Source organism: Rhinatrema bivittatum, chromosome 1, assembly GCF_901001135.1.
Source record: "Rhinatrema bivittatum chromosome 1, aRhiBiv1.1, whole genome shotgun sequence".
Taxonomy (NCBI): domain Eukaryota; kingdom Metazoa; phylum Chordata; class Amphibia; order Gymnophiona; family Rhinatrematidae; genus Rhinatrema; species Rhinatrema bivittatum.
The window spans coordinates 480284672-480820835 of record NC_042615.1 but is presented as its reverse complement, the minus strand read 5'-3'; the positions used below and the strand labels follow the sequence as shown (position 1 = coordinate 480820835).

The window sequence follows — 536164 nt, the reverse complement described above, 5'->3', positions numbered from 1 at the left end:
GCGAATCCTTTTTTCTTCTCCCCTGCAGTTGAAGCTATTCTGGATATGCGTGAAGCCTCAGCTTTTCTTATTCCCCTGCCGTTGAAGCAGGGAGCTATGCTGGAAATGCTTGATGTATCAGCCTCTCCCATGCCATGAAGCGGAGAGCCATGCTGGATATGCATCGAAAGCGAAGTATCAGGCCCATTTGGTTTGGGGTAGTAGTAACCGCAGTAACAAGCCAGCTACTCCCCCGCTTTGTGAGTGCGAACAGATACTGCATGAGGTGTATGAGATGTGAGCAGAGTAGGAGGGGAAGGTCTGACACTCCCCAGTGAGAGGGATTGTGTGATTAACAAAACTCCTGTGCCCTCCTTATTCAGGATTCTTAAGGGTGTCTCTGGCCAAGAAAGGCGCTGGTATAGGGTGCTCTGGCCAAGGGGAGAGGACTACCAGTCCTACCTCCCATCCTGGGAAAGTGGGATGGGGCCAAGGTCAGGGTGCCCAGGCCTTCAGGACTGAAGAGCTCTTGTGTTGGTGTCTAAGAAGGGATTCCTGAAACCTGCGGAGGATTCAGGAAAGTCATCCTTGGAGGAAAGGGGAGTTAAGCTTCATACTCCTTTGCCTTTTTGAGAGGAATTTCTTCAGAAGTGGAAGCAAAAGGATTGCCCTTCGTAGAAGTCGGGGGGAAGAGTGCCATACAGGGGATAGTCTTAATATTTACAGATTGAAAATAGGAATCAGACAAAGGCTCCTCTGCTTTTGGATAATAGAAGAGACAGAAAAAGAGAGAGCGAGAGAGAAAGCTGCATCCAAAGGGGCAGGAGACAGGGAACTTGTCCATGGAGGGTTTACTTGACCCAGAGTGCCTATCTGCCAGAGTGTAGAGAGTTGATGTTGCTTGAGATTATGATTTTTGAGCACTAAATCTTAGTATTCTGGCTGTGGGTTTTATTTCCTGCAATCAAGTGGCCAGTAAAGGATTTTATTTTTTGAACAGCATCTACCATGTTGACTGTGTTTTGTTTTGGTTTTTTTTCCTCTACTGGACTGGTTACAGACGAATACCAGGTTAAAAAAAAGGGGGTCTTGAAAGTCTGCTTCTTTCCAACCGGGTGTGGGAAAAAGCCGGAAGTATGGACACTGCCCTGGCCCACATGAGCCCCTGCGTGCCAAGAGAAGCTGGTGCAGGGGCTACACAATGTATCGCTATCCCGTTTCCCAAATCCTGCCCCCTAACTTTCTCCAATCAGAGCCATAACATTAATTTCCAAGCAAGAGCAGATCCATGCTCGCCTGTCATTAAAAAAATATATCATTGCAGAGTCTGCCCTACAATGTACGGCCCTACTCTGCACATCCATCTTTCTTTCTCTTGCTGGTAATCTTGTCAGCTGACAGAATTTTACAAGAAAGAGGAAGCTAGTCACAGGTTCATTAAAAAAAAAAACCAAAACCAAAATACAGCATCCCACCCATCCGTCTGCCAAACAAGCAGCAAAAGAAACAAAAAAAAATGTAGTGTAATGCAAACAAGTCTAGTTTTATTGCCAGCCAAAAGGATTGATGTGCAAGCTGAAGTTATCATTAAAGAAATGTGAGAGGCGGAAAAGCTGAGCAAATGAGATCTCTTTTGTTGTTGGTTTTAATGATTTCCCCTTTAGGTGCTATTTAACTGCCTTCCAACAACTCCCTGAGTCTGGGTTGTTTTGTTTTTTTTCCCCCGTATTTTTATATTTTTGGCACACTGGGTTTTGGCCCTGTGCCAGTGTGACAATCAACGCCTGAACATGTCTCTTCTGGACTCTTTGCTTTATTGCTGGGTGAAGGGGGGGGGGGGGGGGATGGCAGGGGGAAGAGGCTAATTCCACACTGAAACAGGATGTCCTGCTGCTGTTGGGTGCCCCAGGCTGTGAAAGGCTCCAGCTTTTTGCTTGTGCAGGCAGGGTACCATGGTTTCAATTAATCCTGTGAGACTGGGCTGCAGGTTCTCTCTCTCTCTCTCTCTCTATATATATATATATATGTTAGTTTTAAAGAACTTCTGAGGAACGCTGCCTGCTCAGACAGAAAAGATGGGGATGGGGGAGCAGGCATTTTATTTATCAGAGACAATAAGGCATGCACATAGCAAATTGGAACATGAATTCCATGACACCAAAGGTTTTTTCAATAAAAGAAACAAAAACTTAAAACAGGTTTCCATAAAACCCAGCGAGAAACCCTCCATGTTTAAAATTCAGTATGAGTCCATTGGTGCACATGCACCGAAGGGTAATTTGTTTGTTTGCTGCTATTTGAATCATCTTGAGGTGCTAGAATAATTTTTTTTATCATCCTCTCTTTGCATTTCTTCCATGGCAGCACCAAAATAAAACAAAGGGCTGAATAAAATTGGTGAAATGCTGTTCCGTGATTTTCCATCAAGATAATTTGTTATAAAATTGGGCATAGATTTGTTCAGCCGGGTTGAGCGAACAAATCTACGCCCACGCGTAGATTGTAAAATCTGCCCAAATGTGTACACAAAGGGGTAGATTTTTAAAGTTATACGCGGGCGTAGATTTGTTTGCGCAACCCGGCACGAACAAATCTACGCCCGATTTTATAACATGCGCGCACTGCCGCGTGCACGTTATAAAATCCAGAGTCGACGCGCACAGGGGGGTGCACAAATGTGCAACCTGTGCACGCCGAGTCGAACAGCCTGCCTCCGTCCCTTCCGAAGCCGCTCCAAAATCGGAGCGGCCTCGGAGGGAACTTTTTTTCTGGTCCCCTCCCACCTTCCCCTCCCTAACCCACCCCCCAGCCTTAACTAAATCCCCCCCCTACCTTTGTACAGAAAGTTACGCCTGCCTGAGGCAGGCGTAACTTGTGTGTGCCGGTGGGCTGCCGGCACACCATTCCCCGGCCCGGTGGCTAGTTCAGAGGCCTCGGTCGCGCCCCCAGAACACCCCGGGCCGGCACCACGCCCACAGCCACGCCCCCGGAACGCCTCCGAATGCCACGCCACTCCCAACACGCCCCGATACGCATCCCCAAGCAAAGTCCTGGGACTTACGCACATCCCGGGGCTTTGCACACGTCAGCGGCCTATGCAACATAGGCGCGCCAGCGAGCAAGTCCCCTGTGCGCGTAAATCCAGCTGGAGTTACACGCGCAGGGCTTTTAAAATCTGCCCCAAAGTAAAGAGGACAAGATGACAGGAAATTAGCATGCTTAAAAATCAGCAAATTGCAACTGCAAAAACTGCACTATATCCTTGAAATGTATTCAAACTTAAAGGGAGATGGGCGAGAGAAATAGCACTTGTGTTAGGATTAGATGGAAAATAAAACAGTCTTTGGTGAGATTCAAATGCTTTACTTTCCAAAGGATATAAAGAAAGATATGAGGATGAGCTGTTGCTGCTTTTTTTGCACACCTTGGCAATCTATAGTTTACTGTGAGCCATCTGCTTTCCAAGCATGTTGAACAGTACAGAAGCATGGAGGCGAGTTGTTCTGAAAGCAGCACATCCTAACATGGCATTTTTCATATCCTCCATGAAATCTGCATATGAATTATGAAACGTGACCGTAACCATGAAATAATCTAAAAGCATGGTACTTTTTCATGCTAAGTAAGATGTGTGCAGTGATTAGTGGGAGCACTGAGAGGAGAAGATCACTTTGCTGGTGGCAGAAAAGAATCAATAAGTACTGCTTGGAGAAATTTTTAAAACTTAAAAGTAATAGGGAGAAGTAAAAATATTGGGTTTTTATTATTTAGTGTGTTTGTGTGTCTGTATTGAATAGCTAGTCAGAAGACAGGCAAAAACCAGGAGTTTTGTGTGTTTTGTATGAGAGGCATCTAGGAAAAGTAAAAAGTCATGGGAGAGGTGGTGATGTCCTTTCGTGGATTGTAAACTGGCTAAAAGACAGGAAACAGAGAGTAAGATTAAATGGACAATTTTCTGGGTGGAAGGGAGTGGGCAGTGGAGTGCCTCAGGGATCTGTATTGGGACCCGTACTTTTCAATATATTTATAAATGATCTGGAAAGAAATACGACGAGTGAGATAATCAAATTTGCAGATGACACAAAATTGTTCAGAGTAGTTAAATCACAAGCAGATTGTGATACATTGCAGGAAGACCTTGTGAGACTGGAAAATTGGGCATCAAAATGGCAGATGAAATTTAATGTGGATAAGTGCAAGGTGATGCATATAGGGAAAAATAACCCATGCAATAGTTACACAATGTTAGGTTCCATATTAGGTGCTACAACCCAAGAAAGAGATCTAGTCGTCATAGTGGATAACACATTGAAATAGTGGGTTCAGTGTGCTGCAGTAGTCAAAAAAGCAAACAGAATGTTGGGAATTATTAGAAAGGGAATGGTGAATAAAACGGAAAATGTCATAATGCCTCTGTATCGCTCCATGGTGAGACCGCACCTTGAATACTGTGTACAATTCTGGTCACCACATCTCATAAAAGATATAATTGCGATGGAGAAGGTACAGAGAAGGGCTACCAAAATGATAAGGAGAGTGGAACAGCTCCCCTATGAGGAAAGACTAAAGAGGTTAGGACTTTTCAGCTTGGAGAAGAGACGGCTGAGGGGGGATATTATAGAGTTGTTTAAAATCATGAGAGGTCTAGAACGGGTAGATGTGAATCGGTTATTTACTCTTTCAGATAATAGAAAGACTAGGGGCACTCCATGAAGTTAGCATGTGGCACATTTACAACTAATCGGAGAAAGTCCTTTTTTACTCAATGCACAATTAAACTCTGGAATTTGTTGCCAGAGGATGTGGTTAGTGCAGTTAGTAGAGCTGTTTTAAAAAAGGATTGGATAAGTTCTTGGAGGAGAAGTCCATTACCTGCTACTAATTAAGTTGACTTAGAAAATAGCCACTGCTATTACTAGCAACGGTAACATGGAACAGTCTTAGTTTTTGGGTACTTGCCAGGTTCTTACGGCCTGGATTGGCCACTGTTGGAAACAGGATGCTGGGCTTGATGGACCCTTGGTCTGACCCAGTATGGCGTGTTCTTATGTTCTTATTAAATAGGCAGTCAGAAAGGCAGGCTAAAAACAGAAGTTTGTATGTTTTGTATTAAATAGGTAGTCAGAAAGGTAGGCAAAAAACAGGTTTGTGTGTTTTGTATAAAATAGGTAGTCAGAAAGGCAGGCAAAAAAACAGAAGTTTATGTGCTTGTATTTCCCAACCCTCCCACCCCTCTCCCACCCACCCCAGCTCATCCTTTAATTTATAGGCAGGTGACATTTTCACACAAATAAAAATAAAATAAAATAATCAGCTTTTTAACATATTCAGAAATTCCCCACAATTTATCAAGAGTTTAATCATTCCCTTGTAGGTCACTACCAGATATATAGTGAATACACTAATACATTTAAAGCACCCTAATTATATGGAGTTCTCTTCCCATAGCAACCTAAAACTTAACTAGGAACTATTTAACAAATTTAAGATGAAGGCAGCAGGGCAGTGGGAGGGAGGTTCTGGAAGTCAAATTTAGACTCTTAGGTAGAAAGCTGAAATCCAGAACCTCCAGGGTAGCGTTCTCTGAAATGCTCCCTGCTCTACGTGCAGGTCCCCAGAAGTAGGTAGAGCTCTGCAGTCTCAATGCATGGATGAGACAATGGTGCAAGGAAAAGGGATTCAGTTTTGTAAGCAACTGGGGAACCATTTGGAAAAAGGGGACTCTTTTCCGAAGGGATGGACTCCACCTTAACCAGGGTGGAACCAGGCTGCTGGCACTATCCTTTAAAAAGGAGATAGAGCAGCTTTTAAATCAAAGGAGAAAGCAGACAGTCGCTCAGCAGCGCATGGTTTGAGAGGGAGGTATCTTCGAAGGATACTAATGAAGCATCCCAACAGAGAGGTTCCAATAAAAAGAAAAGTAATCCAAGTGCCTATAATTAGAAACTCACCTGAGCTAATAGATTCCAATTTATCCCTGTCAACTGAAAAGCAGAATGTTTATACAAACAAAAAACATGCTTCGAAATGTTTGCATGATAATGCAGGAAGTCTAAGAAGTAAGATGCGAGAATTAGAGTGTATAGCAGTGAATGATGACATGGACTTAATTGGCATTTCAGAGACATAGTGGAAAGAGGATAACCAATGGGATAGTGCTACACCATGGTACAAATTATATCGCAATGACAGAGAGGAGCATCTTAGTGGCGGGGTGGTGCTTTATGACTGGGATGGCATAGAGTCCAACAGGATAAAGATCCTACATGAGACTAAATGCACAATCGAATCTTTATGGGTAGAAATCCCTTGCATGTTGGGGAAGAGTATAGTGATAGGAATATACTACCATCCACCTGGCCAAGATGGTGAGATGGACAATGAAATTCTAAGAGAAATTAGGGAAGCTAACCAAATTTGGTAGTGCAGATGACAATTTTATGGAGCAACTGGTTCAGGAATCGATGAGAGAAGGAACAATTTTAGATCTAATTCTCAGTGAAGCGCAGATAGGGCCACTTGGCAATAGTGATCATAATATGATCAAATTTGAATTAATGACTGGAAGGGGGACAGTAAGTAAATCCATGTCTGTAGCACTAAACTTTCAAAAGGGAAACTTTGATAAAATGACAAAAATAGTTTAAAAAATTGAAAGGTGTAACTACAAAGGTAAAATGTGTGCAACAGGCATGGACATTGTTAAGAATATAAGAATATAAAACTTGCCATACTGGGTCAGACCAAGGGTCCATCAATCCCAACATCCTGTTTCCAACAGTGGCCAATTCAGGTCACAAGTACCTGGTAGGATCCCAAGGGGTAGATTGATTCCAAGCTGCTTATCCCAGGGATAAGCAATGGATTTCTGCAATTCCACCTTAATAATTGTTAAAAAATACCATCCTAGAAGCACTGTCCATATGTATTCCTTGCATTAAGAAAGGTGGAAGGAAGGTCAAAAGATTGCCAGCATGGCTAAAAAGTGAGGTGAAAGAGGCTATTTTAGCCAAAAGATCTTCATTCAAAAATTGGAAGAAGGATCCATCAGAAGAAAATGTATTCAGCGAGCAAGTGCGAGCCTTGACGGAGGTGGAGTAGGTGGTGGCCAGCGACTGCCTGTTGGCCTGGGTCCTCAAAGGTGCATCAGAAAATGGAGATGAACTGAGGGAGCTGGCGAATGATTGTGTCAGCATGCTCCCAGAGTGGGGAAGCTCATGCCAGGGCCTTCCCCTCAAGATGTGAGAGGATGAATGTAATTTTTGTTGCCTCATCAGGAAATAGCAAGGGTTGCAGTGAGAACTGCATATAACATTGAGTTATGAAGCCTCGACAGAGGCGCGGATCCCCATTGAAACAAGGTGGAGCTGGGAGAGCCAGCAAGCGCCCCTGGGTTGGACATGGCTGATTCCTCCAATTGAGAATGTATCTTCTCCATGGAAGAAGCTAACGCTTCCATAATCCATTGTTGATCTCAGACACGATTGACAAGACCAGGGATGGCCTACAAAGCAGGAGACTCCGCCGAGTCCATGGCCTTGGCAACCTGTTGCACTGGAGGTGGACCCTTGGCCTGGTGCAGGATTGGTACGGCCCTCTGGTCGGACCCAGAGAGCGCCTGCCACCAGGAGGCGGAGCACACGATGAGACAGAGGCTAGCTGGAGCTTCACCAATAACAGTCTGGGGTTTCCGCAGGTTGAGCCCTTGGGTACCTGGACTGCCTGGACGTAGGTGGGCCTTAGATGGTCTCCCGGAGAAGTAGCAGAGGGCTGTGCCCACCACGAGCAAGGGTGCGCAGCTGATGCAGATAGGATGGACTAGACCTGAACTGGAAGCTCCAGAGACCTCAGGGAGGTCACAGTTCAGGAAGGTTCTCCAGGTGAGACAGGCAGCGCCTGCGGGTCTAGTCGGGTGGATTCCCAGCAGGTTGGTCTGGTAGTCACAGTAGACAAGAAGAGAGAATCCGAGAGAAGCGCAAGGGTCAGAGCCAGAAGTGGTCAGCAAAAGCAGTGTTGTGTTTGTGGCATTGTGGACCCTTGGTCGCAATGGAGATGACTCCGCCCATGGGGAGGAGCCCCGTGGGAAACCACTGCAATAGGCTGACACAGATAGCAGACACATTATGGATAGAGTCTTTATTGTACTGCTGTAGATAGACAGTGAAAGCAGGAAGTTAAGGCACTGATCCACGAAGTGCCAGTACATTCAACAGGCTCAGAAGTATAGTCTCACCCAAATGTTCACAATAGGCGGGAGCCCGCAGTGCGGGTAACGCAGCGGCTGGTGGGTGGAGTTGGAGCGCCAGATCGTAGAGGTTCTCACAGAATGAAGACATCTTTCTGGTGGTAGAATGGTGGGATCGAAGGTCCGTGGTGCAGGATATAAAGGTGGATAGGCCCTCGAGGAGCAAGTACCCAATGGTCCAATATCCTGAAATGTAGAATAGAGAGAAAGACTCCCGAGGAGCGGTTGTCTTAGTTAGTGAGGAACCCCGAAGGGAAGATGGAAGCGAGAGACCCCCAAGGAGCGGGTGTCTAGAGCTTCTTACAGGAGCGAGGCCCTTAGAGTGAAAGCGGCGTCTAAGTGTGCAGCTTAAAGCAGTCAAAGTAGCGAAGTCTTTGCTAACTCAAGGTGGTAGCGGAAGTGGAGGCTAGATATACCCGGAGGTACTGACGTCATGTGGTGGGGCGGCCCCGAGGTTCCCGCCATGATGTGTATTTGAGCATAGGAGATGTGCGCGCTCATGCCCGAGGAGGCATGAACTTGGCAGATGGGGACGCACTCACGCCCGAGGAGGCGTGAGCTTGGCAGATGGGGACGCCCATGCTGGTTTGGAAAGCCGAGGCCCTCGGCACTCAGCACCGGAGGCAGCCAACTTGCCTAAAGAGAGTGAAAGGAGAGAAAAAGAGGTAAGGCAGAGCGGTCTCAGTCATCTGCGACCGACGGACGAAAAAAACAGGGGTAAAATACCAAGGTCAGTCCGAGCATAGTGAAGGCAAGCGAGGGTCAGTTCCAGACAGCAGACAAGAGGATAGTTAGGCAGGCAGAGGTCAGTACCAGAGATCAGTCCGTAGGGGTACTACCTGGGAAGGATGTGGGAACACACGGAGACTCAGGAACAAGGAGACACTGGAACGAGGAGATGCTGGAACAAGGAGACACGGGAACATGGAGTTAAGCAAACAAATAACACCACGGTGTCGACGGATTGCCAAGGCGAGGTCCTGGGGGACAGGGCCCCGCTTTTATACGAAGTCTACATGACATCATCGGGCTGCGCCGCGGAGATGGTTTTCACCCTTGGCCCTTTAAAGGGCTGGGCGGTCCGCGCACACCTAGGGGCAGGGCCGGTGCCAGAGAGGACACCACGCCCCAGCGTGGAGCTAGGCCCGAGGTAGAGGGCCTGGGAGATGCCGCCATGGAGTGCCGCGGATGGGAGGCACTGGCATCGGCAGCGAGAGAGGTCGGCCCGGGGCCCAACAACGCAGGAGCAAGATGAGCAGGCCTGGGTGCGGGCCTAGCGCAAACGGGACTCACAACATTTGAGAGCACACAGTACACTCAACCAGGGTGGGAATTTTATTCTGGAGTCCTGTGGATTAGGGATGGACTCACCTACAAGGTCAAACTGGACCTAGGATACTCTAAAAAAAATAATAAATAAATAACCACAATGACTATACCAAAGTTATGATCCAAAAAAAAGTTTACTTAAAAAATAATCAATTCAGCAATACAAAAAGATAAAAATAATAAAGAAATTAAAAAAAAATTTTCACAGTTCTCAGTTCAGTCCAACTGAAAATGTAGAAAAAACAGTTCACATCTCAAAATCACAATTCACACGCTCACACAAAAAAATTTCCCCCCAAAAAACTGTTTTTGGGGAAATTTTTTTTGTGAACTGTGAATTTGAGATCTGAACTGTTTTTTCTGCATGTTTTTCTCTCCACTCTCCCGGGTCCTCTATAATCCCAGAAGCAAACCCAAGACTCTCATCATGAATCCTTGTTATTTACAGCAGGATTGGCTCCAGAACAGCTCATCCCCTGTTTTTAGGCACACACCATTTTCCTAGGTCTGCACATATGTTCCTAACAATTACAGCATTCTTTCTTGTCCTGCAGACCTCCGATACAGTTCCTTCTCACACATCAATTTCTTCTATTTCTCACTTCTTCAAACTTCTCTTCTCCTATATTCCCTTGAGGGCTTGTAAAGCGCCCCAAACTATTCTCAGCTTCACAAACATACAAAAAATCCTGTGCCTCAATTGAGGCATGTTTTAAATTCACAAATGTTACATACCTCTTTAGGGGAAGAACCCTGTGTCACTCAAGTAAATATCCCTCATACCCCCTTGTCCTCCTGTTGAGCTTCCTTTTCCAGCAAATTCCCCATGTTAAAGAATAGCTCAACCTTCCAGATGAGCTTTGATCTCCCAAACCTGGAAGAATTTCATTATTACACATAGGCCTCATTCTTTTCTATTACCAGTCTGCCACGTAATGACCAGTAGGGGGTTGTGCATTCGTTTGAATCAAAATAGGAAATATCAATGATATTTCCTATTTCCTTTCATTATGTTTAAAAAAAACAACAAAAATTTGTTGGATTTTCTTCATTTAATTTTGGAAAAAACAAACAAAACGTGGCCTGTCCCATCAACCTGCACGCTCCCCAGAGCCTCTCTGACCTCCCCCTCCCCTTTCTGAAATGACGCCGGATCTGGGAACCACCCCAGCCCCCAATTACCCCTCCTATGGGGTTGATAGAGAAGTAAAAGGAGCAGGAGAAATGCCGTCACCTCCTGCCCCATCTCAGTGACATAGCAACTTTAAAAATGGTGCTGGCCTCAAGAGCGGCAGGCACCATTTTCTTATATGTGTATTTTTTCAGTTTGAACTCATTGTAGTAGATACCAGTTTTAAGTTTCTCCTTTTGTATGACATGAAAAGCCTCATGCTCAGATGTCCAGTCTGGAGTTCCATTCTAAGGCCTCCTGGGTTACATAATGCATCCCATGGTCAGAGATTCATTTTGTGTCATCTCTCATCTTCCATTAATAGAGCAAGTGGCCTTTTCATCCATGCCCTGCACACATTATGTTGAGGGCTACCCATTGTCTTCAGGGAAGGTCAAAAGGCCCTTTTGCAGGACCAACCATGATAAATCGGTCCAGCACGCCATATTTACTTAGCTTAATGTTGAGGATTTGTCCAGATCAAAGTGAGCAATCCTGCCAGATTCTAAGGGTGCTGCATTCATAAAGAAACCCTACTAAGTATATTTTATTTATTGCTGCAGTATTTCAGTTAAAAACAAAACAAAAAATATGAAGTGGCATTTCCTACCTATTTACAGTATAAAATTAAAGGGTAGTTTTCCTTTAGACTTTTGTGCTGGTGATTCTGTTTCCTTGAAATTCTGGGTCATCTGAAGTAAATATGGCTGTACAGTATGCCCTGGGATAAATGTTTACGTTGATCTTCTGTGCAGTGCACAGCAGTGCTTGTAAGAGGAACTGTGGCTAATATACCCTTTGCCTGGTGTTTCCTTGACAGGTCTTTTACTGCTTACAGTGATGTTACAGGTAACCAAACATTCTCTCTGTTCCTGAATAAGCAAAGCTACGGTTAGGAGACCTCATCAGTTACACAACCTGGGCACATTCTTGTACAGCCTCACTGCTGTAACTCACAAATTAAGTTTCGTTTCCAGTGGTGTTTGGGTATGATGAGTTGTATGACATGAAAAAAAGCAAAGCTAATACTCTTACAGGCAAATTGTTTGTTTTGGGGGTGGAGATTAATGAGAGGCATGTTAAATGTGATTACAGCTCTAACATTCGCTGCTTAACCATCTGCTCTTGTAAAACACACAGCTGTTCTGAGTTCTTATGCAGCCTCATGTCTGTTATTTCAAAACATGCATAGTGCATTCAGGCAAAAACCTAACCCCATGTTCAGATAACAGGGCAAGGGGTTAAAAAGCAAGGCAGGCATTAATGGGTGATCGGCGGGGAATGGATCTCACTGGCTTACAGTGGATGCCTTTTGGATTATAGTTTTCATCAAGTAAGAAGGGAAAACATATCAAAGTGAAATCATTTTAGAAACCACAGGAAACTGACTAAAAGCTTTGAAGCATATGTCCAGAAAGTTGTCAAAATAAATTAACAGATGGGAACAAGGAATGCTCTATGTGGCGATCGCATTACTACAATATAAAAACCTATTGAAAATCTTTTTGCTGAAGTGGATGGCAGTATGAAAGGAAAGAACTGTGGGCTACATATCATACAGTATAAGATTTCTACTGTAATTTATAATATATGTTCTGGTAAATGGTATGCTCATTTGTGTATTAGTCACCATATTTTTTTTCTCAAAAAACATGATCCTATAACTAAGATTAACTTTCTGTAAACTCATCTTCTAACTTGGGTCAGAAAGGAGGTTGTGTTGGATAAAGGTCCCCAAACTGTATGTCCGCACCTGAAAGCGGACTGGCAGGCAAGTGGCACAAAAGGTTAAGTTCCAATGTGGTCGCTCAACCGTGAAAATTCTAAGTTCAAAGCAAAGTAGAAAGGTTGAAGTCTATAATGTGTATCCCCAATTATCTCTGGGGGGGGGGGGGGGGGGGAGGCTGCCCTTCTAGGGCCAGGGAATCCCTTCCCCTTATATGTTACTGCAAACAGGAACAGACAGGACACTGTTGGTGTTCCAAAATTAAAGTGTATTGTGATTTATTCAAGTGAAATAGTTCAATTACTTTGAATTCACTGTCAAAATTGCATCTGTATTCCAACTGGGCTCTTTTTCCTCACATAACTCCTCTTTCCTCTCTGTGTATGCATCCCTGGTATGAGCTCATGAAATATGGCTTACGCTTCAAGGAATGGATGGGTAAGTGTCCCAGGTGAGTTAGGGTATCCGAAGTGTGAACGGGATCCCCTTCCCCTAAAATCTTGTACCTGAAGTTCAAGAGAGTCCAGGTCTTTAAAACCCCAGTCAGGGTCACTGTGTCCCAAGGGTGAAGAAACCAGTGGTGGGGCTTCATAGTTTTTGCTCTTCTCTCTCTTGCTTGTTCTGACCCAGCTTCAGAGTGAGGTAAGGTAGTATACAAATCTTCCTCACAAACTTAAGGGGAAGAAAAACTACCAAAGTTAGGGATGTGCAGCAGGGACGGATACATTCAATTCGGTATTCGTATTCGTCAGGACCCAAATCCGTTACATCCATTTTCAGGGGACCCCGATTCATCCATTAGTTACATATGGGATTTGTTTCCCATTAAAGTTAAAAAAAATCCCCATCCCAACCCTTTAAACTTAATTAACTACAACCCCCCACCCTCCTGACCCCCCCAAGACTTGCCGAAAGTCCCTGGTAGTCCAGCAGGGGTCCTGGAGCGATCTCTTGCACTCAGACCATCGGCTGCCAGTATTCAAAATGGCACTGATAGCCTTTGCCCTTACTGTGTCACAGGGGCTACCAGTGCCATTGGTTGGCCCCTGTCATATGGCAGGAGAATTGGACGGCCGGCACCATCTTGTGCTCCTGACCCCCCCAAGACTTGTCAAAAGTCCCTGGTGGTCCAGCGGGGGGTCCTGGAGTGATCTCCTGCACTCTGGCGGTCAGCTGCCAGTATTCAAAATAGCACCAATAGCCTTTACCCTTACTATGTCACAGGGGCTACTGGGCAAAGGCTATCGGCGCCATTTTGAATATCAGCAGCCGATGGCCCGAGTGCAGGAGATTGCTCCAGGACCCCCGCTGGACCACCAGGGACTTTTGGCAAGTCTTGGGGGGGTCAGGAGGGTGGGGGGTTTATTCGTTAATGATACGTTGCATTCGTGGGGGTTCGCCATATGTTTCGGAACCCCACGAATGCAACGAATAGGGACCTATACATTGCAGATTGCGCATTCATTCAAAATGAATGCACATCCCTAACTAAAGTTCACAAAAGCCTCCCTCCAAGGTGGTGATTCACTGCTGCTCCTATACTGACAGTGAGAGGGACACAAAAGATCTTCTTGCCCCTGGGCCTCTGTAATGGGGCATTTCCCTACTCCAGACGGGACCAGGGTCTCACCAAGGGGATACAACAACCAAAAACACCCAAAACATGGAGGGTTAGTCTCTCCACTAAACTGGAGGCAGACCCTCACAGGCAAGGAGTGCTCTGCAAGAAATCCTTCTCCCAGCATAAGATTAGATCGGGTGGCAAAAGCATTAAACCGGGAGTAAAAAACAGCTTCTCACTTGTGAAACTCCAACTCAAAATGACCACACACTATTCCAGGGCTTTCCAAAGTGTGGGTTGGGACCCCAAATGGGATCACAAAATCTTCAGCTGGGGTCACAAGTGCCTCAAATGGCTGCACTCTTCAGGCTCCAGCAGCAGCATTAGAAGTGGAAGTCAGCGTGAGGCCTGTGAAATGGCATGCACTCCCAGGTCCTGAGGCAGCACTTCTCTTGCATGGGTTTCTGTGGTAACAGGATGCCCTTCCTGCATGAAGAGGGATCAGGGCCTTTGTAGGGCCCGTGAGCTTGCACTAACCCATAGGTCTTGTGCTGACTTTCATTATTAATGCTCCTCCCACTTGCAGATCACCATCAGGCTTAGGACCAGCCATGAGAGGAGAGGAGAGCTGAGTGTGTTTGGGACAATGGAGATTGCCAATGTTTTTCTCTTCTCACCCACTACTGAATTTACCCAAGAGAAAAATGTTGCCCTTGTCATCAGCCTGCTGTCTCTTCCCCACCAATTGTCACCCACCTTTAGCCCGGGACCAAATGAAAATGTTGCTGCTGATCCTGGCCAGGGGGGATGTTTGAGGAAGGCTATTTGAAGGGAGTGATGAGATGTAGGAAACATAGAAACATAGAAATGACGGCAGAAAAAGGCCAATCAGCCCATCCAGTCTGCCCAGCAAGCTCCCACACTTATTTTCCCATACTTATCTGTTTCATCAACCACCAAGTTCAGGGCCCTTGTTGGTAACTGTGTGATTCAAAAAAGGAAGGGTTTTAGAGATGGATAAAGTGGAGAGGTATTGGAGATGGAGGGTGGGGGGGAATGACAGAAGATCAACTGGGTATGTCAGATGAATTGGGGAGGAAGGGAGGGGAGGAATGTAAGTGAAGGGTTGGAGGGGATGGAAGATAAGTGAGGAGGGAATAGGAGATGGATGAGAGGAAGGGGATGACAGAGGATCAGATGAGAATTATAAGGTCTTAGAGGTGAAATAGAATAAAGTAGAGAGAAAATGGTTAGAGGGGGTGAGAGAGAAGAAATGGGCTGGGGAAGAGAGAAAAGTAGAGGCTGAAAGAGGGGAGTCTGCTAAAAGGGAGGAGGTCAAAAGAAGAGTTCCTCGGAGAGGGTGGAGATTGAGAGAGGTGGGTCAGCTGGAATGCAAGACAGGTGAGAAGACATGATTTTTGGAGGGGGTCCACACCCTTGAAAATTTGTTTTGGTTGTTCTTTGGGGTCATTTGAATTTTCAAGTGCTAACATGGGGTCATGGGGTCACATTGGCCAAAAATATGGGAAGCCCTGCACTACTGTCTCCTAGTGTTACCCCCCCCTTCCCCCCCCCCCCCCCGTGCCTCAGGAGTTCACAATCCCAGCAAGCCTCAGGGGAGGTGCAGTCTTGAATGGTACACTCCTCTCCTGATTGCTAACCCCAAGGCTGGAACTAGGGCCATCTAATGGAAATCTAGAGGATCTCTACAAATGGAAATTTTTACCTGTTAATTGAGTTTCCTCCAAATTCCACCAAAATAGCCCAGACCATGAGTTATATCCTCTTTCCTGCAGATAGAAATAGACAAGATTCAGGACAAAGGACTCAGCACATGATATACATCTGCATCCAGGTCCTCTACCTCAGTGATGACATCTTTTTAAGCTATAAAAAATAATTCAGTTTGCTTGGTTAATATTATTGCATTAGCTACGTAAATAAAACAAGAGTTATGAAACTAGATTATCTTAAAATAGGTTTGTTATACTTCTTACGAAATTACAGACATGAAGAATAATATCTCAGCATAGCAGAACTCTGAGAAACCCAATTAGCAATGAAGAAAATGCCCTTTATCCAATGTTCCCTATAATAGACCAAGTGATGGGTTAGTTATAATTCCTGAAAGACCCCTTCTTGACAAGACAACATCAAAGGATGCATATCTAACCAATAATGCTTAGAAGCTCAAGCAGCTGCTTTACCAAGCTCCACAGGATGATCTTTCAGCCCAGGACTTACTCATGATTCTAGTAGAATGTCTTTACCAAAATCTGCAATTTTAGGCAACATCAGAGAAAAGATATTAGGAGGAATACAGGATATTTACATTACAAAACCTGTTAACAAAAGCATATTTTTATATTAAGAAATGGCAGGTCCTGCAGTTTTATTGTAGTTTGAAAGTGGGTCCCAAATGTTAAATTTCAAGAAACGCTGGCCTGGGAGAATTTCTATACTGTGTCCAAGTCAGTATTGGTATGGGATTTTGGGGAAAGAGGTAGGGTTGTATTTTCGAGTTTTGTTTAGGAATAGTAAACGTCACAGTCAAGATGGTGACTTGAACGGTCGCACAATCACAACCTGCTCCAGTGTTTTCGCCTTGAAAGGATTTCTAAATAACCCAATATGCCTCCGAAAAGAAAGGGGAAAACCAGGAATTACCCCTCGGTTTCTGCGCTTCCTTCGGGGCAGAGGACTATCGCACAGTGCGTCGTCAAACTGGCAGTTTTGAAGCTAGGAGGTTCAGCTGTCGGGTCACAGGAAGGAGAATGTGACCCGACCTCGAAAGTTCGGAAGTAGTATTCCTTAGCCCTCTAGATGAACGCCTACCCCTGGCTGCGCTAGGGACCTCAACGCTGTGACTGGGATCGAGTCCCAAAGTGGAAAAGCTTTCCCAGTTTGAGGGAGCAGCAGCGATGGAAAATCCCATGCAAACCTCCACAAACAACGGAGAGAGCAGCATCGGAGAGTTGGAGCTAGAAAGAGGAGGAGACCAGATGAGTGAAGGAGGTGAGAGATCTGTGTCGTGCCCTCTTCCCTTACCTGAAGCTGTCTTGATTATGCCGAAACCAGAGGTAGTAACATTAGATTCGCTATGGAATCTAACTTCAGCCTTGGCTAAGGCCCTTGTGGACTGTTTGGGGAAAATAAGCTCAGTGTCGCAACAAATGGATACATTAAACAAAAGCTTTCAAGTACACAAGCAGGAAACTTCTGAGAAATTACAGAATATGGATACTGAACTCAGGCAAGTCAAGGAGGTACAGACAACCATAATACAAGACTGTGGGGCTATTAACAGAAAAATTGAAAATATTGAAAACATAATGAGGCATTTGAATTTGAGGGTACTAAATTTTCCCAGGGTGATTGGAGAAATTCCTAGAATGACTATTAAACGTTATTTCCTTGAAGTGTTGGAAACTTCCCCAGAGCAAGCTCCACCCCTGGATAAGGTTTATTTCTTACCTATACGTAAGTAACCAGCAAACGCAAGTGGCTCCTACTGTTTTAGAAAATGTAACAACTTTTCTTGAAACATCTACATATGAAATAGTAGAAAGAACAATCCTATTAATATCCTTCTTTAATGAGAATGATATGAGAAGAGTGTTCATGGGTGCAAATGTGAGGATTTTTCCTGATTTAACCAAAGCGACACAGATGAAGAGGAAAAACTTCTTAGCATTAAAACAAGAAGCATTAGCAGTGGGAGCCTCTTTTTTTCTTAGATTCCCCTGCAAATGCATAGTAAAATTTGAAGGAAATAATTATATATTTTTCCAACCCGAACAGCTCAAGAGCTTCATCGAGCCTAAAAAAGCGTCGCTGCAAATAGGCAGTAGGTAAATTGTAGTCCAATTTGAGTAATATGGTTATTGACAAGTCGTCTTTTTCTAATTTGATTTAAATATTGCCTGTATTCTCCTTTAATTTGCATGTACTCTACCCCCCTGATGTATAGGGGGGTCTAATGGGTTAATTTAACAATTGAATTTATATTGTTTTGATGGTTACATTACAAATTGTAAACTGATTTCATTTTCAATTGTTTAAACCATATTTCATGACAAAGTGGATGCTTTGTATGTTGTTTAAAAAAATTAATAAAGAGAAAATAAAAAAAAAAAGGAATAGTAAATGTAGCCTTGGAAAGTGACCCAGTTTCTGGATGGAGAGTTTTGTTCATTAGTACTTTAAATTTACATCCCAGTGAATTATACTTGTAGATCTGTTCTGTTCATTTTGGACATAGTATTCCAGGTGCCCAATATACATCAGGAGGCGATATCACAATAAATAAGAATTTTTGTATTCACTTGTATCATTATGCGATCCTTGTCTTAAGTCTTATTTTGTAGTTTGTTGTAATTGATTATATGAGTGTATACTTGCTTCCATGCTTGTATCATTGTAACCCGCCCTGAGCTTTGGAGGGCGCAGGCTAAAACTAATTTAAATAAATAAATAAAACAAGGACTTGCCAAAGGTCTCCCTTTGGAAACAAGGTCAATCAGCATCTCTGTAAATAACCCCTGGAAGTGATGCTTTCTTCCTTTTTCACATTTGCATAGGATGACGGACAGGGGAGCTGGAGGGAGCCGACACAGCACAGCTCAACTATAGCAGCAAACAGATTAAAGTTTTATGTCAGCTATTTTAGGACACAAATGAAAACAGGGTATTTAAAAAAATAACAATAATAATGAGCATTAAATTTCACATTCAAGAAAGGATTCTGGCAGTGCTGGGGAGCTGGGCATGACATGGAAATTTTGCTTCGGCTTGCCTCCCTCCATAAACACTTCTGTCTGGAAATGACACTGCCTGAGTACTGCGAGGGCTTTCTCTAATAAATTGTATTAATGACTTCATTGCTATCTGACTATTTAAAAAAAAAAAAAAAAAAAAAGCCAGTCTGTTTATGGTGTGTTGTGCTTGTGTCAGTATCAAGGCACTAGTGTGCACATATGTGGACTGCTGGCGCTACGGTGCAGATGGACAGCGTCTACCAGTAGATGATCTGAGCGGCATGGGCTGGCGGGAATCCCAGGCCTCAGGAGCAGCCCAGGATACGAAGCATCTGCTGGTAACAGAAGTGGGGGCTGTGAAGGAAGGGTCACAGTGGAGGGAGAAATGGAGGAGGGATGAGAGAAGGGAGAAATGGAATATGGGTGGAAGGGAGTAGAGTGGGGCCACCCCACCTCCCCTGCCGCAAACACCACCCTCATACACACAATAGAGCTTCAAATACCAGTGGACTGAAAGGGCTATAAATTGCTGGCTGCAAATACTAAATGTGCTTATTTGTCACCACTAATTGCAAATTCTATAAATAAGCCTTTAGAACTAGTCTCAGCAGTTAAGAAGATGAAAGCTGTTCGAAAGGGAATAGTAGGAAAAGTAGTTAATAAAAACATGGAGCGTGGGTTGCAAGCTTAGGGGTTGATTTTAGAAGGAGTCCCCGCGCGCGCACGTGGACGTGATCATTTTATAACATGCGCGCATCGGCATGCGCATGCTATAAAATACGATATCCGCGCACGCATGTGCGGGCGGCCCTCAACTCATGCGCATGGGGGGGGGGAGGATTTTCTATAGTACGTGCAGCGACGCAATCGGGCTTTTGCCCAGTTCCCTCCCAGTCCGCTCCAATTAAGGAGCGGATTGGGAGGGAACATTCCTTTACCCCTACCTACTAGGGATGTGCAGACCAAAAGTTTATGTTCATAAGTCCATAAGTCGAAAGGGGGGGGTCAATTTCGGTCAATATGGACATATGGAGAATTCCATAAGTTGAGTCTATGTCCATACGTGCAAATAAAAATTTAAACCCCTCACCCTCCTTAATCCCCCCCCAAGACTTACCAAAACTCCCTGGTGGTCGAGCGGGGAGTCAGGGCGCCATTTCTGTACTCCTTTGCGAGGAGCACGTGACGTCGGCGCCACGTCAGAGTGACGCGGACGTCACGTGATTCCCAGCGCGTTCGCTCCGGGACCCTCGTTGGACCCAAAAGAAACTTTTGGCCAGCTTGGGGGGGCCTCCTGACCCGTGCAACGAGGGTCCTGGAGCGATCGCGCGGGGAATCACGTGACGCCGACGTCACGTGCTCCTCGCAAAGGAGTACAGAAATGGCGCCCTGACTCCCCGCTCGACCACCAGGGAGTTTTGGTAAGTCTTGGGGGGGGATTAAGGAGGGTGAGGGGTTTAAATTTTTATTTAGGATCAACAATCGCGATTTCCAACGTATTCAACATAGCTATGTTGAATAAGTTGGAAATCCGATCGTTTTCGCCTCATCACTTTTTTAAGTTAAAAAAAAAAAAGTTGCGTTTTACCTATAAGTTCAAAACGAATGCACACCCCTACTACCTACCCTTCCTCCCTTTTCCCCTCTCCTCCCCAACCCCTAAACTAATCCTAACTAACCCCCTTTTTTTTATTATTTATTTAGATACGTGCTGCTCCTCCAGAGCAAAAGTATCTTCCATGCACCGGCTGGCTGCCGGCGCGCACTTCCCCGGGACAGCGTCTAATGGCGCTGTCCTGGCCCGCCCTCCAGCCCCGCCCCTCCCACCCCACCCCTTTCAGACAGGCCGGCACTTTGGCATGTATCGGGGAATATGCGTGTGGCCGGGCCCATTGTAAAGTGTGTAACCCCCAAAATTTATACGCATGGCCCTTTTAAAATGTGGATGTTAGCTTTTTGGGGTGAATACTTAGGCTTTATAATTGGAATTAAATGGTACTCCTGATTCTATGTTTTCTTTTCCTTTATGATGCCAATGTATCCTTTTCTTAAGTAATGTTCTCTCTGTTAATTGTTTATATGATATGTTGCAGCCTGGTTTTCGTTATTTGTATACATATTAGTAATTATGTTACTAGCCGTAAACATATATTTCCACGTATTTCATTATATTAAATGAAAACCTAATAAAGATATAATTTAAAAAAAATGTACCATAAAGTCAAGATCTGGCTATGTTTTTTCAGAACAAAATAATGAAAGTGCAAAATTCATTGAATTCTGTTATAAAATTTAAAGATCCAGACATCTGTGGTAAAGATGTGGATATTATTTGGTCTAAGTTTTGCTCTTCGACACTTGCAAATTTAGAAGAGATTTTGTCTAAACTTGGATTTAGTAATTGTTGGATCTACTAATTGTTGTTTAGATCTTTGCCCATTGTGGGTTATTAAAACTATGGTCACTACTCTTTCTTTTTCAGATGGATTGGTCCCAAAGATCTTTAAAAAAGACTATTGTCAGACCTATAATAAAAGATCAGTCAGTATCCACTACTGTAGTATCAGATTATTGCCTCATACCTAATTTGTGTTCCATCAATAAGGTTCTGGAGAAATGGGTACTGACCCAATTAAATGACCTTTTTGAATGTTTACTAGATAAAGAGCAATTTGGCTTCAGGAAGAGTTTTGAAACCGACATCTTATTATTATCCCTGCTAGATGACATTCGTTGTGATTTAGAATCATCCAAACCAGGAATCTTAGTGCGGTTGCCTTTGATACCATATGTTGTGAAATTCTTCACTCCAGATTACTGCAGCTTGGTTTTGGAGCAGAGGTTCTTGCCTGATTTACAGGATAGAAGTCAGCAGGTACAACTTGCTGACACATGTTCTGATTGGTAGATGAGCACTGCTGGAGTTCCACAGGGGTCCGCTGCGTCAGCGGCCCTGCTTAATGTGGATATGCAACCTCTAACAAAAATGTTGTCACTTGGTTTGCCTTTTAAATTTTACGTGGACGTCAAATTTTATGTTCCCAGTGTAAAAACAGGTAAATTTCCATATCAAAACTTTAATACATCTATTTCGTTAGTTAAAAAAAAAAGAAAGAAACTGGATAAATTCAAATGGTCTTTTTCTTAACTGTGAAAAAACTTCTGTTTTGTGGCTTGGGAAGAAAGAGCCTCCGATGATATCTGCCAATATTCTTACTTGTGGTTTTGCATTTGAATTGTCTGTTGAGGTTAGAAACTTAGGTGTTATTCATAACGCTAAGCTTTCACTTAAGTCACAAGTCAAGAAAGTTTTCATAAGCTACGAATGCTTAAACCATTGTATACAATCTTGTCAACAGAGAATTTCAGAACAGTGGTAGAGGCGATTGTACTTACCAACCTTGATTATTGCAATTATCTGTATAAGGGTATGGCAAATCATTTGCTTCACATTTTACAATTAGTCCAAAATGCAGCCGTACATATAATATTTGGCTTGCATTGGGGTACAGGTATATCCCCATATATGAAAGACTTGCATTGGCTTCCAATATCTGCCCATGTGCTGGTTAAACTATTGCCTTTGGTGCATAAATCAACTCATCTTGACAACTTTAATCTAAAGGAAAAATTGAATTAGTATTTACCATTGCATGCTTTCAGGTCATCTTCCCAAGCTCTTTTAATGACTCCTTCTTTAAGTCAATATGGCTTGCAAGAAACAAGGGAAATGTTTTTAGTATTTCTGCTTTTGATTTGTGGAATTCTCTTTCTTTAAATCTCTATGATGAGCGTGACTATATTTGTGCTTTAGGATGCAATTGAAGGTGAGACTATTTGCACAGAGATTTTCTGTTTGATCAGGGTCCTCTGAAATGAACAGCTTTTTTGTATTTTAGTGCATTGTAGTACTGTTTATGTTTTATTTGTTTTTATTTCTCATTTAATAATTGTGCATTGTTATGTTATCTGCCTTGAACATTGAGGAAGTAGCAGAATAGAAGTTTGAATAAATAAATGAATACACACCCACGCATGCACACCTCCCTCCCTCCCAACCCAATGAGATGCATTCCTCAAAGCCACACACACACCTCTTGCCCCTCCACCCAAGAAGTCCCACATGGGGACGTTTTGGCGGTTGTGGGTCACATAGTTTACCTTTTGGGATATAAATGGAACAGTTGGTCTCACCAGACAAAAGAGTAGAAGAGGTGCCAGTGAGTGGGAGTGGTTTAGGAGATGCAGAGGCAAGGGGAGGGATAAGGAAAGGAATCAGGGTGGAAGGCAAAGGTTGCAGTGGGGAGTGGGAAAGGTGGAGTGGAGTGGAGGGATAACACTCCTCCTACTAGGTTTCCTGTTATTGAATGACATGCTTTCAGACTAGCATTAAAACTAAAAGGCAAGAGAAGACATCCTTGCCTAGCCTCTCTTTATAACCTAATAATAGGGGCATGTGAAATAATGTACATGCATTACAGAAGTAGGAGCATGGTGCAGCTTACATAGCCATTCGGAAAGCATTTTCAGACTGGCCACATAAGTGCAAAGTCCTTAGGTACATTTCACCCACAAACTTTGCACCAATTTACAAAAACAAAGTATGCACATACTTGTACTTTGAAAAAGACTCCAGGAAAACTACCCACATAATTATGTGCATGTTTTTTGAAATTTCAAATGTATGTGCTTAAGTGCAAACCTCCCAGCCCCATCCCCAGGTCTGCTTTCCCTTACGCTAGGTAAACATAGAAGCCTAGTGGACTTACATGCGTATGTAGCCCCTCTTCCAGTAGCTACCAGACCCACAATATAGGGGGGGTTGGATTCTTCCAGTGGGGGAAGATACTCCTCAATGTGTAGGGGTGACTCTCTCTCCTGGGGAGTTCCCTCTCCAACATGTGTAGAAGGGACGTGAGCAGGGACAGATTTAGGGTTTTTCTGCCCCTAGGCACTTTTGGGATTTTCATCTCTCCCCCCCCCCCCCCCCCCTTAAATAAAGCTCTGTTACAGGGTCTGTAGGCAAATGGCATGGCAATTTTCAAACTTCTTAATTTCAACCAATGGAAGAGCAATCTTCAAAATGCTGAATGTCATGACAATGCATTTGATCCCCCTGCGATTTCAACTAAACTGAACAGCTCCTCCAGAGTACCCCGCCCAGTCCTTACTGAAACATCTCTGGTGACCCAGTGGCGTCCCAGCGCACACCCTATGGCTATGGGCCTGGCACTCACAGTTTTCAAAATGATGCTGGCCGAGGTCCAACCATTGCACAGATACGGAGAGTTGGAGATATCAATGGGCTGTGTCAAGAACAGGTGTAGATAGTGCCACAATATTGCTTTTTTGAAGAACTCCTGCAGTAAAGCTTTGTTTGGACACCCATCCTGAGAGTCCAGAGTATTTATTTGGCACTCACATCCAGCCCTGGATTTGTCAATAGGCACCCATTCTGCCTGTGCCAAGGGCTGGAAGACAGCACAATTTAACAAGCCCTTGGCACAGGCAGAATGGGTGCCTATTGACAAATCCAGGGCTGGATGTGGATGCATATTATAAAAGGAAGCGTATTTTTGCTCGCATGCCCAATACGCGCATTGATGGGTGCACGTGCGCTCCTTTTAAAATTTACCTGCTAGCGAGTGCTCCACGGCTGTTACCCCTCCTGTCACATTTTGAAAATGGCACCCTCGTGTCTTCCGCCGGTGCCCTGCCCACTGACGCCGCCCTAGACGACTGCCTAGTCACCCGTAATAGTCACTCCAGCCCTGTCTGTATGCAGAGTGGGTAATTTTTAAATAGTTGATATACACAAGTAAAACACACTTCCCTCTGAGGAAAATTTTAGAGCCATTTCTGTGGATAAAACAGTGCTTTACTCATGGAAATGGGCTTTTAGAAAATTGCCCTCCCTGTGTGTGTGTGTGTGTGTGTGTGTGGATAAACTTATTTGTGCAAAACTTTGCCCACAGTAGGGGGGACACTACCAGTGCTGGAACTGGGGAGGGATTTGCAGTTATACACATACTTTCAATTTTCAAAACTTTGTGTGTACATTTTCTCAGAAAAGCTATCTATGCAAGTTAGCAAATATAAACTTGTGCAGGTAGGTTTTGTGGGATAATTTTCAAAGAGAAAGTATGTGTGCACTTTTCCCTTTGAAAACTGGTGCAAAATCATTTTAAATGCACAGGAAGCAGGTCTTTTTCAATGGAAAGATGACCAGAGTGAGAGATCACGAGATGAGAATGAAAGACGGTAAAATCAGGAGCAAGTAAAGGAGATATTTCTTTATTGGAACAGGCTCCCAGTGGAGTTGGAGGAAACAGGGACAGTGTTGGGGTTCAAGAAACCACGGGACAAATGCAGAGGATTTCTAAGGGAGAGGCAGATTTATAAAGCGAAGCTGGAGGTGTGAATGGGCAGACTAGATGAGCCATATGCTCTTTATCTGCCATCATGTTCTGTTTCTATAACAGAAATACAGAGTAGACTGGATTCCAATTATGTGGTAATGCCCCTCCATCAGAATATAATTAATAGTTAGAATGTCTTGACATTTTTGGAAAGATTTACTTACGTAGCCAACTGGTTCAGGAAATTTCTTGCATTTAATTTGTTTGATTAGCAGCATAAACTCACCCTTAGAGAATTTGTATCCAGATATCTTCGGTAAATGTATACACATGAAGAAATGCTATGTGTTTTTATTCCAAGCAGATGTTATGGAGAGTCAGATATAAATTTTGATATTAAAAAATGTTGGAAAACTTCCGCTTTGTGGCCCGACCGTTCTGTCATGTAGAGGTGCATAATTCTCATGCTTTTTCTCTGCACCTGTTTTTATATTTACGCTCTGTTTCCTGTTTCATAAAATCTTTGCAACTTGTAATTGCTAAAGTCTTCTTATTATTCAGCAGCCTGCCCAATGCATTTGTCTCCTGAATTAATTCCCTTAAAATGTCTTGCTTTTCTGAATTATGCCCTTTCAAATTTTTCAACAGCACCCTTTAGCTCTCCTTCTTGACTTTTTTTTTCAAAGCAGCATATGCAGTTTTACTCATAAAACTGTCTTCAGCCCTTCTCATAATATGCATCACTTATTTCTCCATGTTACCTGTTCTCTTGTTATCTACTGAGATAAAGCTATAAAGTCATCATTTTCCATATGATTAGAATTTAGCTTCCAACACGGATTTTCACCTCTATTCTGTTCCTAACTGTAGACACACAATCTGACAGCTGACAAAATAATATGTTAATATTAAGTAATTTGTCCCTATTTTATATATATATATGTATAAACAAATAATTCCAATAACAGCATTTACACAGAGTGAAAGGTGTAATTAATCATTTTTTAATAACTCCAAATATCAGTAATCCCTCTGGACTGACTCCAACCAGTTTATATCCATTTGAAGAGGTATCTCCAGAATTATACACAATATTCCAAATGAAGTCTCAAATAGGCCTTATATATATAGGGACAATATCATCTCCTTTTTTCTGCTGACCATTCCTCTCTGGCTTTTGCCTTCACCTTATCCACCTGTTTGGCTAACTTAAGATCATCAGAAAAATACAATCACTCCTTGATCCCAATCTTCTTTCATGCATAGAAGAATTTCACCCCTATACTGTATCTCTTCCTTGGGTTTTTGCATCCTAAATGCATAACTGTGTTTTTTTTAGCATTAAATCTTAGCTGCCAGACTATAGAGCTTCACAAGATCCTTTCTCATGTTTTCCGCACCTTCCTGCCCATCTACTCTGTTGCAGATTTTGGTATCATTAGCAAAATGACAAACCTTTCCTGATAATCCTTCTGCAAAGATGCTCAAGAAAATGGTGAAAAGGACCAATCCCAGGACAGATCTCTATGGCACACCACTAGTAGTATCGCTCTCCTTGGCATGAACTTCCTTTAGCAATACCCTTGGTTGCCTTCCATTCAATCAGCTTCTAATCCAGTCACTTTAAAGTCCATACCAAGGGTGCTCAATTTTATTTACAAGTTGCCTATGAGAAACTGTTTCAAAGGCCTTACTGAAATCAAGATAAACTACATCCTGCACTCTCCCTGGTCCAAATCTGGTCACCTAATCAAAGAAATTGATGATAAGAATATAGGAAGTGCAATGCTGGGTCAAACCAAGATCCATCAAGTCCAGCATTGTCTCCATCAGTGGCCAGTCCAGGTTACAAGTACTTGGTCAGATCCCCAATAGTTGATCTGTTCTCTGAATCTCACTCCCAGAAAAAAGTGCTGGCTTTCCCAAGTCTACTTGGCTAATAACTGTTTATGGACTTTTTCTTCAGGAACTTGTCCAGTCCTCTTTTGAGCCCCTTTATGTTAGTTGCCTTGACCATGTCCTCTGGCAACAGAATCCATAGCTTGATGGTGCACTGAGTAAAAAAATACTTCCTAAGATTTGTTTTAAATCTGCCAGATGCTAGTTTCATGAAGAGTCCCCTAGTCCTAGGGTTTTTTTGAAAGGGTAAATAACTGTTCCTCATTTACCCATTCTACCCCACTCATGATTTTATAAATCTCAATCACATCCCTTCTCAGTCATCTCTTCTTCAAGTCAAACAGCCCTAATCTGTTTAGTCTTTCTCCCTAAAGAGGTTTTCCATCCCCTTTGTAATTTTTGTCACCCTTCTCTGGGTAACCAGAACTGCACACAATACTCAAGGTGTTATAACAGTTTAGTGGACTCTTAGGCCGGCCTGATGGAGAAGATGGAAACAGTCTCCGGACTAGCAGAACAGGCCGTGAGGCAGATACTGAACGGATTGAAGAGAAGGATCTTCACCCTGGAAGCCCGCGCTCCCCCGGGAGGAGCCCGTAGGAGTCGGACCGCTGGGACTTAGGAGAGAGAAGAAGACGGCTTCACCCTGGAGACCTGAGGCTCCCCTGGGAGGAGCCCATAGGAGTCCGGGCCGCTGGGACTTAGGCGAGAGGAGAATCCAATGAGAAGATCCGAGGTCAAGGCAGGCAAGTCTAGAACAGGACCCAGGTTGGAACTGAAGGCAGACACGAACCAGGACTGGAACTGAAGCAGACAATCGGAACAGGAACCAGGATCAACGCTGTAACTGAAGCTGGCAACCGGAGCAGGAACCAGGATCAAGGCTGGAACTGAAGCAGGCAACCGGAACAGGAACCAGGATCAAGGCTAGAACTGAAGCAGGCAACTGGAAAAATTGCAAACAAGAACCCCAGAGGCACACAGCGACCAGGACCTTTAAGCAACCTTGTTGCCAGGCAATAAACTGAGGCATATGCCGGCCTTAAGTATTTGCCGGCGTCTGACATCAGAAAGGGAGGCGGGGCGCTCAAAGCAGGAAAGGCCCTTTAAATCGCGGCCTTTCGCGCGCGAGCCTAAAGGAGAGGGACTAGCACAGTGAGCCGACAGCGTCTCCCTTGTGGAGACGCTACCGGAGATGGGCCTTGCCGGCCAGCGGAACCCCCCGGACCGGAGCCTGACCAGAAGGTAAGGTCCCAGTCGTGATTGCCGCAACCGGGACCGCAACACAAGGTGTGGTTGAATCATTGATCTATTGAAAGGCATTTTATTCTCAGTTTTATTCTCCATTCCTTTCCAAATAATTCCTTACATTCTATTTGCCTTTTGACTGCCACCACACACTGAGATGACGATTTCAAGATATTGTCCAAGGTCCTTTCCCTGACTGGTGACTCCTAACACGGAACCTAGCATCATGTTCCTGTGGTTGGGACTTTTTTTTCTTGTGTGCATTACTTTGCACTTGCCCACATTAAATTGCATCTGACATTTAGAAGTCCAGTCTCCTAGTCTCACAAGGTCATTCTGCAGTTTCTCACAGTTAACTGCTGTTTTAATGATGCAAAACAATTGTGTCATTTGAAAATATGGTCATGTTACTCGTCGTTCCCTTTTCCAGGAAATAACACAAGTCCCAGTACAGACCATTGGGGCACTCTACTAGCAATCTTTCTCCATTTGGAAAACAAACCATTTAGTCCTACACTCCGTTTCCTTTCTTTTATCCAGTTACCAATCCACAATAGGAGACTGCCTCCTATTCCATGACCTTCCAATTTCCTGAGGAGTGTCACATGAAGGACTTTATCAAATGCCTTCTGAAAATCCAAAATCCAGCTGTCTCATCTTTATCCTCATGCTTATTTACACCTTCAAAAAAATCTAGTAAATTGATAAGGTAAAACATCCCTTCGCAAAAGTCATGGTAAACCATGTCAATCTATGTGATTAGTAATTTTGTTTTTAAGAATGGCTTCAACCATTTTGCCCAACTTTGGCATTTCTCAGCCCTTTATTAATCTTTTCCTCCAGAAGTCAACAGATAAAGTGCCTGACAAGTCTTAAGCTGTGCTCCACCAAATTAATTTATTTATCCACTGATGTGATCCTTGCTAGTTCATCATAGATCAGGCTCTAGCCTGTTACTGTACTGATCTAGTATCATCACTCATCAAGGCTGTTTCATGATTCTTCCTTCTTATTTACATTGGATTTGGATTTAAATAATTTCCAGGCTCAAGGTGAATTGCAATCAGGTATGGTAGGTATTTCACTGCCCCATTAGATTTATCTGAGGCAATGGAGAGTGAAGTGACTTGCCTAAGGTCATAAAGAGAGTCAGTGGGAGAAGAGAATTTGAACCCTGGCTTTCCCTGGTTCTCCGCCCATTGCTCTAACCACTAGGCTACTCTTCCAGTCTTCTTCTATGTGATCAAGGTTTATTGCAGCGGGTCATTTCAGAAAATGATCCATCAGTCTTAGAGCCTCTCTAATCCATTTCATGTATTATATTTATTTCTTCCTATCCAAGAGAGGCAAGTTACAGGTTTGACACAATAAAGTTGAAAATAATTTCTCTTTTGATAAAAGGACCATTTCAAAATATTTTTTTTATATATGCTATCTTTTGCAACCATTCTCTCCACTCCCCTCCCCCCCCCCCCCCCCCATTAGCATTTTCTATACCATTTGGAGTCCAATACTGGCAGTAAGCCAGTATTGGCCTTAGTTGACGTCTACCAAATATCTCATTAACCTGTAGCCTTTGGTACAGTCGTACAAGGCCCTACACTCTTCTATAGTCCCTCCTCTCATGATTCATCATTTCTTGAGAGAATTAGAGCCTCAAGTATGTTCACATCTCAGGGTGACAACAGGAAAATCATTTGCATTTCTCTTCAAATGAAAATGGAAACCTCAGAGCCCTACAATTTAACCAATAGGGCTGCTTTTTATCATATCTCATGCAAATCCTATATTTTAGATTTCAATGTGTAGTTGCAACTGGCCTGATGGCTACATACTGCTATGTAAAAAGCCTATGTTTGATTCCCAGACCCATCTTCTACTTTTTTTGAGCCAGCAGAGGTGGAAGAAAGATGCTATGGAGGTGCCTCAGTCATAAGTGACGTCTGTAGGTGAGAGGCAAGCTGCATGGACCCCTACACCAAGGAGTGACCCAGCAATGAGTGAGCTATAGAAGATAGGCAAGAAAATAAAAAATGGAAAGCCCCAACCCAAGGTAACTGTAAATGAAGGCTTTTATGGCACCATAACCATGGCTGGGACAGGTTTTCATAGAGCTGGAAGCTAAAAGGAGCAACAAGATGCCACTCGACTGGAAATAATGTCCAATGTAACACTTTTTCTTGCAAATTTTAGTTTACTTTGTAAGACTGGAAAGAACCAGTCAGAAGACCTACTGCAAATGGATTTCTTTGGCAGGGTGGGGCGGGGGCCAGGTTTAAAGGCATTCAGCTTCATTTGGTGCTTGAGGATGCCTCCAGGCTGTCAGGTTTTATTACTTATGCAGTGCCAGCTGCCTTACAACAGACAGAGTCATTGTTGTACATGCACAAACCTAGGCTCATTCCCACATATGAGAAAAATATGACTTTATCTGATGTAGGTAGGAAAACCAAAGTCAAATTAAAAAAAAGAAATGTCCCAGGAAAAGACGTGATCAGGATCTCCTTTTGCATGTCTGGGGATAAGTGTTCTTTCCCACCTGAGACCATTTAAGCGTTACATCTTGTTTCATCTCACATCTTTTGCTGGCAAACAGCACATGATATTAACCCTATACTATAGTCAAGCCTTCCACTACTACATTATGGCTCTGTGCATGGATGTTCATCATATAGCACTGTGGCAATCATGAGACTTTCTTTGAAGCTTCAATATTTCCATGTGACCATGAAAGATACTTAAGGAGGTGACTTTGTACCAAGCCGTTGCAACATTCATTTAAGTATGCTGACTAAAAAAAAAAAAGAAGAAGATATTTCACAGATCCATCGCACTCTGAAATTTTCAGACAGGAATGTTAAGTAACAAGTTATTGAATTTCACCCATCTGCTCCTCACTCTCCCCCCCCCCCCCCCCCCCCCCACTCTGTCCCTTGAAAACAAACAGGAAAAAAAAAACCATTATGAGCCACACCGTGCAGAATAAAGACTCCAGTACTTTACTGAATAAACACTGAAGATGGGGCACCCAACAGCAAAGTTGAAAGTTATTCTTCTGAAGACGTGTAAAATCTAGTCACAAAAGTCTCCGTGCTCAGGAATCAAGCCATCTTGCAGCATTTAGCACTTCATTGCAAGACCACCCACTCGGACATGGATACACGAGAACCACATGTGCAAGGAATGCCTGCCCTGTACTGAAATCAATATCAGCAATTCTGACCCTTATTACTTGCCTGGCATAGCTCGTTTGTTTTATCTTTCCAGTGTCTTTGATTATTCTTTTCTTTTATGGCTAGAGTATACTCTCCTTGCTGGCTGGCAGAAGCCTGAGGCCATGAGCCATTAGGAGTAAGAAAACAAACCTATTACTGTATCCCTCTCCTCCCCATACTGTGGTCTCACCTACCCCCCCACCCATGCTTCACCCTTGGGTGTAGATTGCTTTACTTCCCATAGACAGTTCCTAGTGGTGTCTTTACAGTGAACAAAGTCATCATGTGTAACTGAGACCTACAGGATGTCTGTCCCTCAACTTCCAGCATGCATCTACTCTATTAATTCTATATATACCACTTGATTACTGCATACTGAGGATCGCATCTGGAATCTAAGATTCAAGAAGTGACCTCTAGTGCGATCAACAGTGCATGACACAAGAGTCACTGTCTAATGCTGCCAGCTCATGGTAGAATACATCAGACCCCCCCTTCCCTTGTATGGTGACTAAAGGGTAAAAAGTTGTTCTAACTAGCAAACTGAAACAACATCACTTGAAAGTCAGAGAACAGCCACACACAAGCAAACTGAACAAACTAGCAACACATACCACATTATTGAACTCACTGTGCAAGTCCCAAACAAACGTGCTGCACACCTAATGCTTCTAATGAAGAAAATGATGGTCACCGCAACAATACTATAGACCAGTTTGATTTACTACAGTACATCTCAGGCTCAGCTGAGCTCTATTAAACAGAATAAACCTATACTTATTGTGGCAGTGCTACAAATATTTAAGTATCTAACTTGTGTAATGTTTTCTTCCCACTCAATACAAACACTACCATCCCTCTTCACAAAGATGCATTGCCAGTTAATACACCTTTACCAAATCTGACATTTCTAATGCGGCTTATTGCTCAGTAATGTACATTTTCCACATTGACATAGCAACGTACCTTTATGAATAGGGGTGTACATGTCTGAAATGTTTCCTCCATGATAAATCTAAAATGGCTGCTACCTTTACATAAGAACGTAAGAAATTGCCATACTGGGTCAAACCAAGAGTCCATCCAGCCCAGCATCCTGTTTCCAACAGTGGCCAAGGTAGTATTCAAAATAATCATTTACTTTAACTTAAATAGGAGAATCCAGGCCAAAATTACAAAGATGAAAAATAGCAAAAATATTAACACAATAAAACAATGGTTTTCTTGTCCATTTTAGATATTCTTACCACGCCCCCTTCTCGTGCACTTCATCCATAGCAAAAATATCCTTCCCTTGCAGGAAGTTTGTCAAGACTGAAAAAAATATCCCCAAGCACAAAATTATGTTAACAGGGTCCCAACATATATTAAAAAAAAAAAACCCCACAAACTGTAATCCAATTTCTCAGAAGTCTCCTCAAGTCTCTTGATTCTCTTCTCAAACCACAAATTCTACTCCCTCTAGCTGTTAACAGATAGCCTGGGCAAAAAGTTCCTTTCATACAGCCTTTTGGACTACTGGGGATTCCCTTCCCTCTGGACTGATCAATCTTTTTCCAAAATTCTTCTAGACCCTCAGGGATGAAGCCAGGACCATCCAGATCTTCACTGCTTCTCCTTCTCTCTCATCGAACTCCAACTCGCCTTCCCACTATCAAACATATGCCTCCCCCAGAAAGGTGGGGTTATGGCTAGGGGAGGACTCCTGAATATTAATAATTCCCTCCCACTGTCCAATGCTGGAAAGATTACTAGGAAGCAAATGTTAGTAACTGGCATAGCCCCGTCATGCATGCACAGATCATTTTTGCATTGAGCTGATGAAGGGGGCATAGCTCTAGAAAGCTAGTCACAAATGTATTGTAAGTATCACCTACAGCATTTTTGCTGACTTTTATTTTTAGTTCTGCAGTAAGATGTGATAGGATTTCACATTGGCTATTTCCCAGTATCTGCTTTTCTAAACCAGCTGAGAGCATCAAGGATAAAACCTTGTGTATTTTGTATCAGCATTCTTTTGAGTAGCCCCAATCCATGACTATCACATTACACTGGTATACAGCCAAAATTCTTCTGAAATAAATATAGCCAAATTTCACTAAATCTGGGTCACTGAGAATGAACATGATGCTTAAAATTGTTGATTAGCTTTAGTTTTCAAGATATGCTACTGGGTCAGTATATACAACCTTTGACTTGGGAATTGCGAAGGATAAGTGAGTTAAGAAGGGAAAGGGTCTTAAATTAAGCCAGAAATGAGTAATATACATCTTTGACTTAATCTATGAATAAATCTGACTGGGTTTGGACAATACTTACTTTGTAGGCACAAGGTCATGGACAAATCCAAAGCAGCCGCGGTGGTAAATTTCCAGGGTTAAGTGAAGCTAAGATAATGGAAGGTGTCTTTGTTGGCCCTCAGATTTCTGAACTTATTAAAGATGATTGATTTAGCCGTGCATTGCATGGCAAGGAAAAGACGGCGTGGAAACCCTTCCATTTAATGGTAACAAATAAGTGTTACATAACAGGACAGCTAAAATATTATGCAACCATAAAAACACGAAAAGACTTTAGTTTACAATTCATGATTAAAACTCTACTGTCTATGCACTATTTGCAATAGACAGACAAAAAAAGGTAAAAAATAAATTTAGAAACAGTAGACAATCAGGTACTGTTTAGCACCTCAGCATGAACAATAGAGGCCAGGCAATAAATTTTTTCCACTCATTTTGCTGTTCAAAAGGTAAGCTTTATATAGTTTCATAGAGCAGTTCAAACATCAGGTGAATACTGCTGGCAGTCCCCTGACACAGGCTGTGTTTTGAGGAACTGCATCGGGAGGGACCAATTCTAAAAGATAATATAAGCATACAATCATAATGTGGACATATGAAAGCAAAAAAAAGACATCACAGCAGAGAAGAAAAATATAGAGATACAACAGTGTTCAAAAATATTTGAAAAATAAAAGGTTACAAGTTCAACCAGGTACTTATCTCAAACTTAAGACATTCAAACATAGATTGAACAGCATTAAATCACTTCACACTCAGTTGAGTGTTAAATAACTATTAAAAAAAAAAAATGGTGCCAAAGATTTACGGGTCACCTGACAAGACCTGCCAGTCATGAGATATGTCGTGGCTACATCAGGGGGAAAGTTACATCAAAACAAAGCATAGAAAGGTGACACATAAATCAGACATTTCACAAAAAAAACTGTCCAATCCATATCAAGGTTCAGTCCGTGTGGAGATACAGTATTCACGGTAAAAATCCATATCAAGGTTCAGCCCGTGTGGAGATACAGTATTCACGGTAAAACTCCATATCAAGTTTCAGTCCGTGTGGAGATACATTATTCTCGGTAAAAATCCATATCAGGTTTCAGTCCTTGAGGAGATACAGTATTCACGGTAAAAATCCATTTGAGCTCACGTTGTAGCAAAGTCTAAGAGACGTCTCCTCCTCGTGTGGAAGGAAAACCACATCTGTAACAAAAAAATGGAGTTCATCTGGCGTGCCCTGGACATCAGTCTAAGGCTGCACGAGAGGGGCATTTTCCAAAGGCATGAAATGTGTTATCAAATGCGGGTGCGTATCATCTGTGTGGTTTTCCCAATGTATTGTAAGGGACAAGGGCAGCCAAGTTTCAGTCCATGTGGAGATACAGTATTCATAGTAAAAATCCATATCAAGGTTCAGTCCGTGTGGAGATACAGTATTCATAGTAAAAATCCATATCAAGTTTCAGTCCGTGTGGAGATACAGTATTCACGGTAAAAATCCATATCAAGTTTCAGTCAGTGTGGAGATACAGTATTCACGGTAAAAATCCATATCAAGGTTCAGCCCGTGTGGAGATACAGTATTCACGGTAAAAATCCATATCAAGGTTCAGTCCGTGTGGAGATACAGTATTCACGGTAAAAATCCATATCAAGGTTCAGCCCGTGTGGAGATACAGTATTCACGGTAAAAATCCATATCAAGGTTCAGTCCGTGTGGAGATACAGTATTCTCGGTAAAAATCCATATCAAGGTTCAGTCCGTGTGGAGATACAGTATTCACGGTAAAAATCCATATCAAGTTTCAGTCCGTGTGGAGATACAGTATTCACGGTAAAAATCCATATCAAGGTTCAGTCCGTGTGGAGATACAGTATTCTCGGTAAAAATCCATATCAAGGTTCAGTCCGTGTGGAGATACAGTATTCACGGTAAAAATCCATATCAAGGTTCAGTCCGTGAGGAGATACAGTATTCAAGGTAAAAATCCATTTGAGCTCATGTTGTAGCAAAGTCTAAGAGATGTCTCCTCCTCGTGTGGAAGGAAAACCACATCTGTAACAAAAAAATGGAGTTCATCTGGCGTGCCCTGGACATCAGTCTAAGGCTGCACGAGAGGGGCATTTTCCAAAGGCATGAAATGTGTTATCAAATGCGGGTGCTTATCATCTGTGTGGTTTTCCCAATGTATTGTAAGGTACAAGGGCAGCCAATTACATAAATTACACCCATGGTGGAACAGTGAGAGGAAAATCTCAACTTCAGAGGCTTTTTATTTTTTTTAAAGATGGGTATAGAATTCAGCATCTCAGCATCATTAATAAATGGCACATTTTATTGCTGAAGCAGACAACTTCTAAAAAATGTGTATACCAGTGTTATCTGGTTTTGGGGTTTTTTTTTGTTTTTTTTTAAATCTTATCCAAAAGCAAGCTTGCTGTAAAAGGCCCAAAACACAGGATTTGGCTTCATGGCTCAGGCCATTGTACCGCAGCATGTGAGTCCCAGATTTCTATCCCCCATTCATCCGGGCTAGAGGTGGTGCGCTCAGGTCTGTGTAGGGAAGATAAACTGCAGCTACCAGGGTGGCCCTTGCAGGTCCATAAGTGATACTGAGGAAGCGCCTTGAACATAAGAACATGCCATACTGGGTCAGACGAAGGGTCCATCAAGCCCAGCATCCTGTTTCCAACAGTGGCCAATCCAGGCCATAAGAATCTGGCAAGTACCCAAAAACTAAGTCTATTCCATGTTACTGTTGCTAGTAATAGCAGTGGTTATTTTCTAAGTCAACTTAATTAATAGCAGGTAATGGACTTCTCCTCCAAGAACTTATCCAATCCTTTTTTAAACACATCTACACTCACTGCACTAACCACATCCTCTGGCAACAAATTCCAGAGTTTAATTGTGCGTTGAGTAAAAAAGAACTTTCTCCAATTAGTTTTAAATGTGCCACATGCTAACTTCATGGAATGCCCCCTAGTCTTTCTATTATCCGAAAGAGTAAATAACCAATTCACATCTACCCATTCGAGACCTCTCATGATTTTAAACACCTCTGTCATATCCCCCCTCAGCCATCTCTTCTTCAAGCTGAAAAGTCCTAACCTCTTTAGTCTTTCCTCATAGGGGAGCTGTTCCATTCCCCTTATCATTTTGGTAGCCCTTCTCTGTACCTTCTCCATCGCAATTATATCTTTTTTGAGATGCGGCGACCAGAATTGTACACATTATTCAAGGTGCGGTCTCACCATGGAGCGATACAGAGGTATTATGACATTTTCCGTTTTATTCACCATTCCCTTTCTAATAATTCCCAACATTCTGTTTGCTTTTTTGACTGCCGCAGCACACTGAACCGACAATTTCAATGTGTTATCCACTATGATGCCTAGATCTCTTTCTTGGGTTGTAGCACCTAATATGGAACCTAACATTGTGTAACTATAGCATGGGTTATTCTTCCCTATATGCATCACCCTGCACTTATCCACATTAAATTTCATCTGCCATTTTGATGCCCAATTGTCCAATCTCAAAACGTCTTCCTGCAATTTATCACAATCTGCTTGTGATTTAACTACTCTGAACTATTTTGTATCATCTGCAAATTTGATTATCTCACTCGTCATATTTCTTTCCAGATCATTTATATATATATTGAAAAGTAAGGGTCCCAATACAGATCCCTGAGGCACTCCACTGCCCACTCCCTTCCACTGAGATAATTGTCCATTTAATCCTACTCTCTGTTTCCTGTCTTTTAGCCAGTTTGCAATCCACGAAAGGACATCACCACCTATCCCATGACTTTTTACTTTTCCTAGAAGCCTCTCATGAGGAACTTTGTCAAACGCCTTCTGAAAATTCAAGTATACTACATCTACCGGTTCACCTTTATCCACATGTTTATTAACTCCTTCAAAAAAGTGAAGCAGATTTGTGAGGCAAGACTTACCTTGGGTAAAACCATGCTGACTTTGTTCCATTAAACCATGTCTTTCTATATGTTCTGTGATTTTGATGTTTAGACCACTTTCCACTATTTTTCCTGGCACTGAAGTCAGGTAACTGGTCTGTAGTTTCCCGGATCGCCCCTGGAGCCCTTTTTAAATATTGGGGTTACATTTGCTATCCTCCAGTCTTCAGGTACAATGGATGATATTAATAATAGGTTACAAATTTTTACTAATAGGTCTGAAATTTCATTTTTAGTTCCATCAGAATTCTGGGGTGTATACCATCCGGTCCAGGTGATTTACTACTCTTCAGTTTGTCAATCAGGTCTACCACATCTTCTAGGTTCACCATGATTTGATTCAGTCCATCTGAATCATTATCCATGAAAACCTTCTCCAGTACGGGTACCTCCCCAACATCCTCTTCAGTAAACACCGAAGCAAAGAAATCATTTAATCTTTCTGTGATGGCCTTATCTTCTCTAGTCTCAGCCAGGTAAGCCGCACTGGGACCATGTGAGTATACCATGTGGGGTGGGGAAGTATCAGAGACTTTACAGGAGAAAATAATAAAGACAATAAATTAAAGGGACATATTCTTTACTAAGCAAAATACACCACCACATTTGACAGCTCTTACATGGAATTAAATGGATGCAAGTGTGTGTGTGGGGGGGGGGGGGGGGGCGGGCGGAATTCCTTCATTTCCCACCGAAATGCACAGGAAAGGAAGGAAGTAAAATTTGAAAAATAAAATGCTGCATTTTAGACCAAACAGAAACTTTCTTGATAGAAGATTAACTTTTACCTTCTACTTGTTACGTGGAAATAAAGGTAACTAACTTAATAAAAAGATATCACCTTAAATATTAGGGATGTGATCGTCTTAATGATCGATTTTGGCTGGGGGGGGGGAGGGAAATCTGATCGTCATGGTTTTTTTTCTTAAAAAATCGTAAATCGGGGGAGGGCGGGAAAACCGGCACACCAAAACAACCCTAAAACCCACCCCGACCCTTTAAAACAAATCCCCCACCCTCCCGAATCCCCCCAAAATGTTTTAAATTACCTGGGGTCCAGTGGGGGTGGGGTCCCGGCGCGATCTCCCGTGATCTCCCGCTCTCGGGTCATGGCTGCATTAATAGAAATGGCGCCGGTGGCCCTTTGCTCTTACCATATGACAGGGGAAAGGTAGCGCCGGCGCCATTTTGGTTCCTGTCACCCGACGTCACGAGTGCAGGAGATCGCTCCCGGACCCCCGCTGGACCCCCAGGGACTTTTGGCCAGCTTGGGGGGGCCTCCTGACCCCCACAAGACTTGCCAAAAGTCCAGCGGGGGTCCGGGAGCAACCTCCTGCACTCACGCCGTATTGCCAATATTCAAAATGGCGCCGGCGCTACCTTTGCCCTCACTATGTCATATGACCCGTATAAAATAAATAAAACTCTCATTATTTCTTACTGTTCCTCTCTTCTGAAGGGGAAGGAGATAAAGTGTTGTGTTTTTCGGAGCAAGGCAGCCAGGACCTGCTCCAGACTGAGTGATTCCAGAAGTCACGCCAAGCGGTGTTTGGAAGGTGCTGGTAGACAAATAAGCCAGGGTAGTAGTCACCTTGATGTGTACAGGCAAGGCATGGCCCCTTTGGGTGATAGGTTGCAGGTCAGCCTCTAACATTTGGCAGAGGTACAGTATGGTCTCCTTATTAAATCTGAAACGGTGCATTACTTCCTCCTCAGACAGATCAGAAATTGTGTGCGAGTCCTGTAAACTCTATGTAAAGGGTACCTCATCTGTCTCAGCATTCTTCTCCTCCTCCTTCCTCTTTCTCTTCTGAGCCGTTTAAATCACAGGACCCACATCGCTATTATAAACATGTGTAGAAAAGGAATAACCAAAGAATAGCTGTAGAGTGGATTTGTGTGCGTCGCTTATAAAATATGTTTTCCGCGCATAAGTCAGGTATCCGCCCCCGATCGCTCCTTTCTTATTCGCGTACATTTGTGCACGCAGGGTCATTTACGTGCATAAATATCGGTACGCAAAATTCGAGTTATGCATGCTCCGGCCACTTGCGCGTGTAACCCTTTGAAAATCCGGCCCTATGTTTTTGAAATTAATGCTACAAATCTAGTTATAAAATTTCCTTCCATCTATTACGAGATACTGGTAAAGCTTTTGAAACTGGTATTTTATGTAGATAACTGAAGAGAATGGAACTGGGGAATAAGTTTATTATGTGGGTTAATAAATTATACGAAACACCCAAATCTAGAGTGAAAGTTAATGGAGGTCACAAAGAAATGTTTCATACCCTTACAGGTACAAGGCAAGACTGTCTTTTTCACTCCTATTATTTTATTTATTTATTTTATTTATTTAAAAGTTTTATATACCGCACAATGGGGTAGGGAACTATCCGTCTAGGCGATTTACATAATCAAAGTACATACATAAATTTAAAAGAACTTACATGTGCTACAAACAATAGATAAACATAGTGCTTAACATACTTACTGAATATTTACATTAATATGATGAGTTATTAAGGTCATTAATGTAAATTAAATGCCTGGGTAAAGAGATGAGTTTTTAATATTTTTTTTAATTCTCTGCAGTTAGATGTTAGACGAATACAGTCTGGAAGCGAGTTCCACAATGATGGACCCTTAGCAATCTGTATTGGGGAAAATCCATGTTTAAAGTGTTTATTCTGTTAATACTAAACTTCTATTATTCTTTTAAGAATCGAGTCTTTGTGAATGCTTTATATCTTTCAGATGCGTGGCATTGTGTGGAATTTTTCCTCCTGCTGTCTTTTCGGAGGCACATAAAATTCGGTGTTTGTTTTCTTTTCTTTTATGTTTGTCCCAGTTTACATTACATTTTACATTTATTAAAATTTATGAATCGCCTAACACTAAAAATAGGTCTAGGCAATGAACAAGGATGTATACATCAAACTTACAATAAAAATAGCAAAAGAACTAAAATAATCTAAAATAGAAGCTCATTAAACAAAAAATTGTATTAAAACAATCTAATTAAAAATAAATTAAAATTAACAGATAAAAATAAAAATCATAGTCTCTTTCCTGGCACTGCTGGGATGTATTTGGGGAGTGCTGGCTGGAACTCTTGACTCATCACTGATGTCCTTCCTCACCAAGGGTACCTCCCTACACTGTCCAATCTTCCGCAAACTTTAGCGAGTTCCCTATTGTGAAATGTCACCATCTTATTGTAAACTGTGTGTATTCTAACTAAATAAAATAAAAGATAAGCAACTGGAACCTACTCTTGGAGAAAGAATAAATGCAATACAGGAAATTGTTCTTTCTCTCTCTCCTTCTTTATATGATGACACTATTTCAGTTCCTTGAGCGTCCTGCTTTGTTGTCACTGTTTTGTTTTTACATGAAACACTCTCCCTGGTTCTGCTTAGAATTTAAAGGGCATGCAGTTTTTATTTTCAGCAACTTCCCTTTCACTATTGTTGAATACCCTATCTTTAGATAATTTTACTTTCAAAGAGGTTTTCCTAGGGAAATTCAAAGCTGCTTCCTCCTCTATAGCCGAAGCATTCACTTGTTGCATGAGAGGAGAGGATCACCTTGCTGGTGGCTGAAAGGAATCAGTAAGTTTTTGCTTGGGACATTTTCATTTTTTAAAGTATTTGGGTGAAGTTAACTATTTGGGAATATTATTTAGTGTGCTTGTGCTTTTGATAGTCAGTAAGGCAGTGAATAAACAGAAGTTAGACTGTTTGTATTTTTAATAGTCAGTAAGGCAGCTAGTAAGCAGTAGTTAGTGTGTTTATTTTTAATAGTCTGTAAGGCAGCTAATAAGCAGAAGTTAGAGTGTTTGTTTATTAAAAAAAAAAAAAAAAAGTAGCCAGAAGCTAGAAATAAGCTAGGAGCAGTGTATACCTAAGTAAAAAGGTTGAAACGTTCAGTTCAGTTACTCACCTTGGAAAGGTGTTGAGTAGTGTGATTTGGTTTGATTAGGTACCAACATTTGTTAATCAAGAGAGCAGTGAGTCAATCTGTTTGTATTTCCCACCCCTAGCTCATCCTTTATAGGCAGGTGCCACTTTAAAAAACAAAACAAAAAAAAACCTTATTGAGAGTTTGATCATTCTCCTGTAGGCCACAATTAGACATATAGGGGCACATTTTCAAAGGCTACGTGCCTTTCAGCCACCAGCAAGGTGATCCTCTCCTCTCATGGAACAAGTGAATGCTTTGGCTATAGAAGAGGAAGCAGCTTTGAATTTCCCTAGGAATAGAGGAGGAAGCCTAGAAATAGAGGAGGAAGCCTTTCAGCCCCAGCAAGGTGATAGAGAAGGAAGCCTTTCAGCCACCAGCAAGGTGATCCTCTCCTTTCATGGAACAAGCGAATGCTTCAGCTATAGGGGAGGAAGCAGCTTTGAATTTCCCTAGGAAAACCTCTTTGAAAGTAAAATCGTCTAAAGAGAGGGTATTCAACAATAGTGAAAGGGAAGTTGTGGAAAATAAAAACTGCATGCCCTCTAAATTCTAAGCAGAACCAGGGAGAGTGTTTCATGTAAAGTAGGATGTGCCGGGTTGCGCGAACAAATCTACGCCCGCGCATAAGTTTTAAAATCTGCCCCATAGTGAATTCACATTTCTACTCCCATAGCAACCTAAAACTTAAGTAGGAACTAATCAAATTTGAGATGAAAGCAGCAGTCCAGCAGCAAGAGGGGGGCTTTCCAGTCTTTTGCATCGAGTGTTACATGTATGATTTTTTACCCCCGGTGAGAAATTGTACATGTGCATGTGATGCAAAGAGCTCCTGGCTCTCAGAGAATGAGTCTGATCTCTGGAGGCTAGAGTGGCAGACCTGGAGGAGCTGAGGCAGACAGAGAGGTATATAGATGAGACTTTCAGGGACATAGTAGCCAAGCTCCAAATTCAGGCTGGCAGCCCTGGTGTTGCCTTGGAGGAAGAAGGTCTCGTGATTGGACAGCATCAACCTGGTGCAGCAGGAAAGGATCCTGTAGCAAGGACCTGCTCTCCAGGTGATGCATTGTTCTTTCGCACCAAGGATATCTTCCCAAGGCCTACTGCCCAGGAGGGAAGGGTTAGGTCGGCCGTCATAGTTGGTGATTCGATTATTAGGAATGTAAACAGCTGGGTGGCTGGTGGGCGTGAGGATCACCTGGTAACATGCCTACCTGGTGCGGACCTGGCGGACCTCACGCGTCACCTAGATAGGATTTTAGACACTACTGGGGAGGAGCCGGCTGTTGTGGTACATATGGACACCAATGACATAGGAAAATGTGGGAGTGAGTTCTGGAAGCCAAATTTAGGCTCTTAGGTAGAAAGATTAAATCCAGAACCTCCAGGGTAGCATTCTCTGAAATGCTCCCTGTTCCACGCACAGGTACCCAGAGGCAGGCAGAGTTCCGGAGTCTCAATGAGTGGATGAGACGATGGTGCAAGGAAGAGGGATTCAGTTTTGTTAGGAACTGGGGAACCTTTTGGGGAAGGGGGAGTCTCTTCCGAAGGGATGGGCTCCACCTTACCCAGTGTGGAACCAGACTGCTGGCACTACCCTTTAAAAAAGAGATAGAGCTGCTTTTAAACTAGAACAAAGGGGAAAGCTGACAGTTTGGAGAGAGGTATTTTCAAAGGATACTAATGATACATTAGAATTAGGGCATCCTGACAGTGAGGTTCCAATAATAAGAAAAGTAGTCCAAGTGCCTGTAACTAAAAACTCACCTGAGCTAAAAAATTCTAACATCCCTATCAATTAAAAATCAGACCCGTGGTAAGCCCAAGACCTTTGTGAAATAAGTACAACTTACTATGAAGGCCACTTTATATCTTGAGGTGTAATTCTATGCAATTCTGTGGTAACATTGTTTACATTTCTGTATTTCCACTTGTTACTAATAAAAATTATATACAAAAAAAAAATCAGAATGAAAATACAAACAAAAAATAAACTTTGAAATGTTTGTATGCTAATGCCAGAAGCCTAAGAAGTAAGATGGGAGAATTAGAATGTATAGCAGTGAATGATGACATAGACTTAATTGGCATCTCAGAGACATGGTGGAAGGAGGACAACCAATGGGACAGTGCTATACCGGGGTACAAATTATATCGCAATGACAGAGAGGAGCACCCGGGAGGCGGTGTGGCGCTTTATGTCCGGGATGGCATAGAATCCAACAGGATAAACGTCCTGCATGAGACTAAATGCACAATTGAATCTTTATGGGTAGAAATCCCTTGTGTGTCGGGGAAGACTATAGTGATAGGAGTGTATTACCGTCCACCTGGTCAAGATTGTCAGACGGTCAGTGAAATGCTAAGAGAAATTAGGGAAGCTAACCAATTGGTAGTGCGGTAATGGGAGATTTCAATTACCCCAATATTGACTGGGTAAATGTTTCATTGGGACATGCTAGAGAGATAAAGTTCCTGGATGGAATAAATGACATTTTTATGGAGCAATTGGTTCAGGAACAGACAAGAGAGGGAGCAATTTTAGATCTAATTCTCAGTGGAGCACAGGATTTGGTGAGAGAGGTAACGGTGGGGCGCAATAGTGATCATAATATGATCAAATTTGAATTAATGACTGGAAGGGGGACAGTAAGCAAAACCACGGCTCTCATGCTAAACTTTCAAAAGGGAAACTTTGATAAAATGAGAAAAATTGTTAGAAAAAAACTGAAAGGAGCAGCTACAAAGGTGAAAAGTGTGCAAGAAGTGTGGTCATTGTTAAAAAAAAATACCATCCTAGAAGCACAGTCCAGATGTATTCCACTCATTAAGAAAGGTGGAAAGAAGGAAAAACGATTACTGGCATGGTTAAAAGGGGAGGTGAAAGAAGCAATTTTAGCCAAAAGATCTTCATAAGAAGAAGGATCCAACAGAAGAAAATAGGATAATACATAAGTGTTGTCAAGTTAATTGTAAGACATTGATAAGACAGGCTAAGAGAGAATTTGAAAATAAGTTGGCTGTAAAGGCAAAAACTCACAGTAAAAAACTTTTTAAAATATATCCAAAGCAGAAAGCCTGTGAGGGAGTCAGTTGGACTGTTAGATGATCGAGGGATTAAAGGGGCACTTAGAGAAGATAAGGCCATCACAGAAAGATTACATGATTTCTTTGCTTCGGTGTTTAATGAAGACAATGTTGGGGAGGTACCCGTACTGGAGAAGGTTTTCATGGGTAATGATTCAGATGGACTGAACCAAATCACGGTGAACCTAGAAGATGTGGTAGGCCTGATTGACAAACTGAAGAGTAGTAAATCATCTGGACCAGATGGTATACACCACAGAGTTCTGAAGGAACTCAAAAATGAAATTTCAGACCTATTAGTAAAGATTTGTAACCTATCATTAAAATCATCCATTGTACCTGAAGACTGGAGGATAGCTAATGTAACCCCAAAATTTAAAAAGGTCTCCAGGGGCGTTCTGGGAAACTACAGACCGGTTAGCCTGACTTCAGTGCCAGGAAAAAGTGGAAAGTGTTCTAAATATCAAAATCACAGAACATATAGAAAGACATGGTTTAATGGAACAAAGTCAGCATGACTTTACCCAAGGGAAGTCTTGCCTCACAAATCTGCTTCACTTTTTTGAAGGAGTTAATAAACATGTGGATAAAGGTGAACAGATAGATGTAGTGTATTTGGATTTTCAGAAGGCATTTGACAAAGTTCCTCATGAGAGGCTTCTAGGAAAAGTAAAAAGTCATGGGTTAGGTGTCGATGTCCTTTCGTGGATTACAAACTGGCGAAAAGACAGGAAACAGAGAGTAGGATTAAATGGACAATTATCTCAGTGGAAGGGAGTGGGCAGTGGAGTGCCTAAGGGATCTGTATCAGGACCCTTACTTTTCAATATATTTATAAATGATCTGGAAAGAAATACGATGAGTGAGGTAATCAAATTTGCAGATGATACAAAATTGTTCAGAGTAGTTAAATCACAAGCAGATTGTGATAAATTGCAGGAAGACCTTGTGAGACTGGAAAATTGGGCATCCAAATGGCAGATGAAATTTAATGTGGATAAGTGCAAGGTGATGGATATAGGGAAAAATAACCCATGCTATAGTTACACAATGTTAGGTTCCATATTAGGTGCTACCACCCAAGATAGAGATCTAGGCGTCATAGTGGATAACACATTGAAATCGTCGGTTCAGTGTGCTGCAGCAGTCAAAAAAGCAAACAGAATATTGGGAATTATTAGAAAGGGAATGGTGAATAAAACAGAAAATGTCATAATGCCTCTGTATCGCTCCATGGTGAGACCGCACCTTGAATACTGTGTACAATCCTGGTCGCCGCATCTCAAAAAAGATATAGTTGCGATGGAGAAGGTACAGAGGAGGGTGACCAAAATGATAAGGAGAATGGAACAGCTCCCCTATGAGGAAAGACGAGAGGTTAGGACTTTTCAGCTTGGAGAAGAGACAGCTGAGGGGGGATATGATAGAGGTATTTAAAATCATGAGACGTCTCGAATGGGTAGATGTGAATTGGTTATTTATTATTTCAGATAATAGAAAGACTAGGGGGCACTCCATGAAGTTAGCATGTGGCACATTTAAAACTAACCGGAGAAAGTTCTTTTTCACTCAACGCACAATTAAACTCTGGAATTTGTTTCCAGAGGATGTGGTTAGTGCAGTTAGTATAGCTGTGTTTAAAAAATACAGTTCTTGGAGAAGTCCATTACCTGCTATTAATTAAGTTGACTTAGAAAATAGCCACTGCTATTACTAGCAACAGTAACATGGGATAGACTTAATTTTGGGGTATTTGCCAGGTTCTTATGGCCTGTTTTGGCCTCTGTTGGAAATAGGATGCTGGGCTTGATGGACCCTTGGTCTGACCCAGTATGGCATGTTCTTATGTTATTTTTGCTTCACCCAGTTTCAGTGGATTTACATCTCATTCATTGAACAGCCTCTCTCTCATAGTTTCTATATCTCGCTGCTCTAAATATGTGATCCAGCATTTAAATTAATATTATTCCTCTCTGTTCTTCCCTTACCTTTACCGGAAACGGTGCCTATATTTAACTCAATCACTCAACACAATCATACTCTCATAATTGTTAACTGTTTGTTCTTCTAGAGTGGTGGTTTTATATTTTCTTAAGGCTTTCTTGAGGCCTGTGAGCAGAGCACCTCAACAGAGAAGCCAGGATTTTCTCTCTCTAAATTCTAAACTGATAGCCGACTTGCCTAGCTTATGCATACCCACGCCCCGTGACATCATCAGGTCTCACTTTTCCTTAATCTAGATACCATTCCTTAACAAGTATCAGTCAGTCCCCCTTGGGACAAATATGCAAGACCTTGGGAAATTTTTCACAACTTCTCTTAGCAGTATTTAATAATTTAAATCATACCTATGCTTTGACTGGGTTTCTTTCAACCACGTGACTAAGATACTTACTGCACTAAGAGTGCCATTTGTTTTTTTCAAAAAACATTAATCACACTCCAATTGGCAAATTACTGTCTCCACGTTGAGTCAACTTTCCATAATTCAAATTGATATGATGTGAAGTTTTCATATTATTCATGAGATAATACAAGCAACCATTGGTACGGTAGCCCCTGAGGCAGCTCCTGCGAGAGTGAAACTCGGCCAGAGTCGGGCTAACACCAATAAAGAATCCCTGATTATACCGATCACTACATTGCCTATTTTTCTGCAGTCTTTTTAATTTAAAACTTGTCACAGTGTTTTCTTTTGGGCAGCAATAATATTTCCTGTACTCATCTAAATACATACCAGTTTAAAAAACTACTTTTCAGCATTTACATTTGTCCTTAAAATTTGCAGTTCTTATTCCCCAAACAATGCTTGGGCAGGGGTTCCCAGGGTCCCTTTCTGGTAGCTATCACCAAAATTCCTGTTTCAGTGTTTTATTTTGGTGGGTGGGGGGTTAACCCTAGCATTGGCAGGGTTTCAATTAGGGTAAATTACACATTTACAATCGGTTACACAGATGGGGAGGTGAGAGGTCAGTCAGGTGGCCAGGGTCCTGTTACCTGGCCACCCTACTTATTTTATTTAAATTCTGCCTAATTGTCTTCATTTTTAATAAAAATTGACAGCTTCCACCCCCCAGAGTCACGGGTCTCCTGCTAATGTCATCGCTGACGTCAGTGGACTGTAACCTAGTGCTCTTTGTGGCGTTGGGGCTTCCCCAAGGCCCCAATGCCAAGTGCCACATTTATTTAAATTATAACTGTGGCGATGCGAGGATCGGGCACTCACCCGATTGTGGCCTAATCTGTTCTGTTGACTTACACAGCCAAGATCCAGGTGTCATTGGAGAAAACTAGCAACCTGCATCATGGTCTTCCCTTTGCATGTTTTCTTTCAGTTGGGGGGGGGGGGGGGAGAGGAGGAGGCTGGTCACTAGTGCCACAATCAGATGCTACCTAGCTGTATTCCCTCTATGCTAGCCTACTCCACAAGTCATGTCTGTCCAGCTTTCTCTCTGGCAGCCTCCCCCTGCACCACCACCTTGAATCCAGAAAATCCAAATTTATTTATTGTTTTTATTTTTGGGCACCCCTATTTCAGTTTCATAGCATTACAGGTACATGGCAAGACTGCCTTTTTTCACTCCTATAGTTTGCTTTTTTTTTGTATCTCTTTATTTAAAGACAAACAAACATACAAAAAAGTATTATAAAAACAGCATGAACATATACATCATGTGAGTGTAAATGGAGTATAACAAACATGAAAAACCAGGCATCATTATAACACAATTGTCCAATTACTCCTCCACACAATGATCTTTTCTCCATTCCCAATAAGCCCTCCAGATGGACTCATACTGCTTCAATGTTTCATGAAGAGCATGAGACATATGTTCCATTATCGCAATGTCGGCAACCACCTGCTGCCAGTGACCAAATTGCGTCTTCAATTTCCAAAAGTAAGCGATAGTGATCCTGGCGGCATGTAGTGGATGTACAATAAGGGTTCGGGTCCACTTATTTTGAGGATTATCTTCCCATCATCCCAATAAACAGAAAGGTGCAGTTAGACGGACACCAGATTAGTAATACGCGAGATGGAATTTTGCACCTGCAACCAAAAGTCAGTTACTATTAAACAATCCCACCACATATGTAGATAGGATGCTGGTATAGCACAACCCCTCCAACACAGTGAACTTGCAGCATTAAATTTTGCAAAATACAGGGGATATCCATATGTTCTATGAAAGAGACAAAACATCAGTTCCTGAATCTTATTACATTTAGATAATCTTACAGTAGCACTCAGATGTCTCCCGAATCCTCATCATCAAACTTGAGACAAATCAGTATTCCATTTATCTATAAGTGCTGTGCTAGTTTCTAATGTTTTAATCCCATCCTGTAAGTATATAATATATAATTGAGAAATCAATTTAGTACGAAAAGCAGAGGTGGTTAATAACCGCTCCAGACCTGTACGTGGTCATAAATTTAAACAGCATCCTCCTTACCCAATAATCTCTACATAACTGCATGTAGATGTATTTTGTGTGAGGGGATATTCCAAAGTTGGTACAGAGGTCTTCAAATGATTTAAATCTATGTCCAACCCATATTTGATCTAAAGGCCCTTGACCATCCAATCCTCTGTATCAACGGACATAGTCACTAAGGATAAAGAAGGGTTGCGTATCAAAGAAGAAATAGGAGAAGGGCTGTCCATAGACAAGTGCAATAACTTATTAACAGTATGCCAAATTTTTAAAAAGTGTGAGATATTATTGGACTTTGACTACTCACTCTCTGATAAGCGGGAGAAGAAGGGGCAAGAGTCAACAAAATACTATATTCCATATCAACTACTTGATATCTTTTCAAAGATACCCAGGAAGTTGTATCTAAAAGTCCACACCACTCCCTTATGCCAAGCAGTTATGCAGTCAAATAATACAAATATAAATCTAGGATATCAAGTCCTCTGCAGCTTTTTTGTCAACGGCAAAGCGGCCAATTTAATATGCAGAGTTTTCCCTCTCCAAAGGAAAGAAGAAAAGGAACTGTTCAAATTTTGAAAAGCTTTCTTGGGAACAGAAGGAAGATGTTGGAACAAATACAATAACCAGGGAAGTACCATCATTTTAAGCAAGTAGGCCCTACCAAGTAAAGACAAAGGGAGATCTGTCCATCATTCAGAACCGAATGCAATTTGGCAAAATCATTAGAATAATTTTATTTTATTCTAATTATATTTTATGGATTTATTTTAAATATTTTATTGTATTGTTTGTTTTTACTATCTGCTTGTTTATTATTTGAATTTTATGTTACCATTTGGCTATGCTTTTATTCATACATTGTAAACCGCTGTGATTGATTCAAAACAACGGTATATAAATAAAATAAATATAATTTCCTGGCCACCTGCGCAGAACCCTCAGAGGGTCCAACAGGAACGTAAACTGATTTGGTGTAATTAATTTTGTATCTGGAAAGGGCACTATATTTCTTTATTAAAGCCAAAAGGTTTGGGGCAGATTTCCACACTTGACTGAGGTCCAACAAGATATCAACAGCGTACAAACAAATTTTATGTATGTCCGAATCAACATGAAAATCCACAACTCCCATTGCCTCTCTTATTTAATATGCAAGAGGTTCCAAGGATAAGTTAAATAATGAAGGAGAACGGGGACAGCCTTGTTTAGTCCCTCTAAAAACACGAAAGGAGATGAACAATGTGCCATTTACCAAATATCTGAGCCTGAGGTGCTTTATACAGGGCTCTAATCCACAAAATATATTGAGAGGGAAAATCCAAAGGTAGTAAAACAAGGAACAAGTATTGCCAAGATATCTTATCAAAAGCCTTGTCCGTATCTAAAGCAAGACAATACCGGAGGTTGTGAATGTTTTAGCTACATGGATAATGTTAAACAGTTGTTTAGTGCTACCTGTAGAGGATCTTCCTTTGATAAAAGCCAGTTTGATCTGGAACTACCAAAACTAGCAAAATATGTTCAATTAGGGAATGCAAAACTTTTGCTAAAATCGTAATATCAGAATTTATAAAGAAATGGGTCTGCATGAGCTGCATTGCAAAGGATCTTTCCCTGGTTTAGGGACCAAAGTAATAATGGCATCCAATAAATTCCCAGCCTGAACATCAGGGGTACCCAAAGAATTAAAGAGCTTGGTCAATAATGGTGCCATATCCTCCTTAAATTGTTTACAATATTCTAGAAGGAAGCCATCTGGGCCCATGCTTTTCTGTGGCGCTAAGAGCCCTGAACACCTCAGAGAAAGTAATGGGCACAGAGACTCCCTTTATCTCAACAGAGGAGCTTGTGGAGAGAAATAGATTCCAAAATCGCAACACTTCCCCAGCCGTAACACGAGTAGACTCCTCAAATAAGCAGGCAAAATGCCATTGAAATTCATTGAGAATTTGGAAAGTAGATTGCAACAAGGTACCAGGGGTATCTTTAACTGCACCAATAATATGGCTAATGTTTCATACACTAGTCAGACTCACCAACAAGGGGCCTGGCTTAGTGCCATGTTCGAAATATTTTTCCCTTATAAAGCATGACTACTTCTAAATCTGCTGAACTTGTAACTTTGAAAGCTCATCTCTGGCCAATTGTAACAACCTAAGGGCCTGATTTTAGAAAGTGTTTACTCGAGAAAGTGGGCTTTTGAAAATTGCTATGATAGTATGTTACATTTATGCATGTAACTCCTTTGAATATTACCCCCAATGGGGCAGATTTTAAAACCTACACGCACAGCCTACATTTGTGCGCACTACCCGGCCTCTGGCCATGCCCCGCACTGCCCATTTTTTCAAGCCCCGAGACTTACATGCGTCCCGGGGCTTTACATGCACCGCCGGGCCTTTTGAAAATAGGCCCAGCACGCGTAACCCCCTTATGCGTGTAAATCTTTTAAAATCTGCCCCTATATGTTTTAGAATAATCAGATTTATATTTAATTTCAAGGTCCTTAATTTTCTGTGATAAGGCAATTTGTTAAAATTGCTGTTGTTTTGATGCGTGACTAATACACAACTGGATGGTGCAATTGAAAGTCTTGAAAGTTTAGGTGAAGCCAATCAGAGAAGTCTGGATTCTTACGGAGGGAAAGATTCAATCTCCATCTATTACGCGGATCCCTATCACCTAGAAAATCTAAAGTCAAAGAGATGGGATGATGGTCTGAAAGATAGGAAGCCAAAATATCACAGTCAATTACACTGTTAAACAAGGAAGAACTACATAGGAAAAGTCAATTTGACTATATGTGTAACGTCTAACAATAAAAGGTGTAGTCTCGACTATTCTATTATTTGTTTTAATAATGGAACTCAGCAATTTGTATTCAGGAAAATGAGGATATTGAAAGCGTAAAATTTGGGCACCAAGAGGTTAAAATGGCATTATTTGCTGATGATTTAATATTGACATTCACAAATTCTAAAATATGGTTGCCCAAACTTCTTAAAGAAATACATCTTGATGGTAAAATGACAGGGATTAAAATAAATTATTCTAAATCTTAAGCTAAAAATGTTAACCGAAGAGTAGTTAAATTCTGTTAGAACAAATTTTCATTTCTAGTAAATACAGATATTACAGGACAATAAGTAACATTTCAGAACATCTAATATACTTTTGCTGGTTTTTAAAATTGAATCACATGAATTGTTCAACAATAAGACAGAAATATTAATTTGGGGAAGAAAGAAGATATGGTATTATTATGGATATGTGAGTCTAATTCAAAAGAAAGATGAACCCATATCTTTGCCTTATTGACTATACTAGGGTTGGCCAAATCCAGTCCTCGAGAGCCACAAACAGGCCAGGTTTGCAGGATATCCCCAATGAATACGCATGCAAATCTATCTCATGTATATTCATTGTGGATATCCTGAAAAACTGACCTATTTGTAGCTCTTAAGGGCTGGAGTTGACCATCTCTGGCATTTGTTATAATAAATCCTACAAATTAGTAGAAATAATATGTAGTACTGGTATGCCAAAACATGAACACAGATTTATCATGTATTTTCTCTGGAAAATAACAGGAACAATCTAAACATTCGCAGAAAATACAAAGAATGTGAAACAAAAAAAAAAAAAAAAAAAAGGACGTGGGGGAGCAGACTCTTCTGATTTCCTGGAATAACAAATTAAGGGCCTGGTTTACTAAGACATTTCTCCCATTCTGTCTCTTTTGGAATAAAGCTTAGTGAATCAGGTTTTAATGCTGCCTTTTATTTTTCATATATCTTGGAGAGGCTTTTAGGGCTGGATCTCGTACATAAGTTTGCATCTGCTTAACATCTTTGTTTAAACTGTGACAGCAGTCTTAAATTCATAAGAATTAACAGAGTCAAATCTCCCGTGTCTTAGGGGAAGCATCTTTATGTTACACTGTTATCTGATCTTCATCTTTGGTTCCAGCCCTTGAAGCACACATGAGGACCATGTGCAACTATTGGCCGAAGACCTGTTCTTGCCATCTTCATCTCACTAATGCTTTCCCTGACAAAATTCTCCAATTAAGGAAGCAGCCTGGGAACCAAACACATGCTAACTTCTATGTCAGAGCTCTCAAGACTTTTACGTACCTGCTTCTTGTGGCCTTAAGCATGGCTCAGGGGCAAAGTTCCTGTTTGCCAAACAGGGGTCTAAAATTCAAGGGTTGCAAACAGGCCTAGTTTACAGGCCAGCTAATGTGTAATAAAGTGATCTAGATTTCGAACTAAAACATGAAAGTAAATCTCATGGACATTCACTGAATTTAACCTATGAAAAAAACACAAACCCTCTTTGGAGACCTCAAAGACAGGCATTCGAGACCACTGCTGTACAAGATTACTGTCTGCAGAAATGAAGGCAGAAGAGGCATGCCTCATCACTACTGAAACAAAGAAATGTAGAAGAAAGAGAGAGAGAGAGAGAGAGAGAGGAAAATAGCCGGAGGGCAGAGTTTGGAGTATTACAAGATTCTGGAGAATGATTCCATTGGTCTCATGATCCTTGAATGAGGAAGATCCATGTGCTACAGTACCCACTGATGGAAAATGACACAGAAACCAGACTGCCAGCTTCAGTTGTTCACGCAATAGTCATCTGCTCAGATTCTTAACAGTGAGAGTGGCTAGCAAAAATGAACATCTAAGTATTAAATATCTTCTTCAGGGATAAAGCATAAAAAACAACAAAAAGAGAATAATCTTAATCATTATCCAAAAATGTTTGAAAATTATGCTACTTAGTAGTAGTAGTAGAAGTAGTAGTAGTAGTGGTAGTAGTTTTACTAAAGCTTGTATGGAAATTATTACCATTACAATTATAATAATGAAAAAGAGAAAATTTGTATCAAAGACCATGAGTTTCATTCCAGTTCATAATCTGGGTCTGTGAGAAAAATCCATTTTTATACAAGAAGTCTTTATTGTGGCTTGAAGAACAATGATCAAAACAAGTTACTGTAGACCCATATTTTCCTGTTTCTCCCAAGAGAAATAGGACTATTTGAAATAAATTATAAAAAGGATTTCTTTTGTTTCTGCACACAAAATCAGATGAAAATATCAATGTAAACCTTTTTTTATTTGCAAAGAGTGCAACAATTAAAGTCACTCACATTCTATCATAATTTTGTGGTAAACTCGTTCTATTCTTATCAGATTGAAGACCAAGAATCGACATCTTCCAGCACCTATGCCCCATGCCCACATCATGAACTAGAGGTCTCATTTTAGCTTCCATAAATACTGTTTGATCAAAATTTCGAAGACAAGTGGATAAAGTACATTATCTTTTGATAAAGTCCCATCCCTACCATTCTGTACCTAGTCACCAACTGAAACAGTCTTCTTTTCCACCAGCCAAAAACTAGTGGAAAGGAAGCTTACAAGACAATGTACTTCCTTTTTTGGAGTTTTCCCACAAAATTTAGTTAGAAAAGTCAAGATCGACCAAATGACATATTCTGATCAACTAAAAATAAGGTACCAAACTGGATGTTCGTTAAGATATTTTATGACTGCTTTGAAGTTTTCAAACAACTTTATATCAATATCAATGGAAATCAGGAAACAAATAAAAATTATCAGTATCATTCTCCTGATGATAAAGGTAAGATATTTAAAGACTAAACAAGATAGTGCTTCAAGTAGGTTTCATGCCAATCATCATTAAGAGTCATAACATTACTGGAAAGTACACTTGTTCTTTTGGAAAGTTGAAGAGATCGTCCTCAATTAAACTACAATTTTATTATTTTTTTTAAAGTAATATTTTTTTTGGATTTAATGAAACAACTCATGAATTCCCATTTCAAAATGCAAAAATAATTCAAGCATAAATTTAGCTTTACAGTAATGGATCATATGCACAAAAATCCTATTCATAGGCATAAAATGAGTCCCCTGAATGAGAGGACTGACCTGCTCAGTAGGCTCAGGATTAAATAGAGTTTAGTCTTGATTTCTGTTACTATTTAATGCTAAGTCTGGAGTGAGACATTTGTATCCAGAAGGTTTCCTTTTTATTTGGTGTAAGAGCTCAAAATCCTAATTACAAAAAAAAATTAAATAAAAAAAAATCAGGTTAACACGACGAGTTCATCATCCAGTGATCAAAATGAGAGAAGACAAGTAGTGGCTTCAAATCGTAATCACTGCAAGTTAATCTGTAATTTGTTTAGGCAAACATCAAAACATATGCAACGTAAAATTAGAACCAGTAGTCTAATATGTATGTTTCATTATCTGGGTTTTAAGAATTTTTTTTTTTAAGTCAGAGAAAATAAAGCTGATTTGTTCATGTGGATTCGTACAAGTGCCGAGTTCTTGAAGGGCCATTATTGCTCACAGCTCTAATACGTCTGCTAATCCAGCTACAAAAATGTTTCATCTGATTATATCACTCATACCTACCACGCACATCCTTTTTATGATTAGTTACGATTAGTGTTCAAATTATGGAGCATGGAGTACTCCAACGACTGAATGCAGTTTTACTAGGTCCTTCTGTGCTCACATATACACATATTAAAACCCTTTTTTTTTTGGTGGGGGAAGGGAATGATGGATTGGAAAGTATGTCAGAGCAAACGTAACTCATCGTATTTTGTTGAAATCAAGAAATCCTCCTGGAAACGTGAACTGAATGCTGTGCAGGACTTTGATTCTGAAAGCTACAAAACAGGCTCAACATAATTTAATGTGCCACTGTATTAAAAACCAAGATATTTATCTAGTTTTCTTAAGGAAAAAAAATTTAATTTCTCAAGTGTGTAAAAAAAAAAAAGAAATGAACATAAAAATATCCACCAAAAAATTCCCACCAAAAAGGTCTTAGAATGTCTTAGGAAACCATAAACAAATGAATGGCAAACTGAACAAATATCTCTTATGCCATAACTTCATGATTACAGACAAAACATAAGTGACAGCGGAGTAGTACTGAAACTCATAATAATAAATACCTCCAAATTAAGAATTTTCTACAACATTTCTTTAGAAAGCAAGACCAGTATTTTTTTAAACAATGATCCCGTAGAATGCCTTCACTTTTATATATATCTAATATTATAACATTAAAAACAGACACAAGAATGATGAAGACAGAGAAACAATGCTGGGTTCAGAACAGCATACATTAACACTTTTTTTTTTTCCCTTACATGTCTTACTAGTTTTATCTACTAAGGCTAGACCAAGTCAGATGATCCTATTTGGTGCGTTATTTTCATTCACTTTCGACACAGTCTGAGATCAGTTAACAAAAACAGCCGAGGGGACCTGGTTCCAAGTGCCCTCCCGAAGCTCGCCGGAATCCGAAGACCACGGGCGGTCCCTTATTCACAATGTACTGCACCTTCGTCTCCCGAGAAAGCAGATACGGAGTGCTCCACACGACCGGAGAATGCTGGCATTGAGCGGTTTAACCCAATCACAAACTAAGGATTCCAGGCTCGGGGTAGCATACATGCTGCAGCTAAAGACCTGGAGTGCATATCACGTCTGCTAAGTTCATTCCCTCAATGATGTTAGAATACACGTATGCAATAATAAATAGGTCAATTATGTAATAAGGCAGTGTGTGTGTGTGTGTGTGAGTTTGTTGAACATGCATTCATCATGTGGACTGGAACACCACACTGAGATACATGAAACCATACACATTCAGTGGGAACAAGTTCTGGTTTTTGTTTTTTTTTTTCAAGGCTATCCAGGCAGACTCTCCCAGAATATTTCCATATTGAGAAGAGTGATCCTCTGAGTTGTGTCACTTTATCCTCTTCTTTAAAAGTGATGACTGGCTTCCAAAAAATAAAGGTGAAGAGGGGTTTGTTTTTTTCTTCTCTTGTGAGTATATGCCATTGCTTGCATCATTGTGAATGTTTTGCTTATGCTGTTTTTGTTTGTTTTTTTTAATTTTCCAGTGATGCAGTCAGATCCTCAGGATGTTCCAGATGTTTCCAGGTAACTCTGTAGTTTGCGAACTGTAGTTTTGTCCAGCGAACAAAGATCAAAGTCAAAGGTTGTGTTTGTGATATGAAAATGTCCAGTCTCTTCTATAAGGTTGACAATCTGTGGACAAAAAAAGAAATCATACCTTTTAAATCTGAAAAGTGGCTGTATTTCCATATTATCTTATTTTAAACTAAGGTGCAGTTGTCAGTAAACTATGTCATTTTATCTTATTGAACAAGTTGCTTAAAACATAGAGCCACTGAGGTTCCCTGATTTTGGGAAATGAGACAGAAAAATACAATAGATGTAATAGAAAAAATCATTTCTACAACTAACGTTAGGGAAGCCTATACTTTTTAAGGGCCTTATTCCATAAAGATTATTTCCACAATCAAAGAATGGGAAAAAATTAATTTTCAATTTGGATCTTTATTTATGAAACACTTCATATGAAATAAAAAGAGCTTATTGGGACTGCCATTTATTATTAAAACTTGTCAAAATTCAAAGCTTTAGCTCTTGGCAGCACATAAAACATAAGCAAAATTCATAGTAAAATGGTTCATCAAAAAACAATATAATGAAACAAAATAAATTTAAAAAGGTAAAACAGGTAACAGGTAAAATAAACAAGAGTCAAGACAATCAAAAAATAACAATACAGAACAAAAGTCATCAAATATGAGATCACAGTTAGGAAAAGCCTAAGAAGACCAACCTTGCTATCAACAACAGTAAAATAAATCCAAAGCAGACAAAGTCACCCGAATAATACAAATAAATCAGGGAAAGGCTGCACAGAAGAGCCAGGATTTGACTGTTTTGCAAAAAGGCAGGTCATTTTTAATGGAACAAGAGACTCAGGACTGGAATTCCACTACTTAAGGCCAGCACACGAAAACAGCCTTTCATGTGTTCTCTCCAGTTTGCAGGTGCTAAGAAGAGGGAGCTGGAGTGAAGGGTCTTGAGAGGATGGAAGGGTGTGAGCTGGATAAGAAGGTCTAACAGATAGGCTGGACAATTAGTATGTAAGGCGTGACATACACTTGCAGTAAAAGAACAGTCCTGTCACTTGACAGAGTCTAAAAGACAACACAATAGCTGCACTTTTGACAAAAGAAAAAACAAAACAAAACATGTTCTTCCTGACCTACAACTTTGCAGGGAAACAACCAAGGTAATTCAAAAGATGCAGTATCCCTTTGTTTTTAGTTTTAATTTTATTTTTTCCTGGGAATTAAAATGTTCTAACAAAATTAATCAATGGTAAAATGACTTTGTTATAACACACAGGAGAAAAATCAGTGGAAAAGTCATTTTTACAGTGATTTTTTTTTTGGTTATAATATTGAAATTCCCAAGAAAAATAAAATAAAAACTGAAAACAAAGATCCCTAAGAATCCCCTACCAGGGAATCTGAGGAAAGAGACCAAATGCAGCTCACCATGGGCTGGATTTTAAAAGCTCTGGGGCAGATTTTTAAAATTACTCGTGGGGGGGGGGGGGGGGGGTATATTTATGTGCGCTACCCAACGCGCACAAATGTACACCCGATTTTATAACATGCGCGCGCCTAGCCTATTTTGCATAGGCTTGGCGGTGCGTGCAAGTCCTGGGACGCACGTATACCCCTGGGGCTTGCAAAAATGGGCGGCGCCGCAGTTCGGGGGCGTGTCCGGGGCATGGCAGTGGTCTGGCAGCGTGGCCGAGTGCCCAGACACAGCGGCCTGTGTCGGGGCCTGCCGCGCCGGCAAACAGCCGGCACGTGCAAGTTATGCCTGCCAGAGGCAGGCGTAACTCAACAAAATAAGGTGGGGGGAACAAAAAAAAGTTCCCTCCCAGGCAGCTCCGATTTCGGAGCGGCCTTGGAGGGAACGGGGAAAGCCATCGGGCCTCCCCTAGGGCTCGGCATACGCAAGGTGCACTAGTGTGCACCCCCTTGCATGCGCCGATTCCTGATTTTATAACATGCGTGCGCCTGTGCGCGCATGTTATAAAATCAGGCATACATGTGTGCACGCCGGGTAGTGCGCACATGTATGCCCGTGCGCAGGTCTTAAAATCTACCCCCATATTTCTATGTAGCCTTGATCAGACCCAGCAATGAAATACTCAGGAGAAGTTGTACCAGCAGAGAACTCTTTGCTGGCTAGCACTTAAAAATAGCTGGGTGAATAGGGTGGGTTCACCTATAGGCAATGGAGAGCCTTCTGTCATATTTTACTGCATGAGCATAGCCCAGCCTACATTACCTGAGAAGATAACATTACAGCTTCCCCAAATCGTTACAGGTAGAACAGCTCTCTCTGCAGAGTTCTCACCCATCACCTTAGGGCCAGATGTTCAAAACCACACTCCACAAAATGGTATCTGACCACATGTAGCTGGTAATAGTTTGAAGTGTCAAATATATCCCTACCAGGATATCAAAGAAGGCTGAAACTGGATGAACTAACTAAATTCCACTGCCAGCAACTCATTCCACTCAATGCTCATGATCCCGGCCAAGGCATCACATAAATCAAAATAATCATGTTCCTCCATAATACATAACAGCTATGGAGAAAAATAGCTTCCATGTGTTATATTCCTACTAGAACTCAAAGAGACAAATGCTATCAATGATTGCTTCAGTGCAAAACCTGCTCCTGGGTTAGCCTTGAAACTCTCCCAGTATTTTCAGTAGGGGCAATATGCAAGTTTTACGCCTGGAGCAAAACTCTGATGCCTCTGCCCCAAACGCTCAAATCAAGTAACTGTTTCAACTGACTAACTAAAAATTAGAAGCACGGACTCATCTGCTCCATTACGTCTTTTGGGAATGTCGACTGCTAGCCTGCTAATAAAATCTTGCCCCTCACGGGTCTACAGCGCTCCTTTGTGGCTGCCATTTTGAATCATTTGCAAGGCAAAGAAACCCACTGTTTCTAAGAATAAGCTTGCAAAAAGAATAGAAATGTTTCATGCATGAATGCCTAACAGGGACAATGTTCGTCTTTTTAAATGTAGTACTTCAGTACAGGACAACTGATTTCCTTAAACACCATCACAGAGTTTTACAACAATGCACTACAGCACTGTTTAATTTTCACTCAGGTGGGTAAGAAACATATTTATATCTGACTTTTGGGTGTACTTGAGATGATCTATTCAAAGGAGAAGAAATGCTATAAGTTAATTGTATCTAATTATCTACATATTATACTGGCACAATGCACATTAAAAGTACGAGATCATAAAATTATGAACTCTCATCAGTTTCTAGCCTAAATATTTCTATTACCAGCATATTGAGGTGTGTTTATTTGTAAATGTAATGTTCGAGACTTTTGATAGTTATTTCACAAAATTGTATTTATTTATTTATTTATTTATTTATTTATATAACACACACAAAAAAGAAATCATTACTTAAATTATATTTAATATTCCTTTAAGTTTACCTAATAGTAGGAATAACTTAAGCTATATACAAAACTAAAACTATTACGATGAGTTCCATTCTATTTTCCCTCAATGAGGCTGATTTTTCCCCTTACATTGCAATATTTCCTATCTGCTCTGTTTCAGTGGATGCTTCAGCTCTCCTGTAAGGAGGACATAAAAACATATGCAACAAAGAACTGCTGAAGTATGATGGCAGGTGAGTGCTGACACCAAACCCTATCTTGTCCCATGTCAGCATGTTTGTTTTATATCCAGTTAATAGACATATTTTGATCCCATGTCCCTCTAGGATTTAAACGCATACTGCTCTATGGCACTGATTCTCAAATCGAGCCTCTTAGCCTTCTGAATGGGTCGGATTCTCAGGATATTCAACATGAACATTCACGAGGAGCCTGCACACATTTGGTCTAACATGCAGGGTTATTTGGCTATTTTGGCGACCTGGAAAATCCGACCTGTTCAGGGTTGCAGGATTGGATCTGAGAAGCAGTGATTGAGTAAAGCTGAATGCTTGAAACATACTAGCCTAATTGTTAGAAGAGATATCATAGCTTGCAAGGGAGATTTACCAGGCATGCCTGGGCATCAGAGAATACTTTAGATGGAACTGTAGTTACCAAACTTGGCAAAAGCCAAGTCCTACTAACCAGGCTGCTTCTAATGTCTTTTGTTCCAACCTTTCATTTTTGTCCTTAAAGATTCCATTACTGCCCTGCGCTTCCTACTTAGGCACAACAATGAAGCGGCAGGAAGACTTAACAACCTGGAACGTGGAAAAAAAAAAAAGTAATCTGCTTAAATCATCAGAATGGCCTTCTGCCATCTTTGCAACAAAGGGAAATAAAAAAAAAAAATATAGACAACAACAGAAGAAGAGTGCAAAGACGGAATCATTCCCCAAGCATTAAAATGGTATTTACACATAATGTATAGACGCAGTGACTGAAAACTGAGCCTCAAGTGTTCAAACCTGCTTTCCCACAGGTAAGCAGATGTCCTCTGCAATCAGAGAAAAAGAAATAGGAGAACGAGATGGTTTCACCTCACTGGTAAAGGGTTAAAAAGTGTTTCACCACAAAACTGTTGGTTTAAATCGTGACAGGAGTGACAGTGATAAAGAAACCCCCAATAGCATCTAATTGCTTGGGAACTTAGATATTATAGATATTTACAAGGAAAGCAGCATTCCAAAGAAATCTGAGCTACTTGTAATATTCTTTTCACTTTAAGAACTGTGGACTTATTTTCATTTACCCTCTTTCCAGAAACTAGACCATGTTCTTCCCTAACTCTCCAAATACTTGGATTAGAAACAAAAGCTAGTAATGTACTCTGTGGGGACAACAGATTTACAGAGCTCGGAAGATATGTTGTAATGCTGATATTCTTACATTGGTAGAAAAGATATTTTTTAATAAAGTAAATTTTAGTAAATATATGCAATTTAATGGAAATATATTTAAAAATTCTCTACTTCCACTTGCAAGATTAGCAAGTTTCAGCTAAAACCCCCAGACAGGTATGTTGTCTAGACCTGTTCTTGAATGAGTGGGGCAATCTATAAGCGTGCCCGGCCAAGGCACTATTACTTGGCCTCAGAAAAAGGCGAGGAACATGGCATCCTTCTCTAGATCTAGCCTCCAGGAACACGCAGGACTTTCTAGCACATTCGGGCGGTCTTGCCGTGGAGAGCAGCCCATCAGCATATTAAAAGCATGTTATTCCCTTGCTGACTAAGGTAAATCAATGCTGAGATCTCTAGGCCTACAGGGAGCAATTGTTACCTTGCATTTCTCTTTAATCAACTCAGTCCAGCTCCCTCTCTTGTTGATCCTCTACCCTTTAATTTAAACATCCCAACTTAGGCCCTATCCCCTAGTCAGCAGATTTTTTGTTAACACCACTTTTGAAACAGGAACCGTTCCTTCCTCTCCAAAGTCTGCTATTATTCCGTCTGTTCTGAAAAAAAGTCATCTAGACCCTGAGCTGTCGGGCAATTTCTAATCTCCCCACTCTTACTAAACTCATTGAGAAAGTTGTTGAATCCCAATTTATCCAGTTTTTTTGTACAAAACTATGGCTTTGCATCCAAAGCAATGTGGCTTTAAAAACAGGCCACAGCACTGAGACAGCACTCACTTCCCTGCTTAATGAGACTGATTTATGCTTAGTTAGAAGCAATGCAGCTCTTCTCATCTGTCGTGACCTAAGTGCAGCTTTTGATACAGTTGACCACCAGCTCTTGCTTAATCAGCTATTTGACTGTGGCATTAGAGAGAGGTCTTTAGTATGGTTCAAATCTTTTCTTGAACAGTGCTCTTACAGTATCAGTTGGAATTCCGAATTATCTACATCTTCACTTCTATCTAGTGGGCTCCCTCAAGGATCTGTATTTTCACCTCTTCTATTTAACGTATAGCTTGCTCTTCTTGCCACTTTAATACAGAACCTAGGCTTCTGAGGATACTTTTCTGCAGACGACATATAAATAGTTGCTAGCTACAATCCAGCCTCTACACACATCTGACTTTTTAACAAAGGTTTCACTTTGGTTAAAGTCTTTTAAGCTCAAAGCTAATCCTCAAAAGTCAAAAGCAATATGGTTTACTCAAAAACCATCTAAAATGGTAGACTGTGACATACCAATAAAAAAACTCGGTAACCACTCTTTGTGTTACCTTTGACAGCCACTTTTTCTTTTCACATTTCCAAGTTTTAGCAGATTTCATAATTTTTCTTGAGGTTTAAACACAAGCTTTGTCCTTTGCTTGACTGTTCAGATTTGAAGTCCTTGACCCATTCTCTTGTTCTCTCGAGATTAGATTATTATAATGCTCCATTACATGGTCTTTCCTTGGTACAAATCAAAATGTATCCAAACGGTACAGAACACAGCCGCAAAGGTTATCTTGGGCACATCACATTTCTTCATGTAACCCCTCTTTTCATTAAACTACAAATGGCTCCCAATCTCATTACGCATCCAATTTAAAATTGGTTGCTTAACCTTCAAGTCCTTACTTTTCTTCCATTATTTCTCCTTATTTAGCTGCTCGTTAATTATGGTGCTCCCAGCAGGAACTCTTAGTAATACTCAATTAGAGATCCAGGGAAATGTGTTTTTCATTTTTATCTCCTTGCTTATGGAATTCCTTGCTACTTAGTTTCTGCCTAGAAAAGGATAACTTAAAATTTAGAAAAGCTCTGAAGGCTCATCTTTGCTTACAAGCCTACCCTCACTTTGATCCCATGTAAACTTTACATTACTGCTCATTTTATTATTTTATATTTTCTTTATTTTAGTATTTTATGCCTTGTTTTAGTTTTCCTTTTATTATGTTTTATATTATTGGCATTATTATTTTACGAGGTTGCTTTTCTCTCTGTTAATTTATATGTTTTAATTTGTGATTGATATTAGTTTGTTTTTAAGCTAGTTTTACTTTTTTGGCTTTCTACTACATTTTGATTTATACATCACTCTTTTTTTTACAAATGTAATAAGATACGATTCATCAAGAGATAAACCAATATAAACTGATGAAGTCCACAGCAATATTGGACCGCTACAGAAACTGATGGACAGCTGCATCTTCCCTTCTACATCTCCAGTCTGGATACCAAGGACAGGCTAACAACCCTGCCTTCTGATATCAGAACAATTGCTCTCTCTCTCTCTCTCTATGAAAACAGGCACTAATTAACAGTGAGGATGTTCACAACAATATGGCACCACTGACACCATTAATATGAATGCTAGAACACTATAAAAATCCTGAGAAGCAAATGACAAATAACCGGAGGAACACCGAAGGATGCCTGGAATAGCCTCCCAGCGAAGGCAAAGATGATGACAGGATTTAGGGTTGCAAAGGATGCACAGCTCTGGAAAAAGTGAATGGAAAAGACAACAATCAAGCATGGGTTATGTCACTGTCAACCAAAACAAACTGAGCAGACTGGACAGACCTTACGGTTCTTCTCTGCTTATATTACTTATATTTCTATCCGTAAGCAGATGACAAGGCAACATTATGGGCACCCCCTCCAATGCAGGGGTGGGCAATTCCGGTCCTCGAGGGCTGCAAACCAGTCGGGTTTTCAGGATATCCTTAATGAATATGCATGGGAGAGACCTGCATACACACTGCCTCAGTTGTATGCAAATCTATTTCATGCATATTCATTAGGGGTATCCTGACAACCCGACTGGTTTGCAGCCCTCGAGGACCGGACTTGCCCACCCCTGGTCTACATGACGACTCGTTTACTGCAACATCATTCCCATGGATATTTACCATGTCAAAAGGAAAACTTTAAATCCCCGTGAAAGCTATGTTTTACTAATATTTATAGAATTTTAAAACATTCAGGCAGATGCAGCAATGTTTTGCTCCAGTACAAAAATTGTTCCAGAGCTAGCAATGAAGATATCAAAGTACCTTCAATGGGAAAAAACTGGAGCAATTTTTGCTCTGGAGCAAAGCTAGATAAAATAGCATGCCTGCTTTCTTTACAAGAAATTTCAAACAGAACGGAGTCTACTTTGTGCAGTCTACTTGTGCGCATCCATGCGTTAAAGCTGTCAGGATCTCCTCATACCCCTGAAATGCACTGAAAATCTGGTTTGGAAGGACACCATACACAAAAGATATCTATGGTAGGGGAGCACAAAGATTATGATAATCTCATACGCCTTCTTCCCTTTGAAAAGTAGGCCAAAAATTACTTTCTAGTTAAGGGTAAGTTATTAAGGGACCTTCAAAACTACCATATTAGTCAAAAAGGACACCACCAGGGAAGGCCTCTATAATAGGAACATCAAAGAGAATTGTAGATTGTATTTTTTATTTTTGTTTACTTTTTGTGTGTTGAGAGTTTGATATGGTGAGAAATCAGGAGAGGTCTTACATCTCTACAATTTCTACCTACCTGCTGCTGGATCTATCTGCATAAGGAGTGAGGAACTTTTAGTACACCCAAATGAGGCACAGAAATTCAAACTAAATGTTACTTGAAGGTTATAATAAGGATCAAACTCTTCCTCACCTGTTGCAGTACATGTCTTTCCCTTAGTGTCATTAATCTTCTATGGAGCTCCACTAATTCATCTAGATATGCCTGAAAAAATAAATGCCACTTTAGACAGTTGAACAATGCATAAAAAGTCTATTTTAATCACTCTTCATTGCTAAAAAGGCAGATGATCAAATAAAATATCCCAATGTTCACAATGCCATTAACAGTCAGCACAGCTTGTTATGCCATAAACATCTCCTGGGCTAGAAAAGAAATGTATTAACTCACAGACTAAACCATGAAGAAGCAGAAATTATATTCCATACACTAGGAGGAACAACCTAAAAGGTTTGGTTAGAGCAGGGCTTCCCAAACTGTGGGTCAGGACCCCAAATGGGGTCACAAAACCTTCAGCTGGGGTCAAAAGTGTCTCATGGCTGCACTATTCAGTCACCAGCCGTAGCATTAGAAGTGGATGTCAGCGTGAGGCCTGTGAACTGGCATGCACTCACAGGTCCTACGGTGGCACTGCCCTTGCATGAGTTTCTGTGGAAACGAAACTCATCCAGGGCACAAGGAGGGATCAGGACCGTTGTGCTGACTTTCATTACTAATGGTGCTGCCACTTGCAGATCACCCATCAGGCTTAGGACCAGCCATGAGAGGAGAAGAGAGCTGAGAGTGTATGGGTCAATGGAGATTGCAAATGTTCTTCTCTTCTTACCCAGCACTAAACTGTTGATCTGTCATCAGCCTGCTGTCTCTTCTCACCAACTGTCAACCCAACTTTGGACCCCACCCAAAGGAAAATGTTGCTGCTGACCCTGGCCAGTGGGGAGATTTGGAGGAGGGCTACTTGAAGGGAGTGATGAGATGCAGGAGGGGTTTTAGGGTAGGATAAAGTGGGGAGGTATTGCAGTGGAGAGTGGGGGGGGGAGAGGAATGACAGAAGGTCAACTGGGCAATATCAGAGAGTTGGGGAGGGTGAGAGGGGGAATGGAAGTGAAGGATTGGAGGGGATGGAAGATAAGTGAGGAGGGAACAGAAGATGGGAAGAGAGGGAGGGGATGACAGAGGATCAGTTGAGAATGATAAGAAGGTCTTAGAAGTGAAAGAGGATCAACTGGGGAGATGCGAAAATGGCTAGAGGGGTGAGAGAGAAGGAATGGACTGGTGATGTGAGAGGCTGGAGGTTGAGAGAGGGAGTTTATCAAAAGAGAGGAGATTAAAAGAAGAGTTCCTCTAGGGAGGGTGGAGACTGAGAGAGGGGATCAGCTTGAGTGCGAAAAGTGTGAGAAGATACGATTTTTGGAGGAGGACCATACCCTTGAAAATCAGTTTTGGTTGTCCTTTAGGGTCATTTGAATTTTCAAGTGCTGAAATGGGGTCACACTGGCCAAAACCTTGGGAAGCCCTAGGTTAGAGGAAATGCTCTTCTACCCTCACCTCCCTTCCCCACACAGAATCTCCACTGGCTTACTACACTTAGCACATATATATATATATATATATAAGGAATTGGCTTTGTGCCATGGCTCCCAAACCTGTTCTGGAATCTCTCCAGTTGGTCAGGGTTTCAGGACCTCTGCAATGAATATGCTTGAGATCTCTCACTGCATGCAAGTTTATTATATACATATTAATTGTGGAGATCCTGAAAACCCAACTGGGGGGACTCGAGGACAGCTTTGCTATAACCACTAGGCCAGTGGCTCCCAATGGGCTGAAAGCCAGGCACCCCTTGTGATCTTTGGCAAACCATTTTTCTCTCTCAATGCCTCAGGTAACCGTTTAGAATGTAAGCTCTTTGGGGCAGTGACTTGTTGTACCTAAATATGAATAATGCTGTAAGCTGCCCTGAGCATCATTTGAAAAGGCGAGCTAAAACCCCCCAAATTATCTTACTAGTAAGTCACTATCAATTGATGATGTGAAATAAGTGACACCGCTGTTATCTTCTACTTCTTTTCTTAGTAGAGCTGAAGCAATGACAGTTTATTTTTTGCTTATGCATCAGAAGAAAAAAAAAATCGGGTTATACGAGCAGGAATGTCATTTTGCCACCAGCCCATTGGCATTTACCTTATCACAGTCACCATTCTTCATCTGTTTCTCAGACTTGCTCTGCTTAATTGGGCTTTTCACTTCTAGAATCTGGGGGAAGAAACATATTTATATTTCAATGCCACAGCCCATTGCACGGCTGAAAATAAATCAATGTCCTGCAAAGTGTAAACTCATATAAAAGCCAATTGGCAATTTTGCAGAAAGCAGTCCAATGACTAGGCTGGATTAACAATGCTTGGCCCTAACTGATCTCAGAGGAGGAGTGGCCTAGTGGGGCTGAGAACCAGGATTTGTATCCCATTTCCTCCACTGACACGCCTGATGACCTTGGGCAAGTTACTTTATCTCCCACTGCCTCAAGTGCCCACTTAAATGTGAATTTTAAAAGCCCAGCGCGCGCCAAAACCGGGAGACATGTACACAAGTTGGGCGGGCGGGCGCCGAGCGGATTTTAAAAAGCTGCCTGCATAAGTGCGTACTTGCCGCTATGCGCACAAATTAAAAGCTCAAAAGAAAGGGCAGGGTGTGGGTGTGATCTGGGCAGGGCGTGGGCATTCCTGGATTTTGAAATTAGGCGTGCCCCGGGACACTCTGCCGCCTAACTTTACTTCTGCCACAGGTGACATGTAAGTTATAAAATAAAGATAGACAGACAGATCAGAAGGGTTTTAAAGGTTGGGGCTAGCAGGAAAGATGGGAGGCTAGTAAACTAAGGGGGGGAGGGGGTTGGAAGTCCTATTCCTTTCCTGGGTGAACTGAGAATGAGCTGGAAAAACTGGGAATGGCGTCAGCGTGCGAGTCTTTTAAAATCCCCCCCGCTTACATGGTAGAAGTGGCATTTACATGCCTAGGCACGCGTCTACTTAAAATTGTGCACCCACGTGTGCATATATGCATGCTGTTATAAAATGGCCACATCCCTGGGTGCGGGCCGACGAACGCGCGCACGTGTGCACCCGCGCGCCGGTTTAAAAGTAACCGTCCCTGATTGTGAGCTCTTTGGAGCAGGAGTGTATTGTTTCTAAATACTAATAATACTGTAAACTGCCTTGAGTATTATTTGGAAAGGCAAGCTAAAATCCAAAAATGAATTAATCATGAATTTGTCCTAGTTCTCCTTTTTTTTGTCCAAAAATAAATTTCCTCTATTTTCACATTTTTTTTTTTTTTTTGCCGCCCTTGGAATAGGTTTTTTTTTTTTTTTTAAATAAATGATGCTCATAGCCCCTGTTATTTTTTAAATCCGCCTCTCTGACCCTCTCCCACCCCCTCTTCAACCGGTCATGCTGTATTTATGTTTTCTACGTTATTACCGTGACACGTGCAAGATCAGCACAGCCTTGAATTATTTAAGGCTCATGAAGGCGGCATCAGAAAGTATAGTTTTAAATACTGTTATAGTATCTTCTCTGGAATAAAATAAAAAGCAGAATGAAAAGAGGGGTCCTTAAGCCTTAGCTGCCAACAGAATTATGTATTACTAGTTGTGCCCTCTGTACCGCAATCTGCCTCTCGTCTATCTTCTTCATAAAACACAGTGAAAGCGAAGTAGGTGTCACCTTCATACGGCCCCACTTCTCTCATATTCCCTGCCTGCATGTCATCGGGAAAGGACAAAGGAGGGCATTTAACTGCATGAAATAAACTGTAGCCGAGTGTCCATAAAATTCAGCCATAAATTCAAATGTGGGTTTCTGGTGGCAGTGATGAAAAAGCCCTTGACCTTTGGTCTCACCGTTTATAAGATCATCTCTGGCCAGAATTTATAGTCTTCTTACGGAGGTGCCAAGGGACCACAAAGCCACGCAGTCTCATATTGGCAAAGCAAAATTTCCACACCCAATTTTTTTTTTTTTTTTACAAATGATAGCATCCAGGTTTTGAAAGAACAAGATGGCACATCACCCACACTTTTGGAATGCCAACGGCTAGTAGCCGTATGAATCCTGGAGAGAAATGGAGACTCTGTTCTCTCGGATACGTTTTGCTGAGGCCAAGATAAGACAGGTTTTTGCAGACTACAGAGGTCCCTGGCCTTGTATATCTGAAGAACATTTTTTTTTTTAAAGAAAAGCACGCATCAGCCCCATTTTCAATATTTTTACCAAGCTGATACTTTTTTTTGAGGTGGGAGGCAGGGCCCAAGTTTTTTGGAATACATAAGGACGGTAACTTTCAAAAGTGGCACATGGGCGCACATTGGCACACGTGTCGGCGCACACCCAGGGACATGGAGATTTGACCATATGTATGCACGTTATAAAAGAGCCTGAGTGCGCATACGTGTGCACCAAATTTGTGGGCATGTGCCTAGACGAGTAAATCCCATTTCTATCATTTAAGTGAAGGTATTTTAACACCGGCATGTGTCCACACCATGACCAGTTTCAGCAGTTCGCCCAGTTTAGAGCTGGGGCCTCCGACTCCCCCTCCCCCCGCGTTTAATAGTCTGCACTCCCCCTAGTTACCCCAGGTCCTTTAAACCCCTCCAAAATGGCTGGTTTTTTTTGTTTTGTTTTGTTTTTACAACTTACAACTCCTCTTAAACGGCAGTGTCCCTGGGTGTGTGCCAGGGTGTATAAGTATTTATGCACACATCTCTTGGCTACGTCCTGAAATGCCCACATCCTGGCTAGACCATGCCCACTTCTGAAATTGCGTGAGATGCACGCATCTGGGCACGCCTGAGCCCGACTTGTGCACGCATTTCCCAATTTTGGCACACGCTGGGCTTTAAAAATCTACCTCTAATACTGTATGACAAGTAGTACAATAATTGTACTGCTTTGAGTTTCTTCTTCTTCTTTTTTTTCTTTTTTAAACAATTGCTGATGTTGAGTCACTTGGATTTTTCCCTATTTTATATCTGTTATTTACCACCTGATTCACTAAGGGCCTGATTTTGAAAAGGTTTTACGCGAGTAAATGCACTTTACGTGAGTAAATGGTTTTTGAAAATTGCTACAATAGTAGTTATAGTTTATGTGATAACCCCTTTTGAAAATTACCTCCTAAGAGTTTTTCCCATAGACACAAAATGGGAGACAAGCCTTAATGAATCTGACCCTTGGTATGTTTCATTTATTATTGATTGGTTTATACTGTATGCTATATTATTTTTATTGTATGTTATTACTTGCTTCTATGTTTTAGCTTTTATGATGTTTGTTACCGTGATGTGCTTGCAATGTCATGCTTAAATGTTGAGACTTCATGCAATTGCGGTCTGCCTTGGGCAGGTTTAGCTTTTTGCTGTTTATTTTGATGTCTGCTATGTCATGCTGAATGTTGTGATTTTTATATTATTGCATTTTGCCTTGGGTAGCTAGTTCAGGAATGGCAGACTAGAAATTGTTCAATTAGGTTATCTTGCTGATTTGGACACAATGTGGAATTGACTTGGTACGATAGGCAATATGCATGTCTTTAGGGTGTATCAGACTTGGCTTTCACATTTACTGGGAAAAGAAATTCCTGCTCCCCATTACTTGTACCAGAAATACAAAAATGGGATTTATGCTTAATTCCCTTTTATACTTATAAAAAATATGACTAAATCAAAAACTGCAATGTAAAAGTTAATTTTATTATTAGAGTAAATCCAGTTAGCATGACAAAGACAATACATGGTCCAAAGAAGAGATCAAGTAATTTCACATTTCATTTCACATTTTCAAAACATAATTAAAATCAGAGTCTATCACTGGGCTCTGATATATACTCTCTGCAAAATGGTGACTTACAAATTAGGGGTGAATAGTGAAATTCTTTTGGTTTTATTTTTTCATAAGATTTGTTATTTTGTTAAGTTTAGTTTAGTTTTTTTTTTTATTTACGACATGCTAAAACTAACAAAATTTAGTTTTTTCTTTTGTATTGTTTCAGATTAGAAATGACACAAAATGAAACAAATGTTTGTTGTTTTTATTCCCATTTATATTTTATTGAAAAAACACATAACACAACCATTGTATAGTCAAAACTAATAGTTGTCAATAAAGAACATCAAGAATTATTACCTAATCGTTATCATTGCAATTTACTCCCCAGTTCATTGATCCAAGTTATCCTACCTGTTCGATGTAACCGCATTCTTATATGCCTGTTAATTGTTATAATGTAAACCGAAATGATATGTAAATTTGCTACATGAATTCCGGTATATAAAAATGTTAAATAAATAAATAATAAATAAATTATCCTACATCTCCCACCCTCCAATATCCAGCAACTTAAAAAATTCCCAGATCAAACCCATTTTTCCCTTCCCTACACCTTCCCAACTCTCACCCTTCCCGTTAGGCCCACCACTTCATATAGCCGCAAATACCTTCATTTTATTCTTCCTAATAGCAGTAAGATGTTCCACCTATATATATCTCTTCTAGCCTCTTATGAACTTGCTCCATCAATGGAGTTGCCACTTTCCTCCAATTAGCCACAATTGCATACCTTGCAGCATTAAGAATTTGAGAAGTTAATTTGTTCATCTCATGAGAATTTCCCTCCATGTCCATATTAAAAAGGTACAATAAGAAATCCCAACGAGACCAAGATGGCTGCCTGAAGGAGAGATGCGTCTGACATGCTCTGCTCTGGGCTGAATTATTTCCTCTGTGTTTGGCGTTTGAACAACATGCCGCATACAAAAAGGAAGGTTAAACTGCGGGATATACCTTGTCTATCGTCTCCAGTAAGTCTGTCTCAACAGAGAATTCAGAGCTTTTTCACTGCTGGTCCTGGTATTTCTCCACGAGTTGGAGGCGCTGTGAACACTGCTGTGGAGCAAAATGCAGCATCACTTGCCTTGTTCATCTCCCTCCCTCCCCCCCCTTACACCGGTAACATCTGTGAAGTGCAACGGATAAAAGACTCTGCGAGAGTGGAAACCACGTTTGGGCTAGATGCCGAAGGAAATCAACTGAACATGGTTAAGAATCTTGAAGTAAGTGAAAATGTGAATGATAGAGAAAAGTCTGCCAGATAATAAGTTTGATCAACAAGAAGTAACGGCGTCAGCTCCTAGGGGGAAGGGAGGAACCACCAGTGAACACAGAGGTGTGGAAATAGCTGGCGGAGGAGATATAGTTGCTGATATTCCTAAAAGGACTTTGCAAAAACTCTCTGTAATAACTTTGGACAGTGTTTGGTCAGCTATAATATCGTTAGAAAGATCAATATCTTTATTAGCATCAGCTACAGCTGAGGCAAATAGACGTTCACAAGTTTTGGCTGGAGTAAATGTTACAAAAATAGAAGATCTGGAACAAAATGTGGTTTAAATTCAAAAGGTGCAAGGAAGTTTGATACAGGAGGAAATGGATCGAATGAAAAAAAGCTGGAAAAGATAGAAAATGGAGCAAGATATATGAACTTGAGAATATTGAATTTTACTCAAATTCAGTATATTTCAGTTCAAGACCAGTTTAAGAGATATCTACAGGAAATTTTAAAAGTTCCATCTGAGGCAATGCCACCTTTGGCTTAGATTTACTTTGTATCCTTTGATAAGAGAAAAGATCAGTCTACTGTTAATATCTCAGCAATTTTGGAGGCTTTGGGTGAAGAGTCCACTGAAAGATTAGGAACAGTGCTTGTTAAGTTTATATTTCCTTCTGATAGAGATCTAGTCCTCAAGTTATTTCTGAGAAACAGACAGTTTCATTATTATGCGAAAGCACGCAACTCAACAAAGGAGAAAAGAATTTCTAGCCTTAAAACAACAAGCTGTGCAAATAGGAGCCCAGATTAATATATGATACCAATGCAAATGCATCATGAAAATAAATAATCTGAAACCAGATGATTTTATGTCATTTTTTGAAGCTAAGTCACTGATCGGGAATACTGCTAACTAGTGTTATCGCATAAGAAGTGAAAGTGGGACTCTCCTCATTTCCTTTTATATTGAGATTTGATTATGAATATTGCTCCTAATTGGATTCTTAGGGGTAGATTTTCAAAAAGCGCGCCTTCGCGTACTTTTGTTGGCGCATCAGGCGCATCAGGCTCGCGTAAATCCGGGCGGATTTACGCGAGCAGGGCTCTTAAAATCCGCCCCTTAGTCTCCTCAATTGCATAGTATCTGGATATTTAATCATATAATGTTATGGGAGAGGAGGGAAAAGGGTAAAGAATATTGTGAAATATTTTTGTTTGAATAGATAATGTGATGGTAAAAATTCTCTACTTGCCCTTTCCTCTGATCAATATAGTTTATGTTTTCCATATTGTAATTTTGGAGATTTAATATCCAATATTTTGATTGACATTGTGGGGGTCATTTTCAAAGGAGTTACGCATGTAAATGTGACATACTATCGTAGCAATTTTCAAAAGCTATTTACTCGAGTAAAGTGCACTTACTTGAGTAAATCCTATGGACAATTCAATGGCATATATTGTAGCAATTTTGAAAAGCCCACTTACTTGAGTAAAGTGTATTTACTCGAGCAAAAACCAGTTTTGCTCGAGTAAATGCTTTTTAAAATCTACCCCTGTATGTCAGATATACATTAAAAATTTAATAGAGAGTAAATTACAAAAAAAAAAAATAAGGAATCCCAACCTACCTGCCCTCCTGTCATCAACTTAATAAAACTTTGAATCTCCCCTCAATAAGAGGCAATCACCTTGCATCCCCACCAAATATGCCCCATAGTGCCCAGCTCCCCACATCCCCACCAGCAACGTACAGATACCTTACCATATATCCTGTTTAACCTGTATGGAGTAAGGTACCAGCTGTAGTACACTTTCAATCTATTTTCCACCAAATGAACAGAGAGGGATGATTTTACCACCAATTCATGCATATTTTCCCAATCCTCTACAACTATATCAATATGTAAATCCTTCTCCCAATCTACTTCATGTTTTAATTTAGCCTTGGGCCCTTGCAACAGAATTTTATACACCTGGGAATGTCATTCCCTTAAGACTGTTTTGTTTAGAACAAAGCACTTCCATCTCTGTTGCCCATTTACCCAAAGCATCCTTTTCAGTCTTGTGATCTATATAATGTCTTATTTGAAAATAAATGAATAAATCAGCATTAGTCAGCTTAAACTTATCTCCTGCAAAACTTGCCACAGAATATCCACTATTAGTTGCCCCAAAACCCTAAGTCCCATCCTTTCCCACTTCTGAAACACCCCCTCCTGTAACCCTGGCACAAAACCCCTATTATATTTGATAACAAGTGGAGATAGTTTCCCCCCATGATCCCAGCTATGAAACATATTTATCCCAGATTTTTAACATATTCCTAACTTAATCTCACCAGGAATCCTGTGTTTTCTCTCCACCCATGGATAAGACCAAATAGGACAATTATGCAGAGCCAATTGCTCTATATCCATCCAATGTTTAACATTCCCCTTCTTTTGCCACTCTACAAAAGCGTGGAGTTGGAAAGCCGCATACTTCTCCATCTGAAGCACTCCCAAACCTCCAATCCCCTTTGGCCAATAAAGTACCGGTATATGTCGACTTGCTCTCGGGGGCCAATGTCTTCAAATAAAATTCAGAAATTTTTTCTAGATCTGATTAAGCATAAGCTTTGGAATCTCAATTGGAAGAGCCTGAAATAAGTATGATAAGCGAACCAATCCATTCATTTGCAGCACTGCCACTCTACCTACCCATGATATAGGCTCATTCGTCCAAAGCTCCAAATCTTTAAATAATTTTTTCACCAGCGGATCATAATTTAGGCCTATTAATTTATGTCTAAACACTGTGAGATTAATACCCAAATATCTAATAGAGAGGGAAGCCCATTTAAAGGGGAATTATTCCTGAAATCTCCCAGCCTCCTCCTTTGAGACCACAATAGTTAAGATGTCTGACTTCATATGATTCACTTTAAAGCCCTAAACTTTACCATAGTGGCCAATTTTGTGCATAAGAGTATCCAGTGAAACTACAGAGTTAGAAATCGTAAACAAAACATCATCTGGATATAATGATATACGATACTCTTTAGCTCCTATCCTAAATTAAATAAAATTAAATAATAAATAATAATGCCTTGAAGAACCTGAGACTCCCTTATTTTAGATGCAAAAGGTTCCATAGTTAAAGCGAAAAGTAGTGGAGGTAGAGGGCAGCCTTGACACATACCTCTCCCTAATACAAAAGACTTAGAGTATCCTCCATTGACTGTCAGTCTTGTAGTAGGAATATTATAAAGCTGTCTAATCTACTTATAATAATTATTTCTCAATCCCACCTTCTGTAATACTGCCCACAGATATGTCCAGAGTATCTGATCAACTTTTACAGCATCGAGCATGAGCAGGACAGCCGGAATCTTATCTTTTTGCAGACCCCATATCAAATTTAACACCCTCCTTATCAGTCACGTGCCTCCCAGAAATGAAGCAGGATTGATTCTCTTAACATAAATCAAATATGAATGAACTAGACAATCTAAACAATTAAGTTTTTCTGAGGTGTAGAAATCTCCTGGGGGTGGCATCTGAAAATGGATTAGTTTTGCATGTGCATTAACAGGAATGAAACTCTTTTCTAAGCCAGGATATGTTGGAAATGAGCTCTTAAACAGTACAGTGTCTCCTTTTTATCTTCAGGGAGTAATCCTCTAGTTAGGTCCATGAACAGGTTAAACCCTGGCCTATAACTGCACCACAGATATTATGATCACCTGAAGAGTCTACAATATCGCTACCACCATCATTACCCCTAGTGCTGAGGCTAAGGGTGACCAGCATTTAATCCCAGGAAATGCGGAGACAGTAGGAATTTTTCTTCTTCTTCTTCCTTCCTTTTGTACTTCAGGCATGTTGGTAAACTCGCTGCATCTGGGCATTACAGTTGCAGGTTTGAAACTTGAGACCATTGGTCCTGTCCGATCTCTGGATAGAGTGGCAGACCTGGAAGAGCTGAGGCAAACACAGAGGTACATTGATGAGACCTTCAAGGCCATAGTAGCCAAGTCTCAAATCCAGTCTGGCAGCCCCCGTGCTGCCTTGGATCAGAAAGGTCTCCCAGTAGGAGAGCATCACCCTGGTGAAGCAGGAGGTGATCCTGTAGCAAGGACCTGCTCTCCAGGTGATGCACTGTCCTCTCACACAGAGGATGAATCTCCCAGGCCTTCCGCCCAGGAGGGAAGAGTTAGGTCAGCCATCATAGTTGGTGATTTGATTATTAAAAATGTTGATAGCTGGGTGGCTGGTGGACATGAGGACTGCCTGGTAACTTGCCTGCCTGGTGTGAAGGTGGCAGACCTCACGCGTCACCTAGATAGGATTTTAGACAGTGCTGGGGAGAAGCCGGCTGGCATGATACATGTGGGCACCAACGACATAGGAAAATGTGGGAGAGAGGTTCTGGAAGCCAAATTTAGGATTTTAGGTAGAAAGCTGAAATCCAGAACCTCCAGGGTGGCATTCTCTGAAGTGCTTCCTGTTCCACGTGCAGGACCCCAGAGGCAGGCAGAGATCCAAAGTCTCAATGTGTGGATGAGACTAAGGTGGAAGGAAGAGGGTTTTAGATTTGTTAGGAACTGGACTTCATTTTGGGGAAGGGGGGCCCTTTTCCAAAAGGATGGACTCCACCTTAACCAGAGTGGAACCAGGCTGCTGGCCCTAACCTTTAAAAAGGAGATAGCGCAGCTTTTATACTAAATGATAGGGGAAAGCCAACAGTCGCTCAGAAGCATATGGTTCTGAATGATGTATCTTTAAAGGATACTAAGAGAACAAGGACAATAGGGCATCCCAATAGAGAGGTTGCCAAAGGGGATCAGGTGCCTTTAAGTAAAGTCCAGAAAGATTCCAAATTACCCCTGTCAACTGATGAGCAGATTGTAAATACAAACAGGAAACATATTTTGAAATGTTTATATAGAAATGCTAGAACTCTAAAAAAAAAAATAAGATGGGAGTTAGAGTACATATCACTGGATGAAGAGAGAGATATAATTGGCATCTCAGAAACCTGATGGAAGGAGGATAACCAATGGGACACTGTGATACCAGGGTACAAATTATATCAAAATGATAGGATGGCTCAAATTGGTGATGGGGTGGCACTATATATTAAAGAGGGCATTGAGTCAAACAGGATAAATATTCTGCAGGAAAGAAAATGCAATGTTGAATCTTTATGACTAGAAATTCCAGGTGAAAAAGGGAATAAAATAGTAATGGAGTTGTATTGCCATCCACCTGGCTAGAATTAACTAGCAATGAAATGCTAAAAAAATTAGGGAAGCTAACAAAATCAGCAGCTCAGTAATAATGGGTGATTTCAATTACTCCAGTATTTACTAGATGAATGTTACATCAGGACATTCTAGAGAAGTAAAGTTCCCAGATGAAATAAATGACTGCTTCATGGAGCAGCTGGAACAAGAACCACCAAGAGGGGAAACTATTTTAGACCTAGTCCTTAGTGGAACACAGGATTTGGTGAGAGAGGTAACAGTGTTGGGGCCACTTAACAATAGTGATCACAACATTATCAAATCTGGCTTAATAACGGAGGGACTGCAAAACATAAATCTTCTACAACAGCATTTAACTTTCAAAAAGGCAACTATAATAAAATGAGGAAAATGGTTAGGAAAAAACTGAAAGGAGCAACTGCAAAGGTTAAGAGTTTACCTCAGGAATGGATGCTGTTTAAAAATACCATCTTGGAAGCCCAGAACAGATGTATTCCACACATTAGAAAAGGCAGAAAGAAGGCTGAATGACTACCAGCATGGCTGAAAGGTGAGGTGAGAGAGGCTATAATATCTACAAGAACATATTTCAAGAAATGGAAAAGGGATCAAAATGAAGAAAACAAGAAGTAGCATAAGCACTGGCAAGTCAGATGCAAAGCATTGATAAGAAAGGCAAAGAGAAAATTTGAAAAGAAGCTTGCCATGGAAGCAAAAACTGATTTAAAAAAGGTTTTTTTTCCAGATACATTAGAGGTAAAAAGCCTGTGAGAGAGTCAGTTGGACCGTTAGATGATCAAGGGGTGAAAGGAGCATTTAGGGATGACAAAGCCATAGCAGGAACTAAATGAATTCTTTGCTTCAGTATTCACTGAGGAAGATGTAAGAGATATACCCATGTCAGAAATGAAATTCAAAGGTGTTGATTTAGAGGGACTGAAACTAATTTCAGTGAACCTGGAAGATGTACTAGAGCAAACTGACAAACTGAAGAGTAGCAAATCACCTGGACTAGATGGTATACATCACAGAGTGAAAGAACTGAGAAATGAAATTGAGGATCTGCTACTGGAAATTTGTAAACTATCAATAACATCATCTACGATACCTGAAGAATGGAAGGTTGCTAATATAACACCAATTTTTAAAAAGGGACCAAGGGGTGATCCAGGAAATTACAGTCCAGTGAGACTGACATTTGTGCCAGGCAAAATGGTAGAAACTATCATAAAGAACAAAATTGCAGAACATATAGATAAGCATAGTTTAATGGGACAAAGACAACATAGATTTAGCCAAGGGAAATCTTGCCTCACAAATGTGCTACTTTTTTGGAGGGCGTAAATAAACATGTGGATAAAGGTGAGCCAGTTGATGAAGTGTATCTGGATTTCCAGAAAGCGTTTGACTAAGTCCCTCATGAAAGACTTCTTAGGAAATTAGAGAGTCATGGGATAGATGGCAGTGCCTATTGTGGACTGCCAACTGGTTAAAAGATAGAAAACAGAGAGTAGGGCTAAATGGTAAATTTTTCCAATGGAAAAAGGTGAAAAGTGGAGTGCCCCAGGGATGCTTTTTAATATATTTATAAATGCCCTGGCAATGGGAACAAGTGAGGTAATCAAATTTGCCAATGACATAAAATTATTCAAAGTAGTCAAATCACAAGAGGATTGCGAGAAATTGCAAGAGGACATTGCAAAACTGGGAGATTGAGCATGCAAATGGCAAATGAAATTTAATGTAGAGAAGTGCAAAATAATGCACTTAGGGAAGAGTAACCCAAATTATAGCTACAAAATGCAAGGTTCCGCATTAGGAGTCACTACTCACGAAAAGGATTTAGGTGTCATCGTTGAAAATACGTTGAAATCTTCTGTTTAGTGTACCGTAGCAGCGAAGGAAGCAAATAGAGTGTTAGGGATTATTCGGAAAGGAATGAGAATAAAACAGAGAATATCATAATGCCTCTGTATTGCGCCATGGTGTGACCTCATCTTGAGTATTGTCTTCAGTTCTGATCACCACATATCAAGAAAGATATAGCAGAATTAGAAAAGGTACAGAGAAGGGCGAGCAAGATAATAAAAGTGTTGGAACAATTCTCCTATGAAGAAAGATTACAGAGGTTAGGACTCTTCAACTTGGAGAAGAGATGATTGAGGGGAGATATGATGGAGGTCTATAAAATAATGAGGGGAATGGAACGAGTAAACGTTAATCAGTTGTTTACTCTTTCGAAAAGTACAAAGACCAAGGGACACACAATGAAGTTAATGGGTAGTACATTTAACACTAATAAGAGAAAATATTTTTTTACCCAACGTATAATTAAGCTCTCGAATTCATTGCCAGAGGAAAAGTCCATTAACAATTATTAAGGGCGAGTTGCAAAAATCCACTGCTTATCCCTGGGATGAGCAGCTTGGAATCTTTCTACCCCTTGGGATCCTGCCAGGTACTTGTGACCTGGCTTGGCCACTGTTGGAAACAGGATACTGGGCTGGATGGACCGTTGGTCTGACCCAGTATGGCAAGCCTTATGTTGTCTCGATATTATATAAATAGGTTACTATAATAAAGGTGCACAGCAAGGCTTGGCGAAAAAAGTTTCCTCTATTAAATTATTCTCTCCCCCCTCAGGTCTCTTCTGTGTAGGGAAGTACATGCTGGAGTCCAAAGCTTAAAAAGGGCGAAAGATGAACAAACTGCTTTGCTACAAAAAAGTTGCTGAAGAAGAACATGGGCGTGTCAAATATCAATGCTACCAAAGGCAATGTAAATAAAGAAACTTCAGCTCAGTGCATCAAGAGATTAGCAAGACCGAGAAAACATGCTCTTCCGTGAGTCAGCTGTTTAAAAGGAAAAGCAATTTCATCAATGAGAGAATACCTGTGGAAGGGTACAGTATAGAACATCCTGATAAACTAAGTACGGTAGTGCACAAAGGAACTTACAGGAAGTCATTGTTGCGTGCGCTATACACAAATTGGAATTAGTGTTATTTCCATCTATGTCTTTTTGCAAAAAAATGTACAGTTTGGGTTGCATACATGCATCAGCTTTACAGTTTTCATAGAAACTTTTACCATGCCTGCATGAATCTGCATGCTCCTTCCTCAATGATCATGCTAAGCAGTCAACAGAGCCGGTCAGCGGCTGGAAGACAGCCATCCCGCAATACTGAACTCTGTCTCCCTCTGATCAATGGGTTATCTCTGCTGCATGTGATCATCAGTACTGCATTCGCACTTAGTCTCCGTATGTTCTCTGGTGACACCCCTAAGCTCAGAAGCAATGGGGTCAACAGACTGATATTCTCCTGCTGAAGGGAATGTGGGTAAATAGGATCTGGGATTTATTTAAATGTCTTCAGTACTGTACTGCTTAGCCATTAATGCTAAAAAAAGACAGGATATCACCTTCCATTTAATTTACAGAGAGGAAGCGACAAGGGGGCCTTTTCTGTTTTCACTGCACAGTATACTGAGCCCTCAGTGTAAATCTAGCTTTGACAGAAAAGAAATGAACCCTGGCCATTTATCTTGCAAGATGTTTTTTATACTTGCCAGCCACTGTGTCTCTTGTAGCCAAAGTCAACAGATGCAGTGCCCGAGTTTGTGATTAGATTTGAGAAATGTTTTCATGGTTGTTGAATGTTGAAAAGCCCTGTAAAGCATTTCTTGTCACACATGACAGGCGACAGAGTTCAGCCATGACGCTTTAACATTTATGCAACATTTATGCCTCTCCACCCCATTCTTCTACATTTATCCCATGTCCATTTAAACAGTGCTTCCAACTTACTACATGCATAAACCTAAATATAACTGTGAAGCAGTATACACAAGAAGACCTCAGAATACCTTAAGGGATCAGATCTGGCCAGGTCCATCTTAAGCTCAGACATCAAGGAATCCTAGTCTGGGATGAGTATCCTGGGAAGAGGTCTATCTAGCCAGGCCCAGGAGGGAATAGAGAGGCCCTAGGGATTCAGGAGGAACCTTAGGAAGCCCAGACCGAGAGGCTGTAAGTTGAGTATTTGCTACTTTTTCTTTTATAAGCTGCAAAGAACTACAGAGTTGTTTTTCTGTTCTGAATTAATAAAAGTTCATGAATAAGCAGCCAGAGCCCAGCCTGCATCTATTCTCTGGCCAATTTGACTGCACATGGTGCCACAATAGTATAAACAAAATCCCCCAAAGCAATTCTACTTTAATTTTCATATCTGCAAGCCCACTGCCAGCAGATGCATGAAGATTATTGCTGGTGCTCTCAGCTTCCCCACTGATCGTACAGCAGCAGCAGAAACAGAAGTAAACAAAACGAGAACCCAGAAGTAATCCAGCCTACTGTCTGGTCTATGCATATGCATGGACCTGGGAAAAACATGCCCCTAGTCAGAATCGTGCTGATGAGCCTTATGAGCTATTAGGCTTTCTAATCATTAGGTAACTTGATATATTTTAAATCACACTTATCTGTCGCACTTACCTTATCTGAATCCACTGACTTGAATTGATGAAGCCGTGGGCTGTTGTGCTTATCTTATTGAAGTCCACTGACATGAATCGATGAAGCCGACATCACGATGTTTCGGAGCTAAAATGCTCCTTCTTCAAGGGCTTAGCGTTGATGATGGTGGACTGTGGGTGGACTGACAATTTAGTTGTCAGAACAGAAACTTTCTGCTGACAACAAAAGCGATGTTGAAAACTGTCACTGCTGACTTTATTTAAGGCTGTCTGCTAGCAACTGTTTTGGCGATGCGACGGGCTGTTGCTGCAGGCTGTGTTAGCGATGCGAGCGGCTCTTGGCACAAGAAGGGTGCTAAACCAGTTAAGCATCGTGATGTCGGCTTCATCGATTCATGTCAGTGGACTTCAATAAAATAAGTGCGTCAGCCCACAGCTTCATCAATTCAAGTCAGTGGATTCAGATAAGATAAGTGCGACGGCGCCAGCTAATCACACTAGAAACACAGATAATTGTGATTCAAAATATATCAAGTTACCTAATGATTAGAAAACCTAATAGCTCATAAGGCTCATCAGCACGATAGCCATCAAATGATGGCATCGTATGAAGGTACACTTGACACAGAAATGAGCCATCCCATATAGCAAGTTTGTGTATTTTATGTGATTTCAATACATGCTATAATCTGGGTCTTTTTCAAGTAGTGTCCTAGTCAGAATCATCATGTCCTGATTTATCCTCCAAAGGTTGTGCCAATACGGACACCAAACAGAAAAGTCATTGGGCTGACCTGGGCGGCCACAAGGACAGACACACATATGTAGAGCCACGGAGATCTCATAAGCCTTATTTGGAATGAAAGATAACAAAAATAAAGTGTACACACGCTCTACATTCTGCAAATCTTTTGTAGAGTGTTATAGAGAGGGATCTGAATTGCTCCCTATGAACGCCATTTCTTTTTTCTTTCTTTTATTACCAATAGGCTCCACAACTGCTGCCAGTGATGTTCTGCCCATTATGGATTACAAAGCACAAGCAATACACGATTCAAAATGCCAAAGCATTTAAAGAAAACGTCAGTTAAACACAAATAAGAATTCTTTCTCCAAGGCTCTAGGAGTGAACAGAAAGATTAAAAGTAAAAGACCTGTAACATTTCTTTTCAGCTCAGGTCTCCTATGCTCAATAAGCAAGAAGAGGTCCGCTTGCTAATATGTAAAAAGATTTACAGCTCTGCTAGGCAAGACTGGCACTCCATCTTCTATACAGTTTGTTTCATAACCAGACTTTCTCAAGGCCACCTTGAGCTCTTTTAGGGTCCAATTTACTAAGACCTTTCCCCTGCCAAGAAGTTGCCATGCTGGGTCAGACCAAGGTCCATCAAGCCCAGCATCCTGTCTCAAACAGCGGCCAGTCTGGGCCACAAGTACCCGGCAGATTTATTTCTTGTATCCTAGGCCTGTGCAAAGGTATTAGGCGCCCTAGGTGAACCTTCTACCTTGCGCCTGCCCCCCACGCCGCCAGTCCAGGCTCCGGCCCTGACCTCATTCACTCAGACAGGCCCCCTCTTTTATACACCCTTAGTTTCCCTGGTTCATTCACACACGCACCCTTACACAGGCTCCCTCTCTCTCTCTCACTAACACTATTGTTCACTCGTACACACACAATCCCGCTCATTCACACACACACACACACACAGAGGCACCGCCTGTGGCCCGCCGAGGCAGTTTCTCTCCGTTACGAGGAGGATGGACACTGCTCGCGGCCCACCGAGTGTCTGCTTTTCTCAGCTATGAACAGGATGGGCACTGCTGGCGGCCCATTGAGTGTCTGCATGTCTCGGCTGCGAGCAGGATAGGCTCTGCTTGCGGCCCGCCGAGTCTCTACTCCTCTCGGCCATGTGTGAGATGGGCTCCTCTCGCGGCCCCATAGGGCTGCTCTTTGCTGCCCCTTAATAGCTGGTGCCCTAGCGACCGCCTAGTTCGCGTCTTATGGGATGCACCAGCCCTGCTTGATCTCAGTCCCAGGGATAAGTGTTGTTTTTTCCCCCAAGTCTACCTGGCTGATAACTGTTTATGGATTTTTCCTTCAGTAAATCTGGCCTTCAGTCTGTAATAAAAGTTTGGCAATTATAAAGTCTTTTACAGTGCCTGTGCGTGTTACGCGTGCTGTCCAAGGCAGATCTGTGGCACGGCCCCCTCACCTTTCCACAATGACTCCAGCCTCTGGTTCCTCCTCACTAGCAGCAGTGGGCTGCCAGCTCTGACCTTGGGTCTCCTCCGGTGCCTCTGGCTCTTCCAGTCCCCAGCGTTCCAGGTCATGATGCTACTGCTCGTCAGGCCTCTCTGTATGGCCCGCGGAGAGCCGCCCCTCCCTAGGCGCACGCGCATCGCTAATCCTTATGTAGGGACCGTGGCAGGAACCTGGTCGTGGCCCCGGATGATGACGCCAACCTCTTCATAGTATTTAAGCTTAGGCCCTGCTCTGTTGCCTTTGTAACAGGTCTCCTCACTGGTCGAGTGCTCGTTGCTACTAAGAGATTCGTTTCTACTCTACGTTCCTGATCCTCATTGTTCCTGGTTCCTGTTCCCTCGCTCCTGCCCTGTCTATGCTTCGGATTGATTACACGGACTTTGACTTTGCTTTGCCTGATTAAGCTACACCCGATCTCCTGAACCTGACCTCCACTTTGTCCGACTACGCTATTGACTATCTCCGTGATCAGACCTCTGCTTCGATTGACTACGCTATTGACTTCTCTGTGATCCAACCTCAGCTTCGATTGACTATGCTACTGACCATCTCCGTGATCAGACCTCGGCATCGCTTGCCACAGCCTCTGGATTGCCGCTGTCCCTGACTCAAGTCTACCATTGGATGCCTCTTCTGCCTATTCCCTGGACGTGGGCTTATTAGGCTTCGGCCTACCTTTGCTCGAGCGCCCTCAGTCTGCCTTTGTTTCATTGGCGCTGGAGTTTCCAGAACCTTTCCCAGTCCAGAGTAGGACTACACCATCCCTCACCTGCTGTCTCTGGGTTGAACTAACTTTTCCTGCTATCCTATCTCGAGGCCCACCTAAGTCCTCGAGACTTAGGTGGGCCTAAGTGACGGTCCCGGCACCCAAAGGCTCAATCCGCGGGGAACGAGGGCTGGTATAGGTGAAGCTCCAGTGGACTCTGCCCATCAGCCCACTCCACCTGCCGATGATGGGGACCCATAAGTCTTCACTTACGGGTTGTGTCAACCCCACCTCGGCCCAAGGGTCCATCTCCGACGCATCAGTGCGGAGCTTTGTGTCAATTTCTTTGCTACTTAAAAAAAAATATATATATATACATAAATATATATTTTCCTTAAAAATTAAGGAAATAGGAAATGCATGGAGTCAATTTTATACCCGCCCATTAATTTTTTCAATTGCTAGAAATGGGATTAAAGCCACATGTGTTGTTTTTCGACATCATATTGCCCTGATAGGTTGTAAGCAAGCCTATAAGCACACAATAAAAAAAATAATGTAAAAACAACAAGATGCGTGCTTACTGGGATGGCCATTGTTATTTTTGGCATGGGGGGAGATGGTGGGTTCTACTAATCGATTTCCTAATCGCATTTGGACTGTAATGGCAAGCAACCAGGGAACGAAGTCACATGAAGTAATGTTACCCCCAGATGCAGGCATATAAAAGTTAATTGAAGTCGCTTTACCTGGTTATTGGTGGCTTTTAATAAAGACGGTGGCTCATTCCGTAGCGGTGATGAGGCACAGCTGCTTTCACTATCACTCCCGTCACTCAAACTGACCCTGAGAAGAGAGGACAAGAGCTAGCAATCAGACTTAAAACACAGATGTGACTCGGTGACAGTGCTGAGGGACCTGGGTCTGACCTCCCTGCGTCAGCCGGGGCCGAGGAGGAGACAGCAGCAGCAGTGCTTACGGCCCCTGGGGGTGGAGAAGTCCTGGTTATTGCAACATGCCCAGTGGCTGGATGACTGCAGAACTCCGGCAGGAGCTCTGGGGCGCGGTCCCCCCAGGGGCCAAGGACACTCTCTAAAATGTCCGGGCTAAGTGAGTTAGGAAGAGACATAAAATAGGGGGGAAATTCCTGGCAACTGTGAGTGAAGGCCCCTGTGGCCAGATCTCAGCTCCGGTTCCAGGTGAGCTGGAAAGGCAAATAAGCATGTGGGAACTGCCAGAACAAAAAAAAAAAGAATGCAGAGGACTTTGCGATGAGCACGCAAGGAAAGCAGCAATATAGGATCATAAATATGTTGCATAACTTGGAGTTCTAACAGCGAGTTTGATCTGTGTAGAGCATATAATGTCTGAACGCTAGATAAAGACTTGAATCTCACTAGTCAGAAGCGGAGGCAGAGCTATAATTCACAAGTGGTAAAAGCCCTGCATTAAAAAAAAATAATAGTAAAAGAAAACCACCCAGTGATGACACGTGCCTCTATCCACAGAGGGTCTGCCCTTCCCCTACAGGGAAGGGTTGGGTAGTGGGAGGAAGACTGGTCTCAGGGGGGGGCTCGCTGTTTCTTATTGTTCACAGCTGTCTCCGCCACCGCCTGCTTCTTTGCCATAAGCTGGCACAAAATCATGAAGCAAGGGACGGTCGTTACCCGTACTACAGGAAATGGCGAGCTGCTCCGTGATGCCACTAGGACTGAAAGAGGCGGGAGGGCAAACGACATCGAGAGATAAACCAATAAAAGTTTTCTTTTGTTTTGTTTTGTTTTTTTTTACAGAGTATTCTCCTCAGGCCAAGATATTTTCTATGACACTGCATTTAACATTTTAATAGTGAGTTTCACAAATTTTATTCTCTTAGATAGCAGTGAAAAGTAAAGCTCATCACCTACCACCTCTTGAGTGCCTCAGCTCTATAAAAATGTCTGCATAATCTGGGGGTTAAACGGAAGAGCCTGTAAATTCCTCAGTAATATACTGCCCTTGACTTGGCTGAACGCTCACGATAAGCTGCTGCTGCTGCTGCAGCTGCGCACCTACCTGCGGCCTCGGCTTCCTGCGTGAGCATGGACCGTTCTCTCCGCTTCGGAATCCACGTCCTCGATGTCCTCCGACTCCTCTTCGTTTTCATCGGAATGGAGGTCTTTTATAATGGATCTCAAGGGGCCTGGGCGGAAACCACGTGGGAAAAAAAAACATTTAACAAACCCACTCCAAACCTTCACAGCTGAAGTTAGTCACTGAATTCCATGTTGGGCTTTCAGATGACACACAAAACAATCAAACCGTGAGCTATTATCTGAGGGTGGAGGGTGTCTGATACCTGTCTTACCCCAGAAGCCATTTTGAGGCCTGCCATGCAGAGCCAATGGTCCTCAGACCTGGCATGGGATTGGCGTGTTCAGAAAATAGGACTCTCTCTCTCTCGGGAACTAGGCTCTACAGTATATTCTATCCAGGCCATCAGCTTCTGCCCAACAGTGGCAACCTCCCATGCCCAGGCCAAGGACACTTCTACTCATTTATCTGCTATGTTATCTCATCAGCCAGAAACTGTCCTGTACACTCGCAGATCTAACCTCTCTAGTTTGTACACCTCTCAGAGGGCATCCTGTTGCAAGAACTTTTTAAATAAATGAAAAAAAAAAAAATCAGTCAATAAAATATAAATCTAGTACCCTATGAATGCCTTTACAAAAGTGCTTTGCTCAGATCTGCAGCCTCTCTTTAATCAAGACAGCTCACCCTCTTGACTGGGGTTCACAAATGCTGGCCTCCTGTTACGGTGTGCCCCAGATTAAACAGTAGGGAAAATGCACACAACAGCTTGGGAAAACAAGAGGCCCCTAGCTGCAGAGAAAAGGATAAACGGCTCTGCAAGCACTCTATCTTCAGTAAGAGACTATTAAAAACAAGCTAAAGTGACATATTTGTAAATAGAACATTTTGTTAAGGTTAAGCTGTGCACTGAAAAAGCACAGTGCAATAAATCATGGCTTTCCAAGGCTACACAGCTTTTGTCTGCCTGTTTTAGATCTATTTAGCTTTAGCCGTTCACTTTTATTTCAAGGTCAGCTCCTGGTCAGATAAACGCTTGGCTAGGGTTTGGCTGGACAACGCATGGCAGTCTCGTATGTAATATTACCCCAATTTCTTTCTGTGTGCACTGGCATGAAATCTCCAAGAACTGAGCAGAATCAAGTTCAGATTTTGTCCCTTTGGCTCAGCATCTCACAAAAGGGAACTTAACATCACATATTACAAGAAAGCTTGTAAAGGCCAGATCCTGGGATAGAGATCAACTGAAAAAAAAAGGGGGGATTTTGTTCTTATCACTGCTAAATACATTTGTGCGCCACACCATGTTCATACCCCTGCTTTGTCATCTAAAAGACTGAAGCAAAGTGGAGTGGAGGGGTAGCCTAATGGTTAGAACCAGGGAAATCAGGATTCAAATCTCACTTCTTCCACTGCCGCTCCTTGTGACCTTGGGCAAGTCACTTCACCGTCCACTGGCTCAGGTACAAACAGACTGTGAGCCCTCGGGGGGCAGGGAAATACCTACGGTACCTGAATGTAATGCGCCTTGAGCTACCAACAAAAAAGCACGCGCTAATAATAACCTAATGTGACTCTGGCTACTGTGATGGTCCACATATCTATGATAAAGATAGATAAAGGTCACCAAATAAGTTGTACATGATACTAGCTACGTCACAAATATATGGAGTTGGTCCAATAAAAGGGTCTCAGTTGCAACTTGTTTGTTGACCCTTATTTCTGTGTTGCTCAGAAGAGAAATGGTGTGCAGAAGAAAAACTGATCACTGCCAGTGGCTACAGACCATCAACAGCGATCACCTCAATGAGGAAACAATTACCGAGATGCTGGATCTGGGAACACAGTCCGGCTTATCAAACACGCCAGGGCTCATCATTAAGCGAGCCAGGCAAATGCAGGCTGCTAACCATCTCGTGTGGACTGGAGAGCAGCAAATGTAATGTCAATTTTCAAAAAAAGGGCTCCAGGGGCGACCCAAGCAACTACAGAGCAGGGAGCCCAACATTGATGCCTGGTAAAAATGGAGAAACTATAATTAGGAACAAAATCACTGGTCAAATGGAAAAGCATGATTTAATGGGAAAGAGCCAACATGGTTTGCTGGGACAGGGACATCGTGCCTTGCTAACATACTAAAATTCTTTGAAGGTACAAACAAGCGTCCGGAGAAAGGAGAGCCGATCGCTACAGTGCATTTAGATTTCCAGAAGACTTTTGACAAAAGTCTCCATCAGCGATTCCTCAGTAAACTAAAAAGCCATGGTGCTGTTTCCCTGTGGATTGGTAACTGGTTAAAAGACAGGAACCAAAGAGTGGGACTAAAGGTTCATTCTTCCAAGTGGAGAAGGGGAATAGTGAAGTGCCCCAAGGATTCGTCCTGGCACTGATGATTTTTAACTTATTAATTAATGATCTAGAAAGGGGTGCAATGAAGGAAATGATCAGATTTGCAGATGACACAAAAATATTCAGGGCATTTATTTATTTAGACATTTTATATACCGTCATTCCATGTAAAGATCACAACGGTTTACAATAATGACATTCATAGTTACAACTCAATAAACAAACAAGCAAAGACTGGTTACAGGGGTGGTATTCATAGGAAGGCATTCACCTGTCAAGCGAAATTTTCTGGTACATATTAATCTAGTACATATGTCAAATGGTATGGATAATTAAAACGAAAGGATAGTTTTCACGACTTAGTGGGTTGTTTTGAGAATTTTAAATTCTCTCGTTTGATTTATTCTTTATGATTTATTATCTTTTGTCCTTCTTGTCTTTGTGATTCTGTATATTCTAATGTTTTTATGTTAAATTATATGTGTTTTTGAATAGCTGTGTTTTTAATTCACATCTAAATCTCTTTCTATCTGGTAAAATACTAAGGTCTCAGGCAGAGAATTCCTAAGCATTGGACCCGCTATGGAAAAGAGTCGATCTCTTGCTTGCGTTAGATGTGTGCTCCGTATTGTGCGGATAGTTAGGGTAGTTAAAACACAGGCAAGATTGTGAGAAACTACAGAAAGACTTTGTATGATTGGAGAACTTGGCATCTAAATGGCAGAAGAAATTTTATGTGGACAAGTGTAAAGAGATGAACATAGGAAAAAATAACCCTAAATTTAGATATACATTGATGGGTGCTGTATTAGGAGTAATCACCCAGGAAAAGGATCTAGGAGTTATTGTTGACAGTACATTGAAATCCTCTGCTCAGTGTGTGGCAGTGGCCGAAAAGCAAACAGAATGCTAGGACTTATTCGGAAAGGCACCACTTTGAGTGCTGTATTCAATTCTGGTCACCCCATCACAAGTTAGAAAAGGTACAGAGTTAGTCAACAAAAATGGTTAAGGTGTTAGAACAGCTTCCTTATGAAGAAAGGTTAAGGTTCTTCAGCTTGGAGAAGAGATAACTGAAGGGGATGATTGAGGTCTACAAAATCATGAGTAGAGTAGAACAGGTAGAGAACAGTTATTTTCCCTTACAAATACCACTAGGACATAAGAACAGCCATACTGAGTCAGATTGAGAGTCCATTAATTAGGGGACACTCCTTTAGCTAACAGGGAGAAGATGTAAAACCAAATGGAGAAAGTGTTTTTTCATTCAATGCACAAACTGTGGAATTTGTTGCTGAAAGATGTGATCAAGACAACTAGCATAGCTGGGTTTACTAAATGTTTGGACATGTTCATGGAAGAGTAGCCCATAAATAGTTATTAACCTGGTAACTTAGAGTGACTCACCATTTGACACAGGGAATAAGCAACAAAAAAGTGAATCTACTTTTAGGGATTCACCACTGTCAGAGAGAGGATTCTGAGCTCAATTGACCTTTGGTCTGACCCAGCATGGTACTTATGTTCTTAAGTCAAATTCTGAAAAGCTGAAATAACAGATACCATCTGAAGACCAAATCCAATTAAGGCAGCTGTGTCCTGTGCACTCAAATGTACAGCAGAACTGTGCAATACTAGTCCTTAAGGGGATAATCTTCAAATCATCATCATCAATTACATGCTCTTCCAGTGAGTGAGCTCAAAGTGCGTTATAAAATAACAAGGTTAGCAAGGACCCATGTACAAAGAACAGAGTAAGAATTACATAAAATGCAGAGTGCAGACAATAACAATAGCCAACTGGGACCATCACATGAGAACCAGCAACAGGGATTACAAGGGGGGCATGAGGGAGAACAAAACAGTAGTAACAGCCAATAATGTCAATCACTACAAGGCAAGATTCAGGGATTTACAAAGCTGAGGAGTTAGGCAGGAAGAGCAAGTGAGCCACATTCATGGGCCAAAGGGCTCTATAAACAGCCAGGCTTTTTTTTCCTGAAGGTTAGGAAATATGTCAGCTTAACATCTAGTGGTAAAGAGTTGCAAAGGGATGGGATACAACTGGCAAAAGTTCTTTCTCTCATGCTAGAGAGCCATTTTTCCTTGGAGCAGGTACAATCAGGTGAGTGTTAGGTAGCATGCGAAGAAGGCAAATGGGAGTGTATACAGAAAGTCGACTAGATAAGTAGGAGGGAGACAGGCCCTTGACTGCCTTATAGGCTAGCAGAAGTGGTGCAAAGGGAGATAGGAAGCCAATGAAGAGATTTCAAGAGGAGGCTGAGCAGTTCAAATTGCTGGAGTTGAGCAGGGACCGTGCTGCAGCATTTTGTACAAGTTGAAAGCTGGCAAGACAGTTTCATTGATAATTTCATATAAAGAGAAGTACAGTAGTCCAGGTGGGAGATTACAAAGGCCTGAATAACTGTAGCTTAGGCAGGAGCATCAAACAGGGAATGGAGATGATGACGTTAACAAAGAGGAAAGGCAGCTGATTTTGAGGTGGAGTGAATATAGGCCTTAAACTTGAGATTAGAGTTCAGTATGACCCTGGGACTTCTGACTTGGATACTGAAGGGTAGAATAGATTCTTCAAATACTACTCTGGCAGGGGGGTGGCAGTGGTCTGATGTTCCAAACCAAAATACGTCTGGTTTTTTGAGCGTTAAGCTATAGTTTAGTGACATGAAGCCAACTTGCTATCTTCATGAGGCAGGTATTTAGGTTAGTTATACCTGGGGGCACAGTAGTTGAATATCTTCTGTATAGGCATGGAATAGCATATGGTATTCCCTGATTAGTTTGCCAACTGGAGCCAAATAGATGTTGAACAAAGTAGGGAACAGAATGGAGCATTGCGGTACAAAGTAATACTCCATGAGTAAGCCAGTGTTTAGTTGCAGAAAGGCTCCTTTGAAAACGGCTTCTCCTCCCCACTCTGAGGGGGGAAAGGCCTGGGACTGAGCGCATATGTGTGAAGAATTTATATTTAACTTCTCGTGCATGCTTCCCGACAGGGAGTCTGCACCTAAAAGCTCTATGGGTACTTCTATTCCTCGGATCCTTGCTGGGAAAGTGGTTTTTTTCTTTTCCTTCTAAAGGGAAACTTCACTGGCCTCCAGACTCCATGCACACTTTTAAAATAGTCATGTTAAATACAAACGAAAGAAATGTGCACACAAAAGAGTAAGTATTTCATTTTGTTTGAAGGAGGAAGAGGCATGCTCCTAGAAGTCAGCGCATTGAATAGTATGATGCAGAAGTCCTGGGTCATGATTTCATGACTCACGTCTATCACTGCCTGGGTGATCTCGGTCAAATCATTTTATCTCCCTGCCTGTTGTGAAAATAAGGGATTTGTCTTCATCTGGCTTCCCTGGTGAATAAATTAAGTTATTCAAGATAGATACAGGTATGTGAGATAAAATGACTTGCCCAAGGTCATACAAAGCCAGTGTTAGAAGCAAGTCTTGAAATCCCGGATCGAGGATGTCTCCTGAACTATACAGGTTAATGTTCTCACCTCTAGGAATACTCCTCTACCTTCTCAAATAAAACAATTGCCACAACATACACACACACACACACACACACACACACACACAGCAAGTGTTCTGTGGGGATGATGTTAGGTAGGAGTTCACTATTTTTTTTCTTTTATTTAAAGGGTACAGGATTAGCGCTACACAAACTAACAGGCCGATACAGTACAGTGCGCTCCGGTGGAGCGCACTGTTAACCCGTGATTGGACGCACGTTTTGGACGCGCTAGCTTTACCCCTTATTCAGTAGGGGTAACAGCGCGTCAAAAACGCGCATCCAACCCCCCTATTAGCGCCCGCAACATGCAAATGCATGTTGATGGCCCTATTAGGTATATCTGCGTGATTCAGTAAGTAAAATGTGCAGCCAAGCCACACATTTTACTTTAAGAAATTAGCGCCTACCCAAAGGTAGGCGTTAATTTCTGCCGGCGCCGACTTAATAACATGGCGATATTAAGTCGGAGGTCCCAAAAGTAAAAAATAATCAAAAAATTAAAAACAAAAAATGTAAAATTGGTCCGCGGCTTGAAAACTGGATGCTCAATTTTGCCGGCGTCCGGTTTCCGAACCCGTGGCTGTCAGCGGGCTCGAGAACCGACGCCGGCAAAATTGAGCGTTGGCTGTCAAACCCGCTGACAGCTGCCGCTCCTGTCCGAAAAGAGGCGCTAGGGACGCGCTAGTGTCCCTAGCGCCTCTTTTTACCGCCAGCCCTAATTTAAATAAATTACATTACTGTATCGTGCGCACAGGAGAGTGTCCTGTGCACACGCTGGGAGAGCGGGCGCTTGCCCACTCTCTCACGATTTTTACTGTATCGGCCCGTAAGTTGGGCTACAATGGATTGCTTGCCTTAACCAACATGAGGGCAATTTTCAAAAAGCCATTTCCGCTGGCAAAACACTGCTTTACCCGCAGAAATGGAGTCTCTAAAAACTGTCCGTGTTTGGTAGCGTAGCACTACTACGATGTGCGTAATTTTTCCTAGCAGGGAAAGGAGGTGCGCCTGAGTCCGGGGCTTGGGGATTGCAAGTCCACGCCTGGTTTTCATTTTTCTCAAAGTGCTGCCCATTACTTTCCCAGGGTAAACGTGCTCTGCGTAAAAAGCTGCCGCTTTCTTTGTGGACAGTTTTGAAGAGGAAAGCTTTCCCTTACAATAACAGGGTAAAGTCCACAAGTAAAAGGTGCCCGCTCGCTTTGAAGGCAGTGTGAAAACCGCCTTCTAGATGGAGAAGTGATGTGGCCGCTTTATGATGACACAGACCCAAAAGGTGCTAACTAGTTCAATGGAAAATTGATATATACCTCTAAACTCTCTGGAAACGGTTTTCAGACCCCCTGCGGATGTTTTTTTGGGGGTTGGGAAGGGAGGAAAATGAAGGAATTACACTGACTCTCCACTTGTTTTTGGCCCCCGGGGGGGAAAGATGATGGCTTCCATGTCCATCTTCTTACGTTTTAAACTTCCGCCCACCCGCACGGGTGAGGGTGGGCTGGCGAGAACACGTGAAACAGAGACGAGCTCAGTTCTACTGCTTCAGGCGAGGGGTAGTGGAAAAGTGGTAGTAATGCAATGGCAAAAATAAGACTAGATTGGAAAAGGCGGAATATGAAATATTTATGAATAAATAAATATTGTAACCACAGACTAATTTCACACTTTATTCTCTTTTGATTTACTTTTTTTTTTTTTATTATTAATACTCGGTACCTTGTCTGTTGTTCTGGGATGGTGTAAAACTGGAACTGGAGCTGGAGCTGAAACTGGCAGGGCTGGGCTGCTCGGACTTGAAAGAAAAGCAAATAAGAGAAAATGAAAATAAAGAATGTCACTGTGGCTACAGAATTACCAGATTGCTCAAATTTGCACTGCTGATATCAGGGAAATGAGGTGGTGGTGGTGGTGTGGGGGCGGGGGAAATAGTATGCACTGTGACCCCCTCTCACACACCTCATTTTCCTCCAGCATTCTCCTCTTCCCCAAATATCATTCAGGACTTGCTCGCCTAGCATATAGTGGTGGCTCCCTCCTCCCTCTGCCGGGAGCATGGAGTCCAGAGTCCCCAGAGCAGACAGGAAGAGCTACTGGGTCTGCTCCAAGCACGCTCTTCCCTGTCCCCACAACAGCAAGAGCAATTGCCAGGGATAGTAGAGGGCAGGGCGGGGCAGCTCGCCTGTGCTCCCGCAGAATCGGCCTCTTTAGCTCCCAGGCCTGCAGCGGTGCTCCTCTCAGCAGCCAAGGGCCTGGGAGACAGAAGAGGAGATGAGAGAGGCCAGCTCAGACTGCCCAGGGACCCTCCTGCAAAATTCAGAAGATTTGAGCCATCTGGCATTAGAGATTAACACACACCTCACTCACCTGATCTTTTCATGCTGTGCAGGAAAAAAAAAAAGAACAGGAATGACAAAGTCAAAAAATTCTAAGCAAGCACAGCTCTGAGGATTGTAAAACTGCACAAAGGTAGGAGGTGATGACTGCACTATTTCCCTGTGCTTTGAAAAAAAACCATTTTATTTTTCCACTGTAAACACTCGTGCTTCAAGTAAAATGCATAACACCATTCCAGGTATAAGAAAGCTTGAATGGCTCATATTGCATCCAGGGGTGATTTCCACAGAAAGCTTTGTGGCTAGCTCACTCGTAATCCACTGGAGACAGGTTCTATCCTCACGTTTCTCCGTAGCCCTGGAACGCTTTAAATACCACCCTGGTATGCTGGATTTGCCTAGCAGAAAGCCTGCAAGGCAATCCCATTCAATCTCACTAGCTGCCAAGAGGCTTTTGCATCTCGTAAACACCTCGGTCATGAGCCAGAACTCCAACCAACCTGAGGACAAAAAGAACCAAGGCCACTGAGAAAGCCTATTCTATTGCACCAGAGGGCATAGACTGCGGCCGCCAAACCTCCAGGCAAGGCCAGCCGAAGAGAACTAGGACACTTCATCTTATGGCGCATTGTATTCTATTATGTAAATGTCCTATAACCTTTCACAAAAAGAATGTATTATTACCAAATGCATTACAATTGCCCTTGGCCACCAAAGCCAGTCAGTTTTTCAGCGTCACTAAAGATGATTCATGGGAAACCGATAAAAACAAAACAAAATACTCATTTCTGCACAAACCACACAAAACTGCATTAAAAAAACAGGCAGGAAGCAATGTCTTTAACAGCATGAATTGAGAGTTCCCAAACCTTCTGTCCCTTTAAGGAGCATTCAGCATAGCCCTTTCAAAAACGCAATCAGGCCGAAATGGTTTCAACAAGTGTACGCTGCTGAATTGCATCATTAGCGGTAATATTTTTCCTTCGCATATCTTAAGTATAGTGCGATCTGTCTCTCAAACACTCCAGCTGCTTTCTGATCCTCTCTTAGATGCGTGCTCCTTTTTGAAATGAAACCGTGCTCTTCATTTGTAAATATCAAAAAAAGGTATATATATTCAGTATTACGAGCTTTTGTAATGCGTTTGCTTAATGAATATTGATGTTTATGAAAGTAACAGAGGAACAACATTTTTCAGATTGAGACACAGTAAGGGAAGGTGCTGGGCAAGAGTCTTCTCTTCACCCCCTGCCTAAGTCATTTTAAATTGCTAACTATCACCATTATAATGCAACCAGACTAATTGTGCTATTTTAGGAATTGTATTATATTTGTATATTATTGCACTGCATTTTAATTCTGCTTTAAGCCATTCTAGGCAATCGGTAGGGACTGAAAGAGCAGGGTAAAAAATGTAAACAGAAATAGAAAATAGTTTTGCTCTGCAGCAAAAACTGTCGGGCTTGCCAATGACAATTATTCAAGGGGAAAACACTGAGATGAAACTTTAACAATTGAGGAGGCATCTGGCTGGCACTTACCACCTTTGCCATCCTGACCGTGTGAACTGCTGCTCCCTGCCTGGCTTCTCCTTCTACAACCTGGCAGGGGAGAGGAGGGGCTATTCCCTGTCGGACCCGGTGGCTCATGACGTCATTTTTGGCCTCTGGGACTTTAAATCTAACAACCCTTCCATTTGCAAGCCATGAGTGAGCCTACTAATTTTTTGGAAGGACTGCATTGCAAATTTGGTATATGTCATGTGCTTTTCATTACCTGGTCTCTTTTTTTCTTCTTTTCCTTGAAGGTTTTTGCCATTCATGTCTACTATTCTAGTAATATCTGGTAGAAACGTATGGGGATTGGGGTATTCGAGCGTCACATTTTGCAGCTAGGTCTTACTTCAATCTCATTCCTGTGCCCTCTTCAGGTTCTGTTGTGGCTCACTCCTCACAATCGCTCTCCTAAGGATTGTTAAATGTTCTCGCAATGAATTCAAAGTGCGTTCACATTAAAGATCTGACTGAAACTCGAAGGTTACATATGGTTTGTTTGACAGAGACATGGCTCAAAAGAGATAACCTGTATTGTTTGAACCAGGTCTGCCCTAAGGGGTTTTCTTATTTTTATAAATGTAGGAGAGGACGACAAGGGGGTGTTATTTTACAGAATGTTCTGCGGTTAAGAGAATAATTGCTGAGACTGTGTCGTTACGATGATGCTCTCTTCCTTTAGTCCCATTTATCCCATAAATTGGCTTTTCTTTTGATTTAGAATCCCCCAGACTCTATTTATTTATTTATTTATTTAAAGGTTTTTATATACCGATAGCCGTTTGCACATCGTATCGGTTTACAGAAAACTAAAACTTTTTGACAGTGTCATTAAACAGAATTTTTTGGCACTGCCATTACACAGAACAGTAACTTTGCATACAATAGAAAAACATCAGCAAACAGAAACTGGGTAACTATTTACAGGGAACGATGGTTCCTAAATTGGGAGCAGATGAAGGAAAAATTAACAAGCGTACATTGTGAAGGTAATACATGTAATGTGAAGGTAATACATGTAAAGCACTGTAAATATATAATGAAATAAACGGGGAGAAGGGAGTTGAGAGAAAAGTCAGCAGAAGCACATTGTAAATGGTGATACAAGGAATGCATTATACACCGCTAGGGGGGACATCAGGAGGATGGTTGTTGAGGGAGGGGTAGGCCTGTAAGAATAGTCAGGTTTTTAGCTTTTTTTTAAATTTGGGAGTAGATGTTTCAGTGTGCAAGTCTGGGGGCATAGAGTTCCACAGGGTGGGGCCGGCCAGGGAGAAGGCTCTGTTCATTGTGGACTCTATATTGGCATCATTGCCTGAAACATAAGAAATTGCCATGCTGGGTCAGACCAAGGGTCCATCAAGCCCAGCATCCTGTTTCCAACAGAGGCCAAACCAGATCACAAGAACCTGGCAATTACCCAAATACTAAGAAGATCCCATGCTACTGATGCAATTAATAGCAGTGGCTATTCCCTAAGTAAACTTGATTAATAGCAGTTAATGGACTTCTCCTCCAAGGGCTTATCCAAACCTTTTTTGAATCCAGCTACACTAACTCCCACTAACCACGGAAAGTTCGGCACTATGTCTATTCAGTTTCAAAATCTTATAATTTTAGGAGATTTTAATGTTCTATTTGATACACTGGATCAACTGACAGCCAATTTTATTCGTTATCCTGTGAATTAGGCCTTCATCAGTGGGTTTCCTACCCATGAGGCAGGGCAGGTCATACTTTGGACCTCATTTTCTCAACTAAGACTAATCTTTTAGTCCCTGGTTCCATCTCAACTTTTCCTTGGACGGACCATTTATTAGTTACTTTTCTTCTAAATCACGAGTTTCCAATAATTTTATCACTTAGTCAAGAGATTTAAAAACCTAAATATCGATTTACTAGCTAGTGAATTAGGACTCCATTCCTGAAGAGTTTGAAACAGTGTCTCCTTTCTTACTTGGAATGGTGTCCTAGCTAATGCAACTGACAAAGTTGCCCCAGCGTATAATCATAAATTCAATAATCATTTCTGTAAATCCTTGGTACCATCAAGGTCTCAAAGAGGCAAGTACGCCATTATGAATGTTATGGCATAAAGAGAAATCAAGAGTGCAAAAAGCATTGATGCAAGGCCAAATAGGCATTATTAACTCAAGTTACTATCTGCTAAGAAGAAATTTCTTTTACATAAGTTTTGGACAGCTGAGTCTCACCCTTAGCAACTGTTTAAAACTATTGTTGTATTATCTAGTCTACCAGGGCTGCTGCCATCTGATCATGTGGGCTGTTCTGCAAGTTCTTTTGCTTTAAACAAGGTTAACTCTATTTGTAATACTTTTACTGTTAGTTCTATCAGTAATGATTTATCTTAATCTTCGATCTCTGAACTCTCCTCAGTTTTTTTCATTTAACTTGACCGCTGTCGGTATTGGTCTTTTATTGAACTCACTGCATCTTACGACCTCCAAAATGGACCTAATGCCATCTAAACAATTGAAAAATCCAGCCCTTGCCCTCTCAAGCCCTATTTCATCTATTGTTCACTGTCTTCTGGAATTTTCCCTAATTGAAAATTGCCAGAGTTCATCCCTTCCTTAAAAAAGAATCTTGGATCCTAATGGCTTGTCAAATTGCAGACCTGTTTCAAATTTAATTCTGCTGTCTAAACTCATTGAGAATGTGGTCTTTGACCAACTGACTGACTTCGTTAGTAAAACGAATGTCTTGCATCCATCTCAATTTGGTTTTCGCGGGACTCAGCACAGAAACTGCACTATTGGCTATAGACAATGATATTAGATTTAATTTAGATTCTGGGAAGGTTGTGCTGATTTTTTTTTTTTTTTTTAAGACATGAGTGCAGCCTTCGATACCTTTAATCACTCCTTACTTACTGATCCATCTTAAAAAAATTGGTCTTGATGGTGTAGCCCTGAATTGGCTCACTTCCTTCTCTTAGCAAGGTCTTTTCAAGTAGAATGAAACCAGCAGGTTTCTGATTTAGGCCTGGATTTATCAATGCAGTAAATATTGCATGCGATAGGAAAAGGGGTGTGTTTTATGGTAATAGCCTGTTTATCGCAAAGTGTGCTATCTTAGTGCTTTGCATAGGTATTACTGCAGACTGTGATAACGTTTAGAGAGAGACTAACCATAATGCCCTAACACTAGTTAGGTATTTATACCTCTATATGAGGCCCACCTAATACCTCGAGGTGACCTTCGTAGTGAGGAAGCTCACACAAAGATGAGATTTGTACAATGTTCTCTCAACCTAGCTTGATGGACTCTTTTCCTGGGTAACATCAAGCTAGGTTAATTGGGCAAATTGTGAAGCCAGCCCACTTGGCCAGAAATCACGCCCCAAACTCCTCCCCTTTTCCAAATTTGCATCGCACTATGCGTTATGGTGCTTTCGCATACTTTAAAAGGTGTTTTTTGAACGTGAAAATGCCATAAAGCAATTTGATAAATGACCTCCTTAGTCATGGGGGAATTCTGCGCTACTGTGGAGTGCAGAATTTGCACAGAATTGCCCCCTGTGCAGAATTTTGCAATTCTGTGCAGAAAATAGCAGAGAAGACCCCGGCATTCCGCGAAGGGTTGCGCTCCATTCGCGGTGAAGAAGGAAGGCCCCTATGTGCTGCGAACGGAGTGTGCTCCGCTCACAGCGAAGATGGAAAGCCCTGCTGAGAGAGAATGTGTGTGTGTGTGTGTGTGTGTGTGAGTGAGAGAGAGAGGAGAGGGGGAGGGTGAGAGAGAGCAGGAGGGTGTGAGAGAGCATGGGAGGTAAGAGAGGGAATATGCTTGAGTGTGGGTTTCAGAGAGATGGAGCCTATATGAGGGGAGGGGTGTGGGGGAGGTGAGAGAGAGCATGGGAGGTAAGAGAGGGAATATGCTTGAGTATGAGTTTCAGAGAGAGGGAGCCTATATGAGGAGATTGTGAAGGAGTGTGTTTGTGTGTGAGAGATTGGGAGCTCATGTGCATGAAAAAGGGATTGTGTGTATGTGAGGGTGCTAGCTTATGTGAAGGGATTGTGTATGTGTGAGACAGAGCCTGTGTGAAAGGCTGCGTGAGAGAGCGAGACATAGGTAGCCTGTGTGAGGATGTATGTGTGAGAGAGAAAGGGAGCTTGTGTGGGTGTGTATGCAAGAGAGCGGGCCCTATACGAGGGGATGTGTGTGTGCGAGAGAGTGAGGGAGCATGTATGAGGGTGTGTGTATGTGTATTAGAGAGAGCGGGAGCATGTGTGTGAGAGAGGGAGGGACAAAGGGAGCCTGTGTGAGGGGCAGTACTGAGAATGGGGTCAAACTCCGGGACTGGCAACAGAGTGGAAGGGGTTGAGCCTAGAGGTGGAGGGGAGAAATACTGGCAGGTGGAGGTGTTGGGGCTTGAGAGGGCAAAGTAGCCAGGGGAGTAGGGAGAGCGAGTGGAAGGGACTCTCTTATAGTGAATTTCTAGGGAAATTCTGCTCAAAATATTTAAAATTCTGCATCTCTAAGTAATAACTGTTTTCTGTAATAATTTAAAATGTAATTTCTTAAAGACTGTCATGTAAATTGTGTTATTTTGACCAACATAAAGTTTGCAGAATGTTACGTTTTTGTGCGCAGAATTTTACATTTTTTTGCGCAGAATTACCCCAGGAGTATTTCATTTATTTACCTTCTGGCATTCCACAAGGCTCAATATTATCTCCCTTGTTATTCAATATATTTCTTTCACCATTATACAGGATTGTGGCTTTCGTCCTTCTTTTTACGTGGACAATACTCAGGTTATAGCCTTTGTGAGTTCTAAATCTGTCCTGGATTTATCCAGATGTAATCAGTCTTGATCATGTAACCGTATGGGTACAGGATCATAAGTTACAAATTAACCATTCAAAATCCAAGGTTGTGTGGTTCAGTTCCAGATCTTCTACTCCATCAGATACTCCAACTATTTGTGGTACTATTATTCCTTTGAAATCCTTTTTTTTTTTTGGCTTTGAGGATACAGCTGGATTCTGGCCTTCCTGTGAGATCATATATTTCTTTCATAGTTCAAAATCTTTTTTTTTTTTTTTTTATTTGAGATATATTCATCAGTTATGCCCTCTGTTAAACTCTTATGATTTAAAATTATTAACTCATACATTTATTTCCAACTTACATTATTGTGATTCATGGCTTCTAGGAATGCCACATTTCTAATTGGAAAGCCTCCACATTCTTCAGAGCAATTTTTGGTCTTCGTTAATGTGATCGCATTTCTCCTGTTTTACATCTACATTGGCTAACCATTTCTTTCCATACTAAATTTTAAATTTTATGTTTATCTTTTCATGCTTTTCATTCTGGTTCCCCACTCTGTTTATCTAAACTGTTGATTCCTTACTCTCCTCATTGAATTCTTTGCTCCTCACAGTCCTCCACATTCAGTTATCCATCTGGATATCTGGAGTCCTCTTTTAGCTTTCGGCCCCAGTTTTACAGAACTCCTTCCTTCTGGATAATCGAATGGAACCTGACTATTTAAAATTTAGGAAGGCAATACAAATCTGTTTGGTTTTTTTTTTAACAAGGCATATCATAATATGATTTCACATGATAGGATTTGCCAGGTATATTATATTATTTTATTATATATCAATTAAAGTTGTATAGTTTAGTTATCTCAGGTTATAGCAGGTTTCTCTCGACTACAATTGGCACTTACCTTATTTAGATTTTTGTTGCCAGTGTTGTTTATACTCCAGTATATTTTACTTGTTTTAGTTTGTTGGAGCAAATGTTTTTATGTTCTTTTTCGACTGTTTTATGTTTTATACTATTGCCTGGATAATACGTTTTACGGGTGGGATTTAAAAGTTTAATAAATGAAAACGGAATGATGGCAGGCTGGGTGTGTGGGGGCATGCTAGGTCTGCACTCCTACTCTCTGCAGCTCCTCCCTTCTCCTATGCTTCCTGACTACAAAGGAAGAGCATGCGGTCGAGAGGAAAAAGAACATGTGCCCACCGTGTCACTACTTCGCTGACCTGGCACTATTTTGCCCTTACTATTGCGTTAGGAAATTGAAGGCAAGGAGGAGGGGGAAAGAGAGAAGAACATGAAAAGAAAGGGGGTGATATGGGAGAAGCTATGGGAAAGGAGGAAAGAAAAAGAGAAGTAAATGAAGGGTGAGATGAAGAGGACCCAAGGTGTAGGGCTGGTGAAAAGGTATTAGACGCCTTAGATAAACCTTCCCTCTTGCTTCATCTCCCTTACACATCCTGTCAGCAGCAGCAGCTCCGACAGCACCCCCTCTGCATCCACTTCTCATCCTGTGTCCTGTATCCCCCCCTCCTTTTGCTCCCTGTTCACATTGCCCAACATCCCTTCTCTCTATTCCCCTTGTCCAGTAACTTTCTTCTTCTCCCCGTCATCCTCCGATATCCCCTCCACTCCCTGCTCAGCAAGCCAGCATCACTCCAATCTCTTTGAACCACTATTTGCAAAGCCCAGCATGCTCCCTCCCTCTCTGAGAATGAGCAAGAGATGAAGAGGAACCTAAAGGCCCATAATGAGATACAGAAAAGCCAAGCAGGAAGAAATAATAGAAAAGTGCCTGAGGGAGAAGAGAGGGAAACACAGAGAGAACCTGATTGGGAAGGGGATGTGGGAGACGGAGAAGTGGGAGGGGTTAGATAGAGAGGAACCTGGTGAGGTGAGAGAGGGCACAGATGGAGAAGAGCCCAAGGGAAAGGAGGAAAGGAAGAGGGAGCAAGAGAGAGAGATATATATACAAAGATGAAGTGAAGCCTGCCAGAGGAGGAAGAGATTGAGGAGGAGAGAGAAGAGAAATGTTATGGTGGATTTAGGCAGATATGGGAGATGGTAAGTGAAGAGGAACCTGTTAGTAGGAGGGGAGAAGAAGATGGAGAGAAATGTGAAATGAGCAGAAGAGAGGGAGAAAAAGACTAAAAGGGAAGAAGAGTAAGGGGAAAGGAGATGAGGATGCAGCACATCATGTGCAGCCCCGGATTAAAATCCCAGATCTGCCCCTGTCTATCAGGTACGGAATTCAATTGACTTTTTCTATGTATGGCCACGCTGAAAAACAGGCAATTACATGGCTTGCTCTTGCTAATGCAGGACGTAGGACAATATCTTAAAAAGCAGGACACCTAGTCACTCTATAACACCCCTTTGTAACGAAACCACTGGGGCTCCATTCAAAATACAAGCATACTTGAGATAACCACACTGGGCTGCACATTTTGGTAAAATCGAAAATGAATAAAAGTATCTTGCAATTTTGGTACTTCCTTTAAATATATATATATATATATATATATCTGTATGCAATACCATGTTATCTTCAACTGCATCTGCTACATTATTAAACTATACGACATGTCAAAAATTCTGCATTTTAAATGCAAACAGAACCTTTATTAATTTTTTGAAAAATAAAAAGCTACAAGAAACAAAATATTTTCTATTTCTTTGAAATCAGTAAAAATCAGCTCTTCCTTACACTGTAACAAAAATAAAGATGTAAGGGTAATATTTTGTATTACATGAGGTGAAGTAAACAAAAAGCCCAAGTAATTGTACATGGCAGTAGCGAATGGACGCCATTTTTAGCAAACTTTGCATAATTAACAAAAGTGCAAAGCTCCAGTGTAGCTGCTAGAGACAAATAGGATATTCTTTGAAGCTTGCAATATCTTAATAGAACAAAATATTTTTATGTCACAGAAAAAGGAAGGATGAATAATGTATCCATTATAAAATAGCCATATATAAAAGCAAAGGATTTTTAATGCACACACGGTGATGCCCTTATTTTCCTTGGACTGATATAAGAATCAGAAGAGGGAGGACCTCTGTGGTCTTAAAAATGTCATCCTCATTGGATAACATTTGCCTAGATCCACTAAAAGATATAAGAGTTTGCAAAGAATTCACTGTTTCAATGTAATTCACAACTACTTATCGGCCACAAAACCAAACCTTTTCAAGCTGGCATGCTGAATGCCATGTTGGGAAGATAAATCTGACAAGATAGGCCCCTGTCACCAGGGCCCAGTGACACCACTCTGTCTGGTCTTCCTACATAATGTCTACTGTTTCAAGAGCTACCGTTTGGGCTAGAAATGATTTTTTTTTTTGGATGTGATGAAAGAAATGTAACATGCATCAGTCACAGTTGCAATGTTTTCCCAATAAATCAGGATTCTGCACGCTCAAGGGGGCACAAGTGACCGGATCCCAGCGGGCTGCGGGACAGGAAAAAGTGAAACATGCTGAACTGCTGTTCATTCCACACAAGCACCAATGGGGCCTGCTTAAGCAGGCTCTGGTTTTAGACATTTCTTTAATTCTCGCCTTCTTTCTGGGAAAAAAAAAACTTTCATCACGTTCAGAATCCTAATATTTTAACCCACAAAACTAGAACAGTAGGAAGAAAAACAGCTAAGGAATATTTGTGGAGGGGCATGTGGGGGCGAGTGTGTGAAGACAGAGAACAAAAGCTGCAAAATATCATTTGATTCCCCATTACAAACAGCAGCAATATCATTTAAGCATCACAAAGCTCTGTGTTAACTTACACATTCATGCACCTAGCTCACATAAGCCTGAACAGTTGCATCTCTCCATAAATCAATCTATTGTGTGCCTCCATAATACAGAGGCAGATTTACAGCCTTTTACTGCCTTTTCTCACAGTCAAAAAAAAAAAAAAAGAGAGAGATGCCCATTTCAGTAATAGAACTGCTCTCTTCCTGAGGCTGTTTGGGATGGGGGAGGGGGGAGCCTTCAACATCTGCTCCCTCTAGATTAAATGACACCTTCAGTTTCCACATCCAGATTTCTCAAAAGTTAGGGGAAGCAAACCGATAAGAGAAATCCGAGGCACTCCAAGTGCTTAGCAAAAAAAAAAAAAAAAAAAGGCATTCAATAAGACAATAGGTTTCAACGTCTCCAAACCAGAATCCTTTAAAAGACAGGGGGCACTCAGAGCAAATACCTGCAAGACCAGCTTTGGGGAGAATTTGTGGCGCGGCCATTAACGGCTTTAGTTGGAGATAACACAGCGACGGTGGCCAGCACCAGCACAAACGCTTCAGATTACAAGATCTTGTAAACCATCGCGGGCACCAGCCCAGCTTCAGAAAAGGAGCTGCAGCATAAAAGCTTTTCCCTTAGCCTGACAAAGCTTTCTCTGCCACGGCAACAAAATCTTCCAAAAAAAAAAAAGCACATTTCTTTCTCTGCTGCTTCCTTTACTTGTTTCCTGCTTGTCTTTCGAAACAAAAAAGATCTGCTGGTTCGGATTCCGCTATTCTGGCTGCACTGGAGGCGGCCCAGCAGGGTTGTTAACCACCCCCGTTGAATACACTAACATAAAAAAAAATATTCAGAACTGTACTGCAGGTAAATCCCATTGAAAACATCAATACACTTTTATAGACACTGCCCTGAGTTCCTGAATGTTACTGAAAGATAAGCACAAAAATGAAAGGGGCGAAGACCACACATACCTCACACATCTTTTTAAAATACTTTAACCACCATCACTGACAGATAAAAGCAACAGTAATAAACCAAGCACAATTGCAAATCTGGAATATTAGCCTGTAGAACCTAAAAGCGATGGAATCAGTATGGGCTTGTGAATATTATGAGGAAATTCATATTTACATATTTTAAATAGCAGTACAATGCAAAATATGTTTTCTGTTTGTAAGCATGGATTACAATCTAGTGGGTGACATTTTTGAACTAGAGGCTATCTTTTGTCACTTAAGCAAGTCTTTGTGACAGTTTTACAGGCTGTTATCCCAAGGACTTTGCTATTTATGGCCATTATTCTCTGGGGGTTTCTGCTTCCATTCCTTGGTTACTAATTACCAAATAGATTTTTTATGGGTCTGAAATTAGTTGAAAGAATGCCCTTCAAGTAACGGAAGCTCAGGACAGTGCTGGCAAAGGGCTTTATGTCCGTTCCCTGTTTTTGCTCATTTTCTCTTCCTGAAGACCATCTAATGAGGGTTTGAATTCAAATTCTTCAGGTTAGGTGAATTATTAGTCAAAAGACGCAAGAGGTCCAGAGCTAATAAACCCCCGCAGAAAACTAGCAAACCTGCACAAACCGTACCCCCAACCCCCACAATGCTGCAAGAATCAAAGGCTGAAGAAACCCATAGACAAGCTTCAGTGTACCAGTGCTGAAAAAGCCAAATCTATCCCATGAAAAAGGGAACACTGGGTGATCAATAACTAGTTTTTAATCCAATAGAATAACAGTGCTCAGAAGACGAAGCATACACAGTCATCACTCCCCCACGCCAAACCCCCCCCCAAAAAAACCCCACACACTACAACAAGCAGAGATGCTGAAAAGCACCCAAAGCACTGGAAATCCCTTAAGAATTCACTCACAGACAGACAAAGGTAACAAAGGCATGTCTAAATTAATTACAACCTACGTCGGCATTTCGAACCATCCCATTCATAAAAACTGGGCCAGGCATCTACAACCACCCAACGGAATGAATGACAGCAGCACAACGCCCCAGGAACAACCTGCCCAAATGCTACAGAAAATAAAACTCTGTAGGCAAAGACCTGACCAAACAGCACTGCAGAGCTTTTGTTCAAATCCTTAAATTACCCTTTGAGGACAAAAGTCCCACAGCACTTTTTGCATTAGGCTTTGCTTGCACAAGTTGTATATGGAAATTTTACTTTTCTAGAAATTTGCAGGTTTGGGCAAAAGACAAGTGATTTCAGAACTGGGCAAAGAAACGAATTTGCATGTCTTTCTGCACTTTTTCAAACTCATAACCCTATATCCAGCCCTAAATCATTTAAGAGAGCCTGAAAATGATAGCAAATTCAAGTCTGGCTATGCTGTTAGAAGAGCAACACAAACTGGCCAAGCAAAGCAGTGGCTCTGCACAGACTCTTCTGAGATTCCAGATGAAACTGCATCGAACCTAAGGGCATTTTTGGTAGAAAACAATCACTTCCCGCTGTACCAAAACTCTTTCCCTTTTGATACTACACCTGTCAAAGATTTGTCATGATGGTCAAATATACACATACATGTGAGGGTAAATTTTAAACAGGTATTATCATTGCATCTTATATAGTAAACAATATACCCGTATCACGCTTTTACAACAATTTTATTACTCAATTTTTTAAAACCACCAAACAGAAAAACATAATTTATATAACTTATACAGTTACATGATATGATAAGTTTGTTAATGTGATATTGTTTGGTATGAGTGTGTGAATGAATGGTTGAGATGTACTGTATAAGTTATATAAATTATGTTTTTCTGTTTGGTTGTTTTAAAAAATTGAGTAATAAAATTGTTGTAAAAACGAGATACGGGTAGATTGTTTGATATAAAAGATTTGTCATGACAGTACCAATGTGCGTCTACTCCAGGATAAGACGCGGAATGTAACACTGAAAATCTCTCCCTAATATTTAGCTTTGCTCTGGATGTGTATCTACCCTTTCATAGAGCTAAACAACTGGCCATGTTGGGACAATTCAGAAAACAGAAGAGCAGTGTTGGCTTCTTCCTTCTAGGATACTGTTCATAAAGGAATTGAAGAAAACCACAACCAATGATATAATAGCTCACAATTCTCAGTTATTTTACGACTTTTTATGTACCTGTATAAGTTATTTATTGTTATTATGTTTCAATGTATTCCGCCCCCGAGGCGACAGTTTTAGTTCCTTGTAAACCGGTGTGATATGTACATTATACAGGAACATCGGTATATAATAAATAAATAAATAAATAAATACTACTACTTTTGCACCACACTTTTTTTTCTACAGGAAACGATGAATAACTTGAAATTAGAGATAGACCCATCCAACTTGTGTTTATCCAGGATAGAAAATCATAATCTCGCGGTGAATCAGAAATGTCCTCTGCTTTGCAATCTCACTGGTGTCCTTTACATCCAGGTAATTTTGTTGAAAATGTATGCAAATTTCAAGATGAAACAAGGAGCAGACAAGAGAGGAGGAAGGAAGAGAGAAGACAACTGGCATTATAATATCTACAGAGATTTCCAATATTAGATCATTCTTTAAACCACATTAAGGGCTTGTAAGCATTATGAGAGATGGGGATAATGCCATGTTCCATCCATCCTGTAATGCTTAGGGCTTCTCATCATGATCTAAAGCAGCGGTTCTTCACCGGTGAGTCGCGACTCTTCCTCCAGCCGGGCTATGAGCCAGGCGGAACGCAGCAGGAGAGCTGGGGGGTCAGTGGCACCTGCACGGTCTCTTCTTCCCACTCCTGCTGCCCCCCGGAAGAGGACGTGGACTGCAGTGGCCGCAAGCGCGGGAAGAACACAGTAACTCAGTAACGACAGCAGTAAAAAGACCAAAGGGTCCATCCAGTCTGCCCAGCAAAGCTTCCCAGGGCAGTAAATGCTGCTCCGTGCAGGATACTCCATGTTTATGTCATGAAGGAGACCCTGTTAGGTAAAGTCTCTGCCGAGCTGGCCCAAAGAAGAAGAAGAGCAGCAGCGTCGGCCCTGAGCAAAATGAGGAGCAACGTCAGCCCCTGCGGCCGATGGGACGCCTTTCTCTAGGTCGCGAGGACTGGAAGAGGAGGAGGCTGTTGCTGCCGCTAGTTCGGTGGGGAGTGAGTGAGCAAGAGAGTGAGTGTGTGTGTGAGACAGCATGTATGTTGAGTGTGATTAAGAACCTGATTGTGTGATTGACAGTATATATGTAAGTGTGATAGAACCTGTATGTGAAAGTGAGAACACGTGTATGTATGATTAAGAGCCTGTGTGTATGAGAGAGAGAAAGCATGTAGTTAACTGTGTGATTGAGAGCCTATGTAAGTGAGAGAGCAAGCATGCAGGTCCGGTGCTAGCTTTTTTTTGCTGCCATGTGAGAACAATTACTGTGCTGCCCCCCCCCCCCCCCCACCCCCAGCTCGCTCATTCATTCTCTGTCCCGGGCCTAGTAAAAAAACAAAAACCAAAACTGCCCATCTCCCTTCAGTGATACAAACTTTAAAAATTGACACCATCCCCCCGAACTCATGGATGCCCTATGCGAACTTTATAGCCTTGCACAACGTCCCCTGCCTCATTGCACACACAGTTAAGAGTTATGCATTTATATTTTACATGAAAATTATTAAAGTACAATATTCTGAGGTGAAAATATCATTTACATTATATTTACATGCACTGCCGGGGTGCCAACCAGAAATCCCTGCAAAAAAGACACTTGGAACCCCTATGGTATTAGGCCTATTGTGCTGTGCGCGTTGTGTGTGGGCTTGACCCTCCAAAAGCCCTAAAGCACTAATACACTTCCTATTAGAAAAATGCTCACCTCAGTCATACAGATGCTCACCAAAACAGAAAAAAGCAACTATAAAGTAGAAATACAAATGCGCAGTCAAAAAGTGTATTGGAAACCACAAGAAGCCAGACACTCTATGCAGTGCAACAATGAAAAAACCCCATCACCATTCTTCAAACATCAAACAATTAAATCAAGAAATAAAATAAATACATCATAATACTGAAATACTAACATTTCAAAAAAAGCTGATAAATAAAAGATCAAAAAATTTAAAACTCATATATGTTTTTTAAAATGTCTCAACACCAATAAAATATTTCAAAACAGTAGACACATCAAATAACACCTGAAAAATAAAACTAAAAAGAATTTTAAAAATTCACACTCTCCATAACTGGGAACTTTGATTTCCAGTCACCCTGAAACTGTCGTGGATTAGTGGAAATGGGATGCACAAACTTTCTCTTCTCTTTTTTATGTACACACACACACAAGTTCATACACACATTTGCTACCTTTCTGACAAACCCACAGGTATCTCCAGCTCTTCTTTGGTTGGGATCTACCAGCAGCACCCATTCTCTCTCTCACACACACACACACCCCAGATAAGCGCCCATTTACACCCACATAGCCCTGGCAGGCTCCCATTCACATCCATCCAAATCCTAGGCATGCTCCCATTCTCACTCACACAAACACACACATACACACATACTTCCTGCCCATCCCAGGAAGGCTCCCATGCATGCATGTACACATACATACACATGCTCACCCCCACCCATCCCAGGCAGGCTCCCATCCACACAGGCACCCACCCCAGCCAGGCTCCCTTTCACACACCCATCCCAGGCAACCTCCCATTCTTCGCCACATGGCGGATTGGGACCCGCCGCATGGCCCTGTGCTCCTCCTCTTTTTCGCTGCATGGCGGATTGGGAACTGCCGCACAGCCTGTGCTTCTCCTTTTCTTCACCATGCAGCGGATTGGGAACCGCCACGTAGCCCTATGGTTCTTTCTTTTCTTCGACGTGTTGCTGTGCATCCTTAAGGCTCCTCTACTTCTTTGCTGTATGGCGGATTGGGAACCACCCCATGGTCCTATGGCTCCTCATCATCGCCATGCGACGGGTTGGGAACCGCTGGACAGTAGCACCAGCAGCTCACTCGGTCTCCACCTCAAGCCGCCGTCCCCTCCAGGCCGCTGCTTTGCACAATGGGTTACACTGGCCCTGCAAGCATGTATGTAATTGTGTGATTTGGAGCCTACGTAAGTGAGAGAGCAAGCATGTGTGTAATTCTGTGATTGAGAACCTATGTAAGTGAGAGAGAGAGAGAGAGACCATGTGTGTGACTGAGAGGAAGGAGAAATTTGAAAACAACCCCCCTCCCCCCGCCCTCCTAATTCACAACAATTTATGAACATTTCCAGGTATGAAGAACAGAACATTTTTTAATCATTAATTTTAATAACTGGGACTTTGTGTCTGCTTTGAAATATTTTATTGGGGTTTCTATAAATTTTTTATGTGAGATTTTAATTATTGGATAATCCATTCATCAGCTGTTTTGAAATAATCTGTTCTTTTTATTAGTATGGTTTCACTGCTATTGATTTTATATTTATTGCTTTATTTTATGAGGACTGGTGATGTTTCTCTTTTTCCTTTGTTGCACTGAATACAGAGATTGTGGCTTGTTGCGGTTTCCAGTTCAGTTTTTGTCTGCATGTTTCTATTTATGCTTTATGGTCTCTTTATTCTTTGTTAGGTGAGGGTCTGGCATATGTGATAGAGGTGAGGTTTTCTGCTGCACGTAGTTTCTGTGTAGGGCTCTATAGCAGCCTGGCTTGTTCCATTTCCCTAATAGAAGTATTGGAGTTTTAAGGCCTGGTGTAATATTTTCAGTGTTGCCTTAGGTGAGGTGGTTACTGTTTGAGTGCTGGAAGTTGGTGCTGTTCTGGTATGGGAGGTTTACTATTTATATAATTTATGTTCAGAGAGAGTGCTCTTATTTTTCCCTTGTGTCATTTTTAACAATAAAAGTAATACAGGGCCTTTTTTTTATTTTATTTTTTTTATTTCTGCCATACATTGTAATGAGTAGTGTGTCATGTATGTGAGAACCATCTGAAAGGTGTGCAGACTGAAAAAAAGTTGAGAACTGCTGATCTAAAGACCGGTCTAATCATAATGATTTTGCACTGTTTGTTTTTTTTTAGTTTGAGAGTAGACTATCCAATAATGAGGAAATATCTATAAGTACACTCTGATTTATACAGCATGTAACTTTTTTTTTTTTTTTAAAGAAGATATATTCATCAAGTTATATTTCAACCTGACCTAAAATGATAAACTCTGCAAAACACACAACCAAAAGTTCAGAAGGAATACTTCTTACGCACAAGCAATTGAAGGATGCACAGCACAGCAAAGAACTTTTGCTTGGAAAAAGAAGGAGCCTTGCAGAACATTCCAAAGAACAATGCTGCAGCAAACTGACTGGAAACATTCTTTCAATGAGAGCCAGAAAAGAATATTTGTATAATTCATTTCTAATAGGCTTTTAACAGATATTTCATTCTTCTGGTATAGTGTTGCCAATTTTACTACATGATGGAATAAATTCCAGGTAGAGAAGGTTAGCAATCAATTTTGTCATTTTATTGTTTCTGATTGTACACACTTTAGAGAGACATTTCCTTTTTTTTTTTTTTTTAACTCTTTATTTAGAAATGTTATAAGGCACATACAGGAAAAAGAAAACATGTTACCATGAATAACTGCAGTACAGTTTTACACAGAAGAAAAACCTCTTCATAATACAACCCTCCCCCCCCCCCCCCCCATTGTATAGAAATCTACAAAGACCGGATTGTCAAATATACCATTGTATACATAAAGAGACTTCTAATTATCTCTCAAATACTCCTAAGGGCCCAAAATATATACTTATTTAACGTGTTCATTTTTTAAATCAAAACGTAATAATTTAATATCAGCAATATCTCTGACTTGCTTTTTCCAGTGGGAGACAGTAGGACAGGTCTTCCAAAAGGTAGCGATGGTGAATCGCACTGCAAGAAGCAACTGCTCCACTAGTGCCCTGTGCTTAACTGGAGCTAAGGACCTGTTCCAACATCCCAGGGGAGCGAACTGGAGTCACGTGTACAGGGAAGCCCAATATATCAGCTGTCTCTTGAGTAACTTGCGCCCAGAACTTACCAACAATGGGACAGAACCACCACATATGAATATAAGATCCTGTTGGGCCACACCCTCGCTAACATTGCTGTCCAGCCTCTGGGAAACACAGAGATAAAAAATAGTTCCGTTCAACAATTTAATCATTAACTCCTTCCGCTTGGCACATATGGAGATGTGATGACCAGAATTCCATATGTGCTTTCAGGTCTTACAGTCCAGCGAAAGGTTCAAGTCTGTATTCCAAGCATTAATTACGGACTGTGGCGTATAGATACCATATTCATATAGGCATCAGGGTCACTCAAAAAGGACTCCAGGCCCTCTAGTGGACATAACGGTTAGGACAGGTCAAACTTATCCCGCAATGCCTCCCTTAATTGAAGGTAATAAGCATGGGAGTGTAGGGAAAGATCATAGTCTTCACAAAGCAATTGAAAGGAAAGTAACCCTGTATCATCCCATAACTGTGTCATATATACAAGACCACTATCCCTCCATTCTTTGAATACAGGAGAGAAGGTATGACCAGAAATATTTTAATTTTCATATATAGGTGCAATCAGCAAGACATCTACCGCCGACCGACCCAATAATTTAAATACCTGTTATCAGATTAGCAGAGTCTGGGCCAGATTTTAAAAGGATTACGCGCATAAGTTATGCGCGTAACCCTCTTTAAAGGCCCCTGCGCGCGCCGAGCCTATTTTGCATAGGCTCGGTGGCGCGCGCAAGCCCCGGGATGCGCGTAAGTCCCGGGGCTTTGCAAAGGGGGCGTGTCGGGGGCGTCTCGGGTGGGCGGCGCAAATTTCGGGGCAGGGTGGGAGGCGTGTCGGGGGCATGACGCCGGCCCGGGGGCATGGTCGAGGCCTCCGGACCAGCCCCCGGGTTGAGTGATGGGGCGCCATCAGCCTGCTGGCGCACGCAGATTTACGCCTACCTCTGGCAGGCGTAAATCTGCCAACAAAGGTAGGGGGGGTTTAGATAGGGCCAGGGGGGTGGGTTAGGTAGGGGAAGGTGAGGGGAGGCGGAAGGAAAGTTCCCTCCGAGGCCGCTCCAATTTCGGAACAGCCTCAGAGGGAACAGGCAGCATGTGCCGGGCTCAGCGCGCGCAGGTTGTACAAATGTGCACCCCCTTGCACGCGCTGACCCCGGATTTTATAAAAGATACGCGCGGCTATGCGCGTATTTTATAAAATCCAGCGTACTTTTGTTCGCGCGCGCGTAAATTTATAAAATCTACCCCTCTGTGCGCAATTAGTGGGCTAGCTCTACAAACCCTCCTGCTATTAGGTAAGTCACACAAAATAAAGGGAAGAACCCCAATATTGACAGCCTCAGCTTGCACCTTCTCCAGCTAGAGCCAAGCTTCATCACTGCACAACATCCAAGCCTTCCAAAAATAAGTCTGGCTGCCCAATAGTTAAATCCTGAGACTGGGCAAAGCAAGGCCACCCTGCAACTTAGGCAACCAAAGCCCACCTGAGCCTGCTACCCTCCCCAAATAAATGTGGTTATACATTTATTCAGCTCAGCAAATACCGAGATTGGGATAGAACAGGTTACATGTTGAAATAAGTATAAAAGTTGAGGGAGCAAACTCATTTTAAGCAAACTAACTCTACCAGTCCAAGAAATGGATAAGTGATCCCAAGCTAGCAGTTTTTGCTTAATATGGGAAATAATGGGAGAAAATTCCTTGCAAAAATACTCAAATACTGAAATCCAGACAGAACCACCTTAAACTTTTTAAGCAAGTCCATAATCAATAGTTTTGAGTCCACCAAAAACAGTTCAGATTTGTCAAAATTTATCTTGTACACAGTCAGGGAGCCATACTGCATCAAAAGGGTAAGAAGGGCCTGTCCAGAGGTCTTGAGAGATGTCATGTATATTAGGACATCATCCACGTAGAGGGAAATTTTATGAGTTCTTCTCCGAAAAGTAAACCCAGAGATATCAGGACGTTGTCTAATTGCAATCACCAGAGGCTCAATGACCAGGTCAAAAAGCAAGGGGGATAAAGGGCAACCCTGCCGCATACCTCTAGTGATATCAAAGAAGGGGAAGAGTGCTCAGTTTATATTCAAATGTGATCTTGGTCCCTCGTACATAGCCTGTACCCAAGCAATAAAATGAGCCGGAATGCTGGCCGCATCTAAGACTGCAAATAAGAAGGACCAAGAGACACGGTCAAGCGCCTTTTCAGCGTCGAGTGAAATTATATCCCCAGCCATACCTCTTGAGTTAGCCAAATGAGGGAGGTTGAACAATCACCTAGCATTAGACATGGAGTGCATTCCTTTCACAAAACCAGTTTGATCAGGATGCACCAAATGCGGGCGTAAAATCTCAAGATGTAATTGCAACACTTTTGCGAAGATCTTAATATCGGAGTTAAGTAGGGAGTCTGGTCGATAAGAACCGCACTCCACGGCGTCCTTCCCTTCTTATGGAGGAGCATAATATTCACATCAGCCAAAGAACCCCAAGGAGTGGTCACTGTCCCTGGCAGAATTGAAAACCGGGATAAGAAAAGGGGAAACTTGAGCCAGGAACTTCTTGAAAAAGTCAATTGAAAACCCATCAAGGCCTGGCCATTTCCCACCCAGCAGGACTTTCATGGTGGCCTGGTTCTCAAGTAAAGGTATAGGCTCAGCCAACATTTCCTGTTGAGGTCCAGGCAAGGAAGGTAGACCCAGCACACAGGCCGATTCAGTACAGTGTGCTCCAAAGGTAGGCGTTAATTTCTGCTGGCACCGGGAAAGTGTACAGAAAAGCAGTAAAAACTGCTTTTCTGTACACCCTCCGACTTAATATCATGGTGATATTGTCGGAGGTCCCAAAAGTAAAAAATAACTAAAATTTTAAAAAAAAATTTAAAATCAGCCTGCGGCTTGAAACTGGACGCTCAATTTTGCCGGCGTCCGGTTTCCGAACCCGTGGCTGTCAGCGAGTTTGAGAACAGACGCCAGCAAAATTGAGCGTCGGCTGTCAAACTCACTGACAGCCACTGCTCCTGTCAAAAAAGAGGTGCTAGGGATGCGCTAGTGTCCCTAGCGCCTCTTTTTACCGTGGGCCCTAATTTGAATATTTTTTTTTATTGAATCGCACACACAAGAGAGTGGCCTGTGCATGTGCCGGGAGAGCGGGCACTCGCCCACTCTCCCACGACTTTTACTGTATCGGCCTGTCAGTTAGGAATTCCTGAATCTCAGAAAGACGATTACCCTCCGGTTCCCTGTATGTTGGAAAAATATTTCAAAAAACATTTTCAGTGTCCCTGGAACCAGTGATAATTTTCCCTGCACTCTGCCGAATTTGGGCAATATGCGATCTACACTCTCTTTTCTTGGTTACCCTGGCCTGGAAAGCTCCCAGTTCATCACCATGTTCGTAAAACCTAAGTTTAGTGTATTTTAAAATTTTTTCCAATCTTATAAATCTCCAACGACTGCAATTCCCTCCTATATTTTTCAAACATTTTAAGGATGTTAGCAGAGTCAGTTCGTTTATGATTTGCCTCCAGGTCTTTAATCTGTGCCAGCAGTAACTCCTCTTTCGAGAGACATTTCTGTATATAGTTTCTCTAATAATATTCACAATTTTTCTATTCTACCCAGCAACAGCATTCTTAGTTTAGGAATCCAATCAGCCCCCTCCACTGAGAGAGCCTTGTCAGTGGTAGAAGGTATAATAGGATGGTATACGTGTACAAGGTCTCTAGATGAAGTACTCACAGGATAAAGTAATTGATGCCCTCTTTCTTACCAAGCTCTGTGTACAGGAAGGGATCCAGAACCCATTCAGTACAGTCTCCCAAGGATAGAGCGGGAAAGCAGAGTTAAACCTGTACATTTAAGTAATTTTTGTGGATTCCTGATTAATATTTATTATAATTTAGAAATTAGCTAGCAACAAGTTTTATTAGGAAAAAATCCAACTACTAAATATAGCAATTAAACTGATACAGGTTTTTTTTAGATCTCTTCTGGAACTGTTTCTCACAAGAACAGTGCTTCTTTTTTTTTTTTTTTTTTTTAGATAAAAGTTTTTCAGCTTTTTTTTTTCCTAACAGAGGCCTACATTCATCATTTTGCTATAAATTTCGCATGAATAGCGCCCGCGATAAATAAAAAAAAGGGAACGTAGTTAGGGTAATTTTTGAATAACTGTACAATTGTATTTCAGCATGGTCTTGGGCATTTATCCATAAGGGAACTATTTGACAGATATATAACCATTTGGGAATGACCATCATTTTGAACAAATGTATTTTGCCTACTAGGGACAGCGGCAGCTGCTTCCATCCTGCTAAAGATTTGGACATACTTGATAGGAGGGGCTTGATGTTAATCGAATAAATAGAGCTCAGGTCCTTAGGGATTCTTATGCCCAAGTATTTCAATTTGAGCACTACCCATTTCAAGGAGAACCCCCCCCCCCCCCCCAGGCTGGCTGAACATTCCCACAGACATCCGTTCCTTCAGATTTGTCTTGATTTATTTTCAAGCCCGCAAAACGACCAAAATGGACCTGAAGATCCAAAATGATCTTTAACGATTCTATGGGTCTAGAAATAAAAATAAGGACATCGTCTGCAAAAGCTGCGACGTTAAATTATTGGGACTTGCAGCCGCACCCAGTTATTTCTGGATCAGATCTATTTTCTTCAATAATTGATCTATAGATAAGATGTACATCAGGGTGATAAGGGGCAACCTTGCCAGACCCCCCTTTGAATCTGAACAGTCTTAGATTGGCAATCATTGGCTATAACCAGGGAATGAGGGTTCTTGTACAGTAAAGCAATATAAGTGAGCATATTTCTCTAAAAAAACAAATCGATAAAGAAATGAGAATAAATGCGGCCAAGACACTCTGTCAATAGCTTTCTCAGAATCAAATCCAATGGCCAAAGCTGGCACACTTTGCTGCTGACAGACTGTCATGGCTGTAAGTTTAAGAATGTGTGTTCCAGCCATCTTCCCTTTAACAAAGCCCATTTGATTAGCCAAGATGAGAGGAGGAAGTATTGAGTTTATCCTGTCCACTAACACTTTAGCCAAAATGTTCAGGTCACAGTTCAGTAAAGAAATAGGCCAGTATGACGAGGGAGACAATGGGTCTTTTCCGAGTTTAGATAAAACTATTATATGACGCTTGCTAAAATCTGCTGGGAAAGAAATTACTACTTTATGCATCTTCCTAAAAATTAACTAAAGGACCAATTAGTTGCACTTTTAAAATTTTATAGAAGTTGTATGAGAAGCAATTGGGCCAGGGGATTTCCCTGTTTTGCTGGAATTAATAACATTAATGAGTCGTTTATTAATTAGTAATCTAACAGCCCAACTCTGGCAGAGCTTCGCTTATTTGAATGAGCTGCCTCAGGGGCTATAATATTTTAAAATAGAAAACATACATTAACATGAATAAATACATAAGTGACTGACATAAAAACATTAATTAAAATCATATCAACTTAAAAATATATATATACACACAATTATAATAAACACTGAATTCTAATATAAAATATAAAAAATGATAAACATTTCAGCACCCACTTTCAGCATATTTTAATTGCATCAGCCCCTTTGTGCATTAAAGACCAAGAGGTGGAGTATTTGTTTGAAAAATGGCTGAGAATAATAATTGGGACAATATAAATTACAGAAAGTGACTGCCCTCCCATTTAATTTACCCAGAACTATAACGAATCTTCCCTTTGGATCCTGGAAAACCTTGTGGGATATAACATTGGCAGTTTTACTGACAAGAATAGTCACTCCCGCTTTTCACCCTCTAGCAGCAGAAAACGTAGCATGATTAAACTCATTCCCTATTCAACTTTCTGCTTTCTTGTTTGGACAAATGGGTTTCTTGAATGAAGGCGATGGATGCCTTGCATCGTTTTAAATGTTGCAGGACTTTTTTTTTTTTTTCATTTAATGGGGGTTCCCAACCCATTAACATTCCTGGAAATCACCCTAGTTAAATCACCTTTAGAAGAAGGAACATACTAGGACAGAACAGTAGGCTCTAATGACAGAGTGTAGAGTCCCCAGCATAGCCCCACACATTAGCTCTCAAAATAGAAAAAAGTAAAGGAAGAGTTATAATCTGCAGACACAATGCCCCACTTAATGAAAAAAGCAAGAGAAAACAGGGAATTTCCCCCCAAAGAACATCCAAAAGCCTCCCTCAGCATCCTTGCCAATCCCTTCCCTTAACTAAGGTGCCCCCTACAAAACAGTGCCTACCTTTGAACACAGCCTGAGAAATCCATTCCCTTTTCCCCCTCAACCCCATTCTCTGAGTACAAGCATCCCCCCTGTACCCAACAGGGGAGTGGGAGGTCATGCTACTCATGTGCTCAGGTGCCACACCCCCATCTTGAACAAAACATTGTCTCACATAACAACAACAGCGGACAGCAGAATATATTGATTAATACATACGAAGCATAAAACAGTAACACAGGAACATTCCCAAACAGGACCTCCAGAACAGGGGTTCCCCAACTGTTCAAAAAAGTTGAGTTGACCTTCTGTGTAATAAAACACCTGGCTGGTGTTTACTTCAGCTCTGAGCAGCAACGGACACCAATCCATGCCCATATTGACATTGACAGATAAAAATTTTTTTATCCAGACCATCAAGTTCCTTGAGCTTAAGATATACCAACAAACTGCACCTCACAGGAACTAGTCTTTACTTTAAACAAAGAAAATAGACAGTCGGGTAGATTTTAAAAGGGTTACGCGCATAAGGTACGCGCGTAACCCTTTTAAAATGCCCCTGCGCGCACCGAGCCTATTTTGCATTGGCTCAGCGGCGTGCGCAAGCCCCGGGATGCGCGTAAGTCCCGGGGCTTCGCTAGGGGGGCGTGTCGGGGGCGTGTCAGGTGGGCGGCGCAACGTTTGGGGCATTCCGGGGGGGTGTCAAGGGGGCGTGGTGCCGGCCCGGGGCGTGGCCGAGGCCTTCGGAACAGCCCCCGGGTCAAGAGATGGCGTGCCAGCAGCCCACTGAGGCAGGCATAACTTTTACAACAAGGGTAAGGGGGGAGTTAGATAGGGCCGGGGGGGTGGGTTAGGTAGGGGAAGGGAGGGGAAGGTGCGGGGGGGGGGGGGGAGGGAACGGGCAGCGCACACAGGGCTTGGCGAGCGCAAGTTGCACAAATGTGCACCGCCTTGCGCGCGCCGACCCCAGATTATAAAATCCAGCGTACTGTTTTTTAAAATGTACCCCAGTGCGCGTAACAGACATCTAGGGCTCTGGATGACATGAAAAAGGGTCCAAAAAGCTGTCAAAAATGGGAATAAAAAGCTGGAGTAATTCGCCGGGTATGCCATGGAAGTTGATGAGAAAAAACAATATGTGTGGCCGCCAGATATGATGATAATCTGTTGTGTGTAGATCTGCCGTAAAACTATGCAAGCACCTCCCAACTATAACAAGCTGTCAGAATCTTATCAGTTGCCTCATCAGTTCCAAAAGGCTCCAATAGTGAGGGAAAGCCAGAAAAGATAAATCATATCCAATAACATATTTCCCCAGGAGAAGCAATAGTGCAATGCTGCTCGATAGCCTCAGTTTGGCTCAGCGACAAAAAGTTTCTGAGCCTCTTCAGCTGTCGAAACAACGTACACAGCCATCATGGCAGACCTTGAGCTTTGCGAGGAATTGGAGCACAAACCATATTTGTCTTTTAAATAGTGAGGGGCAAACTGGGGAAAAAACTTCTGCGCAGAGCCAAAACCCTTGCGGAGTAGTCTCTGAGAATTGTGAGTTAGCTCGGGGCACCTGCAATAGGCTTGAAGCACTATCTGTTTATGTGCAAAATTCAATACTTTGACGATCATGATTCTTGTGCGCTATTCTGAATCTTTCCTGTTTCCTAATGGCCACGCTGTGCCCTTTCTTTGCAGAAATGCGGTTTTAGTTCAGGGAGATCTAGAGCGTCCGGTAATCAGGCTCCCAAAAACCCGCCAAGATTCTTGTCCTCAATTGTTTCCAAAATCTCGAGAAACCGGATCTCCTCGACCTGTTCTCCAAATCATCCAGTTTCTTGACCTGTTCTGTAAAGGCTTTCTCCAATGCTACCATTTTGCTCACTGCTGCCAGAGAGTCATTTTCTAGTAAAGAGATGCAGCCTTCAGCCTGTTCCATTCACCGTCCCAATTCAGCCAGCGTGGCTTATACCTCAGTAAGTTGAGATGATATAACGACAAGTTTTTCATCTAATGCTGTCAGCATCAGGGCCTTCAAACTCGGTCATAAATGCATCACTTTGCAATTTGTCCCCAGCGTGCTCGGTCGTCGTCGCTTTATAATAAAAAATCTCACATGACTTTGAATATATTTATTCTTGGGTTGCCATAGCTCCCCCTGTGTGAGCTTGCTGAATTTCGTATTATTAAGAGTTTGGCAAACTTATCTTAATAAACGCTGCGAGCGGTCATTACTTCAGGCCCCAACTGCTTTTAAAAGTAATGGCTCATACCTGCCAGACACTGGCCGTGTTTCGACGCTCGGTATCTGCTTCAGGGGCTGGAGAGTTAATCAGAACTTGCCCTTCATTCTTCACCCGCCACCTTTCCTATATGTGCAAGCCTGGCTGAATATGTGCCAGCAATGAAACAAAAATCAATACCAAAACAACAAACAGGGAACCACTACCCTTCTCCTGTGAAATTAATCCAGTAGAAGTCTTCAGCCGACACTTCTCTCCTATACTCTATGGGCCGGATTTTCAGAGGATTTATGCGCGTGGGGGGGGGGGTTACACGCACCGGGCCTATTTTATAAAGGCCCGGCGATGCGCGTAAAGCCCCGGGACGTGTCTAAGTCCCGGGGCTTTACTAGAGGGGTGGTCCAGGGCGGGGCCAGAGGCCTCCGACACAGCGTACATTTGCCACTGTGTTGAAGGCAGGTTGCCGGTGCGCGCAACCTGAGCCTGCCCTCCAGGCAGGCGCAAAAGGTATAATAAGAATTTGGGGGGGTGGGAAGGTTAGGATAGGGGAAGGGAATGGGGGAAGCCTGCGGGTGTCGGCATGTGCAAGGTGCACTAGTGCGCACTCCCTTGTGCGCGCCGAGCCCCGATTTTATAATATGCGAGAGCGCACATGTATGCCTGCACGTACTTTTGAAAATCTACCCCAATATTGTTCAAAATTTAAATAAAATCTTTGGAAGATTTACAGTGATTTTACATTTTACTACAGTCTGATTTTTTTTGTAGAATTTCCAGTTGCAAAAATTGACAGAAAGGTTAAATTATAATTCATCTGGAAATCTAAGAGGTGGAGCAATGTGCTAAACTGTAAAATATTAAAGCCACACAAAGCTACTCTGTTCAGTGAGGAAAACTGTGAACTGAGAAATGCACTATAAATTCTGTCCAGTGAAAGAACAAGCTCACATCCCAGACTCCACTACCCTGAGTGGATGACTGAGTTACTAGTTTTCAAGTCCGATTAGCATGACCATTTCCAGGGTGCAGAAGGAGCAATACAATTACACTAACCAATGGAGACTGATAAACTAAGGAACACATTTTCGGGGGAAAAAAAAAACCAAACTGCTAAACTGAAACACTAAGAAAATAAAACCTGCCACTCAACTGCCTAGTTCCCCAGTCTCGCAAGGTCCTCCTGCAATTACTCATAGTCTGCTCGTGTTATAACTACTTTGAATAATGCTGTGTCATCTGCAAATTTAATCACCTCACTCATTGCTCCTTTTCCAGATCATTAAAGAACGTTAAACAACGCCTGCCCCAGCACAGATCCCTGGGGCACTATTCTAGTCAGCTTTCTTCACTGGAATAACTGACTATTTAGTGCTAGCCTTTGTTTCCTATCCTTTCCCAATTAAATCCCATGATTTTTCCCTACGTGCGTCATTTTGCACTTGCCCCACACTCAAATACATCTGCCCCTTTAGCTGCTCAGCACCCCAGGCTTGCAAAGTCGTGCTGCAATCTCTCAGAGTTTGCTTGTCTTTTAACTACTTTGAATAAGCGTCGTCTGCAAATTTGGTCACCTCACTCTTTACTTTCTTACTCAGATCATCATGCGTATGTTAAATAACACTGCTCCTGGTTCAAATAGATGAAGGACTCCACCAGTCACCTCTCTCTGTTGGGGAAACTGACCATCTATTTATTTTTGAAAGCACTTATTGCCCGCCTTTCTTACATTCAGAGCGGGGAACATTAAGAACACACATAATATGCCAACTAGTTAATGAAAGAAACTGTTAGGTAATTAGCAAATTGGGTAAAGTCAAACATCATATACAGCATGGAAATTACAGGCAGACGGTATCAGCTGGTCAATCCGTCACTATTAAATAGCTAAGACATTATGAATAATATCGAACATAGGATAGCACGAGCATTGGGGATCACAAGGAAGATTTACAGGTAATTCAGGGGGGGCTAAAGGAACTTCAGAAGCGAGCAGCGTAGGGGAGAACAGATTGTCGCTTCCTGTTGGGAAAGGATTTTTTTTTGTTGTTGTTTTTTTTAAAGAAAGCTATTCTTTTGCGGAGGCACCTCACTTCCTTTGGAAGGCTACTCCATAGGAGAGGTCCTGCCAAGGAGAAGGCCCATTCTCTGGTTTCATCAAGATGGGTCAGCTTCAGATATGGAACACTGAGTAGCATTGCCGACCTGAGGGACCGTGAAGGAGTGTGGATTTCCTATTTTTTTCCCAATCCTTTTAACTGGTTGACAATCCGGAAAATGAAATTGCCCCCTATCTTATATCTTTTTAATTTCCTTAGAAGACTTTCAAGAGGGACTTTTGACAAATCATTTTTGACAATACAGATACACTGTACGGCGCAGCTCACCCTTATCCACATCTTTATTAACATCTGCAAAGAATTCTAACAGAACAGTAAGGTAAGACTTCCCTTTGCTATATTCATGCTGTCAATTCCCCATTCGTCATGTTTATCGATAGGTCCAGTATGCTTTCTCGATAATCATTCACACCATTTTGCTCAGCACAAACATCAGACTTGCTGGTCTGTAGTTTGACTTTTTGGTAATGAGTTCTGCCTGTGATACCAACATTACCAGCTGTCCAATCGGCACATTTGAATCAGGTGAGGGACAGAGCGTTGTCATTAGCTGGCCCGGGAATTTGGAATTCACTACCAGCAGTCCTGAGGTTGGAGTCCAATTTTAAAAAGTTCAAACGTGAGCTTAAGACTTGGCTTTTTAGTAAAGATTACTCGAGCCAAGCCTAAATACGTTTTATGTTGTCGCAATTGATATCAGAATTTTATATAGAAGGACAACTACTGTTATTAGAATTGCAACTGATTTTAGAATTTTATATGGAAGGATATCTACTGATTGTCTTATCATTTGTTTTAATTAATTTTATTTTGTTTCACTTATTAAGTATAATTTGAGGTGTTTTTAGGATACAAGCTGAGCTATGTTTTATGACTCCAGGAACTTTTATATTTTAAGCTAGGAAATATTTTTGTTATATGCACATTTTAGGCTTTTATAATGTACATTAGTTGCTAGGAAGATTGCATTTTAAACTGATGTGAACCGTTTCGATGGACCCTGAGCGACGGTATATAAAAAATGTTAAATAAATAAATAAAAATAAATAAATAAGCATTATTACACTGAAACTTTGTAAGTTAAAGTATTTTAAATTGTGCCATGTTAAAAAATATACAATTGAAAGTTAAATTAATTAAAAGGTTTTTTTTCTAGGAGGAATGATTATATAGTTGGATTAATTATCAAGTCAGCATATCCATGCCTATAAGAAGACCTATGGATAGGATATATCCTGTTTTTTTCACTGTAAAATGGTGGGTAGAAATCTCTGGAAAGGGATTGTCATTATGTTTTTATTAATATTTTCAAGTCTCTGCAAGCACCCTATAAAATTTGTACAGTACAGTTATAAAGGAGATCTCTGCTGCTGGATATCGCCTAAAACTAGAACTGACATGTGTCAACTGGTTTATACTAATGGGAGAAGAGGCATTTTGGAGCTAAGCAGTGTGCCAGAGGGAGCTGATTGTGGGAGAACGGTGTTTACTGTGTGCCGTTTAGTTAAGAGATATTAACTGATCTCCAGAAAAAGAAAGTTAAGGAGTCCGTTTCTAAAATGGGGGAAGATGAGAGAGAAGAGATTTGGGATAGCACAGGTTGTCGGGATTTTGCTTCGGCCTGCACAAGAATGCCTCTCCTAGACCTCCCTCTGATCTCCCGCTGCAGGTCTCTCCCTCTTGCTCTCAGCAGAGAGGGATCAGGCAAGTCCCATTTTCCCTCTCTAGGACACTGTTTCCCAACCAGCGTGTGCCTTTAGACCCGATCAGGTTTCACCGCTCCCTGATGCTCAGATCTAGACTAGAACCTGGGCTCTGCTCTCAGCACCTCAGAGCAACCAGAGACACCAGCGGTGGTTCTTCAGCGTGTAGGAGCTCCTGACCAACATGCCTAATCACGCATGCTTCCTCTTCCAAGCATGAGCCCTGGAGTGTGGTAACTGATGGGCAGCACGCAGGGCATGTATTGCTGGGCACACAGCACTTCCTCATCCCCAGGCTAAAGTAAGGCAGGAAGTGTTGGGAGCAGCTCTGGATGTTGGGAACAGCACCAGTGAAGGAGCTCTGGCAGCCACATGTGGCAGCCAATGTGATTAACCGAGTCGGCTGCACAAACCACACTGACTTCTCCCTTCTCCTGTAGTTGTATATAGACTTCCCCATTGTGATGGGTTCATGTGGATTTCTGTCCCCTTCTTCCTTCCTTTTAAAAAGTGGACGAGAGACTGGTGGGGCTTTCAGTGCTTTCCTAGCTCTTCTTTTGGCCAAACGAGTCCTCTCCATGATCACCCTACCTGCTCAGTGGAGGCTGGTGTGCCACACAGCAATTTTTGTTAATATAGGCGTGCCTTGAGATTGAAAAGATTGGGAAACTCTGCTCTAGAGCATACAGGAGAGAGACATGGCCATAACTTGTAAAATCATGGCTCTTTTTCTTCCAGCCATATCCTGTACAACTAAGGAACACACACTACAGTACCAAGCACCATAAGATAACTAGCTCAGAAGCTGTTTTCTGCAATGCTGCGGACAACTTTGGTCATGCAGCAGATTTCCACTTAAAGGTACTGCTTTCTGCAGCTACACATGACGTGAATAGGTAAAAGAGCAAGTTCTGTAACACGATATCCTTGAAGAGTCCTTTCTCCTCTCTGTACTCTCCAACAAGCTGATGTTATAAAGATCTCAAAGCAGCCACCCAAGAAGCTTGGGGGTGCCCGCTGTATGATTCCTAGGCTGTATTCAAAGTACTGCACTACTTACACTTTTGGTTCATGGGTGCTTACTTCAAAGCGAAAATAGCAAGACTGAGCTTTTGTTTTTTCTTCCCTTGATGTGGATAGAGCTTGCCCACTTGCAAGACAGCCATCCCTGGCCTCAAAGTGAGGAAGCCTCACCTGGAATTTTAAGGTAAGTAAAGTCTTTTTGTTCTGTGTTTGAACATGCGCTGTAGAAATGCTTGAAGGCAGGATTATTGCTCAATAGGGGCAGAGCTTTCTCACGTGCAATCCCTTCCATCTCGTGCTCTGCTTTTCTTCTATAGATTGGTTTGTAGCTAAACAACCAAAGTTCTCATAGTCTTGCCCAAATTTATTGATCCCAGCTTGCAATTGAACTCCACTTATTATCTCACCTTTGAGATTATTTAAAACATGTCCTCTGTTCTCTTGTTTTCAGTACATTGCTTAACATTACAGAGAACTGTATAAAGCCTGCTTTAAAAGGTTCATCTAAGAGTCGTTGGGTTATCTCAGCAGGGCCGGTGCAAGCACTAAGCAGACTAGGCAGCTGCCTAAAGCGTAACAGGATTGGGGGCGGCCACCTCGTGCTTCCATCAGCTCTGACTGGCATTGGCTCTACTGCTTTTGTTCCTTTGGGCTGCGCCAGCCAGGCCTCTGCTGCTCTGACTCCAAAGAAGGTCTGGTCACCACAAAACTGAAGAGCAGAAGCAGCAGCGTCAGCAGGCCATACACCCAAAAAAGCAGTGCTGGTTGAACCTGCAGGGCTGGAACAAAGAAGGTAGTGCATCAATGACAGCCGCACAGACGAAGAAGCAGCAGGAGCGGTGGATGGGCCTATGGGGCCGGAAGGAAGTCCAAGGCCCATAGAAAGGACAGCAGCCCACAAGAAATAGGACTCAGGAGGAAGAACACTGTTGGCTGAGCTGTGTGGCCTGAAAAATCAGACGTGGCAACACTAATGGCAGGTCCCTGCAGCTGAAGGTAGGATCTTCGTCACCCCTGCAAGAGAGAGAGGCGTGTCCAAGGAGGAAGATACTGCCACTTGTTCTGAAAGGAGAGAATAGTGAAACCATGCAAATAAAACCATGCAAATAAAATAATAATTTTTTCAAAACTGATGAATAGAACATCCAATAATTTAAAAAAACTCATGCAAATATTTTAAACTTTCCCAAGTACCAATAAAATGTTTTAGAAAGCAGACACATTATATAACACCCAACAATAAAAAATCATCCACTCTCCATACCTGGGAACTTTTGATTTCCAGTCGCCCTGATTGTCATGTATTAGTAATGAGGTGGCGGGGGAAGGGAGGGAGGGGAAAAGGGGGCCATAAACTTTATCTTTTCTCATACACTTACTCCCTTATACTCACCCAAATTCATACACACATGTTTATTTACCACACACATACGCATGTGTGTGGTAAATAAACACATATATGTGTGTGTGAATGAGTATGTGTATATGAGGGCATGTGTGTGAATGAGTGTATGTGGGCATGCGTATGTGTGTGGTAAATAAACATGTGTGTATGAATTTGGGTGAGTATAAGGGAGTAAGTGTATGAGAAAAGATAAAGTTTATGGCCCCCTTTTCCCCTCCCTCCCTTCCCCCGCCACCTCATTACTAATACATGACAATCAGGGCGACTGGAAATCAAAAGTTCCCAGGTATGGAGAGTGGATGATTTTTTATTGTTGGGTGTTAATTAATGTGTCTGCTTTTTAAAACATTTTATTGGTACTTGGGAAAGTTTAAAATATTTGCATGAGTTTTTTTAAATTATTGGATGTTCTATTCATCAGTTTTGAAAAAAATATTATTTTATTTGCATGGTTTTATTTGCATGGTTTCACTATTATTCTTATTATTATTGAAAATTTGAATGTAACACAACTGACAGTGAAAGTTAAAGAAAAAAAGAAGAATCTGGGGGAACCCCCCCCCCCAAAAAAAAAATTGCCTCCAAAACATCACACCAGGTACCATGAGACGGTACTACCATAATCCAAAGCTGACAGTCCAAAGGGAACCACAATTAGTTATGAGAAATTCACACCAATTTATTTCATTCTCCTGTTGCTGGTCAAAAATGTTTCCTACCTCTACAACACAATCGAGCACCTCATACCCAGAATGACACATTCAATCAATTTCCAATTCTCTACCCTTATATCAGATTCCACCCCTCCCACCCCCTCCCAAAAAGAATGCATCTTCTGCTGGCAAGCGGCATAAAAGTAACTTAGGTTCAAGGAATTGGCATGCCACGTCCCTCTGTACCAGTCACTCGATTACACCTAGGCAATATAGGTGAAGCTACTTCATTTTACCACACGTTAGCGTAAGTCCTAAACAAATTTCCACGTTAAGATTTCCAGAGTTAATAGCCAAATGAACAAAGAAGGAAAAGGCAAATGCATGTGATGCCTTGGCAATGTTCTTTACTGCTACAAGTCTACTTGATGACACATAAACAGAAAAGAGTCTCTGTAGAGCTTGGATACTCTAGGAAAGCAGTACACTGCAGCTGAGGAATCAATCAAACCCGGTCAGATACTCCACAACAAAGCCCATCATCAGAGCAAATAAAGCAGGACTACTTGATTCTACTTCTGAAGAACGTCTTATGGCCTTCTTTTTAAGAAATATAAGCAACAGAAAACACCCCCACACAATTATCTGATAGACTGACTGGAATACCTCTGGAAGAAAAAGTGCTGAGAAAATGTGGCACTGTCAACTGTTTATTATGACAAAAAAATCTGTAAATAATGTACCAAAAATGAGGCAGACTGTGATATAAAAGATCAAAAACAATGAAAACCCCAAACTTAGTACACGAGACCCTTTAAAAGATCTCTCATAATATATCATATTCAAAAACAAATATTAATAGTAGACATATTGGGGCGGATTTTCAGAGCCCTGCTCGCCTAAATCTGCCCAAATCCGGGCGGATTTAGGCGAGCAGGGCCCTGCGCGCCGGTGAGCCTATTTTACATAGGCCTACCGGCGCGCGCAGAGCCCCGGGACTTGCGTAAGTCCCAGGGTTCTCCGAGGGGGGCGTGTCGGGGGCGTGTCAGGGGGTGGGCCCGGTCATCGCGGCGTTTAGGGGTCGTGTCGGCAGCGTTTTGGGGGCGGGTATGGGGCGTGGCTACGGCCCGGGGCGGTCCGGGGGCGTGGCCGCGCCCTCCATACCTGCCCCCAGGTTGCGTCCCGGCGTGCAAGAAGCCTGCTGGCGCGCGGGGATTTACGCCTCCCTCTGGGAGGCGTAAATCCCCCGACAAAGGTAAGGGGGGGGCTTAGACAGGGCCGGGTGGGTGGGTTAGGTAGGGGAAGGGAGGGGAAGGTGAGGGGAGGGCAAAAGGAAGTTCCCTCCGAGGCTGCGCGTATCTGCTAAAAACCAGCTTACTTTTGCTTGCGCCTGATGCGCCAGCAAAAGTAGGCCAATTCGCGCTATTTGAAAATCTACCCCATTTTGCATAACTGCATCAGGATAATTCAAATGTACCTAACTATTGATGTGACTTTAAACATGTTTTGCATGGATACATCAACGTACCTACTATTGATAATGCTTTTACATTTATCTAGTAAAATACTGCTAATATTACCAAACAGTAGTCTGGACACATTTTTTCATAGATGGATTTGCAATGTTCTCTAATTTTCTAAACAGATTTTCCAACAAATATATTCTCACTATGGGCTGGATTTTCTAAGTTCGCAACGGGGAGCGGTCCTGCGCTAGCCGGCAGCGATCACACCGCCGTGGTGCGATCGCTGCTGGCATCCCGCCGAATAACTACACCATAAAAGGTGTAGTTATTGGGCGCGAAATGGGCAGCGAAAAGGCTCCTTACCTTTTCGCTGTCCGCGCCGTCCTCACAGAGTCGGCCCCGGTGACGCCCCGACTCCTCCTCTTCCGGGGCCGACTCTGCCCCGACGTAGGTAGCACAGGCGTGCGCTACCTTCGCTAGCTATCGCAGGCTTGCACTGTTAGCAAGCCTGCGATAGCTAGCTATCGATGTTAGCGCAAGCCTGCGATAGCCTTAGAAAATAAGGCCCTATATTAGCTGAAAAAAATAAAAATTAGATGTATTGACTTTCAAAAGGAAATCATATGACAAAGTTCTTCACATTCAGATCATCACTCACTATTTCTTAGATTATGTACGTCACTGCGATGGAATGTGGCAAAAGCCGGTCTTCAGCTTTCTCCAATCAATACTTCATTAAATTATTAGAGCGCAATAGCATTACCCAACATCTCTCCAAATTCTTCATGAACTTGTAGGCACAAAATGGATCATAGCCAGCTGCTTCCCAGGTCACTATTTTGTAGCAGCAATATTGGGCTACCTCAGCCAGACATTTTCTAAATCCAGTGTTTATGCTTAATCTTAACTCATATTCTACAGCAAAAATAACATTACAAAAACCAGTCACATCTTCTCTATACATATCTTACATACACAATCCTCGATTTTTTAATGTACTCTTTTGCTGTTAAAATATGTTTCACTCTGCCACAAAAGTGGCAAATGCTACTGTTCGGCGTCTTCAAACATGGCACTGTAACACAGTTGCAGTTATATTCTATTCTTATACAAAATCACCGCCGTACAACGTAATGATGTCAACATGCAGCCGTAAATACATTAAGCAGAAGGTAACCAGTCAACTTATAATTTTTAAAAAAGGTTCATTTTAATAGCTCAATCATAATAATACTATAAATGTTTAAAATACCAAAAGTCACAGATGATAGCAGTAATCTAAACATATTTTTTTTTATTTTAAATATGTTATATATCCCTCTGCATAAAGCAGTCAATAAGGTTTATAATTCACAGAAACAGATTCCATTCTATGTTGCTGTTCAACCCACTGGGCTCAATACTGTTCAATTTGTAGATCCATCTCTGCTCCAGGCGGCACAGTTCTAAATTTCGGTTACCTCCTCTAGGATGTGGAGCTAATCCATCTGTAACAACATACTTCAATTCTTCAAACTTATGATTGTATTGCAAACAATGAGAAACCTTTACAAATACTTCAGAATGCGGCTGCTAGAATATTAACAGGAGCAAAAAAGTTAGACCACATAACTCCTATATTAATATCATTACATTGGCTACCCATTAAATATCATATTGACTACAAAGTACTTTGTCTTTTATGCAAGTCAATATATGGAGGAAAAACAGAATGGCTAAACGCAGCAATCCACTTACATACGCCCCAACATAACCTTAGATCTACAAATAAGGGGTTATTAACGATCCCGTCAATTCACACAGCACATTTAAGCGAGGTCAGATCCAGGGCAATATCCACAGCAGGATCTAAATTATGGAATGCATTACCTGTTGAATTATGATTACAAAATAATTTTAAAAATTTTAAGAAAGATCTAAAAATGGCTTTTTATGAAAGCATACCAGGATAAAGAGTAGGATTCAGGAAGAAAGCTTAGATTAGGAAAGCACTACTGATACTGAGGCACTTCATCATTATTTTATTTTCTAAAGTTATTTTATTCCTTTATTTTAATTTTTTATACTTTTAAGTCTTATTTTAATTATTTACCATTTTGCTTATTTACTACATTGTACTAAATTTCATTTTATTTATTTATTTTATTTATTTATTTATTAACTTTTATTTACCGACATTCGTGAAGCACATCATGCCGGTTTACAAAGAACTCAATTGGAAGATACAGTATAACGATATAACAAAAATGACATTGAAACAATAAGATGTTGCTAAACGAGAAGCAGCAAACAGAAAAACCAAAAACAAAATTCACCAAAATAAACAATATTAATGAAACCAAGGAGTGGAGATTTGAAGGAGGGTAGGTGAGGGAGGGGGGGAGGGTAAGAGGTAGAGAGGTAGGAGGGGGTGGGAAAAGGGGATAAGGAAGGGAAGGGGCGAAAGGCATAGTTTGAGGAAAAAAAGGGGGGAGAAAGGGGATAAGGAAGGGAGGGGGAGAAAGGCATAAATTTGAAAGAAAAGAGGGGGGAGGAAAGGATAACGATGGGAGGGGGAGAAAGGCATAGTTTGAAGAAATAAGGGGATAGAAAGGCAGGAAAGAGGGATACTATGTACAGATGACTAATGTACAGGAATCGCTTAACTAAGTAGGATTATGGAAGAGTTGAAACAGACGGTATTCATTGGGATAAAAAATTTCTTCAGGGGTATAAAAGGGAGAGTGGAGGGAAAATAGGGGAAAAAAGGTAGGTGGCCCGGTGTCAAGGAACGGGGGGGGGGGGGGTAACTAGGGGGAGGGATAAGTCGGGCTATGGAAGAGAGAGGGTGGACGGCCGATTTTATGTTTATGTTATTTATAGTTTTATTTCATCATTTGTCATGTATTCTGTTTTTATGTTTTATGCTTTCTGAACCGTTGTGATAGAACACTGAAAGACGGTATATAAAACCAATAAAATAAATAAATAAAGCTGTGCAGTTAACTTGTTAAGCCTTAGGCAGCTGCGATATTCAGATATTCTAGTTTTAATAGATCTTATAGTTTTCCCAATATACACTTTTGAACAGGGACATGTGATGGAATAGACAACAAAATTACTATTGCAATTGAAAAACTTTTTAATATTTTTTGTTGTGAAAGGGATTAATGAATAAATCTGCTTTTTGCATAATTTCACAGGAAAAGCAATGTCCACACTTAAAATTACCCTCATCTTTATTCTGAAATAAATCTAACTGGTTTGTTGTATACTTGTATAAAGTGAATTTATATCCATCATCATTAACAGGTATTCCTCTAAATCATAACTCAAACTTTCCATTTCATTAATGAAATGAATAGTATCTTTTATAGATGATGGAATCCGCTCTACAAAAGGTTTCAAGAATTTATCTACATAGATGGAAAGAGGTTCCAATACCGAATCATTACCTGACACTATGGGTCTCCCATGTAGATTAATAAATGTTTTATGAATCTTAGGCAGCATATATATGGTAGATATTCTAGGATAATCCATCATTCAACTGTCTCATAACTTCACTTATATAAATTGTAATGATTATATAAGTGAAGTTATGAGACAGTTGAATGATGTTAACATGCCATACTAGGTCAGACCGAGGGTCCATCAAGCCCAGCATCCTATTTCCAAAGGTGGCCAATCCAGGCCATAAGAACCTGGCAAGTACCCAAAAACTAAGTCTATTCCATGTTACTGTTGCTAGTAATAGCAGTGGCTATTTTCTAAGTCAACTTAATTAATACCAGGTAATGGACTTCTCCTCCAAGAACTTATCCAATCCTTTTTTAAACACAGCTCTACTAACTGCACTAACCACATCCTCTGGCAACAAATTCCAGAGTTTGTGCGTTGAGTGAAAAAGAACTTTCTCCGATTAGTTTTAAATGTGCCACATGCTAACTTCATGGCGTGCTCCCCCCCCCTAGTCTTTATATTATCTGAAAGAGTAAATAACCGATTCACATCTACCTGTTCTAGACCTCTCATGATTCTAAACACTTCTATCATATCCCCCCTTAGCCATCTCCAAGCTGAAAAGTCCTAACCTCTTTAGTCTTTCCTCATGGGGGAGCTGTTCCATTCCCCTTATCATTTTGGTCGCCCTTCTCTGTACCTTCTGCATCGCAACTATATCTTTTTTGAGAAGCGGCGACCAGAATTGTACACAGTATTCAAGGTGTGGTCTCACCATGGAGCGATACAGAGGCATTATGACATTTTCCATTTATTCACCAGTCACCTGTGCTGCGGCAGTCACCTGTGCTGCGGCAGACTGCGGCAGCACAGGTGACTGCTGCAGTCACCTGTGCTGCGGCAGTCACCTGTGCTGCGGCAGTCAAAACAGCAAACATTCTGTTTGCTGTTTTGACTGCCGCAGCACACTGAACCATCGATTTCAATGTGTTATCCACTATGACTCCTAGATCTCTTTCTTGGGTGGTAGCACCTAATATGGAATCTAACATTGTGTAACTATAGCATGGGTTATTTTTCCCTGTATACATCACCTTGCACTTATCCACATTAATTTCATCTGCCATTTCGATGCCCAATTTTACAGTCTCACAAGGTCTTCCTGCAATTTATCACAATCTGCTTGTGATTTAACTTCTCTGAACGATTTTGTATCATCTGCAGATTTGATTACCTCACTCGTCGTATTTCTTTCCAGATCATTTATAAATATATTGAAAAGTAAGGGTCCCAATACAGATCCCTGAGGCACTCCACTGCCCACTCCCTTCCACTGAGAAAATTGTCCGTTTAATCCTACTCTCTGCTTCCTGTCTTTTAACCAGTTTGTAATCAACGAAAGGACATCGCCACCTATCCCAACACTTTTTCTTTCCCTAGAAGCCTCTCATGAGGAACTTTTTCAAACGCCTTCTGAAAATCCAAGTACACTACATCTACCAGTTCACCTTTATCCACATGTTTATTAACCCCTTCAAAAAAGGATTATCATTTTGCCGCATTCCATCAAATGAAGTACATAATCTATGTAATAAAGTGACTGATGATCAGAATGTGAAGAGCTTTGTCATATGACTTCCTTTTGAAAGTCAATACATCTCGTTTTGAATTTTTTTTAGCTAATATAGGGGGGAAATGGAGGATATTGTATAAGCTTCAGTGGAAAATCTGTTTAGAAAATTGGAGGATGTTGCAAATCCATCTATGAAAAACTTTGTCCAGACTACCGTTTGGTTATACTAGTAGTGTTTTACTAGATAAATGTAAAAACATTATCAATAGTAGGTACATGTGAATTACATTATGTATCCATGCGAAACATGTTTAAAGTCACATCAATAGCTAGGTATTTCAATTATCCTGATGCAGCTATGCAAAACATATCGACTATTAAAATTTGTTTTTGAATATGATATATTATGAGAGATCATTTAAAGGATTCCATGTACCAAGTTTAGTGTTTTCATTATTTTTTATCTTTTATATCACAGTGTGCCTCATGTTTTGTATATTATTTAAAAAATTTTCATAATAAACAGTTGACAGTGTCACATTTTCTCAGTACTTTTTTTCAGAGGTATTCCAGTCAATCTATTAGATAATTGTGTGGGATGTTATCTATTGTTTATATTTCTTTATTATAATCACCACATTGGTCTTATTTTGGTATTCACCTTGTTTTTACGGCCTGGGTTTATGGGTATGTATTTTAGCACAATGTGTTACTTATGTCATGATTTGTTTAATTTATGCTTATTTTGTTATTTTTATAATTACCAAATGGGATTTGCTGATGTTCTTTCGTTATAGGTTGTACACTGCCCAGAGCTAGCTTAAATGGTGTAGTATCAAATACAAGTAAGAAAAGATCAGTGGTTTAGGCCAATGTATCAAAGGTATTAAGTTAACAGTCAGGCCGCTACAGTACAGTGTGCTCCGATGGAGCGCACTGTTAACCTGCTCTTGGACGCGTGTTTTCCCTTACCCCTTATTCAGTAAGGGGCGGAAACCATGCATCCAACCCGTGGAACCTAATAGCGCCCTCAACATGCAAATGCATATTGATGGCCCTATTAGGTATTCCCACCCGATACAGAAAGTAAAATGTGCAGCCAAGCCGCACATTTTACTTTAAGAAATTGCGCTAGTTTCTGCCGGCACCGGGAAAGTGCACAGAAAAGCAGTAAAAACTGCTTTTCTGTGCACCCTCCGACTTAACATCATGGCAATATTAAGTTGGAGATCCCGAAGGGTAAAAAAAAAAAAAAATTATTTAAAATGGGCCGGCGGCTGTCGGGTCGAAAACCGGACGCTCAGTTTTGCCGGCGTACGGTTTCTGAGCCCGTGGCTGTCAGCGGGCTCGAGAACCGACGCCGGCAAAATTGAGCGGCAGCTGTCAAACCCGCTGACAGCCGCCACTCCGGGCTAAAAGGAGGTGCTAGGGACGCGCTAGTGTCCCTATTTATTTATTTTTATTTATTTGGTGGTTTTTTATATACCGCGGCACGTTAATAACATCACCTCGGTTCACACTAAACAGTAAATTAGCAACAGGCTTTACAGACAATATGAAATACAGTGACACTTGTCATATATCATTATAAACAGTAAAATAGCAACAGGCTTAACAGACAATGTAAAGAAATGAGAACATATATCATAACATGTGATAAATAAATTAAATACAAAATGTACTATATTTAATACTTAAACTAAGGATTGGCAAAATCTAAGGATAATGGCAGATTTAATTGCAAATAATTATGGGGAGAGCGACCGATAAAGTTTAATAGCGGTAAATAAGGAGTAGGCATGGATAAATAAGCGAGTTACATAAGGATCTTAGAGACATGGATAAGTACAAGGCGTTTCAGTGACAGTTGATTATTGGTAGAATGCTTGTTCAAACAGCCAGGTTTTGAGATTCTGCTTGAATTTCTTATGGCAAGGTTCCAGACGCAGGTTTGTGGGCATTTTATTCCAGATGCTGGTTCCGGCGATAGTGAGCGAGTGGTCTCTAGTAGCCACAAGTTTGATGTGTTTTAAAGAAGGGGTGGCTAGTGTGGCTTGGTGCATTTTTCTTATTGGTCTCTTTGGTGTGTTATAAATCGATTTATGAATGAGAGTGAGGGCTTTGAATAGGATCCTAGATGCTACCGGGAGCCAGTGTAGGAACATGAGGGCAGGTGTAATGTGTTCATGGCGGTGTGTGTTTGTGAGTAAGCGTGCTGCAGCATTTTGTAGCATCTGTAGCGGTTGTATGTTGTTTTTGGGGAGACCAAGTAGTATGGCATTGCAGTAATCTAGTTTTGACAATATAGTGGCTTGCAGCACTGTCCGGAAGTCATGTGGATGCAAAAGCGGCTTGATTCTTTTTAGCGTATGTAGCTTATAAAATCCGTTTTTGATTGTTGCCGTGATGAAATTCTTTAATGAAAACTGATTGTCGATGATAACTCCAAGGCTGCGGACTTGCTGTAACTTGAGAAAGTCCAATGGTGGGTGTTGTGAAGGATTGGAAGAGAAGTTATTGTGGGGGGAGATGAGGAGTTCTGTCTTGTTAGTGTTTATTGCGAGGAAGTTTTCAGTAAGTAGTTTTTGTATTTCGACCAGAGCAGAGTCCCAGACTTTTTGGGCACTAGATAGAGAATGTGGGAGCTTAAGTTTTACCAGTAGTTGACAGAGAGGAGATAGGTATATGTTAAAAAGTGTGGATGAGAGAGCAGATCCTTGTGGAACACCTTGTGCTAGCTTTCTGGGTTTGGAAACGTGGCAGTCTGTTTTAACACTGTATGTCCTTTCCTTTAGAAAAGATTGTATCCATGATAGAGCAGTGCCTGTAATGCCAATCTGTGAAAGGCGGGAAAGGAGTGTATCGTGATTTACGGTGTCAAATGCCACGGAGATATCAAGTAGGGCGAGTAAATAGGAATGACCAGTGTCGAGGGTTTTTAGAATAGTGTCCGAGAGTGATACTAGAAGTGTTTCTGTACTGTGGTTCTTCCGGAAGCCATATTGTGATGGGAAGAGTAATCTAATCTATTTTCATCTAGATAGTCAGTGAGTTGTTTGTTGATGACTTTCTCCATAATTTTCGACAGGAACGGGAGGTTTGAGACTGGACGGTAATTGGCAGGCTCCGAGGGATTTAGGTCAGCTTTTTTGAGCGTTGGTTTTATAATTGCATGTTTGAGTTGCATAGGAAAAATACCCGACGTGATTGATTTGTTTATAATGGTAGAAATGGGAGAGGCAATTTTAGTAGGAACGTAGAGTAATGTTTTTATTGGCATTATATCAATCGGGTGCATGGCTGGTTTGATTTTTTTGAGCGTCGTTTCAATTTCTGAAGTTGTTGTAGTTTCGAACTTAGATAGGGTAGTTGAGGTGATCATGGTGTTAGTTATCAGTAATGTAACAGGTGGAGAAGGTATAATAAATCGTGCCATGATATTAGCAACCTTGTCGTGGAAGTAAGTTGCAAGCTTCTCACATTTGTTTTCATCCTCGTTGTCTGAGTTGATGTTTATGGGTGGAGTGATTAAATTAGAGACATATTGGAAAAGGGCACGTGGGTTGAACTGGTATTGATGAATTCTTGCTGCATAGTAGTTTTTCTTTGCTTCATCAGTAGTTTTATGATACTGGTGGAGTAGAGATTTGTATTTTTGTAGATGCGCTCCCTAGCGCCTCCTTTTGCCCGTTTCTACCGCCGGGCCTCATTTAAATAGAGAATCACATGCACAGGCGAGTGCGGGCGTTCGTCCGCTCTCCCGCGGACTTTACTGAATCAGCGTTAGTATTAGCTAGAGTCTTTAAAATATATTTTTTTGTGTTTCTGTTTTCTGTCGCTTTCTGTTCCTTTGTTTAACCTGCTCTGTTTTTTTTTTTTCTTTTAGATTTTCACACTTATTTTCGGGATAAAATGTTTACATCTTTTATATGGTCAGCCCCCCCCCCCCCCCCCTGCTTTTTTAAAACAAAAATCTCCATCCCAGAATCTGTTCTTCTGTGATTCATACAGTATTCTTGCTTAACAAGATTCTATTAAGGTAAAATGTAACAGAGCTCTGATTTACGAAAGATTCATCCTGGAGAAACAGGATGAGTGGAAGAGCTATTGAAAACTTTAACCACTAATCCGTATTCAAGGAGGAGAAAAAAAACAAAAACAAACAAATAAAAAAATGAGGAGTCTTGATAATTATGTTTAACTGCCATTTGAGTATCTAAAACTATTTTGTTAGTACTGCTGCTGTTACAAATGAGTAACTGATAACAGAATGACTGCCACTCCTCCATTAGAAAATGTCAAGAATACTGATGGATGCCGACAAGTGACTTCACTAACAAGAATAACTGGCAAAAAAAAAAGAATAAATTCTAAACAAATAACTACTAAAAATGATAATCTTAGTTTAGACATACTTCTATAATAAACCTTTTAGATGTAGTTCTGACATGCACAATGGCCTCCTGTCTGCGGAACACACACATTTCACTACATTTATTCGCCAAAGAATTTAAGAGAGATTTTTGTATTTTTGGCCCAGCAGTTTCCTCCTACTCCTTTGCTTTTTCAGTTAAACTGGAAGTGGCACTCTAGTGGGTGATGGCACCATGAACCTTCATTGGCAACTATCTAGGGTATTTTCCCTTATTTTATTTCTAATAATCCTCCTTGGCTTGGCCATTTTGGTGATGGCCTTTGGCTGAGAGCTAAAGATCGTGATTCCCTATAGAAACCAGAACGTGTACATCTTAGTTCCAGTTACCACTGAGCGGTGACTGGATGCCCTCCCCTCGTGCAGAGGCTGTGAACTGCTGAAAGAGTAGGCCAGCCCAGAAGAGAAATTTCTTGATAAAACAGGCAAAAACAGCAACATTCAGTATGGAATGTCCACAAACCACTGTGAATCGGAAAAACATTTTTCACAGTTCACATGTAATTTATCCCATTATACTATATCATCGGGAAAAATTGTCACGGATTTGCAAACCATTTACAGATTAGCGATATGAAAAAGTTACTCTTTGTACACATTTCCCACCAATTACTGAATAAGGTTCAGCCTTTACAGTGGTGTAGAACTGCTCATGCTTTCGTTGCTGACCTTCTTGCATTTTGGTTCTCAGCTGCCAGAGAACTGCCAACTGCTCCGATGCATATCAAAGAGAGGTCAGCAATCTCAGAACCATTTTCAGCAACTGTAAATTTTATTTATTGACTTTTTTCCTTCCTACTATAAATCAAGCTAGGAAAGAAAGACATCTTAGAATTATTTTGCACTCTGAAAGTAGATGAATATATTCTGTCTCTCTCACCCTTGTTGATCTAGTGCGGTTAAATCAACTTACACTCAATAGGCTCCTTGGATTAAAAACACATTGCTCCTCAGACACTTGCACTGTATAAACAATTCTTAAGCTTTCAAGAGTCAATTTGATATGTAAAAGTGAAAACCATGGGCAGGAGATCCGAGGCGGCTGAACCACTGGACCTCAAGCTTTTCCAAAGTTCTCTGGGGCCAGGAAGGGAAGTATACAGTGTCGCTGCGCTTTGCTTTGGCTGCAAACCATTAGGAGCAGATACAACTTTTCAAGTAAAACGCTGCAATATTTAGCCAAAGAAAACAAGTTGTAGGTTTGATGGCAACATGTGATTTATTATTGCCATGTGCAGCCTTTTTCCTTTTCATCCACTGATACATTAAAATTGAAAGACTGATCTTCTAAAATGTGTATAGTACATGGAAAGCAACCTTCCTTTATGACCACAGCAAGGATAATACGCCATGGTAACCTCTAATTCAGACATCTTGTAGGGCGTAAAACTCTACCCTATCAAACTGAAGTCATTAAGCTCCAGTCACTCAAACTACAAAAGTCATGAACCATATGCAACATTCTTTTTCCTTAAACTCTGATTAAGTTTTGCTGTAAGTGGTAGTTATGCTGTGAAACTGACCTCCTATATTTGGTAAGGATCACATATTGGGTTTACTTTGCCATCAAAAGGGAAAAAAGAAAGCAATGCCGCAACTGACACACATTGGTTGTTCTGCTACCACAATGCAGATATAATATCAGGGGAAACTGCTATGCAGCATTAAATTTATAAAGGAATGAAAAGGCAATGCAGATTATCACTCGCTTCCTGTAACGAAGCTGAGCGTGGCTAAATGAATATGTTACTAGGGCTGCACATGAATCCCTTTTGCTAAGCCACAAAGACTGGGGTAAGAAAAGGGCCATATATACTGTACATCGGAGATCAATTCAGGGATCATGCAAGTAGTGTAACCTATATAATGACCAAGGACACTCAAGGGCACAGTTGTGTTGGAATAGCTGCACTAGGGCTCTGAGGCCTCTACCAGGTTACTAGCTGTGCTCTTTCCTCAGGATGGAACTAGGCAAGAAAGAACAGGCATGTCTTTAAATGGTTAAGGAACAACCTGTAGGCAGAGGGTTCTCGTCTCCATTTAGGAAAGATAGGTTTCAACAACTATATTTCTTTACATACTGTGTGCGCTCTGCAGACCATGAGAAGTTGCAAAAATCTTTGTAAAAACTCTGGGCATGCTGTGCCACTTGGTAGAAGCTCCTATAGTGCCTTAAGGGTACTCATAGACAGCCTACACTAATCTGCAGCATTTGTTTTGGGGGTTTTTTTGAGTCTGCATTCCAATTCTTACTTCTGGACTACGAGATTACTGCAGATCCAACTAATATTCCACACGTGTATATATATATATGGAAGGTGCACTACCTTCCATAAATACAGGGACTAAACCCTTGATGTATGATATAGATAATAAACCAGAGTATGGGCCCCTAAGGGTGGTTTTCTTTTCCTTTCACTTTTGCTCTTGGAGTTCTCTCCCATTTCATAACTCCTTTCCCACAGAGCCCAGTCATTGCATTAATGGGTTCCAACTGCAGCTTCCTTCCCCACTTAGCACTCATGAATCTTGAAGTTTGGTTAGAAGGGACTGCTGATGTCTGCTGGCCAAGGTGACCTTCCTGCTGCATCATCAGCCCTGGTCAATAAGACAAGCGGGAAAAGGGTCCAAGAATTGTACCCATAGGTCTTGCATGATATGAGCCATTAGACGAGCCCCAGAAGTTCTCTCTCTTTTTTTTTTCCTTTTTGGCACAGCAGCTTCCTTTTGGGCTTCCAGGTCAACTGGAACCTGCCACAGCGCCTATGAACCTTCATTTATAACTACCCAGGGTTTTTTTCTCTCATTTTTATTCTAACATCCTTCTTCCCCTATAAGCCAAGACATCACAGTGACAGCCAACAGTGAGAGGAGTGCAGTGGATGATCTCACAGACCACAGCTCACTTCAGAACCCACTTCATGCCATCCAAACGTGGCACTGTGGGACAACGATCTGGATCTCTTCCTCCATAGTATTCCCACCTCCTGCCAACCTGAGGAGCAGAAATAGGAGTGTCATTGAACTGATCCTCTATTTATTTATTTTTTTTAAATATCTGTACAATTCCATTAGAAAATCAATTTTTAAAAAAAATTTTCTGATGTCTGTGGAAATGTATTCATGTCAAGTGAGTGTAACTCCAGCTCTGCATGTGAGTTGCTACCCGATGAGGCCATAAAAATATCTGTTGTTCTCGTGAAGACTGGAACCTTCCTAGGCTCGATTGAGCTCTGACTCTTCCTTCCAGGACCTGGGTTCTTGGTTGAATGGGGAGGAAGGTGACTCCCAAGGCCCCGAATGCTAAGTGTGGCTCCCATGTATCCTTTTATTCTTCCCCTGAGGCAACCAATGAGTGCCTGCCCCACAGTGTGCTGGGTGTGCCAAAGGAAGACTGGAGTCACTGTGTTAGTGTCCAAAGGAACCTTTACTGATGAAAACGATGAAACTGGCGCAATCTTAATCCACAGCAGCTCGTTGATTTCTCTTCTCACAATTTCCTCCTCAACCTGTGCAGGAAGGTCAAACGCCAGCCAGGGGGATTCCTACCCTCCAGAGCCTGGAAGAATAGGGTCCCCAGGAGGGCAGGGTGTCCTTCTGATGGGCAGAACCCGTCCCTTCCAACTGGCAAGGATATTTTGTTGCAGTCTCTGCACAGAGAGCGAAACTCTCTCTCTCCCTAAGCACCAGTTGGGTGACCTCTTGATTAGTAGGCTTTGCCTTTTCTCACAGTTTGTTGGATTAGTCTTGGTTAGTTTCAGTTCTTTTTCTTTCTTTCGGGGCCCTGATGGGAGGGATCCCTTGGAGCAGGATATTTAATGCTTCTGACAGGAACGAATGGCAATCAGAACTTCCAACCTGGATCTTGAAATTAGGCTTACCAAACTCAGTAAACCTCTGGGGTGGCTCACAGCGGGTCACTGACACCCCCCCCTTTCTCACTGAGGCTCACGGAGAGCTGGTCTTCCCTAACCTGCCAAGGCACAGGGTTCCCTGAGCTGAACAGACTCCAGAGAGGTCCCAATACTTAAAGGGGAAAAGTTCCAAAATATGACCCAGAGGGGAAATGCCCAAACCCACCAGAGAGTGAAAACCCCCTCCCAACCCTAGCCGGGACACCAAGCAAGGCTTGCCCGGCTGGGCCTGTAAAATAACAAAAATCTAACTCCTCACTACTTTCTGTACTGAATACGTAACCCAAAGGACCTCCTCCTCAGCTGTGGCTATTACACAGCACTGCCGGGGGGGGGGGGGGGGGGGGGAATGGCCAAGGCAAACCCCGCAGGAGGAGGGGCTGCACCTCCATGGACCTCCCAACATCAATCCTCCTCTTAACTAGCTGACACTGTGACTAAATACCCAATGCTTACTGGCACCACAAGAAGTACCAGGGGTTGCAGGAGAATGCACAAGTTCAAATGTTATAAATTCTTTTAAGGTGCCTGGAATGTTGGGCTCTCTTTTTGTTCCTAGTTTGGGGATTAACAGTAGAATTCAAAAGTTATTTGGTGTATAGTTTAAAGAATTACAAAGAACTTTTCACTACTGCATATCACTGGAAATCTCTGCAAAAATTATATTTGTGGGGTTTTTTTTTAACTTTTTAAAGTGGCATCTAGGTATTAAAGATGCCTTTAAAAAAAAAAAAAGTTTATTTCATTTGGGAGATGCTAGCATTAATGAAGTTTTATAAAGATCCTCCTACTTTGCCACTCCCACTATTATGAATTCACACTGATCCTGATCAGAACCTCATGCAGGCATCATACTGATAATATACAGTACGTGGCTTCTGAATACAGCAGATGACGGAAAGGAACTTTTTAAAGATGAAGGCAGCGAGGTGGACATATTTCAAAGGCACACTTTGCATTCAAAAGTAAAGTGTAGACATAGATGAAATATATAAGAAAAATAAGCAGTAGTAGCAGTATTAAAAAAAAAAAAAAAAAAAAAGAAATTGAGACCCAGAAATATGATGAGAAAAAAACAAAAAAACAACAGAGCCAAAAAAGCAGCAGACCTGAGCAAGCAAAACTGACTGATGTGGGCTATCATGTCCATAAGTAATTAGTTTCAGCTGGAGGCCACAGTTGTACCAAAAGATACAACTATATTTTCATTAAGGTCTTATAGTCTCTCCTGGACATGCTACTGCTGCACCTCCAGAAGCAGCAATGACCCACCTCCATCTTCCAAAAGAAGTGCTGGGACAATGATCCTCCATGCATGACGCTATGTCCTCTACCCTGTCCTGAGTGTGTGCTAACTGCTAGGTTTAGTGATGTGTGTGTAGGAATGATCAATGCGAATGCCGGAGCATGCGTGCACATGGTGACATGCTGGGAAATGGAAGGAGAGGGCATGACGGGTTGGTGACTGTGCTGGGATGCTTGCCTGACAGTTAGGGACAACGTCGCTGCCAATAGACGCTTTGCTCGCTTAACAGCAGAGGCAAGGGGAGAGGTGATAACGAGAAAAAACAAGGAAGCTCAAGCTGAAGACAGCATAGGCCATGAGGTAGCTGAGTTGGAACCAGCAAGCTACAACTCCAGCATCAGAAGTCTGGGGGCGGCTTAGTACTGTTTCAGCAAGGTCATGGGATCCAAGCAGCAAGGAAGTTTGGGTAATGGCCTCAATAGGTTTAATCGTGGTTTCGATTATTGCATAGTTTAGTGCTAAAACATTGTGTGCAGGGGGGAGAATGATGGGTGTTGGATTAAGTTTGGGAACCTATTGTTATCTGTTCTTTGTAAAGCTTCTTGGCAAATTAAGTTAACTGTAAACCGAGATGATGTTCCCAACATATTTTGGTATATAACCTTAAATAAATAAATAATAAATAACCTGTATGATACCCTTCCCAGGATGAAGACGACCTCAAAAACTGACTTTGATTTCCTATAAGTGGTCAAGTTTCTACCACTGGCCATTGGGATGTATTCATAGCAATATAGATTGGAATAATTGGGCAGATTTAATGGGTCAAGTGGTTTTTAGTTGCTACCAACTACTATGTTACTATTCCTTTCTTGGCGGCAAAGAAAAGCTTTCCTTCTAGTTGGCCTTTAAGGCACATTGTACAGCTTCCCCTGGGCAGGAACTGTTGTTTCTCATGGTGGGCGCAGCTAAAAAGGTTTTTTTTTAATACCACAAAAGGGTTCACTGAGCTACACACATAATCCTGATTGTTTCAGTATTTCCACATCACCCTCCATGTTGGGGGAGAAAAATGTTCAGATATTTCAAAATGAGTAAATGAAAAATCAAGTTAAAGGTCAACAAACAAGGTGTGGCTGATACCTTTTTAATCTGACTAAATAACATATTTGTGACTAGCTTTTGAGTGCTATCCTACAGAAATCACTGCACTGAGCTGATGAAGCGCTCAAAAGCTAGTCGTGTGTTTAATACGAGTCTAATAAAAAAAGGGCTCAGCTGTAGTTGGTTTATGGACCTTTATTTCTACGTATCCAAATGGAGCAAGACAGGAACCCACTGTGCTCATAATCACTTGTGCTAGGGGAAAGGCTAATAGCTTAAGTATCATTGAATAACCAAACAGAAAATAATAATCTAAGTTCTTTCTGATGTTAGTGACTTTCTGCACAGTTATCCAGCTCGCTTTTCAAGAGTCACCATTTGCAGAGACATGTTACAGTAGAGGGAAATCAGGCTGCAACCTTGAACCTGGAAAAATATTTGTGCACGGTAATTAAGCAATTTTCATTACCTGACACTTACCTATTCAATAAAATGGAGTTTTCCCCAAATATTTCATAAAGCTTGGTCATTACATACAGCATTCATACAAGATGAGAAAATGCACCAAAACTCTTATGCTGCTCTTTATATATATAAAAGGGAGCTTTGCCTCTGGTCGGGTTTTCACAGTTTAACATCTTTGGCAGTGTTACATTTTGCCTTGACATCCAATCCTTTGCACACAGGCATTTCATTTAAGCGCCATCTGACTTCCATTGCAAGGCTATTAGGAATTTAAACAGAACTAGTTATCTGCTTAAGATCTTACCTTGGCTTGGTGCCCTGGCAGATGGTAGGGCTATTCAGCTAATACAGAACTGGATGTTTTACAAGGCTACAGAGGTTATCAAAATATTTCCATGCATTCATAATGGGTCAGATTAATCGATTGCATGCCAGATGTAAAGTGGCACTTTATGGGCAACTTAAAAATGCCTTACTAGGAATTAAAAAAAAAAAAAAAAAAAAAGAACTATAAAACAAGCATCAATTAATCCAGGACAAAATCCTGCTGCACTCTAGTGATCACTTGATGCCATCGTTGTCAACAATTTTATCTGTACACCCATGCAATTTTCATTAGCTCAGAATGGAGCAAAAATACATTTTGAATTGCCTTTCCTCTGGTTAATAATTACAGCTAACTTACAGAAAAGGTTAACCGCCATAACTACAGGTACCGAAATGTTTCATCCGTATGACTTGCTTTATTTATTTGTTATTCCATCAAAGCATTTGCTGGGTTCCTGTGGATTCTCAACAACTCAGACCTAAAATTACTCATCGGGAAATTCGGGCAAAATGTGTCAGGAGATAGTGCAGTGCGCTCAGTTACTGAACTAGCAACCAAATTCAATGAGGAATTATAACAAGATTACCTGCTTAGAAACCCAAGTGCAAAGAAACAAAACATTTACTGAGGGATCAGGGTGGCCAGTAAGGTGCTACTTCATATTCCAATTTCCATTAAAAATGTACTTTGAGAAACACAGGTTTGGATTTTAGATTTATTATTTACCTTTTCAAACATGAGCTCCCTACCCTAGAGGGCTTATAATCAAAAACCTGAGGCAAAGGAAGGTGAAGTTTCCCTGGCTCTCCGCCCACTGCTGTAACCACTAGGCCACTCCTCCACACCCAAAGAAACCACAGCATGTGATATGCTATGCAGGAGATTCAGGGGCACTTCTTGAATCTAGTTTCTACCCTTCGGGCCAGCCAGGAACAGGACTGCTCCGTAGGTAGTGCCCCCAGTGGGAGAGGAGCACCAGACATCACGCGACACCTACTGGCCAGATTCAGGATGAATGCACACTGGGGTCTAGGCAAGCTCTGCTCTGGAGCCCCTAAGCTGAGGATCACTGATGCAAATGGCTGGGCTAGATGGGTGAAGGCAGGATGGGGGTTGGGGAGGGAGTTCAGGTAATTGTGAATGAAGCATAGGACTATTAGAGGCCAGTTTCAACTGAGCTGAAAACTGCCAATGCCGGAACCCCGACCCCCCCACAAAGAAATAAGAACACAAAAATCTCCGCTTACACAGATATTCTAAGCATATACAACAATATTTCAAAACTGCATGAACAGAATGAATAAGAGGGTCAAGAACGTACATGTTATCGCACAGCTGCATTGTCCTATCTAGGAAACAGGCAGGCAACATTCGCCTTCACTCAAACATCCTGTCATTTAAGTTCCTCAAGGCGGGGAAGGGGGCGAAATAAAACCATAAAGGCAGAGCCTCTGGGTTTTCACGGGAAAAGCGCTATTCTTCTTAAGTTCAATGAAACCATAAATCTTTCCCTATTCACTCTCATTCCCTGTACAAGCACTCAAACTCCTGCCAAAGTCAGCAAAATGATGATTTTTGGATTTGTGTGTGTGTGTGTGTAGCACATCTAGTGCACAAATACATTAATGCCTTTGACCAGCTTTGCTGGTTTAAAAAAAAAAATTCAGTTTGCTTATTTTTGCTTTGCAGTTTTCTGTGGTGGAACAAATTTTGCAGAAAGCTTTTGGATTTTTTTGGCCTGCTCTTAAAGTGGCCAGGGATGGCCACACATTGCTCTTTGATTCTGTGAGGTGCAGGGATGAGACTGAAGTGTGAGGGGCAGGCAAAGGGAGAGATAACAGCCGGATGTGAGCCATTTCTGACTCTGATGCTGCAGCTTGGGGAGTTATGCCTCAAACATTTACTCATGAACGCAACAAATCTCTACACCCCATGCAATCTCTGTGCATGTTTGCAAATGCATTTATGTCAGAGTGCTAAATAATCAGCTCAGCTGCTTTATTATTGTTTGCTATTTGATTTGTTCACAGCAGATGTCTGTTTTTGTATTTTCATTTGCACTGTATTTGCTGTTAATTTTGTAGGTTTTATTGTGAACTATCCTGGGCTACGGCATGGGTGGTCTATAAATATCAATAAATACATTTTGAGTGCCAGTGCAACCCATGGCTACCAGCTGAAATGGTGCCCAAGCACCCCTTGTGGAATTGTTCATGTTTTGTGTTTTAGCTGAGCATAATCCCGTTTTTGGAGAGCACTAGAACAAGCAACACGTCCAGTATGCAGCTCTAGAGGATCCAGCTCCCTGTAAAGCATTTGTCAGCTCCAGGGAGGAAATGACCACTGTTTTACCGGGACTCCTCTTGGTGGGACATGGGGCAAACCATCCTTACCTGAGTACCATGGGGTTAGGCTAGTTCCACTGCAAATTAAATCTCAGAGGTGTGAGCATTGCTTGATGTTGGACTATTATAATGTACCAGAAGGTAATAACCACTGATGTGCTGATGGTGAGGGATTTTATTGAATTCCATGTTATGTTATGAGTAAAGTCAATAGTGGACCCTTGGGCCGGCTGAGGTGGACAGCGTCCACAGGAGTTAATAAGCCGGGAGGCGGCACTCAGCTGGAGCGGACTGATGGCGTCTTCACCCTGGAAACCCAAGACCCCCCCAGGAGGAGCCCGTAGGGGTCCGAGTCGCTGGGACTTAGGAGAATCGTGAATGAGTCCAAGGTCTGTGGCTGGCTGAAGGACGAGGAGAATCGTGAGGAAGTCCGAGGATCGTGGCTGGCTGAAGACAAAGGAGAATCGTGAAGAAGACCAAGGTTCGAGGCTGGCAGAAGACAAAGGAGAATCGTGAAGAAGACCAAGGTTCGTGGCTGGCTGAAGACAAAGGAGAATCGTGAAGAAGACCAAGGTTCGTGGCTGGCTGAAGACAAAGGAGAATCGTGAAGAAGACCAAGGTTCGTGGCTGGCAGAAGACAAGGAGAATCAGGAACCGGAGCTGGAGTCAGGATATGTAGACAGCAAGTAGAGCCCAGAGCTGGAGCCAAGGCACAGCAGGACCAAACAGAACCTGACCTGGAAGCAGGGCACGGCTGGGACAAGCTGGAACCGGAGCTGGAAGCAAGGCACGGCTGGAACAAGCAGGAAAAAGGGCTGGAAGCAAGGCACGGCTGGAACAAGCTGGAACCGGAGCTGGAAGCAAGGCACGGCTGGAACAAGCAGGAACCAGGGCTGGAAGCAAGGCACGGCTGGAACAAGCTGGAACCGGAGCTGGAAGCAAGGCACGGCTGGAACAAGCAGGAACCGGAGCTGGAAGCAAGGCACGGCTGGAACAAGCAGGAACCAAGGCTGAAAGCAACGCTGGGAAGCAACTAAGCACACAGTAGAGTGACCTCGTTGCAAAGGCAAAGCAAGAAGTCAGACGCTGGTTTAAATAGCCGGCCAGCGTCTGACGTCAGGAACGGGGCGGTTCAGCACTTCCGGGTGCTGGACCTTTAAGAGCCCCCTGCTCGCGCGCGCGCGTTGCCTGGCAGTGGGAGGAGTCTGAGTCGTCCCTCGGCAGCGTCTCCACGTGGAGAGAGACGCTGCCATGCGGCCCTGCAGGCCCCAGGAGCAACGGAACGCGGCGAGACCGGGATAGGCAGCAGAAAGGTAAGGACCCGGTCGCTAGCCTAGCGACCGGGACCGCAACATTCCACATAATACAACATAACTGGAACCTGCCCTGTCTGTGTTGTGTGCAAGAAAATAAGCAAGATGGTTGGACTTAAAGTGAAGGGTTAGTACTGAATTTGATTCTGAATCCAAATACACAAATTCCGGAACCGTTCTGCCAGGGACAATAAATCATAAATGCCTCGTCGCAGAAGGCGGCAATGTCAAGCCATCCTTACTTGTGAATGGATTTGTTGGCGCGCTCCGTTTTCACGCGACACTTCCTAAATTCATTTTCTTTTAGTTCAACTTCATCAGCAGGAAGGTGGAAAAAAAATTATATTTGGATCCTTAACTATTTGTGAAAAAAATGAGGAAGATTTTTACCCAGATATTCCATTTTTCTGTTAAGTAAGAAAAAGCCCTGCATATAAATGTTTATTTACCCTTATGGAGGTTACCATGCCTAACCCACACTAGACATGGCCTATAGTCTGTTTGTCCCCTCACCCCCCAGTGTATGGAGTAATGAGATCATGGTCATATACTCTGTAAGTTTGTAAATATCTGGCTCACTGAACCTGCACAGGGATTTTTTGAAATCTCTGTATGACCATTTCTAATTGGAGGTCAACAGGGACAGAAGGTCATTACTATCTGATAGCTCTTTGGAGGGTTATGTGAAATAAGCTAGCAGTCTCACTACGGTTCCCAGCGGATGGGTGCCTCCTTATCACGAAAACTGCCCATTACAATTTGTCATTTGTTGACACTCTCAGCGAAGAGGCCAAAGGCTGCACAGGCATGAAGATCAAATTATGCCCATTAAGGCGGTCCCTTCATAGCAGGTTTCAGATATAATGGCAAGACAGCATGGGAAAGCTTGCATTGCCACTGCCCATGTGCCAAACCTGGGTGATGGATAAATCGATGGGCTCTGTTTCCAATACCGTGAATCCATCATCTTTCATAAGTGCTAAAATAATTTTATTTATATATATATATATATATATATATATATATATACATACACACACCCACATATATCTCCCAAAATCATGGGAAAAATGACAGTCCCACATTATGGGGGTAATTTTCAAAAGGAGTTACACATGTAAATGTAACTACTATTGTAGCAATTTCCAAAAGCCATTTACTGGAGTAAAGTGCACTTACACAAGTAAATCCTATGGACAATTCAATGGCATATATTATAGCAATTTTCAAAAGCCCACTTACTCAAGTAAAGTGCATTTACTCGAGTAAAACCCTGTTTTACTCGAGTAAATGCTTTTTTAAAATCAGGCCCTATATAAGGAAATGGCCATTTTCTCCTCACTTTCAAGAATCATATTACCAAAATCTATAATCACAAGTTAATATACCGGTGCCCATGGGAAAATCTTTCAGTTACAGGTGGGGTTTACATTTGCAATACTAGATTCATGATTCATTTGGGCCATCTCTAGCTCTCATTAACATAAGGGATGACGAAACATGTCTTATAAAATAGTCAGATATTTATCTTTACAAATAAAAACAGTGGAATATTAGAACATAACATGGTGAACATGGAAGAAAACACTTCAGTTGCACTGGAAGTCGCTGCACAGCTCATGAGCGATACCATTATCCCTAACTCACGAGAAAAATGACCACCTTATTCTACCTCACCGTTTAATTCCCTGCTTGTTCTCACAGCTTACAAAAACAAGCTAACCGTACGGGTCAGTGGAAATATGCCCCTGCAAATACAGTTACAGGCACCCCTGCTGCTGACCGCCTGGTGTACAGTAAGCATCAACAGCCGTACTTATAGCACCAGCGCAAAGGTCAGAGCAGTGTTTATACAGACAGTGCTGTGATTAAATGGGTCCTTCCACCAACACAGCCCCTGTGAACGACCAGACTGATCAAACCAAAAGCTTCCCCACATCTCCCTCCCTGGACTGCTTGGCAGATATAAAAAATGGGCCAACCTAATGTCTGTTTCTTTTCTTAAGATTAAAAAAAAACTTTCAGAGGGATAGCCATGTTAGTCCGTAGCAGCAAAAACAGACCAAAAAAAAAAGAAAAGAGACTTCCAACACCTGACAGACAGAGAGACGCTGCACTGACGTATTGAAGCTCTTGTCTCAATAAAGCAGTGGAGTCTGTAAGGGAACACTTCACCCCCGGCACAGCTTTTGGGTGTTTCCTTCCCTCACCAATCGGACAACTTTGTGGTAGTGACTCTGCCCGCTTCCGTGGCTGAGTGAAAAATTTCACTTAATAGGGTTTCAGATGTTACTAAGAGAGTCACTATCAGATGTTATCAGAGAGTCAAAAAAAATGTGCCGGGTCTTCTTCCAAAGAAATATGGGACAGAACCCACCCAGGCAGTCTAGCAGGGGTAGAGAGGGAATACAGAGTCTTGATGTAAATAACTTAGATAAAATGCAGTCAGATGTAAAGAACGGGAAGTATTAACTTGTATTTATTACACTTTAGCAAGTTTTAAGAGCAAGCATGCGATAGCTATAACACTCTCAGAATCAATGTTTAACAATGTTCTTGTTATATTTCAATAGATATCTACACGTTAAAAAAATGAATAGAACCAGTTCTTTACCCCAAAAGAATACTTATCAGATAAGTTGTTCAATTTTCTCTTAAATAAAAAACAAAACCTACTCTCTTGTAAAGTATGTTTATTTACTCCTTTACTTAAAGATATTGAACCTTTGTGTTAACTTTCTGTTTTTCAGGTGCAGCCAGTAATGACTCTTCTGGATGTAGTAAGTATTAAAAGTGTTATTCTCCCTTTTTTTTTTTTTTTTTATTGGTGTTGGTCTCTCTCTCTCTTGGTTGTTTTCCTTATATGTGTAGGTAACCTTCTCTCTTTATGTCTCTTTTGTATACTGTAACTCTGTAAGCATTCTCTTTCTCTCCTTTATAATATTTAAATCCGGGTAGGTAAGTACGATGGCCTCAGTCTCTTTTCCTAGGTTTCCCTGTGAAGGCGTTGGTGATATCTCAATTTTTTCCTAGTCTAGCTAGATGGTGTTCGTTCTGGGATGGATACACTCAGCTGTTTCCTTTGCTCTGCAGTCAGTCTGTTAGGGATCACAGCTTGAGCAACGGTGGCGAACTCCGGTCCTCGAGGGCCACAAACAGGCCAGGTTTTCAGGATAATCACAATGAATATGCTTGAGATAGTTCTGCATACATTGGAGGCAGAGCATGCAGATCTATCTCATATATATTCATTGTGGATATCCTGAAAACCTGGCCTGTTTGTGGCCCTCGAGGACCAGAGTTTGCCACCTGTGAACTAGAGGGACCCTGTCATTGGATCCAATTGGGGAGCATAGTCTCCTGGCTTGACTGTTCCTAAGCTTTAAACAATAGAAATAGAGTACTCCTAACTACACTGGCACTGACAGTCTCTTCCACACGCGTACTAATTTGAGTTCCCTCAAACTGTTGTCCAGGAGTCTTGTTGGACTGGGCTAGCTTAGTGAATAAAATAAAAAAATAATTAAGTTTCCCCTCTCTTCTACCTATGCACAGAGGAATTGCTTCAGCGGTCTCTTCCATGTGTTCTACATAAATTACACACACTCTCTCCCTTTGTACTCACACACTTACTTCAGGTCATTGCTTTCCAGACCAGGTATTTAAATTTTATCTATATATATCCTGGGGTTAGAATATAGAGTTGTCATCTTCGCTGCAGTACAAGTATAATAGCACACCACTGCACTTGTATCACTTTTCACACCCACAGTTCTCAGTTTTAAACTCTGAGTATTAATCCTTTCCAGCATTTAATTTGATCCCTTCAGGATAAGGTGATAGCCTCACACTGAATGTGAAGAGCTGCACTCTATTTTCCTTATTAGCACAACTTTATGCAGTGGGATTCTGTTACTGCTTAACCTTAAAATTAACATAGGCAAGTAGTTGAAACAAGTTGGCTCTTAAGTTCCATATTAGCTAGCTAGACACACCTTATCAAAAAAAATCACTAAAGCTGTCTCTTCCTGCCTTTCACAGAGGATCTGGTTATGATACAGCAGGTGTCACTAATTAATCTTTTTCCCTCTCAGGAAATAAACTTCTCTCCTGGACTTTAATTTCTCCTATATTCATTATTGGAGAGACAGAAATAGCACAGATATACACAGCTATATAACCGGAAGTGTGACCCTAAAATCCTTTCACAATCTCGCTTCTAAGGTTCAAGCAGTACATAAATCTGCTATCAACGGATGATAAAAACACAAGCGATTCAGCCACAGACAATCTTACAGGATTAACTAACTCTAGACTGATTCTTACCTGGAATACACTGAATTCCCATTACTAAAACACTTTGTATACACTCTCACACATAATATGCATACACTTTCTGGTGTGCACCTTCCTCTCTGTGCTTTCTACTAATTTTCAAGGTTGCTGAGCAAGCTCTGGTAGAGCTGGGAGATACATATCCTTCTGCTCTGTCTCTCCCAACTGCCACTCTCCGACTACAATCCCAACTGCTCCCACTGTCCTGTCAGCTTAGCTTGCAGCACTTGGGTTACCATCGATATGATACACTGACAGTTTCCAGCAGCTCTTAGGTTCCAGCATGGGCTAAGACAGCCCCAAAGCAGGCGTCCACCTCTCCAGGAGCCCAGGTAAGTATTATATATATATTTAAAAAAATTATTTAGCCTCCCCTTTTTTATTTTAACCACTGAGTTACACTTCACACAATATTTTCATATCTAGGTTTGTTACTTTCATAATTATTGCAAAGTGGTGAAAGCACAGTGTTGAAAGAATAATGGAATTCATTCAGAGGCTCCCCTCGCTTTCTGTGGAACAGGACGGCAGGATACAATTCTATAGTTTTTGGCACTTGGCAGCATTTGGTTTTCAATTAAAGTTGATGCCACAATGTCAACATCCACTTAGCAACATTTCCAGAAAACTGATTTTTTTCCCCCCATACAGAAACTTAATGTGCAGAAAAGAAAGGTGCCTATCACCAGCTGTCTTCACTATACTCTGGGTCAAAGATACCGAGTTGGCTAAGTCAATCAACTTAATGCAGTCTGAAAACTCCCTGTCCATGCTAGATGGAAATGAGTTGTTATTTTTACACTTTCTGAATTATAAAAAACCAGCTGCTCAGCTCCTGGGGTTTCTGTCAAATCACCTAGAAAAGGCCCAGATGACTCTCTAATACATTGGTAGTCTAAAATGAGCACCTCATTTATATCAATATTTGCTCATTTTTAACCTTTTACTTTCCACATGTTGAAATTAAGATGTTTCAATTGCAATATATGTAACTAGGTATAAAGATATAGATAGATTAAGATATAGATATATATTAAAATTATTAAATTGACTCATCACAGATATTGGCCTAACTGGTTAAATACAACAACTGTCTATTGAGAAAAAAATAATGATCATCCAAAGAAATATCTGGAAAGGAATGCACACAGAAAGAATTAGCAGTCAGTGGTCTACTGTGTTTCACTCTCTTCTCTATTATCTGTCCCCTAGCGGATAAATAATGAATGGGATGATGAGCTTGCTGTTATTCCTAATGATGGTGAACAAGAGCAACAAGGCTTCCACCATAACTCCTTCAGGGCTCAGCCCACAGCTCCCCTTACTCTGGAGCAATGAAGTTAAATGTGATATCGCTGACCACTATAGCGCATTTTAGATTCTTGATATTTTACGAACCTGGCTTGGACTGAAAGATAAAAGTACATCTATAATGCCCTTGAGAATCTGCCTGCATTGCCTCTTGCACATTTTCACTCTACAAAATAACTTTTATTGTGTATCTTTCCAGTGCATCTGCTTTAAGAAATCTTTCATGAATCAAACATAAACATAAAAATGTTGTTGATCCTCCCTGTCGAATGCGCCACTCTTCCTTCCCCTGTGTTCCCAAAGCTTTATGACATTACCTCTGATTAGAGATAACAAGACCTCTTCAATTTCCCATGCTGTCAGATCTTGTGCCTGTCACTTAAAATCTTTACTAAGAAAAACAAATTGCTATAGAAATGTAAACATGTAAGCACATTATTATTGTTGTTGTTGTTACTTATATCACAAAGATATTTTATATATTAGTGCTTTTGAAGAAAACTTGCTGGGCAATACCCAATGAACACGAACATATAGTAAGACGAACAAAAGTCTTCAAAAAATTGTTTTATTATGGATTAACATTTGATAACAAAAAAATGACAAGTAACTATAGTGAGCTCAAAGTAAGCGTACCCATCTGGCAAATCTCCAGCTTTGGTCTTTATACTTGGCTTATGCCTGGGTAGATAGCCACCATGCCAGAGAGAACATTCTGCCTCCTGAGAGAGAAAGGACCCAAGAAAACGAAGATGGTAGACAGTCTAGAAAAGCCACGAAGAAAACAAAAGCTAGACCGATGGCATCGGTCTAGCTTTTGTTTTCTTCCCAAGAGAGTAAAACAGCGAGGAGCTGGCCAGCTGCAAATGCTCGCCAGCCTTTCCGACTTTACAGCCTTGGCCTGCCACTTCGGAAACAAAGTTTTTAAAAAGACCTTCCCAGACTGCAACGCCCTGCCATCAAATTGATACCTATACAGATTCCTCAATAGTGGGATACATGTATTTACTGCAGGTCCCAGACAGTTCTAAATAGGCTCTGAACTGGGGCAAAGACAGAGAGGGAGGAAGGCATAACAAACGGAAGGAACATCCAAAGCTCTGCTTATGTGGTGGGAGCACTTTTACCTCTGCTATGCTTTCAAAAAAATGCACCTGATTAAACTTCACATTTTGTTTTCCCCATTAAGAAGCAACCAATTTAAAAAGTGGGATAAAATAAGAGCTCAGCACATTAAATCCTCATTTATCCAAGTTAACATTAAGAAAGCCATATTATAACTTACAGATATCCTAGGCAATTAAATTAAAATTCTGGAAGAAAAATCCTACACAATTACACAAAACAATGTGCATTAATTTTCTTACCCCCATGTTCAGTTTTAGCCTCAGAATTCAGTTTTCTTCAAATGAGTGGGACCCCTGATAAAAATGAATTATGGCGTAAGAAGCTTTCTCTATTTCAAATCATAAAATTGATTTTATTTTAATAGCCGTGACACTTTTTGGAAATTCTCTCAAACTCTTCTCCTCTCAACACAACTGTATTTGAGTAAATGCCAGATTTCAATATTAAAGCAGGGCTTCTGCGGGGAGCATAGGAAGGGAGGAGGTTCGGACCCTCAGCACACACGAGCCTGGGGCTTTAAAAGAAATCACATCTGTTTTAAAACTTGATCCTTTTTTTTTACATTGTTAATATGGTACTGCAACAAGCAGGAATCTGACTTCTAATGTTACTAACGTTTTTCAAACAGACGCGGCTCCCATAGAATGTGCTAACTTTATTCTAATACTCTTCACAAAAAATAACAGGCTAGTCTTCCTTCAGGCACTTTGCATGGTCAAAGGAGAAAATTACAAGCAATTTATTTTGCGGGGGCTGGAGGGGTAGAGAGTAAAGGGGCCAGAGCAAGGGAGATTACACTAACATCTGTCTAACGTTTATTTGGCTTGCTTTATTTTCTTGCAGGTATTAATAGCTGAACCTCTATGCTCTTTAAATTCTTTCCCCAATGTATCTGCTTGCTTATTTAAAACTGTTACAGTGCTGCACAATTACTGCTCCTTTTTCTGTATCAGCTTTCTTAAATTAAACCAAGACATCTTGGGCTACAGATGTGACTGCTCGTCACTGTTCTAAGGTTTACTACAGCAATACATTCTAAACAGAAATATAATTACAGCCACAGGGAACGTGACAAGAAACACAAATACCAGCTAAGAAAAAAAAAAAAAAGCACAAAAATATTCATGCAACAGTAAATAAATCCAAAACCCAGAACAGCTGACTTGTCACACAAAGCAAAAGGCGCATCCTGGTGAAGGTTATTACAGAACTGAATATTGAGATATACAGGTGCACCTCTTGGAGCAAATTATATTCCCCAAAGTCAGTGAAGTGAATACAAAGCCTTCAGGCAAAATAAACTCTATGAAGGGCTCATGTCGTTTGTGATCAGGGCAATCAGTAAGGCTGCGGATGCCTCGGACATTGCTACCTGAGAACGAGACGACTGTGAACTTGCCACACTGGGAAGTCCTAAAGATCCAGTGGAGGCAAAGGTATAAGCTGTGTTGGAGCTTCTGGGGTTTTTTTTGTTTTTTTTCTAAAAGAGTTATATATTTTCCTTAGTGACACTGGGGTCAATAATCTGACGTTCACAGAGGAGGTGCACAACTCGGTACAAATCATAGCCTTCGGCCCACGTTCTATTATCTGGAAAAAAAAAATCTACAGACCAGAAATACTAAAGTACTCCATAAACAGCTGTACTTGATTTCTCGGTTTCATTTTTAACACATGGGGGGCACTTATTATTTGGATTTAAGGTGCTCTGCTCTCTTCAAGTGCATGATGCTCTTCACTAGGATGTGCCTTAGCTATTTTAGGTATTGAACATGCTATTCACAAATCTACAGCTATGGAAATATAGGAAATGTGAATTTTATTTCTTGAATCCTGGGGCACCCATATTAATAGTGGGAGAAGTTACGCTTTTATTTTTTTGTTTTGTTATTTTCATTTCTGTTTGTTGAAGATTCTGTGGTTATTGTGATGCAATTTTCTACTTTCACAGATTCTTTGAAAAATTAGGTTGATTTTTAAGAAAGTATACGTGTTTCCCCTGAAGAAGCTCTAACAAGTGAAACATGAAAAGTTTTGGGGTTTTTTTTTTTTATTTTCATTGAATGGGTATAGATGGAAGGTCTTTTGTGTGAGTAATGACTGTGGCATGGTAGTTGTGTGATATTTGTGAGTGTGAGGTGTAGTTCCTTATATGTTTTATAGTTAACATATGATGATCTATGTAAGCAGTGGGTACATTTATATATAATAAAGATTTATTAAATTGGATTTAAATGTTTCAATATATCATTTGGTTTTTGGGATTGTTTGTTGATTTATTTTTTTTTTGTCTTTTTGGATTTAGCTGTTTTAGGGACACTGTACTGCTTTGTGAGCAGAGTACATCGCTGTGAACAGAAATAGAGGTGTGCAGAAATTATGCACAGGATTAAACCTCTTTAAGAGAGAAACAAATACAAAGTCAAAATGGCCCAAACATTTTTTGCCACATGAGAGAAAAAAATCCCATGGGCTGAGCATCTCCAGGAAGTCAACCATTTATGCAGCTTGGGAAATGTTAATGTGGAGGCCAAACAAAGCAAGAACGTGACAGTTTTTCATATCGCAGCTTCAGCACATTCTGCTAAACTCTAATAGCCATAATTCCTGTATTTATCACCTTGCAATAACAGCAGAGGCAGCAGCACAATTATTTAAAATTTTAGAAAACCCTGGGTTACAACAGCATGGAGCAAAATGGGTAAGAGAAGTGATGTAACTGCAATATTGTTTCATCTTAGCAATTCACTGGGGAAAATACAGAAAAAGAGATAGGCAAGTTAGAAAATATTGCAAAAATGTTTATGAAATCTCGATTACAAAACCTCAAGAATACAGTCCGCAAGCTTGCAAGCCGAGCGGTATTCTTGAAATATGAGGAGTGCAGAACAGAGCCTGCAGGGAGGTTACACTAAGCATGGCGGCCCCATCTTCACCCTTTCCCCATCCAACAGATTTCCTGTTTAAAAAGGAAGGAGGCGGTACAACTGCCATGGAGACTGTGAGCGCACAGTACAACCTTTTCTGCCAGGTCTATTCAGCAGGGCTGTACCTCTAAACGCCTTTGCTGGGAGGGTATTGATCAGCTGATGGGGGGGGGGGGGGGGGAGGGGGCGAGAGAGGGGACGTGGCCAGGGGATGAGGAGCGAGACATGCAAAAGCTAGGCTGGCTTAGCATTCGAGGGTTGCTGACTGAGGTTTCAAGTATAGCTGGAGTTTGATCACGCTGTAAACACTTAAAGTGTTATTCCATTTAAGGTGGGAGTTAAAAAATGCAGGATGGGAGTCGGCCCGGTGGCAGTTCGGCAAGCTGCCACGCGGGAGACCCGAATTCAGTTCCTGGGCTAGGGCTGGCCCCCTTGAGCGGCGTGGAGGGCGAGGAGCAGAGGTCCTGCCTGTTTGCTGCTGGATCGCATGGCAGGCTCTGCCCTGACGGACAGTGGTCACATGGGCAGAAATAAGACAGGGAGGGAGAACCATGGGGGGGGGGGGGGTCATCTCAGCCTGTCCCTTTGGCAAGTCCTTCAGCCAACACTTCTCCAATGCCAGGTGCCGTGCAAGCTATGAAGCCAATGGCTGCATGACACTGTCTGTCTGAGAGATATAAATCTATACTTCCATTCTGCTACTGTCAAACGTGCCCATGATGCTAAAATTATACAGACACCTCCCAGACCTAACCGAGCCAAGGTTTGAAAGTGGCTGTAAATGGAGATTTCCAAGCTCTGGCAAAACTACATCTGGTAGCCACCAAAAGATGGATTAGATGTTACACAATGTATTATACACATTGGGGCGAATTTTCAAACCTGCGCGCGGGCGTTATAAAATCGGGGGTCGGCGCGTGTGCAAGGGGGCGCACACTAGTGCCCCTTGCGCGTGCCAATGCCCACGGGCTTCCCCTGTTCCCTTCCCCCTAACCTAACCTTCCCACCCCTTCCCCTAACCTTCCCCCCCCCCCACAAAGTCTTAACAAACCATTTGCGCCTGCCGGCACACGATCCTCCAATACAGCTGTGTCGAAGGTCACTGGCCCCGCCCCCACCTCACCCCTTTAGTAAAGCCCCGGGTTTTAGACGCGTCCCAGGGCTTTTCGCGCGTCGCCGGGCCTTTTGAAAACAGGCCCGGCGCGCGTAAGGCGATTTACGCGCGCAGAGCTGTTAAAATCCGGCCCATTGTCCTGTGGTCTCCCAGAGGCAGTTTTTTCAAGGCCTCTAAACTGATCTACCCATATTTAAGGTCAACAGTCACACTATTAAGCTTTCGTATAGCTTTTTCAACATCTGTATACTAGCTGTTACAGATGAAACAAATAATACTGCCTGCACATAGATGTTTTTGAAAACTAGATGCAATGCTGGAACACATGACAAGGATGTGCATGGTTTATAGGCACACTGCACCTCCAATGCTGATGCTGTAATTACATGGCTGACATAAGGCCCCCACTGGGATCCCTACAAAGGTGTGACCTTGCAAATGGGCTGTGCGTTTAGATAAGAAGAAAGGAGCATCCTATCCATGCCACAGTAGACCCTCCCCCTTCCCATATGCAATGCTTGTTCCCTATGTCTACGTTAGACAGAGATCACTAGAGGAGTTCGAGATCTCTGAGGAGTGATTCTTTTCAGTTTCCCTTTTCCTGGAGGGAATCTGGACCCCATTCAGTGAGACCTGGATTTTTAAAGATCAGAGGGGGCTTTCTGAATGATTTATCTTTTGAGGTTGGAGAAGATTCTTCCTTTTGGAACTTCAGTTGAAAGACATTTTCCACCCTTCCTTTCCCCTTTTTGGTTCGGGAATTTATTTCCCTTCCAGTTCTCTCGGCCAGAGAGAGAGAGAGTGCCCACAGGGCAAAATCTCAAAGAAAGAGAGGATTCCATGGGATGCTGAGAAAGAGAGGAGAAATGGCACCCTCCAGATGCCTGCTCACAGCAGATACCCATAACCGGTACAACAAAGAGAGAAGTGGAAGTAAAGGTAAGGTCCCAACCAAAGCATCAGTAAAACTCAAGTACCCAAGCTCTGAATTAAAGGCAGCATCTCTGTGCAGTGTCCTGACAGTCCAGAGTTACCAGACAGAATATCTGGGAGAGTCCCTAATTTCAAGAGGGAACAGTGGGGACCCCAGGAACAGAGAAGAAAGATCACACAGTTACTGCTTGAAGCGCTTATTTCTGGATTATGAATTTCCCAAGGAGAAAGTTTATCATGCGTTAGATCATTCCTATTGAGCAAAGGCTTTTGTGCAAGAATACCATTCAGCTGTCCCTCTGGCTCTTTTTGTACACTTGGAGGATGGAAAGGCACAAACCCGCGGGGTCTTGGATAATTGCCTCCCGACCTACGAAGAATTCTTAGATTGGGTTTGCAGACAGGGAATTTTTTTTTTTTTATGTGTGAATCTGACTTAGCCCTGGTATCAAGTGTGACTGGCCTAATGACTCACAGAGCAGTACTTCCCAAGGCATACCAACAGTGTGACATGGAGAGGGCTCATATGGTCAAAGGAAGAGCCAGGGAAGCAGTGAAAGCCTCAACAGTCTGTTTTCCAAACTTTAAAACAAAAGCAGAAAGGGGGTCAGAGAAAGACATGAACTCCTCACAATGGGTCCGGTTCCCTCTGTATTCAAGTGAAGGAGAAGGGAGACGTCAGTGTGATGTGGGTAGTCAGCTCGGTTAGTTACCTTGGCTGCCTAGCTCCTCCCCCGTTGCTGCTCCCAACGTTTGGAATGAGTCATGTCCAGTGCTCAGTGCACGCGCTCCCCATCTCAGCCTGGGGATGAGAGAGGCTGGAAAGACTCAAAGGAGGAAGCTCATGAGTGGGATGAAGAGTGCAGTACGAGCAGAGTGGGGCCTAGCTATCCGTGCCCTTTCTGCTACGCCCCAGGGCTCATGCTGCAGCTAGGAAGAAGAGGCTTGCAGGATTACACCTGTTCTCTGAAATGAGCTCCTGCATGTTTGAGTCTCATCACTGGTGACTTTTTGTTGCTTAGGGTTACTGACAGCTGAGCCCAGATGCTGGTCTGGATCTGAGCATCATGCAGCGGTGACTTCTGTGGCACACCAGGTCCGGTCTGAAGGCTCAAAAGCATAGTACAACAGATTGGTTGGGAAACACTAAGCTCAGGGTTATACTAAGATGAACCATTAAAGCAAACTAGATTACTTAGTCTAAAACATACAGTCAGTTATAGCATTGAGAAACAGGCGGGCGAGTTTTATTAGCTCGCCCAATCAATCATGAGGAAATTATGAAGCATGAGGCCCAAGGCTGATAAAATCATGCATACAAGAAATGCCACAAAAAGCCAATCAATGCTTTTATAGAAAGGATCCTTTTTGCTGTTTTTATTCCTTCTGTTTTATAAGCACTGTGTCTCATGCACAGTGTTTTCACATGCCCCACAATAATTTGGATGCGACATCTCCAGGAAAGCTTCTAAAACAATCATGCGAATGCTTTCAAATACATCAGCATTTAAAGGTCATATTCTGGCATTGTTTCGTTCTGTTCAAAATCTCCAAGTGCTTAACGTGATAACAAGACAGACAGAAGAGATCAATCATGCCTAAATGCAAACAAGATTTCAAGGACTACTTGGCAAAGGGAAGAAGGAAAGCCATCATTAAAAGCCTTACGGGGTAACTCAATAAACAAACTTCATTTCATGGTACACAGATCCACACGTGGTGCAATCAATCACCTAAAAGAAGCTGGCCAATGCACATACTTTACAAAACAAGACAAAAATAAAGGAAAACTGCTTTATTCCTTTTTACAAAATATTGGCATTTGCTTAATTTTTTTAACCCCTAATTTTGCAACAATATTTATTTATTTATTTATTTATTTATTTATTTATTTATTTAACAGTTTTATATACCGACCTTCATAGTAAATAACCATATCGGATCGGTTTACATTTAACAAGGGGTATAACTGGAGTAAACATTTTCGGCACTGGCCTGGATTTGGGGAATACAATTTGAAAATAGGGTCCCGAATCTATCATCTACTCGCTGGGACGGTAACTTTCAAAGCGGCACACGGGTGCACATTGGCATGTGTGCGTCTGCCTTTTCACAACTCCAAACCCCATAGTCGAATCCATGGATGCCTTTGTTGGCTGCTCCTTCCATTCTCCAGCCTGCTGACACAGCCACTGAATGAACACCGGTGGAGTTGCTCTTGAGCTCAAAGTCATCGTTTAGTCACGGTGGACAGAATTCACCAACCTTGCCAAAGCTTCCTCCAGTTTTTGCATGTGGCCATCTCACCGCTTTCAGCTTCCCAAAGTGGACGCCGAGTCAGCACACCACAGAAGGCAGCAATGGAGAATTTAGACCTGTCGGCGGTGGTCTTCACTGCACCAGGAGAGGATTCCCCTGATAAGTTTTGATGAAATGCACATTCCACCGAGACTGCCAATACCTGGAAGGAACTGCTGGAGAGGAGGGGGCTGAAGCTGTGAAGGAAACTGCAGGTCAGCGCTCCCCAAGCTGTTCTCATCACCTCCCCCAGCCCTCACTCTTAGTGCATCTACAACATGGCCTTGTAGGTCTAACAGCTAAACTACCAGGGACTGTCTCTTTTGAAAATATTTGGCAGATTATGTTTTATGCTTTGTCTGGCTATGTCTCCCAACTTTGTACATTTTTGATAGAAACAGAGGCTGTTTACTTCCCAGATCCTCTAGATGCAATTTTGCGAGGCAAAGCTTTGGCCTCCTGTCATTGTTACACAGGACCAGGTTACCACTGGTGACTGAGTACTGTTTAGTCCTATTATGAAATAGAATGGTTATTGTATTAACTATATTTTCTTTCTGGTTGCTTAGATTTTTTTTCCTTCTTAACAGATTTGATTTCTACCCTCTGTTGGATGATATTACATGTTTAACTATTGATTAGAGATTTCTTCTATTTTTTTTCTTTCCTAATTCTGTAATATTTTCCTGTAAAATATGATTTAAAAAAAAATAAAAAATTTTTAAACACTACAAAATACAAAGTTTAGATTTTTTTTTTTTAAAAAAGGAAAAGAGCAGAGGGCATATTTCACCAAGGAAGCACAAACATGGTTCTATTAAAAGCTCAGAGATGTCACCCTTATGGTGGCACCAGCTGCTATAAAATAAAGCATGTGTTCATGTTCATTGCCTAAATGACAAAATGTCCGTCACTCTGCAGCCATCCTTGCTGCCACACTGCCAGCTTTCCTTCAGCTGGTCTTCTTGGACACCAGCGACTACCTCGGGCGAATCCTCCTGCCAGCTAAAAGTATTTTATACACTACCTCATCATGCAGCTAAGGTTCACTGTCTCCACACATTTTTTGATGCATCCAGAGTGTGCTGCCATTGTGAGAGTGAATGGTAACTTTTTTTAAACTTTGTTATGACCTTGTACTATATATATATATATATCTCGACATGAATAGAATTGTCTGTCTTGAGTTTTGCAAACTGAATCGAAAACTCAGCAATATTCTACAACTGATCCAGTGACTGGCGCAGGTATCTCCCTGCCAGCTATCAGCCAGATTGTAGGCCCTCCTGGTAGCTGGGAGGGTGCCTCAATTGTAAATAGAGGTCTGACAGGAATATGAGGTTTAGAGGCACCAACTGTGCCTGGTGGATAATAGCCACCCAGTGAGTATTATTCTTCTCATATCTCTCAATGGGAAGCATGGATGCTTCTGTGTGGTGGCACGTGTCACATGTTCACAGTATCTGTCTAGCTTGCTTGGGTGGCAGATGCTCTGTTGTGGCTGAGTGTGTATGACACAAGCCTATGTTTTATATACTATAAATAATGTATGTTGTTTCTATCTTGGGCCTGTGTGTGCGCTGTGTTTTACTTTTAATTCTATGCTTTGGACACCATCTCCTGTTTGTGTTGCATGACAAGGAAATGCACATGCTGATTATGTGCTGAATGAATGGTATTTCTCAATGTGGCCCTCACTTTTACACTGCTCCCCTATTCTTTCAACCTAATTAACTATGTAACTACAGTGGCCTTAGAAACACATCTCCTTCCAAAATGTTCACCTTTTGTTGCCTTATACTCTGGCAGTTGTGGAGCAGGATGTGTGGCACAGTATGCATGATGTTTGTTCCATGAATCCATACATCCTACTCCACAAATGCCAAATAAAAAATATATTCCACAATTCTTTAGAAAATGAAGTAGATGGGGATGATAGCTGGAAACTGATATGGTGGGAAAGGTTCTTGTTCTACCTAAACATTGAATCTTGTTTCCTCCTTTTTTCAATATAATTATATATGTATTTCTACTGTGTGTTCATTTTCTGCCATTATCACAATAAAACAGATTTTGTAAAATAATAAATAAATAAATAAATAAGATAGAAATATATTTTTCCCCAATTCTATTGGAAACTGGGGAAAAACAAGTGCTGTTAAAATGCCACCAGTCATAGAAGAAGCAGAACAGTTTTGGAGAAATGTATATGAAGATCCTGTAGAGTACAAAAGAGAAACAAAATGGCTGCCCAGCTTATAGGAGACTGTAGAAAAGGCAAACATCAAAACTATGGAATGGTCTGAAGTTACAACTGAGCTAGAAGTCAGAGTAAAAAGAGACCCAAACTGGAAGCGTCTTGATTGATGGCATGCCCAACTTTGGCTCAGATATTTAACCTTTCTCGCCATCACCACCTGGCTAACTGCCGAAACCTATTGATCAGCCAGAATTAACTCCACAACGGCTAATAGCAAGAACACTCCTCCTTCCAAAGGAATATCCAAATAGCGTCCCTAAAAACTAATCAACCAATCACTTGCTTGGCTATAGTCACTGCAATAGAGGCAAATACCATATCAACTCTAACATCATCTTGCAAAAGAACAGAAAGGTAACAAAAGAGAAGCATATGGAATCAAATACCACTTGATGCTGAATAAAACCATTATAACCAGCTGTATAAACAGTCAAAACCTCAGAACAGCATGGATGGCTGTAAGAAAGCTTTTGATAGCATCTCACACTCTTGAATAATAATGTGCCTTGAAATGTACAAAATGAACCCTGCCCTGATCGAGTACATGAAGCTCACCATGAAAGTGCCATCTGAAATGTAAACTCAAAAAAGATAAAGCAGAAATTGAAAATATACAGAGAAGGGTGACCAACATGATAAAAGGGATGGAACAATTCCCTTTTGAAAAAAGGCTACCAAGGTTATAGTTCTTAAGCTTGGAGAAGAGATGGCTGAGGGGAGATATGATAGAAGTCTATAAAATAATGAGTGGAATGGAACGAGTAAACAATCAGTTGCTTACTCTTTCAAAAAATACGGACTAGGGGACATGCAATGAAGTTACTAAGTAGTACATTTAAAACAAATAGGAGAAAATATTTTTTTACTCAACACATAAGGCTCTGGAATTCGTTGCCAGAGGATGTGGTGATAGCTGTTAGTGTAGCTGGGTTTATAAAAAGGTTTGGACAAATTCCTGGAGGAAAAGTCCCTAAACCATTATTAAGGGGAAATCCGCTAATTATTCCTAGGATAAGCAGTGTGGAATAACTTTTGAGATCTTGCCAAGTACTTGTGACCTGGATTGACCATTGTTGGTACAGGATACTGGCAAATCTTATGTACTTAGGATGGACAATTTGTCTTTCCTAACATTAAGATCCACTACTTTTGTTTTGTCTGGCACTAAATCCACTGAGTACTCTAATTGACTCCTTGGGTTATGGAATTAGTCTTAATCCTAGAGCTACCAATCCCCTACCAATGGCATCTCACCTACTATTTGTAGATTCTTGTGATGCTCATTTAGCAGAACTATTGAAAACCTTCCTTAGAGGAAAATTAAGCAAAACTGAAAACATCTCCCTTTCTGAAGATTGCAATATAAAAATTTTAATACAGGAACATCGGTATATAAAAATCTAAAAATAAAATAAATAAATAAATAGAACAAGAAAGTGTATATAAATATCTAGGGGGGTGAATTTTATATGCGAGCATCTGGACCAAGTATGAGCAACTCGAATTTTAAAACGACCCACATAGGTGTGTATATGCTCATGGAACCCAACAAGCAAAACAAAAAAAAGAGGTGGAGTCAGAGCGTGTTAGGGGCATTCTGGGGCGGGGCCAACATTTACATGCATAAATCTGTATTTTAAAACCAGTGGTCGCAGTGTGCAGCAGGTTGTTAGCCGTGCCTATTTACTTCTGCTCTTGATGAGGTGTAAGTCTGTATAAATCTCGTTTTAGGCCTAAAATGACGGGTGAGGGGTCTGGGTAAACTGGGGGGGGGGGGGGGGGCTGAAAAACCTTCTCATGAGCATGTTTTAAAATCCACTTATCTGTGCGCATTAAAGTTCACAAAGTCCTTAGGAAGATATGTGAACTGCGCTTGCTCATGTAAGCGCTAAAAATTAGGAGCACACATCTGCCCGATGGCTGTATTTTAAATTTTGCGTGCACGATTTAAATTTCCTGCGTATGTGTTATCTGCCTAGAACTGCGGATAGAGCAGGATATAAATTGTGAAAATAAATAAATAAAAATAAATTATTAAGAATTTCCAAGAGCATCTTGATATATTGCCCATACATATTATATCCTATAAACTCCAGAAGGCAGCTCTCTTGGGCACAATGCAAGTACCAAGAAGAGCATTAGCAGTAACTTTGAGAGGTTGAGAATTCCCAACATTCCCTAAGAACACCACTCTTCTGTAAGGCCTTTGAAGTATAACATTTCCTTCATCACTTTATTAGGTTTCCCTATTTAGGAATATTATTCTTGCTTTTGGCTTTTTTTTTTTGTTTTGTTTAAGCATTTATTGTAGTCATGACTTTTATTGGTTTGCCCCATTTTGAAATGCTATTTTCCTTTTTTTTTAAATTGTATTTATTGTATTTTTATGTAGTTTTATTTTAGCCTTGTTTTAAATTATATGAACATGATTTTTTTTACTCCAACTTTATATTGTACACTTTCTTGGTTCTTGATTGGAAGAAAGGTGGTGTTATCAAATGGAATAAACTTAACCCAGGTTTACGAATAAGGTTCATTCTGTCAAGGTATATGCAAAATAAACTCAAGTTATTCTGTAGAATAACTGTCCAACCCCCCTCCCCCACCTTGTACTTCCATAGCAATCCTAAATTCTTAAAGCTCTGGCATAATCAATCATCTTCAAAATCACACACCAAGTGATTTGCACCACCTGTATTAAACTGTACCAATTCAGATGGTGACTGGATAAATTCAGCAGTGCCTCTTGATTTTCTCTGCTGGCAGTGCATTTCAAAGCCAACCATGAGTACCAACCATGAGCACCAAGAAGCTGGCAGAAGAACTCTTTTCCACAAAGTTGTGGAAAAGCACAGATGTGTGGATAGTTTAGAATTATTGCAAAGTCCTTGAATATCCCTCAGAACATAGTTAAGATGATTATTAAGATGTCAAAGGTATATGGCACTACCAAGACCCTGCCTAGATCAGGATCATCCAAACTGCATGACCAAGCAAGAAGGAGACAGGTCATGAAGGCAACCAAGAGGCCAATGGCAACTTTGAAGGAATGACAGGCTTCTATCTTCAAAACTGGTAAAAGTGTGCATGTGCAACAATATCGCAAGCACGCCTCTAATCTGGCCTGTAGGTTAAGGTAGCAAGAAGGAAGCCATTAATCAAGAAAGCCCACCTTGAATCTCATTTGAAGTTTGCAAAGGAACACTCAGAAGATATTGTAGCTATGTGACAAAATGCTTTCTGGTCTTTTTGTGGCCTAAATGCAAAGTGTTACGTTTGCTGAAAACAGCACATGAACCAGAGAACACCATGCCTCCTGTGAAGCATGGTGGTGGCAGTACAGTATTATGGAGAAGTTTCTCATCGGCAGGGACTGGGGCACTTGTCAGAAGAGAAGAGGCAATGAATGAAGAACAGAAGAGAAATGACCTTGAGGAAAACCTGCCGCCCTCTGCAAGAAAGCTGAAACTGGGGCATAAGTTCACCTTTCAGCATGACAATGACCACGGCCAAAGCTACACTAAAGTGGCTAAGGAACACAAAGGTAATTATCCTTGAGTGCCCCAGTCTGAACCCTGACCTTGATTCAATACAAAATCTGTGCATGACTTGAAGATTCCTGCCCATCAACACTACACCAGGAAGTTGACAAAGCTTGAACAGATTTTTTTTTTTTTTTTAGTTTTTCTAAGCAATTTAGGGGATCTCAGGAATATTTTTTTATACTTTTTCTCTTCACTTACTAAAGGGAGCTTCTCCTACCTGCAACAGATTTATATTTTGCAGTTACTATATTAAAATCAGCAATGCCTGTTATGTATTTCAACAAAGCTGATCAAAATTGAGAATTATCGAAATGTACAGCAATGCAAATAAAATGTTGCTGCATCTCTTTCAAAGTCACTTCCTCTATACTTTTCGGCTACATTTTTAATTATATTTTCACCTTGCTGCGTACCCATGTGGTACATATGCTACATCCTACAGGTAGAAAAAGTGAGATCCAAAGTAATATGAGAGATACTTGCTCAGAATTAAGGTAGTCAATAAAAGCAGACATACTCTCAACCAAGAATCAGAGACAAAGGAAAACTTTAATAGTTAATGTTTCAGTGCCATAAAGCACAGTTAGGCAACAAAAGCTGCAACCTGGGAGCTAGCAGGGACAGGCAGAGCAAAAGCTGGGAACAGAGCAATAGACGCTGGTGCACATGTTGCAAACCAGGAGCTCCTGCACTGTGGGGGTTGGATGCACTGATGTTGCCTGGGAAGGCTTGCAGGAGGGCGCCATGTCGAAGCCTCATTCCCACCAGGAAATCCAACAGTAAAAAGAACGGCAAGAGAGCCAATTGTAAGAGTTCAAGCATACAGCAACACATTTACACAAAAGCACCACACAGTCTGATTCAGATAACCTCTACTCCTCATCGATTTTATGACAGGTCCAGGTTTTTGCTGTCACTCAAAACTTGGCCCCGGAATGTCAATGCTTAGGGACCATTCTGACAATGCTCAGGGTCCTGCAGCCATCCCAGAAGAAGGGGGGCATCAGAACGGATCAGCTCCGAGACAGAATCATTCATGGCATCATTGCACTCAAGTCTGTTTGAAAAACAACAAACCCCCAACCTCCCCCTCAAAACAAACAAACCCCTCCCTGTACAGTAGATGACGCATGGTGATAAATAAAAGAAAGGTACAAAGTGCATGTAGGGAGCACAGCTCTACATCCTGCTGTCATGGTAACCAATGACGGCACCGCCGCAGCGCACATATGCCAAGCGGCAATTATCCCAGACTACAAACTTGCTCCTGACCAGCCGCTGACGTACGCCACCAGGTTTCTGGAAACTAACCATGGCTTTAATATGGCAGGGAAGAGCAAACACACACACGGACCGGAAAATAAGCCAGTGGCCTTTCACTGGGCAAGCATGGCACAGCGCTGCTTTTCTGACAGCTTGCAGAGAGGGACTAGCATTGCTGGCTGTGGTGCACAGTTTTCAAGAGATTCAGATGGAATGTAAAACGTTAGGAATAGTTAGCTGATGATGTTAGCAAAGCCCTATGTCTTTCTATTGTCTTGACAAATACAAACATGATTAAGGTGACATCAATACCGCTAAACCTCGTCCAAGTGTTACTACATCCACCCATCCCCCACTTCCCTGCAGCAGCACGCAGGACACATTCTGCAGCGAGACTGCGATTCTTCTACAGCAAAGTTTCAGAAATTCCGTGGCTACATGTCTGCATATGAAATGGCACAAATTTGCTTTTACAGGGGAATTTTCAAGGTTGTTTTGCCCGAATTAAAATTATTTCTGTGGAAAATAGCCTCCTCAAATGCAGCCAAAAGAACACCTCAGCGCATTTACATTTGGTCATAGGAAACGGAGGCGTCCCTGTGGGCACGTTTTAGTCGAGGGAGGACTTATGAATGCATTTGATTTTAAAATGGACATACACCGTGTCCTTCCTTTCTCCCCTGCCTATGTCCCCTGCACAAATATCAGGTGCCAAGTACATAGGCCTCTTTCAGTGAAAGCATTTTGAGGTGTTAATGTTAAAAGGGAAAATGTGTGGATTATTTCCTGTTGAAAATTTGCTTAAACTGTGCATGCTGAAAGCAACCTACGTGGTTTATAACTACACCTGCATCGGTGGCGTGCGGTCAGGGCCTTCAAGGGATTCAGAAAATCCCCAGCCCATAGGCGTCCCTATGGGGTGGTGTCACCGCAATTTTATTCATCGGATCGGGCAGGGATAAACCAAACTCTTGCCTGATCTAATCAGTGGTATCACACCTCTCTACACAACCAAAACCCCCTAAGGCAGGAGTCGTAGTTATCCAAATGTCATCTCCTGCTGCCTTGGGGCCAGTCTTGCAGCACTTACCGCAAGACTCCTCTGCGGCAGCAGAAAATGATGTTTGGATAAACGTGACTTCTGCTACTGCCCCATCCCACCACTTGGCAGGCCGCTGCAGAGCCTGTCCCACGGCAGCTAAAGAGAGAGAGAAAGGACGCAGTGGCCACCAGCTGACCTCATCCCGCTGGTGACCAAAGAGAGAAGAAGTGGCATGTGTGGCTGGGTGAGAGCCTGTGTGATGGGGATGAGAGTCTATGTGTGTGTGTGTACGCGGTTGGGTGACTGCCTTTGTATATGTACATGTGAGGGATTGTATTTGTGTGTAGGGGGGTGAGAACCTGTGTGGATGTGTGTGGATGACTATATGGGTAAGGGGTTAGAGCCTCGGTGTGACTGAGAGGCTTGTGTGTGTGTGTGTAGGGGACTTTGAGAGGCTATGGGAGGGAGGGGTGGGGGGGGTGAGAGCTTGTGTGTGTGTGTGGGCCTGTGTACGTGGGTGTGTGAAATGCTAGGTATGTGTGAAAGAGAGAGACTGTGTGTCGGGGGGCTGAGAGCCTCTGTATGTGTGTGTGTGTGTGTGTGTGTGTGTGTGTGTGAGAGAGAGAGGGGGGTATGTGAGAGCCTGAGTGTGTGAGGGGATGGGTAAGAGCCTATGTGTGGGGGGCTGTATATATGTGTGACTACTTGTATGTGGGTATGGGCGGGTGACTGCCTGGATGTTGGTGTGGGAAGTTGAAAGCCTGTGTTTATGTGTGTGGATAACTATCTGGGTGGGTGGACGAGAGCCTGTGTGGAAGTGGTGGTGACAGCCTGGGTAAGTATGTGGCTGGGTAAGAGCCTGTGTATGGGGATGTGTGTGTATGTGTGACTGCCTGTGTGTGTATTTGTTTGGGTGGGTAAGAGCTGGTGTGTGTGTGTGGTTGAGAGCTTGTGTATGTGCCTGTGTGTATGTGTGTGAGGATAAAGTTTGTACTGCTCTCCCTCCCCCAATCTACAACAATGTTAGAGTGGCTGGAAATCTAAACATCCCAGGAATGAAGTGCAGGAAATTTTTAAAATCCTTATTAGTTTCATTATTGGATGTTATTTGCTATGTCTGCTGTTTGGAAATATTATATTAGTATTTTGGGAAATTTTATAACATTTTTATGGAGGTTTTAATTATTGGATGTTCTAGTCATCAGTTGTTTTAAATATATATATTTTTTTATTAGTATGGTTTTACTTGTATGGACATTTTATAGTTCTTTATTTTTTCACATAGGTCTCTTATTTCGCCTTTGATAAAGGTCTGTCTGTGTTCCATATCTGTGATTGAGGTGAGGGATTCTGCTAGTGTATAGTTTCTGTATAGGGGTCTACAGCAGTCTGTCTTGTTCTATTTTCAATAGGAGGTGTATTGGTCTTCTAGGGCCTGATACAATATTTGCAGTGCTGCTCTTTCCTGGATAGGGTTATTGCTGTTTGAGTCCTGGGAGTTAGTGTTGCTTTGATATGACAGCTTTGTCTCTTCGGGTAACGGTATTACAGATGCTTAAGGTTACCTGGCTTGTTTTGTTTTCTAAAAATGAGGTATATTGGTGTTTTAGAGCCTGATGTAATATTTTCAGTGTTGCCTTTTCATAGGTAGGGTTGTAGTTTGAGTGCTGGCAGTTAGTGCTGTTTTTGGTATGGGAGGTTTACTATATTGTAATTGTTTATTCATGGCTTTCTGAGGGCCAAGCCCACACCCATTACATTTTACAACAGGCTCCATGTGGGCTCCATGTGACTTTTGAATCTAGAGGAGAGGGGGTTGAGGGAGTGAGACTGCTGTAGACTGGGGAGGGAGGGAGGGAGGAGGGTGGGCAGTGTGAGATTGAATCCCCTGCTATAAATGTCATGGCATGAAGAAACCTGCTTGGAGGGGCAGTTACAACTCTGAAGGAGACACAACAGGACCGGTGTTTGGATTCCATGTGGGATTTTGTTCCTCTTTAGGTAAATGCACATAAAAATCGCTGCACACTTACCTTATTAAAACTTACCTTATTAAAAACTAAAAGCTGTTTTCTAACTTTGCTTATATATCTGGGCAATTTATTTTGTTTATTTTTTTTTAGTTTTAGGGTTTTTTGGGGATGGAAGAAAAGAGTTCTTAGTGATCAGTGCAGGAAAGGGAGGATTGGTGTGCGGACGGAAACAAAGGAATGGGGAAGGAGAGGGGGAGAAGAAGAGAGAAAGGACTTGATCAGGGGAGAGGGCAGGACAAGGGAAGGGAAAAGGAGGAAGAGGGAAGGAGGTCTAGATCCATGACAAGGGAAAGAAGTAGGATAGGGAGGGGGGATTCCCTGTCTCCTTCCCTATCTGGTGCAGACCTCCTTCCACATACCCACACCCTAGTGCTGATCTCCCCTTATATACACACACACACACATCACCCAGAGCTAATTCTACCCCTGCCTCGATCTCTTTTGTCACACACACACCTCCTACCCCTATGTCTCTCACACACAAGCCACCTACCTTTCCTCTATCCCTAATCTCACCATCCCCCATCCTCTCACAATTCTAATTCTCTTTCCTCCACTCATATTGTCAACCTCTTCCCTAACGCTCCCTCCATTTACCCACCCCCCCCCCCCCCCGCGCCCACCTCTCCCCATTCTGACAGGCCAGCAGGAGGCGGCAGTGAGTAGAGATGTGCTGGGTCGCATCTTCCTCCTGTGTTGTGCAGGGCCTGACTCGTGGTTCCATGCACCAGCTGGACCCTGGACAGCAGAGGTTTGGGGAGGGGGGGGGGGGGGATGTGGTCTGAGGCACAGCCAATCCCCTCCCTCTTCCTTCCAGCTAGTGGTGGGTGTGGAGAAGACTGTGTATACGCACATGCGCTGCTCCCAGGCCTTTCCCATCTCCCAGCATTTTGTGGCAAGAGCCAGATTTTGCACCTTTTACTGCAGGGGGCCCCAAGGCAACTATATCCCTCATATAAATGCAGTGGGCTGCCTGATACAGCATGGTATAGAATATACATGAAACAATTCTGATATCACCAGCATAAATTCTGCCCCCTTTCACATATTCATGGCACTGCTTCCATCTAGATGGAACTTTTATGGTAATTAGACTGGAAACACAACGATGATCACATGTACCAGTTAAACATACAAACTAAGAATCATGAAAAAGAGTTAAGCTCTTCACAGGAATAGAGAAACTGATGTCAGGGAAAGACTGCTAAACCCACCTAGTCCGCCCAGTCTTCGTAGCTACCGCAATATCGCAGATCCTACAGGATCTCCGACTTTATCGCTATTTTCCACCACTAAGAATCCTCTCTGTGCTCAGCCTGTGCTGCCTTAGACTTTCAAGGTGCCTAATTGCATTTTTTCTGAAGCACGACGCTCACAGCACTGCACAAGGGAGCCAGCACAGAAGAGAGAATGAAGATATTCTACTGTGCTAAAACACTGTGGCTGGACATCGTCTAAACACAGAATGGGGCGAGATCTTGCATCTCTGAAAACCACCACAGATACAAAGTACCCTGCAGACTTTTTCATCTGCTTTTCAGTGGATGAAGCGTCTGAGTAAAATAACGCACATGAACTTGAAAATACAGTCCAGGTGCACTATGCTCCAATCTCCTCCAAAGCAGACACCCAGCGAATGCTCTCCCTCATTCTGGCTAAAAGTGGCATGCTGTGGGATCCCGTGCACACCTTTCGCCAAAAAAAAAAAAAGAGTAGGGCAACTGTCGGACAGCCTAATCCCCAGGGTACATGGCTCTGAAAAAACTAACCTAAATAACAGTTTGTCTCACCTGAATGCAGGACATCTATCTCATTGATTTGTATCTCATCTTCGGTTTCCCCCTCCTCCCCCCAGGAATTTAACAGTGTTTATTATAACTCATACCCCATCATTCTACCACCTTTGTCCCATACCTCCCCCTTCCACCCACTCCTCTCCCTACCTACCCTATAACCTCACATCCCATTTTTTAGCACTTAAAAAAAAAATTGTCAAATACAAAACATTATCTTATAACCAAATAATCTACTATAGCGTTTAAATTATCTGCTACAACAGACCATTGTCATTCAAGATGTAAAGTAGAAAATGTTATCAATACGAAACGGTATAGTGCCATCATATTTATCTGTTACCAATGTTCCAAACTATCTGTTACAGTTTACCGTATTACGTTGTTTCAAATACTCAATATGCCTGTTATAGTTTACTGTATTACATTGTTATAACTTAAACCGGAGTGAAGGACTGCGCCAAACTTCGGTATATAAAAGCACGCAAATAAAATAAAACAAAAATAAATAAATAAATAGCCAAAGCAAGAGAAAAATCAGTGGAAAAATGACTCATTTGACAAATTCCTGGAAGAAAAATAAGAACTGAAACCGAAGGTTCCTGCTCACAGGTCAAAGCTACTTCACACTGATGTCCAATAAAACGACTGACGCAATGCACTCTATGAAAACCTACAGAACGAAAGGCTATTAAAGAACAATTTCAAGCTGCTTCTTTCTCTTGTATGTCAGCACACCAAAAGCCAAACACACCAGCAGAAATATCTCCAATATTTCACAAATCAACCAGAACGCAATATCCACTGCATAAGCCAGGGGTGGCCAACTCCGGTCCTGGAGAGCCATCAACAGGTCAGGTTTTTAGGATATCCACAGTGAATATATGCATGAGAGAGATTTGCATGCACTGCCTCTATTTTATATGCAAATCTCTCTCATGCATATATTCACTGTGGATATCCTAAAACCTGGCCTGTTGGTGGCTCTCCAGGACCGGAGTTGGCCACCCCTGGCATAAGACTAACAATTTGCCAACAGGTTTCAGATGTAATGATGAGAAGAGAAAAGCCTCTTTATCCGAGGACAAACATGGAAAGCTGCGGCAAAATTCCTTTGATGACCAAAGTGAAGAGCAGCTCTTGTGTATTACATTAAAAACAAAACAAATATTTCTATATAGTTCTTGTGCTTTCTTAACAGTTACATGTCTTTAATTTTTATATTTCTACAATTGTTCATGCCAAAATTTTGCAATAGTCACAATTACTACATGGCAGTTCACATATTCTACGTTGCTGCAATTGGAAACAGCATTTGTGGTAGGTCATTTTCATGAACACAGCAAAACGTAAACAGGCAGTGAATGCTGGCAGAGTTTCTGTTTCAACATTTGCACACTCTACAGTTGAAGGTAATGCAATCAACCAACCAACCAACCACTCAGCCAGCTGAAAGTCAAAACCTGGCCCTGATTTTCCCATAACAAAATGTAAAGTTCACTGAATTCTTCAACAACACTACACACCTCAGGTCAGAAGCTGTCACTATCCACTGCCCTTATACAGCATAAAATACTTCGCTGGTTTCATGGCTCCAGACCTCTGCTGGTCGACCTGCTTGCTATATGTCCTATTTTCTCCCGAAATCTTTTCTTGTACTTTTAGTTGCAAATTAAAGTTGCTCACATTTTACTATGGTCATGACCTATGCTAGCAAAGCAATCTCCTTCCTATGTGTCATGCTTCAATGCTGCAAGTTGTAATCCTACTGCTGATGCACCAGTGCACCCTGTTTCACTTAGATCTACAGTAGTGAAAGCAGTCATATATAGAAAGAGCTTGCAAACCATTTCACGATTAACTTCTAATAAAGAGTGAAAGAAACATTGCTAATAAAAAAAAAAATAAACAACAAACGGTGTCTTTAAATTAATTGAAAGAATGTCTACTTTTACCTTCCCTAGATATTCAAAAGTGAGGAAACCAAAACGGAGGTGCCAAAACCACAGAGAACATACATGGGGGTTAAACTCACTTCGGATTTGGAAGACATGTTATCTTCTGCGTCAGAATCATTGGGGTCCACAATATCTTCAAACGGTGGTAAAGAAGGCTTCTTCTTCTCCAACACTTCACTCTCAATTTTGACTTTGCCCGGCTTAAATTGATATTTATCCTTTACTTGCTTTTTGTCAGACGAAGAAGAAAGAATCAAAACCGAAGCACTAGAAAAGGTTTTCACTGAAGGTTCAGAGCTACTTTTCTTTCTTTTTTTGGCGGCAAGTTCCTCAGAATCCACATTGGGAGGCCTTTTGCTAAGAGCCTTCTTGTCGTGCTGCTGTCCCGTCGTTACAGTAAGTATGTTGTTATTTTCAGATTTTGGCTCTTTTGACATAGGTTTAGGTTCCTTAAAGGCCATCTTCGGAATAATTTTTTCATCTTTAAGGGGCTTGTTTTCTTTGGGCTTCTTGGAGGATTCTTTGGAAGATTTGTTGTGTTCCCTGGAAGGTTCATGGAAGGCACTTTTATGTTCTTTAGAGTCTTTTGATGGTTTTTCCTTGTGCTCCTTTGTTGATCGGTGGGGTTTTGATAAACAGCTGCTGTTTGTGGTGCCATTTTTACTTGAGTCCTGAAAGAAACACACAAACAGGAGATTACAATTTAGGTATACAGATATTGAACATGTGTAGAAAATGGACGACAGAGGATGCCCAACACATCTTAGGTTCTACTAAGTTGGCCTCTCCAATTAAAGCAGCACTTCAACACCGAAGACCAAGAACGTCAGCTGTGAGAAACAGCCCGGACCCAGGCATGCAGGGCTGCATACAATTTGTAAGAATAAAAAACTCTAAATCAAAATACTACTACCGCTGGAATACTTGCTGCAATTATTTTCTCCCCTTTCCCTCACTATGGTTAATCTCTGACCTCATCTTGGGTCTAACCCATACAAAACAGGGCCATACCAGGCCCAAGAAACTGAAGAAAAATTTGAAAACATTTGAATTAACATTTTTATGACCATTTTCCTGTGGAGGTCTTATATTATATAATATCATTGGTCTCTCCAAATACAACTCCTTAACACAACGATAAATAAGTAATGTTAAAATAAAGAAACGTGGTTTGGCTCAATGATTTTCAAATGCAGCATCAAAAATCATCTGATCCTGACTGGATACAAAAATTTTATTTTTATGTGTAACTTTAATGAGAGAGGAAACTGGGGGTTATCAGACTGCTCCCATGAACAGGGAGACATTCCATCAATCCAATGCAAATTTGGTGGGAACTTCCAATTTCAATGGAGGCGACCTCTTACTCATTGTACACTGAGCACTGGATTGACGTGCCCAGTTTCTTAAGTCTGCTTTACATGAAACAGAGATCATTTTACTCTCGTTATTACAGAAGAATGCTTGCTCACTCAGATGGGTACCTAGTCATGTACCCCACTTTAGAGTCAAAACCAAGATCTGATGTTTACCTGCATATCAAACATATAATGGGGTGAGATACAACTTCAGTTACTCCTGGAATATCTAAATCCAGATGTAGAACTGCCTTCCTAGAAGGGACTAATACGGAACTCTATAATTTCTTTTTTCTAGTGTGGACACAAGCAGCAGTGAGTCCAGAAAGAATGAGCATTCAAAACTGGATTAAAGGGTTGTATGTGTGAGTGAATGAAAACATGAGTTGAGCCCAATAGCCTGAAACAGAAGCAGTAAGAGTTAATTTAATATGTTTTTCAATAGAATACTTTCCACGAATGACATAAAAAGTACATTAAAAAGCTGCAGATTTTGGCGGAGGCTCTGCGGACACCTGCAACAGCTCTGCGGACATCTGCAACTTTCTAGCAGCCTATACTGTAACCGCTGACTGTTGGATACAGGCAACATTCTCACTGGGCACTCATGAAGGAAGGGTTTCCATAACCGACTCCTCCTACTCTACCATAACAAAAACAATGCCATCCTCTCTCATGATCAGTGAAAAAGAAAACAGAATTAATGGCCATAAACAAACACAGACACTCCATGAAGCCCAGAATCCCAGGCCAATAGCTTGATGCTCTGTCGAGAGAGCAATGAGTGAGAGCAGGGGCTCCTCAGTTGCTGCTCCAGGACATGCCAGTGCCGAAGAGGGGGAAGAAGAGACCAGGGCGCCCCTCCACCTCTCCTCCGGGTGCCCACAACCTGTTGCTTCTTTCTCCACTCCCTAAAAAGACGGCCGGGATTCCATTTTTTCCTCTTACCGGCAGAAAGAGAAGAGAAGGGCTTTCCTTGTGGCTTGCTCCTCGGTGGGTACCTTCAGTCTGTACCACAGGGTGCCCTTGCAGTCTCGCAGCAGAATCAGCAGGTGTTGCCATTCTACTGCTGGGAGGGGGGTGGGATTAAGGAGTAGACTGGAGGGGAAGCCTAGTGAGGCCTGCAACAATCATGGAATGGGGAGAGAGAAGCTGCTCTTCCAGAGAGAAGGCGAGGTGATCAAACACAAAAAAAAAATATGAAAAATGCTACGCTTTCCTTAATGAAACCACTGGCAAAGGGTCCTTGGTAAAATTGGGTCAATGCATATAATTCTGATTAGTATGGATCATTAAGTTAAAGACTAGAATAGCCCATATATTCAAACTTAGAATAGGAAGAGGCATAGTGCAGCGGCTATAGCCATGAACTGTGAGTAGGGCTTCTGATTTTAGGTTTTAACCCTGATAAAACACCTCTGTTGCAAAAGAAATAAAACAGCTGTTTATCAGATAAACATTGGAAAAACACTGCCCCTCCTTATCCTGGATCCTCCCCTTTTGATTTTGTAACTTTTCCTTGCCAGCTCCTCAGCTGCACAAATGTCATGCATTTGATTCAGCTGGAAAAGGTACCCAACAATAGTACCTGTGCTGGGAAAACAACGATTTTTGGCACCCCCACAGAACTCCTAATTAGCTGGAAAATAAACACCTAAATTTACAATTTATAAACCCCTAAAAACAGAAGCCCCAACTATGAGCCATGAGGACATCCTGAGACTCGCAGGTTCAATTCCTGCCACAACCCCCCCACCCCCCACCCCCGTGCTTCCATGCACCCGTTCCCCAACTGCGATTGCTTAACAACGTTGTTACTGCTCCTTTCTGAAAGGGGTCTTAACAATCAACCAGGAACCAAACTGGTTGCCAACCTTTCTATTCAAGTGCGGGCTATATGCCAGTTCTACCATATCAAACTGTAAGGTGCTTTGGGGATTCAGTCTGGAGGAGGAGAATTGTGTAAGCTGAAATTATGCATTTATTTATTTTGATTTAGCACACACCTTACCACTGGCAGCTCAAAGCAAGTTACTGCAAGTGTTTCCCTGTCCCAAGAAGGATTTTCTCCCGATTAGTAGTGTTATGAGAATTAATTAATTAATCTTTTTTTTCAAGTTTTTTTAGCTTTTTGCCTTGTTAACAATTGTTTTGTTATAAATGTTCATTGTATTAGACTAAGGAATCATATTTCCTGCTTATTCTGTTTCATTGTAAACCGGTATGATTTGCATTTGATGCAAGAATGTCGGTATATAAAAGTTAAAAATAAATAAATAAATAAATAAATGCCACAAAATAAAGTGAAGTAGATTCATTCAAAGATTCCAACAACATCCTTTTAGCAAAGGATATCTGTTTTATAAGGGGATAATGTGCTACATTCTGAAAAGCAATTTTTGATATTATTCAGAGTTTCCATACCAAAACTCTCATTAGATTTTACTTACATTTAGAGCCCTAACTCCATATTCCTTCACTGAGAAATAGGCAATCACACCTTTAAATAGCAAATGTGCTTTCGAGATATTAGTCTGAAGCACAAATCTTATTGATCTACACATTTCAGCTTTTGGACTGGACCATTGCATGCACTAATGTGCCCACCTCCTTACTATGTGATATCAGCTTTTCCACCTCTGCTAGAGTCCAATACATTTATTAAAAAAAAAATTGTATTTAATTTGAATCTAAAGTCTGTCCATACTTGATACAAGCTGCAAGAGCACTTAACATGCCCCTATCTACCCATGAAAAAGCAAGAGGTCTCTCTCAACATTTCATTAGCTTTTGCAGGATGAGCATGATCTGCCACATCATAAATTTTAGATGAGATAATATGCTTGGTTTAATTTGTGGATCTTTGAGTTAAGGTTTCGTGGAAGTAGCTGCTTTGTGCCCCAACAAGGTACAACACTTCAGAATATATATATAGAGAGAGAGAGAGAGAGATAGTTACAGCAAAAAGAGACTGTCAGATATTGCTGGTGAAGATCTGGAAGGGTGACATAATGGGTAATCTTCCTATTACTGCACTTTGGTAAGCTCACGTCACTTGCAGGCACCATGCTGCAAATATGGTTTCAAAGGGGAAACCAGCGGATGGAGGGGCCACCTTACACAGCCAGTCTGTAAACGATGCAGGATTCAAGTCAAAAGGATGTTTCCCAGGGAAATCAACATTTAAGACACCAAACAGGATATTAAATTAGGTTTCATCATAATGAGGTATCATGCAACATTTTGCACTTTGAATTTTGGCTTCTTTGCTTTTCCTGTCCTCTTTCTACCCATTTTTGGATGTCAAGGATTAGGCAATCACAGCTCCACCATAGTGCCTGATATTTTTTGTAAGTAGCCTGTTCAGTTAACTTAAGTTTCAAACTTGTGAGCAGTAGTGCCATGAATATGCTAAATCGGGCATTTTCCAGTAAGCATTAGCATGTTTCCAATATATGCATGTGTATCTTTTTGAGAAAATACAACAAATAAGACTGATACAGTAAAATACCTCACCTCGGTCACATACACAGAACTGACCTAACATACTACCAGGATCTGCAGTAACGCACATAAACTAATCCGCACACAGTTATACTTGTATTATAGAAGGCACTCAAACAGTAACAACCCTACCTATGAAAAGGCAACACTACACATATTAAATCACTACACATATTAAATCAGGCCCTAAACACCAATACACCTCCTCTTAGGAAAACAGAACTAGCCAAGCAGCTATAGATCCCAACACAGAAATAACTGTATAACTGTACTAATAAGCAGAATAAATGTTTCACAACAACTATGGACAGAATAATATCCAACAATTAAAAACTCATAAAATGTATTTAAAATTCTCCAAACACTAATAAAATATTTCAAACAGCAGACACATCACATACTACCCAATAATTAAAAAGGTAGTCAATCAAGAAAATTGAACTTAAAAAGCCACCTTTACTTACCCTCTCCAGCAGTTCTCCTACTCCTTTCCCTTGCAGGCCACACCAGAAGCAGCAGTAGCTGCTAAAGCTGTCCTCACAGTCCTCTTCCTTAGGGACCACAACCAGTCTCTTCTCTCTCTCTCTCTCACACACACACACACACACACACACACAGACACACACACACACACACACACACACACACACCAGTCAAACCCTCAGGACCAGTTTCTGTCTCTCACACACCAATCATCTCCCCAACCAGTCTCTTTCTCTCACACACACACAAGCACATACATAACAATCATCTCCCTGATCAGTCTCTCTCACACATACACACGTCACCTCTCTGGCCAGTCTCTCTCAATCACACAATGCTCTTGCTCTCTCTTACTTACACATAGGCTTTCAATCACACAAATGCTCTATTTCACTTACATACAAGTTCTCAATCACACACATGTTCTATTTCACTTACAAACAGGCTCAATCACACACATATCCTCTCTCACACCACAAGCCAGCCAAAAACATGCTCCATTTCTCTCGCACACACACATTGACACACACAAGCACCCTCCCTGACTCACATATACATCACACACATACAGAAGCACCCTCCCTGTCTCACATACACATTACACTCTCACAGAAGCAACTTGCTTTCAGACTTGCAGCATTTTTCACTTTTACTAAAAGTGAAAGTGATGATCCCAACCCAAACCACATTCCTATCAGAAGGCAAAATGACACCCTTCCTTCAGGTTCTGTCCTCCCAAGGGACAGCCACCCACACCGTACAGCTTCTCTTGTTTTACGCTTTCAGGCAATAAAGCAAGTGTCTTTTTTCAAACTATCAGTCGTATGATTATTCATGTGGGAGATATGGAACAGAAAGACATCCTTAGTCAGCTTCCCTTTTAAATGGGAAGATTCCAGTCTTAGTAATTTAAAAATATATATTTTCTAAAGGCTTTAAAAAAAAAGCAAAACCGTTTCAGATTGGAACTATTCTAGTCTTCGTGCTTAAATTATGCTTAAAAAAAACAAACAAACAAACCCCACCTGGCATCAGTATCTTAAATTTGTGATTTTGCTGAGATGAAAATTTTAAATACTTAAATTTTTTTTTTTTTTGCTTTAGTATTTGTCTCTACCCACTTTGTTAAATTTTATTTTCCAGAAAAGGGATGCTTACAATTCAGTAATTTCATCTTTCATCCAACTTTTCAAATGTTGCGCTACCAGTACAAAAGTTGAGGTATATGTATTATCACATTTCATTTTTTAAACTGACAGATTCCTTTCTCACATACATATCACATACACATACACAGAAGCACCATTCCTTTCTCACATACTCAACACATACACACCACATCTCACATACACACAGAAAGAAGATCGGCGCAGGCGGTCTAGCTGATCATGTGGCCGAAGAAAGGAAGATCGGCGCAGCCGGAGACCAGGTACCGAGACTTAGGGAGTGCCTTGGCAGGCAGCCAGCCCTCGACTCACCCTGCCTCCCTCCCCCAATGCTACCCTCCCTACACCTCCCTGGTGGTCCAGCGGAGGGCCCGGGAGCGATCTGGTGCTCCCGGGGCCTCGTCTGCCACTAACAAAAATGGCGCCGGTGGCCTTCAGCCCCTACCATGTGACAGGGGCTACCGGTGCCATTGGTTGGCCCCTGTCACATGGTGGGGGCTAAAGGTCACTGACGTCATTTTGCTTAGTGGCAGCCAAGGCCCCGGGAGCAGCAAATCGCTCCCGAGCCCACCGCTGGACCACCAGGGGGGGGGGGCGTCCGGAGGGTGGCACTGGGGGGGGGAGGCAGGGCGAGTCGGGGGCTGGCAGAATTTTGAAAGGGCACTTTTTGTCCTTTCAAAATTCTGCCGCCTGCCGCAGCGTCCCCTAAGTCTCGGCACCCTAGGAACAGGTCACCCCAACACCTATCACGTGATTGGGGTGACCGGCCCACCGGGGCATGCCCGAAGCCCCGAAAGGCCAATCCACCCGTGCACCCAACATAAGAACATAAGAAATTGACATGCTGGGTCCATCAAGCCCAGCATGTTTCCAACAGAGGCCAAAACAGGCCACAAGAACCTGGCAATTACCCAAACACTAAGAAGATCCCATGCTACTGATGCAATTAATAGCAGTGGCTATTCCCTAAGTAAACTTGATTAATAGCACTTAATGGACTTCTCCTCCAAGAACTTATCCAAATCTTTTTTGAACCCAGTTACACTAACTGCACTAACCACATCCTCTGGCAACAAATTCCAGAGCTTAATTGTGCGTTGCGTGAAAAAGAATTTTCTCCAATTAGTCTTAAATGTACTACTTGCTAACTTCATGGAATGCCCACTAGTCCTTCTATTATTCGAAAGCGTAAATAACTGATTCACATCTACTCGTTCAAGACTTCTCATGATCTTAAAGACCTCTATCATATCTCCTCTCAGCCGTCTCTTCTCCAAGCTGAACAGCCCTAACCTCTTCAGCCTTTCCTCATAGGGGACCTGTTCCATGCCCTTTATCATTTTGGTTGCCCTTCTCTGTACCTTCTCCAACGCAACTATATCTTTTTTGAGATGCGGCGACCAGAATTGTACACAGAATTCAAGGTGCGATCTCACCATGGGGCAATATAGAGGCATTATGATATTTTCTGTTTTATTAACCATTCCCTTCCTAATAATTCATAACATTCTGTTTGCTTTTTTGACTGTTGCAGCACACTGAGCCGACTATTTTAAAGTATTATCCACTATAATGCCTAGATCTTTTTCCTGGGTGGTAGCTACTAATATGGAACCTAACATCGTGTAACTAAAGCAAGGGTTATTTTTCCCTATATGCAACATCTTGCATTGTCCACATTAAATTTCATCTGCCATTTGGATGCCCAATCTTCCAGTCTTGCAAGGTCCTCCTGTAATGTATCACAATCCGCTTGTGATTTAACTATTCTGAATAATTTTGTATCATCCGCAAATTTGATAAGCTCACTCGACATATTCCTTTCCAGATCATTTAGAAATATATTGAAAAGTACCCGGTCCAAGTACAGATCCCTGAGGCACTCCACTGTTTACCCTTTTCCATTGAGAAAATTGACCATTTAATCCTACTCTCTGTTTCCTAACTTTTAACCAGTTTGTAATCCACGAAAGGACATCACCTCCTATCCCATGATTTTTAGTTTTCTTAGAAGTCTCTCATGAGGGACTTTGTCAAACGCCTTTGAAAATCCAAATACAGTACATCTACCAGTTCACCTTTATCCACATGTTTATTAACCCCTTCAAAAAAATGAAGCAGATTTGTTAGGCAAGACTTCCCTTGGGTAAATCCATGTTGACTGTATTCCATTAAACCATGTCTTTCTATATGTTCTACAATTTTGATCTTGAGAATAGTTTCCACTATTTTTCCCTGCACTGAAGTCAGGCTCACTGGTCTATAGTTACCTGGATCGCCACTGGAGTCTTTTTTAAATATTGGGTTTACATTGGCTACCCTCCAGTCTTCAGGTACAATGGATGATTTTAATGATAGGTTACAAATTTTAACTAATAGATCAGAAATTTCATTTTTGAGTTCCTTTAATACCCTAGGATGCATACCATCTGGTCCAGGTGATTTGCTACTCTTTAGTTTCTCAATCTGGCCTACTACATCTTCCAGGTACACAGTAATTTCATTCAGTTCATCTGACTCATCACCCCTGAAAACCATCTCCGGAACTGGTAGCTCCCCAACAACCTCATTAGTAAACACGGAAGCAAAGAATTCATTTAGTCTTTCTGCAATGGCCTTATCTTCCCTAAGAGCCCCTTTAACCCCTCGGTCATCTAATGGTCCAACCGACTCCCTCACAGGTTTATTGCGTCGGATATATTTTAAAAAAATTTTATTATGAGTTTTTGCCTCTATGGCCAACTTCATTTCAAATTCTCTCTTCGCCTGTCTTAACAATGTTTTACACTTAACTTGACAATGCTTATGTTTTATCCTATTTTCTTCAGATGGATCCTTCTTTCAATTTTTGAAGGACTTTTTTTGGTTAAAATAGCTTCTTTCACCTCACCTTTTAACCATGACGGTAATCGTTTTGCTTTCCTTCCACCTTTCTTAATGTGTGGAATACATATGGACTGTGCCTCTAGGATTGTATTTTTAAACAATGTCCATGCCTGTTGAACACTTTTAACCTTTGCAGCTGCACCTTTCAGGGTTTTTTTTCTATTTTCCTCATTTTATCAAAGTTTCCCTTTTGAAAGTTTAGTGTTAGAGCTACAGATTTACTTATTTTCCCCCTTCCAGTTATTAGTTTAAATTTGATCATGTTATAATCACTGTTGCCAAGTGGCCCCACCACCGTTACCTCTCTCACCAAATCCTGCGTTCCACTAAGAATTAAATCTAAAATAGCTCCCTCTCTTGTTGGTTCCTGAACCAATTGCTCCATGAAGCAGTCATTTATTACATCCAGGAAACTTATGTGCCTAGCAAGTCCTGATGTTACATTTACCCAGTCAATATTGAGGTAATTGAAATCTCCCATTATTATTGCACTGCCACATTGGTTAGCTTCCCTGATTTCTCTGTCTGACCATTTTGTCCAGGTGGACGGTAGAATACTCCTATCACTATACTCTTACCCAACACACATGGGATTTCTACCCGTATAGATTCTACTGAGCATTTAGTCTCTTGTATCCTGTTGGACTCTATACCCTCCCGGACATAAAGTGCCACACCCCCACCATGTTGATCCTCCCTATCATTGCGATATAATTTGTACCCTGATATAGCACTGTCCCAACATGAATAAAAGGGTTGCTAGAACAAATTATACTGGTAGGAAGTGCACAAAATAGTATAGACAGAGGAGGAAAAGTGATCAACCTACACTGTGTGCAACAATCACGGTAGCCAGTGACCACTGAGAGAACCCCCAATTCACTTTCCACATTACTAGTGAAAATACAGAAATGATACAAATAGTGAGACCTAATCAATTATTCTCTTCTGTAAGGCTACTCTCATCACTTTACTCATGGGCAAACCTCCAGTGTTTGCTTAACTTTCTCCTCAATCCCTGCCACACAGAACAAGTACTGTCGTGAAGGTTCTGTAGCAGAGAGTGTGTGATACAGCTCACAGCACCAATTCTACAGCCAACTGAGTAACCAGAAAAGACTCGTTCTTCTAACTGGCCTATTCTCCTTCACAGGCTGAGGGCACTTTCTTATCTGTGTTACTGGCCCACAAAGCATGAGCCAGGAATGAACTCATACTCCACCACACATACCTGACACTAGTTAATGTGGTCTGGCAGTTAGTGGAATAGCAGCCTAGTGCTTATAGCAGGCTACGAACCAGGGAAGCCAATTCAAATTCTACCGCCAGTCCTTGTGACCTTGGGCAAGTCACATTACCCTCCATTGCCTCAGGTACAAACTTACAGGGTCATTTATCATTTTGCCATAAGGGTTAACACTTGCATTAATTATCGCAATGCATGTTAATTCGGCATTTGTTATTCATGTGAGAGGAGTTAGGGTGGAGTTTATGGTAATGTTAGGCAGTTAATGCATGCGATAACACATTGTCGCATGCAATAACACATTATCGTGAGAAAAAACACTTTTATCACATGCGATAATGTGTTTTATTGCTGGAAATAACTACACCTATTTACCCTGCATTGTGGCTGCGATAGGACCGAAAATGCTGTTACTGCATTTTGCAGTTCAGGGATGAGAGACAGAGAGAGAGAGAGACACAGAGAGAGAGAGGGAGGGGGGATAGGTAGATAGTGCAGTGCACAAATCCTACTTTTCTTTCAACTCTCAGTGCTCCAACTGATACCCAATCTTCACAGGTGTCTACTATGCTGTTTGTACCTGTGACGGTGTACCTAAAACTGCCCCCCCCCAAGCCTTCCCCACCCTGACCACTCATCCCAAATTTTAAAACCACCATATTATAGTGCTATAAATATCAAAGTGACACCACTTTTGCTATACTGAGTCTCTCTCTCTCTCTCATATATCGCAAAATGCGATTAAAAACCTTTTCAGCCGGTACTGCAAATTGCAATAATAGCACAGACTGCGATCGCAATGTAAAATAACTATACGCTGAAGTAAATGGAAAATTTGCCTAGCTACAGCCCCTTTTTCTAACGCAGGCATTAGGCTTGCTATAAATGTAGCAAAATGATAATTTTAGGCCTTAGATTGTGAGCCTTCTGGGGAAAGGGAAAAACCTACAGCACCTGAATGTAATCTACTTTGAAGTGCCAAAAAGCAGAATATAAATCAAATTAATAACAGTGAACAAACACTGTACCCGTAGAACTTCAAAGCACTCCAGTTTCCCAGGCTGCGACCACCGCCACTTTCACTGTATGACCAAAAAGAAGATGCTTAGCCTCTCTGTGCTCAGCCAGGCCCTCATTTAAAAGACACATGGGAAGGTATGGAAATAGAGGTTATAGAGTGATAGCAAGCAGAGGACTTGACTATTAACAGCCTCTCTAACGAGCAGCACTTTCACAAGTTAACAAGCAAAATGCTGAACTAAAAACTCTGAAAGGTGTAAACATATAATACAATGCCCCCAACATTAACATGATTTTTAATTTGTAATTTCGGTTAAGTGAAAATGTTCTAACCAAATATGGAAAAGAAGCACCATTTTAGCTCACCAAAATTAAACTTCAATAAAAGTAAAACATAGGAGTTTGGTAGAGTTGATATTTTTGTAGTCTGGAAAATAAATTCTCCCTTATCTTAATGAATGGCCTCATCTCTACTCCACTCCACTCTGGTTTTAGCTTCCTTTTAACAAAACGGACTGCGGTCAACACCAATTTTTTAAATTTCTCTTTCTGTCATCCTTTCTCTTGTACACAAAGGATTTAAGTGGTAGCTGTAAGAACATCCCTGTGGGAGAAACACCAGCCACACTGATTTATTTTATTTACTCTCATTTATTCATTGCTTCTATGAAACCACCCAAAACAAATTGCAAAATACAGCAACAATAAACAATACAAAACAATATACTTCCCAATCCCCAAAACCTCAAACAGCCACCTGCCCACCTGCCCACCTGGCTAAATACCCAGTACCAAGTTTTGGTCATATTTCTGAAATGTGCATAATCCTTCTATTCCAAATCATAGAGGCGATTACTGAAAAAGCTTTTCCCCCTAGTCCTCCGAAGATGTGCTTTCTTCACAGAACGTATACAAAGTAACCCTTCCTGTGAGGAGCCTAATGCTGTAGGAGTGCATAAATAGCTAAACAGGAATGCAAACATCCTGGCTCCAGGCCATTAGGAACTTTAAAGGTGAGCACAATAATCTTAAATTACACCTAAATTCAATGTACCGGTAATCTATACAGCAATGGTGTAACATGCTCCCTCATAACTCTCTTCAACCAGAATCTTAGCAGCTGTGTTTTGAGCTAACTGTAGCCTTTTTAAAGCAACTTGTGAGAGCTCCCTAAGCACAGCATTAGAACAACCGAGATGCCATCAACGCATGCACAATCAAAGCCAAACTTTTAGGGCGTAAAAAATGATCAAAATTGCAGAATCAACTGAAGATTCCCAAACAATCCTTTCATCATAGCAGAAATACGAGTCTGAAAAGCTAAATCAGAGTCCAACCAAACACCCAGATTCTGCATATCATCAGAAAAGGATTGTTTACCTTCCATCACCAGTTGAAAGCCAGCTAGTAAGTTTTGAGGTCCTAATCAAAGGGCTGTAGAGTCACCCTCATTCAGTTTCAATTTGTTCCTTTCTAGCCAACATGCTACTGCCTCTCGAACTTCTCTATCCAATTATGAACAACAGGATAGAAAGATCTGGATATCATCTGCAAAAATGTGAAATTTCAGACCCACCAATCTTAAACCATTACACAAGGGAACCATATAAAGGTTAAACAACAAGGACACAGTATTGAGCCCTGTGGGACTCTGCACTGTAAAATCCATGGCAAAGACTGAACATGTCCCAAGATGACTTGCTGGGAATGATTACAAAGAAAAGAAGTAAACCAGTGTAAACCCTTCCCAGTAAACCCTACTGCTCTCAACCTTGATAGCAGTAGCTTATGATAACTGTATCAAAAGTCACCTTTAAAACTAAAAAGATCGTCTTTACATTATGATCTAACTCCCTATAGGGGGTTATCCAACAAAGCCATCAAAATGTTCTCAGTATTCATAGCCTTACAGAGGTCTGACTTGCAGGCATCTAGCACCGAATGAGCATCCAAAAAGTCTAATAGCTGCAATACCACCACTTTTTCCAACACCTTACCCAAAAAGAGTAGGTTGGAAACTGTTCTAAACTTATCTTTGACTGCTACATCAAGTGAAGATTTTTTCAAATTGGTTTAACAACTGCTCATTTCAATGGATTAGGAAAGGACCTCTCCCCTAGTGAGGCATTAACCAACAAAACTAATTGCTCCAACAGATAGGATTTGGCAGACTTCACCAATGTCGATGGACTTGGATCCAAGACACAACCAGATAAACTCCATCATCTTCAGGGTATCTATCAAGGATGTACAGAGGCAAAATTTTAATTTCGGTTCAATCATTCATTTCGTAGGTCACTCCCATTCATTTCATTAAGATCAAACAAAAAAAATTGTTTATTCATTTCATTTGTTTCCCATTAAAGTCAACGGGGGAAGCAATTCAGCCTATTTTGAGCTTCAAAATTGGGGTTTTCTAATCAATTCTAATGAAATTTGTGTGTTGACATCAGAAGAGGAAGAGAACTCCAAGGTGCCAAGACTGGCAAAGTGGCATGAATAGCTTAAGGCACCATAAAGGGGCAAAAGCAGTGGCAGACGTTTTATGAGATTTCATCATAGGAGCAAAGCAGCAGCAAGAGTGTCAAGAATGCCCCAAGGCTTCAAAAGAAGGCACTGATTACAGTGGCATGAACTCTCAAAGGCAGCATGAAAGGGGCAAAGAGTGGCACCAAGAGTAGCATTAAAATCCTAAGGCACCGTGAAGGAGGAATAAAGCAGCAAAGGTGCATAAATATAGGCACTGACAGAGGAACAATACCTTGAAATCTTCAGCTCGGTGTGTAGTGATGGTCTAAGAGGTAAATAGAATGTTAGGAATTATTTGGAAAGGAATAGAGAACAAAACTCACAATATCATAATGCCTTTGGTTTAGATCCATGGTGCGACCACACCTTGAGCACTGTGTGCCGTTCTGATCGCCCCATCTCAAAAAAGACATAGCAGACAGAAAAGATACAAAGAAGGGGATGGAAAAGCTGCCTTATGGAGAAAGGCTGAACAGATTAAGGCTCTTTAGCTTAGAAAAGAGATGAGAGAGGGGATATGAATGAAATGTATAAAATCATGAATGGGGTGGAATAGGTAAATAGGGAACGGTTATTTACCATTTCAAACAAAAATAGGACTAGGGGACAATCCATGAAACTAGCAACCAGCAGATTTAAAACAAATCATAGGAATTATTTTATTTTCACTGTTGCCAGAGAATGTGGTCAAGGCAACTAACAGAGTGGGGTTCAAAAGAGGATTGGACAAGTTCTTAGAGGAAAAGTCCATAAACAGTTATTAGCCAGGAAGACTTGGGAAAGCCAGCGCTTATCCCTGGGAGTGAGATACAAGAAACAGATCAACTATTGAGGATCTGATGGTACTTGTTACCTGGACAGGCCACTGTTGGAGACAGAATTCTGGGCTTGATGGACCTTGGTTTGACCCAGCATAGCACTTCTTATGTTCTTAGGTGTAGCATCTGGGGTAAGGCAGCAAGACAAAATGGCGGAAAGACCCATAAGATGTAACATAAGTGGTATAGCAGCAAGGCAGAGTGACAACAAAACCTCCAAGGTGTAGAATCTGGGGTATGGCAGAAAGAACCCCAAGGTGGTTCAACAGGGATATGGCAGCAAGGATGAGTAGCAACAAGTCCCCCAAGGTGTAGCATAAGGGAAACAGTGACAAGGAAGAGGGGCAACAAAATCCCAAGTGTAGCATAAGGAGTACAGTAGCAAGACAAAGTAGCATCAGGATTCTAATGTGTAGAGTCTGGGGTATGGCAGCAAGGCTGAGTGGTATTAAGACCTGTTGTAAATCTGTTAGGAAAGCTCTGTGTTAGAGCTGGGAGTTAACAATCTGTTCAGCTTCATTATCTGATGGGAGGAACAATCAGATAGGAGTTAGTAATCTGTTATTATTGGCGCCTAAGAAGGAGGAGTTAGCAACCTGATGTGTTCTCTATGAGGAGTTAGCAATCTATTGTTATTGGCTCCTAAGAAGGAGGAGTCAGCAATCTTGAGGTGTCTCAGATATTGTCTTGCTAAGGAATAGCAATCTGTATTGAATCTGAATAGTTGTGGGTGGATCCCTGGGCCGGTGGCAGATGACCATGCCCCCGGGAAGATATCCCGAGAAGGACCACCGGCTAGGCTTGAGTATGGAGACAGACACACATTAGTTCTTTTATTAAACAGTGTTTTGAAACCACCAGAGATGGCAGTAGTGAGCATATATGCCCAGTAGGGCTGTAGTCCCTCAGGTACTGGAACAGCGATCCCAAGACGGCTAAGCTGTTGAGAAACTGTAGAAAGTGAGTAGGCAGAGTTCATGAATAGAACTAGATGACAAAACTCACGTAAGGTCTCAAGGAAGCTCAGGAGCTGGAAAGGTTTAGGCACTCAAGGAGGGAGTACCTGGATCCAGGGGAAGCTCTTAGAGAGCGATGGTAACTCACAATTGTTTGTAACAGCGATAGCTTCCAGGCAGTAGAGAATCTTCAGAGTGTCCAGGAACATGGGCCCTCGAGGAGCGAGTACCGGTTCCTATCTGTAATCTGAAAGTAAAGAAAAGAGCGAGGCCCCCGAGGAGCGGGTACCTCTGGTAAGTCCGAGGAGGCAGAGTAGCTTGGAACAAATCCTTGCTAACTCAGTTTGTTAGCGTTTTCAAAGACCTTTAAATATTGGAAGCGGATGACGTCATCTCAGGGGGACGCCCCTGAGGTTCACGCTGTTGCTGGTACTTCAATCAGAGCGCACGCGCGCACCCTAGGTCTTCAGGCAACATGGCGGATCTGCAATGTCGATCCGGTCCGGGGCGCCGGAGGGAGACGGCATGGAGACGCCACAGCAGCCAGCTGTCCATCAGACCCGGAGGGAGTTGCCACAGAGGTAAAGAGGGCGGAGTGAGGGCGTCGCGCAGCGACGGTCACAACAAGACCCCCAAGATGTGTCAGGAGCAGAGCAGCTTCACCTTGATTGGCCCTTCATCCTGTCTACTTGCCCTCTTTTCCCACAGCGGCTATGTCCTAGCTACTACCCCACTCAGGAATTTCTTGGTTGCTATACTTACTAGTCTCACTGCAGCACTTTTCATTGGGCTATAGACTTGAATGGGAAACAAACAAATGAAACTAAAATGTGTTTAATTCATGGACAGCCTCCATGAATGAAATTGACAATGGTATCATTCGCAGCATTTTATGCATTGGTTTCAAACGAATGTGCATCCCTAGTATCTACTAAATGAGAAATTCTCTCCTTCCCAACCTCCACCTCCTTCAACACAAATGGAGAAATTACTTGATAATTTCATTTTCCTTAGTGTAGACAGATGGACTCAGGACCAGTAGGTTTATGCCCCCCCTGCCAGCAGATGGAGATGGAGCAAGCTGACATCACAATATATATATATAACCCTACAGTGACCCCAGCCTGCCAGTATTCTCTTGAAAAGCAACTATGGACAGACTAGCAAAAAACTTGATTAAAAACATGATTAAAAACAGGTAACTAGAACTGTACTCAAACAACCATAAACACTGAACTCACATAAGATTCAAGGTACCCCAAGCTAGGGACTGGATGAACCCTTACCAGTAATCCCTTGAGAACTAGAGCCCTACAAGAGGACTATTGACACACTCATGTGGCAGCCAAGGGTGAGAAGCTGAGTCCATCTGTCTACACACTAAGGAAAACAAAATTATCAGGAAAGTATTCTCTCTATTTCCTAGCGTGTAGACAGATGGACTCAGGACTGTGGGATGTATCAAAGCTACACTCCAATAGGGTGGGAGGCTGTCCGTGCAGAGGCTGCATCCTCCCGGGCCATCCAGACGATAAAACCTGGAAAAAGTGTGAAAGGAGGACCACGTCAGAGCTTGGCAGATGTTGACAGGAGACAACAGACTAACTTCCACCCAGCCTGAGCCCTAGTGGAATGAGCCCTAACCTGAGTAGGCAACTGCTTTTCAACATCCACATATGCAACCGTGACCACCTCCTTAATCCAATGAGCTATGGTAGCCCGTGAAGCCGGAGCACCCTGCTATTCCCGCCATGGAGAACATACAGTCGATCTCTCTTTCGAAAAGACAGATAGACCTCCAGATATCGCACAACAAGACGCTTAACATGCAAGGAGCACAAAAGGCAAAACTCCTCCGCATCTCTGAACTTATCCAGGGATGACAAAGAGATGGACTGATTCAAATGAAAGTCTGAGACTACCTTGAGCAAGAAGGATGAAACAATATGCAGTTGTAATGCCCTCAGAGTCATCCAAAGGAATGGCTCCTGGCAAGTCATGGACTACAGCTCAGAAATCCGACGTGCATAACACAGAGCCACCAGGAGCACAGTCTTCAAAGTCAACAAATGTAAGGAAAGGCTATGCAGTGGTCGGAACTAGGGCCCGCCACTTCACTCCTTTCAAAAAAATGGGCCACATCAGGATAAGACAACAAGGAAACACCATTCACCAGGCCTCTGAAACAGAACCTGCACCTTCAAGGAAATAAAGTCTAAGCCTTTATTCAATCCATCCTGCAAAAAATACAGAACAAGAGGGATCTTAACTGAATGAGAAAGAACACCCTGGCTCCTCACACCAGGCCTCAAACACTCGCCAAAACCGCACATAAGCCAAGGAAGTGGAGAATTTGTGAGCTTGGAGTAAAGTGGCAATCACCGCAGATGAACAACCTCACTTTAATAGGCGAGCCCTCTCACGGGCCAAACCGTAAGACAGAATTGAGTCGGATTCTCATGAAGAACCGGTCCCTGCTGAAACAGATCCACGTGCGGTGGAAGACAAAGGGGGGCCTCCACCAAGAGTCATCACAAACCTGCATACTACAGATGCCTGGGCCAGTCCAGCGCCACCAGGAGTACTAGTCCCCTGTGGCCTTCGATCTTGCGAATTATCCAACCCAGTAAGGGCCACAGAGGAAAGGCATAAAGCAATCTGTCTTCCAGCTAGACCTGTACGAGAGTGTCTATTCCCAGGGACCACAGATCATTCCTGTGACTGTAGAAGCAAGGAACCTTCACATTTTGAGTAGTCGCCAGCAGGTTTAGGAACGGAAGGCCCCAGTGATCCACACAATAAGCTGAAATGCCTCGGCTTACAACACTCACTCTCCTGGGTCCAGACTCTCCCTGCTGAGAAAATCCGCTCTTACGTTGTCTTTTCCTGCAATGTGAGAGGCCGAGATCATCTGCAGATGACCTTTACGCATTCCATCAGCTGGTCAAATTCCTGCAACATTTGCTGGCTCTTGGTTCCTCCCTGGCGATTGATATAGGGCACAGTCGTCACATTCTCCATCACCACAAGAACCACTTGATTCCGCAGCCTGTGGCTGAACGGAAAGCATGCCAGTCGTACAGCCCAGGTAACATAAGAACATAAGAACATGCCATACTGGGTCAGACCAAGGGTCCATCAAGCCCAGCATCCTGTTTCCAACAGTGGCCAATCCAGGCCATAAGAAACCTGGCAAGTACCCAACAACTAAGTCTATTCCATGTTACTGTTGCTAGTAATAGCAGTGGCTATTTTCTAAGTCAACTTAATTAATACCAGGTAATAGACTTCTCCTCCAAGAACTTATCCAATCCTTTTTTAAACACAGCTGCACTAACTGCACTAGCCACATCCTCTGGCAACAAATTCCAGAGTTTAATTGTGCGTTGAGTGAAAAAGAACTTTCTCCAATTAGTTTTAAATGTGAGACATGCTAATTTCATGGAATTCCCCCTAATCTTTCTATTATCTGCAAGAGGAAATAACCGATTCACATATACCTGTTCTAGACCTCTCATTTTAAACACCTCTATCATATCCCCCCTCAGCTGTCTCTTCTCCAAGCTGAAAAGTCCTAACCTCTTTAGTCTTTCCTCATAGGGGAGCTGTTTCCATTTCCTTTATCATTTTGGTCGCCCTTCTCTGTACCTTCTCCATCGCAACTATATCTTTTTTGAGATGCGGGTGACCAGAATTGTACACAATATTCAAAGTGCGGTCTCACCATGGAGCGATATAGAGGCATTATGACATTTTCCGTTTTATTCACCTTTCCCTTTCTAATAATTCCCAACATTCTGTTTTTGCTTTTTTGACTGCCGCAGCACACTGAACCAATCATTTCAATGTGTTATCCACTATGACGCCTAGATCTCTTTCTTGGATGGTAGCTCCTCCTAATATGGAACCTAACATTGTGTAACTATAGCATGGGTTATTTTTCCCTATATGCATCACTTTGCACACATCCACATTAAATTTCATCTGCCATTTCGATGCCCAATTTTCCAGTCTCACAAAGTCTTCCTGCAATTTATCACAATCTGCTTGAGATTTAACTACTCAATTTTGTATCATCTACAAATTTGATTACCCTCACTTGTCGTATTTCTATCCAGATCATTTATAAATATATTGAAAAGTAAGGGTCCCAATACAGATCCCTGAGGCACTCCACTGCCCACTCCCATCCACAGAGAAAATTGTCCATTTAATCCTACTCTCTGTTTCCTGTCTTTAGCCAGTTTGTAATCACAAAAGGACATCACCACCTATCCCATGACTTTTTACTTTTCCTAAAAGCCTGTCATGAGGAACTTTGTCAAATGCCTTCTGAAATCCAAGTACACTACATCTACCGGTTCACCTTTATCCACATTTGTTAACTCCTTCAAAAAAGTGAAGCAGATTTGTGAGGCAAGACTTCCCTTGGGTAAAGCCATGCTGACTTTGTTCCATTAAACCATGTCTTTCTATATTATTTATTTAGGCATTTTTATATACCGAACATATCGTATACACTTCACGTCGGTTTACATAAAAGTTGGACAAGCCATTAATACTTTATCCCAAAACTCATAATAAATAAAATTAAAATGAAATTAAAATGGAACATAATTAAATTAAACCACCTAAGGGCCTATAAATCTATATCTCCTAATAACATACTTAACTATAAATTACAAAATAAAGAATACAATTTAAAATATAATAAACCATACATGATGGTACTATCATATAAAACTAAAAATTAAAATACTAAGTATTTTTGACTAGAACTATGAATTCCTAGGGGGAGTCACTGAAGGTATTAATCTGTCTTAATGAAACCTGCTCAAACAACAATGTTTTTACCTGTTTCTTAAATGTCTGTATGGTAACCTCTAACCTCTAATCCTTCTGTAATTGTGATATTTAGAACACTTTCCATTATTTTTCCAGGCACTGAAGTCAGGCTAACCACTCTGTAGTTTCCAGGATCGCCCCTGGAGCCCTTTTTAAATATTGGGGTTACATTTGCTATCCTCCAGTCTTCATGTACAATAGATGATTTTAATGATAGGTTACAAATTTTTACTAATAGGTCTGAAATTTCATTTTTTAGTTCCTTCAGAACTCTGGGGTGTATACCATCTGGTCCAGATGATTTAATACTCTTCAATTTGTCAATCAGGCCTACCACATCTTCTAGGTTCACCGTGATTTGGTTCAGTCCATCTGAATCATTACCCATGAAAACCTTCTCCGGTACGGGTACATCCCCAACATCCTCTTCAGTAAACACCGAAGCAAAGAAATCATTTAATCTTTCCGCGATGGCCTTATATTCTCTAAGTGCCCCTTTAACCCCTTGATTCATCTAATGGTCCAACTGACTCCCTCACAGGCTTATCTGCTTTGGTTTTTTGCCTCTACGGCCAACTTCTTTTCAAATTCTTTCTTAGCCTGTCTTATCAATGTCTTACATTTAACTTGCCAACGCTTATGCATTATTCTATTTTCTTCTGTTGGATCCTTCTTCCAATTTTTGAATGAAGATCTTTTGGCTAAAATAGCTTCTTTCATCTCCCCTATTACCCATGCCAGTAATCATTTTTCCTTCTTTCCACCTTTCTTAATGTGTGGAATACATCTGGATTGTGCTTCTAGGATGGTATCTTTTAACAATGACCAAGCCTCTTGCACACTTTTTACCTTTGTAACTGCTCCTTTCCGTTTTTTTCTAACTATTTTTCTCATTTTATCAAAGTTTCCCTTTTGAAAGTTTAGCACAAGAGCCGTGGATTTGCTTACTGTCCCTCTTCCAGTCATTAATTCAAATTTGATCATATTATGATAACTATTGCCAAGCGGCCCCACCACAGTTACCTCTCACCAAATCCTGTGCTCCACTGAGAATTAGATCTAAAATTGCTCCCTCTCTTGTCGGTTCCTGAACCAATTGCTCCATAAAAATGTCATTTATTCCATCCAGGAACTTCATATTTCTAGCATGTCCCAATGAAACATTTACCCAGTCAATATTGGGGTAATTGAAATCTCCCATTATTACCGCACTGATTTGGTTAGCTTCCCTAATTTCTCTTAGCATTTCACTGTCCGTCTCACCATCTTGACCAGGAAGATGGTAGTATACTCCTATCACTATGGTCTTCCCCGACACACAAGGGTTTTCTACCCATAAAGATTCAATTGTGCATTTAGTCTCATGCAAGATGTTTATCCTGTTGGACTCTATGCCATCCCAGACATAAAGTGCCACACCTCCTCCCGACTGCTCCTCTCTGTCATTGCGATATAATTTGTACCCCGGTATAGCACTGTCCCATTGGTTATCCTCTTTCCACCATGTCTCTGAGATGCCAATTAAGTCTATGTCATCATTTACTGCTATACATTCTAATTATCCCATCTTACTTCTTAGACTTTTGGCATTAGCATACAAACATTTCAAAGTTTGTTTTTTGTTTGTATTTTTATTCTGCTTTTTAATTGATAGGGATAAGTTAGAATTTTTTAGCTCAGGTGAGTTTTTAAGTTACAGGCACTTGGACTACTTTTCTTATTATTGGAACCTCACTGTTGGGATGCCCTAATTCTAATGCATCATTAGTATCCTTTGAAGATACTTCTCTCCAAACCATGCGCTGCTAAGCGACTGTCTGCTTTCCCCTTTGTTCTAGTTTAAAAGCTGCTCTATCTCCTTTTTAAAGGTTAGAGCCAGCAGTCTGGTTCCACCCTGGTTAAGGTGGAGCCCATCCCTTCGGAAGAGACTCTCTCTTCCCCAAAAGGTTCCCCAGTTCCTTACAAAACTGAATCCCTCTTCCTTGCACCATCGTCTCATCCACGCATTGAGACTCCGGAGCTCTGCCTGCCTCTGGTGACCTGTGCATGGAACAGGGAGCATTTCAGAGAATGCTACCCTGGAGGTTCTGGATTTAAGCTTTCTACCTAAGAGCCTAAGTTTGGCTTCCAGAACCTCCATCCCACATTTTCCTATGTCGTTGGTGCCCACATGTACCACGACAGCCGGCTCCTCCCCAGCACTGTCTAAAATCCTATCTAGGTGGTGCGTGAGATCTGCCACCTTCACACCAGGTAGGCATGTTACCAGGCGATCCTCACACCCACCAGCCACCCAGCTGTCTACATTCCTAATAATCGAATCACCAACTATGATGGCCAAACTAACCTTTCCCTCCTGGGCAGTAGGCCTTGGGGAGATATCCTCGGTGCGAAAGGCAATTGATGTTCCAGCAGGACTATTCGGTATTCTAGCACCCCATAGCCATAAACTCCAGACAGTGAGCCCCCCATCTGTCATGAGTACCAACCAGACCAGAGAGGACAAGGGAACTCCCTTTCTCAGATACTCCAATGACTGGGATGGTTGAAGACTGCTCTTGGTCAGGTTCTTCACCCAACCGAGCTCCTGAAATAAAGAAATCACCTTGTGTGTCACCAGGCAGTTCTTTTCCTGAGACTTGGCTTCAAACAGCCAGTCGTCCAAATACGGGTGCACCAGGATTCTTTCTTTTCACAAGGCCGCCACTACCACCACCATAATCTTGGAAAATGTTCTGGAAGCTGTGGCTAGACCAAAAGGCAGTACCTGAAACTGATAATGGCCCCCAACACCACAAAGCGTAGAAAGCGTTGATGTTCCAATCGGGTGAGTCACTTTCAAGTGATGCTTCACCCTCTTGAGATCCAAGATGGAGTCGTCCTTCTTGGGCATAACAAAATAAATGGAATATTGCCCCATACTTTCTTGAGACATGGGCACCGGAATCCCAGCCCTCAGTCTGAGGAGCCTTTGAAGCGTAAACTCCACTGCCTGCTTCTTTCTTTCTGCAGGGGAGTGGCAAAGGGACACCATGAACACGTCCTGAGGAAAACTGCGAAATTCCAATGCATACCCTTCACGTATCACCCCCAGGACTCACTGGTTCCATGTGATCTTGACCCACCTCCGATAAGAGAGAGAGACAACCCCCTGTTTCCTGTTCCAGAAGGTGGGTCGGCAAACCTTCATTGGGAAACTCGGGAAGGTCCACCACCCGAGCCCACTCCTCTCTTTGGTTGCCGGGAACAAAAGGACTGAGATCTACCAAAAGGCTGAGTCCACTGAAAGGTCGTCCCACTGTAGGGATGAAAAAGCTTGGAGCCCTGGAAATTACCCCTTATATCAAAGGGGCACTGTAACTGTTTCTTATCCTCCAGCAACTGAGGCACTGGAGGCTCGCTCCACTTACTGGCCAGTTTCTCCAACTCGCTCCCAAACAAGAGTGAGCCTTTAAAGGGCATCTTGATAAGACTGGCTTTGGAAGCTGTGTCAGCTGACCAATTTCACAATCAGAGTTGATGCCTGGCCACTATCACTGAAGCCACTCCACTGGCCGAGGTCCAAACCAAATCACAGCCTGCGTCTGCTAAAAAAGTGGCAGTAGGCTCTATAACCGCTCTGGAATTCCCTCCAGACTCATCAACCACCTGAGAAAGAAGAAGATAAGGTCTTGCCACTAGGGCGCAACAGAAAGCAATCTGTAAATTTATCGCCACTGCCTCAAAGGCTTGCATATGAAAAGCCATAATCCTTCTATCATGTAAATCCTTCTAGACTGCTCCTCCCTCTATGGGGATAGTCATCCGCTTAGACATGACACATACCAGAGCATCCATTTTGGGAAATGCATACGCTCTCTCACAGCCAGATCCAGGGGTACAGGTCTTCCAATGTCCGATCCCCTTTAAAATTTGCCTCTGGGGCATCCCATTCTAGATCAATTCCTGGATAGCATCCATCACCGGGAAAAAACAAAGAGGATTTACGTAAGGAAACCAAAATGGGATTCTTCCTCGGTTCTGACATAGCATCCAAACCAGGAACACCCAGCTGTTTCAAGGTCTGCAAAATCAGGGCTGGCAGGCCATCTCTGTGAAAGAACTGCAACATAAGAACAAAAGAACTGCCATACTGGTTCAAACCAAGGGTCCATTAAAACCAGTATCCTTGGCCAATCCAGGTCACAAATACCTGGCATGTACCCAAACATTAAATACATTTCAAGCTACTATTGCTTATTAATTAATAGCAGTTTATGGATTTTTCTTCTAGGAACTTATCCAAACCTTTTTTAAACCTAGTTACACTAACTGTTGTAACCACATCCTCTGGCAATGAATTCCAGAGCTTAACTATGCGCTGAGTGAAAAAGAAATTTCTTTGATTTGTTTTAAATGAGCTACTTGATAATTTCATGGAGTGCCCCCTAGTCCTTCTATTATCTGAGAGAGTAAATAACCAATTAACATTAACTTTTCAAGTACATGATTTTGAAGACCTCTATCATATCCACCCTCAGTCGTCTCTTCTCCCAAACTGAACAGCTCTAACTTCCTTAGAACTTACCTCAAAGGGCAGCCGTTCCTTGCACTTATTTTTGTCATGCTTCTCTGCACTTTCAACAGTGCAACTATATCTTTTCTGGGATGTGGCGACCAGAATTGCACATAGTATTCAAGATGTGGTCTCACCATGGAGTGACACAGAGGCATTATGACATCCATCGTTTTATTTGCCATTTCCTTCTTAATAATTCCTAACATTCTGTTTGCTTTTTTGATCACCACAGCACACTGAGCTAACAATTTCAATGTTTTTCCACTATGATTCCTAGATCTCTTTCTGGGTGGTAACTCCTAAGGTAGAACCTAACATTTAACTACAGCAAGGGTTATTTTTCACTATATGCATCACTTTGCACTTGTCCACCTTAAATTTCATCTGCCATTTGGAAGCCCAATCTTCCAGTCTTACAAGGACCTCCTGCAATTTATCACAATCCGCTTGAGAATTAACTACTCTGCATAATTTTGTGTCATGCACATATTTGATCACCTCACTCATCGAACCACTTGTATGGGAGCGCTAGGGAGCGGTCCCGATTCCGGGGAGGTTTAGTATGTCCATGGACTACGGCGCGACTGCAGAGGAGCTCCAAGGAAGCGCCAAGGCAGGCAAGACGTGTCCAAGCACAGGCGGAGAGGCCGAAGACCAGAGGCCCTGACCTCTGCCGAACCTGAACGTACCGGATGAGACCCAACAACGCAATGTTGGTCTCTGGGATGGCCCTCCGGCCACTCAATAGCCCTTTTGGACCTGCCGCCTGGAAACGGCAGATGCGACAGGATGGACAGAGGTCGAGGACCGATGATGGTACTGGAACAAGACGAAGACACTTGGAGAGATGGACAGGATGAAGACACTAGGCAAGACTGAAGCTCAGGAAGAAGAGGGGATCCGGGCAGCTCTCGAAGCAAATTTCAACCGGAGAAGGCTTCAGTGACCCAGCATGATTAACGCATCTGACAGGTCATCCAGAAGGCGAAACTTCGTACCTGGTATGGAAGACACACCAGAAGGTCAACTAGAAACGGGGTCCGCTGGGAACCTGAAACATTTATTTATTTATTTATTTAACATTTTTTTTAATATACCGCAGTTCTAGTAACAATGTTACTAATCACTTCGGTTTACAAGTAACTTTGGGATGAACATAAACATATGTGTGTCTTATAGAGAACAGGAAGTATGAACTGGGAATTTGGTTAAGATACATAACATTAAACAAAATGCGATATAACATTTTAAACAGTGAATCTAATATAACTAGCGATTTTGATCAATCAAACATCCGAAGTAAAGAGCTGGAGTGTGCATGGACATCTAGAGAAAGGACATCAGCAGAAAGGGACAACAGGAACATTGATGAGGACACTTGATGAGTGAATAGACGACTGCAGGTTAAAACTCAGAATGAAGAGGAATCCGGGGGTAAGGGTGGTGGGTAACACTCAAAGCAGGATTCGGCCCAGCAGATGCTTCAGTGACCGAATGTGATCGATGCACCTGACAGGTCATCCAGAAGGTGAAATTTCAGACCTGGCATGGAAGACGCACCAGGTGGTCATCTAGAAGCAGAAATCAGTGGGAGCGCTAGGAGTCAAATCTGGAACCAGGAACATCTGAGGGACAAGGGCATCCAAAGAGGGAAGCCAGAAGAAGAGGACGCCTGAAGATGTAACATATGAAGACAAGGACATCAGGAACAACTGAAGATGAAGACGTCAGGGACATCTGAAGACGAGGACACGGGGGATCTGACGAGAGACCAGGAACCATAGATTATAGACAACGAGGGAATTCCCATGAAGAATGGAGTGCCTTGAAGAAGCAGGAGCCAATGAGAAGTCCAGGAGCGGACTGGCTCCTTGCAAAGGCACCAGACGACTGGCATAGGGCCCTTTTATAGGGCAGCAGTGGAGACGCCCAATGACATTATCATCAGGGCTACAGGGCCTTTCCTGCCACAGGCCCTTTAAATAAGCACGAGAGGCGCGGACGTGCACCTAGGAGACAGGAGAATGGACAGCGGCATCCATGCCGCGATGAGGAAGCAGGAGTGGCACCAGGCCACAAGGCAGGTCCTGGCATCAGCGGCTCTCATGCCGCTGGAGGAATGACAGCGGCGGCCACCTCAGCCGCAGGAGGAAAGCTAGTCAGCGGCTCCAAGCCACGAGGGTACTGGGGCAGAGGCGGCCTCCGGGCCGCATGGGAGGAAGACATTGGCAGCCTCCTGGCAGCGTGGAAGCATGGCAGCCCATCCTGCCAGGCTAGAGGAAGATGTGGGCAGCCTCCTGGCCACAGAGATAGAACTGTGGTGGCTCCGACCGCCGCAGAAGACAAGTGGCGGCCTCTAGGCCGCAAGAGATGGCGTCAGTGGCAAACTGGTGGAGGTAAGAGGCTGCTTGTGGCTAGGCCTGCGAGCAGCATCGCAACACCCCTTTCCATATCATTTATAAATATACTAAAAAGCAACGGTCCAAGAATAGATTTCTGAGGCACTCGACTGTTTACCTTTTTTCATTGTGAAAATAGACCATTTAATCCTACTATCTGTTTCCTGTCTTTTAATCAGCTTGCAGTCCACAAAAGGACATCTCCTCCTATCCCATGTCTTTTTAGTTTTCTTAGAAGCCTCTCATGCAGGACTTTGTCGAACGACTTCTGAAAATCCAAAATACACCACATCTACTGGTTCACCTTTGTCCATATGTTTATTCATCTCTTCAAAAAAATGTAGGAGATTTGTGAATCAAGACTTCCCTTGGGTAAATCCATGCTGGCTGTGTCCCATTAAACCATGTCTATCTAAATGTTTTGTGATTTTATGCTTTATAACAGCTTCCACGAATTTTACGGGCACTGAAGTCAGGCTCCCCTGTCTATAGTTTCCTGGATCACCCCTGTAGCCCATTTTAAATATCAGGGTTACATTGCCCATCTTCCAATCTTCAGGTACAATGGATGATATTTATGATAGGTTACAAATTAATTGAAATAGGACTGAAATTTCAGTTTTTAATTTTTTCAGAACCCTGGGGCATATGCTATCTGGTCCAGGTGACTTACTACTCTTTAGTTCGTCAATCTGGTCTACCACATCTTCCAGGTTCACCATGATTTGGTTCAGTTCATCTGAATTATCACCCTTTAAAACCGTCTCTGGAATAGGTATCTCCCCAATATCCTCTTCAATAAACACCTAAGCAAAGAAATCTTTCCACGATGGCCTTATCTTCCCTAAGTGCCCCTTTAACCCCTCGATCATCTAATGGTCCAACCAACTCCTTTGCAGGCTTTCTGCTTCGGATATATTTTATGTTTCAAATCTTTTTATTTTATTAAGAACATTCACAAGAACATAAACACAGAGAACTAGCAGGGTGGAACCAGACTGCTGGCGCTAACCTTTAAAAAGGAGATAGAGCAGCTTTTAAATTAGAACAAAGGGGAAAGCCGACAGTTGCTCAGCAGCGCATGGTTCGGAGAGAGGTATCTTTAAAGGATACAAATGATGCATTAGAATTAGGGCATCCCAACAGTGAGGTTCCAATAATTAGAAAAGTAGTCCAAGTGCCTGTACCTAAAAACTCACATGACCTAAAAAATTCTAAGTTATCCCTTTCAATTAAAAAGCAGAATAAAAATACAAACAAAAAACAAACTTTGAAATGTTTGTATGCTAATGCCAAAAGTCTAAGAAGTAAGATGGGAGAATTAGAATGTATAGCAGTAAATGATGACATAGACTTAATTGGCATCTCAGAGACCTGTGGAAAAGAGGATAACCAATGGGACAGTGCTATACCGGGGGTAGAATTATATCGCAATGACAGAGAGGAGCAGTCGGGAGGAGGTGTGGCGCTTTATGTCCGGGATGGCATAGAGTCCAACAGGATAAACATCCTGCATGAGACTAAATACAAAATTGAATCTTTATGGGTAGAAATCCCTTGTGTGTCAGGGAAGACTACAGTGATAGGGGTATACTACCGTCCACCTGGTCAAGATGGTGAGATGGACAGTTAAATGCTAAGAGAAATTAGGGAAGCTAACCAAATTGGTAGTGCAGTAATAATGGGAGATTTCAATTACCCCAATATAGACGGGGTAAATGTATCATCGGGTCACGCTAGAGAGATAACGTTCCTGGATGGAATAAATGATAGCTTTATGGAGCAATTGGTTCAGGAACCGACAAGAGAGGGAGCAATTTTAGATCTAATTCTCAGTGGAGCACAGGACTTGGTGAGAGAGGTAACGGTGGTGGGGCCGCTTGGCAATAGTGATCATAATATGATCAAATTTGATTTAATGACTGGAAAAGGAACAGGGTGCAAATCCAAGGCTCTCGTGCTAAACTTTCAAAGGGAAACTTGATAAAATGAGAAAAATTGTTAGAAAAAACTGAAAGGAGCAGCTACAAAGGTTAAAAAAATGTCCAAGAGGCGTGGTCATTGTTAAAAAATACCATTCTAGAAGCACAGTCCAGATGTATTCCACACATTAAGAAAGGTGGAAAGAAGGCAAAACGATTACTGGCATGGTTAAAAGGGGAGGTGAAAGAAGCTATTTAGCCAAAAGATCTTCATTCAAAAATTGGAAGAAGGATCCAACAGAAGAAAATAGGATAAAGCATAAACATTGGCAAGTTAAATGTAAGACATTGATAAGACAGGCTAAGAGAGAATTTGAAAAGAAGTTGGCTGTAGAGGCAAAAACTCACAGTAAAAACTTTTTTAAATATATCCGAAGCAGAAAGCCTGTGAGGGAGTCAGTTGGACCGTTAGATGATCGAGGGGTTAAAGGGGCACTTAGAGAAGATAAGGCCATCGCGGAAAGATTAAATGATTTCTTTGCTTCGGTGTTTACTGAAGAGGATGTTGGGGAGGTACCCGTAATGGAGAAGGTTTTCATGGGTAATGATTCAGATGGACTGAATCAAATCACAGTGAACCTAGAAGATGTGGTAGGCCTGATTGACAAACTGAAGAGTAGTAAATCACCTGGACCGGATGGTATACACCCCAGAGTTCTGAAGGAACTAAAAAATGAAATTTCAGACCTATTAGTAAAAATTTGTAACTTATCATTAAAATCATCCATTGTACCTGAAGACTGGAGAATAGCAAATGTAACCCCAATATTTAAAAAGGGCTCCAGGGGCGATCCGGAAACTACAGACTGGTTAGCCTGACTTCAGTGCCAGGAAAAATAGTGGAAAGTGTTCTAAACATCAAAATCACAGAACATATAGAAAGACATGGTTTAATGGAACAAAGTCAGCATGGCTTTACCCAGGGCAAGTCTTGCCTCACAAATCTGCTTCACTTTTTTGAAGGAGTTATTAAACATGTGGATAAAGGTGAACCGGTAGATATAGTATACTTGGATTTTCAGAAGGCGTTTGACAAAGTTCCTCATGAGAGGCTTCTAGGAAAAGTAAAAAGTCATGGGATAGGTGGCGATGTCCTTTCGTGGATTGCAAACTGGCTAAAAGACAGGAAAACAGAGAGTAGGATTAAATGGGCAATTTTCTCAGTGGAAGGGAGTGGACAATGGAGTGCCTCAGGGATCTGTATTGGGACCCTTACTGTTCAATATATTTATAAATGATCTGGAAAGAAATACGACGAGTGAGATAATCAAATTTGCAGATGACACAAAATTGTTCAGAGTAGTTAAATCACAAGCAGATTGTGATAAATTGCAGGAAGACCTTGTGAGACTGGAAAATTGGGCATCCAAATGGCAGATGAAATTTAATGTGGATAAGTGCAAGGTGATGCATATAGGGAAAAAACAACCCATGCTATAATTACACAATGTTGGGTTTCCATATTAGGTGCTACAACCCAAGAAAGAGATCTAGGTGTCATAGTGGACAACACATTGAAATCGTCGGTTGCAGTGTGCTGCGGCAGTCAAAAAAGCAAACAGAATGTTGGGAATTATTAGAAAAGGAATGATGAATAAAACGGAAAATGTCATAATGCCTCTGTATCGCTCCATGGTGAGACCGCACCTTGAATACTGTGTACAATTCTGGTCGCCGCATCTCAAAAAAGATATAATTGCGATGGAGAAGGTACAGAGAAGGGCTACAAAATGATAAAGGGAATGGAACAACTCCCCTATGAGGAAAGACTAAAGAGGTTAGGACTTTTCAGCTTGGAGAAGAGACGACTGAGGGGGGATATGATAGAGGTGTTTAAAATTATGAGAGGTCTAGAACGGGTAGATGTGAATCGGTATTTACTCTTTCGGATAGTAGAAAGACTAGGGGGCACTCCATGAAGTTAGCATGGGGCACATTTAAAACTAATCGGAGAAGAAGTTCTTTTTTACTCAACGCACAATTAAACTCTGGAATTTGTTGCCAGAGAATGTGGTTCGTGCAGTTAGTATAGCTGTGTTTTTAAAAAGGATTGGATAAGTTCTTGGAGGAGAAGTCCATTACCTGCTATTAAGTTCACTTAGAGAATAGCCACTGCCATTAGCAATGGTTACATGGAATAGACTTAGTTTTTGGGTACTTGCCAGGTTCTTGTGGCCTGGATTGGCCACTGTTGGAAACAGGATGCTGGGCTTGATGGACCCTTGGTCTGACCCAGTATGGCATTTTCTTATGTTCTCTAAGGCCTTGGTGTACTCTTCCCAAGGTCCACTCCATACAATCATGGATATATTTTTAAAAGTTTTTATTGTGAATTTTTGCCTCAACGGCCAATTTACTTTCAAATTCTCTCTTAGCCTGTCTTATCAATGTCTGACAGTTAGCTTGCCAATGCTTATGCTTAATCCTATTTTATTCTGATGGATCCTTCTTCCAATTTTTGAATGAAGATCTTTTGGCTAAAACAGCCTCTTTCACCTCACTTTTTAGCCATGTCTGCAATCGTTTGACCCTTTCTTCCGTCTTTCTTAATGCGAGGAACACATATGCACTGTGCTTCTAGGATGATATTTTTTTTAAACAATGTCCATGCCTGTTTCACGCTTTGTTACCTTTGTAGCTACACCTTTCAATTTTTTTTTTTAAACTATTTTTCTCATTTTATCAAACTTTCGATATGTTTCCAGCCCTGGAGAAATGTCCCTATCTTCCAGGGATCAGGATCAACCTCATCATCAGTGCCATCCAGATTCCTGTTGGGAACAACTGCAGGGAACTGAGGCGAGCCCCGATGCTTAAGCATAGGACTGGAAGAGGGAGGAGCCACCGGCTGAGTGACTGACAGAAATGGGGGGAAGTGGAGGACTGTGACTGAAGAAAGGCTTGTAAGCCTTGAAAAGGTTCCACCCAAGAAGAAGCAGCCAGGTCCAGACCAAGCCATAAGGAACTGGAGCTGGTCCTACAGAACTGTCCTCACCAGAGGAGGAATCAGTCAAGGGAGAACCAAGATCTGGCATCCCCTCAGTCAAGGCCGTGACCAACCCATCATCAGAATGGGAAGAGCCAGGCTTTTGCAAAATCCGAGGAAGACAACTCTCCCTGAACATTGGAGCAGTGCTGACACAGATTAGAAGCCAGGTCAAGCTGAGAAGCCCTAATAAGACAGGCAACACAAATAGGAAGACGCTTAGGCTTCTTGCTTACCGGCACCATCACTGCGGTAAACGTGCGTCGGAACGGCTCGCACTCAAAAATGAAATGCACTCAAAAAAGAAGCATGGCAAAGCTCATTCACAACCTGTGTGCCAAGTTAAGCGCATAGAAAAGTTTGTGCACGTAAAAAGTGTGCCCAAAAACTGAGCGCACAATGCATGTGCAGAGCCAACACACTGTGCACACCGACGGCCTATAAAGGGCAGCAGAACATGCACAAGAGCGCGTGAAAACGGCTGCCATGGCCTCCCACGCGGCATGCAAGAAAAAAGCCTAAGTGCTGGTTCATTGGGGGCCGTTCAACCCACCAGGCTGCCCAGTTTCCCAACCCCACACGGGAACAAATGTCAGCATGGTGCGCCAAAAACGGAGACGAGAAGAAGTCCTGAAAACCTCTCTATCTCTGATCAGGTAAAACTTTATACTTTTTATTTATTCATTTATTTATTTTAAATCTTATCTGAGTTCAGTGCTTACTGGCTCAGTACAGAGACTGTCTCCGGCTGTAGGGGGGAGAGGGCATCTGCCTGTCACCGCCACGCTTGGCCTCCTGCACCTGCTGCCTTTCAGCTGAACTAGCAGCTATGCCCACGCCAGGAAACCCAGCTACCGGACCAAGGCACACCTCTGAGGGATGATGGAAATCGCCTCAGGAATTCTCAACTGGGGAGGGCCCTTTAGGTATCACCGCAGGAGAGTGGGGCTTTCTTTTCCTGAATTTAGAGTTTCAAATTTCTCTTTCAAAAAGCTCAAAGCAATCCCCATAGGGGAGAGGCACATCCACCATCGCTGGAGACAGAGAATAGTGGCAGGCTGAGGTCACTGCAGGCTTCCTCCGTCTCTATCTGCTGGCAGGGGAGCATAAACCCATTGGTCTTGAGTTCATCTGTCTACATACTAGGAAAGGACCAACTCATCACACAAAAAAAAAACCAAACCTATCCTCCCGCAAAGATCTCTTCATTTATTAAAAACTCAGCATGTTGAGATGTACATAAATTGTTAATCAGGTTATACTTTATAGCAAGTTTTGTATAGCTGTGATTCAAAATTGTGAAGCATATTTAAAATTAAGCAAACATTAAACAAATAATTTTTTCTAATCTGTCTGGCATGTTTTATTTATCTCCACCACTGTTCTATCTCTTCTTCATTAATCTGATTTGTCTTTCCATTTATTTTTTTTTCTTTTCAGTCTCCTGTCTTTGCCCAACTCTCAATTTCTTCATCTTCTCCACATGCCAGCTGATTAGGTAGTGGATTAGTGCTAGCTTAGAACAAGATACCTGCAGTTGTTCTCCTCCTCCTCCTGTAATGCTTTTCTAATTGACAGTTTAACTTGGGCTCCTGATTTGAATCCACAGTCTCTTGGGACCACTCCTCCTATAACCTGCAGTGGAATAAAAAGCCCTGACTTAAGGGTCTTTTTTCTGTTTTGTGCCTATGAGATTATTTGAAGGCTGTGGTACTTTAATTGGACCACCGTATGATTTAGCCAATGATGATGATGTACATGAGCTCATGAGCTTTCAAGATCATATGGGTCCCGTCTTCAGATGTCAGAAGGCCATGGGTAAAACCGTTCAGAAATAAGAACTACAATCTATAAACATCTTTCTTTTTTTCCTGTCTTTTTTTTCCCCAGATGTTTTGGCAACAGCCTCACTATGTTTGATAAGTGTTTACGCTATTAGAAAGCATGGTGGCATGGCATGGCGTAGAGTAAAAGCCTGCATGTTGAATTAAGTATGGGATCATTAAGCTCTTCTTCCAGGATGGTAAGAACCAATGTCAAACTGTAAGGCTAGTCACTTTTCTCCCATCTATTGCCAGGAAGAACAGCAGGACCGACATTCCCCAAAATGGCTACAGGAGGATCTAAGAACAAAAAGATCTCCGAAAGAGTACCTGTTGAATACTCATCATTTATGCTGTGAATGTTGATCTGTATTAATACTTACATACTGCTATAGCAGAAAAAATGAATACACAATCAATGCAGTGTGTACACCCACACATACATACGGCTGTTATGACGGATTGAAGGAAGCACTTTATGAGGGAAGCATTGTGAAAAATCCCTCACTATACTATACCCCACCTCCCCTTTTAACTATCATCCCATTTGCTCCCTCCCCTTTTGCATCTAATTACTTGATTGTGATATTCAGTTCTGCTGCCTTGACTTTCTTGCTCCACAAGCCATTCTGGATCTAATCTATTTTGGCTTCCACACTCTTATGTTCCAGAGAGAGCCCTTGTTAAAGTCTCCAGCAACCTAGGCTTGATCCTCATCCTCCTTTTGACATTATTTTTTGTTTGTTTTTTTTTTCAAATGAAAATAAGACAAATCTTGCACAGAAAGCAGTATCAAGATATAACATTCAAATGAAGCAATCTAACATTGTGTTTCCAATCAAGTCCACAATAAACTGGGAGGGCATCCAAAACTCTGTAGAAACCAACGGAGAACATACACCAAAAAAAGAAAAAAGCCAGACTAAGGTAATGAACTTTACACCACAGAGAATAAAGACCCAAATGGATCATTGGTTCTTTATCTGCCATCATTTACTATGTTACCTAAAAAAGGTATTCACATTGCATGACTGAACTGGACAACAGAAGTTAGGGGAGAATTAACAGCGGCAGGATTACCAATCAGCCTCGTCTTGGTACTCAAAAAGGCTGTGAGTTGAGGAGGATGAAAGACCACATTCCTTCCTGCTTGAAACTTAACAAGGGTAGTTTAGCCAAAACTTCCCTCCAAGTTGTAGAACTTGAGACCACATTAAAATGAATTGCTTCCTTTTATGTTGAGTGGCCCCAGCCACATCTGGAAAATGTGAATCTGAGAATTCATAAAGGATATAACTTTATTTTGGAAAAAAATAAGTTTTAAAACTGAATCTGTCAGATACCAGAACTTTATCATCAAAGTTAAGACAGTAACAGCCTCCGGCTACTTTTCCAAGGCGTGTGTAACATCAAGGGAAATCAAACGATTCTTGCAAAGCACCAATCTGAGCCTCCTGTTTAACGAAAGGAGGAATATAACATGCCTTCTAAATAAGTGGACAGGTATTTTCAGGTATCTTCAATATCTCAATAAAATAATGTTTAAGCAATACCAACGGAGGAGAAGTTGGAAGCTTGGAAAATTAATAAAATTTAAAAAGTCCAATTTCTGATTAGGCTTTGAAATTTTTCCAACTTATTATATATCAACATATTGGGGGTAATTTTCAAAATGATTTACAGTATAAAAGTAGAATATATTGTAGCAAGTTTCAAAAGCCCACTTGCTTGCTTAAAATGCATTTATCTGCATAAGACCCAGTTTTTAAGGGTGCTAATCCTTTTGAAAATTACCCCCTAAATCTTTAACCAGTACCTGAACATTATTTTGAGTTTTCCCCAAACACAGATTCCATAGCTTCCAAGGATTTCTGGTCTATTAATGTAGATTCCAGCTCTTTAACTTTACCAGGAATCTCTTGGAACTGAAAAAGAAACTACTGAAATGGAAGAGTCATGAATTTCTCAACAGTCATTGCATCCCAAATACCCTCAAGGCTGATGCTCTTAGGTCTTACCAGCCGAGATGGTTCACCCAATAAAAGACTTCATGGGAACTTCCTCTGCCTGATCAGTTTTCTCACAAGCATTTTGCCCTCCTGCAAATTTCCTTCTTCTCCAGATGGGTGAGGTTGCAAAACAGCTTCCACTTCAGCATCAACAGCTTCCAGCCCTGATCTAGATCGGCATCTGATGTCATCACCAGGTACCATCACTGTGATGGTACTCTCATGATCCATCACCAGAGGAACCAGGTTCTCCATATTCAAAGAAACATCAAGGTCTAGAGCAGAGCTTTCCAAACTGTGTGTCGGGACACGTTAGTGTGTCGCCTGCAGTGTGCAGGTGTGTCGCGCGAACGTAGCACATTAAAACCCGGTCCACATAGCCACTCCTCTCCAGGTCACGCACAGGTGATGGCACGTGATGCCGCGCCGTCAAATCCGACGCAAGTTTGGGTTTTTTTTTTACTAGCAATTCGCTTTTTTTTTTTTCAGTTCGCGGCTTGCTTATTATTGGGCGATTTTTGCTGTCAATCACGTTTTTTTGGGCTTGGTGGGTAGGACTTTAGACCAGCTGTCCCTGTCATTGGCGGCTGCTGCTGATGAGTATTGCAAGCAACAGTGTCTGGTGATCATGAAGGTGTTATGCACCACGGCAGGCTTGAACCCTGAAGGGAGTGAAAGCACTGAACTGGCAACAATCAAAAAGAAGAGGTACATGAGTGTGGGGGCCAGACATGTGCTGGGGGGGGGGAGAGATATGAGTGTGTGGGGGACAGAAACGTACTTGGGGGGGGGGGGGGAGAGAGATGAGTGTGTAGGGGACAGATGCTTGGGGAGTAGAAAGATGAGTGTGTGGGGGACAGACATTGTTACTCCTAAATTATAACAATAACATTAATCTTGGAAAATTATATATTTTTAATATAAATGAAAGGTTTTCATGAGATAGGTTGTGTTGTGAAACATTTTATTTATGTATATATTTAAGGAAACATACACACATTTTATTTATGTATATATTTAAGGAAACATACACACATTGTCAAAATATGTTTCGTTTGTTTAACCTTTAACCTCTGGTTTGCTAGTAGACTGAATTACTGTGTCTTGAAATTATGTTGTCTAAAAAGTGTGTCACCAACATGAAAAGTTTGGAAAGCTCTGGTCTAGAGGATCCTCCAAGGGCACAGAACCAGAGACTACTAGTAAGAGAGTCAAAGCATGAACGTCCATCATCCTGCAAAGAAACCAGCTCCAGGGTTTGCAGGAAGACCCACGCTGACCCTTCAGTTCACTATCTTGTCCACAAAGGAAGCTCAAGCCTACATCCACCATGTTAGCCATGCGCCTCACATTTGATACTATTGACTTCATCTACTTCTTGATGCACTTTCCTCACTTGGATTTCAAGACTCCTTTCTATCTTGACTCTCCACTTACTTCTCCCATCCCACATTTAATGTTTTCTTTGGTTGATGCTCCTCCACCACTATCCCACTATCAGTTAGCTGCACTCCGGATTCTTTCCAGAGCCCTCTTCTTTATACTCATATTATTGGAAACACGTTTCATGTCACTTGCTGGACTGCATTGAGTTAGCTAATACTAAGCTGTTTTTGAGCTACTAGGGCTTCCGTATTCCTCTGTATGTTTTCTTGTTCCTGTTTCTGTGCGTTTAAGTTGCAGGTTGTTTAGAGCTCTATTTTACCTTTTAAAAGCAGCATATTTTTATAGCTCTTTTTTAGAAGGCTCTATTTTATCTAAACTGACTCTGTTGTGCCACAAAACTCTAACACATTTTTCTTGCTCTGATCTCCTCCCACAGCTTTCAATACCATCTTTATGCTGAATCCCATATATACCTCTCTGCACAAAGCTTTGATCCCGAATCCAGTCCCAAATCTCAGTCTGCTTCTCTGATACTGTCATCTGGACATCACACCAACAACTCTAACCTAACATAGTCAGGACAGAATTTAGATATCTTTTCAATTCACTTCTTTTATTTCGGTGGACAGCACTGTCATGACCTGAGTCCAATCAGCCCACAATCTTGGAACCATCTTTGACTCCTCTTTCTTCTATTCTATGAGTACCCAAAACATTATACTATAGGATGCTTTTTTTCTTTACAACATCACCAAAATCTGTCTCTTCTTTTTCAATTCTGTATGTTGATTGGTTTTTTTTTTTGTTTTAATTTTATGTACCGTATGTTTTGTTATAACCTGCTGTGAAGTTTGGATGCGGCGAGCTTATACATTTTTTACAAAAAATAAATATTAAAACTCTTAGCCACTCTTTCATCTCCTCCCACTTACACCACTATTCCATGTCTCCCACTGCAACATCTATACCTACTATAGTCTATTCAAAAGTCAACTGCATGACTCATCTTGCTCTAATGTTACAACTATGTAACCCCTCAAGTATATTCTCTCTCCATCTGCTTTTGCATAGTCAAAATAACTACTAATCTACTAGTGGATTCAGTCTACAGTTTCTCATTAACTAGCCACTCTTACCTCTCCCTACTATCCTTCCGCATCACCCCTATTTATCGGGTAAGCTATCTACCCCCTTCTCCTCCACTGCCAACTTTTGACTCCATGCTTTTCACTGTGCAGCACCGCATGACTAGGACAGCCTTGCTAAATTGGTGATGCTTGCTCCCTCCGTGGCCATAGCTAATTCTCACCTAAAACCCACCTTTTGAGGCTGCTTTTAAATATTAAACCCTGGCTCCCCCTGTTCATTATCCTGTTGGTTTTAATCATTTTTCTATAACAAATAGAATTTTCTGCACTCTTCTGTTTGTCTTGACTAAACTGCAATCTACATGGAGCAGGAACCATTACTTATGAATATCTGTACAGTGCTATTTACGTCTAGTGGCGCTATAAGAATGAAACATAGTAGTAGTGGTAGACTTGGATAAGACATGATATCCTAAAGCAGTCAGGCTTCTATGACTGGCAGCTTGAATATATCCCTGCAGTGAGGATTAGCAACAACCGGGCAGACTGGATGGGCCAATAGATCTTTTTCTGCCATCTTTTTATGTTTTAATATTTCCTGTTATTTCACCTTCCCAAAACCAACCTGCCTCCCTTTTTTCTCTCCCTCTCTTTATACATCCACATTTTCTTTCTTAATTCCCCAACTTTTTCCTTTGTTCCCAATTCTACTCCTTTTATACCTTATTTACTCCTCCAGCTCTCCATATGCAGCCTTCTCGCCCTTCTCCCCACCTCACTTTCAGCAGTTTTGTTTTCTAGCTTTCTCAGACCCTTCCTTTTGTTTTGCCGACCCTAACGCTGCCATCCAGGACTACTCCCTCTGGGGGTACAAAGCAGAGGCCAGGGCTAAGCACCAGATTTAAAAAGTGAGTTTAGCACAAACTGCTCAACGAGATACTATGATAACTTTCAGCTGCGGTCTAAAGTACAGTGGCAAATGTCAACAACAGATTGCTTACTATTTGACAGAACCAGAATGTTCACCTTAAAATGAGCAGGAACTGCGATAAAAGGTTGATTAACGCAGAAAGCACTTAGAGACAGGGGCTTTCATAAGGTCATTGCTAATGCACTGCGAGTTCACCTGCCATTTCCTTTCAACCTCAACAGTGGACAAACAGAAGAATTCCTTCTTGGTGATGGACTTTTGTACCCTACATGTAAATGATGTGGTACAAAAATGAAGAACAACAGAGGAAGACGGCTTACCCAGAGCATCCATGCATTGGTATACTGATCTTGATAACTGTTTCAGACAGAAGATATTAACAGGATCAATAAAGGGATTTATTTTTTTTAATTATGCATACTTTTTTTTTTAATTTATTGATGGCTTTTTAAATAAATTCCAAGATTTACATTCTGTAAATTATGGAGGCCCATATTCAAAGCTGAACATCTATGTAAGTTAACTAGATAGGAAGGAAATCTCACATTCTGGAATGAATGGCTGCGAAGATGGTGTCAATAAAAGCATTTGGGCTTTCTGTACCATGGGATGATGTTTCAAGGATTGCTGAGTATAGATGGGGTCCAACTGTTGAAAAGGGGCCCAGCATCTTTTAACACAGACTGGCAAACCTACTGAGGAGGGCTTCAAACTAGAATTGTCATGGATGGGTGAACAAAACTCTAAGGTAAGTAAAACATTAAATACTTGCATAGAAATGGGAAAAAAGGACAATATTTGTAAAGCTGGATCCAGAGGCAGTCATTGAAGATGTAGTGGCTGTCATAGAGACTTGGTAAACAGAAAATCATGACTTGCATATAGTTATACCAGGCTACAATCTATTCAGGAAGCACCAGGTACTGCTTATAAGGTAAGGAGGCGTCATTGTGGGTTACTTAGATCTTAAAGAACTAAAAAATGAAATTTCAGACCTATTTCAAATAATTTGTAACTTATCATTAAAATCATCCGATGTACCTGAAGATTGGAAGACGGCCAATGTAACCCTGATATTTAAAAAGGGATTCAGAGGTGATCCAGGAAACTATAGACCAGTGAGCCTGACTTCATTGCAAGGAAAAATCGTGGAAACTGTTATAAAGAATAAAATCGCAAAACATTTAGATAGGCATAGTTTGATGGGACACAGCCAACATGGATTCACCCAAGGGAAGTCTTGCCTCACAAATCTACATTTTTTTGAAGGAGTTAATAAACATGTGGACAAAGGTGAACCGGTAGATGTGCTCTATTTGGATTTTCAGAAGGCGTTTGACAAAGTTCCGCATGAGAGGCTTCTAAGAAAACTAAAATGTCATGGGATAGGTGGCAATGTCCTTTTGTGGATTGCAAGCTGGTTAAAAGACAGGAAACAGAGAGTAGGATTAAATGGTCTGTTTTCACAGTGGAAAAAGGTAAACAGTGGAGTGCTTGAGGGATCTGTACTTGGACCGATGATTTTAATATATTTATAAATGATCTGGAAAGAGGCACAACTAGTGAGGTTATCAAATTTGCAGATGACACAAAATTATGCAGAGTAGTTAAATCTCAAGCTGATTGTGATGAACTGCAGGAGGACCTTACGAGACTGGAAGATTGGGCTTCCAAACTGAAAAATGATGCATATAGGGAAAAATAACCTCGCTGTAGAAACACAACGTTAGGTTCTATCTTAGGATTTACCACCCAGGAAAGAGATCTAGGCATCATAGTGGATAATACATTAAAATAATCTGCTCAGTGTGCTATGGCGATAAAAAAAGCAAACAGAATGTTAGGAATTACTAGGAAGAGAATGGCAAATAAAAAAATGGATGACATAATGCCTCTGCATCGCTACATGGTGAGACTGCATCTTGAATACTGAGTGCAATTGTTACGCTTGAGCTATGGTCCGGTGTCGTGAACACCACCCAAAAGGGTGGCTCCAGGAGGAGAGAGACAGGGATGGCTGGAAGGTCTCTGATGATGGTTGTGAATATGTGGAGCAGGGTATTGGCTGGGACAAATCCAAGTCCAGGCTGGGTCTAGGCAGGCAAACAGCGACAGGGTCCAGGCTGGGTCGGGGCTGCCAGCAGGCGAACAGTGTCAAGTCCAGGCTGAGTCGGGGCTGGCGGCAGGCGAACAGTGTAAAGTCCAGGCTGGGTCAGGGGCAGGCGGCAGGCAAAACAGTGTCAAAGTCCAGGCTGGGTCAGGGCAGGCGGCAGGCAAGCAGAGTCAGAGTCCAAGCAGAGTCTAGGCAGGCAGCAGGCAACCGTATCAAGGTCCGAGCAGGGTCATGGAACCTTATAGCAAGGTAGATAGCCCGAGGGCCACACACACACAGCAAGGCAAGGTGGAGGGCCCGAAGGCCACACACACACAGCAAGGCAAGGCGGAGGGCCCGAAGGCCACACACACACAGCAAGGCAAGGTGGAGGGCCCGAAGGCCACACACACACAGCAAGGCAAGGTGGAGGGCCCGAAGGCCACACACACACAGCAAGGCAAGGCGGAGGGCCCGAAGGCCACACACACACAGCAAGGCAAGGCGGAGGGCCCGAAGGCCACACACACACAGCAAGGCAAGGCGGAGGGCCCGAAGGCCACACCACACACAGCAAGGCAAGGCGGAGGGCCCGAAGGCCACACACACACAGCAAGGCAAGGCGGAGGGCCCGAAGGCCACACACACACAGCAAGGCAAGGCGGAGGGCCCGAAGGCCACACACACACAGCAAGGCAAGGCAGAGGGCCCGAAGGCCACACACACAGCAAGGCAAGGCGGAGGGCCCGAAGGCCCACACACACACAGCAAGGCAAGGCGGAGGGCCCGAAGGCCACACACACACAGCAAGGCAAGGCGGAGGGCCCGAAGGCCACACACACACAGCAAGGCAAGGCGGAGGGCCCGAAGGCCACACACACACAGCAAGGCAAGGCGGAGGGCCCGAAGGCCACACACACACAGCAAGGCAAGGCGGAGGGCCCGAAGGCCACACACACACACAGCAAGGCAAGGCAGAGGGCCCGAAGGCCACACACACAGCAAGGCAAGGTGGAGGGCCCGAAGGCCACACACCACACAGCAAGGCAAGGTGGAGGGCCCGAAGGCCACACACACACAGCAAGGCAAGGCAGAGGGCCCGAAGGCCACACACACACAGCAAGGCAAGGTGGAGGGCCCGAAGGCCACACACACATGGCAAGGCAGAGGGCCCGAAGGCCACACACAGCAAGGCAAGGCAGAGGGCCCGAAGGCCACACGCACAGCAAGGCTAGGGCAGGAAGCCCAAGAGAGCTTGATGCCGAAGCACCGAGGGAACTGCCAGGCAGGGTTATAAGGGGAAGTCCAGAACATAGAGAAAACAAGGAAGATGGACTGGGCCAGTTAGGAGAGCCTGCTCTTGAAGGACCCCTGGTGGTGAGGTGGTTGCACAGCAGCCATAGCCATAGCAGCAATTCTGGTCACCGCATCTCAAAAAGGATATAGTTGCACTGGAGAAGGTGCAGAGAAGGGCGACCAAGATGATAAGGGGTATGGAACAGCTCCCCTATGAGGAAAGGCTAAAGTTAGGGCTGTTCAGTTTGGAGAAGAGACGACTGCGGAAGGATATGATAGAGTTCTACAAAATCATGAAAGTATTTGAACAAGTTACCAAGTAGCTCATTTAAAACAAATCGAAGAAAATTATTTTTCACTCAGTGCATAGTTAAGCTCTGGAATTCATTGCCAGAGGATGTGATTAAAGCAGTTAATGTAACTGGGTTTAAAAAAGGTTTGGATAAGTTCCTAGTGGAAAAATCCATAAACTGCTATTAATTCATAAGCAATAGTAGTTTGTGATTTAGTTAATGTTTTGTTCCTTGCCAAGTATGTGTGACTTGGATTGACCACTGTTGGAAACAGGATGCTGGGCTTGATGGACCCTTGGTCTGACCCAGTATGGCATCTCTTATGTTCTTAGGTTATGTTCTTATGGAACATCTATTTATACTGCTGTAATGCACAGACCTCCATCACAGACAGAGGAGATGGATAAAGGTTTAAGAACATAAGAAATTGCCATGCTGGGTCAGACCAAGGGTCCATCAAGCCCAGCATCCTGTTTCCAACAGAAGCCAAACCAGGCCACAAGAACCTGGCAATTATCCAAACACAAACAAGATCCCATGCTACTGATGCAATTAATAGCAGTGGCTATTCCCTAAGTAAACTTGATTAATATCAGTTAATGGACTTCTCCTCCAAGAACTTATCCAAACCTTTTTTGAACCCAGCTACACTAAATGCACTAATCACATCCTCTGGCAACAAATTCCAGAGCTTTATTGTGCGTTGAGTGAAAAAGAATTTTCTCTGATTAGTCTTAAATGTGCTACTTGCTAACTTCATGGAATGCCCCCTAGTCCTTCTATTATTCGAAAGTGTAAATAACCGAGTCACATCTACTCTTTCAAGACCTCTCATGATCTTAAAGACCTCTATCATATCCCCCCTCAGCCATCTCTTCTCCAAGCTGAACAGCCCTAACCTCTTCAGCCTTTCCTCATAGGGGACCTGTTCCATCCCCTTTATCATTTTGGTTGCCCTTCTCTGTACCTTCTCCATTGCAATTATATCTTTTTTGAGATGCAGCAACCAGAATTGTACACAGTATTCAAGGTGTGGTCTCACCATGGAGCGATATAGAGGCATTATGACATTTTCCTTTTTATTAACCATTCCCTTCCTAATAATTCCTAACATTTTGTTTGCTTTTTTGACTGCTGTAGCACACTGAGCCGACGATTTTAAAGTATTATCCACTATGATGCCTAGATATTTTTCCTGGGTGGTAGCTCCTAATATGGAACCTAACATAGTGTAACTACAGCAAGGGTTATTTTTCCCTATATGCAACACCTTGCACTTGTCCACATTAAATTTCATCTGCCATCTTCCAGTCTTGCAAGGTCCTCCTGTAATGTATCACAGTCTGCTTGTGATTTAACTACTCTGAATAATTTTGTATCATCCACAAATTTGATAACCTCACTTGTCGTATTCCTTTCCAGATCATTTATATATATATTGAATAGTACCGGTCCAAGTACAGATCCCTGAGGCACTCCACTGTTTACCCTTTTCCACTGAGAAAATTGACTATTTAATCCTACTCTCTGTTTCCTGTCTTTTAAACAGTTTGTAATCCACGAAAGGACATCGCCTCCTATCCCATGACTTTTTAGTTTTTGTAGAAGCCTCTCATGAGGGACTTTGTCAAACACCTTCTGAAAATCCAAATACACTACATCTACCGGTTCACCTTTATCCACATGTTTATTAACCCCTTCAAAAAAATGAAGCAGATTTGTTAGGCAAGACTTCCCTTGGGTAAATCCGTGTTGACTGTATTCCATTAAATCATGTCTTTCTATATGCTCTACAATTTTGATCTTCAGAATAGTTTCCACTATAATGGATGATATGTACAAAATTGCTTTGAAAGGGGAAATGTTATTGTTAGGGGATGTCTATTTGCCTGATGGTGTTTGGGACATCCTAGCTGCAGTGCTTTCTAGAAGCAGGGAGATCCTGGATTCTCTGCAAGGAGAATTGTTCTGTCAACTGGTAATGGAACATATACCAGAGGAAGAGATTCTGGACCTGGCGCTTAATAACATTAAAGTATCTCTGATGTTGCAGTTGTTGATCATCTGGGATTTAGTGCTCACCAAATGGTGAGGTTCAGTATTAGAGCACCAGAGATGAAGGTTCATTTAAAAGCAAGGGTCCTAGACTTCAGGAAAACTAATTTCGTTAAAATGGAGAAGAACCTCAAGGAGTTGTTAGCTGGTTAGGAAAATCTAGGGAAGTAGAAGAGCAGTGGGCAAAGCTAAAAGGAGATATAAAGGCAACTAACCTTTTTATTAGAAAAGTAAATAAGGAAAGAGGAAAAGAGGCTGATCTGGTATTATAAAGATATAGCTGCAAAAGTAAGGGAGAAAAGGCTAGCATTCATAAACGACAAGAGATCATAGAAAGTGAAAGACATGCAAAAATATCTGGAAAAACTAAGAGAAACTGCGGCAAAAATTTTAATGGAAGAAAAAGAGCAAATATGGTAAAATGGGAGAAAATTTTTTTTTATATGTTATTGATAAGAACTAAGTACAAAAGTGACTTTGAGACACTCAGAGATAAATGGAAGGAATATGTAGAAGCTGATGAGGAAAAAGAAAAATTGCTTAACATACTTTTGTTTAGTGTTCACTGTGTAAGGGCCTGGAGCAGGATCACATAAAATGAACACAAATAATATTAGAAGTGAGGTAAAACTCAATCAATTTTCAGAACAGAGTGCTCATGAGGAGTTAACTAAACTTAAAGTAGATAAGGCGATGGGGCTGGTTGGGATACATCCAAGGGTACTGAGGGAACTTAAAAGTCCTAGCAGCAGCTCCATTGGCTGACCTTTTCAATGCTTCTTTAGAGTCGGGAGCAGTTCCAGAGGACTAGAGGGGCCAGATGTGGTTCCTATTCATAAAAGTGGAAGGAGAAAGCTGGGAACTATAGGCTGGTTAATCTGAACTCTGTGGTGAGTAAATTAATGGAATCTCTTCTAAAACAGAAGATAGTGCCGTTTCTGGAACCCAATGGATTGCAAGATCAGAAGAATCTCATCAATTTCTTTGAATGGGTAACCAGAGAGTTGGAGCAAAGGAGTGCACTGGACATAGTGTACTTGGATTTCAGTATGGCCTTTGGTTCGCCAAAGGAGACTTTTAAATAAATTGAGCGCACTTGGCATGGAACTTAGAGTGACCAACTAAGGGGGTTATTTTCCAAGCCACGTTATGGCCTTTTCGCACGCGTTAAGCACCATAACACATGTTGCGATGCTAATTTGGAAATGGGGGAGGAGTTTGGGTGGGATTTCTGTCCAAGTGGGCTGGCTTCACAGTTCGTAGTAGTGTAGGGGTTAGGGGCCACTTCGACATTCAGAGTGAAGATTTGATGTCCTTCGGAGTGAGGAGACTCACACAAAGATGAGATTTGTACAGTGTTCTCTCAATATAGCTCCATGTTAGCTAGGTTGAGAGAAACATTGTACAAATCTCATACTACCTAAACCTCACCTCGAGTGACGAGGTGGGCCTCATATAGAGGTATAAATACCTAACAACTATAAGGGCCTTATAACTTGGTTCTCTCTCCCTCTCTCTCTGTGGGTTGTAGGTAGGAATTGTGGCACTTACCACAAAGTGCAAAAAGGTTATCGCACTCTGTGGTAATACCTATGCGAAGTGCTAAGATAGCCTATTTATCACAAAGTGCGCTATTACCATAAAACATGCCCCTCTTCCTATCGCATGTGACAGTTTAATGAATCCTGGCCTAAGTTAAAAACTGGCTGAGTGGGAGGCAACAAAGAGTAGCAGTAAATGGAGTTTATTCTGAGGAGGAGTACATTACAAGTGGTGTGCCTCAGGGATCAGTCCTGGGACCAGTTTTTTTCAACATTTTTGTGACAACTTAAGAGAAGGATCAATGGGTAAGGTTTGTCTTTTTGCTGATGACATGAAAATCTGCAACATGGACAGCCAGGAAGGTGTGGAAAATATGAGGAGGGATCTAGCGAAGTTCAAAGAATGGTCTAGAAATTGGCAGTTAAGATCTAATGCTAAAAAATGCATAGTAATGCATTTGGGCTGAAAAAAACCCAAGGTAAAGGTATATTATTTGAGGTGAAATTCTTCTAAGCACAAAAGAGGAGCAAGATATGGGGACGATTGATGATCTTAAGGTGGCCAAAATGTGGCTAAAGCAATGGCAAAAGCCAGAAAGATGCTTGGCTGAGTAGTGAGAGGAATGGTCAGCAAAAAAAGGGAGGTGATAGTGCCCATGTATAGGTCCCTGATGAGACTTCATTTGGAATACTGTATACAATTCTGGAGACCGCATCTTCAAAAGGATATAAACCGGTTGAAGGTCAGTCCAGAGGGTGGCTACTAAAGATCAGTGGTCTTCATTCTAAAGTATAATGGTATAGACTCAAAGATCTAAACATGTACACCCCAGAGAAAAGACAAGGTAAGAGGAGATATGTTAGAGACATTTAAATATCTCAAAGGTGTCCTTACACAGGAGGCGAGCCTCTTTCAATGTAAAGGAAGCTCAAGAACAAGGGGTCACGGGATGAGGGTGAAATATTTCTTTACAGAGTGCACAGTGGATGCATGGAACGGATTCCCAGTGGAGGTGGTGGAGGTAAAAATGATATCTAAATTCAAGAAAGCATGGGATAAATGCAGGGGATCTCTGAGGAAATGATGGGAATTTTAAGGGCTCGATCAATTAAATGAATGGGCAGACTAGATGAGCCATATGGTCTTTTTCTGCTATCACATTTCTATGTAATATTCCCATCAAAATTGCTACTTAGCTGGATTAGCATTATCTAGTTAAGCCCAGTCCTGCTAATGAGCAGGTCTAACTTAACCAGATAAGTATGAATATTGCTACTTATCCAGCTAAGTTAAATGGATAAGTAGCATCACCCTGATCTGCTCACTGCCAGTACACAACTTTTTCAGCTATCTACTTTGCTGCATAAGTGACTTATCCAGCTGAGTGACGGCTGCTGAGCATAGCTGATTATTCAGCGGCCACCACTTAGCTGGTTAAGTCCTACTTATCTGACTAGGTAGCATTTGAATATCAGTGTGTACAAAAAAGAAACACAAACTAATAATATAACGTTCCTAAAAACAAGTGTGCAGAAGTCCACAAACTGTGTAATGGTGGGAAGGAAAGAAACAAAAAACATCAAGCACTAATGTCAGCAAACCGTTTTCAAACGGTAGCTGTAACAGGTCAGCCTAATAACAAAAAGGAGGAAATTTTCTAGTAAATGTTCCACAAGTGTATCATTACACCATGCTATCTGTTTTATCAGACACAACCCCTGATGATGTAAGGGTCCTCCTTCTGCTTTCCCACAGCTATCACCACCAGCAGGTTCTGAGTCTGGACAACCCCAAGCTTAGACTGCCAATTTCAGAGATACTAGCAGGTGGGCAGAGAGCAAAGGTTACAGCACACAACATCCGCCCTCTCAACCAAACCTCCTCTCCCCCTCCCCCTCCCAATCCCAATAACAAATCCTGCCAAATTGTGCAGGCGACAGAGCTAACAAAAGTAGGAGCAGTGGCACTTGTCAGTTATGCACAGAAATGTAAAACTTAAAAAAAAAATGTTAATGCAATAAAATAGATCATTTAAAATATCTATTTAAATTAAACCTTTTCAAAATATAAAACTTTGAAAAGTTGTATATTTTAACGTCTTTCCTTGTTGCACTGATCTGCTTTTTATATGGTCTTCTTCAGATTCATTTTCTTCATTCTCACCTCCTTGACTTTCATCTTTTTTCCAAGTCTTCCTCTCCTTCATCTGTCCCTCTGACACCTATTCTCTTTCATGCTGCTCTCCATCTTTTATCTCCACTATACTTCTCACCTGCCATCTTCTTTTCTCTATTTCTTAGCTTACTGCATTATCTCATCTCCTCCTTTCCCAATTTTCTATCATCCCACTGTCTTTTCTATGCCTCAGTCTCCACCACCCTTCTGCCTCTCAACCTCCTACACATCTCTTCCTAGCAATGTCCTTCACATGCTCCCACGCCTCATCCCAATAACTCATCCCCCCTTCCTTCCATCTCTCTCTCACTTTCCAAGTTCCAGGTCTCCCCTTCCATCTCTCACCCTGTTCCTTAATCTTCTCTTCCTTCCCCATCTTACCAATCACCGGGTTTCTCCTGCTCTCTCTCTCATCCCTCTCCCCCCCCCCCCTCCCAAGGCAACACCAGTAAGAAAGGCAGCATGACAGTAGGAGGTGAGGGAACAGGAATAAAGGTGATGCTCTGTCTAGTACTGTCACTGGGGCACCATGATACCTTTCCTGCATTTCGAGGTCTGAACCCTTCTTGCTGCTGGCGGCACTGCTCGCCCATCACTGTCCTGTTCCCAGCTCCCACAGGTCCTGCATGAGAAACTTTCAAGGTATAGATTAGATATGGCCCACAAGCCATGGGCTGAACGCTCAGTCTAAAGGGATATGCAAATTATCTTTGGGAGACCACTTAGCAGCAAACGAGTAAATTCTGTACTGTTTTATTCATCAAACTTCTTTGTATTCTTTACTGAGTTATGTTTGACATTTAAATTACAAGCTATTTTGAGCAAGAACTAGGCTGTTCTGCTGGGTAGTGCGGATGCCGCTACTGGAGCTATGTAATTACCAAAGGTAAAATGTAACTTGTGTATTTATTTACAAAGTGTACAACAGTGCTGTACAGCCACAGAGCAAATTAGGGATGAAAACGTTTCTATGGTGAAAGAGGAGGAAGCCAACTGATTTCCTCAAGAGTTAGAGAAATTGGACTTGAATCAGGATACTGACAAGTCTCAGATGTCACGGCTGTGCGTTCTTGCCAAGCAATAGAACTGTGGTATGCAGTTCCAAAAACAAATCTTGGTTGTTCAGTATTTGTTAACATTCTGATGCAAAAAAATAAATCTTCTGACAACAAATCTATTCATTAAACAGGACCATTACAGTAACAAGAAGAGTTTGGGTAGGACTGCAGAAAACCAAACTCTTCATCTAAAGGAATGATCTATGAGGTCTTGAAAGCTCACACACTACATGGGGAATAGGCAACTCCAGTACTTGAGTGCCGCAAGCCAGCTGGGTTTTCAGGATATCCACAATTAATATGCATGAGATATACTTGCATGCAATGGGAGCAGTGGATGCAAATACATCTCATGAATATTCAATTGCCCAGTCCTTATTCTACATCGTTTATGCTGATCCAATAAAACATATTACAGCCTTCTAAGATTCCAGGAATATGAAAAAAAAAACCCTGCTTGTGTTGGTCAATGAAAACTATATGACAGTACTCGCGCTCGTATTTTTATTTCGCACAACTTTCTCATTAACCTTGAAAATAGACAGCAAAAGCAGCATATTACCCAATTAAAGAAGGGGATGTTCTAGATTATCTGTACATCTAACCTCCTTCCATGTTACATATCATTATGGCAACACAAGAGGTAAGAAACACATCTACGAGCATGATGGGAATCTTGGAATCTTCCCTAAAACGTGAGGTAAGGACAATGTCCCAACAACCCAACTCTCCCCACCCTGATGTAGTGCAGGCCAGAAAGAAAACCTGGTGATGTCACACTTCAAACAGATGTTTCCACTCTGCTCACAAATAAAGGGCCAGTAATTCTTGCAAAGTTTTCAATCTTTCTTTCAGGATAGGGATGTAAATATTATTTAAACTATTACAATTAGAACAGTGGACCTTTTAATTGTTAACATTTCATGATCCCACATACTTATTTCTGTCAAGTGTCTTTAGCAACAAAAACAGACAATGCTAGTTACAAACTCACTATTTCAATTCCCTGCAACTTCATTAAGTCAAAAACACCAATTCTGTGTGCAGACCTAAAAGTTGAGTGCATGCATAAAGGTTGTGCTCCTAAGTAAGCCACAAAACATGAGTTAAAAACACAAGTTATACTCCTAAAAGGTATGCACATAAAACATGAATTAAGAGCATGAAATCGGTGCTCAGAGGTTGTGCACACAAAACTCATATAAATCCAGAATGCAGAATCTCCTCACCACAAACTCCAGGTTCAGCCCCAGAAACTTTAATTCTTATCAGGAGTTAAACTTCCGGCATTAAGAAAACATGAGTTAAGCCTATGCACCTCTCTGCACTGGGGAGTAATAGCGAATGCCTTGATTAGCATGGGATTTGCATGGAGGACATTTTTATTCAGCTTTGAGCAGACAACTCCTTGCTACACTGGGAGGAAAGTTCTAGGATCACACGCTGACATGTGCGCACAACCTAGTGCACCTTATTGCATCGGGCTGGAGTCTTGCAAGCACGTCATATAATCACATTGCAGCAAGTTTCACAGGACTCATCAGAACACATCGCTTAACCTGAAGCTGTGTGATCTTCTTTCAAGTGATTTTGTAGCCATAGTGCTGTGGGGGCAGTAGTACGAAACTAGTTTACTTGCAGCTTCCATAGCACAATCTACGCCACTTGACAAAAATCTATCATTTTATTGTTGAGCTGCAAAGCATGGGCAAAACAACCGACAAAATCCCATGTAAAATACTTCTGTAGGCCCTGCGGCCCCGGCATACTGTGATCAGGTACTCACTAGGGAGAGTGCTGGGACCACATTCTGACCATGCTTGGGGGTTCTGATTCCAATGGGGAGGGGGAGGGATTTCAAGACCCTTAGGGTTTCCTAGAGGTCTTCTGCAATAGTCCAGAACAAACATGCACATCCTCAATGGTACCTGCAAACTTGGAAGCAGACTCCTCCTCAGTAGACACTGGGAACTCTTGCTGATAAAACTCCTCGCTGATGCTTCCCTATATGCAGCAGTTCTGCAGCAGACTTTCAGGTCTGGAAATCCTCCCTTGATTCCAACCTGAAGCTCCACACTCGGCCTCTGAAAGGACCTACCCAAGGTGCATGAAAAGTATGGCACTAACTCCCTTCTAGCCACAGATCACCTTCTAGTTTTTCAGCAGCCCACCTTGGATCCCAAGACAGAAACTTTATGATTCCTGAAGGCCTGGGCCCCCCCGACTTTGGACCCCAGCCACTTTCCCAGGACAAGAGACAGGACAGACAGGCCTCTTCTTTGGAGATATAACCCCCAGAGAACTCATGAGATTTGTTGAGCCACTCAAAGCAGAAATATCCCTTCCTACTTTGTGGAGCGTCAGAAGACACCACTAACTCCTACTCTATTTCCTCATCACCCACTGTCTTTGGAGCACAGTGTGGCTTCTACCATTATCTAAGCATGCCAAGATATGGCCTTTGAGATTCCATCTATCCATCCATTCTAGTGCTTAATTTGTCAGCCAAGTTACATAAGAAGTAGAGAGACAGATTATAATAGGGAAATCATTCCCTGTTGCTCACTCCCAGAAGAGTTGATGAATCCACATCTGTTAACTATAAACAGATCTGTCCTTCAGAAACTTATCTCAACCTTTTTTAAACCTAGCTGTGTCTCGTTCAACCATGCCTTCAGTTTGTACAATTACAGATCGAAGCTCCCAATTTCCAATACAACGGCAAGTGACAGTCACATAGCTTTTCTGCAGTTAATGCTGTCCAGCAGTTGGTGGCAAAGGCTACAATAATGGCTTTTCCCCCCAATTCTTTCCAGACAGATTCCCCACAAACTTCACAGCACTTCCCTAGCCACAAGATTGCAATCTGTTGCACAGGTTCAGGGTATTCAGGTTCTGCAAGACTCGTCCATGCTCAAAACCCCATGCCATTAACGACACAGGCAACATTATCTATAGAGATCATTTTGCACAACTCCATTAGCTTTTTAGCATATTGCATGTGTTGAATTTTCTTCAACTGCCAGAAACAAACACGGTCTGTGTTCTCAGATTTCTATTTCTTTTTCACATGAAATAGAGGGATGTTTAGTCTTCGAAGTCTTTAGCACTGCTCTGGAGCTGTTTGTATACCTCAGCTTACATTTGACTGTGTCCTTTCTGTTAGTTTTTGTGATAAGATTGTGGGCATTATTCCTTTCTGATCACTCCATTTTGAAACTGTGCACATACTGTTCTGAAAAAGTAGAACCCCCCCCCACCCCCACCAAAAAAAAAAAAAATCACAATAACCTACACCTAATGCTCTTTGAAGGGTTAATGCTAGAGAGTGTGATGTCAATTCCACAGCAATGCTTCTAATTCCATACACACCATGAAATGTTGAAAATACACAGGCAAGGAAATAAGACCCACATACAAGAATGACACTTATAACTACTATATATTTGCTAGTGCTGCTGTGACATTTTTAATGTGCACATCAGGTATTACAATGTCATGAAATTTTACCTGTTTATGGGGCCGATGCAATATGTTTCGCGGAAAGCGGGTGCCAACTTTTCAGCGCCCGCTTTCTTAACGCATGCATGGCACCCGCAAGGGGGGGGAGCCATGCAATAGGCAAATTAGGGGGTCGCGCTAGCAAGGAGGTGCTAGGGTCGTTTGTGCGACCTTAGCACCTCTTTGCTAACGCGACCCCGCGGCAGCTGCCGGTTATGAAGACCGACGCCGGTAAACTCAGCATCGATTTTCATAACCGGCCATCTGCCAGTAATGAAAATGGCCGACGATAAACAAAAACAAACGCCGATAAACTCGGCGTCCGTTTTTATTACTGGCAGACGGTCAATTATGGAAACCAATGCCGAGTTTACTGGCGTCAGTCTGCCGAGGTTTTTGTTTGTTGTTTTTTTTCACTGAAAAAGTACGGAAAAGCGGTTTTTTCTGCTTTTCTGTACTTCTTTTACATGCGCTCAGCTATTAACACCTGCTCCAGGCAGGCGTTAATATCTGAGCAATAAATGTGCTTCTGAGACGCACATTTGTTTTTTCGAATGCGGAGTGAATGAGTAATAGCCTCATTCACGTGCATTTGCATGTGATGAGCGCTATCTTATTCATTCCGCATTGGACGAGGGTTAAATAGGCGCTAATCCCCCTATTGCATTAGGGGTGGATTAGCGCCTATTTAACCCGCATCCGACAGCAGGTTAAACAGTGCGCTCATGGGAGTGCACTGTATTGCATCGGCCCCTTTAAATGTTAACTGCAATATTTTAATGGTAAAAAGCACTAAAGTATCAGAAAAAAATCTTACCGGTTAACTGTTTATTTATTTCCCTATTTCATTTTAGCAGATATTTCCACTTCCATTGTCAAGCATACCTCTGCTGGTCAAGTCCCCAGAGGAGGAAATCAGGCAAATGGATTGAGCCATCACTTTAGTGAGAGAGGTAGATCATCTTATGCTTCTAATACTAGGGATAGAGATGGAGTCAGACATTTTTCAAGGATTGGAACAAGGCTTTTCTAAATTTCGCCACAGAGGAAAGAGAAAACCAGCTTCAGCTTTTAATCGATTTAAAAGGCTGGGCATACAATATTTTTAAAGTGATGATGTGACTCGACGTGACAAAAATAGTCATTGCTACAAAAGCCGGTCCCGCATTATGGCTTGGTCTTCTATAATGCTTTCCTCATCTGTGTAAATGTTGCAGCTTTCTTAGATAGGATCTGACTATGAACAAGCCCTAGGAATAAACAGGAAATCTTGTAAAAATATCTTCACTAAATAAAATAAATAGGAAAGTTATGTACTGATAAGGCCTTCCTCCATCCAGACATCTGCTATTAGAACAGACAACCAATGTGCTTGAAATGTGTAAAGAAAAAGAATTGTGTGTGCATATCTGGCAGATAGAAGGACCAATACAATTACAAATACTTCAGCTCTCTGTGTCTGGTTAGCAGGGCCTCTGACAAGCAGATATCAATCTAAAGATAGCATCTACTTGTTGCACGCATTAATAACTGTCACAAAGCAGTGTTGAAAATGAATATTCTTCACGACTGCTTTTTCTATTCCAGCTTCCCAGGTCTAAGTAGGTCTTAGTCGGGAGACTGACCTTTGGCCCATGAGATGACTTGCTCTTCTTCACATCGGAAAAAGACAAGGCGTTTCTAGGAAGGCTAGGGAGTTGAAGGCTCTGTCCCGATGAGACGGACGTTCCATCTGACATGACCATAATCTGTTGGAAGAGAAGGAGAATGAATACATCTCCACCGGAGAACAATACCGTGTGCAGTGAACAACAGAATCAAGTTCATGCAGCGGCTTCCAATGCTCTCTTGGTAAAGGGGCAAATGGGAAACAAAGATGCAACTATAGTTTATTTTGGCATGTTATTTTCAGAGAGATGATAAGAAGTATGAAATGGTTCACTGTAAATGCAGGGGTGTCTGGGTTATTGGCTGGTTGGAGTGTAATGCTATATTCTAAATACACTTTTACATCATGGTGACTTTTGGAAAGTCAACCTGAACAATAATAAAAGTTGGCTTTCCCCACTTCCTCCAGGGCAGTGATGATGAGTGAGTGGAGCAAACCAGCTTTTATTATTTATTCAGAACGTCTTTCTGGACTTTACCTTATAAAAAAGTGTGCTGATACCTTTATCATTGTACAGGTCTTCCTGCAGCTCCTCAGAAAGCAGACTGGGAGGGAGACAGGCCTTCTCATGGCCCCTAATGTGGTATATCAAGATACTTTAATCAAACAGAAATGCTATGTCCTTGTCTATAATGGGGATTCTGGCAGGGTTTTCTAACCCAAAGGCAGCATATTTCTGCTAGTGTATAAGTACGTGCAAACAATTAGGCACCCTAAATGAATAGAAGCTGACAACATCCTCTACATGTTACAAAGTAAAATATCAAAATGCTAAAAGAGTGAACCTGCTATTTCAGTAAGCTAAGACCATAATCAAGAATATAGAGACAGTGAAAAAGTAACTTGTAGGTATCAGTTTTCTAGAGATCACAAAAGAGATAGCAGCAAGCCAGGACATTTGAAGTCCTATTAAAGGGCCTGAATCAATCTTAATTGGACAACCAGGGCTACTCAATCATTCATTCCAGAAGCATGTTATAATGTCTACTATTTACTCAAATTGTTGGATCAGAGATACCTTCTTTTTGCAAATAAAAATAAATTACTGTGTCAACTGCTACAGCAAAACAAACTGTCCTGTTTAAACACATTCAGTGTTAGTGACAACTCAAACATGTACCCAATCATCAGCTGATGCTTCGGCAAGTCCAGCATCAGGAGAAATATTAATAACTTATCTGAACAGCCATGCTCATGTCTGGACCATCTGCGGTCTCATTCCAGTTAGTGCAATGGAGTCTTCTTGCAGGTTTTAAAAGGACGCAGGAGGTATAACTTCCTCAGTGATATATCATTTCTGCAATTAAGGTCAGAACAAAAATAACTATCTATCCATGTTATAAATATACTGATAAATCTTGTTCTGCCATCGGGCTGTTGGGAATCAAAGCATGTAGCCGATGGATCCATCCTTGTTCTTGCTGCAGTAATAACGTAGAAGTGTTGCCTTCATGCCAGTCTGGAGACAAGTGTTCTATAACACAAAAATGTAAAACATGAACAAGATATTGAAACTCAATACAAGGAGTGATTAGGGGAACTGCAACCCTAGCATGCTTCATGTAGCTGTCATTTGAGAGGTTTTGCCTACATAAAACTTATCACAAGGACAATGTATAATATAGATCACATGTGAAGTCTGACAAGTGGTGTGATGTCGCAGCTTGTGAACTCAGCTTAAGCGACAAAAAGTCCATATGCATAGAGACTGGACATATAGAACAATTTTTGCAAGGCTGGTGATATGGCACATTAATTAAAGGAGTGGGACCCTAATTAGCAAAATCCAGCTGAACTAGAACATCTTTAAGATTGGACATAGGCAAACCGTGGAATATCTTGGAATGCCTGATGAACTTGAAGAATGTGTCAATAACATAGAAGAGAATCCTGTATTTAACGTACTTGCAGTGAAAAAGGTAATACACATGTAAGACACTGATCCTTTTTTGAGCTAACATGGAAGAAAAGCCATTCCCGATGACTGAACCTAGCTCGTTGTAGCTAGGCCTTCTTGATGCAAGCTTGCGAATAATCCCAGCTCAAGGAACACTCAGTCAAAGTCTTAGCTTGTGCTTTAAATTCATATATAGTAGAACAAATATGTCAGAATCTAAAAAGTGGACTCAAAAATAAGTTAAATTTCAGTTGGTTTCCTAAATAATGTGGCTTCAAAACCACTTGGGGATTTAATGATGACTAAATCCAAAAAAGATATTTCAGGTTCATGGCAAGTAACATTCCTTCTCAGTTCACTATTAAGCTGTGACATCACACCACGGGTCAGACTTCACATGTGATCTATACTATATGTTGTCCTTGTAAAACGTTTTATGTAGGCAAAATCTCCGAATGATATGTACTAGGATGATAAAACATCATAGCTACATGAGGCATGCTAGGGTTGCAGCTCCTCTAGTCATTCATTGTACTGAGTTCCAACATCTTTTTAATGATTTATGTTTTAGTGTTATAGAACACTTATCTCCGGATTGGCGTGAAGGCAACACTTCTAAGTTATTACTGCAGAAAAAACAATGATGGATCCATCAGCAACACACTGATTCTCAATGGGCTAATGGCAAAACAAGATTTATCTGTGTTGTTATAACATTAATGAATAAAGTTGTTTTTGTTCTGCCCTTAACTGGAGGAAGAATATGTCACTGAAGAAGTTATTCCTACGGCATCCTTTAAAAACCTGCAAGACAACTCAATTTTGCTAACTGAAATGAGACTGCAAATGGTCTGGACATGAGCATGGCTGATCAGATAAGTTGTTGTTAATATTTCTCCCTTAATGGAGGATTTGCCGAAATATCATCTGATGTTGGGGTACATGTTTATGAGGTGTCACTAACATAGAATGTGTTTAAGCAAGACAGTTTGTTTTGCTAAAGCAGTTTACATTTTTATTTGCAAAGAAAAATTCAAACAAAAAGAAGATATCTTTGATCAACACTTTGGGTACATACTAGACATAGGAACACACTTATGGGCTAAATGATTGAGTAGCCTGGGTTGTCCAATTAACACTGATCCAGGCCCTTTATTAGAACTTCAAAGTTCCCGGCTTGCTGACATCCCTTTTAGGATGTCTAGAAAACTGATGCCTACAAGTTATTTGTAGGCATCAGTTCAGTGGACGAAGTTAAACATGATATATTGCAGGAATTTTTAGTGCAAAATTGCTATTTATTTTCTAATGCTAACAGATTCAAAATAAGAAAAAAGTGAATACTGCATGAGCAAAAATTAAGACACCCCTTCAGTTAGATTCATTAATAGTTTATTTAAAAAAAAAGTTAATAAGGCCAAAAAGGTTGATTGACTCATTAGACCTTTAATTAGTTAGATGAAGACAATTCCATGGTTGAACAAATGCTCTGTCCCTTCTCAGCTTTCAGGTTGTGATTGTTGTCCTATCTACTTTAAACAAACATGAGTGCCAATAAGCAGCAGCTGTCTGGGCATTTGAAAATGAAGATAATTCACTCTTACTAAACAGAAGAAGGCTATAAAAAAATCTCTAAATGCTACCAGCTAGCAAATTCAACTGTCAGAAAAAAATCTTAAGAAATGGAATTTACATGGAACTGTTGAAGTCAAGGCAAGATCTGGAGGACCAAGAAAAATCTCTACTAGGACTGCGCGAAATCCGGTTAGATCTCCATAACAGAAACCCGAGATCACCACAAATGTCATAATGAAAATTTTATCTGATTTTGCAAGCGACCTGAGGAAAATTTTACTTGACCCTGGAGTACCTGTCCACAAGAATGACCCGCAAGGGAGAGTTGTGGAAAAGAAACTTTTCCTTTGATCTTCTCACAAAAATTATCATCTAAAGTATGCAAAACAAAACCTTGATATGCCTGAAACCTTTTGGAACAAAGTGTTTAGAACCGATGAAACAAAAGCTGAACTGTTCAGCCATAACCACATAGGATTATATAACTTCCATTTCTTAACAATGTTTTTGACAATTGAAATTGTTAGCTGGATGCGTTTAGAAATTTTTTTCATAACCTTCCTCTGCTTTGAAGAGTGAATTACAGTACCTTCATTTTCAGATGCTCAGACAGAAGTTTAGAGAAGCCCATGGTTGTTGGAAAGAGACAGAACTATCAGACACTGAGAGGTTAGAAGGTTCAGAGTATTTGTTCAACTGTATACCGTATTTTCCGGCGTATAAGACGACTGGGCGTATAAGACGACCCCCCCCCCCTTTTTTATACATATTTTTAAGAAAAAAAATAATTTTACACTCAAACAGGAGCAACCCTATCTATGAAAAGGCAACACTACAAATACCGTATATCAGGCCCTAAAAACCAATATACCTCTTATTAGGAAAACAGAACTAGCAAGCAGCTATAGATCCCCACACAGAAATAATTGTAAACTATACTAATAAGCAGAATAAATGTTTCAAAACAGCTATGAACAGAATAACATCCAACAATTAAAAACTCATAAAAACTATTAAACATTCTCCAAACACCAATAAAATATTTCAAAAAAGCAGACACATCACATAATATTAAATAATTAAAATGGCAGTCAATCAAGAAAAATAAACTTAAAAAGCCACCTTTCCTTACCCCCTCCAGCAGCTCTCCTATTCCTCTTCCTCTTCCTTAGGGCCCATGTCTCTCACACACACACACCATACCAGTCATGCCCCCATGACCAGTTTCTGTCTCTCACACACCAATCATTTCCCAAACAGTCTTTGACACACACACCAGACACCTTCCTGAACAGTTTCTCTCATGCCATACACACACACACAGGCTTCCCTGTTCTGCTTACCGTACATATACGGGCTTCTCACTCTCATAATCACTTTCTCTGTCTCACACACACACACCAGTCTCTCTCTCATTTCCATGCTCACTCTCCACGTGCACAGGCTTCTCATTCCCTGAATCACATTCTTTCTCTCACATTCACACACACCAGTCTCTTTCTCTCACACACCCCGTCACCTTATCAACCAGTCTCTCTCTCATGCACGCGCACACACACACACACAGCCAGCCCTCCCGCTCCCATGCTCTCTCTCACATAATCAAGCTTCTTACTCCCATGCTTTCTCACATACCCAGATTTCTCACTTCCATGCTTTTTCTCTCTCACACACTCACATACACATCAGTCATCTCTCTGAGCAGTCACTTTCATTGTCTCTCACATATACACACACATGAGCTCTCTGACCAGTTTCTCTCAATCACACACATGCTCTCAATCAAATGCATTCTCTCACTTACACACAGGCTCTCAATCACTTACACACAGGCACTCACTCCCCCCCCCCCCGCACAAATGGTAGCTGCAACAGCCTCCTCCTCCAGCCCCCGCAGGCCAAGAAAGAAGAAACCCATCGGCCGCGGGAGGCTCCTGCTGCTGTCTCCTTTCCCGATTACCAGCTCCTTCGACTGCTCGGAGCCGTTCCTGCTGTCGCCGCTGCTATTTTTTCACGCGGCACGGCTCTTTCTTCCCGCGCATCACTTCCTGTTCCGGTTCAAAGGGGGGGGCGGGAAGAAGAAAAGGGCAGCCGCGGATGCCACAGATTTTTTTTTTTGCACCGCTGCCGTTCCCGCTGGGCTTGAACGTGCTGATAGCCCAGCGGCAACGGCAGTGCGGTGCGCGGGAAGGAGAAAGCCGTGCCGAATGAAAAAATAGCAGCGGCGATAGCAGGAACGGCCCCGAGCAGTCGAAGGAGCTGGTAATCAGGAAAGGAGACAGCAGCAGGAGCCTCCCGCGGCCGATGGGTTTCTTCTTTCTTGGCCTGCGGGGGCTGGAGGAGGAGGCTGCTGCAGCTACTATTTGTGCTCGGGGGGGGAGTGGAAGTGAGAGAGAGAGAGAGCGAGAGAAGCAGCCAGCCTGTGTGTAAGTGAGAGAATGCATTTGATTGAGAGCATGTGTGTGTGATTGAGAGAAACTGGTAAGAGAGCAGGTGTGCCCTATAAGACGATACCCGGCGTATAAGACGACCCCCGACTTTTGAGAAGATTTTCATGGGTTAAAAAGTCGTCTTATACGCCGGAAAATACGGTAATTATCTTCACCTGACTACTTGATGGGCTAAAGAGTCAATCAACATTTTGAGTCTCAACAACAACTTGAAAAAAAGAAAAAAAGAAGTAATGAATCAACTAGAAGGGTGTCTAGCCTTTTGCACATGCTAAATTCACTATTTTATTATTTTCAATCTGTTCAAATCAACAAATAATAATTTAGCATTAAAAATTGCAAATAGATGTCATGTTTAACTTTGTACCAAGTAGAGATTGTGTTAGCTTCTGCTCACTTAGAGATTCACTGAAACACAACAATTTGACCAGGGATGACTAAACTTTTGCACACAACCATGTATGTGTGTGTCTATGTGTACACACATGCACTTTGGTATATAAAAATTTATTTTTTTAATTCATTTATATTCCACTTTTTTTTGTGACTAGTCAGCCACTTCAAGTGGATTACATTTAGGTACTGTAGGCATTTCCCTGTTCTTGGAAAATTTACAATCTAACAGGCTGCTGAGTTTTAACGCTCAATTTTTTTTTTTAAACTCCAGATGCAGCAAACTAATGATATGCCTATGTATCAGAAGTTTTAAAAAAAAGCAGGTTGCCTGTAAAACGTGCGTTCGGCACAAGCCAAAGAAACATTTTAACTCAGGAAGGGTAGAGAGGATGTCACTGACAGGCAGACTGGCTCCAGGTAAATGGCAGAAGCCATTGCCACTTAGCCAGCTAAATACTGACTTAAGTACTAAGAAGCAGCAAACTGTACCAGATAAGTACTGACTTATCTGGCTAAGCGGCAGCGTGAACCTTGCTAGGTAGCTGGATAAGTCAGTAGTTATCTGGGTAAATCAGTACTTCTCCGTGAAGTGTGTTTGACTTTTTTTTTTTTTCTGTTTGAAGTGCCAGTGCAGTAGCGCTGGAAACTTAACTCCATCTATGACCCTAACGTTAAGTTTCCAGCAGTAAGAAAATCCTGGCCAGGCCAATGCATCCCTTTGCACTGGGAAGTAATGTCCTCATTTGCATGGGATTTCCATGCGAGGATGCTAAGTGGTGCTTCCATTTTAGAACGCTCATTTTGTGAGCATAAAATTCCTTGTTGTGGTAAGGTTTACACTCACAAAATGAGCATTCAAGGGCAAGCAAAGCTATGCACTGTCCAGAGTGCACCTTTCTGTATCAGCCTGTAAGTCTGTATCTGAGGCAATGGAGAGTGAAGTGACTTGCCCACGATTACAAGAAGCATCAGGATTTGAACTCTGGCTTCCCTGGTCCTCTGGTTGCTGCTCCACTTTACATATTTTCGTTCTTCACTCAAAAGCAGTCCAGACCAGTTAAGTTCAATTCTTATAGAAAACTTTCCTGACATTATGTAGTATGCATACCTATCATCTTTTAAAATTCTAATTGTACTGCTCCACATCTCCCTTTCCTTTATCTTCAGGGGTCCCTGTAACCGTATCTTCTCTTATTACATTTTTCATTAGCTTCTGTGGTCTATCCCTGCTGACACGGGTCAATGAATAGGTTCACCCTAGCTGAAGAGTGGCCAATTCTGAATCCTAGAGAGCCACAAACAGGCCAGGTTTTCAAGATTTCCCCAATGAATATGCAATAAGCTAGATATGCATTCACTGCCTCCACTATATGCAAATCTACCTCATGCATATTCATTGTAGATATTCCAAAAACCTGGCCTGTTTGTGGCTCTCAAGATCCCAAGCTGGCCACCCCTGCCCTAGTCTATAACTGCACATTGTTTCTTCAGTTCATCCCTTATTATGGAATTAATCTGTGCTATAAAATGTATGGAGTCAAATCAATTGTTGATTGTTCTATATTCAACTTCTATTTTTTTTTTACAATTTACCCCAAAAGATATTTATTATTTTTAAATTTTATTCATTTTTCCCCTTTTTCTAGGACTTTCATAATACCCCGCGGATATAGAGCAATGCTACTCCATTTTTTCACCGCATAAGGTCATTTTTAATCATTTGGTCCAAAATGTCCACACATAATTTTTTGTTTTAATTTATATTTTATTCATTTTACACAAATTTAAACATTTGCAAAAATAAAGAAAATTTTTCCTGTGTACAAAATAAACTCCATAAAGACAAGTTATCACATTATAAGTACATATAAAAAAAAATTAGTCCTCATAATTGGGAGGATTCACATAAGAAGAAGAAAAAACAAACATACATTTTGCGCTAACAAATTAATTGAGACCATCATTCATTTCTTTTGTGCAGATAAATACCTCAACTAACTTCTTTATCTGTCAGAAAAGTCTCTAAATGTACAGGGTCTTGAAAGATAAATTTGTTCTTCTGATAAATCACAGAACATTTACAAGGAAATCGAAGTAGATAACTCGCTCCAATAGCTAGTACCCTTGATTTCAAAGTTAAAAATTGTTTCCTTCTGAGTTGAGTGGTATGAGAGACATCCAGAAAGATTTGAATCCTTTGGCCGCAGAATGCAAGATCTTTGTTTTTAAAATATTTCTGTAGTGTCAACGTTTTATCCTTTTCACTACAAAAAGAGACCAAAAGCATCGCTCTTTCCGGTATGTTATCTATTGATGCCTCTAGGAAAGATTTTAAGTTAGGTGACTCTCTTTGTATTACATCCATCTCTTCCAAATCATTTTGAGGCCTAATCTTTTCCTCTATTGAGGTAATAAACAATATTTCTAATAGATATTTCTGGAATAATTCTGTAGCGGACAACAATCTAGATACTGGAAAATTTAACAGTCTAAGATTTTTCTTTCTATTCTCATTCTCAATATTTTCCAATTGTCTATATATTATTAAGCTATCTTTAATAAAGGCAGTATTTGATGCCTGTATCACAGGTATTTGCACATTTACCATTTTAGACATTTCTTCTCACTGATTCAAGCATACTTCATGTTTATCCACAACTTTTTTAATTTCCAAAGTTACATTTTTAAACTGAGTAGTGGAATTTATAAGAAATTTTTGCATATTCAGTAAAACATTCCAGACATCCCCCAAAGTAACTTTTTGAGGGTCAATACCTTCTAAATTTAAATTGCAATCTTGAGGGGGTTCCAATGTCGCCTGAGAACCAAGTTCAATCTGTTCCCCCTCAGTAACCATATTACTAGGCAAATTAATTACAGGTAACATTCCTTCGGAATTAATACCTTGAGAAACTACTTCTAACGATTACATCTGTAGTTGGGGTATCTGCACTGGGCCTGGACTCTCGGGGGAACCAGAGGAAAATGAAATTTCAGGGATATTCCTGGGAAAATAGCTTACCCTACGATCCACATGGAGGTCCATAGGTCCTCTAACAATAGAAGCCCCCGGTGACGAAGTAAACGGCTTAGATTTCCTTTTCCTACCCATATATGGGTGTATAAGGAAACGAGAGAAATTTTTCAGAAGGGGCGCACCCCTTTGGCACGTGGCTTCGGATGCGTGCCGGTGGCTGTGCGCTGCAGTCCCTCCGAATTTATTGGGCAGTCCGGGCCCCAGTAGATGACGTCACTGGGGTCACGTGCTGAGAGGATGTTCCCACAACCTCCTGGGCACAGCGAAAAGCCCCGTCACAGTCCCGTGGCCTTTCCCTCTCTCCCGAGGGGTAACTCTCACCGACTCCTCCGGTTTTCTGCCGCAGTCTCTCCGAATTTATCGGGCAGTCTGGGCTCCAGTAGATGATGTCACTGGGGTCACGTGTTGAGAGGATGTTCCCATGACTTCCTGGGCACAGCGAAAAGCCCCGTCACAGTCCCGTGGCCTTTCCCTCTCTCCCGAGGGGCAACTCTCACCAACTCCTCCCCACACATAATTTTTTAAGTATTTTTTTCTCTTGCTACAAAACGCTAGCTTTGTTAAATATTATTTAAAGTACCTCCCTTTTCAGGTGAGTATTCAGTTATCCAGTCCAGAGTCTAGTCCGACATGATCATGTTTCGCTTCCCACTTCATCAGGAACACCTCCGGTATTATCAACTCTGTTTGGGGACTGTTCTCCTTTACAAATTATCCAAAAGTCCCTGGTGGTCCAACGGGGGTCCTGGGAGTGATCTCCTACTCTTGGGCTGACATGTTCCTGATGAAGCGGGCAGCGAAACATGATCATGTCGGACTAGACTCTGGACTGGATAACTGAATACTCACCCGAAAAGGGAAGTACTTTAAATAATATTTAACAAAGCTAGCATTTTTTAGCAAGAGAAAAAAATACTTAAAAAATTATGTGTGGACATTTTGGACCAAATGATTAAAAATGACCCTATGTGATGAAAAAATGGAGTAGCATTGCTCTATATCCAAGGGGTGTTATGAAAATGGAAAAAAATGAATAAAATATAAAAATAATAAATATCTTTTGGTGTGAATAGTAAAAAAATAGAAGTTGAATATAGAACAATCAACATTTTGTTTAAACAACATATTGGAGTCGATCACCAAGAGGATTATACTGTCTTTATAATATTTGGAGTCAATTCAAGCCAGCAGTCAGCAAGAATTTAAGCAGTCTGGAAACTCTCTGGATTTGACCTGGAATCTCTGGGTTTAGACCCAACTCCAGGCCTGTGGTAGAGCACTCAGTATTTCCAGGTCCTAAAAATAGGATCCCCACCACCCCTCCCATGGCTGCTTCTACCCTCCGATTTAGGCTGACACTAGGATAGCAGCTAAGGCAGGAGCTGGGAAGAACCATCTATCTGAGGCTGCTGCCGATTTTCCGTCTCTGACAGGCCTATCCTGCTGACCAGAACCACAATCAGCCACAAGAGATAGGGAAGCACTTTCTCCAACTCCGGCAACCAGCAGGACACCTATGGGGAAGCAAGAAGGGAGAGTAAGGAGGGGAATAGAGGGGCAAGAACAGGGAGAGACCAAGAGGAAACAAGACAGCAGAAGTGAGGGGAATACAAGCTGGGAAGAGGGAGGGTGACAGCAAGGAGCAGAGCAGGGTGAGTAAGGAGAAGGAAATAGCAAAGGGGAGGCAGAGATGAGAGCAAAGGTGGCAGATGGATAGGAGGGGAAGGGAGGAGAGAGAGGAAAAGGGGAGATTGGCCCAGGGCTAGCAGGAGAAGGAGAGGACACTAGATTGGAGGATGGGGAGAGGAAGGAGTTCAAGAAAATAATGAAGGAGGATGAGGGAAGTTAGTGCAGGAGAAAGAGGATAGAAGGAGAGCAGTTAGGAAGAATAACAAATTTTCTTACCTGTAAACATGGTTCTCCATAGATAATAGGATAAATCACCCATAATTTGAAAATAAAATCATCTGATGGTACCAATATGGATCCAGCTCTCAGAGCTCAGAAAGTTTTAGAGAATGTGTGTGAGTTCCCATATGCAGTTGCTGCCTTCTGAACCTCAGTCTTTTCCAGAGCTTAAGCGTTAGCAAGGTAGTCGAATATCCAGGGAGGTGGGTGGGTATTAAATGTATGTATTTAAATTGCTATTCACAGGTAAGAAAAATGGCTTTCTCCATTCACAGGCTGAATTAAATCAGCTATAACCTATAGGGGATACCAGGCTGAAGTTGCACTGCAGAGCAAGTACTTAACAGGCAACCTAGCCCCACCAGGTGAAGAATCGACTACTGGTGGTCAGGCTGCACAGAACTCCTTGTCCAAAGTTACTGTCTCCCTGGGAATGTAAAGATATGAGCAGACAACCAAACAGCAACTCTGCATATATCTTCAATGGAAATGGCTCTCAGACAAGCCACTGAAGTCACCATGGCTCTCATTCGGTGAGCCTTGCCAGTTTGTAATCTGTAAGCCAGACAGAGCGTTAACCGTGTGCTATACAGTTCTTTTGGCAACGGCATTTCCCAATCTATTAGGCACAGAGAACACAAATCGCTGAGAAACATAACCGTGAGGATGAATCCTCTTCAAGTAATATGCTGGGGCTCTATTTTTACACTGCAAGGAGTAAAGAGCCTGTTCTCATTTGTGAGCATGTGCTGTTGGAAAGAACACTGGCAGCACAATAGTTTGGTTAATGTGGAATGCAGACACCAATTTCGGAAGGAATTTGGGATGAATCCGTAGAACAAGCCTGTTGTGAAATAACTGCATTTATAGCAAAGAAGAAGCCTGGAACAGCCAAGCGCCAAAGTAACTGCCAGGAGAAACAACACTTTCCAGGTGAGAAACTTCCAAGTTCACCGATTCGAGAAGGTTAAAAGGGAGGTTTCATGAGTCCAAAATCACTAGCGATATACTGATTGGAGGCTTGCAATACCACAGAACCTTCATGAACTTTAATAATAATGGGCGGAGAAAGACTGGAGCTGCATCCACCTGCTGATGATACGCTGCAATGAACATAAGACGTTGCCATACTGGATCAGACCAAGGGTCCATCAAGCCCAGCATCCTGTTTCCAGCAGTGACCAATCCAAGCCACAAGTACCTGGCAAGTACCCAAACATTAAATAGATCCCTTGCTACTAATGCCAGAAATAGCAGTGGCTATTCCCTAAGTCAACTTGATTAATAGCAGTTTATGGACTTCTCTAGAAACTTCTCAAAATCTTTTTTAAACACAACTACACAAACTACCCTAACCATATCCTCCAGCAATGAATTCCAGAGCTTAATTGTGTACAGAGTGAAAAAGAATTTTCTCTGATTTGTTTTAAATGTGCTAATTAATAACTTCATGGTGTGCCCCCAGTCATATTTTCTGAAAGAGTAAATAATACATTCACATTTATCCGTTTTAGTCCTATCATGATTTTATAAACCTCTATCATACCCCCCCCCCCCCCTCAGCCGTCTCTTCTCCAAGCTGAGCAGCCCTTAACCTCTTTAGCCTTTCCTCATAGAGGAGCTGTTCCATCCCCTTTATCATTTTGGTTGCCCTTCTCTATACCTTCTCCATCGCAACTATATCTTTTTTGAGATGTAGTGACCAGAATTGTACACAATGCTCAAGGTGCAGTCTCACCATGGAGCGCCACAGAGGCATTATGACATTAACCGTTTTATTCACCATTCCCTTCCTAGTAATTCCTAACATTCTGTTTGCTTTTTTGACTGCTAAGGCACACTGAGCCTACAATGTCAATATATTATCCACTGTGGTGCTAAGATCTTTTTTCAAGGTGCTAACTCCTAAGATAGAACCTAACATCGTGTAACTACAGCATCGGTTTATTTTTCCCTATATGCATCACCTTGTGTTTGTCCAAATTAAATTTCATTTGCCATTTCAACGTCCAATCTTCTAGTCTCACAAGGTCCTCCTGCAATTTATCACAATCCACATGTGATTTAACTACTCTGAATAATTTTGTCTCATTTGCAAATTTGATCACCTCACTCATCGTACCCCTTTCCAGATCATTTATAAATATATTGAAAAGCACTGTCCAAGTGCGGATTCCTGGGGCTCTCCATTGTTTACTTTTTTCCCACTGAGAAACCATTTAATCCTACTTTCTCTTTCTTGCCTTTTAACCAGTTTGCAATCCACGAAAGGGCATTGCCCCCTATGCCAAGACTTTTTAATTTTCTTAGAAGTCTCTCATGAAGGACTTTGTCAAACACCTTCTGAAAATCTATATACATCTACCAGTTCACCTTTATCACATGTTTATTGACCCCTTCCATAAAATGAATATTTGTGACACAAGACTTCCCGCAGGTAAATTCATAGTGGCTGGGTTCCATTAAACCATGTCTTTCTATATGTTCTGTGATTTTGATCTTTAGAATAGTTTCCACTATTTTTCCTGGCACTGAAGTCAGGCTCACTGGTCTATAGTTTCCTGGATCATCCCTTGAGTCCTTTTTAAATACTGGTTATATTGGCCACCTTCCAGTCTTCGGGTACAATGGATGATTTTAATTGTAGGTTACAAATTTTTACTAATAGAACTGAAATTTCATTTTTTAATTCTTTCAGAACCCTGGGGTGTATACCATCCAGTCTAGGTGATTTACTATTCTTTAGTTTGTCAATCTGACCTACTACATCTTCCAGGCCCACCATGTTTTGGTTCAGTTCATCCAAATCATCACCCTTGAAAACTGTCTCTGGAACTGGTATCTCCCCAACATCCTCATTAGTAAACACAGAAGCAAATAATTCATTTAGTCTTTCTGCAATGGCCTTATCTTCCCTAAGAGCCCCTTTAACCCCTTGATCATCTAACGGTCCAACCGACTCCCTCACAGGTTTCCTGCTTCGAAAATATTTTTTAAAGTTTTTATTTTGATTTTTTGCCTCTACAGCCAACTTCATTTCAAATTCTCTCTTAGCCTGTTTTATCAATGTTTTACATTTAACTTGACAATGCTTATGCTTTTTCCTATTTTCTTCAGATGGATTCTTCTTCCAATTTTTGAAGGAAGTTTTTTTTGGCTAAAATTGCTTCTTTCACATCACCTTTTAACCATGCCAGTAATTGTTTGGCTTTCTTTCCACCTTTCTTAATGCTTGGAATACATCTGGACTGAGGTTTCTAAGATGACCATGACCACTCTTAACCTTTGCAGATGCACCTTTCATTTTTTTTCTAATTCCTTCATTTTATCAAAGCTTCCCTTTTGAAAGTTTAGCACTAGAGCTGTAGATTTACATATTGACCTCCTTCCAGTCATTAGCTCAAATTTGATCATGTTATGATCACTATTGCCAAGCGGCCCCACCACCGTTACCTCTCTCACCAAATCCTGCATTCCACTAAGAATTAGATCTAAAATAGCTCCCCTCTCTCATCCATGAAGCAGTCATTTGTTCTATCTAGGAATTTAACTCTCTAGCATGTCCTGATGTTACATTTACCCAGTCAATATTGGGGTAATTGAAATCTCCCATTATTACTGCACTGCCAAATTGGTTAGCTTCTCAGATTTTTCTTAGCATTTCATCATCCGTCTCATCATTTTGGCCAGGTGAATGGTAGTATACACTTTTATCACTATACTATTAACCAATACACATGGGATTTCTACCCATAAAGATTCTACTGTGTATTTAGTCTCTTGTATGATCTTTTTCCTGTTGTGCTCTATGCCCTCCCAGATATAAAGTGATTCCTGACCCCCACCAAGTTGATCCTCCCTGTCATTTCAATATAATTTGTACCCTGGTATAGAACTGTCCCATTGGTTATCTTCCTTCCACCAGATCTCTGAAATGCCAATAATGTCTAGCTCATCAATCACTGCTATACACACTAACTCTTTCATCTTGCTGCTTAGATGTCTGTTTTTTGTTTGTATTAACAACCTGCTTTTCAGTTCATAGGTATAATTTGGAATCCTTTAACTCAGGTGATTCTTTACTTATAGGCACATGGACTACTTTTGCTTTTATTGGAACTTCTCTGCTAGGATGTCCTAACGCCTCTTGTTTTATTAGCATCCTTTGAACCATGCACTGCTGAGTGACTGTTGGCTTTCCCCTTTGTTCTAGTTAAAAAGCTGCTCTATCTCCTTTTGAGCACTAGCTGCCTGGTTCCACTCTGGTTAAGGTGGAGCCCGTCCTTTCAGGAAAGACTCCCCTTTCTCCAAAAGGCTGCCCAGTTCCTTATAAGTATTGCTGAGATGTACTTTAACCAAAGAGGTGTTGAGGCCTGAGGACAAGATGAAGAAAAGATACTGAAGTTCCTCGGGCCAAAGGAGATGAGATCAAACTGGCTGGTTCCACACCATGTAGACAACCTCTTCCCTTTGAAACTATAGGATTTTCTGGTTGAAGGCTTCCTAGCTGAAATCAGCAAACCCTCTACCATTCTGGGAAGGAGTAAGGAACACACTATTCTGCTGTGAGGGTCAGCGATGTCAGACTTGGTGGCAGAGTATTCAGCCCTTCCTTTTGATAAGACTGTGAGGCACACCCAAATGAATCAGAGACTGAACTGACAGCTAGAGAAGGTAAGGGTGTCACAAATACCATAATAATCTCCTTAGGACCATATCTCTTAGGTCTATGAGGCACCAGTATCTACCTCTCAACTTCTGGTGGAGGCATCAGTAGACAGGGACTCTTGATGCACTGGGACACAAAGTGGGACACAATGCCAGGACCTCCAGATTTATCCATTGCAGAGATGCTTACATCCCTGGAGTCACTGTTATCCAGTGGGCTAAAAGCTGGCACAATTGATCTCACTGGCACTGGAGGGCCATTTAAAGATCACACATGTGCAGGTGAATCAGAGGAACCTCATGTACCACTGCGGCCATCTGATCTATGAGGACAAGGACTGACCTTGCTGTAGAAGGGACTTTGCAAGGCTTATCAAAATTTCAGCTCTTCGAAAGTAGAAATGCCTTCTCCTGAAGCAAGTCTAATCAGCCTGAACTGGATCCTGTGGGACAAGATCAAGTTGGATTTTGAGAAACTGACTCTGAAGTCCAGAGAAGTTGGATTTTCATGCAGATGGACTTGATTCCTGCTGGAGATGGGCCAGTTACCAACCAAAACTCCAAATATATGAACATACAGATCTCCCTGCATTATATTTTTGAATACTCTGGGAGCTGCCAGGAGGCTGAATGGCAGCACCTTGTTCTGATAATGCATGCCCTCCACCATGAACCAGAGAAACATCTGATGAGTGGAGTGAATAGTAATGTCCACATAAGCAGCCTTCAGATCATACTTCACATCCAGTCTTTCGGCTGAATGAAGGAGAGCATCGTCTGGAGGGAATTCATTTTGATCATCTTCCAGACCAGCAATCTATTCAGGCTCTATAAATCCAAGATGAACTGCAGTCTTCCTGACTTCCTGGGGGATCAAGAAGCACCCATGCCACGTTCCCAAAGATGGACAAGCTCTATGGCATCCTGTTGACAAAGGGATTCTTACAGCTGCAGCTGAGAGGTTTGTTTGTTTATTAAAATTTCTTAATCGCTTTATGCAAATGCTCAGAATGATTTATAAAATGACATACATAATAATTAAAAATAATAAATAAAACCAAATCATAAACAATCAAAAATACACATGCAAGAACACAACAAACATAAATCAAAATAACCACATACTAATCAGGAAAACTATGGAATGGTTATTCAGTTTTTCAAAACTCTACAGGTTTCATGACACAGGAATAGAACCCTATAATCCAGGAGACCAACCGGGTATGTACAGGCTCTTATCAGATGTTGCTTCAGCAGGAAAACCTTCAAAGTTGTTTTAAATATTTTTAGGCATTCTTCAAGTCTCAAAGACACAGGTCTTCAAAGCTGAAGACTGAATTCCATTAGATTAAAGGAGGGAGAGAGAGAAGCATACAATTCTCAGGACCCACTGAACCCTTTCCCTAACTGAGGAGGTAGGCCTCCTCAATGTCAAAAACTGGTCCCAGGTTTTGGCTGCATTTGTTGCTAGGCTTTCAGTTACCACCTATCTCTCTTTGCTGGCCTCCAGCAGTTACAGCAGGGCAAGAGGTGTTCTATGTTGCTGAAAAGGATGAAAGGGATGTCTCTGGAAAAAGAGGTGTGTGAGATGGTGCCCCTAGTGTTCCCCTATTTGCCTTGTCCACCTTAAATCCACTATGGAGAGTATGCTCTGTGGGCGGGATCCTGCAGGGCAGATGAAGTTCAGAGGGCATAACCAGAGACTGGGGGATAAGAGCTTGGATACAGGTGGGGATAACCAGACCCAGGTCTCCAGGAGGAAGGCAGTAACACTATCCAAACACTGAGCTGAGATGAAGCTGAACTGTGAATACTGAGGGAAGCAGTTTTGAACTGTAAATAAAGAGAGTACACTGTTCCTAAGGGAAGACAATCTACTATTGTGAATGTAATAAACATATACTGTTTTAAGAAAGGCTGGAATCAGATTGGTTGTCTCCAGGCCTATGGGACTCAACACTCATTGATACAGGGCATTTGTAAGAGATGTACTGACATATGACTGGACCAGGCTTGTTTCCTGCTACTGTAGAAAAAGTGACTACAGAGTGGATCAATGATCTGAGCCACTATCTCTTGCACTTGTTCTCCGAATAACTTCTCCCTCATACAGGAAGCATACATTAGGAGCTTGTAAACATCCTCTCAGAGCCCACTCGCTCAGAGTCATGTACGTCTCCTGGCTCCTATAGATACTATCGAGCTTCTGGCCGCAGTGTTGAAGGCTTCATCTGCAGATCGTATTCCCACATACCTCTGTATCCTCAATGGCATACCAGTACTCTGCCTAAGGTCTTCCACATGGCTAGAGGTTTCAGTTTCAGCATGTACTTATGCAAATAATGCACCAGAAAGAGCTAGTGGGTTGCTATTCTGTTTCTAAGCATAGATCCCTGGAAGACCTTCTTCCCAAAGTCACCCAATGCTTTTGGATTCTTCACAGGAATTGTGTTGGGAGGGCTCTCATGAGCACTTCTCTCACTTCAACTCGGACTCCATCACAGAGTGGTGCAGCAGCTGGACTACTGCAAAGCCTAGAGTAGCCTGGACTCTGAACTTTAAGTCAATTTTGTGGGTTACCTGATGACAATACATGGCAGCCTACCACATTCTCATGTGACGTTCTTTCAGAAGGCCATCAACTGGGTTGGGCATGGATTCTGCAGGGAGTTATAGTATTTACAACAAACTGAAAACATTTGTTTCTGGGTCTTGTGCCTTTTTAGGTTGATAAACAATATCTTTGCCAGCTTGTCCAGAAAGTGAGAACAGATTTTCTGGAGGAGATGGATGCTGTGCCAAATCCAGCAAGGGTCTAAAGCAATCCCTGTAAAGTCCTTCTCACCTCGCCATGGAGGGACATTCAGTCAGGACACTTACAAAGATTAGGAAGACTAAGGAGGTGAACTCTGATTGTCTGAGAGACAACTGGTAGGAAATGTGAATGAGCTAATTCCACTCTTTCCCCTCAGGGGAGGCGAATAGGTAAAGCTAAGTAGGAGATTCACTCCCACTACTGCCAATCCGTGATGCAAGAAATGGACCTCTAGAGGACTCACTTGGTCCCTGCTGTGTGGGAAAAGTTCTCCCATCCATGAAAGGAGAGGCTCCACCTTCATTCTCTTGGGTCTCTCCTGGGCTTATGGAAACAAAGAAATTCTTCACCAACTCTGATAGCTGGGACCCAACTGGCTGAGAAACCCTCCTCACTAGAGAAGGAGAAAACACATTTTCTGACATCCATATGGGTTCTTCCTCACAGGGTGCTGCAGTAGGAGCTGTTGCAGAATACAAACTTGGGAGGCAGGTACTGTGACCTCAGAAGCACCTAGCTGTGAATCATTTCATGCTGGCTGCACCAATGCATCGCGCTGGCCAGATCTAGGCCTCAGCATTGGCAAGAATACCTTCTGAGCTAAGGCCCTAACTTCCAAAATGAATGGATGCTTTCTTCCCTGCACCAAAGTGCTCCAGTCTGATAAAACAAGAGATTCAAAGGAGAAATGACTGGTAATTCAATTCCCTTGGTATGGAATGTCAGGTGCCTTTTGCTTCATTGGACTGGAGCACTTTGATGCAGGGAAGAAAGTGTCCATCCATTTTGGAAGTTAGGGCCTTAGCTCAGAAGGTAAGGCCCTATTACCAATGCCGGGTAATAGGGCCTATCATTAAAATCATCCATTGTACCTGAAGACTGAAGAGTGGCCAATGTAACCCCAATATTTAAAAAGGGCTCCAGGGGCGATCCAGGAATAGACCAGTGAGCCTGACTTCAGTGCCGGGAAAAATAGTGGAAACTATTCTAAAGATCAAAATCATAGAGCATATAGAAAGACATGGTTTAATGGAACACAGTCAACATGGATTTACCTAAGGCAGTGGTTCTCAACCCTGTCCTGGGGACCCCACAGCCTGTCGGGTTTTCAAGATATCCACAATGAATATGCATGAGAAAAAATTTGCATGCTATGGAGGCAGTGCATGCAAATGTTCTCTCATGCATATTCATTGTGGATATCTTGAAAACCCGACTGGCTGTGGGGTCCCCAGGACAGGGTTGAGAACCACTGACCTAAGGGAAGTCTTGCCTAACAAATCTGCTTCATTTTTTTGAAGGGGTTAATAAACATGTGGATAAAGGTAAACCGGTAGATGTAGTGTATTTGGATTTCAGAAGGCGTTTGACAAAGTCCCTCATGAGAAGCTTCTAAGAAAACTAAAAAGTCATAGAGATAGGAGGCGATTGTCCTTTCCTAGATTACAAACTGGTTAAAAGAAGGAAACAGAGAGAAGGATTAAATGGTCAATTTTTGTCAGTGGAAAAAGGTAAACAGTGGAGTGCCTCAGGGATCTGTACTTGGGACCGGTGCTTTTTAATATATTTATAAATGATCCGGAAGGAATAGGATGAGTGAGATTCTCAAATTTGCGGATGATACAAAATTATTCAGAGTAGTTAAATCACAAGCAGATTGAGATACATTACAGGAGGACCTTGCAAAACTGGAAGTCTGGGCATCCAAATGGCAGATGAAATGTAATGTGGTCAAGTGCACGGTGTTGCATATAGGGAAAAATAACCCTTGCTGTAGTTAAATGATGTTAGGTTCCATATTAGGTGCTACTACCCAGGAAAAAGATCTAGACATCATAGTGAAAAATACTTTGAAATAGTCAGCTTAGTGTGCTGCAGGAGTCAAAAAAAGCAAATAGAATGTTAGGAATTATCTAGGCATGGGAATGGTTAATTAAAACGGAAAATGTCCATAATGCCTCTGTATCGCTCCATGGTGAGATCGCACCTTAAATACTGTGCACAATTCTGGTCACCACATCTCAAAAAAGATATAGTTGTGATGGAGAAGGTACAGAGAAGGGCAAACAAAATGATAAAGGGGATGGTACAGCTCCCCTATGAGGAAAGGTTAAAGAGGTTAGGGCTGTTCAGCTTGGAGGGGGGATATGATAGAGGTCTTTAAAATCATGAGAGGTCTTGAATGAGTAGATGTGAATCGGTTCTTTACATTTTCGGATAATAGAAGGACTAGGGGGCACTCCATGAAATTAGCAAGTAGCACATTTAAGATTAATCAGAGAAAATTATTTTTCACTCAACGCACAATAAAGCTCTGGAATTTGTTGCCAGAGAATGTGGTTAGTGCAGTTAGTGTAGCTGGGTTTAAAAAAGGTTTGGATAAGTTCTTGGAGGAGAAGTCCATTAACTGCTATTAATCAAGTTTACTTAGGGAATAGCCACTGCTATTACTGCATCAGTAGCATGGGATCTTCTTGGTGTTTGGGTAATTGCCAGGTTCTTGTGGCCTGGTTTGGCCTCTGTTGGAAACAGGATGCTGGGCTTGATGGACCCTTGGTCTGATCCAGCATGGGCATTTCTTATGTTCTTATGAGTCCTAGCTCCAGTCAGCGAGATTCATTGATGCATGGAATGAGTCACAGCCATGTGCTTCTGAGGTTGCAATAGCTGCACACCCCCCCCCCCCCCAAGCTTGTATTGTGCTGGCATGGTCTGCAACAATGAGGAATGCACCAGCACACTTTGCAACAGTGAGGCAGAGTCATGGATGGTGAAGAAATGTCCATGAAGATCAAGTTGCTTGGTGCCATGAGGATTTTCTGCACCAGAAAAGACAAAGTGACCAGCATTTCTCTGTTCTGCTCTTCTCAGCAGCAAGGAAAGTTCTAGCCCAGTGGAGATCTGCACCAATGGTGCCGGTTTCTTTGGTGCCAAAGGAGCCAGCCCTGGAGGGGATTCCTCACACCACTTGGGAGCTCTTTTTGGTGCCTTTTGTGCCACACGCAACCATTGATCTGTAACAGATTCAGGGATTGTCACCCTGGCAGAAAAGTCTTCTTAGCAAGAGTGGCAGTTATGACCCTTAACAGAAGGCATTGGGATAACTTGCATGGAGTAGCAGCAATTACCTTAAAACAATTGTTGGGCAGACTAGACAGACCATTTTGGTCCTTATCTGCTAAGAGCCAAGAGTAACAGATAAGTATGAGAAAAAAAAAGTGTGAAGCTTGCTGGGCAGACTGGATGGGCCGTTTGGTCTTCTTCTGCCGTCATTTCTATGTTTCTGTGTTTCTATGTTTCTATTTACTATGTTACTATGTTTGTGGGAGTGTGAGGTTGCTAAGTTTCAGCATGACTGAGTTTCTTTTAGTGCTACGAGTCCAAAGAGACCTCCCTTTGAGAGGTAAAATGGCTATGCTGCCTGCTCTTGCACCAAGGCATTGGAGTTTTATTCAAAGGTGCCTTCTGCAAGCTTCCATCTTGCAGGCACAGTACTATTGTACCTTCGGGGACAACAATCACAAATCGAGCAGTTGGAGCATCACAGTCCATGCCCAAGCAACAGTAAGTAGAATGAGTGTCCGTGATGGACATGTGACACCCATACCGGCAGGCCTTAAAACACGTGCATGGGTTTCTTAGGCTTTGATTTCTCTTTAAGAAAAGAAATTTTTGCAGAACTTAAAAATTCTGTTGAGGGGCTGCCAAGGCAGCAGTGAAAAGAAGGATTCACAAGTTTGCAAGCCTGACACAAAAAAGCACACGGCTAAAAAACATAAAGACTGGGAAAATAATATCTATGCAGTAGCTCAGATGAAGAAAGACTGAAGATCTCATGAGGCAGTGAGCACGCATGAAAACTCTTGCAAATGCTCAGAAAGACTTCCTGAGCTCCGAGAGCTGGGTCCATATTCGCACCATCAAATGACATTGCCCTCAAATTATTGATCTAATCCTGCTTGTCTACACAGAAAGAAAAGTCCATGCAGACTCTCCTACCTCACTAATCTCAGGAAGTTCCCAGTTATGAGCATATCTATAAGCTTGTTTGGAGGACTCTTAACAGTCGATTGTAACTGTTAATTCAATGGGTTTTGTGGAGTAATTTTGTATCCAGTTTGAACATTTTGTGTAATAACTGTGAGGTTTTAAATTCTGTAATGTTGCTGCTTTAGAACACTGTCACTGGCACCCCAGTGCATAATTCTCCCAAATATCCTGTAGTTACCCTAAATGATTGGTCTCTATGGATGAAAAAAATGCCTGGAGTAGCTCTATAGCCTAGACATGAATAGGTGTTTTTCTATTACTTGACAAAGTTATCCCAAGCCCATTTTAATGGCTCTGGTAACTTCTGCTTAGTGGAGATGTTTGACAGAATTTGCAATTGTTTCTCAGGCTTTGCAAATGCAGCTCTGGGTGCCTTCAAAGTTTGTTCGTACGTGTTCTGATTTCTTTGTTAACAAAGTAACAGACAGAAATTCTTATTTTGCAAGCAATATACCAAATAGCCTTTTGATTACCTTTGTTTCCAAGATGCCAAACTATCTCACCCTTATTTGTGTCAGAATCTATTCTGTCCATAATTTTGTGAGAGACAAATAGAGAGGCTGAACATATATGCAGACAGTTGAATACGAGCCATCCCGACAACAACAAGGTTTGGAAGCAGCATGACAATATAGAGCTCAAAGCATATTTTGCCATCTTACTTATGAGTGGTCTGTTTTAATGTCCATTGTTCGATCTGTGTTTTATTGTACACTGCTTAGCATGGTAAGTCCAATATAAGCGGTATATAAATATTTTCAAATAAATAAACAAACAAACAAATAAGTGCTGGAGAATTGATGCACAGAACATCCTTGTTTTTGTTTAATCATGAGATTGAGAAGATTCAGTCAGATTACCAGAAACATAAGAACCACCGTACTGGGTCAGTCCAAGGGTCTATCAAGCCCAGCATCCAACAGTGGCCAATTCAGGTCACAAGTACCTGGCAGAATCCAAAATAGTAGACAGATCCCATGCTGCTTACATGCAGAGATAAGCAGTGGATTTTCTTAAGTCTACCTAGTCAACAATGGTTCATGGACTTTTCCTCCAGGAACTTGTTCAAAACTTTTTTAAACCCAGCTATGCTGATGACCTTTATCACATCCTCCAGCAATGAATTCCAGAACTTAATTGTGCACTGAATAAAAAGTATTTTCTCCAATTTGTTTTAAATGTGCTACTTAGTAACTCCACGGAGTATCCCCTAGTCTTTACATTATTTGAAAGAGTAAACAACCAGTTTGCATTTATCCACTGCACTCTTCTCATGTTTTACAAATCTCTATCATATCTCTTCCTCTCAGCCTTTTTTTCCCTAAGCTTGATCTATTAAAACTTTCCTCATAAGGGAGCTATTCTATCCCCTACCATTTTGTTGCCCTTCTTTGTTGTGATGATAAAGTCACATGGGAAGAAAAGAAAGCAAGGGACAAGCTTTCATGACATTTGGACAATGTTTATGGAATAGTTTGAGAAATTCTACAGATGAGCAGCTGTGGCTGCTCCTTCAGATAGTATATGCTCAGCAAACCTGCCAAATAAAACCTAAAGATTTGGTAGCATTGTGATGCAGCAGCCTCATATCCCCTGGATGGGGCTATCTACTTGGGCAAGCAACCTGTCCTAGGTATTTAGGTCATAAAGTGACTTGTTCACCCCTAGAACAAATATGAGTGGAATATACTGGGTGGCAATTTATTTTATAATCACAGAACTGGAATGAAGAAGACTAAACCTATATGGGTACCAGTCAACAAAGCAAGGCAGACATTCACCAAAAAATGCAAGTACATCTCAGAAGAGATCAAGTCTCTTAATTTTCTGGTTTTGATGGGCATCTCACCTTGGTTTCCTATGTTCCCAAGAGGTCCACCATGCACCATGATATGTCAGTGGGTAGGGAGCACAGGTAACCAGACCTAATTTTGGATTACACCAAATGCAAAAGTAGATAACCTGGACCATTTAATCCACATGATTACCTGCAGATGTAAAAAATCACTAGGAGGCCAGTGGCACTGTTTTTTAATCTTCTGGATATTGCTGGCTTTGCCAACTTACTCCTAGATTTATCAAAATGTGTTATTAATGCATCAATAATGCCTACGTTAAGAAAAAGGGGCATGTTTAGGGAAATTTTAGAATTACCGCACCATGCGGTAACATACCGCTTCACATCGGTAGTATCACATGGTGCAGTAAACTTATCGCACTCTGTGATAATTCCTATTTTGGCATAGAGAGAGAGAGAGAGAGAGAGAGAGAGAGACTATCTACAAGGCCCTCATAGTAGTGAAATATTTATATCTTTATAGGAGGACAATCTAATAGGTCAAGGTGAGGTGTTGGTTTAGGGGCCAGTTTCACATGTAGAGTGAGTCGTACGAACAGCACAGTACACCTCGGTGAAGATTTGATGTCATTTAGAGCGAGGAAAGTCTCACAAAGATGCCATTCTACTATGTTCACTCACCTTAGCTTGATGGATTCTATAACAGGGTGAGATAACAGTACAAAATTTCATCTTTGTGAGACCACCACCAACACCTCATCTCGACCTATTAGATGGCCCTCCTATAGAGATATAAATAGTTGCACACTGTGAGGGCCTCCCCAGAGGCTATACTCCACTCCACTCCTTCTCTCTTCCCAAGCCCAGAAATGGCCAAAATGCAATTCTAAAAATGTATCGCAAATTGTGTTATGGCTATTTCGGGCATATTGCAGAGCTTAACGCCTGGAAAAAAAGGTGTAGTTGTTTCCAGCGTTAAAACCATGCGATAGCATGCGTTTTGCTATTGCATGGTGCGATATTGCCCCTCATTTTACTAAATCCCGCCCAAACTCCTCCTTGATCCCACCCCTTCCAAATATTTGCATTCGCGCCATGTGCTAGAGCTATTATCGCATGCGTTATGGCGTTAACACATGCATTAACGGGCTATTGCATGCGTTAACGCCATAACACATTTTGATGAATGGCCCGGTTTATTTGGTTTGGTCACAATCCCATTTGAATGCAGGTCTCCTCAAATAAGATGGTGCCTATTCCTCAATGAGGTAGAGGAACAGTTAATTGACGGACAAATAAAAAGAAGAAGGATGGATGCCAATCATCTGAAACACTGCATCGAATCAGCACTGATATACATTTACATAACCCATAGCAGCAGCAAGTGCTTCCAGCCAAAATGGGAGTTGTATTTTTGACAAGGGTACTTGATACCTTTTCCTGGTTTTCTGGTCAAGAGTGCTAGAGTCACCTGTGCAGAGCATACCATAAAAATGGCATCATGCAAAGAAAGTCTTAAAAGAAAAAGTTAAGAAATGCTGACTTCTCCACCAAGGTGGTGGTGAAATTGCTGGCTTATACGGGCCCAATGTTTAAAAGATCTAGTCACCTTAGGGAGTTGGGTGCCTACATCTCCCTAAATGAAATTTCTCCACTGTTGAGCACTTAAATTTAGAACCCTAAAAAGTAGGTAGGGCCAGGGGTGGCGTCAAGTGAGCCAAATTATTTAGGCACCTTGCACTAATTTTCATTGCTAGGTACCTAAAGTTAAGCACATTTTTAGCCAAAAAGTAAGGTCCCCTCAGTTCAGCTGAAAATTCACCTAAGTTTAGGAGCTTAAAACTGAAGCATCAAGGTCAAGCACTCAGTTTTCTTCAAATATTGGCTGCTTTGTAAATTATTTAAAACTTCTGAATCATGTGAACATGGTTTAATCTTTTTTTAAAAAAATGTTGTTGTATAATACCTTAAGTTAAAGATATCATAAAGATGATTTTTAAAAAGTCACATTCATGTTTAATAAACAATTGGCTCCCACTTAATACTGTCACTGATTTCTGATTGTGCATATTATACTGTACATGATAGCAATAATGTGTATGAATGGAACACAAAAATACCCCACAATAACAAAAAAAAATGGTTATATTATTCTAATACTCACTTAGGGTTAAAAGGAAGAAATTATGCTTGTAAATGCATACAATAAATTTTAGTCTGCAATATCCATTAAAAATACCAACTTCTGCAACGTGAAAGGGATGTCGAAGTGAGGATTATAATTTCTGAATGATTTCTATCAACACAAAATACTGAAAGATGAAAAGCAGTAGAACATGGAAGATGACTAAGATTAAGGATGTAAACTATTAAAAGGATAACATCCAAACGACTGTGCGCGGTGACATATTTGCTAAAGTATTTTACAATATGTATATATATATATATATATACATGATATGATACATGAAATGCATTGAAGTCATGTATATCAATGGATTGAATATGCGTGCTTTATCCACTTATTTCAAATATATTCGTGTGTATATTTTACGCGTGAATGTAAACTAGGACTTACTTGCATAAGTCAGCCATGCACATGCGTTGCACAAGGAAATTAACCAAATAGTCCACCAGTTTGCTTAGTCCTGCACCAGGTCATTGAGACCCTCCTGGTTCTTCCGCCTGAACTCCTCCCAGTCCACTCAGATCTCCCACCCTACTATTACTCAATAAATGCGTTTACTATCACTTACACCAGATAATTAGCAGATAAAAGTTGGCAAATATATGCCAGTGACTTTTAAAATAGTAAGGTACGCGTGTGGCTGTTAGACCTATCCTGGCACACACCAGACAGCCCCTTTTTTATACAGGTATATGCACATACAAAAGTGAACATATGTGCATATTTTCGACTTTTATAAAATACAGAACACATGAGCAGAGACTATTTATGTGAGTATATGCTATATGCTCCCTGAAATAACTAACAGTGATGATAAAGACAGAAAGAAAAAAAAAAAGGTGAAAGAATCCATCTGGAACTGAGAGGGGAGGGGCGGTGTGTGATCCTCGATTGAGAGACCCGCCCCCCCTCTGATGTCACTGAGGACTGTGACGGACATTAAACGGCGCCAGAACACCGGGTGCCTGCGCACAGGGATGCCACACACCATCACCACCGGGCTCCCTGAAATAACTAACAGTGATGATAAAGACAGAAAGAAAGAAAAAAAGGTGAAAGAATCCATCTGGAACTGAGAGGGGAGGAGCGGTGTGTGATCCTTGATTGGGAGATCCGCCCCCTCTGATGTCACTGAGGACTGTGACGGACGTTAAACGGCGCCAGAACACCAGGCGTCGCGCGCTGAAGGGGCACTCCCCTTTGTGCATCCCTTCGTGCATCCCGTAGTGTTAGCCATTCCCCATGTTCTTTTATATCCCTTGTTAACAATCCCCATATTTAAATGTTTAATGTATTTGACAAAGGTAACGCATAAGTTCCTGCAAATTTTGTTTATATGTAAACCGATGTGATATGTAAAATCGAACACCGGTATATAAAAGTAAATAAATAAATAAAAAATTTTACATGCATCACATTTTGGAAATTCACCTTTAAGTGTTTAACAGTACGTAAAGTCCTACTGTTTAGTCACAGAGAGAGAGCAGAGTTGCTTACCTGTAACAAAACATTCTCAGAGGACAGCAGGATGTCAATTCTCACAAGTTGGGGTGACATCATCCAAAGAAGCCTGGCCCAGAACTTTTATGCCATAGTTTCTAGAGCTTTGCCATAACCTTACTGGGCACATTTATTTATTTATTTATTTAATATTTATTTATTTAATATTTATATACCGAAGTTCATGGAGCATCACATCGGTTTACATTTAACATGTGAGGAAAAAGAAAATCAAAATCCTAACTGTGCAGGCTGGTATCAAAATCCTAACACACGCAGGCTGGTATGATACCATGTGTCCATCCAAGCCTCTTCAGTCTACTTTTTTTTCAGCTTAAACTTAGAGAAGCTAAATCCAAGGGGAGCCAGACAGGTATTGTGAGGAATGATATCCTGCTGTTCTCAGAGAACACTTGTTACAGGTAAGCCACTCCAGTTTGCCTAGCCCTGCTCCAGTTCATCGAGACCCTCCTGGTTCTTCAGCCTGAACTCCTCCCAGTCCACTCAAATCTCCCATCTTATTACTATACAATAAATGTGTTTAATATCACTTACACCATTTGCACCATGGTTTGATAAAGAGACAATATGATATTTTATGTTTTATTCTCCATTCCTTTTCAGATCATTCCTAACATTCTATCTGCTATTTTTTGATCGCCACTGCACAGTGAGCCGAGAATTTCAACATATTGTCCACAAGGACACCAAGTCCTTTGCCTGGGTAGTGACTCCCAATACAGAACCCAGCATTGTGTACCTGAAAAGTTGGGATTATTTTTTCCTATGTATATCATTTTGCACTTTTCCACATTAAATTTCATTGCCATTCAGTTGCCCAGTCTCATCTGTAGTACATCATAATCCACTGCTGTTTTAATAACTTTGAATTTTGTGTCATCAGCAAATTTGATCACCTAATTCATTGTCCCCTTTTCCAGATCTTTTATGAAGATGTTAAACAACACAGATCCCTCCCAATACCAATCTCTGCGGTACTCCACTAATGACTTTTCTCTATTTCAAAAACTGACCATTTAGTCTTATCCTCTGTTTCCTGTCTTTTAACCAAGTACCAATCCACATTGCCTTTTATACACCAGATAGATTTGTATACAATGGAGGCACTGCATGCAAATCTATCTCACGCAAATCCATTGTGAATATCCTGAAAACCAGGCCTGTTTAAAGCTCGAGGACCAGAGCTGGCTATAATCTTTAAAAAGAAAAAAATATTATACCATATTCTGAGCTTCCATGATATATGCAGTGGCCCAGTTGCGAGGCAGAAAAGAAAATCTTACATAAACAAGATACCTTGGGACCTCAGGAATCCAAAAAAATATAAACAAGCAATTCAATTCCTTATTTTTATGCTTATCAAACGCCTTTACCTAAAACCATATGATTGTAACCAAGTTCATCATTACACACATATTTCCTGAAATCTCTTACATGTTTTGCCCATGTGTCTTGTCTAGATAATAAGATCCAAGGAGCGGTGACTTATCCTTAAGTATTTATCTGTACAGCACTATATATATATCTAGTAGCATAACAGAAAAAATTAGTAGTAGTAATAACAATATATATAATGCTCTTAATGAAGCTACCTAGGCATCACTATGTTGAATCAATGAAGGCAATGCCTGTAAATTACATTTTGAATTTTTGATAGTGATGCAGGATGTATTTTACATTTATGTGTCTTGCTGTTGAGATCAAATGCTGAATTTGCTCTTAAACAAGGAAGTAGTTGGTAATCTATGTAGCAGTAAAGAAAATGTACTGACCACAGAGGCAAATATCTTTAGAGTCCAGCAGTTAAGATCTGTGTTTATGGATATATTTAAACCTCATTTTTTTTCTAAGATTTTTTTAATGCATACAATTTTACACATCTTAAAGACCTTTAAATTGAGGTTTTAAAAGGCACAACTCTACAATCAAATGGTCTATAAACATATTATATAAAGTTGTTTTTTTTTTGTTTGTTTGTTTTTTAAGGGAGTGATACGTGGATCTGTAGAGCGGTGTGACAATAAAGATCCTTATACTTCTAGGTCATGGGTTCAAATCTAATACAAATTGGTGGCAGTAGACAAAAGTTATTACTATCTAAAATCCATTCAATGCTCTAGGCAAAATGAAGTGATGGTTTCAGGATGGTTTCCAATGGACAGATGTCCACATTACTGTTAAAACAAAGAAAAACCCAACATTGCAAATGGCAATAGTTGTTGTACCTTCTGACTGTCTCAGAGAGGCTTTAGGGACCGAATAATCAAGGAAGCTGACTGACCCACCCAGCCCTGGAGATATAAGAACAGAGCTGCCGCTGGATTCTTAGGATGCATGCATTTGACACACAGAGTTCACTCTTTGTCTCCTATTTTTTAGCACCAGATACATTGGCTTTACAAGTGTTCAAAGGACACATCTGTCTGAGATCCCCCCCCTGTCATCTCTCTGTTCTTTTTAATCTGTACAGGCAAGAACGTCCCATCTTTCTTCACAAATCATCCCACAAAAATAAGAGTCTGGGGAGAGCACAACTGACATGATCCTCCTCCCAAGCTGAGGCACTTCACATGAGATGTGAAAACAACACTCCTTCCTTTTCATCCCCACTTTACAACCGCACAGGAAACCGTAAATGTCTCCCTCTCTCTGTTAGCTGATCTCTCTCTCCATTAAGCCACATGCATTAGGCTCTCAGACAGGATCCATGCAGTTCCTACTTTCCATTCATAAAAGCTGGGAGTTGCTAATTGCCTTTTGAGAAATAAATTTTAACTGCTTTGACCTTAAAACAACAACAAAAGATGGCACAGGCTGTTAATGCGCTTTAGGATTAGCCTGCCTGGAGAAGGGGGGGGGGGATAGAGGGCGGGGGAGGGCTTGTTTGCTCACCTGTTCCCTCCCAAACAATGACTTCTTAGCTTATCACTCAAGCACTCTGTCAAATTTTGCACTTAAAGGACTTTTTCTTTTTTTTTTTTTAATTATGATCCCCCCAAAATGTGCCTGGACTAATCAGTAACTTCTTAACCCTGATAGCTTTTGACACCGGAGTGGGACTCACCCCTCCTGCCTTCAGTAGCTTTCTTCGGAATTCCTCTGTGGGATTGTTAAAGGTGAGCTTCTCGCAGCGCAGGTGGTTTACAGGCGGGTGGCCCTCAAGGTGCAGGAACAAGTCATAGTCAAAACGGACTTTCTTAGGTTCTTCCTGAGGGTATAAAGCAGCCAGACATACACAAATCTAAATAGGTGTTAGGTTGGAAAGGAACAAAAAAACTCATAAAAAGCAAACACCCAGGGTCATTGAACAATCAAGCTATTAAATGATCAAATCCCCCCCATCCCCCCCCCACATTAAAAGTTATTTGTTCTCACAAAAGGCTTGAAACAAAAATCTAAATTAATAAAAAAAAAATTTTAAAACAATGAGGGTCAAAGAAGATTAGAACATCAGAATAAATGCATTAACAATAAGGATTAATGATTTTCAGGTATTGCCTTCATAATATTACACGTTATCATCATGTAAGTTATGGCTTTTTGTGGCATGGGAAAGATTCTGCAGCTTTCCCTGTGGCACACTTGATATAAAATTATATATATTGTAAGCATTTGCTATGCACAATAAAAAACCCCAAAAAAACAGATTTTATTAAAAATTTAAATTCCAGAATATTTTCTTTAAAGAAAAATAAAGTTGTTTTGAACCTTGGTCATGAGAATCTTGACATTTCTTATTCTGCCCTTTTGTTCATTCCTCCCTTTCACCTTTTCAGTTCTTTCTTCCCCCTTCTATTCTGCTTTTTATTTCTTTTGCTCACTCCCTCTTTCTTTTCTTCTGCTTTGCTGGAGTTTCTAATTTTCAGCAACTGAGAATCTAATTTGAATCTAGTAAAGTTGGCTGAGTTCTAGCAAAACTCCTCTTTCTCACCCCATCTTTCTCTAAAGAGGCCAATGTACTAAAGTATGCTGAATTTCACACAGAAGTCACAATTTTCCACGCATATGTTTTTGTATGCAAATAAGCCTGGTGAAAATTTTATGCACAGAAGCTTCCTATGGACAACAAAAAACAAATGGACTCTTCTGTAGGAAGTGTTCTCCGCAAACATCAGGACAAATTAGCCACACATTATCCAACCATGCTAAGACGGAAAGCTCTTTCTGATCTTAGAAAGACAGAGATGGTCTTAGCATGCGCAGACCTTCCAGTACAGCCGCCTCAGTCTTTCTAGCAACCCACCCTTCAAAGTAAATGGAAGAATGGGATTGTGTAGCTAATTTTTTTCTCCTGTCTACACAATTCACCTGTTACAAGTGAGCAACTTTGCTTTCTCTGTGGACAAGTAGGACAAGGATCAGCCACATGAGTGGTGACTCCCAAAGTCATGGCTACAGGAAGAAATAAGCCAAATAGGATGCTTAAAATTGCTTGGACAATAATTCTGTCTTGACACGAAGCATTTCCTAAGCAGTAATGAGCAGTAAAGGTACGGATGGAAGATCGGATGGCTGCCCTGAATTTGTCCTCTATTGACATAGAACAAAGATGTGCTCAGGAAGTTGATGTAGCTCTGATTTGATGGGTTTTTACTTTACTATGAAGATGTTGTCCTGACTGATTATAACAGTAAGAGATGCAATCAGATATTCAAGTTGAAAGAATTCTCCTGGTAACTGAGCAACCCTGCTTGACTGGATTGTAGGCGAATAATAGTTATGAAGACTTCCTGTATGATTTTGTTCTTTCTTAACAGAAAGAACAAAGTATCTTTGTTATGTTATGTTACACTGATCTACCCCTGTTCGATGTAAACCGACCTGATATGGTATTTAACCTTGAAGGTCGGTATAGAAATGTTAAATAAATAAATAAATCTAACAGTGTTGCAAAAAGATGTATGATTGGAATGCCTCGGAGTTGGAAAAGGTCTTGTGCTACTCATCGCCTAATGACAATTTATGTGGTTGTAAGCGGCAACTCAGTCTGTCTACCATCTGATTCTGGCTCCCAGAGAGATAGAATGCTTGAAGAAATATTTGGGGGGAAATAGCTCATTTCCAAATTTTGTTGACATCCTGATTAAGACTGAAGGAGCTTGTCCCTCATTGCTTTTTGATACAAAACATGGCTAAGTGGATATCGGTTTGGACTATAGTCACCTTGACCTTTAACGAGGGATTGAATACTTTGAGAATATTAAAAATGGCTTTTAGTTGTAGATAGCTTGTGTGAAGCATTCTTTCCATTGGCGACCAAGTTCTTTGAGAACAGGAGTTGTTGAAATGAGCTCCTTAGCCTTGTTTGGAAGCATCTATAATAGTCTTTTCTCGGAACTGATGTTGGTGAAAAAAATGATCTCCGAGTAGATTGGAAGGATTTAACCACCATGTTAGAGAGCAGATGAAGTGGTTGGAGATGTTGGTCCCACTGGAACTTCAGATACCACTGAGCTGTTGTCATGGTAAGGCATGCATAAGGGGTGACATGGACTGTTACTATCCCAGCATCTTCATACATCTACAAGCAGTAATAATTGTCTTGAGAGTGTCAGGATTATAGATATTAAAATGGCTGCAGTGCATTGAGGAAAAATTCTCTCTCTTCTACAGGGCCAGCAGAAGCATTAGGCAGGATAGGAGGTGGCCTAGGGCATCGGAAGTGGGCAAGGCAACAGAGTAGCCAGTAAGGGCGGCAGTTTTGAAAGGATGGATGAGATGTGAAGTGATGTGGGTGAGGCATGGAACTGGAGGGCGTTTTCCATTTTTGGGTATGTATTTCTTTGAGGAGCTGGGGCTGTTTGTTGTGTGCAATGTGTGAGAGAGAGAGAGAAAGAGAGAGAGATCATGCAACAAGATCACTATCTAAGGCGGCTGGACCCTCTTTCAACGGCACAAGTTTTGCATTGTGTCCAGATAGGCTCCTTTAAAGTCTTGATACAACTTAATACCAGATTTTGGAAAAACTGATCATGAAACCTATGGACTGAAGGGTTTCCATTGTACAAAGTGTAGAAGACCAAGCTTGTAGAAGGGTTTGACCTGATATGAGCCAATCATCTAGGCAGGGAAAACCAAATATATTCTTTAGCCTTAGATGGTCAACAACTACTGCAAAACATTTCGTGAAGACTCTGGAGCTGTCAAAAAGTCAGAAAGGAGAACTTGATACAGATAGTGATTGTTCCTTATAAGAAATCATAAAAAGTTCCTGTTATTTTTGTGAATTGGAATGTGTCTGAATGCATCCTTGATATCTAAGGTGAAAAGCCAGCTATTGATCTCTGAGGGAAGATGTCATGTTGAACTTTTCCTTTTTTAGATGTTTGTTGAGCTTCCTGAAGTCCAAAATGGTACAAAGTCCTTGCATCTTATTTTCCTTTCCTGTACTTCAACAAGTTTTTTTGTTTTGTTTTTTTTATCTATTTAAGATATCTGTATCCTACATTATCAAAAGTATGTAAATATGTTATATTATAAAACACACATGATAAATCACAATAACATCAATCATACAAACTAAAAAATAAAACATAAAATTACATAAAACAAACCACATCCACCTATAACCTCCTCTGACCTACAGATATGTCTAGTATCAGTCATCTAGAGCACCTCTTTTCACTTCAAATTTAATGTTCATCTTTGGGCCACCAATAGCTTCTAAAAGGCCTGCATAAATAAAAACGCTTTGACTGATTTCCAAAAAGAGATAACAGAAGTCTCAACTTTAATCTTGTCTGTGAATGTATTCCATAGGAGCGGCCCAGACGCACACAATAATCGCTCCCTCATTTCATTTAGCTTAATAAACTTAAAATAAGGGACGTCTAGTAAATTCTGATGTGAAAACCTCAAAGACTGTATTGGTTGATAGCTCTTAAGTGCTGAATTAAAATACCTCTGTGCTAAGTCATGAAAGGCTTTAAAAATCACCAAGACCTTAAATTTAATCCTCCAGAGAGGAACAGCTCAAGGCAATCTGCTGTCTGAGGTAAGGGTTGAGATGGCGCTCCCCACCACTAAGGTACAGCATAGGTCAATTCATCAAGGGGACAAGGGTGGGGGGGGGGGGCAGGCGTCTCTTTGTAGTCTGGCACTTTCGGTGATTTCACATGCAGCAGAAGGGAGAAAGCAGGAGTGGCAGATAGAGTATCAGTGACAATGTTTCTAGGAAGCTGGAAACCATGCTTCATTCCCAGGAACCCTAAGACCTGCCTCCCAACTTTTCCCCACTGTTTTCTCCTGGAAAAGTGGGTGAGTCCATGTGTGACCCACTCTCTATGGGCTGGTGCAAGGACATTAGGCACCCTAGGCAAACTTTACGGCCTTGTGCCCGCGCCTCCCTGTCCTCACCACACACAATTAAAAATTCTGCATTTCTAATAACCAATTTTACATGGTAAAGGACATTGAAAGTATAGTCTTTTGAGATAAAAATATCACAAAATATTACAATTCTGCAAAAAAGCAAAATACATACTTGGAATGCATATGGTATTAGGCCTATTGTAATACAAGTAAACTGAATTACAATTACAGTATAGTAAGCCTCCCATACTGAAAGAGCACTACCTGCCAGCACTCAAACAATAAAAACCTAACTATGAAAAGGCAACACTGTAAATATTACACCAGGACCAAAACACCAATACCCCTCCTATTAGGAAAACAGAACAAGCCAGCCTGCTATAGATCTTTACATAGAAACTGCATGCTTTCACTTTTGTTTTTTTCACTAATGCTTTTTTCATTAACTTTCAAAAAGGAGATAGAGCAGTTTTAAAACTAGAACAAAGGGGAAAGCCGACAGTCACTCAGCAGTGCATGGTTCGGAGCAATGTATCCTTGAAGGATACTAATGAAACAGGAGAGTTAGGGCATCCCAACAGAGAGATTCCAATAAAAGAAAGCATAGCCCATGTGCCTATATGTAAAAAATCACCGAAGCTAATGATTTCTAAATTATCCCTAACAACTGAAGCAAAAAACACTTTCAAATGTCTGTATGCCAATGCCAGAAGTCTAAGAAGTAAGATAGGAAAGTTAGAGTGAATAGCAGTAAATGATGAGATTGTCATAATTGGCATCACAGAGACTTGGTGGATGGAGGATAACCAATGGGACAGTGCTATATCAGGGTACAAATTATATTGCAATGATAGGGAGGATCAACTTGGTGGGGGTGTGGCACTTTAAGTCCAGGAGGGTATAGAGTCCAACAGGATAAAGATCATACAAGAGACTAAATGCTCAGTAGAATCTATATGGATAGAAATTCTGTGTGTGTTGGGTAAGAGTATAGTGATAGGAGTATACTACCGTCCACCTGGACAAAATGGTCAGACAGATGATGAAATGCTAAGAGAAATCAGGGAAACTAACCAATTTGGCAGTGCAATAATAATGTGAGATTTCAATTACCCCAACATTGACTGGGTAAATGTAACATCAGTACTTACTAGAGACAAAGTTCCTGGATGTAATAAATGACTGCTTCATGGAGCAATTGGTTCAGGAAAACAGAAAAAAACTGAAAGGTGCAGCTGCAAAGGTTAAAAGTGTTCAACAAGCATGGACATTGTTTAAAAATACAATCCAAAAGGCGCAATCCAGATGTATTCCACGCATTAAGAAAGGTGGAAGGAAGGCAAAATGATTACCGTCATGGTTAAAAAGTGAGGTGAAACAGGCTATTTTAGGCAAAAAAAATCCTTCAAAAATTGGAAAAGAATCCATCTGAATAGGATAAAACATAAGCATTGTCAAGTTAAGTGTAAAACATTGATAAGAAAGGCGAAGAGAGAATTTGAAATGAAGTTGGCCATAGAGGCAAAAATTCATAATAAAAACTTTTAAAAATATATCCGAAGCAAGAAACCTGTGAGGGAGTCGGTTGGACCATTAGATGACCGAGGGGTTAAAGGGGCTCTTAGGGAAGATAAGGCCATTGCAGAAAGACTAAATGAATTCTTTGCTTCTGTGTTTACTAATGAGGATGTTGGGGAGATACCAGTTCCGGAGATGGCTTTCAAGGGTGATGAGTCAGATGAACTAAACCAAATCACTGTGAACCTGGAAGATGTAGTAGGCCAGATAGACAATCTAAAGAGTAGCAAATCAACTGGACCAGATGGTATGCATTCTAGGGTACTAAAGGAACTCAAAAATGAAATTTCTGATCAATTAGTTAAAATTTGTAACCTATCATTAAAATCATCCATTGTACCTGAAGACTGGAGGGTGGCAATGTAACCCCAATATTTAAAAAGGGCTCCAAGGGTGATCAGGGAAACTATACACCAGTGAGCCTGACTTCAGTGCCGGGAAAACTAGTGGAAATTATTCTAAAGAACAAAACTGTAGAGCATACAGAAAGACATGGTTTAATGGAACACAGTCAACATGGATTTACCAAAGTGAAGTCTTGCCTAACAAATCTGTTTCATTTTTTTGAAGGGGTTAATAAACATGTGGATAAAGGTGAACAGGTAGATGTAGTATATTTGAATTTTCAGAAGGCGTTTGACAAAGTCCCTCATGAGAGGTTTCTAAGAAAACTAAAAAGTCATGGGATAGGAAGAGATGTCCTTTCGTGGATTACAAACTGGTTAAAAGACAGGAAACAGAGAATAGGATTAAATGGTCAATTTTCTCAGTGGAAAAGGGTAAACAGTGGAGTGTCTCAGGGATCTGTACTTGGACCAGTGCTTTTCAATACATACACATATAAATGATCTGGAAAGGAATACAACGAGTGAGTTTATCAAATTTGCAGATGATACAAAATTATTCAGAGTAGTTAAATCACAAGTGAATTGTGATACATTACAGGAGGACCTTGAAGATTGGGCATCCAAATGGCAAATGAAATTTAATGTGGACAAGTGCAAGGTGTTACATAGAGGGAAAAATAACCCTTGATGTAGTTACATGATGTTAGGTTCCATATTAGGAACTACCACTCAGGAAAAAGATCTAGGTATCATAGTGGATAATACTTTAAAATTGTCGGCTCAGTGTGCTGCAGCAGTCAAAAAAGCAAAGAGAATGTTAGGAATTATTAGGAAGGGAATGGTTAATAAAACAGAAAATGTCATAATGCCTCTATATCACTCCATGGTGAGACCGCACCTTGAATACTGTGTACAATTCTGGTCGCCGCATCTCAAAAAAGATATAGTTGCGATGGAGAAGGTACAGAGAAGGGAAACCAAAATGATAAAGGGGATGGAACAGCAGCATTGATGAAAATTTATATACCAGATTCCTCACTTGGTTTGATGTGTGAATAAAGTGAGGTGGCCACTGGAGGAATGTTTTGGAGGGCACTTTTTACAAAGCAAAATTTGGCCCACTGAGGCAGCCACCTCACCTTGACATCATTATAGAACCACCCCCTGCTGCCTCCAGATGACTGGAAGCCAATTTAAGATAAATAAAGCAAGATAAAACAGAAGGATTGTGGTCAAGAATATGTGCCCCATGAGACAACCTGGGCAGCTACATTATGTACAGGTTGAAGAGCCCTCGTCATCGTTTGCAGCAACCCAAAGTAACAGAATTGTAATAATTAAGCATAGAAATCACCAGAGCATGGGTGACAATTGTTATATCAATGCACAAGTAGGGTTTCAAGTGTCGCAATAGATGAAATTTGCAAAAATAATTTTTAACAGCAGCTTTTACTTATTTATTTATTTGTTTGTTGATTTTTATATACCGACATTCGTCGGAACATCATGCCAGTTCATTTCAGAATGAGAGGGTAGAATGAATTCATGGTTCCAGGTGTCCCCCCCCCCCGCCCCTTTCAAATGACTGATGGAAATCCTTGGGGGGCAAACAAGCCAGGAAAAACAATCTCTATTTTCTTGCTATTTAAAAGCATTCCACTTTCGGGTATCCAATCTCTAATAAAGGTCAAACAAACAAACACCTGCAATAATATATCAGTTATGATACTTACAACACGCAGGTACAACTGTATATCAACAGCAAAAAGCTGGTAGCCAACCCCCAAACTGGCAAAGAGGAAAAAAGAACAAGTGAAAAAGTATCGCGGAAAGTGAAGATCTTTGGGGCACACCAGATAAAATCGGATAAAAAGAAAGAACAGTCCCATCTATCACCGCTCAATCAGAAAGAAAAAAAAGATCTAAACCAGGCAAGATTCATGGAAGCAAACCCATATTGCTGCAGACGAGTTAGCAATATATCATGGTTGAGCATATCAAAAGCCAATAATCTATCTAGCAGCACTAGAAAACAAAGCATTTTCCTTCATCAAACCCCCACCTAAATACATCAACACTGGATAATAAATTCTCTGTAGTGTAAGTTCTGCGGAAGCCAAACAAGAGAGTAAATTTTGCCCTTCAGTAAAAGCAGGCAATTGTTTCAGTACTGTCACTTTGACCTTTTTTTTTTTTTTTCTTACAAAAATCTTGAGAGAAGATATGCAGCGGTAAATTACTAAAGTCTGTAGGGTTAATATCCTCTCTCTTTAAAACAGGATGCACAGAAGCCTGTTTAAGGGAACCTGGCACATGATCTTCGGTCAGAGGAGGCATTGATAAAGTTAGCAAGAAAGCAACCAAAATCTTCTCTGAGCATTTTAAACACTTAAGAACATAAGAAATTGCCATGCTGGGTCAGACCAAGGGTCCATCAAGCCAGCATCCTGTTTCCAACAGAGGCCAAACCAGGCCATAAGTACCTGGCAAGTACCCAAAAACTAAGTCTATTCCATGTTACCGTTACTGTACAGCAAGCCTCATCGGGCATAGTATATTATCTACGTCAGCAATGCCCTGAACAATCTCAGATAATGACACTAGTTTAAAAGACTCCCATTTTTGGTCATCAGTCAGTAAATTATCTATTTGCATAAACAAACTGAGCCAAAATTACTGTATATTGACTCTGGTATTTAAAACAATTGTGCCATTTTTTCACAAGTCTCACTTGAACCAACCAACCTCCTTTCATTCACAGGGTGACTAAGCCGTTCACCAGCAACAATATCTCATGAGGTTGAGTCAATGAAGTCTTTATGTGCATTGAGTAAAAATTCTTCTTTGCCAGCATCTATCACAAGTTTCCAAGTCTGAAGACAGCTGCAATAGTCATCAATAGCTTCAGGAATTTTAACCTTATGCTACCTCTGTTAAGATTTTCCGAGTCGGTGCTTTAAGTCCCTAGGAAACCGTGGAAACCAGGTGGCGTTTTTAACACATCACCTGGACACTTCTGTGGCTGGAGCACACAATCCAATACAAGATTAAGAGATTTTGCCATTTTAGTATTTAGAACAGCTAAATTCAACCGAGAAATTTGAACGTCATGAAGACCATGTAGCTCAATATGCCCTCATTTAAATTTTTTTTTTTTTTTTTTTTTTAACTAAAAGACCTAGAGTTAAAAAGAACACTGGGTTTAGCAACCTGCATAAATATAAGAAAAGGATCAGACCATAGCACTTTGTAATATTCATAGATTATCTCATCGTATTGTGGCCAATTCTCCTTAAAGAAAACTAAATCCAGGGTGTGGCCTCATTTATGAGCTGGTTAATGGATCAGTTGTACCCAACCCAAAGCTCTCAGAGCATTTAAAAAGTCCTCACAACTAGAAGATAAAATATGAGACATTCACATGCAAGGTAAAATCGTCAAGAACTATAACATTCCTCATATCAAGTTTTGAGCAAAAGAAAGGATTCTATTAAAGATGAATAATAATAATTTAAAACGCCTGTTGGACAGTAATAGTAATGGTAAATGTTAATTTATTGTTGGTATATACTAAGCACAATCCCCAATCAGAAGACAGAAAAATGATCTCAAGCGATAGAATAAATATCTACGTTAATCGGAGCTAAGTGTAAAGAATCCTTTGCAATAATCATCATCAGCGTCCCGTCCCGTCCCCCAACCACTCTTACCTATTTTTGGTTCAGAAAAAAATAATATACCCAGACATACATATCTGACTAATTAGAATACTATCACTAGCTAAGAACCACATTTCCATAATGCAAAAGGGATCTGGCTATTTATCCTTCAACAAATCAAATACTACTAGTATTTTCTTGCAAACTGATTGGCTGTTGATCAAATAAACCGATTACATAGAAGAGGAGGGAACAGCAGCACATGACCTCAGAACAACAGTTAAAAGCCTTCCATTCTTATTTAAGTTTTACTGAGCCTTAAGCACCAGGCTCCCCATAGTGCCCTCTTCCTACAACCAGGATTATCATCCACAGCAGCAAATAAAGCACAAATGCACGGATAAAATATCAGACAGGCTCTCAGAAAAAAAAAAAGGTAAAGCTAGATTGTCTAACAACAACAGATCTTTGAGTGTTAAAATTAAATCAAGCAGGGGAATCAAATTTCAAATCTTCTCCCCCCTCCCCCCCTCCCCCACCCCCCAAAACCGTCTTCCAAGAAGTTAACTGCTTGCTGCAGAACATATCAAACTTCTGCAACAAGAGCCATCAATCCTCCTCTCGGTCAGTGCAGTAGATATTTAACTTGTGCTGTTATCAAAGATTATGCAGGAATAAAGTGTTGGGAGTTTTCTCCCCCCACCACTGGAAAACTGTCTAAATCTAACCAGGGAATCTATTTGACAGCATAGGCAAAAATTCCAGTTTGAGTTGGCTTGAAGGATTTGCAAAGATTTGGTTGCGCTCTTTCTGTGAGGTAATAGAAAAGCATAAGACTGATATCTTGCTCTTTGCCTAGAAATGCTGCCTTTTGTAGGACTCAGACCTGGATTCTCTAAGGTCTGCGACCTTAGAGAATCTGGCGGTAACGGGGGGGGGCGAAGTGGGGGTGGTCCTGCGATAGCCAAGGGAGCGAGAAGAAGCCTGCAGCCACCACCAGGAAGGAGGAATGCGCTGCCGAGGGAGAGAGAAGAAGCCTACAGCCACCACCAGGAAGGAGGAATGCTGGTGCAGTGAGTAAGTGTGTGTGAGGGAGAAGTGAGGGGGAGTGAGGGAAATTCTCAGTGGGGTGGGGAGAGAGAGAGAGAGAGGGGGGGGCATGTTAGGTAGGGGATGGGGTAGAGATAGGATTGCTGCTGACTGGGAGAATCTGCTTAATTTTTTTTTTTTATTAGGTGTAGTTATTCGACGCGAAACTGGCAGCGAAAAGGAATCTTACCTTTCGCCGCCAGAGATGTGTCTGCAGCGTCGGCCCCCGGTGCCGCCCCGACTCCTCCTCTTCCGGGGTCGACTCCGCCCCGAGCTAGCGATAGCATTAGAGAACAACCCCCTATGATTGGTGTTTTCTTGCCACTGATAAGGTAAGTAGTATGGCACAATGATCTTCAATAAGATCCACCGTTTCCTTCACCTTTTCTCCATAAAGGTCATCTTCTGGCTCCAATAGCAATTGCTGATGTTCTATAAGTAGGGTTCCTTCGTTTTCATTTTAAACCGATTTTCACCCATAAATTCCCAGATTTTTCTAAAGGTGACATTGCTTTAAATTGATATTCACTCTAATCTTAGGCTGATTAAAAAGCTGCTCCAGCGCTGCAGATGCCATGTTGCAGGGCCTCCAGCCACTGCTAGAAGCCAGTGTGGCCCAAAGCGCATGCTGCGTTTCAAATCCCACCCTCCAGTGCTGCCGATGCCATCTTTCCAGTCCTGCCTCCTCGCCCCACAAGCAGCCAAAGTGCCTGCTCTCTGAGGCCATGAATTCATTTCAAGGAGGCCCTGTGCACCAGATGCACTCTCTGGCATGCTTCCTGGTCCTGCATAAAAACAGAAGTGCAGTGCTGCAGAGCGAGGGAGAGTAAGCCTGCTGCCGAGGGAGAGAGAAGACGCCTGCAGCCACCACCAGGAAGGAGGAATGCTGTTACAGTGTATAAGTGTCTGTGAGGGAGAAGTGAAGGGGAGTGAGGGAAATTCTCAGTGGGGTGGGGAGAGAGAGAGAGGGGGGCATGTTAGGTAGGGAATGGGAGTAGAGATGGGATTGCTACTGAGTGGGAGAATCTGCTTAATATTTTTTTTGTATTGTCCTGGCTTCTGTCCACCAAATTAATTCTGATATTTACCCAGAAAAATTAGTCTTTTTTTTTTCAACTGACTGTTTCTGCTTCCGTCATAATAAGCCCTGATAAATTCCCTAGAAAATTAAAGCACAATAAAAACTGAAAATGAAGGTCCCTACCTGTAAGACATGCCTCTGATGAGGTACCTACCATATTCTCCAGCTTTCCGAAGAGTTGGTACAAAACATTGTTTGAAATCTGATTGAAGATTCCGAGTTATGTTTTGTAGCTTTTGTAGATAAGAGTAAATGTAGTGCACCATATAAAATTGATGTGCAGCTACTCTGGAACTTAAGATAGACAACTGAGAAATCATCTTCACTAGGTTATCTAACAAGACGGGATCCTTGCCATGAAGGGTATTATAATGTTACAGATCTTCTTGCCTTCTTTAAAGTTGATCCCACCACCACAGACTGATGAGGGAATTTGGACTTTGACATTCTGGACAAGACTGAATTTTATACTTGACACCCAGTTTTCTTGGCACTGGTAATGTTGACATAGTTATCTGCCACCTTCTGGCTTAAAGCTTCCTTAATAGCCTTTGCGCTGGTACTGCTACAACCTGTTTTGGAGTTCAATAAATTTGAATACACCAATTAAGTTCTTCTCTAGATTCCGTCTCTTGGTATAAATAGAAAGGAATCTCCTTGACCATTTTTTGAAGGAAGGCAGGAGATATCATATTTCTCAGGAGACACTTACTACTAGGAGGTTATGGAAATAGATCTGCTAATAGACCCAGTAGAATCTTCATTATCTGGGTGAAATAATGAAGAAATATAAAACAATTCAAACATTCTTATGAATCAGACAATATTATAAGGAGGTTTCTCTGATGTTGCTCTTTCTCTTGAGGAGGGTTGGAACTCTATCTTCTCTACACAGGTAGGAATGAATAGAAGAATGATTATCGATCTTAGATGTCACTGATAATAAAATGGGAGACACCTGTTCCAATGGCAGAGGAAGTAATATATCAGTCAAATACATTTTTACAAATCCACATCTTTCTCACCACGGATAGCTGGCAACTGCAAGAAGCACAATGGAAGTCCTGTCTGATTCTGTAATCAAAATGGGCAATGCTGGGGAGCTTCTGCTTTGTTTTGATTTTTCCATACTGAGAAAGGGCCTTCTTGGAGTCTCCGCACCAAGAAGGCCCTTGCATTGAAGATGGTGCCACGATTTTGCTTTAAGATGGCACTGACATGTCCTCCATGCTGAACAGGGATTCCACAGAAGAGGACCATCTCTGTACCGAGATAGTGCTTCTCATACCTGCTTTGGCACCAAGGCATTCAACTTACTGCCAGGTGAAGAGTGCCTGAACTGAGATGACAAGACAGGGTGCTGATTATAGGAGGACTGCTCCTTTGTGGATTTAGGCCATGGCCTCTGTGCCAAAGAATGTTTCACCTTAACTGCTGAGGTGGAAGTTCAAGGAGAATCTAGAAAGTCTCTCAACGTATAGCTTCTTTATCTTCTGGTCCTTGCAGTTAGGAATATCATGGGATGGCTCCAGAAACTGCAAGCACCAGTCTTGCTGGTTTGACAGAGCAACTTTAAAGGAGCAACGGAGACATCTCATGAACCCTAGCTTGTCGTCTGCTGTTTTTAATGCCCTCTTAGAGTCTAATGAATGAAGAGCTTTCTCTTCTTCATAAGTATGCAGCCTTGGGAGGAAGGTAGGAACAACAATAGCTTGGTTTATTTGAAAAGCCGACCCCACTTTAAGCAGGAACGTAAGATGTGTGCAAAGGACCACCCTCCTGTGGAAGAAGTGCAGATAAGGTGATTAGTATACCAAAGCTTGTAACTCACTGACCTAACAGATGTAACAGCCACTAAAAACAAAACTTTCCATGTGCGGGACTTTAAAGGAGCAGATTCCAAATGTTCAAATGGAGGTTTCATAAGTTGGGTCAAAACAATGTTAAGATCCTAAGGCACTGGAGGCTTAGGGAACCATAATCCCTTCATAAAATTTGCTACCAAAGGATGAGTAGAAATTAAAGCTGCTTCCACCCATTGATTGTACGCTGCAATGGCATTTAGGTGTGCTTTTAGTAAGGACATGCTGAGTCCCAACAAATAAAGGGAAAATAAATAGTGGGAGGTCCTTTAGGCTATAAATGAATGGGTCCAAAGAACCAGATTGGCACCAGGTCAAAACTATTTTCCATTTAAAGCTATAAACCTTCCTCATCGAAGGTTTCCTGGCTAAGATCCACATATTTTCCACTTCCTTGGAAGAAGCAGGGATGTGGCTACCATGCATTCAAAATCCATGCCGTGAGTGCTAGAGAGAGCAGATTCATATGGCAGAGATGACTGATTTCCGGAATGAAGAGGGACGTGCCTAATAAAGTTGGAGGTCGTTTAGACAATCAGAGCAGATAGAGGAATCATACTTGTCTTGGCCATGTTGGAGCAATGAAAATCTTTTTTTTTTTTAAACTTTTCTGTTTTTCTCTGTAGCAAACAAGCCAGTTGTTTGCCACTTGCTGATCCAGCGACCACCCCTAAGGAAAAAGGACTCGACTGAGGTGATCCGAAAGTGTTTATGGATCCTGGAAGGCATGTTGTAAATGAGTACTGCTATGAATAGCCAATAGGTTTGAACCATATCTGCATGAGCTCCCCACCCTCTGGTGAAGGCATCTGTGGACAGAGTCACTTGATGAGATGGCTCCCACAGCAGGAGTTCCACCTCCAGAATCAGTGCTTTCTATCACCACAGAAGAGCTATTTTCATTCTGGATGTTACCCTGATGCAATGGGCCAGTGGTTGTCACAGCTGACCTCACTGACACCAAAGGCTCCCTTATATTTCTCTAACATGCAATTGAGTATATAGAACAACATGAACTGCTGCCACAATGTGTCCCAGGATGACTAGAACTGATCTTGCAGAAGCCTGATCCTCCTGCAGGAGGGCCTTTACCAGTCCTCTTGGCATTATGTCACTTTCACTGATCCTGAACTAAATTCTTTGGACAGAAGTGATGCTCAGTTTCGCAAAGTTGGTCAGAAAAAACAGGGATGGGTGGAGTTGGACTGTTTTCTCCAGGAAGACCAAAACCCCTGACTGGGAGGAGCCCAATACCAACCAATCATCCATACAGGGAAAGGCGCAGATTCCCATCCAGCGCAGGTACAATGCTATCACCACCAGGTACTTGGTAAACACCTTCAGGCTTCAGACAGGTCTAAAGAAAATACTTTGTACTGGTAGTGTGTCTCTGAAGCATCTCCAGTGCGAATGGTGACTTAGTATACAAGCATAGGCATCCTTGAGATCCAGGGTGCACATCCAATTGCCTAGTTGAATGAATGAAGGAGTTGTTAAGGGAGTTCATCTCAAATCTTTCCCACATTAGAAATCGGTTTAGTCTTTGTAAATCCAGAATAGGCCTCAGTCCCCTGGTTTTCTTGAGAATGAGGAAATAATGTCCCTAACGTTTCTGAGGAGGAACCCGCTGTATCAATTTCTGTTGAAGGAACGATTCTGCTACCATATCAAGATGGGCCAATTGAGATGGATCTGAATTGAAGACTGAAAATCACAGGGTCGAAGGTAGGCAAGAGAAGTGCATCTGTTAAACACACTCCACAATTTTCAGGATCCACTGATTCTTGGTGACTTCCTTCTATTCTGATAAAAAGTCTGGACCCTCCAAATCACTGGAGGTATTAGGGATTTGAGCTTGAGGCATCAAAAACTGGGTCCAGGTTTTCCTTGTGGCTGCTGGAAGGTTCTAAGCTGATGACTTTCCATTTGATACCCTCTGGCAGGAAACTGTTGTTGCTGCAAAACAGGGGTGGACTGAGGCACTAAAGACTGGAAGGGTGACTCTGAAGAATCATGTCAACACAAGAGTAGTATTGTCATCTAAGAGTTGGAAGTTGATAATCACCTCCTACAGATAGAGACTGAATAGCAGCTAGGCAAGGGACATCTGCAATATGGTCATAGACATTTTCTCTCAGACTGGTTGCATGCAAACAAGCAAGCCAGCACACATGCCCCAATGGCAGCCACCAACGTTATTGCCACAGTAATGAGCACTTCATAAACCAAATAGACTATATGCCACTCACACTCATCAGCATTGTCAACCTCCTTATGCACTAAGGGAGGCCAGGATCTAAGGAGTCCATGAGGGACTTCATCATCTTAATAAATTCATGTAGTACATAAGAACATAAGATATGCCATACTGGATCAGACCAAAAGTACATCAAGCCAGTATCTTGTTTCTAACAGTGGCCAATCCAAGTCATAAGTACCTAGAAAGTACTAAAGCATTAAATAGATCCCAAGGTACTAATGCTAGTAACAAGCAGTGGCTATTCCTTATTGATTAATAGCAGTTTATTAACTTCTCCTCCAGGAACTTACCCAAACCTTTTTTAAACCCAGCTATACCAACTGCCTTATCCACATCCTCTGGCAATGAATTCCAGAGTTTAACACTAGGTTAAGTGAAAAAGAATTTTCCCTGATTTGTTTTAACTATGCTATTGTTAACTTCATGGCATACCTCCTAGTCTTTCTATTATCTGAAAAGTAAATAACCAATTCACATTTATCCATTCAAGTCCTTTCATGATTTTGTAGCCATATACAACTGGTAAACCACTATATGGGAGCTCATAATTGAACCCTGAAAAACTTTCCCGAAGGTGTATCTAGTACCTTGTGGGATGTTAGAAATCTCCCTGTTTTCTTCACCCTCTTTATAGCTGACTCCACCACTATTAAACAATGTAGGAGTTGTACCACACCAAAAACAGTAAAGGATCGATCCCTATATTTCAGATCCAACTTCCTGGTCACTGGCAGGCATGTGATGGGATTCTGCCGCATCCTGGACTGAAGGTGTTATGTCACTCTGTATACTGGGATTGCTTCTGAATCCAATATCATACAGAAGCAAACCTTGCACATAAGCAAGTACTCAGTTAAACTGGTGCAGGAAAGAACATATAGTCCCATTGAAGATTCAAAAAAGTGATTTATTTAAATTCAGAGGATCACTGTTCATCTAAATGATCAGGCAACTCCATTCAAAATGCAATCGGGAAAGTTTAAAGTCCCCCGACACGGTCCGTGTTTCGCGAAAGCTGCATCGGGAGGGACCACAGCATATTATAATCTACAATAAAATAACATTTATGAGCAATAGGACAAACAGGGCTGCGAATATAAAGTGTAAAAAGGATGTTGTTATAACATAAGAGTTTGAAACTCCATTTTGAATGGAGTTGCCTGATCATTTAGATGAACTGTGATCCTCTGGATTTAAATAAATCACTTTTTTGAATCTTCAATGGGACTATATGTTCTTTCCTGCACCAATTGCTTCTGAATCCCCCATGGGCTCTAGGAGTTGCAGACGGTTAAAATCCTCTATTTTCGGATCTGCTTCCTTCCTAACATTAATATTTAATTCCTCTGCCAATTTATCTAGGAGCCTGGAGTAGCAGAGGTCCTCAAGGGATGAAGACAGCTGTTGCAAATCTGACAACAGATCCAAAAGACTCCCCTTTAACCTTCCTCTAATCCAGGTAAAGGGGAAACACTGATAAATGATAATGAAGAGGGTGACAAAAATTAAGACCATTGTCACCTTGGAGGGGAAATGTCTCGGAGAATCAAGAAAGGTTGTCTAAATTTTCTGCAGTCATCGGAATCAGTGTAAAACATACACTGAAGAGCATGTATACTTAAGGGAGTTCTTTAGCCCTTGCCTGACAGTTGGTTAGTTCTTGCCAGGGTTAGGGTTAGGGTTAGAGTGGCAGATTTCATTAGTGAATTCTTCTTTGCAAAATGTTTTTCCATCAAGTTTAAAATGGTCTATTATTTCACCATTGCTTAAGAAAGCTCAACTAGACCCCTCTTGTGAAAATTATCTCCTATCGCTCATTTGCCTTTTATGACAAAAACGTTTGAGAAAGTTGAATCTTCCCAATTTCTAATTTTTTGAAAAGAATGGGCCGTTTAGCAGATATTCAGTCTGGATTCCAACTAGGTTATAATAGAGATACCAGAACACCCTCTATCGGATGATGGTTTATGATATTTGGATGTGGATAAATTGGTGATATTAGATTTATCTACTGCTTTTGACTTGGTGGATTTTGATATATTAATTGGAAGATGCTGGTAGGTAGGTTTGGGGTTTCAAGCTATTGACTGGATTTCTTCTCTCTTACATGATAGGTTTCAAATGATACACATGGAAGATTATTCGATGCTGGAGAAAGTACAATGTGGGGTGTTAATATATTTATGCAGGCCCTGGCAAATTTATTTCAAGAGTTAGGGATCAGGGAGTATGTGTACATTGATCATACCCAGTTTTTAATATCAGTAGAGGATTTAGGGGAAGCACTAGGGCGATTAAACTATTGTTTGAACAGAGTTGAGGAATGGCTGCAAGGTAGCCACCTAATATTAAATATGTAAAAACCAAGATATTAGATATAAAGTGAGGTTTTGAGAATTTTCAGGTCATGCCATTGCAACCAAAGATAGGAAAACAGGTAGTTCTGATTTCATCCAAAGTGAGAAGCGGTTTAGGATGTGGCTTTCTCTATGGAAGCCTTTGTGAATCAGACCTGTAAGAAGGGTCACCTGCAGCTTAAGAGAATTTGACAACTGAAACCCTTTTTGGATAATGTTGCAAGTTATTGTGGTGTTATAACTAAATCAGAACAGTGCTGCATGGCTGGTCTGTGAGAAGGACAGGGCATCTCCTTTATTTGCCGTGTTGCGCTGGCTTCTGGTTGCTGAAAGGGTGAGTACTGTGTTACTTGCAATGACTTTCACTGTGTCTGTTTTAATGGTAGGATGGCTGGTGCCATCTTGTGCTCCTACCATGTGACAGGGGCTGACCAATGGCACCGGTAGCCCCTGTCACATAGTAGATCAAAGGCTATCGGCGCCATTTTGAATACCAGCAGCCAAGGGTGTGAGTGCAGGAGATGGCTCCCAGACCCCCCGCTGGACCACCAGGGAGTTTTGGTAAGTCTTGGGGGGGGGGGGGTCCTGGAGGGTGGGGGGTTGTAGTTAATTTAATTTTAGCCGGGAAACGAATAAGAATTAACGTATAAACATATCGGGGGGCCCCCTTGCTGAATGCAACGTATCTGCCCCCCGACGAATACGAATCCCGAATGCAACGTATGGCGTCCCTCTGCACATCCTACTACTCTTTAGTTTGTCAATCTGGCCTACTACATCTTCCAGGTTCACAGTGATTTGGTTCAATTTGTCTGACTTATCACCCTTGAAAATCATCTCTAATTGTGCTTTTACAGCAGCAGCCCCTCTGGCCTGGAATAATTTACCAGTGTTGCTAGAAATGAACTAAGTTGTATGAAATTTCGTACATTTCTTAAGGCCCATTTGTTTTCTTCCCAGTTTCCAAGGGGACAACCAGTTAGGTTGATTCAGGATTGGCTTTTGATGCTGTGGATAACTGGGATTATGATTTGGTGAGTGATGGGATCTTGGGGAGGGGTGGCAGAGCTAGCTGGCAGCTGGTAGTGTGTCTAGTTATGTTATATCATTTGGTAATAGGGTTTTTTTTGGGGGGGGGGTTTATTTCTGCATTTACATAATGAACTCAAGCAAACACTTAAAGGGTAATACATATTACTGCAAACAATACACAAAAAGAAACAGAAAAGAAGGAAAAAGATAATATATATAAATATCACAATTCTAACAAGCCCACAATTGGGATCCAAGATTTACAATATCCAGAGGAAAGTCTATATAGACAACATGATAATGAGCGAGGAATGGCGGCATATTAAATTATAGAGGTCAAGTTGCAACATTTATGGAGCTCCTAAAACAGAAACCAGAGATGAGCTAAGCTGACACCCTTCTTTATTAGATAGAAAAGATATTAATAGAAAGGGTTGAAAAAACAGGTAGGAAACCCCCTGATGTTTAATCATACACTTACATTGAAATTTTAATATAAATAACAACCCTAGCTCTAAAACCTTGGGCCGTAACATCAAAAACTGACATCTTCTCCTTTGCGTTTGCTTTGATAGATCTGGAAATATTTATTTATTTATTTATTTAAAGAGTCTTCTATACTGATGTTAGTCGAAATATTTGAACTTTATGATTAAAAAATAGTTCTGTACGATGAGCAAAATATTTTTTTTAAAGATCCATTCTCTGTCAGTTTCAAGCAGGAAAGTGACTATCGAGGTGGAAGATGTTGCCACATTATCTTCTGATGATTCCAAAACTGAAGATATATCCAACTTTGGTGGTATTTCAGGAGTTACTAATACATACAAATTGTTACTCTGAAGAGAACTTTTCTTTAATGGTGGAATATAGTTTATCTTAGAAATTATAGGAAGAGTAGACTCTGGGATTTTGAGTATTTACAGCAGGTATCTCCTCCACAAATCTCTTGGTGGTATATGCGGAGCTTTAGGAAAGTTAATACAGCATAGATTGTTTGCTCTGATTTGATTCTCCAGTTTTAACTGGAGTGTTTGGTTTTATTTTATTAAAGCACGTTGAGTATTGGAATTACTGTCCAAGTTAGTTTTAAAAGACTCCAACACAACTTTCTGTTCTCCTGTATCCTTTTCAACAATATTTAACTGAGTGTCCAGGTCTTTAACAGTAGCAGTAACAGAATTAAACTGAACAGTAATATTTAAACTCAGAGTATGAATAGCTTCCTAAATTGTCTCAAAGTTGAAAGATTGAGGTCTTACCAAGTCAAAGGTTTGAGAAAGTGGTTGTTCAGCTGGGCTTTCAACTGCCTGTTGTATACCAGCTCCTGCAGCAACTTTCCCAGAGTTCCCAGCTATCACAATTGGGGCTGAGAGGCCTTCCCTCAGTGCTACGGGATCTGGGGGAGATTCAATGAAGGCGCCATTCTCCAACGCCTCCACATCTCAATGTGGCTGCTGGGTATGTATCTCAGCGAGGTTAACGGGTGGAGACCTCTTTTCTGGGGATAATGATGTTACCAACTCAAGGACTGGTTCGGGCTCCTCTTCCACCGATTCCCGGCTAGCGAGGAAACTCTCGGTCTAAGTGCCATCTGTTGAATGAGGGCGTCCATAGACCCACTGACGGAATAGGAGAGAGAGCATCTGAAACCAACCGCTCTGTTGCCCTTCTCTTGCGGGCAGAATGAGACATTCGTAGGCAAATTAAAAACTGGAGAGACGCTACCACTCGCCTCACTACGGCGCAATCTTGGATACTGGTAACTGGTTTTTGTACTGGATTTTATTATGTATGTTAAATCTGTAAACCACTTCTATTGTACATTTTACTGGTTATGCAGTATGCACAATTCTTAAATAAAATAAAATAAATAAATGCTGACCTAGCCAAACCCTCATCATTGTCCTATGACTCAGGGTGGGACTCCGGAAACTGTAAGTGAAAACTTGCTCAACTGGTGAGGACTAACCCCCATGGCCGACAACTCTTGCATAGTACTAGATTGTGGACTGAAGCTGGTAGGTGGCTCCTGTTTGAAGAAATACTTCAACCCATTTGTGATAGAAGAGGCTCCAGTATACCTCTCCTTTCTTCAGAAGCCAGGAAGACAATGAAATTCTTCAACTCAGAGATCTATTTCAATGACTGCTGTGGTCTTTGGGCCAGAGTTGGAGAAGAGACATTCTCCTCAGAGACCCAAATAGGATCCTTTTCTGTCTGTTGTAGAACCACATCTCGGTAATAGCAACAATATCCAAGCCAGCATCCACCACTAGGGCCTGCTGGCCTAGAATTTTTCTGCTCATAGTTTTCCAGCTATCCTTTCTTGGCTTGCTGCTTTTCAAGACTTCCTTTTTTGGTCCATTTGCTTAGGAGTAGACTATACAGCTGATTAATCTTTTTTAATTTCTACATCCACTTCCTATATTTGTATTTGTTGGGGGTGAAATTCCAAGTCCATTTTCTTCCTTCTGTCACCCCCATCCTTTAGTTTAAATGCCTGATGACATATGACCTGAATTTCTCACTTAGGATCCTTTTTCCTTCAATGGACAGATGTAGGCCACCTTTACCATATAACCTTTTACTGTTCCATACACAGCCCCAGCTCCCTATGTATCTAAAATTGTCTTCTTTACACCATGTTTTCAGCCATGTATTAAAGTTGTCTATTTGGTTTAGTCTTTCCTTTGCCTTTCCATGAGTGAACATTTTAGAAAAGGCAATGGTCTTCACCATATGTCCTATCTGCTTCCCCAGAACCTGGAAATCTTTTTGAAGTGCTTGAATGCTATTTCGAGCAAGGTAATTTGTCTCCAAATAGATGACAACATTGATTGTATAGTCCTTGTTTTCTTCTTTGAATCCCTAGTGGCTAGAGTATGGAAATGTCAATTTTAGGTGTAACATTTCTGCATGGGGTAACCTGCACAGAGCAGCAGTTACTACCATTAACAAATGGAGGTAACAAATGGGGGTAAACAGTAGGAGGTAAGCACATATTACATATTATATGACTATAGACAAAGACTCAAATGGTCCATCCAGTCTGCCCAACAACCTGTTCCATGCAGGTTACCCTCATTTGTTAATGGTAGTAACTGCTGCTCTGTGCAGGTTACCTCATGCAGAAATGTTACAGCTAAAATTGACACAATTTATCGTATTTCTTCATTTCCATCCTCTAGCCACTAGGGATTCTCTGTTTATCCCATGTGCTTTTGAACTCTGTTACCTTACTTGTCTTCAGCACCTCCTCCGGAAAGTCATTCCATGCATCTACCACCCATTTTGTGAAGGTACATATCTCCTGACTTTGTTCCCGAGTCCACAGTCTTAGAGTTTCATATCATGACCCCTGGTTCTACAGCTTCCTTTTCAAAAAAAAGAAAGATCTAATTCTTGTGTATCATTTATACCTTTAAGGTATTTTAAAAGTCTGTATCAAATCTCACCTGTCTCCCCTCTCCTTCAGGGTATATATATTTAGGTCCTCCAGTCTCATTTGTAGACCCAACACCATCTTAGTTGCCCTTCTCTAGACCACTTCCATCCTGTCTCTATCCTTAATGAGATATGGTCTCTGAACCAAACACACTACTCCAGTGTAGGTGATAGTGTGTCTGTATAGGTCTTTGATGGGGCCTGCTGGTTATGCCTCTCTTTGTGTGCAGCCCCGCATTCCTCTGGCCTTAGCCACCACCTTGTTACATTACTTCACTATCTTCAGACTGTCAGACATTATCCAACAACTTCTCCCTTAGGCCTATAGAAGGGTTTGGGGGAATCGAGCAGGCTTCCCGGAGCTCTGAGCAGCTTTGTTGTGCTGGGGGGATAGCTTGTGTGTTGGGGGTCTGTGTGGGCTTGTTGTATTATAAAGGCAGTGGAACAATCAGAATCTATTATGTCAGAGGGGTTGCCAAAGAGGTTAACACTGGGACTGCATGTTGCAGGGCTTGCCAGCTAGCTTTTCCCCTACCCCTCCCCCAGCACAATTCACTTTTTCATAAATACATGGCTATGATAAAGTTAATGTCCTTTAGTGTACAGGATATGAGTTTAGAAAGTCATTATCCCTAATATTTAAATCATCTGCTTGAGTTTAATTTGTTCTTGAATCACATAGCAGCAGCAGCAAAGTTTGTGGTACCCTACCAACAAACGGTCACCCTATGCCCCTGGGAGAAAGAGAAATGAGGCTGAAGAGGTGGGCTTTAAGGTTGCTCTCCTCCATCATATTCTGTATTTCTATGGCACCTATGTTCCGTGGTATTTGCCAGGGACACAGATCCAAAGCAAACTGAGGACCGGGCAGATAAGCATATTGCCTACAATGGTCCGACATTTTAAAAGTCATTCATCATGGAGTCAAGTATTGTCTAAAAAAGTTGTTTCAACTAGCCGACTTTCTTCATCTGATTAGGTTGTAAACTCACATATTAATAAACAAGAAAAACATAACTGCTTCACCTACCCACAAGAGCCTTCCCTCCAAAAAAAAGAAAAAATAGAAACCTTCACAGAGATGTTACATCTTGTTTTACTGCATGAATACCAATGCAGAGAAACATGATGCAATCATGTCATGCTAAACCAAGACCTCATCAAGCATACCACACAATTTGGTTTGCGCATTAAAACAGCACTAATGGCATTATCATATACATAGCAGCAAATAACAGGTTTCCCACCACAATCAACAACCAACACAAAGGAGTCAGGATAAAAATAAATAATAAAATAAAATAGATATGCAAGGACGGTTGAAGTTAAGGCTAAATAAACCCAGCCATTTATTGAAGGATCAGATATAATTGAAACATAATTACATAATTGACATAAGAGTGGTACAAAAATGGACTCTGCAATGTAAAACATACAATACAAATTAAATCACATACAATGATAATATATCCTTATATGTGGTTTAATTTGTACATTAGCTTTATACTGAGGAATCTATTTTTGTATCATTCTTATTTCAAATATATAATTATGTTTTAGTTGTATCTGACTCTTCAATAAATGGTTGAGTTTATTCAGTCTTCACTTAATCTGTCTTTGTATATTTCTTTATTTAATTTTACATCTTTATTATTTATCTTCATCCTGCTCCTTTGTGACATTATCATACAATTCGCCAGGGCTGGAAAAATGTAAGAAAATCTTAGGCACCAGCAGAAAAGTTTTAGGAACCAGGCAAAGAAAGCAAATGCCGGTCCTTGAGCACCACAAGTTTATCTGGTTTTCTGAACAGCCAAATTATGCAAATAAACCTAGATTTTTAGTCAAATGTATACAAATACATACCAAATCTTCACTGTGGAAATCCTAAGAAAAGAAATTCTAAAATCTGCCCTGCCTGTGGCACTAGAGCATCAGATTCTCCACCCCTAAGCAAGGGAGAGGCCGATCAACGCCCCCCCCCCCTACTGCCATCTCTCTCCCCACAGTGCTCCTCTTTCTCTCTCCAAATAATTTCTCTTCCCTCCAGCCATCCCATTTCTCCCACGGTGGTCTCCTTTCCTCCACCCATCCTATCTCATGCCACATTGCTCCTTTCTTCTCAGCCCATCTTTGCCCATGATATCCTTTGCCCTCATCCCTCTCCCATCTATTTATCTCCTTTCTCAAATTTCCCCTTCCTCCCATTGTACTTCCTCTTCTACAACAGGAAGTCAAAAGGCCCACAGCACAAAAGCACATGCTTTTGGTCCCCACAGTCTCCGCCCACTTCTGCAATTCCTGCTTAGAAAGAAAAATGCATGCATATATACTGGTCATACATCTGAAGACACAGAAAGGGTTGGGGCTAATTCAATCCTCCTTGTATCTTCTGAGAAAGGAACTACATAGGAGGGGAGAGCACAAGGAGATGAAGGGGACATACACCCTTCTCTTCTGCACTGCTAGCCTCTCAATTTTATTCCTGCAGCAGCATGGAGCCTGGGAGAAGCTGGCCCCGAAGTGTGGAGCAAGAGAGGGGCGGGCCCCGAAGTGTGGTGCAGGAGAGGAGCGGGGCCTGTAGTGTGGTGCAGGAGAGAAGCGGGCCCTGTAGTGTGGTGCAGGAGAGGAGCGGGGCCCTGTAGTGTGGTGCAGGAGAGGAGCGGGCCCTGAAGCATGGTGCAGGAGAGGAGCGGGGCCTGTAGTGTGGTGCAGGAGAGGAGCGGGGCCCTGAAGCGTGGTGCAGGAGAGAAGCGGGCCCTGTAGTGTGGTGCAGGAGAGGAGTGGGCCCCAAAGTGTGGTGCAGGAGAGAAGCGGGCCCTGAAGTGTGGTGCAGGAGAGGAGCGGGCCCCGAAGTGTGGAGCAAGAGAGGAGCGGGCCCCGAAGTGTGGTGCAGGAGAGAAGCGGGCCCCGAAGTGTGGTGCAGGAGAGAAGCGGGCCCTGTAGTGTGGTGCAGGAGAGAAGCGGGCCCTGTAGTGTGGTGCAGGAGAGGAGCGGGCCCTGTAGTGTGGTGCAGGAGAGGAGCGGGCCCTGTAGTGTGGTGCAGGAGAGAAGCGGGCCCTGTATGGTGCAGGAGAGGAGCGGGCCCCGAAGTGTGGTGCAGGAGAGGAGCGGGCCCTGTAGTGTGGTGCAGAAGAGGAGCGGGCCCTGAAGCATGGTGCAGGAGAGGAGCGGGGCCTGTAGTGTGGTGCAGGAGAGGAGCGGGCCCTGAAGCATTGTGCAGGAGAGGAGTGGGGCCTATAGTGTGGTGCAGGAGAGGAGCGGGGCCTGAAGCGTGGTGCAGGAGAGGAGCAGGCCCTGAAGCATGGTGCAGGAGAGGAGCGGGGCCTGTAGTGTGGTGCAGGAGAGGAGCGGGCCCTGTAGTGTGGTGCAGGAGAGGAGCGGGGCCTGAAGCATGGTGCAGGAGAGGAGCGGGGCCTGAAGCATGGTGCAGGAGAGGAGCGGGGCCTGTAGTGTGGTGCAGGAGAGAAGTGGGCCCTGTAGTGTGGTGCAGGAGAGAAGTGGGCCCTGTAGTGTGGTGCAGAAGAGGAGCGGGCCCTGAAGCGTGGTGCAGGAGAGGAGCGGGGCCTGTAGTGTGGTGCAGGAGAGGAGCGGGCCCTGTAGTGTGGTGCAGGAGAGGAGCGGGGCCTGAAGCGTGGTGCAGGAGAGGAGCGGGGCCTGTAGTGTGGTGCAGGAGAGAAGCGGGCCCTGTAGTGTGGTGCAGAAGAGGAGCGGGCCCTGAAGCATGGTGCAGGAGAGGAGTGGGGCCTGTAGTGTGGTGCAGGAGAGGAGCGGGCCCTGAAGCATGGTGCAGGAGAGAAGCGGGCCCTGTAGTGTGGTGCAGGAGAGAAGCGGGCCCTGTAATGTGGCGCAGGAGAGAAGCGGGACCTGTTGCCTGATGCAGAGGGAGAGAAGTGAATTCTGCAACAGCTGAAAGGCTTTTCCCTGGCACCTAGCAGGGGGAACTCCACTGGCCCCAAAGGTGGCTTCTCCTCCTCTTTCTCTCTTAGTCCTGAAGCAGAGCACAAAGGTGCCGGTACAGTGTACCAGACCACCCCACTTTGGGCTTACGTTGTCAGCATGAAAATTTTAGGCACTTGTGCAACTGAAAATGTCAAGTCTCACATTCGGTAATAAAATGCAGACCATATTACATAAATAAGAAGAGAGAGGATGAAGCTTTGAGGCTGTGCCATCATCAAACAATGACTTCCTTTGTCTGAGAGAATCCTGCTGAACTCTACATCACCAGACGGCCCTTTCACAGGAATTCCACTTAGAACATTATCTTTTTGAAATGCTGGAACACAACAGACAAAAGGTGGCCACTCAGGGTTTGTTACAATACTTTATTTATGAGAGTCATACAGCAAAACTCTAGGCTCTGAAAGCGACTTTTTTAATAGAATCTTCATAGGCCTATCAGTTTCAGAGCAGCAATGAACTTGTACACTAAGGGACAAACAAGCCAATTAACTGAACTATTTCCCACATCGAGGAATGACTAATTCCCTCTGCTCTGCCTTAACCCAGAAGATAGCACCCTAGCAATGTAACTGTCAGAGGGCACTTTGGGGACGTCTGCATCCACAGACAGTGCTACCCTCTTAGTTTCCACTGGTCAACCAAACCTGTTTCAGGCATGCCCTGGCTGCTGCTGCTGCTGTCCCTCTAAATTTATTGCTGACCTGCTGGGTCAAGTTTTCTGTTTCAAGCACACCCTGCTTGGCACAACCCTTCTACATAAGTGGCTAAGCTGCCAATAGTTTCCAAGAGCAGCAAAAGAGTGCACTTTAAGACAGGTGAACCCTTTCCTTCTCAGTTCTGATTCCTTTTTGCTTCCCCAGCTCCACCAGAGGCTTGGCCTGTCCAGACTCCCTCTAAGTCACTCACCCTTGCTGACACCTGGCTCCACTGGCTAGAGTCTGCCCCCCTTCCTTTGCGAAGAGTTCTCTGCTGTGCTGGCTTTTCAAATCGCCACCGCTTCTCTGCAACATGTGACTCATGGGATACCCGTCCGACCAACCACCGAAGACAACTCAATAGTCAAACTGGCTGCCACCAGCCCTGAAACTCCTACACCAATTGACTCTCTTCATTGACTCTTTTGGGCGGATTCCTGGCTGGCATGAAAAAAAAAAAAAAGGGGGACCATCTGATTTCATCTCTGATCAGGTGCACAGAAGCTCCTAAAGCAGCAATTACCTGCTTCTTTTAAAAGTTGAACCTGGAATAGGAAGGAAAATAAATTTGGCCTGGACAATTATGGCACAGAGCCAATTGTTTCTCTTAAAAAAACTTGTGGCCTTCTAAGTAAGCTTCTTATGTATGTAGAAGTCTGTAACTTCCCTCAAGAACAAAATATCAAAGCAGAGATGCCATACAGGGAGAGTAAAGTGAGGGGCAAGGCAAAAGATGAGAATGTAGCCTGCAGTTCCCTGGTCTTAGATCTGTAAGCAAACAGCAATTGTTCAGCAATGGGAAATGGAACAGATTTAGTCAAATGTTTTATTTTCTATATTTATTTTGCAATCTTTACAAATCAATTGTATAATTTATTTTTTTTTGGGGGGGGGGGGTTAGCTACCTTGGACACCATAAGAACATAAGAACATAAGAAAATGCCATACTGGGTCAGACCAAGGGTCCATCAAGCCCAGCATCCTGTTTCCAACAGTGGCCAATCCAGGCCATAAGAACCTGGCAAGTACCCAAAAACTAAGTCTATTCCATGTAACCATTGCTAATGGCAGTGGCTATTCTCTAAGTGAACCTAATAGCAGGTAATGGACTTCTCCTCCAAGAACTTATCCAATCCTTTTTTAAACACAGCTATACTACCTGCACGAACCACATTCTCTGGCAACAAATTCCAGAGTTTAATTGTGCGTTGAGTAAAAAAGAACTTTCTCCGATTAGTTTTAAATGTGCCCCATGCTAACTTCATGGAGTGTCCCCTAGTCCTTCTACTATCTGAAAGAGTAAATAACCGATTCACATCTACCCGTTCTAGACCTCTCATGATTTTAAACACCTCTATCATATCCCCCCTCAGTCGTCTCTTCTCCAAGCTGAAAAGTCCTAATCTCTTTAGTCTTTCCTCATAGGGGAGTTGTTCCATTCCCCTTATCATTTTGGTAGCCCTTCTCTGTACCTTCTCCATCGCAATTATATCTTTTTTGAGATGCGGCGACCAGAATTGTACACAGTATTCAAGGTGCGGTCTCACCATGGAGCGATACAGAGGCATTATGACATTTTCCGTTTTATTCATCATTCCTTTTCTAATAATTCCCAACATTCTGTTTGCTTTTTTGACTGCCGCAGCACACTGAACCGACGATTTCAATGTGTTATCCACTATGACACCTAGATCTCTTTCTTGGGTTGTAGCACCTAATATGGAACCCAACATCGTGTAATTATAGCATGGGTTATTTTTCCCTATATGCATCACCTTGCACTTTTCCACATTAAATTTCATCTGCCATTTGGATGCCCAATTTTCCAGTCTCACAAGGTCTTCCTGCAATTTATCACAATCTGCTTGTGATTTAACTACTCTGCACAATTTTGTGTCATCTGCAAATTTGATTATCTCACTCGTCGTATTTCTTTCCAGATCATTTATAAATATATTGAACAGTAAGGGTCCCAATACAGATCCCTGAGGCACTCCACTGTCCACTCCCTTCCACTGAGAAAATTGCCCATTTAATCCTACTCTCTGTTTCCTGTCTTTTAGCCAGTTTGCAATCCACGAAAGGACATCGCCACCTATCCCATGACTTTTACTTTTCCTAGAAGCCTCTCATGAGGAACTTTGTCAAACGCCTTCTGAAAATCCAAGTATACTATATCTACCGGTTCACCTTTATCCACATGTTTATTAACTCCTTCAAAAAAGTGAAGCAGATTTGTGAGGCAAGACTTGCCCTGGGTAAAGCCATGCTGACTTTGTTCCATTAAACCATGTCTTTCTATATGTTCTGTGATTTTGATGTTTAGAACACTTTCCACTATTTTTCCTGGCACTGAAGTCAGGCTAACCGGTCTGTAGTTTCCCGGATCGCCCCTGGAGCCCTTTTAAATATTGGGGTTACATTTGCTATCCTCCAGTCTTCAGGTACAATGGATGATTTTAATGATAAGTTACAAATTTTTACTAATAGGTCTGAAATTTCATTTTTTAGTTCCTTCAGAACTCTGGGGTGTATACCATCCGGTCCAGGTGATTTACTACTCTTCAGTTTGTCAATCAGGCCTACCACATCTTCTAGGTTCACCATGCAGTTAGGCCACTGTGCATGGCGGGAGTCTTTCTTTCACCGCTCTGTTCTTGATGCAGGCTTTTATAAATAAAAGGAGAAATTCACCTTCTCTAAAATTGAACAAGGTACGATTAGAGCAACAATACTTGTCACTGAAATCTTTGGGTTTTTCCTTCCGATTTATATTTTGGTTCTTGAATAGGATTGCGAAAGCATTTCCGTAACATCGAAGAGCGAGCGGCCATGCCTCGTCAGAAGCTAGAGACAGGATCGCGCTGCAGCGGGGGAGGTGTCTGCAAGCAACCTGAGGACCTGCGAGTTCATTTCCAAAAGGGAGATTTCACGCGGAGCCTTTCCTTTTTTCCAACTCCACCAGCAAGCATGTCATAGGCACGGACATAGCCACGGACTTCGTTTGCACCTTTATCCATCTCATTAAGCCAAAGCTTAGCTGTGCGAGATGATGCACTCTACATGTCAGCTGCAGCAGGGGATGAACACTGGGACCGCTGCACGAGCTTAACTCCCGCCCTGACCCAGCCCTGCCCTTACACCTGCACAGGTGAAAGTGCATGCAGTGTGAAACGGTGCGTGTGTTTTACCCAGGAGGGGGGAGGGGGGAGGGGCAAGGCCATTTTATGCAGGTAAACACAACTTTACTCATGTAAAAAAAAAAAAAAAAAAGAAAGAAAAGAACTTTGAAAATTGTCCTCATAAAGTTTCTTCAGCAGTCCAAGCAGCTGACAGGTACATTCAAAATGAGGATCTGTCAAAAAGCAGGTGGGGACTGCTATGAAAGTAAAACCTACAGAATAAAATTTAGCAAACAAAAAACTGGAAATAATACACAGAGAAGCTGCCACAGAGTCATAAAACAAGCAAGCTATTTTGAGGACGTTCATTAGTGCTGTAGCTTTAATTTTTTTTTCATGAAAAGGAATAATGGATCTATTCATATACCTTGTTTTTAAAGTACACCTCTATTGGTAGAATGAAACCAGCATACCCAGATTCTTCTACTTTGTAGGGTGGGTCTTTGCACACTGCAAAACAAGAAAAGAAAAGAAAAATGTTTAGACATCTGATAATACAATGTAGAATTGGCCATATTCACCTTAAAATTAAAATAGTTTTAACTGGTGATCTTTTCTGCTTGCATATGTGTTTGCAGCAATTCTTTCCTAAAATAAGGGGGCTTACAATCCAGATGAAGATTTATATGCTTAAACCTCCCTTTAACCTTACTCAGATATACTTTGATACCTACCTGCTCAGATCTTCTTTTCGCCAATTTTATTTTTGAATGGGTTAATGTGGTGCTGAGCCACCCCCTCACGCAGGTAAATCTGGATCCATCTCTGGTTTTGCCCCCGCTGCAGGCTTGAACACATAGCTTAACTTTTCTCAGGGAGAGTCTGAGCCGTAACACCGTGCATGCAATGGAGCAAACGCAGAACTGGATCAGCCTTTTTGGGCTGACCTGGTCGTTGATGGCAAACCCTACATCGAGGGTGGCCAACTGCGATCCTCAAGAGCCGCAAACAGGCCTGGATTTCAGCAAATGCCTAAGGAATATGCATGAGACAGATCTGCACAGAACTGAGACAGCACATGCAAATCTCTCTCACGTATATTCATTGTGGATATCCCGAACGTCAGACCTGCTCGTGGCGCTTGGGGACTGGAATTGGCCGCTCCTGCCCGCAATGGTACTTTACTTCTCTTCCTACTGTGGTTCTAGTGGGAACCAGAGGACCAAAATTAGTTTACTGCTTTGTCCCTACTTCAGCAGATTATGTTTTAAGCACAAATTGGGTTTTCTATTTATGGCACAGATCCACTGCCGTATCATGCATGAAAAGACCATGCTTTGCAAAATCCACCTACTTGTTAAAAGTAAAATTTAAATGGAAACCTTAAACTTTATGCAGTCATGGTTTTAGTTTACTTTTTTGTCTTCACACACTTACACTGCACGGAAGATTTCTACACCGGCTTTGCTAAGGCCATTTTTCCTCTCCATAGCCTGCTTTACACCTAACAAGTGAGCAGCGCCTGAACATCCGCTCATGAGCAACAGACAGATCAAAAAGGGGTTTTCAACTAGAAGAGCCGCTTCGGCAGTGCACAGGTACTGAAAAGAAAACATTTGCAAAGGTACTTCGGGTTCCATAAAAGCAGCTGTCAAGAAGGGTAAATGGCACACCCAAGCCGTAAAGAGTTAACAAAAGTTAAATACTGATCAGTTGCACCAGCCACTGCTATTCTTCTCCAAGGAAAATGTTTGCTTTTCTTTTGTGTCCTTACATTAAAGACCACAGGATATCACATCTATAAATATGAAGAGGGTTGGTTTGTTTGTTTTTTGTTTTTTTTTTCAACTTATCTACAGGTCGGCCTGAATTATAGGATCTGCCATGGAACAGCAGTGAAGCTGCAGGGTAATTAAGATCCATTTAAAATATCTGCCACCATTAATAATAACTGCGCACGTTAGGTGGTTTTAAAATTCTAGGTGACTGCTGATGGAGGCTTTAATGAGGATAAGCTACGAGAGAGAGAGAGAGAGAGAGACTAAATGAATTCCCTGAGAAGTCCCTCTTGATGGAGAGGTTTTATTTATGTGACTCCAGTGATCTTTGACCATGCAGGTGTGGAGGTTTCATTAGCCTGAGGCCTAGTTCAGAAGTGGGAGGGGTTTGAAGAAATTGTTTGTCCAGATGGGAGTGATGAAACCTTTAACGCTAAAATCCCAAGAATAGCCCAGCACCCATACATGCTGATGCTCTCTCTGCCTTCACTTCCTTTTGGACATGTGACAAAGGAACATGGTAAATAATGAATTGGTATTTAAATATTAAGCCAAGTAATTCCTTACGTTTTCTTTTTCTAAGCACCGAATGGAAACTGTCTGCAAGTATTTATATATATTTATTTTTTTTTTTTTAATATTCTGCTTTTCACACTTTTTTCAGTACTTCAAAATGGATTACATTCAGAGACTGTAGGTGTTATATAAGAACATGAGACTTTTCATGTTGGGTAAGACCAAGAGTCTATTGAGCTCAGCATCCTGTCTGACAGTGGCCAATTCAGATAACCAGCAGTAACCCAGCAGATCCAATCCTTGTTGCTCGCTCCCAGGAATTAAGCGGTGGTTTTCCCTACGTCATCGTGGCTAACAGTTATTTATGGAGTTTTCCTCCAGGAACCTGTCCAAACCCCTTTAAACCCCACTATACCAGATGCCTTCACCCCATCCTCTGGCAACACATTTCAAAGCTTGCTTTTGTGCTGAGTGAAAACAATTCTTTCCACTAGTGTGTGTTTTGTATCTGTTACCAGTTAATTTCATGGGGTTGTCTCCTGGACCTAGTACTATTTGAAAGAGTAAATAGCTGCTCCCTATTTATCGGTTCCCCTCTGCTCATGATATTATAAACCTCTATCATACCCCCTCTCTCCCTTATACAAGCTTATGAGTCTCAACCTGTTTAACCTTTCTTCATAAGGGAGCCATTCCATCCCCTTTATTAGTTTTCTTACCCTCTTTTGCACCTTTTCTAGGTCTGCTTTATCATTTTTGACACAGGGCAACCAGAAATGCACACAATACTCAAGGTGCAGTCATGCCAATGATGTATACAAAGGTATTGTGATGTTCTCAATTTTGTTGTCCATTCCTTTCTGAATAATCCCGAAGGCAGGAGGAAGGGGGTTCTGGGGAGGAGCGTGCCATAGGGCAGGTCTAAGGTTAGCTGGATACTACTCCAGCTAACTCTAACTTATCCGGGTATATTCAGTGGCACTGCTGCACTGCTGAATATCCCGGTTAAGTTAGCCAGATGTGTGCATCCGGCTAACTTAACTAGCCGCTCAGCAGCTGAATATTTACCCCAGAACGTTTGCTGGATCATCAGAAGCAACTATCTTTGAACATCTACATCAGAAAGTCTTTTGTTGTCAACTTTAGTGGCGGGGGGTGGAAGGGAAACAGAATCAAAAAGTTACTTATAAAGGGACAAGAGTAACAGATAAGTATGAGAAAAAATAAGTGTGAAAGCTTGCTGGGCAGACTGGATGGACCGTTTGGTCTTCTTCTGCCGTCATTTCTATGTTTCTTATGAAACTAATGCTGAGCATCTTCACTCTCTCTTTGCAGGTGCAATTCTGGAGGCCACATCTCCAAAAGGGTTAGTATATGATACTGAATCGAGGAGCGGTAATCCGCAGGTTAGGGAGTATTTCTGCTACACAAGAAAAAATGATTATGTAGCAATTTTTCTAACTGCTCCTTATGATCTTTTTTTCTTCTCTGTCTTAATTGTGGCTTCTTTTCTGTGCCTGTCTCCTTTCTTTTTTCCTGAAAATCATCTTCTTGCCCTTTTGTTTTTTTTACTGACCTCTCCTTTCCTCTTTCCCAATACCTCTCCATTTTTCTCTTGCTCCACAACCCTTTTTTTTTCCTAGTCCCCCTTTCTCTCTCCAATGACCTCCCCCCCTTCCCTATTGTCTCTCTTCCTTCAGCCCTTGCTTCACAGCCTTCTCGTTTCCTCTCCCTTCAAAGTGTTTTCTTCCTTCCATGGGGGGGGGAGGGGGGCAGTGGAGTGTCGTGGCTTGAGCCTGAAGTGAGGGAATTCTCCATTCCCTCTTGCCCTCCAAATTCACTTACACCCTCCTCTCAGTCCCTTCCCTACCTCAATCTATCATTCACTTGTTTCCATCTCCCCTCTACCAACTTCATTCAGTTCTCTTCCCCATCCCCTCTCCCCATCACCTCTTATTCTTTTCACCTCCCTCCATTTTTCTCTCTTTGTCATTTCTTTTCTCTTCCCACATCTTCCCCTCTCCCCTTCCGTATGCTCCCTTTCAGATTTCCCCTTCCCTCTTCCACACTTCAGTCTTCTCTTCCATTGATCTTCTTCCAACTTTCCTTCTGTCAAAGATTCTCTTCTCTCTCTCATTTGACCCCTTCAAGATCCTCTCTTGCCCATCCCTGCCCTTTTTCAGGGTATTCTTCTCTCTCCCGCTCTTAGGACATATAGTCTGCATCTTCCCCCTCCTCTACTTTAGGTGCCTCTCCTATTAAGAACATAAGAAGTGCCATGCTAGGTCAGATCAAGGTTCATTGAACCCTGCTTCTTGTCTCCAACAGTGGCCAGTTTAGGACAAAAGTATTCCCTCAACCCTTCCTTTCAGGGTCCTTACCTCTCTTCCATAGCAGTCTCAGTAGAACCAGAAGGAGAGAGAAGAGTGCAACAAAAGGATCAGTGGGATGGAGAGGCAGTGAGCAGCAGTGGCAGGACTGGGAAGGATTGCAGATAATGGTGAGATCAGGAGAGGGCAGGGAGGTGGTTAACACTCAATGCAGGACCAGGAGAGGGGGATAGACAGCATCAACAATGGTGCTGGGAGGAGACCGAATATCAGAGATGGGGGGAGGGGCCGGGGGGTGACGGGTAAATGGAAGACAGCAGCAGTGGCATATGGAAAGGAGGAGGGAGGGCAGAAGTAGAGCAGCAGTACTGGAAGGGAGAACAGACAACAGTAGCACTATGTGGGAAGTAGCGAGCAGCATCGGAAAGGAGAATCAAGCAGGTGGTCAAAAGGAGGTGAACAGTAATACTGGTAGAGCGTGGCAAGCAGCAGCATAAGGAAGATGCGATATAGCAAACCCTGGCATCAGGATATAGCAAGCACAGTACTGGGAGATCAGGCAAGCAGCAGGCACAGGGTGAAAGTATACCTTAAGTACAAAGACACAGTGCTTGCTCATCATCCTTGCAGCCTTTTCTTCTCCCACAGTTTCCAATTTAAGAAGCGCCTGCTGGAGAAGATAAGCTACTAGGATCACCAGCAGATGCTAGGTAGATGGGTTCCACAAGAACTCTTCCACCTTCTCTTTCGATTTGCAGTTACAGCACATTTTTTGAGCTGAGATACCTGGAAATTTGCACCCTTCCACAGGAGGGAGACCAAAATGGTGTTAAAGATGGGGGAAAAATATGCCCTATGAGGAGAGGGGGAATGCAATAGGGACATTTAAATACCTCAATGGAATAAATGCACAAGAAGCAAACAAGTTCTAGAACAAGGGGTCTTGATATAGGGCTCAAAGAGGATAGCCTCAGGGGAAATATTAGAAAATATATTTTTACACAAAGGGTGGTGGATACATGTAATGGCCTCCCAAGAGAGGTGTACGTGACAAAAGTAGTATCTGAATTCAAGAAAACCTAGAACAAGCACTGAGGAGTCTTAACGCTGAGTGTAGTGAAGATAAGGTCAGAGATGAAGTAGAGTCTATACTATCACAAGAAGAAAGAAAAATGGGTATGCTAGCTGGGCTTTGTAGTCTATCTGCCATCGTAGTCTATGTTTCTGTGTTTCAACTGAACACAACATAGAAATATGTGGCACTTCCAGTAAAAAGATGTGAGCATGTTTACAGAGATTGCAAGAGCTATTCAAGCAAGGTGGCACTTTTGAGGGCATTATCAGCAGATCATTTCCTGCACTCTGACATAAGCACCTTCTCCTTGAGATGTGTAACTGAAGGGAAAAGACCCAAAAAACAAATCGGTAACCGATCCAGTGAGCTGTGTAGCAGTGACGACAATGAGAATCGGATAAAAGAATAAAGGGCTTTCTTTTATCCGATTCTCATTGTCGTCACTACTGAAGGGAAAAGGCCAGACCAGATGGCAAGGAAGCGACTACTGCTATTAGAGTATGAACTGTATTTGAAAGGACTTATTTTGTTTTTTAAAATACAGTACAGCTCTTGTTCTGCACTTTAGGGAATGTCATAACATTATATAAAACTCCCACAGAAGTGCATGATGGCTTTCTCTCATTTGAAGCAGAGGTCACAAATGGTACCTAGGGTGCTGTGGTAGATATGCCTCATGACAGACAAGCACTTGGCATCATTGGTAGTATCTGGGCATATGACTGTAACCACTCTTCATTTACTTTGGTAGTTAGACATCAAAGTGAAGTGGACCAGTATTAACATTTATCAAGTATGGTACATGGCCACATTTACTTAAGAGGGAAAATATTGTCAGTGTACAGAATTACCTTTAACTCATGTTTTTAGCTTCTCTTTTTTCATTTGCAAAGAAAAGTCAAGAAGTAAGGGAGGATCTGGAACTTGTTCCATTAACTACACAAGTTGCAAGATCTACTGCCCCGATAGCATGGAGCTCTGGCTAACAATCAAATCATATATCTCATGGAGACGTCTGTGAGACCTTTCGGGGTCTGTCATCCATCATAAGGGGCTTTGCTAGATTTATCCCATGAAATGGCATGACAGTTTCCTGACTTCTGCAGGAGTGTGCCCTGAACTGGATAAGGTTAAGAATACTGGCTTAATTATCTTTCAGCTGGGTTATTTAGATTGGCATTGCACAAATATGAATTGCAAAGTTGGATTTAGAGATAACGTTTATAAGCTGATTATCTTCCAAGACAGTGATTTGAGCTGTAAAACTAACAACTAAACCAAAAGAAAGAAAGAAAGAAATAGTTGTACTGTATTAAACTGTTTTTACTTATGCTGCTAAATAAATTAGTTGACTACTTCATAAAAGCGTCTAACTTCTCTCTAAAGGTTATGAATTCGTATACAAGGTTACTGGTTAAATCTAATAATCTACTGTGAGGTATTCACACCCAGATACGCCTGCACCATTAGAGGAGGCAAACAATTATGGATCTGCAAGCTAAAAACTGTATCTCCACTAGCTCTCAACCATGAGATTGATTGGTTTTTACTAATTTAGTTGCTGATGGGTTAACAGATTATTATGGAACATCAGTTCCAGCTAAGTGTGAAGTATTAAGCCATTATCAGCTGTCTCTCTATACTGTGACCTCATTTCTAGTCCCTTCTAGAGCTTAGCACCAAGGAAGGAAAAGACGCTGACATAATACATTGGTTTGTATTGTTTACTGGTAGTGGTGATATACACTGTTGTCCTGTTTATAGAGATAATATTCAATAACATTATGTTCTTTTCCCAGATATCGCTTCATATCAGGAAGATCTAAAATTGTTTCTTTCCACGAGTCCAACTTAAGAACTGTCACCCATTCTCTTGTCCTTTCCTCTTTGGATTGCTGTAATGCCTTGATTCTGGGTCTCCCCCAAAAACCTTTGAAGGCATTTCCTGTATGCCCCAAATTCTGCTGCCAGGATAATTACTGGGACACAGATGCATGAGCATCTCTCACCCATTCAAAAAAGTTTACATTTGCTCCCTGTTAAATAGAGGATCTCTTAAGATACTTATGTTAGTTTTTAAAGGTTTAAATAGTGTTGTTCCTGCATGTTTTAATGCGACGCTGAAACTATACTGTCCGTCATGAACCTTAAGATCTGCTAGCCAAATGCTTTTGAAAGTTCCTTCTCCTAGGATCATCCACCTTGATGAATCTCATGAGAGATTATTCTATGTGCAGGGCCCTGTAATGTGAAATTCTCTCCCTCAAAGTTTAAAGGAAGAGCCCTCTCTATTAAAATTTAGAAAACTCCTAAAGACCTTTCTCTTTTCTCAGGCTCATGCTTAATGTGAACATAAGTAGGCAGCAGATTCTATGATGTGCACTGATGTATAATAGAAGGCCAGTACCGATTATGGACCCAAAATGACTATGAATGTAGTCAGCTAGTGATAAGGTATTTTATGTTTTAAATGTATCTTGTTTATGTTTTAATTATGTTTTATGAATGTTTTGTTGTAAACCGCTTAATAATTTTGATTTGCGGTATATACACATTTTTAAATAAATAAATTTCCTCGACACAGAAACCACTTTGAAATACGGCCCGTGTTAGAATTTTGTGGGAATTCATAAGATAAGTTGAATCTACAGAAGTAGGAACTTTGATGTTATGTATATTGATTTTTATGTGCAATGAAAGAAAGAAAAAATTAACACCTTTTTGGGATCAATAACTGATGATTAAATATAAGGCAAGAAAGGTCAGATGATTATTTTGACCTATTATGATGGTCAATTCACACAGTATATTTTGAGCTAATTTGTGAAACATTTTTGTGACTATGTTTTGGTTAGCCCATGTAATATGTGGCACTCTCTTGTCGATTTTACGAGTATTTATTACAAGCACTTTGTTGTATTTCATTATACCAAATTTTTCACATCACTCATGAACCTGCCCCCACCCCATCTCCTACTCTGTATTCTCATATTTCTGATCTTTGTTCTGACCAGTTTCAGTTGCACAATGTCCCTCAGATCTCTTCTTCTCTCACGTGTGGGCTATCATCCTTTAATATAAACCATTTGCTTTTCTTATCTTGGCTACTATATTTTACCTGGTCTTCTTAATTTCAACTAGTACACAATTCTGTGGCACATATACTTCCCTGTCATTGTCATGCCTTACTGCTGCTGTGCTCCCTCCACTGACTGGCCTCCTGCTAAATTTCTCACTACATTTCGAATTTTGGAATGCAAAGCTAATGCATTTGTGGTCTTGCCTTCCCCCTCTCTTTATCCTTCCATGCTTACCCATGATCACACCTTTTTCGTACGTTACATCCTGGCCTGAAGCTGGGTCTGTCTAGGCTTCATTGTACAGGAGACAATATCTTTTTGTGCATTTTCCTTTCTATCACTTACTTTATAGAATAAGTTACATTCTCATGTTCAAAATGTTACCTCTCAATCAGGCCGATTCAGTAAAAACGCGGGAGAGCGGCCGAACGCCCGCTCTCCCGGCGCGCGCACCGGCCACTCGCTGGTGTGCGCAATACAGTATTCAAATGAGGTGGTACGGTAGAATCGGACAAAAGGAGGCGCTAGGGACACTAGTGCGTCCATAGCGCCTCCTTTTAGCCCGGAGCGGCGGCTGTCAGCGGGTTTGACAGCCGACGCTCAATTTTGCCGGCGTCGGTTCTCGAGCCCGCTGACAGCCACGGGCTCGGAAACCGGACGCCGGCAAAATTGAGCGTTCGGTTTTCAGCCCGACAGCCACGGGCCAAATTCAAATTTGTTTTTTTTGGTTTTTTTTAAACTTTTTTTACTCTTCGGGACCTCCGACTTGATATCTCCATGATATTAAGTCGGAGGGTGCACAGAAAAGCAGTTTTTACTGCTTTTCTGTGCTCTTTCCCGGTGCCGGAAGAAATTAGCGCCGACCTTTGGGTCGGCGCTAATTTCTGAAAGTAAAATGTGCGGCTTGGCTGCACATTTTACTTTCTGTATCCCACGCACATACCTAATAGGGCCATCAACATGCATTTGCATGTTGAGGGCCCTATTAGGTGCCGTGGGTTGGACACGTGTTTTCCTCCCCTTACTGAATAAGGGGTAAGAGAAAACACACGTCCAAGAGCAGGCTAGCAGTGCTCTCCGTCGGAGCACACTGTACTGTATCGGCCTGAATATTTTTAGACTGACAAACTGAAAACACAACTTGTTAAACTTTCTTTTCCTGATGTTTCTTCAGTATGATATTCTTTTTCCATCTGACCAGTTAATTTTGGACCTTTTATTTTGTGCTCTGTCCAACCCCCTGTTTTTTTTCTCCCCACTTCAGGTGGTGAGCCCAAGTGGCCAATGATCCTGAATGGTGCAATGTTGGGAGAAGTGACTCCTTTGAGGTGTAAAATCAGTGTCGCTCATCTGCCACAAAGGGCCAGTACTGCAGTTTCCTGAGTGCACCACCCCCATAGCACACCCAGGCCTAGGGAGCTGAACCTGGATCTCTTGCATAGCAGCCTGAGCCACAGGCCTAGTGTTTTGTAAATTTTTTATATGCATTTTGGATAAGTTAGTGTGGTTGCCATGTTATCCCACTTGAATGCATGGAAGTAAAGGTTAAACAAAAATAATATAAAGTGAAAACATTTAATTGAACTAATTTAACTTATTTGGCAAATGTAATCTTTTGCTGATTGTGTCCTGAAAGAATCTTAACACCCAAAAGTTAGTCAAGAAACTTAACAAGTTAGTCCAGTAAAAAGGAATCACCTTCTATTATTTTTTTAATTAACATTTCCATGCATTTACATATATTTTGTAATGTACCACATAAGAACTGACTTTATCATCATTACTGCACATGGAGTTGCTCTCAGACTTACAAAACAGGTTGAACTGTAAAAGAATATAATTGTAAGGGAAGCCTGGACTTAACAAGAAGTAGAGACCATATGTACAAGTTAGGACCCACTTAGCGCAGCCTGTACTTAAGAATCTCCATGTGTTCTCTAACAAGACCTCAAAAAGCAGAGCTGCCAGAGAAATGAAGTGCTTTTACTTGTGCTTCTGGGCAAGACGATAACCAACATCAGTGATAAGTTGGAAACACACTTGAGTAAGCATAAACTATAACCATGCTTCATATGTACCAACACACGCTATGCCAGCAAGGTGACCTTACATTAAGGCAGTATTTTTGCTTGTGTGCACATCACAGAGATGCCAAGATAAGCAAGACAAGACAGCAGGCCACTTATAACGTGTCAACCCATGAGCTATTACATTTTCGGTCTTTCATTTCTCAGCCTCTCATTTGGCCACAAGGAAGCAAGTCCCATTAGTGATTGAAGTTTCTTTCAGTTAGAAGCTGTATATAACAGGATTATACTAGACTTTCATATTTACCCTATCTGCTCAATGCCATAAAGTGTAACCACGAAGAAACTACAAAACTAATCGAAGGAAGTGGACCCTTGTGGCTGTGGTGTGGCTGGCGCCACCTAGTAAGCAAGCTGGCTAAGCCTATGTCAGCAGCTGGGGAAGAAGCCCATAGGCAGGACCGGCTGGAGTTTCATCTATAACAGCCGCCTCCCCTGCAGGTTGAGCCCTCGGGTTCTGGCGGCCGGCAGGGCTTAGGTGGGTCCCCTAGGACTAGGCCGAGCACGAGTCAGGTCTGAGGAAGTGTCATGGCAGGCTGCAGACAGCAGAATGGGTAACAGGCCAGAGGTCATGGCAGGCAGCAGGCAGCAGAATGGGTAACAGGCCAGAGGTCATGGCAGGCTGCAGACAGCAGAATGGGTAACAGGCCAGAGGTCATGGCAGGCTGCAGACAGCAGAATGGGTAACAAACCAGAGGTCAGGGCAGGCAGCAGACAGCAGAATGGGTAACAAACCAGAGGTCAGGGCAGGCAGCAGACAGCAGAATGGGTAACAAACCAGAGGTCAGGGCAGGCAGCAGACAGCAGAATGGGTAACAAACCAGAGGTCATGGCAGGCTGCAGACAGCAGAATGGTGTTTGTAATAACTCTGATTGTTTGCAAATAAACAACTCTGACCAAGTCTTAAATCACACAATAATATATTTATTATACTGAGTATAAGCAATGGTATACGCAGGAAGCAAAGGTATACTTACAACAATGTACATAGCACATCTATGGTCTGGAACATTTGCTTAATTTTTCCTTTTTGCAAACTCTTTTTATATACATTTTCAATAAGCTACTTGATAACTACTATTTACTCCAAACCACAAGATTTCAGTTAACCTTGCTGCAAATACAGCTGTTCTTTGTTCCTGTTTGATCTTATCTTACTTCATATGTACAAACTTTCTTCACAGACATTACAGATAGCGGACTTAGAAGAGAAAAAGAATATGAAAACACAAAGAAATCAGGATACAGTAAACCTACAAGGCAGTGATATACAGGATTGTTATGTGATACAGGGTCCTCCGCGTACCCCGTATGAAGGAATATATCAGGGAGCATATCCCTCCTATATCCCCCGAGGTCGAGGGATGAGAAGGGGAAGGGGAGGAAGAGGTTTTGCACAAGGGATAATGAATAGACCGTCCCCTGATAGAAGAGCTCATGTGCAGTGCTGGAATTGCCAGTCATTTGGACACTATGCAACTGAATGCAGGCGATCAGGAGTCCCTGATCACACACAACAAACAGTACAATGGGTAACAAACCAGAGGTCAGGGCAGTCAGCGGACAATGGAAGTTCAGGGATCACACCAGTTTCAAGATTCAGGTAGACAGCCTGAGACAAACAGGATAGACAAGACAGAAAAGGCCAACAGAACAAGCAAGGAAGGGAGAAAGTAGGCCCAGGAACAAGGGCGGCCAGACAAGGAACAGAGCTCAGAGGAGGCAAGGACAAAGCAAGGAACACAGAACAAGGCACAAGGCAAAAAACAAGACAAAGATAGCAACACACTCTGGAACACAAGGGCACCAGGAGACCAGGCTGGCTGGTTGCAAAGGAGTTCATAACATAATCATGAAGGATGTGATATCATTAGCCAGCACCACTGGAAGTCCTGGGCTAGGGAACCTATAAAGAAAGTCCAAATTTACAGAAGTTCTATCCCGGGCCCTTGGAACAGCATGCTGCTGGAAGCCATGCTGGAGTTGCTTTGGATCCGAGGTAAGGGGCTTAACAGAAACAAAATACATGCAGCTTGAATCTCTCGTCTAAGCCTAAGTAAGCCAAATGAGCACATTACTTACTCTTTCCCCAAATCACACCCCAGCATGCTTTGCATTAAAAGTGATCCCAAAATATTCATACAGCTACCTGTGAGGCTCGTGGTTCCATGAATGATTCAGAAAGGGCCAAAAACAAGAAAAAGGCAGCACTGTAATATTATTTGTGCCCAGCCGCAGTTAGGGTAAGCTCCAGCACAGGGGTATGCATTTATTTAGTCTCACACACACACACACATATATACAGTAGCAGAGCTCTCCTGACTCAAAGTTCTGTTCTCTGACCTGATACCAAATAGCTGCCTTGTATAGAGAAGTTCCATAAAATATACAGTGAAAGGCAAAAGGTCCACTGCATTTTATAACCTTGATCATTCTGAACCAGAGAGGTAGCAAGCAATAACTTATTGGGGGATGAGAGGGGGCTGAGTAAAGTACACTGCACTCTCCTGGTTTTTGGTTTTATTTTAAAAGGTGGTTTAATCTTCCTGCTGTAGTAATGGTCCTAATATAATTGTCTCACCAATGGAGTCAGGTGGCAAGGCGCTGACTCCCCTACCACCACAGACTGCACAGGTTCTCAATCTGTCAAAATGAACTACTGAAAGGAATAATGTACAAAAATCAAACCTTTTCCAATGGATGGGAAGTTGTAGATCTAAGGGTCAAGATACGACACTCCAAGGGGTAGACGCAGGAGCAACGTCAGGAAGTATGTCTTCAAGGATAGGGCAGTGGATGCAAGGAATGCCCTCCCAGAGGAGGTGGTAAAGACAAGAACGTTAATGGAATTCAGAAGAGTGCAATATAAACATAGAGGATCCCTAGTGGCTAGAGGATGGGCATGAAGAGAATGTGATATAAACATAGAGGATCCCTACTGGCTAGAGGATGGGCATGAAGGAAGTGTGATATAAACATAGAGGATACCTAGTGGCGAGAGGATGGACATGAAGAGAATGTGATATAAACATAGGGGATCCCTAGTGGCGAGAGGATGGACATGAAGAGAATGTGATATAAACATAGAGGATCCCTAGTGGCGAGAGGATGGACATGAAGAGAATGTGATATAAACATAGAGGATCCCTAGTGGCGAGAGGATGGACATGAAGAGAATGTGATATAAACATAGAGGATCCCTAGTGGCTAGAGGATGAACATGAAATTCATGCGTCAAAAATTCATCAATACCAATTCAATCCACGTGCCCTCTTCCAATACGTCTCTAGCTTAATCACTCCTTCAATTAACATCTACTCTGAAAATGAGGATAAAAATAAATGTGAGAAATTGGCCTCCTATTTCCAGGACAAGATTACTAATATAATGGCTCGATTTTCCGCCCCTGTCCTGCCGGTAAATCTACTGCCCACAAACACCACAAGCACTGCACCCATACTTGCAAACTTCGAAACTTCATCTACATCACAAATTGAAGCAATTATAAAAAAAATAAAACCGGCCTTACACCCAATTGATATCATGCCAACAAAAACACTCCTGGCCATTCCAACTAGAATTGCACCGGCTATTTCTAACATCATAAACAAATCCATAACAGATGGGGTTTTTCCTACTCAACTTAAACACGCCATTATTAAGCCTACTCTCAAAAAACCTGATCTAGATCCCTCTGAACCGGCAAACTATCGGCCAGTCTCGAATCTCCCATTATTATCAAAAATCCTAGAAAAAGTCATAAATAAACAACTCACTGACTTTCTAGACGAAAATCAACTACTTTTCCCTTCGCAATATGGATTCCGGAAGAACCATAGCACTGAAACCTTGCTCGTGTCCCTCTCTGACTCCATTCTCAAAAATATGGATACTGGTCACTCTTATCTTCTGGCGCTTCTGGACATCTCTTCTGCGTTTGATACTGTAAACCACAATATCCTCTCCTCTCTACTCTCACAAATTGGCATCAATGGCTCTGCCTTATGCTGGATCCAATCGTTTTTGAAAGACAGGACATACAGTGTCAAGATAGGACACCAAACCTCTAAACCCAGAAATCTAGCACAAGGTGTCCCACAAGGGTCCTCACTGTCATCAACTCTATTCAATGTTTATCTATCTCCGCTATGTAAACTGCTGGTTAAATTGGATCTCCGCCATTTTATATACGCCGACGACGTGCAGATCCTCATTCCCATCAATGATTCACTGGACAAAGCGCTGAAAACTTGGGATTCGGCCCTTGCTGAAATAAAAGAGCTACTCATGGAAAAATGTCTTGCAATAAACACTAACAAGACGGAACTCCTCATCATCACACCGAACAAGAACAACACTGCTAACACATCATCTATCCTTACAGCTGACAGCCTCCATCTAAAGCATGTCCGCAGCCTGGGGGTCATGATTGACAATCACTTCTCCTTTAAAAATTTTATCTCATCTACTATCAAAAGTGGCTTCTACATTACCTACGCTGAAAAGAATTAGACCACTTTTACATGCTCAGGACTTCCGGACAGTGTTGCAAGCCACAATCTTACCAAAACTAGACTATTGTAACGCACTTCTGCTGGGTCTCCCAAAAACCATAATTCAACCTTTGCAGATGCTACAAAATGCTGCTGCTCGCATACTAACTAATACCCGAAGACACGAACACATCACCCCTGCCCTAATGTTTCTACATTGGCTTCCTGTAACGTTCAGGATCACTTTTAAAGTGCTCTCTCTCATCCATAAATCAATACACAACCAAGAGATGCAATGGTTCTCTGATCAGTTTATTTTCCACACATCTAATAGACCAATTAGGAATATCCACAAAGCCAAATTAGATGCTCATCCACTCAAACACATCAAGCACGTATCCACAAGAGAAGGTTCCTTCTCTATTGCTGGGATCAACTTATAGAACAATATGCCATTGGACTTACGTTGTGAACCCTGCCACAAAACGTTCAAACAAAACCTCAAAACATGGTTGTTTGAACAAGCATACCATAGATGATCAATGTTTAACTTAAAAAAAAAAAAATTAGTTTTAATTGAAAATCAGTTTTTCTGTATAAAGTTGTCAACTACTGTTGAAGTTAATTGTTCACATTCCTATTAACTGTTGTATGCAAAACCTGTTGCTATTTATTGTTTTCTTACTGTATAACTTGTTACTTGTAAAGCATTGTGCTATGTTATTGTTTTCTGTAAACCGAGGTGATGTAGACCTTTACGTTCCGCGGTATATAAAAATCTCCAAATAAATAAAATAAATAAATGAAGAGAATGTGATATAAACATACAGGATCCCTAGTGGCTAGAGGATGGACATGAAGAAATGGTGTCACAGTAAACTGCAGGGGTACCATTTCTGCATGGAGCAGCAGTTAATACCCTAACCAAATTGCTGGGCAGACTGAATGAACCATTTGGGTTATCTTCTGTCATTTACTATGTCCCTACGTAAAAGGTCAAGGAGAAGCCATCCCTGTGCAACCAACAGTTACAATAATCTTGTCACAGAAATGTGAAGTGTAAGTTAGGATCACATGCATTCAGCCACTCATGAAAACATAAAAGCTATTTGGTGCATGAGCAGATGATGACTACATCATCTATGTAACGCTGCCACAAAATCAGCAGAGATTGAAAAAAAGGACTGTGGCAAAAGATTTTATGTTTTCATAAATGGCTGAATGCATGTGATCCTAACTTATGGTTTACACTTCCGATTTCAGTAGATTCAGTAGCGTTTTTGGATATTTTAATTTCCAGATCCTCTTCCATTTTTTAATACATCATATTGAAAAGAAACAGACTGGAATAACATACTTCAATTTTCAAGCTGTCACCCAACCTCTTTCAAACACAATTTACCATTAAGCCATTTTTTTTCCAGCTATGTTAGATTTGCTCCTCAGAAGCTGAGTATAAATTCTGAGTGAAAGAAATGAGTGAGGGGTTTTCGGTTCAGGGCTTATCCTAAAATTCTGTGTGTGGAGGGCTTCTAAAAGAGCTTTATATGCTAATTGTGACACCCTACTCATAGGGAAGTTAGCTTATAAATCCTAATGTAATCAAAGAATTGCCTCCGTCTTACTGTCTTCTCCATTGGCCACTTGTATAAAAACTTTTTTGCACAAACACTAGCCCATAGCGGCTGCATATCAAATTTTTCCATCTACACCAGGGTAGCTTTTTCTCATGGCAGCAATATCTGTGAGGCCAGGACTCCATTCTGTTGAGATGAGATTATTGCAACTGTTGAATACACATGGATATCAGAAATGTGCAAATTATTAAGTATTCCATTCTTACAATTACAATAATTGTAAGAATAATCAATAACACCACAAAGGATTGCTTTTTCAAATTACAAGTCCTAAAACGGCTGAGACCCCTCCTACACTTCCAAGACTACTGCACAGTTCTTCAATCCATCATCTTTTCAAAAATAGAGTACTGCAACTCACTTCTTCTCGGTCTCCCAGCAAACACCATCAAACCCCTGCAGATGTTGCAGAACGCTACGGCTAGGATTCTGACCAAGACCAACAAAAGAGAGCACATCACACCTATCCTGCAGAGCCTTCATTGGCTTCCAATGAAATTTAGAATTCAGTACAAAATCCTAATGATTATACAAAAAGCCATACACAATCTCACTCCACTTGATCTTAAGATCCCTCTTCATCCCCACAATCCCACTAGACCGGTCAGATCTGCTTATAGAGACACTCTCTACACCCCCCCCCCCCCCCCCCCCCCCCCCCGCCAAATCCTCTTTAAGGAAGCGAGCACTTTCCACAGCTGGCCCTCCGCAATGGAATGCTCTCCCGCCAGATCTCCGGCAAGAACGATGCCCGACATCATTCAAAAAAAGACTCAAAACCTGGCTGTTCTGTCAAGCCTTTCCTTAATGCAGATGATCCAACCATCTACTACTATAATTACTGGTCTAGCTTTTCAATTAAGCTTTTTTCGTTCTCTGATCATGGCACATAGTTATGTACATAATACTTATTTTTTTAACTCTGACCCCCATTAACTGTATCCTTGTTTGATGTTATGTTATCCCAGTTACCTGTATCCTTGTTCGATATAAGAACATGCCATACTGGGTCAGACCAAGGGTCCATCAAGCCCAGCATCCTGTTTCCAACAGTGGCCAATCCAGGCCACAAGAACCTGGCAAGTACCCAAAAACTAAGTCTATTCCATGTTACCATTGCTAATGGCAGTGGTATGGCATTTGTGTAATGCTTTTCACGTTTCGCTGTAAACCGGTGTGATATGCAATTTTGCACATGAACGTCGGTATATAAAAGCTCCAAATAAATAAATAATTTATTCACTCCAGACCTATAAATTATACCATCTACATCACTTGCTGATCTAGTTTTATAGTATTTGTCATATGTCCATGAGGACTTTTGTATGTGGGCAAAACCCAAAGGATGGTGAACACCAGAATAATTGAACACAGACGCTGTATTAGAACCAAAGCAGAACAATGGCCGTCACTATTTTTAAGTGGAGGCCACTTTGCCAAAAAATCTTCAGTGTTAGAGCCAGAACATAGCTAAAGAATTTCATGATACTTCTGTATCGCTCCATGGTGAGACCGCACCTAGAGTACTGTGTTGAATTCTGGTCGATGTAGCTCAAAAAAGGATATAGCTGAACTGGAAAAGGTACAGAGAAGAGCAATCAAAATGATAAACAGAATGGAACAGCTAAAGAGGTTAGGGCTGTTCAGCTTGGATAAGAGACAGCTGAGAAGGGATATGATGGAAGTCTATAAAACCTAGTGGAAAATAACAGGTAAATGTAAATTGGTTATTTACTCTTTCAAAAAAAAAACCCAAAAAAGTGTTATCTAGATTGAGATCGAATGTCGGTATATAAAAATAAATAAATAAATAAAAATAAAAAATAGAGCACTCTACATGAAGCTAGTATGTAGCACATTTAAAACAAATTGTAGAAAAATATTTCGCACAATTAAGCTCTGGCAGCTAGCGTAGATGGGTTTAAAAAGATTTTAGACAAATTCTTGGGGGGGAAAATCCATGATCTGCTTTCAACCAGATAGACTTGGGAAAAGTCACTACTTATTCCTGGGCCTTAGCAGCACGGGATTTACCTACTGTTTGGGATACTGCAGGTACCTGTGAGCTGGATTGCCCACTGTTGGAAACAGTGACTGAGTATAGCAATTCTCATGTTCTTATGCAGATGACATTCAGTTTTTCTTTCCTGTAACTAACTCCATCAACAATGCCATTCAATATCTAAAAGTTAACCCATCTGCAATTGAAAAATGATTATTTCATTATCACATTACTGTCAATATTACAAAAACAGAAATAATCTGTACTCGGTGAAGGTCAGTTTTGTGTGTGTGACCAAGGTGAGGTATTTTACTAGCATGTAGGCATTTGTATCAATCTTATTTGTTGTGTTTTCTCAATAGAACATGCATTAGTGGTAAATTACTGTCTTTTCATATGGAAGGCTATTGTGCCTGGTAGTAAAGAGAGTTTGTTTTGCTTTTACTGAGATGTCATCAGAACCAGAATATATTTTTTGTATGGTGAGTTGTATGGGTAATGCCCTAGTTCTGCTCTGTACCCACTGTTGGGGGTCAAGGGGGATGCAGAGTGTATGTTTACATTTAGCCCCACGATGGTCACATGTTCAGTGACACGCATATGAGAACAGTCTGTCCCAGCCGAAAAATGGTTGAGAACCACTGCCATAGACTATTTTAATGATAGTATAAAGAAATTACTAATAGCAGGTCTGCAATTTAATTTTTCAGTTCTTTCAGCACTCTGGGATGTATATCATCTAGCTCAGATGATTTTCTACACTTTAGTTTGCTCATTTGCCCTATTATACCTTCCAGATACACTTGTTTCAGTTCTGCTGAATCATTTCCTTTGAATATCATTTCTGACATGGGTATCTCTCTTACAACTTCCTCAGAGAAGACCGCAGCAAAGAATTCACTTAGATTCTATGTTATGGCTATGTCATCCCTAAGTGCCCCATTTACCCCTTGATCATCTAATGGTCCAATTCCCTCCCTCGCAGGCTTTTTACTTCACTCACGAAAATGTTGAAAAGAGCCAGTCCAAGGGTGGATCTCTGCGGCACACTGCTAATAATGTCCTTCCTCAGAGTGAATTCCATTTACTACTACCCTTTGTCGCCTACCACTCAACCAGTTTCTAACCCATTTACAGGTCACCTGTACGGAACCATGTCAAAGGCTTTATTGAAATCCAAGTACACTACATCTACACTAGGGTCAAGTATTTTCACCCAGAAATATTAAAAATAGCCATTTTGTTTGCATTAACTATAGAATGAATTTTTTTTTTTTAATCCCAAAAGTTTTTCCCCACACAAGAAAAAGTTTACAAATATATCAGCACATAAATCAAATAAATTAGAGAGCAAACTGGTAAATGCTGTATGTGAGCAGCTGCTAAGAGCCAATATTTATCATCTCTTTCATTCACTTTGGCAGACAGAGGACATATTGTCCACATGTATGACTATGACAGATGGAGCAGTGGCATATGGAAAGAAATTCTGAGTCTATGTGGGAAGGCAGATAGACAATTTAGCTTCTGAGAAGATACATAAAGGAATTTTAGCCTTCTTTCCTATGGAAGAAAAGTAGGCTTGTTAGATTACCATGTCTGTGTGCGCATTATTTGGATTCCCCTTGTTGAATGATTTATTAGGGTTATGTTAATCACGTTTTGTTTTGTTGTGCCAAGCAATTGGAATTTGGCTTCCAGCACTGAGATTGGTGTTTTCAGTTGCTGGAACTAGTAGCCAATTGATAGCTGGATTCATTTCTGGATTTTGGTTAATGGGATTGCTCTGGTTATATGTGGATTAGCCCTCAACAGTTGATGTATTGAATCAGCAACAGACCATTGCTAGATTATTAGGTTTAGTTTACAATATCTTGTGCTATTTATTTTATAATATGTGCAGAATGGTATGTTTATGTTATCTGTAGCCTGTTAATAATGAAACTGCTGTAAACTGATTTTATTGCATGTTGCTGTTCGCTCCAAATAAACTGAGTACGAAATTTTAAATAAATTATTAATAAAATAATCATCGATTTTTGGCGCCCTAGCCACATCAAATTTTCAGGCCATGTTAGGTTGTCCAAGAAGTTCCTGACAAGGGTATTTTATTTTTTGATCCGTGCATATGGGCAGACACAAGTACATCCTGGAAGGCAAGATCCGTTAGTTCTGAATGAAGCTTCTAGTTTTTTTTCAAAGGTGAGCAGAACGGAAAGGTTCTTCCAAACATCTGATATAATAAAGCAAAAGGCATGAACAAGAGGAGACAAACTACTCCAGCAGTCTTCCTAGAGCAAGCTTGTACTAACACACCGTCAAGCGAAACAGCCCTGGTCAAACTGGGAACACAAACTGTAAGGGTGGAATCCATGGTAGTTAAAAAGGCTTAGGTCTTGTAACTTATTCTGGAGAAACCTTTTGCTTCAACAAAACAAAAGTTCCAGCTTTACGGAAAAAGCAACAATTTGTTAAACTAAGGGGTAGGTTTTAAAAAGATGCGCGCGCTGGTCCATGTGCGTGCGCTACCCAGCGCGCGCACATGGACACGCGATTTTATAACATGCACGCTCATGTTATAAACTCGGGGGCGGTATGCGCAAGGGGGGACACAGTTTAGCAAAATTCACGCGGCGACCCATCGTCAGCCTTCCCCAAGTTCCCTCCCAGTCTGCTCCAATTAAGGAGCAGACTGGGAGGAACTTCCCTACCCCTCTACTTCATCTTCCCTACCCTTCCCCTCTCCTCCCCACCCCCTAAATGCTAGTTTGTTTATTTTGTTACCTTATTTCAGCAGCTTACTTCAGCTTCCGAGCTGAAGTAAGCTGCGCGCGCCGGGACTCGGGTCTTCGGGACAGCGAACAACGGCACTGTTGCGGCCCCCTCGCCCAGAAAACGCCCCCTGGCCTACCCCTTTCAGGAAGGCCCGCACTTATGCGCATACCAGCCGTTTTGTGCGTGGCTCAGCGCGCGCGTGGTCTTTTTAAAATCCACCCGTAAATGTGCAAGACTATTCAATAGCTATTTTTTTCTTCAATCTGTAGTCGTTCAACTTATCCAATCATAAAGTTGTATACATTGAATCATTCAGCTGCAACTAAAGCATCTCCCTCTCTATGGAGGAAAAATAACTGAGGAAGTCACACAGTTTATGATCTGTCTTTTACTACTCTTGAAATTGAAGAAGGCTCATTAGGCAGTCCAAAAGGACCCAGTAGAGGTTAACGGTCAACAAGCAGCAGAGAAACTAGAACCTATCAAGAAAATATATTGTACAATTATTTTTTTTTACTTATAACATTTTCAATACAACAGTACCCAGTCACGGTGTTTTCACTCACTGCACAATCAAGCTGTGGAATTTGTTGCTAGAAGATGTGGTCACAGCAAATAGCAAAACTGGGTTTAAAAAGGGTTTGGACACATTCCCGGAGGAAAAATCCATGAACAGCAATTAACCAGGTGACGCTGGGAAATACACTACTTGTCACTTGAAGTGAGCAACAAGAAACTGGATCTACTTTTTGTGATGGGCATTGTCGGAGGCAGGATGCTGGGTTTGGTGTTGTTATGGAATTGATCTGAGCCTGATCAACTTAGATTTAAGAAAAGGGTTAGTAACACCAGTGGGCCTCAGCAATACTGAACACTGATCTTCAAATCATAAGATGGCTTTATTACTGTTCACAGGAATAGTGGAGAAACCACCACCCTTACCCTACTGAGATAAGGCCTCTTGCATACATATGCTGATTAGAGCAGTAAAAGAAACCTGTCAGACAAAAAAAGACCACAGAGAAGGGCGATTACATATGTTGATAACCTGATGGCCATGCTGATTATTGCTTTTAAGGATTCCCAGATGTAAATATTGATGAAACCCTAAATTTGGGAGCTTTTGGGTGCTCTAAATACCATCCAGGCACAGAAGCAGGATATCAAAGCAAAACCTGGGTCTGAGATCCATTATTACTTTTACCTGGCACCGACGTTTGTGTGGTGGGTGCGCGAGTAAGGAGTATTAAGGTGAACCTCGTCGGTTACCGATACAAGTCCCGTCAGTCACAAGACGAGCTACACATTGGTTATCGGTCTGGGTCCAGAACAAAAATGGTGCCAGGTTTCGGTTTAGAGAAGCTCCGGTATCACTGGGTGGTTGATTACTTTTCTGTCCATTTTTATTCCTTAGTTATTTATAATTGTGTATTTAATTTGCCACTGTATGGCACGTGGTACAAGAAGAAGGAAACAGAAGAACTGGCTTCCCAGTTCCCAGGGTGGACTACAGCTCCATGGGATGTAGTGGTACAAGCAGGGGCACAGACTGGGGAAAAGGGAAGGGCTGGGAAGAGGAGGCACTAAATTCTCCCCATGCCACTGAATCTCGTTTAAAGAAAGAGACTGGGGAAGACCGTGGGGGCTGGGTATTGCTCACTAGCCTTCAGAAAGTAGGGGAGAGCAGGGAAGGGTATAAAGCTCTGCATGCGAAGCATAAGGTATCATCTTTTGAGCAGCAGCTGCAAATCCATTAGGCAGGGCTGGTGGAACACAGGGAGGAACTGGTCAGACAATGGAAGTGTGAGGCTGATTTGATTGAGAAGCTAAACATTGCTAACACCCAGCATGAGACTTTTGAATCTGAGATTGCAAACCTAAAGAGACAATTACACTGCAAAGATGAGGAGGCAGAGATATTCTCTATGTACATGATGAAGAAAAAAGTGATATAGAAACCAATGGGGAAAAAGGGAGAAAATAATCCAGTATAAGGAAGGGGTGGGGTTATAGACACCAAATGCATCAGATTCCTGGACCTGTCCATAAAACTCAGTCAGTGAAGAATGGTTCGTGGTATTTGCTTTTGATGTAGAAATGGAGGGCACTTAGCACAGCAAGGGCCCCCAGATTTCACTTCAGTACCTAATTCTCCTTCTCGGCAGGCCTGGGGATTATTTACAGATAAAAGATAGGATTGGCTAACCCCATTCCTTGTAGTTTCTGGGACCGTTGCAATACAGCGCTCTCAGTCTAGTGCACAGCTTGACAAGCGGTTGGACGCACTAGAATAACTCCCGATGCAATAATGAGATAAGCGCGTTCAAAGCATGCGTCCAAACCTGCGCGTAGCTAATAGTGCTCATCACGTACACGTTTTAACACTCAAAAATTGTCGCCAGCCCCGGAGCAGGCGTTACGTTTTGAGGCGCCCCAAGCCATCAACAGAAAAGCAGAGGATACTGTATTTCTGTGGTATCTCTGACTTAATATTGTCACGATACTAAGTCGGAGGAACCACAAAAAGCAGTAACATGGAAAAAAAAAAGTCATGATGGCGGTCAGGTTAGGAAAATGGACGCTTAATAATTGAGCGTCCATTTTCCTACCCTGTGGCTGCGCGCACAGCCATGTCTCTAGGGATGCACAATTTCCCCCTATCGCGTTCTTTTTAAATCAGCTGTTCATTCGCATATCGCATTGTACGTCCAGGAGAGGTGGATGGGTGGGCGTTACAAAAACGGAAGCCCAGTTTGGATGCCCGCTTTTAGTGTGTCCATATTGCATCGGCCTGCCTATTTGGCAAACTCAGTACCAGCTTGAACATTGGCATGTCTGGCCTCAGCTATGTAGGAAGTGACAGCTACTGCTGAGGGGACTGTCTAAAAGTTGTGTAAAACAAAGAGCTGTTAATTTCCCTTGCAGTTTATCTTATGCCTGTATAGCCTTGATTTTTTGGGGGAAGTTTCCATTTGCAGTGGCAGAATACAGGGCTAAAAATCGCTAGGGTTAAAAGATGAAATGCTTGTTTGATTTATTTCTTTTGTTTCCTTTCGAGAACGGTTACACTGAGTTTTTTTCTTTTCTTTGAGGAAATCAGCTTTGCAAGTGTGAGAAGGTAAGGATGACTCTCGCTCAATCTGTGCTTGCAATTGGTATATTTTCTCTTAATTGGTCTTAACCTCTCCTGCTATCTCTCACTTGTGTTTAGGAGGGCTGCTAACAGAGTACTTTCTCTTTGTATACATTAATGTATAACCGGCCGATACTGTAAACTGCGCGGGAACACAGGCGCTTTCCCAACGCGCTCCCAGCCACCTCTTCTGAGCCTGCAACACTGTCTTTAAATGAGAGGTCACACTAAAAACGAGGTGCTAAGGACAACAGTGCATCCCTACCGCCTCCTTAGCAGGAGAAATCCAGGACAGGAGGATTCAGAAAACAGATGCGCAATTTTATGAGCGTCCATTTTCCAAACCCACTGACAGTCACGAGTTAGGAAAATGGACACTCATAATATTGAGCGTCAGTTTCCCTAACCTGACCCGCCTGCACATCTAAAAAAATATTTTTTTTTAACCTTTTTGGTTCTTCCGACTTAATATCGATATGATATTAAGACAGGAGATGTACAGAAAAGCAGTATTTTCTGCTTTTCTGTACACTTTTTCGGGCTGCTCAGAAATTAACACCTGCCCAAGGGCAGGCTTAAATTTCTGAGCATAAAATGTGTGGATTTGGTGCAGTTTTTTTTTTTTTTTTTTGTTATCTGGGGCAAATGACTAATAGTCTCAACATGCATTTGCATGTGATGAGCGCTATTAGTTTCGAGGGGGTTTGGACGCGCGTTATAGACGCGCTAAACCCCTTATTGTGTAAGGGGTTGTGCACGTGCGTCCAACAGCATGTTAAACAGTGTTCTCAGCTGAGCGCACTTTACAGTATCGACTTGTGTGTTAGTAGAGACTATTTTAACCAAGACCAGATCTACAAAGTTTTGTCTTGTTTTGTTGATTTTTATTCTGCATTGTTTATGTCGGCTCTCATGTGCTGTGCCTTCAATTAGGGAAGAAATAAGGTGGCACTGCTCTTTCCCTCAGTGTGTCACGGATGTGGCCTGTCTATATGTTTCTACATTTGAAAATCTGCATGTATATATACATCCATTTTGGAAATATATTAAAATATGGCTAAGATTCATTGATGACATTTTATTTGGACTTCCTCACAAGAACAGTTACCTGAATTTGAACAGTGGTTAAATTCTCAAGACACAGATTTACAGTTTACATTCTGCAGCAGTTATCACAAAAGTAGCTTTCTTAGATATTGTAATTTATAAACACAGCAAGAGATTATTTACTACAAATCAATTGAAAGGAACACGGTTACTTGATAGTCATCTCCCCAGGCATATAAAGGAAAATATTCCAATGATAGAATAGGAAGATTTTAAAACAGAAGCTGAGTACATGGGTAGGAGCTATCAACAGAGAGGTTATTTTTGCAGGATAATTAAATGTACCTTACACACTAACAGAGAGCTTTCATTGCAGCCAACTGCGAAAGATCCGTTAGAAAGACCAGTGTGCGTCTTACCCTATTCCACCTGCACTCAAGAAGTACAGTGGATTATTACGAAGCGCTGGAATATGCCAACAATCCACGGACCTTTGAAGAAAAACCAATTTTTGCGAACATACAGGCTGAAATTTAAGGGATACATTAGTAAGCGCATCAGAGGTCCAACAGATGCAAGGAACTTCCCCTACTGGTCAATTCCCTTGTGGAAAATGCATAAATTGCACTAATGTCATGCAAACTTAAACAGTTTTCCCTGCTAGATGAATATATTACACACCATCTTCGTGGACATTTCACTTGCAATACAGAACAAGTCATATATATGATTGTATGTCCCTAAATGAAAATTTATATTGGCCATACAAAAGATCAACTGAGACTCAAATGATTCAACATGTGAGTTTTATCCATACTAGGGAAATTATAAGCACCTAGTGTGCAACATTGGATACAACATTATCACACTATTCAACAACTGAAATTTTTTGTGATCCAAGTAATTCTTTGCAGAGGGAGTAATATCTCTCTTCAATTGCAAGAGAGAGAGCAATGGTACATATTTAGATGAGACTGTGAGGCAGCATGTAAGAAATACCCTCAGAACACCTTAAAGGACTGGGTGGGTACAGCTATCTGTACCGGTCCTCCTTAAGTCCCAAGCCAGCAAGGAATTCTGGGATAGGGTGGATCACTGCAAGCGGGGATAAAAGACCAGGGCCACAGGGTTGAGGGAGGCCCAAGGAGAGAGACAGAAGACTTAAGAATACAAACTGTAAGTTACAACTATTTTTTGTTGACTTGCACAAATCAGCTAATTTGTCTGTTTCCTAATGCTTAACAATAAAGAAGCGTATAAAGACTGTTGCCAGAGTCCAGCCTAGAGTCTGTTTTCTGGCTAGTCCTGACTGCTCGGCATCACAAAGACACTGTACAGCCTAAGGGTCTCAAAGCCATTGAGTGGGAAGTTGTTTTTTTTTACTGCGTCAGCACTGCTACATGAGTGTTCAATGTGTTGGGTATCATTAAAGCTGTTGCAATATCAGTCTAGGTATATTTGAAGGCAGCTTCCAGTCGTTAATTGAACGCTACTTTTTCACACGAATATGGAGCACTGCGCTGACATCACACAAGGTGAAATTTTATTCTTTGGTTTTGTAAGTTATGGTTACTGAAGTAGAAATTGTGCATCATAACTGGATATTATATACAATGAGGGGTATAGCCGATCATGTTTGCTGTGTTTATGTTTCAGTGGAAATGAACATTTTAAGGATGTGGCAAATTTTTAAGAAGATACCGCTTAAGTTCTGATACATTAAATACCCTGATATCAGTTCAGTGGGTGGTCAATTAAAGGTTTGATTTATCATCTTTAACTTAAGAGTTGTTCAAATGCACAAAAATTTTTTTAACATGACCATAATGCATTTCCTTATGGTTTTTTTACAGCTTATTCAAAGTTTTGATGTTATACCACTATGTTACCACATTTCATCGGATGAAAGATCTACCCAATGGTTTCTGGTGAATGTACATCAGAAATATTCCCCTGATGAAGCCCATATATTGGGTGAAAAAAAGGCCTTTGTTGGGATTGAGTCTGGGTCTGAATTGTTGACTTCTTGAGATCCAAACACTAAAAACCGGACTGAATTAGGGACTGAATTATTAAGAACAAGGGACTCAACTACTAAGAATGTTTTTCAAGGAATGGAATGGCTATTCAGCAAGAAATATTACTTCAAAATCCTGATTTAAATCTTGTGATTGAGCTATCAAGAGCTATCAAGAATGACTGACTTTCATAAAACAGAATTGTTGCTAAATAAATTAATATAGTTTCAAGAACTCATGATTCTATATGAGATGGTATGCTGCCAACCTTAAACAATGCTTAACAAGTCCAGTGTTGGGTAAATAGCCACATAGTGATCATAATAGCATTGATTGGAAAGGAATAGAAATAGTTTTACAGTATGTATGAGTGGTGAGTGTACGTTGAGGTCATAATGTGCATGGTGTGTGAATAATGTGATAATAGAATATGAGAGATCAATACATATTGAAGTTAGTCTGGTAACTATTGCCATTGTTGTTTTTAAAATTTTGTTATATGTATGATTTTATTTGCAATAAAAATATTTGTACATTTAAGAATACATAGGCAATATTTATGGCAATCTTGATTATATACACACACACACACACACACATATATATATATATTTGCTTGGAGATGTTGCTCACATAGTTATGAAAAAGTCTTATACTAATGCTACTTAATGACCTGGTAGTGCACATCAACACTACAGGTGGGTGGAGAGAGGCATGAATACACTTCACTTTGGCTTTGTGATTATATTATTTCTTTTTCCCTTCTTTCCCCATAGGGATATTACTCACAGACATTTGGGTCCATAGGGAAGAAATAAATTAAAAGGGAACAGAAGTATCAGGCGTATAGAAAATGCACTCTCATACTCTCTTGCCCTGTACAGGTAGTCCTGATTAAGAAACAGATTTTACTTAATGAGATAACAATTTAGAAACTTCTATGTAGATAATTGCACCTAATTCCCAAGTCACTCCTTGCAATAATTTTAACACTTCTCCAGAATAAAAGAATAAATGCTATGTAATTTAGAAACACTATTATCTTGCTCAGACATTGATTTTGCATTTCTGACCTGCTTTATAATGAAATTGCAAATTTTCTTCTTGTGCATCATTGCCTTCCTTGTGTTATTGGTTAGGCCAAAAAAGATTTTGACATCTGAATGTTATTCCTTTTTTGTCACATGACATCTGGTTGTCAAGAGGGAGTATTTAGGAGGAGATAGATATGTGGTCCACCTGAATTTAACTGTTCCAGATATATGTAAAATATAATAAAGGAAGATGTACACAACCAGTGGGAGCAGCTGACCTGAAGCTAGAATTCAGCATAGCTTGGAAAGGCACCTAGAAAAATTGCCGATATACATCTCAAGAGAGAATTGTGAACTTTTGATAAATAGGCCATGATGATCAAAGTAGGCCTGAACAGCTAATGGAAGCTTGCCCATTAACTGATGAGCTGGGCATCCACCAGAAGTCACACCATACAACAATGTTTACAAACACTAGCAACGTACGACAGGGGATTCTGAGAACTGCCACAGAGGTTCCTGGCTGCATGGAGGTACACCTTGCTTAAGATTTCAATTTGGCCAGACTTCTGGGGCAGCTAAACTTCAAATGAAATAAAGCTTAAATCAGGGGTCGGGAACCTTTTTGGCTGAGAGAGCCATGAACGCCACATATTTTAAAATGTAATTCCGTGAGAGCCATACAAGACCTACCAAATTAATTTACTACAACCCCCCACCCTCCCAAGACCTGCCAAAAGTCCCTGGTGGTCCAGCGGGGGACCAGGAGCAATCCGGGAGCGATCTCCTGGACTTGAGCTGTCGGCTGCCAGTAGTCAAAATGGCGCAGACGGCCCTTTGCCCTCACTATGTCACTGGGGTCGACCAATGGCGGTGGTAGCCCCTGTGACATAGTGAGGGCAAAGGGCAGTCGACGCCATTTTGATTACTGGCAGCCGACGGCCCTTTGCCCTTACTATGTCACAGGGGCTACCGCCGCCATTGGTCGACCCCAGTGACATAGTGAGGGCAAAGGGCCGTCGGCGCCATTTTGACTACTGGCAGCCGACAGCCCAAGTCCAGGAGATCGCTCCCGGACCGCTCCTGGACCCCCGCTGGACCTCCAGGGACTTTTGGCAGGCCTTGGGGGGGGTTCAGGAGGGAGGGGGTTGTAGTAAATTAATTTTGGAGGTCTTGGGGGGCGTCAGGAGGGTGGGGGGTTTTGTTAAGATTTTTACTTTTTTATTAAAGATTTGTCTGCGAGCCAGATGCAGCCATCAAAAGAGCCACATCTGGCTCGCGAGCCATAGGTTCCCTACCCCTGGCTTAAAGGTTGGTTAAGAACTCCTGTTTGGGGGTTAGCTGACCAGTTACACAGAGTGAGCAATAAACTAAGGAAATTAGCCTTTCTTACAACTATAATAGTAGCCCTGGTTTTCTATAGTAGTTAGGTTTTAAGAGGCCAGTGTTTAATATATATTCATCTTGCTTTTAAATTGTGCTGACACTATAACCACTGATAAGGACACCTTTCCGAAGGAGTGATAAGGGACAGTCCTCTGAGTCCAGAGGTGGAATATTATAGAATTGATCTGAGCCTGATCAACTCAGATCAAAAAAGAGTTGATAATACCAGTGGGCCTTAGCAGGACTGAACACTGACCTTAAAATCATAAGATCATCTTAATACTAATTGCAGGAACAAGAGAGGTCACAATTACGATTTTGTCTGATGTGCAGCCTCATTATACCCTGATTCTGATGCCTCTCCACCTACAGAGGCCTCCAGCAAGCCCTGTTCCAGGTGGTTCAAGCCATCTCATCACTTCCAGCCTGTGGTATAGCCTCCTATCCTTCAGGAGCCCTCAATGAGCTTAGCTACCTGCCTTGCCAAGCTCCTCCCTCTCGCCTGCACCATACCCAGACTCCAGCCCTACATAACTTTGCATCACCAGTATACTGGTGCCTTCTCATGGAGTCTCCCTTGGCTCTTTCATCTGGCTGCTGCTCATTGCCTTGCCTTTCATTGTGGCCTATGGGCCTTCTTGCTTCTTGCCTCGCCTTGTGGACTACAGGCCTTCTTGCTCCTTGCCTTCTGCTCTACAGGCCTTCTTACTCCTTACCTCGTGATCCTCGGACATTCTACTATCTTGCACCCTGCCCTGTGGCCTCAGGGTCTGCTCTAACTTCTTAACTTGCTCTGTGGCCTCTCCAGGCCTCTCTATTTGCTTACTGGCCTTAGGGCCTTTCCTTACTGCTGCCTTTGGGTCTTTTCTTCTTTGCTCTGTGTTGTCTTGTCCTGTCCTTGTCTAGTCCTAACCCTAGTGTCCGTTTCATCTTTCCTATGGATTGTCTTGCCCCAGCCTATATCTAGTTCTAGTCCTTGCCCAGTTCCAGCTTGTCTGCATCTATGTCTGGTCTCAGTCCCAATTCTATGGAAAACTATACCCATTACTCAGGCCAAGCCTTTCTCCAGACTATCCAAGCCTTTCTGCAGACTATCTAGCCTTGCTCCAGTCTGTATATCCTTGCTCCTGACTCACAATACTATACAGCCAAGGACAAGCCCTGCTGGCCCCCAGAACCCAAGGGCTCAACCTGCGGTAGAGGGGGCTGGTTAGGCGGAAAACTGGGCCCAGTCCTGCCCAGCATCCAGCCTTGCAGTCATGTGCTGCTCCTGGGGGCGATCTACCCTCAGTACAGAAATCCTAATATCTCCCTTACCCTAGAGTCATAAAGCTTCTTTCATACATATATGCTGATTGGAGCACTAAAAGAAACTTGTCAGTCAAGGAGGCCTCAGAGAAGGGCAATTTCATTTGCTGCTGCTGGCTAAGATGATTGCTTCTGAGGATTCAAAGATGTAAATGTTTAAATGCTGAAACCCTGAGAACCATTAGATAAGAATTTGGGAGATTCTGGGAGCTGTATACACACCCCAGTCATGAAAGCAGGATATCAAAGCAAAACCAGGGTCCGATAAAGAAGGCACAAACAGCATAAAAATAATCAAAGTTGTAAATTACTTCTGGGAAAATTCTGCACAAAAAAATTTTTTTATTCTGCACACAAAAACTTAAAATTCTGCATACTTTATATTGGGCAAAATAACACAATATACATGATAGTCTAAGTAATTAATTTAAAATTTAATACAGAAAAAAAATTATTACTTAAAGATGTAGAAATTTAAATATTTTGAGCAGAATTTCCCTAGAAGTTCACTGTAAGAGTGTCTCTTCCATCCTCTCTTCCTACTCCCCTGCTAGGCCAGTCTCCTTTCATTTTGCCCTCTCAGGCCCCAACTCCTCTACCTGACACTATCTCTCCCCTCCCCCTCTCGGCTCAACCCCTTCCACTTATCTCCACTCCCAGAGTTTGACCCCCTCTTCTCAGTACTATCACTCACACAGGCTTCCTCTGTCCCTCTCTCTCTCACACACACAGGCTGGCTCCCTCTCCCTAGTGCACACACACATACCCCCTCATACAGACTCCTCCTCTCTTGCACACACATCCACACAGGTTCTCTTTCTCTCAAGCATATACCCCCACACAGGCTTCCTTTGTCTCTCTCTCACACACCACTGCACACTGGCTCCCTCTCTCGCTCACCCCCCTACATATAGGCTCCCCCCTCTCTCTCTCACACACACACACACACACACACACATGCTCTCTTTCTTACAAATATACATACCCTCACACAGGCTCCCTCTCACTAAAAAACAAGCACCCTCACACATGCTTCCGCAAACCATGTTCTTCGGAGGAACTCTCCCTAGCCTTCAGCAAAGTAAGTGAAAACCTCGACCTAACTAACCCAGACACCGCACTTCTGTCATGGGATAAATCTATCTCCAACATAGCCAATGAAGTTTGCCCCACCATCCACAAAATAATAACCCCCACACGCACCGAGAGAAAACCATGGTACACCACCGAACTAAGAAAGCTGAAACAAGACCTCCGTACCAAGGAACGTACCTGGCGCAAGCAAACGACACCCACACACAAAATGGCCTACAAACATACATTGCATACATACCGACAAGCAACCCTCCACACCAAACGTGACTTCTACGCAGCAAAAATCCATAGCTATAAATTCAATCCAAATGCATTATTCTCCTTCGCTGCAGAACTCACGAGGTCCCCCTTCCCCTCCTCCCAAGAAGTAAACAGCATAGAGAAATGTGAGAAACTAGCAGACTACTTTAAAAGTAAAATCTCCAAAATTCTAACTCAACTCCCATCCAATCCCGCCCCTACAGACCCACTACCTATCGACTACAAATCTAATCTCGACTCCCTTGACACTACCTCCTCGAAGGAAGTTGAATCCATTCTAAAAAAGATGCGACCAGCCACACATATTGCAGACGCCATCCCATCAAAAATTCTCCTCACCATTCCCTCCGCCATTGCAAAACCAATAGCAGAAATCATAAACTGCTCTATCACCTCCGGGACAGTCCCCGACCCACTCAAACTTGCCATCGTGAAGCCACTATTAAAAAAACCCACCCTCGACCAAAATGACCCTGCAAACTACAGGCCCATCTCCAATCTGCCTTTCATATCCAAAATCATGGAGAAAGTGGTCAACACGCAACTCACAGATTTCCTAGAAGAAAACAATATTTTACATCCTGCTCAATATGGCTTTCGTAAAGACCGAAGTACCGAAAAACTCCTACTTGCAATAACGGATACCATCCTCAAAGGCATGGATCACGGCCAATCTTATATACTTGCCCTTCTTGATATCTCTGCCGCCTTTGATACTGTGAACCATCAAATCCTAATCTCACGCTTAGCGGAGATAGGCATCTCTAACACAGCCCTATCCTGGTTCTCCTCATACCTTGACCACCGAAAGTACATAGTCAAGCTTGATAACTTTGAATCCACTCACAATCCCCTTGCACAAGGCGTTCCCCAAGGCTCCTCTTTATCGTCCACCCTCTTCAATATATACTTACTTCCACTCTGCCACCTCCTTTCCAAATTAGGACTAAAATTCTTCTTATATGCAGACGACGTACAAATACTCATTCCCATTCAGAAATCCATCAATGAAACCCTTCAGTACTGGGAAACATGTCTGACATCCATCAATTCTCTCCTCTCCAATCTACATCTAGCACTCAACGCCTCTAAAACTGAAATCCTCATCCTAGCAAATCAACCAATCGACTCGATCCACCAAATGATCCAAAATGCCTCACAAAACTACACACTGCCACCCAGTGTCAGAGATTTAGGTGTCTCCCTAGACAATCAGCTAAGCTTCAAACCTCACATTAAATCACTTCTAAAAGGGGGCTTCTATAAACTTCAAGTCCTCAAAAAACTGAAGCCCCTTCTCCACGCCCACGACTTCCGCACTGTTATGCAAACCACTATACTATCCAAACTCGACTATTGCAACTCCCTTCTCCTAGGCCTCCCAGCCTCCACCATTAAACCCCTTCAAATCCTTCAAAATTCCATGGCAAGAATCCTAACAAACACCAGAAAAACTGACCATATCACTCCCATACTCCAAGACCTCCACTGGCTCCCCATCACCTTCCGTTCCCAATACAAAACACTTACCATCCTCCATAACACACTTTACAATAGCAACTCACCCTGGCTTGAAGATATGCCACAATTCCGTCAGCTAATCGCCCCCACTAGACACTCCCTTGCTGGCCACTCTCCAAACCCCGTCACTTAAAATTGGACACCTTAACACCACCAGGGATAGAGCCTTCACCATTGCGGGCCTCACCCTCTGGAATTCCCTCCCCGCCAAACTCCGCCTAGAACCGTCCCTGAGCCATTTTAAAAAAGGAATCAAGACATGGCTTTTCAAACAGGCGTACCCCAATTCCTCTCAAACCTAGTCCTTTCCCTCCTCGAACCTCCTCAGCTCCCGCCCAGCCTACCTACCTTCTCCCTGACCTCCCCTATACCTTCCCTGTACCCCCTCCTCCCTCCCCTAACCCCCCTCATCCTCCGCCTACCCCGCCCTCTTCACCCCGTAGCAAGCTCTCCCTGAAAATACCCTGGCTCAATTGTACCACTGTTTTTTCCCTCCACACCCCCCCTGCTCCTTTTCCCTTTTCCTCTCCCTTCCTGCCTCCCTCCCTTTCTTCCTCCCCCCTGCACCAGCATTTATCTGTACATACGTGCACTTGCCTCCTTCATACTGTAAATAAGTTCTATATGCTAAGTTCTTAAGTGCACATGCCCCCTTAGCATTGTATATATTTCACTTGCATATCTAACCCTAGCATGAATGCAAAAGTTGTAACTCTGCTCGTTGACTCTCTTCACCTGTACTTTTATATATTATCCTGCTAGCCCCCTTTCCCCGTTCGTTGTAATTTCCTTTCCTAGTTACTTGTAAACCGACATGATGTGTCCTACGAATGCCGGTATAGAAAAATGTTAAATAAATAAATAAATAAAATGCTCTCACTCCCCAAGGCTCGCAGTCATACACACACACTCATTCTCACCGGGGCTGCTCCATCTTTGCTGCGAGTGGGATGGCTTTCACTCACAGCATGCTGGGGCCTGCTCCTTCTGCGCTAGGAGCGGGACTGCCTCCACTCATGGCACGTCAAGACCTGCTCCTTCTTCACCATGAGCGGCTGTCCTGTTCGCAGTGAAGATGAAGGAGGCCTAAGCGTGCCACGAGTGGAGGCCATCTGTGCTCACAGCACACTGAGGCCTGCCAAATTCCATACAGCTGAGCAGGAGGGTAATTCTGTGGGAATTCTGTGCTTCGCAGTAGCGCAGAATTCCCACAGGACTAGTAAATGGACAGAACATTACACACTTCAGGAGGTCCATGATACCTTAGGTCCTAAGGAACAATGTAAGGAATATATGCTTTGTTTCATATACTACTGTATTCATTTTTAGGGTTGTCCCCACCGCAGAAAATTTCGTATTTCCTGCGGTTCGGGACTTTAAAATTCGGGGAGACTCGAATTTCATTTTAGTGCACACTAACATTTTTTCATTAGAGCGCACTAAACCCGAAAACAAATTTTTCCCAAAATTTCAGGGAAAATTCCTTCGGGTTTTGGGCTCCCCGAACCAGGACGAATGCACATCTATATTAATTATTCTGATTGTTTCCCTTGTCTGACTATTGCAATCAACCTTTTAGTATTATTCGTAGAAGTTTCCTTTGTCTATTTCTATAAGCTAAAAATAAATTCATTATTACTTTTACCTGACAGCAAGGTGTTTTAACTCAATGCATGTGTGAATATTATTGAAAGCCTTGTCAGTTACTGATACAATCCCTGTCGGTCACAAGCACTAGATGAGTTACAGGTCTGAACCCGGAACAGATGTACCTTTACTCTGACCCAGCATGACACTTTTTATGTTTTTATGTAATCTGAAGCCAAGAGGTTATGTAGTTTCTAACCAGGGAAAATCCAGAAGCAAGCCATTCCATCCCATAGATATGTATGGCTAATTATGCTCTCAGCAAGTAGCTAAGATGACTGATTGTACCCATGCAGAAAAACTATTACATTTACTACTTATTTCTACAGCTCTACTAGATGAGCAGAATGCTGTACTGATACATCTAAGATACAGTTCTTGTTTTATGTTGATTATAGTTTAATCAGGAAAGACAAGACATATAAGAGGGCAAAGGAAATTTATTATAGTAAATATAGTTAAAATGGATAAGTTGATGATCTATAAAAAAGCCAGGATTTAAGATGTATTTATTTACTTACAAGGTACTTATAGTACGCCTAGAGAGGAAACACCTTGCTAAGTAGATTACAAAACATACCATAAAACAAATACAATCCATAAAATACAATAAAAAAATTATTTGAACAAAATACAAAATAAAATAGAATACTGCTCCATAAGCATAGAACACTTAAAATTAAAGGCAACCTCAAAAAGGTGGGGGACTGAATATGGCCAGAGAAGGGGCATAAAGCACCAATTAAGAGGATCTGTGACAGGCCTACAGTGCAGCAAGGGAGAAGGCCTGGAGTCGAGAGTTGTCAATGGAAATGGCAGAAATAAGAGTAGCTTGCTCAATGAACAGATGGCATGGGGAGAGGTATAGGAGAGATAAGAGGAAAAGTAATGAAGCTGCAGAGTGAGATCACTTATGAACAAGAGAAGTCTGAACTGTATGTGGAAGTGGTTGGGGAACTAATGCAGTGACTTGAGAAGAGAGGGATCACATGATTACGACAACATTGGAAGGGCAACTGAATTCTGAATAGAAAGTGGAGATATGATGAGTCAATGGGAGACCTGTGATGGACTGATTGCAGTAATCTAAGCAAGAGATAGAGAGTTGTAGAAAGGTTTGGTAGTATGCGCCAGAAAGCAAAGAACAAATTTTGCTGATTTTAGAAACAACATGTTTTAGTGGCATTTTGGATGTTTGCAGAGGAAAGGAGGCAAAGATGACCCCAAGTTGCCAGCTGAGTCCAACTAGGAGGACGACCCTCATAAATGAAAATAGAAAGAGAAGAAAGTAAGAATGTGGGTTTGAAAGGAAAAATACAAAGTTCTGTGTTGACCATGTTAAGTTTAAGTTGGTGGTGGAATATTCAGGCATAAATGCTGAACAAGCAGACTGAAATCTGGGATTGAATTCTAAGTTGTTATTTTTATAAAACCCTTCTAATCATGTTTAAATGTATTTTCCCTCAAAAATGATTGGTATATAGCAGGGCTCCCCAAACTTTGTCCGCAAAGGCCACATCCTGGTCAGGTCTCCACTAGCTTTATGCTCAAATTTCAGACCCCAATTCAAGCTCCAAGTTCTGGTTTCAGTTATAGCATCAGCACACTGGAACTCCTCTTCCTGCCTCAACGCCATACTGTTGTGAAGCGACTGCTTAGTTAGCAATCTGTTATCGACTGAGTGCAGGAGTTAGCAATCTGTTAGTGACTGACTGCTCAAGTAGCAATCTGTATGGAGAAGATGCTTGATGGGAGGAGCAATCAGATAGGAGGAGAAATCTGTAGAGAAAGCTCTGTGTAGCGGGCTCCTGAAGAGGGAGGAGTCAGCAATCTTGTAGTGTCTCAGATATCATCTTGCTAAAGTGTAGCAATCTGTAATGAATCTGATATAGTTGTGGTGGATCCCTGGGCCGATGGCAGATGACCACGCTCTCGGGAGGATACCCCAAGAGGGACCACCGGCTAGGCTGGAGAATGGAGACAGACACACATCAGTTCTTTTATTAGACAGGTATTTAGAAACCACCAGAGGTGGCAGTAGTGAGCCGATATGCCCGGCAGGGCTGTAGTCCCTCAGGTACTGGAACAACGATCCCAGGATGGCCGAGCTATTGAGAAACTATAGAAAGTGAGTAGGCAGAGTTCATGAATAGAACTAGATGACAAAACTCACATAAGGTCTCAAGTAAGCTTAGAAGCTGGAAAGGTTTAGGCCCTCGAGGAGCGAGTACCTGGTTCCAGGGAAAGCTCTGAGAGAGCGATGGTAACTCACAATTGTTTGTAGCAGTGATAACTTCCAGGCAGTAGAGAATCTTCAGAGTGTTCAGGAACATGGGCCCTCAAGGAGCGAGTACCGGTTCCTATCTGTAATCTGAAAATAGAGAAAAGAGCGAGGCCCCCAAGGAGCGGGTACCTCTGGTAAGTCCGAGGAGGCAGAGTAGCTTGGGAGTAAAGCCGAAGCATTCCCCTTGCTAACTCGGTTTGTTAGCGTTTTCAAAGACCTTTAAATATTGGAAGCAGATGACGTCATCTCAGGGGAACGCCCCTGAGGTTCGTGCCCTTGCTGGTACAAGAGTTGGGGCGCGCGCTCTAGGCATCAGGACAAGATGGCGGAGCTGCAGCATCGAGCCAGTCCGGGCACGCCGGAGGGAGACGGCATGGAGGTGCCGTGATAGCCAGCCGTCCATCAGACCCGGAGGGAGTCACCACAGAGGTAAAGAGGGCGGAGTGAGGGCGTTGAGCAGCGACGGACGCAACACATACTCCTACTGTCATGGCTAGGGAACCAAACACTCAGGCATATTCACTGTGGATAACCTAGCCAGGCAGTTAGAGGACCAGGTTGAAAACCATTACCTTAGCCCATACTAGTTTATTATAGAACTTCAAGAAACAGAGAACAGTGAATTACAGTCTTTAGCATTAACGTCACTAGATTATGGCAAATCTCTGTGTCTAGGTCTTCTTTTAGACTCAACTTGTCCATTATAAGTTATTCAAAATTCAGCAGTAAAAATATTAACTAGCATTAAATTCAGAGAGCATATCATACCCACCCTCATGAAACTACACTGGCTACCTGTTGTACAAAGTTTTGAACCTGATTTACAACTTGCTAAACAATGATTTACATAGTTTGCTTCAACTCTTCATTTATATAAACTGACAAGACAACTGAACTCAGTATATAAAACGTATCAGAAGTCCCAGCCCTCAAACTAACCAGACTTGATGTTACCTGAAGCAGTCGCTGGTCCACACCTGTGGAACTCACTGCCAGTCTGTTCAGTCAGTCTCAAAACTAAAGTCCTTTAAAGAAGCACTAAAAACCCATTTCTTCTCACTAGCCCATCAAAACTAATTTGGGTCACATTGTTACTCCTGCAATATTTGTTTTTATTTGTTTTATCTGTACATATTATGCTTATGTATGTAAAAAGTATAAGCTGCTATGAACTAAATGGAATATGTGGGTTAGATATTTTAATATATAAATAAATATTCATCCTTCATCTATCTACAACATAGGACAGCAGAATGAGAAAGATAAGTTGTGAATTTATACCAAACCAGTTGATCACCTGTCTTGACCATGTGAACTTCTATTCAATAATAGGCACGATATATACATGGTCTGTCAAAAGCTAGTGGCTAGAATTCAACAGCAGGGGGAAAAAGGAAATTGGGAACTGATAAGCCTGGGTATAACCTGCATGGAGCAGCAGTTACTACCCTTACAGAAGGCATGGGATTACTACCCTTAACCAATAAGCCTTGATGCCTTTGATGCAACTGCAACATCATTCTCCGCTTTAACGGCAAGGATGGGGGAAAGGAATTGGATTCAGGTGACAACCAACACAGGCGCTGACTTTTACGATCTAGGGTACTGATATGCAGACATTAGGGATAAAGCACAGGACTGCTTCTATGGCCAAGTTCATAAGCAAAGCACATCAAGCAACACTGCCTAAATTTTCAAAAAGGCTTCTCACCCAGTAAAAGAGAAATATAGGAGTAACCTGCACAACACAACAGACACTACCATAAGAAGCATGCTGAGCAGAGTGGATGGGCCATCTTGTCCTTTTCTGCTGTCATTACTATGTTACTATTCAAAGGTAACACCACTTTCAAAATATTAGAAACAGGGTTTCTCATAACACCAAGGGCATCATTCAGTAAAAGATCTGCCTAAATGTTGAATCATGGACCCAACAAAAGCATGACTAAAATCTCTAAAAATACATATAAAAATAAAGTTTATTTTTAAAAAATGGGCAAATTTTGCACTCACCTTCTACAGACATACTGAGAAGATGATACATTCCAATAACTCATGGTGGCCCTTCAGCTCAGTTGGCCCTAATGTTGATTTGTTTTGTTTTTTTATTTTCTGTTTAGTAATGGATTGTTTTTTAATTGTCTTAGGGTCCCTTAAAACAGACAAGCAATTGTTAAAACATGCCCATGTCAAATGATGTTTGTTTCTAAAATGCATTTTTTTAAAATTCATTTTATACTCATTTTTAATAAATTCTATTATTTATTATTGATCTTGTTTATTTGTTGAATCAATGATTAACATTCTTTCTGAATGATTCCCTTAGTGTTATAGAGAACTCCTTTTTCCAATATTTTCAAAGCAATGTTATTACCTTTGGCTATTTAATTGCAGCAACTAGTTTTTGACTTGCCTCTGTTTTTGCCCTTTAAGTTATATGTAAAAATAGTTTTTTGTTATTATTATTATTATGTAAAACACGAAGTTTCTCTTTCTCTTAGTGATGTATCAATGCACTCATATCCACTGACCCAGAGAATTAATTTAGGTCTACTCAAAGAAATGCCAATTGCTTTACCTTCCAATCAAACTCTTCCATAACTCGAAAAATATCATAATTGAATCATTTAGGCCAGTGGTCCCCAAACCTGTCCTGGAGGGCCACCAGCCAGTCGGGTTTTTGGGATATCCTCAATGAATATGCATGAGAGAAAATATTCATTGAGGATATCCCAAAAACCCGACTGGCTGGTGGCCCTCCAGGACAGGTTTGGGGACCACTGATTTAGGGCCTTATTCAGTGTCTATGGGACAAAAGCTTAGTGAATCAGGCCCTTAGGTTGGTATTAAATTGGGAGGGTAGGATGGGGATCCCTGCAAACGGTGGAGCATAGCACATGATCAGATCTCGGCTTTAATTTAATCGCATGAAAGAAAACATTTCAAAGTTATTGCAAACTGTAGAGAGCTTACTTTTGTTTTACAGGTTCAGCTAATAAAATGTGATACTTTAATATTCTGCCTAGGGCTATCTGCCACACTGCAAGCTGAAGAAAACTGCAGCAGGTATAAAGGTACTATCCTAATCATTATTATTATTTTTTTAATCATTATTATTATTATTATTTTTTTTTTTTTACTATACAGCCATTTGGATTATTTGAAGGCCACGTATCCTTATATCCATTCTAAGGATGTACATTCATTTGAAATGAAAATAAGACGAATGAGCCCATTTCCCATTTTTGTTTTATCAAAATTAATTCAGCACCTAAAACCCCAAAATTTTTGTTCTTATTTGTTTCTGGAAAATATTGCACAGGTTACAAATGGTGTGCACTATTTGATAAAAACAAATAAGATCAAAAACAAAATTAAAACATATTAAAAAAAACAAACCATTAAAAAATGAGAAATGAAAAAAAATGTTTTGGCCCTGCACATCTCTAATCTGTTAATTTCTGCTTGTTTTTATAGTCAAACAAAATGATATTAGAACAAAACAAAAGCATGCAATAAGCATGCTCCAACTACTAGAAAGCACAACCTCTTTCCTCTGGGTTGGTCCAGCTCAGGCTCCTCACTGGGGCGGAGGGGGGTGATCTGAGCACATACCATTCCTGTAGTATCTGTGGAGCTACCTGTATTTCACCCAGCAGAGCACTTCATTTAACTATGTACAACACAGACAACTCCAAGGCAGCTTTGGGAGCTGCCTACTCTTCCCATAATTTACAGCCAATCCCAGTAGTAACCTTTGGATTACAATCTAAAAGGTTTATATATACCTGGTAACACGTACTCAGAAACAGACCATCCCAGTATCTCACTATGTATCACACACAAGATGAAAGAGGTAATTTGCTATTAAAATCAGAACTACCTCAGGAAAATTAGTGCAGATATCAACTGTTAATCTCAAAGTACACATGACATGTTCTGCACTACTTCCATCATGTTGATTACATTTACATGCCCTGAAAGTCACTGCGCATTTCCACATGGTAACATAAGTTAACCTAGATATGAAAATTACATTTTGACAAGCTGCACATGAAAATGTTAGTCAACAGAAAAGGACACAAATTATTTCCATCCAACACACAAGCAAACATCCTGTAAAGCCCAGCATGATCTCATCAGTTCTCCATATGATGGTGATAAGCACCAGCTACACTAAGATGAACCTTAACTGAGTTGGGTTTTAGAGGCCAAATTTTGAGAGAAGAGGAAATTATTAAAGCAGCTCTTGTAGAAACATAGAAACATAATGGCAGAAAAAGACTGTATGACCCATCTAGTCTGTCCATCTGTCCAATTAATTTAGCACTATACTTCTCATCACTTTCTTAGAGATCTCCATAATTCCTATGCTTTCTTGAATTCAGATACTGTTTTTGTCTCCACCACTTCTACTGGGAGGTTGTTCTACACATCCACCATCCTCTCTATAAAGAAATATTTCCTAAGATTACTCATGAGTCTACCCCCTTTCAACCTCATCTCACATCCCCTCATTCTAGAGCCCTCTTTCCATTGAAAGGTTCACCTCCTGTGCATGGAAATCTTTGAGATATTGGGATGTCTCTATCATATCTCCCCTATCTCACCTTTCCTCTAAAGAATACATGTTTAATCTTTAAGTCTATCCCCATATGCTTTAGAACAAGGGCCACTGACCATTTTAGTTGCCACCCTCTGGACTGACTCCATCCTGTTTATATCCTTTTGAAGGTGCGGTCTCCAGAATCGTATACAGTGAGGTCTCACCAGGGACCCAAACATGAGTAATATCACCTCCCTTTTTCTGTTGACCACTCCTCTCCTGTTGCAGCCAAGCATCTTTCTGGCTTTTACCATCGCTTTATCCACCTGTTTGGCCACCTTAAGATCATCAGATACAATTACCCACAGATCCCGCTCTTCCTTTGTGCTTAGAAGAATTTCACCTCCAAATCAGTAACCTTTCCTTGGGTTTTTGCTGCCAGACCTTAGACCATTCCTCGAACTTCACTAGATCCCTCCTCAATTTTCTACTCCTTCCTGGCTGTCCACCCTGTTACATATTTTGGTATTGTCAAAAAGATAAACCTTTCCCGACAATCCTTCCGTTATGTTGCTCACAAAAATTTTGAAAAGAACCGGTCCAAGGACCGATCCCTGAGGCACATCGCTAGTAACACCCCCCACCACCACCACCACCACCTCAGAGGAAATTCCATTTACTACTACTCTTTGTCGCCTCCCACTCAGCCAGTTTCTAACCCAATCAGTCACTCTAGGATCCATATCAAGGACACAGTCTTCTGTGCAGAACCATGTCAAAGGCTTTGCTGAAATCCAAGTACACTACATATAGCGCTCTTTCTTGATCCAACTCTCTGGTCACCCAATCAAAAAATTGATCAGATTTGTCTGACAAGAATTATCTCTAGTAAAACCATGCTGCCTTGGATCTTGCACTCCATTGGATTCCAAAAATTGCACTATCCTCTGTTTTAGCAGCGATTCCATTAGTTTGCTCATCACAGAGGTCAGACTAACTAACCTCCCAGCCTCCTCCTTACTTCCAATTTTATGATTAGGAATATCATCCACCCTTTTCCAGTCTTCCAGACTACTTCAGTCTCTAAAGAAGCACGGAAAAGATCAGCCAGTGGAGCTGCCAGGATATCTCTAAGTTCCCTTAGTACCTTCAGATATAATCCTCATCTACTAATGATGGGCAAGAGAAGGGATATATGGCCTTGTCCTCACAGCAGACAGCAACTCTTCTCCATTTAGAAACATAAGACCTGGTGAATTACATACAAGTAGACAGAAAGATGTGAAACACCTTAACAAAGAAACCGAGGTAATCCCTTTCAACATACAGGCTGTGAAAGCCAGAGACTAAATGTTGTAGAACAAAAATCCTGGTTCTTCATGACCAAAGCTGGGGAAGTTTCCATCTTAATGATTTTCTCCAGAATAAATCAGAACTAGAAACTAAATCTGTATCAGTCAAAAGGATCGCAATTCCCTGGTCCATTCTGAGCTTTATCAAGGTTTTGGCCACCACAGGTATAGGACAAAAAGCATCAGAAGATTTATCCTCAATAAAAAGAAGTGCCATCTGCTGTTAGTCTGTTTTCTGATCTCATCCTGTAGCTGAAAACTGTTCTGTCACAATTATGTCCATCTTACATATGCCCCACTTGAGAAATGCTCTTGTCCAACATCAGCTTCCTGCTTGAGTGCTTAGAGCCCTGGTTTCAGCTCAAGCAAAGGAAGGAAAACTTTTCATGACCCTTGAGTCAAGGAGATAAGAGTGGCCACCAGCTGTCAGCCTAGCTCTGCTGTCCTTGTTTCCAGTCTTTGACACTAACTTCTGGAAGTTGGACTTTAGCTTACTGGCAAGGAAGGCTGGGAGAATATACTTCCAGGCATGAACCATTCTAGGTGACATATTTGAGTATGTGTTCCTTTCTTTACTATCCTGTTTGCACCTTATAAAAAGTGTGCACTAGTTTCTGTTAATATTGAAATTTTTAAAACAATTCTGCTTGGATAATCAGAATGTTATTTTCTGGAGAGAGGGTACTTGTAGGTTCCCACCTCCAGCTCATACCATCTTGGGCTATTCTGCAGGTCCCTGCTGCCAGCTGATTTCTAACTTGGGCTGTTTTGTGAGTGTCGGGCCCCCTCCCTGACATCAAACGGAAGCGACTTAAAATCCTGTCGTCCTGCGGCATGCGACTGCCAGCACACTGAAGCCACACAGCAAAGGGGCACGCCCCTAGGAATAGTGTTTGCAGTTAAACGTCAGCACGATTTACTGGGTAAGTCTCTAGTCTTATGGGGAAGAAGAGAAAAGGGAGCTTATGGACCTTCCCCATCTGAATCCACCGCAGCCTAGAGGCTTTCCATTTTATGAGCAATGGAAAGCAATTTTGGGATCTGGAGAACTTGAATCCATATGTCATTCAGCAGGCAGCTTCTACCTCCTTAATCCCCGACAGACCAAACCCTCCACAGGTTAGGAGCTCAACTCTGATGGGTTTTCTGGTTGGACTGGGAATCTCCTTTCCCTCTCATCCAAGGTAGAATGTCCCAATCTGTAGATCCTGCTTCATCTTTCTACACCTTTAAACCATCTGGAGAAACCTGCTACAATAATGTTGGTCTCTCTATAGACAGCCCTTACCAAATTGGAAATTGCCAATCTTTTAGGATAGATTTTATGTTGGGTTCTATGGGAAATACGTCTATTCAGATTAATGAGCATTCTCAGAAAATTCAGGATCAAACTGAATAATTGCCCTAGAAAATAAATATTCTGTGTTATCTGAGAACACTACTGTTATTAAAAATAATTTAAATTTGCATAGGAGATTAGAAAATGTAGGCAATTATGCCAAAAGAGATAATTTGAGATTTTTTAATTTTCCCATGTGCTCTATCATTTCTCTCTTGGAGATTCTATTTGGATTTCCTGAAAACCTCGAAGTACACTGTTCCTTTTGTTATAAACATTTATTATTTTAAATTTGCATACATTGCTTCTTCTCCACCTTTGGAGAGTGATTCTAAAGAGGATTCATTCGATCTTTACCCGTTCCTAGAAGATTCTAATTTTGTTATTAAGGATAGAGCTACTCTTCTTGGGGAATTTGTTAATGAGTCAGATAAACAATAGACTAAAGTTTTGGGGAGTTTTGCCTTAAATAAGGAATCTAATTTTTTTGGTCAGAAGATCTCTGTTTTTCCCCAATGTGGTAAAGGAACAAACTTGACAGAAATTGTTCCTGGAAAGAAAACAAAAAGTTTAGATATGGAGGCAACATTTTTATTGAAATTTCCATATAAATGTATGCTCAAGTTTCAAGGTATTAGTTATATTTTCTATGACCCATCCCAGCTGGGTAATCTCTTCATTAATAGGTCAATTCCTCTTGGTACTAGTGCTACTCCGTAAGTAGGTGTATCGATCCAATTCAAGAAGGCTTATTATTTTGTTTCTTTTTTTCTCCTTGTAATCTCTCCCAACTATGTGGTCTGCATTGTAGCTTTCTCAGTTTTTTTGTATTTCTTTAGTTGTTTTTTTTTTCTCTTTTTTATATTATGCACTGAGGCTGTCTGTATCTTTTCTGTAACCAAGATTTCTTGGTTGTAATTAGAAAATGAATAAAGACAGAATAAATAAAAAGAAGGCTATTTTCTTTGTTGCTGCAAGAATGATGTAAAATAGCCCAACATACAGTATCACGAACTGACACATGATTATGTTAACTGCCAAATTTGAAAATGAAGTGCTTAAGAAATCAGGAACAATGTGCCCAATTTTCTTATTCTTATTCTTGCATATTAAGCACGAGTATGGTATGCCTTCTACATCTTCAGCTCTAAAGGATGCATTGTGAGTAGCAGGGAAGGGACAACTGGGTTTTTGCGATACCTGGAAACTCACCAATTAAAGTCTATGCCAAATAGTTTCATCAACATGCAAAGCCTTCAGGATGCTTGCAAAACTATTCACATCTTTTCATATATCCTTAGTATGTATGTATGGTGGTAGTGATGATGATGGTGGTGGTGTCGGGGTAGGGGGTAGGAGGTAGGGGTGGAGATGGGAAATTGTTGTGAAGCACCAGCGGTGCTTCACACTGGTCTTAAAAATATGTATCAGGACACTAAATGAGCCATGCACATTTCACAGGAAGTCCAGCTCTGATGCTTCATGTCACTGGTAAGCAAGTGCTTATTGCTCCATGGGTCAGGACAGCAGGAGAGAAAGCACAGTTTTTTCCCCTCGACTAATTAATACAACAATGCACGTGGGTATAATCCAAGTCTGCAGGCAATTATTTCACAGATGGAACTGAAGTAATTTGAGTTACAAACACTCACTCCTCGACCTTTTAGGCTTCTCTTTCTCCCTGGTCAACTCATAAGCCTTGCAAATCCTGTTTGCTTGGAAAATTTTGTATTTTTTTTAACTAACAAGCTGATGCAATATCGAGTGCTAAGGCCATCACACCGCTGAATGCCCAAGTTGGACGTGCTAGACCTACACCAGATACAATACTGGGATTAGCGCATCCAAAACACGCGTTCAAACCAGCGCATAGCTAATAGTGCTCATCACATGTAAATGCATGCTGATGAAGCTATTAGTTAGCATGCCCAAGGTAAAAAGTTACCACACGCTGGACGCACACGTTTTTACACTCAAAAATTAATGCCAGCCCCGGAGCTTTAAGTTTTCAGGTATTTCAAGCCATGCACAGATAAGCTGAAAATACTGCTTTTCTGCGATTTTCTGTGGTTGCCCCGACTTAATATTGTCACAATACTAAGCAGGAGGAATCACAGAAGCAGCAAACACAAAAAGTCTTTAAAGCGGTCAGGTTAGGAAAAGAGACGCTCATAAAATCGAGAGTCTGTTTTCGTAACCTGTGCACAGCCACGTCTCCTGGGCGCTCAATGCCATGGATGCACTAGGAATGCACAATTTATCTCTAACATGTCCTCATTTGCCTATTACATCGAGCACCCAGGAAAAGTGATTGTGCGCGCATTAAAAAAAAGTGCATCCAGTTTGAACGCAAGTCTTTAGCGTGTCGGTATTGCATCAGCCTGTAAATGTTCAAAAAGGAAAAACTGGTCCTGATTTCAGATGCACTTATTCTTTAAAAATAAATAAATAAGCAAAAATTCAGGTTGAGAGAACTTCTACAGAAAATTGATTTTGGCAGGCTGTGCAGCATTCCGTATGCTTTTTTTCTCAGCTGGCCTGGACTCTACATAAATGCTGATATTTCTCAGTGAAAGTGATAGGAGGGTAGCAGGATGGAGGTAATTTACTGTGGCTATTATTTAAAACCTATGCACGAGAGGACCATGGGAGCACTGTCTGAAGGTAGACTATCCCAGTCTGCTGGTTGCTGTCTAGGATTACTTTTATGCTTAGGTAGCAGAATTAAGCCTTCCTGGGGCCCATTTTCTGTGTCCAAGTGAAGCCTGCTTTTCAGTCCGCTCTCAGGGTGCAGCATGTCGTCCTACTGACAGATTGATTTACATTCTGGCTGGGGTGAGGAATCTCCAGGAGAGCTAACTGGATACCCCAGCTGCGGTCCCCAACAGTCAGGTTTTCAAGAAAACTGTAAACATGCAAAGTAACCTGGACAAGGACAAAAGGTATGCAGATATACATGTAACCCCCACCTCCAGGAGCGGGCTACGTTTCGGTGGGCTATAAAACAAAGTGAGTATGGCTCTATGGGACTTGAGCCCTGGCTAGCTTGAGCACTCTCTCTTTTTCCTCTTTATTAGGTAGGGGAAAAAGTCTTCCTTTCAGGGCCCCAAGTGCTAAGGGTGGTTGGAAATTCTTTATATCTCTGGGAGAGGAGTACTCAGTTTGATTACCAAACCACCATGCCAGACTTGGTTTAGAGTCCAAACCAAAAGTTTATTGATAGTAAGAAACTGAGTATTGGCACAAGCAACTTAGTCCTTAGCACCACAGAATTGTGACTTGATGACAGATTCTCCTCTCAATCTGTGCAGGAGCTTTCCTTGAAGGGACTTAGGAAATCTCCACTCTCCAGGATGTGGAATAATGGTACCCTCTTAATGTGGCAGGGATACCCCGTCAACCCTGGACCTGAGGTGGGCAAACAGTCTTGGCACAAAGAGTTCAAAATCTCTCTCCTCAGGGTTGACGACTCCGGATGGGCGTCCTTGAGGATGTCAAAAAAGTTCTTACTCACATTTGAATTAGTTCCCTCATGTTCTTCCTTGTTCTCCGGATCACAGATGGGAAGGATCCTCCTAGGAACAGCAGCCAAACTCTTCCACTTGTTCTCGAAAGAAAGCTTTTCTCCTTTCAAATGAAGTTATCACCAGAAGGTCCGGGCACCATATTATCACCTTCCTCTGTCCTCACAGAGATGCAGAAGGGTAGGACTTTGTTGCCAGAGGATGTGGTTAGTGCAGTTAGTGTAGCTGGGTTCAAAAAATGTTTGGATAAGTTCTTGGAGGAGAAATCTATTAACGGCTATTAATCAAGTTTACTTAGGGAATAGCCACTGCTATTAATTGCATCAGTCACTAACCAACCTCTTTCCCTTTTTAATCAATTCACCAACTTAAACATGCAAGGGAATCCTTGTTTGGTGGTTGTTTTATACGGAGGTTTTTGATAAGGGTAACCAATTTGTAGTTATCCTTTTCTTTTCCTCCGTCTATTATTCTTTTATTAATTTCAAAAAATGCTTCTAAAGATATTCACTTTTTTATGGATTTTTAAAATTTCTCTTAAAATCCCTTCTCCCCTGCTGCTTTTCCGACCCACTTCAATTTCTGTTTCATACTTATCAAGGTCGTCGCCTTTATTGATGTTTCATGGGTACGGAGCTGCATGTCCGACACGGGCCATGTTTCGGCACAGTGTGCCTGCTTCAGGGACTGCGGGAGAATCTACTGTGTCCTATATGGGGTTCACAGCATTCAAGTTACTTTTCCAAACTTCATAGGTCAAACGTGCGACGCCTTATGTGCTTGCACATAAGGCGTTGGAAAAGTAACTTGAACCCCATATAGGACACAGTAGATTCTCCCGCAGTCCCTGAAGCAGGCACACTGTGCCGAAACATGGCCCGTGTTGGACATGCAGCTCCGTACCCATGAAACATCAATAAAGGCGACGACCTTGATAAGTATGAAACAGAAATTGAAGTGGGTCAGAAAAGCAGCAGGGGAGAAGGGATTTTAAGAGAAATTTAAAAAATCCATAAAAAAGTGAATATCTTTAGAAGCATTTTTTGAAATTAATAAAAGAATAATAGACGGAGGAAAAGAAAAGGATAACTACAAATTGGTTACCCTTATCAAAAACCTCCGTACAAAACAACCACCAAACAAGGATTCCCTTGCATGTTTAAGTTGGTGAATTAATTGCATCAGTAGCATGGGATCTTCTTAGTGTTTGGATAATTGCCAGGTTCTTGTGGCCTGGTTTGGCCTCTGTTGGAAACAGGATGCTGGGCTTGATTGACGCTTGGTCTGACCCAGCATGGCAATTTCTTATGTTCTTATGTTCTAATGACTTCCCTAGTCTGGGACTCCAAGGGAGAAGGTTCCACGTTCCCTCTCCCCAAGCAGTTCCCAGGGATCCCACCAGGCTTCCTACAAAATAGAATATTCAAAACCCAGAAAACAACCCAGAGGAATATCCCCACCAGCCAAAATGTGGACTGGGACGAATACCTTCCCTATCTTGATCAGGAATCCCAGGATCAGCGAGAGTCTACTTCCTCTGATTGGGTCTGGAAAAATCCAGTGGAAAAAAACTTCTGCAACCTCCTAACCTGAAACAAACCAAAAGGGACTACAGACAAACTCTCTGTAGAGAGCTACTTTAAAAACCTCTTAGGAGGATGGCCTTTCTAGCAACCTCAAAAGGAGGGGCTGCATTTGAATGGTATCCTCCCCCCTTAGCAAAAAACTACACTATCTAGAATAGGGACTCAACCAGGGCTTACTGGTAATGTGACCACAGAGTCGGTTACATTCATCATGAATATTCATTCTGGATACTGGGAAGCCTCAACCAGTAGGTAGCCGATGAGAACTAGAGTTGGGGATCACTTTATTCATTTAGTTATTTGCACTTATTAATTGCTTCAGAGAAACACTCAAAGGGATGTACAATATAATAATAAATAAGCTAACAGATGAAAAATAAGACATAAAAAATAAAACAATAACCCAAAATCATAACTATTAAAGATATTACAATATATCTTAACTACATAAACCTACTGAAAATAAAAACTATCAAATAGCTTAAGATATAGCAGTTCACTTCTATTATTTCTCCTCGTTTTATTTTGTTAATTATTTATATTTTAATTTGTCTATTTTATTTTATTTTATTTTCTATATTTTAATTAATTTGTCTGTATTTTATCAGTTTTATTATTTGTTCTAAACCTATTTTATATCTAATTTTTATTTCACATTGTACTTTTTACTTCATTGTATATTTCGATATGTAAACCGTTGTGATGGTTCCTCCAAACGCCGGTATATAAAAATGAATTAATCAATTAATTAAATAAATCCACCCTTCCATCCTTACCATGCCCCATCATTAAACAATTATAGAACTCTGCAGATATGCTATCTGAAATAAAGTTTTGATTGTCTTTCGAAAGTGGAAGCAATTTTTCTGACAACTGCACTCTCTAGACTATTCCATAGCATAGGAGCTGTCAATAAAAAATTCCTCAGCTATGTCCTCTCTAAATGGTTTCCTTCACCATAGAAATACATAGCAATTCATCTATAGCATCACAGTATTATGCAATATTTGAAAGTGCACACAACCAGTAATAACCATGGTGCATGAATTAAATGTTTCACTTCCAAGTCATCAAGTTTCTAAATCCTTGAAGAGGCTCATTTGCTATTCCTCTGCACCCTACAAGGAGTCCTGAAAACTGGACATCACAAACAGTGATTTTTCATCCATATACAGAGATTTATTTATTTATTTATTTAAAGCTTTTTTTATACCGGCATTCATGATAAAATCACATCATGCTGGTTTACATAAAACAAGGGGAGTGATAACATTGAACGATAAACAGGTGTAGAGAGGCAGAAAAGTAAGTTACAATAAAACAAGGGAAATTGGAAATGGGAGAAGAAGAAGAGTAGTAGGAATAATTTAGGTAGTAACAATGAGAGGAATTATTTACATGGTGTTGACGGGAAATTTACAAGTGGTTGTAGTCTGTCAGGTGAGAAAGTTAGGAGAGTCAGTTGTGATCAGGAACGGCTTGCCTAAAAAACCATGTCTTTAGCCTTTTTCTGAATGTTAGTAAGCAAGGTTCCTGTCTGAGGTCAGGGGGAATGGCATTCCATAAGGATGGTCCTGCAGTAGAAAAAGCCCGATCTCTGAATGTTTGATGGTGTGTAACTTTTGTTTGTGGAACGTGTAGGGATCCTTTGTATGCATCTCTGATTGGTCTTGATGAGGAGTGTAGTCTGAGTGGGATTTGAAGGCTGAGAGGGGCTTGAGAGTAGATGGTTTTATGGATGATGGTGATGGACTTGTGGAGAATTCTGAAGTGAATTGGGAGCCAGTGTAATTTTTTGAGAATGGGGGAGATGTGATCTCTTCTTCTGGCATTTGTTAAAATCCTGGCAGTAGCGTTTTGCAGCATCTGAAGTGGTTTTATGGAAGAAGAGGGGAGACCCAGCAAGATAGAGTTGCAGTAGTCTATCTTGGAGAAAATTATGGCTTGTAGGACAGTTCTGAAGTCTTGAAAGTGAAGAAGTGGTTTTATTCTTTTCAGAACCTGTAGTTTGTAGAAGCCGTCCTTGGTGGTACGGTTGATGAATGTTTTTAAACTTAAGTGGTTGTCGATTAGGACTCCTAGGTCTCTAGCTTGGGAGACAAAGATGTTTGATGGTGTATTTAGTGTGGTGTTGCTGTTTTCCGGGGAAATGAAGAGGAGTTCGGTTTTCGCCGAGTTTAAAATCATTTAACCTGTGTCAGTAAAGCCAGCATGAACCAACTGGATCCAATACATAATGTTATTTGTGTTTCTCTTGCAAACAGGCTGCTCTCAGGAATGAATGGGACTTTTAGGGTGACAAAACTATATTTTTTAAAAATAACTCCCCTTTCTACAAATCTTCAGAAGTGCTGTCCTCTAAATTTCCTCCAAAGCAGTCCTATAAACAAAGTGCACTTCAAGTCAGTGTTGGCATGGCTCTGACAGAATAATTGGTGAGGGCCATCACCTGACACCCGAAGACGAAAGATCACAGAACAAATGATTTCTCCACTGGCCATATTATATAGAAAAATCTTAAGGATATAATGCTTTATGCTGCTGGAGGAAAATGTATTTTACAAAGAAAGATGTGAATTGCAATTGGTTCAGGAAACAAAGAGAGAGGGAGCCATTTTAAATCTAACTCTTAGTGGAACACAGGATTTGGTGCGAGAGGTAACGGTGGTTGGACCAGTTAGAAATAGAAATCATAACATGAACAAATTTGAATTAATGACTGGAAGGGGGGCCAATAATTAAAATTATCGCTCTAGCACTAAACTTTCAAAAGAGAAACTCTGATAAAATAAGGAAAATAGTTACAGAAAACTGAAAGGTGCAGCTACAAAGGTTAAGTGTACAACTGGCATGAACATCGTTTAAAAATACAATCCTAGATGTGCAGTCCAGATGTATTCCAGACATTAAGAAAGGTGGAAGGAAGGCCAAATGATTGCTAGCATGGTTAAAGGGTGAGGTGAAAGAGGTTATTTTACTCAAAAGAAATTCTTTCAAAAACTGGAAGAAGGATCCATCTGAAGAAAATAGGAAAAAGCATAAGCACTGGCAAGTTAAAAGTAAAACACTGATAAGACAAGCTATGAGAGAATTTGAAAAGAAGTAAGCTATAGCGGCAAAAACTCATAGTACACATTTTAAAAAATATATCAAAAGCAGGAAACCTGTAAGGAAGTCGGATGGACTGTTAGATGATCGAGGGGTACTAATGAGGATGCTGAGGGCATACCTGTTCCACAAACGGTTTTCAAGGGTTATAATTCAGATGAACTGAACCAAATCAAGATGAACCTGGAAGATGTAGTAGACCAGATTGACAAACTAAAGAGGAGAAAAACACCTGGACTAGATGGTATACAACCCAGGGTTCTGAAAGAACTCAAAAATGAAATTTCAGACCAATAATTAATCATTTGTTATCTATCTTTAAAATCATCCATTGTACCTGAAGAATGGAGGGTGTCCAATGTAACCCCGATTTTTAAAAAAGGCTCTAGGGGTGATCTGGGAAACTATAGACCACTGAATCTGACTTCAGTGCCTGGAAAAATCACGGAAACTATTCTAAAGTACACAAGTTGCAAAACATATAGATAGACATGGTTTAATGGGACACAACCAGCATGGCTTTACCAAAGGAAGTCTTGCCTCACAAATCTGATACATTTCTTTGAAGGGGTTAATAAACGTGTGGATAAAGGTGAGCCAGAAAATGTTGGATTTTCAGAAGGCATTTGACAAAGTCCCTCCTTTTGTCAATTGCAAACTGGTTAAAAGACAGGAAACAGAGAAGGATTAAATAGTTTTGTCAGTGGGAAAAAGTAAACAGTGGAGTGCCTCAGGGATCTGAACTTGGACCAGTGCTTTTCAATATATTTATAAATGATTTGGAAAGAAGTACAATGAGTGAGATAATCAAATTTGCAGATGACACCAGATTATTCAGAGTAGTTAAATCACAAGCAGATTGTGATACATTGTAGGAGAACCGTGCAAGACTGGAAATTGGGCATCCAAATGGCAGATGAAATTGAATGTGGACAAGTGCAAGATGATGCATATAGAGAAACATAACCCATACTGTAGTTACACGATGTTAGGTTCCATATTAGGATTAGCTATGCAGGAAAAAGACCTAGGCATCAGCTCAGTGTGCTGCATCAGTCAAAAAAGCAAACAGAGTATTAGGAATTATTAGGAAGGGAATAGTAAATAAAATGGAAAATGTCATAATGCTTCTGTATCGTTCCATGCTGAGACTTCACCTTGAATACTGTGTACAATTCTGGTCCCCGCATCTCAAAAAAGATATAGTTGCGATGGAGAAGGTACAGAGAAGGGCAACCAAAATGATAAAGGGAATGGAACAGCTCCCCTATGAGGAAAGACTAAAGAGGTTAGGACTGTTCAGCTTGGAGAAGAGACGGCTGAGGGGGGGGGGGATATGACAGAAGTCTATAAAATCCATGAAAGGACTTGAATGGGTAAATGTGAATCAGTTATTTACTCTTTCAGATAATACATGTACTAGGGGGCACTCCAATCTTTTCCATTGGAAATAAATCAATAGAACTAGGGGGTTGGGGGGGTGTCACAAAATGAAACTCCAGGGAGAACGACTCAGAACCAATGTCAGGAAATCTTCTTCACGGAGAGAGTGGTGAATACCTAGAATGCCCTTCCGGAGGAAGTGGTGAAGACAAAAACAGTGAAATAATTCAAAGGGGCATGGGATAAACACTGAGGATCTCTAAAGGTTAGAGGATGGAAATGAAGAAGAATGCCTTGCAGATAACTTGCTGGTGTGGCCATTACTGTCCTTAACAAATAAGCTTTGTTACTGTTAAAGCAGCGCCATCATTGCTCTCTGCTTCCATGGCAAGGGAAAAGGGAAATTGGATTCAAACAGCAACCAACCAGGTCCCCAACTTTTACGGTCTGGGAAACTGATAAGCATGGCAGATACTGGCATAAGCTTGCTGGTCAGACTGGATTGATCATTTGGTCATTTTCTGCCACCATTTCTATGTTTCTATGAAGTTAGCAAGTAGCACATTTAAAACAAATCAGAAAAAATTATTTTTCACTTAATGCACAATTAAGCTCTGGAATTCATTGCAGTCAGCTTAGCTAGATTTATAAAAGTTTTGGATATGTTCCTGGAAAAGAAGTTCATAAACTGCTATCAATCAAGTTGACTTAGGGAACAGCACTACTTATTACCGATATTAGTAGTATGGGATCAATTTAATGTTTGGGTACTTGCCAGGTACTTGTAACCTGGATTGGCCACTGCTGGAGACAGGATGCTGAGTTTGAAGGACCCTCGGTCTGACCCAGTATGGCAACTTCTTATGCTCTTAATACATATGTCAAGGGGAAAGAGTGAAGAGGAGTCCCAAGGAGCACAAACTGAGAATTAAACAACGTAAGCTGTACATAAGTAGGAATGGTGCACAACAAAGATGAGAACATAGATTTCACAGTATAGGGAAGTAAGCCATGCACTGAACAAAATATTCAGTGACAATAGTGATCAGCAAGCTTCCAGGGCAAACTTAGCCAGGTAACTTTAGACGAGATAATCAGTGGGAAAACAAGTCCAGTTAGGTTTAAAGTTATCTGGGTAAGTTTACCTGCATAACCACGACCAGACTCACTAAGCTAAGTGTTACGCCTCCATGCCCCCTCTTCTTCTTCTTTTTTTTTTTTTTTTTAATCTAAGTCAATTTTATTTGCATAATGATTTACCCTACTAAAACTTATCAAGTGCGAGAGGTGGGGGGGGAATTACAAACCTCAGGTTTCTCCAGCTTAACTGGACAAAACCCAAGGAACACTGACTTCATGGTTTTTCGTAGGATGCGGGGGAGGGGGAGAGACGACAAAAAGCCAAGCACACAGCTTCTGCCTCAAAAGGAAAGGCTCGCTCGAATTAGGGGAGTAAAAAAAAAACACCGCTACTCTAGCATGAAGTTAAGAGTGGCAGGCTGCAGACGAACCAGAGCTGTCCCTCATCTGTGACAAGTCCCTGTCCTTTGCTTCATATAAACCGACAATTCGTTCCCAGATTCGCTTCCAACAGACGACTCATTAGCAAATACATTTTTTCCCCGCTTGGTCTCCTGCCACGCTGTATTTACGTCGCGTCAGAAATGAAGTCTACTTTGCTTTTAGATTAATTTATTTGTTTGGCATTTGTTTCGCGCAGCATATGGTAAACATATGGGGGCAGCAAAGTCTAGCTGGAAGCTGTTAGGACTGCGTATGCACCACAGTGCAATCAAAATCCACAGAGGACGCCTAAACTGTTAAACTGAAAACTCAGGTTTGAGCTAATCGCCTCCTAGGAGAGGATCTCAGTTTCCAAGACTAGCATTACTTCAGACTGTAGAAACTGAATCGCCCACTCCAAAATGGCCCAAGCTGCCTTGTCCAACTGGCAGCAGAATTTGTTTTTTTTTTTTTAATTATTTTAGGATCAGATGTCTTTCTTCATTTTAATGCAGCACGGCATTGCTGAGAAGCTGAGGCCAGATATAAAGCTATTTTAGAGCCCATTCAGTAAGAGAGTGTGTGTGTGTGCGTGTATATAATATTATGAACTGTCAGGTGCTATTTTTTTCAATGTGTTTGTAGGCTGGGGGAGAGAGGAGGGTGCCAGGAGTTTGTCAGGCCTCGGAGATTATTTGTTACCAATGGATCAGCTATTCCCCAGTTTCCTCTCCCAGTGGGTTAAGGCCCTGGAAGCGGGCTGCTCCCCTCATTCGGTGGGGGCGTTACACCATGAAACCCTGAGCTTTAAAAAGGTACGCTCATAATCAAAAATAGTGTCTTCGAAATACAATCCCCGTTTCTTTGTTCCACTCCTAGCTTCCTCTCTTTTATTTCTCTGTCTCCCACCTCTTTTTCATGGTCTGGGATCACTTCCTTGTGGTATTGCTTTCAGCTCTGCAGAGCAGGGACTTGCGTGTAAATCTGTGCAGTGCTGGCGCTTCAGAAATTATTACACACACGTGCGCCATACGCTCTCCTCCTCTCTCTCATGCACAGTCACGACTGATTATCTCACTCAATCAGCTCAGAAAGCTACATAATAAACTAGAGGAGGCTCAGTAAAGAAAGGGAGGAGAAAGGTTCAGGTATTTATTTATTGTGATTTATATCTCTCTCACTCCTTTCACAAAACTGTGCTCAGAGCAGCCTGCAACAAGTTAAGGATCACGAAATAAGAATTTAAAACAATTCAGCACATGAACCAAGCAATAAAACACAAAGTACATTATAAGAAGAGCCCCAGCCTCCTAACCACCCCCTTCAACTCATATCCCCCATCTTAAGGTCCTACCTACCCTGCCACACAGTAACTAAAACTATCAGATTCTTCTGTACAAACCCTACTGAAAGCAAGCTGGCTGGATTTTCCAGAAAAAGCAAACTGGAATAAAAATGTCTTCACTGCTACAGGAAAAGTTAAAAGACCACTTACAATCCTAATAACTCTGGGAAGATTACTCCAGCATTTCCAGCACACAGAAAAAAAGGGGCCCCGATAAAACTTCCTGAATGCTTTTTAACAAAAATATATATAAATAAATAATCAAACTTTTTGGGATTAAAGAAGGATTTTCTATTAAAACTTAGGAAGGTGGTTGGCAGGTTAATGATTATAAAATATTGAATATTGGCGGGCTGCCAATTTATAATGCAGAAAATAGGAAACCACAACCCCTTTCAAAAAAAAAATTTAAATTTTTTTTATTTGCAGATCTTGTTAATAAAAGTATTTTCTAAATGCAATACAAGTATATGAAGTGCTTAAACTGTCACTCAAGGCGATGTTTTTCTTTTTTCAGTGGCTGTGTTGGTCGCCTTGTTGTGGCGTTATATTGAGTTCATCTAATCTAGATAGCACCAGGAGTGTTTGCTACGGCTGCCATTATGTGGACTTGTCCTTTTGAAGATGGGTTGTTAATTGTATGTTTTTCCCTTTGCATTCGTACTTGAAATGCTTTGTTTTATATCAGGTAATACTGGTTAAAACTGAACTAACAAAAAAAAAAGGGGGGCCCCCCATGCTACAATAAACTTCCCAAAGAGATTAGGACTTTAAGCCCTTTTGTAAGATAAGCCAGTGCTTCCCAACCTTTTTTGTTTCGTGGCATACCTAGCACAGGGTTCGCTTGTTGTGGCACACCAACCACTTCCTCTTCTCTCCCCTCCCTCCCCCCATCCCTTGGCACCATAACTTCTCCTTTCCCTCTTTCCCCACTCTCATAATTACCCCTCTCCCTGGCAACATTATCATTTCCCTTCTATCTCCGCCACCCCCTGGCATTCATCATCACTTTCTCTAGCCCTCATCCCCCCCCCCCCCACTGCATCATCATCACCTCCCCTCGCATTATCCTCACCACCCCTCTCCTTCTACCCCACCCCCCATCATCATCACCTTCCCTCTCCCTCCAACTCTCCCCCACCCCCGGGAATTATTATTCCCTTCTTTCTCCACCTTATCACCCCTGGCATCATCACCTTCACCACCACCACCACCATCTTCCCTTTCCTTCTCCCTCTCTCCCCTACCCCCTGGCATCATCATCATCATCACATTCCCTCTCTCCCTCCAACTCTTCTCCACACCCCTGGCATCATCATTACCCCTTCCCTTTCCCTCTACCTCTCTCTCTCTCTCACTCCCTGCCATGACTTCCCTTTCCCTCCATCTCTCCCCCCCCCCCCAGGCATCATCACCTTCCCTCTCCCACCACCTCTTCCCTGCCGCCCCTTGCATCACCATCAGCTTCCCCCTTCACCCCTCTCCCTCACCACCTTGCATCATCACCTTCTCTCTACACCTCCTTACTCCCGGAATTATCACCACCTTCCCTTTCCTTCTACCCCCCTATCCCTCCCCTCTCCCCCCCAGCATCAGCACATTCCCTCTCTCCCCCTCCATCCCTCTCCTCCCTCCCCCCCAGGCATCATCATCGCCTTCCATTACCTCTTCCCCCGACCCACTCAAATCATCATGACCTTTACCCGCTAGCATCCTAAGCTTACATCTCCCTCCACCTAGCATCACCGTCCCTCTTCCTCTACCCCCCTGTCCCTCACCCCTAGTATTATCATTAACTTCCCCTCCTCTCCCCCCCCCCCTCACGCCAATCACCTTCTCTTCTCTTTCCCTCCTCCCCGTGGAATCACATGCCCTCTCCCTCACTGCCTAGCAGCAGCAGCATCTTCCCTTTCCCCTCACCTTCGGCATCATCACCTTCCCTCTCTCTCTCTCTCTCTCTCTCTCTCCACTCCTCTCCCCCCCACCAATATCATCATCATAATCTTCCATCTCCCCAACCCCCCCTGTCATCACCTTCTCTTCCCTTTCCTTCCACACCTGGCATCAACTTCCCTCAACCACACTCCCTGGCACAGTCTTCCCTCTCCCTCCACCTCTCCTCCTCACCTCTTTGAAGTATTATCATCTTCCCTCTCCCCCCTCTTCTGGCACCATCGACTTCCCTTTCTCTCTCCCCCCACCCAGTGGCACATTCAGCTGTCCCTTTTCCCATCCCCACCCTCAGTCCTTGAACAGCAGAAGGCTGGGAGCAGGCTTACCCAGTGCTGCTTCTTCCACCTTTGCCAGCTTCCCTCTGCAATCTGAACTGCACAGGGCCAGCTAGTCTCAGAAGCCTGCAGAGCCCTGTGAAGTTTCCATTGCAGAAAACCAGCAGAGGAAGAGCAGGAGCAGCTGCTAAGTGCTGCTTTCTGATGCCCCCTGCTGGTGGGAGGAAATCCTGCAGGCTCAGAGGGAAAGGCGAAATAAAGACTACAGCCGCGGCATACGTGCACTTCAGCCACGGCACACCGGCTGGGAAGCGCTGAGATAAGCAAGATACAGTTACATAAGAACATAAGGCTTGCCATACTTTGTCAGACCAAGAGTCCATCAAGCCCAGTATCCTGTTTCCAACAGTGGCCAATATAGGTCACAAATACCTTGCAGGATCCCAAGGAGTAAATAGATTACAATCTGATTATCCCAAGATTAAGCAGTGGATTTCTGCAGCTCCACCGTAATTATGGTTTATGGACTTTCCTTCCAGGAACTTGTCCAAATCTTTTTTAAATGCAGCTACACAAATAGTTTTCACCACATTCTCTGGCAACAAATTCTAGAGCTTAATTATGCACTGAGTAAAAAAATATTTTCCCTTATTAATTTAAAGTATTACCTAATAACTTCATTGCATGACCCCTAGTCTTTGTATGTTTTGAAGAGTTAACAATTGATTAACGAACGTTCAACTCCACTCACTAATTTATAGACCTCTATCATATCCCCCACCTCAGCCGTCTCTTCTTCCAGCTGAAGAGTCCTAACCTCTTCAGCCTTTCCTCATAGGGGAATCGATCCATCCCCTTTATCATTTTGGTTGCCCTTCTCTGAACTTTTTCTAATTCTGCTATATCATTTTTGAGATGTGGGACCAGAACTGCACACAATACTCAAGATGAGGTCACACCATGGAGCAATACAGAAGTAATATGATATTCTCTGTTTTATTCTCCATTCCTTTACTAATACCACCTAGCATTCTATTTGCTTTCTTGGCTGCTGCTGCACACTGAGCAGAAGATTTCAACATATTATCAACGATGACGCCTATATCTTTTTCCTGAATGGTGACACCTATTGCATTGTGTAGCTATAATTTGGGTTACTGTTCCCTAAGTGCATCATTTGCACTAGTCCACATTAAATTTCATTTGCCATTTACATGCCCCATCTCTCAGTTTTACAAAGTCCTCTTGCAATTTCTCACAATCCACTTGTGATTTAACAACGTTGAATAATTTTGTGACATCAGCAAATCTGACCGCCTCATTTGTTGTTCCCATTTTCAGGTCATTTGAGAAAAAAAAATCTAACATATCAGCTTACACAGAAGAATGAGGAAGCAAAGTGTATGAAACAGAGGAATAAGTGACTGTGAAAAATCACAAATCCATTTCCAGAGGAGAAAGTACTTAAGGTAATAACACATCTGAAAGCAGGGAAAGCAATGTGACTTAATGGCACCCAAGAGTATCAAGAGAGCACACAAACTTGCTGACTGCATCCCTCACAGCAATACTTAGCTTGTCTTTGGAAACAAGGAAAGTTGCAAGGGATTGGATGTGATGTAGTCTTACAATGCTGACAAGGAAGGGGTTGATAACCACAGACTGTCCACTACCAAAATTAGATTGACCAAAAGTTACGGAAACACTATTCAAGAATAGTGCAATATGCTGAGACCCTAGATAATATGGGTTCACAATAGGAAGATTTTGTTAAACTTATGATCTGTGCCATTGGGAAGAAAATTTAGTAAACCAGGCTCTGAGTGGTATATTTTGTAATTGCACTAATCCACCTTATCAGTCAATAGGCCCTAGTGAGATAAATGGAGCCTATTGACTGACTTCATGCACTTAGGCAATTTAGTAAATAAACCTCAAATCCCATTCATTGATAACATGACCACAGCAGTAAATCAAGATGGTGTAGTAGACTTTATTTGGACCTCTATAAGTGTTTGACAATGTTTTACACAAAAAAATTAGCTATTTCGCTAGCCAGCGTGGAACTAGGCCAGACAAATGGTAACTGGGTGAGCAACTGGTTGAGAAACAGAACCCAAGAGCATGGTGGTACATGGGGCTCAGTCTGGAGAAGGAACAGTGGGGCTAGCCAGGTGCCTCAGAAAGCAGCACTGTTCAATATCTTTACTGGCAGTACAGCACAAGCACTTGAATGAGAAAGAGGCACATCTGCAGGTGACAAACATTTGTTAACAGAGTGGAATCTCCAGAAAGGGTGGACAAAATGAAAAAGGACTTAAAATTCCTGGAAGAATAGTCAAAGAGTGCAAAACCAAAAAAAAAAGTTAACTACTACTAGCAACTATTAAGCAAGAGAGGGAACCAAGCAATAATCATTGCTCGGGATCTGAAGGTGGCCAGTCAGTGTGATACAGCAGGAGGACAGCCTTACGGTATATGCTCAGCCACATAAAAAGAGGTATTAGCAAGTGGGAAAAAAAGAAGATAATGCCCATGTAGAAAAGAGTGGTGAGATCCCACCCTACTGTTCAGTTCTGAAGGCGAAACATTATAAGGATAGTGAAAGGATGGAAGCTGCTTGTAACACAAACTCTATGCAGAGAAGCATGAAGTCATCAAAGAGCCCTCCCTAGAGATGGAAGGGACAGAGAGATATCCAGCAAGCTTCAATAAAGTGCAAGAAGGTATCGTTTTCAATAGCAAGAGGTGCTCAGGGACAACAGATTGCGACACGAAGTTGGGAAGAGGGAGGTCCTGAAGAAATAATTTGTCAATGAAAGAGCAGTGAATTCATAGGACAGTTTACCAAAAGAAGGGATAACTAGCAAAATGGTAAACTTCAAGCATATGGGGAACAGATACAAAAGATGCTGGCACTGGTACAGACGAGAAGTGAGTGGAGATCGAGTAGGTCTGCAGCGAACAGGTCTAGAGGCCCGTATTCTACTGACAGTTACTATATTGTTTACACACCACCAAAAAATGCATTTCAACGTGCTCTGAATCCATTTTCAGATACATTGAAGAAGGTACTATAAGGACCGTAAAGTATTTTCTTTTTTTTTTGTCTCCTGCAAACTGAACCCAATTTGTGCTTTCGCCCACATTGTCGCCTCCGTCACCTGTCTCTTATCGGTGCGCACAAATGCACACACACATCATTCTGCCACTTTCAATCTCTCATGCTTCCATACTTGTTCGAACATGAAAACATTCTCACGCACACGTGTAACTCACTTTTATCAATGGTCGTACACACATGCACGTACAATCTCTCTCTCACACCAGCAGTACCTCTCAGGTATAGTCCTTCCCCTTCCTCTTTGTCCTTCTCCAATCTAGCCTATGATACCACCAGTGACAGAGAGAACAGAACTCCCCTTCAGGGTGCAAGTACGCACACAAGGGAGAAGCCCAATTCCACCCGAAGAACCGCAGCTCTCGTCCCATCCTTTTTCTTAACTGCCAGCTTGAACAGCAAAGTGAGCTCAAAGGATAAATGTCCAGTTCATGCACCTCTTACTCTACAGCAGGGTCCCGATCAGAGCTCTGCTAAAAATTATTTTTGAAGAGAGAAACAGTGATAAAATACGCCCAAAGTGTTCTACAGGTTTGAGATTGGTCCCTTCCTCTCCCTAGTGGCTATTTTGAAGTGGACCAAATTGAAAAAAAAATAAACTGAAGCTGTGGTTAATTTTCAGTTTCTGGATGATGGAGATTCCTCGTGGTATTACATATGGATTTAGCAGCAAAACACACACACAAAAAAAAAAGGACACACATGCCAGACATGCATGCACCTGATGAAGGAAGCAAGGCTCGTCTCTTCCTCATCCAGCTGTTCTATAGATATCGTCAGGGTTTGGAGACTTAGGTTGGAAGCTGGGCCTTTGGAAAGGTGTGGGGGAAGGGTCATTTCCCAATCCATACAACAGTTTCCAATTTATTCAGCAGTTTTTTCAGTGCAGGAACTCCTCCGGTGTGTTGGAGCTGAATGTGGGCACTGAATGCTCATGAGAGCTGGGCATCTGGACAGTAACAAGACCCGAAGCCTTGATGACAACCAACCATTTGCCAGATTCATACTAGTGCTATTTCAACCATTTTTCTTCTAGCAGAAACATATAAATGCAGGGGATATAACATTTTTAAAGCACAATTATTTTTCTCAAGTTGCAGGACATGAAAATTAAAAAAAAAAAAAAAATCTAACAACTATAGCCACCAGACATCGTAATGTCAGAAAAGAGGTGCAAAGAAGCTAGCTGACAACAGATCAGAAAGGCACAACTTTCTTTTAGGATCTGCTCCCAGTATCAGGATATAAAACAGCTCACCAACTGTACATCTTCAATTATTTATTATTTTATTTACAATTTCTGGCTAATCGTTTCTCCAACTCAGAAAAAGAAATTGTCATCCAAAGTGGTTTAAACAGTAAACATGCATAATTATCACATATAATACACAAAAAACCCGATTACACAGTCAATATAAGGATCAATAAAAACCCAAGGGCCTCTTTCGGCCAAGGAACAATAAAAAGTTACTATCCTAAAAAACTGTACAAACCAGCTTATACTGCTTGGGATAAAACAAAGAAGATGAAACACAGCCACACATCTTTAGCCCAATGCTCAATCTAATTGTTCCTTTAATTCTTGAATTAAGAGGAAATGGCATTTCCCTTCACGCGCCACGTGATCCCATGATCATAACATAAAGGTATATCTAGGCAGCAAGAATACATGCCAGCTGCAGACACATCCTGCGACCTGGGAATGGACTGGAAGCCAGTGCTGATGTGTCCAACAGAGACGAATTAACAGGCAGAGAGATGATCAAACACAGTGCTGATAAGGCAAGGAGAGCAACAGGAACCCACGAGAGGAGATCAAACACTAAAGCTGTTAGGAAAGTAGCAATTTAACCTGGCCGACTTACACTCATTTAGGTGGAAATGTTCCTCCATCTGTGCATGGCATTAGAATGCAGCAGTATACGCCTTTGGACAAAGTTAAATCTTATTAAATGCTGCTTCCCTAGAGAAAGCAAGTGCGGGGTCCAAAAATGAGCTTAAAAGTCACTTATTTACTTTATTAATATAAAAGTTTATTCAGAAATGTGCTGGTTTATTTGCATTCTTTCGTTGCCTATTTCATGGAAGTGCATTATTTCTGCATATCTGCAAAGACTTAATAAAGATTTCAATTAAAAAAAAACAAAAAACTTATTTTCCATACAATCTGAGGCTTATTCTTCAGGGAGAGAGACACAGAGATTATCGTAGAGAGAGAGAGAGAGAGAGACTTTATTTAGTATATATATAAATAGAGAGAGAGAGAGAGAGAAAGAGACTTTTCTTCCTTTTCAGTTCACCTAGTTCTTACTTTGTATATATTTATTAAATGTATTTTTGCTATGTAGCATTAATCTTTACGTGGCTTTACAGTTAAGGTTTTGGAATTATTTATTTTGCTTTTCCTTTAAGATATACCATTCTTTTTCCTTTGGGAGTGGAGGAATAGTCTAGTGGTCATATTATTGCCAATTTTTCCATAGATCAGGACTGAAATGGTACCCCCTCATTTGCATACATTTTAGATCCTGCCAGTGACCTGTCTAAACAGTGTATCCAGATATCTGCAGAACCACTGGGAGCTGAGGGCTGTGCTGTGCACCACCTCCTCTCCCTATGCTGTCCAATCACAGCCTGGGAAAGGAGGCAAGGATTCGGCACAGCTCTCCTCCGATAGGCTCCCACCTGCCTTTCTCTTCCTACAACTAAGAGGCTGTGGGGAAAAGAAGGATCCACATGCAAAACCGAACCTTTAGTGTCCGGTTGGTACTTCTGACTGGACACTGTACAGAATGCCTAAAAACCTGGCTGTCCGGTCCAAAACTGGACAGTTGGCAACCCTAAGAGCAGACGGATGTGAACCAGGGAAGCCCAGGGTTCATGTCCCACTGCCATTCCTTGTCACTTCACTCTCCAAAGTTTTCAAAAAAAAAAAAGCGGGCCATGGGCATTTCAGGGCATGAATCTGACGTGTGCACGTAAATACTTACACGATGCGGTGCGCGCCGAGGACCCCTGCCACATAAGTTTACTTCTGCTATGGATGATGTGTAAGTTAAAAAATAAAGAAAATTAGGCAGATCTGCGGGGTTTTAATGGTCGGGGCTAACTGGGGGAAAGGAAGGCTATTAAACTAGGGGGGTTTGGAAGATCTAGCTCTTAACTGATATGATGTGTACTTTAATGTCGGTATAAAAAAGCTGTTAAATAAATAAATAACAGCACAAACTTGTTTTAGTGGTAATGGCATTGGCGCTCACCCGTTTTAAAATCCCATTTATGCTGTACGAGTGGCATTTGCGCATACAGGCATGCGCCCCCTTAAAATTGGGCGCACTTATGTGCGCAGCCAGCCTATTTTATAACATATGTGCAGATGTATGCATATGTTAGAAAATGGCCACGTCCCTGGCGGCCGGCCAAAACACAGGCACCCACGCGTCGGTTTTAAAATTCACCTTTTAGATTCTAAGCCCTCTGGGGACAGAGAAACACATGCAGTACCTAAATGTAATCAGCTTTGAATTTTCTGAAAGGTAGAATACAAATTAAATAAATCTGAAGACTGCAGGTTGGCCAGTATAATGCCAATTTTTAAAAAGGATTCATGATCCAGGAAACTACCGACTGGTGAATCTGATGCTGGTGCTATTGCTAAGAACAAAATGACTGTGCAAATGGATAAACATGGTTTCATGGGTAAGAGACAGCATGAATTTAGCAAAGGGAATTCATACCCTACTAATCTATTAGAAATTTTTCAAGATGTAAATAAAACATGTGGATAGTGGAACGCTGGTCAATATAATGTATCTAGATTTTCAGAAAGCATTTGACAACGTCCCTGAGAACACTGGAAAGTAATGGAATAAGAGGCTATGTCCGTCCATTCATGGATGGGTAGCTGGAAAGGAGGACTAGCACAGTGGTTATAGCAGCAGGCTGGAAGCCAGGGTTTAAATCCTACTGCCACTACTTGTGACCTTGGGTAAGTCACCTCACCCTCCATTGCCTCAGGTAGAAACTCAGGGCCAGATTCCTTAAGGCTTTTCTCCCATCTTGAGTCTACGGGAAAAAGCCTTAGTGAATCAGGTCCTTAGAGCGTGAGCCCTCTGGAGAAAGGGGGAATATCTACTGTACCCGAATGTAACTCATCTTGATCTACCAATGAAAACGCATGAGCTAAATATGCGTAAAGGACATGATACAAAAAAATAGGACCAAATAGTCAGTTTTCCCAATGGAGAGAGAGTGGGAAATAGTTGGCATGCCCCAGGGATCTGTACTAGGACCAGTGTTCATTAATGGTCTGGAAAAGGGAGCAATGACTGAAATGAGCAAATCTGCAGAAGACACAACATTATTTGAAGTAGTTAAAACACAAACAGACTGTGGAGTTCCGGAGGAGGACTTTGTGAGACTGAAAAATATTACATCTAAATAGCAAACGTTAACGTGGACAAATGTAAAATGATGCATCTAGGGGAAAACTTGCCCTGATTATACGTACATGATGCTAAGCTCCACATTATTAAATGCTACCTTCAAGGAAAAGGACATTGGGAGACTCTGGTAATATCTAAATTAGGCAACAGCAATGTGTTGTTTATTGGGCTTCCCAAAGATTGTCCCAAACATTATAGCTAGGGCTGCGCGCCCGATTATGGGGGTGAAACATAATAAACACATGGATTGGCTACCTATTGCTGCTCAAGCTTGTTTTAAAATACTAACATTGGCTTTAAGACCTTTCATGGATTAACTCTAAGTCACTGATGAACAAGTTAGTGTTTTATGAATCATCAAGAGTCACCACCATAAAAGTCTTTTCGAGATCCTCCCAGTAAGATCTATGAAATTGCAATTCACCAGGAATCAGGTCGTCTTCTGTACTGGTCCTAAACAGTGGAATGATCTGCCTAGGGCTGATTTGAAAACCTCTTGTAAAGAAAGCAAGACACGTTTCAGTCAGGGACCTTTGAAGAAGGGATTTGAGCTAAAGGGAAGGGGGAGTGGGGGAGAGAAGTTTGTTGCAGTGATTTGGGTAAATATTAGACAGGAAATGGAGTAATGGTGGGTTACGTGCAGAAGGCTTTTCTGTGATGTATTTTATGGTTAAGCTGTTTGCCCAAGCTTACCCCTGAAAAGGCTCAGGGTCACCCACACAGTCTCTTACCCCAAGGATGCGTCCATTTCCGCAACTCAAAGGAACTGTTGTCCGACTAATTGCACTCTCTTATAACTTGCTTAATTCATACACACTATGTAAATCTGTACATAATTCTTATCCTGTAAGCACCCTCTCCTGCTTTTTGCCCTTCTCTCCAGTTAGAATTTGTTTAACCTATCTTTTTCTCTAACAGCCTAGTTCCACATTCCCTGTTTTAATGTAACTTTTGTTTGCTCTGGTTCCCCCTAGTTTATTGTAAACCGGTAGGATAAGACCTGGTCTTGAGCATCGGTATATTAAAATAATTTAAATAAATAAATAAATAAATAAATGGTTGTAAATCATTCAGAACAGGGGTTTTGTTTTTTTTTTTGTTATTCAAAGGGATATAAATCTCAAATAAATAAATAAATGTGGTTGATACACTGAAATCCTAAGTTTCAATGTTCAGCAGTAGCAAAAAGAACTAGAGTAATAGAACATTTGCAATAATTCAGAAAGAAAAGGAAAACACTGTCAATATCAGAAGGCTTCTGTATGGATGCATGGTACAACCATGCCTGCAGTACTGTGGGCAGTTCTGGTTTCTCCATCTCCAAACTAGAAAAAGTACTGAGAGGGGCAACAAAAATGATGAAGAGGAAGGAGCAGTATTCATATCAAGAAAAGTTTAGGGTTCTTGAGAAAGAAGAGATATGAGGGAGGTTTATAAAAGCATATTTGGTGTGGAACAAGTCAATACGGAATGGTTATTTCTCCTTTTCTAGGACTAGGGAAAACTCCCTGAAACCAACCAGTAAGAGATTAAATCTTCAGTCAAGAGATAGATAAGATGTGGAATTTGTTGCCAGAGGATGCCGTTAGGGCTAGTACTATAACCAGGATTAAAAAAAGGTTTGGACAAGTTTCTAGAGGACAAGTCCATTAACAATTATAAGCCAAAGAAATTTAGGAGATTGCCACTCCTCCGAGTGATCAACAGGGAATGGATCTTTCCATTTGGATTTGCTGGGTACTTCCAAATGAGCTGGAGTGGTAACTGTTGGAGACAGGCTGCTGGGACTCAATGGACCATTGGTCTGACCAGGCATGGCGCTGCTGATGTAGCGGTCTGCGAATGCATCGAGACCAGTCCATGCAGCCATGTCGTTTCATTGGATGTGCTTTTAAACAAACATGACCATGACTATGTCTGCATGCGGAAGGAAAACATTACTTAGAGTTCCAGCTGAATAATTTTAGTGCAATTATACCAAATGGGCAGGATTACTAAATTAGTTTGACAACTGTTTGCTTGGTAAATTATTGCAGTCACAGGGCTTGATAGCTAGCCTATAGTTACCATCTTGCGAGCAAATCACAATTAAAAGAAGATCAGTTCTTTCCCTGTTATCAGTGTTCTTGTAGCCAACTACTATAAAACAGATGTATATGTTTATAAACTATGCAGTGTACGAGGGATGGTAAAATCCTGGGAGATACGAGGCCTGGGTGCCTAAAAGTCAGTGGAAGAGATGCAGACGGAGTACATGGTATGGGAGCGGCGGCTGCCGCAGCTGCGAAAAAAAACTATGGTGAAGGAGAAGGCAGAAGGGGGAGGGGAAGAAGCCGGGAGGGAAAGGTTGGAGGTGGGAGATGTGAAGAGGGCTTGTGGGCAGAAGTAGAGTGAAGGCGGTAGGACAGGTCTAACGAAGACAGAAAAGGGAAAGCAAAGCAAAGGAACGATACTGGCTAAGAAGCAAAAACAAGAGAGAAAAAGCAAAATAGCCAAAGGAAAAAAAAAAAAAAAGCAAATCAATAATAAATCTCTCTAGCTCCTAAACGTTTTTTTAGTTCACTCCTAATTTTTCTAAATATTTTTCCACTCATGGGGCTGATTGAAATTGACACGTATAATTTCTGCAAAGCTGGTAGTGCACATTTGTCCATTCAGATGAGAAAATGTGATTGTTCCTGGTGCATAAAATTCTATGTAAAGCATAAAAGAATTGAGTCAGGCCCCTGTATGCTTACTAGGAGACAACATGCGTCCTTACACACACACACACACACACACACACACACACAAATAACACAAAAAATTAAGGAGTTGGAAAGGTTATACATCTAGAGCTGAACCAATGAAACCAAGGTTCTCTCTCCCCTTTGACCTTAGGGAGAAAATATCAATATGTTTTCTCTTTCCTGACTTCCAGTTGTGCCTTCTAATCTGGCCTTTGTGTGGCTTATGCAGAGCCCCAAAGCTTCGGCTCCTGTTAGCTGCTCTTCCCACCAGCGGTCACCTCCCTGGCCCTAAGGATCAGGTACTTCTCACTGACCCTCAGGATTCGTGTGGCCAACCATGAGGTCCAGAGATCCAGCTGCCAGCATTGACTTTTCTCCGCCACAGCACCCTCTAGCAACTACTTGCTCAGATCCTGCGGCCATCTGTATCCAAGTGACTGCTCCAAGCCCCTGGCTGCCTAAGCTGACTTTGCTAACACAGCATCTGAATTATTACGGCCTGGAGTTCTGCAGCAGAGGGTGCTGCAGACAGACAGACAAACAAACATGACTAGGACAGAAGGCAATATTCTTTGCAGAAAGAATCCCTAAAACCAAATAATGGCATAACACAGAGTTGACTAAACACAGGCACTCCCCTCAGCCTATCATGGAGTTTACTTATGTATGTCAGTCTGCTCTGCTGGAAGGTCTACCTTATCTGCTATGAGTTAATATACTGAATTTTGGGGAGTCTGCTCGGTGTTTTATGCCAGATGCACACATTTTATTTGTTCAGCAATCCACTACTAGGAAAAAGAATTTAGCCGGCCACAAATTGGTTAAATGACCATGAACCTCTCTTCAAGTCACTACCTTGGCTCCCCACCCACTTCTGAATACAACTCAAGTTTCTCTCTCCTGCCTACAAATGCATTCACTATGCAGCTCCTCATTATCTATTTTCTCTTCTCTCTCCCTGCACCCTTCCTTGTTAACTTTGTTCATTGATCAAGTCACTCTTATCTGTGCCCTTGTCCAGCGCAACTCCCAACTTCGTGCTTTCCACCTTGCTGTGCCTTAAGCCTGGAATAGACTTCCTAAGTCTGTGTGTCATGCTCGCTTTCCAGCCATATTCATATCCAGTTTAAAAAACTCACTTTTTAAAGGGCTTTTAAATCTTAAGCAACCTCTATACAATAAATACATAACATTTCCTATAAGCTCGCTTGCCACGTAAGTTTACCTGGACTAGACTGTAAGCGCCACAGACCAGGAGCTGCCTGTGTGTGGATCTGCACAGCGCTGCGTGGGTCTACTGGTGTTTGAAATGCTAGATACTAGTAGTAATAGTAAAATCAAAACTGGATCAATTTCTTTAATAATAACAACCAGACGTCTTTTCTACACTTTGCTAAAGAGGGGGAAGAAAGAATTGCCCAGACGCTGTGTATTTACAAGTTTCCTAAACAGACGACATTAAAAAGCGCACAGCCTCAAATGAAATGTAAACCTCTTGGTTTTCAGTCTAACACATGTAAACCATGCCCTCGCTACACATGCTTCCTGTTTTACATGGTCTGCAAACCATTCCTCGCAAATCCCAAAAGCAAGCCTTTTCGGTCTCAAGGTCACCCATGAACACATGCTGCTTCCTTTCTCTCCATTCCTAGTTGTTAGTTTTGGTATATAAACTCTTCTATTCATGGTCCCAGTCTCATTTTTCTTACGGCAGTTCAGGATTTCAGAAGTTTTAAGTCAGACTGTCTCCCATTACTACACCTTCATGCTCCTCAGCTGTATGAATGTTAAAGCTATCTCATCAATAAAACCTGGAAGAAAATGTAACTAAAATAATTCATCACGCAGCTTCTGGAAGAACTTTTAGATATTAAGAGGATAAAACTGCAGAGACCCACTCTCTCATCTTCCCCACCATGGTTTCCTCGGCCGTGCTTATAACTTGGGACAGCCAATGGACTTGACAACAAACCCTCAGTACTACAGGTCCTGTAAGCAAGCCAAATGACTGCTGCACTCACTGATAAGCAGCTCAAGCCGAGAGAATGCCTTCTTTCGTACCGTGACCAAAACAGAGAAAAACAAGTTATTTTGATTATTTCAAACTAGGTCTGTCCAGGCTCTAGCTTAGAGACAGTTCACAAGCAACGTCCTGAAGAAAGGTGACGGGAGGTACAGGATCCAATCCAGCCCAAGGTTCAGTACCGTACAGCAGATATTTTATTTAAGCTACTTATTAGGAAGGAGGCCTGGCACGGAGAGGGGAGGGGCTCCTAACTCTGGTCTTGGCTCACACTCCCCTTACTCCCTGTGCCTCAGTTTACCTAAGCTATGCTCTGGTGATAATGGCTCCTGTCTGCTTTCCCTTCTCCTTCTTGGAAACATTTAAGTAAGAATTTGCTTACCTATCCCGTGCAAAAACAGCAGCGCATGTGTACCTGAAATACTAAGATACTAAGCTCAGAGTGGCTGAGATGCAAGTGCGGGGTCTGGGCTATGAGCAGAGGTCAGGCCCTAGCTGGCCGTTTAGTTAGTCAAGGACTTTATGCGGCATGTACGCATTGCATTCCCCCTTACTTGTACATGACTACCAGACACGTCAAACCTCACAGTTTACGTCAACCTTTCTAGCTCCACTGACTGACTAGTCTGTGGCAGTAAACTGCAATGTGTTAAGTAGGATAAGCTGCCAAAAAAAAGCCAGGGAAAATTACAACTGTTCTAGCACATTGAATGGAAAAAGTTAAACTAAATTGGCTTGTCAAATATTAAATTCAAAATAAGCTTCATTTTCTATCACCAATTAACTCATATTAGAAGGTCTTAGCAGTAAGCTGTAACAGATTCATGAAGGCTTCTCTCCCATTCTTTTTCTATGGGTAAGGCCCTTCAGTATTTTGCTGTCCTTACTGACAGAGTTAAGTGGTTTGCCAAAAAAAAAAAAAGTTGTTTCTGCTTTAACGGAGGAATAATGGATAGTCCTAAATTACTAGGCATTCATCTATTTACTGATACATTCGCATGCCAGAGATGTTTTTTGGATTTTGATTTATGACTGTATTTTATTGTATTAGTATGATCTTGTATTTATTGCATTATTCATATTGAAAGAGGAGGGATACAAATGTAAATAGCAAGGAAAAAGATCTCAGAGTCTGACCAGCTGAACGGACACCAGTGATATCCTACATAGGGGACACACGAGTGTGCATATTACTCTCGAGGGACCTGTGCATGACTGTGCAATGCAAAATCTGTGCAGAGAGCACATGACTAAAAAAAAAACAGTGCTACTACACAGGTTTTTCAAGCCAAACTTAAAATTCAAGTACTCTTCCAAGGAACTTTACTGCATTATTGCTGAGAAAGTCAAGAAGTTAACAAAATATTAGACAGAAACTGGACAGGACTGCAGTACCTCTCTGCATACTCTTGCTTTCTACACGCTTTTGGCCTTAGATTTGAATAGTAGTGTATGCTATGTAAGGAAAATTTGATGTAACGGTGGGTGAACATCATGTAGCAAATTTTAAGTGCACAATTTATAAAATTTTGTAACAAAGAAAATTCATCAGTAAAAAAAAAAAAAACCAATAAGAATTCATTGACAAAACACACAAATGATTACTCACAGCACAAACAAGCTAACGAATTCTAACCCTGCATATTATATGCTGTAAATTCAAATTATTATCATGCAGCAAATATAGAAACGTACAGAAAATTGACAATCTGTCTGCCACCATGGCTTTCCTTCCCCTTGCTTCAGACAATCTCAGTTCTCTTGCCTGTTTCTTTATTGCCTTCTCATTCATTCTTTTCCTCTTCCAACTCCTGTCTTTCTTTCCTCTTGTTTTCCTCCTTCCTAGCATCTTCCCCAACTAATCCATCCTTTCCTCTCATCTGTGTCCTCCCCCTCTCTGGTTTCCTCTGTCTTCCTCCTTTTGCCCCCTGCTTACTACCTTTGTCCCTCTTCTATCCCCTACTGGTCCCTCTTCCCATGCCCTCATTTTCTGTTGTTCTCTCTTCACTATCTTCTCCCTTCCTAGACAGTGCTGGGTTGAAGCCACAGACCAGATAGTAGAGTAGTTAAGAAAGGGCTTACGTGCTTCACTGCAGCGACATCCGTTAGCAAAAAAAACACAGAAATGTGAGGTTATCGGCATAACACTCTCCTCTTGCCACAGAAAAAACACCACATAAACGTTTGGCTGTACCTTCCTAATTGCAACACAATACTGAGCACTTCCTTGGCAGTATAATATCAAGGACAGTTGTCTCTAGTCCCCACAGAGATGGCTCTTAAATAATCAGAAGGCGGCTGGAATGCACAGATCTCTTACAGAGCATTCTAGCAACCTGGCCAACAAAATACAGAGAGAGGAGGATAATTAGAAAACAGCACACGCACCCTGGCAGTCTAAATCTTCAAAGGGGTAGCCATGTCTGATATAGCAAAAAAATGACAGAGGCAGGTGGCACCTTGTAGACGAACCAATTTATTGAGGCATGAGTCTTCGAGGTCTAGAGTCCACTTCTTCAGATGCGTCTGAGGACTCTGTCCTCGAAAGCTCACGTCTCAATAAATTGGTTAATCTATAAGGTGCCACCCCCGCCTTAGTCATTTTTACTATCAATCTACAGGTTTTAAAAAAAAAAAAAGGTTTAAAAAATGAGCAAAAGGGCTAAGGTTTTTCCCCCCAACATATACAAAATGGGAGAAAAATCTTAATAAACCTTATCGTGCCTTGTAAGAAGAAGAGGACAAAAGCAGAATAAATAGTCAACGCATTCATCACAGGGGTGGCATATTTGAGGGACGCCAAGGCAAGAACTTGGAGGAGCAGAAGCTGGGGCAGTGCTTGTGATAAAAGTGAGGGGGTATGGCAGAGGTGGCAAAGACAGAACCCGCGTTGGCAGCAGTGCCCAAGTCTGTGGATTTACGAATGGTGACCTCAAGTTTAATATAGAGGTTCAAAGCTTTGTCTTTCAGACTTTCAAAACAGCCTTAATAGTTTCCTTTTTCACAGCTTCTTCTAATACAGGACTGCAAAATACATGTTGGAGTTAGCCATTTTGTTGAGGGGTTTTCTTTTATTTATTTATTTCCCCAAATTAAATGTGCATTACAGGCTGCCTCATACTGCGTTTCACAGAAAGAATAAAGTTTGCTTTCTTGCTGAAGGCTGAGTAGACTGACATTGTGCGAGCTGCCTGGATTTCTCTGCATACTGATTTTCCTTTTGTTCACCTACATCTGGACTTGACTTTACCATGCAGCCTGTGGATACTCAAGCACAATAATTAACCTCCAAACAGTGAAGGAGTTTTCGTGGTCTTTCAAAATGTACTACATTATTCTGAATGCCAAAAAATAGGAGGGGGGGTGGTTTCCCCTAAATTCAGATACACGATTTTGTTTTAGCTTGCAAAAATTAGAAATGGATACAAAGCACGGTGATCATAGAAACACATAAGACACTAAAGCCATCGGAGAAGTCTGCTTTGCTGTACTTAGAAGGTATAACAGTCACTGCTAGAACTATAACATCTGTAAATGAATTTTCTAAATGCCTATTGTACAATGCTGCTTTAATCCCACTTAAATAATTTATTTAAAAAGATTACTCACTCAATCCCACAAGAACATATGATAATTTATAAAAGCCTTTCTAGTGATTACTGCCTCGGTTTTTACAGAAACCAAGCGCACAATAAACTGTTCCAAAAGATTTTTTAAAAAACACACTTAACATTTATTTTTATCCCACGCCTGATCACTTGACTCAAACACCTTCCAGGAGAATATTTAATATGCCTGCCACTTGTATTCATCGCCTGCAGAAAGGAAAATCTTGCAATTTAAAAGAAACCCTTTATACTGTCTTTGTTTTCCTGTAGAAAGGACAAGACAGAAACACCAAAACTGCCACACCCGGCATACCGAAATTGTACTCCAAAACGTGATGCGCACACACACACAGGCATCAAAGATTGCTGGATAGACCCAAAGCCAAGAATTTTCCTCAGTGATCAAGGAGGAAGGCAAAAAGCCCTGGTCCTACTGCACATAGTGACTGCATGTATTTCTGTCTGGCATGGTTGCTCCATTACGCCTTAAGCTGCTAAAAAACCAGAGGTGCACACAGCTCCGCGCGATGAGATACTATTTTCATTTCATTCAACATCTGTTGTCTAGACAAGAGTAAGAATTCCAGTCAAGAGGAGTGAGTATGCTTTGCCCTTAACACTATAATAGGATTAAAAAAAAAAAAAAAAGTCATTCCTGTGTTGTGAAAACAGCAGTACATTACTCCACATACTATTCACAGGTTTTACTTTCCTGTTAACAATGCTCTAGTGAAAATGAATTACTCTGTAGAGAATCAGGGGTGAAGTATCCCTGGCTTTAAGAAACGGAGTGGATGGCTATTCACATCTGCCTATGCCAGGTCCTTTTCTAGAACCATCCTTCCCCACCCAGAAAAGAACGGAACACCAACAGGTGCATTTGGTCAAATGTGCAAGCTCTCTGGCAGAGCAAGGGATGCTACAGGTGCAGCTTCTCCCATCTATAATGCGTAAGGTTGAGAAGAGGGTTCGTGGTTATCTATGGGTTCTGTCAAGTTCAATGCACCCACTCCCATGTATGCTTTGCTGACAGAATTACAGAAAGAAATAAGCTACACAAATACCCCCTCAGCAGTTCCATTCCATTCACTTAGGACATCTTGAAATATTCAATATCAAACGTACGCATGGAGAAAAAATCAGAGAACAGGAGACGTTTTGGACAGAAAAATTGTACAACAATATGAACCTCGATTCTGGTGATGAGAATACACAAATGAAGCCAAAAAAAAAAAAATGTTCTTTTGTGGCATTTTGCTTCTATGTTAAAATTAATATTATTAATTATGTAAATTACAACTGCTTTGCTTTTGTTATTTACTCTCTGTTCCTTAGCCTAAATTATCTCCACATTATTCACTGGTTTTATTTTACATGCTAGTTGACATGAAAGAATGAACATGATGAAAGAAAGTCTGGGTTAATGCAGTACAGGTACCCAAGACTTAAGGGGAGTATAGGTTAGCTTCATATATTTTAAAATCGTCTTTAAATTATTATAGTTCATTTATATTGTGCTTCAAGGCATACCTGCTGTACAGACACATACGAGTCAATCCCTACCCAGTGAAACTTACAATAGTATATGTAGGGATTATTAGATGCAGGGAGTTATTGACATGGTGGAATTTTCACAATCTCGTCAAAACATACAGACCGAACAAAGAAAAGGTTCTGGGAGTTTTGTATGAGGTGAAGAAATACAAGAATCCGAGTAAGTCTGCAGGAAATCAGGACCCTGCCCCAGTAACAATCTATATTACAAAATTATACATATTTTAACAAAGTCAGAAGCAAATGAATCTCTGTAGGCAGAGGTTACAATTTTATCCAAAATCAAACATTGAGAGACAATGGGTGAGCTGGATAAATACGTTTCATAAATTTAGCAATGCAAAAAACTATGTAATTGCTTTACTCTAGACCCCTCTCCAGATCCCTGGGCACTCGCTCAATAAACAGAACACTGAGGGCCAGATTTTTAAAACATATGCGCGGGCGTAGATTTGTTCGCGCAACCCGTCGCGAACAAATCTACGCCCGATTTTATAACATGCGCGCGCAGCCGTGCGCATGTTATAAAATCCAGGGTCGGCGAGCGCAAGAGGGTGCACACTGTGCACCTTGCGTGCGCCAAGCCCAAGGGGAGCCCCGATGGCTTTCCCTGTTCCCTCCAAGGCCGCTCCGAAATCGGAGCGGCCTTGGAGGGAACTTTTTTTGCGATCCCCCCCACCTTCCCCTCCCTTCCCCCACCTTCCCCTATCTAGCCCACCCCCAGCCCCAACTAAATCCCCCCTACCTTTTATTTCCAAAGTTACGCCTGCCCGAGGCAGGCGTAACTTGCGCGCGCTGGCTCGCCATCCCCCGGCACAGGCCGCTGTGCCGGAGGACTCGGGACCACCCCCCAGACAGCCCCCAAACCTCCGCCATGCCCCCGGACCACCCTCTCACCCCTGGACCGCCATCACACCCCTGAACCCGGCCCCTTCCCGCCCCTTTTTCGAAGCCCCGGGACATACGCACATCCCGGGGCGCGTGCGCAGGGGCAGGCGGGGCAGCTTTTCGGGGGTTACGCGCGTATCTTACACGCGTAACCCTTTGAAAATCTGCCCCTAAAAGGCAGAACTGGCTCCGAAAATGAGTTTGCAATGAGCTTCAACTCCAATTAGTACCACTTCCAACATAGAAATATAGATGAGAGCCTTTGCTTTTGTTCATCTGGGCAGTGCAGCTCTAGCAAGGGCAGGCAACTCCATCCTGAAATACCCCACAAACAGATCTGGTTTTCAGGACATCCACAAGGAATATGATAGGAGGAACATTTCCATGCATGGCCTCCATCATATGAGAATATAATCTGAAGCATATTTATTGTGGATATCCTGAAAGCCTGGCCTGATTGTGGCACTTTGGGTCCTGAGCTGCCTATAGCATTTCATCTGTTCGGTACACAGATTCCCCCCCCCCCCCCCCCCCCCGATCACTGCAATACATTCTTGAAATACGCTGTCGTTATATTCTTACCAGAAATACATCCTTGCTTTTTTTTTCCCCCTTTAAAACCACTTATTTTCTATGTTTCAACCCACAATTTGTATTCATTGGCAATTACTCAAAGTAGCATTCCTTAGTGTTTCCCACAAATCAGATTATCAGAGATCAACAGAATAAACAATAGCTTTGCTTAATAGAAAAATGGGGAAAAACTTTAACAATATGAGCATGAATTTTTCAATGGCCTTTCCAGACTCTAAAAAGAATGTGACAAGCATTGACTAGCCCTGCCTGACATTCTGTTGGCTGGCAGTCACCTTTTTCTCCAAGGAAAACACAGAAAAGACACACACACACACTTATCCTCACACAAAACTACAAGATTAACTATAGCTTTCCAAAACTTTTCCCAAATCCCAAATTAAAGCAGAGCTGCTTACCTGTAACAGGTGTTCTCCAAGGACAGCAGGAAATTAATCCTCCCACATGGGCGACATCATCAGATGGAGCCCCGACATAGAAAACTTATGTTAAAGTTTCTAGAACTTTGACTTGGCACCCTGAACATGCCCAGCAAGCCCTATATCATGTGTCCACGCAGGGGGGGCCTCTCCAGTCTCATAACACAGAATTATATATATATATGAAAATTAGGAGAAACCTAACTCCGCGAGGTGGCAAGCAGATTTTGCGAGGACTAACATCCTGCAAAATTTTCTAAAAAAGATCAAAAAGCCAAAGTGAGCTCACTCACACAGCGAGGTTTACAGCTCCATGGAAAAAGAGAGAGACTGGAGAGGGACCACACGTGGTATAGGGCATGCTAGGCATGCTCAGCGTGCCAAGTCTCACCCATCCCATGCCTACCTCCAATCAATCCTTATACCTAAATTATATTGTCACCAAGTCATAATGTATATATGTTATATGCTATAATTTTATTTTTTCCATGTATATTTGTTATAATTGTTATCATGTTATAATGTAAAATAGGGCGGACCTCGCCCTATTCCTTCAGTTACCTGTAAACCGATGTGATATCTCTATCGAATGTCGGTATATAAAAGAAAATAAATAAATAAATAAGTCAAAGTTCTAGAAACTTTGACATACGTTTTCTGTGTTGGGGCTCCATCTCTTGATGTTACCTGTGTATGAGGACTACAATCCTGCTTGGCCTTGGAGAACTCATATAATTGTAATAGATTACTCTGAAAAGAAAATTCTCCTCAACAAACTTATTTTACAATGGCCTTCAATTCCAATGGCTCCTTCTATGCACAGAACAGCATCTTTATCTAGAATGGATGAGATCAGGCTTTTTCCAACTAATAGCGTTTTCTGAATAAATGGATGTTGCAGAAAATGGGAGTTTGAGATAAAATAATTTTGGATAATAGAGCTTTTCTGGAGAACAGAACATAAGAAGCCAACCAATTTACAGACAATAAAAGTTCTTCTTTAGTAATACCCTGAATGACAGTAGATAGAGACCAAAATGAGCCATCCATTTGGAAAGGTGCGTACAGGTTCCTACATGTAATTGGCTACTTTATGCAGAAAAATAAAATATGGACCAAAGTCCATGATTTTTTTTCAGGAAAAGGACATTTTCAAATACAAGGTGCTCTACTGTATATTCAAATTAATGCAAATTCACTTTTATTAATTCAGATTTTAGCCAATGGACTTCCTCCAATGACATCAAGGTATTTTAACTATGCATCTTTTTCTTTTTATTAAGCTCATTTATTTTCCTTAATTATAACAACATGAATGCCATGCTGGGTCAGACCAAGATCCATTAAGTCCAGCATCCTGTCTCAAACAGTGTCCAGTCCAGGTCACAAATCTCTCTCCTATGATGAGAGGCTACACGGGTTAGAACTCTTCAGCTTGGGAAAAGGCTGAGAGGGGGCATGATAGAATATAAAATGAGTGGGGTGAACAGGTAAATTAAAGGATTGTTATTTACCTTTTCAAATACTAAAACAAGAGACACTGCATGAAATTAACAACTAGCAGATTTTAAAACATTAGAAAATGCCATACTAGGTCAGACCAAGGGTCCATCAAGCCCAGCATCCTGTTTCCAACAGTGGCCAATCCAGGCCACAAGAACCTGGCAAGTACCCAAAAACTAAGTCTATTCCATGTAACCATTGCTAATGGCAGTGGCTATTCTCTAAGTGAACTTAATAGCAGGTAATGAACTTCTCCAAGAACTTATCCAATCCTTTTTTAAACACAGCTATACTAACTGCACTAACCACATCCTCTGGCAACAAATTCCAGAGTCCAATTGTGCATTGAGTAAAAAAGAACTTTCTCTGATTAGTTTTAAATGTGCCCCATGCTAATTTCATGGAGTGCCCCCTAGTCTTTCTACTATCCGAAAGAGTAAATAACCGATTCACATCTACCCGTTCTAGACCTCTCATGATCTAAAGACCTCTATCATAACCCCCCTCAGCCGTCTCTTCTCCAAGCTGAAAAGTCCTAACCTCTTTAGTCTTTCCTCATATGGGAGCTGTTCCATTCCCCTTATCATTTTGGTCGTCCTTCTCTGTACCTTCTCCATCGCAATTATATCTTTTTTGAGATGCGGCGACCAGAATTGTACACAGTATTCCAGGTGCAGTCTCACCATGGAGCGATACAGAGGCATTATGACATTTTCCATTTTATTAACCATTCCCTTTCTAATAATTCCCAACATTCTGTTTGCTTTTTTGACTGCCGCACAACACTGAACCGACGATTTCAATGTGTTATCCACTATGACACCTAGATCTCTTTCTTGGGTGGTTGCACCTAATATGGAACCCAACATTGTGTAATTATAGCATGGGTTATTTTTCCCTATATGCATCACCTTGCACTTTTCCACATTAAATTTCATCTGCCATTCAGATGCCCAATTTTCCAGTCTCACAAGGTCTTCCTGCAATTTATCACAATCTGTTTGTGATTTAACTACTCTGAACAATTTTGTGTCATCTGCAAATTTGATTATCTCACTCGTTGAAGATTCATAGCAAGTACGTCACACACTATCTTGCTGTAGAAACTGTTGCCAAAGGACTTGATCAAAGCAATTATCAAAGCAAGGTTTAAAAGAGGTTCGGAGATGGCAAAAATGGCGCTCTTAAGATCAACCACGCACACTGTATCACCGCACCACTGCCAACACGGGGAGGAACATCGAGGGCCCTGGCCGTGTGCATTCATAATTTTCAAGATAAACAGCGAAATTTAACTGCAGCAACAGAAGCAAAATCCTTAACTCGTGCTGAGGCGAAAATAATGATCTTTGCTGACTTCTCGTCAGAACTTCAAAAACAAAGGTAGGCATTTGGAGCTGCTAAATGGGAACTTGGTAATCTAGGCTTTCCCTATGCGATGCTATACCCTGCAAAGCTCAAGGTGACCGTGGATAATAAAGTGATCATCTGCTCCACCTTGAAAGAGGTGGAGAAGCTACTGTCTGATGTGAGGAGTCACGTTAGTGTCTCTAACTTGCCATAATGGTTCTAAGGAGTCCATCTTTCTCACTTGTTTTACTTCCTTAGGCCCAGTGGGTGGCCTGCAGCCTAAATGACCTGTTCTTATCAGAAGTTTTCTTTTGCTTGGTTGTATCTGCCTTTTGTGCACAACTTGCATAGTGACCCATGCCGTCCCCAAATCTGACTGCTTTGTGCTTATTTTCATTTCTGGCTCCGTTTACTCGCGATTTCCCGCCACCTGCTCAACTGACTATTGCGCTAATTTTTGTCCTGTCGCTTTTTCTTTTGCCAGCATGTATGCTCTTAACTTTTCTTTCGAGCGATTTGGACCTGTTAAGACAGGTGTTAAGGCTGGTTAGCCATGCATTTTCACGAACATTATTCTGGGCTTTGGAAGTCCCTGTGGCCAGGGCCGGTGCAAGGGGATTGGGCGCCCTAGGCACCTTCAGCTTTGTGCCGCCCCCAGCCCTGCCCCCGGTTGCAGCCCCGACTCCTCCCCCCCAAAAGAAAACTTACAAAATACCTGGTGGTCCAGGTGGGGGCCCGGGAACGATTTGCCGCTCCCGGGGCCTCGGCTGCCACTAAGCAAAATGGCGCCGGTGGCCTTTAGCCCCTACCATGTGAAAGGGGCCAACCAATGGCACCGGTAGCCCCTGTCACATGGTAGGGGCTAAAGGCCACCGGCGCCATTTTGCTTAGTGGCAGCCGAGGCCCCGGGAGCGGCAGATCGCTCCCGGGCCCTCCACTGGACTACAAGGGGGGCGTCGGGAGGTTGGCACTTCGAGGTGGGGCTGGCAGAATTTCGAAAGGGTACTTTTTGCCCTTTCAAAATTCTGCCGCCTCCCCAGGCGCCCCCTAAATCGTGGCACCCTAGGCACAGGCATAGCTCGCCTAGTGGTTCCTCCGGCCCCGCCTGTGGCAGTTTGGCTACTCAATAATCTGCGATGGAAACGACATCTTACTCCTCTGCATTATGTCAGGGCACAGACCTGGGCTCTGACTGTTTATTATCAGATTCTGCAATGTCTGTTTGGTTTCCCACCAACTGTGTTACTCAGTCTTAGGTTCATTTTTGCACTTTTGTTCAGTTCTGGTGCAATTTTTGTTGATATGTTTCTCTTCACAGGTTGGCATGTTCTACCGTGCACAGATATGATGGAAGAGCTCGGGGAAATTGATTTTAGGGTTTGTGGAATGGATGTCCAAGGATTGGGCCCCCGGTCCTGATTAGTTTCCCACCAGGGTGGGTACCGGCCCTGTGTTTTCTGGTGGATGTGGGCTGACCTAATGATTGGGTTGGTTCTGGTTTGTTTAGTTCAGGGGTTGGGTAAGATTGGGGGAGGTTTCTGGGGTGGGATTCTCAGGGAGGGTTTGTTATTGCACATTAGTATTTGGGTTTGGGGAGGGTTTAATTTTTTAGATACTCTGTATTCTTATTCTGGGGGGAGGGATACAGCAGGCATACTTATTTTGCAACCGCAATATTGTCTCTTCTTTATAGTCTTTTGGTTCATGGTGACGTGTTTTAAGTTTGGGAAGCATACATCCATGCATACCTGGCCCTACGTCTGGTGCCCTAGCTTCGCGTGGTCTTTTTCTTTCTTCCTTAAGGTTGCTTCTCCTGCAATACTAATTGCTTTGTGTTCTGATGCCTTCTCTAAAAATGATGTCCCTCAATGTGCGAGGCATTTCATCTCCCATCAAGAGGAAGCAGAAACTGCGCTGGGCAAAGCATAAGACACACATGCTATTTCTGCAGGAGGCCACTTGACAAACATGAAACATGAGAAATTGAAAGGTGGTTGGGTGTGTAGAGTTTATTATTCATCCTTTCACTCTAAATGTTGGGGAGCATGGTGTTAGATGATACAAAATTACCATTACAGGTTCATAGGTCCCGGAAAGACCTCAAAGATAGATACATCATTCTTGATTGTTCTCTGAATGGGAACAAGTTTGTCTTGGTAAATGTGTATAGCCCCAATCAAGACCAATCTGGATTTTATAAAGTTTTGATGGATGTTATTGTTACTTTTGGTTACGATGCACTCTGAATGAGAGGAGTCTGGAACATTTGTATGAGCCCTTTTGTAGGTCAGGTCCATTGGGTTCCCCACATTAGCACAGCATGGGTTTGCCAGAGGTGAATTGGTCACTATTTTACAGCTAATGGATATCTGGAAGTAATATCACCCCCAGCACAGAGATTCACATTTTATTCCCCCACTCCACACAAATCATACAGTAGACTAGATTATTTTTTGTGCTTGCCCAACTTTCTTGCTCAGGCTACGGACTGCACCATCCTACCTTGTGTAATTTCTGATCACAGTTCTGTAGAGCTCTCCTTTAACCCAGCCGAGGTTAGACCTCATACCCCCTTGTGGAGATTGAATACTTCCTTGATGGGCAAATTGGAATTTCGAGTATTACCAAAGCTGTGCAGGAATTTAGTAAGTTTAATCCTGAAGCTGACTACTCTCCTATCTTTCGCTGGGAGACCTTTTCAACTTATCTTAGGGGGGAAATTATTAGTTATGCCCGTTTTATTCAGAAACAAGAGAAAAGGAGAGTGACAGAATTGATAGATGAGATTACGAAGTTGGAGGCTCAGCATAAAAGGGACTGCTAGCCTAAAATATATTTAAAAAACTTAAGTAAGCTAGATGGGAGCTGTATTCCTTGGAAACGACCAAAATTGAGCGGGCCCTTAAATTTACCAGACTTAAGTACTATCAGCATAGAAACAGTGTGGGGACTCTATTGACAAGAGAGGTGAAAAAGACACAAGGGAAATCGCTTATGATTTTATGTACTCCTGAGGGCTCTCATTCTGCTGAACTGCAGGACTTAGAATGTCTCTTGGTGCAATATTTTTTTAGTCTGTACTCGGATCCTAGTCCACCCGCTGACGGGGTCACACAAGAATTCTTAAATAGCACTGCTCTCCCTGAGTTGGGTGAAGCCCAGAGGGAGATGCTGGCAGAACCTATTACTCTATCAGAGTTTCAGATGGGCATTAGAACTCTTCTGGGTGGGAAATGCCTGGGTCCTGAGGGCTACCACATAGATTTTTACAAGAAATGTCTGGAGGATATTGCCCCCTTTTTGCTTTCTCTATATAATGGTGCTGAGTTGACTGATTCTTCTCTAGGGGGGTTAGGTGAAGTGACTATTTCTCTCCTTTCCAAACCTGGGAAGGATCCCGCTGAATGTGGATCCTACCACCCCATATCATTGCTAAATCCAGATTTGAAAATACTGGCTAAAGACCTGCAACTCTGATAAGAGAGGGTGCTTCCCATTTTAGTTCACCATGATTGGACTGGGTTTGTTAAGGAGTGTAATTCCACTGCCAATACTAGGCGTTTAAACATTTTATGTTTATCTAAGAAGCTCAGAAAAACGGTTTGATGGATGGCATTTGACCGTATCTCTTGGTGCTTTCTGTTTTTGATTTTGAGGAAAGCAGGTCTACCCAATAGATTTTTACAATGGGTGGGTGCTATGTACACGGCCCCTAGAGCACACCTCTTAATAAATGGGGTACTGTCTCTCTTTTTCTCGATAGAGCAGGGTACCTGGCAAAGGTGACCTCTTTCTCCATTGCTTTTTGACCTTGCCATAGAGCCTCTGCATCCTCTCTCTCCTTACACAGATGATGTCCTAACTTTTCTGTCAGACCCGAAGACATCTAGTCCAGCCTTGCTTGAGGCGCTCCAGAGATATGGGGCTCTATCTGGGTATAAAGTCAATTATGATAAATCTGAAATTCCCCCTATTGGTCCTCATCAGCTTGTTCCTGATTGTATGGCTGCCTTTCGACTAATGGACGCAGGACTTATTTGTGGATTTATGTACCTCAGAATCTCAGGACCCTTTTTTCTCATAATTATGAAGGGTTACTGCCTAGAGTACGAAACAATTTGCAGAAATGGGCTGACCTCCCCAACTCTTAGGTGGGATGTTATCAATTTAATCAAAATGAATATACTACTCAAATTTTTTTGTATCTGTTTCAGCATATCCCTTGTGATGTCCCAGCAAAGATTTTGATACCCTGAACAATATGATTTCTAAATTTATATGGCAATATAAATGAACGCATATCAAATTAAGTCAATTATGGCTCACTAAAAGGCAAAGTGGGATGGCGCTCCACAATTTTAGGGTGTATTACCGGGCGGCTAGATTGTTGCCCCTTAAGGTATGGGTCCAGCACAAGGGAGCAATTTGGAGGCCTCTAGAACAGCTTCAATCAGATGAGGTACATCTTACAATGTTACCCTTTATTTCCCACACCTCTCTAATGAGATGGAGAGTTACTAGGAATAGCCCTATATTGGCTCATACCCTAGAGGTGTGGAGGCAGGTTTTGGGCTATCTGGGATTGGATGAAAATACATGGTCTTTGCTGGGCCCTATTTATGGCAACACTACTGTGTTGGAACACGCTGTTTCCCCTGGTTTTAAGAAATGGAAAGACTGTGGTCTATATAACCTTGCTCAGTTTTGGGAAGATGGGCGATTTCAATCTTTCAGTCCTTGCGTCTAGAATTTGATCTTCACACACACACACGTGAATTATTTACAATTGTGAACTGCTCTAAATTAATTGACCTGTCTACTTCCATCCCGGAGATGAATGGGATGCAGTCGTATTTTTCAGATCCTGAGGCCTTTATTAAAGGCACTACCCTCGTTTATTGGGGAATATTATTGGGGAAGTCAGGTTCTTCAGCTCCACAGGGTCTTATAGACCAGTGGAAAGAGGAATTGAGGCTCTTCCTCACAGGGTCTATGTGGAAAGACATTTGGGGTGAACGCACATCACAGCTCTCTATGCCAGCGTTGTGTCGAGTTGCCTGTTTATTATTCTAATATTTTTTCTAACTATAGTCCCCTCTGTTGGAGGGGATGTGGGGAAAAGGGTACATCTATACATATGTGGTGGCACTGTGAGGGCATTCAGCAGTTTTGGCGAGAAGTGGCTGATGCTATTGCTGACATACTCAATGTGCCTATTTATATAGCACCCATAACAGGGCTCCTTGGGCGTTGGGATGGTTCCCTAGTCACCAGAAAGTTGGTCAATTGCTTTCAGCAGCCCGCTTACTCTTGCCACCTTTTGGAAGGGCATCCCTGCCTGGTACACTGGAGGCAACGAGTTTGCAATTTTGCAGATACAGAGAATTTCCAATATGCGCTTAGACATGAACATTTCAATATAATGCAGTCTGGGGTCCATACTGAAGATAACCATAATTAAGATTTTGTTTAACATTGGCATCAGTCTGGATGGAGACCTTCTTCAGTCTTATCTGTTGTGGAAGGTCAATGCTTTGTTTACTTCTATTTTGTTATTGGCAATGTTATATATTGTATTTGTATGCCAAGGAACTTTAATAAATAAAGAGTTAAAATAATCACTGGCTATATAGATAAACATAGCTCAATAAGAGTCAACATGGTTTTAGCAAAAGGAGGCCTTGCTTTACCAATCTTTTAAATCTTTTGAAGATATAAATATGTAGATAAAGCAAGCCAGTTGATATAGTGTATTTGATTTTCAGAAGGCATTTAGCAGAGTCCTCCCATGAGAGACTCCAAGAAATTACAAAGTCATGGGATAGGAGGCAGTGTAACAAAAAGTTTTAAATTTCATGTTTGAGTTTTTAGGACTCTGGGGATTTGTTACTCCTTAGTATCTCAGTTTGATCTATTATATCCTCCAGTATCACAAAGATTTGTTTTAGTTGCTCAGAATGTTTCAGATTGGACTATGTTTCTATTAACCTCCTCAGTAGAGACTGCAGCAAAGATTTCATTTAGTTTTTCTGCCATTTCCTTGTCCTTCCTAATCACCCCTTTCACTCCTCAGTCATCTAGAAGCCCAACTGACTCACTCACAGACCTTTTGCTTCAAATGTACTTGAAAAAGTTGCATTAGTTTTTGTCTCTCTGGCAAGTTTTTTCTCAAATGCTCTCTTGTCCTGTCTTACTAAAGTTTTACATGTAACTTGCCAGTGCTTAAGCTCTTGCCTATTTTCTTCATGTAGATCTGATTTCCATTTTTTGCACAATGCCCTTTTGGCTTCAATTGATGCTTTCACCACACCATTAAGCCATGCTGGCAGTCATTTGTTCTTCCTTGGACCTTTTTTTTTAATGCAAGAAATACATTTTATCTGGGCTTCCAAGATAGTATTTTTAAACAAGTATGTAATCTAACATACAATTTTTCCAAGCTTGATTCTTCTATGAGGCTTATATAGCTTTAGACACAATCCAAGCCTGGCACTGCATGATTCTGTGCTGGCTTAAGAGAGATTGGTATACTTGATGAAATCTTGCCTCTGAGATCAAACTGGGAGGATGGACATTAAGGAAAAGCCGATGAAATCCAGCACCTGGGGAATGTATGGGTGAGGGGAGGGAGGGGGGAGGGAGGGGGGTAGAGATTCCTACCCTCTTTCCCCACTAAGATCATTCTAACCTCTAGAGGTGTTCTCTCCACAAGAAAGTCTTCCCTTTGAGCTGCTCCACCTGACTGGCATGCCACTTGCTGGACAATATGAGCACTGAAAGCATTTTCAAAACTCAGTGGGGGCCAGCTCAGCCGGTCTGAGATTAATGCGAGACCAGCACAGCCCTCTTGTGAATTTTTTAAAAGCGTGAGGTGCTGGCTCTGGGCAGCAGTCACGCTGGGCATAATATAGATGACAGCACATAAGGACCAAATTGGTCTATGCAGTCTGCCTAGATGAGATTCTTTCACTTTGGGTAAATAAGAATATACATTTCCATATACACAAATGTATTTACACCCACCATGTGGTACACGTGATGGAGGCTGTTGACCCCTGTTCTATATGCACATGTAACCCACAAAGTATGAAACTCAAATCTCAACTGGGCAGACTAACTTTTTATCTGCCATTGTTCACCATGTTACTTGGGGCGAGCAATAATACAACTCGCCTTGGAACTTGTCTGTGGGACTGCAAGGTCGTTTTCATCTGTAAACTCCTCATGGTGAATGTCCCTTTGAAAACGTGGACAATGGTTACAATGTAAGTATGCACCCATATGGAAGTAATCCGCACATGAAATCTCCACATGTACCTTCTCACCCTGACTTGTCCACATCCCTTTTTTTCAAGCAGGTAGAAGTTTGCAATCTGTGAACAGCACACATACTTTTACTGGCACCAAGAGAGGCAATATTCAGAGTTTTTACAAATTATATTTTTATTGGTTGTATTTTACTTGCATTGTAAGCTTTTGAGTTGTCTTAAAAAAAGACTGTACATAAATCAAAATAAATGAAATAAAATCTTTTTTTTTAATTATTATTATTGCCCCCTATATGTGTCGTTACGGTTAACTTTTGTCTTAACAGTGTTAGATTAAAATTAAGAGGGAGAATTTACTGTGACAATCCAAGATAAAGTAAAGTTATTGCTTATTTTATGTTTGTCTAGAATCCATGGTGGGCAGGTATTTGTGTGTATGTTATATGAGTCTATTAAATTGGTGTCATCTTTCAAAATGACTTTTTTCTAAATTAATTAAACTACAAGTGAAAGTGTAGCCAAGTGCTCTGAGCAGCAGGTTCTGGCTAAGAAACAGGGAAGTCGGGATTCAAATCCTACTGATATTCCTTGTGACCTTGAGCAAGTCACTTCCCCTCCGTTGCCTCAGGTACAAACTTACAGGCCGATTCAGTATGGTGCGCTCAGGCTGAGCACACCGTTAGCTCCCATTTGGACGCGTGTTTTTGATGCGCTATTATTACCCCTTATACAGTAAAGGGTAATAGTGCGTGGAAATGTGCGGCCAACCCCCCCAAAACTAATAGTGCGCTCAAAATGCAAATGCATGCTGATGAGCCTATTAGTCACACTCAATACAGAAAGTGAAATGTGCGGCCAAGCCGCACATTTTACTCTCAAAAATTAACTCCTGCCAAAGGAGTTAATTTCGGCCAGCACCGGGCAAGTGTACAGAAAAGCAGAAAAAACTGCTTTTCTGTACACCCTCCAACTTAATATCATAGCGATATTAAGTCAGAGGCCCCAAAATTTAAAAAAATTTTTAAAACTCTTAAAAAGAAAATCTGCCCGCGGCCCGCCGGTTGGAAAATGGTCGCTCAATTTTGCCGGCGTCCGTGTTCCGAACCCCTGGCTGTCCCTAGCGCCTCCTTATTAGCGCGGGCCCTCATTTGCATACTGAATCGCGCGCCCAGGAGAGGAGCCAGGGCGCGTGTCGGGAGAGCAGGCGCTCGCCTCGGAGCACCGGCTCTCCCACACAGTTTACTGAATCGGCCTGATAGATTGTGAGTCCTCTGGGTCAGGGAAATAGCAACAGTACCTGAATGTAATTCACCTTGAGCTTTCAATGAAAAAGCATGAACTAAAATCTAAATAAAAAAACACAAGCAGCTTGAAAAGATGCAGCAAAAGGTCAGGGTGGGAAATCTGAGTGCCTTGGGAAACCAACATTTATTTATTTAGAAAATGTATATACCACTTAGTCACCGCTCAAAATGGCTCACAATAAAAATAAAATGCATAAAAACTACAGAATGCAATAAAAACAAATACAGTTAACATATTCTGAACAACAACAAAACATGACAGGCCCACCAGCCTATAGTTTCCCGGAACACCCCTGGAGCCCATTTTAAAAACTGGTATCTCATCCTTTCTTCAGGTATTGTAGCAATTTTAAATGCTATGTGGGGACTTTTGTTTTCAGTTTTTATTTTATTTTTCCCTAGAATATATCAGTGTTTATTATAACAAACAAAATTAAAAAGTTCAGAAGAGCCCCAGCAAGCTCAGGAAAATCTCTGATGGATGTCACTCAAATTTAGAAGACAAATGCCAGGACTATAATCCGAATGATAGCTCAGCTTGCAACTAATATGCAGTAGCTCTCCAGTGCTCCATGGCAGAACCAGGAAGTTGAATGAACTTTTGACAACAGTTTTTCCTAAATTTGAGATATGCTGGCCCACGTTCTTCCTAATGCTGTTAGACCAAAAAGGGACTACCTTATGGTCTATGTTTCTACACAGAGATTTTGCAAATAAAAAAAAAAGCTCAGAGGTTAGAGGTTTCTTCCCAAGTCTGTGCTGTAATAGTTTTGCAGGCTGAGAGCACTTTTGAAAACTTCTGCACTCACAATGTGCCCTGGCAATGAAAACATATACAGTATCACTTTACACAGCTCATTTAAAATCAGTTCTGGCAGTTTGAGTCTGCAAACGCCAGGCGTGACAATTCTAAATGGTCTGTATGAAGGAATGTGAGGGGTTTTTTCACTGTCGGATGTCACTCCCTTCATACACTCCACTTTTCAGATGTAAAAACACAACTTTTCCCTTTTGCCTTCAATTATTCTTCTCCCAAGCGATTTTGCACCAATTACCCTGTCACTGCAAAGCAGCACTCTTGCAGCTTTTTGTTCTGATGAATAACTCCAATGAAAAACGTTATTTTTTCTGTAGCTTAACCTTTTACTACCCTCAGTTTAGGAGCATGCTGTATATTTTTAATGCTTTCAGAAGCTGTTCACACAGTGTTGGATATTTTCAGTTTTGCGGAAGACTCACTCATCAGAAAGGGGTCGGAGACTGAGAACTATAGGAAGATATGGGCTAAGGGCGGGGGTTTAAACATGCTGGAAAGGATTATTTTTAGATGTACAGTTTTCTCCCTTATTTACTCCCACCTGATTCACACGGCATGCCCAGATGACAGGTGCCCTCGCCCGCCAGGAGGGCGAGAGGAAAGTCTCCTGTCTTAGGGCCTCATTTTCTAAAGTATCGCAGGCCTGCGATACTTTAGAAAACTGCGGTTATGAGGGGCGGGGGGCTGAAACAGGGGGGGAGTGGTCCTGCGCTAGCCGGCAGTGATCGCACGTTCGCGGTGCGATCACTGCCGGCATCGCGCCCAATAACTACACCGTAGAAGGTGTAGTTATTGGGCGCGAAATAGACAGCGAAAAGGCTCCTTACCTTTTCGCTGTCTGCGCCGTCCTCGCAGAGTCGGCCCCGGTGACGCCCCCGACTCCTCCTCTTCCGGGGCCGACTCCACCCCGATGTAGGTAGCACAAGCCTTGGAAAATAAGGCCCTTAGTGCTGCTCCTTTCGTTGTCTCCCCTCCTTCCTGCTTCTCCCACACTTTGCCCAAGTGGCACAGCAAATCCACCATTGCCCTGTAACAAGCACAGGGCAACGGTGGATAAACACAGGAACAAAGGAGGGGTTACAGGACTATTGGTTCGATTTTTACCTCAAGTTTCTACTTTTCAAGCTGTTATATCCCAACCATCACAGTTACATTAAAGTTGCTGCAGGTTTTTTGTTTTGTTTGTTTTCTAAGCTGGGATAGGAGAGAGGGCCTAAGGACAGGATTTAATGGCAAAATAAAAAACCACACAAAATCACCAGCTAGTGTGATTATCTGAACACTTTTGCAATAGCACATCTTTCGTCCAAGAATCTAATTCTTGCAACTTCTGGACGGGAAGACAAACGTTCTACAGAAGAAATCACACCAGCAAAAATCATCTGCAGAAAAGCACCGTGGAGACTTCTGCACAATTCCTATATTCAGCACGTTGGAGTAAGAATTTTTTTCCCCCCTGCTGATGTTTTTGCTGGTATAATTTCTTCTATGGCATTTTTTTTCCCTCTTCCTGAAGCTGCAGAAAATTAAATCCTTCTGCAAAGGCTGCACGTTACAAAACTCTGCAAGCAAATGTGACTAGTAGGTTTTTTGATACTTCCCACCCCCCCCCCTCCACACTTTTGCTCAAAGCTTATCGCTGGCCAGAGGGGACGGGGGAAGCATATATATTCAAAGGTCTAGGATGCCAAGATTCAGTCGGGCAAAGCTCTCTGCAGCTGTGTGACGATGCCCTGGCAGGCATTTCAGCACAGAGGACACAGTATGAGGCGGCTGTCTGAGGGTTCAGCGAGTCCCGAGTAAGGCTCAAAAGTGGACGTTAAAAGCCTCAGAGGTCTAAATATAGAAAGGCAAAGAGATGGAGAATTGTACAGCAACCAGGAATACTTCCGCATTATTTATACAGGCGTACCTGGGTTTGTTTTTATTATATTTAGTTAGTGCTTGCCTGTGCATTGTGAGCAAAGGAAAAAAAAAAACATCCCAATCAAATCACAGGAATACTATCCAATCCAGGTACATTTATATTTCACTTTTCCAAGAATCCTCAAAGTGGCTAACAATACGATACTTGCAGAAAAGCAAGCAACAAGAAAAAGAAAAAAAAAAAAGAAGGAAAAATCTAAAAAAAAAAATACAGAACTGTAGAAACATAAGAACATAAGAAATTGCCATGCTGGGTCAGACCAAGGGTCCATCAAGCCCAGCATCCTGTTTCAAACAGAGGCCAAACCAGGCCACAAGAACCTGGCAATTACCCAAATACTAAGAAGATCCCATGCTACTGATGCAATTAATAGCAGTGGCTATTCCCTAAGTAAACTTGATTAATATCAGTTAATGGACTTCTCCTCCAAGAACTTATCCAAATCATTTTTTAACCCAGCTACACTAACTGCACTAACCACATCCTCTGGCAACAAATTCCACAGCTTTATTGTGCGTTGAGTGAAAAAGAATTTTCATTGATTAGTCTTAAATGTGCTACTTGCTAACTTCATGAAATGCTCCCTAATCCTTCTATTATTCGAAAGTGTAAATAACCGAGTCACATCTACTCGTTCAAGACCTCTCATGATCTTTAAAGACCTCTATCATATCCCCCCTCAGCCGTCTCTTCTCCAAGCTGAACAGCCCTAATCTCTTCAGCCTTTCCTCATAGGGAAGCTGTTCCATCCCCTTTATCATTTTGGTTTCCCTTCTCTGTATCTTTTCCATTGCAACTATATCTTTCTTGAGATGCGGCGACCAGAATTGCACACAGTATTCAAGGTGGGGTCTCACCATGGAGCAATACAGAGGCATTATGACATTTTCCGTTTTATTCACCATTCCCTTCCTAATAATTCCTAACATTCTGTTTGCTTTTTTGACTGCTGCAACACACTGAGCTGACGATTTTAAAGTATTATCCACTATGATGCCTAGATCTTTTTCCTGGGTGGTAGTTCCTAATATGGAACCTAACATCGTGTAACTATAGCAAGGGTTATTTTTCCCTATGTACACCTTGCACTTGTCCACATTAAATTTCATCTGCCATTTTGTTGTCCAATCTTCCAGTCTTGCAAGGTCCTCCTGTAATATATCACAATCCGCTTGTGATTTAACTACTCTGAATAATTTTGTATCATCCACAAATTTAATAACCTCACTCGTCGTATTCCTTTACAGATCATTTATATATATACTGAAAAGCACCTGTCCAAGTACAGATCCCTGAGGCACTCCACTGTTTACCCTTTTCCACTGGGAAAATTGACCATTTAATCCTACTCTCTGTTTCCTGTCTTTTAACCAGTTTGTAATCCACAAAAGGATATTGCCTCCTATCCCATGACTTTTTAGTTTTCTTAGAAGCCTTTCAGGAGGGACTTTGTCAAATGCCTTCTGAAAATCCAAATACACTACATCTACCGGTTCACCTTTATCCACATGTTTATTAACCCCTTCAAAAAAATGAAGCAGATTTGTTAGGCAAGACTTCCCTTGGGTAAATCTATGTTCACTGCGTTCCATTAAACCATGTCTTTCTATAAGCTCTATGATTTTGATCTTTAGAATAGTTTCCACTATTTTTCCCGCACTGAAGTCAGGCTCACTGGTCTATAGTTACCTGTATCACCCCTGGAGCTCTTTTTAAATATTGGGGTCTTCAGGTACAATGGATAATTTTACAGATAAGTTACAAATTTTAACTAATAAATCAGAAATTTCATTTTTTAGTTCCTTTAGTACCCTAGAATGCATACCATCTGGTCCAGGTGATTTGCTTCTCTTTAGTTTGCCAATCTGGCCTACTACATCTTCCCGGATCACAGTGATTTGATTTAGTTCGTCTGACTCATCACCCTTCAAAACCATCTCCGGAACTGGTATCTCCCCAACATCCTCATTAGTAAACACGGAAGGAAAGAATTCATTCAGAAAACCAAATACAATATAGCCACAAATGTAAGCAAAAATAAAAGCACAATACAAATAGTCAAAGCCACAAACAAGATTAAAATACGGAAAAAACAAAGTTAAACCACCAAAACAATACAATAAAAACAATTTAAGAGCACAACAACAATAGCAGACAAGTCAGGAATCAGAAAGGCACAAGGTATACTGAGCGGCATTCTCATCGCAAATACAGGGGGTTAAAGGCTCAACGCATACATTCACTGAAACACAATCCGTGCAACAGGATTGAGATACCCTTACCCCCCCCCCAAAAAAAAAAAAAATCATAGCCGAAGCAGCTTATCTAATGCTCTGTGCGAAACTGAGGTGGGGGGGCAAAAAAAAAAAAAAAAACAAACAAACAGGGGGAAGGGAGCTTAACCAAGAGCAGAAAAGAAAGGCAGCTGGCACATAGGAAAGTTTTGCGCTGCTAAATAAATGCATGACTGGCATGAGTTATTTCTGTTCCCACGGCAACTGTCACAGGCAATCACAAAGCTAGGAGCGAAGAAAACCCAGAAATACTACAGCATGGGAGCAATAGTCGGTTTGCTGAACACTGCCGTAACTGAGGCAAAGCCCTGAAGGCTGCCTGAGCAGCACCGACACCGGCACTAAGCTGCAAAGTTCAGACTAACACCTCTCTCTGTTGAATTGCTTCCTGCGCCAACTGGAGGGTGGGGGAGGGGGTGGTGGCAGGAGGCGGCAAATTAATTTGGCGCTATGGAAGTTAACGTTTATTGATTGTCAGGTGAATTTGTTCTGGAAGGGGGAGGTCTCTCTCTCGCCCTGTCCTGGTTCGAGTGGCGTGCGTTTGAAATTCCCCCATTTTCCATAACTTAATTGGCGCCAGCCTAGGGTCCTACGAGCTGCTAGGAAACATTCCTTATATGTCCCTCATTAAAGAGTCATTAATGACTGCAATCAGACCGATTCCACTTCCTTGCCCCATGATTTAATTTCCTGTACAGTATTGTTTTCAGCTTTCCTTTGAAATCTCAAGACTGCATTTTTCTAAACTTCTGTTCCCCATTATGTAATAGCTGTTACGCTGGCTGACATGGAGCCAGGCTTCAAGTTGTAACATTTATTTCTTTTACAATCCCTTTTTCCTTTTTTTTTTTTTTACATTTACTCCAAGGCGGATCCCAGGCAGGTAGCAAATCACCTCGTTCATCCTTTGCATCCTACAGACATCGCCACAAAAACTCATTTTAAGGACCTAGTACCTTTCCATAAAATTGTTTATTTCCCTCCCCCCCCCCCCACCCCCCCAAAGTATCATACACAACAAAACACTCTTACACAAGCACTGCGTTTTATTTTGTATGAAGGACTACGGTTATGAGAGGATTTATTCGGATCTGCAATATTCAAGAATGATTTATGCCAATGTGGTGACAATCATACACACACATTAAATGATGCTTTTCAACATTTTATTTTGTTATGTTGGCACCACTGAGCCAAGACTGCCCATCTGCAATAGCCTAAGCCGTAGGACTGCTGCCGAACATCATTCAAGATTTAAAGAGATTAGGAGCAGCGGTAGTGGTCGAACACTGGGCTGAGAAACAGGAATGCCAGTGTTTAATCCGTCTGCCACTGACACTTCTTGGGAACTTGGGCAGTCAGTTTATTTCCCATTGCTTTATGTATCCCCTTAGACTGTAAGCTCTTTGGGGAAGGGACCTACTGTACCTGAATACTTAGTTATTGTATAGCATTGCATATATCCAATAGTGCTGTAATGGTAAGTAGTTGTATGAAAGTAGATCAAGTCAACTTTTACAGAACGTTTACAGTCAACTTTGTCTTCCCAGATGTATGGATGAAATCGCTGCTACAGTGCCATCAGCTGTGCCTGAAAAGCCATTGCGCAGGGTTGCATATCAAATGCATGGAAAGAGCCTCTTCTTGTTGAACACTGGCTTGTGCTAAATCATACAGTAATGGGTCTTCGTTTTGTAATATTAAAAGTTGTCAGTTTGCAGCGTGAAGGGGATATTACCCAAGCTTTCCTATGGAGATAACAGGGCTGGATCTTTCAATGACACACGATAATGCCACAGGGTCTCTATAAGGAGGTTGAGTGATAAGCTTTGTGTTGATTAGTTTGATCTTGATTGGTTATTATAGATAGTACTCTGAGGGCGGGACACTGGGTGACGTCATATGGACGGGTTGTCAGGAAGTGATGAAATAAATATAGCAAAGCCTGCTACTCACTTAACAGTTTTTAATGCAGCCTGGATGGAAGCAAAATGAGATGTAATACTTATATATTAATGTGCATTAACAGCAATTTAAGGTATGGACCACGTCTATATAGTTTACCGATGACATTGTTCGCTACGAAAGAACACACACAGTATTGAGGGGGCAGTAAACATTTTTTTATTGCATTTGATTGAGTTAAGGTAATTTTTTTCCAGCAATGAAATGGCCCCTTACGGCGATGGTGTACTCTGTCTTTAACACGGGGCATGAGTATGTGAAAATATTTTCCTCTGTATGAGGCAGACCTCTTCCGTTAACACACTGAGCCACCCCAAGGAAGCCAGTTTTGGCTAAACATGGACTATGTTAAAGAGACTATTAAAGTTGAGTTTATTGTGAAAGGTTCTGCAGAAGTTTGAAGGATTTATAGATATTTTTCATCTTGAAAAGTAAAATGACATTTGTTTTCACAACTGGTTGAGGTGTTTAGCTAAACATCTATAGACTTAAGTAACTGGGACTGAAACGTCCATGTAACTGAGTGTTAACATCTGTTGTGAAACCCCTTTTTTTTTTTTTTTTTTTTTGCACTTTGTGTATTTTTCACTCTTTAAAAAATGTTTCAATTATAATACACTGGAAAAAATATTTTAAAACATATAGCCCAACACCAATATAACACTGGATGTTGGCCTATGCATGAATACACTGTTTTCACTTGATTTTAAAACATAGTATATAAAGATTTAATTCTATATTTTGTTGAATTTACACAGCAAAACTTCTTTGGACTGGGATTTTGCATGTAATTGAAGGTAAAACATATAATGCTCTCTGTAGACACTGTGACTTGTAGTATCAACTCAAGGCTTTCAGAACCTCAAAAATCTTGGGTTAGCCAGGTTTTAGAGTGTTTCTGTTGTTATTTCAGAATTGTCTAAACTATTAGACTTCAATAAGACGCTTGAATCTAGACTTTATTCACCCTTTGTACTAAGGTTTAGACTTTAAAACGTGTGCGCGCATCCATATACACATGCATATGGGCATGGGCAAAGTTACTCTGGTATTTTATAACCTACACATATACGATGTAAGCAGGTTTCAAAACACATATAAATATACCCAGACACATGCACATGCATGTAAAAATATGTGCAAATACATTGTTACTTAACCAGACAAGTTCAGTTATCCAGATAAGTAGTGGCACTTATCCTCTAAAATGAGCTAGTTATCCAGTTAACTTAGAACTTGTCTGGATAAGTACTGATTACAAAAATTAGCTGTAAAAAATGGAATTTATCTGGATAAATAGCACACACCTGCTATCCTCATGTATTTTTGCAGCTACCTTTAAAAATATACATGTGGAGATTTTTCCTGTGTAACTTACACACATTCACCCTGTATATCAGTTTTTATGCATGCAAGTGGGGAGATTTTCTAACATGCACGCAGCAATGAAATTATCAGTTTTACCAATTAATATACCAGATCACCCAGTCTATCTGCAGTTCATCGTGACCCTCCTGGCTCTTCAACCTGAACTCCCCCGTATCACCCAGACTCCCACCCCCAAGTCAGTATTTCACTTTTAAGTTGTTTATGATCACTTACTCCACATATAGAGGAGGTATAAATATACTCAAGTAACAGGGCCTGCGGGAGGCATAAGGCGAACTAGGCAACTGCCTAGGGCAGAGCTTTCCAAAGTGTGTGTCGGGACACATTAGTGTGTCGCCTGTAGTGTGGAGGTGTGTCGCCCGGTCCACAGGGCCGGCGGAAGCAGGGAACTATAGCAGGAAGATCGGCGGGCAGTGGTGGAGCTTACATCACCATGGCCCGAAGAAAAGGGTCACGTTCACTCCTCCTCCTTCCTGCCTGTGCAGCCCTGGAAGAAAAACGTTGCCGGAGCCGCGTGGGCAGGAAGGAGGAGCATCTGCTGCATACAGAAGAAGAGCAGCATTAATGGGCCGTTGCGAATCCCACGTCGCGACGGCCCAAGAAGAGGAGGAAACCCGATAGCAGGGCCGCTGCGGATCCCACGTCGCGGCAGCCCGAGAAGAGGAGGAAACCCGATAGCAGGGCCGCTGCAGATCCCATGTCACGGCCAGGGAAGATCAGGGCCTCTGAAGAGCCCATCCTTTGGCAACCAGAGGGACAGCATATGCCAGTGAGAGCCTGTGCTTGAGCAAGAGAGCATGTAGGAGTGAGAGAGCCTGTGTGTGTGAGAGTGAGACAGCATGTGCACGAGAGAGACAGTATGTATGTATGTATGAATGAGAGAGAGGCATGTGAGAGTGAGAGCTGTGGATGTGTGAGATTGCATGTGAGTGAGAGCCTGTGTGTGTGAGAATGTGTGAGATAGCGTGTGAGAATGAGAACCTGATTGTGTTTGAGGGAAGACAGATGGAGAGAAAAGAAATAGAAAAAAAGACCCTGTAAAAGGAATTGGCAAAAAAACCAAGAAAGGAAAGGTGGAAAAAAAAGCCTGTGACCAACCGATTAGAAAACTAAGATCAGACAGCAAAGGTAAAAAAAAAAATTACTTTTTAGTGATTGGCACATGTAATCTTTGGGAATGTGCAAGAATAGCACTTTTGTATGCCGATCTCACAACGTACGAGATCAGCATGGAGGAAGTGGAAGCCTGCAAATATTTATTATGAGATAGGTTGTGTTGTGAAACATTTTATTTATGTATATATTTAAGGAAACATACATAAATTGTTGAAATACATTTTGTTCGTTTAACTTTTAACTTCTGGTTTGCTGGTAGACTGAATAACTGTGTCACGAAATTATGTTTGTCTAAAAAGTGTGTCACCAACATGAAAAGTTTGGAAAGCTCTGGCCTAGGGTGTCGGAAGTGGGTAGGGCACCGTGGTCAACGTGAGGGCACGTGCGGTGCGATGCATACATTAACGAAATCGTGGACAGAGAGACAGAGATCACGTAGTAGGGTGACATCGCCACCTAGGGCGGCTGAACATCTTTGCACTGGCAAGCAGGCTGCCAAATTTACTTGCATACATTGCTTAAAAAACAGCAACTTACTTGTGTAAATGGTGGCCCTGCCCCACATCATCCCTGGCCTGCCCCTTTTTTACATGTACAAATTTACTCACGTGCTCTTACACGTGTATTTTGAGGTTTATAAAATAGCATATACACAAGTATACGCTAATTACATGCATATGTACTGATTTTCATATGCACAACTCTTTGAAAATTTACCTTTCAATGTAATGCGCCTGTTATTAATATCAGAGCTTTGATTGATGGTATCTCTAACACATTAAATGTTGACAGAAAAAGACCCAAGTGGTCCATCCAATAACTGCCACTCTGCTCAGGTTATCCTCGTGCCTTCTGTTAAGGGTTCTAGCTGCTGCTCTGTGCAGGTTACCCCCATGCCTTCTGTTAAGGGGTTCTAACTGCCGCTCTGGTCAGGTTATCCTCATGCCTTCTGTTAAGGGTTCTAACTGCCGCTCTGTGCATGTTACCCCCATGCCTTCTGTTAAGGGTTGTAACTACTGCTCTGGTCAGGTTATCCTCGTGCCTTCTGTTAAGGGTTCTAACTGCCGCTCTGTGCAGGTTACCCCCATGCCTTCTGTTAAGGGTTGTAACTACTGCTCTGGTCAGGTTATCCTCATGCCTTCTGTTAAGGGTTCTAGCTGCCGCTCTGTGCAGGTTACCCCCATGCCTTCTGTTAAGGGTTCTAACTGCGGCTCTGTGCAGGTTACCCCCATGCCTTCTGTTAAGGGTTCTAACTGCCGCTCTGTGCAGGTTACCCCCATGCCTTCTGTTAAGGGTTCTAACTGCGGCTCTGTGCAGGTTACCCCCATGCCTTCTGTTAAGGGTTCTAACTGCCGCTCTGTGCAGGTTACCCCCATGCCTTCTGTTAAGGGTTCTAACTGCCGCTCTGTGCAGGTTACCCCCATGCCTTCTGTTAAGGGTTCTAACTGCCGCTCTGTTCAGGTTACCCCCATGCCTTCTGTTAAGGGTTCTAACTACTGCTCTGGTCAGGTTATCCTCGTGCCTTCTGTTAAGGGTTCTAACTGCCGCTCTGTGCAGGTTACCCCCATGCCTTCTGTTAAGGGTTCTAACTACTGCTCTGGTCAGTTTATCCTCGTGCCTTCTGTTAAGGGTTCTAACTGCCGCTCTGTGCAGGTTACCCCCATGCCTTCTGTGAAGGGTTGTAACTACTGCTCTGGTCAGTTTATCCTCGTGCCTTCTGTTAAGGGTTCTAACTGCCGCTCTGTGCAGGTTACCCCCATGCCTTCTGTTAAGGGGTTCTAACTGCCGCTCTTGTGCAGGTTACCCCCATGCCTTCTGTTAAGGGTTCTAAATGCCGCTTTGTGCAGATTACTCCTTTCTTTACCTTCTCACCCAAATGTGGTGGTCTACAGCAGGAGAACTTTGATTCTGAATGCCAGCAGATCAATGCAAACACTAACAGAGAAGAAGCAGCAGCAGAAAGGATCCCAGGAACAAGAATGAATCATGGAAGCACCTCTTGTGAAGACTGGTGTTAGTCAGCCAAGCCAGCATGTGGTGCTGTACCAAAATAGTACACATTAGCAGAAACATACCAGAAAACAATTTGTATGGGCAAGTAAAAACATTTTCACAGCTGTTCTGTATATTTCTTTGGGACACTTATGAAATTAAATATAAGCTAAATAAGCATATTAAAGTCATTAGAACACATGCTGAAAACTACATGAAACATTTAATAAAAAAAACTTTGGTTCAGATATCTGACAGAGAAGAAAATGTGTCAGAAGTTCAGCAAAGAAGATAAAATAAATGTTGATAACATAAGTCTTGTTTACTATTGCACGCTTTACATAAGTGTTTGCACTAGTAATAATTTGCTTTTATAAAGTGCCTGTCATCCAGAGATCCCTGCATGCTTTAAAACTTAATACATCTTGGGGGGGGGGGGGGGGTGTCATGTGATGCTAGGCTAAGGAGGCAGTCATGTTCCTCACCGCTCCGTGTTCCACTCCACTTTAGTGGTGGGGGGAGGGGTTTGCATTTTTTTCTTGTGGAATTTCACATTAAACTAATGCTGACTCTACATGGATAATTTTGTAGTTAAAAAGACTGAAGAGGTGACAACGAAGACGAGAAAAGTCAACAGCTGAAAAAATGAAAACAGGAGAGAATAGTGGTGACAAAGAAAGAGAACAAGCAGTTCTTATAATGTCTGAAGAGGTGGCTGAACACCTCACCAAATGTGTGATGGCAGTTTTAGAAGATAAACTAGCCAAATTTCAGTCTATTATGGAGGAATTCAGAGAGACTGTAATGGTTCATAACCATAGGATCACAATACTAGAAAAGGCAGACCTACAGGAAAGAGTGAGGCAGACCTACAAGAAAGGGTGAGGCAATTGCAAAAAAAAAAAAAAGAATGACCAAATGGAAGAAAGAATCGAAGATCGAGAAAACAGGAGTTGTAGAAATAATTGATATTATTCATGGGTATAACTCGAATTGGTCAACGATCAAGATTTACAGCGACTTTCTGAGTATACCATACAAAAGAAACTGGGATTGCAAATTGAAACATTGCCTATAAAATTTGAGAGAGTACATGGACAATTTATTTTATTTATTTATTTTATTTAAACAGTTTTATATATTGATGTTTGGTGTTTACCTTCACAACGGTTTACAAATTCATTTCAAAATCAAAAAATAAAATAAAAATCTTATTTTAACAATAAACATACAGCAATAAATTTAAACAAGCAATACATAAAATTCTTAATAAGAATCAAAGTTAAATAAATCACTAAAACAAGTTAATTAATATCTTAAGAATATAAAAACAAAAGAAAACAAGATTCAAATAGAATTATCAGAGCTAAGCAAAAAGAGTATTGGCTAACATCAGTTCCATATGCTTGTTCAAAAAGCCATGTTTTTAGAGCCTTTTTGAATAATTTTAAGTCTTTCTGTAAGTCTTAAATTGACAGGTAAAAGATTCCATAATTTCGGCCCAGCTAATGAAACAGCTCTTTCTCTGACTGAGGTAAATTTAGCTGATGCAACAGCTAAACAGCAGGTTCCGCTGTGGCGTATGAATACGTAATAAGCCTAGATCTGTAGCTGCAAGGATTTAAAATCTTGCGAACAAGATGAGGCATTTTCAAGCTTACCGTTCCCTGAAACAGCTACAATGCAGTAGCTACAAAATATTAATATTTCAGGATTTTTAAGCACAAATTGCAGCTAAGAGGCAGGAGATCATGCCCTATTGCACTCAACTTTACTAAAAAGGAATAAAATTTATGCTACAATACCCTGCAGACTCAGGGTATATCATGCGAGGGAGAGCAAGCTTTTTAATACAGCTTATAGCAACGATTATAGCCAATACTTAGGGACATAAGTTTCTTATATGAAACTTGGGTGCAAATCTGCAAGGGCTTGCATTTGTGAGAACTATTGTTATGAGTCTGGTACCAAATGTGGACCCTTGGCCGAGGTGGTGTTGGAGCTACCTTGGGAGAGACCCGCACAGGTCCCCACCATCAGGAGGTGAGGCTGGTTGGGAAGCAGAGGCCAGCTGGAGCTTCGCCACTACCAGCCCACGTTCCCCGCAGGTTGAGCCCTTGGGTACCAGGGCCGGCTGGTCTTAGGTGGGGGCCCCTACATGGATGATCCCGACGGGCGAGGCGGAGGTCACAAGGGCCCGAAGGATGAGGTAGACAGAAGATGAGATGAGGTCCGGTCCAGAGGTCAGAGGCAGGCGGCAGAAGACAAGGTGAGGGGCTCCGCAGCTGGCAAACGTAACAACTTTTTCTTTCTCTCTTTAACACATTGAAAATATAGGTCGAATTTTGGAAATGGAATTTATAATCGTGGGGAAGCAACAGGTCTATTATGTTTTGGGGGTTTTTTGTGTACTTTGTGACGAGTGAAATTTGACCTAGTAGTAAATATATTGCTGTCATGACGCAGTTGAATCCAAGACACTGCACCTATTGAACAGAAATCAGCCTTATGTTATGATACTTGACAAAGTTCGGTGCACAACACAATGGAGAGAGATTTTTAATACAGCTGCAGAACCGAAATAAGTCATGACAACATTTATAGTATATATTTGTTGATGTCAGTTGATTATATGCTGTTGAAATTCCAATACGAAGAGGAATACATTCCAGTGGATATTTGTTTTTTGTGCTAAGTGTGCAGCTATATGAATCTGACTTTGGGATATGGAAACCTTTTCTTTTGTCTGTGGGTTAACAGGTTCTTTATTTTTTTTGGAATGGCTATTCCCTATTGTTTTAATGAGAGGATTTGATAGTGGGCCTAATGGTAAAAATACTGTTGTTGTGATAAAGATAAATTGATGATCGCAAGACTATTGGAAACTGTTATGCCTGTTGGGTCGCAGACAGCTGCGACCACGAGTACTCAATGCTTGCTCTACACTTCTGCCCTCTCGGGTCTGCTTGCCGCACGGGCCTGCCTGCATCGCCGCATTCCTCAGGCCTCCACGTGGAGGCATGGACGCCATAAATTCTTGCTCTGATGTTGGGCCCTCCTAGGCGCGCATGCGTGCCACAAGTCCCGCCTTTGAAGCTGCTTTGGCAGCAACCTCGGGGGCGTCCCCCGTTGATGATGTCATTGGACTCCGGTATTTAAGATACATCAGCGTCCTCAGCCAGCTGACTTGGCAACAAGTTCCGTGCGAGTCCTATAGCTGCTTCTGGTTCCTGAGATGCCACTCTTGCCTGCTCCTTGGACTCTGTCTGGCACCCGCTCCTTGGGGGTTAGTGTGCGCTCCATCGGGGACTCGCTCCCCTGGCCTACCCCGCTCCTCGAGCTGGCTCTGCGCCTCTTGGGTTCTACCTGGCTTCTGGTTCCACCATCTGGGTCTCGCCTGGAACTACTGCAGCAACTAGTGAATCCTCGGCTGGCCTTCCCGCTCCTCGGGATTGTGCCTGCGTCATTCAAGAACGTCCACGCTCTCCCACTCCACGGACTGCACTTACTATTTCAGAGACTACTTTGGGCCTCCCCGCTCCTCAGGGTCTGCTCCAGGAAATACTATCACCGCCAGCTGTCCCGCTCTGCGGGCCTACTTCTACTACTCAGCTGGTTCTCCCTTGATCTCCGGGTTCCTGCCTACTGGAGCTGCTGGAACCAGGCTTGGGCTTCCCGCTGTGTGGGTTGGCATGTACTCTCCTGTCTATGCCCACCACACTGCAGCTCTGCCTTGTGGGGCTGTCCTACCGGAGAATCTCCACTATGTTTATCTCTGCACCCACTGTACTGTGGGCTGCCTGGTGCCCTCTCTCTCCTGACTCTCCAGGTGCCACCTACAGTCCGCTACCCTACGGGGGTCACCTCCTGGTTCCCAGGGTCCTTCCCCTGTAGTGCTCAGAGCTTCCTGCTACTCCATCACCTCGCCTCCTGACAGTGTGGACCTGTGGGGCTCCTCCCTACAGGCAGTGTCAACTCGCACCTCAGGCCAAGGGTCCACATACAAACCAACCATAACAGAAACAAGCTGAAGACTGGAATTTAGACCTGTCCCAACAGCATATTCAGTTAGAAGCTGTGACCAGAGACAGAGTCAAAATGATGACTAAAGAAATACATATCTTGTCCCTAGATTCATCAAAATGCTGTAATATCACAGGCCTAACATCTGCGATAAGAAAAAGGGACGTGTTTATGCGGAAACAGAGCTTCACATAGGTAGTATCATGTAGTGCAGTAAATTTTTTGCATCCCGTGATTTTGCCTATTTAGTCTCTCTCAGTCTCTCCACGAGATGCGATCTAGAAGTCCTTCATAGTAGTCAAGTATTTATATCTCTATAGGAAGGTCAGCTAATAGCTCGAGGTGAGGTGTTGGTGGTGGTTTAGGGGCCAGTTTTTCATGCAGAGTGAGAAGTACAAAAAGCACAATACACCTCCGTGAAGATTTGACGTCATTTGGAGTGAGGCGAGTCTCACAAAAATGATATTTCTACTATGTTCTCTCACCCTAGCATAATGGACTCTGTAACAGGGCACTATCAAGCTAGGGCGAGGTAACAGTCTACATAACGCATTTTGATGAATGACCCTATTGGTTTGTTTGTTTTCCTTTTTTCTCCGAGGTCATGGAATTGTTTATTATGTTTATTGCTGTGAGAAGATCTTGGTCTTGTATGCTGTCCATCATCATCTTATCTCTTGCTGGGATAAAGACTACATGATTACTGAATATGTAACTATACTGAAGTAAACAGGTTTCTTTTATTCTTTTGAATTTGTTGTTGGGATGTTATATATTTTATACTATTTTCTTTTGGTTGACTTTAGGAGGAGTGGAGGGGGGCTCTACTACCTGTTTTCAATTTTTACATCTACAGTTGGGTAAAGATGTGTTGAGACAGAGCAAAAAAGACAGGGAAAATGGGGTGTATGTGGAAATGTGAAATGTAATCAAGGGACTAAAGGAGGGGGTTTGCATGGATGAAATTAATGAGTCTGTATACTATTGACTGTATGGTTTGCACGGACAGGCAGGATGAAAGTGTGGATAACATAAGATATGCTAAACTGGGTCAGACCAAGGGTCCATCAAGCCCAGTATCCTGTTTCCAACAGTGGCCAATCAAGTCACAAGAACCTGGAAAGTACCCAAACATTAGATAAATCACAAGCTACTATTATTAATTACCATAATAGCAATTTATGGATTTTTCCTCTAGGAACTTATCCAAACCTATTTTAAACCCAGTTACACTAAATGCTATAACCACATCCTCTGGCAATGAATTCCAGAGCTTAACTATGCGCTAAGTGAAAAAGAAATTTCTTTGATTTGTTTTAAATGAGCTACTTGCTAATTTCATGGCGTGCCCCCTAGTCCTTCTATTATCTGAGAGAGTAAATAATGTAACTTGTTCAAGTCCTTTCATGATTTTGTAGACTTCTATCATATCCCACCTCAATCGTCTTCTCCAAACTGAACAGCTTTAACTTCTTTAGCCTTTCCTCATAGGGCAGCCGTTCCATGCCCCTTATCATTTTGATCACCCTTCTCTGAACTTTCTCCAGTGCAGCTATATCCTTTTTGAGATGCGGTGACCAGAATTGCACACAGTATTCAAGGTGTGGACTCACCATGGAGCGATACAGAGGCATTATGACATCCTCCGTTTTATTTGCCATTCCCTTCCTAATAATTCCTAACATTGTGTGCTTTTTTGATCGCCACAGAACACTGGGCCGATGATTTCAATGTATTATCCACTATGATGCCTAGATCTCTTTCCTGGGTGATAGCTCCTAAAATAGAACCTAACATTGTGTAACTACAGAAAGGTTTATTTTTCCCTATATGCATCACTTTACATTTGTCCACGTTAAATTTCATCTGCCATTTGGAAGCTCAATCTTCCAGTCTTACAAGGTCCTCCTGCTATTCATCGCAATCCGACTGAGATTTAATTACTCTGCATAATTCTGTGTCATCCGCAAATTTGATCACCTCACTCATCATACCCCTTTCCAGATTCATGATGCTTTTCATACCAACCATTCTTGTGACTGAACACTTCTTTATCATTTGTATTTACCATCAGGCCGATACAGTACAGTGCGCTCCGATGGAGCGCACTGTTAACCCTCAATTTGACGCGCATTTTCAACACGTGTTTTCGACGCGCTAGCGTTACCCCCTTATTCAGTAAGGAGTCGAAAACACGCGTCCAACCCCTCCGAACCTAATAGCGCCCGCAACATGCAAATGCATGTTGATGGCCCTATTAGGTATTCCCACGTGATTCAGAAAGGAAAATGTGCAGCCAAGCCGCACATTTTACTTTCAGAAATTAGCGCCTACCCAAAGGTAGGCGCTAATTTCTTTGGGCACCGGGAAAGTGCACAGAAAAGCAGTAAAAATTGCTTTTCTGTGCACCCTCCGACTTAATATCATGGCCATATTAAGTCGGAGGTCCCGAAAGTTACCAAAAGTAAAAAAAAAAAAAAAATTTGAAGTCAGCCCGCGGCTCGAAAACCGGACGCTCAATTTTGCCGGCATCCGATTTCCGAACCCGTGGCTGTCAGCGGGCTCGAGAACTGACGCCGGCAAAATTGAGCATCAGCTGAGCTGTTATCCCCATTATTTTTGTTGACCTTGGAACCCTTGGCTCTTAAACTTAGACAACATAGGGATTTTACAGGAATTACTCTAGGGGAAAAGAATATAAACTTAATCTTTTTGCAGACTATATTTTATTATTAGAGCACGATCTGGAACGATCAATATTATTCGATATCTTTGGACCCTTTGCAGGCTTGGTTATTAATAAACAAAAATAAAAAGTTATGGCAGTAAATTCCACTAATCCCGCTAATATAGGAACTTCCATTCCTTTTGCAATAATTAGCAAAGAACTGAAATATTTAGGAATATATATTTCAAACTATGTGGGCTCGTAAATCTTAAAGAAAATATGATTATATGGACACATGGAAAATTTTATCTCTAACAACTATGGGAAGAGTAGCCCTTTTTAAAATGTTTTCCAAAACTTCTATATGTTTTATAAAATGATCCATTCTGGCTCAAAAGGGAGGATATCCTTTTTTTGCAGAAACATCTCATTCAATTTTTATGGTGGAAAAAGAAATCCAGAATATTAGACAAAACTATATAGGGAGTATCAGTCTTCCAGATATTCATTTATATAATGCAGCTTGTCAATTGAGAATATTAGGAGACTGGGTACTTAGTAGGAATCACTATATTCATAATAGTATGGAACCTGAGCTGATGGCTCCTTTTTTCTCCATCAATATAGTTCAAGTGTTGGGAGATTATTTACCAAATAGTATAAAATTACATCCACTTATTCGACCAATTCAAAAAGCCTGGGCATATTTGGAATAAATGGTCTTTGCTAAGTAAATTCTCCTCTTTATTGACTGAAGTTAAAATATGGTAGAGAACAAGTATTTAGAATTTGGTCACAAATTCTAAATACTTGTTTCCCACCATAAAAAAGGATTTACTGAAAAAAAATTTAAACTGGAATCTTAATAACCTAAAAGAGATAAAATCTACATGCCAGTCATAGGTATGCTTATTTACAAGCTCAACATTATGTACTTTTTACATTCTATTACTGATTTACAGACTTGTAAAGAAATTGTATTTATAAAATCCTACCAAAAATTAATAAATAAAACCATAGCAAACTGGTGTAGTATTTGTAATTGTCTATTACAGAAGATTTACTGAACTCGAAGTATTTATTGGACAGAGATGTTAAATTCACCTATAACGGTGAATGATTTGTCATACTTCTATTCCCAACTTCATAAAAATACTATTAATTTTAGACTACAAGAAATGAAATTGAAGATTGACTATCCACAAATGCAGAATGAACAGATTATACCATATGGGAGTGGTGGAGTCGGATCTTTGTGTAAAATGTTGGAAGGACAAAGGAACACTTTTACATAATTTCTATTCATGTCCTCATATACAAGACTACTGGAAGGATATTATTGGTACTATCAATACCAGGCCGGATTTTAAAAGGGTTACGCGTATAAGTTATGCGCGTAACCCTTAAAAAAGCCCCTTGCGCACGCCGAGCCTATTTTGCGCGTAAGTCCCGGGGCTTCGCAAAGGGGGTGTGTCGGGTGGGCGGCGTGAATTTTGGGGCGGGGCGGGAGGCATGTCGGGGGCGTGATGCCAGCCCGGGGGCGTGGTCGAGGTCTCCGGACCAGCCCCCGGGTCGGGTGATGGCGCACCAGCAGCCCACTGGCACGCGCAGAGTTACACCTGCTTCGGGCAGGCGTAACTCTGCCAACAATGGTAGGGGGGGTTTAGATAGGGCCAGGGGGGTGGGTTAGGTAGGGGAAGGTGCGGGGGGGTGGAGGGAACGGGCAGCGCGCGTAGGGCTCGGCGCATGCAAGGTGCACAAATGTGCATCCCCTTGCGCGCGTATCTTATAAAATCCGGCGTACTTTTATAAAATATACCCCACCATTTTTACAGTTAATCTCACATATATGGGATCACAAGTTTTGTTTGGTTTTATGAAATTTGACAACACTATTGGGGGTCTGCTATAAGTATTTATTTTATTTATTTATTTAGGTTTTTTTATATACCGGCATTCATGATAAGATCACATCATGCCGGTTTACATTGGAACAAGGAGTGCAGGATAACATAAAACTGAAAACTTGTGCATAGGAAATGATGTTACAATGAACAAGGGTAATGGAACTAGGAGAAGAGAGAGAAAGGCATGAGTAGGTTAACATCATAGTTAATTATTTACAGTGCCAGAGTGGAAACATTCTTTGAGTAGATGAGGTGAGAATTAAGAGTGTTCTGGAAAGGCTTGTTTAAATAGCCAGGTTTTAAGTCTTTTTCGGAATGTAAGGAGGCAAGGTTCATGGCGAAGATTCGTGGGAATGGAGTTCCAGAGAGAAGGTACAGCTGTCGAAAAGGCCCGTTCTCTCAGGGTTATATGCTGCGTGAATTTCGTATTGGGTACCTGGAGGGTTCCTCTGTATGCTTCTCTGGTCGGTCTTTTGGAGTTATGTTGGCTGAGAGGGTGTTGAAGGTCAAGTGATGTAAGGTGGTGGATGGTTTTGTATATGATGGTGATGGACTTATATATAAAATTCTGAAATGGATGGGGAGCCTATGAAGGTTTTTTAGTATGGGGGAGATGTGGTCTCTTCTTCTGGTGTTGGTAAGGATTCTTGCTGCCGCATTTTGGACCATCTGTAGCGGTTTAGTATACGACGAATGGAGACCTAGTAGGATAGCATTACTGTAATCTAATTTTGCAAAAATAATTGCTTGAATAATTGTTCTAAAGTCATGGAAATGGAAAAGCGGTTTTATCCTTTTCAGCACTTGGAGTTTGTGGAAGCAGTCCTTGGTGGTACGATTGACAAATGCTTTCATGTTCATCTTGTTGTCAATTAAAGCTCCTAGGTCTCTGACTTGGGAGGAGAGTGAGTTGATTGGAGGGGTGATGGCATTGTGGTTCATTTCTGGAAAGATTAGCATGAGTTCTGTTTTGGTGGTGTTAAGTACAAGGTTTAGGCTGGCGAGCAGGTCATTAATTTTTACGAGGCAGGATTATGATAGATCTACCCCCTTATGGTGACTAGGAAATGTATACTGCTTCAATGGCTCAAAGAAGACAAGCCTACCAAAGATATGTACTAAATTAATGAGTGAAGTTTTTCAAATTGAGATGTGTAACTAGGGAGATCCTCCTTTTTAAGGAATTTATGCTTAATTGGACGGTATTTTTTAAGATCATCCCTCCTGAAATACTGACAACATTGCAATGGTTATTTAAGAAACATGGTTGGAAACACTACTAAGCTGGATGATAGGGTGATGGAAGGGTGATGGAAGTATGTTTGAGGAATGCATAAAGAATGTGCGGGGATATTTCTTGGAAAAGAAAATAGCAACACCTCTGATGACTGGTTTTGGTTGTCTGCGGGGGGGGGTGGGGGGGGGGGGGGGGGGGGGGGGGGGGGGTCATGTGAATTTTCAAGTGCTAGAAGGATGTCACATTGCCTTAAAGTTTTGGAAGCCCTAAACCAGAGGTTTTAAGCTCATAGAATTTCAACTGCTACTATGCTATGCAGGTGGACAAAGGATATGACGCTATGACAACAGTCAGAGCCCCCAGAGAATCATGTCACACAGGGAAACAGCACGGCATCTCATGTCAAGTCAAGGGCACCACATGATTCTCCCAAATCCTAAGGAGCTCATGGTACAGGAGAAGCAGAGCAACTGCATGAGTTCATGAGATGAAACTCATGAACTGCAAGATACGCAAAGACCTGACCCTTGATTTTAGTTGCTACTTTAAGTCCTGCTCCTTTTGATTTTATGTGACCCCCTTCCCCACATCCATTCCTCAGATGCTTGCTTGCTCTTTCCAGTGGCAGGGGAGGGGGCCTTCCCGGGCCACTGTCCAGGCAAGAACCACTAATATCCTGGGGCTTAAGGGTTTGGCCCCTAGATTAAGAGAAAGTTTGCTTTAAGATAAAACTTGTTTGGGAGCCATTACTTGGTTACTTCTATCGTGCAGTGTCAACCAGTGCAAAGCAGATCATATTAAGACCTGATACTCTCACACTGGTATATTAAGTATGTGAGCATCAGAAATGCCTCTAAAACTAAGTGGTACTATCATAAATAAATGGAGGTAATTCAATAAGCATTATACCATATCTGAATCCAATTAAATCTAATGCTTTATTATCCAATTATAATGGACCTATATGAAACATGATCACTAAAAATCATCCCATACATACTACTCTTTTACTTCTCACACCATTCACTTTTGTTTTTATAAACTACCGGTAATTTATATATCGCTTCCCTGGAAAGCCATGCAAAGCAACGAACATATATGCAGAAAAACTGCACCACAATACTTTATCAATAATGAAAGCAGCTTCTACAGGCCACACTGAAAAGAGCTAAGAATGATGAAATTAGATATTTCCTACATGACTGGGCATGGTAACCCAGTGCATGATGCATACTGCCAAGCAAGAAACTGGGGTTAAAATCAAAGCTTTGGTTGCTTGAGTTGAAAGCACTGTTGAAACTATAGCCTCTAGAGGCAAGGTAGAGACAAATGCCAAAGAGCAGGCCTAGAAATAGCCTCTCTCTCTCTCTCTCTCTCTCTCTGTCAGAGACAGTGAGTGGCGGCACTCCATGAAAGGCAACAACAAAAGAATACTGAAAGTCGGGTTGCTGGCTGGGAAGCTCTGAGAACAATTTTATAGAAGAGAGGAAAGCTAGATGTTCCACACAGAACTAATGGAACCTGCTCTCCAGAACACATGGCGCTTATGTGCATGTATCTACATGAATCTGAGAAAAAAATACCCACTCCTCTTGATCCCCACCCCCAACATTCCCGAAAAATCTGGTCTAAATCTGATACAAAACTCAAATGTTGGAAGGGACACGATTGTGTCTATATGGAATACATGAATTTCCCCCCCTCCAGACTCTTGTAATGATCCTTGAAGTCTCCCTGACATGCCCTGAAAATATGATGTGGATCGGAGACAAAAACGGCAAAGTTATTAAGCAGTGTCATTATGCATACATATTCATGAAATAGTTTACATCCTCCTCCCCGCTCCAGGACATGTCATGAAAATTCAGTGCAGATTGGATAGACAACCAAATAGTTATTAGATGGTGGTGTAATTGCAGTGGTGTGTTTATGGAATAAATGGATCCCCCCCAAAAAAATATCCTTGTCGTGTTCCCCACGCATCTCCTGACATATGGTACAAATTTTTGTGAGATTAGATGCAGAATGAATACAAAACAAAAAAAAAATTATTAGAGGGTGACAACTATGTTTATGTATTCATGGAATAAATGCGTCTGGGGGAAAAAAAAAAATACACCTGTGTGTGACTCCCTGACATGCCCTGAAAATGTTGTGTCCATAGGACACCAAACAGGAAAGTAAGCTTAAAAAAAAAAACTAAAGTGGAGACCTCTGTTCAAAATGAACAAACAAGGCTATTGGCAACCTAAGGAGAACACCAACTAATAAAAAAAAAAAAATGAGCTGCCAAGGATGATTAAACAAAATGGGATCTGCCTGCTAGCACATTTACAGGTTTAGAAAGTAACTGTCAAAACCATTTACATTGACAGAGATAAGTAAATCGGACCTCGGAAAATTTCCCTCCTTCAATGAGGCTAAAAGTAGGCAGGTTGGTCCGCAATGCATGCAAGTTTATCCAAGTTAATGGGGCCGAGTTTTGGTCATAGGAGGAAAAAGACACATGGATTGCATTTTCAGCCCTAGGCATGTTGTCTTCCAAGAAAAAGGTACATGCAGATAACGCAAACCATAGCTCCCTCTAAGCTGAGCGTGTGAGCAATTGCTCATACATTTTTGAGCGTTGCTCACAGGTTTTACATGGTCACTCACAAATTTTTCTTTGTGCTATATATAGAAATGCAACATTAATATTGGTGTTCAAAAGTCGTTGGTTTAAAAAAATTGTTGCTATTACGAAAAAAAATTTGCACACACCTAGTCACTGCTTGGAAGGAACATTGACACAGACACGAATGTACACAGGCGCACAAGTGCATTCGTTTTGAAAACTGGGGCAAAGCCCACTGGGTATCAAGGACCCGCAAAGACAGTGAACACAGAGTTTGAAAACTATCCCTTGAAGCATTTGTATTTCCAAATATCATCACCCTGTAATCACGTCTAAGCTGTACATATTTTGATCCTTACATCTCATTCCATCAGCCCTGTGATATGAGACTTGAGCTAAATATGTATACATACCCTAGAAAAGAGGACAAAGTGAGAGAATATAATAGAGACATTCACAGAGATAAAAATGTACAAGAAGTATGTTTACTGGAAAGGATGATCTAGAATAAGTGGTCATAATATGAGACTCACAAGGAATAAAGCTGAGAGTAACATAAGGAAGTAAAAGGGTGGTGGTAGATCCCATAGAGGCTGAAAGATTTTACAGGATTCAAGAAAGCATGGGATAAGCATGGGGCATCTTTAGCTGTGAAGAAATGAGAGCAAAGCCAAAGATCACCTGGGGTCTAGGGAAGGGTGCCCAAATTCAGTCCTCAAGAGCCACAAACCAGTTTGGTTGTCAAGATTTCCACCATAAATATGCATGAAATATAAGCATGCATTGGCTCTGCTCTAATACTCTATATCTCATGCATATTTATTGTGGAAATACTGGTTTGTGGCCCTTGAGGACTGGATTTGGAGGCACCTGGTCTACTTTGGTGTTGAAACAAGAAGATACTGGGTAGGCTAGATAGCCTTTCTTACGATCCTTATCTGCTACCATATTCTGTGTTTCTACAATGTGTACTGGTAGTGTGATGCATTTTGAAGAAAATGCAAAATAGACTTCTACCAAGTGGTTTAAGACCCAATCAAATTTTTATTTTAGTCTTTTCAAACTAAAAAACAAAATAGCACCATCTTCAATTCTGCTGAGACAAACTGCACAGGCTTTATGGCATAACAGGCATCAAACCCAATTCAGTTTCCTGTACTCATTAACCGTGGGTGAGATAGTAAATTTTAATCTATAAAACAGAAGAACAAAATGCTCTGAAAGTGAATGTCAAAGTAACCTAACCAATGGAGAGCTTGTTTAAAGAGATGAGTGTTATGATTGTCACACTTATTTATATTTATTTATTTATTTATTTAAAATTTTTATATACCGGCATTCATGTTGCAAACACATCATGCCGGTTTACATATAACAGGGGTGTACAGTAAACACTTCAATAACCTATTTGTGTAGAAGGAAGCAGTTACAAATAACAAGGTAATAGAACTGGGAGGAGAGAAGAAAAGAAAGAGAATAACATTAGGTATAGGTATTTACATTAGTAATAACATTTTTACATGTGGAAGTGGTAGAATCTGGCTGAATAGAATTAATCGGTGTCCGGGAAAGCTTTTTTAAACAGCCAGGTCTTAAGTCTCTTCCTGAAGGTTGGGAGGCTGGGCTCCTGTCTAAGGTCCGGTGGGATGGAGTTCCATAGAAGGGGGCCGGCTGTTGAAAAGGCCCGATCTCTCAAGGTAATGTGTTTGGTAGTTTTGGCTGGGGGCGCTTGAAGAGATCCTCTGAGTGTGTCTCTTGTTGGTCTGGAGGAGTTATAAATTTGGAATGGGACTTGTAAGTCGAGTGGGGTGTGTTGATGGATGGTTTTGTATATTATGGAAAGAGATTTGTAGAGGATTCTAAAGTGAACAGGCAACCAGTGGAGATCTTTTAGGATTGGAGATATATGGTCCCTCCTCCTGGAGTTTGTCAGTAATCTTGCCGCAGCGTTTTGTAACATCTGGAGGGGTCTAGTATAGGAGGAAGGTAGGCCCAGAAGGATAGAGTTACAGTAATCGATCTTAGAAAAAATGATAGCTTGTAGAATGGTTCTGAAGTCATGAGTGTGGAAGAGTGGTCTAATTCTTTTCAGAACTTGGAGTTTGTGGAAACAGTCCTTGGTGGTTCTGTTGATGTAAGCTTTAAGGTTCATCCGGTTATCAATTAATACTCCTAGATCTCTCACCTGTGTAGTAGTTGGGATAGTTGGAGGATTAGAGATGGCATTATTATCTGGGGAGATGAGAAGCAGTTCTGTTTTAGAGGAGTTTAAAACTAGGTTTAGGTTAGCCAGGAGATGTTTAATTTCGAAGAGACAGTTTTCCCAGTGAACCAATGTTTTTGTGTAAGATTCTTTAATGGGTATCACGATCTGGATGTCGTCGGCGTAGAGGAAATGTTTGAGGTTAAGGTTGGAGAGGAGTTGGCAGATAGGTAAAAGATAAATGTTAAAGAGTGTAGGTGACAGTGAGGAGCCCTGGGGGACACCTATGGATGCGTCCATTCGTGAAGATTCTTTGTTCTGTATCTTAACCTTGAAGCCTCTGTTGGAGAGAAAAGATTTAAACCATGAGAGAGCTGTGCCTGAGATACCTATAGAAGCCAGAATGGAAGTGAGAATGGAATGATTGACCGTATCAAAGGCGGCTGATAGGTCCAGTAGAATTAAGAGGAAGGATTGGCCTTTGTCAAGGCCCATTAATATGAAGTCAGACATGAACTTGTAGCTGCCTTGACATGGCTGCTCATAAAGCATTATAAGCATTTTGCCTGGCCCTGGTAAGCTTTTACTCCATTTCCTACAACCATCACAGGAAAATATGTTCGCACATATACATCAGTGATAACTGAAGCCTTGGCGATTGCCGCCATTGCTGTATTAACTCAGTCCCTTTTCGGGGTCTGCAACAATCATGAAGCCACCGTGAATGTGAATTTATATCTTACACACGGCTTAACAGATATCTTTTACATCTTCTGTTTGCCCTTACGCTGAATATCGTTCCTTATCCTTGGCGGCCACAAGGGCTATTTTGGAATCCGAATACAGTGGCCGTATGGTCCTTCACATCAAACGGTGGCAACTGCTGCCACAAAGCTGCTGTTAGCATTCAATGACACCGTAAAGATTTTGAAGTAATCAACCAAATACGAAAAAAAAAATGACACGCTGTTCGTCTACGGTAAAAGGTAAAGGTTGGTCATCACTGCTTAATCATGAAAGCAGTAGGGTGCTCCCCATGCCACCCGGGCGTGTCCTCCCCTCACTCACTCAGTATAGAGAATGCGATGTCAAAAGATTCACAAAGCACAGGCAAAGAAATCCATCCGGATTCCCCAAGGAGCAGGCAGCAAATATACCCAAGGGATACAGTATGTACTTTACCATGGTTCTGTGATCAAAACAGCTTTACATCCAAGCTAAGCAAACAAAATCTGTGGATTGATTAACACTATGCAAGATCAAAAGATTCTTTCTCTATTTGGGAAGTTGTTCAGCCTTAACTACCTTTTTCTATTTTTATGTTTTTAAGAATGCAATATCTATCCATAGCTAGTTTTGGGGTGATTGGTTGGTTTTTTTTTTGGTTTGTTTTTTTGCTTTAGCTATGAAGTTCTATTCAGAAGGAAACATGTTGCAGCTTTCAGGGTGTATGTAGCAACCTTCAAGAATTCCACTAAAAACTCGTCAGCAGTGGCTTAAATTTTGCACTCCGGAAGTGCCAGCGTTACGTAGGCAGCTCTCCCGCCCTCCCTTCCTCTGACCCCTGCAGTGCAGAGAGCGCACCATGTTCCAAGACGGGATCTGCAGGGGCATGGCGCACAGCCAGGGAGAGAGTTTAGGGGCTGAAACATGGTATGAGTACTCGGGTGCCAACCAAAACTTTTAGGAGCAAGAGGAAAAGCGCTCTCTATAATTTAATGTTTTGGGGTTTTTTTCATTTGCTCTATTCTTATTTTTTTGTTTTGCTCTTCTTTGCCCCCCCCCCCCCCTTCTCCAAGCTCATTCACTTTCCCTCCCTCCCTACCTCTTCATCCTTCCCACCAGTTTACTGACTGCATCTAAGCTGGCTGACTGCAGGGAGCTGGGGGGAACAGAACATCAGCGATGTCTCTGGCCTGCACGTCACAGCGGGGATGCTCTTTCTTCCTCTGTGGCTAGTCTTGGTCTGCAGAAGCCTTCTCTCCTCTGCGGCATGCCCTGAGCTACAGCTGCGACAGCCTCTCTCTCTCTCTCGCCCTTCCCCGTCCCACCCGCGTTATATGCCCGTCTCTCTCCTCTGTGGCCTGACAGCAAGTGGCACAACCTTATCCCCACTCGCCAATCCATAAAGGAGGCCCACATCTAGTGAGTTTCCGAGTGGGATTCTCTCCAGTGTTGGTGTGTGAGACATCACATTTTGCTGTGAACATGTTTATTGCTTACTGCAGGTTTTAGAAGGATTTCTGAGAGGAAAACTTTCTGAAAAGAGGCAGTATACAGAAAACATATTTAGTGGGTGCACTCTTTTTTTTTTTTTTTGTGCCTGTTGAGTTTTTGATTTAGTGATGTAAAAAGCTCATTTTCTGAGCACCCTTTCCTCTAGAAAATTTAAGACATTCATTTGCTGACTTTAAAACTACTGAAAATGCAATATACAAGACAAATTCTTACTTTGGCTGATTAATTCCTTTAATGTACTGCTTGGCTGGGCTTCTTAGTACACCTAGAACATTTCTGTAAAGAAGATTTGTTTCAGCAGAACGTGACTGCTATTATAAATTGTATATAAGATTTATCAGAGGGAACATGTTTTGTTAAGAGCCAAATTTGTTGCACACGAGCTTGTTCTGAAGTGGGTCTGCCACATCTTTACATTATGTATGTATGCTTGACATCAGTTGCATTACAGTACATTTCCAACATTAGGGCAAGCTCATTTCCAACAAAACTCTTTATAACTAGGGCGTGGGCCAGCCCCAGGAGTGAAGGTAGGTTCACCCAACAGGCTGATCCAGTCCTGGTTTTGCCCTACCGCATGCATGGCGTGGTGGTTTTGACTGACGAAGGGAAATCAATGGAACAAAAGGAACTACAACTCCATGCATGCAATGGGGCAAAAACCAGGACTAGATCACCTGTTCAGTTGACCCGGGGTAATCCTAGCTGAAGGGGTTCCTTCTAAACCAAAGAATATTTTAAAAACCATATCATGTAATAGTTTGAACCATTTCAATTATAGCTTGGAGTTTAATTAGGAATGCCAGAGACTTTTTATTTCCCACTGATCAGGTATAGCACAGAAATCAGCAATTCAACTGGGGCTAATTATGCACATAATAAAAATCTGGACTGGCTCCAGCTGCTACAGTGAGAACCCCCGCCCCCACCCCCCCACACCCCCTACACCCTGAAGCAGTGAGAAATAACTGCAGCAGAAAAAATAGAGCCTTCTATTACAATTTGACAAGAGTGCCTTGTTTTGGTTGATAGGCTTGAGTTGCGGCCTACAAGCTCACAAGCATTGCCACAGTGTTATGGAGCCTTTCACCTCCACCCTGACAGTTCAAATCCGGCTCAGGTCAGTAGGGAGTTTAAAGAAGCAACTCACATGAAATACGCTGGTGGTCTCAGTTCAATTTCCTATCACACGGGCTTCCCGATTGGAAATGAAGCCTACACAGGATTAGGAGAAAGAGGCAGCAGCTATGGGGAAAGGAAGCACAACGCTTTCACCGTGCCTGCTATCTATGCTTCAGTCATGCGGCCAGCTGCCATTACTACCTCCATGCATTGTGGTGGTTGCTCTATTATTGCTCTTCAGTTGCCCTAGGAGAAAGACCAAGAGTAGGGGAGATGGAGAGATGAGAATTAGGAGTGGAGAAGGGGCCTGGGACCTGGAAAGCACAAATGGGGACAGGTGGCAAAAGAGATCAAGAGCAGGGATGCGGAAAGCTGATTGGTGGAAGAAATGGGATGGCGGCAAAACACTAAGATAGGGATAAATGGGGGAAAGAGGTCCCGAGAAAGGAAGATGGAAGGGCTGGAAAGGGTTGGGGGGGGGGAGAGTCAGAGCTGGGGGAGGCAAATAAGAGATGGCCAGAAGGAAGGGTGAAAGCTAGCAAAGAAGAGGTAGAGGGCTTATAGGGTCGACAGAGGAAGAGAAGGAAGGAGAAAAAGTGGGGGAGAGAGGTAAAGCTGAGATACTTGGAGACCCAAGATGGAGAAAAATTAAATTAAAGAAAACGATCTATGAGGCAGATGAGAAAGGAGAAATATAGATGTAAAGAGAAAATGAAAACAAAAATTAGAAGACAGACAAGATGAAAGCAGAGAAGAGACTGAGAGGAAAAGCCCTTACAATCAATGTACAGAAAAAAAAAAAAAAGGATAGTATAGTATCTGCAATAAATTTGAATGTTTCTGAAGCAGGGGCCACACAAGACATCTCAAACTCTTGAAAGGGGTACAGTAGTCATGAAAAGTCGAGAACAATCGCACTAAAGCTGTTCTTTCAGTTTGCGACTAAAAACCGATAAATGAATTAGGCAATATTTTCCATTTATAGTTAACCAATTAGAGATTCTTCTAGTATTACCATGATTGCTAAGAGTTTTTACTGTGTAAAAAATAAAAAATAAAACATAAGCATGTACTGGATTGCCTTTTGTTCTAAATGCTAACAGTTAAAAGCTAACACTGCATCAAAATATCAACAAAAGCTGGTGTGTCCAAGATAGCAGGCAGCATGCAAGCAGAGACGTGGGCTCGAGCCATGAGCTGTCGGGATGATTAAACAGAAGGGGAAGCCCAGCACCTACCCTGCGGGTTTGTAGCTGTAATATCTTCCCTGATGGATGCCCATGTTGTCAGACTTGAGTTGCCTGTGTCCTCCGGAGAGCTGTCCTCGGGGTCTCAGCTGTTGTACGCTCGTGGAGGTATGGTGGAGCACCCAGAACCTAGAGATGCCTCTCAGCTCGGAGGTGCATTTCACTCCGGATCAGAGTTCCAACAGCAAATCGACTGAGTTGCGTTCTGATGATGTCGGATGTCCCAAGTTGGCAGGGCAAAGAATCTGCTGGAGCTACAGTGATCCTTCATTCTGGCCAGGGCAGGGCATCTTTTCAGGAAGTCACCTTTTTCCAGAGGGGAGCTTAGTGGGTTACTCGTTGGCAGATCCACAGGCTCAAGCTGTGGGAGGGAAGACTGCCTTGATAAGGGTCACCAGCTTCAGTGGTGACATCTGAGAATTTATCCGCAGCCATAATTAATATGGAGAGGCCAACTACAGGCTTTAATCTGCACAGATTCAAGCGCTGCATACAAAGACATCAACGTAAGAATCCGAATTGTCTGGGAAGGGTCAGCAGGCAGCCATCTTGGAGACTCATATTGGTAAAATGCAAGAGACGGTCTCCTCACTGATTAAAGATAATTTGATTTTGCATTCTAACTTGGAACATTTAGAGAATCCGTGGAAAAAAGTCAGACTCTGTGGTTTTTGAATTTTCCTAAATGGTCTTTTTCTCCTCCACTGGTTTTGTGGAAGCATTGCTTCACTGAAGTTTTCAAAATTCCAGAAAATGCATGCCCCCCAGTTTCTGACGCTGCTTGTGTTTCCTCTTGTCGTTCTGGAGCAACTTCTGCACCTCCACAATTATTTTTAGATTTCTTGGATGTGTCTTAAGGTCTTAGAACAGGAGGATGTGGATTCAATTAAATTATGCTACACTGATGGTAAAGTTTGTATTGGAGCCTGATAAAGATCGGGCATTTAAGCTTTTTTTTTTTCTTTTCGCTATAAAAATGTTTTTTTCTTCTTTAATTCGTATATTTACAGATGTGGCTAGGCCGACTCAAAAGAAGAGAAGGCAAATCCTGATGATGCAGTCTCAGGTTTTGTAGCTTTGGGTGACATTTGTTCTCCTTGAAAATGCACTGTAAATTATCCAGGTTTGAAATGTGTATTCTTTGACCCTCCCCAGCTTACTGCTTTTCTGGCAAAGACCCCCTCCAAGGGTATTTTCTTCCCCTCAAGAATAAATTGATTGCATGAGCACATTAATTGATTAGGCTGCTCTTTCTTCTTTATCTCATATTGCTTGTTGGACTTTTATTTCTTACAGTGCCCGCCTCTCTGTTGTGGACTGTTAATGAACAGCTGTTTTATGTTTTTATTTTCCTCTTTGTAACATTTTGACTGTTTGAATGTTTTTTCTCTGATGTTTATTTCACATCAAGAATTTTCTTGTGTTCTTGTGTTCCATTTTCCAAATTATAAATAAAGTTAAAAAAAAAAAGTTGGGTAATCAACGAAAAGATACTAAAATGAAGTCTTCCACCAGCACCAGGCAGGAGGCAGAATTGTCAGCGAGTGGGGAAAGATCAGCATTATTTCCACTAAACCAAATTTCCTTCCTTAGAAAACAAGAACGTGACAAGCCGGATCGGATGATCTTCAGCTCTCTTCAGACCCGCAGGGGGGGGGGGGTCCACAGCCTCTGCCTCCCCTGTCCCCCCCCCCCCGCACTGATTCTATCCAAGCTGCTCTGCGGTGAGACAGAAAATACCGAGTCGGCCTGCTTTCCATCCTCCATCGGGTTCAGGAAACGAGGGTGGGGGGGAGGGCTCCATGTTGGACTATTCTAGCCGGGCTGAAATATTTTGCTTCGCAGCAGCTGCAAGAAGGGAGGTCACATACAGCTCATCCTGTGATGCTGGGGGGGGAAGAGATCTTTTATTCAAAGTTTCCTCCTGCTCTTTTGTGCTTCCAGCTCAATCAGAACCAAGACTGGGATCTGGCAACAGGAGGAGCTTTCATTTTCCCCCCCCCCCCCTGTTTACATCCCCTTCCAGCCGGCCTTGGGCCCGTCACTGCAGCGACAGTTCTCAGCCGGAGCCCGCATGCCGACGCACCTTCCAGAGCCCTGAATCATGGGCCTCAGATGCAGCCCCTAATCATGGCCGTGGCACAATAAACGGGAGGCCCTCTCGCCAGAGGCTACGATTACTGCCGCCACAGCACCCCCGGGCTGCTCTGGGGAATTGATCCTCCCAGCTGGTTTTTTGACTAGAAAAGGTTAATGACCGGAGAGAGGAAGGTAATATAGCGCCAGGCGTTCTGCACATCTAAGTCTCTCCCCTTTACCACCGGAGCAACTTGAAGCAGGTCCACGGATTGCTACGGCGGCCATCGCACTGCAAAACAGCCTGCCAGACGTTTCCTGATCTGCGGGACAGCGGGCACTGTCTAGTAAGCACGAGGCAGACTGCTCTTTTCCAAATAATGATTAAAAACTTTTCAGCTGTGATGTGAGGATGCACGTTAGACAGGTTGACTGTGTTACTTAGGACTGTCTGTGCTGTAGGGACTGGGGAGGGGCAATAAACGTCCGGGAATAGTTTGGCTTTGTATCGGCTGTAGGGCCTTTGGAGGGCATAAGAAACAGTGCACTTTAAAGGGCACGCTGCCCTATTTTGCGATTGTTCAATAAAAAGTTTAACACACAAAAGCTTTTCAGATTCTTTTATTACTGTGTGTTGAACTGTACGCTGGGGGGGGGGGGTGTTTCCCCCTCATTTATAGCTTAGGTTAGCTGAGCAAATCATTATCAAACAAATCCTAGAGCAGGCCACAATTACAGACCTGCACAGACAGGCGGGTACTCTATGCCCCCTAGGAAAAATTGGCACTGCCAGTTTCTCAGCAAAGGGGGGGGGGGGATCTCCCCTGTCCTCGGCCACTGGCTGAGACACATTTAACCCAGGGGCCCCCGGGAGCCCCATCCAGCACACCCTCAACTTCACCAGCGCGAGACGCGCCGCCGTGCTTCTTCTCCGATACCCGAGCTGAGAGAGATCAGTGACCGCGCGCAGGTGAGTACAGCGCAAGAGCGTATTGTCCTTTCCTCCCTAGAGCACCTCCCACCTCCCCTCAAAGTTGGGGACAGTGGTTCGCAGCTCTTTGCGCCGTGGCAAAAGCGAAAGTGATCAGCCGTGACAGAAAAACGAGGATGCTTCTGCGTCCGCAGCACATCTGGCTCTGGATTCCTGCCGCAGGAGAGCTTTCGCCGTGGTGAGCAGGGAGGCGAGCAGAGCTTGCATTTCAACAAAAGGTAAAAGGAAATCAGGAAATCTGAAACAACTGTCCAGCATGCACAATTTTGGGGCAACAAGTCTAGAACCAGTGGCTGGTAATTACGGCACAACCGAGGCATTCGCCACTGTATACTGGCGATGGATTTCCAGCCTTTCAGGAAACTCAGAACTGCCCCAGAAATGGCCTTCCCTACCACATGGATCAGCCTCTACTTCCTTACCTAAGGAAGGATAGAAGGCAAAGCCCAGACCCCCCTGCTTTCCCAAACTCTTTATTTGGTTGAAGCTCAAGTGTTGCTCAAAGATACATTTAAACCAGCTTTCAAAATGGCAGCCGAAGAGAGGTTTTTTTTGTATTTCTGGTCAGTATTTTCTTTTTCTTTTCCTGTGGGGCCTGCTCAGGCCCGTGGCCACAGGGATTCGTCCTGGGCTCCGATGGGGACTAGCACGGGGGTCCTTTGGCTCAAATCCATGTCTTGGGGTTGTCGTGGCAGTGCCCCATCCAGAAGTGAAGGCACACACTGCTTTCCTTCACCGTAGTAACGAGGAGCTTCTCACAGGAGCACATCCGACTTTAGCGCGTGTCGGGGGCACCGCTAACGGATTTGTCTCGGTTAGCATTTCTCAACCAATTATCTGCAGCACTCCTGACCCTTTTTATAGCCTCCATCTTCAGCCTGCAATTGCTTTATTGCCATCATTATTTTCTCCCTCATGGTCTCCTCATCTCCCCTCGGATGACCCACAGGAACAAAACTGAAAAGTCACCTTGCGATATAATTAATAAAACAGTGATGGGTTCCTCTTTCACCTTGGTACATTAAAAGAATATTCTGTCTGTGAAGGAAGCACAATACTTTATAGCACCGTGAGGGGGAGGTTCCCTATTTTTTTGACCCAGTTTCCTCCAGCTCTTTGTGCCTCCACCTCAGTCAGAACCAGGCCTGGGACCCTGGCACCATAAGTTTTCAGTTGTAGCTACAGGGGGACATTTTCCCCTCATTTTAACCCCCTCCCCTTCAAAATGTGCTGAGTCTGGTCACTGCAGCAACAGTCCCAGGCCGGAGGCCACGCACCAGGGCTCCTTCCAGGATCCTTGCAATCATGGGCCCTGAATCCAGGCACTAGGATGACCGTGACTCCCTCCTCGCTGCCACAGGCTGCGAGCACCGCCTCCGCAGCATTCTCAGCCACGGCTGACCCAGGGAACTGCAGGCCGGACTCGGGAACCGAGCCACGGGGCCAAGCCACGCCACTTGGTTTTGGACTCTGCCAATGAGACATCTCAGCCCCCAAGTGAAATTATTTTATGGAAACAGAGTTTCCCTGCTTGAAAGGTCTGTTCTGTGTAGATTGATACAGGGAGGCAGGTGAAACAGTGCATGCAATGCGAGTGTTACCAGATCCCAGCTCTGAAGTTTGTGTATTTTTGCTGATCAGAGAGAAAGAAATGAAACTGGATCCAGTCTGGGTCAGTTTTCTGGGGAGCGGGTGTAGCAGGGACTAAGATTCGGGTACAGCCAGGCGCTGGGTACCAAGCAGCACCCACCGTGGGTGAGCGGAGCGACAGGGCTGATGCTCTCGAAGACAGCTGCACACAGAGCGCATCAAACGGAGCATATAAGGAAGCTTCATGGGCAATGTATTGCTCCCCTCCTGCCCCCAGAAATTTTATTTACATTTTTACATATATTCTGCGTTTTCAGGCACTTCCGTCTCAGGAGGGAACATCCCCTGCCACAGGAGAGCACTGGATTGGGAGCTTCGCATATCAGAAGTGGAAAGAGGGTTAATTGGAGGTGGGGGGAGGGGAATGCATAAGACAGCATAGATTTCTTACTTTGGATAAGATTTTGGGTTGGGGTTTTTTTTCCAGGGGCAGGAAGGGATGCAGCAGATAAACAAATAGTAAAAGTATTCACTATAGAGGAGAAGGGGAGTTAGCCAGGTGTGGGGGTGGTGAGAAAAGGTAAGTTCATAACCAAGGGTGGAGACAGGGCGATGAGCTCACATAGGAAAAGGGGGGGGGCGAGCAGGAGAGGTGCACCTGCAAACGGTAAGGGTAAGAGGCATGTTTGCTCTGACATGCATCGACAAACGCAGGCAAACTGTTCTACGGGTCAGGGCCTTGCCTACAAAACGTTGACTAGTTGGAAGGTTTACGGCCCGGGGTGGGGTGCAAAGATGTATGGCATTCTTTCCCTGGCAGGCTTGGCTGGGCACAACTCTCCCTTCAGTGTGGGCCCACAGCAGGCTCCATGGTTCTAGCTGCTGTTCCCTGCTACAGTGCCCTCTAGTGGTATCGCAGCTGGGCTCCAGCTGTCAGCACAGGCTGTTCACTGCCACTGCATCCTCCAGCGCCTACTTGCCATGTGACGTGGATGCCTGTGACCAAGCCATGGCTCCTCGGCTCCAGTTGCCTTCCCTATCTTTACAGGCATATGTCAATGCCCAGAGTACTACACCCAAGAGGGGTGGGGGGGAGTCACAGACAGACAGACACAATTACAACATAAGGCGTTTCCTAGCAGAACGAAGGCCTAAGAAATTAAATCTTAAGCTAGATAAAGCAAAGCAGGAGAGCTGAAAGTTCGTTACCAAAGCATCTCTCTCCTCTTCAAGGGTCTCCTTTACCTATAAAAAGAAACGGCTGAGTGAGGACCCTTAGAGTTGCCTAAAGAGTTTGTTTGCCAGCTGGTTCTATTTTAATTTTCCAAAACAGGCTGATCCAATTCTGGTTTTTACCTCACTACACATAAGACAATGAAGTTACTGCTCGTCATGTCACGACATTCTTAAGAAAAACAGGCTTACATCTCCCAGCATACGCTGAGGAGGGGGAACCAGGACTAGGATAGGTCTGCCTCTAAACCATGGAGGGGTGTGTGTGTGTGTGTGTGTCTCTGTGTGTGTGTGAGTGTGTTTGTATTTGTGTGTGTGTTTATAAGAAAAACCCAAATAAATACAAACCCTTTTGCCAGCTCTCCTACTCCCTGGTGGTAGCTTGCTTATAAAAGCCACTCTTTGGAGTATCTGATGGCTTCTGCTCCTTTTTTTTTTTTTTTTTTAATGCGCATCTATTTTCAACACCGTCTCAAAGTTCATTCCTGCTCCCAGCAGAAGGTGATTTACAGTTAGTCGCTGGGGCTCAGATACCTGGAATATAGCCACCTCGTACATTCTTCTCCACTAAGCTTTTAAATAGTAAAAGTCGTTAACAGGGCAGAGGGAATTCTCCAGCTACACAGGAATGTGTAGCTGGAGAATTATCAAATTTGCGGATGATACAAAATTATTCAGAGTAGTTAAATCACAAGCAGACTGTGATACATTGCAGGAGGACCTTGCAAGACTGGAAGATTGGGCATCCAAATGGCAGATGAAATTTAATGTGGACAAGTGCAAGGTGTTGCATATAGGGAAAAATAACCCTTGCTGTAGTTAGGTTCCATATTAGGAGCTACCACACAGGAAAAAAGATCTAGGCATCATAGTGGATAAAATCGTCGGCTCAGTGTGCTGCAGCAGTCAAAAAAGCAAACAGAATGTTGGGAATTATTAGAAAGGGAATGGTGAATAAAACAGAAAATGTCATAATGCCTCTGTATCGCTCCATGGTGAGACTGCACCTTGAATACTGTGTACAATTCTGGTCGCCGCATCTCAAAAAAGATATAGTTGCGATGGAGAAGGTACAGAGAAGGGCAACCAAAATGATAAAGGGGATGGAACAGCTCCCCTATGAGGAAAGGCTGAAGAGGTTAGGGCTGTTCAGCTTGGAGAAGAGACGGCTGAGGGGGGGGGATATGATAGAGGTCTTTAAGATCATGAGAGGTCTTGAACGAGTAGATGTGACTCGGTTATTTACATTTTCGAATAATAGAAGGACTAGGGGGCATTCCATGAAGTTAGCAAGTAGCACATTTAAGACTAATCGGAGAAAATTCTTTTTCACTCAGTGCACAATTAAGCTCTGGAATTTGTTGCCAGAGGATGTGGTTAGTGCGGTTAGTGTAGCTGGGTTCAAAAAAGGGTTGGATAAGTTCTTGGAGGAGAAGTCCATTAACTGATATTAATCAAGTTTACTTAGGGAATAGCCACTGCTATTAATTATATCAGTAGCATGGGATCTTCTTAGTGTTTGGGTAATTGCCAGGTTCTTGTGGCCTGGTTTGGCCTTTGTTGGGAAACAGGATGCTGGGCTTGATGGACCCTTGGTCTGACTCAGCATGGCAATTTCTTATGTTCCAGTTGTTAGATATTTAGTTTCTTATGTTAATGTGGGCAAGAGAACCATATAATAAGGAGACGGCATCTCCCACCAAATCCCATGTTAGATTTTCAGCAGGCCCAGCTGTGTCTTGCACTAACAAATGTCATTTCACCTGAAGTCCTTCTTCCTAAGGAAAGAACAATTCTTTCTGGGAAACCTTTGTTTACCTAAACCTATCACATGGTTTCATAGCAAAAACCACCAGTCCTCAACTGGCTACCAGCTACTGAAAGAGAGAACAGTGAGGAACAATATGCTCGTGCACAAACGCAACTTGAAGAAACAACATCCAACATGAAGCATGACATCAGCTCAGGTTAAATAAAGCAACCATTATGTTCCAAAATAACTCAGAAAATATGACATTAGAAGCCCTGACAGTGGTAGACATTAAGATAGCCAGCTCAACAAATATCACCATGGTGAGTAACGGCTGAATTACCATTGCAAATAATACTGTGCAAAACATAACCTTTGAAATGATTTGGTGAGAGAATTCAATTTAGCAGCGCCACATACATCAAAGCCTAGCAACAAACCCTAATGAGAAAAAAAAATACAAGAACCAAATTCCCTTCCCGGAGAGTTTAGACTCAAGCTCGTTATGTAGGTGATGGGCAAAGCGTTCGAGATGAGAACTCAACTCACCGCAGGACTCCAGTTCTAAGAAAGACTGGAAACGGTGCTCCCTGCAAGAAAGGGTCTGCCTCACGGCACTGAGCAAGCCTGCGCTGCGCATCGCGCTTAGCCGCACAGTCTTCCTTCTGGATAAATACGCATCCACTGACAGAACGCCTGTGGCAGCAGCACTCACTGCTGTCCCTCAAAGGCCAGAGGGAACTAACTCCTAAGAGAGGATTAAGCACCACTGATGCGAGATTCCTGGCACTTCATTACACGGCTCACCAAATCTCACATAGAGCATATACAATTTGCATTTGTTGACTGGCTTTCCTAAAGTCACCCTTGCTACCTGCTTTGCTCTTATCTGACATTCAGAAGAATTCCTTTTGCCCTCCACTCCAGCAAAAGAATCAGAGACAAGACCTCAGCTCTTTATTGAAATATGAAACTTTTCTTTTATGAAGTACTGAAAGACCGTTAATGACTTCCCAGCTCTGAGGATCTCTCACTACCCTGGCTCATATCTGAAATCTTCCATGGAAAGGGTGGGCCAATATTTAGAAAATGTCTGGGAATCAGGGGAAAAAATAATTGTCCTTATAAATTTAATTTTGTATTTTACATACTTTTATTGTTTCCTTTGATTCTTATTCTTTTGTATTGTTTTACTCGTTGATTATTGGAGATTGCTTATTATTATTTTTTTTTTAATCCTTTTCATCCCCACATCCCTTACCTCCTCTTTCCAGCCTCACTCATCTCTCCCAGCCACTTCCAAATCAATTCCCCTTCCCTTCTCCAGCTGCAGTCGGCTCCAGTCTCCCAACCTCCATGGGCTGCAACAGTGCCACTCTTCTTTGCAGCCAGGGGGCAGGAGATAGACCAGACTCCAGCAGCAGGCACTCGCAAATTATTTTTGGTTGACCCCGATGTTCCCAACCCCTGCTCCATGAAATTGCTCCTTAGCTGGCACATCATTTACTATGACACAACTGGATAGGTTCAAAAAACATATTATATAATAGATGATACTTTATTTATTTATGCTTTTTATATACCATCGTTCCAACAGAAGATCACAATGGTTCACATAAATTGCATTTGATTACATTGTATAATATTGTATTAACAGGCTCTTATTTAAAGTAATTATATCTATTTTAATACTATTGAATAATCAAAACATTCAAAGTTAATCTAATATTGGCTACTGTTGGAAACAGGACACTGGGCTTGATGGACCCTTGGTCTGATCCTTATGTTCTAATATTGATATTTAAGCTTTGAATAGATTTTAGTCAAATATTATTTGCTGTGCTGAGAAGAAGTAATACTTCTGGAAGTACACCCTCCGACTTAACATCCTAGCAATATTAAGTTGGAGGAACCAAAAATCTAAAAAAAAAAAAATATATATTAAAAAATAAAAAGAAATGTGCCGGCCAGTCCGGCTAGGACAAGAGACCCTCAGTTTTACCGGCATCCATTTTCCTAACTGATCGCTGTCAGCGGGTTCAGAAAACAGACGCTCATAAAATTGAGAATCGGTTTCCTGAACCGCTGACAGAGCCCACCTCTCCTGGGTCAAGGAGGTGCTAGGGGTGCATAATCCTCCTTTAAATATAGGATCGCGCTCCCAGGAGAGGTAGCTGGGCGCGCGTCGGGAGAGTGGGCACTCAACACAGAGCGCCTGTTCTCCCACGATCTTTACTGAATTAGCCTGAAAGATTCCCTAGCCCCACACAATCCAATTTAGCACTTTATTTAAGAACATGGACAGGTAGTTACTTAGAACTGTTGATGTGATGGCATTTTCAAGAAAGAGTGGTAGTATGCCTGGAAGGATCTGAGCTGTATCTGCTCAGTATGGACTTAAAGTTTTAAAGTTCTTTGTGTTTTCTCTAGTAAGTTTGTCTATGTTTATTTTATGGTATGTGCTTCCGTTTTTAGGTGATGATCAGCGTTGAAAGTAGACCTTGCGTGTTTCACGCTAAAGATGAATATTGAGAGGAAATTTGATGTGACCAATGTCGAATATGAGTTGTCCATTTATAATACTGGGGAATAGTGAGAGACACTGGAAGTTTGTGAAAGTTGGCAATTTGTGGGATTTTGGTTATGTGGGGATAATCAGGGTTATTTGTATATGTTGATTAATTTTATAAATCTTATCATGACGTTATAGTTATTGTCCCCTGAGGAAGCCTGATTAGGCGAAACGAGGGTCCCTTGTCAGGGATTGCTGTGACCTACTTCTGTCGGGGATGATTATGATTGTTATGCCATACAGTTGGAAAGATTCACTGGTACTGGAGTATCGGAACAAATAGAAAGAGATTGGAGAAGATCTATGAAGAATAGTCATACAAAGTTGTTTTGATGTAGAGTCACTGTCGGAAGATATAGAAACTTTGTTTGCAAATGGACATGTGTGGGGAAAGACATTTGTGAAAAGTCACACTGATTTGGTGAGTTAGCGATATTGCATTTTGATCCCACAGATACACACTTAGAGAATTTTATACGAGTATATGTATGGAAAGGCTAATTTGTGTGAATGAACTAGTTTGAATGAGGTATGTTTGTTCTTTTAAGTAGGAACATGAGGGTATTAAGTTTCTATTGCAGTTTGTATGGAAATATATGAAACATTGTATGACTTGTATAACTAAAACAGTGTTATGGAAATAACTAAATGTATAACTAAAACAGTGTTATGTGCAGTAGATGACTTTTGTTTAAAAATTGCTTGCATGTGTTTTACATTTTGTATTTGAGGAAGCAATAAACATTTTCTACAATAATATATTAAATATATTGGTAATATATACTATGACATACATATCTTTTTGTTGTGGTAGGTTAAAAAAAAAATACCAGTGGTCTATTGGTTTCTTCTATGTTCCCGAGCAGCTCTGTCTACATGATACTTTAAGAGGAAGCACAAAAATGAATTCCGTGCATCCATACACACTTCTGCAGGAGTCAAAAAAAAAAAAATTCCTTTGCAATCCCAAATGCAACAACTGAGTTTAGATTCCTGATCACCACTTTTTCAAGAGTCTAACTATATCAGACCTTGCTCCGACCCACCTTGGCATTTCTTAAGTTCTTAACACAACCGCAAATGTCTTTTTCATTCAAAAATGTATACAAGTGGCTTTTTGTTCTGGGCAGCGTCCATGACAGATACAGATGTGCAGTAGTTTCATCTGATGTACACGCATGCTGTTTATACACACACAAAAAATTGTTCTTACCCGCATAAAGTAACAAAACGAATGAAACTAGAACAAAAAAAGCATAAAAAAAAATAAATCTATAAAGAAAGAAATGAAATGATCCAAAGGAAGTTCTACCCATGCACAGCCATAATCACTGCCTCCACTGGCAGAAAGTTCTACAGATTTGGTCGCACTACATAAGCAATTCCTTTCCTCTGAAGGTGGTGGTGTACTTTTCCGTAGCTTTGGTGGGGGAGGGGTGGGGGAGTGAAACAATCTCTTTTTGGCTAAGATCCAAGCTACAAACCAACAAGTCCTTTTTGGCCAAGAATGAAAACCGGTAGAATACGGTGTAGGGGACTGGGCAGGGGAAGTTTTAGATCCTACTACTATATTTAGTACTACGAGATGTAAGCAGCGCTGTACAGACACACAGAAAGTTCCTGCTCAGTGGAGCTTACTATCCATTTGACAAGACTCCGAAGATAGGGAGAACAGAACTACATTAGCAGAGCTGGGATCATTGCCTTTTTAAAGTCTAAAAGAGACGGTCAGAGGGATGGGTGGAAAGCTCAGGGAGGGCTTGCATGAGGGACTATTTTCTTCTGCTAGTTGATGCGAGCTCCCTGTTAACAGGATCCCAGTAAGAGGAGTGCAGTCAGGATTGGTGCCAGTGCCTCACTCGCATTCTTCCCCTCATCCAACCATACTGGGGACAGGATTACATTAAAAGCACTCCTGCTTAATCATTTTAAAAATGTTTCACTAGGTTTATATTTGTATAGGTTCATTAAACTGCCCCCAAAGTCTTCTAATGGGTTTAGAAACATAAAAATATTGAGGCCAATATTTAAAAAAAAAAAAAAAAAAAAAAAAGCTGAACTAAATTTAGGCCTCTAAATTAGGTTCCCAAGTTTTAGCTGAAAATTCACATAAATTTAGGGGCCGAAAACTTAGGACTTTAAACCTGCTGTTTATTTGCCTAGATTTAGCCTACCAAATTAGGTGCCTAGTTCTGAAAATCAGTACTAAGCTCCTAACTTTGTTTTCCTACCTAACTTCACTCCCATAACCACCTACTTTTTAGGCACCTGAATTTGAGACCATATCTCAAAAGGGACAGAGACAGGATGGAGGCAGTCCAGGGAAGGGTGACGAAAATGGTGCGGGTTCTGTATCAGAAGACCTATGAGGATAGGCTGAAGAATCTGAATATGTATACCCTGGAGGAGAGGAGGTGCAGGGGAGATATGATACAGAGCTTCAGATACCTGAAAGGTTTTAATGATGCACAACAGACAAACCTTTTCCATTGAAAAAGAATCAATAGAACTAAGGGTTAACGTAATAAAACTCCAGGGAAGACAACTCAGAACCAAGGTCAGGAAATATTTCTTCATGGAGAAGGTGGTGGATACTTGGAATGCCCTTCCAGAGGAGGTGATGAAGACAAAAACGGTGAAAGATTTCAAAAGGGGCATGGGATAAACACTGAGGATCCCTTAAGGCTAGAGGATGGAGGTAGCTTGCTGGTGTGATGATTACTCCCCATAACCAATAAGCCTTTATGCTGTTAATGCAGCTCCATCATTGCTCTCTGCTTCAATGGCAGGGAAAAAAGAGGAAAAGGGAAATTAGACAGACTGCAACCAACAAGGACACAATTGCACCGTCTGGGAAAACAAATAAGCATGGGAGTAACTTCCTGATACGGCAGTTACTACCCTTAACCAAGAAGCCTTTATGCTGCTTCAGTGGCAAGAGGTAACGGGGAAGTGGATTCAAACAGCAACCAACAAGGGCCCTGACTTTGAAAGTCTGGGAAACTGATAATTATAAAGGTGGCTTGTATAGCCAGTAGTTACTGCCATAAGTCTGCTGGGCAAACTGGATGGACCATTTGGTCCTTTTCTGCCGTCATTTCTATGTTTCTATATGCTCTCGGGTCCTACCGTCCTCATGGCTTCCATACAGGAGGCAGGGCTCAGGAGCACCCCTGGCAGCTCTGGTATGCTGCTGATTATTTAGACTGCTGTGGATCTATCCTTAGTATGAGGTGAATGTTGAAGCAGGATGTTACTTGTGGGACTGCATGTGGATGTAGAGCATCATTCTATTACACTCTGAACAGTCAGGACTGCTGGGTACATCTGATTCAGGGACTGTAACAAACCAGTGCCACCACCGAGTCCACTAGAGAAGCGGTTCTCAACACGTTGCGACACGCAACGTGTTGCGTGTCGCAACACACCAGTGTGTCGCCACTCTTACCGGACCCCCAATGACCCAGTTGTTCCCCCTACCCAAGCGAAATAGGTCCTCCGCCCGGACTTAAAATGCTGATAGCCCGGGTGGAATGCGACAGGAGAGCTGGAGTCAGTGGCACCGGCATGCTCTCCTCTTCCCGCACCCCGGAAAAGGAAGTGGTGAGCAGCAGGTGCGTGCGCGGGAAGACCATGCTAGTGCAGGCAGCATTGGCCCAAAGACAGGAAGAGAGGCACGGCCTGAAGGATAAGCAGTGCAACTCGGAGTAAAATGAGGAACAACGTCAACCCTCGCGGACGATGGGACTCCTTTCTCCGCGAGGGCTGAAAATGAAGGAGGTGGCTGCTGCTGCCGCTAGTTCGGGGTGAGGGGGGGGAGTGAGTGAACGAGCAAGCATGTGTGTTTGAGATCCTGTGTATGTGATAGCAAGTATGTGAATGATTGAGAGCCTGTATATGTGAAAGAGAGTATGTGTGTGATTGAGAGCTGGTTTAGGTGAGGGAGCATGTGAGTATGTGATTGAGAGCCTGTGTGTAAATGAGAGAAAGAGAGAGCACATGTGTGTAAGCATGTGAATGAGTCTGTGTGTGAGAGAAAAAGACAGCATGTATTTATGTGATTGAAAGCCTGTATGTGTAAGCCTGAAAAGACATACAGTATGTTTGTAAATGTGTAATTAAGAGCCTATATAAGTGAGAGAAAAAGCATGTGTATATGTGAGTGATTGAGAGCCAATATGATAGAGAGAGAGAGAGAGAGAGAGAGAGAGAGCAAGAGAGAGAAGAAAGTTGCAAGCAAACCATCCCTCCTCCTGCTAATTCAAAACAATCTCAGGGCACCTGGATATCAAACGTTCCAGGTATGCAGAGCCAAAAATATTTTGTATCCTTGTTATTTTTCATTCCTGGGTCTTTGTGTCTGCTATTTTGAAATATTTTATTGTTATCTAGAAATTGTTTATATGAGTTTTTAATTATTGGATATTCCACTCATCAGCTGTTTTGAAATAATCTGTTCTTTTTGTTAGTACGGTTTTACTGCTGATGATTTTATATTTCTTGATTTGTTTTATAAGGATGGGTGATGTTTCTTTTTCCCTTTATTACACTGCATACAGAGACTCTGGCTTGTTGCAGTTTCCAATTCAGTTTTTTCTGCATGCTTCTAGTTATGTGTTTTGGTCTCTTTATTCTTTGTTAGGTGAGGGTCAGCACATGTGACTCAGGTGAGGTTTTCTGCTGGCGTGTAGTTTCTGTGTAGGGCTCTATAGCAGCTTGACTTGGTCCGTTTTCCTAATAGGAGATGTATTGGTGTCTTAAGGCCTGGTGTAATATTTTCAGTGTTGCCTTTTCTTAGGTAAGTTGGTTACTGTTTAAGTGCTGGAAATTGGTGCTGTTTTGGTGTGGGATGTTTACTATTTATGCAATTTCTGTTCAGACAGAATACGTATCTTTTCCTTGTATCATTCTTAACAATAAAAATAATACTAACCTTTATTTTTTATTTCCGCCATGAATTGTAATGAGCAGTGTGTTACATATGTGAGTGTGGTCTGTCAGGTGTGTCACGATGGGAAAAAGGTTGAGAAAACACTGCACTATAAACCAATATTGAAGACCCTTGTGACATCAGGGGGTTGCCACAAGGGCAGAGTACTCCACCATGCTGGCAGAAATGTCCATGCTTAACTGAGGGAGAGTTCAAATCGGAAGTCACTGGAGGCATTTGAGGAGGACTGAGCTCCCCTAGGGCCCAAAAGCCTTTTTTGGCAAGGGGGAATCAGAACCCTCTGGGGCACTGAGTTGAACTTTAAGTGTCAATATCAGGACAAATGAAAAAGAAAAGAAAAAATATTGAAGGTATCCTGCTCTTTCAGAACAGTCCTCAGGGATTGCCCTGTCACCTGGACCCAGAGTCTGGGCTCCAAGTGAACCTCCAACCCTCATGTGAATCTGTCCACCTGCCACTGGCCCTGCTATTTGAGGCTTCTCAGGAGATGGTCTGGGCAAGGACGACTCGCCTCCGAGGTAGTGTCCTGTGCCGCCCGCACTGTCCTCCACTTCATGGCAGATCTGATGACACATCTCTGCTCATGGGGACTGCTATCACCCACAGACTACAGTTGAAGAAGCTGCGTGAAGGAAAAGGAAAAAAAGTTTGCTGCATGATCATTTCCCAACAAGAATAGAGTTAAAACTGGCTAGAATATGCCATGCATCTGGCAGTGAAAAAAAAAGGAACCCACATAGCAACTGAGACTCTCTTTTGCAGACTTTAGGGCTGGCCCTGCTATCTAATTTGGAAACCTTCCCACAATGCGTAAAACAAAGTTATAAGATACATACGGAGTCATTTCTAATATTTGAACATTTAAATAGTAGAATACAAGTGTTTTTTAGAGGTATGTTATGATTAAATAGCATAACCCAACTCTTTCTTTGTGAATAGTTAGCCTATATGTTAACATACCATTTTTTTTCACTTGTAATTTAAACTGGCTTGAAGTTGCAAAGTTGAATATACATTTGGTAATTCATTCTATGGACCATATTTTTGTTATATATATGATTTTGTCCATTATTATACTCCTTGAACCAAACATATCCAGTGGTCTTGAGTTAAAAGAAAGAAATGCAAAAGAGCTAAGAAAAAGAAAATTGACAAGTAAGAAATGTTTTCATTGAAAGCAAACTAAAAGGCTGCTGCTTCTTCAGCAGCACATATCAGTTTAGGAGAGCTGCTGTTGAAAAGAGAAGGCAGAGGAGGAACACTGGAGGAAGAGATTCACGATGGTTTAATGATGGAATGTAGAGCAGAGGCTTCCACACCCCACCTTCGAATGAGCTGAAGAACCAGTATGCAGCTCTGGAAATTGAGAAACCACCCCAGGATAAGAGAGAATCAAAACTCATGAGCCCCAGAGCTGCAGGTTCAGCAACAACTGTGTCCGAAAAGTGAAGGATAGTGGTGGTTGATGTCTCTGAGGGGGCAAACAGGCATCTATCCTCCAACCAGACATGCTGTCCCGGGAAATTCATTGGTTGGTATTTAGGTCTCAAATTGAGTTGGATTATCACCACTCTGGGGCAGAGAAAGTGGAGGGTTTATATTTTTGTGTTTTTATGTAGATATTAGTAGGTTAAAATGATGTATTAGTTGGTTGTAATTAATTTATGCTTTATATTGTCAGTTTTAAATATGTACCTGTATTCATGTGTATGTCGTACTTAAGGTTCTGAATGTATTGCTGTAATCCACCAAAAGTTATGGATTGGTGGAATATAAATGATTTTAAATAAGTAAAAATAAAACTAGCTAAACTAAAAGTAGATAAAGCAATAGGGCTGGACGAGACTTATCCGAAGGTTTAAAGGAACCTAGAGAAGCTCCGCTGGCTGATTTTTCAATTCTTCTGTTCAAACTGGGAGTAATTAAGGACTAGCGACAGGCAGATGTGGTTCCTCTTCACAAAAGTGGAAGTAAGGAGAATGCTGGGACCCACAGGCTAGCTAGTCTGACTTGGTGGTGATTAATGGATTTGCTGCTAAGCAGAGGATAGTGCAACTTCTGGAATCCAAAGGATTTCAAGACCCAAGGCAGCATGATTTCAGCAGAGGTAGGTCTTGTCAGACAAATCTGATCAATTTCTTTGATTGGGTGACCAAAGCGTTGAATCAGGGGAGAGCACTAGATGTGTATTTGGATTTTAGTAACGTCTTTAGCATAGTTCCTCATAGTATCCTTGGTGTGGGCCTTAAAATGATGGAGTTAGAAACTGAGCGAAAATGTAGTGGTAAATGGAGTTCATTCTGAGGAGTAGGGGCATTGCCAGCGGCGGACTCCCGAGGAAGACCGGCCCGGGGATTCACCGGCCAGGCCGGCCTAGGACACATCACATGGTCTGCCGAGCGCGGCTCCGTCACGGCCGCGCACGGCAGACCACGTGACTGGAGAAACCGGCCCACCGGGGGATGCCCGATCCCCCGATAGGCCAATCCGCCCCTGGGCATTACTAGTGGGATTGCACAGGGTTCGGTCCTTGGACCGGTTCATTTCAACATTTTATAGCCTCCCCGTCTTTGTAAGAGTCAATTACAGTATCTTAAATTTCAAAGGCTCAGAAAGCTACCACTTAGAGGGGCCCATGGTTGTTAAAAGGAGGCATAACAATCACAACCTGAAATGTTGCAAGGATCAGAGTATTTGCTCAATTGTGGAATTGTCTTCACCTGACTAATGGAAGGCTTAAAGAGTCATTAAGTTTGTGAACCTTATTAACAACTTTAAAAAAAAAAGTACTAATGAATCAACTGGAGGGATAGCCAAACTTTTACAAATGCCATATTCACTCTTCTATTATTTTCAATCTGTTAAAATCAGCAAATAAATAGTAATTTAGCATTAAAAATTGCAGCAAGAGGTTGTATTTAATTTTGTGACATGTATATAGATTGTGTCAGTTTCGGTTCACTCAAGAGATTCATTGAACTCAACAATTTGACTAGAGGTTTCTAAACTTTTAAGACCTTAGTATGGTGAGATCCCAAAGTACAAATACAAATTGACTGAAAAATTCAGTTAGAACAACAAAACGTAATATGAACAAAAAGCTAATGACAACATCAGAATCTTATATCCTCCAAATGCAACAATATAAACTACCAAACACCACTGAACTGCCCACCCCGTGACCTAGTTTGAAATAGTCCAAATTCTAAGTAAATGAATATCTGAATCAAGGCAAGATCTCTGGGACAGTAGAAATCATAAAAGGCACAAGGTTTTTGTTCACATACAATCTGTCGCCGTCAGGATAAAAAGTTCACTAGCTGGCCCCAAACCAGGGGCTGCTCAGTTGGAGGCCGGCATCTTGTATTCAGAGCCACAGAACGGCTTAAGTCAGAGATGGGCAACTCTGGTTTTCAAGGGCCTCAACAGATCGGGTTTTCAGGATATCCCTAACGAATACGCATGAGGTGGATTTGCATGCACACTGCCTCACTTGTATGCAAATCAGTCTCATGCATATTCATTAGGGATACCCTAAAAGCCCAAGCAGTTAGGGGCCCTTGGGGGCATTGGTTGCCCACCTCTGGCTTAGGGTCAATACAGACTCAAGCAGGTCTTTGCATAAATTCTGGTGTTTTCCTGGGGTCCCACCCCTGAGCAACGTCATTGGCCCTCAGGGCTTTAACAAGCAACTCTGGGAACATCTCAAGAGTCCAAACTGAGTGAATTTGGGGGAAGGAGGAGTGAAGTTTTAAGGCACACTTAGACCCTTGGCTGGCAAAAGCCCTGCACCTAAAAGTAAGCGACGTAACTGAAGCTACTCATTTCTGAAGTGCTACTATGCATACGCAGCACCGTGGAAATAACAAATAGTAGTAACAACTTCAGGCGCAGGGCTTTGCCAATCCATGAATGCCTGATCGGAAGTCCTAAAGAGCTTGCGGTGTATTAGCCAGGTCCTGCCGTCAGTTTACTTGTACGTGAACAGAACCTTGATGCGACCCACAATTGTAAGGGGCCTCCAGCACGGTAGACACTTACAGGGAAACCTTGCATGAGACAGAAAGCCCTCATTTGAATGGCATCATTGCAATATTTAAGAAATGCTTTTCCTACAGGATTGCTCAGCAAGTGCCAAGATGGGTAAAAGTTCTGATTTTTAAACCAGAAAAGTTCTGGCCTTCGTGGTAACGCAAAAATCTTCAGGACCCGGTTAAGGTCAGGTTTAAAGGGTAGTTTTTACCATAGCAGAAACAAATCAAATCTACTGGGGTCCTGAGGCTGGCTTAGATGTTCCCTCCCTCTTCGGACACTAGATTTCGTGAAATCTCTCGTCGTAGCAGACTTGTGCCTGGCAAATGATAGACTTCTGCAAGAAGAGGTGAAGTAGCATCAGGAACCTGAAGTACTTTTTTTAAAAAAATCATTCAAAACAAATAAGCAGCAGAATTAGACAACCCTGGAATGTTCACAACATGATTTCTGGCCTTTCTAAAACACTCTATTTTCTGCTTTTCTCCTCATAGCAACAGTAACTCAATATAAGTTTGTCAGGAGTAGCTTATAATGTTAATATGTGTGTGTCATGCTTTTCAGTTTTCACAGATGCATTGCTGCTTATCTCTTCTTGAAGGCTGAGCTTTTCTTCCATTTTAATTACAGATTTTTGCAGATCCATGCTAACAAGAATTGCAGCTTTGACCCATGTCAAAGTATCTCCAGTTATTCCCTTATGCAGGATTTGAGAAAAACCCTCTGCCTCCGGTACAGCTGTGGATATTAGAGAAGGGCCTCTGGATCGCCTTCCTATGTGACCTGCGAGCTTTGGTTGATCCACTGCAGCAGGAAACAAGGATGCCATGCTCATGCTAGTTCCCTGAGCCCATGACAAGGGGACGTCCGGAGCACTTCCAACAGAGCCTGGGCTATCCACTCGATCTGATATCTCCTACCTGGTTAGACTTTCAGCTGCTGAAAGAGCTTAGGGCTGCACATCTGTTCTCTGTTGGGACACTTCTGATGACACAGATGACGTGCTCAGCTGTAACTGTGACAAACATTACTGCAGCACAGCGTTAGTAGGAAGTAATTCCTCAGAAAGAAAAACAGAGCACTTTCCCTTATGTTCTGAAATGATTGAAGGTCCAAATCGAACAAACTACTATATTAGAAAAAGCTGACAAACTTTCTGGGACAGAAAAAGCATTTTCTTGTGTGCTACCAGCCCACAGTCATAATGAAATACTATTACCCACTTTTGATGAATATTTCAAGATTATTGCAACTGAATCTGCATTCATGCATCCATTATATCCACCGTCCACTACAGTGGACTCTTTGGAATATGTATGAAGGCCCCATAAGGAGTGAGCATCTTTTGTAAATACTGACCCTCTCACTCTCTCCTTTACTGCCCAGCTCCCCCTTTTTTGCAGGCCATTGAAAATACATTAAAAATCAATTCCTTTTAAGCAAATTCGTCTGCAACCCCCACTTTAATGGCTGAGCACCACCACTAGCTCCTATTTCCTTTTTGCATTAAACTCAGTCTCAACTTCCTCCTCCTCCTCTTCTTTCAAAGCCCTGCACCTGTCATCCTTTGCTTATCCATCTCCCAGACAAATTTCTTATTACTGTCATTTCTATACCCAGTGCTCAGCACAGACCTTTGCGTTCTCTGCTTCCTTTCAAATTCTTGCCTCCGCACCTTTTACCCTGTCACTTCCATTGCTCTTTCAAAATGCAAGACCCTCATTCTCTTGCTACTTTCAAGTCCTGTCAGAAGACGCACACTTACCAAGAGGCATTCACTTAGTCTCCAAGAAATCCATCACCTCCTCTTTGACCTACTGCCAAACTCTACTTGTAAACGTGAAAACCCTACACAGGGCTATTAATAAGGCCATTTTACCTTGGCAGTTTTCAAGGGCTTCTTTAAATTAGAAACTGGGTGCATCAAAATATAGCAAAAGTTCATTAAAAATGCACCGAACAAAAAGAACAAAAACAGATAAACAAAACAGGCACACAAAAAGGCAAGGACAAGAGAAGGACAGCACCAAAAGAAGATGGAACTGGGCTGTGCAATATCTTTCTGGCTCTGTAGCAGCAATCATGGCAAAACTCAGATGCTTCTAATTTTATAGTGGATTAGTCCAAAGTAACTGTGTTCGTGGTAGTTGTGGGTGGATCCTTGGGCCAGTGGCAGATGACCACGCCCCTGGGGGAAGATCCCGAGAGGGACCATCGGTCAGGCTCAGAGTTTGGAGACAGACACACACTAGTTTGTGTCTGTCTGGAATGGCTTGTTAAGGTGGTTACTACCCCAAACCAAATAAGCCTGATACTTCACTTTCAATGCACATCCAGCATAGCTCTCTGCTTCAATGGCAGGGAGAATGAAGAAAAGATGATTTATATTCAGCATCAACCAACAAGGAATGAATTACATAGTCTGGGTAAACAAATAAGCATGGGTGTAGCTTGCTTGTTACGGCAGTTACTACCCCGAATCAATTAAGCATGATACTTCACTTAGAATACATATCCAGCGCAGCTCACTGCTTCAACGACAGGGGGGAATGAAGTAAAGAGGATTTATATTCAGACAACCAACAAGGACTGAATTGCACAGGCAGGGTAAACAAACGGAGTAGCTTGCTTATTACGGCGGTTACTACCCCAAACCAATTAGCTAGATACTTCACTTAGATGCAGCTCCAGCACTGCTGTCTGCATCAATGGTGGGGGTGGAAGGGAATTGGAACCAAAAAGTTACCAATAAGGGCCCTGACCTCAGCGGTCAGAGTAACAGATAAGTATGAAAACAAATAGGTGTGAAAGCTTGCTGGGCAGACTGGATGGGCCGTTTGGTCTTCTTCTGCCGTCACTTCTATGTTTCTATGTTTCTAGTTCTTTTATTAAACAGTATATTGTACCACCAGAGGTGGCAGTTGTGAGCTGGAAGTGCCCAGCTGGGCTGTAGTCCCTCAGATACTGGAACAGCGATCCTGGATAACTGAGCTGTAGAAAAACTGAATATAGCGAGTAGGCAGGGTATGCAGAGTTCAGGAACAGAACCTTGATGGTTACACTCACACAATAATCTCTTAGAAGCAGCCCAGGAGCTGGAATGAATTAGGCCCTCGAGGAGCGAGTATCTGGTTCCAGGGAAAGCTCAGAGAGAGAGATGGTAACTCACTGGTGTTGTAGGCAGCGATGACTTCCTGGCAGAAGTGGTATTCAGTAGCAGGTCCGGGAACGTGGGCCCTCGAGGAGCGAGTACCGGTTCCGAACTGCGATCTGAAAAGCAAAAGAGAAAGCGAGGCCCCCGAGGAGCGGGTACCCCTGGTAAGTCCGAGGAGGCAGAATAGCAAGGTATGCAGAGAGTGGATCCCATCCGCCAATACCTGGAGGAAAGCACTTGCTAACTCGATTCGTTAGTGATTTCAGAGACCTTAAATATCCGGTGAAGATGACGTCACCTCAGGGGGACGCCCCTGAGGTTCGCGCCACTGCTGGTACTTGAGTCGGGGCCACACCGCACGCGTGCCCTTAGGCTGCTGGGAGACATGGCGGAGTGCAGCATGTAGCCGGTCCGAGGACGCCGGAGGGGAATGGCAAAATGACGCCACGGCAGCCAAATTTCCAACAGGCAAAGAGGGAGTCGCCAAAGAGGTAAGGTGGGCGGAGTGGAGACGTCGGGCAGCAACGGTCACAACAGTAACTGGCATTGCTCAGGTTGGTTGTCTGATTCAGCAGGTGGATGCAGATCCCTCGGCCACAACTGGAGCTTCTCACAAGCCCCACTCTCCTTTGGGCCCTGCAGAACTCCAACACAGCTTTTCATTTTACTCCAATTCTCTCTGGCCTTGGTCTCTCCTCAGATACTTTCTCTCTCTGCTTTTTCTAATTCTCAACTCCTTAGGGCTTTGTGGAAACCCCAATTCTCTTTTCAGCTTCTCACCCCTTACCACTACAGGGTATAGCATCTGTTTCTTTTCCTTCGCCCCAGTCCCTCCAGAGCCTCCCACCCTCAGACTCCTTCCTCGGTGTCCAGCAGTTAATCCTCATGGATCAACCTCTTTTGTAAGCCTTTGATACCTTCCCCTACTGGACTGAGTCACACTGCCACTCATACACTGGCAATCTCTTCCACACACTTCACTTGACCCCTAAAGCAGGACAATTCCACATTTTAACACTGGCTACATTCATTCTAAGCAATTTCCAATATCCATATGCCAGCTAGTGGCCAGTGTGCAACACTATGACAGACCGACCGACCGACACAAGCCTTTTCATATATAATCTCCATTGGCGAAAGGAACTACTTCTATAGAAGCACCATGTGCCATCTGCCATCTGCAGTCTTGTTTCACCTTACTGGACTAGTATTGTTTGTAGTGCCCTTGAATTGTCTCTGCAAAGTACTTCATATCCAAAACTAACTATGACTGAAATAAAGATTTTCAACTATTTGTGTGAATTTAAATGAAAGTGCACCACAGTAGCACTGAACCTTCATCCAGTGCTGCTGAAGGGCTCTTACTGTGACGTTACTTCTGATGTTCTGTTCTTATCCATTTATTTACGTATTCTTCTTGATATCCTGCAATTCCATATCCATCAAAGCAGGTCACAATAAAAGTTTAGTACCACAAATACAGTCCTCCGCCACAGCATGGTCTGCCTCCCTCCATGTGAAACTTAAAACCAAACAGAACCGCACACCAAAACAACTCCAGCCACGAACAACCCCCAAACTAACCAGAAGCAAAGGCACAAGCAAACAACCAATCCTTCACCATCTTTCTAAACATCAGGTAATTTAGTCTCTATCAGGAGCTCATTCCAAATACGCAGGGCATAACAGCTAAGCGCTGTCTACTATCATGAATCACACGAGCTCTTTAACCAATGAAATAGATTTTCAGGTGGGAGAGGAGGGGAAGAGGGTGTCCAACAGTTTTCTCCTGCTCTTTTAAGCCTCCAGTTATTTAAAAATACTGGTCACACTCCCTCTCAAACTGTGTGTTCAGAGTGAGGAACAAACCAATGGCCGACATTGCAAAAACAATATTTCAAACCCTATTACAAACAGACCTTGTCCCAGCTGCAGACAGCCTTCATCAACAACTATCCAAGGGGGATCTCTTCACCCAAAGTCCATTTTCATCTAGACCAATCATCACAGTATAGCATCAGTCCTCAGATATAGACCTGATAGATGGTTCTCACACGCGTGACACACTGAACACATGACAGTCACAAGGCCAAATGTAAATGTACACTTTGCATCCATAGGAACCCCACCTCCCACCCCTGACCCTCAGCAATGGATATAAAGCAGAACTAGAACATTCCCCATACAACTCACCATATAAAATAGATATTCTAGTGTTATCTCAATAACAGCAACACAAACTCCCTCTACTACCAGGCACAATAGCCTTACTTATAAAAAGACAGCAATTCACTACCAATGCATTTCCTACTGAGAAAACACAACAAATAAGGATGAGGTATTTTACTAGTGTATATGCTAGTTAAATACCTCACCTCGATCACACACACAAGATCGACCTTCACCAAGTACAGAAAGACTACAAATTACAAATATGGACACAGAAACTGGAATGGAAATCCCAAAAAGCCACTTGCATGCAATACAAAACTGGAGAAATGGAAACAGAAATATAGCATCTAACATAGTACCAGGATCTGCAAAAATGCACACAAACCAATCAATACAAAGTTATATCTACATTATGGCATGCACTCAAATAGAAAACCCTACCTATAAAAGGGCAACACTACAAATATTAAACCAGGCCCTAAACACCAATACACCTCCAATTAAGGAAACAGAAAAAGCCAAGCTGTTATAGATTCGCACACAGAAATAATTGTAAAATTATATGAATAAATGTTTCAAAACAGCTGATGAACAGAATAACATCTAACAATTAAAAAATATTAAAAATTATTAAAAATTATCGAAACACCAATAAAATATTTTAAAACAGCAGACATCACATAATACCCAATTGTTAAAGTGGAAGTCAATCAAGACAAATGAACTTAAAAAGCCATCTTTACTTACCCTCTCCAGTAGTTCTCCTACTCCTTTCCCTTGCAGGCCACACCAGAAGCAGCAGCTGCTGAAGCTGTCCTCATGGTCCTCTTCCTTAGGGACCACAACCAGTCATACCCTCAGGACTGGTCTCTCGCACACCAATCATCTCCCCAACCAGGTGTCACACTCACACACACACACTAGTCATCTCCCTGATCAGTCTCACACATACACATTTTTTTTTTTAATAATTTATTAATTGCCTCACACTAGAGGCAATGTACAAAAAACATACATAAAATAGTTATTTACATATATAAAATAAACAACCACAACAACGTCACCTCCCTAATCAGTCTCTCTCAATCACAGTTTCTCTTATTTACACACAGGATGTCAATCACACACATGCTTTCTCTTTCTCACAGCCACAGCCAGCCAGAAACATGCTCCATCTCTCTCTCACACACACACAGAAGCACCCTCCCCCTCCCACATACATACCACACACACATATACATACATAAGCACCCTCCCTTTCAGGTGCAGACCATACACACACACACACACACACACACACACACACACACACAAGCATCCTCCCTCTCTCATGTACACACACCACACACATACACAAGCACCCTCTCTCTCTCATGTGCACACACACACACACACACAAGAACCCTCCCTCTCTCATGTGCACACATCACACAAGCACCCTCCCCATCTCATATACACACCACACACACCCTCCCTTCTCTCACATACATACACACTGACATAGAAGCACCCTCCCAATCTTAAATACATACACACACACACACCAGCCCCCCAGCTGAATGGCTCCAATCTTCGGCCCCGCTGGCCTGGTCTCCGTTAACGGATCCGATCTTCAGCCCCACCGGCTGCGGGAGCACGTGACACACCTGACAGTGGTTGGTGGCAAAATGGTGGGTTGTGACTCACCGATTGAGAATCGCTGGTTTAGATGCTGCTATTGAGAATGGCCGGGACTCCATTCCAGGTCAGGAAATGAATTCAAATCTCCCACACGGCAATACATAGGTTGACCCAAGAATTGTTTTTAAATCCATCTGTAAAAAACATTCCTATCTCGCAGATCACAGCAAACATTCTGCTTCTGTTTTCTAAAATTAGGGAGAGTAAACTCACCAGGGTCTCTCATTTACCCTGTACATTACCTTTCTTGTAAAATAATCAAGCAATAAAATACAATGCCAGCAAATAAGAGAAACCAACAGACCCATTTTTTTTTTTTTTAAATCACAAGTGCTCATCATTTAAGTAATATGTTATTTTAGACAGGTAGTTCCTTCAACTACCCAACACGTATGGCCCTGCATTAATAATTCACAATAGCCATGTCAAATGACTTAGTTAAGTCATTATCCAAACACCCAACCTTGGTCTGTGAGGACCGCAGAGCTCTGGTTTTCAGGATAGTCGCAATGAAAATTTATCAGGCATATATCTGCATGTTTCTGGGCTTAGACGCAGGATTAATCTGCATAACCTGTTTACGTCTCACAAGGACCAGGGCTCTGCACCTCTGATCTGTACAGTTCCGCACACTGCCTCTGCTATATTAATAAAGAAATAATCTGCTGGCACAAGTATTTTGAGTCTAGAAACAAGAAAAAGTTAAAAAAGTATTACAGCTGCAAAGTTTCTGAGTTTAGGCATCACCACGAAAACATTCAATAAAAACCTTTAGTATTGGTAAAACCGCAGTAAAGAAATTACTACCAAATTCAACATCTGAGTCGACTGCTTCTGGGATCAGTTACGATATTACATGCTCAAAAAGAACAGACTCCTAAGACAGTAAACCATTATCTTACATTTCTCCCTTGTTTCTGCATTTACTGTAATCACGCAAGAGGAAAACTCATATATTGCATATCAGACAGAAAACAGATTAACAGAGTTACTGCCCAAGAGGCCTAATGACGGCACTGAAATGGTGGGGCATGTTCTGCTGTCCTTCATTGCAGCCTACAGCAGAAACACAACATCCGAGGACTTTCAGTAGCTGCCATGCGTTGTGCTGCACAGTAAGGATTTACTTCTCTTAACCATGGAACAGCTGGTACCTCACCTGCTCTTGACTTGAGGTTTGGCATCAACACTTCTTAAACTAAGTACTGTCAGAAGACAAATGAAAAATCACTTGCCCAGTACTTTTTTTTTTTTTTCACATTTTAAAATGAATTTCTCTTACCAGCCTAAACCATGCAGGATTTGGGAAGAGCTGCCTTCATCGCACCTTCCTCCCAGAATCCCCTCCCCCGCTGCCTTGCCTCCCTCACTCTCAGGCCGATACAGTAAGGAGCGGTAGGAAGAGCTGCGTTAGTGCCTGGCGCACCTGCGTTTGCCGCACGCACAGTCCGGCTCACCTACCGCTCGATACTGTATTAAAATCGCATGCAAATGCAAGCCGTGTCCATGAAGCGCAATCCATTTTACTGTATAGGCGCTTTATACAGCGCCTATACAGTATCCTGGGTGCACTGGTACCTGTCATTTCAAATGTCAGGTACCAGGAAGGGGACCCCAACTTTAACCAAAGAAAACCTAAAATCCCCTCCTCCCGAAGCGACTGGACATGTAAAATATGTGAATAAGTGTAACCAACTTCCTTTTTGTTTCTTTTTCAGCCCTTTCAGCCTTCTCCGCCGTCCTCTGGGGGGGGGGCAGCCGGCGGCGAAAGCGGCTTCCAGCGGCCCCCGCCGGTGAAGATGGACGAACGCACGCCCGTAGTGCACGGGCGCTCAAGCCAGCGAAAGCACAGACGGGCATTCGTGACGTAAGCCGTGATGTCACACACACACGTTCGTGTGCTTTCATTGGTTTGAGCGCCCGTCAATTTGGGCGCTCTAGCCAGCAAAGCACATGACGTCACGGCGTACGTTCATATGCTCCGCTGGCTAGAGCGCCCAAATTGACGGGCGCTCAAACCAATGAAAGCACACGAACGCGTGTGTGTGACATCACGGCTTACGTCACGAATGCCCGTCTGTGCTTTCGCTGGCTTGAGCGCCCGTGCACTACGGGCGTGCGTTCGTCCATCTTCACCGGCGGGGGCCGCTGGAAGCCGCTTTCGCCGCCGGCTGCCCCCCCCCCCCCCAGAGGACAGCAGAGAAGGCTGAAAGGGCTGAAAAAGAAACAAAAAGGAAGTTGGTTACACTTATTCACATATTTTACATGTCCAGTCGCTTCGGGAGGAGGGGATTTTAGGTTTTTAGGTTTTCTTTTGGGGGAAAGTTTGCCGTCTACCCTTACCCCTGCCTCTAACGCAGGGGTAAGGGTAGGCGGTAAATTAGCAGGTTAAACGCGCGGCTAAACTGCAGGTTAAAACGGCGATAGTCGGGGCGCGTGTTACTGAATGGGGGGGGAATAGCTAATCCGATCGTTTACATCTCATATACATGCCGCGGGCGGAAAGGGGTAACCGTTGATTTAAAGAAGCGGTAAGGATGGGTTAAAAGGGATAGTGAATCGCGGGTTGGGCTAACGTGGCCAAATTGTGAGTAGAAAGCGGGTTAGAAGCAGGGTAACTGCGGCCGCACTTTACTGTATGGGCCTGTCTGAATGCTATACCAGCAATAGTACAAAGAGAAAAAGAAACTGAGACAAGTCATAATATGAGCACAGGCCAGCCTAATGGCGCAGGGACCCTGGATCTGATTCCCGGCTCAGGTGTTTTGCTCACAGCCCCAATGTTGGGTGGGGTGGGAGATAGTTACTGTGCAATAGCGACACCGAGGGGCCAGGTTTAGGGGCCACGACTAGAGGGTTCCAGAAGGCGCCCTGGTGCACGGCCTCCGGCCAAAGGCTGTCACTGCAATGACAGGACTACATTTAGGAGGGTTTAGAAAAGTAGGAGTCCAAAACTGCCAGGTACTTGCAAAAAGAACCAGTTCCAAATCTGGTTCTGATTAAGCCTAAAGGAGCAAAAGAAAACTGCCTAGTCCAATAAAAAAAAATATGGATAAAACTAGAAAAATGTTGCACTGGAGCTCAATCCACACCCAGATCCATGCTCACTTTAACCAGGGCAGGTCTGGCAAGAGCCCAACAGAAGGAAAATGGGCAGGTTATTATTCTTCGGTTACATCTTTGCAGTTTGTACCATGTAGGAAAATACCTCAGCAGTGCCCTACCCAAACGGGATAAATACAGCCAAAGAGCCCTTTCTTCCAAATGCTGCTCCCACTGAGGTCCACCTGTCAATATGACATTGTTTAGCAAAGGTAAAGCACCAATTAATTCTCCAAGGGCAAGCTTGCTAATCTCTATCCCGGTCCCATTCACTTTCTCTGCCTCAGATGTTAATCGCAGCTCTCCAACAGCAAGCTCTTACCAGGCTTGGGGGCTGTTACATCCTCAAAGCCACAAAATGTTATCCATCTGGCAGTTAACATCTTAAAAGTTGGCTTCCCCTCCTTGTCTGCCTCAAACAAAAACAAACAACTGCTCTGATTTCCAGAAAGATTTCAAACACTTCAAAAACATATAAATAAAAGGTAAACAGAGATGTACAGGAGATCTTTTTATTGGACCAAATGCATCTGCAAGCTAAGTTAGCCCAATAAAAAGGGTCTCACCCACAACTTACTTGCTGACCTTCGTTTCAGCATATCCAATGGATTTTCACGGCAACCAGACCACTTTTATTAAATCACTTCAAATAAAATTTGCGACACCTCATAACATCCAAGCAGTGCGCACTTTCATCTAATGGACAGAATAAAGTATCCAGCCTCAGACCCTGGGTCAGAGCAAGGGTCCATCAAGCCCAGCATCCTGTCTCCAACAGTGGCCAATCCAAGTCACCTGGCAGGATCCCAAAAAGTAATTCACTTTGCACATGAAACAGGAATGAGCCTTAAAACTACCTTACCCCCTAAAGAGCTGAAGAAAAGGAGACATGAAGACAGAGCCTGTGGCTCATCCACTCTTCTCACAGGACTAATCACCAGCAGGAAAACTGTTTTGATAATGAAACAATGAGAAAGGGTTCACAGGGTGATGTTATTAGAGCCTCCCAATCCAGATCAGAACTCCAGCTTGATAACTGGCTTCCCAAAGGGAGGATTACACAACCTAACCGCTCTTGAAAACCTTACAGTACTTAGGTGGGAAGAGAACTCTTGCTCCTGTTGAAGCTGCATGTTATCTATAGTACAGTTATCTGCACCTTTAATGTGTCAACTTTTAAGCAATCTTAAAAATTCTCTGCCTTCTAGGCCCCAAAAGAGAGATTCAAGCAGTAATGAAAGTGTTGATAATTCCAATATTAGGAAAGCAAACTTTCTCCAAGTGCTATAGTACATTTTATTTGTGGAAGCCTTTCTGGACTGAGTAAACCTCCTACTGCTCACTCTAAATGGCATTTTTTTTTTCTTTAGGAAAAGTCAACGTCCAAGCCCTGAGAAACAGTGAGTCTGTGTTCAGATGAAGCACATGGCTGGATATATCCACCTTTTTTTATATATTACATTCTGTTTTTATTGAGACTTCACCAAAAGTTAGCAAATATCTTCTTTCACCCTCTACAGGAAAGAAGGGAGAGAGGGAACGTGATTAAAAAGTTTCAAATATTTGAAAGGCTTCAAAAAATGACAGGGACGTCAGAAGCAGAATCTTTACTATGCTAAATGTTATTCTGGTCTCTAACAGCAACCAGGGCAGTTTGGGATGCTTTCTCTGTACGCAACTTGCCTGGTGGCCATATTCTGGACTAACTGAAGCCTATGAGGATTAACTGGTTAGTAAATGAAAGAATACACTTTGCAAAGCAGAGGGTATTTGATTTCTGGTTTTGTGTTTTATTGTTCCTAGGAATTTATAAGCATTTATTGCAATGATCAAAAATGGGAAAACTGATTTTTTTCTTCAATTTTCTCCCATTTTTGTTTGTTATAATGCATACTGATAAATTCTTGGGAACATTTCTAATGAAATCTGAAAACAAAGGTCCCTAATGTCTCATTTTTCAAGACTCTAGTTATGCCTGTTAGCATAAGTGATTTGGCAAGTAAATTTCCGACAGGCTTTTGTGATCAGATTTGCACCGTTGATTAAGAAACATGTATAAAAGAGAAAGTATCCGCTTCTTTACATCTCCACAGAGCTGTGGGTGCCTAGTAGCACTATAGAAATGGTAAGTAGTAGTAGTAGGCCGCAGCAGTGGGAAAACGGATTTAAATCAATAATTTATATCATTTTCTCTTGGTGATGTAAATCACCTTTGATTTTAAATCAATCCACCCTGACCAAAATAACTGAGCAGATCTGTCAGTGTAAGCATGTTAAATTGTTTTCTGATAAGTCTTTCTTCCCATATTCTTCTAAAAATATTATTTTCTGTTTACGGTGAACCAAGTCTACATGTATGCAAGAAGCAACCTAAGTCGAGTGCATTGCTTACATAAAAGCCAATTGTTTTTAAAATTACTTTAGATTTTAATTCATGGCGGTGTCTATATCTAAAAACGGCAGGAAACCCACGGAATAAAGTATAAAGTGAGTTTGCAAAACAGGGTTCTGTGTGCAAAAAAAAGCACACAATGGCCCAAAACACACAAAAATGCTACAGCCCTCGTTTGAGAAATTACTTTCCGCTTTCATCCTTCGCAATTGCATTTTTGCACTTAGTCTGCTACACGTGAAAGTTTACTAAAATTCTGACTTAATAAGCTGCTGCAATGCAACATCATGCAAAGGAGCTGATTAATTCAGAATTCAGTAAAAACTGGGGTGGAAAGCCATTTTCACTGGCCAGTTTTTGGAAAAAAAAAAACAAAAAAACAGATAACTACAACACATTGATGTGTAGTCACTTTTTTCGGCTTCCCAAAGAGCTCAGGTTTGCATGCAAGTTTTCTACCCAGCTCATTTGCAAGTGCGGAAAACTTCTGCGCGCATGAGGATGATCACTAACCCACAGGAAATCTTGAGGGTTAGCACATCCCAGTACTGCCATGCCCTAACCAAGAGACGGCCAATTTAGTTAATCATACATGCAATCAATTAACTGCATGTTAATAAGATGCTGTGGCATACGAGTTCTCAGCTCTGGTTCTCAAGGGCAACAAAAAGGACTGGTGATCAGAATAACCAATATACAGAAATGGATATGGTTCTTGGACCAAATGTATGCAAACAGCTGACGAATATTCAGTGTAGACAAGCCAAAAACTGGACCACTTTGCAGTACTGGAGGATCAGCCTTGAGAAGACCCCTGGTTCTCATATTCACACTGAGGCATTAGACACTCCACAATGATGACCACACTCTGACATGCTAGTCCTACTTATGAAGCAACACATTCATTTTTCATATATTAGTACCTCCCCAGCCTTTGAGATCGCCTCTATATAGGATGCAGCAGTTATCGATTTCCGGTTCTGTGCTATCATAAAATTCCAGCAAGTGGTAATAAGTTCAATACCAAGCTCTTAGCAGCTTTATATTACTTGCATCTTTCAAGAAAAACCTGTTTAGGATCCAATTCTAGTCTAACATGAGTAAGTCTGTTCTATCATTTTCGTCTTTCCTCCGAATCTCCCTTGATCTTGGAACACTTCCAACACACCTTTCCACATTCTGTGCCCAGTCCTCCTAATAACTGCAGTTTATTTTAACAGTTTTTGTTGACGTCAATAATGAACATTAAATACAGCCAACATTTACAAATCAAATATTTGAATACGCAACTCAGCATATAATTAAATAATAGAAATGAAAAGAAAAAGAGAAGGAAAACTATCCCTTTGCCAGTATCTTATTAATGTTTGACTTTATTTTTTTATTTGAATAGTTAACCAGCTTCACCATTTCCAAAGCCTTTACGGGATGAACCGTCCAGGGCAGTCACTGAGCAAGGACTGATGTTGGGCGACATCCCTTCCCTTTCAGTTTTGTGCGCTCACAGTCTGATTCATAAGGGTGGCATTTTGGTGCCCAAAATGGCTTTGCACCCAAGGCGGTCATCCTTCCTGCCCAGCCCTTGCAATAACCCTGCTCCTATCTTGGCCCATCATAAAAGAAAGAAAATTACAGTTACAAGCATTAATTACATTCTAACTCTCACTCTTCTTTCTAGAATAATTGCATTTTTAAGGGAGTCAAATCTTACCTATGATTTTTTTTTTTTTTTATTGGGGCTCTTCACAGGCGTAGCAAAGAACACTAGTAGTCTTCATTCTGTATTCGTGTATTAACAGATCCAGAAATCAGTTATTCCAAGCACTCGTATGTACTTGAAAGGAACCAATATATCCTTCTTAGACAGTATTGATAGGGCACTACCATCATTTTTTTTTTTTTAAGTTGGTAAATCATGACCTCCTTGGCCGGTAAGATGTTACCACAATCACTTTGGCGTGATGTGCTTTTATCTATTCTTTCTTCCACTTTTCTCATCAATGGTTTAAGGGGGAGGGGGGGGGCGGGAATCTACCAGAGTGAGTTGTTCCACTTTTGAGACAACGCATTAGTAGCTGCTGCACTGTCTCAAAAGTGGAGCAACTCACATTGGATCTTTCAATCTGCTGAAAAAAAAACTTAGAAACCTTTCTGTTGAAACAAGATGCATGAGGTCTAGCAATCAGATATCCCTCCTTCTGCATACAGACATGAAGATTTCTTTGTTTAGTTCTCATTCTCTTGGCTGTGGGCCATGTTAGCTCAGCCAGGTCACTTCTAAAACCATCCTACCTGCCACATGAACTGCTAATAAATAGAGAAGATACCATGTAGCTCCTGAAAACAAAAAAACAAAACTTATAATCTTTGTCAATCTTGGGACTCCTTGTTCCCTCTTGAGTACACGGCTTTTACAAAATTGTCTGATTTATGCAAACATCCTTTTGCATAACCCCTGGCTGGAAAGCTTTTAGAGCATTTCCTTTCCTCCTGAATCCAGAACAACTTCTTGGGGCAGCTGAGAACTGTGATGGCTTCCATTTCTTTAGAAACAGAGGTTGTAATGCTCTCATGCAGAACCTGGCTCACAGTATTATTACTATCTTTGCTGCCGCAAAACTTCAGAAGCGTAAGCACTGCTCTGCCATCACCGGTCTTTAAGAATTTGCACGTCTAGCTTCCTTCATCGGGTAAATCACACTCTCCTCTCTGGCAGTGCTAATATATGTATTTATTTTAAAAAAAAAAAAAAAAACGTATATGCCACATCATCTGAAATTGTGAGCAGCTTACAATAAAAACATGAATATATTGTGGTGAGTGAAAATCCTTGCCCCTAAATAACATAAATCTGAAAAGGGTGAGGGCATAATTTCTCCCAGTTGATGACCCAGCACGGATTTCACACCTCGGTCTCTCATCTCTACTGTCAACAGAAACATTTGTGGCCTTTATCAATATACAGTGTAGATAAGGACAGGCAACGAGCCCTTGATTCTGGAGTATTTTTTACTCGGCTTACAATTTTGTTCAGGGCTTCTTTTGTACATAAAAGGGAAGGGAAATGAATCCTCAGCACCTGCCTGCTGCTTTCATTTTTACCATAGTTAGACCTACAGGATCAGCAAGGGGATGGATGGACCGACTCTCTATGTACACAGAAGGAAGCTTGGGAGTGGAAAGGGAAGGAACACAGACATAAGCGACACACACGAGTCCTCCTTAGGGGAAGGCCCCTGGAGTCAGCCTTGGGCCTGGGACAGTCACTGAAGGCTGAAATAAGGCAGCAGGTGGAGCCCATCCCGCTTGATGCTGGGGCCAAGGAGCCCATGCCTGCCAGCAGCATGCAAGCATTTTCAAAACTCACAAACTGAACGGCGCTAATCTCGGTGAGTTCTGAAAAATGTCTGCGTGGTGCCTGCAGGCGTAAGACGGTCTTCAGCCTTGGCGCCCGGCGAGATGGGATCTGCCTGCACCTCAGTCTCACGTGCGGCAATCAACAGCGCCAGACTCTTCTGGAGCACTTGGCTGGATGGGCTCTGCCAGCTGACCCACCTGAGCCTCCCCTGACTGCCAACCCTGGCAATGCGCTTCATTTCTCTTCTTCACAAAAAAATATCAGAATGTCTGTTCCAGATCCTTTCCTCAAAAATGAAGTCCTTCCTTTGTTTTGAGCTGGTGGAATGGGGATAGCTCTGTAGTGAAAAAGCAGGCAAGTCCCACCACAAAGCAGATTTCGCTTCAGGTGACGCTGTGCCTCAGAAATGTAAAGACAGGCATCCTACAGATATAAGGAGCACAGAAACTCCTTCAGTCCAGCTGCCTGAATGATGAAGGACAAGGAGTCCATATGAAAACCTTCTGTACGACAAATTAATTGTCTCTTGAAGAGTCTCCATTAAGGATAAAACATCTTGATGTTTCCAGCAGTACAAAATCATTTCCATAACCCCTCTGCTACTGGTACAGAAAATCACTGTGATTGTATCTATCAAATGCCTTGTTTTCCCTCAATGCTTTTCTCCCTTCTCCTTGAATCTTGGGGCTCTAGAGCAAAAAAAAAAAAAAACCCCGTGGTCCACGCAGGTACTCATTAGCACTCATTTGTCTTTTATTGATGTAGATGTGACTGCCTCTTACTAGTTCCACTCCTGCCCCAGGGAAGGAATTTCAAGAATGCAATATAAAAGGTGTTTTTGTGATTCCTGCCTGCTTCCTGTTCTCTTGATCCTGAAATGAAAATAACATATGAGGTTGGGAGTTTCTATAAGGTTTGAAATTAAACCTTTTTGTGTAGTCTCTCTGAAAAGGTCTTTAAGGAAAGGACCCCTGAGGCTGTGTTGGCTATGAGTGGAGTCTTCTTACTCTGCTAGATCTTTTACTTTCTTACCCAGATGTAAACCAAATAGAGGTTGTCCTTCAAAGGGTAACCCCACTCAAGTTTCCTTGGAGAAAAAAAAAAGATCCAACCACCGCTATAGCCTGAGGCTCCTCCTGGAAGACACCAAGCATACCACTGCTTTGGATGACATAGGTAAGAAGGTATAAGCTCTGCCTGCTAGGAACCTGGCCATGAGAAATACCAGCGCCATGGGAGACCTCAAACTGTACTTGTCCTTCCCTGCTATCCGGTTCTTTCCTTCTATCTGCTGAATCCATTTCCCAATAGTTCTGGACATACGTGCTATCATCTAATCCTACACCTATACAATGCCTTTTCAGACTGACAGGACTGCCCAAAGCAGCATAGCATACAGATAAATACATTTCAAATACAACTTACATACATTATATTTCATATATACTTTATATATATACTCAATGGTCTTCATTCATTGAAATATCAGAGCTAGAAGTAGAATCCATATAAAAAATCTAAACCCGGCTCCACACAAAATCGATACAATACCAACATTTGACATAAAAAAAAGCAACCAACACAGTCTCCCCAACCTTAGCTAAGATTATAAACCTATCCCTAAAGGAAGCAACAATTCCAGATATACTAAAAGGAGCAATTATAAAACCAATCATAAAGAAAAAAAAAATCAGTGACCCCCTGATCCTGAATAACTACCGCCCAGTCTCAAATCTTCCCTTATTAGCCAAATTAACAGAAAAAACTGAACAGAAACAACTAGCGGAACACCTTGATAACAATAACGTACTATATCCATCACAACATGGATTTTGCAAACACTACAGTACCGAGACACTACTCCTCTCACTTACAGACAACATCCTAAAAGGTTCTGACAGTGGAAAACAATACATTCTAATAATGTTAGACCTATCAGCAGCCTTTGACACAGTAAACCATAAAATTCTACTAAGACTAGAAGAAATTGGGCTACACAACGAAACAATAAACTGGTTCAGCTGATATCTAAATAACAGGTTCTTTCAAGTTCAGATCAACAGCACACTGTCAGACAAATTCAATTTTGAAACAGGAGTACCGCAGGGATCAGCCTTTCCGCAACCCTTTTTAACATATACAATCAACGACACAATAGAAAAAACTTTAAACCTAGCTAACATGTACTTAGACATCATAAAACAACTATTAAACCGAATGGCACTTGTGATTAACATTGAAAAAATGGAATTTCTACACTTAGAAAGAAAGCATATCGAAATCATTCAAACCCTAATAATACTCAAAAACAACCAGAAAATAGAACTAGCGAAAAAAGTACGGAACCTTGGAATAATAATGGACCCCGAAATTAATCTAAAACAACACATATCGCTAAAAGTAAAAGAAGGCTACGCTAAACTCATGATCCTCAGAAAACTTAAATCGTTACTAACTCCTGCAGATTTCAGAACAGTGCTTCGGGCACTAGTTTTCACCAGTACCGATTACTGTAATGTACTTTTACTAGGACTCCCAAATACAACAATAAGACCACTTCAAATTCTATAAAACACAGCAGCTGGAATACTAACTGGAAAAAGAAGAAGAGACCATACAACTGAAACTCTGGCCGAACTTCACTGGCTACCCATAGAACAAAGAATAAAATACAAAGCACTATGCACCATACATAAACTAATACATGATGAAAAAGCGGACTGGCTAAACACCACACTACGGGTACACGTACCACACAGGAACCTTCGTTCAGCAAACAAAGCTCTCTTAACCATTCCCTCAGTCAAGACAGCGAGACTAACCCAGGTAAGAGAAAGGGCATTGTCTTTAGCAGGACCCACACTCTGGAACACAATGTCTTTGGAGGTCAGATTACAGAGAGACCCCAAAACATTCAAGAGAAGTCTAAAGACATGGCTTTTTAAACCAGTCTTTTATAAAGAGACCGGAGGACAGAAAATACACTGGAATAAACAGAAGAGCACCGGCACACAGCACTATTCTCATAAATGTGCATTACAATATTTTATCAAATTCAGCACACAACGAACATAATAATAAACACAGGAAATGAGATTTTTTACCTGTAAAGTACCTTCCAGGTACACCTGGCCAGAACCTACATCACTAAACATTTGTATGTATTTTTATGATTTAATGTAACCGAAACTTAATGGCACCTGTTAGAATGTACTATAGTACGCTAACTCCATTACTTATGTGCCTACATGTAAACCGTTGCGATGGTATTATATCTTAGCGACGGTATAGAAAAGACTTTAAATAAATAAATATTACTGTTTCTCATAACAAAACTTTGTATTTCAATATATATTTTGAATTGTATGTCTCATATTTTTTATTGTAAACCGATATGATGTCTTCCACAAACTTTGGTATATAAAAACAAATAAATAAACAAATAAATACTAGTTGGCCCAATTCATAACAAAATACCAGAAAACTTAATCAATACACAATTTCAAGAATATAACAACAAACCAATAGTAATAATAAAATCCTAACTCCCAACTAAATCACACTCCCTACTGTCACTAGGAAATGGAGCAGTTGAGACAATTTATAAACAGCTGTCACTTCCCTTAACCAAAATGCCTGATACTACACTTCTGATGCAACTCCAACATTATTCTATGCTTCAACAGCAGGGGGGGGAGAAATTAGACTCGAACAGTAATCAACAAGAGCCCTGACCTTGGCAGTCTGAGTAACTGATAAGTATGGGAAACTGATAACTATGGGAGCTTGCTGCGTACACTGGATGGGCCATTAGGTCCTTTTCTGCCATCACTTCTATGTTTAAACATAACACAAAAATTCAAGTACAAAAAGCAAAACAACTAAAGTTTACTAATAAGAGAAATCAAATGCAGCTCATAAGATCTCCTATCCCCCAGGACACCACATTAAGGACTACATGATTTATGCATTTATTATTTGGATTTCTTACTGGCCTTTTTATATACACCTTCACACAATGCTGGGTAAAACTCATTAGAATAGTAGCATTCAATCAAAAGTCATTTGCATCTTATATTTGAATAGCAGCATATAATCATATGTTATTAACAGCTTAACAATATAAAAGTGCACCACATAAATGGCCCACACACCCCCTAAATGTGCTATAAGAATCTCCTTTGTGACACTCCTGAGTGGGCCACCTCCGCGCATGACATTTATTTGACTTATTCCACCTTTCAGGCACTTCCAAGCAGATTACATTCAGGTACTGCTTACAGTCTAAGAGGATTTACATGCATAAAATTAGGTTTAAAAATGCACTTTACCCATGTAAGTAGGCTTTTGAAAATTGCTACAATATATGCCATTGATTTGCCCATAGGATATTCACGTGTAAGCACATTTTACCCGCATAAATGGCTTTTGAAAATTGCTATGATAGTATATTACATGAACATGTGTAACTCCTTTTAAAATTACCTCCTAAATTTGTACCTGAGGCAATGGAGAGTGAAGTGAATTACCAAGGTCTCGAAGAACGGCAGCAGAATTTAACCACTAAACTATTCCTGTGCTCCAGGAGGGTTGAGGTCTCAGTGCTGTCACAGGAGGGCCATCCCTCTTCTTTGGGGGGAGGCAGATGGAAGAAACATCACCTAGGCATGTGAATCAGGTCTCAGTGACACAGAATGCTAAGGACACTGAAACCTGCAACATGGTCCCATTGAATGCATAAATAATCTCTACAGCTCATGCCATTCAGCTATCCATGCAATCCTTCAGGGATGCTGCTCCCTCTACAAGAATAGTCTTTTTGCTTTAATAGCCCTGACACAGAGCTATCCACTTCAAAAGCTGGGCCCCATTGAGTCATCTCTTCCTTTGGTAGCCCGTTCAGCTTGGGAAGATACTTCCGAGTGGCTTCCTTGTGATCAGAGTGTCATCATTTCTGCTCTATAATCTCCAATACTATACAGTGATCAGGAAGGCATCCCCAGATCAGAACCTGCCTTTATGTCCTTCTCAGGCTCCTTCGGCTCTAACACCAAGACTGATGACACCCATCAGGTTAACAGTCCTGTCTCTGAATCTATGAACAACTGTGGTCTCCTGACCTCTCTTCTCCTCCTCCTCTGTTGAAGAGCAGTTCCCTAGAGGAAAGCAGAGCTACCCCCATGAGGACTCTGGGGAAGGAGTCAGAGACTTATCCCTGCTTCTCTTTTTCATGAGGAAATGAGCTGAAACTTTTCAGAAAAGATCAGTTTGCTTTGCAATGCTCAATGAGCCAGTCCACAATAGAAAGAGTCCGAGATCTTTATCTTATCCTTACATTTATACCTCGCCTTTTCAACTCGGAAGAGTTACCTTTCACCCACTAGGGTTTCATCCCCTTTGGCATCCAGGTATCCTCCCCCTAGTTCCCTGAATCTGCGTCTTCATAAGAGGATCCAACTCCGGCATAAGAGAACAACAATGCAAAGACTGTGGGAAGCAGAGAAGAAGCAGCAGAAAGACCGCTGGGAGGATGGAGACATCGTAGGACTCTCCTTAAGACTAGCACTAGCCTGCCAAGCCATACATTGCTTACTCCTGGGAGAATTCTGGTCAATTACCCTATGTAGCATTAGCACAGAATTCTGCACTTGACCTGCAGAATTCAGTGTGGGATATCAGAAGTTAGCCGTGTGTGTCTGCACAGCCAGAATCAGGAAACAGTAACATCAGCCAGGCAAACTTGAAGACAAAGGAGGCCCTAGCAGAGTTTGCCCATGCCTTGGAAGGAACCTGCAGCAGTGCTGACAGACGTTGCCACAGTAGTGTCTGCCCGCGCGGCTGGAAGAAGAAAGCAGGCCAAAGACAGCGGAGACAGAGCTCGAGAGGAAGCAGAGAGAGAGCTGGGGGTGGGGAAGAGAAAATGTTCAGGGAAAGTGCAGCCTGGAGTGAGGGGAAGGGACAGAGGGGGAAAGTATGGGGTAGAGTTGGGGTGGGACACAGACAGCCCAAGCCTAGAGAGGAATTCAAGCCAAAGTGGTGAGGGGTAGGGAAAGACAGAGCTGAAGAGGGTAGAGTCTGGAGCGAGAGACACCTGGGTAAATATGAAAATAGCAGGGACAGAGATTGGGTTGGTGATCAAGCCCAGGAGAAGGAGAATATGAGCTCGGGGGTCAAGACAAGGGATAGCGAATGCCGACTGGGTCAGGCCTGGAGGGAGAGGGGAGGAGAAGAGAGAGGCCAGGCCTTATAATAGGGAAATTCTTCATCTCTGTGTAATAACTTTTTTCTGTACTGCATTTTAAATTATTACTCGAAAACAGTAATTATAGTGAGTGGTTTGGACAAGTAAGGTATGATTAAATTATTCTTACCAGACAATTTTCTTTCCTTGATTCCTGCTAGACCAGTCATCACAATTGGAGTTTCCCTCCTCCACAGCTGACCGAGACAGAGGACACACCTCTTTTATGATCTCATTCTGGGCTTATAAGGGAGGTGAGGCCCTGGCCTAATCCCAGTAGCCTGCTGTCAAAGCACTGTAACCACACGAAATCCCCATAATTCCCAATACTTGAACTTCTACTGGAGACTGCTCGGAGTGAGTCAAGTTGTAAAAAAAAGGGAAAGGTAGAATGGCAGAATGAGGAAGGTGCTACTGGACTTCCTTACACGATGCCAATAGTTTCCATGATTCCCCAACTCACAGTAATGTTAATTTTGTACCGTTGATAAATTGTCATACCAAACTGATTAGCTTACTTAAACATATAGCTTATTGCACTTTATTGTTACCGTACTATGATGGCACATGTTCAAGTTGTAATCTATACCACTCATAATTGTTATCGTGCCTATATGTAAACCGTTGTGATGGTTCTCCAACTTAACGACGGTATAGAAGAGTTTTTAAATAAATAAATAAAATAAATCTTCCTGAGCGGGATCTGTACTGGTCCAGCAGGACTCAAGGAAAGAAAAGGATGAGGTAAATATAAATTAACCACCCTTCTCATCCTGCTAGACTAGTCATTATGTATGGGAGTTATCTAAGCTTCCCCTTGGAGAGGCAGAAGGAGGATAGGGCTGTCCTCAGGATTCTTGCTCCAAAAGCAGAGTCTGCCTTTACCTGCACATCCAAGTTGTAGTACTTCATGAAGGAGAACTGAGTAGACCATGTGGCGGCCCTGTAGATTTCATCCGAAGATACTGAGTACACTTCGGCCCATGATACCACTTGTCCCCTCATTGAGTGGGCTCGCAGGAGTGCTGGAGCCTGCCTACCTGGAGAGCACACATGCCAAAACTATTGTCTCTTTGATCCATCTGGCTATGGTGGCTTTAAATGCTGCTTCCCCTTTGCAGGGACCGCCAAACGCAAACAGTTTCTCTTCTTCGGGTAGTTCAACAGTATATGGTGTTCATCTAGCCAATGAAGGCATTCATCTTTTTCCTTACATTCGGGACGATTCAGTAAAAGTCACGGGAGAGCAGGCCACTCTCCTGTGCACACGATTCAGGGGGGAAGAAGATGCAAATGAGGGCCCATGGTAAAAAGAGGCACTAGGGACACTAGCGCATCCCTAGCGCCTCCTTTTTAACAGGAGCGGCAGCTGACAACCTGCTGACAACCATGGTTTCGGAAAACAGACGCCGGCTAAATTGAGCGTCCGTCTTCCGACCCGCCGGCCGATTTAAACATTTTTTTTTTAATTTTTGATTTTTTTTTAATTTTGGGGCCTCCGATTTAATATCACTATGATATTAAGTCAGAGGGTGTACAGAAAAGCAGTTTTTTCTGCTTTTCTGTACACTTTCCCGGTGCCGACAGAAATTAACGCCAGCCTTTGGGCAGGCGTTAATTTCCGAAAGTAAAATGTGCGACTTGGCTGCACATTTTACTTTCTGTATCGCACGGGAATAACTAATAGGGCCATGAACATGCATTTGCATGTTGCGGGCACTATTAGTTTCGGGGGGGGGGGGGTTTGGACGCGTGTTTTCAACGTGCTATTACCCCTTACTGAATAAGGGGTAAAACAAGTGCGTCGAAAACGCGCGTCCAAACCTGGGTTAACAGTGCGCTCCGCCGGAGCACACTGTACTGTATCGGCCCATTTCTCTGTTATTAAAGGCTGGTAGAGAAACAATTTGGTTAATATGAAAGGCCGATGCCATCTTTGGTAGAAAAGACGGAACTGTTCGAAATGACACCATGTCTGAGGAAAAGACCAAGTAAGGGTGTCTACATGAAAGGGCCTGCAGCACTGAGCTGTGCCTTTGGCACTGGAAAGCCAGTCTTCAGGAGGCTTGCTTTACTAGATCAAAGGGTGACTTGACTAAGGCCCTTAAGACTAAGTTGAGATCCCAGTGAGGGAAAAAAGGTCTGAATGGCAGGTATATCCATTTCACCCAAGAAACCACACAACGTCCAGGTGCACTGCCACTTGGGCACCTTTCACTCGGCCCCATAACATGGAATCGCAGCCACCTGCACTTTTAGGGAATTGAGGACCAGACATTTAACTAGGACCAACTGTATTTATTTATTGATTTGTACAGCTTTTTCATACCGTTGTTGAGAGACTATGTCTCTATCTCTACGGTTTACAACATATTAAGAAAAAAACAATAAATTACTAAAATCTCATAGTGTAGAATAAAAATTACAATAAATTGACCAATACAAATAAAAACTTAGAAAAGTAAATAAAATTTTCATTAAAAAATTATGAAAAGAAAAGAATGAAACTATAAAAGAAAAGAAAATCAAGTTAATGAGATCAAGTTAGTAACTCTCCATCTTGAATTCATGCCGCATCCTCTGTGTTACTCACAAAAAGCTTGCCTGAAGCACCAGGTTTTTAGATCCTTTTTGAAAGTTTTCAAATTTGACTGCAGTCTTAAATCTGCTGGTAAGGTGTTCCATAGTTTTGGACTGGCGATAGATATCGCATGGTCTCTAACCTTGCTGAGATGTGCTGATCTTACCGTAGGAACGGTAAGAAGACCTTTGTTGGCAGATCTTAATTCACGTTGGGAGATATGTAGGAAGTCTAAAATATGTGGTATGCTTGTCTTGCATGGGGGGACTCCCTGCTCACTGCAGAACTCAAAGAATTGCCAGATTTTTAACATGGTTGAAATTATGGCTGAGGAGTAACCTCTATTATGCAAGCATGCCTTTTCAAGGGCCAAGCCTTAAAAGAGAAGAGAGCAGGGTCCACCATCACTTGTTCTATGTAAAGCCCACAGGCAAGTTTTTCTGTTCACTGTAAACCGGTTTGATTTGTATCTAATGCAAGAAGATCGGTATATAAAAGCTAAAAATAAATAAATAAATAAATAAATAAATAAATCGATCGATCGATCAGGACTGGCTCTTGCCCCTTGGGAAAGTATAGCGGAGTTCCTCTCAGCAACCTTGCTAGGTCTGCATACTAAGAATTTTTTGCCCAAATCAAGGCTACTAAAATTACCGGGGTAGATTTTCAAAGGGGTTCGTGCGTACGATACGCGCGTACCCCCTGAAAACCTACCCCAAACCCCCCCCTGCGCGCGCAAGCCCCGGGACGTGCGTAAGTCCCGGGGCTTGCATGGATGGGCGTGTCGGGGGGCGTGACGCGAGTGACGCAGCGTTTCAGGGGGGGGCCCGGGGGCGTGGTGCCGGCCCGGGGGCGTGGTCGAGGCCTCCGGACCAGACCCCGGGTCGGGTGATGGCGCGCCAGCACCCCGCTGGCGCGCGCAGATTTACACCTGCTTTCCGCAGGCGTAAATTTGCCAACAAAGGTGGGGGGGGGTTTAGATAGGGCCGGGGGGGTAGGTTAGGTAGGGGAAGGGAGGGGAGGCAGAAGGAAAGTTCCCTCCGAGGCCGCTCCGATTTCGGAGCGGCCTCGGAGGGAACAGGCAGCGCACACTGGGCTCGGCGCACGCAGGTTGCACAAATGTGCACCCCCTTGCGCGCGCCGACCCTGGAGCGCGAACAGAAGTACGTGCTCGCGCAAAATTATAAAATCTACCCCACTGTGGATAAGTGGCCCTCTATTCTTTATAGCATCCTGCTCACTAGACCACAACAGAAAGATGTTCAGTGGGATAATTTGTGGCCATATGCATAGGAGAGAGTCTATGCCACTAGAGCCCAGTTCTGCCCTGCAACTGAGTAACACGTTGACTTTGGCATTTGACCTTGTCACTTATGTCTTCACCCAGGAGCTCCAAGCGATTCAATATCATTTGAAAGGCTTTTGGACTCAGTTCCCGCTCTCCTGTGTCCAGCTTATTCCTGCTGAGGAAGTCAACCTGGTGATTGTCCTTCCCTGCTGTATGCACTGCCAAAAGCAGGAGTCTAATATCCTTAGCCCATTCGCACAACTGGTCTACCTCCTACATTAACACACGGCTGTAGGTGACTGCTTGTTTGTTCTTGTTTGTTCATATAGGTCACTGCCATGGCATTGTCTGACATCTCTCTATTCTCCCTTTCAGCAATGGGAGAAAAGTATTGGAGTGCTAACCTGATAGCCCTTATCTCTAGCATATTTATCGTCCACTGTACCTCTTTCTTTTACCAATGCCCTTGGGTCACCTGGCCTTGACAGTGGGCCCCCAACTTCATAGGCTGACATCCGTGGTAAATATAATCCAATTGGGAGGCTCTAGAGCTACCCCTTTCAGCAGATCAGAAAGCTCTATCCCCAATCCAGGCTCTTTTTTACATCTGGAGTCAACATTAATAATTCCGGGAGAAGGGCACAATAGGAGGGCTTGCTATAATGTTCTCATATGGACTCTGACCCATGGAACCAGGCCCATTGCTGCTGCCTTGAGGCCAAGCAACTGGAAAGGATCCCACACACTGGGTGAGTCTTGCCTTTGGAAGGACTATATCCCTTGAATCAGTTTGGACTCACTGTTGGAAAACAACGTGACTCTGCTTTCCCTCTTATAGAAACAAGCTCCTAGAAATTGTAGGGCCTGAGTTAGTTCCAGATTGCTTTTGAAATGTTTATTATCCATCCCAGCTGTTGTAAGAACTGGACCACTTCTTCCAAGCACCTGTGGCTCTCTTGCATCAACTTGGCTTTTATGAGCTAATTGCCTAGGTAGAGGTGCACCGTAATTCCTGGTTTACATAGGGCTGCTGTTACTACCACATGACCTTGATAAAGGTCCTAATTGCAGTTGCCAGGCCACAAGGCAGTACCTGGAACTGAAAATGCTGTCTTAAGACACGGAATCTTAAAAGGCTTTGGTGGGTAATCCGAGCAGGAAAGTGAAAGTATGCTTCCGCTAAATTCAGGGAGGCCAAGTACTCCCACCCCCCCCTTGCCTCATCAAGGCCATCTCTCACCTTACTGTCTCCATTTGAAAGCGGGGATTATGTAAACACCTGTTGACCTCCAAATCCAGTACTTGCTGGAAGAGGTCATCTTTTTATGGCTGCACCCATTATGGCCTCTGCTTTGAGTAAAGATGCACAAGGGGACACTACAAACGTGTTTGGAACCTATCTTGCTCACTTGGAGGCATAGTCCTGCTGGACAATGTACAGGACCCATTGGTCTGATGTGATTTGGGTCGACTCCATGTAATGCTCAGAAGACAGCTGCATACTGGTACTATCACAGGTGACCCACTGCATATCATTGGAGAGGGTGCCCCCAGCCTGTAGCTGTGGGGATTTCATCCTTAGCCTTTCTAGCCCCTCAAAAAAAAAAAAAAAAACTGGGCCTTGGACTTCCCGATTTGCTATGGGAGAATCCTGCCTACTTCAAGCCCCCAAAACTCCCTGAAGCGCTGGCACTATAAACCTCATAAACGTGCTCTGGGTCTATTATCAGATAATTTCTGGGGTTTAGACTCCTCTAGGTCTTTTACGAGCTTTTCCCTGAAACAACAGGCTTCCTCTGAAGGGTAACTTACCGAGGCGGGCTTTGGACACTGAATCTGTTGCCCAGTTTCACACTCACTTCCAAAGCCACTGTCCAGGACATCCTTATGAGATCATACAGGGTGTCTGCCAAACATTCTAAACATGACTATTCCTGCCACATCCTCCAATTCCAGGAGCTATTGCACCCAGCGCACCCTGCTCACCCTGCTCATGCCATGTAGCCTCCTTTCAAAGAGCGGCCTGTAAGGCCAAAGTATTGATGGAAAAAGCTTGCTTAAGGACTGCCTTGATTTTCTTAACCTGAGCACCACATAGGGAAGTGCCACCTTCAACCGGTATGGACATTTTGTGGGTAACAGCTTTGACGAGGGCATCTACCATGTGAATTCTTAGGAGCATATCTCTATCCTTTAATGGTAAAGGATAGATCTTACTCATGAGCATTCCAGCCTTTAATTCCACTTGGGGGATGTCCCACTCTGCCAGCATCACTGATCTCAGGGCAGGGTGTAAAGGGAAGGCCTTTGATGATTTATGGATTTCCTGCAGTATGGGATGCCCTTCCATCGGTCTGTCTCCTTGGGAGTCCAAAATCTTGAGAGTGGCCATTACATTAGTGATCAAGGCTGTTAATTCTTCCCTGCACAAGAGTGAACCACAGTGGACTCTTGTTCCTTGGAAAAGCCTTCCCCATCATCCAAAAACTCTGAGGGTCTAGATTGATCTGAGTCTGTCTGACCCTGAGACTTCCCTGGAGCCTTGAGTGAAGATATGAGCTGAGGAACCCAAATCTCTGATGATCTGGGCCATTTTGAAAGTGGGCCCTCTCTACTGAGACCTCAGGAATAGGAGAAGGCTGGGGGAGAAGGGAGACCAATCTTGGCTTCTGAATGGCCGAGAATGATTGATACATGAGGCGTATGAATTCTGGTGGGACTATTCCTATGGCTCCCTCTGAGTTGTCCTCCTGTGAAGCCCGTGGGTCTTCAAACCCCCTGGTACTGTTCACAGTTGTGCTTATCTATTGCAGAGAACTGATATTCCACCCCCTCTGGGCACTGTTGCTTCCCATGACAGGGCCTCTGCCTGCTCCTGCCATTCCTAGTGGGAGAGGACACCACCTCCTGAGGGGACTGATCCACATTCTGGTCACCTACTTGGCACAAGGAGACTGCCACTGTTGATACTCTTTTAGTGCCACAAACCATATGCCTGTGGCCCCTCATGGCCTTTGACTCCCTCTTGTGTTCTTAAAAAAAAAAAATAATAATAATTTCCAAGGTGGGAAGAGGGAGGGCACTAGGAATATGCTATCAGTGGCTCCTCTCTACTATTATACTGCTGCCTTCTCTCTCTTTTTTTTTTTTTTTTTTATAGGGGAAACAACTCCCATCTCTATAAGGACTGATGCCGCAGACTCCAAGGGCCAACCATCCCCCTCAAGTGCAGTCTGCAACAAGGGTTTCCATGCCACAACACCACTTTCCCTGCCACAGCTGTAATAAAATAGCCACAAGCACGTGGTTCCTGCTTCCCCTTTGGGCCCCAAGGGCCGAGGAAAGTACAACTCCTCACCTTTGCCTCTGTGCTGCCAAAGAAGGGCCTAAATGTTCGCTTTCAGATGGCTTTTTTTTTTTTTTTTTTTAAAGAGAACTTTAAGCACTCCTATAGCGCCCATAAACAAGAGGAGAGGAAAAGCAAAGAGAGAGCTCACGCAGGCAGACCAAGGAGGGGTGGGGGTAGGAGCAACCCAAAGCCCCACTACACACCCCATGTTTTCAATTCTCTGGGGTAGAGAAGAGAGAACCTCCCTACCAGGGTGCTTACTAGACCCCCTGCCCCCCCCCCAAGGGTGCTGTAAGGAAACCTGAGGGAACTCAACTGGGAAGCTTTTAAAAATTTTTATTGTTTTGAATGTCTCCTTCCCAGGAGCAAGCTTCTACTGGGGGAAGTAGCCCCAGTAGTGTTGGTCCGGGAGCTAGTGGTCTCAACTAGGTTGAGAAAGAACAAAGACTCTGGGAGCTTGAAAAGATGTCCTCATGTGCCACAACTGCTGGAGACAGAGACGACTGGGATTAGGGCAGGAAAACACCTTCCTTATAAACCCAGAGTGATGTCATAAAAGAGGTGTGTCCTCTGTCTTTATCAGCCCTGGAAGAGGGAAATCCCATATATAATGGGTGGTCTTAGCAGGGTAATAAGCAGAATTTTAAATATTTAATCCAGAATTTTCAACTTTTTCTGCACAGAATTCTCCCAGGAATCACTGCTATACATTACAGGATACAGACCAGCACAGATCTACCAGAGCATTAAAAAAGTGGAAAAATATTTTGAAAAACTTGGGTTCCGGGCAAAATTTATGAGCCAAGGAAATTTTTTCCCTCATATTTTTCCTTTCGCTTTGTTTTTGTGTTTTGGATTTTATTTTGGTTTTAACCTTTTTTTTTTTTTTGTTTCTTTTGCTTCATTTTTATTCTTTTCTCCACTTCCATCCCCCCAACCTCTCTCTCATCCACTTCTTCCAGTCAGTCCCCCCCCCCCCCCCCTTTCCGCTTCCTCAGGGGTGGGCAATTCCGGTCCTCAAGGGCTGCAAACCAGTCGGGTTTTCAGGATATCCTTAATGAATATGCATGAGAGCGATCTGCATACACACTGCCTCAGTTGTATGCAAATCTATTTCATGCATATTCATTTGGGGTATCCTGACAACCCGACTGGTTTGCAGCCCTCGAGGACCGGACTTGCCCACCCCTGCTCTAGGCTCTCTCCAACCAATCTTCTCTCCTCTTCCCTCGACTCAACCTCTTCACTTTTAGATGGTAGGGGATGACCCCCAACCACAGCAACTTCACTTGGGTCTGGGCCAGCCACAGAAGAGGCATCTCCTTTGCAGCCCAAGTTACAGCCAATGCCAAATTTTAGGCAGCCAAGTGATGTGGCTCCTGGGAGTTTTCCACCAGAGTCACCAAAATTAAAATGAAGTATTTCATTTTTCGGTTGCTAGCAACTGCATATTCCATCAGAGGCTAAACATCTAGCACCATGAGATTCGACTGCACCTACATGTCATGAAAATGACTCAGGGTCGCTCAAACTAGAAGAAGGAATATCTTCATTTAGGAAGTGGCAAAGAACAGCACAGAATGAGAATTGCTTCTGAGATACAAAGCTAAGGAAAAGGCAACAACATGATCCCCAAGACAAAAGAGCCGTCTCAGTCTGCAGTCACGCAATACAATCCTCAGCGAAGAATGATTTTATATAGATATCGATCTATAGATATAGATCTAACCATATAGACACATTCCTTACATTTCTACCAATAAATCTAACTGATGCAGAAAGCACACATGAGCAAACATTTTTAACATAAAATTAACCTGCATTTGGCTCAAGTAGCAGTCAATGTAATATACACAAAAAAATCCCTCGAAAAGTTAAACAGAATCATGAAGCAATTATTAACCGACACATTTGCTGGGAAAGGCAAAATACTGAACCCTCAAGGAGGAGCAATAACCCCCCCCAGGGTAACAATTTTTTTTTATATTGGTCCCCATTCCCTCTCTTGAAGGTAACATTCTCCTTTCATGATTTCACTGAAGAAACATATTTACCGAACATATCTATAGTCACCTTCCTCGTCCTCTTAAAGCTGAAAGTGAGAAGGAGAACAAACATGGATCAAAAAGTCAACAACAAAACTTCCAATTCTGCCCCGTTAGGGTCACAGAGCCCTCTACCATGGGACTGGCTACATTAAAAAAAAAAAAATGGATGCAGACTGGGAAGCATGTAAGTAGCATCCATGTGTGCATCAGACCTAGATATTAAAGGGAACCTTGCTCCCTTATGGCAAACTTTAAACATTTAGATTGCCTTCCAAGGTATATAATCCTGGAGCTGGTTCTGTTTTAATCCTCTCTCTCTCTCTCTCTCTCTTTAAATGCATGCTTATCAAGCTTGCAGAATTTTTTTCCTTAAGTTGGGCAGTACTGTTCTAGCTCCCTTCCTTAGACTTGTGTCACAGTCATCAGGATTCTGCTGTTCCTAGGCTCCAGCAAGCTAAACAAATGCAAATTCACACATTCACAAGCAGGGAACAAACACAGCACGACTACTGTTCAGTTCCATCATATTTGGTATTAATTGTCTGTGCTAATTACTACCATATAAGTAAAGCCTGTTTTGTGGTTATTTGGTTTTTAAAGCCTATGAGCAATAGTGAATTCTAGTGACAGCAGGACATCACAAAACTCAGAGGAGACTGCTGAGATCTAAAAATGTTTTACTTAGTCCTGTTAAAACTATATTTTAAAAACTCCAATCACTTTACCTTAAAAAAACAAACAAACAAAAACATTAAAGGAGAGTGATTTAAAAAAACAAAAACATCTAAAGACTAGAGACTTTGCAAAATGTGCATAATTTACCATAAAGGTTTATCCATTCCCTATAATAAGGCCGAAACCAGAGCTCCAGGGTTCATCCAGGCCCAAGTCCCAAGCAAAGCAGGGATTTTGATAATGTTGTGATATGCAGGGAAAAGTAACTAACTGCAGACAAATGTCTCCTAATAGGCACACGATTGCGATTGTGGGTATTAGGCACAAAAATGGTTTTGAATTAAAAAAAAAATAAGGTCTGGTGACAGACAACAAATCTACAAATCAACCAATCCCAACTGCGATACTATTAAGAATGCCACAACCTACATAATTTGATAAAATGCACATACACTGGGCCAGCTAACACTGAAAGGAATCCAACTAATCGTCATCTGGCAGCTACACTGCATAAGTGAGGTCTTTCTTGGAAAGCAAATTCTGGCCAAATATGCCTTCCTTAAATGCTGCCCTGATATCGAAGAGTGCAGATAAATGTTTCACACATTTCTCCATCAGTGTGACCATGCATGAAAAAATATCTTGTAGTTTTCAACAAAATATTTGTAATTGTAAAGAACCCAGCAGCCACATGGAAGACTCTTTTTCAAGGTAAAAGGGTAAAAGGAAAGCAGATTTTCTGGTGGTCAAACCTAATATAATATAAAACTATTTAAGCCTGTGACAGTTTTGATTGACCCACTTCCAATAATTATTTGCAATTCCAGCTTCAATGATTTCAGAACAATTAACTGGAAACTGAAAATGTCAATTGTATTCTACAACAATATCAAATTATGTATATATGTATTTTGAATTTATGATACACAAGAAATAGATACATTCATTTATCTATTTTTTTTTTTGGCATATGGGAGAACAAGATGTCTTGCATGGTATAGGATAGGGTATACACTGTTTTAAACGTCCCTAGGGAGCAGACAAGTCCTTGATAACTTGGCTACAATAAAATGCCCTTTCTCTTTTATCCTTTGAGAAAACTGCAGAGCAATTTGATTTATAGTATAGTTCCTGTCTCCAAAATAGGTCTTTAACTTTTTCTTTTCTTTCTTTCTTTTTTTATGGCAGGGCATAAACAGCACCAAACTGTCAAATGACAACTATTTGGTATGCTAGCCCATACAAATAAGGTCTGATTTCTGGCAAAAGCCATAAAACACTTAGTGCGGAATTCCTGGAGTCCTTTGATATCCCAGCTTGCCCATGGGGCTTCAAAGGCAGCTACAGTACTTGTGTGGAGGTCCTGCTAGAAACAACTCCTACAGACAAAGATAAAACACTCCATTTCCTTAACAGAGACAGCTACGGGAATAAAACCAGTCTCAAGGAGCTGCAAGGGAAATCTAAAATTATGCCTGCACTAAATCCAAACCCTTAAATCTGTCCAGCTTCTGACACATATAGAGGCAGTGCTCACACTTAATAATAATAATTGCACCGGGCCTGATAATTCATTTCTGTTAAAATATCGTTGTCCCCGAACAGTTGACTTCAGTCTGACAGCTCTGAAGCGCCTAAGTGACACACCTAAAGGGGAGCTGAAGCCAGGGGTCCAGGATCTGCCAGCTCTGTGCCATCATCGCTTTCCTACACTGGCACCTTCCCCCTCCCTTTGTCCGAGAGCAGATTCACTGCACAGAATCCCGGGTCCGGCTGCCCGCAGAAAAAACAGCTGCTAGAGAGAATGGGATATTTTCAGAAAAGGCTCCAAATGCGCACCTCCTCTGGCCCTGTACTAGCAAAGGGCTTGGATGCCCGCCAGTCTTCTCTACAGCAACTGCAGGCAAAAAGAGCAGAGCCAGATAAGTGAACGGGAAAATCAGTACCACCTGCCATTAAAAACGCAGGCCCCATCCAAGTCAAGACTGGCAAAACAAAAAAGCCATCCACCAGAGCAGTTTTTATTTACTCCTCACAATCCATACACTTTCAAAACCAAGAGCTGTGCGTTAAATCGACATTGTGCTCTTGTAATGAAGAGAGATCCCTACACCTGCAAACAGACAACGAACAGAAGGAGTGCCAGATTCACATCACTATGGCTGACCATGCATTTCCTGCACAGGCGAACTAAGCACGCAAGGGGCAATCACAATTGCCAACTCAGTTTTGTTCTAGCGCAAACGTCCCCTTGGTGCTGAAGGCACCACAGAGAGCAAAATAACTGCGCCGGTTGGAGTTTTTATACAATGTTTTACACTGCTATTTTTTTTTTTCTGTCTCAATTTTCATTTTGAAATCCATGCTGGGGTTAAGAAGACCCGGCCTCTATAGGGGGCACGGGCCACATAACCAGGACTACTGTTTGGGAGGGGAGATAGGGTGGAGGAGAGCTGGGGGGGGGGGGGGCGGGCGAGCATTGTGGCCACTTGACTGGACCTATCACCAAGTGAGCAGCAGGGGGGGGTACTGCCTAGAAAAGGCAAGGGAGGGGCCCAGCTGGCACCATTTTGGGACTAGGGCTGTTTACAGAAAATCCCAACCGCTGCAGAGGATACAGCAGAGGAGGCAGGCAGCGGATGGGGAGTGAGGGAGTTGTGACCGCAGCCAGCTCCTCACCAGCACAAGAAGAGAGAGTGCAGCTTGAACTGTCATGCCCAGGCAGCCATGGGCACTTCAGCGTGGGGTGCTCTGAGGAAGGCTTTAAAAAAAACAAAAAAAAAAAGTGAGGCACAGACAACGGCAAGCAGCAACATTCACGGAGCGGGCGGGGTGCAGCCGGGCAATCACCTTGTTGAGGGATTAGTTAGGTTGTGGCAAGTTGCATGGGCTACTTTAGCACTTCTTGCGGGTGGGGGGAACAGGGGGCGCGAAGGGGTTTTTATTTTTATTTTATTTATTTTTATATACCGACATTCGATCTGAGATATCACATCACTTTACATTCAGGTACTGTAGGTATTTTCCCTGTCCCCAGAGGGCTTACAATCTAACAGGCCGATACAGTACAGTGGGCTCCGGTGGAGCGCACTGTTAACCCGCGTTTGGACGCGTGTTTTGGACGCGCTAGCTTTACCCCTTATTCAGTAAGGGGTAACAGCGCGTTGAAAACGCGCATCAACCCCCCTGAAACTAATAGCGCCCACAACATGCAAATGCATGTTCATGGCCCTATTAGTTATTCCCACGCGATACAGAAAATAAAATGTGCAGCCAAGCCGCACATTTTACTTTCAGAAATTAACGCCTGCCCAAAGGTAGGCGTTAATTTCTGCCAGCGCCGGGGAAGTGCACAGAAAAGCAGTAAAAACTGCTTTACTGTGCACCCTCTGACTTAATATCATGGCAATATTAAGTCAGAGGTCCCAAAAGTTAAAAATAAAAAAAAAAAATAAAAAAATGTTGAGATTACTTACCTGGTAATCTTCTTTTCCTTAGTGTAGACAGATGGACTCAGAACCAATGGGATAGTATCCGTGTGCTAGCAGTTGGAGACGGATCTGACGTCAGCATGGGGTATATAGCCCCACAGGAAGCGAAGCGATTCAGTAATCTTCCTTGCAAAAGCTGTTATGGATGTGTGTACTGACGCTCAGTGAAAAGTGAAAACAGGATTCCCCTGACCGATTGACATTGGCTGGAGACCGCCAGCATTCACAACTGGAAGGCATTGACACTGGTAGAGTGTACGCTCGTATGTAAACAAATACCATGGCTTACCTGGAATCGGTGAAACCCATGTACACAGGCAGCTGGGCAGGATGCTGAGTCCATCTGTCTACACTAAGGAAAAGAAGATTACCAGGTAAGTAATCTCAACATTTCCTGGCGTGTAGCCAGATGGACTCAGAACCAATGGGATGTACAAAAGCTTTACTCCCTGCCTGGGCGGGAGGCTGCCTGAGGACCGTGTAGTACCGCCCTCGCAAAAGCAGAGTCCTCCCTGGCCTGGACATCCAGACGGTAGAACCTGGAAAAGGTATGGAGGGAGGACCGCGTCGCCGCTTTACATATTTCTGCAGGCGACAACATCCTGGATTCAGCCCAGGATGCCGCTTGTGCTCTAGTAGAATGAGCCTTAACTTGCAGAGGTGGAGACTTCCCCGCCTTCACGTAAGCTGCTCTGACAACTTCTTTAATCCAGCGGGCGATGGTGGGCCGAGAGGCCGCTTCCCCTTGTCTGTTCCCGCTGTGCAGGACGAACAGGTGGTCCGTCTTTCGCAGGTCTTGTGTCATGTCCAGATACCTGGGCAGCAATCTGCCGATGTCGAGATGGCGTAATAAACGGCCTTCTTCAGATTTCCTCAAACCTACCGTAGTAGGCAAAGATATGGTTTGGTTAAGATGAAACTGTGAAACCACTTTAGGGAGAAAGGAGGGAACCGTCCGAAGATGGATAGCTTCCGGAGTGATCCGTAGAAAGGGCTCACGGCAGGACAGTGCTTGTAGCTCAGAGATGCGTCGTGCGGAGCACACCGCCAGCAAGAACACCAACTTCAAGGTGAGAGACCGGAGAGATAAGCCCCGAAGGGATCGGAAGGTGGATCCCGCGAGGAAATCCAAAACAAGATTAAGGTTCCATAAGGGCACAGGCCACTTTAGTGGCGGACGAATATGCTTGACCCCTTGCAGGAAATGAGAAACATCTGGATGCTTGGCGATGGTCTTGCCATCCCTCCTGGGACCATAGCAAGACAGTGCCGCAACCTGAACTTTGATGGAGCTGAGGGAGAGACCCTTCTGAAGCCCATCCTGCAGGAAATCCAACATGATAGGTATGGTGGTGGCATGTGGATTGGTGCCATGAGTGTCGCACCATGCTTCAAATACTCTCCAGATCCGTACGTAGGTGAGGGACGTGGAAAACTTGCGAGCTCGGAGGAGTGTATCAATCACGGGCCCCGAGTAACCTCTCTTCTTCAGTCTAGCCCTCTCAAGGGCCAGACCGTAAGAGAGAATTGAGCTGGATCCTCGTGGAGGATGGGACCTTGACGTAGAAGGTCCCGGAGAGGCTCACCTGCCAGTAGTCGTCTCATGTCCGCGTACCAGGGTCTTCTTGGCCAGTCTAGTGCCACTAGAAGAACGAGGCCCCGGTGCGTCTGAATCTTGTGGATGATGGTGCCCAGCAGAGGCCATGGAGGAAAAGCGTACAGTAGAGTCCCTGGAGGCCATGGCTGGACCAGGGCATCGATTCCGTGTGAGAACGGGTCGCGCCTGCAGCTGAAGTAGCTGGGGACTTGAGCATTGGACTTGTCCGCCAGTAAATCCATGGCCGGAATCCCCCAGTGATCGACAATCATCTGGAAAGTTGTGGGGGACAGCTGCCACTCTCCTGGATTTAGGCGTTCTCTGCTGAGGAAGTCTGCTGTGGTATTGTCCTTCCCGGCAATGTGTACGGCGGAGACGTCCTGCAGATTCGCTGCTGCCCAAACCATCAGTGGGGCGATCTCCAGAGAGACTTGTCGGCTTCTGGTTCCGCCTTGCCGGTTGATGTAGGCCACCGTGGTGGCGTTGTCGGACATCACTCTGACAGCTCTGTGCCGCAGTCTGTGAGCGAATCGCAGGCATGCCAATCGGACTGCCCGGGCCTCCAGGCGATTGATGTTCCACGTGGACTCCTCTCTGTTCCACCGCCCTTGCGCGGTGAGTTCTTCGCAATGTGCTCCCCAGCCGCTCAGGCTGGCATCCGTGGTGAGCAAGGTCCACGTGGGCGAGGACATCTTCGACCCCCTGCTCAGGTGGTTGGACTGCAACCACCACCGCAGCTGGATCCGAACTCTGGCCGGTAGAGGAAGGTGCGTGGAATAGTCCCGTCGACGGGGGCTCCAGTGAGAGAGCAGGGAATGCTGTAGAGGTCTCATATGGGCCCGCGCCCAAGGCACCACTTCCAGGGTGGAGGCCATGAGACCCAGAACCTGCAGATAATCCCAGGCTATGGGCCGACTGGCACCCATCAGATACTGGATATGTTGTCGAAGTTTCAACTGTCTCTTGGTCGTAAGACTGACCATGTCCGCCCGAGTGTCGAACTGCACTCCCAGATACTCTATTGACTGGGAAGGCTGTAGGCAGCTCTTGCTGAGGTTGATTACCCAGCCCAAGCTTTCCAGAAGGGCGATCACTCTGTCGGTTGCCCGCAGGCTCTCCTCTCGAGATTTCACCCTGATCAGCCAGTCGTCTAGGTAGGGATGGACCAGAATCCCTTCCCGCCTGAGTGCCACTGCCACCACTACTACCACCTTGGTGAATGTCCGTGGGGATGTGGCCAACCCGAAGGGAAGCGCCCGAAACTGGAAGTGGCGGCCCAAAACCTTGCTAGAATGAGAAAAAAAGAGAAAAAATTAAAGTAGTCTTGGAAAGCACGCTGAACCAGCGTGCAGGCACTCCAAACTGCTTTGGAGATGGAAATTACTGAATTGCTTCGCTTCCTGTGGGGCTATATACCCCGTGCTGACGTCAGATCCGTCTCCAACTGCTAGCACGCGGATACCATCCCATTGGTTCTGAGTCCATCTGGCTACACGCCAGGAAATGTAAAATCGGCCCGCGGCTTTCAGGTTGAAAACCGGACGCTCAATTTTGCCGGCGTCCGGTTTCCGAACCCGTGGCTGTCCGCGGGTTTGAGAACAGACACTGGTAAAATTGAGCGTCAGCTGACAGCCGACGCTGACAGCCGCCACTTCTGTTTAAAAAGAGGCGCTAGGGACGCGCTAGTGTCCCTAGCGCCTCTTTTTACCGCGGGCTCTAATTTGAATCATTTTTTTTCTGAATCGCCCGCTCTCCCGCAATTTTTACTGTATTGGCCTGTAAGTTTGTATCTGAGGCAATGGAGGGCAAAGTGACTTGCCCAAGGTCACAAGGAGCGATTATAGTGAGTCTTCATGGTTGTTATATTGTTGCTCCATTTACAGGTGCACTTTATGTATCTTAAAAGCTGTTGTGGCCATTTCGTCCACCAAATAAAGAAAACTAAGAAGCACGTTTGGCTCATGGGATATTGTGATTATCAGGAAGTAAGGGATTATACAGCTACAGCAGGTAGATGGCATGGCGTGCCCAGGTGAAGTACAGCAGCAGACTATGAACCACAGAGGCCAGGATTCAAATCCCAGTGCTGCTCCTTGTGACCTTGGGCAAGTCACTTCACCCTCCATTGCCTCAGGTACAGGATCATTTATCAAAATGCGTTATGGTCTTAATGCCATAACGCATGCGAAAAGTAAATTAGTACACGGGGAGAGAGCTCTGAGGAGGGCCTCACTGTGTGCACCTATTCATATCTCTATAGGAGGACCATGTGATAGATCGAGGTGAGGTGTTAGTGGTGGTTTAGGGGCCAGTTTCACATGTAGAGTGAGAAGTACGAACAGCACAGTACACCTCGGTGAAGATTTTGACATCATTTGGAGTGAGGAAAGTCTCACAAAGATGAAATTTTGTACCAGGTTCTCTCACCCTAAGAGGTGTACTGTGCTGTTCGTACTTCTCACTCTTCATGCGAAACTGGCCCCTAAACCACCACCAACCCTCACCTCAACCTATGGGGGGAGGCCCTCCTATAGAGTTATAAATACTTCACTGCTATGAAGGCCTTGTAAATAGTCAATCTCTCTCTCTCTTTCCCCCCCTCCCCCCCAGCATAGGATATGAAAAATAGGGATTGTCACAGTGCACCGCTATCTTACACAGTTCCATAAACACGCCCCCTTTTTCATAACACACGTGCTATCAATGCGTTATTAACTTTTTTTGATGAATGATGGGGTTAGATTGAGGGCCCTCTGGGGACAAGGAAAATACTTTTACCGTATCTGGATGGGCTTTTCTTGTTGATAGTTAAACCCCTGTATCCTTTACCTACCCCTAGTAAGGAATATAGGATACTGCCAGTCTGACAACCCAACTTTTTTTTATTTTCTTTTAGTCAAACACATTTTGGGGTTCATGTTTAGTGCTGAGTTGGGTTTCCTATCCTGAAATTATGCAATGAGACATAATCCCCAATCTAGACTACCGAAGCCTCGCAGATCCTGAGAACCACAGCACAGAGACACAGCTCTGCCATTCATGATCTTTTTACCGACATGGAATTATTTTATACGGGCATTTTTATTTTTTTTTATGTACTGACAGTTGGCAACCCTGTCCTCCTATGCATTCCCCCCCCCCCCCCCCCCACACACACACACACACACTTCATTTCCTGATCTTCCCACCCCCTATCAGCAGAAGAACAGAGCAGCAAACTTCCACCTCCTGTTTGCCATCCTGTCTTTTCAAGGCTTCCCTACAAAAGAGGTAGACAGCGGCTGGCAGGAGGGAAGGAGGATCAGCAAGGGGGGAAACAGGGCTTAATTTCTGGGCAAGGCCTGGCATGCAGTTCCACCAGTTCTATTCAAACTCAAGAGGCAGAGCAGCAGGGGGTGTTCTGCTCCGGCCCCTCCCCTCCAGGCAGCCTGCAGGGAAGAGGAGTAGAGGGGGTGAGCCTGGAGCAGAATAGAAAATAACAGATACTGTGCACCTGAATCCAGCCCCTTCCCTCCTACAGGAAACGGGGGGAGGGGGGATGGAGGGATGATACATGAAGCAGACACTGCAAAGCCAAGAACAGACATAAAAAGTGGTTAAATTAGCACCAGTTTGAAACGTAAGAGCAACAGCGCCAGTTGCCAAGACCTCAATTAGCACTGCAGCTCTCAAGTTTCAAACTTGGCTACGTGTCCGTTACCCAGGGCTCACTTTTTGATGCAACAGCCAGTGCAACCATTTTTCTGGGACCCAGGGAGAAAAAGAGTTGAGTTGGTGGTATAAACTCATTTCCAACTCTCTGCAGAAACAGAGCAGGGCCTGTGGTGGCAATGGATCAATTCTGGCCCCCAGAGGAAGCAGAGCCTGTAAGAGAATGATGGAGCTGCTTATTCTGGGAAGGGAATAACCTCATGCCCTTGATTTCTGTGCACAAACGAGGGAGAATGGCCAAGCTGGAAGAGAGTGAGATGAATGCCTCCTGACCCCACCGCTTCTGCCGCTGTTGTGTTGTACGTTTCGTGCCCTGGTTGCTCCTTTCCATGCCAGCTTCCCGAGCCCCACCATCTCTGATGCTGGTGACTATTTTGTTTACAAACAGAAACATGGAGGGGAAATAAATGCTCAAAGAGACAAAAGTCACTGAGGAGGAGTGTATCGTGTGGGAAGCAGAATGTGCCTCCCCCAGCTGCTGCTTTTTACCACCGCTGCCGCTGATCTGCCACCTCTCCCTCCAGTGAGGTCTTCTTTCCGAGCACATCACCAAAACTCTTACCCCCTGTTTAGACTACTGCCACTTGCTCTCACCAGGTGTGTCAAAATGCAGCCGGGCGACTTCGCTTCCTTTCATGTCACCGCTCTGCATATCCTTCAGCCTTCTCATACTCACAAGTGTATTATTCACTTGTATCCTCATTCCTTATCCTATCTCCCCCCGAGGTTCTTTCATGTGGCAAGCTGCCCTTAGCTCAGCCCTTCTCCTGCATCACTGGTTTAACCATGCTTTCTATAAGAAATACATTTCCTGAAGCCTTTTGTCTTGACCCTGTGCCTTGACTAGACTGTAAGATGCATAGGGCAGGAGCTATCACTTTACTGCGTCTGCACAGCGCTGTGTTATGTGGAGTAGCACTACCGAAATGGTAAATAGCAGCAATAGTAGTTAGCGATGTATGGCATTTAGAAATAAGTTACAGAGATCAGGAAAAACTAATTTGCTCAAAGCAACTGTGTTTCCCAGTAAATTCTGTGGGATGAAAAAAAAAAAAAAAAAAAAAAAAAATCGACAAAATTCTCTCTCATCTAAGTTAAACACTGGTTTGAATTTGATGTTAAGTTAGTTTCCCAGATCTCTGTATCTGTTGCCACATCTGTTGATCTTCGGATTTCCAGGAGCTTCTTTTTCTTTACATAAAGGCAAGCCTCAAAAACATATGGGAGAGGAGGCGGAGAGACTTAATTTTAAAGTTAATTTCTCCTCTGGATGGTGCAGAGGACTATTTTTTTCCCCAGAAAACACAGGGGCAAGAATACAAGATCCGTGAAAGTGGGGGGGGGGGGGGGGGGGGGCAAGCAGGTGTAAAGTCAACAACCAAGGAGGTCGACAGCAATGGAGCGGAAAGAGAAACCAGACAGACCAGATGGACTTAGTGCTATTTATCTGCCAGCACAGACTCTGTTTCAATTCCAGGAATGCTACAATTTGCGGGGAGATTTTCAGTTCAATCAGACTTTCCAGTTAGCAAATCTGAAATGCTACTTTATTTCACTCACACACACACACTTTATTCAGCCCCGCTAATGAAACAGTAAAGCTGGAGCAATAGCCACACAAGGCCCAAAATAAAATGATCACAAACAAGCCATTATTTTCACTTGGGCCTGCGATTAGTACTTCAAACACATGAGCACAGCTGGGGTTAGGAGAAGGGTTAGCAGGACTGAAGCTGCCTCTTGTGTTGAGCAGCACAACAGTGACAAAAAAAAGCAATAAATCTTAAAACAAGAGCCAAAAGGTCTATCCAAGAAGACTAAGAAGAAGAGAGAAACAACAAAATCCAACTATACAGGTGATCCAAACAACTAAAAATCCTACCGGCCCAGAAAAATGGAGGCGGTGTCGGTCTGCTGGGACATTTTCCTTCTCCGAGAGATAAACTAAAATCTATCTAAGCAGCTGCAGATCTGGCGGCATTTAGAAGACCAACTCGTATATTCAAAAGTCTTCCTAGAAAGCTCCAAAGATTCCTCCATGCTAGCTCCAGATGGGAGTCCACAGCGCTGATCCATATGGCTCACTGCAGCTGCTTGTCCTAGGAGAACCGTCCCTTATTTTTTTTAGGCCGAATGTTGGCGACCCTACATCACAAGCACGTTCAATCAAGAGAGGTCTTTCAATCCGTCTGTGCCTCCTTCCACAGCCTCCCACTGGTCAAATGTCAATGCACCAAATGATAGCTATGAACCCTGAGACACACAACTTGAATGACCCTCACTGTAAGAGACAGGCGAGAGAAAGAGAGAGCGTTCTCATTTATAATCACAAGATTTTGTTAAGGTGAAGGTGCCAAATTCTTTTTTCTTTTTAATGTAGCCTGAGAAAATACATACCATTTATATATTTTAACGATTACAAAAGTTTAGAAGTGTTTTGCCAAACATTTCAGCATTTATTTGGCACCCTAACAAAGAGAAAGTCATCTAGGCAAAATATCCAACAGATTAAAAATGGTACAATGACAAAATGACAGATTGTTATGTAACCACTGGAGAAATGTGTTTTAATTTAAATTTTTAAATATGTCATATTCATCAGTCCCTGGCAGAATGACTGTCTTCCATAATTGTCCTATCTGTGAGCCTGCGAATGGGTCAAGATGCCACTCGGAAATTAGATTCTCACAACTTGGGCAACCAAGTGGGATGGATGGTCCTGAACAGTTGAGCAGGTCTGCGGTACACTGTTTCTACTGCTACCATGACAGAGTTACAAAGTGGAGTGATCCTGGTCTTCCTCCATCTGGGGCAAGTTCAGACAATACTCTCCCATAAATTGGTGTCGATATTGTACTTCTTCATATTGGCCTTGAGAATGTCCTTGAAGCACTTTTCTCTGCCTTCCTCTTGAGCGTCACCTTTGATTGAGAAGGGGAAAAAAAAACTTGCTTTTGGAGTCTGGAGTCAGATATTCAGACAACATGGTTGCCCTTAGGAAGCCATTTTTGGGATGATCATCACCTCATAGTGTCTGCTTGCAAGGATGACCAAGGGAAAGGGCAACGTGCGCAGGAATGAGACATTGACATGAACAACGCGGAAAAGGTGAGTGGGTTTAGAAGAGAGAGAAAAAGTAGAAACCTAGACATAGGATGACAGCTTTTTCTAGAGGGAGGGGGGCTAGTAGAAAATAAATAAATAAAAGCATGGAATGCACAGAAAAGAATTACAATTTAGCCCGAAGGGAACAAGCAGGAACATAATACAGAACAGCAGCAGAAAGGCAGTGAAGAGTCAAACTGTGGGCATTTTCAGGAATTTGAAATTTCCTCCAAGCCTTACATGCCAGGGACAAAATACACTTTCCACCCAATGATTTGTTTTGGAGAGAGTGGTAGAAGGCAGCAGGCGTACCTGGTGAGTGCACTTCTTCTTGGCAAGTGCACACTCATTCTCCCTCCTTTCCTCCCTCACATTCTGCTCCTCTCCCCACCTCCACTCTCACTGACTTCCCCCTATTCCTTACTCCTGTCACAAGCCCTCTGCATCCTTCCTGCTCCTAGGCCCAACTGGGGCCAAAGATGACGATGCTTGCAAGCTGAGACAATTCCCTCATCCCAGGATTTTCTATATCCTTATGCACTTGAAAATGAAAACTAGCAACCTGAACTGTAAACAAAACTTGACTATTACTCAAGGCCAAGGACAGAGCAGAAAAACTATTTTTATACAATAAAACTTGCTTTTTAGATTGCAGAAGGGTGCTTTTTTTTTTTTTCTTAATCTCTTTGCCTTTCTTTGCTCTCCACTTCCCCCTCCAGCTCCTCTTCTATCCCTTCTGCCTCTCCTCCTGTTCTTCTTTCCCTCGGTTTCTCACCTACTTCCCTTTCCCTTCTTCCAACCAAGCGCCCTTTTCCCCCGATCCCAGATCTCCCCAACCAATTTCTCTTCCCTTTGCCACCCACCCTGCACTCCACTTCTAGATGGCAAGGGGCAAGCCTGGGTTGTGATGCCCTCAACCATGCCCAGGCCCATGCCGTCATCTTTTCTTGTGTCTGTGCCAGGTGCCACATTTTAGACACCCAAGATTGTTCCCTGTCCTTAGCACCAGTTTATTATTATTCTACTAAAGACCGTATTCCATCTCTGGACCCTTCTCAACCTAGCCCTGTCACTAAGATCCCTTCACATCTGTCTCATGAAACCTACCACTGTGTTGACTCCTGCAACATCCACTGGAGGTCTGTTGCAGCTGTCCAGCCAGTGCCCACCCAATGAAAATATTATTCCTCACCCTGGAAATTTAGACCGGACTGCTAAACACAGAAGAAATCATGACATCCAAAATGCTGTTTACACAGAGATCATCATTCTTGGCTTTACATGTTTTTCCTCTTCTACCAAAGCTATAGGAAAAGAATATGTATAAGGTATATCTCAGATATAGATACACACACACACACACACATTACAACGTAGTCAAAAGATCAATTCAAATATTTTAAAACAAAAAGAAACATTACAAAGACAATGGCAGTAAAATAGAGTGATGCCAGCATCGCTAGGGATTAAGAATATCCCGACTTTTTCTGAAGAATCGGCTTTAAAAATATTTCACAAAGACAAAATTCCCCAGCTTGAATGGAAGGCTCTATGCGTGCACATGCGGCATAACCTTTACCTGCACTCTGCGACTAAGGGGGTTTAATCTCCTCCGAAACATTTGAAGTCACTCATCTAAAGATTAGCCAAGTCTTTCAAATGCTTTCTTCTTTTTTTTTTTTTTAGCAGAAGTTTGCCATTCTTTATGTACTTTGCCATGAAAAAAAAGGAATAGCCAAAGCTATACTAATCTCCCAGATGTGCATGGATAGAACGTGCTTCAGAGTTTACTACTGCCCTGTATTCTGCTATCAGCTTTTCTGCTCTTCCATTCTAAAGTGAAACGTTGTGTGTGGGGCTTTTTCCTGATTGATCCAGAATGAGTAGTCCCCAACCTGCTTTATCAGTGACACGATTGCTCAGCGTGTAAAATGAGCAATTATGTCAGTGATAAAGCAGTTTAGGGACTACTCATTTTGGATCAATCTGGGGAGGGGGGAAAAAAACCCCCACACACAACGTTTCACTCTCAGAGTGCCCACACAATGCTACTCTTCTGAAAGGAACAAAGCTCCAGATTGTATCTTCCTTCAGGTCTCAGTAGGTGACAACCTTTTATCAGTCAGCGGCAATTTGTTTCACTCTGTGACAGGAACAGACGAAACTATAATTCATACAGTAGATAATTTCAGCCAAAAAATGTGCCAGAAATGTTCAGGAAAGCCCGAGAATGCAAATTAAACAGCTAATGCCTAAAGGCAAACACAGCGTTCTAATCATGAGAGAGTACATTTGTAATCTTGCCTTTTCTAGTCTGATGTGCCTACTATACTTTCAGATTTACAATACCAGTGGATTCACAGATACCGTACTGATACACTGATAGGAGACAGCAGCCAGGTCTGAACGTTGTGACCAGCTTCCCCATGCACACACGCAACCTCTGCAACAACACATTCTCACACACACACACGTGCCTCATGCACAGAAACACTTGCTCAAGAGAGAATCCTGCTTCGCATCGGTGAGTACACACACACTTCTGTATCTCTACCATCTACATCTGCACACACATTTAATCCCGTCCCATCCATACACACACAAACGCAGGCAACCATGATGCCCTTGTCACTCATTCTGCGAGTCTGCCAGCACACAACCCCGAAAGGGAAATGGTGCTGGTGACAGTGGGGAGCCATTTTGGCCACCACCTGGCCTGCACACATGTATACGCAATCCTAGATTTCATTCGTACGCCTGCAAACCCCACATGCGATCCTGTTTCATCCCATACACGCACGCACACGAATGCCAGATCAAAAACCAGAAACATGTGTGGCAAAAGCTAAGTGCAGATTTGAAAAAGACCAAAAATAGCCATTTGTTTAAAGTTTGCTAAATGAGTGTAAGATGTGTTGTGCTTATTGTGTATTAAAGCAAAAACACATTGGGCACACAAAGGCGGCTTTTTTTTTTTTTTTTTTTTTTTAATGTTCAAGTTTCATGCTTCCTAGAACTACAGCATTAAGGCATTACTTTGGAAAGATAAAAATCTGACGCATCAAGTATCTAACCAAAGCAAAAAAATGATAGCAACCGAAACTAATAGGGTTAAACATATTTTTGCAGGGCGGGAAGGAGGGCAGAGGACAGCCTTGGCAAAATCCACAGCAGCTGTTTAACTTTTGCCTTTATCTATAATAGCAAAAAGCTGAAGGAAGTGAGCTAATAGAAGTGCTGTTCCTCATAAACCAGACCATTTCCAATTCATTTCAAGTCATAGAAAAGGATAATGAAAACAAAATTATTTTGTAGCTAGTCTGTTTATTTGATAATCTAATCTTTGTCACATATTAAAATGCATTCACATTTATTGCCCCGAGAATCAATTACCCTCTGTCTACAGTATGAGCTTGCATGGAAATGCTGCAACAAATGCACGCTCTGGATCTCTTCCACTGTCACAATGCAGCAAGAACCGGAAAACCACCATAGTCGTGTTGCAATGGGGAATTTTCTTTGACCCAGGTGGTTCCTCCTTTTTATTGGACCTCCAGCTCAGGCTGGGATCCTGGCACTATGAGTTTTCGTTTGCACCAGCTCTATTCTATATCCCTTCCAAGCTTACTTTGGGGACCAGTCATCTCAGCCACAGTCCTCCTTCCAGAACCGTGCAACAGTCATGGGTAGGGAATTCAGCCACTAAGAGATGGCTCGTGGCACCCCTGCCCCTCTTCCCCCCCCCCCCCCCAACAACATTCCTAGCCCCATCCTTCTTCAAGGAACATCGAAAACCAAACCAGGGACCCTCTGCGTGATATGGCACAGCACTGCCACTGCGCTTCCGAGCCAGCTCCCCTTGGACAGCTTTTGTTCTTTCAGTTATGCCAGCTGTGGCCTCTGCATCTGAAGTGGTTGTGACACTGAGCCCCAGAGAGTGTATTTTGAGGTCAATGACTTCAATCTTTTTCTAAAAAGAGTCCACACACACACACACACACACACGTACACACAGCGAAATCGGCAAACTTGGCATTTCTCTTGGTCTGGAAGCTGATTCAACTTTTATCAAGAGCAGAGGTTGGTTCTGTGAATGTTGCTGTGCCTCAAACACTAGATGAATCAATGCTTTCCCAGTGGTGGGCTCACTCCTTCAGCCCCTATGGAACCTCCTGCTCTTTCTGAAGCTCTTACGTTGGGAGAGCATTGCTGCACAATACTCTCCAAGATTATTTTCAAATACTTTAGGGCATGTTATCTTGAATTTTGGTGCCAGATGCTACATTATTAGAAAGAAAAGTTTTGAATTTCAAAAATAATGTGGAGCTGCATCAGAAGTCCACTGAGATTTTTGGCTGGAACAATTTCTACTCTGGTAGAAGTACAATCCTTTAAAGCAGCAGTTACCAATGGCCTACTAGGAGAACAGAAAGTATTGAAAGCACTTTAAAGAGTTAAAATCTTTCCCCACAGTCCATGCAGTTTTGGGGCTGGAGGTTTTTCAGAATTATCTGGTGAACCACTTACAAATTCTAAAAAAAAAACACCAGTCTTCCTTCTGGCTGTGAAGGCATATTACTTACTGTCTCAATCCTCTTCTGTAGCAATGTTTCCTCTGAGCTGCAGGGGCGCACGGCTGTTTCTCCACGCAGGTTGAGACTCGTCTGCCCTCCAATTCCATTTCCTGCAGTGAATCAGCTGAGCCAAACTGGCTCACACCATTTCATTGGTAGCTCAAGGAGAGTTGCATTCAGGTACTGTAGGTATTTCCCTATCCCCAAAAGGCTTAAAATCAAAATCAGTACCTGAGGTGGCTTGCCCAAGGTCACAAGGAGCATGAGCAGGATTTGAACCCTGGCTTCCCTGGTTTGCAGCCTGCTGCTCTAAGCACTGGGATATTCCTCCCCTCCTACAAAGCTGAATTACAGTTTATGGAGTTTTCCAGTCCTAGCTGCAGTCCTGGAGGATGTAATTCCTGAATATATGACTTTGCAAATCTCAAATCTTATGACACAGGCCCTTCCTTTAGAAACCTTGCAGAGGGGAGGCAACCCTCACTGAAAAAAAAAATGTTTACCTTGAGGTTTAGCTACCCTCATCCAGTACAATGACATCTATGCTGGTATGGATATTAGGGGTTAAATTTGGCCCTTTTATACTTATTTCGTACCCCTCCCAATCCTTTTTATTCTTTGCAATTCTATTTTATTGTACTGAATTATGTTTTATGATACGCATGTATATTTACTGCATAGATACTGGTATGACTTGTGATATTTTTTTTATGTGGTTCATCGCTGCGAACAATTTATTGGAAACGGCCGTTTAAAAAAAAAAATCAAGTTAATAAATAAATCTAAAGAACAATGTACTCACTCTGCAGGATGTTAACATTTTCAAGAAGTAGTGCCCAACCCTTTTCTATGGTTTCTGCTAAAATAAAGCAAGGTGGGGGGGAGGGGGGTGGAAGTCCCTGATCCCACCTGATTGTTGAGCAAGAGAAGGTACACCGGGGAAAGATGGGGGAAGGCGGGGAGAGGGTCTGCTTGGGAGAAAGTTGAAAGGTGGAAGCCTAGGACTTGGAATCTTGAACTAACGGAACAAGAAAGCAGACTTCAAGAATAAAGGGTACGCAGAACTAGCAATAGGTTTAGAAGCCTTTAAAGAATGTAATTTAACATTATAACTAGTTGGGTACATAAATAGAATTAGTGATAATTAAATATACGGTGCTATGAATGGCACTTATTACTAAATCCCAACTAAGACCAATTTTTTTAAAATTCAGACTAACTATATAGAAATGGAACCGTTTATTCAATCTTAGTATCCTTGATTCAATCAAGAATAAGCTGTTGTATCTAACAGCAGCAGATACATTGCATCAGTCACAGCGGTGGATAAATACATTTGAAACATTGTTGCTTGGAGGAACCCTGGAGAGAGTGAACATTTGTGGTTCATTCAAAGTTTTCATGTGAACTTGCAGCAGACTGAATTTAGTGATTATAGCAAAATTTGTGATAAGGTTGTTTCTGAAAACCTTTGTATGGCATTAAACAATTTTTAGCAGGTGATTGTGTGCATGCATGTAGATATGAAAGCGAGTGAATGGGGTTTTAATGAAGGATATTTTACTGCGCTTTTGACATTAAACTATAACAGAATATGAGGCAATGTGTAAATGTAAGCATAATAGAAATACAAGTTTTTTGTTATAATACTAAGATTGAATAAAGGGTTCAATTGCTATATAAGTAGAGTATACATAGATCTTGTTTTCAAGAGGGTCCCAAATGCAGAAGGGCATCCTGAATTCATGTCCAATGATGTAGCCTAATTAATAGCCCCTTGAATTCTTCGTAAGCCAGGATACATTTTCTTGAACCAATGTATGAATTCTTCAAAGATAGGAATCTGCAGTACATGGTCTCATATACATCATCTGTGTAGAATTCTTGCATTGGTATAATCAAAGGCTGTCATGACCACCAAAGATCCAAGTGCTGTCTAAGCACCAGTACTGTTATTAGAAGAATGCACTACAGACTCTTAACCCAAAGCCCTAACCATCAGACCAAGCTTCCTCCCATTCAAGGTGCTGCGGGGGAGGGGGAGGGGGAGGGGGAGGGAAGAAACAATTTGCAGATTGCTGGCATAATGAAGGGAGAATAATTCTTGAAAGCATGTAGTCCAATAAAAAGGTATCACCTACAATTTGTTTATTAACCCTTATTTCTACATATTCAAGTAGGCTGGCATGGCAACCATAATGCTTTGCTCAAGCTGAGCCAGGAAAGCTTTTATAATAAATTCAATTCAGAATGCCATTCTAAATACTTTTAGTCTTTTTGAGTAATTTTTGGTTACACTACTACTACTACTATTACTACATTTACGGCTAAATTTTGAAAGCCCGGTGCGTGCAAAACCCGGGAGATGCGCGCGTGGCCGGGCTGAGCGCATTTTTAAAACGCCCTGGCTACACGCGTATCTCCCGGTACGCACGGAAGTGCTGGGCCCTGTGAAAGGGGGCAGACCCGGGGAGAGGCCAATTGGGCCCTGTCCCGGAGAAGCATGTGCTGGCAGCCGGCTGGCACTCGCTACTTACTTCATCTCTTCAGATGAAGTAAGCTCCAAAAAGAAAAGAAAAAAAGGTAGGAAGAGGCATTTTAGAGGTTGGGGAGGAGAGGGGAAAAGGGAGGCAGAGTAGGTAGAGGATTATTTATTTATTTATTTAGAAACTCTTCTATACCGTCGTTGAGTTAATTCACCATCACAACGGTTTACAGAAAGGCACAATAAGAAAATATTATAATTGGTATAGATTACAAATTAAACATGTGCCAACATAGAACGGTAACATATTTTAATAAAAGAGACTATGTGTTGAATAAAGGTTAAATGTCAGTTAGGAAACTGTAAAGTGGTTCAAATCTACGTTAATATGTATTTAGAGATATAAAAGAAAAAAAGCTGATTGCTTGGTGCGTCCTTATCTATCGACTGTTTTCCTCCTTCTCTTTGTCTTTCAAGAAAGCTTGTTCCCTTCCCAGTCCACTCCTTTATTGAAGTGGACTGGGAGGGAACTGGGAATGGGCCATTCGCGCCGCCGCACTTTTCTTTTTAAATCACCCCCCTTGTACGCGCGAGTCGTGACTCGCCCATATGTGTGTGCCGATTTAAAATCATGTGTGCACGGGCACACAGCTATCAAATTTTATAACATGTGCATGGTGACGCGTCTTAAAATCCACCTTTTAGTGCACTAAGATAAATTGTGATATTTCCATTCATAACTAAAACCATACTGAAATAAAAAGGTAACAACTTAACATTTGCATCCCATGCTACAGTGGTTTAGTATAAGGTATATATTCAAAAACTTGAGTTCTGTTCTCCTTGAATGCTTGTCTGCTTCACAAAATCTTCATCCATAATAAACATGTACATTCCAGTCCATTAAACAAATCTTTGTTAATCATGTTAAGAAACTTTAAACAGTTTGCTTACAGATGTTTGGTCATGGGAGGGAGTGAGATACCGATACAAGAAAGTGACATTTATAGTGAAACAGTGGGGCAAGGTGGTGGTGGCCAAAGCCAGTGGGATGCTAGGTGCATAAAAGAGGCCTAACTAATTGACAACACTAATTGACAAAAAGGAAGTGATTAATACCATTGTACAAGCTGGTTGGTGAGCACTGTTTCCAGTTCTAGAGCTCATAACTCAGAGGACGGATACAGTCACAGCAGAGGCAGTCCAGAGAAGAGCTAGCAAAATGATGCTAGGTCTGCACCAGACGGCTTATGAGAATAGACTTAGGCGTTCTAAATATAGACAGACAGACACACCCTAGAAGAGAGGGACAAGACGCAGGAGATGATAGAGACACTCAAATGCCAGACAGGTATTAATAGTGAATAAGAAGCAAACATTTCTAGAAAGGAAGTTCTAGAACAAGCATCTCCACAGAATAGTCAGAGAGTAAACTCGGGAGCAATGTTAGGGAATATTTTTCACAGGAAAGGTAGTGGATGCTTGGGATGCCGTCCTGGAGATGGTGGTGTAAGCTAAAACAGCAGAGGATGCTTAAGCTGCAAAAAAATGTGGGGAGATTGGAAGAAGTAATTAACAGCTGGGTCTGTCTAGCAGGCCGCAAATACAATGGCTATCAGAAATCCTAGCACAAATCCAGGTGCTCACACAGCCGGGTCTCCTGGCAGGCTTAGGCACTCCTGGATCAGTGCGATGGGTTGCCGGTGGTGGAACAGCGTGCAGGAAGGCCTCAGGGACCTAGAAGGCTGGTTGTTCTAGCAAAAGCCGTGATGGTGGCAATTTGAATTATTGAGGGACCTTGTGGTTGGACGTGAAAGGCGAAGGTGCTGGGTATGATCTAAAAAGGGGATGCTGCATACTCAGTAGGGTGGCGTACAATGGAGGAAGATGAGAAAAGCTGTCTTAGATAAGTAATGATGTCCTCTAGGTGGTCACATTCTATGGCTGGCAGACCAGGTGGGCCAATTGGTCTTTTTCTACCATCATTTATTGTTATTCCTCCACACTTCACTCACAAGCTCTAATTATTTATTTATATTAATCCTGCCTGCAATAAATTAGGGATCTCACAGCGGCAGAGTCTGGATAGGATATCTGCACTAGGGACCCTTAACTTAATTTATGTGGAAGGCGCCCTGTGATAAGAACAGCTTGTGGACCAAAAATATAGAGGCAAAAAAAAACAACATCATAATACAGCAAGGTGAAAAAAAGAGTGGTGGAAAGATTATCTTCTCAAATCAAAAACAGTTTTAAGATTTCTTTTTTTTTTTCTCCAAACTCTGCTTGTTAAAAAGATCCTGGCCTTCAATCGGTTCCTTTTACATGATCATCCTCATAAGCTGATATTAAACCAACCAACAGCGCCATTCAATAAATATCACAGCGGTTGACACGGAAACCAAACATAGTAATGAACATAGATTGTACCACTTGTATTTTATGTTTTTCCATGCAATCAGAAATGAAAAAGAAAAGGTAAAAGAAATAAAAGTGAAGAGAATAAAAAAAAAAAAAAACATATCTGATCAGACATCAACATTACTTCTCATTTGGCATAACATCTTGCATTGCAAACTATTCTTGGGACACAGCACCCTCCTTTACAAATTCTTCTTTATACAACCAAGTCTTGAGTCCTTTTATTTATTTTTTTTTTTTTTAAGTTTTACATCATTTTGTGTTCTTAGATAGTCAGGTAATGTATTCCACAGCACTGGGCCTGCTATGGAGAAGACTTTTTCTCTTATCTCTCCAATATATAGTAAATGTACTGGTGGATCTTCCAACAGACCTCTATTTTGCGATCTCAATGTTCTTTTTCGGGTGTAGATATGTAACCTGGAATCTACCCATGGAGTGTTTGTGTTATTTATCAATTTATGTGTTAATGTAAAGATCTTATATTTGATTCTTGCTAGAATCAGGAGCCAATGTAAGTCAGAAAGCACAGGAGTGATATGGTCATACCTTTTTTGAACCTAATAATCTGGCAGCAGAATTTTGTAACGGTTGCAAAGCATGCAAACTTGATGAGGGGTTACCTAAAAGTAATGAATTACAATAATCTATTCTAGAAAAGATCAGTGCCTGTAGTATTGTCCTGAATCTTCCATATGAGTAGAGTTTTTAAATGTTTTAGCATCTGTAAGTTCATATAACTATTACATATTATGGTATTAATATGGTTTTTCATGGAAAGGTTAGTATCTAATACAAGACCTAAATCACATACTGTGTTTTATGTGAGTATAGAATTATTACCAAATTCACATTAAAAGGGTCTGAAACAAACTTTGTCCTTGATAATATAATTTCTGTCTTCTGCATATTTAATGCCAAACAGTTTTGAGACATCCACGGATTACAAAATCTAAAGATATATTTGAGCGCTATTAAAGTCTTGGTTATACTGTCTTTTATTTATATATAGAACTGAATGTCATCAGCATAAATAAAAAAGTTAAGACCTAATCCAGCTAAAAGTCTACACAACAGAATTAGATATAGATTAAAAAACATGGCAGATGCGGTCAACTGTTTATTGTTTTTTTTTTTACAGACGAGATACTATCATTTATATACACTTGAAATGTTCTTTCATGTAAATAAGAGTGAAACCATTTGAGTACTGTACCTGACAACCCTAATTCTTCTAGACGGAAAATTAATATATTATGATCTATGGTGTCAAAAGCAGCAGAAACATCAAGGATTAGAAGACAATCTTGTTTGCCATCAAAACCAAACCATATAATATCTAGTGCTGATAATAACAGTGTTTCTACGAAACCCATATTGATTGGGGAATAATAGGATGGCGTCTTCTAAATGTTCAGTAAGCTGTTTAAGGACATGAGATTCAATACATTTTGTTAAAAAAGAAATAAGAAATGGGACAATAATTACTTAAGTATATTTGGTACTAGCTTCTGATTTTTCAAAATGGGTTTTACTATGGCTGTTTTTATTTCACAAGGGAGGATTCCTTCTGATAATCAGAGATTCACTAAATTAGTCCAGAAAGGAGAAATTGCTCCTCTAATTTGTTTTAATACACTAATAGAAATTGGATCAAGATTACAAAAATGGGATTAAGCTTGGCAATAATTTGTTGTATTTCACAAGTAGAGATACTGGCGAAATTTTCCCAACATAAATCTTTATTGTTCTTATTTAACGCACAGTTTGAAATAGGGGGAAAGCTTATTATGTTTTCTACTTTCTGTATGAAGAAATTTGCATGTTCTTCACAATTGAATGGTGACTGAGCCTAATTCTCAGTCAGAGTCATGGGACTAGTTAAGAATTTGACTGTTGAGAAGAGTAATTGATTATTAAACCCAGTAGTGTGAACATTATCAGTGCAGTATTGTCACTTAGCATCGTTAATCATCCTTCTGACTTTAGTTAGCAGTATTCTATATTTTTCTTAATTTGCATTTGATTTACTTTTCCTCCAAATTCTCTCTTTGGCTCTCAGAGCCTGTTTGCAATTTTTTAAATCACTATTACACCACGGGGAACCTTTACTACTTTTATCAGGTTTAAGTCTGATTTGTTTAATTGGGGCTAGGATGTCTAACAACTCCTGGCTTATATCATTCCAAGCCTTGACAGCAGAAACACAACCATGAGGTTGAGTATTATCTAGTTTTTCAGGAAAAAGATTTAAGTTTTAGTCTCAACCATGGCGATCTTTTTTATTTGTGCTGTAAAATGAAGCATAAAGTGGTCTGACCATAGAATGGGAGATATAGTAATAGAAGAGTCATCTATGTCAATGTGGCTTTGTTTAATAAAAACCAAATCTAAAGTATGACCTGCTTTATGTGTGGGGCCAGATGTAGTAATCCTGCAGTGCAATTTCTGTGTCTCACTGTGGCAGTGCACTATGGGAGCTGTAGTCCCTCCATCAGCACAAGTGACTAGAACGCCCTGAACCTCTGCTTGCTGGAAACAGTGTCCAATGGCTTTATACTTCTTCCCATTCGGGGGGCCTTTATCATCACTAGGGAACAACAGTGCATTATTAAACCTTAACTTCTTCACAATGCATGCTGAAAGCTCTGAGCCCTTCACTGGATTTCTGAAGAATAGCGCAATACCCGTTTGTGATTAATAGCTTTAGGCGCCCTATATGATTGAACTGTGCTGTACAGAATTTTACAAAGCACTCACTTCAATCCCAGTTAAATTTCTTTGAATGGGGGCTGACGGAGTCTGACAGCTTTGGGAAGGAGAACGACAGCCGTTGGGACACAGGATTTGCTTTTGGGGGGGGGGGCAGATTTTCAAAGGGGTACGCGCATAAGATACGCGCGCACCCCCCGAAAACCTGCCCCAAGCTCCGAGCCTGTGTTGCATAGGCTGCCGGCGTGCGCAAAGCCCCGGGACGCGCGTAAGTCCCGGGGCTTTCCTGGGGGGCGTGTCGGGGGCGTGTCACGGGGGGCGTGTCATCGGGGGCAGGGCCGTGGTTCCGGCCCGGGGGCATGCCTCGGACCAGCCCCCGGATCGGAACATGGCAACGCCGGCAGCCAGCCCAGCACGCACAAGGTAGAGGGGGAATTAGTTAGGGCCGGGGGGGGGGGTTAGGGAGGGGAAGGGAGGGGAAGGGAGGGGAAGATGGGGGGAGGCAGAAGGAAAGTTCCCTCCGAGGCCGCTCTGATTTCGGAGCGGCCTCGGAGGGAATGGAGGCAGGCTGCGCGGCTCAGCACACGCAGGCTGCCAATTTTGCGCGGCCTTGCGCGCGCCGACCCCAGATTTTAAGATAAGCGCGGCTATGCGCGTATCTGTTAAAATCCGGCGTACTTTTGTTTGCGCCGGTCATGCAAACAAAAGTACGCGCAGGCGTAGTTTTTTAAAATCTGCCCCAGGGCGCATACAGTTAAAAAATAAATAAATAAAAAGTTTCTGGGCTTATGTTTGACATAAATGCACAGAACTAGTGAAGGTGAAACAGTTTTAGATGCATACATGCATGATTTTATCAGACCTGGGAGGAGTTTAAAATGCTTGCTCCCCCCCTCTGTCCAGCTGTATTTGATATAGGGGGAGATGGGTTTACAATATTTCCTCCATTACAACCAAGCACACTCCAGATTGTTCCTTCTTGCATAACCTTCTCTCCTCCTCACAAAGAGGTTTATTACGCCTACTGGGAAAGAAAATTCCAATCTTGAACTTACAAGCATGGTTACAAGGTGCCCAACTGCTTCATACCGTTGAAAGGGTTGCAATCAGAGACAGAGCTGAACCTTAGAAATGTTAACAATATTTGTATTCCCCCGACGACCTCGAAATGTCTGAACAAACAGGGGACTTTTTTTTTTCCCTCAATATGTGTGGTTCCCTCAATCATTTGTCAAGATGTATACAGGTAACATACTGCAGATTTTGTCCCCACTGGGATCTAGTTAACTGAGTTCTGTATTTGATTACCCTGGATTGCAGATGGATATATATTTTTCTCTGCCATGCTGTGGCTCAGGCCTGTAAGGATACTCCATCATTTCTCAAAATCTTCTAAATAAAATGGAATCATTGTACACCCGTCGTTCAAGTCTATAATACGAGAGTGAAATACTAAGTGAAGTATCAGCTTGCCCATTTCTTGGATGGAAAAATAAACTCATTACATCAAAAAAGAGCTAGTTAAGAAAAACACAAAAAGAGAAACAACAAAAGTAATAAACCTCAGAAACATGCCGTCATGATTTAGTATTTCCATTAAAAAAAAAAAAAAGCAAAACCAATAGCTCCTGTGAAACTAAAAGAAACGCTATAGAAAATGTAACTTAAAAAAACCCTGAAATAAAGCCCAATATAGAGCCAGCATATGGCTGTGTATCATTTTAGGACAGGATGTCCAACTCCAGTCCTCAAGGGCCATAAACCGGTCTGGGTTTTCAGGATATCAATAATAAATATGCATGAGGCAATGTGCATGCAAATTTCTCATGCATATTCATTAAAAGTGTCCTGAAAACTTGACTGATTATGCAGTCTTCGAGGACTGAAATCGAATGCTCTTGCTCCAGAACCAGGTCCTGTTAGAGAATTCCTGACTTACGGGATCAGGACAGGACAGGACTGGAGCTGGCAGGGACTGAGACAGATCAGGCAGACAGTGCTTTTTGTCATAGCCAAATTCTTTTTCTGTGTTGCTTCAGTAGCTTCCTTCCCAGTAATTTCATTAAACTTTTTTCAACCAGCAATTTGTATGCAAATATGTTGATATCTTTTAGAAACAGAAATTAACCAGGCACCCCAATACATATATAATAATTAAAAACCACATAAGCCTTCATCAGGGTCCCTGTGGTTCATTAAATGTATTTCAGGTACACATTTTCCCGTGCTTTGTTGGTTTCTGGAATTTTATCCATTTTGGTAATTCTTTGAGATTATCAACTATTTAGTCCTAAATAACCCTGTAATCTGGATGAATATTTTCTATGTATTGTTCATGACATTTTCATTAAATTATGTGAAATGCTTTCCAAGATGATATCAATAATTACCCAAATTATTGTATTGATCTCCAAGATAAAATTCTTAATACATTTGTTTTTTCAACAATCCAAAGTTCACCTCGGGAGAGCACTCCACAGCACAAAGTATCCAGCAAACACAAAGGCATATTTACAAAAAAGAAAAAATTACAGAGAACAAGTTTTACAGATAAACTTGCTGCCAGGTGTTATGAGAATCTTATTTTGATCAAGACCCAAAGAACGTAATAGACAAATGTCTATGAATACGACTATGAATACGAGGAGAGGCAAGAACACTGGATTATGTATTTCATTATTTATGTGTGTACCCATGTAATAAGAGATGCATCAGGCATGTTATTCGAGAACCGAACAAGGGATTAAATTCATGCAAAACTTAGAAGGGAAGGACATTATGAAAACTCAACAGTTATTAAGTGTATGGGTTTGGAATAAACTTATCTTTCTCATGGGGCTGATCATGACTACAGACTTCTTCAAATAAGACATTATTATGTGTATATACACACACACACACCTTAGGTACACTGAAGCAAGTTGGGTTAAATAAGGAATATGATTTTGTTTCTTTTCTAACATTCACAGAGTTATTTGTTTAAATGTCCCACTGGATTTCTGCTTAATGATGTCTTTTTGATATCTGAAACAGAGAATGTGGCAGCAAACAAATATCAGCAGGCCATTCTAATCTGGTCATTATCCTTTCATACTGTAATAATGCAGAGCTACACTGATCTACAACTTTATCTTCACTTTCACTCAGTTATATGGTTGTGGCTTTACCTTTTAGAGATGTGGCCTCCAGAATCAGACACAACTCACCTGGAAGAGAATTTTCTCCAATGACCTGTCCTGTGCAGACGCATTATCAGCTGTATCTGCCTATCCCTAGCATTCCTCCAGTTCTTGGCACTATCTCATTATTTTCTGATTTGCTATCTTGAGACTGTCAGATATGATCACTACAGGGTCTCTCCCTGTTTGGTACACAGATCTATTTACCACTACCCCTATGGTGCTCAGTCCTCTAGCAGTTCCTAACCTTGTTTATCACATCAGGATCAGTTGGATCCAACTGAGATGCAAGCCCAAAGGAGCAGAAGGAAACTGCCAAGCCACAAAACAAGACATGAGGACGGAGCTCTGTAGCCAAGACTTAATAATGGGTGATCTGTGCCACCTCTGATATAACGTGCATTGTGATTATGAGGGGGAAAGAGGAGGATGCAATGCAGTACACTGCAATTCTCCCACTTAAAAAGTTTCTTCCTCGTGGCAGCTAATCCAATCAAAACCAGAACCCAGCACAGGATGTTCTTTAACCAGCCAGTAGGTGTCACTGTTCTGCAATGACCGGGACTCCCTCTCCCCCGGGGGCTAAAGATGCTGCTTCTGCATTTTCCCCAGTCAGTCCGAGGAGCAGAAACTGAATCTGGGAAACGGACCCGACAGCAAGCTTTGTGGGGCATCCAGCTGGAGCACAAGTTGCTATTTTGAGGCATCTAACTAGTGCTACTTCCTTAAAACTTAGATTAACTTGGAGCTGTAATTATTTGTAATCTAATTTTACTGGAATATTAAAGTTCACGTGCAGGTTACAAATCAATGCGTCTCATAGATTAACTAGATGCTACCAGACCTCAAAAATCCCACACGGAAGCTGACTAAACATAAGCGGTCTTTACAACAGTGCAAGAGAGAGAAAGCAGGGGCCAGGCTGCTGCTGGGGAGACAGGCATCCAGCCAAGCCACTATTCCACATGGACTTGCCAATTCTGCAGCAAGGGCCAGATCTGATAGCCCTGAACTGCAGGGTCCTGGAAGGAGCCCTGATGCGTCCCCCAGCCGAGCACTGTCACTGCGATGACTGGTCTGGGCAAATCGGGAGGGAAAATAAAATGGTGGCAGGAGGAAAGGACACCCCCCCCCTCCCCAGGTAGGTGTGAAAGAAGGCTCATAGCACCGAATCCCAGCCCTGGTTCTGCTTAAGCAGGAAGCCCGAAGGAGCAAAAGGTAACCGCTGAGTCAAAAATAAAATGCAAATCCGTTATTGAACCACCTGCATTAGTGATAACAAAATCTATTCCTCCGAAACATCATGCCCTTATGCACATTCCCTCCAAGTAAATCTGAATTCTGATCATCAGGTTTACACATCCCCACACCCTAAGCCAATCAATGAGTATACATTATGTAAAATATTAATAGTGGGTGCATGGGTGTTGAGACCGAGAAAACGTGGTACAACAGCAGGTTATTACCCCAAATCTCCCATCCCTGGAGACCCTGTTTTAAATCTACTTCAAGTCCCAAAAGCAATGGGTATTGTGATTTTATTTTTAATAAAGAACACTAGAGGCATTCTAAAACAGAATTTTATAGCAATTGAGGTACAAATAAAAAAAAGTTTGGCTACATAAAAAATTCCTTGCAGATATGCATAAAGCAAAATAACTGGCCATCTGCTTGACTGAAAATGTGGTTTTGGGGTTGTTGTTTTTTTTAATTTTTACATTCTATGTCTGGGGTATGTTCATTAAAGCTGGCAGTCCCTGCCCCTCTGGCTTGAGTTACGGACTGTGTGCGTCTCTGCTTTAACACCTCCTGCCACCTTATGAGCAGTGATGGCCGTAACCTGGTCATACACCTAAACTCTACCAATCACTAGGGAGCTGATCATCTCATGCTCGATGCAGTTGTGCCCCAGGGTTCCAAACACAAGGACTCTCACAAGGAAGCAGGTGGTTGGCAGGCTCTGCTCTCCGTTTGCTTTCCTTTCTTTAATTTTCCGGTAGCTCTGTTTTCCCCCTGATTGTGACAACGCAACAGCCTGTGCCAGGCACGTTCCACTGCTCTACTTGGCAACCTGAGGTACTTACTGCGTTGCAGCTCCCGCAGGAGTCCGTGAAGTGTGGCAAAGTGAGCCAGGCCCACCAGAGAGGAATAAAGTCACTTACGATGCCCGCGCCTGTTAGGTGTTTGTGACGGCATGCAAAGCGGGGCTCTCTGTGCACGGTCCAAGGACAGACCATTACATTTCTCACAGTAAGACACAATATATATATATATATATATACGGAAGTAACCAGAACTAACAAAGACCTGCAGATATAAAAGATGGATGAAGGCTAAAATACCTTTGATGGACAGATGAACTGTGATGCAGATTTAGAATCAGCCGCAACTTTCTCTGCATTTATTTAAAAAAAATTAGAACTCACTCATATCCATGGTCCATGGCAGAGTACAATTAAAACATCCATAAAAACAAAACAGCATGGCATGATAGATGACTAACAATAAATCAAAAATTAATCAGGATTTATGTCATGCTAATTGACGCAAACCTGCTTCACAGTAATAATTAATTAAACCTACTGCCAAGTAGCTGCTAACTTCAACAAGCTTACCTAGGAAGATAAATGGATGACAAAACGCCCAATAAGACCAGCTAACTAGTCGCCAACCTTAAAGGCTTGTTGGAATAAGGATGCTTTTAGCTGCTTTTTAAATGTCTAAGTGCAGACCGGTTCATAATTGCTCAGGTACTGAATGTCGAAATAGAGGGCCCGCAATTGAAAAAGCTCTGTCCCTTGCTTCAGAGAGGTTTGCCAGATGCAGAGAAGGAACATAAAGCAAATCACAATGTGGGGGACCTGAGCACGCGGGATGCATTTATAAATGCGCAGCACAACTCAAGGGGAAGAGGAGTGACTCAAATTATGGCTCCACAAGGCCATTTTATACTTAATCTTCCACTGGATTGGAAGCCAGTGAAGAGAAAACGGAACCGGAGTTATGTGTTGGGAAACACTTGGTGCTGATGAGAATGCATGCTACAGAGTTTTGCATGAGCTGCAGAGACCTTAATGCGTTTGCTGGCAACCCCAACGAACAGTGAATTACAATAATCCAAACCAAGGCTTGGTGCACTGTGCAAAAGGTTGGAGAGATGAGCAAAGGCTTCAGCCGACGTGAAAGCCGCAGCTTGTAAAATACCGTCTCTACCACGAATTCAACCTGAGCTCGCAGCGACACATCAGATTCTAAATTTAACGCCCAAGCTTCTAACCTGATGTGCAACAGTTGTGTCCCAGCCTTCAAAGTTTAAAATGGTGGGATCATCATTAGATGGAAATCTTTTCAATATAATCACCTTCCTTTTGTCTAGATTGTGAATTGAAATATCCATGTTTTTATCACTGAAAGACAAAATTGAAACCATGCCAAACGTTAAGTTCCATGTTGACCTAAATGGCCCGACAAACAGTATGTCATCAGCCTAGCAACAGTAGCAAACTTGTAGGATGAAAGGCAATTTGAAATAGGGGCCATATAGATGTTAAATAAAGCTGCTGAAAGGGCCAATCCCTGAGGTATGAACCATATCAACTGACCGTGAGGAGGAGGTAGATTATCCAGTTCTCACCTGGAACGAATGCTCTCTGTAAGATGGGAAGAGAATTAGGCGAGGGCAGTGCCAGAGAGACAAAGATCCCTCAGATAAGACAGTAATATCTAGTGATTAAGGCTGTCGAATGCAGCAGACATGTCTAGCAGGACCAGCTCATAGCTTTGGCCACTATCAAAGCCTCGCCTGAAAAGATCTAAACTTGACAGTAACAAAGGTCTCAGTACTGAATGTTCTATGCTGCCTGAAGGGGCTTATCTTGGGCGTCACATTTCTGTGGTATGCCGTCCCTCCAAGAAAAACCTCAGCTGGAAAACCATTCAGATTTGAAACAAAGAATTAATAAAACTTCATTCAGAAATGAATGCTTTCTTATGGCTTTTCATTAACCCCACAGAGATCAGCAAAAAAAGATTTAAGAAACAAAAGATTACCTTTTGATGAGCTCCCACAACATCAAAATAAAGAACACGGCAGCGGGCAAGGATCACAAGGCCCATCCAGTCTGTCCTACTGGAACATTGTAGACCCCACGATTTGCAGCTTTCTCCCTCACAGTCCTCTCTGCTTATCCTATGCCTTCTTGAATTACGCTAAGAGTCTCTGCTGCCACTGTCCCCATCTATCATACTTGTGAAGAAATATATCCTGTTATCACGTCTTAGTTTACCCTCTCTGAGTGCCTCATAGCATGGACTCAATGATGTGCCCATGGCTTAAGTTGCCAGGGCAGAAACGCATTCCCCATGAACTGGACTCCCAAACCCTCTGACTTCTCTCCCTTCCCACTACTGACCCTCTCACCCCTGTGCAACCCTCCCACTAGCTTTCCCTGTAGCTCTGCTGCCTTGTGGAAATCAGCCCGCCAGATGAGTGGATTTTGGAAATCCTGTTTCACAGCTTGACCTCACTTCTTCTAGAACTTCTTTTTCACCGAAATTCTTCAGCCGTATTCATACCTTTGAGGAATCTGAATGCCTCCATGTTGTCCTCTCTCTGATCCAAGATGTGCATCTTTAGCTTAAGTCTTGGAGCTTACGGTGCACACTGAGCCCTTCTCTGGACTGCCTCTACTCAATCATCAGGCGTGGCCTCCAAAACTGCTGCTGATGTAAGCAGGCATTATCGCCTCCTTTTTTTCTACTGGTTGTACCTCTCTCTACGTAATCTAGCATTTCTCTGGCACTGGCTTTTCATGAGATCATCAGATATAATCACCCTGAGATCTGTCTTTTGTATCTTATCCCTCTCTTGTACTGCTCTATTGGGTTTCTGCACCAGGGGTACACAATTTTGTAAACATGGAAAAAAACAAACAAAAAAACCCAAAACAATGGCAACAGCTCCTAATAAGACATTGGCATACAAATCTCTTCACCAGGACAGAGATCAGCATGCTATATCTCCTCCAGAAAGGAATAGGAGAAGGACAGGTCCCTCCTATCCCTCAAAGAGATCGCTCTTCCTCCCCCTCCCCCCCAACACACACAGACAGACAGACAGACAAAATCCTCTGATAGAATCACGCCACCCGATATACATTTCAAGAAAACAAAACCTGCAAAAGCTCTGATCCTGCTGACAACCGTATCAGAGCCAGAAAGCAAGCCCGGTGTAAGCTGCACCGCTGCAGCCTATGAGCGCGGGTCCAAGTGCCGACCCCAGAGCCCATACGCGCCCCTTGCCTCGCCCCCTGCTTCCCAGTGCTGCTGTAAGGGGAGAGGCGCAGGAGGGATGAGCGATCTGAGATGAGGCACACGTTCTGGCACAAACCCTCTCAGGAGAGGCAGGCAGCATCACATCAGTCAGAGATTACAAATCGCCACTCTACACTTTCTGTTCATGAAGTCTTAGCTGTGAAACCCTTAACTACTCCTCAAGGCTTTTTTTTTTTTTTTTTAGATCACTTCTTATTTTGGCTGCTCCATCAGGTATGTCCATTTTGCTAGAGATCTCGGTGTCATCTGCCAAAAGACGATCCTTTCCTAAGGACTCCTTCGCAATATTGAATAGAACCAGCTCAAGGGCCCAATCCCTGATAACCTCATCCTATTTATTTATTTATTATTTTTAGATACCGACATTCGATCAGAGATATCACACCGGTTTACATTTAGGTACTGTAAGTATTTCTCTATCCCCAGAGGGCTTACAATCTAAGTTTGTACCTGAGGCAATGGAGGGTAAAGTGACTTGCCCAAGGTCACAAGGAGCAACAGCAGGACTCAAACCCTGGTCTCCTGGTTCATAGCCCACTGCTCTAACCACTAGGCTACTCCTCCTCCCTTGGCATAAACTTCATTTATCACGACCCTCCAGCATTCAGTCACCATACGATCCACTTATTTATGAGCTTCCTGTATGGGGGCAGTGTCAAAATTTAGGAGAAGCACTGCAAAGAGGGCAAGCATTTTAACAACAACACAGCCACTGCAGCCATCTTTCTTTATCTAGAAAGTCTTAAGGAGGCAAAGATAAAGGTCTAAATTATCATGTATTTCTTTTTCTTCTAGCATAGTTTAACCTATCCCTTTGTAGTCCTAGCTCGCCCATCTTCCCTAACATGCCGAGTGGCTTACTATGACTACATCCCCAATTTACTGAAGGGGGGGGCGGAGGGTGGGCAGGAGGTGGCGAGTTATGCAGGTGAGTTTCCAGGATTCGTTCTGAAACAATAATTTGCGAAGAAAACAGCATCACTAACTGGGCAGTCGACATCTTCTCCACTAATTTTACACAGGCCTTAGTGTGCTGTATTATTCCAAATGAATATTTAAACAAATAAGAAGCCTGCTGGCCTAGCACAGCTTCTGTAGTGGCTGGCGGGCCTTTCTTGGATGCGCTCTGTTGACTTGGAGAACTGCCCGGCATTACAGCAATATCAACACAGTTACACAGATACCGTTAAAATATGAATCATTTGCAATAACAACCTCCAAAATGAGCTGCGGCTGCGAAGAAAAGCAGCACAGCTGCCATTAGTCCACGCACACGTTCAGCAGTGAAGATGAGCAAACAAGTCCTCCACCAATTTGTTGGCCTTTATTTCTTGAGACAAGAGGCCCGGGGCGAAACTTTCACACCAGGACCTGGGAAGAGAGACCGGGGGGGGGGGGGGGGGGGGGAGGAGGGGAAACAGTAGCCACTTTGGCTTGATCTGAGCCAGGAGGGAGAGGTAGCCAACTTTAACTCCTGCAGGACGAAAGGCGGCATCTTCAGTCCCTGGGAGGAGATGCGGTTTCCTGGGAAGGCGAGGTGGGGAGTGGGGAGACCCTTCCGGCCCGTAGCCAAAGCAGGCAGGCAAGAGCAACGGGGCAGCAGAGCCAGCCGGGGGGAAGCGAGAAGAACAGCGCTGTGCGGGAGAAGGGGGGGGGAGATAGGCATAGTGCTGCAGAGGGTGGGGGGAGGCAAGGGGGAAGAGGAGGAAGGCGGGGACGGGGCATGGGGAGGGCATTTCCCGCCTAGAGAGTAAGTCTCATGGTAATTTCAAAATCCTGGCAACCCCGCCATGCCTACACCAGCGAACCTGTCGCGAAAACAATTAAAATCTTGCTCTCAGTATTACTAGAAATGATTAATTTGCCAACTAGAAAATGCAATACAACAGACTTGGACTTGTTCAACATATTAGTACGACAAAAGAACGACCCCCCCCCCCCCCCCCCACTGGAAGAACCCACGGAGCAGACAATCCGCCTCGCTCATGATACTGGCAGCACGAAAGCTTTCAAATTGATTTCTCTGATTTTTCTCAAACCCTACAGCACCAGCGCCTCTGAAGGTAGCGCACCCCCAGGTAATGAGTGTTAGAACACCCCCCCCCCCCCCAACCCTCTGAACCCAAACGTCATCGAAACAAGACACCGAGCACGGCCTGATCAACCGGAGGGGGGGAAAAATGAGGCTGTTTGTGCAGGCAGGCCTTCCCCTCTCCTGCTAATCACGTTATTCTGGTACAATTTTATGGGATAACAAGATCAAATGAGCAACGCATTTACGTTTCTCCATCTGATATCCATTTCCTAATGCAGTCATTAGGAGGGTTACAAGCATATTACCAGCTCCCGGTCAAACAGTCCACGTTCTTGCATGGTCAGCTTACAAGCGCGGTTGCGCTTTTGAACACATGCACTTTAAAAAAACAAAATGATTTAACTGCTCTTTCAAACTGCATTTATAGCCCTTTGATGGAGCAGGCAGAAATATCCAATTCATGAAGGGACATACTCCTAAATCAAGCTGCATTGCTATGCTCAGGAAGCAAGCTGCATATTCAGAACCGTATACATTTGGTATTTGCTGGTCAATAATATTTATGGCCTCGTGGGACCAAGATGTGCATTTATGCAAAGCCAGACCAAAAAAAAAAAAAAGACTCGTTTAATGTCGCTGAAACAAAACAAGATTCATCTTCCCCCCTACCCCCATTTTTCTAAGAAACTTCCTGGCTACGTCAAACTCAGATACCAAGATGCAGCGGTACTGTTTGAGGGGGTGGGAGTTTACAGTAATTTACGCAGAAGTCAGATCATGCGCAGGCGTGGCATGGAACTGACCCATCCTCGTATTACCGGTCAAGGATTTCTTTGAATGTCTCTTGCTCCAGCTTTAATGTTCGCCTTGCTGTACGATCGGCAGGCTTCTCAGTTTTAAGACAATGGCTGCGTCCGTGAGGGAACTGTGCGTTTTTTTGGCCATTCGTTTGTGATTCATTGATTCCAAAGCCACAACAAGTAAATACACAATCCCAACCGGAGCAAATCCAACAACGTAACTTCAGACACCTCAGCTAAACGGGAATCCTACATTTTCCCCGTTTTTCATCCTTCCCCCTTCTGCCCCACCCATTCCCAACCAATTCTATCATACAGTTTAATGGCAACGATTAGTGATCCCTTACTGAAATCACAATTCCTTTTGTAAAGCATCGATTTCATCTTTCAAAGGGTCGTCCCCCCAAACAGACTGAAATGCAGAAAGGGTTGACCCTGTGCAACACAGTCAACAACTCCGTGGGGGTTAATGCATTCCAAAAGTGACCATGCGAAGGCGAGAGCAGCTGGGCCTTCAGCGTTGCTATTTCACATTCCGCCGCTATGAGACGCTGCTCGTTTTATTCAAGCCCTCCGGTACCGGTATACAGAAAAGAAACATTTTTGGAGGGTTTACGCCAGTTATAGCAAAGAGGAGGGTTTGGACACCCCCCCCCCCCCCCCCCGGATAAATCACAATCACAGGACATTCCCCCCATACCCGGTTCTCATGGAGCCCACACAGCCACAATTTCGCCAACACATAATCTGAAACTTGAAGGAATATTTTATGCCATCTCTGCAGGGCCCAAATACCACGGCGGATATACACTGTAACTATTTTCAAGTATGCTAGATAGGCGACTTAGATGTATTATATCCCCAACCTTCTTTCTGCCAATATGTACAAGGCTGGCAGTGGGCAGCATCCACCCTGCTGAGGCAGTAACGTGGCAGCGGGCAGGCATTCTGCTCCTCATCTTTATTTTGAGAAATAGTGGGGTGAGGGGCATCGGTCAGGTGACACGAGGAATTGGGGGGGGGGGGGGGAATTTCTGAATGTGCCTCGGGTCTCCCGATTGGCCAGCTTGGTGCCAGTGGGGGTTATGGGTAGGGTGGAAGAGGGGTGGGGGTTGCTGGGGCTTTGGTTTTTCCCGCCTGAGGTAGCAAAGCAGTGGTTACCTCAGTCTCTTAGTGGCAGCGGCTGCAGGGACGGGTAACATTGCCTCTCACCCTCCCTCCCGATGTAGATTGTGGTTTTACTTGTAGGGGGGGTGGTATTTATGTTGCAGTCTGGGGTAAACCCGAGCCTAAGTTTGCTGACTGTTAGAAGGATGGGTTTTGCGCCGGGGAGGACATGGCGGGGGCACGTGTAGCGGGGGAGGGGGAGGGGGGGCTGCTACACGTGGCCACGGATTGGGCTGCAAGGTTCTTCCTGCAGGGGGGGACGGGAGAGCAGTGGGGAGGGAGGAGGTGCTGGCTGCATTGGCAGTTGGGGAGGGGGAGGAGTGAATGGTATGTCATTGGGGTGAGTTGGCATGGTTACTGAGGTGAAAGGGAGAATTTAGTTCTATCGGGCCGATACAGTCGGAGCGCACTGTTAACCCGCCATTGGACGCGCGTTTTCCCTTACCCCTTATTCAGTAAGGGGCTGAAAACGTGCATCCAACCCGCCAAACCTAATAGCGCCCTCAACATGCAAATGCATGTTGATGGCCCTATTAGTTATTCCCGCGCGATTCAGAAAACAAAACGTGCAGCCAAGCCACACATTTTGCTTTCAGAAATTAGCGCCTACCTTTGGGTAGGCGCTAAATTCTTCGGGCACCGGGAAAGTGCAGAGAAAAGCAGTAAAAACTGCTTTTCCATGCACCCTCCGACTTAATATCATGGCGATATTAAGTCGGAGGTCCCGAAGGGTAAAAAAAGTTAAAAAAAAAAAAATTTTGAAGTCGGCCCGCGGCTGTCGGGTCGAAACCTGGATGCTCAATTTTGCCGGCGTCTGGTTTCCGAGTCCGTCGCTGTCAGCGGGCTCGAGAACAGACACCGGCAAAATTGAGCGTCGGCTGTCAAACCCGCTGACAGCCGCCGCTCCGGGTCAAAAGGAGGCGCTAGGGACGCGCTAGTGTCCCTAGCGCCTCCTTTTGCCCATTTCTACCGCCGGGCCTCATTTAAATAATGAATCGCACGCACAGGCGAGTGGCCTGTCGCCCGCTCTCTCCCGCGGACTTTACTGAATCGTCCCGTATGTTTGTTAAGGCTCGGGTTGCATGCTTGCTAACAAACTGCGGCCATGTTAATTCCCAGTTTTGGTGTCTTGTGTTTTGTGGCATTGGAGTGGGCAGTGAATGGCGGCATCCTGCCTGCCCAAGTTATTTCAGATTAAAAACTTCGATAGCTTCCATTCCCGTCCCGTAAAAGAAAACCTACCTGCCGGTCTACTGTGGAAAATGGAAACAGTGCGCAGTGCTCCGGATGAGCCTCAACTAGAAACTGCAAAGGTTATCTGAACAGTTTCAATCTGGCAGCCTATCCAAGGCAGCTGATCAATCGTGCCTATCAGCAACCCTCAAGAATATCGCTTGCAAAGTTCATAAAAATATGAGCCCTCCTCCCACCAGCTCTGCTGATCCGTGGCCTCAGGAGAGGTGGGGGCACCGATGTCAGTGGTGGGCAGGCTGAAACATTTCACTGAGCATGGCACTGCGAGCTCGTCCCCTCAGCACCCTCCTCCCCTGGCTTTCCTGTTTGTTTAGGGGTCCCTTTTTTTTTTTGTTTTTGGTATTTGTCACCGGTCATAAATTACATAAAGCAGTTGTTCCATCCAAGATAAACATGCCTGGCTACCCTTTGATACAGGGATCTTTTGGAGTTTGCCAGGCAGCTGCACTGCGTTGTTTAGCTGTTTATTTGTGCTTCTTTTTTTTCATTTATTGCTGGACACATCTTCCCCCGAATGCTTATTAAATGCAAGTCCTGCAGGCAGCTGCTTTGCATCTAACCAGACACAGCCTATGAACAATGCCTTGAGAAAAAATCAGAGATTGTTCTAAAGTTATTTAGCAGGGGTTTTCTTTGGCTTAATTAACCCAACTGTACAATTTTAAAAACGGATTTTTAAAGACCTGCCGACGGAAGAGTAATGCTGAACGTTTGCTGCTGGTGTTCTTAAGTGATTACTCTTCCATGGATTTATTCATTATGAGCCAATACAAGCACTGCACTCGCAAGGCTGCCACGGCGAGGGAAACTATTAGTCAGCTCAGCTGAATATCAGAAAAATAAATAAATATATATATAAATGCCGCTGTCTGACCAAAGCAAAGGCACAACCATATAGGTGACAAGTTCTATGCTACGTAAGCATAAAAATATTAGGAGCCACATCCGAAAGCAGAACCAGAACTACCACAACAGAGGAAAAAAAGGGGACAAACTGAACCAAGGCAAACACTGAAAGAAACCAGGTGTTGCCACCGCTTCCTGAAGAAAGTTATCAGTTTTACAGGTTGTTTTTCTGAAGCTTCATTAAACATGGATTCCCGTGTGGCAACATTTAATAAGTACTAACAGGCCCTGAGAGTTCTGGAATAATCCAGGGAAAAACAGGCCGTGATGAGCCGCCATTAGGATTTCTGCTTATTATTACATTTTTTTTTTAGTATATTCTGGTTACTGAATGTATTTTTATTTTACACCAGAACATATTTTTAACCCAAATGCACAGCAGAGAAAAGCTTTTTGCGGCCTAATGATTACAGTTCTCATCCGATCCCAAAACTGAGCACCAGAATCTTTTTTTCAGGGCTGGTGTAAGGGAGCAAACACTGAGCAGATATGCCCTCTGCGTCCCTGCCACTTTCTCTTCCGGGGGAGAGCCCGGGTTTACACAATTCTTACGGGTTACTAATTCAGATCCAGACAGTGCGATGCCCGAGTAAACGATGGCGGGGACTGGCGCTCAAGCTGCTGTGTAGGAGACGGGCGCTGGGGAGCCTCTTCTGCAGAAGGGGCCCGGCTGTACCGCGGAGGCAGCGCTCTCAACCCCGCAGGAGGAAGGCAAACAAGCTGATGAGACTGCAGCAGCCCCTGCCAGCTGACAAGACAGGCGACCCTTCTAGCCCTTGGGAGAATGTGAATGAATAATCTGTGTGCTCATATTTTAAGTGCAAGTAAGCAAAGAAGAATAAAGCCAAAAAAAAAAAAAAAGACAAATTGCTTCCATGGCAAAGCGAGGCTTCCCTTAATGCCTCATCAAGCAAAAAAGCTCTTCCGTTATATATTTGCAGCATCATTCAAAACTAAAGAGCATCCCTCCCACTGCACAGCCGAACCTACACACACACACACTACAGACGCTGTCGAATATTGAAAACCTGCGTTATCAGCATGTGGCCTTCTTAACAAATTCACAGGCCTGAGTTGCACCTGAGGAAGACGCTGGGAAGACCTGGATAAAAAAAAAAAAAATTTTTTTAAACAGAATATATCTGGGCCTTGTGATTCCAGCGAGCAATGAAAGAAGCAGTAGGAGTTAATCCAGCATGGAGCAGGGGAACCCCACCCGGCTCGCTGGGCTATCTGGTGCTCCCGGGGAGGCTCCCGGAGAACGGCCTTGCACGATTTCCCCATCTCTGCAGAAGCGGTCACAGTGGACTCCAGTAGAGTAAGTAAGTGGGACCCTGTCTAACTCAGCTACCCCTGAAAGTCAAAAGCAACCCAAGAAAAGAAGCTGCATGAAAAGAGTTGGGGGGAAAAGGGACCAGGATTCAGCTCTCAGACTCCTATGGAAGCAATGAAAGTTAAGCATAGTTAATGTCCGAGGAGACCGATCTTGGATTTAAGAGAAGCTGAGAACTGTTAAACTCACTGCTTCCTGCGGAAGAGCGGCCCGTCCAATCGCTTTTAAAGCTAAATTAGTTGGGCGGATGGGCAGACTGAATGGGCCATACGGTCTTTTCTCTGCTGTCCCGTTTCCCTCTGTTTCTAAATACAAGTCAGTCCCAGTTGGGAATCACACCAGCCGAGCACAATCTGCATTTAGTGAAAGTCAAGGACAGGAGTTGTGTGTGGAACACAGAGAGGATTTACCAACTTTACAGTGAAAGAGTTCATCCACTACTACACCATCAGATAGACCCGTGAATGAAAGCCCTCTCCCCCCCCTCCATCCCAGACTCAACACCCAACCCCCTCAGTTCCTGCTCTCCCTCCCGCCCCCCTCAGCTCAACTCAGCTTTCTTCCATTAAGGTCTGAGGTGCTGTTCCTTCAAGCCTGCGCCCTCAGTGTGGCTCCCATCACCGTTCCAGGCCTCAAAAGAGGCTCAGGACAATTAGGAAAAAAAAAATAAAACAGAAGGAGCAGCTAAGTCAGCAAACAGCTAATGGTGCCGGCAGAGGTCAGAGTAAGTAGTGCAACTGAGGGGGTCGGGGGGGGGGGCGGTGGGGGGAAATCCAGAGGAGTGCCTGAAATGTTGGGTCAGCGTCAGGTTTAGTAGCTGCAGGGAGCAGGAAACCTGCCGCCGCCTGATCAGCTGCTTGATGCTGGGGGGGGGGGGGGGGGGGGGGGGCTGCAAGAAAGGGAAAGAAATGGAAAGCATCACCATGGAGGAGCCATCTCTCCAGCCAGTCCGGGTGTAGGTTGATACCTCCGCCTTCCGGTCCGTGCCAGTCACTGCTCATCTGGCTTTTTCAAAAAAAAAAAAAAAAAAGGGGGGGGGGGGGGAGGGCATGGGTGGAGGAATTCTGTGCCAAGTCTACCTTGCGCAGAATTCCCCCAGGACTAACGATTGCTCATTTACCCGGATTTCTCTCCCGCTGAGCTATCTTGGCCTTCCTCTAGTCTCACAACGGCTGTTTTTATTGTGCTCCATGTACCCAAACATTAATCCCAATTGTTGCCATTTTCCAAGTACCCCACACACACACACATTTCCCTTGCCATCCTCATTTCTGCTCTGAAACTTCAGATAGTTTCCTCTTCTCAGCCAACGATCACTACTCTCCCCAAGGAACATCTCATACAACTGTGACAATTCCACTTCTCTTCCCTGCTGGCTTCTCCCTCTCCGATAGGGACGGCGATCTCAACTCCGGCCCTTTGAAGTCCCTCTCAAACCATTTATCCCTCCTTCTCAAATCATTGCGTTAGCTCCCCATCCACTTCTGCATCTAAACTCAAACTACTTGCACTCATCTACAAGCGTCTTCGCTCCACAGCGCCTCGTTCTCTCTCCTCTTTTATCTCCCTATATATGCCTCCTTCCAAAAGTCGTTCACTGGGCAAACTGCACTGATCTGTAGACTTTTCCTCCATCACCAGGTCTCGATATTGCCCGTTCCACGCTGCACTGACTGCCTTGCTTTGCCTTCCTGAATGGGTGCATCATGCTCCCTGTCTCAACATACTCCGATCTCCCCTGAAAACTCTCCAAGGCAGCCTGCTTTTAGAACTTGAATCCTGGCTCTCCTTAACCATGGCCTTTTTAACTCTAACCATTTTACCTAGGTAAGCAAAGCTCCCAAAAGCATTTTTATCATCTGTCTCGATTTAAGCACCATGAAGCAGGGACTGTCTCTTAAATATGTCTGTAAACTATTGCATATATCTTGTAGCATTATACAAAATAATAATAATAATAATAATAATAAAAAGAAAAGAAAAGCTCTGGGAAATGATAGATCTATGCCCCCAGAACCAACATTTATCATGATAAGAAAGATTTAAAATGCAGTGAGGTACAAAAATAGTAAACTTGAGTACCCAATACTCACATAAGACAGTTCTATGAAATTCAAAAGTAACAATAAGGGTTGTTACCTGCACTGAGTCACTGGTGCTACGACAGAGTACTCTTAATCTGAGGATTTTCAGACTACTAGATGTGCAGAGGTAAACCCAAAGCCAATAGTTCCAAGCTGCCCAGCTGTATGTTGTGTGTAAATGGAAATATATTTTGTTAAACTCAAGACCAGTTAAGCTCGGTCACTTCACAACATGAAGAGAGCAAGTTGCAAATTCTAAAGAAAATACATGCAAAGTAAATAAGGTACAACCCACACAGCCTTGACCACAGGCTGCAAACCAAGGAACATATGGTCTTCAGTTCCAGACACTTTGAAGCTACATATCAAATGGTGTTACCTCAACAGATGACACCTCTTCCATAAATTCAAGGAGTTAACTTTACAATGTCACTTGTGTTTTGAACTGAAATAAAGCAATGATCTTTTTTCATATTTTCTTGTGAAAGTCCTTGTCCTCTTTCCACATATATGAGCTTATGTATGCCAACATGCCTTCAACATTAGCAGTTCGTTGTGCTGTTAATTACACAGAAAAATATGTGCATATATATTGGGTATATAGTATCAGACTCAAAAGAAGCTGAATTAACATGTTTGAAAATTGTCATCAGAAGTGCCAGTCATCAAAACCTTATATGAATTGAAATGAATACCCTCCCTGTGCCAACTGTGAAACACCGGCAGTTGTAGACTTCCAAAAACACAGCCAAGTCTTTGTAAATGGCATATGATTGGCCATGTATATGCAGGGGCAAGACCCTTTATGAGAGATTAGGGAGAGGTTGTCATCTGCTCCAACCTCAGCCTCACCCCTAGAAGTTGTTTATGAGGAGAGGGCCTGGAGCAGGAGCAGAGAGAGAGAGGCAGGCACTCAATAGCTTTCTTCAACAGATTGAATTAAGGGGCGGGAAAGCTTCCAATATGTTGATTATGTGGAAACAAGCTAATTATACAGTTTCTCCAGGTGGGCCTCACAAAAACAGAAAAGTAGGCGTAGTGTGTAAAACCAGAACTAGGAGAGCTTGTCCACCCCTGGACAGGGAGTGATTTGGTCACCCTGTATAACTGGTGCTAAATGGAAACTTACTGCTAAATCAGATGCTGCAACTATCAGATAACTTAAAAATATGTTGATCATTCACTTGCCTTTAAAATTTGCTACAAAATTTTGACTCATTGGTGCACTAAATTCTTTTCATGTTGCAGCGACTGTTACATGTAAAGTTTTATTATCAAATATTCTCCAAGAATGAACCATGTGGGCTCAAAAGCCATCACCAGAAGTCTCTGTGTAGTACTTATGTTAGTCCAAATAAATGAATCACAACCTTGCAAAGAGAGCCCGATGCTCTGATAGGAGTGAGAATTCAGTTAAAAGTTTGTAACATGCGTCTTAACTTTATAAATTGTTGATTTTTGTACTTGTTACACTTTTTGTGTATAGTTTAAATATTGTTTAAAAAGTAACAGCATAAATAGTTTTCAATAAAAAACTGAATATGTTTTCCATAGTTAAGGTGGTGTGAATCTTTATGCAAATCTTCCATAAGTACCACAGAATCTTGAAAAATCTACCGCAGTAAACAAGGGGCTCTAGTTTTACCCCATTGCATGCAAACCAATGTAGTTTCAATTTCCTTAAGAGAAGCAGGAGTACCTCTTCATACAGGCAATGAGGTAAAGCCAGAACTAGCCAAGGGCATCCCCTCTGGACAAAGAGCTACACATCAGTGGTTCTCAGGAGAAATGTTTGCATGCACTAGTTATAAGAACCGGACTGATATATGCAAATGTATCTTGTGCAGCGTCACTAGCCTGAAAACCAGACTAGCTGGAGGCTTCCTGAAGACTGGGGCTGAGACCCACCGATACATGCTTTAAGCTATTTTTATCAAATTTCCTGTTGCTACCTCCACCTCCCTGCACACACATTTATGACATCTCCTGAATTATGCGCGATAGGATGTCCACCAGACTTCCAAGAAGTCTACAAGTTTTGTTTTCTTTAATTACAATTACTCTGTTGCACAGATGGTGACCAAGCGGGGAGCCCTTAGGCAAGTCTGTCCAATAATCTCTTCAACGTGTTGGCCCCACTGCAACGCTCTGATCTGCTTCTGAGTAGTGACACCCACACGCGCGCGCGCACACACACACACAAGCCTAGAAAGGGCACTCTGAGCAGTTCCTTGAAAGACAGTGCCACTAACGCTGCCCAGCACATCTCCTGCGAGCCAGCTGAAACAGTTTCTGGCAGCGCATTAAAGCCAAGTTGGAAAACACCACCACATTAATCTGAGTTACAGCGGCAGAGGAGTATACGCACATGTCTTTTAATAAGCCAGGCAGCAGGCTGGACAAACAATCATGGGTGGTGATGGAAAAGGCCCAGGTAGCTGGTTGCCTAGAGGAGTAAAAATGTCACCCCCCCCCCCCCCCCCCGCACCTGTCCAGGAAATGACAAAGTTTACAGTTAAGGACCCAAGAGAAGCATCCTGTGTTGCACTGTAGTCTGACCCCCAACTGGCCACGGGAAGGAGGACCCACTGCTGCAGACTAGCATGGCCCCAGCCAGGCTGCGGAAGACCTGCTCGCTAAAAATGTTTCTGGCCCCAGAAGGGCAAACAGGGAGGAGAACTCACTGCTGGCTAAGAGATGACAAGAAGAGAGAAAAAGAAGGATGAGAGAAGGGTCGAGGAGAAAAAAGGAAAAAAAAAAATGCACATTCGCTTTCTCTCCCCTGCCCAAAAAACAAAATCAGAACAAAAAGGCCCATAAAATAAGCACAAAATGAAACCTAAAAAGAAATACATTTATAAAGAAATGACATTAGATTTCTCCGTATTCTTCCATCTCTACATGACAGACGTGTCTCTAATCGTTATGGACTCTGTTCAAGTTCCACAGCAACAGAAATGTCCAGCTTCCAAAGCTCCTGATCTTTAGTGATTTAAGAATTTGTATTCCACAGGCATCCATTGTTCATGGCGGATAACAGAGGCAACGTGCATGATAAAGCATTTAAAATAAAACTAACACATAAAAATGACATTAAAAACATGTGAACACAATAAACTTTAACCACCCTCAAAACGTGAATAATAATCTGGTGGGGAGGCTTCTGTACTGTCTGTCCACGGTGCTGCCACATCTACGCTTGGGAATGAATTTTCAAAGGCTTCATGTGAATACAAGTAGCATATATCCTCTGTGTGTGGAAGCCTCTCTCGACCTCGGTAAGCCTTCCACCATTCCATTGGAATATCCCCTTTTCACGCCTAAGACAAAGGTCAACAAACCACGAAAATACATAAGGCGACGCCTTTTCATCACATCGACTTCATGCTTTTCTTGACTAGCGCTCAGGAGCCAACACTCCCTTCCCTCAGTTCAAAGTAACAGGAGCAGGTCAGAGCCAAAAAGACGATATTGTCTGGCCATACGAGTGAATCATGAATTACATTATCCTTCCCGAGAAAAAGGCTGAAAGGTCCCCTCAACGGCATTTCCATGAGGGCTGGAAATCATGAGCTTCTTTGGACCAGTAAGTGAAGAAAAACAGAGTTGGATGGCACCTTAAGGGAACATTGAAAGGATGTAGCAGGAACCAGAGTGGATTCAAAATGCAGATGTATTCATTTACATTCCCAAATTAAAATATATATATATATATATATATATGAATAATCAGTATTAGCATGCCAACTGCTTAATACTAATTAGCAAATAATAAAAATACATACATGTATTTGGACTAGTGAAGCCCAAGCATCAGTATTGACACACATTCCTCAAACAAAAGGTGCAGGAGGAGAGAGCTCCTTATTGGATAAACGGCAGGGAATGAGGAGAGGAGGCATAGAGAGATTGTGAAGATGCCAGAAAAGGAGGAGAAGGAAGTATGACAGTCCCAGGCCATAGGGACATTTGATAACAGAAAGAAAATATCTCCAGTTAAAAAAAAAACTGAGCTGCACAGAAAATTGTAGGCATGATAAAGGACATTTCGACTGCTTTTTTTTTTTTGTGTGTGAACTTTTGTGCAGTCATACAAAGATACAAGTGGTAGAAGTTAAGGGTTACTTTTGATAGTGGAAATCAGTCATTGGTGGCCTTTTATCTTCAAGATGTTGACGTTTGGCTTCTCTGTTTAAGAAGGGGCGGTGAAGAGAAGCATGTAAAATGGACTGTGTTGTCTGATTTTACTGCCCTATTGAAAAGTTTTGGAGGAGAGAGTTGCAGAAACCTGTACCGAAGCAAGAATCAAACTAGGAATGAGTGGCACCTCAAGAGAACTTCAAAAAGAGGATATATATATATATCCTCAAAAAGGATTCTTATTATAGTTTCAATTTTAAAATGGCTTGTGTAAAATGTCTAACTCAGGGGTTGGACGGTCTGGCACACATTTGTATAATATTGTATTCTATGATACTTGCATTATCGTTACTGTGTGGTAAGACACTTTCAGAGCCCTGTGCAGGAAGGTAGACTGGCAGCTAAAACTGGAAAATCAGACATGCACAGGAGATATTTAAAATGAATCATCCAAGAAATTATAGCTATAAGAAGCATTCAGAGGTGAAGGAATTAGCTAAATGACGTAAGAAGGAAGGTAAGATCCCTGTGCACCTCGTTTAGGGTTGACTGAACTAGAGTTGACTAGGAGCTACTGCTGTTTTAAATTTGACTTTATCCGACACGATCAACGTTTTAGAATAGACTACATTCACTCAACGTTCAACCCCTTTACTCCTTTTTAAAACTTCCTCTCTGGAAACAGGAGAAGCCTAATGATACATCAATCGGGTGATGGCATGGGAAATAAAGTGGAGACGATGGAAGGGAAGAGAAAACCCAAAAAGAAGGGACATGTATTTTGGTCTACAGGCAGATCACGTGGCGTGGTGCAAGGTCCTTCCAGTGTCCAACTGCAGACGTCTTCACCTCCACAGGCCCAGTGTTACGAGTTTTAAAATAAAAGCAAAACACGCAACACTTATCCAGGTAAATCACTTTGCATGCCACCGCATACAGTGCCAGCATTACAAAAATAAAAAGGAGTACGGGGACTTTTTTTTCTCCACCAATCATTCTAGACTCAAAAGTGAATGCTCAAGATGGGCGTCCACTGAGAAAACCAATTCACTACTCTAATAATTGAGGAGGAGAAAAAATAAATCCAGTGTTAACTGGAAAGTTCCATCTCCATAACAATATAAAGTAGGCAGTCATTGCCTTCATACCAGCAAACACAGAGAGAAATAAAAAGAATCAGTCAAGCATTAGCCTTCAGACTCTTGGGAGTTGCAGTATCATCATCAAGTCAACAGCAACCTGCCATATTCTGTTTGGGAGCAGAAGTCGGGCGTGGATCTGAACTGCATATATAAAGTTCCCAATTATCACTTTAGGATCAAAAAAAGAGACCATGAGAAGAATTTGTCCATACATATTCCCATCGATGTATCTGCTTTCCAGTGCTGCATACTGGCTCTGCATTTTTTATGCTGCTACTATTTCTTATATTACATAGACCCAACTGTAATAAAGTTGCCCCGTGACGGCATTGCTGGTATGCAAATTGAGCTCCGCCTCCTCCCTCCCTGTACTCCCCAGCTCCGCCCTTCTCTCTCCCCCTGTATGGAACTTGAGCCCCTCCTGGAAGAGAAACATTGTGAGAGCGGCGCATTTACCCTCTCCCGACCCACAAGAGACAATACTGGTGGCAGTGGACAGTGCAAGCTACTCCTCCTCCTCCCGGCCTCCCTCACTCACCAGCTCCTAATCGGCCAAACAGGAAGAAGGAGAGGGCAGCTGGCATGCAGTGCCTCCGATGCATCCTCCCTCCTCCCCTGCCAGGGCCCGAACAGCGCACTTTGAACCCTGAGGTTCAATGCATGGGGGCCCCCGGCAGAGGAGCGAGGAGGACACGACAAAGGCACTGCAAGGCCACCGGCCTCCTCCTCTTTGGCCGACAGGAGCCATTGAATGAAGGGGCCGGGGGAGGAGGAGGAGAGAGTGAACCAGGGAAGAGGACGAGCCAATTGGGGGGGCGAGGAGTGAGTGAACCAGGGGAAATGGGGAGTGAGTGAACTGGGAACGGGGTGGAGGAGTGAATCGGAGTAAGAGACAGGTTCATCGGGTGGGGAAGAAGTGAACCAGGGTGAATTGTGGGGTATTGAACTAAGGTGAGTTGGGGGGGGGGGAGACATTTACCCTTATTAACTAACTTTCTTTTTTTTTTTTTTTAACCATTTTCTTGCTTTATGAAATACCCCAAGACTCTCGTCCTGTATGTTTATCTTACTAGACTGTAACCCGTATTGAGAAGGGACGGTCTTTTTTTGTGTGTTTGTGCACTGCTGCGTTTATCATGTAGCACTATACAATGTTAAGTAGTAGCAGGAAGGAGGGAACCAGAGTGAGTGAGGTGTTAGGGTAGGGGAAGGTTGAGCGAAACAGGGGAAAGGGGGCGCGAGTGAGAAAACCGGGGATGGGGAAATGTAAATGAGAGGTTTGTAGGGGGAGGGGTAGTGAACCAGGGTGAGGAAAGGGAGTCATGGGGGGGGGGGGGGGAAGATCCAGAGTGAGTAACGGGATTGGGTGAAAGGGAAAAATGAAAGAGGGAGAGTGAGGAGATCAAAAGGGCTTTGAAAGGGGAGGGATGAGGGGATGTGATTCCTACGAACTACCAAACAACAAACATCTCAATTACGCACTTCCTACTCTTCTCAGTATTTCCCCATCTTTGGATGGGCTTTTACTAGTAGCATATTATATACGTATATAGACACACACACACATATATATAGATAGATACAGATATAGATATAATACACACACGAGATTGCTTTCTTCAGTGAACAGGTCAAAAGCAAACGTGCCATATACAAAGCTTCCAGACCAAAGCTATTATTTCTCTGAAGTAATAATGCGAGCAGCCCACAGCCGCAAAGCCACTTATTTGTGTGTGTGCCGGGGTGGGTGGGAGAGTCTGAATAGATCAGTCCATTGCTGCTTTCTTTGGCACGTAACGCTGCAGTAAGTGGGCACAGGAGCAAATAAAAATCAATCGTGTGCCATCACAGAATCTTACGCAATGGCAATGGCTCTCCGGAGAGGATTCAAGAGGGTCACAGATATCTAGAGGAAACTCCCAGGCCAAGCTGGGCTTTACTGGGTCAGATTTCCTGGGACTCTGAACTCAGATAAGTCATCGGGGTTACTGCTGGCCATGTTTACACACAGGCTGCGCCGAGTAACAGCTTTCCCGGGCAATAATCACAGGCAACGAAGTGGAATTCAATTAATGTTACACTCAGGGACAGGAAAGTTCAGCCCCAGCTGCACTGGCTAAAAAAAAAAAAAACGTACAGGCGCTAGATTTACTCAATCTGAAATCAACAGATCGCCACATAGCTACTGATGCCCTTTCTGGGCAATGAGGTGGCACCAGCAAGGGTCAGCGGAGGAAACAGGAAGGGGCTCCTCCCCCCCTCCTTGGTGGTTCCTACCCGCTAGGAAGCCCACGTCTGGCGCTCTCAGCTGTCTTCAGAAAATTCGAGTGCCATGCTACGTTCTCCTTCTCTGGCCTATCTCAGGTCTGCTTGTACTCCTCTTCCTCTCCCCCGCCCGTGCCATCTCAGCTTTGCATCCCTGCAGCAGTGCCCCTCTGCCTCCCCCCCCCGCTTCCTCTGCTCTTAGTGGGCACCTCTCCTTGTTTGATCTCGTCCGGCTTCCTCCCCTCTGGCACTAAACTCAACTCAAGCCGCAGCAGAAGGGGGAGGGGGTTGGGGCTTTATGGGGAGTTGCATCTTTCTAGCACGGCTCTCTCGCTTCTCCCCTGGGCCCTACGGGTTATTAGTGATGTAAACCTCCCGGGCTGGATTCTCCTTGCTGCTGGTGCTGCTGTTGTCACGCTTGTGGTCAGTGGTTAAGTCTCTGGGGGGTTTCCAATAGTTTGAGGCTCCTGCCACTTCCCCACCGTGGCTCCATAACCAGGTCAGCTCCTCAGGCTTTCCGGGCCTCATCGTAGGCCCCCAATCCTCAAAACAGGTATTTATTTATTTAATCTCCTTTATTCTGCTGATAACCAGGAGTAGAAAAGGTTTACAAAAAACTTGGGTGGCAGCCAAACATTTTAGGAGCCAGAGAAATACAAAAAATGTTTTTCTCACAGAGTTACAAGTTTTGTTTTTTTTTCTAATTTTACTTCTATTTCCTTTACATTTTTTTTTCCTTATTTTGTTTTTCGCTCATTTACATTTCTTCTGCTCTCCCCTCTCTGCAGCTTCTTCCTCCCATCCCACCCCAGGCCTGTCCCCTCTTGTGTGTGACCTACGGAGCAGGGAACCTGCCCCCTGGCAACGAAGACGCAGAGGTTCCTTTCAGTGACCGTGATGGCGGATGCCAAAATGTAACCGCCCCAAATTTTTCTCACCTCAACCCTGTTACAAATCTAAGAATCAATAAACGAATAAGGCCGGCAGAGGAGGCCGGAGCTAAAGCAAGTGAAGGAAGGGCTTTCCTGTTAAGCCCCGATTCCCTGGCACAGTGCCAGCGAGTCTCTCACCAGCGTAAAATTTCTTGCAACCAGCATGGATAGCAACTGGAATTTTCATATCCTGCAATTAAAAAATTTAAAAAAAAAGCAGCTCATTTCTGCTCATATCAGAAGTGAACTTCAGCACCATCTGACAGCAGCGTGCCAAAGGCGAATATTACTCCATGGACTGCCACCTTACAAGAATGATTTCACTACAAGCTCAAGAGCAGGATCAAGGCAATCTGTTTGGGTTTTTTATTTTTAGCCTGGTTCTCCTTCATCCACATGCCAGCTCAGCTGAAACCTGCCCCAGACGCTACGCCTCGGCCCTTTATGAGAGAGGACCCCTGATGCATTCGTACCGGCATTCAACATTTTCCTGATCCTGTGGATTGATTGCATCATGTATTGTATTCCATTTCTCATTCTTTTTATTGTATCCCCCCCCCCCCCTTGGAAGCCTATGGGGCAATGCAGGTAATCAAAAACGAATGAAAACGTTAAAGAAATGGGGGCCTTCGTTCATGGCTCCTCGCTCCCCCCCCCCCCCCCCCCCCCCCCCCCCCCCACACTCTAAAAAGGCAGTCGCTGCAGAGATCTGACTTTTCAGAGGGCTCCCAGTCTGAGGCCGCCTTCAGCAAATGCCCCCCTCCCCCCTTAAGGCTATGAGCGTCACCTTTACAGCATCCACAGCCCTCCCTGGACCTAGAGTAAGCAGACACTGCATCCAGGAATTTGGCTCAAGTTTCACATTTCTATTTGGCAACACAGGAAGCGGGTTTTAGGGCAGTTTTCAAAGCCGATGATATTCAGGTGGTGGCATTTAATCCCCAGGTGAATCTTAAAGAGCTGGAAGAATGTTTATATTTGTCTTGATATTGGTTGGCTGTTCATAAAAACTTATAGCCAATCCAAAAAAGTCAGAGGCGCTATAAGTAAGTAGGAAAAGGGAGCCTCTGCCTATTCCTCCTGTTATGTCTGATCCTCTGTTCCGCTTAAGGATGTGATTTCTATTTTGAGAATAAAGATCAACTCTAGTTTGACTATTACCCAACAAGTGGCATCATTGGTTCATATTTGTTTTTATGGCTTGCGTTTTATTAGGCACGTGAAACCTTTTTTGATTAGATATGACCTTATTACATTGTGTCATGCACTAGTGCTTAGTCGAATTGATTTTTTGTAAGGCTTTTGATCGGGGTCTCTCTGTTTCTTCCTTGAGGAGATTACAACTGTCACAAAATACTGCAGCAAAGGCTTTTTATGTTTTAAGGAAGTAAGATCATATGGGATCAGTTGACGGAGCTGCATTGCCTTCCGGTTTTATGTAGAATGAGGCTTAAGAGCATAAAATTTGCCATACTGGGTCAGACCAAAGGTCCATCAAGCCCAGTATCCTGCTTCCAACAGTGGCCAATCCAGGTCACAAGTACCTGGCAGGATCCCAAGGGTAAACAGATTCCAAGCTGCTTATCCCAAAAATAAGCACAGTGGATTTCCCCAAGTCTATCTTAATAATAGGTTGTGGACTTTTCTTCCAGGAACTTGTCCAAATCTTTTTTAAACGCAGCCTCACTAACAGCCTTTACCACATCCTCTGGCAACACATTCCAGAGTCCAATTATGCACTGAGTACACAAATATTTACTACTATTTATCTTAAATGTAATACCTAATAATTTTGTGTATCCCCCTAGTCTTTGTACTTTTTGAAAGAGTAAAACAACCAATTTTCATTTATGTGTTTCACTCCACTCATTATTTTATAGACCTCTATCATATCTTCCCTCAGCCATTTCTTCTCCAAGCTGAAGAGCCCTAACCTCTTTAGCCTTTTCTCATAGAGGAATCGTTCCATCTCCTCTATCATTTTGATTGCCCTGCTCCGTATCTTTTCTAGTTCTGCTATATCTTTATTGAGATATTGCTTCTTGCTTTTAAAGCACTACATACAGATCAGCCTCAGGATTTGGCAGATTTGTTGATCTGTTATGCTCCTGAGTGATATTACCCTCTTCACAACAACAAGCACCTTTGTGAGTTTCTTCTCCTATAGAGATTAGGCTGTTTTACTTGTAGTTATCAGGCCTCAATCTTATGAATGCATTACCCTTGGTTTTGTGCTCTGAGCTTAATTCGGCAAAATTTAAAAAGGGCTTAAAGACATGGTTATTTAACCATGCCTTCTCTAATTGAATTAGGTGGTTTGGCTGGAATTTTAGTGTATTTATTGAGGTTTTGTTTTTATTACAAGAATATTAGATTTGCCATTCTGGGTCAGATCGAGGGTCCATCAAGCTCAGTACCCTGTTTCCAACAGTGGCCAATCCAGGTCTCAAGTACCTGGCAGGATCCCATGCTGTTAACATGTTAACACCCAGGGATAAGTAGTGGCTTTTCCCAAGTCTACCTGGTCCAAACCTTTCATAAGCCCAGCTAAACTAGTTTCCTTTACCGCATCTTCCAGCAATGAATTCCAAAGCTTAATTGAATGAAAAAGAATTTTCTCCGATTTGTTTTAAATGTGCTACTTACAACTTCATGGCATGCATGATTTTAAAGAGAACATAACCGATTCACATTTAACCCAATCTATTCCACTCATGATTGTATTGACCTCTATCATATGCCCCCTCAGCTGTCTCTTTTCCCAACTAAACAGCCCTAACCTCTTTACCCTTTCCTCATAGGCGAACCGTTCCATCCCCTTCAGTTCAGCTATATCTTTTTTGAGATGTGGCAACCAGAACTGCACACAGTACTCTAGATGTGGCCTCATCATGGAGCAATACAGAGATGCTATGACATTCTCCATTTTATTCTCCATTCCTTTCCTAATAATTTCTAACATTCTGTTTGCCTTTTTGATCACCGCAACACACTAAGTTGTGGATTTCAAGGTATTGTTTACGATGACACCCAAATCCTTTTCTTGGGTTATTACTCCTAATATGGAACATAACATCATATAACTACATCACTTTGCACTTATTCACATTAAATTTCATTTGTTTAGTTTAGCCTATTAAAATGTATTAATTGCTTTAGCGAAGGCACTAAGGGGGTCATTTACCAGATGGATCGCACGCGAAAAGTCCCTTATCGCGTGCGATACCAAGATGGGGGTGGAGGTGCGATCGCTGCCGGCTAGTGCAGGACCACCCCCCGTTGAGGCCCTAAGTGATGTACAACATAGACATTCATAATAATCAAAAGAGAAAAACCCAGGTAAACAAGAATACAATAACAAAAATAACAAAAATCTGCAACTGCATTATGATCATTGAAAAAAATAAGGAAAGTATCTCTGTTACTTCTCAAAGTATTACTCAAAGGTCTGTTTAAGAAATAGAGTTTTTAACAAAGTTTTAAAAGTCTTAGTGCATTCAATTTGCAATAAGGACACAGGAAGAGTGTTCCAGAGCTAGGTGGCTTCAGCCGAGAATACACAATCCCTTGCCTCAGCTAAATTTGTCTGTTTTACAGATAGTACATCCAGGAGTCCATGCTAGGAAGATCTTAAAGTTCTAGGAGTTTGAGAAAATTCTGAGAAGTGCATTTATCCAAGCTTGTATTAAGCCAGGGGTGCTCAAAACGGTCCTACAGGCCTCCCCAGCCAGTCGGGTTATCAGGATATCCCTAATAAATATGCATGAGAAATATTTTCATACACAGGAGATAGTGCATGCAAATAAATCTCATGTATATTCATTAGAGATATCTTGAAAACCCATGGCATGCCAAGTAAACAGGCTAATTGATATTCTGAACAACTTAGCAATACCATGCCTTTCTTTGTGCAATGGGTCAAATTATCATACTGGAACTACACCGAGGGCCAGAGGCAACCATGGGTCAAAAGGCAACATTTCCAGCAAAGCCCAAAACCTGGGGCACTCTGGCCCTAGACGGTTGGGCTATGACATCTTAGTCAGCCCAAAGTCATAAAAAGAAGAGAACCCAACCAATGTGCTCAGTCGCCAGAAAACAAAAGCCACCACCCACATCCTTCTACCCCCCCCAGCAAGTTTAAAAAAAGAAGCCATTGGGAAGTTAAAAAGAAACAAACTCTCACGAACCTCCTGCACCCTTAACCCATAGAGTTCTGAAATGACTGGGAGATTTCAGACGCACCCAAGCTCTGCTCATTTCTGTAAATTTTACAAGGCCTCAGAAACAGAAAGGAATCGCAGAAGAGCCTAGCTTTCTAAAACTGCTCCCATGAAGACAGAATGCTCTCTTGCGATCTGAGTCAACGTCTAATTACAAGGTGGCATGTTCTTACGCTCGGGCTGCCTTGAAGTTGACGTTTTTCTAGCTATTCTCCCCCCACAGAAACATGCATGTTTCACAAGCACGCACATCCCCACACAGAAACACGCGCGCATGTATTCCAAAAACAAATAAAGTTAGCTTAAGAGGGGAAAAAAAAAAAAAAAAAACCACAGCAAACAATACAATAACTTCCACACTCAGCCAAAGCCCGCATGTGCGCCTTTTTCTTGCAAGGTCACAAAATCTTACCGTTGAACAGGCACCACACCTAGCAATAATCCCCAGGACTGGGACTGCAGTCATTTTCCCTTAGGCTGGAAAGAAAACCATTAGGAACGGGGGAAGAGAATAGAAGGCAGCGTGCCACGGAAACACAGGCTGGCACAGAAGCGAGCTGTGCCTCTAAGGAATGGAAGGAAAATAAATATGCACCTAGCGCTCTAATTATCACACGGTTTCCCCCCACAGACAGAACGGAAGAAAGCCCCAAACAACAGCAATGCCTACTGGAAACATCCACAATTTGCTGGGTGCCAGAGAGCAGCCCTTATTTTGAGACGAGGAGGAACCACCGAAGCACACTTGGCTAACATATCATTTAGTATTAATGTTATTCAACATGAGCTACTTATGCTGTCAAATTAGTCCTGCCACACTGGGCAATAAAATGCAGGGAAGATGCCACAAAAGCAACCTTACCATCACCGTCCATCAAAATCCATTTCTGCTCTAAGCCAAAACAGTGCCTGCTGTTCTTTGTACTACCTTATTCAGGGACCCAATCGCACAAACTCGGAAGGAACTCACCAAGGGCTGCAATCAAAAGTGGAACGATCCCCAGGATGCCTGAAATTTGGTACCTTCCACTCGCAGCAGCAGCAGCAACCCACAGATGCCCTCTGCTACTGCGATGCACTAAAGAACAGCCAAGAGGCTGCATGGGCAGCAGAGAAATAAGGAGGAAGACAGAGGTGGGAAGGAAGAGGCCGCAGGGATGGGACAGAAATAAAAGCGAACACACAAACAGAATAACCTCAAAGACCTAAAAGAAATCCCCAGAAGCAGACAAAATAAACAGCAAAAAGAAATGCCCAGATAAACAGCTGGAACATACATTGCCACCAGTGTTGCACAGAGCCACATCTCCCTTCCTCGGCCCAAACAAACATCAGCCAACTCGCTCCTCCCTGCCCCCCCCCCTCCTCCCCTCCCAAACGTGCTGCAGGGTGGCAGAGACTGGGAGCACCAGGACTCCTGCTGCTCCTGCCAAGTCCTAGGAGGGCACACGTATGCACACACACACATCCTAAACTGCTGACATGCCCCTTAAAAGGATAAAGCATTAAAAGGAAAAACATGATTTTTCCCTGGCTTCCAGAAATTTTGGCTGGCATCTAAACTTTGCAGACACTTTTCCAACCCTTTAAAGAATGTGTACCCTCTTTCCTCCACCTGTGGCCAACAATGGACTTTTTCTGCATGTCGGAAGGATCCCCGAGAGGATCTCATGGCTGTCCAGAGTGTGAACTACCTGAGCGCCAGTACCAACCAAGAAAACCCTTCCAAAATCAAATGCCTTTTTTGTTTTTCCCTTTGGTCCGTCTGAATCAGTGATAAAAGGTGAACATGGTAGGACACACTCACACACACACACACACACACACACTGCTATGCAAGGGCCGATGCCGACCCAGGACACCTCTCTTCAACATTAACAAAAAAAAAGAAAAAAAGGAACTGTTGAAACTTAACTGTGCTCCCTGAAAATAAAAATACGGAGGCTGTTGCTACAGTGGTGCCTCGCAGAGGTGCAGCACAAACCGGGGATTCTGTGCCACAGCAATCCCCCAGCCGGTTTCCTTGGCAAAACTGCACAGGGTTGCACAATTTGCTACCACCACCACCACCTCATGGAATCCAAGCAAGGATTTATCTAGAGAGAGAGAGAGCTCTAGAGGATGTGCATTTCTATCCTCCAAGGGTTGCCCAGGAGATGGAGACCTCATTCTCACTGATCACAAGTGATTAGAATTCACAAGGGGAAGCCGCTGGACAAATACTGAAAAAAAAAAAAAAAAAACAACCCTTCCCCTGACACGAGACTAAATCTAGCACTCAACAAGTGACTGGTGTGCGTTTCTGCCACATGGATTTTGTTTAGTGACATATCTGGTTATTTTTAAGTTGAGACAATAAAAGGAAGAACAACCTATGGTGAATCCCAGCAATTTTACTAATTGCTCTGGGGCCTATTTGCTAAGCAGTTTTTTTTTCCATACACACAAAATAGGAAAAACAGCCTTCATAAATTAGGCTCTAAATTACACATTTATTGTTACCTGTCTTTGACTGCCTCACCTTATATCTACCTCTGATGACATGCTGCATCAGCCATGCCAAGATTTAAACCGCAGAATTACAGCACAGCTGGGGTTTTAGTTCAGGCAAGCTGAGCTGCTCTACCTACTGCCCTATCCCAAGGAAACCTGCACCGAAGTAATCATTAACGGCACTTGGAGGAGGCACTGTGTAGCTTTCTTTAATTTTATTTTTAGGCCTGGAAAAGAAATGCAGTGATGCAACACTTTACCTCTGGCCCGCCAGGTGCGAGACTGGTAGCACAAAGGTCCTGCTTTCAACCCCGCCTTCCCCCAACCACATGGCAAAGCCACTTCGATGGTTACCCCAAACCAGAGTAGCCACTTCTGCCTGTAAAATCCTTCAGACAAATGCACTAGAAAAGCACAAATAAGTATTTTATTATTAGCATATCTATGTCTTTATGCACACACACGTTTCTGCACAAGCTCTGCTCTTCAATCATCTTTTTCAGAAAATGTATCTTTTTTTTTTCTTTGAATGGCTCAGCTTTTTGCTATGACCTTTGCAGCCAAGGCAAAATGCAATTTTCATTTAGGACTGGAGTGGAATTAATATCTTTGAGCTGAGTATGGATCAAAATGAACAGCTGAATAATTTTGAGCACAGCTGTTCTTTATTGTTCATAGACTTGGACAAAATCATACAGACAATCAGAACAATTTTAAGACATATAATGTTTCATTTTTTAGATATATTTTAATTCTTTTAAACTCCTTACTACCCACCTAATAGTGAAAAATAAGTTCTAATACATAGGGCTGACCTTAGGAGGGTGCAGGGCCCATAGTGAAATCAATTGCAGCAGGGCCCTGGAACACTGAAATTATAGGGTAGGGCATGGGGTAACTACAGTGGTGTACAGTGATCACCCTTATTCACCCCCACCTCCAAGGATAGCCCTGGTAATACATAAGGAAAGCACTTATAAAACTAAAAAAAAAGCAAAATGAAGTCAATCAAAAAAAAAAAAAAACCCCAGCAAAACCAAAATAAATCTTAAAAAAAGAAAAATAATTGAATCCCAAGAAATCATATAACAAGTTGCCAAAGTATATTCATAAAGAAAATACAGAGTGCCACATCTACTGCTTCAGAAAGGAATAGTGATTGCCAGAAGCAATAGTTCCCTCAATTTTTGGCATTGGGCAACAAGATCACCAATATTTTCCACTACTGATTTTGTGGGTGGCTCACCTTTGCTGTGCATACAGCCAGTTCTTGGCAGTGCTTAAGTAAAACCTTGACTGCAAATTCTACACCAGCCCGCCCATAAGCTCACTGTGTAAATATTCCACTAGAACAATGGAGCAACAACCCATTTGCGTGATGCTGTTCATCTAAAGCAAGAATCAACAATAAGTCAAGCAAACTGAATAGGACTGAAATGAAAGCTTGGCCTTCCATTAAACTTCACATCCATTTTTCACAGCTCTTTACACCATTTCTAAATTGTCAGTAATTCACATGAAGCGCTAAGCGGAATGGATGTATAATGATGTTGTTCTAAGAAGCTGCAAGAGCTCCAGATGCCAATAAAGATTAGAGATCAAATGGGAGACTGTACATGGCACAATGGGGAGGAAGTAAGACAGACTTATTCAACCAAACAAACCAATCTATATTGTGCAGGCTGCTACCTCCATCAGCCCAACTCCCAATACCAAAACACCACCACAGTAATTTAAAATGAAAACCAAAAATGAAACATGAGCTGTTTGTGTCAAATGTCCTACAACTGGCAGATTGAATCTACTTCTTAACTTCCTAAGGCAAATAAGGGAAGAGTATTAAATGGGGAGGGGGAGCCTTTATGTAGATCACTATTAATGAATGGAAATGAAGGATGAATGAGGATGTATACTGTGAACAGAAGACAAGTAGGAGTATCCATTACTTTTATTAATGTTAACTGTCCTTTAACTTTACCACGTGCATTAAGATACATTAATCCACAACACACACAAGTGGCTTGAAATCTGTGATCGATATAAAATGTAAGTAACATGATCTCAGCATAGTTTACACATAGCTCATCTGTGGACAGGAAAGATTAACAAGACTGGAAATAAATAGACATTTACCCAAAATAAGTATGGCAAACAACTTTTTTTTTTAAAGCCCAGGGCAGCCCCAGTACAGACTGACACTGGAAATTATTCTTGCAGCAGAAAGGGCACTGGAAAGACCGATTTTAGCCAGTAGGGGGCGGGCTGCTGCATGCGGCCCCGCCCCTTCTAATGTTCAGATACTGTTCCAATATCTATAAATAGAGATACTGAACTGGAAAACAAAAACAAAAACCAGACCCTTCCGGGGTGCCTAGAACTGCCTTAAGTCACCTAATGTGCCCGGTATGAAAACAAAGAAATAAAAGTAATCCTATTTAGTGACAGCAGGGCTTGCCATGATTCCTTGCACATCCAAAAAAAAAAAAAAAAAAAAGAGGAATAAAAAGAAAAAAAAAACGGGGAGGGAGAGGGTTGGGGAGCCGCCACTCTGCCAAGGAAGGCTTTGGGGTTGCTCTCGCTTGCCAGGCCAGCCAAGGCTAAGTGGCATCCTTGAGCAGTCACCCAGAATCAACTCTTTAAGGTGGAAATGGGGGTAAAGAGAACAGATCCAGGCTTTAGTTTAGGCAAGGACCGAAGGCTACATTGGAGCATGAAGGGGTCTTAACACCCCCCCCCCCCACCCCCCACCAAAGAGTCACCCTGTCAGTACAGTGCTCGTCAAACCAGAGGCGCCTCACATCGGGCAGCCAGCGGTCAGCAGCGTCCCGCTAGTTTCACCCGATGCCCCGAACCCGCACATCACAGGGCAAAGGCGAGCAAGACCGGACCGGCAAAGGCCAGGAATGACCTGCAGCAGGTGCAAGCCAGGGATTCCCAAAGAGAGCGCGCAACGTGTAAGCAGCCAGAAGACCAGATCGCGACAGCTCCCACTCCCCCCTTACCTCTTTTTGGCCTGGGGAAGCTCTCGTGGAGGTGAAAAACGACTTTTTCCACAAAGTGCTGAATGTTGCTGTGCTCAGGGCCCCGGACGAACACCATCCAGTCGTGGGTAAAGCCCTCCACGGTGGGTTTCTTCCTGACCTGGGCTCGGTGCCCCAGCTCGAGCTTCACCTGAACGGCGCACTGCAAGGAGACAGAGCCGGGGAGGAGGGGGGGGGGGTGCATTAGTCGGGGGGCGATCCTCAGCCACACGCACACGGAATCAGGCTGCACTCAGACAGGCTCAGCTCTCCCGCCCCCGCTACTAAACCCTGCAGCGAAAAGCCAAGCCCGCCCGCCCGCGACGCCTCTGTAACGGAATGAGCCCAGAAAGGCAAAAAGCCCAACTACTCAGGGCGCAGGGAAAACTTCGTCCAAAAGTGGACTCCTAGACACAGAGAGAGAGAGAGAGAGAGATCGAGTTTAGGTCTCTCCCCAGCTGAAGCTCCAGGGAGTCCGATCCCAGCCCCCCCGGCCGGCTGAGCGCTGCCTCCATGCAATGCAGCAGCTCCGGGCACCCTCCACCGGGCCGGTGATGGGGGCTGTCACCCGCAGGGTTTGCAGGAGATGGGGCGGAGGGAACGCACCATGCCGGCCGGCGGGGGGGGCAGAGGGAATATGGCCGGTGCGCGGCGCCTGGAGCAGCGCCGGGGATCCTGGGGCTGTGCCTGCGTGAGCCTCTCCTGCCCTCAACCCTCCATCTCCGTGCAAAGGAGAGAAAAAGCGAACGCCGTGCACGATCCCCCGCCCCCCACCCGCAGAAATCGCGGCACTCACCGAGCTGGCCATGCCTGGGGGCCGCAGGTCTGCCGAGGTGTGCGGCGCTGCCTCTCGCCCTGCTGCCCCCCCACCGCCCTGTCCCTTTCAGCGGGGCCGGATCATGAAGAGGAGCGGCTGAGGCTGTCGCTGACTGTGTGCTGAGGAGAGGCGGAGGGCCGGCGGGCATTTCCCCCCACCCACCCCCTACCCCGCTCTCCTCCTCCTCCTCCCTCCTGAGCCCCGAGCCGCTCCGGTGACTGAAGAGCGCGGAGCATGCGCAGTGCGGCCGCAGCCCTGACACTGAGGCACAAGGAAGAGCCCGGTGTGGGGAGGAGGAGGAGGAGGAGGAGGAGGACCTGTGCAACCCGCTCAGTCAATCCACACCCCCACAACCCCCCTCCAGACCCGCTGACTGACAGGCGGGCTGCTTGTGACACGAGGGGGAAGGGGGGGGGGGGAGAGAACAAAAATGCACTGCTGGAATGCACCAGCCATGCAAGGAGGGGGATTAGAAAGAGAGAGGAGGAGGGGGGGGGGCACAGTGCGAAAGGAGAGATCGGGAGGAAAGGTGGAAGATCGGGCTCGGCTGGAGGTGTCTGCGGGAAGTTTCGGTCCCTCTCCTGCCCTCTCGTTTAACGGGGGGGGGGGGGGGGTGTACCGTGGGCAGCCCTCGCGTGCACAGCTCGGGGGTGGTGAGGGATGCAAGGAATGAATGGAAAGGACGTGGACAAAGGAAATTTATATTTGTATTATTATTATTATTATATTTCAGCTAAAGCAGAGGGAAGCAGAGGATGCGGTGCGGGGCACTGCTGGGGCAGGACCACGGGGACGCATGGCCCTTTTCCCCGGGCCAACGCTTTCTGGGGATCATGCGTGGCAGCTGACTTCAGACTTTAGCAGACAGATACTAAGGCTGGCAGAGGGCAGGCGAATAAAGAGCTCGTGGAGCTGCTCGCGACTCTTAGCCCGCCTGATGATGATAATTTCTGGCTTCCCGGGTAGGCGGGAGATATTTCGTGCAAGATCTGACCGAGCCGGTGGTGCAAAAACAGCACCAACACGGACTCGCGGCGGCAGCGAGAAGCGGAGGATTGGATCTTCTGTTTCTTCAATGAATAAAGGGAATTCTTCGGGCGGGCGGGCGGGCGGGAAGTGAAATTGGAAGATCCTTGTATGAACGTGTGCACAGACGGCAGTGCCCCTGCTAGAGTCGGGCAGTCTCTCTGGGCTCTGCCGGTGCTCCTTCACTGTGCCCAGGGAGGGGGTAAGCGTGTGTTCAGTACCCCCCCCCCCTCCCCCAGTGCTTCCGCGGAGCAGGGGCAGGATAGGTTTGCCGAGTCGGGGGCTCTGGTGTTTGATTCCTTCTTACCCTCTCGGGCAGGATGGGCTTCTCAGGGTAGTGCATTGTACTTTCTCTTCCTAGCCCGGTGGACCCGCACAGCCCGAGGCAAACTGCGCGAACTCATGCCTGCCCTGATGAGTCACGAACGCCAAAGGGAACGAGGACTAGCTTGATCCATCGTTCCCTATGCTTTCTAAAAGGAAAGGCGAGAACAGAGAGAGAGAGAAAGAGCAGTGGACGAAGCTTGCATGCCACCAGAGGAAAGCGGCTGGGCAATGCCTTCTTGCCACGCTGGCTAAAACTCTGGGACGATGGCCAGAACGCTGCGATGAAAGCTCCAGTGAAGCTGCTTGGCTGCAGAATTATAACCTGAGGAAAGGAGTATTAGCTCTCCAGAGCTAGTCAAGAAATTTATTTTTATTTATTTATTTAACTTCTTTTACTATACCGATACTCAAGACCAGGTCCTATCGTACCAGTTTACAATGGAACAGGGGGAAACCAATTAACATCTAGGTAGAAATGACAAATTACATTAAAACAGGGAGCGTAAAAACATGGAAGACGGAAGATAGGGCAGAATTAAACTATAACAGTAATGAGTGATAAATATAATCAACAAAAACAATAAATTAGAAATGTATTGTTAGTCCAATAGTATTTGATTTCTGTGCATAAAGGCTCCAAGGAGCAGAAGGAAATTCGCAAGGAACCTGCTGTGCCGGGCTTGGAAAGATAGGCTAAGAGCAGGCATGGACCTCTGGTGAATGAATGCTCCAGCAGTGGATCATCTATTTTTAGGGGGGGGCAGGGGGCAAGTAGCCAAACAAACCTCTCTAGTTGGAGTTGCTGAATGGGGCAAAAAGGTTGCTCAGACTATGGCCCACGCCCATTCTGCTGCTTGCGAATGAAAGACACAGATAGTTCTCTCATTCTTTAATGTCTTTATCAAATCACACGTCTATGTGTGTAACATTACCAATATCAGATAAATCGGAGAAGTCAGGGAATTGAGAATTAAACTCACCTTACTGTACTATCCCACAACAAATAAAGTGATTGGCATTGCACAATACAAATACTTCTCTGACATCATCTCAAAATTATGTGAAATAGTTTGGAATTGTTTCCAACTGTCGTGCTATTCTTTTTTTCCTTAAATAATTAGAGGTTTTGTATGAGCGGCAGCATTCTTCAGGTCTCTGGTTACCCAACACATACAGACTTACCTGGGGGGATGAAGGCAGGAGGCAAGTGCTGGTCTGCTGGATATCTTTTTTGATGTCTATTCCCAACATATGCAGTTTTGTAACTTGTAACTTTACATTTATTTATATATCTATTTATATATCTTGTAAACTGTGTTGCTTCATTGATGCGCCTAATTAGTGCAGGACAAAAAATATTATTAAATAAGGCACAATATTAAATGTCATATTGAAGGTACAGCATTTTGCAGTCTAGAAGTTAATATTGAGTCGTGCAAAACAGAAACTAATAATTACATTTTCCAATATCTCTGTATCGACAGAGCCTATTTTAATGTTTACAAATGTAAATTGTATAGCAAGCTTCCTAATTTTTCTACACCGCTGTTATGGGTTTGGCTAGGGAGGCATAATTCATTTTGGTAGCACATCTGTAAAACAATGAAAGCCGAATGAGTGACAATTTGTTTCCAACCCAGTTTCAGTGACTATTAGGTACAACGGTGCAGAAGAGTGCAGGTGTATCATGAAGTATAGAGCACTGGATAAAGCGTCTGTAGCCAATACTGGCTTGAAGCTCCACACAGAACTAATGGAGACTTCTTTCTGGAATATGCCTGTACATCCACTCGCAAATATGGATTAAAAAAACAAACCCTGGTAGGACATGTCCTGAAAACCTTTCTGTGGGTAGCACTCCAAACACAAAAATTGTAGAGAAGGAGAAACCATGGACAAACACACGGCAATCTCTATAAGCCTTCTCCTTTTTGCAAAGTAGGATACAAATGCTTTTAGGGTCACACCCCCACAGCGTGGAGTGCAGGTATCGCATACATGTACAGTGCAGGTGGGGTCACTCAGTGTTACAAGATCCTCTTGGGAAATAGTTCTGCCAGCAGAGGGCACTGTAAGTCCTGTGCTACATCTTACTTTCCAAGAAACTACTGTAAATCTTAATGTCTCTCAACCATTAAAAAAAAAAAAAAAAGAAGAGTGCAAAGTAATTCCCACATGCAATTTTATGATAGCTGTTCAGCAAACAAACATTTGTTAATGTTTTCTTTAGCAGACAATATCCAATTCATGATTAAATCAAAGCAACTAATATTGTTTTATCCAGGGATTGGTACAACCTGCTCTCTCCCTCTCCCTCTTTCTTGTTTTGTGAGAAGGGCAAAATGTTAAATTAAATTAGGAAGCTAAGTGGTGCCAAGCCATACTCATTTGTATGGTAATCAGCAGATTGCTCTGAGGGCTATAACTGAATTACTAAAGTCACATAAAATAAAACAGAGAACAGGGTGTTGATTCCTCTTACTGGTGTTTGTCACTAAATCTTTTTTTTCTTTTTTTTTTTTTATGAAGAGGCTCCAACAAGGGTCCAGATAACAACACAGGTCATCTGCTCAAAGGGCCCAATTCATAATGGGGCCAATGCAATACAGTGCACTCAGCCGAGGCGCTGTTTAACTCATGGTTGGATGTGCGTCCACAACCCCTTATACTATAAGGGGATTAGCGTATCAAAACATGTGTCCAAACCCCCCCCCCCACACACACACACACACACACACACACACACACAAGAAACTAATAGCGTTCAACACATGCAAATGCATGTTGATGAGGCTATTAGCTAGTACCCCCATCTAAAAACAAATGTGCACCTGACTCACACATTTTTTTTTTGTAACTTTTTATTTGACCATTTTCAGACATATAAAAAAACAAACAAACCCAATACAGGTCACAACACCGATAATAAACAGTAGAGTAAGAATAAAAAAGCAATGTCTTACAGCCAGACTTAAGGGTCAAGAGAAATAAAATAAATAAATACAAAAATATAAAAAACAGACAACCTATAATGGGTTATAGGCCATTGCCCCTAGGGAAAGGCAATACCAAGAAGAATTGTGTATATAACAGTGAACATAAATATCCTTTTACAAATGATCAAGATTATAATATGTAAGGAACAGCCCCCAAATCTGACGGCACTTAAATCCTTTATTGAGCAAATCATAGCTTAGTTTTTCTGTATCCATAATGCTCCTTCCCTGGGCCTTCCAATAGTCAATATTGGGGTTAGATTTCCATTTGGTTGCAATGGTGAAATGAGCAGCCAACAACAGCTGTCTCACCAAGGGTTGAAACTTAAGCGGGACCATAGATTCATGCCGCACCCCTAGCAATCCCAATTTCGGAAGGAGATGAAACTCGCTATTAAGAATATTTGTTATTTCCTTTGCCACCTCCTTCCAAAACCAGGCAATTCCCAGGGCATTACCACCACATACGGATATATGAGCCAGGTTCGCCACAACCCCTCCAAAAGTGAATGTAATAGGAAACAATGCATTATAAAACAGTGGGCTTCGATATGTTCTGTGCAATCATCCTACCCCCAGTTCAACCCTTCTGCAGCAGATGGAGAGCTTGGGGGTGGAGGCCCAAGCGGAGTTTGTTAAACCTCAGGTCAGTATTCCACTGGTCAATAAGAGACTGAGGAGTAGGAACCCCCATTTTTTGTGATAGGCCCTCCCCCAATAAATATTTGTCACCCCTTTAACTGTCCCACAGCCAGAGCTTAAATAGGTTTCGAGTTTGTTTACAGGAAGAAGTAAGCTCTGTAAATCCAATTTATTTTGACGAGCCAGCCGAAGTTGTA

The 536164-nt window shown here is 42.4% G+C and overlaps 1 protein-coding gene across 2 annotated transcripts; it reads right to left on the bottom strand.

The window, feature by feature from the left end:
- Positions 1-54798: 54798 nt before the first annotated feature.
- Positions 54799-531137, bottom strand: MLLT3 (MLLT3 super elongation complex subunit). 2 transcript variants are annotated; one of them, XM_029606926.1, is made up of 12 exons: positions 530956-531137; positions 530142-530322; positions 296962-297044; positions 265793-265936; positions 234382-234504; positions 178849-179442; positions 95104-95179; positions 87484-87610; positions 86178-86274; positions 67808-67879; positions 65756-65827; positions 54799-57372 (listed from the first exon to the last, which is right to left on the bottom strand). In XM_029606926.1, the coding sequence occupies exons 1-12, from the start codon at positions 530965-530967 to the stop codon at positions 57241-57243; spliced, it is 1713 nt and encodes a 570-aa protein (XP_029462786.1). In that variant the 5' UTR covers positions 530968-531137; the 3' UTR covers positions 54799-57240. The 2 variants fall into 2 exon arrangements, with proteins under 2 accessions (XP_029462786.1, XP_029462795.1); XM_029606935.1 differs by lacking the exon at positions 234382-234504.
- Between the last annotated feature and the right edge of the window lie 5027 nt (positions 531138-536164).

What these genes read in the sequence shown, in the direction of transcription:
- MLLT3 (XM_029606926.1), bottom strand. An exon ending in AGCTACTGAAGGCAGGAGGG is followed by an intron (nt 234,505 to 265,792) that starts GTGAGTCCCACT and finishes CTCTTCCAACAG; the next exon opens with ATTATGGTCATGTCAGATGG. An exon ending in AGTCATCTCATGGGCCAAAG is followed by an intron (nt 179,443 to 234,381) that starts GTCAGTCTCCCG and finishes TGTTTCTTTCAG; the next exon opens with GACTCAAGTAAAAATGGCAC.